Source organism: Passer domesticus, chromosome 9 (genome assembly GCF_036417665.1).
Source record: "Passer domesticus isolate bPasDom1 chromosome 9, bPasDom1.hap1, whole genome shotgun sequence".
Taxonomy (NCBI): Eukaryota; Metazoa; Chordata; class Aves; order Passeriformes; family Passeridae; genus Passer; species Passer domesticus.
This window is the reverse complement of record NC_087482.1, coordinates 44,410,184-44,986,899: the sequence shown is the minus strand read 5'-3', so window position 1 is coordinate 44,986,899 and position 576,716 is coordinate 44,410,184. Positions and strand designations below refer to the sequence as shown.

At 45.4% G+C, this 576,716-nt stretch overlaps 5 protein-coding genes and 4 long non-coding RNA genes across 26 annotated transcripts; 4 read left to right on the top strand and 5 right to left on the bottom strand.

The window, feature by feature from the left end:
* Positions 1–62,698: 62,698 nt before the first annotated feature.
* LRRN1 (leucine rich repeat neuronal 1) lies at positions 62,699–80,252 on the bottom strand. Its single transcript, XM_064433140.1, has 2 exons — positions 80,015–80,252; positions 62,699–65,621 (listed from the first exon to the last, which is right to left on the bottom strand). Exon 2 carries the CDS (start codon positions 65,386–65,388, stop codon positions 63,238–63,240), a length of 2,151 nt encoding a protein of 716 aa, XP_064289210.1. The 5' UTR covers positions 65,389–65,621; positions 80,015–80,252; the 3' UTR covers positions 62,699–63,237.
* Positions 80,253–90,322: 10,070 nt separating this feature from the next.
* LOC135308226 (uncharacterized) lies at positions 90,323–200,663 on the top strand. The gene is made up of 12 exons (XR_010368764.1): positions 90,323–91,012; positions 127,283–127,437; positions 148,417–148,541; positions 155,193–155,274; positions 161,642–161,786; positions 174,304–174,408; positions 186,198–189,932; positions 190,215–190,357; positions 190,685–190,826; positions 198,301–198,368; positions 198,759–200,501; positions 200,601–200,663. It is a non-coding gene; the product is annotated as an uncharacterized LOC135308226 (long non-coding RNA).
* Positions 200,664–202,100: 1,437 nt separating this feature from the next.
* CRBN (cereblon) lies at positions 202,101–244,677 on the top strand. Of its 7 annotated transcripts, XM_064433124.1 has the most exons (14): positions 202,101–202,227; positions 207,225–207,420; positions 209,970–210,105; positions 225,186–225,344; positions 230,554–230,666; positions 231,259–231,461; positions 232,300–232,449; positions 233,789–233,951; positions 235,268–235,330; positions 235,738–235,822; positions 235,970–236,085; positions 238,619–238,683; positions 239,927–240,058; positions 241,765–244,677. In XM_064433124.1, the coding sequence occupies exons 5-14, from the start codon at positions 230,583–230,585 to the stop codon at positions 241,946–241,948; spliced, it is 1,245 nt and encodes a 414-aa protein (XP_064289194.1). In that variant the 5' UTR covers positions 202,101–202,227; positions 207,225–207,420; positions 209,970–210,105; positions 225,186–225,344; positions 230,554–230,582; the 3' UTR covers positions 241,949–244,677. The 7 variants fall into 7 exon arrangements, with proteins under 7 accessions (XP_064289194.1, XP_064289195.1, XP_064289193.1 ...); XM_064433125.1 differs by lacking the exon at positions 225,186–225,344 and having other exon boundaries at positions 230,557–230,666; XM_064433123.1 differs by lacking the exon at positions 225,186–225,344.
* Positions 219,748–224,445, bottom strand: LOC135308229 (uncharacterized). The gene is made up of 3 exons (XR_010368767.1): positions 221,497–224,445; positions 220,478–220,562; positions 219,748–220,285 (listed from the first exon to the last, which is right to left on the bottom strand). It is a non-coding gene; the product is annotated as an uncharacterized LOC135308229 (long non-coding RNA).
* A 1,502-nt stretch (positions 244,678–246,179) lies between the features above and the next one.
* Positions 246,180–251,076, bottom strand: TRNT1 (tRNA nucleotidyl transferase 1). Its single transcript, XM_064433128.1, has 7 exons — positions 250,841–251,076; positions 249,894–250,087; positions 249,254–249,392; positions 248,931–249,057; positions 248,479–248,672; positions 248,060–248,310; positions 246,180–247,305 (listed from the first exon to the last, which is right to left on the bottom strand). Exons 1-7 carry the CDS (start codon positions 250,989–250,991, stop codon positions 247,057–247,059), a joined length of 1,305 nt encoding a protein of 434 aa, XP_064289198.1. The 5' UTR covers positions 250,992–251,076; the 3' UTR covers positions 246,180–247,056.
* On the top strand, positions 250,142–269,439 carry IL5RA (interleukin 5 receptor subunit alpha). Of its 10 annotated transcripts, none has more exons than XM_064433133.1 (13): positions 250,142–250,266; positions 253,136–253,251; positions 254,283–254,354; positions 255,545–255,678; positions 256,820–256,965; positions 257,261–257,399; positions 257,996–258,128; positions 258,235–258,425; positions 259,401–259,546; positions 259,969–260,107; positions 261,367–261,463; positions 265,905–265,986; positions 268,087–269,439. In XM_064433133.1, exons 4-13 carry the CDS (start codon positions 255,609–255,611, stop codon positions 268,177–268,179), a joined length of 1,236 nt encoding a protein of 411 aa, XP_064289203.1. In that variant the 5' UTR covers positions 250,142–250,266; positions 253,136–253,251; positions 254,283–254,354; positions 255,545–255,608; the 3' UTR covers positions 268,180–269,439. The 10 variants fall into 10 exon arrangements, with proteins under 10 accessions (XP_064289203.1, XP_064289201.1, XP_064289207.1 ...); XM_064433131.1 differs by lacking the exon at positions 250,142–250,266 and adding an exon at positions 251,180–251,296; XM_064433134.1 differs by lacking the exon at positions 250,142–250,266 and adding an exon at positions 251,203–251,296 and having other exon boundaries at positions 253,143–253,251.
* On the bottom strand, positions 256,503–268,233 carry LOC135308227 (uncharacterized). Its single transcript, XR_010368765.1, has 5 exons — positions 266,219–268,233; positions 262,366–263,601; positions 259,841–260,167; positions 259,379–259,752; positions 256,503–257,444 (listed from the first exon to the last, which is right to left on the bottom strand). It is a non-coding gene; the product is annotated as an uncharacterized LOC135308227 (long non-coding RNA).
* Positions 269,230–538,743, bottom strand: LOC135308221 (contactin-4). 3 transcript variants are annotated; one of them, XM_064433116.1, is made up of 24 exons: positions 538,581–538,743; positions 501,528–501,572; positions 400,308–400,441; positions 371,532–371,658; positions 370,152–370,327; positions 354,588–354,683; positions 338,294–338,497; positions 334,183–334,285; positions 333,407–333,591; positions 323,867–324,003; positions 321,970–322,099; positions 318,007–318,157; positions 301,896–302,023; positions 283,633–283,808; positions 282,438–282,558; positions 281,239–281,397; positions 278,988–279,137; positions 278,282–278,352; positions 276,222–276,456; positions 274,717–274,832; positions 273,954–274,140; positions 273,343–273,455; positions 271,898–272,066; positions 269,230–270,988 (listed from the first exon to the last, which is right to left on the bottom strand). In XM_064433116.1, exons 3-24 carry the CDS (start codon positions 400,360–400,362, stop codon positions 270,888–270,890), a joined length of 3,090 nt encoding a protein of 1,029 aa, XP_064289186.1. In that variant the 5' UTR covers positions 400,363–400,441; positions 501,528–501,572; positions 538,581–538,743; the 3' UTR covers positions 269,230–270,887. The 3 variants fall into 3 exon arrangements, with proteins under 3 accessions (XP_064289186.1, XP_064289188.1, XP_064289189.1); XM_064433118.1 differs by having other exon boundaries at positions 282,438–282,555; XM_064433119.1 differs by lacking the exons at positions 400,308–400,441; positions 501,528–501,572; positions 538,581–538,743.
* Positions 274,149–276,145, top strand: LOC135308230 (uncharacterized). Its single transcript, XR_010368768.1, has 2 exons — positions 274,149–274,362; positions 274,418–276,145. It is a non-coding gene; the product is annotated as an uncharacterized LOC135308230 (long non-coding RNA).
* Positions 538,744–576,716: the final 37,973 nt, after the last annotated feature.

The window sequence follows — 576,716 nt, the reverse complement described above, 5'->3', positions numbered from 1 at the left end:
TATTGCAGGAAATGAGTGATGTTTTGGGAACTGCTGAGTATTTGCTGCTCCTTGTTTTACCGCTCACTGAAGTTACAGTGCCAGAAAGGACAGACCAAAGATGGCCCTTGCCAGGTGAGAAGCACAATATCCCAAGGAAGACTTGGAAGTGTTTTTGCTGGATGGAAAGAGGAAGTCCAAGATGGCAGCAGAGAATTGCAGGTTTATCTGTGTACTGAGTTTTCCTGAGAAAATGGTAGAAAAAAAATTCAATTTATCCATTTTTATCGACTAGGTACTGAAACAGAGAAATGGAGGGAATACATAAGTGTCCCAGAGAGTTTGGTGGATGACAGCACACTCCATCAGAGATAGGTGCAGTGCTCTGGGAAGCTCCTGCTGGCTCTGGAGGGAGGGGATGTTCAGTGATGTACTGCTTGCCTGGAAGCTCCTTTGGAGACTATTATTAGCTCTTAATAATTCCTTTTTACATGATTAAAATACGTAGCTGGTGGTTTTGACAGCAGCTTTAATTGCCTCCACTGGAGGAGAAGAGCTCCTAGGAAAGTGTGTGGGGCTGGATCTCCGAGCTCCTTCCCCACACTGAGATCCCATTGCTGTGGGGCACTGGAGACCTTTCCCAGGGCCAGTCAGGATCCTTTGGCTGTGGGTTGGGAAGGTGCTGGGCTCCATCTCCCAGCAGTGCCTCCCTGCCTGGATTTGGTAATTTGGGATGGGGTTCAGCCTCCTGTGCTGCTCTTTCCCATGGGGATGGTCAGGAATCTGGGAAAAGCTGGACATCAGTGATGGGTTTCTGTCTGTAAAAATCCCTCTTCTCCTCCACTCTGCATAGTGCCTTTGCTGTGGATCTTTGGGACTGCTTTGTACAAATAGTTTACTCAGTGCTGAGAGTCCTGTACACACATCATTAATTTGTTCTAGTATGGGATTTGTGCTCAATTCTTTATTTTCCTATAATAGCCAATAAATATTCTAAGCACCGTGCTAAGGAGCATTCTACTCAGTGAATTCTCAACCTTTTCTACTGAAGTTATTCTACTTATCAGGGCAAACTCAGTCTTTGAGAGAGCAGTGATGGAGAAGAGTGATTATAGCCAGTGGGGTAGAGGACTCCCGGGATGGACAAAGTGAGATGGAGAGAGCCTGCATTCTAATTGTGCCTCCTGAATATTTATTTATGCAAAAAAGAACAGGTTCAGAAGGAAAACCAGAACAAGGTCTTCCTCTCAAGTGTTCTAGAGATCATCTTTGATGCTGAGCAGTCACAAGTGAGAAGGACCCAGGGGGGGTTCTGTGGGTGACCCGGGGGGGGTTCTGTGGGTGACCCAGGGGGGGTTCTGTGGGTGACCCGGGGGGGCTGCAGGAGGGGCACAACCCCTGGGATGGGCCTGGGGGCTTCCAGCTGCTGCTGCTGGGGGGAAAAGGGGGTGAGGGAGCTGAGAGTTGTTGTGCTCTCACAGACCTATTATTGGTGTTAGGATGGGCGGGAAGAATGATGTGCAGAACTCTGATATCAGAAGGTTAATTAATTACTTTATTATACTATATTATAGTATAATTGTATTACAGAATATTACACTAACAACAACTATCACTAACTAACTTGAAAACCTGTGATTCTCTGCCATGAGTCAGGACACAGCTTTTTTATTGATTAGCTAAGGAAACAAAACAGTTCTCAACAATGTAACTATTAAATTCTTTCAGGTAAATCATCTCCCAACACATTCTACATGTGCGAAATAATAGGAGCAGCAAGCAGAGATAAGAATTGTTTTCCCTTCTTTGCTTCTCTCACAGCTTCTTTGTGTTCAGAGGGCACATGAATACCACACCTGATCATGTCCCAGGTGGGCTGGGTCCCCCCAGAGCCGTGTCCCAGGTGGGGTTTGTCCCCTCAGCTGTCCCAAGTGAAGGGCTCTCCTCTCACTGCTGAGGAGCCCAAAGAGAAGGAACTGCCCTGGGCAGTGTCTTTGGTGAGGTTTTCACCTGGGAGATCAGAGAGTCACAGAATCATTAAGAAAAGACGTGCAGGATCACCAAGTGCAGCCTTTGACCCAGCACCACTGTGTTCAGTGTTGTGGAGTTCCACATGTACCTGATTTGTGACCACTTCCAGGAATGGTCACTCCCTGCAGAGCCAGATGTCCTGGATTTTGTAGGAGTGTGGTCAAAATGTGCCTCTGGACAAAAAGGCTTTTTGACATAAGAGTTCTTGTTTCATCCAAACAAGAATTCCAGCGCAACATGAATTGCCTTTTTGTAATCTGCAGTCATTCAATTTAGGTTTCAAAACATTTGGCAGACCAAAAGAACCTTGTTCTCCACCTGACCCGAGCTCAGAGTCTTGTCCTGTAAGGGACAGGATGCCCCTGGGTGTTTCTCTTGATGTCCTGTCCCTTGGGGAGCTGTCTGAGTGTGGGAAGCCCAGTGGGCAGAGCTGTAAATCCTGGAGCTGCTGTGCAGGTGTGAGGGCTGTTTGCAGGAGCATGGCTGAGTATTTCTGTGCTGAGACAGAAATATGGCAGCCTGAGGGAAAGCAACAACAGTTTTTTTAATCCCAGGCTTTATTTAGAAGAGCCTGTAAGTATTCTCAGTTTGTCTGAAACCCTAAATCTGTGCCTCACTTAGCCCCAGCCCCCAGTGGGGGAATGGAGATCAGTTTACATAAGCTTTTGTCACTGAAATCTTAGATTTATGCACTGTAGTTAAATCAGATTTACGGGACGCCATTAACTCTGAGAGAATGACCCAGAGGATATAAAGAAACTTCAGCTGAGGAAATATTTTATTTTAGTGTCTGGAGGAGTTTTACACCTGACAGACACTCGCACCCTCGTGCTGCTGAGAGTTACAGCAGTGTATTTCTGGCTGTGGAGTTAATGAGGTTGCTGGAGTGCATTTGAAATTTGGAATTGGCTGGAATTTGGCTGCAGACAGCCAGGTTAACACCTCCCCACTGGAGCTGGCAGGATTTGCTCCCTGGGCTGGGAACACCGTTGTGCCTGGTGTCCTGCTCCTGGGGCACCTTCACAGCCTGAGTTTCAGAGCAGCAGCTTGGCTTTAACAGCAGTTTTTATCACCAGCAGATACCAAATAGTCTCAAAGTATCCCTGCTCCTTGTATTGATGTGTGCAATCAAGGCAGCCTGGTGTGATTTAACAATGGAATACTTGTGAGCTGCGAGGGAGGAAAAGATCCTTCCCCAGTTTTCTGTCTGGATGTGTCCCTGTAAGCCAGGAGCTTGATGGATCCCATCATCTTTCCTTCTCCTGGCATCTCAAGCTGTGGGGGTTGATGAAAACTGTGATTATTTAAAAATAAGTCAGGAAAGGGCCTTTCTTCTTTCTCCCTCTTCTTGCAGGCCAGAGAGATGCTGGTTATTCCCCTGTGCCAGGCAGGTCTGTGCAAGGGGAATATTGAAGGGAATATCCTGATCCCTGTGGTTTGCAGGGCTGAGCTGTTGGGTGCATGATAACTGTCAATTAATTATTGCATGTCATGCAATTCCCTGTTCAGGTGAATTTTTTCTCCTCCTATTTATACTCCAAATTCCAAAGGAAGTTACTTAGAGGGATGTTCTTCTTCTAGAGGAAAAAACAGAGAGAATTCGTAGAGCAGAACAGACTATGGAGGAGATGTGATATATATATATATGTTCAAGACAGTTCTAAGTCAAATAGGGTAAATTATGAAATTGCATCAAAAGAAGCTGTGAAATTTTATGAATAAAAAAACCAGTGTAGAATGATTATAATCATGGGACAATGACAGCAGCTTTTGATATACTGATAGTGTCCATGGAAGGCTAAGAGATTAGACAAGTTGCCACAGCAGAAATTAGACTGCAATTATGGGTATATTGGCTGGGTTTGGGGCTGAAGATAAGATTTTAAATCTTAGAAACCTCTGGTATTTGCAGCAAAATAAATAGCCTCATCTGAAAAGGCAAAGCAAATCTTGATTAATCCTGCTTAGTGAACAGGACATGACTCAAGATGCTGCCATGAGGTTTGTCATCATTTTATTCAAATGTGACCTCCTGGGAGAAGCAATAAATCCAGCACAGTAGAGCATTTAACTTCAAAAAACACCTAGGAGGCTGCTTAGACATAATTTTCAAGGAACAACTGAGAGTATAACATGTTTCAAGATTTGGAAAGGAAACCAACAGCATCATTAGAAAATGAATGGGAAGAGAATAGAAGGGAAATGTAAAGAATACACATTGTGATTAATTTCAATTTAAAACCACAAGAAAAGCTGAAAAAAATGGAGGAATTGATTGACAATCTTAATGAAAAAAGGCAAAGAACTCTCTCTGAAAAGGAGGTTTTACCAGCCTGGCACTCCTGATTTGAGTTAACAGGGAATGGATGGTGAAGCACCAAGCAATCATCCAAGGGAAGGAATGTGCCAGCAGAAAAGGGAGTGCAGGATTTGCCTTGGCACACGTGCAGGGCAGCCTGGGGAGGCTCCCTCTGAGCTCCTTTTCCTGTGGGAATACTCCCAGGAACTGTCACAAATTGATGTGTCAGGAGGAGATGGTCAAAGCAGTCAATAAAGGGAGCAAATGACAGGAACAGATGGCAGCATCTTTGGTGAAAAAGGAACTTAAAAGTGGGCTATTAACTGTGGAGTAACCTGTCACTTAAATCAGCCTCAGTGCTCGGAGACAAAAAGGACATTCCTCATGGGAGGGAGGAGGAGAGGTGATGTGGGAGCCACAGGTGTGGCTTCTGCACAGCTCAGAGAGAGAATCAAGATTATCAGATGCATATAAGCACAAAATAGCAGGAAAAAAAAAACTTTGCAAGGGATTCATGGCTGGCAAATCAGATTTGTCTGAAGGAGCTAATGCACGTGTAAGAGTGGTTTAATCAATATGTGTACATTAATTTTTTCACAGCATTTTCAATAAGGTCCCTTCAAAAAAAGAAAAAAAATAACCCTTTTATTTGTAGTGTAAAATGGGTTAGTAACTTGCTAGTAGATGGGGAAAGAGAAGGTAAGAATAAAAGTGTGAATTTGAATTGAGGAGAGGGTTTCCATGAGTCAGACACATCAGATTTTGGGTTTGTGTTGGTCACTTTATTTGTGGCTTGATCAGCTTCTTCCCTCACCTGCTGTCAGTTCCCAGGTGTTCATTTCAGGACGTGGTGATGGTACTTGGAAAACATCTCTGGGTGAGATGATGTTAATTTTGAAGTGTATTTTTGTCACAGTGAGTTGCCAACTTTAAACTATTTTTAAATTCTGTTTGTGGGCAGAGGGTGAACTGCCTCCCACCATGAGCAGCTCTGGATGTCTGGTGTGACTTGTCCTGCACTCGTCAAGTGTGTGTTTATTTGTGCTGCAGACAGACATGGTCACCCTGCTGCAGTGGCACTGACCTGTGCAGACAGCTCCAGAAAGCTTTTCTTATTTGAGCACAAAGAATTTGAAGCAGCCAAAGCAGTCCAAGTATTTTCGGCTGTGCTGCAAGAACACAAATGAGAAATTTGCTTCTATTAAAGGAAAGTGTGCGCTTTGCAGGAGCAGAGCCTGTCCCAGCTGCTCCTGCTCCTTCCAGCTTTCTCCTTCACCTCAGAGTGACACACACGGTGCAGGGCTCAGGGCAGGCTTCACACACTCAGGGGATGAATTCCCTGCCTGTGCCCTTTCCTGTGGCACTCACATTTTCTGGGAAAATCCCCTTGCCCAGGATTTTTCTCCTGGAAAGCCAAGAAGCCTCAGAGAAAAAGGAAAACAATATTATCTGATTTGCTTCTCCTGTGTTTTGATCCTTTGGAATGTCTTTGGAGATTGTTTCATTGGTTTCATGTGAATTGTTTTGACTCATTGGCCAACTGGGGCCAAGCTGTGTCAGGACTCTGGAGAGAGTCATCAGTTTTCATTATTATCTTTTCAGCCTTCTGTCTGTATCCTTTTTGTATTCTTTACTTTAGTACTTTTTAATATAATATAGTATAATAAAATAATAAATTAGCCTTCTGAGAACATGGAGTCAGATCCATCATTCCTCCCTGCCACGGGGGCCCTGCAAACACTTTCCCACCCCTGGGCAGGGAGGGGTGGCAGTGCCACCAGTGGTGGGTGTCACTCTGAGCTGGGGCACTGCTGTCCCTTTGGGGTTGTGCTCCAGGGTCCCAGGATGAGGGAAGAGATGAGACTCTTGACTCTGTGTTTCAAAATGCTGATTTATTATATTATGATATGATACTTATTGTTTATTGTTTATTTATTTTTGTTTATTGTTTATTTATTTTTGTTTATTGTTTATTTATTTTTGTTTATTGTTTATTTATTTTTGTTTATTGTTTATTTATTTTTGTTTATTGTTTGTTGTTTGTTTATTGTTTGTTGTTTGTTTATTGTTTGTTTATTGTTTATTGTTTGTTTATTGTTTATTGTTTGTTTATTGTTTATTGTTTGTTTATTGTTTATTGTTTGTTTATTGTTTATTGTTTGTTTATTGTTTATTGTTTGTTTATTGTTTGTTTGTTTATTGTTTGTTTGTTTATTGTTTGTTTGTTTATTGTTTGTTTGTTTATTGTTTGTTTGTTTATTGTTTGTTTGTTTATTGTTTGTTTGTTTATTGTTTGTTTGTTTATTTTTGTTTGTTTATTTTTGTTTGTTTATTTTTGTTTGTTTATTGTTTGTTTGTTTATTTTTGTTTATTGTTTATTGTTTGTTTGTTTATTTTTGTTTATTGTTTATTGTTTATTTTTGTTTATTTTTGTTTATTGTTTATTTATTTTTATTTTTGTTTATTGTTTATTGTTTATTTATTTTTATTTTTATTTATTTTTATTTATTTTTATTTATTTTTTATTTTTATTTATTTTTTATTTATTATTTATTATTTTTTATTTATTTTTTATTTATTATTTATTATATTGCTACACTAAAACTATACTGAAAAGAATGAAGGATCCATCAGAAAGCTGGAAAGGAATGGTAACAAAAGCTTGTGACTCTGAGAGTCTGAGGCAACTGGTTGTGATTGGCCATTAATGAGAAGAACCACCATGGACCAATCCCAGATGCAGCTGTTGCATTCCACAGAAGCAGATAATTGTTTTTCTTTTCCTCTGAGGCTTCTCAGGAGAAAACATCCTGGCAAAGCGATTGTTCAGAAAATATCATGGTGACATCCCTGCTGCCAGCCAGGGGCACAGGGCTGGCATCCGAGCAGTGAATTCTGCTCCTCCCCAGGCTCTGCACAGGCATTTCCCTGTGCACAGCCAGCACTGGGGGTGTCAGAGCAGCAGAACTGAGCAGTGAAAAATGCAACACACAGCTCCTAACCTGGCTCACTGCACCGTGCACCCATCACCAGACAGCCCTGCTGCTGTCACCTCCTGGCCCTGGGAGTGGGACTGTTGTGACAAACTCCGTGTTAAGGCGTGAGAAGTTATTTTTAGCTTTTCCACCTGGAATAAAACACCTCGTTTGAGCCTGGAGGGCTAAATATTTTCTGACACTGTAATGAGGAGCCTGGTTGACAGAAGGGTTGTGGTGCTATTAATGGACCTGTCCTCTCTCTCAGGAAGTTTGAGGCACCTTTGTTTGGAGCTGTGGGAGTTCATAACTGAAAGGCAGAAGGTTCAGATGAGACACTGGGCAGGAATTGTTCCCTGGCAGGGTGGGTTGTCCTTGAACATTTAAATCTCCTCAGAGAGGAAGGCTTCATTGTGTTTTCTGGCTTTCAGGGTTTGTCCTTGGGTTTTCAGCAGGTGTTGAACAGGAATGTGGAAACTCTCGATTACCAGCGACGTCCCTTGGTCCTGCTGCTGCCTTTATATAGCTTTCTTTTCCTAATATTTGTTAATAAAATATACTTTAGTTTAATTAAAAAAATCTTATTTTTTGCTCTTGACCACCTCAGCCACTAAATCCTGCCTTCCAGTTCTAGTTTATTGCTGTAAGTTATCCCCATGCCAGTTCTTTTTAACTCTTTTTCACCTTTAAAAGAACTAGAAAATGGAAAATATATATATATATTTAGCAGAAGTAATGTGTCAATTCTTTTTTTTTCTAGAATAAAAAGTTAATAATAGTTAATCCTGTAATATTTCCAGCTTTCCTGGGCCCCTGCTCTGAAGCAGTGTATCTCTCTACATACACAGAATTAAATTTGGAGTTGGGAAACTCTGTGTTAAGGAGTCTCAAGCAGTGTAAAAGCCAAGGCAGTGTTCTCTGGAGTGATGGATTTTGTGTACAATCACTGCAAGCTGTCTCATTTTGTATTCCTTTTCTTTATTACAATTGTTTTTCATGCTTGCTTAGGGCAAAATTTGACTATCCCCACTTCATGGGGACACCCTTCCAGTGCAGGCTAAGCAGGGAAAAAGCCTGATGGTACACGCTAGAAATTGGATATTAAGCCATATGACTAATTCTAGTTCTGAAATATTCTTCTTTTTTTTATTGCTTTTGTGGCATAAGAGGCTTATTTTACCTGACTTCAGGCTTCCCACACAAAGCTAAGTGAGCACAGTGTGGAACAGCTTATTTTAAGGTGGAAAAAGTCATTAGCTGTCTCCTGCTGAGACCTTGTGTTGAGAGAGCCAAATTATAACTCACTGAAGTTTAGCATGAAGGAGAGGTAAATGATTGTTTATGATTTTAGTGGCTCCTGCTCAGAGCTCTCAGCCTTGTTAGCTGAGCATGGTCCGTGACCTTCTGGGGCAGTCAGGGATGGGGCAGGGGCTCAGCTCACAGAAAGAACTGGTTACAGCACAAATTAAGCACTGGCTCCTCACTGCCCTGCACCAAATGAACATCCTCTGCAGAAATCCCTTGCAGGCAGCTTGGGCTGAGAGCACAAAATGCCAGGAATTTCGGGGTGTCTGAAAGGCTCTGTGCCTGCCTGAGCAAACGAGGGGTTCCTTGGGGCCTGAGGAAATGGCTCAGGATGCACTTTCAGGGATAGTATCCCACTACAACTAATGGCTCTTTGTTTGTTTTTTTTTTTTTTTACAATCTCTCTCTGGTTCTAAATGTTTTAGGGCTTCTGGGAATATTTCATAGGAGTATTTTCCATAGATTCTATGAGGTTAAATGTATGTTTGTCCAACACAGCAGAAGTAGTTAGAAAATGATCTTCAAAAAATGACTTGTGACTCTTGAAGTTTTCATGCAAGAAGGAAGATTTTATTAATGATTTCAATTGCAGCCATGAATTTTTTCCATTGTCACTTGTTTTGCTAATAGTCTGTCACTGAGTAAGGGTTCCTCACTGCCCTGAGAGCAGAATTCAAAATCCAGCTATTTATCCTCATTTATTTAGCCTGTGTTTGTTTCAGGAGGGTGTGCAAGTCCTGTGCTGCTTTTCCAGGCATCCCCCTCTGTCCTGTGGGCAGGAAAGAGGAGCTCTAGGATGTAGAGACAGCTCTAGAATTACAGAACTCATCATGGAACGTGAAGTGTTGGAAGAAATCTCAAAGCCCATCCAATCCCACCCCATGGCAGGGACCCCTTCCACTCCCCCATGGCTCAAGGTCTCATCCAGCCCGGCCTGGAGCACCCTGAGAGGGAATTTGGGAACCTGCTCCCTTTGGCAGCTGCTGGAAACCAAACTACCAATGCAGGCAGAGCTGTAACTAAGCCCTGGTTTTGAATTTATATCAAATTCAGCTCTGCCTGCCTGGAGAGCAGGCAGGAGTGCTGCTGGAGTTTCCTCTGCTCAGGACAGACAGATGCCTCTCAAGGTGGAGGAGCAGCCAAGCACCTTTTTGGTGAGCTAGCTCTTGTTATTTAAATGGGAAACAGAACAGGTTTTGTTCACAAGGGGCTCTGTGCCTTGTGCAGCACTAAGACTACAACCAGCACGCTGTAATGCACAATAAGTATTGGGTATATTTTCATAAAATAAATTCTTGGCTTCTTGAACTGTAACCTGAGTAGGAACAATATATGATTATGCCTTTTAAGCATTTCTTAACAAGAGTTTTTTGAGCAGTCACTGGAGCAGCAATTGGTGATATAAACGAGGGCATTAGCACTCAGACCACAGTAACAGCATCATTAAAATGCAGCTTCTGAGGTGCACTACTTTAAATTTGCCTCATTATATGTGCAATTAGGGAACAAACAATAAAATGGCCATAATTTTTCTGCAATTTCTTATCCTAACTGCCTTTTTTAAAGCTTAATTAATGTTAAAGCAAAAAAAGGAGGAAGTGGTGGGCTGAGCCCAAGTTTAACAAGCAGAGCCATCCTTTGGAGTGATGGATGAGCACTGCCTGCACACAGCCCTGCGTTCCTGTTTGCTGTGGCAGGGAGAAATGGGCTCCTGCTTTTAGACCTGCCTGTGCTTTATCCCCTCGCTGGAGAAGGAGCAGGCTGGTGGAGTGAGAGGGGAGAGCTCCTGCCCTCTCCAAAGCAGCATCCCCTCTCCTCCAGGGAAAGGGAACAGCTCTGGAGTCGGGCGGCACGTTTGGTTCTGCCCAGATAAGATGTTAATTAAGATAGCAATCAGACTGAGGGGCTGATTGTAATGTATACACACTGCTGTGGGTGTGTGAATTTGTCATCCATCATTTGGGGTTCAGCTGGACACATCCATGGCTGGCACTAAGGAAAACCAGCAGGAGGGTGGGGTCTGGAGCCAGAGCTGTTCCAGCAGGAATGGATGGGGAAAGTGGCTTCCTTTGCATCCAGGTCTGCTAATCCTCTTCAATATTCACTTGGAATGCCATTGCAGATGCTCCGTTATTGATATTTTGATGTTTTTTATTGCTGCTAACTGTAATTTCAATAGTTACTGTGTTTGTGTTGGTGGAGGAGCATCTGGGAAGAACAGGACGAGGATAACTGTGATACCTAACAAGGAAAAATCCATGTGGGAAGTGGGATGGAACTTAAAAGTGGCTCTGGAAATCGTGTGGGATGATGCTGTGGTTTGGGACAGGAAGCAAATGATACTGGGATAATTGGAACTGCAGAAAGGAATTTAAAGTAGAGCACAAACAATTGCCAAAGGTAAAACCAGGCCACAGGATGGTTAATGCTGCTGATGGAAAAGGCCTGAGGAAGATTGGGTAGTTGCAAATTCTTGAGAAATGTTCTCTGTGTAATTAAAAAGATGACCCAGGTACATTCTTTTGAAGTGATGGAGAAACTTGGGTGATTTCTTTGCAGATAGCAAGGTAAATTTATTTTTCCAGCTAGTCATGTTTCCGGGAGATTTTTATCTGGTAATTGTGTTTGTCTGCAGTGTGCAGATTGATGGGGAACTGATCCTGCTTTTCCTGTGAGCTCTGGCAGGGTGACAGTGCTGGGAGGTGTGAGTGACACCCTGATTTTTCAGGTGTTGCTTTCAGGAACTGCCCCTCCCCAAACCAAAGTGAGAGAGATGGAAGAGGTGAGTTCACAAATGTTGATAGCTGAGTATCAAATACTCAGAGTATCAAGGAGCTGTGCAGTGGGGATGTGGTGAGATATTTTCTGTGCTTGGTTAAATATCCAGGCATCTCAAATCTTCAGGAATGAATGTTCTGAGCTCTCTTGGTAACCCTTCAAGTGCAGGATGAGGGCTGTGGAGAAGGAGCCATTAAAACTGCACAGACACAAACACCTCCCTGCTATGGAAGGGTTTCATAATTTTGTTTCTTTGCTAAAGGGGAAAGAAATCAACCAGCGGATGTGGGCTCAGGTAGCAACTTTAAATTAGCTTAACTTGCTGATGCCTTAAGACTGGGGATTAGTGAATTTAATTATGGGAGCCAGGAAGCACATTAAGATAACATTGGGCCTTAGACTAAAACCCACAAAGCAATGAAATTAAAGTTGGTGGTTTGTGTTCCATCTTTATGATGTCTTTTTCTTGCTGTGCTGTGTCACAGGAGGCTCCACCTGCCCCTTGGTGGGAGCTTTTGGGGGTGTTTTTTAATGAACAGGTGACCTTTGTGAGCTTTTCCTGTTGGTCTCTCTGTGACAATGTACATGGAATAAAATCTGTTTTGCCCAGTGGTGGTGCAGCTGCCATGGTCAGGCCATCTTCTCACTCTGCTTCTTGCTGCTACAGCCCAAGTCAAACTGGAGTTGTTTTGTGAGGGCTTCAGCAGAGGATATTTGACTTTCTGGTGGAAATGGTTCTTGGTGTGATGCTGACAGCGTGTGTGAGGAAAATCAGATTTCATTCTGCTTTGCTTCCACCCTCCTGCTCAGCCTGCTCTGCTGTTCATGACTGGGGTTGGGATCTGGGCTTTGTATTGACTTTATATTTTGTAAGAGAGGCTCAAGATTAAACCACTTCAAGCCACTTTTACAGGAAGTTCTGATCCTGAGTCTATTTGCTGCTGAATTATGCAGTATTGACCTTCCTCTCTCCAACACAGGATGATTTTTCTTTCACCTGTCTGTGTTGAAGTCACACACCCCTAAGTCGCACTTAGACATCTTTTAAGTCCCACAAGGCTTCTGGTTGCGTTGTGATGTTAGAAATTAAAGGCTTAATTTGACACTTGGGACTGTCCTAACTTGTGGTACCATGGGAAATGGGACATTACCTGGACATTAAGTGACTTCTGGGCTGTTACAGGATTCCACAGAGCTTCAGAACCAATGTTGGTTTCCTTTGTCTTCCAACAAGGAAGTATTCAATAACTCCTTTTCCCCATGTTGTTTGTAAAGTTGTCTTTTTATTCTCTGCTTAACATCCATCTCTTTTTAAAAATGTGTTTAAAATAATTTCTTATTCCAATAAACATTTTATTTCCTTTCTTGCTGGTGGCTTTTCAAGAACCTTGTGGAAACTACAAAATAGGCAATTTTATTTTCTTGGTATGCAAATCTATTCTGTTTTCACTGTGTATTTCAGAGTAATTCACTTGATTTTTGTTTCATTTTGTTCCAGATAATTAAAATTGTAGAATAGTTTAGGTGGATGGGACAAAACCACTTGGGTCATTCAAAAAACTAATTAGTCAGCCTGGCAGGGAGTGCAGGAGAGCAAAGGGATCATCCCCTGCTGGGCCAAATGGCTTTGATCCTTCTAGAAATACTCCTGGTCCTCCCTGTGTGTTGAACAGTGCAGTTCCAGACTGAGCTTTGTGTTTGAGGCTTGGTTTGGGATGCTCCTGCTTCTGGAACAGTGTGGTTTCAAATTAAAGCATCTTACTTTCTAATTAACAGGTAATAATAATTAAAAAATAGAAATTAACAGTCAAAACATAATTTCTTATATTTTACATCCTGAATTTTACCCTTTGAGTGCTGGCTGCCAAAGCAGGTTTGGTGCTCAGTCTATTACCTGGTCCCTTCACCTGCTCTTGGCCCATTTGTGTCAGGATCTTTTTGTGTCTTGGATCTGGGGATGTTTGTCAGTGCTTGGCTGAGGGGCTCACATTTTGAACACTGCACACATTCCCTTGCACTGTGCTGCTGGCTGGTTTGGGATTTGTTTTTAGCTGTATCCCTTGCAATTCTGCTGGTTAAAAGCCTGGGAAGTGAGTCCCAGAATCCCAGAGTGGTTTGGCTTGGAAGGGATCTTAGAGAATCTTGTTCCAACTCCTGCCACGGGCAGGGACACCTTCCTCTAGTCCAGGTTGCTCAAAGTGTTTCCCTGCTGCTGTGGGAACTGAGGGATCATCCTGTGCATCAGAAATCCTTCAAAACTGCTTCCTTAAATTGGAATTGCCATGCATGTGTCCTGTAGGATGGTCTGTTCTATCCTCCAGGTTCCTTTTTCCCTTTGTGAATTCTGTGCTCTCAGGCACAGGAAGCTGTTGCTATTTTTGCCTCATTGGTGAGGGCTGAGGTTGGCTTTGAGCAGTTTTGTCCCTGCTGTGTTTATCCCTTCCACACTTCCCTGCCCTTGCAGGGCTGGATCAGGTGGGAATTCCTGTCAGGGGTCCCTCCCTGGGCTGCTCCATCCTGCCGTGGGTGCCTGAGCAGCTCAGGGCCAGGCTGGCACTCCAGCTGTGTCCCCAAAGCCCTTCCTGGCATGGCCACACCAGGAGGCAAGGTGGGATGTGCCTGTCACCTGCAGGGACAGCCACGGAACCTGATTGTGCTTGTAGGGACCCCTCCTGCTGCCAGCGCATCCCCCCGTGCCTCTGCTGTCCCTCCCTGGCTGCCTGGCTCCTCATCACTCATCTCTCTCCTTTTTGCTCCACTTTAAGGTGGTTATTTATTGATCTGCTGTTGGCACTTGGTAAAATGCCAGTTTTTAGTATTAGCTGCTGGCCTCCTTTTATTGCAGCCTTATAAAATGTTATTGTTCCTCTTCAATGCTGAGAACGTGTGAGTGTTTCTCCTAGAATGGCTTGGATATTTGGATATTTTCTGCTTTAACCTGTAAAACTCTCATTGTGCAAGATTCCCTCTTACATCCATCTGGCAGTGTTGGAATTGTTTTGAAAACCTGCGGCCTGTTTGGAACAGTGCATGGCATTCAGAATTCCAGCAGATAAAAGTTTAATAATAAAAAAGTATCAGTCCCAAAAGCTCTTACCCAACTCTTCTAAAATATTGCAACAAAACATAATATTTTAGAATGAATGTTTTTCTTATTAAAATCTTGCTCCTAATTAGCCTTGTAGTGAGGAAAAAGTTGCAGGAGAACATCTGGCCTGGGAATTGTTTTGCTGCCACAGAAGTGTTGGAGAGCACTGCAGGGTTTTTGTACCACCTGGAGAAATGGAGCCAGGTGTGAGAGAAGTGCAGAACCCACTAATAATCAATCTTGCTGTGCCATTGCCACGTGCAGGTGGCTGGGTGTTGATAAAGGCAATCTGTACAGAATGTTTGAGTGACTTTGCAGACCCTCATTGCTCTGGAGAAGGTTTCTTCTTGAAGAATCTCTTGGAAGAATTCCAGCAGGATCACCTTCAGAGCTGGTACATGACTCAACAGTTCTTACACATGAGAGCTGTGAGAATATTTGGTGATTAGTTAAATATCATGTAATTTTAATTAGCCCAGCTATTCTCTATCTGTTTTCTTGGTATTTAGTTTTCATTATCTTTAGTGTGGAATTGTCATTTACATTTTTGTTGTCTCCTTGTTACCCAGTGATGTTGATTAATCCCTGTTCTGGTGGGAACACCCCAGCAGAACTGTGTAGAATTTTTCCTGTTGCAGCTTAGTCCTATTGCTGCCAACTTCCCCCTCTTTAGCCTGACCTGCTCCTTGATGAAAAGAAATATTTATGCTTTTAAGACCATAGAAAGCAGTGGTGGTAATGGTGTGTGACCCCTGTGTCACAAAAGCTGTTACCTTTTACTGGGTGGAATAATTGCTTTGCTTATGTCCTGCTGGAAAACTGCCACACTGTATGGATCAAAAATTACTAAAGAAATGAAAAATAAAGGGCTTGAAAACAGCTGTTTAGATAATGTAAGCTGCTATTCTGTATTTAAACCTTGGGTTTGAGTTTTCTGCCATTATATATGGAATAGTTGACTTTCCTAATGCCAAATTGGGTAATAAATGATTAATCAGTAGGCAAGATATAAGCTCTAGGAGGCAGAAGTGGGTTGTGACAATGTTGAGAGGAAATGGTGTACTTGAATTTAGTTCTGATGGTACTGACAACTTTTTGTAGTCAGTTCCAAGGTTTTGGTGCCAGTTTAACTTACAGAGAGCTGGGTTTTATTAACTCCATGTGGGCAATATCCAGAAATTCTCCAGAGTGTGGGTCATCCCAAAGGGTTAAAGAAACTAACAGCACAACCTCATCCATATCCTCTCTGCCCTTGGAGGAGAGATAATGTGGAGGACTTTCACTTTAATAAACGATGTAATTATTATTTGTGGTGAGTTGCAGCTGCTATTAAAATTCCAGACTAATTCAGCTTCCATATATCAGCGAGCAGAGAGAGTCAGCAGCCTCTGTGCCCATTCCTGCCTTGTGAAGCTCCATTTTTCTGCTGCTGAAGTTAATTGTGGATTTCACGTGGGTTTTCCTGCTGAAGGCTGGCACTGCTTCCCTTGCACCCAGTGGCCTCAGCAGCACACTGGGAGAACAGAGGTTTCTGCTTCAGTTTTGTTTTAGGCATTTCCCTTATCTCCAGCCCCTGCAGTCCTGCCACAATGCTCAGGGATTGTTTGTGTGGCAAATCCTGGCAGCAGATGTGACATCAGCCTTCCCATTGCTCACCTTGTGTGGCACGATCAGAGAGCCCAGAGCACAGGGGGTGTCTGGGCACAGCAGCAGCTTTCAGCTGGCTCTGAGCAGATGGGAGCAGGAAACATTAGAGGAGCAGTGCCGGAGATTGCATGTGTTGGGTTCTTTGTCATAAATTCATCGGAATGCTGCGTTGCTGTGTGGATGCACAGGATCAGCCCTCACCTCATTTTAGGAGCACAATTTGTTTTATGTTTGGCATCTCTGTAGCCTTTGGCTTGTCCCCTGGGGCAGTAGGAATAGAATGTGCTTTTTTCTAGAGCTTAGTTTGCTTTTGTGTATTTCTTTGCAGCAATTAGGTGCTTTAATTTCTTATCTCCTAAGAAGTTGTTCCTGTTCTTAGCTCTCCCTTGTTTAATCCATGCTGCTCTGCTGCAAATGTTATCACTGCTGTTCAGAGGCAGGAAAGGAGTTTCACTGGCACTGTGACATGAAGGGTCAGAGATCAAACTGCTTAATTCACTTTTGCATTGTGTTACACCAGGATCAGGTAAAACAGTCTCGGGACAGTGCTGCTGGGTGTCCAGGCATCGCTGCCCTGGAGTTTGGGTGGTTCCCAAAGATACAACACAGGGCCATTCAAAGTTCTTGTGGCTTCCACAGCTGCTTGCTGGAGATGGAACAGCTGGAATTGTGCTAATCAAGGTCAGGAGAAAAGAGCTCTCAGTCTGTACTGCAAGCAGTGAAATATTAGAGTTGGGAAGCAAAGCTGTGACCACAGGAGAAACCAAGAGAATATGAATTGGGGGTGATGGTGCCTGGGGGCTGGAGTCTCTTCAGGTGTTTGAGATGGATGTGGCACCTGGGGACCTGGTTTGGGGGTGGTGATGGTGGGTCTGGATCATCCTGGAGGTCTCCTCCAAAGCTGCTGATTCTGATAATTACATTAAAGCAGGATTTGCCCAAATTAATCAAATTCACAGCAGCTCCTCTGTGTTGTGCCCCACCAGAGCTGGCACTGGGGGTTGTCCTGGTGGGCACCTCTCAAATGTCCCTTCTGTGACTTCTGGCAAAGCCATGGGGGGGGTTGGAAAGCCAGGAATTGACACCTGAGGCCCTTCAGGGCTGTGGGTGCCCCTGGCCCTGGGGACAGCAGTGGCCTGGGGTGACCATCTGGCCCAGGCTCTGTGGGTGCCTCAGGTCACCCAGCTGCTAAACAAGCACAGTTTGTTCAGAGCCTGTTAATTCTCCATTTGCTCGGCACAAAGTGAAGAATATTACACAATGTGACCAAATATTCATACAAATAAGATCTCAAATTGTTTTTCTCCTTATGCCACCTGTTCTAGCAGCTAAGCTAACACAGGATTTGATCTTGTATTATTAGTTGCAAATGGAAACAAATGAGATGGAGCTGTGAGGCAGCGTTTCCATTCCACACCATCCATCCCACAGCAGGGCTCTGTTAGGCAGGAGCAGGGGCACTGCAGGCAGGGCTGCTGCTTCTTGTGCTTGTGGGCAAAGCTTTGCCTTGGAGCTCACTGATCCTGGGAAATGGCAGTGGAGCTGAGGCTGTGCCTACTCCTGTGACTATTTACTTACTTTTAAGTTTGCAGAGGCTGATTGAACCTGAAGATAAACAGCATCATATTTCCAGTAGAACTATTGGATTCATAAATCCTCGGTTATTTTCTCTCTTAAATTTTCGTGTTCTGTAAAGAAAAGATGGTAGATGGGGTAACCAAAATGTGGAACAACTTGTTCAATCAGCAGCAGCTTGTTCAATCAGTTTCCACTGATTTTCCTGGGATGGAATAATCCTTTCTCCCATAATTTACATGCCTCTGTTGTGTGTGATTCCCACTTACCAGCCTGGGGATATTACTTTAAGGTGCAGAATGACTGTCAGAATAACCTCGGATACAAACAAGACATTTCTTTTCCAATACCAAAATCAAGGCAGTTCCTTGCACTGAGGGGTTACTGGAGGTTTCATTGTGGATTTAATTAAAGATGACAATTTTCCTGTCACTTGTTGACTTGCTGTTACATTCCTGACTCAGCACACTCAGCTCCTGCCTGGACTGGGTGTAAAGTTATTGAAAGGTGTATTAAACATACACCTGTGTGTAACTGCTGAGTACTGAAGCAGATTTGAAGGACTGATAATTGTAAAATTTAGCAATTAATTCCTGTAGAACCACAAGGAGAGAGAGACCAGAACAGTTCTGTGTGAGAAGCTGAAGCTGGGTCACATTTCCAGGCCAATGTTTTGTAGAGGAATTTGTAAGCACAGCCAGGTTGGTTTAGAAATCCCCAGCCTGGTGTGGAGTGAGGTTTGAATTGCTGTGCTGGCTTTTATATATAGGAAGAACCATAAATGTGAAATATTTAGAGAAGAATGTGACAAGCAGCTTCATCATCCTGCCTGCTGAAAGGGAGCTGGACTAACAGTTCAATAATACATCCAGTTTTGTAGTTATTAATGCTGTAATTACTCATGGTGTGGACTGTTTTCTTCACTGTGGGTACAAGGAAAAGGACTGATGGTGTTCAGATGTTTTTGTTAAAAATGCAGTGTGCTGAGCATGATTTTGTACCTTCTTAAATCACTGCACTCTCCTGGCAGTGTTTGTACTGGGATTTGTGTAAAACTGGAGATTTATCAGTGCTCTGTGAATACTTAATAATAATAATGCTCCTGCCTGTACCTGTTTGGTGTCTTGGTCTGAAAAGTTCCTTGCAAAGGAAGACAAGTCCAAGACCAATATTTCTTGGAAATGTTCACAGATATCCCTTTAGGCTGTGTTTTTATTGCCCCTTGTTAATACACTGAAATGGGAATGTTCTCCTGTCTGTTGCAGAGATCCTGCTCAGAAGGAGCTGTAGCTGAGAAGTTTTGTGGATGATTAATAAAGGAACAGACTTGACTCATGTTTCACTCAAAGGCTGTACAAGAGAGGAGAGTGTGGAAGGATAAAAATCAGAGTGCTTAATTAATTTCTAAAGAAATTAGAGATTCAAAGGCAAAGTCTGAGCTGTGATTTACATTTTAGATGTGTTTCTGCAGGACCTGGGAGCCCTGACCTGCAGGTGCTGGGTGGACACCAGGGTACCCAGGGCAGGGGCTCTCAGCCTCCCTGGGAGGGACAGAGCTCTGGGAGGCTGTAAATGGTGGCAGCTTTTCCCTCTCAGCCCTGTGTGTCACATCTCACACCCTCTGGGACTTTGCAGAGCTGTCAGCACTGTGCTAACCTTTTGTCCTGCCTGCTCTGGCCCTGCCTGGGCCAGCAAAGCACAAACTTGCTTTGTACCAGTTCCCAGAGAGCTCCTCACCTGTTTGTTCCTCTAAGGAAAACACAGCCCAAAAATCTCCCTGGCTTTGAAAACGTGGAGCTCTTCCTGTGTTAAGCAGCATGAAGAGGAGGGCATGGCTTTAAAATGCAATCCTTCAGCTCCCTGAGAAGATTGTCACCACTGCAGCCTTGCTTCATCTCTCACCAGATGACATCAAATGTCCTGGCTCTGTTTTTGGTGCACACAGAGAGAACATCCCTGAGCCTGCAGGGGAGGGGGATAGGATTGTCCATTTGGGATGTGGATTTTGTCACAAGGAAGAGCAATTTCTCTTGGAAATATTCCACCTAGAAATAAACACTTTTCTTTTTCTGTTTTCTCTGTTGAAGCAATTGCTCATCAAACCCCAGTGTGTTCCATGGGAATGTCTGGCTAACTTATGGAACTCAGTCAAAGGTGCCTGCAAAGATTGTCAAATCTTGTCTTTTCACCTGTTTTAACTTTTCCAACCTGAAAGGGGACCCTTAAGGTTTAAACCAACTATAATGCAGATGGTTTGGAATGCTTTCATGGGAATGTGCACTATTTTGACTCATCTCCATACCTTTGGTTTTAATATTTTTTTTCCCCTGGCAGTTTGGTAAAAATGAGAAAATCTTAGTCATTTTTTCATTTTTTTGTCAGGGGTTCTTTTTAATATTCCTGCTGTAAATGATTTAGTGGAGAAAGTCATCTCACTGTAGAGAAGGAAGATTCTCTCATAACTTCACTGAATAAAGGTCAGGGATTGGTGGTGTTAATGGAAACGAAAAAGGAATTGTGAAATCTCTTCTAATATTTGTGCTTGGTCTCCAAAAAGAAAGGTTCAAACTACATATAATTACCGTTTTCAGGTTTTTGCATGTGCTTCTTTCTCCACTTTTCTGCCTTGAGTTGTGTTCTTTCCCTGTTTATTTATCTGCATTTGAGCATCCACCAGAAGTTTTTGTGCCTGGTGCTGAGGGTGGGATGGTTCTCTCCTTAACAAAGCCCAGGACTAGGGCATGGCAAAGGAAATAAAGTGACTTTTTGAGAGGAAATAGCACACAAAAATCACCATTTTTTGGTTCAGGGCAGTCAGGCCATGTCGAAGGTGTGACAGCACAGAAAATGAGAGCAGGGCTTTGTGTGGGACTTTGGGATTCACTCAGGAGGGGAACAGTGCCACTGCCCTCCTGCCAGGCCACCAGCCTCAGATGGGACATTTGTCCCCAGGAGCAGGGCTGTCTCACCTATTTTGATATTTTACTGCTTTACATATTCCACTTCCCCACCCTTCTGATGGGATTGGAGTGTACCTGGGGTAATTCTGAGTTATCTCCATCTGGAAGGCTCACAGGCCTTGTTGGTGTGTGTCTGATTTTTATCTGTGACAGAAAGCTACAGGAGCAGGGTTTTTAAGTGGTAACTGGAATAATTTGAGTTCCAGCCAGGGCGGCAGGGGATGCTCTGAGGTGTGAGAGCTCTGGGCTGAGGCTCAGGTGCCTCTGGGAGGGAGGCCTTGGACAAGGCAGCAGCTGACAGAGTGGTTTGAATCTCCTTTTCATCTCCCTGAAATTAGGAATTCCTTGTTTGCTGCCCCCTCCTGTGCTCCTCAGAGCTGTCCCTGGCAGGAAGGGAGCAGTGTGGGTTCCAGCCCTCCAGAGCTCCCGCACCTTTGGCTTCTGTTCCACCCCCATCCCTCAGCCCAAATCCTGGAATGATCAGCATTATTTCCCACATGAGCACTAGTGTGTTAACAGCAGCTATAATTTAATATGAAAAATAATTTCCTCTAACAATTTCTTGATTATTTTTAGGACAAGATGCTGGTTACAGGTGATAATTTTTATTGAGCAGTGGCTGCAAAGTATGAAATTACAGAAATACTGATATTGTTTGATCTGTTCATGTTCTGTGCACCTCGTTATGGACCAAGTTCAATGAGCAGGGAAAAATTAGAGTGTGTTTAAGACATCTTGGGCACTGTATGTTTAATAGGGAAGAATATGCCTAAGGAAAACCTTTGTTCAATTATTAATTTGAATTTAGAATCCAACTAGAAATCCAGCAGAACAGTAAATACTGGATTTGGAAATTTGGCGTACTTAATATTCTTGATAGACCTTTTTCTTTGAAAATAATCTAATTTTAAGAACAAAATTACTTTAAATTTCACTGCCAGTTCTCTTTTGCTGCCTCACTCACAGTCTGCTGTTGCTTTCAAACAGAAAATTGTTTTGACAGTGTCAAATACCGGGGTTGGTGCTGAAGTTAAATCGGATTTTAATTCCTCACTCTGCTGAAAGTGAGCAGATTTGTTTGTTCACCAGCCACTTAGCACATGACCTTGAGCAAGGCTGTGCAAGGGCTGCACTTTGGAATCGTTGTCTCTAATTAGAATTATTTTATTCTGCGCCGTGTGCCTTGCAGGGGCTGGAATCAGGACTCTGGAAAAACACATTGCTCGGGCCCTGTGTCTGAGAGGAGAGCCAGAACCTCATGAATAAAGGAGCTCTGGCTGACCTTGGCCCCTCTCTTGGCAAGAAGCACAAATACAAATTCCAGCAGATGAACTTCTGCTCACAGCTTCCATCCCAGAGCTCCCACAGGGCAGTGGGAACATCTTCAGGAGCCTCAGGGCTGCTGGAAATGTCTCAGAGAGGTTCATGGTGTGTTCTTTGCCAAGGTCTGTGGTGTTCCAGAGCTCCTGGGTTCCTTTCCTCACCCTCACGCCTTGCCAGCAGTGATCCTGCTCCAGAGGAACTAAAGAGGAAAGCCACAGTGACCACAAACACTGGCTGCAGTGTGTTGGGCAAGACATTTTGGGGAAAAATGTTCAGCTGAGCAAGGGCTCGAGCTGAGCTTTCCATTTGTGCCATATTCATCTGCGTTTGGTTGCTTTGGAAGGGAAGGCAGAGCACAGCAAGGTCTCTCCTGGTTTAACCACCTGGCCACAGCAGAGGTGCAGGATTTGGCTGTGGGCACCTGGCAGATCTGTCCAGCAAACCTGCACAGGAATTCTGCTTTATTTCAGCAAGGTAAAGAAACTTCTGGGAGCTTGAGGGAGCGTGGTGAGGTGTGGCTTTGGTGATGCCAGGAGTGTCTGGGGCTGTTGCAGAGGTGGGCACTCCAGGAGCAGCTGAGGCACACTCTGGTCATCTGTCCTTAGTGCAGGGAGCTGGTCTGGGTTTATGACATCCATGTTGGGTTGAGGCCAGCGTGCCCTCCTTTGTTAAACAAACTCCCCAGGTTTGTATTCATGGAAATATCCATTCCCAGTAAGGACAACTGGGGTTTTGCCATCACTGGCTACTACAACATCTCCATCTTCCCTTGAGACTAGAAGTGAAAATACAGGCAAAAAGTACTGGTTTGTCTGGCTTTAATGCACATTGACTTGTGTCTCAGTTTCTGTGCTGTATAAACAAAGATTTTTCCAGTAACTCGTTGGATCCCCTGCAGATACTGAACTGAAAGGGAGTTCTATGCAAATTTTCATGTTTTCTGAAAATTAAAGCGTAAATATGGCAAATCTGATGGGGCAAGGAAAACATCAGCAGAATAAAACTAAGAGAATACCCCAAGCATTTTTACTGCTTCCATGGCTATGTAAAACATTCTAAACCAAGCATTTCCTGCATGTCTCAAGGGTAACCTGTTACTACTGTTTAAAACCTGCAACCAGTGTTTTTGCTGAACAATGAAAAGGGTTTTATTTTTTTTTTTTTTGTTGCTTGCATCTTTCTCAAACACAGCAATTCATTCTGGCTCTTAATTGCTCAAATAATCTCACCTCACTGATTTCCAGCAAAGCTACCAGACTGACACTTCAACAAATTGGAAGTTCAGTGTGGAATAAAAGCTGGTGACAAGACCTGACTGCTTGTTTGGAGGTGTGAGATTTGTGGTGAACATCATTTAGCTGCTGTGCTTTGCCTCTGTGAGAACCAGAGCACAGAGCACGACCTGTCAGAGCTCATTTTTTGGGCAGGAATTGTTCATTGTCAGGGTGGGCAGCCCTGGCACAGGTGCCCAGAGCAGCTGTGGCTGCCCCTGGATCCCTGGCAGTGCCCAAGGCCAGGCTGGACACTGGGGCTGGAGCACCTGGGACAGTGGGAGGTGTCCCTGCCATGGCAGGGTGGCCCTGGGTGGGATTTAAATTCCCTTCCAAACCATTCCCTGACTTGCACACACAGATCAGGGTCACTGTGCTGAACCTGCTGGCTCGTGGTGCCCTGTTCTCATGGCCATGGGAGCAGCTGGTCGTGAATAACCTTTTGAAAAGGTCTGGGAGATGTAACTGGGGCTGACAAATCAATAGCAGAGCATTGTAGGGACATAGAATATGGCACAAAAGGGAGCCCTTCCTCCAGGGCTCCCCAACCTAATTATGGAGCAAATATGTAACTGTATCAGAGACTGCTCTTGAGCTTCTAAAATTCTATAGAAAAGCTACTATTTTCTGTTCAAATAATTAATTCTGGATTTGGGTCTCTGGCAGGTTTATTAACTTCCTTGCTACCATAGTCATGGTTTTAATAGATCTTTTTTAGATTTTTTTTTTCCTCTTCAATGTAATTTTTGTTGGGAACTTTTGTCTTAATCAGTTTAACTTAATTATAACTGTAGCACCTCAGAATTGTGATGGAGGCCAGCACCATGTTACACCCAGTTAGTGCTGTGCATTAAAGGAACAAAATGTATATAGTAAATAAACTTGCTTTAGGTATTCCTAGAACAAACTTTTGGGTTCAGGCTCAGTCAGTGCTGTCTGTTCAATGGGAAATCTTTAGACCTGATTCACTCAGGCAGTTACAGACTAAGTAGGTGACAAATTCCATGATATTTGAGATAGGTGCTGATACAGAATCCCTGGTGTAGTTTTGCAGGTAAATCTCGCTCAGGATACACAATCCGAGCTGTGTTCCTCATTACCAGGGAAATCCTGCATACCTGGGGCTGCCTGGGATGTGGTTTGGGCTTTTTGGTGTGGCTTTAGGAGTGGCTGCACAGTGCTCTGCTCACAAGCAGCAGGAGCAGTGGGTGCCTGACCCATCTGGAATCTCAGGATGCTCCCAGTGGGGCCAGAGTGCTCTGAGGAATTATCTGTGGTTTCACCTCAGGAAAGCTTAGCCATTTTTAGGAGGCACAAACAGTTTCAGTACCCTTGAAACAAGAGCAGAAAACAGCAGGGGCTGCTGGGTTGTTTGCAAATGCAGAGTGTGTTGTGTGGAACAGGAGCAGAGGTCTGGCAGGGGCAAAGGTGTGGATGTCAAAAGCAGTTACCCAGGGCAAGCCATGTCTCTGAACACCTGCTGGACACCCTGCCTGGCCTGTCCTGTGCTGTGCAGAGCAGGGGTTTCAGGATCCAGAGTTCCCCACCTTCACTCCCAATGAGCCACCTGTGCTTCTCTCACCTGGTATCTGTGCACAGGCTGTACTAATTACAAAATAAAACAATTTTTTCCTTACATAAGGTTCTGCCTTCCACAGGAGCAAGGGTGGGTTTTCTTTTCCCCCATTTTTAGCTTCTCTAGAACCTTTGTTCTCTGTGGGGAGAGGAGAAAAGGAGCAGTGTTTTAGCAGGAATTGAGGCTTCTGCCTGCAGGTGAGCAGGAGGGAGGGTCTGTGGCTCAAGCAGCTGGAGTTCTGGCTGTCTTCTTCCCAACATGTGGAAGCTGGCCTGCAGCAGTGTTAGAGGGACTGCATGCAAATATTCTTCAAGTTAATAATGATTCTGGGATCAGTACCCACTGCAGTCCATGGTAGCTCCTTCTTTGCTTCTGGGAAGGATGTACAATCTTTTGTTACTGGCATTATGTGATTGGAAGGTGGCAATTCATCTCCTGACAAACATGGCAGTGCTTGGAAATATTGCTTGTATGACTGTACATTTATTTGTTTTGCATTATTAATACATAAGCTTTTTTCAGCAGCTTTTAATGAATTACTGAATCTTGACAGCAATCATGATATTTACTTTTTTTTTGAGTCCTGCAATGTCCTTCAGAGTTTTTGAGCTCTCATCCCTTCCAGTGCTGTTATATTTGTAGCTGCTCTTTAAAACTGCTGAGGTCTGAACTTCATTCTCTAAATGCAGAGAGCACCACCAAAGGCTTGGTTATTTTCTTTGTGAGCTCTGGGTAGAGCAGCAGCAGTGAGATGATTGATGTGCCCTCCTCCTGGAGTGCTTACAGGTGTTCATCTGCACCATTGCTCTGTGACCCAGCTGCTGGCAAGCCAGGGGGTGTGGGGGGAAGAAATCAGACCTTTGTGCTTTTCCCATTCCACTGCTCTGGTCCTGCTGACTCCTGTTTCCCTCTCCAAGAAAAGGAGACCATTTCCAAGTGGTTGATGATAATCTCTTTTTTCCTTGCATTAACTATTAACGAGTGGGTTTGCTGCTGAAACTGTCTGGGTATCCCTGGTCAGGTGGAATAAAATAGATCAGGAGAGCTGGAGCCCATCAAACATTTCTGCACTAGAATGAGAGAAGAACAAATTGGCTGCTCCAAAAAACAATTCTTGGCAGTCAGAGTGGTGGTTTGGGTTATTTAGTAATTGATCAGCCAACAGCCTGAACTCTTATTTGAGGATACTGAATTGTTAGTAAGGATCTGTCTGAGGCTCCTTGACACTCTCATCAGGATTCCCATAAAATACACCAATTAATCTGCACAGCATTAAGCGTGCAGGTATTGACTGCCTGCTTGTACATCCAGTCAAGGATGTGTCACCAGTTTAGGGCTGGCACGGGCTCCTGCCCCTCTCCAGCGTGGAGAACTTGTCACCACTGCCAGAGACAGCCCAGGCAGGAAAATGGGGAAAATCCCCCTTGGGGAAAATCACTGACAGGCACGTCCTGCAGCTTAGCTGAAATGCTGCTTTGGGGTTTGTTCTGATGCATTTCAGGGTTTTTTTTTTTTTTCCTTTTAAGTTGGCAGAAACTCTTGCTTTCCAATATCTTGCAGTTGAGAGCCTTCCTTTTGGCTGGTTTTGGGAAGTTGGGATAACTTGGTTCCTGCTGGCACGTGGGATCCTCTCAGCTTCACAGGTCTGGGAGGTGCAAAGGCACTTGGCAGATTCCTCCTCTCCCAGCTGGGAGAACTGAAACCCCAGACACAAATCAATGGCATTCAGGCCCTCTCTCCAGGGAACTGTTCAGTCATTTTATCACACAACTCAGGTAAAAATCCTCAAAGTTCTTGCCTTGCCCAGCCACCAGCACCTTGTTCTTTGCCTGTGGAAACCTGGATCTTTCCATTTAAAATGCATCCTAGGGTGATTTGCTTTGAAATCTCAGGCTCTCATCTTCACCACTGAGGTGTGTTGTTCACTGTGTTTGTGGAGAAGTTTTTAGGTCAGGTAAGGTAAAAGATTCACAGGGAATTCACTGGAAATTCCTTGGAAAACTTAGATGCTTGGGAAGGGGATGGATTCATACTCTTCTGTGCAGAACAAGGTCACAATACACAGATGGTAATGTAGAACATGGTCATAAACTCATTGCAGATGAGTTTTTTTGAACTCTCACCATTATTATCAGGCCCTTTTGCAAATTTCATTTTCCAAGTGCTTCTAGAAGTTTTGTTCCTGTGTTTTTGTTTTTGTTCAGTTCTGACAGTTGGCAAGCGCCACAGAAGAAGATCCAGTAAAGAGACAGATGCTGCCTTAGTGGGTTACACAGTTTGAATGACAAACCAAGATCAACAGATCATTATTTTTCACAGCAAGCAGAGAGAAAAGCTGATTTTAGTGCCAACCTGCGCTGATAGGAACTCTTGTGCTCCAGAATGCAGCACAACAGGAGCAGCTTTCTTGCACTATTCCAGGCTTTGCTCTGTTTGATTGCAATTACATTTTTGATATTCAGGCCACTTCCAGTTTGCCACTGCAAAAAGGAGGCTGATGACCTCATCTGCTCTCCCTCAAATGAGAATAAGTTGTTCCATGTTGTCAAATAATTATTTTAATTTTCTCCATTTCTACTGATTTCTGGCTTTATTCCCAGCTTATTTATTTGTTCAGGACAGATGAACTAAGGGTAGCCAAGGTTGTCTTTTATTGTCTCTTGTTATGTCTTATTGTTAACTCCACACTAAATCTTGATATAATTTAGAGCATTCTGCTGCAGTTGCACATCATTTGATGTCTTCAGAAATCCCACTGTGTCCTCAGCTTCTTAAGGGGAAAAAACTATTTATTCCTTAAGAATATGTAATTCAGAACAAATGCAGGGGCTGTGGAGAGCAGCTTTGGAGACTTTTCCCAACATTCCAGTGGCTCAAGGATGTATCAGATGCTTCCCATTCCCCATCTTGTTGTACATATGAACACAGTGATGGTGCAGTTCAGAATTCTTTGTGATTATGAGATGGATTAAAGAGCCATGTGGAAACGCCAGATAATATTTATTTAACATTTTTGTCTGACTTGCAAGGATTGGGTGGTAATTGGCTGAAGGAAATACTTATTTCTGTTTCGTTCATCGTATGTTATCATCATCAAATCTGTTCCTGTGAGCGTTGTTCACATCTCCCAGCCTGGTTTTCTCTTTGCCTTTGCTGGCCAGCTGATGAAATGCACACACTGGCTCAATTTTAAACCCAGCTTTTGACTTAATTCTTGCAGACAGGAGCTGAGGGTTTTGCTCTGAGCAGCTGGTCTGGTGAAAGCTCTTGGAAAGCACAGCCACAGCCTGCCAGTAACTCACAGCTCCAGGAGCTGCCTGTAAATCTGAGCTCTCCAGGATCTGCTTTACTGCTCTCGTGGAGAGCAGGCACTGCCCTGTAAATTCTGTCACCCAGGAAGGGCTCTTTGACCTGCCTGCTCTCGTGTTCTGCTCATAAATACCAGCCCCTCGGGGTTCTGCCAAAACCAGGCTGTGCCATGGGGCTGTGTAAATTCAGCAGGTTTTTCTGCCTGAAGTCTCCCCAACACCTTCCTGGCCTTGGCCTTGGATGTTTGCTCTGTAAATGATGTAACAGAACATTTCTGTGGCTGTGTCACTGCAGCAGCCACAGTGCTGTGAACACAGGAATTGTCCTGCCCTGACAGTGACACCCAAATTATTTACTTATGGTGACAGAGAGGATGGGAGCAGGTGTCATTTCAGCACAGGTGCACCTGGTTTTCAGGCACAGGCAGTAAATTGTGTTGGCAGGTGAGGGATTTGGGCCCACACGTTGTGTGGTGCCAGCAGATGATCCTTGGCAAAATAAACTTGGATGTGGGAGTGTCAGAGCTCCTGACACCTGAGCAATGTCCTCACATCAGTGCCCTGTGCCAGTGGAGGCTGCATCCATATCAATCCAGTTTTTCCTCAATCTCATCTTGCTTTTATTCCTTGTAAGTAAAAGACTTTAATTTAAACATCCTTAATACTTGGAATTAACCACTAATTGGGTGAGCTAGTTAAGTGTGTTTAGCACCAATCCCCCCTAAAGGGAATGAGCAGTCACTCACCCTCTGTCTGCTGACCTCATGCCATTGCTCTCAGAAGAAAATTCCTTCTAATAAATGGCTTTCAGGCAGAAAAATGTGTTTATTGTGGTCTTGATAGCATAAGTGGGCAGGAGCATGCGGGAGGATGGCCAGCCAAGCTGATCCACCCTCACTGCTGAATCACTGCAGCCCTCTTCAGAATGCTTAATTAAACCCCAGGAAAATGATGGAAACAATTAATTCCCTGTTGTAGTTTGGATGACAGATAATTGAAGATGTCTTGAAGAAGCCATAAATCTGGTGCTGACAATGAAACCTTTGAACCAGAGGGTTGGGTCACATCAATATTGATCAATAAACCATAAACATCAAAAGCCTGGGGACTGGGGGGGTGAAACTTCTGAGCAGCTCCTGAGCTGTGTGCTCACATCAAATCACACCCAAACTCTGAGGCAGGAGGTCACAGCCCAGCACAGCAGGTGCTTCATTCCCTTTGTGGATCAAATCTTGTCCTCCTGCTGCTGCTCTTCCTCCTCCCTGGCATCAGCCTTTCCCAGGAGCCTCCTTGCTTGACTTCCAAATCTGCTCTGTGCAGTTGGAGCAGCCCTGGGCACAGCTCTGTTTGCTGAGAGAGAAAGGAGAATCAGTGTTATTGATGGCTCAGGTGTTGTGACTTCAGGCAGAGTGTAAGAAGGGCTCTTTTCCTGGTGCTTGTGAGAGGAGAACTGGTCTGCCTGTACCTGTTTGTGAAACTCCCCAGGGAATTTTCCTGATAGATTTGACATTCTGTGGATCCATGACATTAGTGCCAAATCATCCTGGTGACCTTCCTGCACCTTCCCAGGCCCTTTCCAGGTTTCAGTGGGGTATGACCAGCAGTGCTTCTACAGGCTGTGAGGGCTGGAAATGGCTTCCTGCCAGTAGTCAGCTCCACAACTGCATGTTCTTTTGAGGACACAGAGTTCTTTAATGAGAAATAGTTGTAAGATAATGCAGTATTTCAAAAGAGAAGTTGTTTTGTCACGTCTGAAATAATGTGACAAGTGACCCAGGGACCTTTCAGTGGAAGGTGTTGGGAAGGGAGTTGGAACAACATGAACTTCAAGCTCCCTCCCAACCCATACCATTTATGATTCTCTGAAATACTCTAAAGGTGATTAAGAAACCAGGCTTTTGGAAGAAATCTTATTCATTGTTGTGGGTTTCAAGATCAGCAGAGCTGTAATGCAAAATGAAGAGATGACTTCAAATGGTGTAGTGGGAAGGAGGTGTTTTCTAGTCTTTTGATTATGGTGCTGATCTGAATAGAAACACCCAAATCTATTTTGACACAATGATTGGAAACAAAGCTAACTCAGTTTCCACAAGTGACAATCATACCCGAGGCAAATTTATTTCCCTCTGTCATAAAACTGTACCACCCACTGAAATTAAGCCTTTTCCTTTGGTTTGTCAGGTAGGAGCATTCTTGAGCTGAATTTCAAGCGATCTCTGTCCCTTTCAGCATTCAGGCTGAATTTTGGTGGTATTAAGATGCACTGGGAGTTTGGCAGTGACTCCTCATTATAAATCTGAGCTCGGGAGCCCCGGCGTGCACAGCGAGGGTCGCTGCTTGCAGAGCATATTTGTTTTCTATTTTTTAACCTGCTCAGATTCAAATGTAGCTCTGTTCTTCTTGCTGTTTAACTTGATTTCTAACAGTTGGAACAATCGAGCCAAAGGCGAATGTTGTAACAGGGAATGCAAACCGTGGCTGGAATTTGCTAGAGGAAATCCCTACTTGATGCTTGTCCTTTAAAAGCAAAACTTTTTAAAAGTTGCTAAAAGTTAGCTTTGATCTCAGGTTACAGAGTCCCAGGCTTTTCCAACCCCTCCCCAGACCATGAGTCCAAGCTGGATCCCCACCCTGTCCCCAGCCCAGAGCACTGAGTGCCACATCCTTGGGCACCTCCAGGGATGGGCACTCCAAACCTCCCTTTCCAGTGCCTGAGCACCCTTTCCATGGAGGAATTCCTCCAGATGTCCAACCTGAGCCTCCCCTGACACAGCCTGAGGCCATTTCCTTTTGTCCTGTCCCTTGTTCTCTGGGACATCTGAGTTTTCCCCCCAGATCCCAGAAAGGTTTGGGTTGGAAGGGACCTTAGAGATCAGCTCCTTCCCACCTCCTGCCATGAACAAGGACACCTTCATGGCTCATGCTGTGTGCTCCCTTTGAACCAAGTGGACTTTTATTCAGTGTTCAGTGAGAGCTGAAGGGTTTTAGGCCCTGCTCAGCTCATGTTTAAGCTCGAGAGCCAGGCTAAGCCCTGACAGCAGAGGGATTGTGGTGACCATCAGTGGCTCAGCTGTGTGTGAAGAAGGATTTCCAGGGTGTCAGTGTGCTGGGAGAGAAATCAGCCTGCTTACAGTGGCTGTTCCTGCATGTCAGCCTAATGGAGTCAGGAGACATGGCAGGAAAATAATTGCATTCTCTTTACTAATGAAAGAGCCCTTCAAGTCACCGATGGTTTTACTGCCCTAATTACTTTGCAATGGCAATATTCAGTGCCTTTGATTTGAGTTTTGTAATAACAGTTACTTGGACTTATTAGTTCCTGTGTGAACCAGGCAATCTTTTATGCAATTACATCTGAAACGTCTTTAAGTACATAAGGAAAAGTAGAGAAAAAAGAGGGAGGGGATGTAATTAGTGAGCAGGATGGGTGTGCTGGGAGAGATCCCAAAGGAGCCTAGAGCTGGGGTTTCAGCTCTGCTTGTTCCTGTCGTGGTTTCAGTCCCATGGTGGCTTCAGCACCTTGAGGCCTTCTGAAAATACACCCATTTACTTAAATCAAAGTTGATATAGAAATAAGCTCCTGCTGGGTGAGTAGAGGAAGGTTAAAGCGTAACAAGAAGTCACAACATTTTTAAACTTTGCTTTCTCAAACCCTTCTCTTGGTTTCTGAAGCGTGATCTTCGAACTGCTGTTCCCGTTCCATCACTGAATTCTCAGAAGTCAGTGCTAAGCCCGAGGTGTATGTTCAGCTTAACAACCTGTGTAGTGTGTCTCACTAGGCTGTACCTTTCTGCCTTGGCCAGCTTGTAATTTCATTTCCCCACTGAGCCTGTTTTCCCATCCATCAGGAAGGTTTTTATTCTGCTGGATTTTGTTAAACTCTGTGCAGAAGCCAGGAACAACTGCGGGCTGTGCACATCCAGTTGTTTCTCCTTCTTTCTCTGGGTCTCTAGCCCTTTGAGATATCCATGGGGTGGTACCGTGCCAGTAGTGAACTGCTGGGTTCAAAACCAAAGGCAGGCATTCCAGAACATTTTTATTTTTAGATCCTCCTTTTCTTACTCTTGGATGCTGTTCCTGCCCTCCTTCAGCGCGACTGCTTGCCAAGCCGCGCGAGGCAGCTTCAAACTGACATCCAACCACAGCTTGAAATGTGCCTTGAAATCTGTTTTAATTAGATATGAGCCATAATAATTTAATTACAGATCCACCCACTAAATTGTCTGTTTTGAATTGGAGCAGCCACTTTGTGTACAGAAACAGAAATGTTTGGAATCGACACTTCGCTGACTCCTATCAAGGGCATTCAAGCTTGGGATAAAGTCCCAGAGTTCTGTGGCTGTTTAACCTCTAGCCACTAATTATCCACAATATTTGGAAAATGTGCCAGATTTCTCTCAATACAAGTCAGCTCTGCTTGCTCAGATGTCTGGGACATCTTGCTCTGAGGGTGCTCCCAAGTGCAGGATCGCTGCTGAGGAATAATGGCTGCAGCTAGGGAAGTGTCTCCTTGCTTTCTGGACCTTTCCAAGAAGTATTTCCCATTAATTTGACTTAAATATCAGTTTAGGAAGGAATTCTGCTCTTCAGTGTGGGTGCATGGAGGCTGCTGTCCATGAGGATTCCCTGCTGGGAGTGGTGCCTGGGTGGTGTTCAGCTCCCTGCTATTGAAGCTGAGTTATTCTGGCAAATTGGCCATCCACAGAAAGACTGATAGAGGAATTATTGCATACATATTAATTATATAGAGTTAGGATACTTGGAAACACAGGATCACCAGGGCTGTGTGTTGGCATCAGCAAGGAGAGCAGCCCTCAACGAGTTCAGAGCCAGTAGAACCAGGTAGGAGAAGCTAGGTCAGGTCATGGGAACTTATGTGATTGTGCTGCAAAACCTCACTTAGAACCCTCAGACTGATTGAATCAGTCCCTCAGTCTCTCTATTACAGACACAAACAGAGCTTGTTCAGTTAGTGAGAGAGCAGTGCAATGGCCTTGGGGAAAACACCTGCAAGCAGACCAAAGTGACTGCGTGAATGTCCCTAAAATAATGCAGATATTAATTTTATTCCTTCTGAATTTCATAAAATAAGACTTTAGGTGAATTCTTCAAGGGCTTTGTATGTTGAAACTAGTGTCTGATGCAACCATAGAAAATGTTGTGGTTGATAGCACAAATTTTCTTTACTTATTCTGGTTCCTGCCTGTCATATTGTTGGCTTTGTGGTGTGGGTTCCTCTCACCTTAAAGATAAAATAGTAAAGATAATCTGAAGATTTGGAATGTTTTTTGTTCTTGTATTTACAGATGAATGGGCTTTAGTTTGGTGATTTTAACTTCTGTCTGAATACTTGGGATGCTTTGTAGTTAGATTTTCCAGAACTGTTGGACAGTTACTGTGATGAAATCCCATTAATGGAATTTAAGGGTTAGCAGTTACAGGGAAAACTATAAAATCTAAAACCAAAATCTCTGCCAGATACAAGCTCCAAAAGGAGATCACAGAATCCCAGAATGGTTTGGGTTGGGAGGGACCTTAAATCCCACCCAGTGCCACCCTGCCATGGCAGGGACACCTCCCACTGTCCCAGGCTGCTCCAGCCCCAGTGCCCAGCCTGGCCTTGGGCACTGCCAGGGATCCAGGGGCAGCCCCAGCTGCTCTGGGCAAGATGTTTTGTGTTGTTTCACATGGTGGCTGGAAAGAATTAATTTGGCTTTTTTCAATTAATTTGGCTTCTTTTTTTGAGCAATTCTTATTAAATGCTCCTTGCTGGTCAGCACCGTGGTGTTGGAAATCAGGATAATTTCATGATTCATTTGGCCATCAGCTGCTGCAGGATTGGCCCAAAATGTTCATCTCTGCTGCCTCTGAAGGAGAAGGCTGGGGGATAACATCTGTCAGGTGCTCCTCTGTTTCCTTGGCTACCACATCATTGAAATGCCATCTCTTTTATTGGCATTAATGAAAATCTGCTGGGATGCACAACTTTGCATGATCTGCAGGGATGTCTTTGGAATCATGTGCTGTGTTCAACATTAGCTGGGAGGATGGAGCATTTTTTAGGTGCCAACTGCACACCTCTCCAACAGGATGAAAATGGTTAAAGAAGATGAAAATATTAATAATAACTATTTCTATTAATAATCCGTGAGTGACATGTTTTATTTTTTAAATCTTTCCTTCCATGGCACTAATGTGGCACCAATGAATTTTTTCCTTGAGAACTCAAGTGTGAGTTTCTTAGCAAACACCTATAATTAGGTCAGAATTTTATAAAAGGCTTTCTATTTGCATAGAATAGCATTAATTTTGCATTCTTCTATCAGATGAAACACAGAGAAGGAACAAATAATTTATTCATGCAAAACCAACCCACATGAATCATTTATTTACCTCTTCTGGTAATTTCACATGCTTACTTTTTATGCATCAAGCTGCAAATTAATCAACATTTTCTAGGAGTTGATTTTGTCCAGAAAAAAGTAATAATTACATAAATATCTTCTTATGTACAGGAAATCATCCAGTGAATTTGGGCAAGAAGTCTGTGCAAGTTGTTTTGGGGATTTTTTAGTGCTGTTTTTTGTGGGGTTTGGCCTTTTTGTGGGTGTTTTTGTTATTCCTTAAGGACAATTTGGACTCCAGCCCCCGTTGAATTTTCTTTTCCAAATGTGCATGTAATTCATGAAACCTCTTGGTGGATTTGGCACCTGCAGGTCCCCCTGTTTGAACATTCTGCACTATTGCAGAGCTCTTGGTTTTTATTGAAGATAATGCTGTACAGCCTGTGGGTGTTTTAAAGGCAGCCTTGTTTTCCTCCCCACTGTCAGCTGGCACCAGAGCTTTGTGCTGGGATTTTGGCTCTGGAGGGTGCTGGTGCCATCACTGCTGTGCTGCACTTGAGTTTTAGGTTCATATGAAGTATTTCTGTTCAGTGCTTTGCCACGTGAGACACTAGAGAACTATTTCAGATATTCTGCAGTTCATCAAGCTTTTCTTGTCTCTCCTTAGGGTTTGGACTGAGCTTTTCTAGCAGAGGTTTCTGTAACATTCTCCACTATTAATGCCAGAATCATTTCCTGGCTCTGCTGTCCCAGCTCTTGGACCCTGGTTTAGGGCAATGCAAACAGTCTGATGTTCTGTATGATGGATAATTGGGCTGGTAACAAAAGCACTTTAAAGTTTATTGGCTCTTCACAGGGCCTAGTTTCAAGGGTAATTAAACGTCTCATTATATCTGGTAATGTTAATTGCAGTTTTAATTTTATTTGTACACTGACATTTGCTTTGGCTAAAAGTAGTGTTTGTAATTGGGACTGAAAGGAGGAACTGGAGAGAGATTTATGAGCTTTTTTTTTATTGGGAAGGGGAAGTGGGGAGATACCTGTGTCAGAACAAAGCTGCCTGTTCTGATTAGTCCAAAGTCTTGATTACTCAAAAAAGGGCATTTTAAACTGATCCAAGGCACACTGGGGTTAGTTAGACTGCAACGTGGTTAACACCTTGTTTGTGTAGCTTAAACAACACCATATTTAAATATCATATTTAAATCCATCAATGTGCCTAAAACTGACATCAGCAGGTTCTTCCTCCTCCTCTGCAAAGGTGTTGTTTGTGTCATTGAAGCCTTAGGGCTTTAGTTTTTACAAGTAGGTCTAAAATCTTGCAGCTCTTACAAGTGACACAGGGACTTTTGTTCCCATCTCATGCTTCCGTAGAAGGAGAAAACTGAAATTTAGAAATTCTGTTCCCACCCCGTACTTCCATGGAAGGAGAAAGCTGAATTACCAGGGCTTGGTAGACTTGAATTGAGAAAGGAAAAAAAATGTTAATGTGTATTTAAAACCCACAAGGACAACATGAAACAGAGGAAAGTGTGAGTCTGGAAATAATTTATTTGCTTTCTGAATAATTAAAAAGTTATTGTGAGGTACGTGATAATGCATGTAAGTCCTCAGCTTGTTGGCTATGCTAATTTATTCAGTGTATTAGAGTTGCCAATTAATGTTCTCCTAACAATGTGCCAATTAAACATTCTTGCATTTCATTAGTGATTCCTCTTAGTCAGTTTGCCTTGAGATAAACATTACAGAGCACTTTTCACACGTGCCCAGGTGAGCCTGGCCAGGGTCATTTATGGGCAGTGCTGGTTTGTCCCCTGGGCTGGGGCTGCCCCTGGGTGCCTGGCAGTGCCCAGGGCCAGGCTGGGCACTGGGGCTGGCACACTGGGAGGTGTCCCTGGCACACTGGGAGGTGTCCCTGGCACACTGGGAGGTGTCCCTGCCATGGCAGGGTGGCACTGGGGTGGCTTCAGGGTCCCTCCCAACCCAACCCAGTCTGGGCTTCCATGACTGCTGGAAACAACTTTTGAAAGGTGAATCCTGATAATTCCCAGAGGAAATTGCAAACGGCCCAAGACATCCCCCTGTGTGTTCATTTGCATGTATGTAAATGTCCTCCCTGCCATCAGTGCTGCCATGGCTGCTGTGGTTGTGGCAGAGAGCCCTGGTGAGCCCGTTCTTGCTTTTGGGGAAGCTATCCCAGCTTCTGACACAGGATATTGTTGGATGGCACAGCCATTCCTTCTCAGATCTTCTGGAGATCAGCATCAGCCTCTGCTGCTGTCTGGGGGCAAATCAAACTTCTGAGAGGTGGGAAGTTTGTATCTGTGGAGGCACTAACAAAGAGAGCTGGAGCGGCTTTTTAACGAGGCGCCTGTGGCAGGAACAACAAGGTGATTTTAATGATGGCTTTTCTGCCTTGACGTGCAAAATGATTCATCAGTTGCCGGAAATATTCCCGAGGAGGTGCCTGTTAGGTGCAGGATGTGTCAGCATCTCTCTCCACAGAGAACAGCACGGTCTGAGCCTCCTGGCATCACCCGTGCCCTGTGCTGGGTGCAGGGGATGTGGGAGCAGCTCAGCCCTGCACACCTCACACCTGCACTCCCGTGGCTCCCATGAAAAATGCCTTTTCTCTTCTTGCTGCTTGATAGCTTTGCTTTTTCTCAAAGCAGTGTTAAACATAGTGCACTTCTCACTGGACAGACCTCAAATCAGGTTGTTCCTTTGTGGGAAATGGAATTGTGTGGCTCTGGGGTAGTGTCCCCCTCTTCTGAAGTGATGCAGTGAGAGGTGGTTTCATGAGAGCAGGGGAATTATCTTAATTGACACAAATCATTTGAGGGACTGTCAACAGAATATTGCTGCTAATCTGCTTTTTCTGTTTCGTGTAGGGATTTCTATTTCTTTCTAAGGATTAATGCAAATCACACATAATTACAGATTTTGGAGGTGGAGGCGAGTCCTTTTGAGACATTAAGCAGTGTCAGATTTACTCCTTCACATAATCCTTGGGCTCCCTTCTATGGAGCTGTGTGAAACAGACTCAGGGATCTCGTTCAAAACCAGTTTCAAAATTCTTGCTCAATTTCTTCCACTGAGTGTATTTCCATTGTAACTGGGAGAGTGGTCCTCAATGGTGAGAGTCACTAATCTCCTTAAACAACCTAATGCTTAATATGATTGTGTGAAAGAAATCCAGGCAAGTGAGCAGCAATTAAAGCTGAAATACATAAAATCAGCTTTGTCCTTAGAAGTCAATTAAAATGTCACCAGGACAAAGGGAAATGCCTGGCTGGAAGATTTATTATCCCAACAAACCCTGTGTTAAACACAAGCAGTTGATCTGCTATCAAACACGGCCAAGGTGACAGGTGAGATGATTGAAGTCCAGGTGAGTTAAATGAGTTTTAGGCTCTGCATTCACAAACTCTGAGTGATGGAGCTGAGCCAGGAGGTGCCCGTGCCCTCAGCACAGCCAGGACTCCTGCAGGGTTTGTGGGGTCAGGACACATTGCTGAGGAGCCTCTGCTGAAACTGGGGCATCTCAGATGTTCAGTGATTTCCAGTCTTGTGCAGAGGATAAACTGCACCCTGCAATAGCTCCTGGCTGTGTCTGTCTCCAGCACTCCTATTTATAGCTGCAACTTTGAAGCTGATGTGGACTTAAAAAAAAATAAAAAAGTTAAAACCCAGCTTTTTCACTGATTCTGAAAACTGCATTAATATTAAACAGCAATTAAAAATCTTTATGTGGAGGCAGAGGAGCACCATGAAGACATTTAAAGAACAAAAACGTCATCCACAAGAGGAGAGTGCTCAGGCAGGGAGTGGGATCTGCTGGCCTGGGGCCACGGCAGGCAGCACATTCTACTGCAGAAATTCAGCTGTAAATCCAAAAAGTGCATCTTGGGCCTTGTGGTTCAGGGTAACACCACTGCTTCTTAACCTGCTTTTTTTTCTTCTAATGTGGAACAAGCTGTCTCCTAACACTGTCCTTCAACTTTTTTTAAACCATGGAAGGAGGGAGCTCGTCCTGCACATTCCTTAAGAGATGTTCCCTACTCCTGTGATGGAAATTCAGAATTTATTCAGTAAATAAATAGAATAGCATGTAAAGGCTGTGATCTCACAGCTAATTTATGGGAAAACAGTGGAATGGGGTGTAACTTAAAGGGCTGATTGTTTTCATTGCTCTGCAGCAATGATGCCTTGAGCTGGAGCCAGGGAATTCTGTCTCCCTCCAGAGTGTGAGAACTACAGGAGCCACAGTGAGCTTCTTGGAGCAGCAGAATCTGCTTTTATTTCCAAGTGGCAAACACACACCTGAGTGTGTTACTTACTGGGGGTCTTATTTTATATCCAAAAGCATCTTCTGTGTTCAGTAACCACATTTATTACCCTTGATACTGCCCTGAAAAAGAGAGCAGGGTTAGGTGGGATCTTGGGAATGGGGAATTGTTCCCTGTAGGCTGGGCAGGGCTGGCACAGGTGCCCAGAGCAGCTGGGGCTGCCCCTGGATCCCTGGCAGTGCCCAAGGCCAGGCTGGACACTGGGGCTGGAGCAGCCTGGGACAGTGGGGGGTGTCCCTGCCATGGCAGGGGTGGCACTGGGTGGGCTCCAAGGTCCCTTCCAACCCCAACCATTCTGGAATTCTGTGATTCTGGGAATGCACAATTCCTTTGCATTGTTAAATAGAGTAAATAACTCTGTTCAGGGAGGATTTTGGAGGAAATTGAGGAATTCTGCTGCTTTAGTACAAATTCACTGAGCCACAACTGGTAGCTCTTAATGCGAGGTTAAACTGTAGGCAAGAAAAACTAAGTTCTCTCTAAAACTTGAGTTAAGACTAATTTCTCACTCTGAGCTGGAACAATGTACTAAATACTGTATAAATATAACTAAATGAAAGATTTTATAGAGCATTAAATATTTATAGCACATCAGCTGCCTTTAAAATGCATTTCCTTTCTCTTCCTGGGCATTTTAGTCAGCTCTTCATTGCCTGTGACTGGTTTATTATGGGCTCTGATTTCTGAGCAGACATTACAGATGCCCTTAAGTTTAAGTGAATGCATTTGTGGTGGTTGCTGTGTGATGACTGTTTTACTCTGTAAATAGACTATAAATTATGTATGGAGAATTTATGAATTAATCTATAGTATATATCTTGCACTCATAAATATTGTAGAGTACCTCGTAGCCTCTTTAGAGCTCTCTGGTGGAGATCTTTAAGTGCAGGGTTTTCCTGCTGTTCTCTTGTATCAGAAATAAGTAGTTTTGATTTTCTGCAGGACTGTTTTTGTTCATCTTTCACTTCTGCACCTTGCCAAGTGCACAGCAGAATTGTCCAGTGCGTATAATGGAGCAAGGGCTATGCCTTGCTTCACCTTTCTGTTTTGAAAGAGAAATAAATCATGAGGTTCAGACCTCTGGAGCTGTTTTTCCATTCACCTGGCTCCACTGAATAATAACACGTTTTCCCCAGGCAGCTAATTATGGGGTGAGATTAATATGGCAGCAGATTGTAACCACAACTGAAGAGCTCAGTAACTAACTATTAACACACCCTACATGTCTGTGGAGTGTAGCACTAAAACCTTCTTTTCACTGGAAATCAGCCTTTCCTGCAGTGCTGAGCATGGAGGGATGTCCAGGAGTTTGGGATATTCAAACCCCAGCCACAGTTCAGCTCCCTCTGTGTCACTTCATTCTCTCTGCAGTTAGCTGGGTGAAGAGAGTTGGGGGCTGTGCTCTTTGGGGGGGGATCAGTGAGCTCCAGAATGAATTCCCACCCAGGGAACAGCCTGGGGAAGCCACTGCTGTGCTTTGTGGCACTGCAGGCAGCGCTGGGCTGGGAGCTGGCTCAGCTGCCCTGAAGAAGCAGCAGGAAGATGCTTTCCCTGGCAGCTCAGCTCCGTGTGAGGTGCTGCTGTCCCAGGGCTGGGCTTTGCCTCAGGGAGTGCCCAGGAGGGAGTCCAGCACTGGGGCTGTGCAAGGACCTTCTGCTGTGCTGGTGTTCCCTCTCAGAGCTGCTGGTGTCAGGAGTGGTGGGTGACGTTCCCTGATGGATGCCTGGAGCTCACTGCGTGTGTTTCTCTCTTTCCATCTCTTTCTCCACCCTGTTCTCCTCTGCTGCCATGTAGCCTCCAGCTCTGTGGGACTCCCCTAATGCTTCCCACTCTGGAATTTGTCATCAGTGCTGTGTTAAAGGGGTTCATTTATCCCCTGCTCCCTGCAGGGGTGTGCCAGGAGCCCAGGGAGGCTGCTGAGGAGCAGGATGGGCACCCCAGCATCCAGCAGCAGCTTCCCTGGGGCCAGCACAAGGACAAGGAGGGCAGGAGGCTTGTTTGGGGTGGGCTGTGTACAGGAAAACCCTGATGTCCCTGTCACTGTGCTCCTCCCTCATCCAGCAGTCATGTACAGAATCCCTCCAGGGATGCATGTCAGAGCCAGCCCATTGATCCATCTGGGTTACAAATGCAGGAGTTGCACTGCAGAGATTTATCATACCTTGACTACTCACAGAGATAGTTGAAAATGGAGCAAGGCAAGTATTAGCAGTACTATAGATTATTCTTTTTGTATTGTAGTTCCAGGTGATTTATACTGCAACGATGGGCATTGGAACAATAATTAGGTTCCAGATGGATTTGGCTTGTCATTTTGCCAGGAAAAAGGGGATAATTTGATTTATCTGTAGTGGTTGATGAGCACAGAAGAAGGTAGGAAGTGGAATTCTAGCTCCAGATTTCCTCAGAAATGAGGAACTGGGAGGTAAGTGGAGCAAGGCAGGTGCCAGGAGAAGGAAACCCCAAAATCAGAAAGCAGCTCTGAGTCTCTCTGCTCCTCCCCTGCCTGTCCCCTGGGTCCCAGGAGCCCGTGGTGGGTTTTATCAGGTGCAGCACTGGCAGCTGAGCCTTTCAGAGGGCTGGGCTGTGAGTGCAGGTAGCTCAGAACAGGATTCCCTGGGTGCCCAGAATGGGGAATTTCTCTGGCCATTGATAATCTTTGGAATGTGGGGCTTTGCTAAAACCAGCTCCTCATTCTGCAGCAGTGCCTTGACTACAGCAATTGTTCTTCATCCTGTTTCAATTCCAGCTGTAAAACTGATCCATAAATAGTGACTTTCTTAGTACATAATGGAGGAAAATGCTTTCTGAAATGCAGGATTTTTTTAAATGGCCATTAAATGAGAAAAGAAAGTGAAAAATGCAATTTTTGTGCTTTGGGGATGGATCTGCAGATCTGAAAAGGAGATGGGGCTTTTGCAGCTCAGCCATTGTCAGGAGTCCCTGTTCTCCTGGCTGTGTGCAGTGAAGGGTGGGGATTCACAAAGGACTCAGGTAAACTTCCACAGAAACCCACATTTGACTGTTTTGCTTTCAGCTTACTAAACAAACCCTCTGTTATTTGCACAAAGCAGTAATTTTGCTTCCAGCTTTCTGTTTCCTAAGGAATAACAAACACTCCTGGGTAGATTTATCTCACCACACAATCCTGCAGGTGCCCTTGTTTTAATATATTTGGGATCTTCTGAGATCATTACCTAATTTCTAGAATTTTTCTCCTTATGCATCCCAAAAATAGTCTGCAATGGGTTGCATCACCAGCAGTGGAAAGTAGGAAGAAATGGCAAATCAGTGGCAGTTTTTCCAGACCCAGGAGAAGGGGCTGGGTGCATCCTGGAAAGGTTTTCCTTGGAAGACATTAAATCTGATGGATGTGCTAAGGTGAGGGTCTGTTTGCAGCTTTGTGCCTGCAAGATTTGGGGAAAGATGGCTGGATAAATGTATAGCCTCAAGCTAAAACATGGTTTTATGTTGTTTCCTTCAGTCAAGCTTTAAAGTACATTTCCATCCTCAAAGATAGAAATCCACTTCATCTTTAAAAAAAAAAACCAAAACAAAAAAAACCCCCTTAAATACTCTAAAAATTGTGCATCTCCTTAGAGACCTGTGGAGAGTAAAAATCAGGATTTCAGTTGGATTTGGGACTTCAATCCTCACTGATTTTAATTGAGCTATTGCTGTTTTCAGTATGAGTCAAAACAGAGCCACCAGCTCCGTGTGTTGATTTTAGAGAGGCTCAAAAGGCAGAGTAGAAGACAGGGATTAGCTGGGGAGAACATGAATCTGGAGTTCTATCTCACACCTAGGAATTGTCAGGAATTCTTCCACTACTAGAAAAACCTGTGGGATGGAAAGGCTCCATACATACTGCAGGAGGATTTATCCCCTGGGATTAGAGCACGTAGCTCTGGACAGCAGCCAGGATGGTGTATTTGGGCCTGGTCCATGAGAAAAATGATTGCTGAACCTTGAAACAAAGCTTGATCAAACTCAAAGAACGTTGAGGAAGGAAGATCTAAAAAGGAAAACAATATATTATTAGTCTAGTAGTGATGAAATGGTTGAGTCTGGTTTTTTCCCTTAAAATAATCACAAAATCCCAGGCTGGGTCCCTGCATGAGGGACACCCAGGGCTGAGGGCTCCTCTCCGGGCTGGGCAGCCCCAGCTCCCTGAGCCTTTCCTGGGCATGGAGAAGATCCAGGCCCTTCAGCATCTGCCCTGCCTGCTCAGGAGCTCCAGGGGCTCCATGTCCTTGTTCTCCTGAGCTTTAACACCTCCCCTGCCTGCTCTGGAGCTCCATGTCCTTGTTCTCCTGGGTTTTAACATCTCCCCTGCCTGCTCCAGGGACTCCATGTCCTTGTTCTCCTGAGCTGGCCCAGAGCCCTGGTTTGTGCTGGGCTTGGGGACCACCATGGCTTGGTACCAGAGCCACCTCAGTGGCACAGACACTCGTGCTCAGTGCAGATTTCAGCTCTGCCTTTGCTGTCCTGGTTTCCTTGGCACCTTCAGAAGCCAATCCCAGAGGAAAGGCTCCCCAAGAGCTGCAGCCCAGAGGGGAGCACCGAGCTTGCTCTGGTTCCCCATCAATCCATCAGTCTCCCTGCTGCCCTGCAGCTGGAGAGGGCTGGAATTAAACAAAGGTGCACGTTGAGGGAATACAATTGGGAAAATAGCAAATAGGATGTTCTCAGGCTCTTTTCTGACCCCGAACTGAAGCAGAAGCAGCAATAAAACACAATTAAATCATGTATTGATTTGTGTATTGGAGGAGAGTTTTCTCTCGAGCTACAAGTGTGATTTCAGATTCATTTCTCTTGTAATTCAGCACAGGCTAAAGGACACTGATGTTTTACAAACCGTGGCATTCTGGCTTTAGTGCAATCAGACTTAAAAATGTTATTAAATGGCGCTTTGACTTTTAATAATAATAATGTCATGAATAATTTAAAAAGAGAGTCTTTCTCATTTGCAGGGAATATGAAGGAGAAGTTATTCATATCCCAGGCTCTTGAGAAAATGCAGAGGATTACTGTGGGGATGACACATTGCAGAAAGTCAGAAAGCTGAGTTTTTCTCTGTATTCACAGAAGTGGTGTCAGTGCAGAGGGGCTCAGGATACCCCCAGCCACCAGGAGTGTCCTGGAAGGATGGGAGAGGGAGCCCCTCGCCCTGTGGTGCCTTGGAGCTGGGCTGAGCTCAGCCTGTCGTGTCACAGATGAAATTTCCAGTCCCTGCAGATTCCCAGTCCCTTCCAAGCCAGTTGGGGTTAAGCTGTTCCCTGTCCCTTGCTCAGCTCCTCACCCATCCAGCACCAGGCTGGCTCCTCATGCACCAGGAGTCATCTCCTGCCATGCAGCCTGGGAACCAAATGAGCTCCCTGAGCTGCAGGAGCTATTTCTGGAGGTGAAACCTGGTCCCAAACTCGGTGCCAGTTCCAGTGATGAAGTTAAAGTCCCTCTGCAGGCCTCGGTGCATTTGTGCCAGGAGATGCAGCAGGGAATGCCTCAGTGGAGGATGCCTGGCTGGGTTCCAGTGTGACAGGCACTGCTGGTGGCTGTGAAACTGGGAAACCACCCTGATCTGGGGCAGGGTTTGACTCTGGAGTGGTGGTTAAAGGCTGAGGGGTTGCAGTGAGGTGTGAGCCCAGGGCATCCTGCCTGCTGCAGAAGCACAGCTGCATGGGGCTGGGTGTGGGGCAGGACACACATCCCCTAACCTGAGCTTCCCGGGCACATCAGCTGTGAGAGAGCTGGACACAGGGGAGCCCCTTTTCCTTCTGATAAAGCTTTTGAAGGAAGTTATCTTCTAGTGGAGAGATGTGTACTCTGTTGCTGAGGAGGAGGCAGTGCTGGGTTTAATCCTGTTTTCCCCTTTGGACTGAAATTTAAACTGCTTGATCTCTGCTTGCTGGGGGACCTGGTGCAGAGCTGTGCTCCCTGTCCTGGAGGCTGGGCTGCATCACTGCTGCCATCCCAGCCTGTTCCTGGGCTGCTGCCATTCCCTGCTGCCATCCCAGCCCATTCCTGAGCTGCTGCCATTCCCTGCTGCCATTCCCTGCTGCCATTCCCTGCTGCCATTCCCTGCTGCCATTCCCTGCTGCCATTCCCTGCTGCCATTCCCTGCTGCCATCCCAGCCCATTCCTGGGCTGCTGCTATTCCCTGCTGCCATTCCCTGCTGCCATCCCAGCCCATTCCCTGCTGCCATCCCAGCCCATTCCTGAGCTGCTGCCATTCCCTGCTGCCATCCCAGCCCATTCCTGAGCTGCTGCCATTCCCTGCTGCCATTCCCTGCTGCCATCCCAGCCCCTCCAACAGCAGCAGGGAATTACCCCATCCCATGTCTGAACTCTGGGGAGCAATGGAAGGAGTTTGGGTCAGGGCTGGAAGGGAAAAACTGGGATTCAGGGGGCTCCCAGAGGCTCCTCACCCTCCCAGGGACAATTCCTTCCCCCTGGCAGTGGGAAACCATTCCCCTGCCCAAGGTGTTTGCTGCTCTTGGTGTGCTCCTCATCCACAGCACGTTCACGGAACAAAGCCAGTGTGTTTCCTTCTCTTTTGGAACCTCATGGCCAAACCCAGCCTGTTCCATCCTTGGCATGATGAATTCCCAGAGGATAAAGTTTTCCATAACGCTCCCAGCACCTTGTTTGGCACCACAAAAATCTGAGGATCAGTAATGAGTGTGTATTTTTCAAGGCTGCATTTAGACCTTTTTTTGCTTTGAAGGACATCAGTGTGATGGGAAGGGTTTGGTTTATAGCCTGTAAAATGGAGGCTCTTTCAGGTGTGCTTTTAATCCCCATCCCTCTGCTCCAGGGAGTGAGTTCTGCCATGGTTTTACCACCACTCTTGTTGCTGTTTAGCATATTATTTTCTGTAGCTCAGAAAGGGAAATCTGAAGGTGGCAGACAGAGAGGTTGAAGCATATGGTATCCAAATAAAATATGATTTAAGGTGGTGTGAAACAGAGAGGACAGACAGCTGTCCTGGCACTTCTCTGTGCTGGAAATTGAAACCCCATCCTTTTGGAGGAGTATAAAATACAAATTGATGACACAGGAATTCCTTTGTATATTTTTATGTATAATTTATGCATTTGAATGACTTATTGCGTATAAAAATATGGATTGGTAGGATGTTGTCATATCTTACTGGTGATCTGCACTGGTACAAAAAAAGCTGCATTGATGGAATGGAAACACTGGAACAGAAAATGTTTTTAGTCAGTTTATAATTGCACATTAAATTTTGTCATGTTTGTTTCTAATCATTCTTAATGAACTTTGAAAAGCTCTCCACTGTAGCATTGTGGGAAGTATGAGAAGGGAATCCATAGGTTCTTTCCTTACTAAATTCTGCCAAGATATTTTTGCTGTAGGTGCTACTGATTTGGCCTTCAGCCCCTGACATTTTGTAGCTAATAAATAAGTAGTTATTAGTTAATGGTTATTTAATACTTAAATTGAGTGGAGCCATGGGAGAAGTCCCAGGCAGGTCCCATCAGCTGGCCTGAGCTGTTGCACAGACAACAAGTGTTCAGCTCTTTGTGATGGGAAATTATTCCAGGTGCCCCCAGGGAACACCACTGAGAGGATGAGCAGCTGCTCGTGCAGTTCATACTGAAATTATGAAAATATTAAAATGCGTGTGATACAATCTTGGTGCATTTTCTGTGAGACAAAAGCAGCCAGCACAATGCTGAGCCTGCTCAGCTCCTCCAGAACCCATTTCTATTGCCACAAAGGAAAGGCAACAGCAGGACTTGGATTCCACTTGTGTTTATTTGGAAATGGCACATTGTTCCATCCTTTTTTTCTAATATTTTCTGTCTGCTCATTCAAGAGCTCTTCTTCTCTGATCTGCAGCAACCTTCTATTTCTCAGCTTTATTAACTCTTTTTCACATAGAAGCTTATTAAGAGAAATATTTTCTTGCTTTACATTTCAGATTCTTCCATGATTTCCTTACACTTGAAATTAGCTGTAACTTGTTATAATCTAAAATATTTCAGCTGCTGCTTTATGAGAATGGTGCTGAAGTTCAATTCCAGGCTGGGCAGGGCTTGGAGCAGCCTGGGACAGAGGAAAGTGTCCCTGCCATGGCAGGGGTGGAACAAGAAGTTTTAGGGTCCTCCTAAAAGTCTGGGGTGCTGGGATTTCCTGGCTGCTTTGGGCTGTGCTTCCCTTCCTGCAGCACAGGAGCCCAGCTCCAGTTTTCTGCTCCCTCAGCACCCAAAGCACAACCTGGCTCTTTCCAGAATAACTGATTTTGCTTCATTCCATTCATTTAACCCATTGCAAAGTAGTCTGATCTCTGAATAAATCTCAATTAAGTGGAAAAATTATAGTCTTTGATCAAGATCTCAATCTCTTTTAATTTGCTGGAATGTATTTGATGCAAATTTCTTTTTTGTCTCCCTTTTGACTGGATATACCTTTTTCCCCTTCTTTTGGCTGCTCTGCTGTATGGAGGAGGAAAATTAAGCTTCCAGACCTCATCCTGACATTTGACCTTTACTTATCTCTTGCTAATTCTGTCAGCTTTAACAAAATTGTCTTATTCCCCCCATGCTGATAGACAATGGAGGGTCCTTTAAATTATTTTTTAAAAAGGGAGGGGGTGAAGAGGAAAAACTAATGACCTTTAATTAACTTTCTTTAAATTTTCCATTGAAATGATTCATGTGTGCCACAGGATTTCACTGGCTAGAGATGTGGGAACTGGCTGTGTTAAATGTATTTCTGCACCATCAAACAAAACAACTTAAACAGAAAAAACAGAGCAGAGGTTTGATGTGGATCTCACAATGTTATAATGAAAATATGGGTTGTATTTCCTGGTTCACTTTGTGTGTGTAAATACCTTGAGTATCATAAAATACGTTAATAACTCTAATTATAAATATGCAAGGTTATCAAACAATGAAAATGCTGCTGTTCCACCCAGCAGAGGAATGGTTTTATGGAAGGCCAGAGAGATGGGAGAGCAACCAAGAGCTGAAAGATGGAGGGGATGCATTTTACCAGTGGAATTGGTTTCTGTGCTGGATGGGAAGGGGGAGCAGCAGGAATTCAGAGCAGGGCTTGTCCAGGGGCTGGCAATATTGTGCACCATTAACTTGAACAAAGAAACGGCTTCTGGAGAAACATTGGCTTTGTTAATGAAGTGCTTTGCACCCTAGGAGTGGGGAGTCATTAGCTGCTCTGCTCCCCAAGGACACCGAGCTGTTTGTGAGCTCAGGGATGCTGGGCATCAAGGGCTGTTTATTTTCCAGGCTTAGATCCATCTGCTTCCTTCAAGTAAAAACAAAAAGATTAAACAATCCCGACCAAGCTCTGCAGTCAGACAGGAGAATGAAGCTGTTGCGTTGCCTGGAGTAATGAGGAGGATGAAATTTGGGCTTTCATTCTGAGCATGGCCAGATGTTCCCAGGGCTGGGAGCTTCGTTAGGAGCGGCAGAGCCAGAGGAGCTGCCACGTGCAGTGCTGGAATGCTGTACCTGGCTTGGTGATTGACTTGGAGCATCTCTGGAGCTCGCTCGCTGCCAGCCCGGCCAGCAGCAAGGCAGAAAACCCGAGAGCAGCTCCTGGTAAACATTTAACTGCTTCGTTTCACGCCCCACTGATCCCAGGCACCAGCTGCTCATTTTCATCTGCCTTTCTCTTTTGTTCTGGGCTTGCTGGGGGATTGGGAGTGACTTTGGTATCGACCACAGCGGCTCGGGTGAATTTTTTCCTTTAAATTCCAACTAAAAGTCTGAGATGACTTCACTGTTTTTTAATGGGGTTCTTGTCAATTATACTGAATTATTTATAGAACTGTTCAGGCTAGCAAGAATTCCCTGTGGGGAATTTCTGGTGTTTTCAGCAGATTTCCAATCTGCTGTTTTATTAAGGCACAGATCCAGTGGACAAACAAAAGGCTGTTGCTCCTTCATTAGGAAGCCACTTCTTTAATGAAGCTTTGCCTTCATTTCCCATGGACTGCTTTGCTAAGGCCCAAACTCCACGAGTCAGTGAGTGAACACCAAGGTCTGTGTCCTCTGTTTCCTTCTAGGCCCTTAATCACTTAAAGGCACCTGATTTGAGCATAATTCTCCCTTAATCTCCTTTGATCTGGAAACAGATGTCTCAGAGTCCTGATCCTGTAAGGTCACGAGCTAAAGAGGTGGTGATAAATCTGTTATAAAAAATACCCAAGTTGTGCCACATCTGCCATGGCAGCACATCCCAGAGATGTCCCCAGCACTGAGACATCAGCACTCACTGGTGTCCACCCTCTCCCAGCTCTTCCTGGGAGCTGTAGAATAAAATCACAAAGTTATTCAGGCTGGCAGAGCCCTCCCAGCCCATCCAGTCCCAGCTGTGCCCAACCCCACCTTGTCCCCAGCCCAGAGCACCGAGTGCCACCTCCAGGAATTCCATGGACACTCCAGGGATGGGCTCTCCAAACCTCCCTGGGCAGTTCCAAGGCCTGAGCAGCTTTTCCATGGGGAGATTCCTGCTGGTGTCCACCCTGAGCCTGCCCAGCCCAGCCTGAGCTGTTCCCTCTGCTCCTGTCCCTGTTCCCTGGAGCAGAGCCCCCCTGGCTGTCCCCTCCTGGCAGGAGCTGTGCAGAGCCACAAGGTCCCTCTTGAGCCCCTTTTCTGAGCCCCTTCCCAGCTCCCTCAGCCCCTCCTCCCAGGACTTGCAGTGTTCTTTCAGATCCATTTTCCACGTGTGCTCCTGGACTCACACGTTTCCTGGCTGCACAGCTCCGGGAGGAATAATAATAATATGATAAGGATGTGCAAATGGAGTGATGAAAGCAAACAGATGAAGTCAATGACAGCACGGTGGTGCAAGGCTGTGTCTCTGAGGTGTGAGATAATGGGGAGAGAGCTGAAATACAGAAGGATTTGGAGGCTGGAGGAGAGAGGAAACGTCAGCCCTTTAATGGAGTGTGGCTGTGTTTCAGGGTGCCAGGACGAGGGAAGAGATGAGAATCTTGACTCCATGTTTCACAAGGCTGCTTTATTATAGAATGATATTCTATTAAAATTATATACTAAAACTATACTAAAAGAATAGAGAGAAAAAGATCCATCAGAAGGCTAGAAAGAAAAAGCAAGGAATAAATAAAATCTTGTGACTGCTCACAGCCTCGGCACAGGCGGCTGTGAGTGGCCATCAGTGAAAACAATCCACATGGACCAATGGAAGATGCCCCTGCTCGTGAGCAATGTCCACACCACACTCCACAGCCATCAGATAGATATTGCTTACATTTCTTTGCTGAGGCTTCTCAGCTAGAATAGGACAAAAATCTGATTTTTTCATAAAATATCATGGGACAATGGAGCCCAGGGACAAAACGGGTGCTGGAAGGATCTGTCATCTGGGGATGTTTTATTCTGGGTTCCAGCAGCCTCTCCAGAACCAAAGCAGAGGTTTTGTCCAGGGCTACAGGGTCAAATGTTTGAGCCAAGACTGGTCTGACACGGGGCAGGGCTCCTGCTCAGCCTGGCTGAAGGATAATTCTTGTGCAATATCATTAGAGCTGCCTTTTCATGATTTCCAGGGACCTGTGGGCTTTGTTTATCTCACACTGGGTTTTGAACTCTTATTACTCTTCATGCAACTTCTATAAATTACTAATGATATTTTCTTTAGCACGAGAATGTCAATGAACTAATTATTCAAAAGAATAATGTTTGGGAGTAAGTTTTTTTCAGAAAATATGGGCTGCAAGAAATACCACATCTCAGTTTGGATGCATAGGATTGATGAATATTATTAATTAATCATTAATTTGGATGGTAAATTTTTTAAGGAATCTGCTACAGGAGTGAAGCTGTACACTGAAATAATAAAATGTAATATTGTGTGGTTTTGAATATATAGATTAAGCCCTGAGTTGCAAAGGGCTGTTTTTCTTAGGCAGATGATCTTTTGCTGGGGTAGATCTGGATGATTTCTGCAATATTATTCCTGACTTTAAAATGTCTGGAAAAATTGAGGCCAGCAAATGATGAGATTTGCACTGTTTTTCTGTGGGGATTACTGCTTCACTGGACTATGGAAATAATATCTATAAATCCTTTGGTTTCATGAAGAGCAATGTGCAGAATAACTGTGCTGCAGATGGGGAAGAAAGGAGGAGGTGAAATACTGAAATCCTGGTAGATTTTGCTGTTGCATTTACCATTTTTAAAAAATAATTTACAAAAAACCATCATTTATTTAAGATTTATCACATTCTTTTTAAAACAGGGCTTGAAAAGGTTCTAGCCCCAAGATGACAATATTTAAATTGCATTGAAATTAATAAATATTAATTAAAATAAGGACATTAAAATACAGAAATAATGGATTGTCCTACTCCCATTACACTTGGATTGTCTCTTCGGAACTCCCACAGGTTCCAGAATCCTGTCCCATAAATCAGCAAATCTTGGGCTAAGTCTTGCTACTCTGTTATGAAATCTGCAATTTTTTAAAATTTTTACTTACCTTAAACCTACAAAGACTCATTAAATGCACAATAACCTTTAGAGGCAGCAAGGGAATCTCTCAGGCATCCAAAACCTGCACAATGACCCAGTTGGAAGGTGAATTTCCCAAATTATCCCAATCCATGCTAGTCACTTTTATTCCCAATTACTGCTGAAAACAAATCTCTTTTTAGGGTGGTTGCTCCCAGTCAGGGGAAGAGCTGAAACGTCAGAGGATGTAGAGTGGAGGAGAACAGTGGAACCTCTGCTAATTAGTGCCTGGAGGGAGAGCAATTCCCCTGGCCTGGCTCTCAATCAGCCAAAATTCAAAAAAATATCCCAAATCCCTGAACCCTGCACTCGGGGCAGCCACAGAGCACAATCAGGTGTAATTTTATCATGATTTTATAAATAAAATAATGTCGTACAAAGATTGTCCCACCTAAATTGAGGCTGTGCAATAAATGTCTTGTGAAAATGCCTGGAAAGGTTTGCTGTTTAAATGCCCAGGTAGTAATGAGCTGTAAGGTCATCACTGTGAGAGGGAGGTTTCCTTTTCAAATTAAAAAAAAAAAAGCCATAATTAGGGCATTGCACACACCCCAAAGGCAATATTGCCTTGGTGGTGCTGAACACTGTGTTTTATCTTATCCTACAATATATTAAATATATTTAATTGGTGGAAAACAAACAAATAATGCTGAAGGTGCCCCTGTGTTTGTGCTGTGCCTCTTCCCAGCATCACCAAATTCCTGACTCTTATCTGCTTATTTACAGCAAATAGGGGAGGTCTGTGCCGTTTCCTTATCTGGTTTTATTTGAAGCTAATTAATAATTTGAATAGTTTGAAGTCTGGAGACAGTTTTGAAGAGCTCAGTTTTCAGGATTCCACTTCATCTGTTCATATTGTCCTAAGAATATTTCCCCCACCAGCCAGCCCCCAAGATTCAATATGCATTTGAGCCAAGCAAGTGCTATTTCCCATTTATATTCAATAGAAAGTTTAATTTAGATGTTCAAATATGATTCAGGGCAGATTGAAGGTGTGGCAGCGTGACTGCAGACAGCAGGGTTTTGTTGTGCTGTCCCAAAAGCAGCTCAGGGAAAGAGCTGGAAATTGCACCCTGGTTTTTCTTTCTCTGCCTTCCAAAAAATCCCCCCAGACCGTGGTGGCTCCTGTCTCCAGAAGGGAATAATTTCCAATTTCTCTGTGTGTGTGTTAATTACACTGACCCTGCTGGGAAGGGATGCAGGTCCCACCTTCCATGGGGAGTCCAGGAACCTTCATCCAGCCCCTGGCTGCCCCCACAGATCCAGGCTGGGGTTCCATAACCCAGGGGAAAGATGGGAGGATTTGTTTTTTAGCATTTAGCAGTTCCAGCAGATCTCCATGGCTCCCCAAACCAGGGCTGGGTGCTGGCTGCAAGTGGAACATTCTTTGCCCTTTGTTTGCTGTTTGAAAGCTCAGGAGCATTAGAGGAGGTGGAATATAAGTTTTTACCATGGGAGCAGGGGTCTGAGCTGGCACAGCTTTACCCCCTGCTTCCCTGGGCTCTGCAGCCCCGTGGCACTGAAAGCAGCTCTGGTTATCCCTGGAATTGTTATTCCAGGCCAGGCTGGATGAGGCTTGGAGCAGCCCGGGACAGTGGGAGGTGTCCCTCCCGTGGCAGGGGTGGCACTGGGTGGGATTTAAGGTCCTTCCATGTGGCAGTCACATTTTCTGGAAAAATCCCTTTGTCCAGGATTCTTCTCCTGGGAAGCTGGGAAGCCTCAGAGAAAAAGGAAAACAATAATTATCTGATTTGCTTCTGCTGTGTTTTGCTGCTTTGAAATGTGGTTGGAGATTGTTCATCCACATTGTTTATGGTTGATTGGTTTCACTTGAATTATTTTGACTCATGGGCCAATCAGGGCTAAGCTGTGTCAGATCTCTTGAAAGAGTCACACGTTTTCATTATTATCTTTTTAGCCTTCTGCCTGTATCCCTTCTGTATTCTTTAGTATGGTGTAGTTTAGTATTATTTAGTATAGTATATTTAGTATATTCTTTAGTTTGGTATTCTTTAATATAATATACTACCATAAAATAATAAATTAGCCTTCTGAGAACATGGAGTCAGATCCATTATCCCTCCCTTTGTTTGGGAACGCCACAATTACAGTATTTCCATGCCAGCCTTCCCAGGGTTTATTGCAGGGCTGTCTCTGGGGTCCTGGCTGTGCTGGGAGCAGAGGCAGCCAGAGCTCAGAGTGGGGCTGGGGGCTGGTTCCCCCTGTGCCCAGCAGTGCCCTCCCCTCCTGGAGTGACCAGCTGCCCCCAGCCCTGGGGGTTTCTGTTTGTCACAAAGCCCTGGGACCTTTGCACAGAATTGCTGCTGCCCCCAGGGACCCCCGGAGCTGTGGCACAAACCTGAGTGTTTGTGCCCTGTTTGTTCCTGCTCTCTTTGTGGCACACATAAAGCTTTTTTCTCCCCTTCTGTGGAGCAGCAATGCCAACCTGCCGTCGGCTGGGCTGACCCCAGAGCCACTGGAAATGAGAGGAAGGGTGAAATTCCTCCCCCAGAGCTTTTACAGCAAGTGGTGTTTGCTTTCCTCCCCAGCTCTCTCCTCCTGCATTAAACTGCATTTTGCTAATTAATGCCTCGCTTCTTTTATACTTTTATCTAATTGATACAGAAGATGGAGGTGGTTCACCATGAAAGAGCATCAAGGGTTTTGTTGAGCTGCTCCTGACAGTGCCTGTTCTGTGCAGTGATGGTGCTAATGACAGATCCTTGTTCACTGACACTTTTCCCAGGAGAGGATGCCAGGGGATGGATAATTGGACATACAGCAACCACCTAGAAACTTTTATATCATTTTATATTGAAAAGATAATGACCATTTCTGTCTTGAAGTGACCTAAAACCTGTAGAAAGGCAATATGCCAAAGCACATGGAAGCTGGGTCCTGTCTGCCTCCTGACAGACATTTGTCAGAGGATTCCATATCAATTTGGGATAAATTTAAATGTACTCCTAGCTGCATACTAATTCTGGGTATAAGTGCCTGTGACAGCCTGGTTTGCATGCAGAATGAAAGCTTGTGTTTCATATCTGAACAGCAGCATTGCATTTCATCAAAAATAGAATGAAAAAATCAAAGGTTTTAAAAAGTTGGGATCTGCAGAGGCTCAAGAGAGATCACTGTGGGGACAGTGAGGACAATCCTGGCTGTCACTGGGCTGTATTGAACAGTCAGCCCCTTTTCCCAGCTGTGTCCATGTGAGACATGGAATTCCAGACTGTTTTGGGTGGGAAGGTTCCTCAGAGCCCATCCAGCTCCAGCCCCTGGCACGGGCAGGGTCTCCTGCCACAGCCCAGCCCTGCTCTCCTCTGCTGGGGTTGCAGTTACTGGTCAGGAGTCCTTTCCCTCTGGTGCATTTTCAATCCACTTTCTTGTACCAGTAATATTTTTAGCAGCCCAAAGCAGAATGATTTTTCTGTTGTCAGTGGGAAGGGAAGAAAAAGAAGGTGCTGCAGGAGAGGGGATGCTGAAGAGATCCCAGTGGATCTGCTCCAACACAATGGATACAGTGCTTTGCTTTGCCTGCAGATTTTTTGGACAGGTGTGAGAGGAACCTTCCAGGGGCAGGAGGCTGGAGCTGGGTGTTCCTCAAGGTCCACACACCCCAAACCCTGCTGTGATTCCATGGGATGTCATTCCGGGCAGCGGGTGCTCTGGCATTCCCCCAGCCTCCAGGGAATGTTCTTTCTGTGTCTCCAGAGTGACATTTCCTCAGCAGGGGCTGATTTGTGCAGGATGTGGCTGTGGCACCGGGGCAGCTCCACACGGCACAGCTCAGGCTCCTTGCCCTTGGATCACCTGGCATTTTGGGATTGGGCAGCGCCGGTGCCTGACGGCAGCCTGGGCTCCTGCCTGGCTTCCAGAAACCCGAGAATTCCAGCAGATTGCAAACCTGTCACGGAGGTTTTCCTCACAGATCCATCACAGTCACAAAGTCCTGGTGTCGTGCTTCAGGCAGCTGAAAAATCTTGCAGGCAGTTCTTGTGTATAAATCCCAATTTTGGCTGCTTCCAGAGCAGTGCAGCTCTGCCAGCCTGGGTGTGGAAGTGTGGCACACCCAGTACTGGCTCCTGCAGGAATTCTTGTACATTTTCAAATTTATCTCTAAGGTTTTTTTACTTATATATTTAGGAGGATGTAAATACTTTTAATTTATGTGTAGTTAAATGTCTTGTAGTGATGTAATGAAGCTTTCTCACTCCAGCCTGGGGTTTACTGCTCCTTGTCCCCAGGAGCTGTTAATTACTGATGGGATTTTCATCAAGTGAGATCCTGTCCATGTGTCCCAGTTCCAGTGTTGGCTCATTTTTATTCCCTATTTTTCTGTGTAATTGTAATGGATTTTTTTTTCATAAAAAGTCATTTTTTACCTGGGGCGCTGAAGCTTGATGGTATTTACACATGCTAGCTGTTTTTTAAATGGCAGCTCCATATACAGAGTTGAATTCTTTTTGGTAGATGGGAGCTCAGGGAAAGGTTCTTCCCCCAGAGGGTGCTGGCACTGCCCAGGCTCCCCAGGGAATGGGAACATCCCAGAGCTCCAGGAGCCTTTGGAAAACCCTCCCAGGGATGCCCAGGGTGGGATTTGGGGTGTCTGTGCAGGACCAGGGGCTGCCCTGGATGATCCTCGAGGATCCCTTCCAGCTGATGATTTCCCATGATCCAAACTTGCTCAGTTTTTCTCTTGAGTTCTGTCATAGTAAATGGCACTAAAAGAGAGAAGAGAAAGAAATATATGCAAAGTCAAACCAGAATTATTGTAGTGAGAGCACTTTTCCACCTGCCTCACATGACAGGAATATGCATATGTGATTTATTGCTATTTTCCATGGAAGGACACCATTTTCCTGGGTAGAATTACAACTGAAGCAGCAAGAATCTCATCAGTCACCCAGCCATGTTTCTGTGACATGTACAACTTGCAAGTCAAATACTGAAATCTTTATTTGAGCAAGGTTGTCCTTTGTCACAGTGCAAATTGTGTTTGAGTAAGGAGTTAATTGCACAGTTGCTCGTTCTAACGAGGAGCCATATCAGGGTAGAAGCTGTCACAGGAGGACTGGAATCAGCAGGAATTTATATTTTGGTGGGTGTTTGGTTAATTCTTAGCAAACACTTTGGGATTCTGCGCACCCAGGTGTGCAGCCCACTCCACCAGGAGTTCATCACGGTGAATTCAGAATTAATAAAAGTCTGAACAGTGGGTAGACTTAGGAACATTCAAATTACAAAGGAGATTTATCACTTCTGGGCATTAAACACAAACCACTGTGACTGGAGCTGCTTCACGTTCCTCACCTGGAATCCCCAGCATTCCACAGCAGCTTCTCTCAAATGCTGTAATATTTTCAAAGTCTGTCAAACTAGAAATTGTCCCTGGTTTTTCCTAAGATGCATCTTTTCCTTAACAGCAGTTGCACTCCTGTCTTTCATCCCCACAGAGGTTTTTTGGGAGTCTGTCCCTGCTGAAGGGAGAGGAGCTGTCATTCCAAGAAATCCTCACGGGCAGGACTTGGGATGGTTCCTGACCCTGCTCCTGCCCCAGCCATCAGTCACTCACCTCCTCAAATGGAATAAGAAATCTGTTTAGCTCTGAGTAGCTGGAGTAAATCAGGGACTTGCATGTGCTGATTGAGAGGCTGGAGGTTTTCCAGACTTCATCTGCAGGATGAATTGGGGAGGATTTATTCGCCCTTTCATTCCTTGACAGCTTTGCTTTCACTCGTGGCAGAGGTTAGAACAATCACACAGACTGTTGGGAAAGTATTGAGATTAATGATTTTAGGTGTAAACTGTTTCTCCCCACTCAGAACGTTAAGGGATGAGAAAGTGAAGCAGCTCTTGACTTTGAGGTGAGATCTGGAAGGTGCTGTCTCTTCAGAGGAGTGGAGGTGGTTTCCAGGAGGACTGAGGGGCTGAAGCTGCTGATCCAGCACCATTAATTAACCAATTGTAAATGGCTGGGCTTTAGCAACTTCACAAGGACAAGGCCAAGGAACGTGCAGCAGAAGGAACCTTGGATCAAAATGTTGGAGAATATTTGGGCTCTTTAGATTAAAAGACTTGAATTATTATTAACCATTTAATTCCATTTATCCAGTGGTTTCTGTCACCCTGCACTGCTGGTTTCTGTGCTGACTTCCCTATAGAGATAAGAAAACTTGATATTAAATACTACAGTGTCTTGTTTTGCATATGATTTGAATTATTAAATGGCTTTTAAATTATGTGCTGCAGGCAAAATAGTTGAAGTATCTATTTTATCTTTTATCCGTGCTGATCGTTTGAGCTCGTGCTATTAGGCTCGTGTTTGCTGACTGGGTAAATGTGAGAGGAGAATCCAGTGAGAGACTGGGAAGCTGCTCTGGTTTCAGTGTGTCAGGGGTTCCTTGCCTGTACTGACCCAGGTCCTGTTCTTTATGCTGGGGTAACTGCAGAGGGAGGAAAGGCAGAGCTGTGTGTAGAACTTCTTTGCTCAGAGAATGATTTTTTATTGTAACTACATTTAAAAAGTAGGCTATAGGCATGAAAGGGTTATAGGTGATGATTGGATTTTGGTTTTACTTAGTAGCTTTTTGCTTCTGCTTGGTAGCCACAGATCAGCAGAGATTTTGACAGATCAAAAATTCGGCAGGGACTCATCCCAGGAAAAATAAAGCAAATAAAGTTTGGTTAAAAATGTGAAAATGGGAGAAATAAACAGGAAAGGCCTAGAGAGAAAGAACATGCCATTGTACATGGATTGTGATGTCTCTTTTGGTCCATTTTTTGCTGCCTTTTTCCTGATCTCTGTCTCTCAAGGCAGTCTCCCAAATAAAGTCAGAGGCAGTTCCAGAAGGCTGTGGAAATGAGCTGGTACCTATAGCAGCAGTGCAGTCCTTATTGACTTTGGGAAGATAAGGATCAGGGCCCCTGTGTAAGTTCAATTCATACAATTCCATGGAGGAGAAGGAATCACTGGGGAAAGCAAACTAACTGAGAACTCTTTCAAGATGGGATTTTCAAATTGGGCCAAAAGGAAATGAGGTGTCCAGATTCCATTAAAATAGAACTGAAAGCTGGAGCATAACTCTCCCAGTCCCTTCTGATAAACAGCTCAGCAAAAGTTCATTGTGGTTGATAACCTTGAAGGTTTGTAGCTCCACTATCAGCATCAGCTTTGACATGAAAGGAGGTGGAAGGCACAGAATCCACTTCTCTTTAGTCCCGAGGGACGTGTGGCAGCAAAACTTCCCACTGGGGGAGGATGGGGAGCACTTCAGTAACTGCTAACGGCATCATTTCCCACAAAACCTGCTCAAGTTGCTGTTTAGGGACTTGCAAACGGCCTTAAATAGCTCCTGCCATTGCAGATCTGCTTGGGAGTGCTGTTAGTGGAGCACTTAAACATCTGCACCTTCCTTTCCCTGCTCTCCAAGCCCGGCTGGGGCCAGCCTGATGTTTGTGTTCCTCCTGGGCAGAGGAGGAGCAGGGGCAGGAACAGCCAGGGCTCTCTGGGCTGTGCTCCCAGACCAAACCTGAACGCGAGGCTCTGCAGATGCTCCTCCTGTGGTCCCCCTCCTGCTCTGTGTATTTTGATCAGCAGAATATGCTTTGGCCTGCAGTTTGCATAGATCATGGCACGTGGAGTGCAGCACTGGGGTTCAGCTGTTTCCTAGGAAAACTGGCAGAGGTTTTGCCAGCAGCCACCCCTGGTGCACTGGGGGTTGTGAGATGGCTCCCCCACCCCAGTGCCACATTCCTGTGCTTTTCCATTGGGCACGTCCACCGTGATGCTTTGCAGGACGGGGAGATGGACACAGGAGTGCCCAAGGGCTCCTCCTGTTCCCATGCAGGGCACAGCTGTGGCAGAGGCTGGCCAGAATGGCCCTCACTTGTTTATGCCAATAATTTCAGGAATTCCATTGCAGTGCTTTGTCCTCAGCCTTGTTTTCAAGGCTGCCAGCACAAAGCAAAAGGAGTTGCCTGATTTGAACTCAAATTCTTTAATGCTGCTGTCCCAGATTTCAGGGGCAATGGGACAAGTTTATGCCCTTCTCCCTGGATCCCAGATTCCCTGACCTAATTCCAGTTTCACCCCTTCATGCAGCCAGTGGCCCAAACTGCTGCTCTTTCCATGGCCACCTTTTAGTGACCCAGGGAGTAGTCCTGGGCAGGGCTGGAGGTTGTGGGGGAGAATTGGTGAGGTTGTTTGGAAGAACTGGTGAGTTTGTGCCCTTCATTCCAAGCCCATGTCCTGGGTCAGTGTTGGGTTGTGGCTGAAAATACCCTCTCAATCCGATAAAATATGATTTAGGTGAGGAGATGAAAAGTGGGTTTAGCTAAAATACTGCATCCCACACTTGAGTGCATTATTTATTCTTCAGGGGACTGAAATATTTTACTGTTGGGCAACCAAGGGGAAGTAACAGTGCAGAAGTTTAGTTGGGTATGAAATATCTGCTCTTACACAGCCTCTTTGAACCAAAAGCCAAATGAAAGCTAACAGTGGTCTTCCCTTCCTGTTTTCCAAGTGGCCAACCTCAGTCCCTGATTCTGAGCAAACTGGGGTACTTTTTGTCTTCAGTGAAGAGCAGATGCAAATACATTTTGAAGGCAATTAGAGTATTTTTATCTTTGCTAACAATAAACTGCAAGCACAATGAAATTGCTAGCACAAGGTTGAAGGTTATTTACTACGATTATATGCCACATGTGATTAATCTCTTCCCCACTTTTTATTCTTTTATAAGCAAGATTTTAAATATCCAGGGGATCTCTGCAGAATTCTGCAAGGTCAGATTAAAAGGCTGAAAATACTTAGCACAGGTGGCTGTGTGTGCAGAATGCACTGCCTTAACAAGGTGCTTTTTGCTGCTCTCTGGTGACCTGCAGCTCCCTCCAGGACTCCAGCAGCAATCCTGCAGATCAGCACATCCCAACAAGTGTGTGCCTGTTATCAGGCCACTGTCCCCTGCAGTCCTCTCACAGCAGTGCTCTAAAAAGATGATAAATGACAGAAAAGAGAGGGAACACAGGGCCTGCTATTCCCCAGTGGAAAGGAACGTGTTAAACATTGCTTTTCTTCCTGGCTGCTGCTGGAGTTTGCTGAGCTCGCTGGGGAATGTGGCTCTGTCCTCCTCCATGGCCCTGTGTCCCTGTCACCCTCACTCTCACCAGTGACTGTGCTTCTGCAGCTGCCCAGATCTGCCAAGACAGCCAGGAGCAAGCAGATCACACACACAGGGAGCAGCTGGGGTGGTCTGGGTGCACCAGCACTGAGTGGACACCACAGGCTTGCTCAGAAGGCAAACAGAGCCCAGATTGTTCGGAGTCCAGGATGGGAGGGAGGAAGAGCAGGATGGCTGTTTTGGAGGGCAGCCCCATGCACAGGCTCCTTATGGTGCCTGAGGAACCAACACCACCTTGGCACAAAGTGCTGAGCTCCTCCACCAGTTTGGTGGGAGGTTCAGGTAGAGCTGTGTGATCCTGGGAGAGGAATGATGGGAAAGGGGCCTTGCTTTGCCCCTCTGACACCTGCTCAATTAATTATTTTCCAAAGATGATTTCATGATGTCATGCAAGCTGGAAGCCAACATTCTGTGGCCAACCTTGTCCTCAGTGTCCTTTTCTCTGGCTAAAGTAGAGTGAATCCTTGCTGCAGAAGAGATCTTGGTTTAATTCATTGTGCCTGCAGCTTTAAAGCTAAAACAGAATACAGACCAGATGATATTTATTGCTCTGAAGCTCTTAGGGAGAAGGCAGCATGAGGAAATGCCCCATTTACATTAAAAACAAATCCAGGAGAAGGTGATGAAGAAATGCTTTCACCATGTTTCTTCTCCATGATCAAAAGCCACTTGCCTAACCCCAACATCTAATTGTCACATGATGAAAAATGTATGAGATCTCCTGAACATAGAAAAGATTGTGTAGCAGCACAAATACTTGATTGAAATGCATAATTAATAATTAATACCTTCACTCAGCCTCATGCAGAAGCTCAAGACCAAGGGGGCAGGTTGTCCAAGGGATGGATGGATGGATGGATGGATGGATGGATGGATGGATGGATGGATGGATGGATAAGTTTTTGTACCAAGGCAGCAGATGAGTGAAACAATGCTGGTAACTTTTCACTTTTAGACAAGGAAAAAGATGTTTGAGGCTTATCTGTAAATTTTAAGGGGACTTGGATATATTTGAGAAGCCAGTGAGTTAAAAAACTTCAGGCAGCCCCAGGCACATCCGAGATTTGAACAATTAACTTTTACTTACTAATAACTTTTTTAGTGTGTAAAAGTATGTAAAAATTGCACATTAAAAGTGGGGCTAAAGTGTAGGAAATGCTGTGCTTGTTGGTGAGGGGTGTTGTGTGATGTGACAACAATTCCCCAGGGCCCACCCTGCTCTTGACTCACGTGCAGAACTTGCAGGGATTCAGAAAAGACAACACACAATGCTTCTGTAGGTTCAACTGTAAATGATGCCTTTATATTGTACCCAGTGCACACAGAACTGCTGCTCTCTTTTACCACAGTAATTCAGGAAAATACTCAGAATATGGATTCATTTTAAGCCTGTAAAAAATACAGTTCAGTATTGGACCAAACGTAACTGTCTTGGTAGTTTTAATCTTAATTTCTGCTTTTGGAGGAACATTAATCCAAATAAGTTTCTTTTCAAGTATATTCCAAGATTCAACTGGTTTATTTCAGTTTGGCAGCACTGAGGTTTTTTTTGTCCTAACTGATGGTAATGACAGCTAAATGTCAGCTTCATTTCTATCTTAGCTCAAAATATAAAGAGAAAAGTATACAAAAAGGAAAATGTCCTGTTACACACTCTGAGTTCTTCTTGCTGTGTACCCTATGCCAAACAGTTTTGATTCTGCATGTGACTCTCAGTCCAAAAGCCATGCTGAGACGTTTTTCTCAATAAATTATTTCCCATATTTTGCCTCTATTGCAGAGAAAACACTGCCATTAACATAAATGCATAAAAAACCTGAACCTGGAACTTCATTTCATCAAGAAAAAAACCCCGTGATATTTTTTATATAACATTTTGGATATATTTTATGTCAAAACATGGTCACCAGTCAAACTAGTGACATCTAAACCCAATACATTATTGTGACGTCTAAATTAAAAACATCAGAACAAAACTAAATTTATTATAGCTCTGCCTTCATTAAACACCGTGTGTTGGTGATTTAAACACAACAAAACTCTAGTAATTCTTCAAAAGTGTCTACTAAATAGAATAAAAAGAATAAGAACAATTAACATTTAGTCTGTTACATTAAAAAACTGGATGTACTTATTCCTATTGCCTGTTAGCTTTACCTAAGCCTTCAACTACTACAAAAATAATAATAAAAAAGAAAACTCATTGCTGAAAGTCAAAAACCATTCAAATCAGTTGATACAACATTACAGTACAGTCAACTAACACCATTCAGGGTCTCTTTTTCTCGGGGTAGAGTCCTCAGACCAGGGTCACACACCTAGTTCACTGCAGGTCCAAAACTGAGGTTGGCTCGGTGATCCTGCCCCGCGATGGCTGTGGGGAACACGGGCTCACCCAGCCCCTCCTTCTCTTTATTCAGCACTGGAGTTAGGACAGTGTTAAGTTTAGCACAATAACTAAAAAAAAAAAAAAAAAAAATTAAAAAAAAAAGGAAAAAAGAATAAAATAAACAGAGGAGTGGAAGCTAGGTGAAGCTGCCATTTGTGTCAACCCATTGCGATACGCTATACTAAAAAATCCTGAAATATCCACCTGTCCTCGCCGCTCTGCCACGGACTAGCAAAGTCAAAAATACAAAAGTCTTCAACTCGTCGTTTTTGCAGAATAAAGCAAAAAAGTCTTTGTGCTCCTTACTACCAGAAGCAAAATATCCTCTGAGTTACCACATGTAATAGCTTCTGGATGTGTCGACTTGGGTCGGCTTGGTCTCTGCAGAGCCATCCTTGTCTTTTTCACTGTCACCTTCCCAGAGATTAATAAGTGGAGGGTAGAGCTCGTTCAGGGGGATTGAAGAGGTCTTTTGCATATATTTTTTCAATGAGTGGTGGTAGTTTTTTCTCTTAAACCTTTTTGCAATATAAACGGAGACGGAGGCGAGGCTGATGACAGCAAACATGGATCCCATCACCGCTGCCAGGGCTGTGCTGGTTTCCTGGTCAGAAATATCCAGTGCAAACGCCGCGTTTTTGGTTGTGACGTTGACACAGGATCTCTGTGTTTGCTGATGGATGTTGGACACTGTCAGACACACTTCGTAATCTGTAGAGGGTTGTAAATGCGTGAGGTTGTATTCGTGGACATCCACTGGGACCCGGGCGGTGTAGGTGATGTGAGGGTTGTCAATCTTCATTGTGGCCGATGACCATTTTAAATTGGAGGTCATGACGTTGGAGTTGACTTTCCACGAAACCAGGATGGAATGGGATTCGGCTTGTTTAACGTAGATCTTCAGAACCTGGGTGCCATCCAGGAGCGTTCCGTTCACCCGGATGGTGGCGACCCTCGTGTCGGCCCCCTCTATGTTTTGTGCCACACAGGTGTATCTCCCAGAGTCCTCCACCTGGATGTTGGAGATTTCCAAGGTGCCCTCACTGCTCAGCTTGTATTTGTCAGAGAGGCTTTCCACAGTGACTTTATTGCCCAGAGGAGTGACCCAGTAGATTTCTGGCTCAGGTTCTGCCATGGCCCGGCAATCTAACAGCACCGTCATGCCGATGTCCAGGTTCAGGTGATTGGGAAAGGTCTCGTGAGAGATCATTGGAAGACATTGCTCGTTTGAATCCTGTATCAGCACCTCCTTCACCTGCTGTCCCCGGTATTCTGGAGGCATAGCACAGAACATGGAGAGAGGCTCCATGAAGCGGATGTTGGTTTTGTTGGAGTTGATCCAGTGGATGACGCAGTCGCACCTGAGCGGGTTGCTGTGGATGCTGATCTCCCGCAGGTTTGGGAGGGATTCCACGGTCTTTTGGTAGACTGCATTCAAGGCATTGTTGTTGAGCATCAGGCTCTCCAGGGCGGGGACGTTGCGGAACGCCAGGCGATGGATGTAAGACAGCTTTGGGTTGTTGGTGGCTTCCAGCTTTGTGAGCTCAGGCAGGTTGTCCAGCGCGTACCTGTCGACAGACACGAGCTCTCCCATGTTGTTGATCCCAAGCTCTTTCAGTCTGAGCATGTTTTTAAAATCCCCTTCTTGAATTTTATGAATTGGGTTTTTGTTGAGATCCAGGAATTTTAAATTGGGAACTTTCTCAAGTGCAAGCTGAGGAACTTTTACCAATTTGTTGTCATAAAAAGAGAGACTTTCAAGACTATCCAAGCCTACCAACGCGTTACCAGGAATGTCTGTGAGGTACATACCTGCCAAAACTAGACTCCTTAAGTTTGAGAGTGGTTTGAAATTCATATCAAGTATTCCAATCACTGGGTTTTCTCCAATCATGAGAATCTCTAAGTTGGGAGTAGAATCAAACCAACGGCTGTCTATAACCTTTAATTTGTTGGAGTTGAGGTGTAATCTCAGAAGATTTTTCAGGCCAGAGAATGCATTTGCAGAAATGCTGCTGATCTGGTTGTGATTTATGTAGAGCTCCTGCAGATTGCAGAGGTCTTGCAGGCAGTAGTCAGTCATCTCTGTGATCTGGTTCTCCTCCAGGTGCAAAGTCGTGAGCTGAGTGAGGTTGGAGAGCCCCACGTCTCTGATACTTGTGAAGTTATTTTGTGAAAAATCCAATTCTGTTAAATTAAAGAGCTGCTGGAGTTCGTCTGTGGTCTTTGCAATGTTGTTGCTTTGTAACAGAAGGACTTGAGTGTCACTGGAGAGGTTGCTGGGGATCTTTGTTAACCGGAGGTCGTTGCAGTCAACTGTGGTGGCTTCCCTGTAGGTTGACTGTGGTGTAAACCAGGGCCTGATTTCACAGACACAAAGCTGTGGACATTCACTGCTCTGTATGGAAGACTCAGTTAATGAATTCATTAACAATTCTAGCACCAACTGGCACACAGTTAAAACAACTCTAACCTTTGCCATGCTGGCCAGCGAGGGGGGTCAGCTCCCCAACCCCCTAAAATCCCCACGGAGGAAGAGGGTGATCCCCTGTCAGGCAGAAAACGTAAAGCTTGACGTTTAAGGTGAAAGGCTTGGACATCCAGAAAGGTGAAAGTAGATTTTCTGAGTTTAGTGAAGTTAAGAAATGCTCTGAAGACTCTCAGCTGCTCCTCAGTGTTTTAGAATCTTCTGTAAATCAGCGCCTGAAGATGGTCCTGAAAGCAGATTAGGGTATATGTTATGCTCAGCTCATATATAGTTCATCTATTATTTAGTTTCTTCAAGCTTTGAAAGAAAATATCTGAAAACAATCATTATTTTTACAATAATCTCATAAAAATCCCAAACTGGTGTAGGTAAATTATGTAGGGTTTGAACTCTCTCCTTCTTGGGGTTTACATGAGAAATCTCTCTGAGTGAATTATCTAAAAATAAAACTTTGGGATGGATACCTTTCAGATTCATCCTGCAGGAGCAGTTTGAATGGCTTGGGAATGCTGAGGGTGGAGGATGTGCTGGTGAGCACAGCAGGGTCTCAGAGAGCATCAACACCCAACCCCTGTCCCCAAGGCTTGGATTAAGGCTCAGGAAACTGCTGGTTTAGAAGTTTGAAGCTAAATGCTTATGAACTTTGCCAAAATTTATCCGAGTTAATCAAATCAGTTCCAGATAACAGCTTAGATTTAATCCAGCTCAGCACCAAACAATAACAGTAAATTTGATTAAATGAATGTACTGCCCTTATTTCAGCTGTTTGTACTGCATTGTGATCATATGAACTGTTCACAATTCTAAATTGCTGTGTAAGCCCCAAATTTGTGTCTGCTTAGCCTGAAGTGGTTCATGCAAGAGTGCCTTTAAATTAACCCAGCTGTGTCCAGGCACCTCACAACATCTGGTGTACCGTGAGGCTTTGAACACATATTCCAGGAAAATCTAGTAAAATCTTTCTCCTTCTCCCTTCTTCTGAAAATCACTCTGGTGAGTACAGTTGAGACTTCTCAAACAAAAGGTTTGGGTTTTTATATGACTAAAATAATCAGGTTGTGCTGTGTGGATTCCCCATCCCTGGGAGTGTCCAAGGCCAGCTTGGATGGGGCTTGGAGAAACCTGAGACATTGCAAGGTGGCAGGGGTGGCACTGGATGGGCTTCAAGGTCCCTCCCAACCCAAACCACTCTGTGATATCTGAGAGAACTCAGTGATGAAATCACATCTTCTTCAATTGGAATGCAGCAAAGCTCTAACCAGGTCACAGCCCACAAAAGATATAAAATATCTAAATAAAATAATAAAATTAAATACAGCACCTAAAATAGGTTTAAAATACTCCTCTGGACAGTGGTGACAGAAATCCCATTTGTACAATGCTTACTTCTAAATCTGATCATATTAAATAATGAAATTACTGTTTTATTTTAGATTATGATGCAGTGCTGTAGGTAGAACACACCCAACAGCAATTTCATTATTTATTTTTTATATTGTCCTTCTGTGGTTGTGCTTTGGAGGAAGGGGAAGAGGAATGGGACCCAGGACACATTTGACCCTGTTGAGTCAGATTTTCTGTCTTATAGCTGAAACTTGAATGAGAGCTGAGCAGACTCTGCTGGAGGGGGGAAAAGCAACTGTAGGACCAACATTTCTTCCCAAATAACTTCCCACTGATGGAAGAACTACGACTGTATTAAAAACGAAATCCTAATGGCCCTGTGGCAGTAGGGAGTGTGTTAGTGTGGAGTGATGAGGAGGCTGGGGGAGCTGGGCTGTGCTGGCTCTGATGGATGCTTCCCTCCACAGCAACACATTTGTAGCTGACCCAAGCCAGCCAGTTCTAGGAAAATTGATGGCATCTGAAGTTTAATTGATTTAATTGCAGATTTTCAAATGGCAGCGTTTTGCAGTGAATAATGCAGGTGGTGCTTTCCCCCAGGCAAGGTGCCCTGAGCTGCTGTGCCCCTGGGCTGTCCCCTCACACTGGGACATGTCCCTGCTCCAGCTCTGCAGCAACGAGGGAGCATTGCTCCCAAAATTCCTGCCTGTGGAATTTCTGCTGCAGCTTCTCGTGGATGAAGGAAGAGAAGGGAGCTGGAGCCTTACAAAGCTGAGGGCCCTAATGATGCTTTACTACTGCTCTAGCCCTGATGTAGCTGTATGAATCATGTAATGCTTTAGAAACCAAACTGCCTGAAAAACACTTCAAAGGTTCTTTTAAAATATGTAAGAGCGTGTCTAGATGTTGCAAAAAACATCAAATTCGATCTTTCTTTGTTGAATATTTATATCCTCTTACTAGCACGTTGCAGTTATTGTTCATCCTTGCTAAGAAGGCATTTGTGGGTTTATTGACCAGAGTTCTGGGTTTATGATCACTGTAAATATATGATTTTACAAGTTCCTAGTGGCTTGTTGTCTTCTGTAGCTATTTTCTACTGCAAATGGATTTAATTTTCTTTGACTGCAAATTTAGAAACAACCCACACATTGCTTTCCTCAGTGTCTCCCAGCCCAGGGCAGCTTGGATGAAGCTGGAAATGAAGTTGCAGGGCAATCCAAGAGTAAATTCTGAGCAGCCCCAGGTGCTCTCAGAGCTGTGCTGGTGTGAGTGCCAGCCCAGGGACAACAGCAGGAGGGACAACCCAAGCCATGGCCTTTGGTTTGAGCTGCCTGTGGTGTGTAAAACCCCATCCACAGCCCTGAGCAAAGCTGCAGAGGCAGCAGAGCAGCCACCAAAAGCCATCCCTCAGCCCCAGGATCCTCAGCTTTCCAGCCTTGGCAGCACAGCTCTGCAGTGTTTGGTGTGGCAGACACTGAGGGTGTGAAGGAAAGCTTTTAGCATTCCCTGCCTTGCCTCTCATTTGTTAGATTCATATTTTCTGCTGTTCCAACCCACAACAGCAGTTGTAACAGCTGGTAACTTGATATCAGCAGAAATAATGGCTAATTTTATGTGAGAGATATGGAGGGAATTATTTTACTCCGAGCTAATTAAATGCATTTTCCGTGGCACTGCTCAGTACCCAGCGCAGAAAAAAAGCCACATTTCTGTCACCAGCAAACCCACAGCAGCTGCCCGGGGCAGGGGCTTGTTCCTGTTCCCCGAGGGCAGAAACAGGAGCATCATTCCTGCCTCCCATCCTGGAACTGCCATGGGGATGTCTAACTCTTCCCTTCCCACCTAAATTCTGAAAAATGGTTAATCTTGAGAATTTCTTTGCCCTAAGAAATCCTGAGGGCAGGTGTTTGGTTATGGAGTAGAAGATCCTTCATTTCAGTTTTCCTGGGAAAGAGGGTGGGTGGGAAGGTGTGTGCTCTTAAAGAGTGAGGTTGGGTGGGTGATTGGAGAAAAAAAATACATTTAAATCTCCAATGCAGGAAGAGGAAAACATGAAGGGACAAGCACGAAATAAACTGTTCATTAGAAGTGTTCACACTTAACCTGCCAACTAAAAAGAACAGATATTACACATTTTTGCTTGGTAATAGGAAAACAAAGTGTTGTCACTTCCCTGACAACTGTATTAATGGTCACTATTAAAATTCGCTGAAAAGAGCAACAATCTTGTTTGCACATGGATATCTGGGTGCATTTTGAAGCAGTGATGCTGCCACAGCAAATCCTCCCTCTCCACAGTTAGGTGGCTCATTCTTGCAGAATTTCTTTCATATTGCAGTAGCATCAGCCCAGATTTTGGTCGGCAGCCACCTGCACTGAGTGTGCCCAGGTAGAAGTTGGAAGGATCAGATACATGAAGAAATTACCTCAGGCTAAGACAAGCAATTTATTCTGCAGTTGCTGAGAGCCAGGAGCACACGCTGCTCCCCCGTTCCTCCCCTCTTTCCCAGGCTGAGCCTCAGTACCTGGGCTGTGTGCTGGAAAATTGTCTGTTCTGCTGGTGACTGGTGCAGCTCCTGCATCCCCATCCCCATCAGGAAAAGCTGTCCTGCCTGGCTGGGGTGGGACAGCCCTGCCCAGGGCCCTGCAGCAGGGTTAGTGCCAGCTGGCTGTAGCTATGATATTTTAGTGAAAATTCTTCTGCTAGGATTTTTCTTGTCCTGAGGAGCTGAGAGCCTCAGGAAAGAAATATAAACAATAACTATCTGCTGCTGTGGAAGTTTACAGGTACATCTTTCATTCGTCTATGTAGATTATTTTCAATTAGTAATTAATCACAGCTACCTGTGCTAAGGTTGTGAGCAGTCACAAGATTTTTGTTATTTATTCTTATTTTATTCTTGTCTTAGTAACCTTCTGATCTTCTTCTCTCTGTTATTTTAGTATAGTTTTAATGTAGTATTTTAGTATAATATATAACATAATAAATCAACCTTCTAATGAAAATAGAGTCAAGCCTCGTGTCCTCACACAAAGAGTCCTTGCCTAAACAAGAGCTGGGAGAACTGGAGGGCTCAGGTGGAACTGGGAAATGGAATCCAGACTGGGAGCAGTGCAGATCCAGGCTCTGCTGTGTCCCTCAGCAATGGGACAAGAGGAATGGGCAGGAACTGGTGCCCAGGAGTTCCAGCTGAGCATGAGGCAGAAGTTCCCTGTGCAGTGACCACACACTGAGCACTGTCCAGAGAGGGGCTGGGCTCTCCTCCTGGGGACACTCCAGACCCATCTGGACACAATCCTTTGCTCTGGGAGGGCCCTGCTGGGGCAGGGAGGTGGCACCAGATGTCCCTTCCAGCCTGACCCGTTCTGTGGCTGTGGAAGAGCCTCTTGGGAGAGGGGACCTGCAGCTGGAGGTTGGGCTGGAGCTCTGGAAACACCACTGGAGGTGAGGGGGCCCACAGGGCTGGGCTGGTTAGGGCAGCTGGGCAAGTGCAAGGAAAGGCTTTTGTGTGTGCTGGAGGTAAAACCTGCCCTGCCCTGCCCTGCCCTGCCCTTCAGCAGGGCCTCTGCAGCTGTGCATCCCTGTTTTCCTGGGTAAAAAACAGGGATTGGTGCCGTGCTCAGCTGAGCTGCACCTCTGGCCGGGCTTAGGAGGGACAGGCACTGAAACAGGAGCAGCCTCTAAATCCCAGCAGTAAGCTCAGCACTAAACCCAGCCTAAAAGCAGGTTACTAAAGTCACTCCAGTCAAGAGCAGCAGTGACCTTGTGCATCCTGGGGAAAGAGAAGCTGCAGTTTAATAACCAGCACATTTCCAGGCAGCCCACGCAACGGGCTCCTTTCCCAGGAAGTGCAATCCTGTGTATTTAGAAAAATATTGAGGAATAATGCTTGATAATAAGCCTTTTATAGGGAGGTTTTTAAAGTCTCCAGTGTCATCAGGAAATAAGCTGTTTACAGGTCTGAATTGTGGAAAATGCAGAAAAATCAAGCTGGAAATGATGACAGCTGAAGGAGCTTGAAAAAAATCTGAACGTGGGAGCTGGGTATTAAAAGGAAATACAGAAACAAGGGCCTGTAGGACATGTAATAATGGTATAAAGCCTCAAAACACATCTTCAGGGATTTATAATATTAAAGTTTTGAGGGTTTTTTCCTTGCAAATAATGCCTACTTTTTCTTCCCATCTGTACACACATTCCATCAAAATAAAGTCTGTGTTTAATTTTGGGGAAAGCTCTGGTGAAAAGGTGATTGCTGTATCTTGAGACAACCTTAGCATGCTTTATCTGTGTTCTTTTGAAAAATACTACTCTTATCTCCACCAAAGAACTGCGAGGAGCATCCTATTCATAACGTCTGTGCTGCAGAAACAGCATATTACAGCCTGGAAATTTGTAATTTATTGGAGCTTATTCTTAAGACTCCCATCTGATACAGTATTTTTCATTAAAATATTGAAGTAAATTTGCAGGAGAGGGAAAAATGGTTTTCATTCATAGAGTGCAAGGGGCTGGATCCCCTGCAGGGAGCAGCCACTGGGTATTGATGGCCCATCAAATCCACCAGAGAATTGCAACCCAGCTTCTGGCAACTGATGGAAAATCTCGCCCAGATTACCATTCACCAGTCATATTAGAAACATCAGGAATAACAGGGGCTTGCCAAACAGTGGGCTGTCAAATTATAGAGGCTGTTTGCTTTAGGAAAGAATAAACCTCATAAACCACTTCATGGCTCGAAACGTGAAAGGTGAGATGTGTTTGTGCAGCAGGAATATTCTTATGCTAGGAACAGAAATTATTATCAGCTTTCTTACTCTCGATGAATGAGTTTGGGACAATATGGGCTGTTCTGCTGTCCAGGACTTGTTTTCATGTCCTGCTGAAAGGGCTCAATGTGAAGGCAAAGCTTTGATTCCGTTTGATGCAGAAGAATCCCACCTGGGACCACTGTTCTGGTTCCATCACCAAGAGGAAGTTGCTTGGTTAGATCAGCATTTCTGAGAGTCAGCCCATTCCACTGCCAGGTTAAGATCCAGGTCCCTGAGCCCTTGCAGGTGATGGAGGGCAAACCCCTGGGGTGTGCTTTCCTTTCCCCCTCACATACCCTAACCCTTCCCCAGCCCTCTCTCCATTTCAAATGCAAGGCAGAACTGAAACCTGGTTGGTTTTAGTAGAGTATCTAGAATTTCCAGAGCATAACTAATTTGGGAAGGCCTTTTCCAAGTACTTTTTGCTTGTTGTGTGTCTGCTGGCTGATGAATGAAAGAAGACCAAAGGTGGAGAAATCCTGCTTTGGCTTCTTACCATATTTAAAGAGTAGAAATGGATTGAGTCTTGGCATATTTGGAGTCTCAGAACCCAAACCTTCCAGACCCTGGAAGGATCTGAGCATCTAATAACCCAAGGGGGCACCTCCCCCAAAGGATTTCATATGGAGCAGCTCAGAAAATCTCTGCTCCTTATTATCTATCAAAATCAGCACAACCCAAACAAAAATCTAAAAAAAAAAGAGGACAAAGGGCTTGTGGAGATTGGGCTGGATTTTGGAGTAGAATTCCCTTTTTGTGTTTTGACCACTCTGAGAGCCAAGGAGCTTGGGCAGTGGAAGCAAAGTGTTAATAATAACAAAATAAGGAGCCCACAAGGAATATTTTTAGCCAGGAGAAACAGGGCTGCCAGAACTCCAGAGGATTTTCCTGAAGTAACAGAAAATCCTTTTCCTCCCTTTTTGCTGACTGGCTCCTGGCAGTGTGATTATTTTGCTTCCTACACAGTTCTAGATCAAACTCCAGTTTTGTGAGTCACTCAGGATCCCCCACAGTTGGGAAAGACCCCGGCGTGTACGTGGTTGTTACTACCACAGAGGGTGCCAAAAAACCTGTGCTGCAAACAGAGCCTGATAAATCCCAACCAGAATGAGTCAGGAGCTCTGGAGGTATTTATAAATCAACACAATGGTGCTGGCTGTAGGGAATGCAGAAGGCTTGTTATTAAAAATTATATGGGCATGGAGCTTCAATTGCTTATCTTCAATTCTTCAATCAAGGAAAAAAAGTTCTTTTTCTGGTCTTTGGTACACTCTGTTTTGATAATTCTGTTTCCTGTGGCTGTAATATGTGTTAGCATTTCAATTATTAGTGATTAAGTATTAAACTGTATTTTACTATTAGCCTAGATCTGTATCTACACAGTTTGTACATGTAGTGTGCTGACACAGACTTCAGCCCTTAGAACAAAACAGACTTTTATTGATTTTTTTTCTGAGTTTTATGCTTACAAAATCCAATTCTCTGTTTCTGAGCTATATATATTTAAATGCTAATAGACCCATCTATTGAGTTGGCTGATAGGGGAAGATCTGATAGGAAAGATTGTGAGCATACCACTAACAAAATAAATGGATTTAGCATGGGAGGTGCTGAGATGTAACAGAAAGGCTGTTAGCACCAAGACAAAGATCTGGAACTCAACCAAGCTGGGAAGGGACAGAACTAATTCCATTAAGTGGCCACAGATTTGGGTTTGGAACTGCTCTGAACCAAGGCTTTACTGAGACCTGAGAAAAAGGCTCTTTTCTGTCTCTCCAGTTCCACTGCTGTATCCCATGACCTCCCCTTTTCCATGAGTCTTTCTGCACTTCTGCTACATGAAGTATGTGTTCCCCACCACTGTTTGATTCCAAAACCATTGCTGTGTGATCAGGGCAGGAGCTCAGTCAGCTGAGAGTGGGGAACCCCACAGCCTGGGTTTCACCATTTCTCTCGGTCTCAGGCATCACCTGAATGCTGATGCTTTGCTCCATGCAGAAAAGTCTTGCTTTGAGACGTTCATGAGGTTAAGAGAAGAGAAAACACATCTTATTCAGTGTACTGTGTGTTTAGGAACAGGCTATGAACTGTCCCTTGAGCTTCAGTCCTCAGGCTGCTCAGGGCCACATCCCAGGTTTTCCATGGATTGTCTCTTTCATCAGTGCTTGCAAAACACAGGGGTACTAAAATTTCTGCCTGTTGCAGAAAGGAAGTTTTTCCTCTCAGAATTTTAAGTTATTGGTGCTTTATAGATAAAATCTTTACCTAATTATAGTGATTCATTTGGGCATGGTGATGTTTGATTTGTATAAACCAGCCTTGTACATAAAGGGGGCAGAAAGAGAAAAGAAAACAGGTTTGTCAATGAACTTAGAAAAAAATACTTGACCTGGTTTTACATGGTGCCTTTTACTACAATGAACCCATTTTAAAGACCTGTTTTCAAGCAGCAAATAAAAAACTTCATTTTTGCAACTGCTTGTTCACCTATGGCTAAGATAAGTTATTTTTCAATGCATTTACAAGTCACCGGTGGTTCTCTGGAACTATCAATATTTACTCTATTTCTGTTAGAATGATGGATCATTTGTAATTTAAAAATTTAACAAGGCCAATCAGTAGCTCATCTGCATCCCAGTAATTGTATGCAGCACATTAGCAAGGTATGAATTTATTAGATAGTTTTGGACTTGCTTAATCATATAAATGATATGATGCATGAAATAACAGAAAATGAAGGATTCATTATATAAATGATAAACATTTTCAAATTACAAAAAGACGATCCAAGCTTTGATTGATATTTTATTAAAACAAGGTAAAATGTTATTCTACCAAACTTTGGACAAGCTTGGGGATTCTCTCTGAATAACTCTGAGGTGTTTTGTAGAAGTTCCTTAGGATGTGATCTGGCTCCAGGGTGGAGGGGGAAGCCAGGGAACATCTCCCATGAACTTAACCAGCCACAAGGCTTCTCCAGACATGAGTGTTCCCTTCAGAACAGGGTAAAACTGTGGATAAAAGGGGCAGCGACCTCAGGGGAAGCTCTCCAGTGGCAGGGCTGGAGCTCTGGGTTATCCTTGCCACAGGTGGAGCTTCTTGCACTTGGAAAAGCGTTTGTTGAGCATGGAGGGATCTGGTTTGGCTCCCAGCCTCACCTTGTAAGGTGTGTGGTGCTGAAATGTGCGTGTTTCTGGCAAGTGATCCCAAATCCAGGAGCCAGACCCATCCCTGCACCTGTCCCAGGCTCACCTGTGCTGCTCTCCCATCCCACACCTGCCTTTGGCACCCCCTGCTTGGCACCAACCAATGCTTTTGGGGTGAAGCCAGTGGCTCCCAGCTGACCCCAGGGGTGGATTTGTCCCTCCCAGTGGCTCCCAGCTGACCCCAGGGGTGGATGTGCCTCTCCCAGTGGCTCCCAGCTGACCCCAGGGGTGGATTTGTCCCTCCCAGTGGCTCCCAGCTGTCCCCAGGGGTGGATTTGTCCCTCCCAGTGGCTCCCAGCTGTCCCCAGGGGTGGATGTGCCTCTCCCAGTGGCTCCCAGCTGTCCCCAGGGGTGGATGTACCTCTCCAGAGCCAGGGCTCCTTTGGGATCCCCTGGAGCTGGGCTGCTCTGGGACAGCTCTGGCTCCCAGCACACTGTGAGGAACGGGCTGTGGGTGCCTCTGGAGTGAGAGGAGACCCCCACCCCAAGAACCTGGGGCTCTGCTCCCTGCCAGGGCCAGAACAGCTCTGCCACAGGAGCAGGGTGGGGGCTGCACCTCCCCAGAGCCACCCTGCCAGGTCCCTTCAGGGGGGCTTGGCTTCCAGCAGCCCTTGGTTGCCCTGCTCTAATGCAAGCTGACAGATGCCCAAATTGCTGGAATCACCAGAGTTAGTTAAATTAAATACCTGGAAATGAGATGCCGACTGACAACCTCTGAAGTTTCTAACTAAAACCCCCAAGTAAGGTTTGCCTCCGCGTTCAGCTGCTTTGGCTTGGGAATTGTTCAGGGAAATACTGCCCTGTGTGACCACTGAGGAGTAAAGGGCAGCACCTCAGGAGAGAAAATTATGTAGGAAGGCTGTTGTACCCAATAAAATAAGGGAAAGAGCTGTTTCTCCTGGCACTTTTATAACTTCAGTGCATTCTCACTACAGCAGCCTGTTCAATATTTCAGGCCTGTTAACTAAACTTGCTTTGCCTTGTTGTTCTGTTAGTTAAAAAGGGAAGAAAAAGGCAGTACTCCACTGCAAACACTCCATCTTTAGCAACTGTGCTCCAGGTAAAAACCAGGTCCTGTTCCTTTAATAATTCAGCCAGATGGAATGTCAGGGAAATGCTGCCTCGTAACACCAAATTAAGGTTTTACGACATAGAAGGTGAAGTTATGGAAATATTTTACAGGAGAAGTTAAGAGCAGAGACTAATTCCTGTCTCACTGATACCACAGACTTGTCCTGCCTTCACCAGGGGGAGAATTAGGCCAATCCAAAATAGGCCAATCCAGTATTTTTTCTTCAGTGCCCTACACAGAAAAAGGAAAGACGACATCTAAAGAGCAAAACAAAATTTGAATAAAGTTGCAGGGTTTGAAGCAGCAAAGATTAAGAGAGTGGGGTTCAGAAGAACTTTTACCTGGGGAGCTCTCAGCCCTCCATGTTCAGCTCTGACCTTACAGAGACCATTAGTGAAGAACTTAATTACTCAGCTGCAGGAAAAGAATGAGACTGGTGAGGTCTGAGCACCTCCAGCACATCTGCAGTGACTGTTTCTTATCAAAGTGGTCCTGTGAGCTCCCTGTGCAGAACTTAGGCCCTCCAAATCTTAGAGAAACACCATTATTTAATAATTAATTACAAACCAACAAAACCAGTTCCTAAGCCAGCTCTTTGATTTTTTTCTGCTCTTACCCATCTTTCCCACGTTAATTGCAGAGACAAAACAGAGTATGGGAATATTTGTAGTGGGTTTCCTTGGATTTCTGTTCAGGCATGGGGCTCTGGCTGCTTCCCACCTCTCCCCTCTCCCAGGAGCCCTCCAGGCACTGCCAACCCTCCTCACAGAGTCAGCAGAAAAACCATCCCAGCTCCAAAGTCCCCTTTGTGTAGAACTCACAAATGATTTTTGGGAATGATGTGTTTAAGGCCTGACTCTGTCAATGATTTAACTGCTCTGGAGCACAACCTGGAATTCTGGGCTGCTGGGAGCATCACAGGTCTCCAGGCTGGCAGCTCCAGCTGGAAGGGGCTGCAGGGATCAGCCGTGGAGGGGCTGAAATGCAGGCTGGCTGTCCCTGAGCCTTGTGCAAACACAGAGCAGGAGGGCTGCATTTATGCGCTTCCAAAAACTTTACATAGATTTTCTTCAGTTCTGTGTCTACAAAATGTCTGCCAGGAAAAAATCTGGAGCTTGGCAGGATGAAGCCTCACACGTGTATTGTTCGTGTAGCTATGGTAACCTACAAATGCCACCAGTGTTTCCATTTCATACACAAATGAGGGGACAGCTGTGGGGACCACATGTCTGCCAATGGAATAATATATGTGAACTAGGATGGCTTGGTCAGAAAATTACAACTCATCTATATTAATCAGGGCTTCAAAGAACAGGCACCTCCGTGGTGACAAAGTGCACAGGAAGACAGAGGGATTTTTATTTTGGAAAATTTTGGCTGCTCTGTAAATATTTGCAGCATCTTGCTACTTTGCTGGTTGGAAAATAAACTAAAATAAATATTGTTCAACCAGAGCTGTTCTATAAACATCACTTAACTCTCCTCCTTGGGTTTTGTTTGTTTGGGGTTTTTTTTCCTGATGCCTGATCCTGGTCTGAGCCTGACACAAAGCCAGACCTGGGACCACGCAAGTCACTCACCTGGGGGAGGAGCAGCTCCAAAAGAGACAGAAATAATGTGGCTCAGAGCTTTGTGAACAAAGTCCACATTTTTACTCATCGTTATGGTTAACAGAAATAAGAGCTTCAAAAGATTCATAAGAGAAACTAAAAAAATATTTTAAAATATTGTTTAAACGTGGACGAGTCTCCATCATCCCTAACAACAACAAGAAGAAACCTGCAGACCCAATCATGCAAATAAATCCCCTTTCCAGTGAATATTAAGCTGTGCAGGCTGCAGCAGCAGCCGTACTTGACCGCTGCTGTGATTCATCCAAGGTGTTTTAAGTGTCCCTACAAAAAAAGGCTCGGAGCAGGGATGTGCCGCCCTCCCTGGCAGCAGCAGCCAGGCAGCAGCCGGCTGCAGCAGCAATCCAGCACGCCGATCAGGAAAAGTTTTCCCTGCCTTCTGCAGTGCCACGCTGCTGTACGGGTGCGAGACAAAGGCTGCAGCATCCCCTGCAGCGAGCCGGGCTCCGGGCACCAGGGGATTAGGAATGGGTGATGGGGATGGGGATGAGAGCTTAACCACTGCCCGCTGAAATTATCACATCTGCTCCACGAGCTGGAACCAAATACACACAGAGAATCGTGGGATCACAGCCTGGTTTGGGTTGGGAGGGACCTTCAAGATGATCCAGGGACACCCCTGCCATGGCAGGGACATCTCCCACTGTCCCAGGTGCTCCAAGCCCTGTCCAGCCTGGAATTGGGCACTGCCAGGGACCCAGGGGCAGCCCCAGCTGCCAGGGCTGTTCTCTGTGAGGTCAGACTGAACACAAGTTTCTTTTTTCAGCCTGAATTTGGACGGGCTCAGCATTATTTATGGCAGTAAAAATGGTCCTTCACAGCTCACGTGAAAAGTTGTTATCCTTCTGTAATTGTCCAGCTTAATGCAAAATCCGATTTCCTTCAATGATCAGTAGTGTTATCGTGTCTGTTCTAGGTAAATGGAAAAGGCTTTATGGTCATCACAGTAACTGCTCTAATAATGTCCAAAATGCCTACTGGGAGAGATAATTTTATATGGGCTACAGAAAATGTTGTGCAGGTAACTTTTAACTACTGAGGTAAAAGTCAAAGTGGAGCTCTTGTCCCGGAGCAGAGGCACAACAGAGGCTGCAGAGAGGAGGGACAGGGACACCAGGGGCTGTGCCCTGGCCCGGGGGTGAGAGCAGAACTCATCCTGGCTCTCCTCATTAGTCCCATCTGGGAAGCTTTTGCACTGCTTTGTCCCTCTCGGTGTGTCTGCCTTTAATCTAAATTCCGACTTGCAAGACTTTGGGACTCAGTTTGGTGGGATCCTTTGGACAACAGCGGGATGGATGCTGGGTGTGCCCTCGGTCATTCAAAGCTCTGTGATCTCCCTGTGGCTACATCTGAGCTGTTGGCTAGAAGTTATGATCTTCAGAAATACTGAGCTCCTTTTATAGGGACCCTTTAATTCCATAAGGAAAAGACTTAAAGGTTTCCAAACTAGTTTTGATGGAAGGGACTCGTTACTCGGGAGCTCTCGCACAGCTCCAGGACAAGAACAGAAGCACCCTGCGTGTGATCTCTCACCTTTGGATAACATTATCGCCTACTTTGAGTTTAATTCTGCTACTTTCCCTTCCATCGCCTGAAATGGTGGGAGATGCGCCCCGAGCCAGCACTGGGGGAGAGAATAACTTGGGGGGAGAGCGAAAATCGCAGGCGAACATCTGTCGTGCGGCCCCGGCAGGGCTGAGCCGCCGGCACAATGCACCTCGCTGCTGTCCCTCCTCTGGCAGGGACCGGGGGCCGGCCCCAAGCTCAAAGGAGCCTTTGACAGGGGCGACAAAGGGGCGGCAGCGGGGCCGGTCCCTTTGTCCGCCGGGCCGGGGAGCTCCGGCCCGGGGTGATGAGCCGCCGCTGCCCCGCGCTTCTCCCCGCACCTTTCGGGGAACAGACTTCGCACAGAGCCCCCCGAGGGGCGGGTGCGCCGCAGCGGGGACCCCGCGGAGCATCTCCTGAACCGGTCCCGCAGCGCCCCGCGCACAAAGCCGCGGCCGCGGGAGGAGGGCGGCGGAGCCGCGGCCCCGCTCACACTGCGCCTTTATGCCGCTCTCTGAAGGGCCATTGTCACACTGAAGGCTCCTTGTCTCCTCGCATTCCTCCGGGTGAATGGATGAGGCAGGACATCTGCCGGGATCCGCTCCCATTCGCATGCAAATGGGGGACGCGGGCAGCGCTGCCGCACCGCCGGCTCCCCCCCGGATCCCCCCATTTACCGCACACCGGCCCGCGGAGCAGCGCAGCACCCGAGGGAGAGCAGCGGGACAGCGATGGGGCTGCAGCCGAGCCCCCGCAGCCCCGGAGGTGCGAGGCGGCCGCGGCCCCGGGGTGGTCCCGGCGCGGAGCCCCCGAAGCCCCGCAGCCCGCGGGGACCGCCCCGGGGGGCACCGGGGGCGCGTCCGCCGCCGCAAACTTTGCAGCGTCCGCGGGCCGCGCCGCACACCGCCGCAGCGCAGCGCGCAGCCCGCAGCCCGCAGCCCAGCCCGCGCACCCGCGGCGCTCCCGCAGCCTCCGCTCGCTGCCCCGAGCCCGCAGGACGCACTCACCGCCGGCCGGGCGCTGCCGCGGCTGTCCCCCGGGGCTGCACATCCGCTGCTGCCGCCGCGCTCCCAGCGCGCCGGGATGCGGGGAGCGATGGGTGGGTGGGTGGGTGGATGGATAGGTGGGTGGGTGGGTGGCTGATGGAGGGAGGGATGGAGCGGTCCCTCCGTGCGCGCTGCCCGCCCCCAGCACGGCGGGAGCGGCGGCGCGGAGCCGGTGCCGGTGCGCGGTGCCGCCCGCTCTGAGCCGCCGCCGGCGCGCACCTGGGAAGGCGCCGCGGGTCAGCTGACGGGCCGCGCTCCCATTGGCTGCCCGGCGCGCGGCACCGGCTGCGGGGGCGGGGCGAGGCCTGGCCCCGCCCCAAGCGGCCCCGCCCCCGGCCTCGGAGCGCCCGGGGTGCCGCGGGCACCGCTCGGATCCGGGAGCATCCCTGCTTTCCTTTGGATCCTGGGAGCATCCCTGCTTTCCTTTGGATCCGGGAGCATCCCTGCCTTCCCTTGGATCCGGGAGCATCCCTGCCTTCCTTTGGATCCGGGAGCATCCCTGCTTTCCTTTGGATCCTGGGAGCATCCCTGCTTTCCTTTGGATCCGGGGAGCATCCCTGCCTTCCTTCGGATCCGGGAGCATCCCTGCCTTCCTTTGGATCCGGGAGCATCCCTGCCTTCCTTCAGATCCAGGGGAGCATCCCTGCCTTCCTTCGGATCCCGGGAGCATCCCTGCCTTCCTTTGGATCCCGGGAGCATCCCTGCCTTCCTTTGGATCCGGGAGCATCCCTGCTTTCCTTTGGATCCGGGAGCATCCCTGCCTTCCTTTGGATCCGGGAGCATCCCTGCCTTCCTTTGGATCCGGGAGCATCCCTGCCTTCCTTCGGATCCGGGAGCATCCCTGCCTTCCTTCAGATCCAGGGGAGCATCCCTGCCTTCCTTCGGATCCCGGGAGCATCCCTGCTTTCCTTTGGATCCTGGGAGCATCCCTGCTTTCCTTTGGATCCTGGGAGCATCCCTGCTTTCCTTTGGATCCGGGGAGCATCCCTGCCTTCCTTTGGATCCGGGGAGCATCCCTGCCTTCCTTCGGATCCTGGGAGCATCCCTGCCTTCCTTTGGATCCGGGGAGCATCCCTGCCTTCCTTTGGATCCGGGGAGCATCCCTGCTTTCCTTTGGATCCGGGGAGCATCCCTGCTTTCCTTTGGATCCGGGAGCATCCCTGCTTTCCTTTGGATCCGGGGAGCATCCCTGCCTTTCTGCCTTCCATTGGATCCAGGGCAGCATTCCTGCCTTTCTCCCTTCCTTTGGATCCAGGGTGATCATCCCTTCCTTTTTTTGCATCCAGGGTGAACATCCCTTCCTGCCATCCTTTGCTGGAGGGTTAACAGCACCTTCCTTGTTCACCTTTAGTGTTAACAGCCCTCCCATCCTTAGGTTTTGGAGTTAAGAGTGAAGAGTTCCAGCACTGGGCTTGGCCGTCAGCAGCCCCCTCCAGTGGCACGCACGCCCCTGGCACTCTCTGCAGGTCACTGGGGCTGGCATGAGCAGTGTCACCCTCAGGACACATCACCTGTGTCTAAGACAGAGCATGAACCTGCTGAGTGATTTCCCAGCTGCCCGTCAAATCCTGGTTCTGAATGTTTTTAAACTTCATTCAAAGTGGCTCAAAGATGTTGTGAGAAAGCTCTGCAGCCTGTCAGGACTCAAACATTTGGGTTTCTGTGCTCTGTAGAGAGGCAAACCTCGAGCCAAAGGTATGGGGACTCACTCCCAGAGGGTGCTGGCACTGCCCAGGGAATGGGCACGGCCCCAGAGCTCCAAGAGCCTTTGGACAGCACTGCCAGGGATGCCCAGGGTGGGATTTGGGGTGTGTGTGCAGGGCAGGGGTGGCACTGGACGATCCCTTTCCTACTCAGGATATTCCATGATTCTGTGACCCACAAGAGTCATTTGAGCCTGAAATTGGAGGATGTAAACTGTCTGTGTCAGCCCTCTGAGGCGTTCTGTTTCCTGCTCTCTCCCGGGTTTCTGTCTGGTCTCTATTCCCACTTCCCTTAGTTTGCAATTATTCACTTACACCTTTCCCACGTCTCCTTCTCCTGACCTTGGTCTTCACCCCCTTCTCTGGCCGGGTTCCCAGGGTGCCCTGGCTGAATCCTCACACTGGATCTCAGGCACAGTTTTGGTCTGTGCTACACAAGGCGCTTGTGGCTGAAGCTGTGGCAGTGAGACAAAAATCAGCTTTTCTTCATACCATAAAATCTTAATTTCCTGATTTTTTGTTATTCATTTAACCAACAGAAAGGAAACCTGTGGCAGGACTGTGCCCTTCATTAAGGTCATGGAAATTCTGTGCTGCTTTTATTGACAGACACCCCAAAAGCACACGGTATATTCTTCACTCTCCTGCTCTGCACAGTGTTGCAATCACAAGGGCAGAGTTTGCTGAGCACAACGCGGGTGAAAAGACCCTGCTGTCCATGGCAGGCAGAGCTCAGCACCCCCTCCAGGCATGTCCTGAAGTGGTGCCGTCTCAGGAAATTATTTTAAAGATTGGTTTAACACTTTTTAGTACGAGTTAACAATAAGTTAAATACATAGCAAATACGGTTTGCAGTTAATGCTCCAGATTTCCTCCTGAGGCGATGATTTTTTTCTGAGAGCCCAGAAGGTCACTTGGTAACAGTAAAAGTGACGTTTTTCATACATAAGGAAATTGAATTTTCAGAAGGAACTCATCAGTGTTGTCCAAAAAGACACTTTTCCTTTCTCAGGGGCTGTTCTCATCCGTCCGGATGTTCCTTCCCCATCTATCACTTACTCCTGATGAGGAAATAATGCAACAGCAGAAGCCTCTTGGAAAACCCAGTGTTTTGAACAGCTTCAGGGCTTTGTTTCAGTGTAGGGAATTTATTTTCACTTTCTTAGCAGAGTAGATCCGTCCTTGAAAGACATAAACCTGATGGACCTAAAACATCCCTGCAAACAAAAAAAGGAGGAGAAATACAGCGAGCATTAAAATTTTACAGCCTTAAGCTGGTGTCTTCATTTCCTGGCAGTTTTCACAACATCAAAACACCAGGAATGAGAATAATATGGAGATGGGAGTTAAAACATCTTTCATTCCTACAGGCTGCAAATGAGTGTTTTGGTGCAGGAAGGAGCCAAATGCGTCGCTGGCTTGGCCAGGGTTCTCCCCAGGCTGTGAGGTACCAGCAGCTCAGGAGGAGCTGCTGCAGGACCTCCTGGGGTTAGGGGGGCTTGCACTGAGGCAGAGGGGCACTGGATTTGCCTCTCTGTGTCATCTTTCATCAACTGCTTGAGGAACAACCTCTGCCAATACCTTCCCATCAGGCAGGACTGAGTATTCTTCCAAAACGTTTCTGCTCAAGCAGCCTTAAAAGAGAAGGTCCCAGGAAAACAGGAGGTTTCCCTCTGTGTGGGCTTTTTGTTTGCCCCTTTGTTCTCATCTTCTCTCCTCCTGTGCCCTCTGCCTTCATCCCCCTATTCCCCCATTGTCTTTACATTCAGCTGCTTTCCTGGTTCATCTCTGTCCCAAAAGAGCTGTGAAAGGAGTGTGACATTTGCTGCTGTTCCTCTGCCCACTTCTGTTCCTGCCCTGGAACTGTTTGCAGCTCTGGGACAGAGACATGGCTTGGATCTGTACAGTGCCTGGCATTTTGGGGAGCAGGCCTTTTAGCCTTTCAGAGGGTCTAAATAACTTAAATAATAAAACAATGGAGCCCTGGGTGACCTGTCACGCACGTCCCTGCCTTTTCTCTCTGGAGCAGACATCCTGCCATTAAGCTGCTTAACATCCTGAGTGTGTGCATAATCCATTTCCCTGAGCTGTGCCTCGGCATCCTGGTGTGCCATCTACCCAGAAATGCAAACTGGGAAGTGGTAGCAAGTGGGAATGACAGGTGGAAGGGGCACCATTGGAAATTAAAGAGACTTGCTGCTGGAGAGGTAAAAATCTTGCTCTGTCCAGACAGCAGCAGGTGCTGATGGCTGGGACCTTGGAGTAACTCTGTGACTCAGTCAGAATTTTTTGGAGGAGAATATGACTTTTGCTGAGGTGTGAGTTAGACAGAGAAAGAGGAATTGCAGTTTGTGTGTTGTGCCAGCAGGTTCTTAGTGTGGCCCACACTTTTTGTCAGCCAGGTGGACCTGGTGAGGTTTCTCCTCACTCAGGTTTTGGACGTGGACACTGATTTTCAGCACTGCTGGATTTAGTCAGAAAGGTACCAGCACAGCAAAATTACCCACAGTAACTGTGCAAGCCAATGCCCAATTACCTCAATAAGTGGCTATTTGCATAATGCATTCCCAATTACGCATGCCATAACTGCATGCACAGCTGCTGGGAGCGACTGCAGCTGCAGCACTGGGGCTGTGCTGGGTGCATGGGCTGCGCAAACCCCTGGGTGGGAGCAGCAGTCCCACCAGCACCACAGGGCTGCTCCAGAGCCAGGGGTTCCGGCTTGGTTTTGTCCTGGATATCCTCCCCCATGGATGACTCCCTGGAATTCCATGTGTGTCCCAGGAGAAATGAACCTGCCCTTCAGGAGCAAAGGCTGTCCTGGTTCTCCCTTCCTGTCAGGGACAATGTGGAGGCAGGTGGGAACATCCGGGTGGTTTTATGTGGGGAATGAATTGTACAATAAGGAGCTAAAATGACACCCAGCAGTGTTTGCAAAGCAGGTCAGTCATTTCACACGCTATTCCATCTCACTTCTCCCATGTATAATTAATTGGGGAGCTTTTCCTTGTGGTTGATGTATGTTTCCCCAAATGATCTGTCGTGTGAATGTTTCATTAGGAGGGACTCTAATCTCATTCCATCGCTTTGCAAGGAACCCCCCAAAGCTTCTTAGAAAGCCAAAGCTCCTTAAAGACAATTGAGGAGTTTCCTGGCGAGCACATCATTTGTGTTTGTTGCAAGAGCAAACGTGGGAACACACGGAGCATGGAGCTCCTGCCCACCCCACTCCTGTCACGTGTTAATGCAAGAACAGCCATGGAAGGATCTCTCTGCATCTCCTGATGGCAGAAGTGATGCCCTGGCCCCAGCCAAGCCCCTGCTGTTCTCAGCACCCTGGAGCAGAGGTGCTGCAGACAGGGCAGCTCTCCCAGGTGTAGGCTTAGCTCGGTTTAAGGCTGGATTTGCAATTCCTTATGAGCAGGATGTGAAGGAGCTTCTCTGGGCAGCAGAGAGTTCTTTCTTCCCACCCTCTCAGCTGCTGCTTCCCATATGCCCAGCTCAAAAATCAGCTGCTGGCCCCCTTTTATCACCCTTAGCTCCCCATTGTATTTTGACCATGTCAAAGAATTCAATATTTAAGTATTTTTTCTTTTTAAGTATTTTAAAGTATTTTCTTTTCAAGTATATTTAAGTATACTTCTTTTAGAGTATTTTTTCCTTTGTCTGATTTGTTGAAACTCTCTTAGTGTGAAATTAACTTGGGAATTCCTGGACCTGATGAGGAATTGAGCTGACATCTGTAGCTCTACAGATCTGCTCTGCAGAGAGAAATCCCTAATTGGGTGTTCCTTGGGCAAGCTAAGATCTTTTTAGCTCAGTATTTCTGTGCATTAGGGTTGGATTTCACATCCCAGTAATTGTGGTTTGAGGATTGTTTCCTGATTTGGTGTGAAATAAATGAAATTCCTCTGCAGTACGTAAACTTACATATTGAATATCTTGACTGTGTGTTTGCTGCATTGTGGCATGTTTGAAAAACCAAACACAGCAACCCCATCCTTTTCTGCCTTGTGTCTGCCTCTGAGACTGGGCTCAGGAAAGAGCAGCGTGAAGGTCAAAGGTTTGTGCTCAGCAAAAAGCAGCATGAAGGTGAAGCTGGTAAAGCAGCTGCTTTTTCCTCCCCCCACGTGGGGAAGGAGCAGAGGCTGCTGTAAATCCATTTTACTCAAGGAATCAGTGATGTGCAACAAAAATCTTGTGCTCACGGTAAATGGGTACAGGGGGAATTTGGAGATTTCTGTGTATTAATGAATATATTGTGTGTGTGCTGGGGGGCTGGGCAGGACTCCTTTGTGGCAGGTACAGTGGGAAGTCTGTTTTAAGAGAAATCATTTTAACTGTAAGCTTGTCCCCTGTGTGCATGGGTGTGTGACAGCTCCTGGAGCTCACGGGAGCATCCCTGGGCTGGGATGAACACAGAGGGAGCTGTCACTGGAGTTTCCTCACTCAGGAGGTGTTGATTCAGTTGTTGGGTCTGTCACACACATGGCCACAGCCTCGGCTGAGCTGTGGAACTGCTCCTGTCTGTGAAATGAGGGCTCACAGGCTTTGAATTTCCCTCTCTGGCCTGCTGTGGATGAAGTCTCTCAGTCCCCAGAGCCACTGCTCTGAGAACTGTATTTCACGTGGCACAGCCTGAACCGTAGCTCTATTAATACAAAGATAAACAAAATTGAAATTCAGTTTGACCTTGTGTGGCAGCTGTGACAAAGCCTGGCGTGTTTGAAGTCTGGGTACAATTATTTGGAATTGCTAAACACCACGCTTCAATCATGACCTTTAGCTGGCACCGAGGCCAGAGGAGGGCCCTGATTTTAACTTCTGAACTGCAAATCACCCTGTTGGAAAGAGACTTCAGAAGCCATTATAATCACAGGGAATGTTTGAAAGGGTGTGGAAGCTATAACAAAAATATTTATTTTACACACTTGTCTGCATTTAAGCCATAAATCTGTCTACTATGAGAGTGTTTTATTGGTGTAGAGAAGACAAGTAAGCTGAGATCATAGCAGACATGTCCTATAAGGCTTTACTGAAAATCATTGCTTTTTAATCCCTTTATCCCTGTTATTTCCTACCACTGTGAAAATCCAGCAGCAGGGAAAGCTGGCACAGTGTAGGACAGATGCATAATGTGTAATGCTAAGCAGGCAAAAATCCCTCTGTTTGTCTAATGCTCCAAACACATTAGAAATGTCAATGTTACTGCTGGGCGTCCGACATAAACACAAATAAATTATCAATACTCAGCTGAGTATTGCAAACCTTGTTGGATGTGGTGTTTTGATACCGATGAATAATCTTCTAATTAGTCAGAGGAAAAAAAATCTTCTAATTAGTCAGAGGAAAATGTCCCTTCTCATGGCAGGGGGGTGGAATGAGATGGTCTGAAAGGTCCAACCCAAACTATTCTCCATGGTAATTAAAATCACCCAGAAAAGTTGACCTGGATTGTTTCTGTGAAGAGCAGGTACCACATGAGTATAAAATCTAATTGTGTACTTCAGGTGTACAACACCTGATCTCACACCTTTGCTTCTTTATTTTCCTTGCCTCGTTTTTCCCCTGCATAAACACTGAAAAGCTGCTTGGACAGGAGGATGGAGCCAGAATGTCTCGAGGGCATCTGGAAATGTTCAGGTGCATGATTGCTTCCCTGAGCTGCACATTACAGCATCCTCCTGGCCCCAGCACAAATTCAATCGGCTGAGCTGCATCCTCTGTGGCTGGGGGAGCCCTGGAGCTGGCTGGGCAGGGCATGGCGAGCTGTTTGTGCCTCAGGGTGAGGATGGAGGGGTGGGAGAGCTGCAGGAGGGCTCCTGGCAGTGGTGACAGCGAGACCGCGCTGCGCTCCTCGCGTGGGGAAAATCAGTTTGCAGGAATTCTCCCTTCCTCACGCGCGTGTTTTGAGGGGGAATGTTTGAGGATGCACTCAGCAGTGGGTGCAGAGCCGTGCGGGAGGGATTTCTGTGAGCAGCAGCGGCAACAGTTTCCTCCCAAAGGGAATCACAGTGATTCCAGGTGGTCCTGCCTGGCTGGGACAGAAACTCAGCCCCACACCCGCTACTCTCCATGGCCTTGGGTGGGACAGAAACTCAGCCCAACATCCACTGCTCTCCAGTGGTTTGGGTGGGACAGAAACTCAGCCCAACACCAGATTCTCTTCATGGCCTTGGGTAAGACAAAAACTCAGCCCAAGACCTGCTGCTCTTCATGGCCTTGTGTAGGAGAGGGCCTCAGCCCAACACCCAGCTGCTCTTCATGGCCTGGCTGGGACAGAAATTCAGCCCAACACCCACTGCTCTTCATGGCCTTGGGTGGGACAAAAACTGAGCCCCACATCCACTGCTCTTCAAGGCCTTGGGCAGGACAGAAACTCAGCCCCACATCCACTATTCTTCAAGGCCTTGGATAGGAGAGGGCCTCAGCCCCACACCAGCTGCTCTTCAAGGCCTTGGGTAGGAGAGGGCCTCAGCCCCACACCAGCTGCTCTTCATGGCCTTGGGTGGCTTCAGGGGCACTCCAAGCCTTTGGGTTATGGAGTGTTGAATCAGAAAGGTCAAAAAGTGCCTTTCTCTCTTGTTGTCCAGAGCAGCTGGGGCTGCCCCTGGATCCCTGGCAGTGCCCAAGGCCAGGCTGGGCACTGGGGCTGGAGCAGCCTGGGACAGTGGGAGGTGTCCTTGCCATGGCAGAGGTGGCACTGGGTGATTTTTAAGATCCCTTCTAATCCAAGCATTCTGGGAATTTATGGTTCTGTGGTTCTTCTGCTCTCCCAGGGAGGAGATTGGATTGATGGGCTCTTCTGACCTGCTGAGCAGAACTCAGTTCCTGTTGGAACCAGAGGTTTTGTTGCCCCAGGCAGCAGAAGTGCAGCAGGGCCTGAGCTTTGCTCGTGTGGCACCACCTGGGGCAGGACAGGCTGGTCCTTGCACGCCCACCCCAGCATCCCCTGCATCCATCCCCCTGCTCCACCACTCCTCTCTCACCAGCCAAGGTTATCAAACTGCTGTTTATACAGTTCAGGCTGCAAAGTGGAGCTAATTAACATGTGCACAGCCTCTTCCCGTGTTATTGACCATGGAGGACAAAGCCTTTGAGCCACCTCTTCCTCTCTCACCCTGCTAAAGCTCTGTGTGATTTCCTGGCAGCTCTGTCAGAGCAGCTCCCAGGCTGGAGCACAGCTCTTCCAAAAGGGCAGCTGGAGGGACACAACCCCAACTGGATAAATTAGAATTCATCTGATCTTTTAATCTAGGGCAAGAGAACATATGGAGCATTGTGGCAGAGTCAATTTAAGATTTTGACAACAAAAATATGGGTTCTTTCAGCCATAATCATTTAAAACAATGGTTCATTTTCGTGCTGCTCCTGACACTCAGTAGAAACTGTGAGAGACAGACAGGGTCTGGGGCTGTTCTCATCCCACTTTAAAAACATGGGCCTCAGGAAATGTCTTTGTACCCAACGAACGAGCAGATTTCCAAATATTTTACTAAATAAATACAAGTATTCTGTAAAAGCTGTTGGAACTTTTAGAAGGTTTTTTTCCATGAGGAAAAGTCAATCAAAGGGAACGTGCTGGTTTCAGACAGCATTGCAGGAATGACTGCAGAGCAGGGCTGTGATGCTGAACCCTGGAGCAGAGGAGCCCTCGGAGCCCCCAGCTGCTCCCAGAGCCCCCTCTGCCCCTGGCTGTCCCCAGCTTCCTGCAGCCCCTCCAGCTCCTGCCCTGCTCCAGCTTCTACTGGAGGTTTTATGGTTTTATTCCAAGGGATAGAGACACTTCACAGTCCCTCAGTGATGGTTATGTTGTGTTCCAGCATCCACCATCCCCATCTGTGGCAGAGACTGATATTGGATCATGGTTTGGGTTGAGAGGGACCTTAAAAACCATCCCATCCCACCCCCTGGCATGGCAGGGACCTTCCACTGTCCCAGGCTGCTCCAAGCCCTGCCCAGCCTGCCCTTGGGCACTGCCAGGGATGGAGCAGCTTCTCTGGGCACCTGGTCCATGGAGAACTTACTCCTCCAGAGCAGAAAATGTATTTTGCTGGTTTCACAAGTTTGTGGCAGGGCTGAGAGCTGAACCCAAAGATCTGGAGTTACCAATCCAAGCCTGGCTGATCACCCAGCCCTGGGAGTCATCAAAACACCTTTAAAGGTTTTTTATGGGTGGGATGGAGCTGTGGCCATGTGCTCTTGATGCTCGTGGGGGTGGCTGGGCAGAGCTGCCTCCCCCTGGCCTCCCACATGGAAGCTCCAAGGCCAGAGGGGGCTGCTGGCCAAGGACCCCCTGTCTGTGTGTGCTGGGTCTGGGGGTGAGTGTGTCAGGGTCACTGAGCACCCACACATCAGGGGCCTGCCAAAATCCTACCCAAAGCCCTCTACTTTTGACCTGGAGTCCACTCCAGGAAGCCAAGAGGAGCCCTGGTTGTACATGAGGGATGCCAGAGCACAGGCCAAGGTGAAACCCAACAGAATGGTAAAATATCAGTGAGTTTCTTGTGTATTTTAAAGCATTTATTAGAACTAAACAGGGCATTATCCCTCGCTGAGGAATGATAACATGGCTGCAAGAGCAGCTCCTATACACCCTGCCCCTATAAAATTGAATTGGTTCATATATACTAAATTTTAAAGGTCTTTTAGACTTATGGATTTATTTAAAAAGAAAAAAAAAAGGTTTATTCTTGATGTCCTGAGCACATTATTGCAGTAACCTCACTGCTGGACCACAGCTTTGGCACAACACACACATCCATAATGAGGGACTGCCTGTTCTAGGGAGGTTTTATTACAAAAGAAAGTGCACAAGTATATTAGGAAGAGGGGGGAGAACAGAGAAGTCTATTTTTTTGGCAAAGCCTTGTATTATAGATCTCATTTCTCTGGTTGCAGCTGCCTTTAGGCACCCATTTCAGTGAGCTGCTCTGTTCTGCTTAGCTGTAGATGCTTCCCAAATTTCCTCTTTGGTGAAACAGGCATTTGTGCAGGTTCCCCATAAAAATGACTGATTTGGGTTTTACCAGGAGCTCTGGCACTTCTCCACTACAAGAAAGAATTGCATTTATAGAGAGGTTTATCAAGATGGGAATAGTGAAACAAACATTTTAAATGTCCAGCAGAATCCTCTGTCTTCCCCCAAACAAGCCTCCCTGGGCAGGAATTTCAGCCGTTCTGGAATGAGAGCCTCCTGAAAGGAACCTGGCTCCCTGTGGGACTGCCCAGCTTCCAGCCCTGCTGCTGGGGGAAGGTAAGAGAGCTCTGTTTTCATTTACTATTTATGAGACGTTCCTATTGCCAAGTGACCACAGCATTCGGTGCTTTTAAGAATCTGCAAATGAGATGAAGCTCATTATTTTTTCATGTGAAAGGGATTATTGCAATGGGAGTGCAGGGATCTGTAACCTCAGAGATGGCTCTTGCTGGGGGATAGATTTGGAGGCTTTTGCTTTAGGAAGTCAATAAAGAACACAGAGTATTTCCCAGTCATTCTGCTCAGCATCTAAAGCAGTATTTATTGGGAATAACAGTAAAAGGGATTTTTTTTTAATTGCAGACTGGGACTTGTAGGAAATTGCCCTCCTCGTGTGTGCGTTTTACTGTGCAGTGTTGAGAGAAATGCAGGGACACGTTTCCAAAGGAAATCTTTTTCTTAATAAGCAAAAATCCCTCATTATCCATTCCTGCCCCCACCCATCAGAGCTGATCTCAGGGTCCTGAGGGACAGCAAAGGCTGGAGGCACAAATGCAGCTTTTCCTGGGATTTTGGGGTGCCCCAGCCCTTCCTGCAGGTCACACACAGGATTTAAGCATAACCTGAGCATTTTTCAGACGTGTCTGTGTGAGCCAGAGCCCTCAACAAGTGGCCAGGGCACTGCAGCTGCAGGAGGGGGCACCTGGTTGAGCAGCGTGGCTGGGGCAGCTCAAGCTACAACAGAAAAGAGCCAATTCAAGGGAAATATCACAACTCTGCTGTGTGTGGGAAGGACCAAGGGGCACCGAGCAACTGCTGAGCACTTTCTGGAGGCCTGGGAGTCACATCCCTGCTCCCAGCTCTGGGGATGTGCAGGGAGCAGGCACAGGTCACTGCTGTCCCTCCAGGACAATTAGCACAATATCCCTGGGGATTTGCTCACCAGCTGCCAGGGAACAGCACTTGCAGTCCTCAGGTGCCTTTTAAGACCCCAGACTAATTTCCTTCCCCGTGTTCCTGCTCTGCTGAGCTCATGCTCCACAAATGCAGTAATTGCAGGCATTTGTTTTGAGCCACACAAGCCCGAGCTCCAGAGCGAGTTTTATTTACTGCAATTATATCTGGCAGGTAATTTCTAGTAAACCCAGGGAAATGATTAACCTCCCACTAAATTCATGAACAGAAAAATAGGGCAAATTGATCAAATAAGCTGTTTCCTACCTAATAAAAAAAATATTACAAATATAACGTCCTGGAACAGAAATAGCTCTGTTGAAACCATAAAGACAAGCAGGAACCTGCTAGAGGCATCTGTGCAGAGATTTTAAATTTCTAGCTTATCTCCTAGCCAGGAGTTATTCTTATTTTACCCATTGCTGGTGGTGGAGCAGCTTCAGCTGTGCCCATACCTTGTGTCACAGATGAGTGACTTCTGTCGCCTCAAGAATCACAGGCAAAGGTATTAGCAGAAGGGGATTTAATTTAAATTTGTCAGAGTGTGATTGAGCAAAGTTTGATGGCTAGTTTTACTCTTATTCATTACTGCATGGGTGATTTCTGCAAAGGAAAAGGGAGTTAGAATTGATTTAAAGTGATTTACACAGAGACCAAAGAGCCAAAAGGGTCAGGGAGACCCTTCTGTTGAGTCATCAGGTACAGAGTGGAATTTCTTTCTCATTTGAGTTTGGATAAGAGGCAAAGATAGCCTGGGATGTGAGAGCATCCATCTGGACAGGATACAGAATGCTGGAAGCAGAACTTTTTTGATTTCCACAGCAATATCTGTGTGCATTCCCCCCTCAGGGGTGTTCAAGAACCATCCCAGGGCTGAAGGAGCTGCCACAGGGCTGGCACCCTTGTACAACAATGCCCAGAACTGGCATTTCCAGCTCAAAGCTCTGCTGTATGACCTTGTGTCACTCTAAAATTCATTATCCATCCCCACCTGGGGCTGAGGGCAGCTCCATCCCAGCCTGGCTTGGGAAGTGCAGCAGGAGATGGGAGATGAGGAAGAGTTGCTTATCCCTCATGGCAAAGGAGCTTTCAGCCTCATCCCCGGTGCTCCCAGACTCCAGACACACAACAATGTCACTCTGAGGCCCGGGTTTCCTCCTCCTCTGGCCTGATGGTAACCAGGAGTGACAGGCTGCGAGCTGGAGCTGATCCATGGTGTGGCACCTCTGTCCCCCTCCCGTGCACCGCTGGCCAGGCTGGGCACAGCGCCATTCCAGCTGCTTTCTGCTCGCCTTGGCGTGGGCAAAACCACGAGCTCTGTCATTTGGGATGGGGTTTTCCTTTTCTGCAGGGCTGCTGGGTTTGCTGTGCCCACCCAGCCTCAGCCTTGCTGGGTACAAAGTGGGTACAAAGTGGGTAGATGGCAGCAAGGGCTTTCCAGGCTGGCAGGGTGCAGGTTTGAGGGTTTCTTTCTCCTCCTTGTCCTCTCCCAGGCAGTTTTCTCTCTGATCCGGGCTGATGGCTGATCCCCTCGAGGTTCCCACACAAAGAGTGGCAATGAGTCCCTGGTGGAGCCCTGGGCAGGCAGGCTGTGCCAGTGGAAGTACCCACTCACCTGCACTGCTCCCTGCCTGCCCGGGCTCAGCCTGCAGGCACTGCTTGCTGCTGCTGGCATTGCAGCAGTGTGGCATGGCATGGCAGGGGGGTGGCAAGGGCTGGGACAAGGGGAGGGGGCTGTGCTGGCCCCTCAGGGCACAACAGGGACAGCCAAGTGACACTGCTCCAGGCTGAGGGCAGCCCCTGGGTCCCATCCCACAGGACACCTGCCCCTGATCCTGGTGCCTCTGGGAAGGAAAACCAGCTGGGTTTGATTCCCAGGGACACCCCTGGCACAGCCCTGGGCTGGCAGCATTGCTGCTCCTTCCTTGGGCACTGAAATGAATTGGTTTTGGGGTTGCACTACAGAGGTTCAGGTTGGGTACCAGGAAAAAAATTCTTCAGTGAAAGAGTGGCTGAGCACTGGGATGGCTGCACAGGGCAGGGCTGGAGTCACCTCACTGGAAATGTTCAAAAAGTAGATACAGCACTTTGAGATGTGGTGTGAAGGTTGGATTTGATGATCCTGAAGGTCTTTTTCATCCTTAATGATTCTGTGGTCTTGGGTGATAAATACCACACTGAAGGAAGCTTCCAGAACCTCCACCTCAAACGTCTTTTATGACTTTTAAGTACATTCCCTATTTCCCAGTATTTCCACATCATACAGAGTTGTTTTATTTGTATCTCTTCCTTCTCTTCCAGGCTCCATCCTTTTGAATGCTTGACCAAATTCATGATGAAATAAATTCTGTGTATATTGCTAAAGTTTATTCTGCTGCTGAAACATGGCACAGAAGTCTTTTGTCTGTCCTGAAACTTCAGACAAATCCTTGCTTCTTTTAAAATAACCTTTGAAATGTTTTTCATCCAAACGAGTGAAATAGCAAGAATAATAGATGTTGTAGGATTTGTAGCCACTATAGTTTCCTGCTTCTCCAAATGCTTTTGGAAATGCTGATTGATTTGTAACAAAGCTTGAAATGTCACCAGGAGGAATGAATGAAAAATACACTGCTCTAATGTATGTAGAAGTTGAAATTGGCTCAAAGTTTTAACCTTTAGAGGTGCATTTTTTCCTTTTCTTCCCTTTTTTTTAACTTTTCACAGCAGTCAAGGAGTTGGAAAGATAACCAGGAACAAAATGCACATAGAGGAAATGAATAAATTATGCTCTTATTTTTGGCACATTTACAAGAGAGACATTTTAAAACTCCACTTCAGTGACAAAAGAAAGGATTGCTCTACTTAAAATAAAGCCTGTTCCCTCTGCTGCAGAGGGATGCTGTGCTGCTGAGGTCTGATGGATCCCTGGCCTGGCTCAGCTCTGCAGGGGGAAAAAGCCCTGACTGTGCCCACAAACACCCCAGAGGCTGCAGGGAGGGGCTGTTTGGGGCAGGGGGATCATGCCTGCCTTGCTCGGGGTGGGATGTGCTGGAGATGTCCTGGCAGTGCTCCTGCCCAGCTGGGTGTGCTGGGCCAGTGGCAGGGCAGTGGCTCGGTGAGCTGGGGTGGCTTTGGGCAGCCAGGGTCACAAGGCTTTGCCTGCTCTGGAATTTGCACTAGTTGGAGCTGCAGAATGAGGTAAATGTGGTTTGGAACCCATCCAGTTTCAGATCCAGCACGCTGACCCTTCAGGGACGTTGAGGCTGCTCCAGGGCCACCAGCTCCTCTGTGTTCTGTCCCTTTGTCCCTGCTTTGTTCCAGTCCTCGCAGTGCTCAGCGCTTGCCACTCAGGCTAGAAATGTCTGCTGCTTTCTGGGGCTTGCTGCTTTTCTTTTTCCTGATGAATTTACCCTCTGGAGTATAAAACAGAATACCAAAAGCCTCGGGATCTGCCTCACTGCAACCAGTGTGTGCTGGAGGATGCCAGCAGCTGGAGCTTCATGCTGGGAGGATGAGACTCCTTGGGGCTCTCTCTGCCCATCCTCCTCCTCAGTAACCACTGATCTGGGCACTTTGAACCCAAGCAGGAGCTGAGCAGTGAGTGGCTTTTGTTGTCACTGAGGACCAGCGAGGTGGCTCATCCTCCCTGCCCCGACAGGACCTGTGAGCTCCAGCTCGGTGCTGCAGCAGAGCTGTGCAAACCTGCTGACAAATGAGGTGTTCCAGCTTTCCCCCAGGATTTTGTGGGTGGAAATCAGGGCCCTTTCCTTCCTGCAGCTCCCTCTGCCCCTGTAGCAAGAGCTGTTTCCTGGGGTGATGCTGTGAGGGAATATGAGAGACAGGAAATACTGAGCAAAAGCAGGTAACAGCAGCAATAAAAACTGCAGGTTCTCAGGTTCCAGTTCATTCCAGTACCCTGAAGCTTGCTGCCCCACTGGAGGGGGAGTAAGCCAAGCTGGTGCCCTGGTGTGTCTGGAGGAAGGTCAGGAGGGAGCTGCATTGCAAATGAATGAAATGAATCCTGGAGCAGTAATTACAGGGCTCTCTCACCTTGTTCCTAGACTTTTTATTTTTTTAACAGAAAAAGGCTCAAGATGAATCCACCTATCTCATTTCAGCCTCATGATGTGTTTGTTCAACATAAAAAATCAATGTTGAACTAAAATTTAGTGGGGAAGGAGAAGGTCTGTGGGGATTACATTCCTGTTCAGTGCAATTTTGTGTTTTACTGCTGCATAGCCTGGCTGGTTAATAAGGGCTCCTTGAATGGGAGTCTGCATTATTGCTGTGCTGGTATGTGAAAATCAATCCTTGTAAATTTATTGGTGGCCACGTGCTCTCTTTGCTGTCGTTATAATTGGGGCTGTCATTGATTGACAGCAGCCAATAACCAAAAGCACTTTTGCAATTCTGATCCCCATCAAACAGCAAGGGCAGGGAGTGTCCTTGTGCCTCACACTCTGCCCCAAGCTTGGATCACTCCACAGATCACTGGGGTGAAGAAACTTGTCTGGAATTGAGGGGAAGCAGCTGGGATGGCCATGGAAGGGCTGTGCCTTTGGCCAAAACAGCAGGATAACCCCAAATCCCTACTTTTGGGTTGATGAATCCTTTCTCCCTGCATCTAACAGGAGCCCACTGAAGCACCTGGCAGGGATTCTTCCTCTGACTTTGTGCTGGATAATGGGCAGTTAATGACAGTTTTGTACTTGGCTGGGGAAGGGTGATAAGGAGAGGGAAATTTGCATCCTCTGGAAGCAGCGCAGGCTGCATTCCTGTCTGGGCTTTTTATCTGATCTGGGGAATGGAGATGGCTTCAGAGAAATCTGAGCGTGATCATCTTCTGGGAAGGCTGAGGGAGGCAGAAGCAGCCTGCTGGAAGGGGATCACTCCTGGGCTTCCCAGACTGCTGGTGAGGGATTTCGGGAACAGCCAGGGAGCTCCTCCATCAGGCACCAGGCTGGCTCCAGCAGGACTCCAGCCCCGTGGCTTCAAACCCCCAGTCAAGCCACTTATGGCACCTGATTACCTACACAGCTCCCAGCATCTGATTGAAAAGGTTTGATTGCTGAATGTGAACTGGGATTAATTTGGTTAGGGCACCAAAACTAATGGCATTTACAGGAATTAGCTTTGGATGTCAAACTGGAGATAAAACCTCCACCTTTCTTCTTGTAAGCAACACCTGCTATAGATTTGACCTATAGGAACCCAGTTCATGTGGTGCTGATGAAAAACAAATTTGCCTTTACCTGCATACATTAAATTTCTCTTCCCTTGGCTGATGATCCTCTGCATGTTGGCATCCTGACTGCTCTAAAGAGTTCTGAATTAATGTTGAAATTATTCATTTGGGTGGTAGGAGCATCTGTTCCAGTGTTATATCCGTGTCTGGTGTTTCTTCATTATACATGGCATGATGCACTAGAAAGGCACTTGAGATGCAGCTTATAAAAATACCACAAAGGCAGGGAAGGCATTTATTGAAGAGAATTTGGATGCATTCAGGGACAATCCCCCTCAGGTGGGTGATGCTGAGTGCTGGGGGTTGATTTGGGGATGTCTGCAGAGGGAGCAGCTGCTGGCAGCTGGCTCCTTGGGCCAGGGAATCACAGCTTTGCTCAGTGAGATTTGGGTTCAAAATGGGGACCTGGAACCCCAGAGCTGGGCTGGGGGAGCCTGGGGAGCCCCAGGGAGGAAGGGCCTGGGTCAGTGTGTGACACTGGGCAGGGAGAGGGCAGGCACCAGGAGGAGATGGAAGGGGTGGACCTGGAGCTCCCAGGGTATCGGGGTTGGCTGTTGTTTGTCTCTGCCCCAACACAGGACAAGGTGGTTCTGGGTGGCCGCACAGTGAAGGACGAGTCTGGACTCTCAAGTTTTCTGTCTTCAATTTTGTTTATTAATTCCTATCTACAATATTTTCTCTCTGCCCAGCTGAGGTCTGCTCAGCAGGACAGCCCAGTGCACTCCCCCCCGCCCATGGGACGGTTGTGTCTTTTATAGTGAAAATTACGTCTATCATATTTACCTTTAATTCCCAATACTTTTCACCCTTATTGACAAGTGTACCTTCACCATGAACCAATCCAAAAGTGCCAACATCACCACAGAAAATGGAAGACATGAAGAAGAAAGAAGAACCCAGGACCACGCCCTGAGTCCTCCATCTTGTCTTCATGGCCCCCCTGTACCTAAATTCTAAAATTTATACTTCACCTTGCAAACACACTATTCACACCCTCCATTTCCTCATACACAGATGTTTCATCTCTAGATGGATCAAGCCACCAGACACTTTTGGCAACGTTCCAGGATCTCCGAGCCCCCCAAGGGTTCTCTCGGCGACTCTGGACATTCAGAGCGATGTGTTGAGTTCCCACAGCAGGGGTCCTGGCAGGGCTGGGGGACACTCAAGGACCAGAGCCACCTCTGCTGGCAGGGATCTGCAGCCTGGGGGGGCTGGCTGTGGGTTCAGCCAGGCAGGAGGAGGGCTGATGTCCCGTGGGCTGTGTCACCCCCGGGGGTGGCTCCAAGGGACAATTTGACCATCACAGCTCCAGGCTTAGGAACCATTTCCAGGGCTGACCACAAGGCCCTGCAGTTAAGATTAAACCCTGTCCCTCCAAAGACAAAAGGCTCACCCTGAGGGGTGTGAGCTGTAAATCACCAGGCTCTCCTCAGCTCTGGGGTCAGCTGTCAGGTTAGGGTTCAAATCAGCATCCTCAGGAACCCATTTCACTGCTGATCCTCTCAATCCCTGCTGGGGATAAAAGGCTTATCATTAGTTATCAAATGGTAGCAATGGCTCCCTGGGCTGTGTTCAAGCCCAGGTTTGTGCAGATATTAGATGAATTTTCAGAGGAACAAAGTGCTCAAGAACTTGATTCATGGGTGGATTTTGGCCTGTGTTTTATAGGTCTTCAAGGAACCGCCAAAAAACCATTTTTTCCTGCTCTGTGTTTTGAAGTTTAACCCTGTGCTACAGGAACTCTTGGCAGAAACTCAACTCTGAAGGAAATATGAACCATTTGTCAAGGAAAGGAGCAGCACATATTTTAGGCCTCCAGCCCTGCAGGCTTTCAGATATTACCCAATAAACCAAGCTCATCCACTCCTTCTTCTTGAAACACCAAACCTAATTTTAAGTCTGTTTTCTCTCTAGAGTTCACCCTGTAACTTTTCTCCTCCTGGAAGGCATCCTAAGCCCTGGTTGGCTGGGTGATAACCCTGCCCCTCTCTGAGTGGAGCCCTAAAAATACCCAAGCCCCAAATCCCCACCAGGAAGGTCCCTGTGCCACCTCCCCAGGGCTCCTCATCCTCAGGGGTGACTCCTTCCAGCCTTGGTGTTGGGTTGAGGGGAGGCACTTGGGGGTGGGAAATGGAGAAGAAAGAAGGAAGGAATGGAAGAGGGCTGAGAATGAAGACTGGAAGGAATTTTGGGGGAGGGTTTCTCATCTCTCTCAACCCCCACGTCTCCTGCACAGCTGAGAGCCTCTGATCTCCACAGCCTGAGGTTTTCTTGGCTTGGAATCCTGATCTGGGCCAAATTCCAAGCGTTTGCTCATTTGGATGAGTAAATCTAAGAGAAATTAAAGATGAAGATGTATTATCAGTCTTAACTTCTGTGTAATACTGGTGCATGCCTATGATTTTGTCATTACATTAGTTCTTGAGATGTAGGAATTGCTTGCAGTAATTTAATTCTCGCTCTATTTTATTGCATTCTTGTGTTCCTTCCTTGACCCTGGGTCTCTTTGCTGAGCTATAATACATTTTTACAATTTTCCCTTGAATATCTGTGTCCTCAGGAATATCAAACATGGCATATCCACTCCCTTTCACGTGGAACCAACCACAAAAAGCCATGACAGGGACAGTGCCTGGGGTGAGGCACAGCAGGGTGGCTCTGGGGGTGACACTTTCAAAGCAGCTTTTAAGGTAAATGGGATTTTTTATCCAGCAAGCTCTAACTTTCATTCATTTGTTTTATCCCAGGCCAGTCTGGGTTGATTCAGAGCAAAATACTCTCACTTTTTCTTTTTTTTTTGGGGAGTGGGAGAGGTGAATTGTTGTTTTTTGTGATCTTGAGAGCTGGTTCCTGTGCCAGGAAGTGGCAGAGTCCCCATTCCTGGAGGGATTTAAAAGCTCTGTGGATGTGGCACATGGGGACAGGGCTGAGGGGTGGCCTTGGCTGTTCTGGGGGATGGTTGGGCTCGCTGCTTGTGGCTGGATTCCTGACCCTGAATGATTCCCTGGTTCTCTAGAATGGTCTGGTCTCCGGATATCCTTAAACACCCTCCTGTTGCCTGTGCCCAAGGCAGGACAGGCTGCTGGGTGGGCCACTGGGCTAATCCAGAAGAACTTTTATGCTCTTATTTTAGCAGCTAAAACTTGCATTCTGATAACTCTTGAGGCAGTGCCTTGGCCTGCTCCCCAGCAGGGTGTCCAGCCTGCCCAAGGACTACAACATTTGCTCAAGGTTGTTTTGCATGCTGCCTTTCATCAATGATGCATTAATTAGAACCTGCACTGCACTGGCAGTGGTGGAGCAGAGCTGAGTTCACATCCTGAGCTCTGCTCCAAAGGGAAACATCGTGGGAAATTGTGTATTTTACACCACTGGCCTTTATGGGCTGGTTAATAACCGTGGTTATTGGAGAGCAGCAAAATATCTCTGATGCTCTGTCCTGTAAACAACAGGATTTAAAGATCACCAGGCCATTAGGAACCCCTCCTTTTCAGAGAATAATTGAGGGCTCACAGCTCTGTGCAGCTCACAATGGGATATCTGACACTTCAGAGCTTCCCAGGCAGTGGTAACCTGTCACTGAGCACCTCCCCACCAGGAGGGAGAGCACCAGGGGTGTGCCCATCACCCAGGAGCCCCCTGGGGTCCCCAGGGTCACCCTGCACACATCCCCAGCCACAGGAAGGTGCTGCTGAGTGGGGTGCACTGCAATCAGGATTTCATGGCGTGGAAGCCCAGCTGGCTGTTGGAAGCCTGGCCCAGCACAGTCTGTGTTCCTGGAGAAGCAGACCTGCCCCAGAGCCCCCTCACTGAGCCACCCAGGGCTCCCCAAGGGGACAGGGCACATGTCCCCATGGTGGTCAGTGACTCTGCCCTGTCCATTTTTGTCCCCAAACGCTGTGTGGGCAACGTCCCACTGGCACTGCAGCCAGTCCACAGCAAAAACCATCCTGGATTTGCCTATGGAATGTGCCTGGCTCTCTGTGAGCAGCTCTGCAGGGTGAGCGTCCCTCAGCTGAGCTGTTGGCATCACCTCCCTGCCCCTGCCTCTCCTTGGGATGCACTTGGGAGCAGCCCAGGAGCAGCAGGGACGTGGCAGTGCCACCCCTGAGTGAGGCAGACATGCAGGATCCTCAGGGGGTTTCTGTAGCCGTGTGTCTGTGAAAATTAACTTATTCCTGGCTCTTCCCAGCTGATCTTTAGATGATAATAAGCCTAGGTGTGTTTAGATGCAATTTGTAAATCTGCTCCTGCTGGCACCTGCACTGAGGTTCCTCCCAGGGGCTCTGACTGCAGGCTGGCTTGTTTTTTATTTAGCCCAAAATATCTGAGGGCTGGGTGGATTCTTTATTTCTCTCACCTGGCTGGGGTTGAGCCAAGGCTCTCAGCTCTGAGCTGCTGGCCAGGGCAGGCACCAGCTGGGGACAGAACCCCAGAAATTATTTCTTCATCCTCAGCTTCAGCTGGACCTGGGAGGGGCTTGGTTGTACTGTTTGCTGATGCATTTGAGGGGCACCCTGGAGCCCTCTGTCCCTCCTGGGGGTGCTGAGAGCTGCCTCTGCAGGAGCAGGGAGCTGCTGCTGCACTCAGGTGGGGCGTGGAGCACTGAAGGTCACTGGGATTCCACTGCTGATAATAAATAAAACAAGTTTATCTTTTTGCTAGGGGGATGCCTAGAAAGACATTAAAAACAGCTACAGGGAATCTGCTGGGCTCCTTGCAGCTTCTGAATTGTTGTGCTATTAATAATGTGCTCCAGACATGCACGGAGCTCCCACCCCTCCCTCCAGGGCATGTCAAGGAGCTGGAGATAACCCGCTGTTATCAAACTTGTGCTGCCATGCAGAGCTTTATGAGGACCTGTGCATTGATATGCTGGCAGTAGGTACCTTATTACCAAGGATTTCATGCAAATGAGGGGCTATTGTGCTGGAACACTGTCAGATCATTACAATTTTCTGGTTTAATAACTCCTCGAAGGGACTTTTAGATCCCAAGTGGAATTTTAGATGAAAGCCCTGTGCTGCAGGTTCTCTGCTCTGTGTGTCCCCCCTGTCCTGCCTGGCTGGGCTGTCCCCAAAAGGAGAACTCTGTGCAGCCCCATCCATGCTCAGTGTGTACAGAACCATTTTGGTTAAGCAGAAGTGATATTCTATTCATTTAAATATTGTAACATCTGACACAGCTGCAATGCTCTGATATTAATGGCCCACTTGAGGCCAATCCTTCTTCTCAAAGGGCTTTTGGGTCACAAATTCATCATGCAGGCGTCAGGAAAAGAGTTATCATTCACTCTTTCTTTTTTTTCTGAAGGACAGATATTGATATTCCCCCAGGATGTGGAACCAGATCCCTTTCTCAGCAGTGCTGAGCTGCAGGCTGGGAGCAGAGGAATCTCCTCCTGTAGCTCAGGCAGCTCTGCTTTTCCCAGGGAGCACTCAGGGAATGCTCAGGTGTCACAGCTTCAGCCCAAAAAGCTGCATTTTTGTTGAGTGTTGTGTCCTTCCTTGCCTGTGCCCAGCAGCAGACATGGTTTGGTCTGGGCAACGTGAGCTCCCATGCCTTGGAATGCTGTGGATGTTAACTGGAGACAGGGACAGATGTCTTGGATGGCCCAGGAGGAGCAGGGCCAGGGCTGCTCCTGGGCTGGGCTGGGCTTGCAGCTCTTCTCCAGAGCTTGCAGCTCTTCTCCAGCCCCCAAGGGAGGCTTTGAGCAGGTTCCTGAGGCTCCTCGTGCTTCCTTTCAGTATCAAGTCTCTCATGCCAGCCAGGAGTGCAGGGGGACAGGAATTTTTTATTTCCATGTGTGGCCCACGGGCATCATCTCCCCAGGGGCTGTTGAGCACCATGGATGGCTGTGAAACCCAGACTGGAATGTTCCTGCTCAGCTGGGTGCTGCAAACCCTCAGGGAGGGTGAAAAGCTCCCAGGCTGAGTGTCAGAACCCAGGACATCCCTCTGGGTGCTCAAAATCCTGGCGGGGGCTCAGAGACCCTGTCAGGAAGCCAAAGACACTTGGGTTTTCAATTTTAACCCATGGAGCAAATTACCAACCTTGTATGAAGAGTTACAAGTCACAAAAGTTTAAATAGAATGATAATGAATTTATCACAGGTGAAAAGTGGAATTTTGGGGATTTTTACCATAGGGGTCTAGGGGTAAGATGGAGGGATTTGGGCGTTGTTTTGTCTTTCTTCTTCCTAGCCTCCATCTTCTGGGTGATGTTGGCACTTTTGGATTGGTTTAGGGTAGAAGTAGACAGTCTAACATAGGTGATAGGTATTGGAAAATAATTATGAATAAAGTACATGTAGTTTTCAGTATAAAATGTTGATGCCAGCCCAAGGGTGGGCAGTATGCCTTGGACAGAGCTCTGCAGGTCAGGAAAAGAATGTTTTAGATTACAGAGAAAATAAACAACCTTGAAAACCAGAGCCAAGGAATCCCAACTCCTTCTCAGACCATCGGGCTGGGAAGAAGAGACTTTGGGGGTCATCCTGGCTGCAGGAAACCCGAGAGCTGAGAGCTCCTCAGGGCTGTGGCAGGGCTCCCTCCCCTCTCTGGGAGCAGCAGTGCCACGGGCAATGGAGCCCTGCAGCCAGGCTGATGCAAAATGCAGGCAAGGGATCATGCCAAACCCAAGTCTGCGTGGGTTTTGGGAGGTGCAAGGCTGTTCTCCTGTGCTTGTGCTCCAGGTCTGCTTTAGAAAGGGTCTGCAAAATGCCAGGAGAGTGAATGAGCTGCTGGGGCTGCCAGCTGAGCTCTGAGCCCGACTGTGTGGGGCAGAATTGATTGATTTTCCTTCTCTGAATTATTCACGAGCTCAGGCATTGCTTTTGGAGCTGATCATTTCACTGGGGCTCAGGACCTGCCGTTTCATGGCTTGGAAGGAGTTTAACCACGAGTGAAGTCCAGCAATAAATCACCCTGGGGCTGGGCTGCTCTTAGGGTGGCACTGGAGCTCAGTGTGGGGGACAGGGGAAGCACAGGGGATTGGAACAGCATCCCAGAGCTGCCCCATCCCTGGAAATGTCAGCTCCTCTCCCTCCCCACAGTCACCAGCTCCCTGCAGGGAGTCCCATGAAATAGTTGGAAATGTCTGGGTCAGCAGAGCCTGGGCTGGTCTGGAGGTGTTATATCCATTTTTAATACATACAGAAGTGCAATTCTGGGGAGTGCAGCTCTGTTCTGAGCCCTGTGCTGTGAACACACGCCTGCTGTGCTGGCCTTTGGAACATTTTGGGGGAAATTTGACCGAGTTCTGAGCCTTGGTTTCATGATCTCAGCCAGGCTTTACCCATGAAGGGGAAGGTTGTGTGCATCCAAACTCCAGGCATGCCTGAGTGTGGAGATTCCTGTACCAGCTCTCCCTGCTGGGACTGGAAGCTGAGCACACCAGGCTTGGTTTCTGCACTTATCAGAAGGTCCCTTCAAAGGAATGTAAATAACCTGGCAGAGAGAAGGACATTTAAAAACGCAGTGAGCAGCGTGGAAGTGGCATCCCTAGCTCAGCAGGGCACTGGGGGTGTGTGAGAGCACCCAGCCTGTGTGCTGTCCTGCCTGCTCATCAGGGGGATGCTCTGTGTTATCCTGGCAGGACGTGGGGCTCCCACTGCAAGGCACCCCCATCACACCCTCCTGTCCCTGGGCAGCAGAGAGCTCTGGCTGTTCTGGGAGCTGGGGGGGAAGGAGCAGGGATTCAGGGCAGCTCCAGCCTGCTCTGTTCCTGCTGAGCTCCCCGAGCTCAGCTGTGCTGTGCAGAGCTGCCTTTCCGAGGTGCTTGCCTCCAGAAATAGCACAGGGAAGAAGTGGTGCTCTCCAGAAATGGGGTTTCCCTCTGACAGCTGCTCTGGGATCGGTGCCTCAGGCTGGTGGGAGCAGGGAGGGGGGGCTCTTCTGCTGTTCTTTCCCTCAGAAGTTGTTGCAGTGTGTCAAAAAGTGCTATTTTCTCCTGGCATACGGAGGGAAGCGTGCCTGCCTCCCAACGTGACCTATATAAAGACAGAGTCAAAGCTATTATTGTTCCATGCTGGAGATTCTGTGTTTCTAGGCTTAGTCAGAAATAAAAAAATCCAGTTTTTTAATAGGCAATGAGCTTGGAGAGCAGAATGCAGCCCCATCAGCCCTCCTGCCTCTGAGCATGGGCTCTGGTAATGCCCTGCAAATTCCTTCCCATGCCATGCCAAGGCTCAGAGATGGGCTGGATTTTTTTTATCACAGCAATAATAATAATAATAATTTTCAAAAAGAGAAGGCTCTGGAGAGACCTTAGAGCCATTTCCAGTGCCTAAAGGGGCTCCAGGAGAGCAGGAGAGGGACTTTGGATAAGAGATGGAGGGACAGGACACAGGGAATGGCTTCAGGTTTAGGTGAGACTTAAGAAAAAAATTCCTCCCTGTGAGGTGGGCAGCCCTGGCACAGGGTGCCCAGAGCAGCTGGGGCTGCCCCTGGATCCCTGGCAGTGCCAAGGCCAGGCTGGACAGGGCTTGGGACACCCTGGGACAATGGGAAGTGTCCCTGCCATGGCAGGGGTGGAATCAAATGAGCTTTTAGTCCCTCCCATCCCAAACCATTCCATGATTCCCTGTCTGTGCTGTGCTCTGCCTGGCCACTGCAGGGTTATTCCAGCACAGGGTCACCTGGAAAGCAGCTTTTTGTCCTTGAGTCTGTCCCACTGCCTCGTGTCCCTCTGGGCATCAGGCACCTCTTAATTTGGAGCTCAGAGCTTTATATTGCAATATCTTTATTAGCACAGAGGGTTTCTCCTGGCAGTTTAATGATGCTGATTCAGCTCTCCCATCAGAGGAGAGCTGTTTGCTCTCCATCCAGAGCACAAATACTCATCTGGATGGGAGGAATTTTTTGATGGACAAACACTTTTTGGTCAGAAACTGATTCCCAGAGAGCCTTTCCAGCACTGCCAAACCCCTGAGAAATGGGCTAAAAGGGAAAAGGGTGTTTCTACTCATTTATTTCTGTGTGTTCAAAGGCAGGGAAAATCAGGAGAAATGTGAAGTGAGCACATTTATTTAGCACGCATGGAACTGCTCTTTAATTCTGGAGTTTATTGTGTAACCACGGGAGGTGAGTGGGGAGCCTGCAGCAAAACTCCCTCACGAGCCTTTGCTGTGAATCTCCTCACTTGTCCTCTCCCAGCTTGGGGTGTTTTTAGGGCCCCTTAAGCAAGCTGCAGATTTATTGTATTTGTGGGGTTTTTAGGCGAAGGAAGGAATGATGGATCTGTTCTCAGAAGGCTGATTTATTATTTTATTATACTATATTATATTAAAGAATACTAAACTAAACTATATTAAAGAATGCAGTAAGGATACAGACAGAAGGCTAAAAAGATAATAATGAATCTTGTGACTCTCTCCAGAGTCTGACACAGCTTGGCCCCAGTTGGCCAATGAATTAAAACAACTCACATGAAACCAATGAGACAATCACCTGTTGGATAAACAATCTCCAACCACATTCCAAAGCAGCAAAACGCAGGAGAAGCAAATGAGATAAAATTGTTTTCCTTTTTCTCTGAGGCTTTCAGCTTCCCAGGAGAGAAATCCTGGGCAAGGGGATTTTTCCAGAAAATGTGATTGCCACACAGATTTACCTTGATTCCCTCCAATTTCCAGTTGCTCATTCTGTTTTATTACATAAACACTTTTAGTGTGTATACATAATTAATGAGCACTGATTGACCTCCATTCTGGTCATGGTTCTGAGCGGATCAAATTTCCCTTGCACTGAGAAACCCAACCCTTCCTTTCCCATTCCTGATCCTCCTGTGATGTTATCATTTAACCACAGGGTTCACACCAAATTTGTCACAATTCCTCTGTCTTAACTCCTTCCCTTCCTTCGTGGTCCATGGGACAGTTCTGGAGGCTCCTGGAATTTGTCCTGGCACAACATTTTCATCCAGAGCCTTGACATTCCTTCAGCTCTTCCTGTTCTCTCTACATAATTAAAGAAGTTGAAATCTGCAAAGATGGACACTGAATCAACCCAGAGAGATAAAGATGTCTCCTCGGATTTATTTCTCCTGCAAGATATATTCTTTATAAATCCTTCATGGCACATTAAATATTGACTCTTCCTTGTCCCAGCCAACAAAATAATTGTGCATCCCTGAATTTCTCCTTCGAAAGCACACGATGGATGGCTGTGGCACTTTACTCAATATTTAATTAAATCCAGTTAAAAAAACCCTGAGAAAAACTCCCTGTGATGTGTGAGGAAGCAGGAGGTTCAAAGTGGGCAGTTTCCTCCAGGATGCTCTGTGGAGTGTGGCTAACTCAGCTGTTAGGGAACAGAGTTTGGGAATGCATCAATATTTAGGAACCGGGAGTGAAGAATCTGATTTTTAACAAATGCTCCCCATAGCAAATCAAGGTGTGTGTTTAACTGAACGAGCCTTGCTCTGATGCTGAGCTCTCCTTAGCCCTGGGCTGATCCCTGCCTGCCTCTGGGGATTCCCTGGCAGCTCCAGCCTCCCTCAGCAGGATGCTTGCTGAGCACAGAGTCCTCCAGCACCTGGGAAAGGTGATTTTTCTGGGGTGTGAAGGGAAATAGGAAAGCATAACTCATGCTGCAGTTCTAAGCCACCTTCAATTGTCCTGTATATATATTTTTTTTATTTTTTTTTTTGAGTGCTGGTTGAAGAATGGCTGGTCTGGAGAAAATGTAGAATTGCAAGGAGAAAAAAAATGCAGAATTTCAATGAGAAAAATGCAGAATTACAAGGAGAAAAAAATGTAGAATTGCAAGGATTAAAAAAGTAGAATTGCAAGGATTAAAAAAGTAGAATTGCAATGAGTCTGCAGCAATTCCAGCTCATTGGGACAGAAGTTACAGGACCTGCACTCTGCTGGAAGCTGGCACTGCTGCCACCCTCTCCTGTGGGTGTTGGCCAGGGCTCCTCAGATGCTGTTCCTGCATTTGTTTGCTTCCCAGGTTTTTCCCTGGAGAAGAGCAGCTGAGATTTAACACCTCAGGGAAGTGGGGTTGTTTATTAGGAGAGGCATCCCTGCTCTCCATGAACACTGCCCTGGAATGCTGGAGGAGTCACAGGGACACCCTGCTGGAAGTGGGGGATGCTGAATCCCAGAATTGTCCCAAATCTCAGCTTTTCCATCCCTGGAAGTGTTCACAACTAGGCTGGAGCAGCCTGGGGCAGGGGAGGTGTCCCTGCCCATGACAGGGTGTGGCACTGGGTGGGCTTTAATGTCTTTTTCCAATCCAATTCTGTGAAAAACTCACATTTCAAGCTTTTGGCAGTGGAAGTTTTAAAGCACTACCTGGCTATGCCCCAGAGGCTGATCCCTACTTTTCCTGAAACCAAATTTAATTAAATTCTAAAATGTTGAGCCTGAAGTTAATCCTGTGTTTTGTTAAGTCCCAAGATATGATTTTCAAAAGATGCAGCACTGGGAATATTTCTTCCTTTATTTATTTTTTTTTAATTAATTCTATTTTTAAGTCATTACTTCCGCTTGAAAAGAAGAATAAGAAAGAGAAACCACCCACTTTCATTCAATATTATGCATTATTCCATATTCCACTGCTTAAACACTCCCAGCAAGGTGCTGTGATTGAAAAGGAAGTGAAATGTCAATTTTAGCCAATCTTGGGTTAAACCTACCACAAAAAGGTCCCTGTGGCACCTCCAGCATTCCAGGGCAGTGTTCATGGAGAGCAGGGATGATTCTCCTAATAAACAATCCCACTTCCCTGATGTGTTAAATTGGGAAATGAGCTCGCCCAGCTTCCTGCAAAGTGTGTTTTCAAGTGCATTTGATTGCTGCAACAGTGGCATATGCTGAAATCTATGGGGAGGAACTCAATAAAATGCTGCCAGCCTGGGAGTTTATTATTTATGGCATTTTTGAAGGTTTTCATCTTTCTGGAGCCTGGAAGCAGATGGGCTTCTAACATTTGATTTCCCTGGATCCTAATTAAAGCTGGAAATGTTGATGTTAAGAAATTAAGTGACCATTACTTAATTTTTCTCCCATTAAGATTTTTTTTTTTAAAATCTTTTCACTCTTCCAGACTGTGCTGACTTGTTTGAATTCCCTATATCTTGATCATGTTTTCTACATCTTTTTCCTATTTTCTGCTGCCTGTAACTGCTCAGCTCCTGTGAGCTGCTCCCAGTGCTTCCAGAGCTGATCTGCTGCCCTTTGATAGCAGCTCTCCAAACAAGAGCTCATGTCAAAACTCATGGAGATCTACATCTTGGGCACTGGGAATGCAGCTGAAATACTTAAAGTGAAGAAATTGAAATAAAAAACTTCCTCTTCCCAGTGCTTAGCCTGGCTATTTACCTTTGGCTGCCCAGAGCAGCTCTGGGCATTGTTTGGATGGTGGAATATTGGAGGCTCAGGATAAATATTTAGAAGTTTCTGGGTGTGCACACAGTTTTCAGCTGGGAAAAAGGGAATCCTTTGGTCTGTGCAAGCAGAGGCTCTGGGATGTGTCCCTGGTGTCGCATCCCTTTGAGATCTGGGTGCTGATGTTCCCATCCCAGCCCTGCAAAAGCACAGGCCCTGCAGGGAGGGGAGGTGTGCCAGTCACATTTTCTGGAAAAATCCCTTGGCCCAGGATTTCTCTCTCCTGGGAAGCTGAGAAGTCTCAGAGAAAAAGGAAAACAATTTTATCTCATTTGCTTCTGCTGTGTTTTGCTGCTTTGGAATTTGGTTGGAGATTGTTTACCCACAGTGATTGTTTCATTTCATGTGAATTGTTTTGTCTCAATGGCCAGTCAGGGCCAAGCTGTGTCAGACTCTGGAGAGAGTCACGAGTTTTCATTATTATCTTTTAGCCTTCTGTCTGTATCCTTTCTGTATTCTTTAGTATAGTTTAGTATAGAATTCTTTAATAAATTATATTATCTTAAAATAATAAATCAGCCTTCTGAGAACATGGAGTCAGATCCATCATTCCTTCCTTCATCTGGGAATCCCACAAGTACAATAGGGAGGGAAAACAGCAAAGAAAATGGAATCTGCTAGAAATGAGCCCATTCTGGGCAATTTGCAAACAGCCAGAGGAGTGTGAAGGGAGTACCTGGCTGCTGCTTGAGTGGGTTTTCCATTCACTCCAGCTGACTTCCCCAATTCCCCAGGCTGAGGGCTGGCCGTGCCCTGCTCCAGGTGAGCTCCCCACCAGGACCCCCCTCCAGGGGCTGAGCCCCGAGCTCCTCCCGAGCCATCTGCAGCAGATTAACTCCCACAGGCTTCTGGAATCTCCCAGCATCATTTACAGCCCCAGCCTTGCCCTCCAGGCTGCCTCACCTCAGCTGAACTCCCAGCATCTCACTGAGTTTACCCCACTGCATTCCCTCCATATGGTGCTTCCTCCACAGCCCCAGCACCAAGAAACTGCTCGCAGGTGCAGGGAGCTCGCTCTGAGGCTTTTCCCACCATCCCTGTGACCCCAGTGAATATTTTTATTGACTGTTTTTATTTTTTTTCTCTGCTGCTCTTGGCTGTTTGCTGACTTCCACTATTTTTTTTTTGTAGCTGCACACTCAGGGGCTCTCCTTACTAACACAGAAAATCGAATAATGGCTTAGGTCAGAAATATTCCATTTTATAACCTTTGCAAATCCTCTTTGCTCGTGGGTTTTATGGGATAAGTTAATGCTTTACTGAGAAATGGTCTCAAAGCAGGCCCATTAAATACTGCTTGTTTTTGACCTGTGGCATTGTTAAGTCAAGAGTTTTCCAGCTTTTCCTGCACATGTGTCAGGCTTTCCATCAGCTTTGTGTTTCTATCCGTTTGGATCTGTCAGGGAGGCAGCTGCAGGACTCAGGAACTGTGGAAACCCAGGGCACAGGGAATGTTTCTCTGTCTGCTCTGGGGTGCCCTGACCCCCAGGGGAGCACTGACTCTGACCCTCATTCCTGGAGAAAGTTTCCTAGAATTCAAGACAGACTAGAACCCACAAAAGTGTGAAATGGATTCTAGAGAGTAGTGTAGGTGTGTCACTTGGGTGAGAAATTGAGGTTTTGGGATTTTTAATATGTTGTGGATGGAAGCAGGATGGAGGGCACAGGGTGTTGTCCTGGGTTTCTTCTTCATGCTTCTTCTTCCTTCTTCTCCATGGGTTCGGGTGGCATTTTGTGATTGGGCAGAAAAGTTGGCATTGGGTCTCCTTGGGATCAGTTACTGGTTAAAAGGGAAAATAATCTAGGTGTCAGTTCTTAATTGGACAGTTTAAAGACCTTGTACCAAGAGATTGTTGGCCATTTTGTGCCTTCCAATGAAGAGCTGCTGAACTCACAGTAGTGAGACTGTTTTATTGATAGGAACAATAAACACCTGAGTCCAACATGAACTACAGTCTCAAGTGCCTTCAGTCCAGACCAGAGAAACTGATAAGGATTGAGATCCAGCCTCTCCTTTGTGCTCTGCCCCAGCTGAGCTGGGATCACCTGGAGCAGGATCAGCCCAGCCCATGGTGGGCAGAGCAGACAGCTGCTGCTTGTGGGGTGACTTTCCCTCCTTTCCTGGTGTCTGGATTTCCTTTCCTCTCCCGAGGTGTTTGCACGTGAACTGGAGAGCCAGGCTGGACTGGAGAGCCAGGCTGGACTGGAGAGCCAGGCTGGACGTTTGCATCCCAGTGTCCCATCTGTGGGAAGCCATTTCCTGATCCCATCCCTTGCCCCCAGTCCCTCCCCAGCTCTCTCTGGAGCCTTTCAGTCGTGGAAGGGGCTCTGAGCTCTCCCTGGAGCCTTCTCCTCCCCAGGCTGAGCAATCCCAGCCCTTGCTGATCCCTGCTCCCCAGACAGGGAGCGAGGGCAGACTCTGAGCTCCTTAAGGAGGATGAAGCTGTGTGTGAGGATAAGGATCAGCTGCTCCATGGAAATGAGCACAGGGCAATGGGAATTATGATACCCACGGCAGGAGAAGGGCCTGGAGTGCTTAACATGTCTTTATCCAGCTGCCAGCAATCCCAGCTGGGGATTATTGAGAGGTGTCACAGGAATTTGAAGTGTAATTCAGGGATTGTTAATGGATCCACATCTGTCAGAGGTGCTGCCCTGGAGCTGGAGCCTTCCCACAGGGAACATTTCAAACTGGAGTTTTCCCACAAGGAATTCTTTCATCCCACAAGGAATTCTTCCATTTCCAAAGGGGGCAGAGGCAGCTGCAGGTCGGGGCTCTGCCAGGGTTGGAGAGGAAGGAGAGAGGGGCTGGGGGCACAGACAGGAGGACACTGAAATTGTTCTTGCTGCTCTTGCATTGCAATAGGATTTATAATCACTAATAATTGCAGGGTTATGTTTTTAAATAAAGGTTCTGTGGTTTAGACAGTGTAATTTGGTGATTGCTGAGGAGCAAAGCAGCAGTGGGGAAGAGAGCAGAGCACACCTGTGCACGGGGAGCACGAGCTCTGTCAGCACCTCATCGTGTCCCAGGATCTGTGTCTGTCTCTCTGCCAGCTCCTGATCACTTCTCATCTTCCATTCCTGGATTTATTCTTGCAGCACTTCTCCCTTCCATCCTGCAAAGCAGAATATAAATGTTACTATACCCTCGAATTGGAGCTTTGGAAAACAGGAATTTTGGTAAATGTGGAATTCAAGCAGAATTCATTCCTTTCCCTTAAATGTTATGTTAACATTTCATTTATTTATATATAGTAGCAAATGGACTCGTAGTAGAGATTTGTGGCTTTCCTGGGAAGACTGTTTTGATCCATTTTATTGACACAAACTGGAATCATTAGAGATGCCTCTTTTAACTTCTGTACTGGAATTAAAATTAAATGATCAGTGCATTGGCCAATTAAGAGAAGACATTTGCAACTTCAGTTTTTGCACTCAGTGTAGCTGGAAGTCACGGGGTGGTGATGGCAGTTAAATATGATGGGAAATGGACATTTTCATCCTGGTGATGAACCTGTGGAATGAACCCCTCAATGTGAAGTTTAATGACTTTTCTGAGGGGGGATGTTCTCCCCGGCCATGCAGCACCATCCAGAGGGAAAGCCGCTCTAGCAGGGGCTGATTTGGGCTTTTATTCAGCAATTCAGCTGAAAGGGGCTATTATGTGTTATCACTTGGGCCCGAAATGAGTGCCAGTTCAACTAGCAGGGAGTGAATTAAATTGCATTGCAGTAATGCACATAAAAAGCCCCCGTAAAACCAAAAGTTAAATGCCCTTTTATTGGGGTGAGGGCTATCAGTTTTGTGGAGAGGACTGTAAAGTCCTGCAGAAAAGCAGGCGCAGTCTCCCTGCAGCCAGGCCCTGTGGCAGCACCAATCCCATGGGATTGTTGGGCTCTGGCTCCCCCACGTTCTGTGTTTGTGCCCTGTGCAGGAGGACTGGGTGGTTTGTGGCTGTGCCACGTCTGGCTGGGCACTTGGCATCACTGGTTTGGGATGGAAGGGACCTTCTGTCCCCCCCGGTGCCACCCTGCCAGGAACAGGGACACCTCCACTGTCCCAGGCTGCTCCAGCCCCAGTCTGAGCAGGAGGGGAGGGATTATTGTTGAGGTTTTCTGCTCAAATTAAACCATAAAACATTGGATTCCTTGGAGGGCTCTCCCAGTCCATTGCTGGAGCTGCTGCTTTCACAAGAACGAAGTTACTGAACTAAGTCAAATAACAGGAAAACAAGGAAGTCACAGCTTGTTTGTAAATTGTTTGTAATTAGATTGTGAGCACAGAAAGAGGCTCTGTTTCTTGAGTGAATTATTCACAATGAGTTATTTGCTCAGCCCTCGTTAGTAACAGATTTACAATAATTTCTTATTTTTCTGTGTTGCTCTGCTCATCCAGATAGCTGCTTCCTCTGTGGTTTTTATATTAAAATTTCTAAGTACAATAAACACTGTTTTTATTGCAAACATCTATCTAGAAGGCAAAAATAAAAAAGAAAAACAAAAAGGAGTTTAAAAAGAAAAGGAAAATGCACTATGTGTAGATTTATATTTCTTGAGTTAAAACGTGCAGACACGAACTGAAACAAGGTCTCATTTATCACCAGACTTGGTTGCATCTTTAAATAACCTCCTTTTTATCAAAATATGTTCACAATATAATTCATGGAAGTAGCAATTTGGCAGATTGAGCTATATTTTTCTGAATTGAATCTCTGTTCTCTCTGATTTAATATTTAATAACGAAAGCATATCTGCTAGTGAACTAGATAGAAATGACAACTCTTCTATGTGGGCTGATTAGGGGGAGAAAATTCTGCAGGCAAGTAATAGCTCTGTTTTCAAAGGATGCTCTTAAGCTATTCAATTCTTATTCCTCTTTGAAATGTTCATAATAGTTTGAACAACCCTGAATTAACAAATGCAAATGAGTGTTTTAAATCTTACTTCTTAAACACTTACCTAGATAACTTCAGAGAAGGCAGTTCTGACTTCTTGCAAGGAGATGCTTCTAGAGAAGAGCCACAACTTCAGGGTCTTTTTAGCATTGCAGGAAATGTACAAAATCCTTTGTTTGGAATAAAATATTTGTTGAGCCATGGAATGGTTGGGGTTGGAAATGACCTAAAAGATCATCCCAGCCCTGCCATGGCAGGGACACCTCCCACTGTCCCAGGTGTCCCCAAGCCCCAGTGCCCAGCCTGGCCTTGGGCACTGCCAGGGATCCAGGGGCAGCCCCAGCTGCTCTGGGCACCCCGTGCCAGGGCTGCCCACTTCCCAAATCCAACCTAATGCTGTCCTCTTTCAATTTAAAATGGAGGGAACAAACTGGGAGAAATATTTATTGCCCTGTTCCTGGCCCGGCTGTGCAAGCACAGCCTGGTATTTATGGCTCTTACCACCCTGTGCTTTATAAAGAATATTCTGGTTTTGTGATCGTGCAAATCTGCTGGGGTAACCCTGGGGTGAGGGATCACCCCCTGTCCTCTCCTGAGCAGAGCAGGGGTGGCAGTGCAGGAGCTGCCTGTCCCTGTGGGCACACTGAGCTGCTTTGCTCTGTCAGAGAGGGAAATGGAAAACCTGATGTGGCTTCAGCCTTCTTGCAGCTCAGGTTTGTGCAGGATTCCAGCAAGCCCCCCGTGCTGCCCTGCTGGCTCCTGCTGCAGGAGGGCTGGGAGAAGGGAATGAGCCACTGGGATGGCTGGGCCACCATTCCCAGCTCCAACTGGGAGATTAACTGTGCTTGCTGGTATAATTACACGGCATTTAAAATAAAGCCATGGCCATGACAGTGTTAAAGAGCAAAGAGCCCTTTGGTTTTTTCATTAAGCTGACAAAAAAGAACAGAATAACAAATTGCAATTTGCTTAATGCACAGTTACCCCCTGCCCAATGCTGGCACTTCTGGTAGCAGGTTCTGGTACCAAACTTGCCCTGCCCTTCTCTTGTTCCTGCCTTGGCAGCAGCTTTGGCATCGCTGCTTGGATGCAGTCAGAACAAAGCAGTTTGGAATTGTGGCAGTGGGACCCAAATCCCTTCCCTCGAGGAGGAACCTCTCCCTTCCCAAGCAGCTCCTGTGGCTCTCCTCTCCATCCTGGATGCAAAGGGGCCATTGCAGCCTGCTGAAATTCTGCTGGGGGTTCTGTCCCTGTAACTGTGATCATTGCAGTCTCCCTTCAGCATTTAATTGATGACTGCATCTTGCAGCACCTTCTCCCAGGCCTGAAGGGCACTGTGGCATCACCTTCCCCTCTTCCATATCTGGATCAAACCCTTGCAGGGTTTCAGCAGTGATGGAGCTGTGAGCTGAGAAATGCACAGAACAATTACCTGGCAATTTATAACATGTCAATTAAATGTGGTGATCACTTGGCAGTGGCACAATCTTCACTAAAGCTCCTGCACTGTGGGCAGGGATTGGTGGGCACTGGGGAGGGATGCAGGAAGTTCCTGGGATGGGATTTGCTCTCAGGAGCAATGGTGAGGTTTGGATTAGTGGGAAACTGGGAGATTCCCCCTGTGCTGGGCACTGAGGCCACACCTTTAATGCTGGGATGGGGTTTGGGACCCTCGTGGGAAGGACATGGAGGGGCTGGAGGAGTCCAGGGCAGGGAATGGAGCTTGGAAGGGGCTGGAGAATTCCTGAGGGAGCTGGGAAGGGGCTGGAGAACTCCTGAGAGAGCTGGAAAGGGGCTCAGCCTGGAGAAAAGGAGCTCAGGGGGGCCCTTGTGGCTCTGCACAGCTCCTGCCAGGAGGGGACAGCCAGGGGGGTCAGGCTGTGCTCCAGGAAACAGGGACAGGAGGAGAGGGAACGGCTCAGGCTGGGGTGGGCATTGGGGAAAATTCCTTCATGGAGAAGGTATTGGAAGGGGCTGCCCATCCCTGGAGGGATTTAAGTCATGTGGATGTGGCTTTTGGGGAGATTTATAAACATATATTTATATATATATCCCCACAGATCTATATGGACATATTTATAAAGCAGGGTATGAGCAGGGTGGTCTCAGTGCAGACCACCGCCGTGGCTCTGGCAGCTGACACCATCCCACAGCTTATTTTTGCATCCCCAGGCACGCGCTGTCTCTTAAAAAACCCTGAGAAAATAAAAAATAGCTCTCCCCAATAATCCTGGGACAGGTGAAAAATCTAATCCCCAGCCCAAATGGCCAACAGAGACGTCTGGAAGCTTAAAATAAAACTGTTGCTGGGGAGAAATGAAAGCTTCGGGTTGGGAAGTGTAACAAGACTTGTAATATGTAATGAAAATCAAATTTAGCAAGGCTAGCACTCACTTCATGGGGTTTAGGTTGGTTTTTTTTTCCCAAACTCCCAGAACCATGAAGAAGTTCTTTGAGAACTTCAGTGATCAATAACCCATTACACCACTGACACCAGCTCTGAACCTAATTACCAGTGCAGCAGAGCTTACCTAATGAGTTCTTAGAGTCATTGGAAGGGGCAAAAATGTGTGTGGGTTAATATCCTCTTTTTTAATATATTTTTCTCTATGCACCTTGATCTCTTGAGCACAACAGAATTCTGGCTAAAAAGAAGGATAATGAGACTTGTCTTGTCTCACACCTCAAACTGCAAGTGCAGCATCTATTTTGCTCTGCTTGGATAAAATTCTCATTTTCTGGGGGACAAAAACCCCCTTTGTTTTACTAAATCTCACTGCAATTCCTTCTAAATGAAGCACATGGGTGTACAAATTTTTTATTTTCCTTCCTGTATATTATATTTATAATGTATATTACATTTATAATGGATATATATTTATAATGAGTATATATAATGTGTATTATGTATATAATACATTGCAATATATTATACTTCTAATGTATATTTATAATTTATATATTTATGCAATATGGTATATATACACAATATAATATACATATATAATACATAGGTGTGCAGAGGTGCATACTTTCCTCTCTTGCATTCATTTGGAATACCTGTGCACAGCAATGCATTTTTTTTGAGAAATGACAGGTCCAAAACTGGAGGCCCCCAGCTTTGGTTCCAGCACACCCTGTGCTGGTGGAGTCCCTGCTCCTCAGCTTGGTGTTGTCTGTGCTGATTGAGTTCACTTGGACGTTCCCATTTGAATTTTTCCAGCATCCAGCCATTTATTCCCCTTGCAACTTCCAGTGTGAGATTGGACAACCCTCCAGTACTGATTTTTTTCCCTAAAATTAATCAAGGCCATATCATCAAGCCATCTCTCAGTCTTCCTGCTAAACCAGCTTGAGCATTTTTCACTTTTTCTCTGAACTTTTTTTTGGTTTATTTGTATTTTCAGTTGTTCTTCGAGGTTTCTTTTTAAGCATTGCTTGGTGGTGTCCTTGATGCTGTGACAGGTCCCATCCCTGGAACAGGGTTTGCCTTGGATAAGAGGAGGCCTCAATGGGCTTTTATCCCAAAGAAATCCCAAATTTTTAGGGTTGGAAGGGACCCAAACCCCATCCCATTCACCCCTCCCATGGCCAGGGACATCTCCCACTACCCCAAGCTGCTCCAAGCCCTGTCCAACCTGGACATTTCCAGATGTTATTCCACATTTAGAGCTGCATCCCTAAATCACCTCAGCACCCACCACTCGTGGCTGAGCCATGAAGGTGAGTTTGTAACTGCCCCAAAATGCTAACCCAGGAAATTTCTTAAATCCAGCCCTTCCTCCCAGGAAACTGCGAGCTTTGTATTTGTAAAGATGCAAAAAATTCCCCCAATTTCAGCTATCAAAGCTGAATTTGGCTTCTAAGGCTCATTTAATCACCACAATGGCTTAGTTAGAGAGAACGCTGCAGAGGGGTAATTTATCTTTATTTGTCAGCTCCCCAGGGCTGAGTTCTTTTGAAGGGCAAAAGTGAATAGGAGGTAAGGATAAATTGTAAGCTGTCTAATTTTTGACCTGTGATTTTTTTTCAGACATTATGTTGAGGGAGTTTTTGAACAGTGGTGCCAGGAGACCGTGGGTGAACCTGTAGGGTGTTGCCAGATTGGGATTTGGCTGAGCCTCTCGAGTGTTTCACACATTTTAGCCAGGGAAAATATGTACAGGGTTTAAAAAGGACAGGAAGGAGTAGAATTCTTTGCAGATCTTCATAGTTAAGGTGTGGTAAATTAATTTAAGCAATAGAAATTGGCTGGATGAGAGCCCATTTCCCTCAGTGTGGGTGTGGCAGCAGCACCAGCCTTGTCCCACACCCACCCAATCCACAGGAGGGGCTCCTATGGATTTCCAAAAGGCCTGAACCTCGTTGAATTTCACTGGAGACACCTTGCACGTGGCCTGACTAATGTTGTTGTAAGGGAAAGTGTTTCCTGCTGTGTGTTCATGGATGAATGCTGGTTCCAAGGAAAGCTCTCCTTGCACTTGGTCACCTGGATGTGTGGCACAGCCCTCTGCCCATCTGATGGGTAACACCCCACCTATAAATTGTGATTGCAAGAGGAAAATGGCATTTGGGCATGGCCTGGTAATGTTTCTGTCAATAACTTTGCTCATCTGTGCTGTGCTCCACGTTTGGTTTGTGGCTGTGCTCTGTTCTGCTGCCTCTTTCCAGCTTCTGCTCCAAGCACTTCACTCAGAACCTTTTTCCTATTTGGCTTTTACGTTGATATTTTCTGAACCTCAAGTTCAACAAGGGCACTTTGCAGTCCCACTGCAGGCAAAGCTAAAACCTTGACAGGCCCTGGTGGAAATCATCCAAGAAGGGTCATGCTCCATGGGGCTGGCTCGTGGTTTCAGGAGCTCACTAATGGTCAGGGGCTGGGAACTGCTCCTGGGGGCTGAAATCAGGCAGGTTTTACCATCCTGGTGAAAAATCCTGGTGAAATCAGGATTTTCACCATCCCAGGAGAGCACTGGCAGGATTTGGCCACCTCCAAAGCTGCTGGGCTTGTGCTGCAGTGGGATTTGGCAGTGAGGTGTTGATGCACTTCTGCTGCCTCACCCTAAAACTCCCTGCCTTTGTTCACAGTGATGCCAGACAGTTCCACATGTCTCATCTGAACTCAAATGCCACCTAATTCCCATCTCCTGCAGGAATTGGAAGTCTACTTACAGGATTAGCTCCACTTGCATATAAAGCCTGTAAATTGCTGTCAGAGCTCTGTTTTGGGTAGCTCCTGTCTGTCTCTGTTTCATTATAAAATGAGGCCAACAATAAATTTTTTCATTCCCCATGAAGTATATCCAGATCTTTGTGTGGGAAAGCTTCATCTTAAAATTCATCTTTATTGTGACTTGGCAAAATGCAGTGAACTGATGCCTTGCAGTGACAAGATTTTAAATACAAACTCAGGCTTAATTTTTATAAATCTTTGATCACATATGGCATTTTTGATTGTCCTGAACAATTGAATTGTTAAAAATACATACAAAATTGTTAAAAATACATAAGAAGAAATGGTTGAAATTTTAAAAAATACATAAGAAGAAATGGTTTTTGCCAAGACAGAAACATAGCAATAATAATAATAGTTTGAATTAGAATATTAAGCTTTGATTAGAGGCAGTGCTTTGTAGTTAGGGCTCACAGGCTTGCTCTGCTACATTATAGCATATATTTTACATCCTGTCATTGGTTTTTGAATTGTTCAGTTTGGTTCATGGGATTTAAGAGGTAAAAGTCATCCTGAGTGTTTCCTTGAGAAAGAATATTTAGAAGGCAAATCTGGTTTTTTAGGCATTATAATGGCTGTGGATTCTTTACTTCCCTTTTCCATTTTTCTCTCTGTATTTTATTCTCTCCTGCCTATGTTAATTTTTTACCAGGGATGTATCTAAGTTAGTTCCCCTCATGTATATGGGAGGATTCCAGTAGAGAAGGGTGAGCAGCATTTGTTTCCAGCACACGAAAAATGACACATTTCTGGTGGATGCTTGGCTTTAAATTGCCCCTTAAAGCAGGTTTGACCTGTGGTGAGGAGCAGGCAGCACCCCCAAATTTCCAGCTTCATTCTCTTAATGGGAATTCTCAGTTTGCTCCAGCAAAACCAGAGGTGTGCTGGAGCTGCTGCAGGGAAGGAGTGGGGATGAGATGTGAAATCTGAGGGAATCAAAGCCCTCTGGGAGCCCGGGACAGTAATTAAAGCTGGCAGTAATTAAGCATGGCTGGCTCAGGCAAGGGGAAGATGCAGAGCAGTCAGCAGAGGCTCTTGGCTCTCTCACCTGGTGGGGAAGGAGCTCCTGGGGCTGCCCCTGTCCCCCGGGGCACTCCCAGCTCAGTGCTGGGCATTTCCAGCTCCCATCCAGGGCTCTGGGTGGCTCAGGAGCCTGATGGGACAGGAGGGGACGGGAGGAACCTGCTCCAGCTCCTCCACCTCAGCAGGATCTGCTGCCCTGTCCTTGGGCACGGCCACCAGAGCAGGGCAGGAGGAGATTCCAAGATCCCAAGTACAGGCAGAGCAGCTGGTGGGGTCTGTATGGGCACAAAGGGAGCTGCTCTCTGCTTCAGCACTCTGCTTTGGGCACTCTGGAACAGACTGGCTCAAACAGCCACAAAATAATGCCAGTTGGCCTCATTTATTGATTCTCTTCCTGCTCCTTGCCATAAAGTTTAGGAGGTTTGGGTGAGGGTGAAAAGCTCAGAGGCAGCCTTGGAGAGGAGCAGCAGCAGGAGGGGCTGGGGTTGTGCCATGCCTAAAACCTCAGCCCTGCCCAGGCACGGCTCTTAAATGGTTCCAGAAATGAAGATCTTTGTTCCAAGCCCCGTTTCAGGTTGCTAAGTGACAGCAGTGTGCTTGCCTTGCAGGTTACTTACCTCAGCCTGCTTCCAGAGCGAGGCAAGGAAGGGTTAAAGGCAGATGGAACACACAGTGCCAGGGTTAAATACAGAGCTATTAAATGCATTATCATTACTTATGGCAAGAAATTCACATTTTGTCCCATACTGAGGAGCACCAGGGAGCTGGACAGGAAGGTGGTGGGTCCCTGACCATGTTCTCTTCCATATTCCAGAGGGCAGAGCTGGGAGATCCCATTTTTATCAGGCCCTGCTCTTGTCTGCTCCTTCTGAATGTACAGCTTGTGGTGGGAGCTGCTCAAAGATGTTCTTCACCTTTTCTTCACTCCCAGAAATCCAGGTATCACTATAAATGTTGGTATTTTAAAATGCTGCACCTGTTCTTTCCTCCAGTGTCTCTCAAACACCAACATTTGGGTGGGTCTCATTTCCTTTAGTGGCATTTTCTTCAAGGGTAGAAAGATAAAAACAGCCATTTAAAAATACAGTAATAATGAAAAAATAATTATCCAAAAGCAGTTTTGGTAAAGCCATCTGGCATCATTCCAGTGATCCTTAGCAAGGAGAGCAGGAATTCAGGGCTGAGCATCCTGGGAGAGTGGAGGGTGTCCCTGCCTGGAGCTGGAGGAGCTTTAAGGTCCCTTCCAACCCAAACCATTCTGGGCTTCTCTTTTGCCTTTGGGAGCATCCTGGGGGTAATAAAGAAAACCAAGGGGATGATTCCTCAGCTCTTGCCTTGAATTTGGTTCAGTGATTTAATTTTCTTGGTGTGTAGGGGAAAATGAAGTGTGCCAGATAAACATCTCGGGCCTCTCCTGATGCCCCTGGAGTGAAAGGGACTAAAATAGTTTTTTTAAATAAAAGCTCATTAACGGTGCCTGCGTGGCGGGCCCTGTGTTAATTATGACAAATATATATATATTTCCTGATCACAGGAGAGTGCTATTCAAATATAAATAATTGCTTCTGTACAGCAAGCTTGGGAGAGAAAAAAAAATTGTCAGATATTTTCAGTCAACAGCAGTTGGCTCCGCCAAGCTCCTCGTCAGCTGTGATGAGCTATTAGGGGAATGTTTATGGACACAGCAAAAATAAACTCCAAAAAGCATCCATCATCTTTATTGCCCCTTTCCAAAGTGAAAGGGGTTATTTTCTTGCTGGACGAGCTTGCAAAGGACTGCTGGAACCTAGGAAGACAGAAATAATTGACAGGGTTTAGTGTTTTTCCAGACATGACATCAGGGTTTGATACAAGAAATGGGAGATAATTCATCTTGCTGCAGCACTCAAAATGCTTTGTGAAGGCTTCAAACCCCAGAACTCTCTGAATTGCAGGAATTCTCTGATGCTTTGTGTTACCTTGGTTTAATATGGGACTGAACACCCCACTCCTTCCCCAAAAAAAGGAAATTTTACCACCCCAAGGTCAATGTGCCTCGAAACCGTTTGCAAAGTGAAAGGGCTTTGTCATTTCTGTGACATTTGGGATGTTCTGGGTTGGTTTCCAGAAGTTTCCTGGGGTTTTGTGCTCCTGAAGGCAGAGATGCTCTGTGGTGGGGAGAACTGGGAGAAGCCTCTCTCTCTGCACCATCAAGGTGTGCTCAGGTGGGGTTTAATTGGATGAAATTTCATCACTTCATCTAGAAGTAGAATTAGTTCTCTTCAAAAGGCTGCAGTTTATTAAAAAAGAAAAGCAAAGGTAACAAAAATCCCACAAAAATCCAGGCTGGGGCTGCACTCTCACGTGTTGGGCCCTGTTAAAAATCCCTTTCCCAGGAACAGGGGAGGTGTTTAAAATGCACAAAAATTGAGATGCAACTTGGAAATAATCATTACATTGTAGGTTTGCTCTGCCATCCATTGTGCCTTACCTGATGGGGTAATTACCACCGTTACAGAACATTTTAATTACAACACTGAGTCAAACTTCATGAAAGTGCCTTGCTACAAAAACCATATTAATATGCACAGAGATACTTTTTCTACTCATATTTTCCTTCCTTTGTATTTTGCTGTTAACAGAAACCAATTGCTGCTGTCACATCCCCTGCTTGTTTACAAGTTTCAAGGTTTTCCCAGCATTGTGTGGAAAAGAGAAATATTTTCTTTCCAGACTTATTAGATTATCAACAGATGCTCGCTTTATAAACTTGCTTTGAAAATCTGACTGGGCAGAGAAACTGTTTGAGACAGCAATCCAGCAAACCGAGAGGGAGAAAAACTGCAAATTTGAGTCATTTAGCAGATTTACAAGTGTTTGCTCAGGGTGAGATTAGAAACGATGCTGGTCTGTGAAGGGAGCTGCTCAGAACTGGGGAGTGCCAGCCTGAAACTGCAGAGTTTGAAATGAAACCATGCACCCCCCTCTGCTCCCGGGCTGCAGCTGAAAACAGCACTGCACAAGAGAAATCAAAATGAATTTTGTGGGCTGTGGGAAGTCCTTGCTGGAAGCTGTGTAAAGCCTTGTGCTTTTTGCTGCCTGTTTTGCTGAGAAATCAGGTGAAATTTGGCCATTTTGGATGATTGTCCTTTTGGTTTCAGCCGGGGTCTGTGATCATTTTTGCTGTATCTCGCTGTTGCTCACAGCCCCACGCCCCCAGGGCTGCCTTTACCCAAAATCACCACCTCAAATCCCATCTGCAGCCCAGCCCAGCCTGAAGGAGGCAAAATCCCAGGTGGGCGCAGGGAGAAGCCCTGGGATGGGACAGGAGCTGGATTCTGGACTCAGGGGCAGCCTGGGCTCTGCTGGAACCCAAGGCTGGCTGGTCACAGGTGTCCCTGGCTGCAGGGCAGGGCTCAGGTGGGCTCCCAGTTCAATATTTATACAGAATATTTATCAATTGGTATTCCTGCTTGTTCTAGGAGCACTGCTGCATACCCACAGGTGTTTCCCTTTGATGTTTCTTTAGTCTTTCAGATCAAAATCAGCCTTGTGCCTGAAACATTCTTTGCAGGAAGTGCTGGGCCATTTGTGGAAAAGAGTTGGGTTTTCTAATCTGCATCCCCAAAGCAGGCTGGCTGAGCACCTCTCTCCCCCTGTGGCACACTCTGCCCATGGCTGCCTGGCTGGAATTTTAAAAAGCCATTTTTTTTTTGCATGAAAATCAAAGAGCTGGTGCTGCTCTTGGCTCGTTGGTGCTTGGGCTGGTCTGTAGTGATGGTCACAGATCCTGTGCAAGGCTGTGTTGCTGTCAGGGGGGTGTTTTTGGGAGCCCCCAGCACAAAATGATGCCTGATGATGATGATGGTGGTGGTGGTGGTGGCAGTGTCTGTGCCTGCAGGGATGAGATGAGTGAACACCATTTCCAGGAAGCTGTGGATGAAAGGGAGGGAGGTGGGAGATGTTCAGAAACAGAATGGTTCTCCTTGGAAGGGACCTCAGAAATCATCAGGGAACAGCCCCAGGCTGGGCTGGGGAGGCTCAGGTTGGACAGCAGGAGGAATTTCCCCATGGAAAGGGTGCTCAGGCCTTGGGAAGAGCTGCCCAGGGAGCTTTGGAGTGCCCATCCCTGCAGGTGTCCAAGGGATTCCTGGAGGTGGCACTCGGTGCCCTGGGCTGGGGACAAGGTGGGATCAGGCACAGCTGGGACTCAATGACCTTGGAGATGTTTTCCAACCTAAATGATTCTGGAATTCTGGTTCCAACCCCCTGCCATGGATAGGGAAGGGATAATTCTGAGTTTTGTGCCCTCACATACAGCCAGGCCAGCAATTCCAGCAGATTGCTGAAAATCAGCAGCACCTCTGGCCATTGTGTTTTCATTTATTTCTGACTTGCTCCTTTATTGACATGGAAAACAATTTTGGAGAGCAGCTGATACAGGTTTTGCCATTGAATTTTTAGCTGCATGGGGTTGGTGTGTGGTGAGAGCCTCACCTGATGTAAAAGATGCCTTTGATATTCTCTATTATCTCTCTGGAAGGCTCAGATTGTTCTTAGGAAAATGAAGAACAAAAATATGCACAATGACTCCATTAACTCCCTGGCAATTACGCTGCAGCTCTTTTCAGGATCACTGTGGAAAATTAGTTCCTTAAGACATGCCTAAAAACCCAGAAGGGGTTTCCTAAGCAATTAGGGAACTGGTTGGCAAAAAGGGATTGTTAAATCCATTGTCTTATGAAATCCATCATGCCACCAGGAAATAAAGATTTATGGCCATGCAGTTTATGGGAACCACATTCTGTGCCTCATGGCTTCACTGGGGAAGGGGTTGTGCTAAAATTCCATGGGTTTTTAAGGACACAGATAGAGGATCTGTTTTCTGTGGAAATTTAGTGCAGCACACGAGTGTTGGCTTGAAAAGTGCCCATTTCCATTAAATGTCAACGTTGGCTTTGATGGAAAAGCAGCAAATAATTATTTTAGTTTGAGTTTCACATTGCAATTCTTTTTAAAGGGTTTGGGGGCTTTTAAAAACAAAGCTGTTTAGTGCAATCTGCTTTTCTTTTGTTCTTTGTAGCCTCTGAGTTCCTTTGGCTGTGTAAGGAGTTTGTCCAATTCCCAGCATCCACATGGGTGCCTGTGGGAACCCCAGAGTGAAAATTAAGGAGGCTATTTCTGGGGCACAGGAAAAATGGAGAGTAAATGGCTCTGTACTTGAGAGTTTATATTATTCTAATCTTTTCCCAGTGTGAAATTCTCACTTTAACTTTCATGGGAACATCTTTCCCTTAAATACAAGTCCTCACTTCGGCTTTTACTGGGGGTATTAAAAATATGGGTAGGAAAGATAACACTTTGTGGCTGTGTAGTAGCTATTAAGGAGAAAAATCTGGATTTGAATGCTGATGGTTTGCAGATACAGAAATTGTACCACCTGCTGCTGGAAAACATGGAGCACCCATGAATATTATGGGAAGTGCTCTGACAGCTGCTGCAAGGGCAGGCTGCAGCAGCTGCTCACTAAGCAGAGTAGGAGAATATCAGCAAGGCACTGAGCTCTCGGGGAGAACAGACCTCAATTTTGCACCTTTATTAACAATTTGTCCAAAATGCCATCCAAAAAATGCAGAAAATGAATTTTACTGTGGGCAGGAGCTTGCTGAGGTTACCTACACTCTGCTGCAAGCACTTTTATCTCACTTTTCTCCAACTCCTCCCAGAGGTTTCTGTACCTCTGCAGTGCCCACACGGTGTGGGGCTGTTTTCCAGCCAGGAATTCCCAGGATGGTCACTCCCTGGGTGCTTCCCTGGCCTCACCCATTGCTCTTGGAGCTTCTGATTCTCCTCTGCACCAGCCCTGAGCTGCACATCCTGAGAGGCGCTCGGGGCTTGTCAGGTGAACTGGTCCTGAGAACATCTGAATGCATTTCCAAAGTAATCCCCTGCTAATTAACACACAAACTCCTTCACTGTTAATAAGATAAATCGGTGTTGTCTTGATCTTATGCACAGTTTATGGTAATTTTAAGCCCTACAGAAAGTGGCTGCTTCCATGAACAAATGGGGATAATTAGCTGGAGATAGTTATTATGCAAATTGAGCAAGCTGCACCTTTGAGTGGAAGTGGATGAGCAGGTTGAGCATAATGTCCCAAATTTGGATGCAAATGGAAAAGCTGTTATGGCATAACCTGCCCAGGTTGTCCACGTTTAGGATCAGCTGCAGAAATTAATTTGGGAAATGAGCCCCAGCCATGAGCCCGGGCTGTTCTCCATCCCCCGGGGGAGCGTGGCTGGGCTGAGCATCCCTGGGTGATCCAGCAGGCACTTGGGGCATTTTCTTGACCAGAACCTCACTTCAATAAAATCAGAAGGTTTGGGCAGGTATTGATCTTTTGAGGTTTATTTTAAAAATTCTATTTTGATAATATTCAATTTTAATGTTTTTACTCCCACACCTTTTCACTTGGGTTTATTTTGAATTATTATTTTTAACAGCCACACAAACGCTACCAATAGGCTGAAATGGAAAGGAATATTGTGAGACTGAAACATTCAAAACTTCAATTAATTTCTTTTTTTCTTGGGTTTTTGGGCTGTTTTTATTTTCAGAGCTCACCACAGGACACCTCATGTATCTGCTCTGGTTTGGAACCGTGTGTGCGATCAAATGTAGGACTGCTGGAGCCCGTGGGGCTGGAGCAGGTGCTGACGTTGGCCAGGCTGCTGGGACCCCAGGAGGAGAGCTCGGAGCCAATTCCCTTCCTGTGAGTGTGTCCTTAGACTCACTTCTCCGGGAGCAGTTGGGATTCTGTTCATCTGGGCTGCCTCAGCCTCATGGTTGCTCTGAGTAACCAGGAGCTGATTATTAATTAAGGCTGAACACAGTAATTGAGAGCAACCTGCTTTAGACAGATCCTTCCTGTGAGAGGCTTCAACTCTGCTCCTGCTGCCCCAGAGCTGGGGACTCCCAGAACCCGAGGCTGGGTTGGGGTTGGGGTTGGGGTTGGAATTGGGGTTGGGATTGGGGTTGGGTTTGGAGGGGCCTCTGGAGAGCACCAAGTCCAACCCCTGCTCAGTGAGTTCACCCAGAGCAATCCAGGTGGGTTTGAATATCTCAGGGAAGGGCACTCCACAATCTGGGCATCTGTTCCAGGTCTCTGCCACCCACAAAATGGGTTTTTTCCACACGTTCAGCTGGAACTCCCCGTGTTTCACGTTGTGCTCGTTGCCACTTGTGGCTGGGCACCACTGAGAGCCTTGCCCTCTCCTCTTGGCACCTGCCCTCAAAATATTTCTGTGGTGATAAAATCACCTTCAATCATCTCTTCTCCAGGGTTTGGAGTTAGTTCCCACAGTGGTTTGTGTTTTCCATTCCCACATCTTGGGTTTGGCACTCAGGAGCTCTCTGGGTCAGCCCTGCCTGGTTCAGGCTCAGCTTCCCCCCAGAGCAGGAGTGGGAATGCAGAGACACAGCCCAGGGCCCCCCTGGCTTTCCTGGCAAATCCCAGGAGATCCTGGATGGCTCCTGGATCTCTCCTGGATCTCTCCTGGATCTCTCCCATCCCCACCCAGAGCAGCAGCTCCTCCACCCAATCACGCAAATCCTCACCAGGCTCATGAGTGCAGAATAAAAATGCCTTGTGATGTTTCTGTGGGAAGGAGAGGAAATCAGATGGATGCAGGATACAAATGAGGGCAGGACATCCCAGGCTCTGCTTCCCCGGGGGGAGGACACAGAAGTTATATTTACATTACACACGGCGTGCCCTGACTGTCAATATTGTGAAGCTCCTCCACACCGATGAAATCTCCACCTGAACTTCTCAAACTGTTTTATCACTCAATCTTTTGATTATCAGTGGAGGGAAAAAAACACCCCACATTTCCATAACAATAGCACTTAATGACCGGAGATGGTGAAAATCCAAGGTCTAATTTTATCCGTGGAAATAAAGATACCAGACGTCTCTGGCGAAATATTTGAAACTTGTTTTAAGAAAAGATGTTGGTGGCGAACAGATGGCCCCGGCCTGCCATCCATATTCATGAGCGCATTGATTTCATTATGCCTTCCCCTAGGAAACTCAGCTTTTATAAGTCTGCCTGGCCATCAAATTGAGCAGTCAGGAGCCCTCTGTCACAGCTCTGTTGCTGTAGAAATTGGGGAAAGTATGTGAGAGGCTTTAGCACTTTTGTCTTGACTTTTATCACCCAGCACCTGTTGTTTGGGGCTGCAGAGCTGAGATTTTTATCAGGTGGAACACACGTTGGCTCCTGGTGCACGAAGTGCCATGTTCATTTTAACTGAGGGGCTTTAATTCTGTGACATCCTTGTGCTGTTTAATAATTTCCAGAGGGCTGGGACCTACGGGCAGGAGCTCCCAGTGAACCCCGAGCTGCCAAAATCTCTTTGGGGAAGCCCCTGGTGCCATTCTCTGCTTGATATATTAATTGCCCAGGATGAATCTTACAAAGCAGCGATCACTTGGATCACAAAGGGAAATAAAACATCCAGGCAGAAGTGCAAATGCAATTTGAAGTGCCTTTTCACAGAGGGAAACAGTTGTTAAGCACGAGTGAAAGCTGGGAATGTTTGGAGAATTGTTTTTAATCGACTTTGAAGGCTTCTATGTGAAATTTGGGATTTTTAAGTTTTGACCAAAGAAATTTTTTTTTCTTTCTTTTGTCCCTTTTCCAGTACCACCAATTCCATATGTGAGGATACACACTGCTCTCTCTAAATAGTGACATTTGGCTTTTTTTGGTACAACATTTGTTCAGCCCTGATGGAGCTGAGCCACCTCCTGAGGGTGAAGCCCACGAGGTTCCTCACAGCAAGTTTATTTTCCAGGCACTGATTCAGTGATGGGAGAGCATCCCTGGGCACTGGAGCCCCAGGATTGGGGTCCGGGGATGGGGACACTCCTGGTGGGAGCAGGGGGACCTGAGGGACTGATTGATGGCAGCCTGGGACTCTCTCAGCCCTGCATTCAGGACCTACCTCTTTTTTTAAGGCAAGTTTAGCAGCTGGTCCTTTGATTTGCAAAATGAGGTTTAGTTCTAAAGAATAGGCCAGGACTGAGGGGATTCTGTAGGTTTGGGACTTGGAATTGCTTTTATCTTCCTCTTTTTGTCACTTCATTCCTTTCTTTGGGGCCAGAAGTATTTTTGTGTGCTCTTCAAAAGCCAGGCTGCTGTTGTACTTGGCCTCCAAAGAGCCTTAAAAGTGCCATTTAAATTCAGATCTTTTGCAAAGCTTGAAGGGAGAAAAGTTTTTAAAGTGTTTCCTACTTGGACATAATCGATCAGCAGCAGGGAAAAACCCAGAAATGTTCTTTTGGGATCTTTGCTGAATGAAATTACAGCTGCCTGACACAACAGTTTAGGTGTCAGCTGAATCAAGACAACATTTGACCGTGACAATAGAATGTCCAGTTTTTTATTTCTCTTCTTTTCTAGGAGTAAAAAATAAGTTTAATATTCTCCCACTTGGTTTGCTTGATCAAGAGTGCAGTTTAATTAAATAAAATGAGCACAACCACCATTCTTTTTTGCATTATGGAACTGCCAGTTTAGCATTCAGCTCCCAAAGGGTACTCAAAGGATCATTTAATTTCAAAATGATTGTAGCCTTGAAATAACTTAAAAGGCACTAATACATTTAATCAAAGGAGGTAACTGGTAATAGAGGAAGAAATCATTCATGCATATAAATAACAGGGCTCCCACCAGGGTGGGAAGCCAACAGGGAAAATATTTAGGGCTGAATTGTTTCCTCTGGCCCCTTCTGCCCATGTCTGAGCTAAAACACCTGAGGTGCTTTGTCACAGGCCCACTCTGGGGTTTGTCTGTCCCCAGGATATCCAGATGTGCTGCCAGCTGTCCCCAGGCCTGTCCTCACGTGTCACTTGTGCCTGATTTATCCACCCCGCTTGTGCAGGAGTGTTGTTCCTTTGTTCTTCTAAGAGTTCTTTTCTTCTAAGTTGTTCTTTAAGAGTTGTTTTATTTATATGCTAGATGAAGCAATCAGCCAAGCAGAAATATTACCTCTGTTGTTCTAGATTAGTTCTACGTGGCTCTGTTAATTAGTAAATGGAGTTTTATGTGTATGATGAAATAATGCAGGAGGATTTCTCCCCACAGCCTGTGTGACCAGCTGGGGACTCTGCTCCCAGATATTCCCAGGCAATTGAAGTCCCCATCAAGTGGCACTTATTTATATATTTTTCAATTCTATACTAATTGTTATACACATGATAATATAACATAAGAGGTTTCTCCCTGAACCTCTGGGCTCCTGCTGTGCTCCCAGCTCTTCCCAGGCAATTCAAGCTCCCATCAAGTGCAATTAAACACCTGAGCCACTCCAAACCTGTAAATCTTTTCACAAAACACCCACCATGAAGTTGTTCTTTGTGTACCATCTATAATCTGCAAATCTCTCAGGCTGCAGAGGCACAGGTGCCACTCCTGGGCTTGTCCCCTTTTTGCTGTCACACCTTCCCTGTGACACCTCGACCTGGTTTTAATTAACACTCATGGTTATTACATCCCTAGGAATTCCCAGAGACATGGAAACCTGGATTGAACCAGAAGGGATAATGCCACACCTGCCCTGAGTGTTTTGTCCAAAATCCAGAGGTTCAATTTGCTTAATTGATTAAGCACCAATAGTTATGTTAAAAACAGCCCTTTCTAGGTTATCTCCTTGAATGAAGTTACTCTGGTAATTCAAAGGGATTTAATGAAAAATTAATTTCTAGGGGAAAAAAAAAAAAGGTGGCAGCTCATAAATATCAGATTCTTCCCATCTGTTGGTGGTGCATGACTCAGGGCTGTGTGTGCACCTGGATAAAAGATGAATAACCTGCAGCTCGTGCCAGGAGAGCTTTTCAGCAGGCAGGAGCCTGATCAAGGTCGTTTAGGATTCCCACAGAACATAAACTTGTTAGAAATGCCACGTCAGGGGTGCCAGGCCTCCCTGGGAGCGTTCACATGAAGGAGTGAGACTGAGGGAAAAACCTCCAGTGGCCTCAAACACCCACATGGGGAAGCACTGCAAATCCAACCTTGTATGTTTTATTGATGCTGAAAGCTGGATTTGGGTGTGCCCCATCCCTGGCAGTGCCCAAGGCCAGGCTGGACAGGGTTTGGAACAACCTGGGACAGTGGAAGTGTCCCTGCCATGGCAGGGGTGCCTTTAAGGTCCCTTCCAGCCCAAAGCATTCTGTGATAACAACAACAACAAAAAGGGGAATTGTGGGGGGAAATTACAGAGCTCTGCAAGACAGGGATGGGCAACACAGGCTGAGGGTTCCAGGGTTGCAGCTTCCTCCTCTGTGGAGAAGCCCTGCAGGATTTCTGTTTTCCCCAATCCTAGTCTGGGCAGCTCCTTTAGAACATTTCTGCGTTTCTCCAGTCTCCTATTTTTAAGTACACAGAAGTTGTCTTAATGAGAAAGTGATTTCATGGGTAAAAATCAAGCAATTCCATCAAAGAGCTGGAGGAAGTTCCTTCCTGCATACCCATCGCTTTTCTTAAAGTAGCATTTAAGAATTTAAGACATTTAAGGCCGTGGATGCCTCGCTGTGGGTGCTCAGCCCCTTTTCAGGGATGTGCAGCCCTTGTTTGCAGCAAACAGCCCCAGAGCTGTCTGCCACAGCCTTGCCAGCCCCTTCCCTGTGTGTGCAGGTCCTGTCCCTCCCAGAGTGGGAGGATGTTGTTCTCCCTGGCATACTGTGAGTGGGAGAGTGGGAAGAGCCAGCCAAAAGCTGCAATGGCATTTCAAGTGAAGGAAGCTTTCAGGAGCCGCCTCTGACCCAGCAGATGTGTTTTAAATAATCCACATTTGCTGCATCCCTTCCCATGGGAAAGGGGGAAGTGCCATCAATTTTCTGAAAGTTGCTGTGAGGTGACTTTGCTTTGGTTTGGTTTGGACCATGGAATGTCTGGAATTGGAAGGAGCCTACAAGGACTGAGTGCTGTGGCTGTGCTGTTGAGTTGGGCTGACATCAGTGATTGATGTGTGCTGGCAGCCACCAGGAAAAAGTTCTGCTTTATGCATTTAAAGAGTTCTAAATTTAAGGGTTTTGGTTTTTTTTTTGTTTGGTTTTTTTTTTTTTTTTTTTTTTTTTTTTGGTTTATTTTTTGTTTGGTTTTTTTTTTGTTTACCACTCCCACTCCTCTCTCTGGGGAAAACAGGAAAAGCACGTGGAGGGCAGGGACTTGTTGCTTGTAGGGGAATTGTTTTGGAAGAGGTTTTGTCCATTTTTGATAATTTCTGCATGCCAGAGTGGTATGCTGACACTTCTGGTAAGGGAAATGGGTTCTGGTGGCCACAGTTTCTTTGGTTTTCCTGTTTGGCAGCTCCCACAGCTCTGCAGGCAGATGGGATTTCACCAGGTTCTTGCTCCCTGGACTGGGGGGTTCTGTATCCTTTGAGGGAATGGCCTCTGCAGACATCCCACACCCCATCCCAGGAAACCAGTGAATAAAATCATCTGTTAAATTAAGTCTTCAGTAAAGAAAGCTTTTAACGAGATGATCTCAAGTGTTTCTCCATGGAAAATAAGAAAAGGGAGTGCATTCCTCTTGGCTTTATTCCCACTCAGCTCTGTCCAGCAAAAATAAAAGCAGCTTTCTGCATTTCATCCTTATTTACAGGGCAATAAAATCCCAGGGAAAAGCAACAATGCTTCATAAAAGTACCAAGCAAGCAAATGGAAACTTCTGGGATGGGCCCAGCTCTCAGATTGTTAGGAAGGTGCTCAGGAGCCATGTGGGATGGTTACCTTCCAGCTGGTAGAACAAAAACCAATGGACAGGACATGAGTTCATACAGGTGGAAGATTTTCCCTCTGGGCACTGCCAAAGGTTTCAGGGCAGATTTTTCCAAAGAAACTTTCCATCTGAGGCTGATGGTGTTTTATCTTGTTATACTAATGGAGCTTTGGTTCTGTCTGTGGGACACCTCTGCTGTGCTGTGGCCACCTGGGCCCTGCCCAGCCCGGGCTGTTGACAGGGGGTGGTTCCTGACAGGTCAGGTGTGTTCAGGTGTGCTTTGGCTGTTCCTGGTGGATCAGGTGGTTCAGGTGTGGTTTGGCTGATCCTGAGGGTTCAGGTGGGGTTTGGCTGTTGATGGATAGGAGTTTTCAGATGTGTTTTGGCTGTTCCTGATGAATTAAGTGTTCCTGATGTATCAGGTGGTTCAGGTGTTCTTTGGCTGTTCCTGATGTATCAGGTGGTTCAGGTGTCCTTTGGCTGTTCCTGAGGGATCAGGTGTGCTTTGTCTGTTGATGGTTCAGGTGTGGTTTGGCTGTTCCTGAGGGTTCAGGTGTGTTCAGGTGTCCTTTGGCTGTTCCTGAGGGATCAGGTGTGCTTTGGCTGTTCCTGGTGGATCGGGTGTGCTTTGTCTGTTGATGGTTCAGGTGTGGTTTGGCTCTTCCTGAGGTTTCAGGTGTGTCCAGGTATGCTTTGGCTGTCCCCCCAAGCCCCGTGGCCCCACACCAAGGCCACACGTGTCACCTGGGCCCTGCAGGTGCTGCTGGGGCGGTGCCCACAGGAGCTGACTGCAGGAATGCCCCTCCTTAGCCAGATAACCCTGGCTGCATCCATCCCCAGAATTCATTCTGTGCTCCAGCAAGGCTGGAGCCCAGAGCAGCGTTTTGTGCTGGAGCTGCTCTTCCAGCACACGCTGCTGCTCATCTGGGGAGCCCTTGCAAATGATTGAACATTTTCATCTCCTTCCTGCACCTCCTCCCGTGGATTCCAGCAATGTGCATCCAGCAGAGCAAGTGGACTATGGCCCAGGAGGGACTCGGGGCTGTGGAACAGTGTCCCTGCTGTAATTTCTTTCTCATCTTCATCTTCTCCTGCTGTATCCCCTGTCACTCCACGCTGGGCTGTTCTGAAGCATCATTTCCATTCCCAGCAGCTCTGTTCCTGCAGGCTCCAGCCCAGGCTCCAGCAGGAGCTTTGGAGGCACTGCTGGCACTGCCAGGGCAAAGCTTCAGGCTGGGTGAAGAGAGGCTGGTGCTGGGGCTGTGAATGGGAGGAACCTGAGGGCAGGAGGACCAGGCAATGCTCCAATGTTCCCTTCCAGTGCTTCCCCTCTGCTCCCAGCTGGGTGGTTTTGTGGGGCAGTGGGGCTGCAGCTGCTCTGGAGAATTCCCTGCTGGGAAGGGGAGATGTGGGGGAATTGGGATTTATTTGGGGTCTTTACAGTGTCCACAGAGCAGAGCAGCCACAGGGACCCCGTTAGGATCAACCTGGGTTCCTCTGACCTTCTCCCATGGTCCCAGTGCCACCAGAACCCAAATCCCAAGGAGAGCTGCTCCAGGGAAAGGAATTGTTCTTGTGGGGGCTGAGTCTCTCCACGGCACAGCTCCTGAGCTGTCCCCAGGCCCTGCTGAGCTGGCACTGCCCAGTGCTGGCACACGGGGCTGGGCTGGCTCTGTGGAGTTGTGCCACTGTGGGCAGGGCAGTCATTCCCACCTCTGTGACTTGTTCAATTTTCACTCTAAATCAAATTCCTCAACAGCATCAATTTCACCTCTGTATCATTTTGTCCTGCAGACACCTTTGTGCAGGTGTGTGTGCTTAGAAAATGAATTTATTGTTGCATTATTGAACGTGGCAGTCGGGTCATTCCTCCCTCCAGCAGGGTCAGAACCCCCCTGAGCCTCAGGACTGGAGCCACTCCTGCAGTTTCTGGTTTCTTGTTCTCCTTCCAGCCTGTCTTCTCAAGGCCTGGGCTCAAATTGCCTGTTCACAGGGGCTGAGGCTGCTGCCTCTCAAGGGGGGTTTTTTTAGGTTCAGTTTGTTTGGGTTTGGGTTTTTCTTTTGAATCAGTCAGCTCGTTCTGCACTGACCTCAGTGGGTAGAAGGATTTACTTCCTAAACCTCAGGTTTATGAAGTTTTACTTCCTAAAACTTCATAGTTTTAGAGCTGAGCCCTCCCAGCAGCAGGGTGAGCTGTCCCTGGGGACCTGGCTGTGCCCTGCCTGCTCCTGCTGTGGCAGTGCCCTTGGCTTTGTCCTTGTTTCAACTTCATCTGCAGAGCCCGTGGGAATAACTTGTGGCTCTCCTCCTTCAGAATGACACTTTGCCAAAAGGAGACACAAGAACTTGTTTAAAAATGCAAACCAGGAGACTTCCTCCAGTCCAACACAATGATTAACTGTCCCAGCTTACATGGAATAATTGCAGCCTTTCCTCCACGCTCCCATCTTGGCTTTGTTCTCCCGAGCATCACCTGGTACATCTTCACTATCACGACACTTCCTTAATGCACAATTAGAATTAGAACACCTTTTACAGCATTCTATATAATTAAAAAGCCAGGCCTCCTCTGAAATAACAATATTCTGGCAAGTGGTGTGGCACAGATGAATTATTTGCTGGCAGGTTGGGCTGTATATCAGGCTGGAGAAGTAGAACACCTTCCTTATTTGTTGTCACTTTTCCTTTGTGCCTAATGCAGATTTGTTTGATTCCAGCACTGGACAGAGGAAACCTTGATTTAGGAAGATGTGTTTCAATAAAATGCTCTGTTGAGGCTGTCACCTTTGTCCTCCACTGCCTTTGCTAGGATTCCAGGCAGAGAAATGGATTAATTGTTGGTAAGGGGGGCAATTGCAGCCCATGGAATCCCCACGGCCCTGGGGAGGAGGTGGCTCCTGCTGGGATGGGATAAATGAAAGCAGCCAACTCCCAAAGCCTGGCATAATCCCTGACCTGAGTTGAAAGATGCTGTTGTGGGCCTGTAAAATGTGGTGCCATAGAGGTATTCCAGCTTCCACTTCAAGATAAAATCAAATTTCTGCTCCCTGCAGTTGTTGAGGAGGGAAGAAATGCTGGCTCAGAATTCCAAAGACAGATAAAGGCATTATAACTAATTAAAAAAAACCAGTAAGAAATGGCTGTAATTAAGGCAATTTTAGCATTTGTGAGGGCTGGGAGGAAAGCAGGCCTGTGCCTGGTTTCAGGGCTGATGCTGGGCAATGCCTTGGCTGCTGGGCTCAGCTTCCCTCTCTATGCCAAAGTCTGAGTGAAAAGAATTGTTTAGTCTCACTTTAAGTCCAGAAAGTCTTTCCAGTGAATAAGGCAGCACTTATAGGTGGTTCCACACTAATTGAAATTCCTCCATTCCACCCCACTTTTCCACCCCTTCCAAACCTTTCTCTGTTTTTAAACTGCAGCGAGCCCTTGCCACGATGTGAAACCCCAGTGAGAATAGTGGTGAGCTCCTGCTGACCTGTCTGACACTTCTTACAAGGCACAGGCTCACAAAACATGGAAACCTGAGCTGAGGGAGCTCCTGAAGCTTCCCTGAAGGCTGTTCTGGAGGGCAGGGCTGGTGCTCCCGGGGTGCAGGCAGCCCTGCCCTGCCCCTGCTGCAGCCTCCAGGGCATCCTGGGCACTGCCGAGGTGTAGGGAGCAGTCAGAGTGCTGGGAAAATGGATTGAAAGGGTTTGTGCCTCCCTGGAGCGCTGCTGTTTGGGTTTGGAGGGGTTGTGCCAGGCTGGGGGTGGGCATGGCTGTGGTTAGAATGTCCCTGCAATCCTTCAGGGTGATCAGGTGTCTTAAAACCATCTTTATATCCATCTCTATATTCATCTCTATATTCATCTCTATATTAATCTGATCTTGGGGTCAAAATAAATTAAAATAGAGGCACCATTGAGGCACCATTCATTTGCTGGGTTTTTAATTTTTTCCTTTCATACAAGGAATCAAATCCCATTGTACCATTCTGGCCTGATGGATTAAAATAAACCACGGCTTATTTGTGCTCAGAAACCCACTCTGGTATCTTTTGCCCGATATAGGTACTCAGATTTTCTCTTAGGGTGGGGTTGATGAAGTGTATTTTGCTGCAGTATCAGCTGCCTGATAATTTAAATTCTCTTATTCCATTATGGTGCTAAGCAACATTTTAACGGATTGTGAGTTTCCTTTTTGGTATGGGTGCCTGGAGAGTACGTAGAGCCTTTATAATAAGCTTTAAATCTAAATAAAAAGTTAAGTATATAGCACTCTCAGTCTTCAGAGCAGTGGAGTAGATTTATTTAATCATCCTTTATGAGGCAGGCCAGCAGTTACAGCCCTGCTGTGCCAGGGGGGATTCAGCAGCAGGGTGAGTGACTTGCTGTGCTCAGGAGAAATGTCACTGCCAGGAGGGAATGTCACTGCCCCTAAATGAGCCCAGTTTGCCATCAGGGCCTCTTGTATTTGTGGGGTTCCCAGATGAGGAAAGGAATGATGGATCTGACTCTGTGTTCTCAGAAGGCTAATTTATTATTTTATGATACTATATTATATTATATTATATTAAAGAATTCTATACTAACTATACTAAAGAATACAGAAAGGATACTTACAGAAGGCTAAAAAGATAATAATGAAAACTCATGACTCTTTCCAGAGTCCTGACACAGCTTGGCCCCAATTGGCCAGTGAGTGAAAACAACTCACAGCACAATCCAATGAAACAATCACTGTGGGTAAACAATCTCCAACCACATTCCAAAGCAGCAAAACACAGGAGAAACAAATGAGATAATATTGTTTTCCTTTTTCTCTGAGCTTTCTCAGCTTCCCAGGAGAGACATCCTGGGCAAGGGGATTTTCCAGAAAATGTGACAGTGACAAGTGTGCAGCCCTGGCTTGGTGCAGAGGCTGCCCCTGCTGTGGGATGGAAGCAGAGGCACAGATCTTGCCTTCCTCCCCTCACCACGGCTCTGCCCCCTGCTTTGGGAGCCCTGCCAGGCTGAATTACCTGCTGCTCTGCCAGCTGGGTTTGGGGTCACAGCTCCCACCCTGCACCATTCCCCCCTGGCTGCCTCCAAGCCCAGAGCAGCCCTGAATGCCAACGGCAGCTCTACCTGGGCTGGGCTCTTTAATCACCTCATAAAAGAATGGAAACAGATACTTAATGAATCAAAGTGCACTCAGATTAAATGATCAGAAATTCCTAGTTAATCACCAGAAAGGAAACTAATTAAATTACCATTCAGCTTTTATGGGGGCCTTGGGATGGTAAGCTGAAATAAGTCCCTTCAATCACTTTTTTCATTAGATGGGACAGGCATATTCAAGGTTAGTGAAGATAAATGTGATGTTCTTTGCTTGCTCTTGAAATTATAGTATTTAAATATCATTTTATGCTTCATCACCTACTGCTAGATCCAAAGCAGACTGCAAGGAGAGGCCCTGGCAGAGACAGCTGAGCAGAGAGGCACAGGGAGGGAAGGCGAAAATTGGGAACGCGCAAATCAGGATTTAAAAGGTTTTCATTTAATTATCATTTCAATTTCTAATTGCATTTTACCTTCAGGAATAAGGTAGATAAGTGGTACTGCCAGGTGATGAGATGCTAATTCCAGCACTGCCTCTGGCCCTTGGGAAGCACAGGGTGGTTAAAGGTGGTGTGTGATGTCTGCTGCCTGCCATGGCCACCCAACCCTTCCCACAGCCAAAAGGGAAAGAATTGTGGAAATTAACATTATTAGCAGCAAAAGAGCAAATTCCTATATATTTTTGGGCAGTTCTGTGTCCCTGGGAGCCACCACCAGCATGGTGACAGAGCCTGGGCAGGTAGGTCAGGTTCTTGCTCCCTCCAAGGCTGCAGCACTGGAGTTGTCACCCAGCAGGTGCCTCCTGCTTCCCACTTCATCCTGGGCTTTTTCCACTTCTTCCTGGGCTTTTTCCACTTTATCCAGGGCAGGGAGTGGCTCCCTGCCAGTTATTGCCAGGCTGAAGGAGATGTTGTGCCAGGGGCTCTAAATTTCAGGTGGCAGTGGCTGCTCCTTGCTCCATCCTCTGCCTCCCCTCCTGTCCCCAGGGATTGTGCCTTGCCCGGAGCAGCTCCCCCATCCCTGGGACATTCCTGTCCCAGCGCTGCTGTTTCACAAACAAAAGCTCCCTGAATGGAAGGGAAATCTCCCCGTGCTTCAAAGCCAGAGGTAAATACAGCCTGAAATACGGAACAGCTCCTGGAGAGAGGAGAGTGGGAGAAATCTTGGTTTAAGCATCAGTGTGTGTATTTTGGTATTCCTTTTTTATTTTCTTTTTGTTATATTTCTTAAAGCAAACCTTTACAGGCTCACAAAAGTGACAAAAGATCCAGTGATATCCCTTCAGTTCCCTGAAAAGGAGGATTTTCAGCAGAAAGTGAAATCAGTGAAATCCTTTCAGTTTCTTTCTTAGCTTTTTAACAACCATACCCGAGGTTTCTGACACCCAGAACTTGCTTGAAAAGTTAAGAAAAGAAAACACAGCTGCAGGGTTTTAAAGCAGGGCACAACCAAGTCAAAATAATCTGACTATAAAATCTGGGAGCTTTTCATTCACACGGAGGTTTTCCCACTAAGGGAGATCCTGAGAGACAAGGTCATTGAGACTCCTGGTTAAATTGGTGGGGTTTTACTTAAAATCATAATAAATGTCCTTTTGTGGGGAATGATCAACTGTGACAATATTTGCCAGCTGAAGCCCACAGAGCCTTGAAGTGTTGCTGATTTTGTTTTCTATTAATATGGGTAATTATGTTTACTTTGCCACTTGGGATCCTATCATCATTGAAATAATTAGTGCATTTCCAGATACTTTGATAGATCTAAAAATTTCCTCTAAAAGCCTCCGAATACAAACACAGAGAACAAGAAAGGAGCATAATTATATTATTTCTCAATTTAAATATTTTTAGATCAGTATCAACATTGGGAGGGGGAGTGGCACATGGGTTTGGAGTGGAGCTGAATATTACAGAAAAAAAACTAACTCGTGTTCTTGGAGAAGGGATAAAAGACCTGGGGGGAACCTGGAGCAGGACTGGCAGCTGGAGCCTTCCTCCCTTCCAGCACCTCCTGTCCAGCTCTGGATGAAGGGAATGGCTCCAGATGTTCCTGCAGCTGCTGGGGCCTTCCCCACTCCCTGATCCAGGAGCTGCATCGGGGCTCGCTGCTTCCTTTGCAGAGAATTGCTCTTTTTTTCTGCTTGGGAGGTGTTCTGGAGTTTGTTTTCCATGTATTTTCTTGCTTTGTACCCAGAGTAAAGTATTCCCAAAGAGTTTGGGTGAGCCCATCATTCTGGTGACCAAGAACTGCAGATATTTTTGGGGCACGAGGGATTCTCCATTATAATCCATTAAACCAAAATTCCACACACTTGTTACAGTGGGGACAAACTTTTTTGGATGCAGATATCACCTTGGATTCTCAGAGATGTGGTTACAAACCAGGATTCGTGTGGCCACAGCCTGTGGCTCTGTGTGTCCGCACTTTTCATCCTTCCTCAGTAACGAGCAATTAGCAATTAGTGAGCTCAGCACTTTTCGGGAGAGAAGGGCGTGCTGAGCCCCTGGGGGATGCTGCAGCCTTTCCTCAGCACATTCTGCTCTGAAACTTCCCAAGGACAGGCTCTGCTTTGGAACTTCCCAATGAGAGCACGGCCCGCAGGATTTAGGGACAGGATGTCACCCAGGGCTGCAGAGCATCTGCTGCTCCAGCTGTTCCAGCTGTTCACCCCGAGCTCTGTGCCTGAAGCTGCAGGGGGATGATCAGAGCCTCACCTGGGGTAGGACACACCGGGGGATTCCTTAACCCCTTCCCGGGCTGCGGGGTCCCAGCAGCTCTGCTGATCCCAGCCGGCTTCCATCCCCTCGGAATTAGAGAATCAAAGGTTGAAACCTCCTTGAAACTCAGGAAATGAGGAGAGATCCCAGCTGAGGGTCTCATCTCATTAGTTACTGGTGAAGGAAAATTGAAGCAAAATTGTTTTGCCTCATGATCTAATTCCTTACCTGGCTGCTGTTTTCCCTGGACTGCTGAAGCTGGCTTTGTTTGATTTCAGTTGGAAATTGTAGCAACAGGCACCAGAACATCCCTGAGGAGCTGAGTGCCTTTTCCCTGGTGTGTTCTTTGTTTCAGAGCAGTGCTTGTTCATTATGGCAGAGGCCTGAAAATGATGATTTCTCTTTCTGACATGGTGGAGGTGCCAAAATAATCAAAGTCCAGGAACACACTGGTAAAACCCTGAAGCAAAAATGTATGGCTTTAAAGAAGGTTTAAAAAAAATAACTTGGATCTTCATCTGCTGGAGTTTCCATAGTGGAAAAGAACAATTAACAACCCAAAGCAAGGATAGTAAGAGATCCACATCCCAGCAGGCCCTAAACCAGGCTGCTTAAAATGAACCCTCTAATCTGCATTGCAGCTCTCATGTTGAATATTCACTGGGGCCAAGGGGCACCGCAGCCTCTCCTGCTAATCCCAAATAATCTCTTTCATGTTCAGTGGGATCTTGCTCCCAGTTACCGACTACAGAGCCAGGGCCACGAGGAATTAATTGCAGGAGTCGGATGGGTTTTGTAGCTGCCTTGCCCATAGCTGCAGGCTATGGCTCGTGCTTTAGGCTTTGGATCATGTAGTGATTACACTGGCATGATTTGGTGAAACTTCCAGGATCTGCTGGAAGGCCTGATTAGTGTAAATTAAGATATGTGGGGTGAAAAGTGTGCAGGTACCAGGAGTTTCCAAGGAAATGATGCTGGGAAGTGGTGGTGGTAACTCACTTGTTTTGTTTCAAGGCACCAAGTCAGGTTTGGGGAGAAAATAATGCTGCAAAAAAGAGGCACAGAAGGTGGCCTGTAGGTGCATTTTGCAGAGCTGTGGTCCCATATTTTGTTAATTATGCAAGTGTAGGTGAAAATATTTGTACATTGTATAAAACTATCCTGTGCTGGTCTCTGTCCTCCTGCTCTGCAAGCAAAGTTTTAGTGAAGGCAAATATAAAGAGACTGGAAGAAAGAATTTAAAAAAACCCCAAAGCCAAACATTCCTGAAACAAATTGCAATAGCAAGGCATTTAGAAGCAACCAAAATGTTCCTTCTTAAAACCTGGAGACTGGGAGTAACCCAACAAACCCACATTTTGAACAGAAAATCCTTGGGCTTTCCCCCCCTGCTGCTCTCAAGGGAGCTGGGGGGAGGAAGGATGCTCTGGGCACTCAGGATTTGCAGGATGCTGCTTGGAAAGGCAGATTTTTCCCTTGGGCTGCTGCTTCCAGCCAGGAACAATAAGGAAAATAGATGATGTTAAGCAGTTATGTGCTAGAAGTGCCTCATTTTATTTTATTTCCCTCAAAAAAAAAAAAAAAAAAAAAAAAAAAAAAAAAAAAAAAAACCCAAAAAAAACCCCCAAAACCATGTTTTCAGGGGAGTAAGTCTGTTTAGGAGTGAAATCCTCCTGGACAGAAGCCAGCTGGAACCTTTCCATTTGGTAGCTGGGAGGGGTGGGAGCAGCAGGGCTCCCTGAGGTGCTGCTGCTGTCACTGTCACGCTGGGGGAGGGTGAGCACACTGAAATCCCTGCTGAGCTGCCAGCATCCCCCTCCAGCACAGCACTGCTGCCTGAAGGAAGCTGGAAATGGATTTTGTAGTGGAGCCTGGCTGAGGTGAAGAGAAAATCCAAACCAGGAAATGCTGGGACCTGTGATTGATCATTAATTGGTGATTAAATCAGAGTGAGAGAGGTGTGTGGGACAGGGGAGAGCACAGGGACAGCGTCAGACCAAGGTCAGGATAATTCCACTTTCCATTCCAGGGGCTCTCCTAGAATAAAGTTTTATATTCAACAAACTGGGCATTGAATCCAGTTCCTAAAACACACCCAGTTCTTGCTTTATTAACGGGGGGGTGGTTTAAAGCACTTTCCACTCTTCTAACATATAAGAAAAGTTGGAGAAAGCTTTTTCTTTGCACCTAAAATTTTAAATTGTGCCCAGACATGGTGTGATGAATGGACCTGGAGGTTTTGCTGAGTGAATAAATCAGAGAGCTGATGTTTGAGGAATTGCAGGAAGGCATAATGAGTGAAGAGGTGATGAGTCTCATAAATGTCACCTTGGTTTCAGCAGCACAGGTGAGGTGGTTTGGTTTTCCAAGGATTGATTGCACTGTCTGGGCTGTGCAGTGTCACATGTGCTGAGCACTGAGTTTGGGAATTTTAATCCAGCTGCCCCACATGAACCAGCTGTTCAACACTGCCTTCCCTTAGGAAAAAAAAAAGTTAATTTTCTTTAATTGTTATCAATAAAATAAACCAATCAATAGCAGAAAAAAAGTGGAGAAAATACATAGAAATGCTTGAATTTCCTTGTTCTACTTGCCAAAACCCCAGCCCTGGCCTCAGGCTGACCCCTCTGAAGAGGCCAGAGGAGCTGTGGGCCTGCCTGGCAGAGAGCACAGGGCACAAATAACATCTCTTTTCCTTGCCCTGAACAGAGCCCTGCCCAGGAGAGACCCACTGGAAATACCCCAAGACATTACATTAATTAGCTAATGCCTAAAAAGGGCTCTGAAAAGCGTTAAATAAATAGGCAGCAGTGTTAATATTATTTTTAATAAATAGAAGAGCACATTCCATAATGAAGGCTCGTGTGATGAGCACATTTCTTTGTGTAACATCCCACAGCCCTTAACTACAGAAGAATTAAATAATAACTCATTATTTCAATCTTAGGCTTTAGGCACTGTATAGAGGTCAGGCTTTTATTTTCCTGAAAAATAGGTTAAAAATTCAAGCATTTTTCTATTTTTCTCTTCAGGAAGATGAAGGACGGCAGCATGACAATGGCCTGCACCTCACACCCACTGCTCAGACACATAATGGGGCTGGGAGGCTTTTCTCAAAACCACTCTGCTCCTGTATTGAAATTCTGCCCAGCTCCCTTGGAATGAGATACAAAGGTGGATAAAGAAATCTGGATCACACCGATAAGCTCCTGAAGTGAAGACCAGGCACAATAGAGTGGAAAGCAGGAATGTTATGTAAGTGCAATACTTTAATTGGAAAGGAAAACGTCCTCACCTTTTTTTGGGAGCTGCTTCCCTCCTGGATTGTGAGGGAATGGGAAAACTCAGGGCTTGCCTGCAGGGATTGGCTTGCCTCCTTGCAGTCAATAGGATTTCTTGATTTATTTAGCTTAAACTTTGGGTTTCACTCTGAGCTGTTGGATCTGAGGGGGTTCTGTCCCTTCCCTGCCCCTCCGTGCCCTCCCTCACTGCTCAGTGTTTGGAGAGAACTCCTTGAATTTAAGATCTACCAAGAGCCTGCTAGCTGGGAGGGTGAAGGAGACTCCTCGGGGAGTCTGCAGTGGGGTTGGGATCCTGCATCCTCCCCTCCTGAGCAGCAGCTCCCACTCAGCTCCAGCGTTATCCCTGAGACAAACGCAGCAGCAGCTTCATGCTCCATCTGCCATCACTCAAATCACCTTTTGTGCCCTTCCCAGAGGCCAGAGCTCAGCTGCAGGTCACCTTTGCAGAGCCAGGTCCCTCAGGAATTGCTGTGTCTGAACCTGCACCTGACCTGAGGGAGGCAATCAGTGCCTGGAACCGCTCCCCACAGCCCCAAAGACCACAGTTATTTCAAATAATGCTGGATTATGCCCCATAAATTCAGTAAGGTGACCCAGGAGTGTTCATTAAAATTTATTTTAGCCACACTTATTGTCACTTAAGAGCCTAAACAAGGAGTGATGGTTCTTGGAGCAGTAACAGTAAATTCTGGTTACTGCAAACACAAATGCCTCATTACATCCAGTCAAGGTCTATTTCCCCTTTACAGCCATAACTGCAGGAAAGCATTGTTTTTAATTTATGGAGAAGGATGCACTGGAATCTTGGCTTCCCTATTTACATAAACACAGAGCCAATTAATCTCCTGTAAAGGATCCAGAGTGGAGGGTAAAACGTACAGAATTCCAGAGTGCCCAGGGCACCTCCCTGTGGGACAGCCCATCCCGGGGTGCTTTAATGAAAATCTGCTCCAGAGATAAGTACAGACAGCAGGAAAATGGACCATTCCTTATTTTAAGTGGAATTTTATGCTCTGTGATCCTTTCAGTGAAAGCTCATGTGTGGATTTTCATTTTCATTTGGATTGGGGTGAAAGTCGTGTCAGAGAAAAAGGAACAGCCCAGGTAGCAAAACCTGCTGCATTTTTATTGCAGGATTATTTGTCTCATCTTCCCCCCCTGTGCAATGTTCTGTGATTTACCACAAAATCTTTCAGAGCAATGCTGCAGCATCCATGAGGGAGCTCTGGATGGAAAATGGAGCTCCAGAGTGAGCATTAGCCCTGCTGGATAAGCATCTTTAGGGTCTCACAGTTTATTGTGCTCCTGATGGATTACCCAGCTATATTCTGCTGAGCAGCCCCCTGACCTGCAGGTTTTTATGTGTTATGGACAAAGGAGAGGGAGGTGCAGCCTGGATGGGCAGAGGGCAAATGCAGATAACCAAGGAACAGCCCCTTTTTTTGGTCCATTCCTCCCAAAAAACCTAATTGTGTTCCACAGAAAATGAGTTAATTGCACCAAGTGAGCAACCACGCGGGTCAGCAGAGGAAAGGAGCCAATTAAGGAATGTTTAGATGCTGTAAATATTTGGAGAGCAGTGGCTGTTGTGTAAATCTCTGCAGATACAGCAACTTTGGCAAAAAACCCTCTTTCTCAAGCTGTTGCCTGAGCAGGAAGGAAATGCTGGTGGTTTTCAGAGCTCAAAGCAGGACCTGTGTGTTCCTGAGCAGGGAGAAGAGATTTGCCTGTCCATTGATTGAATTTCACCTGAGAGTCCTTGAGCAATACCAGGAACAAACTCCAGCATGTTACAGCAAAACCTCACCTTTGCACATGCTGACTGCTTCCAGAAGGAACTAATTCTTGCAATAATTCCGTTTTTTCCTGCTGTCCCCTAAAGCTTTGTATTTTCAGCTCAGACCTTTAGCTCGATCCCTTCCACATCTCAGCCTATTTTATTGTTGCTGCAAGAGATAAATTTTGGCTATTGCTCACATGAAATATCTGATGCTATTTTTTGATTCCTTGGACATGGCACAGCTGTTCTTTGCCCTCTCTAGGACTTTCAAGATCAGGAATTCAATGTATCTTCCAGGGCACAGCTATTTTTTAAGAGGAATTTTCCCCATAAAAGGTTTTGGCACTAAAAATTGTGGCATTCTTGTTGTCTCTTCTGAGAATCAGAGGGAAAAAAAAAAGACTTTTGTATTTTTGTGGTCCAAATGTGAATGTGCAATTTTGCAACTTGATGTTGTGTTTGCCTGGAGCAATGGAATCAATGGAAAGCAGCCTTTGGAAATCAAAATGAAAGGAGGAATTAATATTTATTTTATCTCAAGAGTTCTCCATATTTTTGTTATTTTAGAACCTGATTATTTTTTAGAATTTTACAGATTGCTGATTTTATTCTATATAGTGAACTCGTTATTTAGGGGCCATTCAAGTGATAAATTCTTGTTATTTCTCTTGGTAACTGAAAAGTTTACAAGGGCCCTGTTTCCAAAGGACTGGTGCTGTAAACATGATTTTCCAGCTTGTCCAACTCTTTCTGGTGTCATTCCCAAAAATCTTCATCCCTGCCCTGACCCCATTCCTGCTCAGTCAGTGGCAGCTTCTCTGTGCACACAGGGCTGGGCTTTTTTAATTTTTCATTTGATTTATGAAAAAAACCCCAGTGAAACGGAGTTTAAAAAAATGTTAATTTTATTTAATTGTTATCAATAAAAGAAAACAATCAATAGCAGGGGAAAAAAAAGTGGAGAAAATACATAGAAATGCTTGAATTTCCTTGTTCTACTTGCCAGTTCCAGGAGTATTTTGTGCAGTCATTCCAGGTACAAAATTAACCTGCAAGTGTCACTTTGTCCTGGAAATAGTGGCCTGGAAATGAGATATTCTCTGATAGGAACACATTCAGTGCAGCAGCATTTACATTCCTGAGGGAAGATTCACAAAATCCTCTTGAAACACCAAAAAATCCAACTTTTGGTTCTTCTTGAGTTGCTCTCTTTGTGTCCTGAATTGAGTGAAGGCAAATGATTATTCTGCTTTTTTTAATCACTGCAAATAATTCCAATAAATGCAGCTGAAGATCATTGCCCTGCCCTGGTGGGGCTGGATGCATTACACGCCAGAGCTTTCAGCCTCCTATTGATTGATTCTTTGCAGTGGACCTTAAAAATCCATTAAGGAAGAAGTTGGATGATGTGAATTAATTCTAAATCCTTTGTTGGGAGGAGCAGCTGAAGAAGAAAAAAAAAAGCCCTTTGAAAACCATTAATCATAACTCCAAATAGACTGCTAACTTGAAAATAAACTTTACAGTAACCTGGAGAACAAATCCAAGGAAGGTTTAAACTCCCTGTCCCAAGGTGCACTGAGGGTTTTCTCAAGTGTTTCACTGGGTCTCTGTTCAATATTTTTCAGTTTGCATTGCTCTGATAAGAAGATGGTGATGAGCAGCTGATTGCTGTTTCATAGATAAGATATGGCACCACTTTGGAGGCAGCTGAAGAATAAAATAAATAAAGCTTGTCGTCTCCTCCCAGGTAACACCATTAATCAGGCAAAACTTTGTTTAGAACAGAAAAAAAAACCCCTTTTTTGGAACTCCTCAGCCATTATTAATTATTAAAATTAATTTTTATTGAGCAGGTTGTACACCCCCTGCTCCAAACATCTCAATCTTAGCAAGTTAATGATTGGACTTGATGTTCAAGGCCTTTTCCGAGCTAATCTTTTTATGAGCTGTGGATCACCGTGGAATATTTCCTCTAAAATTTTAAGTTCTTTCCATGAGGAAAACCAGGAATTTTCTAAAACTTGAAGGTGAACTTGAAAAAAAAAACCCAACCCACTGCAAATATTTTCCTTGCTCCCCCCAGGTCCCACAGCCAGCAGTAAATGCCACCATCACTGCAAGGAGCCTGGTGAGCTGTGAAATAAAGATTGATCCTTCCCACACCAAGAACTGCCTGAGACACCCTGGAACTCCACACTTCATGTCCAGGTGGGTGCTAAATTCATCAGTGCTTGTGGCAGCTGGAGAGTAAATTCCCATGTTTATTTTATACATGGAAATTTTAGACATTTTATACATTTATACATGAGAGGATGTGTGGAGCTGTGGTACAGCAGAAATTCAGGGTTCAGCTCATCCTGGGACACCTCAGTCCCCACAAAACCTCGGGATTTTTCTGGATCTCACAGGGGGTATCCCATGGCAGAAATTCTTGCCCTGTTCAGCCTGAATGAAGGGCTGTAAAAGGTGGGGTGGAGCTGGTCCAAGAGCTGCAATCCGTGGCAGGAATTGTGAGATCAGCACAGGCTCTGAATGTGGATCCTTGTGACCAACAGAGCCCCGAAAATTTTATGTACAGTGGTGGGAGCCTGCAGCTTTAATCCCCTAACAGTGTTCCACACTGAACATTAATTAGAATTTAAAAAAATAAAAATAAAAATAAAAAACTATATAAAAATATATATAAAATATAGAAAAGGCATATATTATAATATATAATGTATATTATAATATATAATAATACAATAGATATATAAGATCTAATATATATGTATTATAATTATATCTATATAAAATTTATATATAATTATATATACATCTATAATATTATATATATGTATATAAATGACATTTGCAATGTCATTCTACAGGCTGCCACAAAATCTAAATTTTCTAATTTTTAATTAAAAAAAAATAAATTTACATTCTTGCTTTGAAAAGTATGCCACAAGCTTGGAAGGACAGCACAGAGCACCAATTATAACACAGCATCCATAGCAGCCATACAGGAAAAAGGATAGGACTATTAAGGCAGACTATTATTCCTTTGGAGATTTGCTTTCCTTAATTTGCATAGAACTGTCTTTGATTAAAAATTGCCTGTCACAGAAGTAGCTGGGTGATTTTTTTGGTAGCAGTCATCATTTCTCCTAATGAGAATATTTTTTATTCAAAGGTATGTTTTTATTCATTCGAGATGTTCTCTTTATTTTATTTATTGCTTGTAACTGAGTGTATTCAATTAGAAAACTGGAGATCCTGCTGTGCTTTAACTGTTGGTAATTGAGCTGCTCTGCTGCATTTCTGAGCTGCAGGTCTGCTTGGGCAAGGAAGAGCTGTGGGTTCTTCTGGCTGGAATAATTTTGTGCAGTTTTGCTCTGGAGAAACTGAATTTCAGTCTGAGAGTCCTTGCAGTCAAATAACAGCACTGCTGGGCAGTGGGCAGGGCTGGGAATGGAAAAAATATCCATTGGATGAGTTTTAACTTCTTCCTATTCCTTCCTTCCTTCCTTCCTTCCTTCCTTCCTTCCTTCCTTCCTTCCTTCCTTCCTTCCTTCCTTCCTTCCTTCCTTCCTTCCTTCCTTCCTTCCTTCCTTCCTTCCTTCCTTCCTTCCTTCCTTCCTTCCTTCCTTCCTTCCTTCCTTCCTTCCTTCCTTCCTTCCTTCCTTCCTTCCTTCCTTCCTTCCTTCCTTCCTTCCTTCCTTCCTTCCTTCCTTCCTTCCTTCCTTCCTTCCTTCCTTCCTTCCTTCCTTCCTTCCTTCCTTCCTTCCTTCCTTCCTTCCTTCCTTCCTTCCTTCCTTCCTTCCTTCCTTCCTTCCTTCCTTCCTTCCTTCCTCCCTCCCTCCCTCCCTCCCTCCCTCCCTCCCTCCCTCCCTCCCTCCCTCCCTCCCTCCCTCTCTGATGAATTTTCAATGCAAGTGCAGAATTTAAAGCAGATCTGCTGGATTTGCTCTCCAAGTTCCATGAATTCTCTGATGGGTTTCTCAGCACAGCCACACTGATTTGTTGAGTTCTTTTTGCAGGATGTGTTTTTATGGTTAGTAATGGCTATTGACTGCTTCCTACACTTTTTTGTTTATTAGTCATAAAATTTGGACAGACAGTTGCTTATGGCTCGACCTTTACCAGCTCATCCCAGTGTCCCAGAAAACTGTCCCTGGTAAAGCTCTGGAGTTGCTGTTTAAAAGGAGCTTTTTGTAGCCTTGCAGTGCAATCTGCATCTCCCAGTGCTGAGTGCATTTCAGACATGCTGTGCCAGGCTGATGGCCTCGGTTTGGGAGCTGGGGGAGCTGCTCCCTGCAGCCTCTCAAGGCTCTGTGGTCCTGTTCCCAGCAGATCCCAGCAGATCCCAGCACTCCAGGCTCCTCCCTGGGCTCTGCTGGATGCAGCCTCAGGGGCTGCTCACATTTCTCCCATCAGCTTTGATGCCTTCTCACCCCGTTGGGGTTCACTGAAGGGGTGGAAATGGCCAGAGCAGCACCTGCCCCAGCTGGGCCCCTCACAGCTGGCCAGATGTGCATGAGAAGGAGAGGTGGCACCACACAGGGAGAGCTTCACCCACCAGCTCAGTGCCAACACCCACAGGGCAGAGCCTGCCCTGACTCCTAAACTCACTGAGCACCTCACCCAGGGACTTCAGAGCTCTGGCATTTCACTTTTTTTTTTTTTTTTCACTTTTTTAAAGGCTAAAATGAAAGTTTTCAGACAGGATTCTCGTGCTTGATGCTTAAACCCCACTTTTTTAGTGCAATTGTTGCCAGTAAAATCTAAAATTTGTTATAAAAGAGAAAAACAGAGCAAGTGGAATTGAGCAAAGCAGCCTGATTATTGGTAATCTGAGATGTGTCAGTTTGAAGCCTTTTCAAGCACATTTTTGGTCCTGCTCCAAGTGCAGTCATTCCAGTGTTCCTTGAATGTCCAGAAATACAAAACAAGAGCACAGAGAGGAAAATAAACCCATTGCAGGCTTTAACCTCTGAGTTCTTCTGAGAAATATGGGAAATGCAAAGGAAAATGCTTAGAATTGTATTGGCAAAGTATAAATAATCACAAGCTACAGAGAGATCCGAAAGAAATAACTTGCATGATTTTCTGTCAAGTTTTGAAGGTTTTTGTGACAAATTGGAAGGGTTCTTTGGACACTTGCATTGATCAGTAGGAGATTTTGGAACGCAGATGGCACTAGGAATATAGGATGTTATTTCATCTTGCTGCTCTGACAGCTGAAGGAAAATGGTGAAGGCAGAAAAAACCCAGGATGAATTTTTGCAGGGCCAAATTTCCACTTAGTGGAGTTTGGATCGTTGCTTGGATAGTTTCATTTCCTCACATGCTGAGAGGGAAGAGAGGTTTCATTATTCCTCCTATTTTCCAAACAAATCATTAAACAATTAAGAGGTGAAATAAGCAGTGGGAAATGATGGGAAACTGAGGACACCAGTGCAGGAAAATCGCTGGGTTTTAGGCAGAACATGGAATGTTGGTGCTGCATGTGCATTTTTACTGTCTTGGATCTCTCTCTCCAAGCTGGACACATAAAATCATTGAATCAATAGGGCTGGAAAAGAGCTCCAAGATCATCAGTTCCAACCTTTGGCCACCATGTCACCTGAGCCATGGCACCACGTGCCACCTCTGCTTGGTTTTTTGAACACTTCCAGGGATGGTGACTCCACCACTTCTCTGGGGAGCCTGTCCCAATGTTTAACCACTCTTGCAGTGAATAATCTCTCCCAGTATCCAACCTGAACCTTCCCTGGCACAGCTCGAGGTCCTGTCCCTTGCCAGCAGTGGCATGAACCAGGAAGCCCCATATTTCTGTCGTGGTTAGGGGCAAATGTGCTCCCTGCCCACACCCCTTTTTTTAGAGCAGGAATCTTCCACTGTTTGGTGTCCTAAGCTGTCACCTTGTTCTTCTAAGTTCTTCTCAGCCTTCTGATGTTTACATTTTTGTAAATGGAGTTTCCCACGTGCTTTTACGTAAATAATTATTGCTTTATATTCTTCTGTAGAAGAGGAGAAATTTGATGAACTGGACTTTCATCCTCCAATCTACTGTCACTTTTCTAAGTCTATAAATATTAGAGTCAGGAAATAAACTTCTCCTTCTCCTTCTTCTTCTTCTTACCTTGGAGTTTCAGTGTCCACATTGTTTTATTTCATGTCCTATTGCGACACTAAGCATTTCTGAATCTAAATTCTGGGGTTTTTTCCTGTGGTCCCTCTCAGCCTTTGGTTTTTCCATTTTGTTCCTTATGTATAAGAGGAGCCAACTGGTTCCCCTGCCCACGTTGTGCTGGAGGCTCAGTGCTGGCCCTCTGAGCGGAGCTTTCTTCTCCCTGGGTACAAAGCTTTGCTGGGAATTAGTTAAACCTCTGAGTCAGAGGAGTAATGAGTGGTTCTCAACAGCATTAAAAGGCAGAGAGTACCCAGGGCAGCCGGCATCAAGGAGCTGCTCTGCTCTAAAGAGCTGGATTTGCCTTTTCCCGAGATCTTCCGTCACTTCAGTCGCCTCAGAATGGAAGGGATTTCGCTCAGAAGTGCTCACACTTGATCCATCTGTAGTTGCCTGCTGCTCCAGAGCAGCGCTTCAGCTGCCAGCTGGTTTCACCCAGGCACTCCTCACTCCTCAGAGCATGCCATCCAGGGCATGCCAGCTGGGATTATCGGGCTCCCTTCCTCTGCCCAGCCCTGGGCTGCTTCCCAAATCCCTCTGGGACACTTCAGATCTCCGAGGCAGTGCTGGCTGGAGGGCTGAGAGCTCCTCAGCTGCTCTTAGCAGGAGGTCACTGGAGTAATTTGCACAAAATCCCCCAAATGGCAGCGTGGAATTTGTGCCACTCTTTGTCAGCTGGGAACGAAGGATGGCTTAACTTTTATGTTTAATCCATAATGAGGTATTGATCTGGTGACAGGAGCTGCTCCCTAGGTGCTGCCCCCAAATTTTTATGTCTTGATAGACACCAATCAGGTACAAAATAATGTACGTGTGCTAAAAAAGCAGGACTGTCTCCAGGAAGGAACCCAGCCTTCTCTTCCTGGAGATTAAGGACATGGGGATTTAACTGCAGTAAAATTGACTTGGATTTTTTTTTTTAATGTGGCTTCTAGAGAACTAAGCACAGATGATATTTAAATTATCTTAAAAATAGGATTATATCTCTAAAAAAAATTCAAAAGCAGAACAAAATGAGCTGCCTTTCCTCTGAAGACTCTGTCTGCAAAGGTCCCCAAAGCTGTGCCAGCCCACGGTTGCTGAAGGCTCACGATGAACTCCAGCTATTTATAACTGGGAAATTGTAACTGGACCCTTGCTGGATAAAGCCTGAGCTTGAGGATTGGGATATTTTTTGGGGTTTTTTGGGCCCATCACAGCAGCTCCTGAGGGCTGGATGAGCTGGAGATGGTGTGGGGGCTCACATCTCTTCACTCTTCTGCTGCTGCAGGGGGGTCTGATGCGACCTTGGGGTTGTCTGTGCACCACCAGTGATTCCAGAAGCCATTCCTGCTTCTCTGAGGCTGAATCTCAGGTTTTTTCCTGAGCACAGTTTGTGACTGCATTGTCCACTGTGTTTAATAATCCAGAAAAAAACTGGGACTATGTGAGCGGTTCTTTATTTCTTTCCTTCTAACAAAAAGTCTGCAGTGCTGCTTGGGAAGGTCAAGGCTGTTTGACACTGCCAGGATGCTGGTATTCTTGGAACAACCATCTGTTCAGAACACAGTGAAAAATCGGTTTGTGACTGCCCAAAGTCACTCCAGCTCATGAATAAAATTAAACAGAAAAAAAAAATGCACAGCAGTGTTGTACCATCAACAACAGAGAAATTTCCCTTTGGAAAAATCAGTTTTTCTGTCCACAAATGCCCATTTCTGTCTGTGAGGGGAGGAGTGATGGTTTGTTTGTGGTGGGATTCAGGTGTTCTTGGCCAAAAGGGGGACATGGATATGACACCCTTGGGACTGTCACTGTGTGACCAGAGGAATTGGCCAACTGGGAGCTGGAATGACCTGCACAGGGGCCCTGGGATGGAGGGCAGGACACACCAACCCCCAGAGCTGGGAATGAGATGGAAATCACCCGTGTGCTGCACCCCCAGCCCAGCCACGAGCTGCTTGGTTTGCCCTTTCCCCTTTCTCTCTGTTTCACTTGTACATTTTATGAAATTGTGTAAACTTTGGCAGATTGAGTGTCTTTTTTCCATGTCTTTGTTCCTTTTCTTTCTTTCTCCCGGCAGTTTCAGTATTTCCTCATCTCTGCCTTATTCTTTTTAATGATTTTTTACCAGCTGCCGCATTTTCATCTCTCACTCTGTTCTTCATCCCTTAAGGCAGGATCCAAAAATATGATCCAGTGACTTCTGCAGGTTTTGTGTTTTGCTGGTTGGCCCCAGAATGTGCCACATTTTGATCCCTGTGATTTCGAAAGCAAACTGGACATTGTAGGCAGGCAGGGATTGGTCTCTGCTCCCAGGTAACAAGAGGTAGGACAGGATGAAATGGCCTCAGGCTGCACCAGGAGAGGTTTGGATTGGATATCAGGGAAAATTCCACCCTGAAAGGGAGGCCAGCCAATGGAACAGGCTGCTTGGGGAGGTGGTGGAATATCCATCCCTGGAGGTGTTCATAAAACCTGTAGATGTGGTTCTTTGGGGCATGATTCAATGTGGGTGTGGCACTGCTGGACAATGGTTGGACTCAATGACCTCGGGGGATTTTCCAGCCTTAATGATTCCATCATTCCATGATTCACACACCAGCTTTTCTGCTTTTTTTTTTTTCCTTTGATAATTTGAGATTTTCTTGCTGCTTAAATTAGTGAAAATCCTTTTCCCTTGGATGAATGCCTGTGTTTTCCAGGTGTGCTGTGACTGACCTGGTGCTGCTGTGGGATATTCATGGGGATATTCAGTGCTGCTTTTTGGACAAACTTCTTGATGCAGTGAGTAGAAAATCCCAGCTAAAATATGGAAGGCTCTGTATAATGGTGTGGTTTAGAGAGGGCTGGAATTGTCAAGGCCAGGCTGGATAGAGCTTGGAGCAACCTGGGATAGGGGAAAGTGTCCCAGCCCATGGCAGGGGGTAAATGTGAAAATCATAAGCTCTGGTGAGATATTGCATATGGCAGGCTGCTGAGAATTATTAACATTACAAAAAAGCTTTCTGGTGTGGGAAGTTTCATTAAGAGTTACATCTCTGAGTTCAGTCCCAATTTAATAAGAGATATCTCCAGCTTCTTAAAATTTAATTTGATAGTTTATGAAGAAAATAATTAAAGCATATTGTGGCATCAGTCACTTTTTATTTCAGAGAAAGTCTATGAAAAAAGAACCATTCATAGAGCAGACAGAGTTTATATTGGACTGGAATTTCATTAGTCCTTATTGACAGAACATTCACTAATCCAAAGTAAATGGGAAGGAAATGATGGGGAAAATAATAAAGGGTAATCTTGACCTTGAGGCGATAGAAAATGGAAGTTGGTGGAAAGTTTGGAGAGGTTGCAGCTCTGTGGGGAAAGATGATGTTTCCAGTTCCTAATAATGAACTGGTGCTCCCATCTCTGGGAGATAGAGGTAAACCAAGGGTTTGGGGTTCTTCAGTCACACCAAACAGTGTGTCAGGCAGGCAGAGAATCCTGGGACCATACAGTTGGAAAAGACCTTTAAGGCCATCAAGTCCAGGTGTCCTTCCATCTCACAGTGTCACCTGAGGGCAGGTGAGCAAAACACAACCTGTGGGATGTTCTTCAGTCACCAGAGCCCTGATTCCTGGTCAGGACAAGCTGCTTATACCCTCTTGGCAGACTTTCTCTGACTTTCCCTGCACAGCTCTGCTTTGGAAATCCAAAATTAGAGCACCTTTTTTTGACATAAAACCTTTTGTGGCTCTTCCCAAGTCTCTGCCCAGATAATATTCACAAGTGCCTCATCTGCAGGCTACACCAATAGGTTTCAGAGAGTGTCTTGAAGATTGGATTTGCCTCTGGAATGGTTTTAATCAAACTATTTTTTCCTGTCACTTTTTGGACACTTTACAGCTTTCAGTGACTGCCTTGAATCAGGTCCATAAGAACGTCTGACAAGCCAAAAATAGATTAATCTCAAGCCTCTGCTACAATTACCACTTGGATTTCTGTATCACTTACTGCCTAAGTGGTTTACAAGCAATTACAGTTTAAATCCTTGGAAGGAGCCTTCCCATGGAGCTGTCCAGAGGGAAGCAGAGCACGGGGAGGACCAGCCCTGGCATGGGCACAGGGGATGGTGCTCCACTGCTCATCCAGCCTTAGGAGACTTGCCCGAGGGAATCTGGGCACTAAAGGAGAGCCCAGGGCTCAGCCCTGTCCTGGAGTGGAAGCTGGGTTTAGCTGGGCTGGAGCCCTGCTGCTGACAGCTCTGAGTCTGTCCTGCCTGCTGGGCTCAAGCCAGGCAGGTGGAAGGACAAAGAGAAGTCATTGCTCAGTAAAACCTGATGAGAAAGATTTAGGATGTGTTGGGAAGTTTCTTGGATAAATCACAGTTAATCCTTCCCTTGTGGCTCCCGCACAGCCAGCAGATTCATTGGGGGTGCCAGAACCTGGAGCTGTCCCATCCATGGCCTTTCCTGTGCCATTACCCTGAGCAGCTGATGATATGAACATGAAATTAGGAATCTCCTGAGGACTGTGCTTAATAAAGCAGCTGGGAGGCTGCCAGCAGTCACAAAGAGATCCCGAGCTCCTTACATCCACATTTTCATTACCAGTTTTTGGATTTCGAGGGGTACTTGGTTCAGATACCTGGGAATTGTTTTGGTGAGTGATCCCCTGTTAAATCAGGATTGCTTTAGAGCTGGGGGACTGATGGGATGTCAGGTGCACTCTGGCTGTTTTGGCTGGATGCAGGCAGGGCAGTGCTGAGGCCATCCCTCGGGAGCAGAGCAGGACAGCTGGAATTTCGTGTCCCTAAGCCCTGTGACCAAGGCAGAGCTGGCAGCAGCTCAGTGGAGGAGATGGCTGGATAACCTCTCATCTGTGGGGAGGCCACAGATGGATTCCCTGAGGGTGGCTGGTTGGATTCAATCAGAATTTGGGACAGGGAGAGCAATGTTGGTGAGGCTGGGAGAGCTGGGGCAGCAGAAGGAGGCTGAGGAGCCTGGGCAGGCACAGGGAGTGGGATGGAGTGTGTGCCACGAAGTGTGGCATGGATAATCCTCATTACAGCTGGAGAGATGGAATGCAGCCCTGCAGTGCCACGTGTGGCTGCTGGGCAAAACCTGGACAATGTTTGTTTAAACACCCTTGAACAACGGGGACTTTTAAAAAGCAGGATTTTGTTCACTTGACAAGATTAAATTAAACACAGCATTACCATCTCTGCCCCCAGCCCTGAATGCCAAAAGGCAGGAAGAGGATCAAAAATCTCCAATTCCTTCTGGAGGAGGTGCCAGCAATGAGATATGAACAAATATATATTTATAAATGTATATATTGCAAGCTATTCAGAGCAAATCTTCAATAGGAAACCCCCAGTTTCAAACTTCGTTATCACCAGTGATGGTCCAAATGTGCTGTTTCATAGTGGAGCAGGACTACACCATTATCCTGCCTTTTCTTCCCAGAAATTTGCACTGTGCAGCACTATAAACCTGAATAATGCAAGTCCTGTTGGAAAGACATCTTATTTTTCCTTCTAGGTTGCTTAATTAATTTCTTTCGACTTCTTTTATACTGTTTGATGAATGTTATTTCAAACTACTGTCAAAGGGAATGTGAGGAGGGAAAAATGAGCCACCTACACACTGCTTCTAATACAACTGTATCACCCTTTGAAAACCAGGGAATTAATAAAAAATAGGTGTTAGCCCATATGCTTGACAGGGAGCATTTGGAATTGTCAGGCATGTTTCTACCCTAATTATCCTTGTCGGGCCATTTTGTAAACTGAAAAATTCCCCAAGTTAAATAAAAACTCAGAGACAGGCCGGGATATTGAAAGCTGCACTTTCAAACCAGCAAAACAGAAATTGTTCTTGTTTGGGTTGTTACCTCCCACCCAGAGACCTCTCACAGCATATTGCCATGGAAAGCGAAATGAGCACATCTGGTGGTGTTATGAATTGGGTTTGTTTGAAGGTTATTGGGCATCTCTGAGGGAAATCTAACAAAACTGGACAATCTGCAATGTTTCAGTGTGGGAGAAAGCCTCCAGGTGGAATTGCAGGGAGAGGTTTTCACGTCCCTTCATTGTGATGATTAAACTGAAAGGGTAAATATGGGATATTGCTGCTGCTTTGGGCTCTGCTGGGCTTTGGGGTGTCTTACACTGGCACAGCAACAGCACCTCTGCAGTGTTTATGGAAGGGAAAAGGGGATGGCTGTGGGGTTTTAGGACGAGGATGCAGCTCCCCCAGGGAGAGGTGGCACTGGGGTGGCTGGAGGAGGTGGTGATGGCTGAGCACACCCCAAGAGCAGGTCAGGCTGCAGGCAGAGATGAAGGTTGGGGTATTAAAAATTAATTAGGCAGATTCCTGAGCCAGGGGCCCCAAGGCAGGGCTTTCAGGCAGGTCAGCACACACAGGTTCAGCTGCTGCCTGCACACTGTTAACAACACACTTGACTTAGGGTAGCTGCTGCTCCCAGCCTGGCTCAAGGGGGCAGTTCCCCCCTCACAATTCTGAGGGAATAATTCATGGGCAAAGTTTGTCTTTTTCTCATGTTTGTATTTCCCATTTCAAAAGTCTGTGCTGAAAAATTTATCAAAATAAGCCTTTTTCTTTAGTTCTTTCCTGAGACCATAAGAAAAGCTGCTGCTGCCTAATTGGAGGTTCCCAGAATCATCTTTCTCCTGTGAATACACACAATGTTCATGTTGTGCATATTTGCTGTAGATTGAGTGGGTTCCTTCTTTAAAACTTGCTGTGCTGATGAACACTTCTCCCAGGAGAGCTCCCCTTTCAATATTTGTGGAAAACGCACAAAGGACAAGGACACAGTTGAAGTCTCTTAATTTGCAAATGTCTCTGAATATTCATGATGCCTATTTTCATATTCATCCATTTTTCTCCTCTTGTTAAGGCAGCATGCCTGTTTTAAGGTAGAACACATCTGTCACAGTTTGTTTTGTCATCAGAAACGTTAATGCTGGGGAAAACCAGTGCAAAATTGATCACAGAATTATCAGATTGGTTGGGTTGGAAGGGACCTTTGACATCATCTCATTCCACCCTGAACTGGCCAGCAGAAAGCCTGCTGTCTGCCTTAATAAACTCCTGATTCGTGGAGGCTGATTCCTGCTCCAAGTGGAGGGCAGAACTGGTGAATGTTGTGGTCAAAGACAGATTTTGGGAGGGTCACGGAGACCCCAGCGCTGCATTGGGAGAGCTCCTCCTTCAGTGGCTCACTTCTCATCGCTCTCAGCAAAATGAAATCACCAAGTGTTTAAAGGAAGGACAGCACAAAAAGCACTTTGGATCCCCTCAGAAAGAAATTAATTTTCCGTTTGAACCCAGAGCTGCTGAAGCCATCGCCCGTGTTGCCTGCACGGCCCGCGGCATCCAGCGCTCCTCGCCTTTCATCTGCTGCCTGTCGACAGCTCCTCAAATTGTCTGAGGGGGAAATTTCCTCCCACATCTTATTTGAACAGTTTTTTTCCCTGAGAAATGTTGCCAACAAAGATTACTTCTCTTCAGGGCTGGCAAACACTATTTCTTACCTGGTGGCTTATTGAGAATACAATTGGAAAAAACATGATAAGGTTTTACAAACAGCAGGATGAATAAAGGGAGGAGGGAGATTTTTTATCTCTCCCCCATTAGCTGCAGACAGGGGCAGTTCCTACTCTGATTATCTCCAGTGTGCAGTTTTTCTCAGTGAACCTGCTGATTTAGCTGGAAAGCATCGAGTGTCAGGGGCCGGTGGCTCCACAAGGGCAGGGTGGTGGCACGTGGAAGGTCCCACTGTCCCCTGTGCCTGGCACTGTTCCCTGTGGTGAGGCACTGCAGGGAGCCCCACATCTCAGGCTTTGCTCTTTTCCATGGTCTTTGTGTTCTTTCCTCCTTGCAGGCACAGATGTTCTTCCCCTGGAGTGTCCCCACTTCTCCTCTGGGCATTTATGGACTGGGTGCTCAGAGGGATTCCCTGGGGGTGCTGTGGTGCAGCAGCTCTGGAACCTGCTCTGGCAGGTGTAAGAGGGGCATTTTGCATCCCTGAGATCCTTCCAGATGCTCTCCAGAACAAGAGGGCTCTTTAGACTTTCAGCCTGTGTTTATTCTCCCTCTCTATTTCAATTACCTAAATGTTTGTATAATTCAAAAATTTATTTCAGCCCAGCAAAGCTCCTGACCACACTCTGAGTTTTGTTTGCTGCAGAGCCCATAAGTAACAAAGCAACCACTTCTTTATTGCAGGATAAAAGCCCATCTAAGAGATCAGCTGTCAGGAGGAATGTGGCACTCTGCACCATTTCCTGGGCATTAAAACTTCCATTTATTTTCAAATATTTTGTAGACAAGCCGGCACCTGGTGTATCGACTGAGCCATTAAATCACACAGAACTCCTGTCTGAGAGAGTTTTGGGATTGCTGTGCCACCCAAACCTTGGCTGGCACTGCAAGGCAAAAGAAGAAGCATTCACTACTAATATTTTTCCTCCAGACCATGGCTCACTTGCCCATGCACTGTTTGTGTGGCACTTGCTCTGGTGAGTGAAGGCCTGGGCTGTTCTGCCTGGCACTGAAACACGTCCTTAAGGCTCCCTGAAATATAGAAGAAGACAGGGATTACAAGTCCTTCCTGAGCAGCCAGAACAGAACCCATTAAGGTATTGCAAGCCATGCAATTCAATGGCCCTGAAAGTATAATTTGATTGTAATTCAGGAGGTTACTAAAAGGAAATCCATACCAGGCTGAAAGATAAGCGAAAGCGAGGAGTGTATTTACTGTGAGTGCTGAAATGTGAGGTGTGCGAGTCCCTTATCTCCTTTGTCTGCACTTTATCACCACTGAAGGCAAGTAAAAGGGGAATAATATCTGCTTCACAAGAGAAGATTGGATTAAGTTTTCCCAGCGGTCTTGTGGGAGTTATTTCCATTTTGCTCCTGCCTGGATTAGCCTCACTCCTTCAGGCTGTTTCCACATCTGCAGGAGAAGGTCCTGGCTCAGGGAGGGGAGGGGAGCATGGTTGGTGTGTTGGTTCTTCGTGGAGGAATTTGCCATTTGACCTCTGTAAAGGAATTAGGAGACCTACAACCTCCTCCCTGACTCTTTTCTTTTTCAGATCCCTTTTTGATATGCAACCTTTTTTGTCTGGCAGTGTTATCTCTTGCAGGTGTTTGTTAGAACCACTACTTGTGAGAAGAAACCTGGGTGTGCTCATTTCTTGCTGAGGTTCCCCTCACTGCCCTTGTCTCCAGCTCCAATCCCTCTCTGCAGAGACCTGCCTGACTCACTGCACAACTTGGAAACAGCCCCAGGTATTTTATCCCTCTATTTTATCCCTCTATTTTATCTCTGGTCCTCTCTGGACACTGAAAGGATGCTGCTGCTTCTGCTGGTGGGATCCAGTCTCCATCAGTGCCTCCCTCTGCCTGGATTCCATGGCAGTGGGATGGTGGAGGCTGGCTGCAGGGTGTTCTCAGCCACGAGTGTTTGCTTGGGTTTGTTGAGTTATCCAGGCAGAGGCTGAGCATGCCCAGGAGGTGATTTTACACCTCACACACATTTACTGTCCAGATATTCCCATTTTTCCTTAGCCTTTTTCACGTATAACTTGCTTTATGTGCACGTGGGTGAAAAAGAGAAGGCACTTATGGGGTGTAATGTTTTATTCCAGGGATGGCTCAGCTCAGAAGTGATCGCAGACAGGCACTTGTCACTTCCACACAATTCCACACTGCTTGCAAAGGGAACAGGGGAAACCTCTGCAGATTGTGGCCTCTGACAGGTACCTGCCAGGCAGTTTGTAGCTGAAATGCAGGGCTGATTTCCCTGGTTTTTCATTTGGAGGAGGCAGGCAGTGGTTCTTTGCCCACTAATGGCCAGTGCTGACCAGCACAAGTGCCCATTCCTGCCAGAGCTTAGATTTTCAAGCACCACGTGTTTCTTTTTCTACCACTTTTCTCATTTCTCTCTGGTTACTGTTGTAACTGCTGCATCTTCTTTGAGCTCCTGGGCACTACAAGACATCTCCTAGATGTTGAATCTTGTCATTTTTGATAAATCTCTGTGAAGCACAGAGCTCAACTGAAACTGCAGCTCAGCATCCTGAAGTGCCAGTTCAATCTATTTCTAGCCTTGGAAAAAAAAATAGAACGGGGGGGCAGCAAAAAACCTCACAGCTTTATAGCAGTAATAATGGTGGGGATGAGTTGGATTTCTGAAAATAATTTAATCCCTGGAGTATTGGAGATGGGTTTTGAGTGTCAGAGCCTAAGGTAGGGCAATGTCCTACTGTTGTGGCTTGTATTAAAACAAAGAAACCTTTTTCCTCTGGAAGTTCATTAAAGTTCAGTTTTATTTTACCATTTTCCAGACTGAAACCACAAGCAGAGCAGCCTTCTGGAAATCCTGGGGTATTGGTTTTGCCTTAGCACTGTCAGATCGCCTGGACACTGCCCTTCTATGGTTTTATCTGAGCTTGGGATCTGGAGGGATTCCTTGTGCTGGGGAGAGACCATGACAGTGCCTTTTAAGACGTGAAGAGCTGGAGAGAACTTTTAAAGACAGAAATGGGGCCTGGCTGCCTTTTTGCAGCCCACAAAATGAGGTGTCTCTGCCTTAAACTTTGAAATTTCCTTTTGGTTTCACCACAAGAGGACAAATTTCACTCCTGACTTCACAACAACACAGCAGTTGGCATCACATTAAATATCAGGTGAACGCCACAGAGAATGAGAATTTAAATTTGGCAGCAGTGGCTGCCTGGGCCTTGGGACCAGGGTTATTTCCTCCCAGAGGCTGATCAGCAGCTCCATGGCTCTGGCTCCAGCTCTCTGTGAGGCCGTGGCTGATGTGAGACAGGGCACTGGAGTGTGCCATGGTGAAACCCATCCTTCTGCTCCAGCCTCTCCGTCTCAGGCACATTCCAGGCTTTGCTTGAGCTGTTTTAGGACAAAACCCTTCTTTTCACCTGCTTTTACCCATGGACTCTCTCTGTGCCTGGACATCTTTTTGGTGTGTCTTTGGGAATCCCTGGTTCAAACCCAACTGTTCAGTCTGATGTCTTGGCAAGGTTCAGGCCCTTCAAAACATCAGCCCTGATTTAATATTTGGGTTGCTTCAGGTTTCTCTCCAAATACCATTAATTACTAGAAAATCTACAATCATATCTTTAAATATATAGGATCTCCAGAGGTACAGGTGGATGTGTCTGTGTGCATTTGAGGCACGAGTTAGGAATAAACAGGATGCCCACCTGTTTAGCATTCAACTTCATCCTTCCTAACTGCCATCTTCATTTGTACTCTGGTTGTGACATATAAATCAATGCCCCCCAAATGAAATTGCTTTGTCTAATAATCCTTTGTGCCAGGGTTATCAATAGTTCATTAGTCTTACTTTGCATCTATCAATGAAAGGTGGAATTGAGAGAGAGAGTTCAAGGAAAGAAGTGAGTACATTCTCTGTGGGAGGTGTCTTCCACTCTGGCAACCCTTTGTCTCCACTTGATTCCAGGCTCAAGGGTGTAGTTTTACACCCAAGTTTTGTTCACTTGAAACACCCTGGAAGCTTTCACAGCTTTTCATTTATTCCTGAAGAGCCCCAAAGGGCTCTTGAGTCTCTGAGCGATCCTCACCCCATGAAAAGCAATGGCTGAAAACCTCCCACAACAGCACCAGCAATGATTTTAGCTTTCCTGTTCTAGCTGTCTCTTGGGTTTTGTCACTCCTGCAAAGGCCAGTTGTCCCTTCCTGGCGAGGACTTGGTGTGGCCCTGCTCAGGTGACAGCAGAGCCCTGTGCTGGCTAAGAGAGCCCTGCCTGGGCCAGCCAGGTGCTCCTCACTCATTACCCTGGTTTATGGAGCTTGACAGGAGACATTGGATGTTATCCCAGCAAGGTGGTACAGCTTCAGGCCATGAAATTTTATTCCCAGAATGTTGCCAAGTTCATCTGAGCAGCATTTTGTGTTCTGGTGCCTCTTGCCCTGTGTCACTGAGCTCTAACAACGTGCCAGGATCAGTGTAGGTGCCACTCTGGGTCAAAGTCGACCAAAAACATCTCACACCCTTGGTAGTTTCAGTTTTGTATTAATTAGGCAGAACTCTGCATAGATTGACAAGGTCAACAAGCCAATTGTGTCATTCATTAGGTACCAAATTATTAGTGATGGCTCCTGGGATGCCACCTGATTTCTTTCATCCCAATTTTTACCTTGTTACAGCAGGTTTTTCTAACGATCAGCACACGATCATTCACAATTCATCAAACCAGTAGATGTGGAGCAAAACCCAGCTTTGGAAGGTCTGAGCAGCAGAGGGGGACAGGGCTGGAGCCTTGGCTGGCTGTGCTGGGCTGGCTCCAAATGGGATTTCTGGTCATGGAGGGATTTCTATGGATACCTGGAGGCTGAGCAGCTCCTGCCCGCTGTCCTTCAGCTCAGGAACCTCCCTGGACCCAGGCTGGGATGGGAGTTGAGTCAGCACACCCAAGAGAAGCAGAGGGTTTATTTAGCTCCATCAAGTGACCTCAAGGGATCTGTGGAGTTTGTTTGGAAAAACCCCAGCTAGATGAGCTAAACCCCTCTGGCCTTCTGGTGCTCCAGAAAAGAGTTCTTGAACTCACACAGGCCATGTTAAGTAGAGCCAGGGAAAAGTTTTGACTGAGAAACTATTTGTCAGCATATTGTTGCCATGAATGTTTCATGAAGCCTTTGATTCCTTCAGATTTTCCTGCTTGGAGGACATTGATCATGGTTTTGGGTAACTTTGCTGCAAGAAAATTCTTCTTCCAATTTATTTTTTGTTCTTTTCCTTTTTGCCAAAGGATAAAGAAGAGAGGATTGATAAGTGATAATGTCTACAGAATAAGAAAAAGAAATTCCTTTTATTTCACTGCTGCTGGAAATGACAATGAATTTTAAAAACTTCAAGCTGAAAACATAATTTATTTTGAAATTCCTCACAAGATATATTTGCCTTTTTTTAAAATCATACGTAACTTAGAAAAGTGATCTGGTGGAGCTAGGCTGCAGTTGAAAAAAGAGATTTGTACATAAAAACAAGGTGATTTTAAACTGCTTCTTGTGTGACAGAGTTTTGGATCAATATTTCATCACAGGAAGTCGGCGCCGTGACTTTGAGTCTGGCTTTGCTGGCACAGGGAGGCTGCTCTGCTCCTGTGTCACTCCTGCCTGGTTTTCTCTGCTGATAAAAGTTAGCAGGGAGAATGAAAGGGGACAAACGCTCCCAGCTCTGCAGAAAAACACGCAGAGAATGAAAGGATTGTGGTTCTTTTTGAAAGGACGTCTCTTCCCTCCTGGCTGTGCCCACCCCGTGTCCCCTGTGCCCCGCTCCCGAGGCTGGGGTGCTTCCCATGGGCAAACATTCCCTGTGATCCCTCCTCCTGCCCTTCCAGCTGCAGTGTGGCAGGGGCAGAGCAGTGCCATGGGCATGGAAATGCATGGAAATCTGAATTCATGAGAATCAGAGATGGGGAATTTCTAATCTTTCCTCTGCTCCAGGCCAAATGCGGATGTGATTCTGAAAGATTAGTCAGTGAGTCAGCTCCAAGTGACTTTCCTCAAGTATCCTGGATATTTTTTTTAATAAAACCTCTCCAGACCAGTAACTGAAGTGGTCTCTGGGGCTGCAGGGCTGTGCTGTGGGCTCGGCTGATGGCATCTGCAGCCACAGGCAGGGCAAAGCCATGGGGAAACGGGACAGTTAGAAGGTCAGAGGATATTTGGCACATTTGTCACTGTCTGCTCCTTGCCAAGCTCTTCCAAAGCCCGACTGTAGCTCTGACTGTCACACTGTGTTTGGAGGCAGATCCAAGAAATGACTCAGGGCCCATCTGTGTTGCCAAGTCACTTGTCTGTTGCTGCTGTCTGACTGTCCGTGCTGGTTCGGAGCGAGCCAGCTCCTTCCCTCCAACAGGGACTTCTGCAGGGCTGCTGTCACAGATGCACAGTGCATCCCGTCCTCCTCCTGCTGTCTCACAGCTCTGAGCTGTGGAAGGAACATCCCTGCTATCATCTCAGCTGTCTCAGAGCCACCACCCTGCTGCAGGACTGCCTTGGGGCCATCAGGGCTGGTTCTGAGCCGTGCCCTCCAGTCCTGGCCACAGAGGGAGGAAATGTTCAGGGTTGGACTGCAGAGGGTCCAGCAGGGAGCTTTGTCTGCCTGTGCAGCATTTCACAAGGGCATGGAGGGACTGGAAAAGGGGAATGGATATTGGGAATTAGGAATTGTTCCCTGTAGGGTGGGCAGCCCTGGCACAGGTGCCCAGAGCAGCTGGGGCTGCCCCTGGATCCCTGACAGTGCCCAAGGCCAGGCTGGACACTGGGGCTGGAGCACCTGGGACAGTGGGAGGTGATCCCGGCCATGGCAGGGGTGGCACTGGATGATATTTGAAGTTCCTTCCCACCCAAACAATTCTAGGATTTCAGGCCCACTTTAGTTCTGAGTTACACAGTTTTAGTAACAACTTAAAATTTACAACACCCACTGAAAGTAACTTTGGATGGGAACACACAGCTATATTACTTTTTTCCATAGTTTTATCAACAAATATAGCCTTTCCTAACAGCCTTTCTACTCTCTTGCCTCAGGATTTATTTTTGAAAGTGCTATAAATAGGCAGTGCTCTGGATTGGGTCAGTTCCCCAGGGAAATAAGTGCATGCCACTTTTATATTAGAGGTTAAATTCTGCCAGCCTTATACTGGCTGAGGAGAGCATTAGGGGAGGTGAAAGGCAGGGAAGAACTTGCTACTGTGTACAAATGTAATTTAACAAAGTACACCAATTGCATTTTTAGAAACCTTATTATAGGGTCAATTTATTTTGTCAAGTGACCGGTAATTAATTTTATAGATCTTAAAGAGAGTAAACTCTAAACTCTCTGCTCTGACTCAGACCTTGGCATTAAAACAGGAGATTTGTGTGTGCTGGGCTTTCAGAGATGCTCAGTGTTGGCTGAGTGATGTGATGTGATGTGGTGAGGGAGGTGCCAGGGCAGGGCAGAGCCCCCGGTGCCCTCGGACACAGGCAGGGATGGTGCCAGGGCTGGTCTGGCCGGGCACAGCACAAGCTCCTCTCCCCTCTCAGAGGCTTGCCCAGGGCACCTTGATGGTGTTGATGCCTCAGGATTTCGGCTTTTCTATTTTCCATCTATTTGTACTCCTGCAGCTCTTTAGTGTGTAACTCTAAACTCCACACACAGTGGGAGCTGCTGCTTTCCCAGTTTGGGCAGACACAACAATTCCTCTCCAGGCCTGGCAGTCAAGGACACCTCACTGCCTCAGGCCCAGAGATGGGAACAAAAGTGAACAGGGGGAGCAAACTTGGGGTCAATGACTTCATTAGCTGAAGCTGGAATTGGAAGATTCACCCCCAATATGCAAATGGACCGAACTTATCAAAGTGTGAAAACCCATGACCCGTGATCCATTCTGGGTATAGCCCCTGGGAGTGCTTTTTCTCCCCAAAATGTACCTGAATGTTCTTTAAAAAAAACCCCAAAACCTGCTTTTTATTCCCTTAATTTTCTTTAGCCGCTGTTTTTAGGTAAGCCCATCAGTGCGACACCTTTCTTTTTTGTGCCTCTGAGGCTCTGGGGGCTGTGGGAGGGATTCTCCGTGCAGGGAGCCGTGCTGTGAGGGCTGTGTGTAATTATAGGGTTGTTGTTCCCAGAGAGCTGACAGCTTGTCATGCAGCACGAGCCACTGGGTGCTGCCTCAGCTCTGCCATCTGCCGTGGTTGCCCTCTTCCCTGCCTACTCCCCATGCAAGAATTGGGTTTTTCTCCATCCTGCTGAGCTTCCTGCCCAGCCCATCCCCTCGTGCCATGCTGGGGGAGCATCAGGAGGCTGCTGGGGAGCCCTGACCTGGATGAGGTGGGTGAAACCTCCCACAAGTTACCCACTCCACTCAGAAATCTCTCTTGTTCTGATAAATAAACCAAGCAAAGTGAGATTTAAAGAAAGTGTCATCAGTCTCATGTGCTGGTGAGATAAAAATCCCTCTTCTCCCCGGCTGTGGGAATTGGACTCAAAAATTCAAGCAGAAAGCAGACTTTCAGCCTGCTGTTGTGTGTAATGTAATTTAGTCCTCCTTCATGATGAAAAATGTTTGGATAACGGTGAAAAAACCTATTTTGACCTATTTTGGTGGTTGGTTAGATAACTTCAGAAGTCCCTTCCAACCCAAACTATTCTACGACCCTGCAGAAGGTCGAAAGAAAAGCCTGGCAGATTGAATATTTTGAAGGATGCCTTTCCTACTTCGGTTTAACACTCCAGCAAAGAGGAGAACAGCATGACTGGAGCCGAGGAGAAGAGTGGGGAGAGTGACTAACGAGCAGGAATCAGCAGCAGAGCAGCAGCCTGTGCTGCACCTGCACAGCCAGCCCGAGGCCAGCCAGGGCCGTGGCACAGGGACAGCCCTGGGCACGGCGTGGCGAGCACCATATGCACTGCAAGGCTGAGAGCAGCATCTCACACTGCCCTGCAGATGGGGGGAACAGCCCTGCCCTTGAGGAAGGGCACAGAGAAAGATTTTGAAGACGAGCAGCTGCAGAGTGCAGGATTTTAGTTAAAGCGCGGTGGGTTTGTGGTGCTGAGGCACTGAGGGTGTTCCCGATGTGCAGGAAGGGCTCTGGCACAGCAGTGGGAATTTGTTTAGAGCAGAAACGAGGATTGATAGGGTTATATGAAATTTACAATAAAAAGAAATTCAGCAACTTTGGCACTTGGGATGCAGATTTTGGGTAGCTCCTGTTTTCCTCTCTGCATTATATCCATGTTTTAGGAGTGTTTGAAGGAATTACTTCAAAGAGGGATGTAGTTGAATGACAACACAAAATAGCCTCTGTTAATGCTGTTACCATGTGTACAAGCTCTGTAATGCTACTTTTTTTTCCTCATAAATGTATTTTCTTCCTGGTTTTGAGTCTCCCTGATTGGCTGGGTCTGTTCCACTCAGGATAAAATAGAAGAAGATGCAGTGTGTGGTAGATTTAACAGCCTGTGGGATGCAGGGGTGAGATCCCTTCTCCAAGCCAGGCAGACAGGACATTATTGTCTTTTCTGTGTTTTGTTTTCCTTTCTTTTTGTTTCAAATGAATACATCTGGAGGACGAAGGATGGGTCACTTCCCTGACTTGCTTTTCTGCCTAAATCAGGAAGAGAATTCTTTGGAATTAAGGAAAATTCAGAGAGGCGTGGACAGAAAATCCCCTGGTCAGGATGGCCTCTTCCCAGGATTTCAGTGTGCCTCCTCCTCCAGGTCTCTTCCTTTAATAGGAACATAAAAGGAGGGTTTTGAATGATCCAAGGGTGTGAATTTTATTTTTGCTTGGTCAATGTATTGGAAATACTCAAGGCCAGGTTGCATGGGGCTTAGAGCAGCCTGGGAGGTGGCAGGGGGCTGGAATGACATGACCTTTAAGGACCCTTCCAGCCCAATTCCATGATGCCATGGCTGTGTTGGGAGCTGAGAGCTGGAAATCAGCAGGAATTTGCTGCTGGCACTGGAGAGGGTGGGAAGCAGCCAGATACCCCTGACATGAAGGACATCAGCACCCCGAAGCCAGCTGGGACGTGAGGGCTCAGCTGGAAAAGCTCCACCAGTATCACAAAGCTTTAAAATCCATTTAGTGGCGACTGCAAAATGTTTTGCATAAACTCCTTTTCTTCCTGCCTAAATGTGAACACATCCAGATCAATCACGGAGCTCAAAAATCTTCCTGGTTCTTTTGTGAACATCCTGCTTTGTTATTCCTTTCATTTGTCTTGCACAGAACAAGCCAGCACCGAGAAAATAACTTATTGTGGATGATCAGAAAGACCTTTTCTCCCTTGCTTTTCAAACAGCAGTACACAGAAATTGGATGTTGTCTGTACACAGAGTTGCTGTTTTCCATATATAACCAAGGTGTCACGCAGCTCATTATTTCAGGGGAAAAAATCAGTGTCAACAACCAAGGCTTGTGGCTGTCGTTGGGTTTATTAAAAACAAAAACGTTTGATCTCTTGAAGAAAGAAAAGAAATCAGCTCCTGGATTTTAGTTTTTCTTTTCTGCACTTGGTCTTCTTGAAAAGTATCAAAAAATGAAAAATCTAAGGTGACATCCTCCGTTCTCATGACCCCTAATAGCCAGTCACTCCACCAATTTTTCTAACTTTATCTTTAATCTACTATTCCCAAACTAATTAGGGACTGAAGGTCTTTGGACTGATTTTCATTTTGTCTTGAGTTATTGTGACATCTTTACTACAAATTCTTTCTCAGTCTAATTAAATTCCTGCAGCATAAATGTCATTTTTCATATCATCACCTGTGGTAGCCTGACTTTGCCTTTGTCTCCTGACGAGGGACTGACTCCCTTCCTTCCTGCTTCATATTTGAAAAGTTTGGCTTGAAGTAAGAACATCTCCAGGCTTAGCACAGACAGGGAATCCATTAATATCTAGGAATTCAGATTGATGGGGTTTTATTAGAAAAATCCAGCAGTTGTGCTCTTATATTAGTTTTCAGAAGAATATCTCAATTTGTGCCTTCCCTGAGGCCCAGAGGCAAAGGGCTGAGTTGTGCTCTGAGCCTGGTCCTGAGCTGCCAGGGCCCAGCACAGCCCAGAAATCCTCTGCTCTGCTTGGAAACATGGTGCAGGGGCTTATCTGCTAAACAAAATCCAAATGAGAAATGTTGATACTTAATGAAATATAAGTTTGAGGATTTCACAAAAGAAATCTGCTGCCTCTGCTTTAATTTATTAGGGAGAGTTATGTGCAGATGGTATATACAGAGCTATTTCCTGACTGTACTCCAGAGTAAGTTGATTTGTGGTTTAATGACTTTTATCAAAATGAAATAAGCGTTTGATCTTTGGATTTGATCTGGCTATATCTGCAGCTGCTACACCACTACAGCAATTACTTCCAAACTGGGCTTTTTGCCCAGGCAAATGGAGTTCGTCCTTGTTTCATGTCTCATTGACTGTCCTGATAATACACACAGAGTTACTGTAGGTTTTTTCTTCCTCTAAATTTGATAGGTGTGAAAGTAAGAGAGTAATTCCCTTTTTATTTTAGTATCAGTGTTGTTTTATTATAATCCATTCACTACTCTGGTTAATTTTATCTCAAAGCTGCTCCTAACTAAAATTCAATACAAGAACGTGTAATTTTCTCCACATAATCCCGCTATGCCCCTCTATAAAGAAACAAGAAATTCATTTATGAATTCTAAATCTCAGACCCCTCATGGTAATCTTCACATCTGTCCAGTGGTTTAGGGATGAGTTTGTTGTGATCTGTTGTGCACCCACGCTGGGCTAAATCCATTCCTAATGGATTTCAGTGGAAGGCAATGGAGTTATACTTGGAATCAATTTATCCCCATGTATCCATCTCTGAAATAGTTGTAGTTTTATTTTGTTGTTGGCTAATTAATTCCTGTCAGATTGAAGCTGTTAAGGTTAGCCATTCTTTTTCCAGGACCATACTTCATTCTTTATTTATTGCTCAAGACAAGATTTGTCCAAGTTCAGCCTCAAAAACTCCTGGTGGGAGACGGTTGTCGTGATTAAGGGCTCTCAGGGCTTGGTGCTGCCAGCTGTGCCTTCCTGAGGAGCTGCAGCTGCATTTGTGAGCAGGCTGTGGGAGGCAGGAGCTGTTCAGGGGCTGGCAGCCAGCTCACCTGGGCCAGAGCAGCAGCAGGGAGCCGCAGGTTTGCAGCGCAGCCCCTGCACCAGGCCATGCCGGATGAAGATGTTCTGGAAGCAGCTTTGGTTTGGAGCCAGCAGGTCTGAAATCTGCTGATTCACAGTGGCCAGGAGAAGCAGTCAGAAGGAATTATAAAACAAAGGGAAGATCTTTGTTCTCCCCCTTTTTTTACAGTCACTTCGGGACAAGGCGCTTCACGCTTTGCGTGGCTGGAAGGTAGATTTTAAACTGTCTCTTTTTTGGCTGGATATTTCTTAGAGATAAGCAATAGAAATGGCAATAACTGGGAAGTGACTGGTGGATGAGTTGCCTGGAGATTTGCAGTGCTACCAGGAGCTCTGTGAGAAGGCAGCTCAGCCTCGGAGCTGGGGAGGTTTTTCCCGTGCCAGGGTTGCTGCTGCATCTTTAGCAAATCAAACTCCTTGCACAGTACTTGCTCCTTAATCCAGGAAAATTAAACCACCAGCCACAGCTACACTGTCCAGCCATCTGCTCTCCCAGGTGCTCCCACGCCTGAGCAGAGATGGAGGGATGTGACCTAGAATCCCACTGCAGGGCTGGGATCATTCCCAGCACAGTCCCAGCCTTCAGTCTTCTGCATGGCATCAGATAAAGTAAACATCAAGATTTGATGTGAGAGCATATGTCCATTGCATAATTCATTAGAGTTCTCCTCCACAACTATTTTTAGGTATTTTTCAATCAGAAGTAGAGGGTGAGGATTACTCAGGAAAAGGAAAGGATAAGAAAATAATGGAGGAGCTTAGAAAGATGTCTAGGTGCTTTTGGGACTGAGATCTGGCCATTTAGCTGCGTGTGTTTGGTTTTTAATTAATTGTTTCTGTCCTGGACAATTCCACATGACAGCTTGGTGGTGGGATGGTGCAAATCCAACAGCAGAACAGGAAACCTGCTCCTTTTTTATTCAGCACTGCTGCTAAAACCCCTGTCAGGCCAGACTCCACCTCCCATCATTTCAGACTGTATCACTCCACCACCCTGAACGTGTTTATTCCCAATTTCCAAACACTAAACACATCCAAAACCATTTCCCCTCTGTTTTGCAAAGCATCCACTGGGTGTTGGTGGGACACAGCGAGCAGAGTTGGTGGTTTCCCTGCTCAGGTTGTGCAAAATACCTCGTAACTGCAAATCATCACAGCTGCCACAGCTTCTTGCCATGTGTCAGCAGGCTGTGAGCTGCACCCAGGCTGTGGGAACACCTGGGATGTTCCTCAGCTCTCAGATTTCCCAAGCCTCATTTCACCCCACACGTGAAGGGTTTGCTGTGAGAAAGCGAGGACAAAAATCCTAACCAAACCCCAAACCTCACATTGTGCAGCGTGAGTCACTGACAAGAAATGGAAGGAGGAGTTATTTTGAGGCTTTTACATCTTCCCTATTGCTAGGAGACAGTTCCTGGGCAGGCAGAGCTCGCCGGGCCCGCGCAGCGGCCTGCTTGGTGCCGCGGCGTCCGGGGCCATGCACGGGCAGCTCTGAGGGAGACAAGGGAAGGAAATCGGGATGGGAGCCGCTTTTCAGCTGCTTTTTCATTCTTCAGTCTTTCTGAGACAGACACAGAGTGTACTGGAGGCAGCTGCAGGTGCCAAGGAGAGCATGGTGTGTGGAATGTCACCTCAGGCTGGCCTCGGTCTCTCGGCTTTCACGGCCTGCTCTCTGCAGAGCGGGGTCACCATGGTGACCCACGATGGTTACACCACATTTGAGCCAAGTTTGGGCTGCTCGAGAAGGGACAAAACCACAGCACTGCCAGCCAGGTCTGGGCTTGTCCCTGATCATCAGTCCATGCACAGCATCACCCACCAGCACGTGAGTCCCACAAGGGCAGCACCAGCCTCACCACCTGTGACCCCAGGGTTTAGAATTCTCAGTTCTGACCAAAAATTATTCCGTTTTCCTAAGGCAACTCGGTATGGGCTGATTGAGGCTGGGGTTGTAAATGGACAGATCTCCTGGCGTTTTGTCACGTGTGGGCAGAGCCTGGAAAAAAACAAAGCTGTCATGAGAACATGGGAATTTGTCATCCAGAAGGGAGCTGCTGAGACAACTGTGGAGTATCTCACACTGTATTTTTCACACTAATGCCAGATGGCCAGGAATGGGATCCCCCACGTTCTCCTCCCAGTCTGAGAAGACAAGAAAATAAACAAGGAAAATGTCTGTGCTGATGGCATCTGTTGGCTCCCTCATAAGGTGAGTCACTGCTTTTGATTGCTGAAATAATTAGGATTTCTTTCTAATTGGATTCTCATGTTAACCCTTCCTGCGCCACGGATCGTTTTAGCTCCTGGCACGAGGTTGGAACTGGATGATCTTTATGGTCCCTCCCAACCCAAACCATTCTGGGATTTTGTGGCAAATGAGACTTGGCAGCAATTCCAGGTGAGGATATTCTACACCAGCTGGGCTGTTGGTGTGGAACCCATTCCTCTGCTGCTCCCATCACCTACAGGACCATCCTGGGGGTGATCAAGACTCAGTTTCCTTCCAGCTACAGGACAAAAGTGCAAGGAATTACAGGAGAGGAAATACAGGGCAAAAATCTGTGGAAATATTTGAGTGTGGGGCGCTCTGCAGCAGGTTTTATTTAGGAGGTGCTTGACACATCCAATCCATGCTCCCTGAGATCTGTGCATTCCTGCAGGCATATGTGCACATACATTTATTTTTAAACTCTTACATGCAGCATTTCCTACCTGCCTGGTGCACCAAAGCAGTTTTTTTCCTTAGCAAATAAGGGAAAGAGCTGGGTGAGTATAAATGTGTTTCTTAACAGCCTTGTTTGTGACAAAATTGGCAAGTAAATCTTCACACGACATCGGGCTGCGAGTATTGGAGTCACATTTGGACAGCAAAGCCCACTGCACACAGCTTTCATTGCAATATTTCTCTCAAGCACAGCCTGTCTCTCATGTTTTTCTGAACATTGTTTAAAGAACTGATGAAAGGGCTGAAAACTTTTCAAACTTTCCTTTTCTTCGGTCTTTTCAGCTCAGTCTTTCATCACTCAGTCAATAAACAGTGGAGGACTCTTCTGAACTGCAGTAGGAGCGAGGAGGAGAAGGGGAAATTAATGATATCACCAAATTGAAACTCTTTCAAGTTCCCTTTAATTGCAGAGGGCACAGGGAGCTCATTCAGTTTTAATTCTCTGATCTCTTGCTGTCCCCAGGGGACCAATCTGCCTCTCCTCCCACGCCGCACGCGATTTTCCTGGAGCGGGTTCCTGGCTCCCAGCTCAGGGCTCCTGAGCTGTGCAGAGCCCTTCCAGTGGGATTTTGGCAGTGGAGCAGCAGCCTCAGCTGCCCACTGAGGTGGTCACGCTGCCCTTGGGCACCACACAGGGCTGAGCCTGCTCCATCAAGCCCCTGGTGCCCTTTTGGTGTCTCAGCTGCTCATCTGTGGACTGGGGATCACAGGATCCCACAAGGATTTTAGCTGGAAGGACCTTAAACCTCATCCAGTTCCACTCTGGCCATGGGCAGGGACACCTTCCACTGTCCCAGGGTGCTCCAATCCCTGTCCAACCTCACCTTGGACACTGCCAGGGATGGGGCAGCCACAGCTGCTCTGCACAGGTGAGTGCCACATATCTAAGCTGTCCAAAGTTAAAAGAAAAAACAATAAAACCCCCAAGAATGTCCAAAAATTGCTGCTCTCCACTGAGGAGCTTCAGCTGAAAGCACCAAGCATTCCCTGGCTGTCTTTGTCTCATGGGAAATATCAGTGCAAGGGGCTGAAAACTGCTCAAAGAGCCATTCCCACCGTGGAAAAGCCTGAGGATTATCATCACAACAGGTCCCTGGGCAGAAACATGAAGCATAAAGCTTTAAATTCAAGTCACACTGATAAGAATAACAAATAAAGAGACCAAATTCCCTTAAAAAATGGGATTACCGAGGCCGTGGGGAAGAAATATTTTAAAGGAAGTTAAAGAGAAGTTAATCTGCTTTTATGTAATTTGTTTTCCTATTCTTCCCGCACTGGCTTGCTTTGGAGACAGCTGCTTTCAAGGTTTACAGCCATGCATATGGTTGGGAGGGCTGGAATTGGCAGCCCTTGGCATGACAGAATAATGGCTAACTGGAAAAATGGCTGGGTAGATAATTTACAGATGATACGACCACATCAAACCCAGTGAAACACAACCCATTCATTTTTACAGCCTCCAGATTGCTGCCTGTTGTGATGTGTCCCTCCTGATGGCTCTGCTGTCACACAGCCCTTCCCCTCCCCTCCCACGGGCAGGATCCCATGGAAATCCTCATTCCTGAAGGGTGGGACACAAACAGGGCAGGATCCCATGGAAATCCTCATTCCTGAAGGGTGGGACACAAACAGGGCAGGATCCCATGGAAACCCTCATTCCTGGAGGGTTGGACATGAACAAGGCAGGATCCCATGGAAATCCTCATTCCTGGAGGGATGGACATGAACAAGGCAGGATCCTATGGAAATCCTCATTTCTGGAGGGATGGACATGGACAGGGCAGGATCCCATGGAAATCCTCATTCCTGGAGGGATGGACATGGATGGGGCAGGATCCCATGGAAATCCTCATTCCTGGAGGGTTGGACATGGACAGGGCAGGATCCCATGGAAATCCTCATTCCTGGAGGGATGGACATGGATGGGGCAGGATCCCATGGAAATCCTCATTTCTGGAGGGATGGACATGGACAGGGCAGGATCCCATGGAAATCCTCATTCCTGGAGGGTTGGACATGGATGGGACAGGATCCCATGGAAATCCTCATTGCTGGAGGGCTGGACATGGATGGGGCAGGATCCCATGGAAATCCTCATTCCTGGAGGGTTGGACATGGATGGGGCAGGATCCCATGGAAATCCTCATTTCTGGAGGGTTGGACATGGATGGTTTTAAGTTCCACTTCCTTCCTATTTTTCTGTTTAAACTGAGAACAAGGATTAGTGTTTGGTTTGAGATTTTAATATCCAAGGATAGATTAAGACAGCAGCAGCCTGATGTTAGATGACCATTAAATACCAAATGCTATCAAAATCTCCAGCAGCATCAAATCAAGCCCTAAATCCTAAAAGCTTATCATTTTCCCCCAAAAATTACACCAGAGCGTCACCTTTGGAGCTGTGTTGTTCTTTGTTCAGCAATAAATGAGGAATTGCTGGAGAAATCCCAGTTGGGGTAGTCCTGGCCCTCCCTTGGCCAAGCCCTGAGTGAAAGGCAGATTCTCATGGCTCAATTACAGAGCCACTAAACAAAATGGAAATGTTGATGTTCATTATTGATTTTATCCTTTGCTGCTCTGGAATGGTGCTAGTGGGAGCTGTTGTAATCAGATTACCTTAAAACTTACTTACAGAATGAAGTGCTTAATTTATCCCCCCTTTTTTCCTTTCCCAAAGCAATAAAACAGGAAGGGATCAGCTGTGCTTCCTGTAGAGCAGCTCTTCTCTTTTTGGTTTTCTCGCTGTGTTTGTGTAATTCATCGTTTATCACTCTCAAAATCTTTTTTTAAAGCATTTTGCATTTGTTATATCTCCTCAAGTAATCGCTCATATTGGTTATGGAATAGAATAGACTGTGATTGTTAGAGATATAACTGCAAAATGTTTCCAATTTCTGGGAATATCTATTGAAAACTCCATTTACTGAACATCCATCTCCAGCTCCCAGTGCTGTCAGGTCACAGCTCCGTGTCCCTACAGCCTGGATGTCTTTGGGATTCAAGTCAGCCAGGCTGATTGTGGTTTAACTGAGGATCTGGGAAGTGCTGCATTTTGAGTGATATATCCTCTCATAATCTGGGAGGTTAAATGGTTTTTCTGATTTGATTCTTTACTGCCTTCCCCATTTCACATCAGATGAAACCGGCTGTGAAACGGCAGCAAATGCAAGTGGCACATTTGTGTGCTGAGTGCCTACAGCGAGCTCGGGGAAGAGAAATTGGCATTTAATTGCCCCTCATTAGTCATATGCTGTGTACAATACAAGTGGCATTGCAGTGGGCAAGGTGGCTGAGAAATCCAGCCCTGTGCTTATCCCAGGCTGGCTGTGGGGCTGGAAGTGGCTCTGACTGAGGCACCAAAGGACCCAGTTCCTGCCAGCTCTGTGGCCCTGCCAGCTCTGCCCCTTGGCTGGGCTCAGGGAGGGTGGGTGAGCATGATCAGAGAATCCCAGAATTGTTTGGAATTGGAGGGACCTCAAAGCCCACTCAGTGCCACCCCTGCCATGGCAGGGACACCTCCCACTGTCCCAGGTACTCCAGCCCCAGTGTCCAGCCTGGCCTTGGGCACTGCCAGGGATCCAGGGGCAGCCACAGCTGCTCTGGGCACCTGTGCCAGGGCTGCCCACCCTGACAGGGAACAATTCCAATTCCCAATATCCCATCCATCCCTGCCCTCTGGCAGTGGGAGCCATTCCCTGTGTCCTGTCCCTCCATCCCTTGTCCCCAGCCCCTCTCCAGCTCTCCTGGAGCCCCTTCAGGCCCTGGAAGCAGCTCTAAGGTCTCTCTGGATCCTTTTCTTCTCCAAGCTGAGCCACCTTGTTCTTGTTGTGTTCTGTGTTCACATTCATGTCCTCTCAGACCCTGCTGGGCACCTGATCCTGAGCAAAGCAGAGCCCAGACCATCTCCTTGCAAAGCCACGGAATCAGGGAATGCTTCAGGCTGGAAAGATCTTTAAGATCATCGAGTCCCACCACAAAGCAGCACTGTTCCCACTGTGCTGCTACCCAGGGATGATCAGACTGTGACCCTGCCACATTCCTCTCCAAGTGCCCCTCAACAGGGGAACCTGCCTTTCAAAGGAGCAAGACTTTTAATCTGTGGATTTATCAAATTTAACCTTTTTCTTGCTGTATCCATTCCTTGGCAGCGAGCAGCTCTGATCCCAGCTCTTCCCATCACTCCTCTCCCTGACCAGCCCTTTGGAAGGAGGGTGGAGATTTCTGTGCCTCAGCAGATGGCAGCAAATCTCGATACCTGCATTTCATAGGCTGGCCCGTGGGGTTGCAGTGATGTATTTACTCCAGCACCTAAAGTCAATGAATTACATCCAAGCCCGCAAATGGTCATAAATATGATAGTCTGTGTGAGCTGAGGTAATTGCCTGCTTTATATATGTGTTTATCTTCCCTGCATTGCATACACAATGTGCATTATGTCAGGGAGATGACAAAGAGCAGCCATAATGCTCCTCAACTGCATATTTCTTCTTAGTTTATGGCTGAGGCTCGCAGTTATCTTATGCAGAGCTGGCTGCAGTGCTTTAATATAAATTAACATACTTAGAAAATGTCAAGGAGCATTAATTGACAATTTCAGAGGCCTACCTTGCTAAATACCAGTTCAGTTCTGAAGCCTGTCTCTGCAAGCTTAATATATGGAAAATAATGCTTATTCATGAATGGCTTATGTAACTTGGCATTAATTACGTGGCAGCGAGTGCTGGCTGTCACAGATGGTCTCTACAAAACCAGGTGCCAAAAATAAAGTTTCAAGCCCCACGAGGGAACTTCTGGGCTGGGTACTCAGCACTTTGGAAAACCAAGGCACATCATCTTGTGTGGAAATACCGACTTACTAACCTAATTCTGGACCCACTTTTGGCAGAGGATTGGCCTATATAAAAATATTTCACATCAGCACCTTCTCCTGCACCTCAAATGAGGGCATCCACAGCAGGAGCCTGGTGTGCCCCCAGCCCAGCACTTCCCACCTGGAAAACAGAGATGACACTGAATAATCCTGTTGGTAAAAAGTGAAACAAGCTGATGTTTTTATCTGACAGTGTTGGTGGTTGCTCTGCCTGCCCTCCAGCCTGAGCTGTGGCACAGCTGGGAGCAGCTGGCTGGTGTGGAGGTGCTCAGCTGAATGCTAATTGTTGATTAATATAGCCCTGGTTTCTCTCTTTAGGGTTTTTTTTTTTTTTTCCCATGCACCAGGAAGGTGCTGCTGTCTCTTCTCATTCCAGCTGGAAGCACGGCCAGCTCCACAGCTCCTGGGAACTTCCCTGCCTCCCTAAACAAAGTTAAGCAAGGCTGAAAGATGCGATTTGAAGGCATTTATTGATTTTGCTTTAATATTCTGTTATTTCTTTCCCATCAATACCCTATTTGCTTTATGCAGTGCACTGTGGTGTAAGTATATTCCCAGAAAATGATGCACATAATGTTATCTCAAATGTGAGCACATGGATATCAAATGAAAGCTGGGCTGTAAATCACTGAAAAGCAGGAATGGCAGCACCATCCAGGCAGCTGCACTCGGAGCTATCCCTGCTCTGTTCCCGAGCTGGAGTGGGAAGGGCAGCCCTTCCTGAGGGCTGGGTTTGCTTGGCATCACTGGATGCTGCAGAGTTTGGGCCCCAGAGCTCTGCAGTGATGGGTTTCTATGGCAACTGGCTGGGAAAGGCAGGGGTGGGGGTTCCTGCCCTGTCCCCCCAGCTTTTCCTAGTTGGGTTGTTGGGGTTTTTTGCCAAAGGGACCCTTCTTTCATGATTTCCCTCTTTCTTTGCGTTGTTGCTGTTGAAATACTTTCTGTGGTCCCTAGGTTAAGTCCTCTCCTGAGATCAGGGCAAAACTGAGCCTAGAAATGCTCTCCTGGACTAACAGCAAGTGTTTATTGCCCTGAGCCCCCTGCCCTCCTCTTCCTGCTGCTTTTCCATCCCCTTCTCCTCCCATCCCGGGGAGCTGTGGGGATACAAGCTCTCTCTTCAAATCCCAGAATGGTTTGGGTTGGAGGGACCTCAAATCCCACCCAGTGCCACCCCAGCTGTGGCAGGGACACCTCCCGCTGTCCCAGATGCTCCAGCATCACCCAGCCTGGCCTTGGGCACTGCCAGGGATCTGGGGCAGCCCCAGCTTCCCTGGACAGCCCATTCCAGTTCCTGCCCACCCCGTGGGGATCTGCCCTGCCAGCCCAACAGAGACCACTTTGAAACACAATCCCAGGGATCATTTTGTCTTCTCTTGCTTGAAACCTAAAAAAGAGATTAAAAATTGCTGTAACCCATCTGCAACGTGACTGCTTCAAATTAAATTCTGTGCTCAACCCAAAGGAAGTGTCAGAGGAGCTCACCCTGGGAACAGGGAGATGAGGAATTCCCTGGAGGGTGTTCCTGTGTCACCCCAAATGTCCCCACGGGCACTGGGGCAGTTGTTGCTGTTCTTGTGAACCTTTCAAATGTATCTTTCCCCTTCTGGGTGAGACCCTTCCTCCAAGATCTCACCCATGGCCATGCCAGAATTCAGCTGAGCCCTCAGGAATGGAGGAAAACTGTCCTGACCTGTGTTCCCAGAGGTGCTGCTCAGGGCACGTGTCCCTGCTGGAGACACTCCGGACATTGCAGAGAGCACAGCCTGGCTCTGGTGGGCTGCTCGACCATGGAATTGCCCATGAAATGGGAATCTATTGTTTATCATGCTAATTAGTAACCCCACAAGTTTATTTAAAGGTCACTGGAAAGCCATGAGAAATATCTGAGAAGTGAAAAGTAGAAAAATCAAGAAGCCATAGGGAGTTTGGCTTATTTAGTATTGCTAATATTTAAGGTACTTTCTGAGATGTGCATTAAATTAATAAGGGAGATGAAGGAGTGTTTTAATATAACTTAGTGTGAAAGTAGCCCTCAGAATTTATTTTATTCATAGATTTTTGCATCAAAGGTCCTAGAATGATTAATTTTCAAACTTACAGGCTTAAACAGCAAAATAAGAAATAATAGCTCTGAAGTTGCTTTGAAATACTTAATAAAATGGTGCTCTTTAAAGCACTAAATGGCCTCCTAATGCCACTAGCCCTTCAAAGAACAGTATTCTTTGCAATATTTCTATTCAGTTCTCTGCACTCTGCAAAGCTGACTCCCTGTATTGGGCATGGAAATATTTTCAAATGGGCAAAATCAAGGTATTGTTAAATCCCCACAAAAGCCTGGGCTGAAAACCTGCCCTGAGTGCTGGGGAGGGCAGGAGTTAATCTGATGGTGCACAAGGTTCCTCGGCCTTCCAGACTGCAGGAAAAACTCCAAATACAATCATTGGAAAGGATGTTGCTGTTCTGAGGGATGCCTGATGTGGGGTTGCTGCAGAGGGACTGACACAGCCCCAAATCAAATTTTTTTCTGTAGGAAAATTCATGTCTTTCTGTGGACAAAAAGCATCTTCATGTCAAAACCAAGGGGTGTAAAATCAGAGGTTCCAGCCTGGAGAGTGCCCAAGTGTCCCCTTAAGGGTATTGGAGGGAGAGAAATTCCTCCTTAAATATCCTAAAATAAGAGCAGAATTTGGCCCCTTGCAGCTCCTGGGGAGGCAGAGGGCAGCTGGGATCCAGGCTTGAATCTTGTTACAGGAGGGCTCCTAATTGGAAATTCAAGCATGCAGAGGATTAATTGCCAGCAGGTGTCAAAGATAAGAAATTCCTCTCTGATCTGGGCAGGGGGTAACTCTTGAGTACTTCCCTGTATTGTTCTGTTCTTACCATTGTTCAGGGGGACAGAACATGAAAATCTACGTGAGGAAATGGGATAAACAATTTTGCTACTGTCAGAAAAGGAGAAAACGCAGTGCAAGGCTTCAAAGGGGAGAAATTGTTAATTAGGAAATGACTGCTTGAAAAAAATATAAATGGGGAGGTCAGAGAGTTGTGGAAAGCCAGCTTGTAGATTCATGACCTGCCCTGAGCCAAGGGTTACGCACAACCCGCCCCAGCAATTTACTCGGGTTCCTTCCTCCTTGTGCTGTGGGAAAATGAGTGAATTTGGCAATTAGTGGAGCTGCTGATTGACTCCTGGCCATCCCCAGCTCCTCGCCCCCTGCCTTGGGGCTGCCCTTGTCCCTGCAGCCCGGGCACAGGGCTCAGCCTGGGAGGTCCTGCCACCACCTCTGCTGCTCAGGAGGAGCTGCAGAGCCTCACCAAGCCTTTAATGAGAGGGCTGGTCCCTGTGGAGAGCAAAAAACAGGAGGAGGGCCTTTAGAAGGTGGTTTCCTGCAGCCCCAAGGCCCAGGTTGTCTGGTTTTGTTGTCTTTGCGGGTGGCAGGGAAAGCCATTCCTGTTGACAGGAGCAGGGCATGAACCTGAGGGAAGGACCTTGCTGTCCATGGGGTGTCCTGGGAGTGTCCATGAAGAGAATTTCTGCTGAGGAGCAGCACTCTGCAGGCTTTGGTTGGCTCTCCACCCACACAAACAAAGGTCACTGATGAGTTAGCCCCTGGCATGGAGCTGTGGCAGGGGAGGGTCAGGCTGGGATCAGGAAAAGGTCAGGAAAAAGGAGGTGCTGGCACTGCCCAGGCTCCCCAAGGAGTGGGAGCATTCCCAAGGCTGCCAGAGCTCCAGGGGTGTTTGGACAGCACTGCCAGGGATGCCCAGGGTGGGATTTGGGGTGTCTGGGTAGGAGCTGGACCCTGATCCTTGTGGGTTCCTTCCAGCTCAGGATTTTCCCTGGCTCTCTGAAGGAACTCACCTGACCAGTCTGATACTGGTGTGGAGTATTAAACCCAGCACCACAGCAGGAGCAGCCAGCTTGGAGAGGAATGGATTAAAATCATGGAATGGTTTGGGGTGAAAGGGTCCTTATAGATCATCTCATTCCAGCCCCCTGCCATGGCTCTTGCAGATCCTTAGGACACACAAAATGCATCATCTCAATCATCACATTTCATATGTGACAGAAAAGTCATGGCACCTCTGTAGTAAAGCAAAGCAGGGCATGAAATCATTAACTGCAGCCAGAAATAATGAATTATAGTGTACAATAATGAATTCTGTGGTAAGTGCCACAGTTGGCTGATGGGGCTGTTCCAGAGGCCTGGGGTGTCTGAGGCAATGATGCTGCCCTGACATGTGGGTTGGTACATAAGTCACAAACCAACGTGGCTTCAGGAGTTTTGCCATCACCCCCAGCAGGACTGAGGCACAATCATTGTTTGGGGCCCTCTCTGCAGTATTTACATGGATGGAAGTGGCCAGTGGGCCTTTGGGGTTTATTTAAAAAGGAGAAAAGCGTTGCTGCAGCCTCGTGTGCCTCTACCTGCAGAAGGCTCCTGGCCCACACAGCCCTAGAAAAGCCAAGGCTCGGGTTTAAATTAGCACCCAGCTCTTTGCCAGAGCAATCAGGAGCAGCAAAGCAGGCAAAGAGTGAGTTTGGGAGTGCCTGAGGGGCTGGCAGCAAGGGAAGGATGTTCATCCTGAGCAGGAGACACAGCCCTGAATACCCAGGCAGGAAAGGAGAGACCCCTCTGCTTCCTGCCCTCCTCCTGCTGGGCTGTGCATCCTGGCTGGATTTACAACAGAAACAACACTGAAATGCCATTCCATGGCATTCTCCAGTCTCCCTCCTTCCTGGAAATATCACTGTCAGCTTAGGAAAAGTCATTAGCAATGAGGCATTGAGTCCCAAGACATGAAGAGCAGTTTTTAATTCCTTTCCTTGGACTAAACCAATTTCTTAGGGATATTATGGAAATCTTTGCATTTGGATTTCAACCCTAAAGTAATTAAGGAAATATTCCAGATGGATGCAATGAGGTTTTTCTTTACTTCTCTAGAAGAAGGGTGCTCTGAGGAACCAGTCTCTTGAACAACTGTGATGAGTAATTCCTTTGCTCAGTCTCCCCATCCATTTTGGACCACGTTGGGGAAATAAAAGCAAGGGGGATTAAGTGTAGAGGGAGCTCCAATGGGCATTTTGGATTTTGACAGCTGTCCTTGACATCGTAGTGGACAAGGGGAATGGCTTTAAACTGCCAGAGGGCAGGGTCTGATGGGATATTGGGAAGGAATTGTTCCCTGTGAGGGTGGGCAGACCCTGGCACAGGATGCCAGGCTGGAAGTGTCCAAGGCCAGGTTGGACAGGGCTTGGAGCACCCTGGGATAATGGAAGGTGTCCCTTGGCAGGGGGTGGAACAAAATGAGCTTGAACAAAATGAGCTTTTTTCTTTTCCAGCCCAAACCATTCTGGGATTCATCTGCCATTCTGGGATTTTTATGATCATGCTTTTCCATCCTCTCTGAGCCCAACCAGGTAATTCCAGTAGTGCAAAGCTTGCAGAGTTCATTCTCCTGAGCAGAAGAGGCAGCTTCCTATCTGGATAGGTTTCCTTTCCTCTCTTGCTGTAAAGGGAACATGCACTCAAGCAGAATTTGAAGTCCCTGACACAAAATGAGGCAGCGAGAGCACACGAGGGAAACTGGAGGGACTGTGCAGGTGTGAGGAGTGGATGGAATTGTAATGAGGGAGTTGGAGAAAAGACTGGGAATATGTAACACTGAAGAGTAAAAGATAAGCAAAGCAGAATGTCCAGGGCTGACAGTATCCCAGCAACAATAAATTCTGTGTGTGATAGGGCTGGATGAGAGAGCTGCGGACTGACAGCTCTCTAATCTCCTGCCAAAATCCCTGCTCACGGGTTCCCCTGCACAATGTCAGCTGGAAGGTGGGAAGCACACACAGGTACAGGGGTTTGTGCAGCAGCTACTCCAGGAGCATCATTCCCAGGATGGGAGGTGACACCCAGAGCTGGGATCGGCGTCAGAACTGAGAATGAACCTCACTCCCAGCTCAGGTGGAAGGGCTGACACTGCTGCTGGGCAGTTTTGGGGTTGTGTTTTCTGCCCAGAGGTGATGGTGGCCTCAGCCCGTCTGCTCCCAAGGAAAAGGAATGGCTGGCTGCCACAGAATCAGTTCATCAATGTAACAGGGCCTCTGTGGGGACAAATAAATGAGAATTTCCTGTGGGTGAGCATCTGAGTGGCAGCAAATGGTATCAAAGAGAAGATCTGCACATTTTTTTGAGGAAGAGGAGACAGGAGGCTCACGCAGGTGGACTTAGGCAAGCAGCCAGTGCCAGGAGAGGAAGTGACAAATTGATGTCTTGGAAAAGCCTGAATGGAGGAATAATAACCATCAACAGCAGAAGGCATTGAATGAGATGGATTCTCACCTCTAGAAGCTTCCTGTGTTTATTATTGATGGCACTGCAGGTTTTATTTTTGTATTTTTCAGTACAATCTGGTTAGGAATTCAACATGCCAAGGCAGGTGATGGAAGGATTCTGGAAGGAAAGTGAAAAATGACATAAATGAGCTGCAACAACAGCCCTGCCCTGGCAAGGAGTACAACTGGAGGTAATCCTAAATGACAAAGGCTTTGTTTTCCTAATTACCATTAAAACATCGTGGACAGAATCTCTGGACAGGGTAAATCTGTTTCCATGGGATTTTTGGTTAACTGACCCTTTTTTCCCCTTCCCTAATATCCTGGACCTGATTTTAAAGGTAACTGAACACCAAGAGGTTTGGATTAGCACATAAAAAATTCACTGCTGCCCTCTCCAAACTCTTTAAACTCTTCAAACTCTTTGTAAACTCCTGTACATCTTTTAAATTGGCAAATTCTGTCCTGTGTCCTCTGGTGAGGGCTGCTGAAGCGGGTGCAGTGGGATCTCACACGGAGAGGGAGGCAGTGTGCTGCTGAGTAATGGTGAATTTCTCAGGAAATGAATAATTTTGGGACTTTCTAAAGGTCTTGAAGTTCCCCTGAACTTTTATAGTTGGTTATATAAAATGAAAAGAGAGAACTCTTAGTCTAGATAACTGTCAGTCGGGTGAGATAACCTCAGAAAGGCTCTGGCAGGTCAAGGCACTTCAGTGACAGTTTTTGGGAAGAGACCAGTCAGCAGAGCTGCCTCCCCTGATGGGTGTCTGAAATGGAAATTCCAGCTCTCCCTCTTGCAGCAGATTTAAGTGGAAGTTCACTGCCCTGGTGGGCACCTGGATTGTGTAACTGACCTCTGAGAAGTACCTGAGCGACCTTTTGTGTCCACTGCTACAAATTAAAGCCCAGACAGGGACAGGTGAGCTGAAGGCAGCAGTGGAAAAGACAGACTGACACCTGGCCCTGTTTTCTCCTTAGGGGCAGCTCTGGATGATTCCGAAGTGGTTCAGGGGTTCATGGGGTGGTGTTGTGCTGTCCCTGCTGGGTTTGGATGTTGAGACTCTGCAGGAGCATGTCTGGAGCCCCCTGGCACAGGGACACTGCCATGGAGGAGGAGGCCTGGGCTCCAGAGGGAATCTGCTCCACCTGCAACTTTGCAGCTCAGGAGCAGAGTCACTGCCCTGATGGTGATGCCTCAGGTTTTAGTTTTTATGTTTTTCAGATTCTGTGCTGCTTTAGTGCGTGGGTCTGGGTTCACATCAGGGCATGGTGAGCTCTGTGCACAGAGCAGGGAGACAAAACAATTCCTGCTCCAGCTGGGCACCAAGGACAAATGATCCCAATCTCAGCCCAGGAGCACAAACCCCGTGGGCTGCAGAGAGAAAAACAAGCAGGATGGGACTGCAGGGGCTGCAGCTGGGGTTGGACACTGAACTGCAATGTGCACATGGAGCAGAGCTGAGCCCAGGGAGAGACCCCGGCAGCGCTCGTGCATTTTGGGACCATTTGGGTTCATCTTGGGTGCAGCTCTGGCTGGGCTCTGGTGCTGCCCAGGGTGGATCCATGGAGGAGATCCTTTGAATCAATCCCTGCTTTATTCTGGAACTCTGGCCAGCCTCTGTTCTAGAGCAGCCTGCTCAAGGCACCACTGGCAGTGCCAGTCCAGCCTGGCAGAGCCCAATTCCTGCAGAGACCACAGACACTGCAGAGGGAACGTGGCACAAAGCACTCCATGGAAAACCATGGACAACTGGAGTCCTACACTGTCAAGGACTGGAATTCAAAGCAGCAGAATGATGTTTCCCTTTGTTACAATCATTCCAATTCCAGGTATGTAGATTTTTTTCTAATTCTGCTTCAAATTGGCACTCGGTGATTGCCGGGAATGAGGAATGGATTGGGTTTTCCACAGTGCTGTGCTCCAGGTCAGCTTGAAAACACGGGAAATGGCAGGTTAATGGCAGTTTAACACCAATTAACAGGCCACTTTATTATAGATTAGCATTCGGAGCCTGTTCAGTGGGTAATTACAATAATTAACTCTCGGAGCTTGCCTACACTTGTGAAATTTGGTGCCTCTGTTTACTCTGGAGAAGGAGTGCAGGAGCAGAGATGGATGATTTGGAGTGCTGGAGCCAGGCAGGATGGCAAGGACACTAAATTTGGGCTTGCTCTTGAACTGTGCTCACAGGTGACATCCCCAGGTAGAGGGGACTCTGTCCGTGACTGTTTTAGTCCTGGCTGAGCACAGCTGAGATTTGTGTTCCACCTGTGCTGCCGAGCAGCCTCTGCATCCCTGGCCTCACACAGATGGATTTCCCACCTCCTCGGGCCAGTCCTTTTCAGCATTCAGCACAATAAATCCCCTCCTGTTGGGAGCACTGACGGTGAGGAGTGTTCGAGCATCCATCCCGATGCTCAAAAGAGCTCAACGTGCAGCAGGATGGTGTTCCAAATTCTTGGGGAAAGCTGTGAATCCTTCAGGAGATGCAGTGGTTTCCTGTGGGGTTGGAATGGATGGACCTGCTGCCTCTGGAAACAGGTCTCTGCTCACGTTGTGCTGCTGGGTTAAAGGTTGTAAAATCTTTGTAATTCTTGAGTTCCTGTTGAGTTGATGCATCTCATTTAATTTCATTGACCTTATCGCTTAAATACTGTGAAATCTGCTGAGAAATGCTAAAGGTGAGCTCTAGTTGTGGTTATTTTTTAAATATTCAGGCAGTGGACAGAGCTAACACAGCAAATGTAGCCTGTGTATGTGTGTGGCTTCACTCCTGCATTAATTAAATAAATTAATAAAACCACTGGATTGTGAGGCACCAATCTTTGGGAGCCATGATCCAAATCCCATTGCTCTGGGGGATGGATTCATCATTCATATAATCCAGGAACCAGGACCTGTTCTGGCAATGGGGAAAAAGAGGTTCTAAATCAAATCTGGGATTTCAAGTAGAAATTGTATTGCTCAGATTGTGGGGCTGGATTTTTGTCATCCAGGCCAAAAGCCATTTGGGGAAAAAGACTTTGGCAGAGAAATGAGAATAACTGATAAAGCTGAAGAAGGGTTCAAAACTCCTCAGTCCAGGGGGCGAGAAACCTCAGCCTTGTTCAGAAAACTAGAAATTAATTTCCCTTCAACATTAATAAAAACTTGTTTTTCCATCTCCTGCCTGTTCCAGGACCTTCCCTCACTGCTCAGCAGAAGGGGAACCCACTGCAGAGCCTCTCCAAACACAAATAAACCCTGTAGGCACTCTGGGGGAGTGCAGCAGCTATTTGAGAGCTCAGCTGCTCAGTGGCCTCCTTGTTACTCACTCCTGGCTTTTTAGAGCCAGTCTGTCCCCGTGGGTGTGCCAAAGAACATTTCCTATCCCCCAGGTGCCTGGATGAGCTGGAGATGTGTCCTGGTCCTGGCGAGGAGGGTTGGATGGGCTGGAAAAGGAGCCAATTTCAGCTGTTTTCAGCACCATCATGGACCTTTGGCACTGGGGTGATAAAGCAGTTCATGAACAGCGAGATCTTGGTGAGGCATCAGCACTTCCCAAAGGAGCAGGGCAGCTCTGGATGCAGGTGAGCAAAGGCTGCAGAGGTGCCACAGCTTATTAACCCTTAATAACCAACATTTCTGTGCCACAGATCAAACACTGCAGCGGGTTTGGGGTGCTCTCCCCGAGTGTAACACCTCGGACCTCTGAGCCCTTGCTGTGATAAAAAGCTGCAGACACAACTCCCCAACGAATGTCTTCATAATACTTAACATTCGACGGAGCAAGAGGAGAATAATGAGCACTGCAGCCATCCCAGGTTGGTAATTACCGCCGTCATTATTAATTTTCCAGAGCAATCTCGTCAAATGAGTCATTATTATCTCAATTCCTTAGCCAGGACTGATTGATTCTTTCTCCCTGTTGTGACTAATTCCATATAATGTCTGAGTACAATATAGAACTATAGAGCCAGTGTAATTCTGAGGCTGGATCATTCTAAAGAACCAAATCCCTTGCCTTCAGCCCTGTTTAGATCCTATGCTTTGTACTACTTAATTGAAATAAATACCCCACTCCTGTCACTCCCTGCTCTCCACAGGCACTGGAATTCCACTGGAGACAGGGATTCCTGTCAGCCTGGGCTGTGCCCAGTGCTGGATCTGTGCTGGCACCAGGCAGGAGCTCCACAGCCCTCACAGGAGCAGCAGGTGTGGTCTGAAGGAAGTGCAGCTCTTCCTGATGGTAATTTTGACCATTTTAAAGAAGGTTTTGTTGGTTTGTCTGCCTGTAAAGGGGTTTTTTTTGGGAGGAGAGGCTAAAAGTGATTTTTTTAGCTCTGTCCATTGTTCTGTCAGCAGAGCTGAGCATGAAGAGGTTCAGTGCAGGACAAGGAGAGGTTGGCTGTGGGGTGGGAAAGTGGTTCCTGCCTCTCTGGGAAGGGTGAGCAGAACAATTACCTTTGCTTTAGAGGAGCTGCAAGCCCACTCCTTGCATTTCCCTTGAGCTGCAGGGAAGGGGAGGAGGAGGAGACCGCAGTTATTTTACAACTTTGACCTTTTTGTCTCCCAGACTTCAAACACGAGCAGACTGGAGAGGGAAAGGGGGAGGCTGCAGAGCCAGGAGCAGCAGAGAGGCTGTCAGGGGAACCCTCAGCACTGGAACCTTTCAGAGCAGGAAGATGTGGTGGTTTCATCCTGAACCACACGAAGAGGTGAGATATTTCCTGTCCCTGCTCTCAGCCTTGGCTTTGCCTCCCTAAAACCAGCCCTGCCCCAGCAGCAGCCTCCCCCTGCCAGCAGGGATTGTGCCTGTGCTGACATTTAGGGATATTGGTGTAGGTTGCTCTGGAGTGGATTGGGAGAATTAAAAATATTGAATTGGACAGTAAATAAAAGAGGAGAGGTCACTGCCATCCAGCACTCCTTTATTTCTGGTTATTTATTGAGGCAGTTCCATATTGAGTCCGTTAGTGCTGAGTTCAAAATTCACTTCAGAGCCCCGGGAAGCAGAATTTGGCTGTGCCCTGAGAGCCTCTGCCCTGGTGGGTGTCAGGATTGAAATCCAGGAGGGTTCTGTGCTGCAGCAGGGATTGATGTTGTCCATGGCATTCAGGCAGCCCTGTGTCACCATGTCCCCAATGGCTGTGTCCTGTCCTGTTCCTCAAGGTGTTAAAATATCGTGATTTCCAGATTTTAATAGGAACACCCCATAATATTGTGCCACCTTCTGGGATGTGTGTCTCTGCCCTAAATTCTGCTTTTTCTGATGTTCCTCCCTGCGTTCAGCCAGCAAGGAGGACAGGATAATCTCACATATTATTTCTCTTATTTACAGTACAAGCAACACCCTGATAATTGTTATTAGTTAGATATTTAGTAGGCTTGAGATGCTGAAATGAAAGCAAACCTTGAGCTGATGGGAGGGTTCTTTTGGGCTCGTGGAGCCCAGTGCTGGAGTCAGAGGTGCCCCTTCTGTTAGCCACAGATGGGCCCAGAGCTGGTGACACAGTTGGTGCCCCAGAGCAGGAGCTGACCTGTGTCCAAACCCCCCCTGCATGCAGGGCTGGAGCAGCTCAGCTGGAAGCTGTGGAAAAAATCAAGGATGAATTTGTAGAAAAAACAAGCTGAGGTTTGGCTTGCTACAACCTCCCCCCCACCCCAGCTCTGGTATTACAACAATCTGAATATCAGTTAAAGTAAATGTAACTTCTTGCATCCAACCAAGCTGGGGGATAAATCTCTGTGTTTTTATAATAAATGCACTTTATGGCAATCACCATATGCTACCTTTGGTCCTGTTTGGAGTGTAAATCATAACAAATGTGGATCCTAAAATGCTTTATTGTCTTTTTACGGCCACATACGGCTGCTGCTCCTTCCATTTGTGATTAATTTTTTTAATGGTTCCCCCTAGAACCTAAAAAATAATTAAAGCTAATGAATACTCTGTGGTGACAGTAAAGGAAGGAGCATATTGCATCTCTCTCACTCCCAGATCTGATCAAAAGCGGGCTGGAGCTGTGAAGTTGTGACACTGACATTTTGTACTGAGCTGCCGACCACCTCCTGAGACCAAATGATGACTTTGGGGAAGAGCAGGAATTAGAGTTTTCATTGTTTCACAGCAATAGTGCTGAGAGGGTGGAATTAAAAGCAGTTGAAGTCACAATGTTTATTTCTTAGCGAATCCTCTTTAAAGAATCAATCTGAGATGTAAAGGACTTTAAGACAGATTTTTTTTTCCCTTTGTCCTTGCCCCTGGCTCCATGAAGTGAGATATTTTATGCACTGTTACTGGCCAAAATATTGATTTCAACCCAGAGCACAGCCTCTTTTCCTTCCCAAGGCTGCAAGCCATGGTCTGTGTGTCCTTCCAGCTTCCCTGGCTCAGGGAGCTGCAGCTGCTGAAATTCAGAGGAAACCCCCAGGCAAGGCCTGGCAGAGCCTCCCCAGTGCCATTAATGCCACCTGCCCTCCAGATCCAGAGCTGGGACTCTGCTGCCTCCCAGCCAGGGGTTTATCTGCCCTCCAGAAACTCCTGAGTTGGATTTCCTTGTTTTCCCCCTCCAGTGCACTTGGGGTGTTGAACTCCTGTGTGTCCTGCATGGGAGCACAGCCAGCATTCAGCACTGCTTAAAAACCTCTAAAATTCGCTTCTCAAAACGAATATTTATCTGTAAAGGCTGTAATTAGTGTAGGGGGTGTTGCTGTGCACGTTCCTCTGCCTCTCTCTGGGCTTCCTGCAGCTCACAGCAGCTTTGAAATGAAACTTGAGGGGAATAATTGACAACCAAGTGCTGGCCTGGGGTTAAAGTGTCGGTGCTGCAGGAGGAACCTCAAAGGTCCCATCCCGTGGGGGACTGGCCAGGGCTGCAGCTGGGGGCACAGATGGAAAACAAACTCCCCAGGTAGCTCTTGGCATGGTGTCACCTCCTCGCTCACTGCTGGGTGTGAGCACACGGGGCTGGGAATTCACTGGGAATTTTCCATCTCTGCTTTTCAGGCCCTGAGTGACACTGGCTCCTTCTCCTCCTTCCTTCTCTGTTTCAGTTTCAGCCTTTCTGCCCTCCCAAATTCATGGGCAGTTCCCAATCACATCACTTAATCATTTTCTTCTAGAACAGCTTTAATTACAAAACCAAGCAAATAAAGGATAATTAAGAGTTATCATCATCTGCAGAACTGGTGGGAGAATGAGGTGCCTTGCAGTTAAAGTCACTGTAGGGCCCTAAAATTGAAAATCCCACCTTCTGAATTCCAGTTTGACATCTTAAGCTGCATACTCCTGCTTCCTTTTAATGCTTTATGTTGATTCATTTCTGGTTATATGAGTTCTAATTGTTAAAGTCAATTTGTTTTGAAAGATAAAACCATAGCTTTAAGAAAGCATTTTTAATTTGCAAATGTTCATTCCAAAGGGAGAACTATTTAAAGTTAAAACCTGAAATGTATAAGGAAAAGGGTCATTGAAGTCAATGTCAAGGTGGTCAAATTTTACTGTCCTGGCTGCTTAAAAAAAAAAAAAAAAAAAAAAGAAACAAAAAAACTTTGAGGACCATAAAGTTCTGTAGTTTCTGTAGTAGGTTCCCCATGAACTTCCCCTGTACAGTTGTACAGTATCATGAGTAAAAGTGAACCAAATTAAACTGTTGTGGCATATAAAAACAGCCAACAAAGGCAGGCAGCTTTTTTCCTGAACCCCCTGAGATTTATTCTGACAGTTTGCAACTTGATGAAATGGATAATGGAAGTCCCTTGTCACAATAACTCAGCTTTAAATGTATTGTTGGATTAATAGACTCAGTTATCCACTCTTCCAAGGAGAAAAATGACTTGTGGTTTCAAATCGGGCCCTCACTCGTGGCATCCCATCAAATTAGCCCAACAGGCCAAATTTAAACTCCTGGCAGAAGGCAGGCACTCTATGAGTTGTGTCACAAAAATGGGTTTATTTATGTTTAATGATTTCCAGTTGCCATGGCAACAGCTGTGGGTGACACACGGTGGTGGCCGTGCATCCCCGGAGTCAGGAGTGGGACCAGGTGATGGATGTCCCTGTCCCCTGCTGCCACCCCCTCTGCAGCAGCCACTTCAGGGAGGGAGCTCGCTGAGGATGTGGCACACCTGCAAGGGCTCAGGGATGATTTCCTCACGTTGGTGTGGGAGTGGGAATTCCCAGCTCGCTGCCTTCCCCTGGGGCTTGTGGAAAATTCCGTGGGGTTTAGCTCTCACAGCTGGGAAGGCTCTCCAGGGAGGAACCTCCTTGGCCATGTCACTCCTCCCTCTCTTGTCCTTGCACTAAATAACCTCACGAGATGATTTCACTCCCTGCAGGGTCATGGCTTGGCTCAGCCCTGCATGAACCGGGCACAAACCCCTCCCTGCAGAGGGTGCCCAGAGCAGCTGGGGCTCCCCTGGGTCCCTGAAGTGCCCCAGGCCAGGTTGGACACTGGGGCTTGGGGACACCTGGGATGGTGGAAGGTGTCCCTGCCCACGGTCTGCCCAGAAGGTCTGCAAGAGTTCTCCAGGTGGCTGTGTGGAAATTGGTGATGGGAGCACTCAGAGGACCCTCCCAGGAGCAGCAAAACTGCTGAGCACAGCACATCCCTGAAGTGCAGGGAAGAGCTTTTATTTTAAACTGGGACCATGAAACAGGAAAAAGCTTCTGCCTTTTGATTTTTGCCTTTAACATGTTAAAACAGAAGCACCTGCTGCCTGCTGGGCTCATTAAATATGTCTTTTTATTTTCATAAATCACCATGGTAGAACTTGAATTATTTACTCGGTAAACTCGAGGCTACATTCATTTACATTCTCCAAGGTTTTTGTGCATTAGCTTTGGAACCTTTTTCTTCCCACCTTTTGTTCAGTGCCCACCTTGGCTCCCCAGGCAGGATCCCTCCCCTTGGTGACTGCAGGGGTTTCATGAACTTCAAAAGCAGCCAGAAATGTCAGGCACACGCAGCCGCTGAATTATGGATCAGAATACAGCACATCAAACATTCAGAATTATTCACTTGTGGGTCTTTGCTTGGTAAAGCAATCAAAATCCCTGCGTTTCTCCTTTGCTAAGATGTGGGGTGGTTGTTTTACATGCTCCAGAGTAATGTTAGCAGGGGTGTGGGGGGATGTGGAATATTTTTTTTTTTTAAACGAGGCACTTCAATCAAAACTTCATTCTACTGTAAACCCAATTAGCTCCAGTCTGCCAAGTCAGCTCGGCTGCCTGCAAGAATGTGTGTGAGGCTATGAATAATTGCTAAACTCGGGCTTCATTCTATCTAGGAAATGCCACAAGGCTTTTGTTAGCCCCAGATAAACCCCCCGCACTTGGCTCTGAGGTTCCAGCTGAAGAAACACCAATTATGGGTTCAGAGCCCATAAATGTGTTTGAGCAGGGCTGTGTGTGTGGAGAGGCTCTGCTGCCTTTGCTGTGGAGCAGAACCTGCTCTCCAAACACTCAGGGATGGTGCCAGGAGCTGAACAGGGGGCAGGAGGAGAGCTTCCATGTCTCTGTTCAGGCAGACCAAGCCCATTTCTGTAGGAAAAGTCGCTGTGCCCTCCAGGAGCAAGGGCTGGAAAATGAAACATTCCAACAAAACGTGTGGAAAACAGGTCACCTGCTTTGGGGGAGGGAGTGCACAGGGTGTTCAGCTGAATTTCAGGTGCCACGTGCTGCTTTGTGTCAGTTTGGATGTGGTTCCACAGCTGGGATGGGAATTCAGGCTGGGCAATCAGAGCCCTGGGGCAGTCAGGGATGCTGTCAGCAACAGGGCACAGGAGGAGAGGAAACGGCCTGCTGTTGTCCCAGGGGAGGTTCAGGTTGGGTATTAGGGGAAATTTCCTCATGGAGAGGGTTGCCAGGCATTGGAGCAGGGCAGTGGTGGAGTCCCATCCTTGGAAGTGTTCTAACAAACCTGAACATGGGATTTGAGGAAGCTGTTTGGTGGTGAGCGTGGTGCTGCTGGGTTGATGGTTGGACCTGCTGAGCTCAGAGGTGTTTTCCAGCCTGGATGGCTCTGCGGTGACACCAGAGGTGTCCCTGGGACACCCAACCCCAGACAGGGAGGTGGGACACAAATTGCCTCCAGAGCTCCTTCCAGCCCTGGGGAATGTCCAGCCCTGTCCCTCCTCTTGCTTTGGCCAGGGGCAACCACAGGCTGCATTTCCTGAGGTGAGAAAGGCTGGGATTTCTGCTTCTTTCCAGCAGGTCACACCTTCCCCAGCTGCAATGGGTTTTCCTTGGATATTTTCTTGTCTTTCTACCACACATGCCAAATATCCCCATTTTTCCCTTTCCATCTGTAAAAGGCAGAGCTGTGGCTCCATCAGGAGCCATGGGGGGCTCTGGCTGCAGCATCCCTGCCCCTTTTGGGAGGCACAGCTCCTCTGGGGCAGCATAAATGGGACAAGGGGGAGCTCTGGGGAGCGTGGCAGTGGTGCCAGGGCTCCAGCCTGGCCCTGCTGTCCCCAGGGCTGTGCAGGGGGAAGGACACCCTGTGGCCACTCGTCACCTTCAGTGGCTGCACACCGCTGCAGCTCACAGCCAATTAATTTTATGAGTCCTATTTGTAGCTCCCGTTCCTCCTTATATAATGCTCATTTGTTTCAAATGAGCAGAGAGTGTGCCCCGGAGATTCTAAACATACCTCTTTATTAGTTCAAACAGAAACTGTTACCTACAGAAGCTAAACTTGGCACTAATGTACGAAATGAGATGAAGAGTTCCTTTTAAATCCCCTCCCAGGTGTTAGATAACAGGGACTGTGCTGGGAGGGGGAGCAGGGGACTGCAGAGTGCTGGGAACAGCACTTCAATCATCTCTTGGATTCATTTCTCCAGCAAGAAACAGATTAAACCCCAAAATGCAGGCACTGGGGGTGCACAGCAATCAGCCCTGCTCCCCCTTGTGTCACACTCACCAAATCTGGCCTCCCTCTGTCCTCCCTCCTGTGTCTCAGGAGCAGTTTTACAGCTGATAACCCCATTTGAATGGTCTTTATTTCTGTCACACCAGTGTCTCACACTGCTGAGCTTGCTGGGTGCCCTGGCTGGGATACGGGTTCCTATCTCCAAAATTCCCTTCATAGCCTGGGGGTTCCTCTCCCAAGGATATTTCTCTACAACCCAAAGTGTGAGAGAACCCAGATTGTTTGAGGTATTGAAGATTTTAACAAGCCAAGCTGGAAATGTTCAGTTTCCCTAAAAGCAGAGTTAGAGAGCAGGAGGAGGAGGGAGAGGGAGGAACCACAGCACAGCCCTGGGAATTCTGGCTGTGCTGAGTTGTGGCTGTGGCACCCTCCAAAACCCACATCCACAACTCCTGCCACAGGGTGACACATTGCTTGGACATCCCAGGAGGATTTTTCTCCAGACTGCAGCTGCTGGAAGGCCTGGGTTCAGCCACGTTCATTTTCTGTGCCACAGCCAGAAATGAGCAAGAGCAGAGGTTAGCTCTGGCATTTCTGCACTGGGAGAAGTAGGGCTGGGAAGAACTGGGGGTGTGGGAGAGCTGGGACTGCCCCAGGTTTGGAGGAAAGGGCTTTTTTAAAGGTTTTTTATTTTATTTGCAGGGACCCTCGTGGCAGGGAGGAATGATTAATCTGACTCCATTCTCAGAGGGCTAATTTATTATTTTGTGATACTATATTCTATTAAAGAATACCATACTAACTGTACTAAAGAATACAGAAAGGATACAGACAGAAGGCTAAAAAGATAATAATGAAACTTGTGACTCTGGAAAGAGTCCTGACACAGCCTGGCCCTGATTGGCCAAAGAGTCAAAACAACTCACACGAAACCAATGAAACAATCACCTGTGGGTAAACAATCTCCAAACACATTCCACATGAGCACAACACAGGAGAAGCAAATGGGATAAGAATTGTTTTTCTTTTCTCTGAGGCTTCTCAGCTTCCCAGGAGAGAAATCCTTAGCAAAGAGATTTTTCCAGAAAATATGAATGTGACAGCTTTTGGGGATGTTTTTAGCAAGGTGTTTTTTGCCATCCTCCAGCCCAGTTTACAGCTGGCTCTGTGTGTGTGTCAAAGGCAAATTCCTGACTGCCATGAGCAGCTCTTCCTGCAAAAGCTGTTAGTTGAATTAAGTTGCAGGAGTGTAGATGAGAAAAAATTGCTTTTCTTCTAAGGAATATGAGGATGTTTGTCAATTCCTCTCCATTAGGAGCCCGGTGCACTCGAGGCAGAGATGAAAAGTGAGGATCAGATGAAAGGATGGCAATGATCACTCAGGTAACTCAGGGATGTGGCACACGCTGTCACCATGGAGATCCCAGCACTGCTGGAACACTGGGGCACGTTTGGGCATCTCACTGCTCTGGGAATACTGAACCTGCCTGTGCAGTGCTGCTCTCCAGGCCTGGAATGGGTTTGGATGACTGGCAGCCATCAATTGATCAGATGGATGGATATTATGATTTTGAATCCAGGGATTATTCCAGGTGTTTCCATGTGCAAGGGGTGGAGTTCAGGTGTTCTGTGGCTGCTCAGGAAACTGGCTTTGACTGCTGCATGAATCAGGATAACATTTGCTGTGGCTTACCCCACATTCCTTGGATTTTTTAATTGTCTGTACACTCATTTTCCTGGATTTATGACTTGGAAATCCTCTCTGCACTGCAGCACCTGTTCCCAAGGTGGGTGGGCCCAGCCTTAACAAAGCTTTAAGCCAAGAAATACAATCAGATGTAGCTTTTTGGCTGTCTTTACAATCACCCACGTGTCTGGATATGGCTGGAATTTTCCAGGAGTTGGATGGATCCAATCTCTGATGGATTCAGGTGAGTTTCCTTATCAGGGTTGGCAGCAGAAAGGTGACTGTGGCTTTAAATGACATTAAAATGTGGCTCTCATCCTCCTGTGTCCCTAAAACAATTTAGTGCCACTGTAATTATTAGCATTCTCATTAAGAAGAGTTGAGCTGAAAACCAAGACACAAAGAAGCAGTGACTTCATCAGAGCCAGCAAATCCAGATAAAGCAGGTTCCTAATTCACTTCCATGCTTTCAAATAAATCCTCAGAGCATCAATTACTGTATCTCTTGTAAAGCAATTACTATCAGCCTCCATTGCTCCCCTTTACACATTTTAATTTAATCATTATTTTTGCTTTAAAATACAGGGTAAGGAATTTCACGGCTCCTCAGGAAGAACTAAAGCAGACAACAACAACAAAAACCCTGTAAAAGCAGAAATTACTTTCTTTTGTAATCAGGTTGATTAGACTCGTGTATAATCATACACAGCAGGTGGGAAGATTAACATTTCACTAATTCCTAGTGGTCATTACTGCAAGGAAATTTAATCTGCAGAGTTCACAAGGATTGCAGTTGCATGCTGGTAAAGCTCATTTAAAAGACAGAGCAAAAACAACACAACTTTGTATTCTGGAATCCAGTTTTGCTCTGAACTCTTTTGGCCTGCAGGCAACACACATACACCAGGATCTTCTACTTAATTGAGAAATAGATTTGTATTGATCAGGCCCACTTAACAAGCACATTCAGAGCTGTTCCTGCTCTCAGTTACTCGGGTGGGGAATGCAGGCAGACCCCAGAGGCTTGAGCTACCTGATAAAATAGATATTTTTACAGCACATGCATTTTTCTCTGTGGGGGCTGCGCTAGTACACAACACTGAGAGTCAGTTCTCATATTTGGATCAATTCAGAGTAGTTCTGCTGAAGCTGAACAACTTATTAATTTCTTCCTATGAAAACAAAAAGTGACATAATTATTGTGATCAGGTTCTGCTTCACTAACCTGGACGTGGGTTACTCCAAAATAAAATGCCTGGCAGCTCACAGGGAGCAGGTTCTGGTGATCTGCCATTCCTGCACCTCTGATCTCTGCATCCTCATTCCCAGCTGGAGCTTTCCCAGCCCCACCAGTGCTGCAGCGCAGCGTGGTCTGGGACTGAGCTGGGAATGCTTGAAGGGATATTGGAAGGGTAAATCAGGGTGACTGCTCTGCTCTCCCTCGTGTGGGGTCTGCCTGGGCTCTGTCTCCCAGCCGGGAGATGAAAGGGCAGAAGGGAAGGCAGAGCTGAGCCTAAACTGGGCAGGGTTTCTGGGTGGGAGTGGAAGCAGATCCCAGGGAAGCAGAGCCCTACCCAATTCAGGGCAACCCCAACGTCTGGGAATGACTGGCATCCATGATTCAGAAGGCTGAACAACTGCTTTATTAAAACTATACTAGATTACATTGATACTGTATTATAACTATACTAAAGAGAACTATACTGTATTATGCAAAAGATACTAAAGAAAAACCCATGACTGTCTGAGACAGCCTGGACACAGCTTTGAGCCAGCTGGCCAAGGGAACAAAACAACCTCAGCAGAATCCAACTGACAAATCACTTCAGGTAAACAATCTCCATAACACTTTCCACATGTGCAAAAACAGCAGGAGCAGAGAATAGAGATAAGAATTGTTTTCTCTTCTTCTCTCTGTGCTTCTCCAGGAAAACGTCCTGAGAGAGAATTGTGTTTCTCTCTGTTCAGAGAATGTGAATGCCGCGGGGCCTTGTGCTGCACCTCCTGCAGATCCCAAGGCACAAACCCACCAGGAAGCTGGAGAAGGATGGGGAGAAGAAACTCAAGCTGGTTTTGTTGGATTTGGGTGCTATTCCCACAGATTCTCCCTCCAGACAGAGCCAGAGGCCACTGAGCTTGGGTTCGATTGAACATCCCTGAATTTCCATCCCACAGAAAAGCAGGGAGTGGGAACGAGGGGCTCTGAAGTTGGGATGTCCCATCTTTGGGTTAAAAAGATGCTCAGGAGCCTCGTGGGGCTTGGGGCAGCCCAGAGCCAACAGGACAATGTCAAGGAGCTGACACTAACGAGGATAACAAAGTTAATGAGTAAACAATGAGGCAAGTTAGGCCATCAAACGCACAGTTAACGAGCCCCCTGAATCACCGGGGATCTGCTGCTTTAATGATGCTGTTGTGAAAGCGATGGCCCTGAGCTATTTCAGACCACGTACACTGAATTTTGGCTGACGCTTATCAGTTTATATGCAAGGAAATTTATAGCACGGAACTGAAATGAAACAGTGCTTTGGACAGGGAAAAATGGATTGCAGGTGCAAACAAGCATGAAATGAAAATCTACTAATGAGTTTCCATTAGCAGCTAAATACATAATCGAATAATTTTTAGCCAACGTAGAGCAATGAGAAAATCAATTTATTCCTCCTAAGTACTTCTCTATGGATTGATGCTCTAGCATAGCTCAGGCTGGTTTTGTTAAGTGAGAGCTGAGCATGGGTTTGCTTCTGCTGAATAAGAATGGAATGTATTGTCCTTGGAAACCCTAAATAATATAAGGTAAAATGTATGTAGTTATATATCTTAGTTAAAATAGTGCATTCCATCTGAAAGCCTCAGAATAAAACATTCCAGGAAAATGGACCAGCACTGGCACGTAATTGACTCAGAAATGTGCATTAGTGCAGTAAGGCTTGTTCTTCCCTGCTCTTGAAGCAACAGGATCCTCAATTTCCTTCCTCTTTGCCTTGAACAGCCTCTGGCCTGGGTTCTCTCTGCCTGGTGTTTCATACCTGATTCAATTATGGGAAATATTTTATTGAGTCCCTGGCACAGGTGCCCAGAGCAGCTGGGGCTGCCCTGGATCCCTGGCAGTGCCCAAGGCCAGGCTGGGCACTGGGGCTGGAGCACCTGGGACAGTGGGAGGTGTCCCTGCCATGGCAGGGTGGATGGGATGGGTTTTAAAGTCTCTTCCAATCCAAAGCACTCTGGGATTTGTGTACAAATTCAGTAGAAAGCACATCTCAAAATACTTTGTTTTCCTAAGAACCTGTTTCTATCTGGGAACTTGAAACCAGAAAGAGCTGTAAATTGTCTGGATATGGCTGGAATTTCAAAAGCTCATTTAACTCATTTTGTCTAAGGAAATGCCCATATTTTGGACCCATCTAAAGGCAATTTCTCATTTCCAGTTGGCTGTGTGTCAAACCTTAGTGTGCTCCACAGCAGGCAGATGAGAAAATCAGTATTTCCACATCTTTCTGCAGAGCTGGGAATGCTGGGGGAGCCTGGAGATGCCCACCTGGATGCCCTGTGCAGGTGAGTGGTGGCAGGTGAGAAACCAGGGACACTAGAAAGCCAAATTCATTAGGATACACTAATTAATTGTCTCTCTGTCACCTCTTCAGCTGAGGGAAGTTTATCTTCCTTCCCATCTCCCTCTAACACTCTAAATGAGAAACAAATAAAAATTTTATCCCCTTCCATAGCCCCTGCCATAACCCCGTGTGTCAGGCAGCATCCTTTATCTGGAACTCTCACATTTTCATTGCCTGAATCACCAGATGCATTCATCAGCCCTGACAAATGCCTCCAAAGCACTAAATCACACCACTCCATCTCAATGGGCTACATAATCATTGTCAGGCTCACCATAAATCTGGGAATATCTCTGTTTTACACTGCAATATCTCCAGCTTCTACCAGGGCTGAGATACTGCCAGGGAAAACTGGATCTTAAGTTAGGTTTAAGAGTTTTTCAGTCCCTTAAAAATTTGATAAACTCATCAATTTCTGTCAGGCTGGTTTATCTTTAGGAAAAAAAAAATTTCTACCCACAGGAATAACTCATAGACTAAGAGATTGTTTCCCAGAGTAAGGTAACGTCTTAGTAAATACAAAAATATAGAGGGGGGAAAACTATTCCCTGCTCTCCTGGGAAGCTGCCAGCTCTGTGCCCTGAAATTCCAGAGGACCCACAGCTGCCCGAGGGTGGCACTGGAAGGGGATGGCAATATCCAGCTATTCTATTCTATTCTATTCTATTCTATTCTATTCTATTCTATTCTATTCTATTCTATTCTATCCAGTAGAATATAAACTATTTATCTTAGTGTTTAGACAAATGATTTTTAACAAAATTTAGGGTAATTTATATTGAACAACACTTAAACTTGGAATTAATGAACTCTGGTGGCAAGGAATAATGAACTTAACAGAATATCAAAGTGATAAAATGTAACTTAAGAGTACTTAGACCTAAACATAGTGAAACTCAACTTTGCTTGATCTTATCAACACTCAAATTATTGAAGGTTATTATATATAAACGTTTTAACTTATTTTGATATTATTAACACAAAAGGTACTGAAAATTTGAACAACCTATGCCTAAAATAAAACCAGAAGGATTTTGCTGAAGGAATTGCAGACGGGGTTTGATACAGCTTTTGTGATTTTATGAGATCTAGATTTGGGTGCAGGAATGCAGCAGAGCATCCCCTTCTGGCTCTGGCTGGCAGGACCTGCCCACGAGGGCACTGCCAGGACAACGCTGAGGCCATCCCAGGTCAAGCTTTGGGATTGCTTAAAAAAAGGAAAAGTTGGGCTCTGGACACACGAGCAAAATGCCCTGAGGATCCCATAAATCAGCTGATATGGGAGAGCCTCCTCTCCTCTGCACTGAAAGCCATGCCAGGGAGCTTGATAACCTTAATTAACGAGCTCCTCGTTCTGTGCCAGGGAGGGCAGGGAGGTGCTGCTGCCTCAGATAACCTGGCTTTGTCCAGGGGCACACACAGGTCCTGCCCCACTGTGCCATGAACTGGTTTCACTTCTGTGGGGCTGCTGCTGCATGGTCAGGGTTTAAATACATTTAAATCACACAATCCCAGAATGGTTTGGGTTGGAGGGACATTAAATCACACCCAGTGCCACCCTGCCATGGCAGGGACACCTCCCACTGCCCCAGGCTGCTCAGAGTCACAGCCAGCCTGGCCTTGGGCACTGCCAGGGCTGCCCACCCTGCCAGGGAACAATTCCACCCCAATATCCCATCTCCTGCTGCCCTCTGGCAGTTTAAATCCATTCCCTTTGCCCTGTCACTCCATCCTTTTAAAAAGATCCTCTCCACCCTTCTTGTTTCATTTTAAAACAATTTTCATAGAGAAGCAGGTACATAAACATTGCCTCTTCAGTGTTTCTAACCCAAATTCAGAAGCCTCGTGTCTGTGTGTAGGATTGCTGTGTGGGTATGTAGGAAGTCTTTGTTTTCAGTTCATACATGAATCTTGATGTTTTAAAAGTGTATTTATATGCACCTACTTTCCTACACATCGTGCCCAAAGCAAGGATCCCACTCACTGCTCTTGCAGCATTTCCTCAGCTCCTGCTGAGTGCTATTTACTGCATTTTTAATTTTCAGCCAGGTCAAAAGGGAGACTTGCCTGGGATTTCACTGGGGTTTTGCCACCCAGTTCCCCCTGAAGCTGAGTATGTGATTTTGCTGTTAAAAAAAAACCAAAAGAGATGCTGATTTTGCAAGAATGCAAAAGCTGTGCTGATCTCAGTGGGAGTTGTGTCTCTGGAGTGATTAAAGACCAAAGGCACTGGTATGGAACCAGCCTGGGGTCTGGGCTCAGTGTGCTGAGCTTCCAGAGAGATTCCCTGGCTCAGGTATTTTGGGAAGAAGGATCTCTCAAACTGCCATGCCTGTAGATAACTTCCAGTCCTATTTCCCCCACCATCATCTGATTTACTCCAGTGATAGATCCAACGTGCTGTGTAAACATTTATTTCTTTGACACCCCCGTTTGCTGTTAGAAAAATGCCCAAAGCTGGGACCTGTTCTGGCAAGTGACAGGTGAGCACTCAGCCCTGTGCAGGATCTGTGAGTGGGATGCCTGGGCAGAGGGAAGTGTCTTGGGCTGGAAATGTGACATGTGGCAGGGGTGTGTATCAGTTACCATCTGTCAGAGCTGGGGCAGTTCTCTGCTGTTATCTTCTGTTCATTGGGCAGTTTTCTTTATCTCTCCCACAACCAATCCTCCCTCCAGGAGATCTCTGTTGTTAATGTGCCATTAATTACGAATTATCTTCTGTTCATGGCCAGTCCCTGCATGGCAGAGAAAATTCCATCATGCCACTGGGAGATGCTCCACGGGGAGATCCCATCCCAGCCATGCTCTGAGGCTCCTGTGCCACCAGGGCAGGCAGGATGATGGCTCTGGAGGCTGTGCCCTCCTCCCTGGCTGCTGGCAGGAGCTCAGGAGCAGCAGACAGGGCTGGAGAGCTGCAGGGCTGCTCCAGAGCTGCTCCAGAGCTGCTGGAACACAGACTCCTCTCTGCTGCTTTCCACATAAAGAGCATTTTGGAAGGAGCAGAAAAATGCTTTGTGCAATTCAAAACCCCCAAAAGGACTTGGGCTGGTAGGATGTAAATAACGAAATGCCCAAATCAGCTTTGTCTCCTTGGAAGAGATCCAGAACACAGATGCTGGTGGGTGGTTTGTGTTTCGAGTGGCTCTGTCCTTCCTGGCCCTGCTGCTCTGCCCTGACACCACAGTGCCACGCTTGATTTATCCAAGTAATGGTCTTTTGAAGAAAAATGCTCCTTTGCTCAGGGCTGAGGAATGGCTGAAGCAGGGAAACAGCACTTGGAGGTTTTCCTGGGAGGTCACAGTGAACAGTGCTGGTCAGGCCCTGGGAGCTGCTGATGCTGCTCACCCTCCAGGCAGGGCTCAGCTGCAGCTCTTCCTGTTCAAAACCCCCAGACAACCTCCCTCTCTGCAGGGTGGAACGGGAACTTGCATTTTTCCTGATTTCTACACAGCAGCACGTTAACCCCAGGATGCACAGCAGCTTTTCCACGTGGGCAGCTGTCCAGCCCGGTGTGATTTCAAGTGAAACCATCATCACTGGGATGGGGCGTGGCACTGGCAGCTTTGGGAAGCTGAGGAGAAGGAGATTGTTGTCACCTAGATGGGCCCAGAGCACTCCAGCTGTCCACTGGCAATGTTTGGGCCAGGGTGGATGGGCTTTGGTTCCTGTCAGGGCTTCAAGTGCAAACCTTCACTTCTGTGTTCATCAAAATCAAATCTAGATCATTAGGAGGCAGCTCTATTGTTGGCACCTGGTTTGTTCTGTTAAAATATAGCTATCTTTTTAAAATTAGTAATTATAATAGTCATTTAACTATGTGGAATAATCACAGTTACTGCTCTGACTTTTTAAATGATAATAATTATAATTAAAAGGAAAGGAAGTGACTTTATTGCTGGCCAAATGGAGCCATCATTGATGAGATACAGCTTTTCAACTGGGCTAAACATTCTGCCCTGCAGGAGCTTCAAGAACAGTTTTATTCCTTTAAATTCAATGATTTTTGAATGAAGAGGATTAATCAGCCACTGCTGAAGAACATTCAGCTGTTCTTTCTGCTGCTGCCACAAGGAATCTCTTCCCTTTACGTCTACAAAGAGTTTTTACCAAAGCCCCATTTTGTTCAGAGGTTTGTGCTTAGAAATTTGTGAGAGGTTGAGGAATTGGTGTGAAGTGAAGGGTACTGCATCCACCCAAGACAAACTGAGTCCACCTAGGGGTTTTGTGTTCAAAAAATGAGTGGGGCTGTGTGAAAACAAATTACAGCAGAAATAAATGATGAGATGGGAGATCTGAGGTGGGCTGGGAGGAGGCAGGAGTGGGAGTGGGGAAAAAAATTGCAATTTTTCCACGGCAGCTCAGCAGTCCCCTGTGTGCAGCCTAATTTCAGAGATAATTGGTACATGATTTCCTGAATAGAATCCATTGTTATCTGTGCCCTGCAAACCCAACAAAGGCCTGGCTAATTCTGGATGACCAGGGGGTGATTCCGAAGTTACACCTCACTGAGGGTGAGGACTGGTTAATGATCTTTAAAGATCACATCAGTTAATTGGGAGCCTGGGCACCAAGGGGGCTGTGTGCAGCTGCAGCAGCCCTGGTGAGTTCCAGAGCTGGCAGCAAGGAAATGCTGCTGGTCACACCTCGGTGTGCCAGGATCAGCCACTGCTGGAGGAAAAGCAGGGGGTAATTCACTGTTTTGGGTGCAGAACTGCTCCTGAACCCTCCGAAGGGCTCAGGGAGCTCCTCCCTGAACAGGGAACGTGAGGCAGGTTTGGAGCAGGGGGGAATCCCCATCCAGAACAGGCTCATCTCCAACAGGACATTTGGGAATGATGGGAGCTGCTGGGCACTCCATGGGCTGGAGGTAAAAAAAAACCCACAATGGAAAAGTACCAACACTCAGGAGATGCTGCTGCTGTTTTTCCTGTTTTCCAGGGTTTTCCTTGCTTCAGGTGGGATTCTCCACTTTAATGAAGCCTTTGGTTGATGGATGGAGAAGGGTGGAGTCACATTTCTCTGTGGTTTCCAGGAGAAAAGGAGGGAACAACCCCAAAACTCCTCTCCAAAATTCAGAGAGATCAGTAGGTTGAAATAACCTGATGAAAACCCACAGCTCACCCAACCAAATCAGGTAAATGATTTTCACTTTACTCAAAATCATTTGTGGATTTAGACAAAATTTGTTGAAGAAGTAGCAACAAAAAGGAAAGAAAATAATGAGAAGAACCAACAGCTTTGAGGTGTTTCTGGTTTTGGTTTGAAAATGGTGCTTCCATTTCAGAGGTATGGAATTGACTCCCAATTTAAGCAGTCCTGTGGTGTTTAAATTCAATAGAAAGGTAAAACTCGCTTAGAAGCTGTTTTTTAAAATCCTGCTCCCTCTTTTTTGGAAGCCTGGAAGGAACATAAAATGCAGTTCTCAGCAGAAGGATGTAATTGGGAGGAACTGTAATGGATGGGCTGTGTTTCTCTTTGAAGTTCCCATTGATCAGTGCTGCTGAGACGATTTTTCTAATCCATAACTCAGGAACATGAAGGAATTGTCACTTAATACTCTGGGTGTTTGTGTTTCACCTCCTAAGAAAACAGACTCTGGCCTTGATTCAAGCTGTTCTGTGTAAAGTGGGGAAGAATCACCCAGTTCTAGTGGGGTTTTTTAATATAAATTTTCCTCCTGTTAACCAAAACAGTTCTGTGATTTCTTTTTTATGTCTGACTTTGGTGTAAGAAAACTCCATCTAATACCTTCTGCTCCAAGAATGTGCTTCCAGCCAGTGGAGCAGTAATTAAGAGATGATTCCCCCCCTCCTCTCCACTGGAGAGGCAGCTTGTGTTGAAAAACCAACCCTTCACAAGGAGGGAGAACCATCTGTCCTCCCTCTGAGGAGAGAGATCATTTTTTTATGCTCACATTAGCTGAACCTCCGTGTAATAACTCGTTTCCATGAGGAAAGCACCCACTGGGATGAATTTCCATGCCCCTAATTGCCACAGCTCTGATGGCAAAGCTGCCAGAGGAGCTCTGGCCACAGCTGCTGGGAAGACCAGGGAGTTCCAGTCAGATCCTTGACCAGCCCTGGGACCACAGGAACAGAATTCCTCTGGAATTGTGGATGTGCAGCAACAATGTCCTGGTGGTCCCAGTGCCACTTGTGCTGACAAATCACCTTCTGTGCACAGCCAGCACAGCAAGGTTGTGATCTCTGCATGTCATTATCTCAGCTGAAACCAAACGCCCTTGGCAGGAATTTCTAAAGAGAAAACATTGGAGACTCTGAGGGTCTCACATAAATTCCTGCTGGATCCATGTGAGTTCTGGATATGAGGGCTCCTGGCTTGGAGAAAAGGGGGAACACTCAAACCCTGGGGGCAGGTACTCGAGTTCCTGACCCTGTTTTGATAAGAGAAGGAAAAGTTATGCTCCTGCTTGAGGAAATGATGGTGATCCAGAATTCAGAATAACAGTCATTAATAAATAATGAGGAGAGTTGTGAAGAAAATGAATTTTTCAAGGACTCTGAAGAACATCTTTGGAGCTGAGGTCTGGAACCTGCAGGAGGTACAACCTTCATCCCACTGCACATCGATCAGAGGTTTGGTAATTAGCTGCTTCTGAAATATCTTTTGCAGCTGATCTGATATTAGTGGAGTGGTTTGGAGCAATACTTTCCACTGGTTTGTCCTGGTTTGAAGAAAAAGAAGGAAAATGTGATTTGTTCTACCAGATGGCCTTCAAGCAGCAGTTTTTTTTATGGCTGATGTATTTGTAATGTGGGTTTGTTCTGCTACTTACCCCTGCTTTTGCATTTCTTTATCAAGGACTGACTAATAATTCTTCCTAACAGCCTTTTGGGTGGGTTTGGCATCTATTTTTGCCCCAAAATCTCTGCATCCTTCTCCCTTTCAGAATCCTCTCAAATCCCTCTGGTGCTCAGACACTTGAGGACAAGCTGTGGCCATTGTGTAAGTGCAGAGCACAATCCAAATGGAAATGAAAACAATTAAATATACATGACAAGCAGGTATTTAGACGAGCCTGGATTTCTTAATGGTTCATTTCCACCTTTCAACTGAATTAAATGTTGCTTTCATCTATTTTTAAAGGAATGTCTATTTTTTGTCAGGAGCTGCCCTGCTCCATCTGTGCCTCAGATGGTTTTGCCTCATCCCAAGGACAGCCCCACTGGCTGTGTCAAAACCATGAGATTTTTATGGCACCACGGATGAGGATTCACTCAAACCAGGGCTCTGTTACCTCCAGGACCCTTTGGAAAGTCAAATCCTCTGTAAGAAATCATTGTTTTTATTAATTATGTGGTCCTGGCACTTATGGCATGGATTTTGGGACCTGCTTCTCCCAGTGCCCCTCAGCAGCTGGAAGCTTTGGGGGCTTCAAGTGCTGCCTGTATCAAACCCATTCCTGGTAATCCAAGACCCAGCCTGTGCTGTGCTGAAATTCCCACATCCATGGCTGGAATTCTGCTTCCATTCCCATATCTATGGCTGGAATTCCCACATAAATGGAATGTTTCTGTTCCCATATAAATGGCTGAGCAGGATGATAGGAACTGCTCAAGGGGCTCTTGGGAGTCGCGCTGCTCCCATCTTGGGAATCTCATTCTCATTGTCTGAAAATCAGGGACTGGGAAAACAAAAAGTTAAGGTTTTTTTGCCTCTTAGTGACAGGTAAAATGAGGGGAATAACGAGAGGAAGAATGACTGGAACATGCAGCACGTGAAGAAGATATTTGCATATCCCTCTTTTGGGTGGCTCAAGTGGACGTGGATCACGGATCTGTCTCCTTTGATGGAACAGGTACTGGGATTGGAGTTCTGAGGGAGATTTCATGGATTCAAAGCCTCCCCTGGGTTTGAATGGATGCAGGTATGGGTGCCCTGCTGGCCCTGGGCATTCCTGGCTCCACAGCCTCTCTAGAGGCAGAACCTCTGCTGTAATTCCCAGGCTGGGAGATGAATATCCCTTGGCAGCTTCCCACGAGTCCGTATTGATCCGGGCAGCGCTGCCCTTTTGTTTTGTGCTGAACAACCCAGGTTTGCAACTGAGACCTGTCAGGAGCTGAGGGACTTAACAGGGCACGTTGGAAGGAACAGGGCCATAAATTCCCCAGGAATTCACGCCGTGGTTAACGCTGGGGAGGAACAGGCTGCACACAAACGGCCCTGCCATGCAAATCCCGATCGATGCGCTGACAAATATCCTGCTGCATCCTGCTGCCTCACTCAATATTTCTTCAGATAAACGGAATTCGGGAGGCAGGGAAAGGCAGAACGTTCCACCTGAAGTGGTGCATGGATGGGAGGTATTGTGGAACTAATCAGGAGTGGATGGATGAGCTTTGTGGCTGCCTCGCTGATATTTCATATCTCTGCTGCTGAACTGTATTCAAAGGGCTCTAATTGGAAAGGGGCCTGCTTGACATGTAAAGCATCTCTTCTCCTGTGTGTGTGTGTTCTGAAAAGGCAGTACAATATCTTTTCCTGGGGATAAATCCAGGAATTGACAGGAATCTAGGTCAATACATTGATTAAGGGAACAAAGAACCCTCTTCCAGAAATTTCCCCTCAAGCCCCACGACTCCACCAGCACTGCCCAGCATCTCCACCTTTCCAAGGGCTCTTTGGAGCACCCAGCTCTCTGTGCCCTGCATCTCCCTCAGCTCCTCAGGTGTCTCCAGCTCTCTGTCCTCTGCCACTGTCACCCAGCTCAGCCTCAACACCCCCTGCTCCTCTGAGCAGAAGATGGTGTCTGCAGAGGGGCAGAGCCTTCCAAAGCCTGGCCAAAGTGTTTTAATGTTGGGTGTCCTTGCTGGCTGATGTTGGACAGGTGGGAAAATCAGGAAAAAATTAATGTTTGATGTGCAAAAGGAACTGTAAAGTAGGGTGCCCACAGAAGCTGTGGCTGCCCCATCCCTGGAGGGTCCAGGGCCAGGTTGGATGAGACCTGGAACAACCTGGGATGGTGGAAAATGTCAGGGGGTGGAGCTGGATGAGCTTTAGCTGGAGGGGACCTCCCCACTCCAGAAGGGAGCTGCCTCTGCTGGAGAGGGATTCTCACTGAGCTCCCACTGCTGTGTGAGCTGGGAATTTGGGGGAGGTTTGGGGGGGTGACAAACACTGCAAGGAGAAACTTGGACTGACACTTGACAACTCCTCTGTTTTGTAAATTCCAGAGGAATTTGAATTGCATGGCGTTTTTCACTTGCTAATGTTGCAGACTTGTTATTTTTCCCTTTTCCACATATTTTAAGCTTATGGCATTCCATAATTTTTTATCACTCTGTCCTTGGGAAGGAACAAGCAGAGAGCAATATCTCAGGAATAATTCCCTTGCAACGGCAATCTGCTTTTGCCTGCAGACAAAATAATCCAAACCATGTTAATAGTTTTAATTTCCAGTGGTGTAAGAGCTGGTGCTTCTGGAAAGGTGATCTTTAAACCTGTGCTGAACTCAGGTGCCTCCAGAAGAGCTCTGTGGGAGCTCCAGGTTTGTTAGTGGAGCAAAATATTGGAGCTACAAGCTTGTCTGGAAATACTTTATAGAAAAGCAACTAGAGTAACCAAAGCAGGTTTAATCTGAAAGGACTTTGGGGGGATTTGGTCCTGGGCTGGTTGAAGCTAAGGAAGGGCAGGAGAAGCCAAATGTTTAAGGAGGGCTGGAAGGGAATATCAGGCAATGGCAGGAGATGGTTAAACAGTAAACAACTGCTGAAGGCAGGGATTGAGAGATGTAAAAAGAAATTAATGGGGGGGACAAAGGGTTGTAATGAAGCTCTGAGAGGATGTGGTCAGCTGTGCCAGTGGGATTAAGTTCTGTGCCATCAGGGGTCAGTGGCTCCTGGGGCTGTCCCCAGCTCCTGAGGCAGGTGACACGCTCAGGCAGAGCCAGAAGCTGCTCCAAACTGGTGGTGGAAAACACAAGTCAAACTGAAACTCATGAATGTTTTGGTGGGGAGGCGGAGAGAAGAAAATGTGGGTTTTTCTCTTAATGCCAGCTGGTGCATTTTCTTTCATGGAAGAGGAGGAAGAGGAGGGAGGGAGGAGGTTCATTCTCCCATGGGAGAGGAGGAGGATGGAAAGTTGCTGAGGAAACCATTGGATTTCCTGGCATGATGTGATGGGGGAATTTGACCATCCTTCGATAGCAACAAAAATGCACAAAATTCCATTTAATCCTGGTTCAGGAGAGCTGAGGGAGCTCTGTGCCCTCAGAGAGGAGTGGGAATAGCAAAGGTGTGGCCTTTAGGGACCTTGGAGGCAGCACAAGGTGAGAGGAGCATCCCTGCTCTCCATCCATCCTGTGAGGTGAGGCAGGGACACAGAGGGACAGCACAGCAACAGCTCCCTGGAGCTGCTTTCCTTCTCTTGCCATTGCCCTCCATCTCCACTGCAGGGAATGCTCTTAGGGCACTGAAAATAAGCAGCATCTCTTTTCCTGCCATTTCCCAAGAGCACTCCCAGTTTCTGGGAGCCCTTGCAGGAGTGCCAGGCCCTGGAGGTGCCCCCACACTGCTGCTGCCTGGCTTGGCATCCCAGGCTCCTGGCAATCCCCTCCAGATGGGGCTTTTCCCTCCATTTCAGTGGGAAAAGCCCCATTTCCCCTCCCTGCCCTGAGTGCAGCTCTCCCCATTCCCATCTCTGTGCAGTATAAATCCCACTTCAGCTCCGTGAGATCTTCTCTGGGCTCTGTGAGCTGCTGTGCAGCCACTCTGCTGCTGGGAGCATTTGGAGCCCTTCCTATTATTTGTCTTTATTCTAGGGAATAAATGCTCGGCATTTGCTGCCCAAAAAATCCCCCTCAGCAGCAGAAATTAGCACAGGCACAACAGGCAGAGGTGGAAACACTCTGGAAATGCCACACTGGCTTTTCCCCAACGACAGTGGTGACATTTTGGATTGACAGGATCCAAACCATTGTGGGAGTGCTTCAGGCAGCACAGTGAGGGGTGGGGTGTCCCTGCTCCTCAGCTTCCCAGCACTTGTTTTTCTGGATCTTCTGTGTGCAGGAGATTCCCCCCAGTTGCCACTCTGGCTGCTCTCTGGTGTTTTATTTAGAAAATTAAGTTGCTGTGCAGTGTCCAGTGATGGTGTTTAACCCTGGGATAACATTTAAATGTGGAACAGCAAAGCAAGCTGGGAGGAACCTCTCACAGTGAGGCGAGAGCACACTCATTTACAAAAGTACTTCAGTAGGAATTAAAATAAAATTTCCATTTTCTACCCCTCATTCTGATCCTCATTGTCATTAACTTACTCCAAACCCCAACTGGAGTAAATCATTCTGTCTTCCAATTAACTTCCATCCTCCAGACAACATAATGGGACTGATTTCATTCAACTCTGTGGTTTAATAAACATCTAAACAATCCTTTATCTCCGAGCCACGCAGAAATGTGCACTTGTGGTGTACTGAGCACGAGGTAATGGGCAAGAGGAAAATTACTGGAGAGATTTCATCTTGGGTTTGGTTTCCCAGCTCACCCTGGCAGCGATGGGCAAGGCCAGGGCTTGAGCTGCTCTCCCACAAAATTCCATGGAGGAAGTGCTGCACTCCTGTTCCAAACCCTGGGGTTTTTGGCTGCCTAAGCACAGGCACTGCAGGGGCAGCTGGAGGCTCAGCAGCCCAGAGGAGGCAGGGATGTAGCAGGGACTGTGAAATGTGATTATTTCCATCACAGACAGGGCTGGGATGCTGGGACAGGGGCTGGAGGACTCGGGGTTCTGGGATCAGCCACGGGCATGTGCAGAGGGCCCAGCTCAATCTGAGGAATAAAAGCCATCAGAGTGATGTGAGTTGAACAACACTGAACAGAAATGTGCTGTTAAATTATTCAGTGTTTAAAAAATGAGAACATGGCTGAAGGGGCAGGGTTCTGCTGCCAGAGTCCCAGCACAGGGCAGCAGCAGGACAGGGACCCCACTGAGGGTTCTGCTAAGAGGGGCAGGTTTGTACAACTGGCCCTGGGCACGAGGCTGGCAGCACCTTGTAAAAAGGGAATTATCCTGCTGCTGTCACTGCAGAGGGCTCTGTGTGCTCCCAGGGTCCTGCATGGCCACTGTGGGACAGGGCTGAGTGCTGGTGATGACCAGGAAAGGGAATGTTAACAGTGAGGAAATGGCATTGTGCCTGATTTTTCCTTTTGGGTATTGTCTCCAGGAGAGCTTGAGATGTGTGGTCAGGGAGGAGAAAGAGTGTGGTGTCACTTATCACAGAATCAGAGAGTGGTTTGTGTTGAGAGGGACATTAAAACTCATCCCACCCCAGTGGAAGGGACACCTTCCCCTCTCCCAGGTGGCTCCAGCCTGGCCTTGGGCACTTCCAGGGATCCAGGGGCAGCTCCAGCTGCTCTGGGAACCTGCTCCAAACCAGTAACTAAACTGGTGGCTCTTGAGGCTGGAATTTCAGCTTCTGTGGCCTGTTCCAGCCCAGCCTGTGAAATGAAATGGGCTAAATCCATTCCAGTAATGAATGTCTTTGAAGAAGACCATCTCCTCAAAGGGTTCCTGGAGCAGGGAAGAAGAAAGACTGGATTCCTGAGCTCTGCTAATTACTGGCCTGGAGCTGGCCTGTGGTGTGTGAGCCCCAGGCTCTGAGGTGGAAGGTTCTGGTTGGCATCACCCACCATCAGGAGCCTTGGGCTGAGCACTGTGGAAATCCTTCTGCTCCATTTTATGCCTGACAGCAAAAAGGAGAGTTTATTCCTGAAGTAAGGAGCTCCAGCCCTGCCTGAGCTGAGGGAAGGCATCTGCAGAGGCCAGGCTGCAGTGGAATGCAAACAGGGCCACATTGGCAAAAATGAGGAGTTAATTTAGTGGTGAATGCTCGGATGTTTTTTCCCAGATGTGTTTGCAGAGCCATTAAGAGCTGTGTTTAATCTCAGCTCCATTTGCAATCTGATGCACATTATGCTGCCTCCACACCGAGCAGCAGCAGTTAATGGCACTGGATGGCTCTGCCCCTCCAGGAGAGGCTGGAAGAGCTCTCTGTGTCCAGGCTGCTCTTCCAGGGCTCTCTGGAGCCAGCTCTGACCCCAGCCCAGGGCTGAGGCTGTTCCCTGCCTGTGTGTGCCACACTTGCACGCCATCATTTGGGACTGGATGAAAAAACTTCCCTGAATTAGTAATGACGTTTTTATTTTTAAGGGACTCAAGCACAGGCAGCACTTTAAAAAATGAATTTTAGGTGATTTCTTTCTGCTTGGATGCTCAGAGCTGCCTGAATATTGTCTGTTAAAGCTGCTGCAACTTCTGTCTCTAATGGAGGTGCTCACGCTCACTAAACTGTTTGGCAAACACTGGCTGTCGTGGCTCATCCTCCTGATTAAATCCCATATTTGCATTTCCTTGGATATACAAAGAAAAAGCAAATCGGCAATGAGCAGCACAGTTAGAGCAGGAATTAGCAAACAGGGATAGAGGAATAACTGCTGGTTTGGAGATGCTACACTGCAGAGGCAGCCATGCATGCAGGGCCTGTGCAGCAGAGCATCCTGCATCCCACAGAGCATCCCTCAGAGCATCCTGCATCCCTCAGAGCATCCCACAGAGCATCCTGCATCCCCCAGAGCATCCCTCAGAGCATCCTGCATCCCTCAGAGCATCCCACAGAGCATCCTGCATCCCCCAGAGCATCCCCCAGAGCATCCTGCATCCCTCAGAGCATCCCACAGAGCATCCTGCATCCCTCAGAGCATTCCTGAGAGCATCCCTGCATCCCTCAGAGCATCCCTGCATCCCCCAGAGCATCCCAAGCCACCCGGGGATCCCAGTGCCAGGTGGGTGCTGCCACAGGAGCAGGGTGGCCGTGCCCATTCCCTGCCAGCTGTCCCTGGGGATGCCCACGTGGACACGAGCACTCCAGCTCAAGTGGAAGGTGCCGTGTGGGGTTTCTTTCTTTGTCCTTTTCCTTTATTTCATCAGAAGGATGGGAGGCAAAGTTTGATGTTTTAACACTTGGCCTACTATTAGCTGGGGAAATCTAGCAGATGTGCTTCATCATCTCAAAGATATGAGCAATCTCCAGCTCTCTGCTGTTAATGTGGGGAGATTGACTCAAAGTGTTTTGCTTCAATGGCTCTTAAGAAATTCACAGTTCATTTCCAATCATTAAAATAATTAGTGCTGTGCTCTGCCTCCTCTGAGGACAGAGTGTAGGGCCAGCTGCCCTGGGTGGGAGTGAGGGCTGAGCTCCCTGCTCAGCTTGGAATGGGAATGATGCTGAACCTGCCTGGGGGACCCAGGGGAAGGCCCAGCTTAAAGGAGGACTTGGGGGCTTAAATGGCTTTGAGGGGCCCTGGCCCCAAAGGAGCACATGAAAAACTGCCCCGTTTGTTCTAATGAGGCTGCTCCTGTGATACAGAGAGTGCCATAAATAAGTGATTACAGGGCTGAGCCAAAACCAATCACAAGGATTAGATCTGACTCGTGGGATCAAGAGAAGTCCTTGGTTTTACTGGAGGCAAGGGAAAAAGTCTGTTCTTTGATGGATCCCATTTCACTCTACAAAGAGGTCTTGGAAAATAGGAGTTAAGCCAGTGTTGCTGCTCAGGGGAGGGGAAGGATGTCAGGGAGCTCTAGAACTGCACTTCTCTTTTAATATTGTTTCTGTAACCAGTGCTTATCTAAAAGGCTTTAATCTTTTTGGGAAAAGCAGAGATATTCTTGCAGTTCTGGTGTTTGGCAGCAAGATCTGGAAGGTATTTCTGTAAACTGGCTTGAAATGGATAGAATTTGGCTCAGGAGAATTGCTGAGCCAAAGATTTTCTGTGCATTGGCAGTTTGGGGAGGTGAGGTTTGTAGGGTGGAGCTCTGCACAGTTTGGGATGGGCAGGAATGGGGTATTAGAGGCAGGGCAGTAGAACCACAATGCAAAGGGGCTTCAGGAACATGCAGGGGGCTGGAAACCTGACAGCTGTTGGGTTTGAACTCAAACCAAACGTGAATCAAAGTGAAAACCTCTCTGTTTGCCCCATGGCAATGCAGGGTCTGAGGGGCCAGGAGCCAGAATGACTCTGGAATGGGGGAATGGCTCTAAGCTGAGCAGTTCCATTGGGTATTTGGAGGAAATCCTTCCCTGTGAGGGTGTGAGGCCCTGGCACAGGTGCCCAGAGCAGCTGGGGCTGCCCCTGGATCCCTGGCAGTGCCCAAGGCCAGGCTGGGCACTGGGGCTGGAGCACCTGGGACAGTGGGAGGTGTCCCTGCCATGGCAGGGGTGGAAGCAGAGGATCCACTCACTTTGAGGATTGAAGAATTCAGGTGTTTGGGAAGTTTCCATTCACTATTCCCTTATTTAACTTGGATAAGTGTCACCCATTGGAGCTTTAGGAAGCCAGGCTGTGAGTGTGCCAGGAAAAGAGGAAGCAATAAAAAAGGTTGTTGAGACACTTATCCAACGCTGAGGGAATTTTCAGAACAGCTGTAGTTGAGTAATTATGAGCAGAACCCTTGTTTCCACTGAAAAATAATGTATATTAGATTATTCCCTAATGATAAAGATTATTTAAAAGACAAAAGCTATAGAATAATAGACATTAGCAGATGTATCTATTTCCAAAATCCCTGAAACCAGACTTAAATCTTGGGAGTTATTCCTCACCTTTAGCAGAGCTCTCATCAGCTGCAGTGTAAGCCCCAGGGCTGACACTCCAGATAAGTACATGATATAGTTGAGCCCTAAAACTCTTAACAGAAAATACATCAGGACTTACTGTAAAATTTCATGGAGGATTAGAGAAAATATTAAGTCAATAGTTCTTTAGTTATGAGGGGCTTTTAAGGTAATCAATACTTTGCAGCCATGTTAGTGCCTACAATGATATAAGATGACATTAATATCCAACTTTTCTCTCTTTTTTTGGGTATATTTATGTATATCCTTCCTTTAGTCGCTCCTGCTAGAATCAATAGCTATACAAGGAATAGGGTTATTTTTAAATGGCATCAATATTGATTCACCTGTAACTGCCAGTTTCAGCTGGAACTTGATTTCAGGTAAAAAACCCTCACTTTTTCACACAAAGGGATTACCAACCTCCCTAAATCTCTGGAGCACCCCTGCCTTTGCTTCTAGTGAATTCCACATTTAACAGTGTGCTAATGCAGCAAAAACTATTTTAGGATTAATAAATCCTAAAAATAGGATTAATAGGATTAATTCTAAAATTTCTTTGGAGTTACATGACATTTTATGTCCTCAAAGCATTGTGCAGATGGTAATTGAATTTAATTGATATCATTCAGTTCCCAAAGTTATATGCGTGCAGTTATTAATGGTTTAATTATTTTGTCAATGGAATAGATTCTTTGCTTTTGATTCTGCTTCAGGAGATCCAGACAGTCCTTAGGCTGAATCCTTTTTATCCAGGTGACTCAGTTGGTCCAGGGATAAAATTTTGGCCAGGCCATCCTCAGGCAGGGATTTTCCCCCTGGTCAGCCCCAGCCCGAGGTGTGGAAGGGATGATTTCCTCCCAGGCACTCTGCACGTGGAATGTTTGGTAAATCCAGGTCAGGCTGTTCCTTCAGCCCGGGCAGGGATCTCCTGGAACCAGGGGATGGTTTGGGTTGGAAGGGAGCTTAGAGATCATCTCATTCCAGCTCCCTGGGACTGGGGCACTCCATGATCCCAGGCTGCTCCCAGCCCTGTCCAGCCTGGCTTGGACACTGCCAGGGATCCAGGGGCAGCCCCAGCTGCTCTGCTGCCTCCCCACCCTCACAGCAAAGGATTACAATTCAATTAGCAGCAGAATTAAAGAAATCAAACGATCTCTGAAGGAAAAGCACACTGGCCAGTGCTCCCTCTGCATGCCTGACCCCAGTGCCTCCCCAGGCTGGAGCTGTGACAGGGCCAGGGCTGCACTCAGGGGAAGGATTTTCCCTGCAGCTCTGGGAAAGCTCTGCCATGATCTGAATTAACATCTGCATTGAATGGCAGCAGCCTTTGGTTGATTTGTAATTAACCAAACCTCCCCTCTGGTCAGGAGGGAGCTCTGCAGTGTTCCTGATGCCAGGGGGTCTCAGGGGTGACACAATTGCTGCATGGGGCAGTTTTTCTGGCTGAGCCTGGCTTCTGCCACTCCCAGGGAAGCGCAGGTTTGTTCCATGGGCTGTTTGCTCAGCTCCCAGCAAGTGCCAGGGGGTGAGGAGAGGATACACTGAATTAATGATGGCACCCAGAACTGCATTCTTTTGGCTGAATTTAAATGACGCTGGACTACCATCTTGTTTTCAACCCACTTGTGTGGCTGAACACAGACTCCTACAGCAGTTGCCAGCTGGAATTTCCCCTGGAAATTAGCTCCCAGATGCCTTAAGATCAGCAAAGCTGTTCCATGTACAATTTGTCCCTTTCTGACCCATTCTAAGAAGATGGAAGGAAATCTCTTGGGTTTGAAAATGAAAGAAACTCATCTTTAAAAACATCACTGAATCCACTGCATTTAGAAGCTTTATTGAGAGATGTTGCAAAACTACTCCCAAAAATGGTTGGAAAGAGCAAGAGGGTGGCTGCAGCAGGAAACCACTGAACCTTTTATGCTCAGACCAGTTGTCCCAGTGGCTTTTAGGGCACGGAGAACTGGATTTGGAGTAAATCAGCCACAGCACACTCAGGGAGTGTCCAGCAGGGAAACCCATGAGTTATGCCCACCTTCCTGGAGCAGCATTCCTGGCTGGCAGGGTTAAAATCCCATTGTGGCACCTGTCACTTCTGCAGGAAGTGCCTTTCCCTGGGAGCTGTAAGGGTCTCTGGGATGGGGCAGGGTTAGGAGTCGATCCTGGCCCCTGTGCCTGCACAGGCAGAGGCACTCAGGGGACACCAGGCTCCTTCTCCAGCTCCCAATAAATAGGGCATTAAAAGGGAATTACTGAGTTTTGTGTTTGAGAAAATGGTTGGTCTTCTTCCAGTGGAGTGGCAGGCCCTAATGATGGAGGCAGTGCAAACATGTCTGGTCAGGCCTCTTCTCATTTCAATCCAGCTTATCTGGGGGAAGAACAACCCATAAAGAAACCACAGAAAACACTGAGCTGCCCTCCCACAATACATCATTTGTAAAGCTTTCACTCCAGCTTTCCAAAGGGCCATTTAGCTTAATAGTCTGTCCCATTTTTCATTTCCTCCCGCTACAGGTGCTGGGGGGATGATTTACAAAAGAACAATGGAATGACATTTTACCTGATTTTGGAAATTAATTCCCAGCAGTCTCACGCCTTTTGTGCCTTGGATTTGCCTTCCATAACATGGAATGGGTGGTGAGATTCTGTAACAAAACAATAGGAGATTTAAAATGAGAGAATACATCCAATTTTCCATCCAGCCACGATCTTCCAGAACCATTAGCAAATTGTTTGTATGTCCATATTAGTAATAAAAGATGAATTGACTGATTAAATTTTCAGAAATTTAGGCAAAGGCCAAATCAATTGGCCTCCATTCTAGTGTAACTAAATACCAAAAAAATTACATGTACAAGATACAATATTTTAAAAATGCTCTGAAGAAAACATGCCTGGCTGTATAATACACATTTAGACAATCTACATATTTAAACCATGTAAGAACCTACAAAATTTGAATGATATGGAATAGAATGAATGAAAAGGGGGCAAATCTATATCTCAGTTTGGTTGTTACTGTTCTTATTTCCACTGATCGTGGCAGGTCATTAAATGAAGGTCAGCTCCTTGTGGAATAGTTTGTTGGCTTCTTGAGGATCTTAAAACTTGTGAGGTGTGAAATCAATGACAAATTTTCAGGCAGTATTAAGTGTTGTAAAATGGAGAGTTTCCAGTGATTCAGACCATTGTAGGAAATCACCTGTTGGGTGAATGGCCCACAAAATATGATTTATTGCTGAAAATCTCCTTAAACACTCAGCCCTTGGAGGAAATGAACTTTAAGTGGGACTTCTGTGGTAGAACTTCTGCTTTGATGAATTTGTCATGCTTGGTGGGTAGTGATAGTCAACTAATAGCTTAATAACCTCACTATTTACAGGCAATTACCCCCATGAAGGGGCTCAGATGGGATGAAAACATCTGTTTCCTTCTGGAATCTGTGCACATCTGCCCTTAAACAAAGTGAAAATTTGGTGTGAGAACTCTTAAGGACTGAATTGCTAAGGATTTTCTGCAGTGCTACCTTCTCTGCAATTAGATAACAGCTTAAAATCTGATTACTGAGTTATTTTTTACCTCTCAGAATGCAGAGGCACAAGCAACCTCTCCGTTGAGAGCTGATTTGATGCCAGTTAAATATTCAGGTAGTCCTCTGAAGGCACTGGAAATCAAATATCTGAAACATCTTGTGCAGAGTGAGAATTTCCATGTTTCTGAACGTGTATTTCCCTGCCATTCCCAGTGGAGGGTCTCACTGTTGCTTTTTCCAAAGCCCTTTCAGGCTGTTAGTGAGTTCAGAGTTTCACTGGGACGTTCTCTCAGGTAGGGGAATCCTCTTGATGTGCTGGTTATGCTGGTAAAGAGAAAATACAGCTCTGTGAGCAGTTTTGTACCTGAGAGAGGCGATCTGACAAGAGCTTCCCTCGCAGTAAGATCCTTTTTTCCTTCCAGCAGACACAAAACTGGCGGCTGGAAGGATCTGAAATGTGGGGGAGCTGAGGAATCTGAACATTTCTGAGGCTTTTTTCAGCTCCCAAAGGGATTGGGCTGTTCCAAGGGGATGCAGTGTCCTGGTTTAGGGCAAATTTGGGAGAAAACCTCCAAGGAGATTCAGGGTCTGCTACTGGGAAAGGCCACAGAGAGGAGTGGGAAGGTCAGGGATCTGCAGGGCTGGAATGTGTGTGACATCAGGGCCAGGCTGGACAGGGCTTGGAGAAACCTGGGCTGGTGGAAGGTGTCCCTGCCCATGGCAGGGGCTGGAATGAGAGGATTTTTAACATTCCTTCCAACCAGACCATTTTATGCTTCTATGAAAATGAGAACTGCAAAAGCTTAAGAGCACACGTAGAGAGTGCATTCCTCTGCTGCCTGAGGCAGAAATCCAGCAGGCTTTGCTGCTTTTGACCATTACATGCAGTTTATGTCCAGTACATTTTAGCATGTATTTTTTAACCCTCATCTTTGCAGTGCAACCACCTCTGGATTGGAGTGATGCAATACTTGGTGGCACTATTAAAAAGAGCTGGGGAATGATGTTAAAAATTGTTGTATTTCAGCCCAAGAAATGGAGAACCCTAACTAAGCAGCCTGCAAACATGGTGTGCTCAGTCTCTACTAAATTTTAGTAAGTTATCATATGAAAAAGTCCCAAAAGCTCTTGATTTCCAAGCCTTTCTGTGTTCTTTCCCTCCCTGAGCTTTTCACTGCTATCATCTGCAGAGGTTACTGGGCTTCCTACCCAAGACAAATTTCCTGGATAAATTCCCAAGATTAAGGCCGATAATGTTGTAAATGTGGCTGGATTAACTTTCCTCAAGCTCCCCGAGTTCCGAGTGGTTTTCCTGCATGGATAATGTAAGGAGCCTGCTTTAAATCCACAGTGGAAGAAAAACAGTATTTCTAGCTCATACTTAGTGCTCTGTATTTTAAACTGAAGTGAGATTTATGAGCAAGCTGCCTCTACCTAAATGTATATACAGCCATTTACATGATTTTACATAATATATGGGAACAGTTTGTTGGGTAGTATACACAGGGATAAAACCAACACTGTTTGCACTGAGTAGGGATCACTGCAGTGAGCTCTGCATAAACTCCTCTTCACACAGGGCTACTTGGATCTTCCTGGGAAATAATGTCCAGAATTATATATACATTGAGCTATAAATACATTGAACTTGCTGACAGACCCAGCAGGAACAATGGAGAAGGAAAAAGCAGTGTTACAGCTTGTAACTCACTGGAATCATTCTTGTTTATGCTGGTTAAAATTTCGGGACCCCATTAACAAGAAAATGACCAAAAATTTTGTGATAGAAAAATTAAAGGGAATACCAAACCCTTATCTCTGGCCAATCTTCTTTGCAATGGATACAGGAAATCTGTGCTAACCTGCACCTCTCAAAGCTACAGACACATCTCAGGTGATCTGGGAGCAGGGTCGGGCAGCCCTGCATTTACAGAAATATTCCTCAAGGGTCTCTTTGCCTTGGTGTCCCCTTCCAGAAAGTGTTACAGTGTTTTCCCCTCACTTTTCCTTCCCTTTACTGAACCACATTTGTGTTTATAGCCCCATTTGCTTTCCCTGCCATGCTGTCTGTCACTTGTGTGGAATATGGGTTTTGCACACTTGCCAAATAGTTTTGTTGCTTGGCGAGGCTCCTCTGGCAGGAGAATTTGCCTCTCTGCATAGTAATGGCCACGTCTGGCTAATGGGCCCTTTGTCTGGAGCCTCCTGCATATTCAGAGCTGCTCCTTTGTCACCAGCCTGACCCAGGCAGCAAATATGAACAGGAATTGTAAATATGCCAGTCAGCTTCCTGGGATAAACTGGTCCTCTCCTGCTCTGGAACTGCCCTGCAGTTGCCCAGGCTCTTTTATTCTAGAAAAGTGCTGCTCATCTCTGATTTTCATGCTTTTGGAGTTACCTTCCTCTGTGATTTGTGCCCTCCTAGAGTACATTTGATACTGACACGGGCAGCTCTGGTGGGTTTGGGATGGCACAGCTGATAACTGTGAGCAGAGCTGGCAGCTCAGCAGCTGGCCTGCTTCAACAGGTAAAGAAGGAATTTTTCCCTGTTTGCTGGGGACTGGCAGGTAACACATCTCCCAAATTTGTGCAACAAAGTGGTGACAAAGGGAGTAGCAAGGCCAGCTGGTCACTTGAAAAGCCAGGAATTTCCAAGGCCATGTGGACATGACAAGTGTGTTCAGTGCTGGGGCTGCCTGGCTATTGGTAAGAAAGTGGCTTCATGTATATTTTGTAACTGTTTTTTTTTCATGTCTGAAGTACAGATTTCCTTTCTGTCCTATAGCTGCTTTCCACTGTCAGTGTTTAATTAATTGTCCAGAGGTGGGGAGTCACTTTTTATTTTGGAATACTTGCAGAGATTGCTTGGTTGTGCCTGGAATAACAGGTTTGGGTGGACAATGAGCCAATTTATTGGCAGGGCAGAAATCAATGGCACAAGTGCACAGAACTTTTACCACTTTAGACTATCCAGCTTTCTTTTTAAACACCCCGGTCAAACCTCCTCTTTTAAAAGGATAATGGTGTAGATCAAACTTTTCCATTGCTCGCAGTGAATCCCCTAAAACAGAAGCCCCAAAGCTGGCGGAGCAGCCCAGCTGAATAATTCTGCCAGAGCAAAGCTGCGAAAGGGGATGTCACAGCACCATCTAGTGCCTCTGCTCCCGGCAACATCGGGAAATTCTGAATTTTCCATTTTATTCAAGGGTGTAGGTGGGGACGAGGGAGTGCACTGGCTGCTTAAACATTGACAATTTCTTTTCTCAACCAGTGTGGAGAGAGAAGGGAGCTGAGGGATGGAAAGGAGCTTTGGAATTTCACACGGGAAGATTTTGTCAGCAGAGCTGCTCTTAGTTCCTCTTATTTCATCTTCTCACCAGTCACACAGCTTCCCTCCTGGGGGTAGTCAGGAGCAGGAAAATGGGAAGAAAAGTTAAATAAGAAACTGGCCAAATGGCATATTTTGGGGAGGCAGAGTTGTATTTTTGGTAGAGCAATGATCTGTTCAGTGGTGACTGACCAGGAGGAGGCTGGGGGTGGTTTGCAAACTCTCGTGTTGAGAACTGCACCTGCAATGAGGCAACAAGAACTCCGTGCTCTGCTTTCCTCATCCCGAGCATGGATGAGGATGGAGACTAAATTAACACTAAATTAACACTACATTAAATTCTAAATAGAGCTGCATTTTAATATGCTTTACATTCCTGTCCCTTTGTTTCTTTTTTCTTCTGGAAAGGTGATTTAACATCCTCTGACTCCAAACTACTCAATGGTTAACCAAGAACAACTCTGCAATTATTCCCAGCTACTGGAGATGAATTTGGGGATGAAGCCCCTCTAGGAAACAACTTCCAGTGCTCCCAGGCTGAGTTTGGGAAAACACCTCGTGCTGGGGGTGAGATTAACGACTCTTCAAATTAAGCTTTTTGTGATAAGAAATATCAATATTTATATGTTAAATGAGTTTTCTAGCAGGTTGAATTAAAACCCTCAAAATTAATTATACCTGAAAGCATATAGTAAATGTCCTGATGGTGATGTGGAGCTTAAAAGTGTGACTCAAATATACCCCAGCAATTTAGTTAAAAACCAAGATAAATAAAAATGTTTTTAGCATATAAAATTAATTAAATATTTATAATAATATTTCTTAATAAAATCCTAGTGTTTGGAGAAGGGGCTCATAATTTTTTAATTCTTTAGCTGGCCAGCCTGGCAAGAAAAATATTTTTTTTTATGATGGTGAATTATCAGATGCAATACCCTGCAATTATGTGTATTACACTGAAAGAATGCAGAAGAAGTCATGGAATCATAACTTAATCATTTAAGTGATTATTGTATTTTATAAATGTTTAATGTATCATCACGGGCATGTTCCGGCTCATTTGGCAAATGTGGTATTGATTGTTGCTCTAAAGGCCCATTCAGGTCAGTATAGATAATGATTGTTTGGGAATTTTCTACCCATGATGGTAAGGAAATTACAGTGCTATTTGTCTTTTAAATGTGATTCTCGAAACCACTTTAATTCTCATTTTAAAAAATATAAAAATTAGTGTTTTGCTTGCTGGCTAATCATTGGTTTGCTCTGTCGCTGATGCAGGGAGAATATTATTGCTGAAGTGAAATGGGAGATACTGAAGAGAAAAGCAGAAAGTGCAGAATTTTTCCCCTGAGTAACAACAAAAAAAAGCCTTTTTAGGAAGAAAACAACAAACAGGGCTGAGATAGAGGAATTGTGAAGTGCTCAAGAGCACCGTATGGGTTTAGTGATTTGTAACAAAGAATGCAATAAAAATTTCAGCAACAGAAATACAACATTTTATTAGAGAGAAATCCCAGGGCACTATATGGCTTTTTTGAGGGTTTTTAAAGGGGAAGGAAATGCTAATGGATGATGAGACAGAGGATTTGTGTGAGACTTGGGCAGTAGAGGCAGGTGCAGTGAATTTTTCAGGGTGTATCAGCCAGGTTTGCATCCCGTTAACCATTTCTGCTGATGCCACCAACCTCACACCAGGACCCGACCCTGCTGGCAAATTTCAGGAGCACAGGGCACAGGATTGTGTCCAGACAGGTTTGAATATCCCCAGGGGGAGATTTCACACCGTCTCTGAGCATCTGAGCAGGGAGGAAGGAAGGTTTTCCTCATGTCCAGGTGGAACTTCTGGGCATCAGTTTCTGCCCACTCCTCTTGTGCCATTGCTGGGCACCACCAAGAGGAGCCTAGCTCCATCCTCCTGGCACTGTAACTAATAAATTTAATAACTAAATTACTAAAATGTGTGTGCACGGGTAAAATCCCCTTCCAGCCATCTCTTCTCTAGTTGAAGAGCCCCAGCTCAGCCTCCCCTCACAGCAGAGATGCTCCAGTGCCCTCGGAACCGCCCTGGTCTTTTGCTACGCCCTTTCCAAACCTTGTGCGGATAAATTTTTATCTTATATTGTGTTTAGCTTCTTCTCAAGCCATTTACCCATGAGATTTAACCCACCGCGGGTTTTATTCACACCCTCTCCCATTCCCACAGCCCGGCCATGAAGCGCTTTGGGGACTCCCGCAGGTGCCACCCGGGGCGGCTCTACCCTGTCACCCACGGCCGTGCCCGTGAGGAGAGGAAGAACCGCTGTCCCCCCCGAGCCCTTCAGGCGGGAAGGGCCGCCCCTCCCCGGGCACACGATCGGTGCGAGCCCCGGCGCTGAGCACGGAGCCCTCATGCCGGCAGAGGCCGCGGCTCCCGGCCCGGCTCCGGCGGGCTCGGGCTCCTCCTCCGCCCGCCTCCTGCCCCCGCCCCGGCGCCTTCCCAGCCTGCTCTCCGGGTAAACAGCGATGGCCGCCGAGGACCGAGGCGGAGAGCCCCGAGATAACATGGGGAACCACCTCCAGCTGGTGCCCGGTGAGGGCCGGGCCGGGGGCACCCGTGGGGGAGGCAGCGGGTCGGGGCTCGGCGGGCGGGGCGGGGAGGGGGAAAGGGAAAAGAGAAGGGAAGGAAAGGAAAGGAAAAAAGGAAAGGAAGGAAGCGGAGGCGGAGAGGAGAGGAAGGAGAAAGGGAAGCGAAGCTAAAGAAGGCGAGGCGGGGAGGGCCGCGGGCGGTGTGCGGAGCGCTGAGGGCCGGCGCTGCCGCGGGGCTGTGGGCGCTGAGGCGGCGGAGGGCGAGCCTTGGCCCGGGGCGCCGCGGGCTCCTGCAAATCCTTCGAGGCCGCAGATGTTCATCGAGGCCGTAGATGTTTCTTCGAGGCCGCATATGTTCCATCGAGACCGTAAATAAATGCTCCTTCGAGGCCGTGGATGTGCGGTGCAGCCGCTGGGTGAGAGGCGCCGTGGGGCTCCCAGCAGAGCGGGCAAGGCAGGCACTGCACAGACCTCTGTGGAGGCCAGAGCCCGAGCACAACCCGAGTTCTTTTAGGAATTCTCTGCTCTGTTTTCCAGTGAAAATAAGCAGAGGTGCTGGGTGGAGAGCAGTGCTGGATCCCGCGTGCTGCCCGGCTTATCTGTCACACACATCAGAGCAATTCCTCACCCAGGGAATTATTGCATAATTATTGCATAATAATATGCAATATATGCATAATTTTTTGTGTGTGGTGCCTCCACACTGACAGGAGATAGAACGTGTTGGGAAGCAGCTTAACTGGAAAGAAAGATTATTTCAGAATAAGCGTGCAGGGGAGAAGGGAGCAGGAAATCTGCCAGGAGCCAGTGGCATTTCCCATGGCAGGAAATTCTGTGAGCTCTTTAGCTCTGTATGTTTTAAATAATAAAAAAAATATTTCCTGAATACTTTAGGAAATGCAGCCTCAGTATCACCATAATGTAAGCAATTTTACTGAATAGTTGTGGAAATACACCTTTAATATCACCTTAATAAGTTATCTTGTGAATATTTTAGGAAATACAGCCTTAATATAAGGTATTTTCTGAATATTTTAGGGAATACAGCCTTAATATAAGGTATTTCCTGAATATTTTAGGAAATACAGTTTTAAAATAGCCTCAATATGACCTATATATAACCTTGTCCCTTTTTCTTAAATGAGGTCCATATTTTCTCATTTCTGCACAAAGGCACTGAGAGTGGATTGGGTTGTGCTAGTGAACCAACGTGAGGAAAATGTGATTTTTTTGTTATGCAGGGCAGCCTTCAGCGCTTGCTTTTCCCTCCTTCCTGTGTGCTGGAGGTGCTGCTAATCCTGGGATTTAAGGATAAATTAAAACCCAGTATTTGGGGGTGTAAAAGCTTGAGCTTGTTTTGCCAGCTGAGAGGGAGGAGGAGAGGGAAGGCGCCGGGGTTTCAGTGTTTTGGGCTGCCTGGTGCTGCTGCAGTGAAATGAGTCATCGCCGTGCCTCAGCCAGCACCACACAGCAGCCACTGTGCGCTGTTGGCAGCAGCCAGCAAAAGTTTGCAGGGCACAATTCTTTCCAATCAACTGCTGCTAATTCCTTCTGCGTTCAGAAAAACAAGTGGGACAGCCTCTGCCTGTTAAAACTGCTAATGATGGATGCAGCCGGATGGGAGCACGCGGAAAAATCAGAATATTTTATTTTTTTTCCCCTTCTCCATCCTGCAGTGATGCCCCAGAACCAAACAAAAATTTCCTGCTCTTCCCCTCCATCACATTAAACAAAATAATTTCTGTTTTGGACGTCTTAAACATTTTGTAATTGTTCGTGGCTAGGGTTGCTAATTGAGTATTATAAATTTCATATAGATGTGGAGTATTTTTAACAGTCATTAGGCAGATGGTGTCTCATTGCTGAAAGGGCTGTAATTAGGTGCAATACCAAAGAGAGTCTGTAACCTCCTTTCCTGTCGTGCTGGATCATTTCTTGCTGAGCTAAATCCAATATAGGATGGATCTGTAAGAGCAGGTTCTGTAAACTATGAACTATTTAAAAAAAACATAAGTGAGATGAAGCAGAAATAAGACCAGTGACTAAACAGTTTGTGGGAGCATTTAACAAATGTGTCTGGAGGGCAAAGAGGGGAAAAAAGGTCCTCTAAAATCAGTTTTTAATATCTTCTGCACTGTTCTCTTGTACTCCTGCTCTCAGAAATAGTGAAATTGGTGGTGCTCCCATTTCTGAAGGAAAATTCTTTTCTTCTGCAGCATCTTTTTTTTTTTTTTTTTTTTTTTTTCTCTTTTGAGATTTCCCTGCAGAATCCTTCAGGATGAGAGAACCCCTCCACTTTTTATATTTTCATCTCTGGACTATTTTTTAAGAAGATATTAATTGCAAAGGCTGGCAACTACACTGGCTATTGTAATTTTATTTTTCCCATCTTGTAATAGCTTTCAAGGTCTAAATGATGTTTTTCAGCACCACCAGGATTATCCATTACCCAGCAGCTCTTGGTGTAAGAAACCTGGAGACTGGTTTATGCTAACATGTAGTTTAGGCATAACATGCTGTATAAATAATGTTTGTCTTCAAAGAAATAGGGTCAATTAATGCAGTGACTGGTTATTTAATTGTCCTCTTGCCTGAAAATTACTTTAGGATTGGCTGAAGAACGGGAAGGAAGCAGTAGTTTTTAAATGCTGTTTTGTATCTGGAATCCCCCAGAGTCTTGTGATTGGCATCCTCAGGAGCTGGGTTTGTGTTTGGTGTACACACAGCAGAGGCTGACAGCAATTAAATGGTCTAAAATACCAGCAAGAGTCTCTGTGTGAACACAGAGCTTCCCATTGCTTCTTACTCACTTGCAGTTGGATTGTTGAGGTTTGTGCAGCTTCAGACACTTCACTCAGCATCCTGCAAGGAATGAAGTGATCTGGCGTCCTGGTGTGCAGACAGAAAACCTTTAGAACTGAGATAAGGAAGCACCACTGTGGTGAAAACCTGAACTGACAGCCTTTGTTTATTGTTTTCTTCCAAGGAAAGCTGTTCTTTAGGCTTTCAGAAATAAACTATCAGCTTTTGGCCCTTTCTACAGAATGATGATTTTGCTGTAACAACAAGGAAATTTTCCCTCTGGTTTATTTCCCTGTGCAAAGCTGTAGCCTGGGAGTATTGAATGCATTCCCCTGTTTCTCAGGTTTTTCCTCAGTATCTCAGTCTTTGCTGATTGATTCCTATACAATATTCTCTATGTGCTTCTTAGTAGAGAGCGAGGAAGAGGATGACAATGAAATGGAAGTGGAAGACCAGGATAGTAAAGAAGCTGAGAAGCCAAACATCATTAACTTTGATACCAGTTTGCCCACATCACATACGGTATGTTTTTATATATTGCCCATTAAGTGTATCCTGAAGGGATTTGGATGGGGCTTGTATAATTTAAGTGTAATGTTCTTAAGCCACAAACTTCATTTTATTTTCATAGAATCATAAGATCATAAAATGGTTTGGGTTGGAAAAACCTTAGAGGGCATAAAATGGTTTGGCTTAGAGGGCACCCAGTTTCACCCCCTGGGCAGGGACAGCTTCCACTGTCCCAGGGTGCTCCAAGCCCTGTCCAGCCTGGTCTTGGGCACTGCCAGGGATCCAGGGGCACCCTGTGCCAGGGCCTGCCCACCCTCCCAGGGAGGAATTCCTTCCCAATATCCCATCCATCCCTGAGCTCTGTCAGTGAGAAGCCATTCCCTGCATCCATGCCTTGGAAAGAATCTCTGTCCATCTTCCCCTTAGCTCCTTCACATACTGGAAGGCCACATTAGATCAGCCTGGAGCCTTCTGCAGGCTGAACACCCCCAGAGCAGCTCCGTGCCTGTGCTCCCCGTGGTGTCCATGTGTCCTCCCCGTGGTGTCCATGTCCTCCCCGTGGTGTCCCTGTCCTCCCTGACCTTCCCGACCTCCCTCCCTGCAGTACCTGGGCTCGGACATGGAGGAGTTCCACGGCAGGACGGTGCACGATGACGACAGCTGCCAGGTGATCCCCGTGCTGCCCCGGGTCATGGTGATGCTGATCCCCGGCCAGACGCTGCCGCTGCAGCTCTTCCGCCCCCAAGAGGTTAGCATGGTGCGGAATTTAATTCAGAAAGACAGAACCTTTGCTGTCCTTGCATACAGGTAAAAGCCACGGGCGGGTTGCTGGTGTGTGCAGCATGTTTTTTAGCACAGTTTCTGTGGATACTAAAGCAAAAGCAGATGGTTGCGTCAGTTCTGTGCTCGATAACAAGCTGAAATTGTTTAACAGAAATTGTCTTCCAGTATGTAATGGCAGTGTAGGTGCTTGACAGCATCTTGTGTTTGTGTGGAGAAACAGCAAGTGCTGATCTGCGTCCTTGTTTGAGCATCCTCTTCTGTTCAGTAACTGTTTGTTCCATCTTGTTAAAGAATAAGCCTTGACCTGAAATGTGGAAGTCATTCTTGTTTTGAGAGCTGTATTGTTGCTGGTTTTGTGTGTGAACTAACAAGCACTGGCAAATGTTTCACAGTGGAGTTGAGAGACAGGAGGTGATAGAAAAGTGGAGAAGAGAAAAGCTGATTAGTGCCAGAAGAAGTTGGGAATGTTCCTCCCTCTTCCCCCCTGCAATTTACTATGGATTAATTGTGTGGGAGGTGGGAACAGTTCCTGTTACGAAGTCAATCCAAAGAATGTGTGCTTTCAGTGTCTGCATTTGAAATGCTGACACACTGGCGATCCCTGTGCTCCCAGAATGTCACATCTAGACCCTAAAATATAATCAAATTTCCTGGCAAAAAAACCCAACCAACCAAAACAAGAGAAATTGCTTTATAATGGAAACATTATTATTGTGATTAATTAAAGGTATTTCACCAAAAATTGTTTTTTTGATCAGACCAGTCATGTACAGTCAGTGCAGGCAGACTGGAGTCTGAATGAGCAGTGCTGTTTGGAGCGGGTTAATTAATTGAATTAATCTTTTCATTCTGTTACTCTTAGTAATGCACATGAGAGGGAAGCACATTTTGGAACGACAGCAGAAATCTATGCCTACAGAGAAGAGCAGGAATATGGAGTTGAAACAGTCAAGGTGAAAGCAATAGGAAGACAGAGGTTCAAGGTGCTTGAAATACGAACACAGTCTGATGGGTAAGAAAAGGATGCAGTTAATTCTGTACTCATCAACTTTTATAGGAGTATGGTCTTATTTTCTATATTCCCATTTGAAAGCTGGGATATTTAGAAGCTCTTCTGACTAGTTTTAACATATTAATGCCTTTTTCCATTTCTAAAAGTGATCAACATCCTGAACACCCAGTAAGAACATGCTGAGTCTTCCCTCATTTTCAACTCCTTGGCATCACGCCCTGCACCATGGCCAGAGCTCCAGGCTCCAGCATTGATCTGGGAGCATGTGACAATTCTTAGCACAATTGCTAGAGCTTCTGTCATATTTCCTGCAAGGCTTGTGAAGCATTTCTCCAAATCTGTAAATGTAGAGCTCCTCACCTGTATCCTGCAATTCAGCATTGCTTTGGAAGGAAGCCTGGGAGCAGCATTTCTGTGCTTTTGTGACCTGCAGCTGAAGCAATGAAGAATACTTGTGCAGTTTGCTCTCTAACATTTGGTTCCAAATAACAGACTCTGAATGTTAGAGCTTAGGAAAAGCCCTGCTTGGACACACGGTGGCAGTGCTTGGACAGCAACAGCAGCAGGAGCAGCTTTGTTCCTGGGAACTCGCTGTCCAGAGATCCTTAGCAAGAAGAACATTTCCATAATTCTTGGTGTTTCTGATTCCTGAGTACTTTTGGCACAACATAATGTTATAATTTATTGTAAGTTACCAGTTCAGTGCTGGCATTAGAAATTTTTAATGACACACCCCTCAATAATTGTCATTAATGACACACCCTCAATATTTCAGGATTTCTGCTGCATAATGCTGATAAAACATGTAGTCTTTCCTGCTGGACAGCATTCTTAGTAGCCTCAGCCATTTGCTGAGGTCTTTGTGGAAAAGGTGACCTTTGATGCTGGGATATTAAAATCTGATCAGAGCCTGTATCCTATTTCTGCTGATTCTGACCTCTGGCTGAGCACAGAAGCTTTTGTGGTTTGAAGATAGCCAAGTGCATTTCAGCTGAACTGAGGTATTAAGATGGAAGAGCTGATTATTTATACCAAAAGTAACTTGAGGAGACAAAAATCTAAATCTATAGTGCTGAGATTGTGGAACATTCAGCTGTGCTGCCACTGCCAATCTGTCTTTATTTCTGTCCACCACAATCCCAACAGATCTGTAGTGCTCTAAAATAAAAGAAGTTCTGATGGAATGGGTTGTTTAAATTCTCTAGTACTGTGGAGTGATTAATTCATTGCACCAACCTTTGTTCCCATAAGCAGTAAAATCCATTTTTAAAAATGCATGTATTAGAAAAAAACATTTAAAAAATATGTGTACACCTCATCTTTTTGTTTGCTTCCTCAGCATCCAGCAGGCTAAGGTACAAATCCTGCCTGAGCGAGTGCTGCCTCCCACCATGTCAGCAGTGCAGCTGCAGTCTCTCAGCAGGTCCCACGTGCTCCCCTCTTCCAAACCCACGTCCTGGCAGGACAGAGCCATCAGGCAGTGGTGGCAGAAGTACCAGAAGGTGAGAAGTTATTCTGCAGCTTTGGTTGTTCTGGTTTTGTATTTTTTGTCTGAATTTCTGGTGGTGTCTTGAGAATCAGTATCCAGTTCCATCTGTAGAGGAGGAGGCACAGCAGGGAAGGCAGATTCCAACCTCCTGCTTTTCATGGAATCCCACAATGGTTTGGGTTGGGAAGGTCCTTAAAGCCCATCCATCCCATGGGCAGGGACACCTTCCACAGTCCCAGGTTGCTCCAAGTCCTGTCCAGCCTGGCCTGGGGCACTTCCAGGGATCCACAGCCTCTCTGGGCAGCCTGTGCCAGTTTATATCTGTATTTATTATTTATTCCATTGTTTTGGTCATTGACACAGAGAAGTTACCTTGGAATCTTCTGTTTCTGTAGAGATCTTTGGAACTACCTCCAGAAATTAATACAGTTCTGTTAACTCGACTCATGTTTGGATTTGCTTTTTTCTTCAATGGTTTTGAACTCTTCTGCCCTCAAAATCAATTAAAAAACTCCATTGATAACAAAGAGCTCTTGATTCTCAGAGTTCCTGACCAAGTTCATGTGAGTTAATGAGCCCAGAAACTCTGGGCTGTGGGGTGGAGATCCCTTCCCAAGGCTGACTCTGTCAGGTGAAGCTGAAATGAAGTGAGCCCACTGCAGGAAAAACCTGGGATGCAGATGTGGAGCAGGGCAATTGTCCTGTTGACCTCCATCTCTCTACTGGTGTCATTTGTAAATGAGGAGAGTTGCTCTCAAGGGGGAGATGAAAATTGAATTTGTACAAATTTGCAGTGCAATATGAGCTCCTCCTTTGAAAAGCAATGTACTTATGTTGTGTGCTGCTTTTTAGACTTTTATTAACTAAAGCTCTCAATTTGTGTTCAGAAATCACTGGAGAAAATTGCTTAATTAAACAAATAACATTACACTGGTGGAAATTTGGTGGTTCCAGAGACAGCTGGTGGAGACTTAGGAACAGATGCACTGTTAATAGCACTTAAATTTTCAACTGTCTCCATTTCAGATGGACACACTTTTGAAAAACATAATTTTTTATTACTAAACATCAGAAATACCTCTAATGCAGAGACAGGTTTTGTGATAAAATCCAAGTATTGTCCTGCTCAGGAGGCTTAGCCCTCAGTGCATCTGAAAGTGCACTGAGGGTGGGTTTGGAAGCTTCACAGTGAAGTGCTGGTCCTGATGAGGATAATTACTTGTATCTTTAAATAATCAGGTCTGTCTCCCCTGTTTTATTTGTTTTAAAAACAGCTGTCCCTAAAATCTGTTTTTGTTAAAGAATAAATATTTGTGGCTTTGGTTTCAGAGGAAGTTCCACTGTGCAAGTTTGACATCTTGGCCCCCCTGGCTGTACTCTCTCTATGATGCTGTAAGTTCACCCTTAAATCAAATAACCTGCAGAGAGCTTTATAGTTGTAATATCTAAGTATGGGATAATAGAAAAGCTTTAATTTTATTGGCTCATAATTCTCATTTTACAACATTTTATATGCAGTGAAAAGATCAGGAAGGGCTTCCCTCACTGTGGTTGTTCCCTCCTTCCTAGGGCAAATGTCTGGGAGGGATAAAGAGATTCTGGTTCCTTCTGTGTTGTCTCAGAGCAAAACCAGTTAAAACATGCAGCTACAAAGTGATTCTTTAATTATTCTTTAATTAAAAACTACTGTCCACTTAGGGAAAAGAGCTTACTCTACATTTTGCTTCCCTTTTGTTTTTTTCCTAAGAACAAAACAGCAATACCTGTGTATTTAAATTAGGCTTTTCTTCCAACAAAAGGAAACCTTGATGGAGAGAGTCAAGAGGCAGCTCCATGAGTGGGATGAAAACCTTAAAGATGAATCTCTTCCATCAAACCCAGTAGGTAGGAGCTTTTATGAACCCACAGTTTTAATTATTTTAATTTCTTAAGAGACCACAGCTTAGATAATTACCTGTGGTAGAGTAAATAGAAACACTTGGATTTATTTCTCTGTTAATTCTAACAGACCTGCTGCTTTCTCATTTCTAGATTTTTCTTACAGAGTTGCTGCCTGCCTGCCCATTGATGATGCTTTACGTATCCAGTTGCTCAAAATAGGCAGTGCTGTGCAGAGGCTCCGCTGTGAGCTGGATATCATGAACAAAGTGAGTAGTTCTTCTTTATTTGCCATCAAATTGCCAGAAAAACAGGAGTGACTGTTGCAATCTCTTCCAGAAATGATGGAATTTCCAGCTAATCCTTCCAGAGGATGAGTTTGGGTGTTCTGTTATTTCTTCAAAAGTTTACTCGAAAGGAAAATGATGTCTCAGTGCTGGGTTGTGTTTGGCAGCAAGAAAAAACATATTATATATAATATATAATACAGAATATACAATATACAGTATGTCATACAATATATATAATATAATCTAACATTTATTATATAGAGCATATAAGTTGTATGATATTATAATATATTATATTAATAATATGACATAAATAATATTATATTAATAATATATACTATATAATTATATTTTCTTTAGTTAGAAGTATTTCAGTGTGGCACAGCACATTTTTAGCCAAGAGGTGGTGCTAGAAGTCCAGTGTTGTTAACAACCATCACAGCCCCACACTGACACCACGATCAAGCATGCTTTTAGCATGGAAATTTGTGGATTTTGTAGCAAAATCTTTGTAGTATTGAGCATAAATCTAAAGATTGGGCTAAACAGATTTTTTTTACAAAAGACACGTATTTTTTTCTTAGGCAGTTCCTTGTTAAAATGTTCAAAAACTTGTTTCCTTTCCTTTCTTTCCATTGCCATGATCCTGTAATGTTCTAAATGTTCTATTTTTTGTGTCGTACAGTTCTTTATAATAATTTATATTTTTTAAATAACAATACTGTGTTTGTCTAATGGACACAGAGCAGTGGGAGTTTTGCCTGTTTGCCTAAAAAGTAGTGTCATTAAATTCTTGCCTGTTCCTGGGGAAAAATGAACCTGAGGGTCATTTTAATAGTGATCCTCTTCCCAAAATCATGCACCAGAAATGTAAAGAAAGGAGACAGAAAACATCTCTTCCAAATTCTGAGACAAAATGGGCAGGTGTTTGCCTGAGGCTGTACTCAGACTAAATTTCACTTGTCTTCTCTGAGCTGAAACTCTGAAAACACCCTGATACTCAAGTGCTGCTGAGAACTGTTCATGTTCACTAATTTTGTGTTTTCCATAAATTCCAAAGAGACAGGAAAACTTAAATTAGCCTCATAAATTCCAGTTAAAGTTACTTTTTAGCCTATATCCAAAAGGTGTTTTCTTCTTCATCCTGTGACATTTTGGTCACTAAATGTGTTTAGCTGTTCTTAGTGTCAGAATGGGAAGTGCATTGTAATTATTTACAGTTTATTTAGCAGCATTTTTATCCAATCCAGTCCTTTTCATCCAGAGTTCTTTAGGATGCCCTGGCTTGTTCAGAATATAATTTCCAATAATAAAACTGATCCTGAGAGCTGATCAATTTTCCCTTGATACCAGTGAATTATATTGTACTTTTATCAACAATACTGTGTTTTTATCAGCTTGCCCTGTTGTTAACCCAGTTACCAAAGCTTATTTTAGGGAGTGTGCCTGACTCCCAGGTGTAGCACTGTGAATTCCACTTGGAGTGCTAATTGCAGTCATTAGAGAGGTTTGGAAGTGGAGCCATGGGATGAGAGAGTGGCTGAATTGGACTCTGAGTGCTGTGAGAGCCTGGGAGTGAGCTGGGGAAGGTCCCTGGCAGGAGAGAGGGGCCAGGGCAGCTTCAGGAGGGGCTGGAGAGGATCTGAGCAGCAGAGGTCTTGTCCTTCCTCATCTCCAGCGAGCAGAGTGGGGCACGACCAGGGACACCAGCTGGAGCAGCTGAAATCCAACAAAAACCTCTGAAGGCAGCAGAGGAGAGAGGAGGGAGTGGTTTGAGTGTGTGGTGTCACAGCTCAGGGGGCTCAGGAGCACAAACTCCAGGTTTTAAGAGCACTGTCTCGGAGTGCAGCATTTTCTTCCAAAATCCTGTGGCTCATTTTGGGGAATTTCACAGACATTACCCCTAAAAAGATGTACAGTAATGTACGTGCTGAAAATGAATGGGAGTGTTCTGCTGAGCTGATTTAAATGCTGCTTTTCTGGGCAGTGTCAGTGATGAATTGTTTGGTTCTACTTTGTAGAAAATGCAGAAGATGGATTAATCTGTTATAATCTCCAGGAGAGAGATCAATATGTTTTACCTATTTTTGTGAGGAAATTAAACCCATTGATCTACAGTACCCTCAAATTTAAGAAAGACTTAATGATTGCATTTGTCTCATCTGCCTTTTCTGTGCTCTATTGCAGAAGAGCAAAGGTTGTTTTTTCTAAATTAGCCTTTAGAGACCTTAGAAGGCTGGCTCATTTATTATCTTTGTGGAGTCAGATCCAATTCTCTGTGTGTGGACCTTTCTGTGAGGTGATGATATGAAAATTATTATGTCTTTTAGATAATAATTAATGTTTTAATAAGTAAAATGCATAGAAAAAATATCCCCCATCAGTAACTGCTGAACAAAACAATTGGTCCAAAGTCTGTCCTGATGGAAAGGGAGAGACATTTTTATTATTTCCCACTGCTGACAAGCATCTGGAAATTAATGCAATTACCCTCTTTGTTTCTCTTTCCCAGTGCACATCTCTCTGTTGTAAGCAATGCCAAGACACAGAAATAACTACCAAGAATGAAATATTCAGGTGAGTTTATTACTCTTCATCTGGGGCAGCTCCTAGGTCAGAAACACGAGCCCAGCAAAGCAGATTAAGCTGGGATAAGTCTTAAAACTGCTGGGTTTGCCACAACTCCAATGAAATTTAAGTAAATATTTATAGAGAGTTTATATTTGAGCTTTTTTAATAAAAAGTTTGGGAATCTCAGCATTTCCAGGTTTATTGGAAGAGAAATTGGTGTTGTGCCACACCCCCAGCACCTCACACTGAATAATTTGAAATATAAATGTGTCACATAAAGACTTTTTCATCCTGATATTTCTGAATAAAGTTTTTGATACCCCAAATTTTATTTCTCAGCACTTCATTTATGTGTCAACAGGCCACAAGAGCCAATTAAAATGCACTAATTAGAGGATATAAACAGGCTCTCAGGATGTTGGCATGCAGGGAAGGTTCCTATTTAAGCCAATAAATGTTGTGATCCCTTTTTTTTGAAGAATTGAAGGTTATTCCTGATAACTGGCCCCATTCTTTATTTGCCCTACACAATATTTCCCATGTTTAACAACGATTACATTTCCCAAATAATTGCTGCTTCTGTCAGCCTTGTCACTGCTTTTAATCCTGATGAACTCCCACCAGCCCATCCCCTCTGATAATGGGAAGGTTAAAGATGCTTTGGGTTAACAAAGACTCCCCACAGTTTTTCTTTATCAGTGTGATAAGGAGCTGTGGGGTAATTAAAAGCCATTTCTTCTCTTCTAATCAAGTAATGGATTGCAGACACCACAATTCCTGCTGTGTCAATATGATGAACTTTTAACAGAAGGTGCTGAGAAGTTGGTGCAATAAATGAACATTTTTGCTTACTTCTAAAGTTACATTTTCCCTGCTTTTCTTGAAACTTGCTGTTTAAAGTAACACACAGGATGAGTCTGTCGTGTATTTTCTGCAGTTCTAAGCAAATTTGAGCAATGATATTTTAAATCAGCATGCATTTTCTGAATTATTTTAAATCAGCATCTATTTTCTTTCAGTTTTTGATGCTATAATTGAAGGCACTTTTTTTTCCCCCTACAAAAAGTGGGGATTTTTTGCTCTGTTGAAATATTTTAAACTTAGCTGGCAGTTTTTCCTCTGTGTACATTTGCCACCCTTTGAGGATGGGTTTTTTGGCGTTTTTTTTTTTTTTTTTCCTTATTTTTATTTTTTAATTTTTTTTTTAAATTTTTCCTTGCTCTCTGACCAAATTCCTTTTGTGTTGTAGCCTCTCCCTGTGTGGGCCCATGGCAGCCTATGTGAATCCCCATGGATACATCCACGAAACCCTCACTGTGTATAAAGCCTCCAACCTGAGTCTCAGTGGCCGCCCCTCCACAGAGCACAGCTGGTTCCCTGGGTAAGAGCAGCAATATTTTATTAGAAAATTACCCTAATTGGCTATTTCTGGGAGGGTGGAATAGTAAATGTTGAGTTTTTTAGGCACATGTCATCATTTCTCTCATACAAAAAATAAGGAAGTAAATTGAGTTATATTCAAAATACAGAATAAAATTGAAAAATCACCAAAAATATTGCAGAATTTAATATTTTTTAAATGGGGAAATATTGCAATTTTAAAACATAGTCTAGAATTTAAACTGTTTAAACCAAGTTGTCTGGAAGTTTCTTTGTGTGTAGTTTTGTTTAAAGTACAACTGTTTTCAGAATTGTTTTCACACAGCTTTAGTGCAAGTGAAAACCAGAATATATAAATATATTTATTCTACTGAAATACATTTTATATCTAAAACCTGAATAAATGTTACATTAAACTAAAAATTAATAACATTTGTATTGTTCTGATTATCTTTGATTTTATTTTAATAATAAATAATTAATAATGAGTCTGCCTCTCTGAGACAGCAATAGAATTAAGTGTTTGGATGTAAAAGTTTGCCAAATAAATAACAAGTCCTGCATCCAGGATTTTTTCCCTGGAATATCACATAGAACTGAGCAATGACTTGGAGGATGTCTGGCACTTCTGTCACACATTTTAACATTCCCTGAAGAAAATTGGAGACTTTTAATATCTGGAGTTAATATTGCTCATCCTTTTGTGTTTTCTCAGCTCTTCTGTGATGGCTTTGAAATATTCATGTTCTACCTCATAAAACTGTTAGAGAAAAGCTCTGCTGCTGTGAGAGGTGCAGCAGTCCCTGTTATTTGAAAAGCAGGGCAAAAATCACTTTCATTGCCATTAAATAAATTACTCTGAGAAATTTTGTGACCCCTCTTCAGGGCCCTCAGCCTTTCTGGGACAATAAAAAGCTTTGGTTGCTTCTTCTCTTTGAAGAGGCAATAGAGGGCTTTGGGGGTGGGATGTTTGTGGGGCTTTTGGCTTCATTTTTTGAAGCTCTGCAGGGTTTTAGATGGGAACTGGATTCCTGAGGATTCTTTGGAAATGCAGCTGGGGATTGGTACCCAAATGCTGTTGGGGATTGGTATCCAAATGCAGCTGGGGATTGTCACCCAAACCCAGCTGGGGGTTTGTAGCTATGATATTTTATGAAAAATCCTTTGCTAGGATTTTTCTCCCATTCTAGCTGAGAAGCCTCAGAAAAGAAATGTAAACAATTAACTATCTGATAGCTGTGGAATGTGGTCAGAACATAGTTTACCAACAGGGGTTGTCACCCAAATTCACTTTGGGGGTTGTCTTCCAAAGCCATTTTGGGGGTTGTCACCCAAATTCACTTTGGGGGTTGTCTTCCAAACCCAGCTGGGGTTTGTCACCCAAATTCATTTTGGGGGTTGTCACCCAAACCCACTTTGGGGGTTGTTACCCAAATTCACTTTGGGGGTTGTCACCCAAACCCATTTTGGGGATTGTCACCCAAACCCATTTTGGGGATTGTCACCCACACCCACTTTGGGGATTGTCACCCAAACCCACTTTGGGGTTGTCACCCACACCCACTTTGGGGTTGTCACCCAAACCCACTTTGGGGTTGTCACCCACACCCACTTTGGGGATTATCACCCAAGCCCAGCTGGGGCTGTTTCCTGCTGCAGCATTTCCAAGGCCTTTCCCTCACGCTGGCTTTGCTGTGCCCTGGGCAGGTACGCCTGGACCATCGCTCAGTGCAGGATCTGCGGCAGCCACATGGGCTGGAAGTTCACGGCCACCAGGAAGGAGCTGAGCCCCCCCAGGTTCTGGGGGCTGACGCGCTCGGCGCTGCTGCCGCGCATGCCCGAGGACGCCGAGGACTCGGAGCGCGGCCGCTCGCCGCTGCTGTGCCTGTGACCCCCGGGCTCCTGCTCAGTGCTGCTCCTGCTCCCTCTGCCAGGAGCCACACTGGCACCCCAGGAGCCAGGCTCAGCCAGCTCCCCGTGCTGCTCCTGCAGAGGGGGTGCCAGGAGACACCAGGAGGGAAGGTCCACGTGGGACACCAGGAAATCCACGTGGACGCACTTGGGACTGGACTTGTGTAATTCCCACTGCAGTGAAGGAAGGGGGATGGAAAGTAAAACCAAACTAAAATCCCAATAAGCAGAGATTGCTGCAGTATTCCTGGATGGTAGATAGCACTCACCTGCTGTGGAGTGTTGGCCATAATACACTTACACGTGGTTTGCTGAGAATCCCTGTTTCTAACTCGCTGAAGTCCTTCAGGTTTGCTGCTTGTGCTGTTTCTCAGCTTTTTGCTGAAGAACTGTGGAAGAGAGAAGCAGCCTGAGCGTTCCTGAGCGCTGGAATGTGCAGAAGCTGGAATTGCAGCTGCCTCCCAGGATGGACCCCATGGGGAAGTGTCTGTTCCTTACAAGCTGTCTCATCTGTTCAGTCCATTTGACTTCAGAACTCTTACATTTTAAACTGTTGATAGGAAGTGCACAGGTCAGAGGGTAAACAGCATTGTCATGTTCTTTTCAGTGTGCTTCAATCACTTCCCCAAATTATTCCTGGTTAATTTACCAGTGGAGGTGTCCAGGGGATTGGGATGGACTCTATGACACCCCACTGAGGTGATTTTTAAATAGTACTTGTTGTGACAAAGGGAAGGAAAAGTCTCTTTTAATTATTTCATTGTACCTTTGAGATCATAAAGTAAAATTTCACATTATCACCTTATAAAGAGCAAAAGTTTCCCAATAAAATAGGACTACAGGCAGTGCTTTTTTGTGGGGAGGTTTCTTTTTTTGGTTTGGTCTTTATTTTGTCTGTGCTCCACAAATTGGGTGCCAATCTGGGGCAGTTTTTGGCACTGATTTATTGTTTTTTTCCCCTCTCAGAATGCACTTTGGTGATGGCAATGGAGATTTTTTTAGTGCTTGTGCACATAAACACTTTTTTTTCTTGTGAAGCTTTTATCATTCACTCTTTATTTCTTCACAGTGATGTTAAATTAGTCAAGTCTAAGACATGAGGCACTGGTTGCTTGTTCTCTGCCAGGCTCCAGGCAGGTGTAGCAAGGACAGACGACTTCAGCTGAGGGCCAAGGCCAAGCCTGGCACACCAGGAGCTCATTCCCATGGCAGTGTGGTACCTCCAGCTGCAAAAACACCCCAAACCATGGACTTGCTGCTGTGTGTTTGTCGTGCCAGGTATGTAGAGATTAATTGTGTAACTCAGGTTTAGTTCTTTGAAAATTTCTACCTCTGTGCTGCTTCTGTTCTTCTTAGACACCTTTAATTCCGTGCTCAGTTCCACGTGCAGTGCCCTGACTTGGCAGTGAACTGTGAAAAGCAATATTTGGGATGTGGCTCTGAGCAAACAGGATGATGATGGCTCATTTTCTTCCAGAAAACACTCTGGATGTTGATAATGATTCATTATAAGCTTGGAAAGCCAGGCACTGGTGTGAGAGGGAGACTCTGTGTTTGTGAATCCACTGGAACCAGGCCTGGCTTTCCCTCACCCAGCACCACATCTGGGCTGGATATTTGGATTTTTCTTTTTTTCCCCCTCAGAGTCCCTCCTGTCTGTTGCTCCTGTGGCCCTCAGTGGGGCTTGGTGGTGGCAGAAGTTGGAGGGTGCTGCCAGCACTTTGTGCTGCCTTGGTGTGAGCATTCACTGGGGGCTGGCAAGGGGAATTCCAAAAGGATTTTCTCAGCTGTCACTGAACTTGTAAAGGTTCAGTTCTTCGGGGTTTTGGCTGAGTCTTTTGGATTCTCAATTAAAAATGGTAATATTTGAATCCAGAATAAGCATTTTTTTGTGTTCTGTGTGTATAGTCAAATGTAAACTAACAAAATCGAGGTAAGTCAGGAGTAAATTAACACTAATTAAATGTCATTGTTGATGATGCTCTTCCATGTGCTGAACCTGTGCAGTGTTTGCTGTATTGAGTCCATGACACTTCCCAGGCTGAGTCCTGTGGTGGTGGATCCAGTCCTTACTGGGAGCATCCAGCACTCCAGGGTGTCAGCTGGGGATGGTTCCTTACACTGCTTCATATTTTCCATGTTTTTCTGTGTTTTGGAGAGAAAACTGTTGGTGGGAATTAGGGGAAAATTTGGAACGTCATTATGGAAAAATACAGACAGCAACTGCTCAGAGAGCTAATCAAAGGAAACCAGATTTGATGAATATTTACATTTACCCCCTTGATTGGCTGAGTGACTTCCTGCAGGAATTAATTAACCAGTGGGCAGGACTGAGGGATCACAGGATTTACAGCACACACTCATTGTCAAGCCATCACTGCAGCATCAGCAGCACCCCCAGTCACAGCCTGGAACTTTGCAAGTTTTCATTTATTTCAGGTTCATTTTCACAAATAGGTAGAATCACTTGTGCACTGGGTTTAAAATATTTTAGATACTCATTTGTTTTTTATTAATGCTCTTTTTGGATGTGCTGCAGTTCATTTGTTCCTGTCTTTGTCACCTTTAATTGCTCTGTGAACTGCTCCAGGGGTGGCCCAGTCTCTGCTTTAACTCTTCCTTCTCTTGCCTTTTGGGACAACTTTTCTGACAAATCTTGTGGCTTGCAAATATTTGCAAAGAATAAAATGCAATTTGTTTCAAAACTCACTTGGTTTTGCTGATTGTCGGTGTGGGAAAAGGAAACATTTGGGTTTATAATGAGGTTTTGGCTGCAAAAAGTAAAAGTTTCACTTCCAAGTCTGCTGGCTGGACTGGCCCATGGCAGAGAAGGTAAGGAGTAACATGGAGAGAGGGGAGGTTGTCAGGTAATTAAAACCACTGTGAATATCATTTAATTAGTCAGATAATCTGTTGGAGAACTTTATTTGACCATGTGTGTATCAATCTTCATCTCCTTTCTGCCCATTTGCTATTTAAATAGCCCATACTCTAAAAAGGAGTTTATTTAAACCCAGCATTTTTCCAGATCCCAAGCTGGCACTGCTTGCCTGAAATACATTAATATATTTTATTTCATGCCTTTCATTTTCCTAGGGGTTAATTTTTCTTGAAGATAAACAGAAATGCTCAGTAGACCAATGGGAAACCTCAAGCAGGGGCTGATCTCTAAAGAGGTGTTGGAACAGAGGTGCTCCCTGCACTGAATTCCAGGCAGGGCTGTTCATGAAGGTGCTTGTGCAATAATCTGGTTTTGCTGTTTTCTAACAGGATCCTTTGTGTTATCAGTGAGGAGGAAATGGGCTTCCCCCTGCTTTTGGTGACCAGCTTGGCCAAATAATCTCCAATTAAACCCATCAGTTTCTATTTACTAATTAAACTGGCTTTGAAATGATTGATTTAATAGTGCACTCTCCAGCACCTATACTGTGTAGTAAATAATTCTGATTAAAGTCTTTTCAGGCTAATCATTGCCAGCATCAATTTCAATAAATCATTCCTTGCTGTCCATATGCATGATTTGGGTTGTCATCCTTAATCCTGGGGGACAAAGTTGTGCAAAGGTTCCCTGAGAGCTGAAAATCCTTTAGACATAAACCAGTGATTAAGTCTGGGAGCAGGATTGGACCCAGGCACCCCCAGCCCCTCTCAGGGCTGGCAAACAGCTGGAAATGAAAGCTCAGCACTCATGGGAAGATCTCCCTGCTCAGCTTTGTCCAGAGTATCCATTTGGTCCATGCCAAGACCATAAATTTCAGGATTTCTCCTTAAAAATCCTCTCTCCACGGGGAGTTGGCCCCTGACAGCAATGTTGGGTAAGTGTTCATATTTTCCATCTCCACACCATTGCCCTAAAGCTGCACTTTGGTGAAATCTTGAAAGGACTCTACAGCCCTGAGTTCTGTCACTCCCTCCCAAGATTTCAGTAGTTCCAGAAAGTACACAAAGGAGGCTTCAATTTAATCACCTCATTAAATTAAGCACCATCCTGTTCTTGTGAGATTTGCCTTACTAACAAACAGCACTTTCCCTTTTCCCTCCCTGGCTCCCTCAAATTCCCAGGCACCTTCAGGATAATTTATTTAAAGGACCAGACATCCCAGGAAAATCAAGGGCAGCTGGGAAGTTGTGTGAAAGCCCAAAATGCTGATTTTATTCCAGCATTGCTCCAGTGTTGCCATCTAGTGTTGCAAAATGATATCCAAGGAAAGTGAAATCCAAAGGATTTTATTTCTTACCATGGTTGTGTAGGAAAAGTTCAACCTGCAATAAGATTTATACACACAAGAGCTGCTCCAAGAGACTTTTTAACAGCACACCACAAACCCCAGGGATAGGAAGACATTCATAAAGCCCAGGAATGGCTCTGCTCCAAATCCCCAATTCCCAAGACAAGGAGCTGGATCTCCCCTTGTTCATCTTAATTAACATTAATAGTTTGTCTCACACCTGAAGTTGAAAATACAATGTAGAACCTTCACCAGCTTGCTGTGGATTTAGTTTACTCAGTGGTAAGTTGCTGAAAAACTACTGCAAATTCATGATACTCAGCCAAGTCATCCTTTTAACCTAAAACTAATTCTGGAAAATAAAAACAGTCCTAGAAAACAGCCTGGTTTTCCATGGCAAGGCTGTTGGGAACGGCTGGAGTGAGTATTTCCATCTGTCATCCAGCTTTAAGTACAAAAAGAGTTAAGGTAGAGCCCATTATTTCCACACATTCTCCTAGGCACATAAAAACCCCTCCATGATTTCATCTAGAAGATGCAAACAACCTTTTTGGGGGGATTTTGGGGTGGTTTTTTTTTTTTTATATAGACAGTCAGAAGGAGAAAAATCTTGCTGTCACCTCTCGTGCCCTAAGTCATGATAAAATAGTAAATATTTATCAGCAAAGAGGTTGAGAGGGTGGGATTTGGCAAACAATGTTTTACATCATTCCAAAATGAAACCTCTCCTTGCAGAAGTTAGGAATTAGTAATGAAAATATTAAATGTGACAAATGCTCAGTTGGCTGTGAGAGGCTCAGTTTCCTGGGAGCTCAGTTCCACTCAGATCAGGGCACAAACAGTTCTGTTATTATTCACTTTACACCTTCTTCAGGCAGCTCAGCAGTTCCTCTTTATCCATGTGGTACCCACTCTTTTTCCACTCATCCCTCAGCTGCTGCAGTGCTGTCCCAATCTCCTTGCCAGAGGACACCCCCATCTTCCTGAGGTCGTGCCCACTGACAGGGAAGGAGGGCACAGTCCAGTCCTGCATTTCTTTCAAAAGCTGCTCCTCTCCTTGGTACTTCAGGAGCTCAAAGATCTTGGAGTTGGTGTTAGCTTCCCTAGACTAGGAGAAAAAAAGGAAAAAAAAGAGAGGTTTCAGTATGAAACAGCAAAACCAGCTCAAAGTGTGCTCAGTATTGCTTAGGCAAGACCTTGGCCAAGCTGGGACTAGGGAGCAAGGCTCTCTCCTGCCTCACAGTTAAAACTGAGTCTTGCAGGCTCTGGGAGATCCTTGGAGAATCCCAGGTAATAGCTGTGATCCCTTTCCTGAGGGAGACAGGCCTGGCCCTGGGGATGGGTCCTTGCCCTCAGCATGAGCAGAATACAGCTGGAAATGACCTCACTGTGCTGTGGAAGAACATCCCAGGCTGCCTAAGGAACATCACCCAAAATCACTCCAAAAAATCACCATAAAAATCCCCAAAATCACCCAAAAGTCCCTAAAACCACCTAAAAATTCGCCTCCGAATCACCTAAAAATTGCCTTGGGAAGAACAGCAGGAATTGCACTGATTTTCCAGTCACAATTCAAAGCTGAATTATACAGAAAAAAGCCAAATTCTTGAGGTCCAGCTCCTCTTTCATATCTCAGCAGGACAGCACAGCAAACTGCCAGTCCCAGGTAAGGTCACAAGAAACTGAATGTGAGACATTTTTCACCCTGACTTTTATATCAGTCCAAAAATTGCTGCAGAGCAATTCCAGAGCACAGGGTGCTCAGAACTGCTAAAACACAGCAGGTTTGTTTTTGAGGAATGCCTTCCAATGAATTCAGCTCCCTGTGCAGCCCCAAATGGAGCAGTCTGAACTCCACTCACATCCATCAGGAAGTCCTGGTATGGTCTAAGTGGTTCTGGCCCTGAGCCTTTGGTTAACTCCTGCCTGTGCTTCACCAAGAAAAGGCCAAGGTTTTTTTCTTCCTTGGAGATTTTCAGCCTCAGGTCCAGGTTTGTGACATCATCCTTCCCCTTGAACAAGGATGTCAGGACAGTCATGGGTTTTGGAGACAGATTTTGGATGTTTTTACTGACTCTGGCAAATTCCTCTAAATTCCCATCAAGTGGTAGCCCTAAAAACACACAAAAAGTACAAAGAATTGTTAACAAGAAAAGTGGGTGTTAGCACAGGATAAAAATAAAATCTGATTTCTGTGTAAACCCAAGTTTAATCTCATTTGGCACAAAATTCTTTCTGTATAAGATTCAGGAGTAGGAAATCAAACTTCATTTCACTTTACCTATGTACTGGGCAATATCCAGCTCATACATAAGCTGAACCAAATGATTGACATGGTTTCCAAGAAGAATTTTTTTCAGTTCCACCCAAATCCTTTCTCCTGATATTCCAGCCAAGCCTTTGGCATTTTCTTTAATTGCTTGCAGTGTAATAGGTTCATGATCTCCAGGTTTCTCTGCAATTCTTCCATAAAATCTGCCAAATAAAAGCCCTGGATGTTATATTAGAACACTTACAACTATTCAAATAATTAAAAACAATTAAAACAAAATAAAAAAACACAATTAAAAATAATTCTTACAATTATACAACTTATTCCACTTACAATCATAAAATCATTTAGGTTGGAAAGGAAATATGGCAATTACAACTCCTTTTACATCACTGGTATCTTTTTGCATGTTTTTGAAACTTTGTACAGTTTATTTATCAAGGAAAGGCAAAACCCCTTACCTGAAGTATCTCAGGATTCTTAAATAATCTTCTTGTATTCTCTCAGCTGCCTTGCCCACAAATCTGATTTTCTTGTTTTTCAAGTCTTCATAGCCATTAAAGAAATCATAAAGTGTTCCATCCAAACCTAGAAACCAATGAAAAACCAGAATATCAATTTACAAACGTGGCTGGCACAATGAACCACTCTCATTTGGAATGAGAAGTTGTGTGGTTTGAGCTGGTCTGCCAGATCACCCCATGTATTTGTACAGATTTTTGACACAGAACTCAGTGGCAGAACTCAAATCCACTGCTTCATCCACATTGTTTTTCAAATGTACCTAAAAACATGGAGTTGACAGTGAGGTCCCTCCTCTCAGCATCCTTGTGCCAGTCCGTGGTGAACTCCACCTCTGCGTGCCGCCCGTCGGTGACAACGTCGATTCGGAGAGTGGTGATTTCAAAATTCTGCTCGTGGAGCTGCAAATCCCACAGACAGCGTTACTTCAACACAGCTGAAATTAACTTCATCACATGAAATTAAATGCAAAAGCTGCTTATTTCTTAGCCCTGTGTTTGTGTCCAGTGGGTGGACACATGCACAGCAACGGGTGCAGGGTTTTCATACAGAGCTGAGAAATAAGAACTTCGGAAAATAAGCTTGACATTATTTATTTTCTACACAGAAATCTTCCTGCAGGAGGTGGACTAATAGCAAGGTAGAGGAAATCAGGAGCAGGAAACATTAGGATCATGCGTGGGCAGCCAACATTATTTTTTCTGGTGATGACACAGCAGCACGAATGAGTTACTTGCATTAAAATATGATAATTATTGAATTCTACAATGAATAATCAAAAAAAAAATCACTCCAGGCTTTAAAGAAGGGTCTCATTTAAACTCTTGCTGTGATACTTTAAGAAATAAGGAGCAAATTTTCTACTGGACATCCACAGACAGGCAGAAAAGAACCAAACCCACCCTGGCAGTGATGGTTCCGTGTTTTTCTCCTTTGTTGTTGATCAGACGGACCCCAGCTGCTGTGAACATCTCCTTCATCTCTGCTGGTGTGGCTGTGGTGGCAAAATCGATGTCCTGCGGTGTCACTCCGCTCAGTAAATCCCTCACAGCCCCTCCTGCTATCCTCAGCTCATAGTTCTTCTTCTCAAACAGTTCTGGGAAGGGAAGGAAAAGCAAACAGCAGTAAACCCACGGCACAATCAGCCATAACCTGCCTTCTCACTAAACTAAGATCACAGATGGAGGAATAAACACTCAATTATGCAGAAAGCAGCAAATAACTCACAGCTTCATGCAAAATGCACTAATTTGTGGCACAGCTGAGCACCCACAGGTATGTTCCCTGTCATTCTGATTTATTTTTCTGAAGCTTTTCTGGAAACTTAACTATTGGCAGGTCTCTAATTGGTCCTGGGAACTCTGGGCTGGGGATCAATTTGAACAGTCAGGGGCTGACAAGGGAAAAGAATTCAGATTATTTACAGCAGAGAACAGTGAACCATGAGCCTAAATTTCTCTAGGAACAACAGAGCATAATAGAATCAGCCTACAAAGGGAAACACGAGCTCTGACCTGTCCCTGAGGGAGTTCAGCATGGAGAAGGCCATGGGAGCAGAAAAATGCTCTTTTTACCAGGGCATGGAGTGACGGGGGAAGGGCAATAAGGTGAGGAGGGCATGTTCAGGAGTGAGCTTTCCCTGTGAGGATGGGGAGGGGCTGGGATGGAATTCCCAGAGCAGCTGGGGCTGCCCTGGATCCCTGGCAGTGCCCAAGGCCGGGCCGGAGCAGAAGTGGGAGGTATCCCTGCCATGGCAGGGTGGCACTGGGTGGGCTCTGAGGTCCCTCCCAACCCGAAGCACCCCGGGGCTGCGCTCAGGGACATTTCGGGGCCTCCTCCCCGCACTCACCGGCCACGCTGCGCAGCCCGGGCGTGAAGAGCGCCTGGAACTGCGGCGCCTGCAGCCTCATGGCGCCGCTCCCGGCGCCGCTCCCGCCGTGCCGCCGCCGCAGCAGCCGCAGCCCGGCCCTGCGGGGCACGAGCCACAGCTCAGCCCACATCCGCGGGCACGGCCCCGCGCTCACGCACCGCGGCCCAGCTCCGGCATCGGCGGCGCCGCGCGATGAGCTCAGAGCGGCGCCGGATCGGGGAGCGGCACCGCCGGCATCGGCACCGCCCCGGGGCCGGGCTCGGGGAGCGGCACCGCCCCGGGGCCGGGCTCGCTGAGGCGGCACCACCGGGATCGGCACCGGGATCGGCACCGGGCCGGGCCCCGCTCCGCCCCCGCTCCCTCAGCGGGACCGCCCCGCCTGCGCTCAGCCGGGAGAGATTCGTGAAAACCCTCACGGAATCACAGAATGACCAGGTTGGAAGAGGCTGTCAAAATCATCGAGTCCAACCCAGCCCCAACCCCTCAGCTAAACCCTGGCCCCCAGTGCCACATCCAGGCTTTGTTAAACACACCCAGGGATGGGGACTGCACCGCCTCCCCGGGCAGCCATTCCAGAACTTTATCACCTTTCTGTAAAGAACTTTTTCCTAATATCCAGCCTGTATTCCCTTGGTGCAGCTGCAGGCTGTGTGCTCTGGTTGTGTCAGTGCCTGCAGACAGAGCCCAGCCCCAGCTGAGCACAGGCACCTTTCAGGAGCTGTGCAGAGTGAGGAGGGCAGCCCTGAGTCTCCTTTTCTCCAGGGGAGCACCCCCAGCTCCCTCTGGTTCCTCTCAGGGTTTGTGTTCCCAGCCCCTCTCCAGCCTCGCTGCCTCCTCTGGATGAGCTCCAGCCCCTCAATGTCCTTCCCAAACTGAGGGGACAGAAATGGACAGAGCACTCAATAAAAGACCTAAAATATTTACCGTGGCTTTGTCTCAGTTTAGAGAAAAGGACTTACAATGGGAAAAAGAGTTATAGCAGGGAGGAAAATACATATATTGGTAATGGCAAAATAACAGATGGAATTGATGAGTTTCTTCTCCCCCCAGTGAGAAGGAATTCGGTAGCATTTAAATGTTTGAATCATTGAAATGACAAAGTCATAATTTTGGAAAAGCCCTCTGAAATCATCAAGTCCAGCTGCTCCCCAGCACTGCCAGGCTCACCACCAAACCCTGTCCCCACGTGCCACAACCATAGAGCTTTAAATCACCCCAGGGATGGGAATTCCTCCTGACCCAAAACTCCATCCTGTTCTGTGGAGCAGATATCAGTGATATGAGTGATAATTGATTATTTACAGCTATTAATGTGCACTTGATAATGTCTAAATGCAGTTCATATCTTGTCCACATTGAATTACACCCACTTTCACCAATTTGGGAGGAGCTTTAATTGTGTCCTGAGCCCCAAAGCACTCGCCCCTCCAAGCTTGTGTCACCTGCACATTAATAACTTGGATGACAGGTTGTTAATGAGGGTGAGTCATTAGCCTTCTCCTCATCCTTCCTGTAACTCCATCACATACAGCCCCACTTTCTGCAGGATCTTCCCTGGGTTGGATTCTGTTCCCTGTCCTGTTTGTGAGCCTGCAGTACCATCACAGCGTCATGGAATGGGCTGGGCTGGAAGGAACCTTAAAGATCACCTCGTTCCAACCACCTGCCATGGGCAGGGACACATCCACGAGCCCCATCCAGCCCTGAACACTTCCAGGGATGGGGCATCCACAGCTTCTCTGGGCAGTGCAGAAGTTATCCAACCCTATGGATCTCAGCTCAAAGCTCTCAGCACAATGTTAGGAAGCTGGTTTTGCTCTGGTACCGGTTACTTCCCAAAATGCTGCATGGCTGGATGGCCAGAGCTTTGGACAAGATTGCATAAAAAAACCTGGATAAAACATGCACAGTTCTCCAGCAATGTCTGGTTTTGATTTTCTAGGGGAAGAACACATTGGGGTATCAGCAGTGTGGCTGTGGGTTATTTCTTTGCAGTCAGTCATCACATTCCTGCTCTTGAAAAGTCATCAGAGAACTCTCAGACCATTGTATATAATTAATGCTCAATAAATAAAATAACCCATTTCTGGGCTGGACCATGCCTGTATGGAGCCTTCCACCCCGTGGAAGAGAGGCACAAAATGTGAATATAGATAATAAGGGGGCTTGGACATTAAAAACTCACTGTACTGTAGATGATGTGTCATTTTAATGAACACAGTTCCCTTTTTCAAGGCGTGCTTATCTAATTTGTCCTCTGCCATCTCTTCTGAGGTACCAGCCCTGCTGGCACTTGGGAGGCAGCAGTTATAAAAGAAACCCACAGGGAGAGCACCCAGGGGACGGGGAACAGACAGACCCAGCTCTTGGCAGGACTCTGAGATGCCCAGGTAACCTCCCGGGGTGTCGGGCGTGCTCTGGGTCTGCCTTGTGCCTGCTTTTGAACTGCAAAGCTCCTGCTTTTTAAAGTCAGTTTGCACTGGGAAAAGCACCTGGAATCTGCTGCTTCTCTGTTGCTTGTGAGGTATTGGGACACATCAGCTGTTAAGGGAGACAATCATTACTTTTAGGAGGCTGGTTTTTGTGCTTTTGGATTTCTACTGTCCTTCTAAAAGGAATATATTCCTTGCACAAAGGGATATCCCCTTTACCCTCTGCTTATTACTTATATAACCAAAACTTTGTCCTGCAAACTTACCATATCCATTTTTGTGAGGAGCACAATCCTCCTGTAGCCTTCTAGTTACCACCTTTACTTGCGTACACTTATTTTGATTCTCTTTTCAGCAATTTCTACCTTGAAGCAGGGATCACAGACTGTGGTTTGTTCTCAGGGGCTGTGGTCTTACACAGCTGCAGAAATTCAGCTTCCAAAAGCTGGGCTGTCAATCTTAGTCTGGCTGCAAGAAAAAGACAAATAGCATTTTGGAAAACAAAGCAAGAAAAAATAAACTGAAAAGAACAGGATAATAATTTAGGATTCATCTGAATTACAGTAACATTTTATACCCAGTTTCAGTTCAATAACGTGCTGCACAGAAAATATAAGATGTAATACATGCAAATACTTTTAGGCCTAAAAAATAATCTTTAGGATCTTTTTGAAAGTATAGGGAAAAGAAAATCAGAACCCTTAACTTTTTGTGGACAAATTAAAAAAAATCCACAAGTAGCCAAACTCACTTTAAATAAACCCAAGAGAGAGTCAGCTGTTGTAGTTATGACAATGCCTGAAACCAACACATTGACATTATTCAAGTAGATGTGAATGTTAAGCACTTGCAAAACATGAGGCTTTTAAAAGATTTTTTAAAAATAAGGTACTGAAATTATTGCTGATTTTAGGAAAAAATGAGTGAATGCTCTCAACAATGAAACTAATGAAGCTTCTTTCTCAAAGTTGTTTTTTTTTTATTTTCAGGGATTTGAGGAAAATGAATTTTTACTTCTAAATGGAGAAAAAAGTTATTAGAGTATTTACTGGTCTCATCAGGTAAATGAAAGGATGCAGCAAAGAAAGCGTGATGCCAGTAATTTGTGCAGGCATAAATGTGCTGTAAAAAATATTTGTCCCATTGTCTGTGACTTGCTACATTTTGGGAGAACCAAAACGCCTGGCCAGGATGTCATTCCATAACCCAATGTACATAAAATCAAACCCTGGCTCCCCAGGAATAATTCATTAGCAAACTCCTGATTTCAGCTGGCCATGTGCACATTTGGGCTGTCAGGAAAGCAGAGAGGCACAAAATGTGAACATAGATAATGAGGGGACTTGGACATTAAAAACACACTCTACTGTAGATGATGTGTCATTTTAATGAACTCAGCACTCAGACTGCACTTTGAAAAATAGTTACTGTACAGCAGAATTATTCCAACTGTGATCAGTGGGAGTGCTTCCAGTCCCTGGGTTATTCCTGCTCATTACCATTGGAAAATATTATGTTTTCCATGTGAGCAATTGCTGTAGTGCCCCAGGGAGGTGCTGAGATTGGGCTGGGGGGTGCATTTCTCTTCAGTAGGAACATTTTGGAAAGCTGCTGTTCTGAATGCCCATTTTTATATTAGGTTATACATGAATGATTACACAGAGATTTATTTTTTTTTTTTTCTCCCAGTAATTCATGGAACAATCCATTGGAAAATGCTGGGTTTAAGCATTAAAAATTGTTGTTCATTGAAATCAGAAATGAACAAAGCAGTTTCTCTTACATCCAATAATTAAGAGTGGAGAATTAGCCTTGAGATGAGCAGTGACTGTGTCTTTAGAGAGCTTTAGTGGAGGAGTAACTAGACAGTAAATCCCAGTAAGCAGCTATTTTATATAGAGCGGGAGCTAAAATATGGTTATTCCTGTTCTTGGAGGAAATGGGACTCCCCCCAAACCAGTCTACACAAACCTGACTTACCTTCCATGGAGAAATGCTCTAATTCCACGGATGCCCTGAACATCCCCTCATGAAGTTTTGAGAGCAGCAGCTTTTCAGAGAGGGCTGGCAAAGGAAGCAAGATGAAATGTGCTCTGCGTACCTGTATTAAATTTAGGTCTCACAAGAAGCATTTTCCTGCAAGAAAAGAAGAGTCTATCCCTGCAAGGCAGCAGTTTCAGTGCTTTGATGATGGGGATAGATCGTGATCCATGGGTTGGGTGTTTAACCCTTGGCTTGTGCTCATTTTCAGCTCCTGTGAGATGGTGCCAAGGCTGGTGTGCTGATGCCTGGCTGTGCCCATCCACCACCCAAAGATGATGGCCAGTGGGATGTCAGTTTTCCTGTTCCTCCTCTGGACAACAAACACACCTCAAGGTGCAGGAGGTGAGGAGCTTCCTCAGGGCAGTGCCCTGGTGGGTGCCCAAGGTCCCTCTTTGTGCTGGGCACTGTTCCACACGTGGATGGAGCAGTCCCTGGTGTGCCATGGGCCCATTGCTGTCCTGCCTCCTGGGACTGTGCCCTGTCCCACACTGTTCCCAGCTGGGGCCTGCTTTGCTGTGGGAGGAAAGAATCTCCAGTCATGGGGAAACAACTTGTGTTGGGACTTTCTGAGCCTTTTTAGGGCAGTTTTCCTACTGCAGTGTGAACTCCTGGGCATCAAAGGCTGGAATCACAGGAGAAGAGAAGTGGGAGCTGATCATGGAATCCCAGAATGGTTTGGGTTGGAGGGGACATTAAAGCCCATCCAGTTCCACCCCCTGCCATGGGCAGGGACACCTTCCACTGTCCCAGGCTGCTCAGAGTCACATCCAACCTGGCCTTGGGCACTCCCAGGGCTGACGGCCCTCAACTGCAAATAAGGGAGAGCAGGCTCTGAAGAGCTGGAGGGGAGCAGATTGATTATTTCACTGCCCTGCTATTTATTTGCTAACATTTCCCCCAGCATGAGATCCTCCTCATTTCCAAGAGAGCTCCAGGAATCCTTCTTGCCCTGTCATTTTAAATTATCCTTCCCATCCTTCTGTGTTTTCTTCCATTTGTGCTTAATTCCTCTGTTCATCATTTTGGTGCTACTCTCACATGCAGCTTCTTGTGGCTGTTTTGAAATCTTTGAAAGCCCCCCATGCCGCCCTCTCCAGCAAGCTGATGTGGGTGAGAATTGTTCATGCAGTTGATCACTCCATCAGCCCCGTTTCTTGTCTCTGTGACAATGACAACCAAGATGAAAACTCTGAACATAATTAACAAGCCAAATGTAATATATCACAGTAATATTCTAGTTGAAACTGTTGTAAAAATTTCATTTTTCAAGCTAAGTTTTAATAAACTCTTATTTGATGGGTTTTGGTTATTTAAAGGGTTTTTTTTGGTCAAATATTAGAAATATTTTACAAGGAGCTATTGAGAGAATATAATATTGAGATGAAATTATTTGCTTGTATTGCTCACTGCTTGCAAAGAGGTATTGCTGTAAACAATTCACTGTATTGGACACTGATGGATATTTCTGTTTTCTCTTTTCCAGTCCAGGTTTTGCCACCTGTTAACTTCACCCTCACAGTCTCTGCATTAGGACAAGTGCTGTTACACTGGGAGCCAAACCCTGCTCAGGAACAAAACAACTCCACCATCAGATACGATGTGAAAATCCTGAGCCCTGAGCCAGAAGAGGTAAGAGAAAAATAAATCAAGGATCCTAAGAAGGCTAAATCCTGCTGTTCTCTTTTATCTAAACCCATGCTTTGGGAACTGCAGAGATTCCCTCTCAGCCACCCTTGTGGACACAGCCCTGCTGGGACGAGCCTTGGGAATTGCTGTTTTCATCTCGAGGGGACGATGGATCCTGGCTTTAAACACTGGCTCCCCATTCAACTCACTGAACTTACCCCAGTGTGAGGCTCAGTCTTTGCAGGTCCCTTATTTTGCCTCCCATTCCCTGTGGTTATTTGATATTTTCTGTTTCAAGTATGACACCAGGAGGACTCACAGTGTGCGAACAGCGGCGCTTCACAACGGCTTCTCCGCCCGCGTGCGCACCTTGCTCCTCCAGCAGGACCTCCAGATGAGCAGTGACTGGGTGGAGGGAAACCTCCCACCTCTGCCAGGTAAGAAAAGCCAAGGAAGGCCTGGAGTTTGTGTTCTGCCCCAATCTGTGGGTTAAACATTAAAAGGTGACAGGTTTATTTCTTTAAAATAAAAATACAGCGTTTTCCGCTCTACCTGCTACAAAAGGATTTAGTCCAGACCTTTCCCTACTGCACTGGAGCCTGGAATACAATCTGGAGGTGCAAAATGTCAACAACACCTATAAAATTTTCTAACAATGCCTTGCTAAGGCTGAGTTAACCCAGCATGGTGCACCTAGGATATTGTTGCCTTGTTCCACATGAAATACACTGTTCTGTGTGGCACAGGTTTACTCACTGCTTGGGAATCTGCATCCTTCCCAAGCCACAGAGCTGTGTGATGTGGTGCAACAGACATAGCTATAATGGCCCAGACTGGAATAAAAAGGGCAGAAAATTAGATGCAACAGACACAGCTATAGTGGCCCAAACTGGAACAAAAAAGGAGGAGAATTGGATACAACAGACACAGCTACAATGGCCCAAACTGGAATCAAAGTACTTTAGCAACAGGAACTTGTTATGATTTTTGCAGTGGGGTTTTCTTTCTGCCCTGTAATTCCTTGCCTCTCCAGGTGCTGCAGAGACCTCTGTCACCAACCTGTCCTGTGTCACCCACGTCACCATCTCTGGCAATGTCTCCCTCCATTGCACTTGGCTCCCTGGCCAAGGGGCTCCAGAAGACACCAAATACTTCCTCTTTTACAGGTTGGTGTTTGCTGCTTCTCCAGGCAGCAGTGAATTTCTTTAGGAGCATTTTATGAATTTTATGAATTTCTTTAGGAGCATTTGTCTCACCAGCATTTTAATTTAGGTATGAGACACACACAGAGGAATGTCCCACTTACACCAAGGACAAGTGGAGCAGGAATACCGAGTGCAGGTTTTCAAGTACTCAGATTAAACCTGGTGAGATTGACAACCTCATTGTCATTCACATCAATGGCTCCAGCAAACGTGCTGCAATCAAGCCTTTTCAGCAGTTATTTAACCAAAACGCCATCGGTGAGTAGGAATACATTAAAAAAAGTACCAAAAATGACTGGCAGGATTGTCAAAATGTGAGGAAGTTCTTTTGGATTGAGTGGTTCTTGATGCAGGTGAAAGGATGTGTTGATTTTGTATAGTATCTTAAGGGAATTGGAAGAAATAACTGGATTGTTTTAGCTAAATTTGATTTTAATAATCTATTTGAAATTATAGAATGGCAAAACTAAAAGCTAGTAAAGGCAATTAGTTATTCTGTTAGCCAAAGCATTATTTCCAATAGTAATTTTCAGTTGATTTAGCCAATATACTTTAAAACACTGTTTTTATTATCCATAATTTTGCAGCCTTCATTTAAAAGGAGTAAGACACATGATGTTCAAGTTAACCCTGTCCTGTAAAGGAAGGCATTAGTCTGGAATAAAAGGGAATATCAGCCATGATAATAAAAAGGGAATATCCTGTCATCTTTCATCTACACCAATAATTTACTCTCCCGCATTAGTTCCATGTTTTTCTTTTTTTAAACAGATAATAGTTCTCTTTTTCATGACTTCACTAAGAGAAAAATATCACAAATTTTCTTCTTAGAAATCATCCCCATAACAGCAGCTGAATTCCTTTGAATTTTTTCCATTTTTGAATAACTTTCCTGGCTACATCTGTATTTTCTTTTTTCTGGAAATGAAATTTTTCTAACTATTCTATCATTAATTTAATACTTCTATGGAAATTAATTTAATAAATTTCTCTTTCTCCAGTAACCTAATTTTCCAAAACTTTTAAGTGGGTTTTCCAAACTGTTTTCCCATAACTATTACCAGCAATATAGTTATTCCTCCTAAATCCTTATCTTTTCAGTCCAAAAAGGGAAATAAATTCAATAATTATAGGTCCTACTTTGAAACACTATCAGGTTATGAAATGCTCCAGGTTTTTAGTATTTAAACTTGTCTCTATGAATAACTCACCTGTATGGTTCTCTTTTTGCAGAGAAAGTGAATATTCCCAGAAACATCAGCATATCCCTGGAGCAAAACGACCTCCTGGCCATGTGGGAGAAGCCAATTTCTCCTTTCCACGAGGAATGTTTTGAATATGAATTTTATCTCATCAACCTGAAGTCAGGCAACAAGCAGGTAATTGCTCCTCCAGCATCCAAGATTATCCAACACTCCTGTCCTCTCCAGCTGGAATTTGCCTTCCTCTTTTCCTCAATGCCTTTTCAATCTGCAACAAACCATCCCCAAGGAACTTGGGAAAGCAGGACAAAATTGGATTTATTCAGCTTATGCATTTGGGCTCAGAACAGTTTTTACCATCTTGAAAATGCTGCACTGAGAATCTGCAGGAAGAATGGAGAAATGAGGCATTTCCCAGGAATTTTCCCTGGAATATTGGTGTGTTAGGACCTATAAAAATGGGGCTCTTACCTCCAAAGCAAGGCCAGCAGCTCGCAGTCAATAAAAACAATAAAAAGATAAACATGGTGTAAATTTGGTTTTTTTTGAATGGTTGAGTGTTAATTAATCTCTGAGAGCACAAATTGTGTTCCTGACAGATCCTGAAGATCTCCTCCAACAGTTTCCAGCTGCGGGTGGATGCCAGCAGCAGATATTCCATCAGGATCAGGGCCAAGCACAACCACCTCTGCCGTGCCTCAGGGGCCTGGAGTGACTGGAGTGAAACCATCTATGTTGGTGAGAATTCCCATTGTTCCACCGCTGGGAGCAGTGCTGCCTGTGCAACACCCCAGAATTCTAACAGGAAACAGGAAAACAGGGATTTGAAGGAAAAACCTGCCTTGTTAATGCCAAAGGGATTTAAATCCGTTCCATTAAAAATAAACTACTTGCAAGAGGATTGGTTTTAGGCAATGCTTTGTGAATATTTCCAGGGATTGCTTTAAACTCAAGGCCTTTTCTTGCATCACTGCAGTTTTTTCAGGTTTTTCCCTGCCCTCATTGTGATGTTCATGCTGGAAATAAATATGAGAGGCCATTGGTTCACTGAAATTATCTCACCCCTTCAATGCTGAGGGGAAAAAAAAAGAGCATGATTTTAACATCTTTTAGCATCCCCAATGCTGGGGAACAAATGCTGCCTAATCAGGAGAGTGCCCAACATCACAAAATTCTAATAGGAAACAGGAAAACAGGGATTTGAATTTAGATTTACTGAAACTCTCTCAGTCCTTAAATGCTGGGAGAAAAAAAGAACATGATTTTAGCATTTTTGGAGCCTGATCATTTGCCCCAGGCTGTTTTGTATTTCCTGCTTGCTGACCAAGTTGTTGTGGAAATAACAGTTGCTTTATCACTGCACGTTATCAACTGTTTGTTCTTATAGACATCCTCCTTTGCTCTTATCTCTGGAGTTTCTCAACTTCCTTGTTTTCACTTAAAAAATACTCTGTTACACTCTCCTGTTTACTACATTTCCCCTCTTGTACCATGAATTCACATTTGCAGTGTTTTGCCTCCTTTCTCCAACACATCCCCTTGACCTCCCCACCTGGCTCACACAGCAAACTTGGAAAATCCACTCTGATGGCAAAACAAAATTGGTCTTCCCTAAAAATTTATTTAAATCTCAACAATATCCAAGAGCAGGACCACTTAATGCAGTTTTTCCTCATGGAAAGGAGTTTTTAGGGGCTTGTTGCAGTTCATTGGCACAATACAGGTTCCTGCCACTTTCTCAGCTACTTGTTCTCTCCTTTATATCAAAGTAATAGAAAATTATTGTTGAAATCAGAAATTCAGTGCCATGGAAGCTCTACAATCAATTTCTTATTCTAGGTATCAAATCTTCAAAATCTGCATGTTAATTTGTGACCTGAATACAACAACATTAAACAGCTAATTAAATATTTACAATATTTACATTCTAAACATGTTTCAAATAATCTGTACTAAAATAATACATTTAATTTCTTTTTTTTCCCCTTGAAATTCAGGGCAAAACAAACTGGAGAATTCCACAGCCTGGATTCTCACTCTGCTCTGTGTGACCACGTCCTGCACATTGCTGCTTGTTGCTATAATATGCCAAATGTAAGTATTAGCTTTTTTTTATTACAATATAACCAAGGATCAGGCATTCAACAAGTGTGGGGGGATATCACAAGCTTTGCCTAATTCTGAGGAAAAGCTGAGTTTGCCTAAATACCCAAAGCAAAAATAATCAGCCTCATTAATTATCAGCAGTAACATTCAGCAGAATTGGTGGGGTAAGAGAGGTATTCAGTTTAATCTTATACAACAAACCCATATATTGAGTGAGGTGAATTTGTTAAAGTTTGTTTGCCCTTGTCTCATTTCTTCATTAAATGCACCTGATTGTGTCAGTGATTTCCCCAGGAATCTTCATTTATGCCTGGCCAAAGCTGCTCAGTGCATCCCTCATGGCCAAAATATCCAGACCTCTGGTGTTTGCTTTGAGTATTTGGAATATTGAATTTATTTTTAATTATACTCTGGCTCTGGATGCTATACAGCAAAGGCCAAAACTCCCCAAATGCACAGTGAGGAAGCACAGCTACACTTTGGATTTGTGTCTGTGACAGTCAAACCATAAGTGATGAATTAAAGGCTCCATGTAATTAGAAATTTCTCCCTGAAACACGCAGCAAGCAGCAATTACCAGTCCACAATAAACACATCTCCCCTTAATGGAAGTGCTAATTCCTTATTAATTTCTTTAATGCCTTTTTATTTATTGCTCATCCTGATGCATCCTTGGCTGTTTTCCTCTCTGTGCTGTGTTTCCTTTATCCAATAAAGGTGTTGTGTACAGGATGCTCCAAGAGGATAACTGAGATTAACTCTCTCTGTGGGAGCTGACTGAGCAGGGCTCTGCAGAAACAGCACAGCGAATTTATTCCTGTGTCACACGCTTGTCCCCAGCTATGCAGCCTTGATGTCTCACTGAAAATCCCCAAATTTGTCTGACTTACATGATTCTGTTATGGATTGAGCTGGAGCTGGAGGTCCTCCCCGGCTCCAGCATCATCTCCAGCTCTCTCCTCTCTCTTTGGGACAGCAGAACCAACACCAGTTAGCAGCAGTCACACTGCTCCATGTTTTCTGTGGAGTTCTGACAGCACTTGAATATTACATTTACCCCCTTTGGAGGTCCTGGAACACACACAGGGGGAGAAATAAATCCAGGGTACAATTCTCCTCAACCTGGAGATGCTGTACTAATGCATTGTATGATTTTAATCCAAATTTCAGGGAGCTTGTCCAGGTTCAGCTGCTTGCTGCTACCTTGGTTGCTCCCAGGAGTTTCTCTCCAGTATAAAATTCCCCAACACCCAAAGACTCATTATTTTCTCTCTTTGCCAACATGATGAAAATTTTACCTCCCTGCTAGTCTGAATTTCATGGAGCTGCTCACCTAATTCCACCCTTCCCTGCTGCTCCTTGCTCCTTCTCCAATCCCCAGCCTGCCCTGGGAGGATGGGGAAGTGTAAGAAGATGAAACACAGGGTTGTACCTGCAGATATTAAAAAAAGAAAAATCGAGCAGGTTTCCTAGATCACAGTTTCATTAGTACTCTCTGTTTTTACTGCTCTTGAAAATTCATGAAGTGCACTCTGCGATTCAAGAATCGTTTCAAATTTCGTGCGATTTGCAGCCATTATAAGGAATTTCATTACAGCAAAGAGCTCCATAAATTTTTCTGTGTACTTGCAGGCATCGGGGTTAAAGCCCCACCATTTGGGAGGAGTGCTGCAAGGCAAAGGGGCCCTCTGGGACAGTTTGGGCAGGCTTTTCCCTTCACTCACTTGCAGAGGCTGATGGGGTTAGAGTCTTGATAAAAACCACAACTGAATGTCCTGGTTTGCTCTCTGCCTGTAGGAGAGAGCAGCTTCTGTCCTTCCCTAGGAATAACATTTTCTCCTGGAGGTGAGCCCACAGGAGGATGGTGTCAGTAATTTGCTCTGGCATGAGGGCACTCAGTGCCCTCCACACCCCAAAATCAGTGTGGTCATGCAGGTACCCCCCTCTTCTGCACCCCATGAGCAGCAGTCACCAGCCAGCTTCGGAAAAACTCCAGGGGGAATCTCAGGGGAGGCACTCCGACACAGAGCTAAAACAAATACTTCCTCAGTCTCATCACAGAGCAAGGAGAGCTTGTTCTCCTGCTTGTTCCTCTTTGTTTACCTCCAGCCTTTTCATGTCACAGCCTGTGGGAAGAGTGGGAATTTCAGAAAGGCAGACACAGCACAAAACTCAGACCCCAAAATGTTGATTTAAGGCATGAGGGTCCCATGGGGAGTGTCCAAGGCCTGAAGGTCCAAGCAGTGACACTGGAAAAAGGCTGTGCCTTAACCTGTGTAGACAGAGACACCTGGGATGCTCTTTGTGACAAGATCTTTAACCACGTAACTCTGACTTTTCAGTAACCTCCAAAAAAGAACAGCACCATTCTGAGGGCACCACCCCAGCAACTCCTCCCTGCAAAGACCTGAGGGGCAAAGCAGCCCCCATGGACACACTTCTGCCTCATTTCTTGTGGGCATTTGTGCACCTTTCTTAAGTGCTCCCCTTCCAGAAGTGACATGTAATTTATGCTTTTTGCTGCCTCAATAAATAATTTTGACATGGCTCCATCAAAATCTTTTCTTGGCAAACAGCATGACACCAATCCCAAGTGGAACCAACTCTTGTTGGGTCCTTTGCCCAGCAGTGGCATAAATCCGATCTGAAATGAGCTGCAGGTGGAATGCTGTGGCCTTTTGAGAAGTTTGTGAGAGCTGGTGAGGTGTAGGAGCTGTGAAGTGCAAATCTGCCCTGGGTAAGGGCACAAAGGAGGAGAGCTGGGAGGAGTGGAGGTGATGGAGGTGATGCCAGGTGCTGCAGTAACAGCATTGGCACTCATCCTGCCCCACTCCTGAGCTCCAGCAGCAGCCACTTTCCTGTCCCACCCCAGTGGTGGGGAGCAAACAGCCTGGCTGCTCCTTTGCACCCAGCAGTGGCTCTGCTGTGTCCAGCATTTCACCAAAAAAACCAAACAGCAAATGTTTCCCCCAAAACACCTCATACCCTGCTTTTATTCCCATTTTTGGCTGTATAATTCCCTCCCCCAAAGCCTCATCCCCTGCAGCACAGGGAGACATCCCACAGCTCGTGTCTGTGGGGTGAGCAGTGCTGTGCCCTTCCCTTCCCCTGATAATTAATGAAGCATCAATGTCACCTTCAAGGCAACAGCAGCTCAGCCAGGAAGGTTTAGCTCCAAGCTGATAGACAGAAAATATTATTTCTCCTCACCAGGAGAATAGTAATAGGATAAAGGTAAACTTGACAGAACTCAGAAAGCTTCTGGAAGAAGAATAGTCCTAAGAACATAAGCACTGAACTAAGCAGACATCAGCCAGGGGGATTGTCACAAAATAAAGGGGGCAGAGGAGCAGATCTGCCCTTGGTGCCCGAATTTATCTCTGCTTCCTCCACAACAAACCCTGGATACCAATTCTGGGCTGAATCCTCTTCACTCAGGCCAAGTTCCCATTGAAACCTGCTCCTTTTGGACATGGTGCTGTCCAGGGCTGGAGACAGCGAGGGTGTTTCAGCACCTGGAATGTGAGACCTGAGCTCTGCCATGTACAAACAGAAGGAAAAGCTCCCTCTGCTGTCCCAAAAACCCCTGTGCTGCCAGCCCAGGGAGGGGCAGGCAGGGAGGGGGTCTCAGGGGTGTGAGCAGGATGAGTTATCACAGCACTGAGCAGAACCCTTTGCTGTCAGCTGTCCCTGGTGCCCTCCCCTGCCTGCTCCCAGCTCCCTTGGCACACAATTATTTGTGGTTGCTCTCCTGCCACGAGGCACTGGCAGTTCATGTCCAGGAACCAAAGCCTGAGCACGAGGCAGCTCGTCCTGGCTGGCCAAAGGAGGCACCTGACAGCAGAGCCCTTGGGAGGAGCAGCAGTGTGAACAGAGATCAGAGCAGCTCATTTCTGCCCAGGCAGCCCCAAAAACCCTGGCATGGATGGGGACAGCCATCCTCCTCCTGTCACCTGCCTGTCCCCAGGGCCCAGAGGTGTCCCGTGAGGAGTGGCACAGCTGCCCAGCCCCAGTGGGGACCATTATCTGTTCCAACCCTAACTGCGAAGAATTTTAAACTTTCTGTGCTAACAAACACTAACCCCTAAAAACCCACTTTGTTTAATCTAAAAGCATAGGAAAAAACTTCCAAAATTAAATAATAAAACTAAAACTATAAGTATATAATTTAAATTATAAAGTGTTATATATATTATATATATATATATATATATATATATATATATATATATATATAGTGTTTTATGTATATATAATTATAATATCACATTAAAAAACCCTTAAAGTTTAACTCAGCAGTTAAGGTCCCAACAATTATCCCTGCTGCAGGCAGAGCTGGCTGCTCTTGGGCTCAGCACGTGCTGCTGCTTGGGCCCCTCATTTCCTAGGAGCAGCAATTCTCTCATTCCTCCACTGCTGTTTCTTACAGAAACCACGTTTGGAGTAAACTGTTCCCACCAATCCCAACACCCAGCAACAAATTCCGAGACCCTTTCCCAGTTGACTATGAGGTAAAATAACTTTTTTTTTCTTTTTTAAAAAATTTATTTTAACTAAAATGAATGCTTTTGTTGGTGTGCTGCTTTTTCCCTGTAAGGCTATGAGCAAAGAGGGTCATAGAGTCATTAAATCTCAGAAAGATCTCCAAGACTATTAAGTCCAACCCCATGGCCACTAAACCCATTGAATTTAGCAATTCCTGAGGCTGTTTTTGCCATCCTCCCTGCTGTGGTAAATTCTCACCTTGCTGTGTGGCCGCTTCCTTTGCCCACGACAGGTTCCAGCCTGCTGCAGCTCTGCATCTGGCTTTGCTTGCAGATGGTGTGGTTTGGGAAGGGTTAAAAATGGACAGAAGGGTTAAGTGGTATTGTCCAGGTTTTCCCTTTTTCCAACTCCATTCCAGAATCTGGGAGAAATCCAGCCCGGGTTTTCTCTTTTGCCAACTCCATTCCAGACTCTGGCAAAAATCCGCTCCAGGTTCCCTTTTTGCCGTCTCCGTTCTGGACTCTGCCTGTAATCCGGTCCGGGTTTTCCCTTTGCCAACTCCATTCTGCACTCCAGCTGGAATCCAGTCCAGATTTTCCCTTTTGCCAGCTCCATTCCAGACTCCAGCTGGAATCCACTCCAGGTTTCCTTTTCCTGCCTCCATTCCAGACTCCAGCTGGAATCTGCTCCAGGTTCCCCTTTGCCAGCTCCATTCCACACTCCATTCCGGTTATTTTTTCCCTACACTCAATTTCCGACTCACCTGTGGCTCTGCCCTCTGCAGGAATTGCGGTTTCTCCCCAGCCGGACAGAGATTCCAGGGTGGCTCCTGGAGAGCTGCTTTTGTTCAGCCTGACAATTCAGTGTTTTGCTCCTGCTGTTGAGCTGGACTTAAGCCTTTCTGGGTTTGCTGTTATTTCTGATAAATACATTTATCTTACAGATGAGATAAACCCCTCATTGTCTGCTCAGGGGAAGGGCTGCTCAGCACCTTGATTTTCATTTGTCCCCTTGGAACAGGGATTTGCTTTTTTGCATATTGTTCTTACTCCATGGTCTGGTCAAGGAAACAGGCTTAGAAAATTATCATATAATGTTTGTTTTTAATTAAATGGTGCAAAATACCATGACTTAGGGCATCACAACTAAGAACACGAGAAATAGCAAATATTAATGCTGCAGCTGGAAAACGTGAGCTTGCAAGGGCAGGTTCACATTCTCAGCAGCAGCTCTGCCTTTTTTTCCATCTCTTCAAGTGAGCTGGCCGTGGTGGGTGACACCAGCCAGAGGCCTTCTGCTGGCACCATGGCCACAAGGCTGGTGGCACTGGCAAGGAGGGCTGAGGACATGACCCAGGTCCCTGCTGAGGCCACCAGGGAGAGGGAAGTTGTTTGTTGGGGACACTCAGTTCCTAAATTTGGTGTAAACAGGGCTGAGGTGACGAAAGCCCTGCAGGTGGTGGCCCGTGGGAACCTGCTGGTCCCTGCAGTGTCACCTGCCACCCTGCAGGGCTTCCAGCAGCTCAGCAACTGCTGCAGCACCTGTTTGTGCAGCTCTGCCAGGGTGTGGCCCCATAAATGGCTTTGCTGCCCTGTATTCAGAAAATTTCCTGTTCCTCAAACCATGACCACTCACTGCAAGAGTGCCAGGCCCTGGAGAAGGCTCCCCAGAGCAGTGGTGGAGGCACCATCCCCAGAAGAGCTCAAAAACCACTCAGTTTTTGGATGTGGCCCTTTGGGATAGCATTTGGTGGGTGTGGTGGGATCTGACTGAAGGTTGGACTTGATCATCTTGGAGGTTTTTCCAGCCTTAATGATTTTATGATTCTGTGCCCTCCAGCTCCTTCTGGGCTCCTTGTCCTTGGCTACAGAGGTGTGACCACTATGGTAAAATGTGGCAAATGGGGAGTTTGGGGATGCAGGGCTGGAGGAAAAGAGAAGGAGCAGCTCTGTGAGAGCTTCAGCCAGAGGGTGAAAATCCTCCTGCTAAACCCAATGCTTCTGAGCTCCTCAGCCATGAAACATTTTGGGTTAATCCCTCTCTAAATGCACCAATTTGAACTCTTAGCTCTCCCCCAGCCCAAGCCACCCCCCAATTCCCAGCTCCAAGGGGTGTTTGCTTTGCAGAGAGCACGGACCTGCCCCAGCTCCACGGAGACCGAGGTGGGCAGCCTGGCTGAAGGCCTCTCCTGCAGCGTCCTCGACGACTCCGTGTTCTGAGAGGCTCCACAACATCACCCACCAGTGCTGGAGAGGGCTCTGTGTCACCTCTCTGTGTCCCTGTTCCCAGTGGGGATGAGAACTTGCCTCCACCAGGTGCCCTCTTACCAAACAAAGTTCCAGCTCAAGCAGGATTGAAGCTCATGGCACAAGAGCTGTGTAGGGGAAAAAAAAAAAAAAAAAAAGCTTGGAAAAGAGCCTCTAAGACAGCTGGTTATTTAAATCTAGCTCTGTATGGATTTCTAGAGGAGTTTATTTCCTCTACACCCTGAAAGAGTCAGGGACAAAGACACGGAGAGGTGTAGGGCCCTCAGAATTATATACTGCTACAAATGGGAGGAGCTAACAACAACAACCAATCACCTGAAGGTGTGGGTAAGAAAATTATTACAGTGACCAATAGGAAAACAGATGGGTAAATAAACAGGTGTATGGACCAATGAGAGTACAAAGAACAAAGAAACTGCTAGAACTGTGACCATATATGGTTAATGGGGTTGAACAGCCAATGGGTCAACAGGGGGCGTGGCTCTGGGGTTGATTGACAGCATGTCAGAGGAGTCCATGGCGGAGGCTGAAGTCCCCTGGCAGGCCTACAGGCCTCCCAGAAGTGCAGCGTTGCTCCTTGGGAATGCAGAGAGCAGCGTTCAGCTCCTGCCCTGAAAGGATTGGAAATGTTGCTTGGTGGATTTAGTGGTTTCAAGCCATGGTCCCAAAATCCTCAAGAATCCCCAGGATAAGCAGAGGCAGTGCCTGGAAGGGCTTTGCTCCAGCCACGGGGTCAGAGATGCTCCATCCCCATGAGCTTGGACAGCTCACAGCTCTACAAAACAAACCCAAAAGTTGCCTGCTCGTGTTTTTTGGTCAGTTTTGGGAGCAGAATTAGACCAGAGGCATATAAATAGATTTTTTTTTCTGCCTTCACAAAGTTTTGATTAAAACCAACTCTTGTATCTTCACATCAGTAACAGTCTCAGCAGGCTCTGAGGGGAAATGTCTCCACTGGGCAGAAACAAAAAGCAGAGGAAAAAGGCTCCTGGAAGACAGGTATCTTTACAAATGACAGAATATTTATTACCAATACCTTTAAAAAAAGATTACATCTGCTAGATCACTGATAAATATCATTTACACTGGGGAGAAAACTACAGAAGCTTTTTTTTTTTATTTCTTTTTTTTGTTTGTTTTGTGGATTTTTTTTTTTAAGATTTTACTTATTTTATTTTTTTTACATAGAAGTAACCATATCAAACTAAGAAAGGAACACGGCTTGAAATACTGACAATATTTCTCTGGTCAACAACCCTGACTTTTACACAAGTGGAATCCTGATTATGAGTTACTGAATAAATATATTTAGAAGGTCTAAAAGTTAACTGTATTATTTTGTAAGCAAAAGAGACAAGTTACAGGCAAATTCAAGCTATCAGGAGAAAAAAAAATACCACTGCAGCGCATTGAAAGTTGAAAATTGTATAGAAAATTCCATTGCCTTTTCCAGCGTTATCCCGTCTGAACTTACAAAATTCCCCGTAGTAACAAACAGTCCTTCTCTTGAGAAGAATTATTCCAGTGTGGATATTGTCGTTTTCTGGTGTGACTCTGTTCTGCCTCCAGGCATCTGGGAAGGGTTTCTAAGGAAAGGCAAACTTCCAGCGGGATCTCTGGGAGATTCCCACTTTTCCATGGATAACCCGGAGCTGGGGCAGCACCGCTCCCGCTCCGGGCCAGGTTCCCAAGCGTTGTCTGGAGTTACCAAGGATGAGCAGTTGTGTCCCAAAGAACGAGCCCAGAGCAGCTTTCTGTCTCAGAGTGGCCGTGTTCTGATTTCCTCGGAATGAATCCCCAAACGTGAGGAATTTCCTTGGAATTAGATCTCCAAAGGCTGGTTGTGCACCCAACACAAGGCCGGCGGCCATCCCATTGTGTCACCACAGATGTCACAGCTCTGCAGGATCTTCATTTCCCCACCCAATTTGATGCTAATTATCATCAAGGCAAAGCAATTTCACAGCCCCTCCTCGCTGCACAATGCTGGAATACTGGCTAGGTGTCCTGTAGTCCACAACCAACCAAAAACCACGTGGGTTTCCAAAATTCTGCTCTTCTGAGTGTTTTGAGTTTGTCCTGCTCAGAGCTCAGGATGAAAGCTGTGTTAGAAGCCCTGGGTTCAACACAGGAGTCGCTGGAACTGCCAGTGAAACTCAGCCTGTTACAATCCGGGTCTGGATCAGTTCTGCCCTGTAAAACTGTACAGTCAACTCCAGCCAGTTTGCCAAGAACAACTTGGAGCTCTCCGTCGTAAAGGAAAAAATCCCAAACAATATTTTTGTGATAATGTCGTCCGTAGCATTTTATAGCAGAGGAAAAAAATTAATATCTACATCATATGTTAACTTTAAAAAATTCTATAAAACACTAAATATATAATAAAAAATATGCATATAAGGACATATGTAAACTGCTTTGGTAACATCGTATTACAGATGTTTTCAGTGCATTGCAGAGTTTCCAAGGAAACTTCAGACAAAGCTATATTTGCTTTGAGGAAGTACTGTATAATGCCATTCCTAAAGAAGCATAAACATTTTTTTTTTCCAGTAGTAAGATGTACTCAAACCACAATATTACTTAGTACTGGGTGTCTCCAAAACAACTAGCTAAATGTTGCTTATATTATAAAGAAGAAGTCCTCGATGTCATTGTTGTCATAAACTGGAGCGGGCTGTGAGGGAGATCATGATTGTGCTGAGGGCTGACAGGGTGCAGGCGCTGGAGGTCGACGAGCCCGAGCCTCTGGCGTAGGCATCTGAGAGGGGAGAGGGGGAAAAGGAGCCAGAGGTGAGCAGAGAACAGTCCCTGAACTCTTTCTTAACCCACCTCCCCCAAGGTTTAAATTCCCTTTCCTGAGATAAAGCACAGCCCCCTCCTCCTCTTCGCGGTCACCTTTCCAACTGATTTCTGGTTTCTTTTCAATTCCTGCCCCCGTTGTGTTGAGGCTCCTCTCACAGTTCTGTTATTTCACACGCTGCCTGCTTATCATTATTTGGTATTTTTTCACAATTGCACCATATTCCAGCTGTTCCTTGTGCCTCCCATCCCGGAGGAGCCGTGTACCTGCTCCGTGACCCCGGCCTGGAGCCAAATGGGAGCTGGCGTGTTCCAGCTCCCCTTCCCTCTCCTGTGCTGCTGATTAAATTCCTCTGCATGGTTTACACAGCCACGCTGTGGAGAACTCTGCTCTCACCCAGGTTTTTTTTACATCACTGTGATTTTAATGCCATATTCCTGCATTGCAGAGGCTCCTGATTTAATGCAGCTTATAAACTGGGACATTATTAATGGAAGAAGGGACATGGAGATTCTGCAAAAGCCATGTTGTGTAATAAAATACTCTTTGTGTTTGTTCTTCTACACCACCTCATTTCTCTAAATAAATATTTATGCATCCAGCACAAAATGGGATATGGTTGCACAGTAGCCTTATAGATTTAGAAGTCTCTGCATGCTGCATTTGGTTATAGTGAATTCCAGTGAAACAATACATTTAACACATGGGACTGAGAGGGGAAAGAGTCTGAAAAATAAATACAAATAGAACTACTTAAGATGGCATTTCTTATGGCTGAATCTTGCTTTTGGGATGAAATCAGAATTAGGGACTGGTGTATTTGCTGGTGGGGCCCTGTGGCACAGAGCCCAGTCCCCCCATCCTTACTGGATATCTTTGGGATTCGGATTTGCTCGCTGCTGCTGCCGTCGCCGCCGTCGCTGAAGGGTTTGATCTCGATGATGTAATCCTCATCAAAGGGCAGGGACAGCTCCACTGAGGTTTTATTTGTTTCTATGACAGACGTGCTGCTCTCCCTGTTCCACCTGTACAAAACCTGCGGCCAAGGGAGAGAGAACAGGAGGCAGAAAGGGCAGAGCTGCCCGGTGTGCTCAGAGCTGCTCACCTCAGGGTGGCAGAGGTGCTGCTGCTCTTTTCCTGCCCCTCGTGCTCAGGGGTGGTCTGGTGACACAGGGGACATGTGGAATTTGCTGGGGACACCAGCACAGAGGTGGCAGTGCTTGGGCAGGGCGTGACACTGGCAGGAGGATGATGCTGATCAGCAGCACTAACACAGCACTGGCACCTGGTGGAGCTCCTCAGAGAAACCCTTGCCTTGGCCAAGCTAAAATAAACCCCTATCAAAATAAAAATTTCTTTATAGAGGTCAGAACCTCCTTATTATGCTGCTTCTGGAAACCGAGTTGGGATATTTGATACAGTGCCACCAATGGTTTCCCAGAATAAATGACTTTTGTGAACGACCTTCTGAGCTGTGGGGGTTGTACTAATTTATATCATAAATTGTGTCATAAAATACAAGATTTCTAGGCAAAAAAAAGAAAAATAGGCAATGTTTTGCCATGATTCAGGAAATAAATCCATGTGGTTGTGCTATCCTTACAGTAAGTTAAAGGAGAATGTTTTAGAAACTCTCTAGATGCTTTTCCAGGGTGATGAGTCTCTCTCTCCCTCTTCCAACTGACTCCTTAATTTGCATTTCAAACCTAAAATATGTAGTGAAAAGCTGGTCCAGATTGCTGAGGTTCATCTGAGGTTTGGACTAAAACCCCTGAGGAATTACTTATTTTTGATGAGGCCATACAGAGCACCAAATACACTTAAAAGTTGGTGCAGGAATTGAGGGGAGCTGGCACAGGCTCGCCAAGCTGCTGGCATTCCAGACTGGGAATAAAACATGGAGCATGGCCAGGTCCTTCACTGGCTCAGGTTCTGGTGGGAAATGTTTGCACAACTCCAACCCCAGAACAACATCTTTTTGGGCTAAATGAAACCCTTGTGGAAGGTGGTGGAGCTGAATTCTTCCCAAGGTTTCTCTCTAGTTAAATTATGTCCTATTAAAACTGCTTCTAATGAGGATTCTCTGTCTTTTCCTCCTGGCTTGGCTTTGTGAAGGAAATGGGAGCTATTAAAAAAGCATTTTATTTATCTGCAATTAAGGAGGCAACTACAGCCTTTGGGAAGTTTCCACAGAAGGCAGGAGAGAAGTTCTGCAGGAATAATGTGCTCACATACACAGGCACGGCTCTGGTTGTGGAGGAATGCCCCAGATGTGACCTGGGAAATCATGAATGTTCCATGGAAATACTCACTTTGTAGCCTCTCACTTCTGACTCGTTGTCCAAGGCTTTCACCTGGTCCCAGTTCAGGATGATCTTGGAGTCAGATGAATTCCACACGATGTTCCCGGGGGGCTGACTTGGTGCTACACCAAAAAATAGACAGCACCATATTACTGAGGAGAATCAATTCCCAGCTGGATCCCTCCCAGTGCCAGTGGGGCTCCAGCAGCACAGCTGAGCCTGCCCAGAACCCTGTCCCTCTGGAAAGCTAACGAGCTGCTCCACTGATCTGTGTCCTCAAGGTCACGGGAGGTGTGACACGACACGAGGCTTTAAATGAAAAAGGGATTCAGGCAGTTGCTCAACATGCTTCAGACCAGAGGAAAAAAAGCCCTCTTGAACACTGAGATAAATATTTAATTTGCCTGCACAGCTGTGATTTCAGTTTTGCATGCTCTGCTTACTTAACACTGGGAAGAACCTCATGGAAAAAAATATGCAATAAAAAGGCTGAGCCTGGTAAATCTGCACAAAAACCTGGCAAGGAGAAGTCTGACAGCTCCTTGAGACTCAAGAGAGCTGGGAAATGAGAGAGGGGAGCAGTGGCTGGACCCCGCCAGGGCATCCCTGCCAACACTCACGTGGCTTTTTGGTGGTGACGTTGACAGCGGCGCTGGAGGGGCCGGTGCCAGCCGTGTTGTAGGCTCTGACTGCCAGGTGGTAGAGGGCATTTCCCCGCAGGTTGCTGACTTTTGTGGATGTTTGGTTCCCGACCGTGCGGATCCTTTTGGCGTTTTCCTCCTTCTCGTCGTGCCGCCAGCAGCGCACCTGGGAGAGCAGGGCTGTGCCAGTGCCCGGCCCCAGAGGGGCTGGCAGCACCCCCTTGTTCCTGTCACCACCCCAGATCTGCTCCCAGGGACAGCTCCTGCTCCCTGCCACCATCCCTGGCTCTGCTGGGGACCAGCCCGGCTCCAGAGATCCCTCCCCAAGCCTGGCCATGGCAGCACCTTCAGGGAGGGCTGCATTCCCAGCCAGATCCCACACAGAAAGGTGGAATTTTAACCTCGTGAGAGAACGGTGGAGTTTTTAACCTTGTGAGAGAAAGGTGGAATTTTTAACCTTGTGAGAGAATGGTGGAGTTTTTAACCATGTCAGAGAACAGTGGAATTTTTAACCATGTGAGAGAATGGTGGAGTTTTTAGCCTTGTGAGAGAAAGGGGGAGTTTTTAACCATGTGAGAGATTGTTGGAGTTTTTAACCTTGTGAGAGAAATCTCTGTGCACCAGAGGCAAAGAGAAGCAAATCCACTTTAGGAACACACCCATGGCAGGAGGAGCAGGACGAGGACATCGCTGTGTCCCCTCCAGGCTGGCTGCTGAAAGGATCCTGCATTGTTTCCCATACCTCATATCCCTGTATTCTTCCTTTGTGCTGGTTCTCCCACGGGGGAGCCCAGGAAACTTCGACGTCTGAGGCAGAAATGCTTCTGGCCAAAACAGTGGTTGGGGCTCTCGTTGGCTCTGGGCAGTTAAAAATAGAAGTAAGACTTTTCAATTCTATGTTCAATTAGTCTCAGACATCAGGGGATTTATTTTCCTCATTGCACAAGGAAGGAAGCAAACAAATGTCCACGTTTCAAACCGATGGCCTGTCAGGCTGTGCTCCCTCAGAAATAATAAGATGTCATTACTAAACTCAACCCAGGATACCATGTACTTTAATTAGGACAAGTGGGAACATTTTCTAATCAGTGGACATTAATTCATGCTAAATCTCCACAGAATTCTTCCCAGATTACATATTACTTTTCCATTTATATCAAAAGATTTCATTATGATTAATGTTATTTTAATGACTATTGAAAAGAATTAATCACGGTTCGCCATTTATTATAAATCAGAGCAAGGCTGAGGTATCAAAGGATGTGTCAAGGTGGAAACCAAACCTTTTCAGACCCTGTTACATACAGGTAAAGATATTATTAAAGAAAGGCCTTATAAAATTGTGATTTAGGCCTGCTGCTTCAGCTAGGTGCAGTTACCCTGCTAGTTCCCATAAGAAAGAATTAAAGGAATGAGAAGCAGTTAACATAAAAACCTATTTTAGTAAGAGAACTGTTTTCAACTGCATAAACAATAAACCTGTCCTACGAGAATCAATGGAAAAAATACATAAACTAACCAAAAATAAAGAAGTTTGATAGATATGAAAATACCATTTACCAACCAATGACCTGAGTGTCAATGTATTGTCAGCCAATTGTTAGGTCTGACACGGTGCCTTCTGATAATCCCATAAAAATATGAACTATGCAATAAAGACTTGGCTTTCCTGCATGAAGAAACTGAGTCCCATCTGCTTTACTCAAACAAGACCCTGCGGCATGGGTATGAGAAATGGATTTGTAAAGAATTTTAAAAACTTGATAGAAAGCTTACTCAGTCTTGTACATCTGTATGCAAACACTGAGGTAAGGTGTGCTGACTTAGGAAGACCATAGAGTAGAGGTAACATTGTTGAGAGAGAGATTAAATTAAAAACAAGTTTCAACAAGCTTCAAAATATGGCCTTGCAAAAAGATCAAATATTTTAGAGAATTAGAACTGTGAAAGATGCATTATAGCAAGACCACGTGGAGTAAAAATATAGATGATTCGTATTAGAAGTAATAACAGCATTGTGTGGCAAAAGCCAACGGGCTGAAAAGCATTTATAAAGTATTGTAACCAAGAAATAGGTTAGCTTCTAACAGAATAGCATTAAGTTTTACATCTCTTATGTCTCACCCGTATCAAGACTGATAATAAATAAAATCTTTTAAAACGCCTCTCAATTCCGCGTCTGTGTAAAAACTGAGAAAACCAACACATGGAGGGGAGGGAGAAGATTTAGGGAGGGCTCATCTCTACCTTCCTCTGCCGAGTAGACAACGGTGACGGGGCTGAAGGAGCCTTCCCCCTTGTTGTTGTAGACGCCCACCTTGACCTCGTAGGGCGAGAAGGGCGGCAGGCTCTCGTTGCGGAACACGTAGCGGGCGGCGTCCGGCGAGGCCACCACTGTCTGCATCCAGCTGACCGTGCCCAGGGGCCGGAAGGCCACCACGTAGCCAAAGCCACCCCCGTTCTGCAGCTCCTCGGGCACCGTCTGTGGGCAGGGACAAACGGCGGCTTCAGCGCATGCTGACCTCCCTGGCGGCACACCGCAGATTCATCTTGGTCCTCTTAAATCCTAGCGTGGACTTGGAGATCTCAGAGGTGTTTTCCAAACTAGTTAATTCTGGGATTGTGTGAGTCTGGGATTGTGTGAGTCTGGGATTGTGTGAGTCTGGGATTCTGGGATTGTGTTATTCTGGGATTCTGGGATTTGGTAATTCTGGGATTCGGTATTTCTGTGATTCAGTAGTTCTGTCATTCTGGGAATCTGGGATTCTGTAATCCTGTGATTCTGGGATTGTGTGATTCTGAGATTCTATGACTATTTGATTCTGGGATTTGGTAATTCTGTGATTGTGTAATTCTGTGAATCTGGGATCCAATAATTCTGTGATTCTTGGTTTCTGTAATTCTGGGAATCTGGGATTCTGGAATTCTGGAATTCTGGGATTCAGTAATTCTGCAATTCTGTGATTCTGGGATTCTGTACACAGCACTGGAGATGGAGGTGCAGAAGGTCCTATGTCACATCCAACCTGAATTCACCCCATCCTGCCTGCATCAGAGCCTTTCTGCTCCATGAAACAGGAAGCAGCACCTCCAGAAGACCCTTCTCCTAAAGCTAATTTCCCTTCCCTCCCTGCCTCGATGGGGCCTCCCATTGCTGATGCAATTTTAGGCCTTGAGAAGAGCCTGAGGTTTGCTGGGGCGAAGCAAGGACACAGTTCCTGCTTTCCCAACACATGTGCAGCTGCTCTCATCCTTTGGGATCACACACGAAACCCCAAAGAACACACCCTGGACACACTGACACTTCCTACTCTGAGGCTTGCAGCCCCCTAAAAAACTGCACTAAACCCAAAGGTTCCAGTATTAAAACAATCCAGAATTATGTGCCACTCTCCCCGAGATGTCCATGGAGCTTCAGCCCGGGTTACTGACTGCATCCTGCTCTGTATTGGAAGGCTCACATAAAGAAACGGCCTCTGGACATTTAAAAGAGTAAAACCACTCTTCTATCAAAACACAAATGATATTTTGTGCAAATTACATCTCAAACCAACGGCTGATGTTCTGGCCATGTGTGTTTTTGAAACATATTGCAGTATCTTTAGGAGACACGGCGTAACTAATTAGTCCAACAGAGGAGGAAATTTAGCACATTGAGCTGTGTGGTGAGGACAAAAACCCATTTATAGGTTTTTAATAACCTCAGAAATATCTCTGACGATTCATTCTGCCAGCTTGGTCAGAAATAGTGCTAAATGGAAGCGTTAGCATGTCTAGTGGAGTTCATTATTAGGAGAAATATGCCAGCTGCATCGCATCACAACACGAAAATATGAGCAGACAAATGACTAAAGTTCTAACCCTGTCTGCCTTAAGGAATATTAAACATTTCTCTTCTCTGCATCTCCTCTCGCTGGCTGCCATCAGCAGCAATGAAAGCCAGCATGCCTTGTGCTGGCTCTGAGCTGCTTGCTGCCTTCCATCCCAGGGAGGAGGAGGGAGGAAGCTGGGAGCCAGCACAGCAATTCCCCACCAGGTCAGGATGTTCCAATCCCGTTTTATCCCTCGGGTGGCTGCTGGCCATCCACATTTTGCCATGTGGATGTGCTGGGGGTCAGGGGGAGCTGAACTGGTGGCATGGGACCATGCTCCCCATGGTCCCTGCTCCTCATTTCCCTGGGGCTGGGGTCGCCCATCCTTTAGCTCCATCTGAGCAGCTGGGCTGTTTTTATCACACAATCTGGGCTTTTTTACTGCCAACCCTTTGAAATCCACAGAAGGCTGGGGGGGGCTGGAGTGAGACTCACCTCCCAGGTAATGACCAGCTCCGACTTGCTGCCTCCACCTCCACTGACATTAGCTGGGGTCACCTCAGGGACTGCAAAAAGATAAATGCAGAAGATGGATGTGACAGCTTTGGAACCCAAAACCCACATGGAGATGGAGCAGAGCTGTGCAGCAACAGGACACTGCTGGCCCTCCCCTGCTGGGGCCAGGAACTGTTAACATGACTAATTTGCCATGGCAAACAGCACATTTAAGTATGTCAATAATAGTATATTAAAAGTACGTCAATTAACTTGCATATTCAGTCTCTAATTGCTCAGTTTAAACATTTGTCCTCCATTGAAAAAGGTCTTTTATTTATTTTCTCAAGCTACGTCAGGGAAGGTATAGGTTGGATATTAGGAAAGAAAATTTCACCAAAAGAATGATAAAGTATTGGAAGGCTCCTCCCAGGGAGGTGGTAGAATCACCATGTCCAGTTGTGTTTAAAAACAGACTGGACATGGCACTTGGTTCTATGGTCTAGTTGAGGTGTTAGGGCACAGGTTGGATTTGACAATCTTAGAGGTCTCTTCCAACCTCATTATTCTGTGGTTTTCCTGTTTCATATTTGGTTCTTCTGTGGAACAGCGGATCCACCTGCCAGGGCTCCCCCACACCTGGGGCGTCTCTTGGCATTTGTTCCACAAAGATTTCACCCTCAGCCCCCTGCCCAGCGGCACTTACGAGCCTCCTCAGTTCTTCTCTTCTCGGAGGGCCTGCTGGGCTCCCCGATGCCGATGAGGTTGGCAGCCACCACTCTGAACTCGTACTCCACCCAGGGGTTCAGCCCCACCACCGTGGCCGTGAACGTCCTGCCATCGATGACCTCTGGGACTGGGGTGCAAGGAAATTAAATACAGATATTAAAATACTGCTGGGGAAAAAAGGCATGGGGAGATCTCATTTCCTTAGAGTTGAGGGCTTAATGTAAGTACCAAGAAGGATTGATAAATTTTCTCGCATCTTTCTAGCATTTTGCCAACTGCAAAGAAGTGAAAAAGGCAGCATTAAGCCCCTGTGCTTTTAGCCCAGAAATTCCTGCCATTAAAGAGTTTCTCCAAAATTACCACAGTTTGGAAACAAAGTGTCAAGACAACAGGTTTGGAGGGTCTTTATTTTTCTCTTTTTGAAACACACTGTTGTCTCTGTTTAACGGTTACTGGAACAAAATTAACCTCTGACGGAATGAGCAATTACATCATGGGATTTTTCCCTCTATCAGGAAGATAATTCTCCTTAAAGACAGACTGGATGACACGGTCTGTCCCTGAGGGATGTCTTTATAGACCACAATTACTGTTGTATATCTCCAGCATGGCAACAAGAGATAGGAATTCATTCTGTTTTCCCTTAAACATTCATGAGAAAAATGGGTGAGTAATGGCACTGACTGCACCCTAAATCTTTGGGTTGCCAAACCTGAAGCTACTTAATAAAAGCAGTGCTCTGCAGCCAGGGAAATTGCTTTTCACATCAGGGGCCAGAGCTGGCCAAAGGAGCCCTGGGTGGGTGCTGAGGTGTTACATGTAGGTAAAAATCTTATAAAAGAAAGTCTTGTAAGATCAGGCCTTGTTACTTTGGCTGAGCTAATAGCTAGCCTGATAAGTTCCTGTGAGGAACCTGTCAGCTTTCATAAGAATAGAAACCTGTTACAGTGAAAATCTACCTATTCCCTTAAGAAAAAACATTATAAAAATGAAAATCAGTTTACATAACAATCTGTTCTTATGAAAGAATAGAAAGAAACTATAGAAATAGAAACAATAGAAATAGAAACAATAGAAATAGAAACAAAAAATAGAAAAAATTAAAATAGAAACAATCTATTCTTATGAAATTTACACCTATAAAAATTAAAAGTCTATCCTGTGAGAATCTGTGAAAAAAAATAAAAATAAACTGTCTAGATAAGCATGTACCCTAACCATTACCAACAAATAAACTTAGTTTTGAGACATCAGTAGCCAATCAGACTCAAACACAACACCTAATATGAACTGAATAAATAAAAACCCAGCTATCCTGCACCAAGCAGCATCGTGCTGTCCCTCTCTGCAGCCCCTGAGGGTGGGTTTGCCCCCCTGGAGCTGCCTTACTCTTGGGTTTCCTGCTTTTGGGATGACACAAGAGTCCCTTTTTCCCAGCCCAGTGGTCGAAGAAAGAGTCGGGATTCTTCAGCTTGTGTTCACAAGGTTGTTTGTTATCTATTATCTAAACTGTTTTCTCTCAGACCCGCAGAGGTCTGTCAAGGGCACACTGCCCTGCCCTGAGTTGGTGCTATTTCTTTATACTAAAAACTACATGTACTTCATTTATCATTATTTTCCAATACCTATTTTCTATGTTAGACTGCCCACTTCTACTTTAGGCCAATCTAAATGTGCCAGCATCACCCAGATCATGGAGGCTAGGAAGAAGAAGGAGGAAAGACAGGAGAACACCCAAGTCCCTCCATCCCAAGTCTCTCCATCCCAAGTCCCTCCATCTGGCCTCCTAGATCCCTATGGTAAAAATCCCAAAATTCCACTTTTCACCCTATGATAACTACTGTTATGCTACTCAAACTTTTGTGACTTGTAATTCTTCATACAAGGTAATTTGCTCCATGGGGTAAGATCAAAATCCCAAGTGTCTTTGGCTTCCTGCCAGGATCTCCGAGCCCTTGCCAGGGGCACAGTGCACCCAGGGCACCCCGAGGGATGTCCTGGCACCTTACCTGTGCTCACTGCCTGCCAGCCCACCGAGAAGGGGCACAGGGCACCCAGGGGGATGTCCTGGCACCTTACCTGTGCTCACTGCCTGCCAGCCCCCCTGCCAGGGGCACAGGGCACCCCGAGGGATGTCCTGGCACCTTACCTGTGCTCACTGCCTGCCAGCCCCCCTGCCAGGGGCACAGTGCACCCAGGGCACCCCGAGGGATGTCCTGGCACCTTACCTGTGCTCACTGCCTGCCAGCCCACCGAGAAGGGCGTGCGCGCCTGCACCGCGTACATGGTGATGGGGCTGTGGTTGTCTGCCCCCGGCCTCCAGGACAGCTGGGCCGTGCTGTCTGTCACCTCCTCGATGGTCACGGCCTCGGGGGGGCCCGGGGGACCTGGGGGGTTGCAGGAGAATGGAGTGACTGGAGGAGGAAGCGCTGGGTTCACCTTCCCCTCCTGGGGATGGGGGACAGAGCAGCTGGGGCAGCTCCAGCTCTGCTCAGCTGGCTGGGGTGAGGCATGAACCATGGGGGGACACACCAGGGTGTTGTGCCTCACTGCTGGGGTGGTTTTAAGCAGTGAAGCTCTCCTGGGACCCCTCTGCTCCATCCCAGGGCCATTGCTGCCCCAGTGGTGCCTGAGGCTCGGTCTGTGCCCATCTCAGGGAGTCACAGAATGGACCTTAAATCCCATCCTGTCCCACCCCTGCCATGGCAGGGACACCTTCCACTGGCCCAGGCTGCTCCAAGCCCCTTCCAGCCTGGCCTTGGGCACTGCCAGGGATCCAGAGGCAGCCCCAGCTGCTCTGGGCACCCTGTGCTGATGTTTTAACATCCCTGGTGTTTTTAGGGAGAGACAAGATCAGTACTTTTATCAGCATCAAGGGTCATTTCCCTGTGAGAACTTAATATTCCTCCTGTTTATGAGAACCAAGGGTAGCAGGGACAGAGCAGCACCCAACTTTGCCTTCCCCAAAGTTATCAAGCAGGAAAATATAAATCATATTTCCATAAGGGCACAGACTCAGGGTAATTAATTACAGCTCTGTTAAAGTCAAACTTACACATCACCTGTGCATGGTAATGAGGAGGTCTCAATGTATCAGTGAAGTCACTAAATCAGGTTTATTCTATCAAAGAATTGCCAATAGCTGGATGCTGCTCCTGCTGCACAGCTCAGGCACAAAGGAGCTCAGGGGTGCAGGGCTGGCATTCAGGACACAGACAGGTACCAGGGCTGGCTCTGTTCTGGGAGCATCTGAAACACTTCCCATGCTCTGGTTGATGCTGTGAACCCCAGTGTGTACTCAGAGGTTTTTTTTCTCAGATTAATTACAAGATGCTTGGCTGTCTCTGAGCCCAGGGATTGCAGAAGGCAGGGAAAAAACAAAAAGAATTCTACAACACCAGCAACAACAGTAGCAAAATTCAAATACCTCTTACAATCAGGTCTGCAGCAGCTGAGAGCTTGTCCACACTTGTTTGCACCATGCAGACGTATTTCCCTGCATGCTTCAGCTGGATGCTCCTGATCATCAAATCACCCGCTGAATCCTGCTGATAAAGTAGGGAAAAGTGGTTACAATTACTTTTTAATGAGCCTAAACATCATTATCACATGAAGGACACTGTGACTAATGGATTTACTTTATGCTGGCTGATGAAAACATCAGCAACACGAGCCCTGGCCTGTTGAAATGATGGGAGTCTGCCTGGAAGGTGGGAGAGGGAGCATCCCTAAAATTCTGGCTCCTCCAAGGAGCAGGGTTGGGAGCTGTTGAGCCCTTTCCCCATTCAAAAACTGTGGCAATGCAGGACAGGTTCACTCTGATTGCTCCTTTTTCTCTCTGGACATCCAGTTTTTCCCCTCTCTGCCATCCAGAGGCCCAGGTTGTGTCTCCATCTCTCCTTCCAGGGAAGCCCAGCCCAGATTTGGAGATATCAGCAGTAGCTTCATGGCTTTGTGTCCCAGCCAGCATTTTGATTGCCCAGCACTTTTGTGCTAAAGATCACGAGAACAGAACTCTCTGAGGAAATCTTGCATCACACACCAGCAGTAATTTGTTTTCCAAACGCCAAGTGCATTTCTGATTAACTGTTGAATAGAGCTAATTAGGTTTCTGGATGTAGTGGATGCTGAGAACCTCTCTCAGTTTCTCTCCAGACACAAAGCATTTGATACATTGGGAATCTCAGGGAAGCCTAGTGGTTGTGGCTTTTGGGCTGAGGACTATTAATAAGGTTTGCAATTTTAGCTCTGTGGGCCACAACAGGAACAGTCACCCCAAAAAGCCATGGCTGCTGCTGCTGCTGTGAGCCCTGTGCACCAATCTGTGAGTTCACCTTTTCATGGTTTTTTTTAAAGGGATAAGAGCAAGGCTTGGAAATTGTATCTCCTTTTCCTTTCAGCATTAAATTTCACTCCTGACAAATGCAAACATGAACTGTCACCATGCCTGAGACCTGTTGCTCTCTAAAACCTCCCTCAGAGCAACATGCAAAACCCTTCCCATTTTTATACCTCTGCTGAAAATTTTCCATTTCTCTCCTCCTTTTCCTTGCTGCCTTCATCCAATTCCTTCTGTTAGCAACCTTTTCTGCATGACCCACCTTGCCAGATTTAATACTTACTCCTCCAACCCTTTCAAAGTGGTCCCCATCTTTCTCAAAGTCTATCAGGTGCCCGTTGAATGACCAGGTGAACACGATGTCCAGGGAGTGGTCGTGGGACACCTGGCAGGGCAGGACAATGCTTTCTCCAACTGTGACATCCATGCTGAAAGGGGACACCATGACCCGGGTTGGATCTACAAACAACAAAGAAAGGGGGAAAAAAAAGGATTATTCTTGTTCTCCTGAGGAGCAGAGACGTCATAGGGCTGAGAGAGATCCTAAGCCGTGATCCCTTAGGAAGGTCCTTAAGTCAACAAGTGAATTATTCCGTCTTTGGGCTTATCCTTTCTCTAGAACACTTAATAAACACTTAATAAACCCAGAATCCCCTTCCAGCCACCATCCTGATGAAGAAGGAGGAAAGAAAAGGCTGGAAAAGAGTGCAGCAGATCTGAAAGGCTTGATTAAAACTTTTTATGAGACTTTCTCTTATTTGAATCTTCTCACTTCAAGGAGTGTTTCACACATACATGGCTCACCATGGTTACCAAAAAGCTGTTCTGTTGTTCCTAAATTAAATGTAAAATCACCAAAACTGGAATAAAAAGTTTGTATTAAAACCAGGAGTTGTTAATCTGGCCACACCTGGGAAGGCAAAGATCAGGCTGAGATTATTGTTATTATAATTACTGAGACTGGCCATGCTCTGATGGATGGCTGCACATCTCACATCCTTTCCTTGGGCAAGGAGAGCCCCACAAAGAATGAAGATAAATGCTGAGTGATACCAGCAGGATCTCCCAAACCCTTGATGTGCTGAGCATTTCAGGGAGCTGAAGCAGAAGGGAGGCTCCAAACCAGGACATTTCCAAAGGGAAGCCCTGGATGTGTGACGTGGCAGGGTCGGTGTCACACAGGCAGCAGCTCCACCCTCGTCAGGACTAATCCCCTTCTCTCAGCTGGAGCTCCACAGCTCCTCCACCACTGGTTTAATTGTCTATTTTTCACCTCAGTGTGAGCAGAGTGGTGGCACAGAAAGATGAGCCACGACACATTATGCAGACTCCAGCTCCTCGTCTGTGCCCGTGAATTCCCTCTGCCTCTAAAGTTAACATTTCTCTTCCATTCCTGTTGACAAAAATGCAGCAATTTTTTCTACAGGGCCTCAGAGGAAATGAAAAGGAGAAAAAAATATTGCTTAACAATGAGACCAAAAGTCTGAAAATCATACAGAGATAGATATTTTTGCTTATTCCAAAAATCTACTCTGCACAGCTGTCATGCTAAAATAATACCAGCATTATTCAATCTCTGGTACATGACACCAAAATCTTAACAACTTCTTCCTGAGCCTATTGCCCAACTGCTTAAATTCTAAATTCTCTGCTAAAATAATAAAGATACAGCAGCACAGATATGGACTGGGCAGAACTGCCCACGGAAATCCAGGGGATGCAAAGCTGTTCCTGGATTTTCAGCCTTATCAAAAGTCTGCAGGAGGTGGTGAGAAAGATTTTGTTGCTGTCTATAGAGATTTCAGACCAAGTCCTCAGGGACCTGGCTGTATTATCTCAGACAAGTTTAATTCCTCTGTATTTTGTGTTCACTTCTGACCAAGCAGAGCAACCCTTAGAACAACCATTATGACAATTAATCAATGAATTAATACATGAAATATTTCTCAGGTGTTTATAAACATGAAAGGAGTGAAAAATATAAAAGCTATAAATATATAGATATATAATATATACAACATATAATTTAGATATAATTTTTATATTTATATATCATATATAAATATATTATATATAAAAATAGAAGATATAATTGTATAGAATTTTAGAATATAGAACAGATTCTAGAATACAGAACTCTGGTATGTAATTTGTATTCCAGAATTCTATACAATTACATTGTAGAATGTGTTAGATATATAATATAAAATATTCTTTATGGAATACTTATATTCTAGAATATAGTTAGAATATTATAGGTTTATATAGTTAGAACATTATAGGTTTATATAAAGCTGTATGGAGAGTGTTAAATAAAAAACATTTAAATAAAAACCTATAAAATAAAAAAAACACTAGAGGTTTATATAAACCTGTATAGAGAGTATTAAATATAATATAATTGTAAGATTTATATGAATTTTATCAAGAAGTGGGTGTTTGCTGGAGGCCAGAGCAGCTCAGCACAGCTCCTGCAGTCACTGTAGGAACTGTGAGTGCCCAGTGCTTCCAAAAACTCCTGCAGGTTTCAGGGAATCCTGGAATCATTCAGGCTGGAAAAGATCTTTTAAGGTGACCAAATCCAGCCATTCCTCACCACTGTCCCCAAGTGCCACATGCACACATCAGTGAAATCCCAGCTGGGGGAGCCTTTCCATGGGGAATTCCTGCTGCCATCCAACCTGAGCCCGGCCCGGAGCATCCCTGGGGTGGCGGGAGCACAGCTGGATGTGACACTGGCAGGGACAGTCTGTAGGTGTCACTGAAGGCTCGGGAACAGAGAGCTCCTTCCCTGCCTTCCACAGCTCTCAGGAGGATGCTCTCTGTGGGATAGAGGCTGCACTTCCCAGTTTTCCGTGGATTTTCCAGCAGCTCCGAGGAGCCCGAGAGCTCCTGGGGACGGTGCCCGGGTGGAGCAAACCCTGCCGGCCCCAGCAGCAGGATCTGGGTGGCCAGCCCTCCCTGCTGGGGTGCACCAAGGTCACCCCAGCTCGTCTCACCTCCTTCAGTCCCGCCTGAAATCCCGATTTTCCTGCCTCACCAGCGCAGTGCCAGAACTCGGGGTCTTTCTGTCGGATTTAATAGATTTGGTTTATCCTACAAGAGATTTTAACCAAGTTTTCTTTCTTCCTTAGAAGAAAGGGAGCTGAGCATCACCTCCCATCTGTGGGAAAGCTGTGATTGCTTCCCTTCTCTCCTTTATCCACTGCCCATCATCAGCCGCGAGTGCATCTTCCAATGCTTTTGGGATGCTGGGATGCATTTTGGGATGCTGAGATGCATTTTGGGTTGCATTTCCAGCTGCAGGACGGGGGCAGGGCCTGGGGGTCACAATCTGCGAGGGAACCACCCCAATGGATCGGGTGTCCATGGGGAGGGAGGGTTTGTTTAGGGAAAGCAGCTCTGCTTGTCACACCCGCGGGGCTGTGCGTGTCACATCCATCTGCAGGATGTGACACGGGCTGCAGTGGCAGCACACAAGTGACACAGCCTCAGCAGGGGCTGACACTCACAGATAATGATTTTTTTCCCTTAAAAAAATAGGTCAGAGCAGCTTTGGAATGAGGCAGGGAGAGCCAGGCACGGTGTCACCGGTTCTGTGCCAGAAGTGCCACAGCAGAATTCCCACGGACCACGGCGGGTTTCCCAGGGCAGGTGGACTCACAATCCCATTCCCAGTTCAGCTCAACCCCGGGGCTGTGTGAGCATCTCCAGGGCATGGATCCAGCAGGGCCCTGCAGGTGAGGATATCCGAGTGCAGGTGAGGATATCCAATTACAGGTGAGGATATCCGAGTGCAGGTGAGGATATCCAATGGCTGGTGAGGATATCTGATTACAGGTGAGGATATCCAATTACAGGTGAGGATATCCAATTACAGGTGAGGATATCCGATTACAGGTGAGGATATCCAATGGCTGGTGAGGATATCTGATTACAGGTGAGGATATCTGAGTGCAGGTGAGGATATCCAATGGCTGGTGAGGATATCCAATAACAGGTGAGGATATCCGAGTGCAGGTGAGATATCCGATTACAGGTGAGGATATCCAATGGCTGGTGAGGATATCCAATTACAGGTGAGGATATCCGATTACAGGTGAGGATATCCAATTGCAGGTGAGGATATCTGATTACAGGTGAGGATATCCGATTACAGGTGAGGATATCCAATTACAGGTGAGGATATCCAATTACAGGTGAGGATATCCAATTACAGGTGGGGATATCGGATTACAGGTGAGGATAACCAATGGCTGGTGAGGATATCCAGGTGCAGGTAAGGATATCTGATTACAGGTGAGGATATTTGATTACAGGTGAGGATATCCAATAACAGTTGAGGATATCCAGTAACAGGTGAGGATATCCAGTGGCAGATGAGGATATCCAATAACAGGTGAGGATATCCAATTACAGCTAAGGCTATCCAATAACAGGTAAGGATATTTGAGTGCAGGTGAGGATATCCAGTGGCAGATGAGGATATCCAATAACAGGTAAGGATATCCAAGTGCTCAGCACACAGTGGGACCTGTGGTGCCAGCCCTGGCTGCGGGAGGAGCACGGAGTGTCAGACTCCAATAAAAGCTGAGCTGGAACATGCTCAGGAGATGCAGCTCCTGTTGTTAAATCGGTGCAATTGAGCATTCAGAGGCAGATTAAACAGAGAAGGGATAATGTCAGCATTTCCAAGGCTGGCTGCAGCTAATACCTAAATGCTTATTTAGACATCTATCCCAGCACACAGGAGGAGGTCGAAGGAGAAGGAACAGAAGAGAATACTTGGGTTTTGACATATTTATCCAGAATAAAAACCCTGCAGAAATCAAAACTCCCCTCCACAGCCCCCAAATGAGCAGTTCTCTCAGATTGTGCTACTTCTAAGGGAAATTTTCCAAATATTTATTCCTTCCTTACTTTTTCCAGCCTTGCCTTCATTCCAATTTGCAATTCCATGCTGCTGGGAAGTGAGTGTTGTACAAAATCCCACAGAATCATGGAATAATTAAGGTTGTAAAAGACTCCAAGATCATTAAACTGATCATAATCCAAACTTCAGCCTACTTACCTGTCCCTGTCCCATTCCCTTTTTTGCCTGAGTAGGGAAGGTCTGTTGGAAATACTCCTGACTGATATTCCTTATGAGAACCTGGGCAGATGAGCAACAAATTCCAGTTTGATTAACCAGCTAATTGCCTGTTTCTCTCAGATTAGTTTTACAGTGTTAAAGATCCAGATATATCTCTCCTTGTCTGCACATCAACCATTTCCTGTACAAGATTTTAAGATGTGTTTTTCTTGTAGATGAACTCTAACTTGAGCATTTGGGACTCATTTTCCTCTTTTTTTTTTTTTTTTTTTGAACACCAGCATGTTCACCAATTCCATTTTGGCTTTTATCAGTGGGAGTTAATAAATGCATCTCAGATCAATGTCCTCTATTTGCAATGACATTTTACATTATTGTATTGATCCCAAGGCAAATCATGTCTGGAGATAATAAAAATCAATACTGGAGGATGTGGTTTCTATGAGCAACCAAAGAATCAAAGTCCAATACATGAAAATACTCAAATGTGCTCTATTTTTTTTTCTTTCTGTTTGTGAATGAAATAGTTACCCAGGACCAAAAAGTCAAAAGCCTCTGAGACGTGACTGGTGAAACTTCTGGGAGCTTTGAGTGCTCTCTCATCAGAGAGAGGAAAGAGGGAAGGAGTGCAGGAGAGAGGAAAATACAACTCTGAATTAAAGAGATTAAACCCCAGTGAATGAGTGAACACATAGAGGAATTAGCAGAGCAAATTACAGCTGAATGGACTGAGTACTTCATGGGGGATGGCCAAAATTGAGATGAAAAAGAAATGGGGAAAAGGTTAAGTATTTACAGTATTTGGCCTTTAAAATATCCCACCTGTGAGCTGTGATGAGTCACACAGATGCTTTCAGGACCAGGCACTTGGCTTTTATGCCAATTTATCCCTTTTTTCCCTGCAATCAGCTATTACACACATTCTTAACAGAAGATTCTGCAGCATTTCCACCCTCTGGTGTGTACTACAGCAGCTCAGCCTAATAAAATATAATCCTATTAAAAGGAGACACTATCAGTTTTGAAAAGGGACTTTAGGCCTGGGACTAAAGTCACTTAGCTCTGATTTTAGAAATATTTGTGATTAGTGATTAGAGCTTTCCTTGCCATCAGGCAGCAGTGATCTCTGCAGTGAGCCATGGCCCTGCATTCAGCAGGGATTAGGGAAGGGAGGGATGGAACATCTGACCTTTCCTGGCAGAGCACAGACTCAATTCAGCAGCACGCTGGGCTGAGCTGGGCCTTGAGGACGTGCTAGAATTGCTGTGCTGAAGGAGGATCCTTATCTTGTTTGGCTGAAATCACCCCCAGCACTGTGGGCACATGGGATTAATTTTAGCTGGGAGCCTGAGCCCCTTTGTCAGGAATTTTCTGTGAGGATGGGAAAGTTGTAAGAGGAGACTTTGGCTGTTGCTCCCTGTGATCTGTCCCTTCCAAGAGCAGCAGTTTCCTCCTCATCTCCACAGATGGAAAACTCTCCAAGGTTGGTGGCAGAGTCTCCCTGGCAGGACTGAGTGCCCCCAGTGCCCAGAAGGGATTGGGCAGCCAGTCAGGGGATGGCATTCTGCACACCCCATCTGCATTTTTGGGTGTCTGAATAATAAATGAAGCTTATTAAAATCTGAAAACACATTAAGAGTGGAACTGCACAGGGGGATGCTGGGGAGGGGTGTGCCATTAGAGCAAATTCAAAGACAAAACATCTGAAAATGCATCCACTCCAGTGGGAGTGCAGGGAGTGAGGAGAGGCCCAGTACTCCACTTTAACCTCCATTTCACCCAGTGCAGTGCAATCTGATCAAATCAAGCTCTCTCCATACAATTGTCACAAAGCAAATCACATGTAATGGGCTCTGGAGATGACAATCAAATCTGTCACTCAGGGAAATTTGTTCTTGCTCTTTGCAGCAGGATGCAACAGAGCCTGATTACACCAGGAACCTCAAACATCCTCCTCCAGCTCTGCAGACTAAAATAAAACCCACTTCACTCCAGAGCTGCCTCAAGTGATATCTGTGTGTTTGACAAATGATCCAGGCGTTGGTGACAACCTTTGTGGATAACCTGGGGAATTCAAGGTGTCACCTTTTGTGGATAACCTGGGGAATTCAAGGTGTCACCTTTTGTGGGCTATCGCTTGTGACGAGCTGGTATCTGTCTTTTCAAGCATGGAATCATCTGCTGTCACTGCAGAAATGATGGCCAGCTCACAGAGAAGGTTAATCAGATGCAGCAGAAATCATCTCTAATCTGAGATAAACTGCAAGGCACTCAGGGATCAGTCACTGCTCTCCCTGTCCCACCAGCCAGGGGACTTGTGCAGATGTAATTCCACGGAGCCCACGGACATGGTGCCCAACAACATTTTGCCCCTTGGACCAGCTCACCCTCTGGAGTTGGTTCTTTTATGGTGTTTTTACAGGTTTTTGATAGTGATGATCATAAATCAAACATTTCAGGAGGCAGCAGAGCAGCAAAAATACAACATCCAGGCACTCAAACTGCAAAATCACTGCCACAGCCTCTGCATTCTTAAGGCACAAGTGTGTATTTTAGGCTTTCCCACAGGAATTCTGTGCCTGTTATCCACCCTCCTCATCAGCACCAAGATGTTTGGAATTAGCTGCTGTGCCAGAATAAATCCCAAATTAAGAGTCATTAGGAGGAGATGCCTCTTGAGCTGTCAAACTTAGGGAGCAGCCAGAAAATCCCTGGCTGGACTTTCCAGCTTCCCAGTGAATGATCCACAGCTTAACCATCCTTAATGTCACACAGATCAAGGCTTGGCTGTGTCATCCCTGCCTTGGGATAAGCCAGGCTTGGTGTCCAGGACATTTATCGAGCCCAAGACATTCATCTTCCCACCTGTCATTGTGGAACTGGAGCTGGAGGGGAGCACCTAAAACCAGGACACGTTTTATTATTTTTCTACTCTTTTTTTATATATATTTCTTTTTAACTTATGGCAAATACACATTATCAAAAAGTACCTATAAGTTAAACAAACAAAGCACAACAGCTGCAATCCTCAGGACGTTCCAAGGAGCTGAGCCAGGCCCAGGGAGGCACAGAAAGCAAAAGCAGGGGTGATTTTAGCTCTGTCCCACAGGGAAGATGCCCAAGGGAGAACAGCAAGGACCCAGCCCCTCCAACACCAATCTGAACACTGGGACTTGGAGCCACTGCCAGATAGGAACAATTAAGCTCAACAATTCCATCAAAAAGAGGATTAGATAAGCAAAAGAGGAGGAGGAGTGCCAAATGAAGAGGAAGGTTGCTGCAGTGTGGGCCCAGACTTGGAGTAATTGGGAATAAAATGAGTTTTCCTCCTCACTTTCTGTCTGACCTTGAGCAAGTCATTAAAAGTCTCTGCTGCCTTATTTGCCCAGCCTATAAAGTGGATCAGGCCTTCATTACAAACTGTTTTGTCTCCCTGCACCACAGTGCACGGCAGATATTTTTATTGAAGATGAACTTTTACTTGCTCACAGCAGCGCGAGCAAACCTGACGCCCAAACACCTATTACAGAACAAACCCCGTGACAGGGGGAACAAAACCAACCAAACAAACACTGAAACCAAACTCCCTGGGCCAACCAGGTCTCCTTTGTTTCCTGGCGAGGATGAGGTTGGCTCGCCATGCCCTGTGCTCCCTCCTAAGGAAGTGACTCACTCTAATTAGTGGCACAGAGAGAAGGCAAACCTCCCTTTCTGGGGGCTGTGCTCCTGCTTTGCTGCCTGCTGCTGGTGGCAGGGGCAGGGTGGAGGCAGGATCACAGGTGAAATGAAAATAACAACCCCCAAGACCATTCCTCATTAGAACTGGCTCAAAATCCTCAGCGCCTCCTCTGCTGAATAAATCTTCCCTGCAGAGCATCATTAAAAAGTGTCCCTGACATTTCCGCTGTTCTGTGGCATTTTGCCTCAAATTAGCCAGGAGTTTTTCTTATGTAAATAATTCCAAAGCCAGGATTAAGATCCATTCTGCAAAGACACACACGGGAAAGTGCAGGAGCAGCAGCTCCACCTCTCTTCTCAGCCTGGGTTCAGTCATGGTCTGGAGTTTTCTCCCAGACACTTCCACTCGTGGCTCTCTCCTGCAGGGAATGGTTTCATTGTCAGCTGCTCAGTTTAGCTCCCAGGGCTAATGGATTTTTACAGAGACTTTACTGTGCCCCTAGCACGGGAACTGAAATTTTCACTGCTGATTTCCTAAATAAACTCTGTATTCACATATATTCACAATGAACCTGGAAGAAAACACAGTGCTAAACCCTACAAATTGGATTGGTTCTTCATGGCCCACTTAAAAACCTCAAATTAAAGCAAAATTCATATTCTAAGTGTGTGTGTGTGACTGACAGAGACAACCAACCCAAGCCATGGCAAGTCGGTTCAGCGATGAAATTCCATGTATTTCAGAGTCCACCTGCTTCTGAGTCAGGAACATTTGCATTTTGGGATAAAGATAAGGGACTCCTGTCTCCATGTGATCTCTGATGGGATTGCCTATAATCTTGCACTAACAAAAAAGGAAAATCAGGGAGGAGTCCCTAATGTTGAAGCACCTCCTCCCCCTCATTCAACAGTGCTGCAGACCCCCCCTGATCTGTCCCAGGCTTTCTGGCTTTTATTATCTGATAATAACTCTGGGGAACCTGTTGGCAGTCCAGGCTCAGGGAGAACAACTCCCATCAGCTCAGATCCTTGGTGTTTGGCTCTGCTGAGCTGCTTCCAAAAGTGCTCCTGAGAAAATGCTCTACAGGACTGGGATTTCCCCAAACACTGTCCCAGATTCTTGCCTGCAACACTCTCACCCCTCCTCCTCCTTCCACAGCAAATGTGCTCTCTAAACACTTCCTCTGTCTCTTTGATGTTAAAAACATCACCCAGGGGCCAGTCTGCTGTGAGTTGCTGATTTCAAGGATATAAAGTTCATTTTCTTTATTCTCTCACACTGCTTCCTTCATCCCCCCCTGAAGCAGAGATCTCCAGTCATGTTTAGGTCATCATCTCCCCCATCCCATCACACTGAACATCTCACCTTCCCCAGTGCCACTGCAGCACCACGTGCTGCAACAGCCTCAGCTTTCTGGTTTACTGCTTCTCCTTTTGGTCACCCTGATTCACCCAGGACTTGTGGAATCCCCATGGAAATCCTGCCTGGAAATTCATCCCACTGCACGCTTGGAGAGAAGGACAAGCTCTCTGTGCCCTCCTCAGGGACAAAGACCAAATTCATGCCTTGGTGCACAGAGCAGGCTCGGAAGGCAGGATCTCCTCAGCAAGGAGGAGAACACCAAGCACAGATTAAAATGTTCAGGGCAACTGTCCTGTTCCATCCTCTGCCACCCAGAGGAGCTCCACAGAAACACAACCTCGAGGAGACAGACCTGAAATTCCTGGTGACTGCCTGCAGAGGCACACAAAGCTGCAGGAACTGAGATGTGGCCCCTGATCTCTCAATTACCAGGTTGGACATAACAGAGAATATCCTGAGCTGGAAGGGATCACCTTCCACTGTCCCATTTTGCTCCCAGCCCTGTCCAACCTGGCCTTGGTCTTGATCTTGTCCAGCACAGTGATTCAAATTATTTCTTACAAAATAGCACATTTTTGGTTCCCAGCCTATTCCTCTGTGTGAACGTTGAGGTGCTGCATTGCAGCTAAAATTGATTAAATACTGTAAATTCTGGCCAAAAAAAAAAAAATAAAAAAAATTGTAACATGTAAATTCTGGCAAAATCAATCCAGTTCCAGGGATGGAGCATCCACAGCTTCTCTGGGCACCCTGTGCCAGGGCCTCAGTGCAGAATAATTTGTTAATTATGATTTACGTCCAATCACACACATAAACTCACTCACACACACTGCATTTACTCAGATTTAGATGTGATCTGTGGCTTTGTTTCAGCCACGCTGGGCTTTCATTTGTATTCAGAAACTGACAAATATTTTAACCTTTCTGAAATGCAGTGTGCTAAAATAAATTGAAGCGAGTTGATGAAAACTGTTAATTAACCTGCTTTTGTCTCATTAAGGGTCTGTGTTTAACCCATAGGTCGTCTCCTCTCCCAGCTGATGTATGGATCTGATCTTCAGTGATGAGCCAAACAACCCAGCCTTGTATTGACCATGGAGAGCTCCTGAACCTCCTGCTTTTTTGGGAGAGGTCAGAAAAATTCCTGAAACAAAAGTGCTGAGCTTTTAAAGGCATTATTTGTACTTTTTCTTTTTTTTTTCCTGTTGCGGGAGAGGTTGCAATAATGCTGACCCTGCAATACATTGTGGGTTTAAGGTAAAAATACATAAGAAAAATACTAGTTTTTTTTCCCTTTGCAGGTTATTCAAACATAATGGTTGAACTTTTCTAAAAATATAATTTCCCCCACTTTATGTGCTGAATTAGGTGTATCTATACTCATCAGCACTTGCTGTAGTGTTGATTCCATTATTTACCTGAGCAATTTTCACTTTGAAGAGCCTTGATGTGCCTGGAGGTTGGCTGGGGCTTGGAGGGAGAAAGGAGGAGGTGCTGAGAGGGAAGAATCTGTGGCATTTCCCAAATCCAGAGGCAACATTTCAGCCCCTCCCTCCCAGGCACCCAGTACCTGGAGAAGCTGCTCCGTGGGACTCGATCCATTTGAATTTCTGCTTTGAAAAATAGCACTCCAATAAGGCTGGAGATTAGTCCAAAACTGGCACTGGAGCAAGGCAGGAGATCTATGCTTTTTAATATCAAGCTCTTCACCAAGATGACTTTATCATATTAATGGCTGAATCACACTGATTGTGAAGGAGCCAAAATGAGGCAATTAGTAAGGGCTGTGACAGCCCCAGCAAACGACACACGAGGTTTGCAGTGGGAGCCAGATGGATATCTTCAATATATTTCTTATTGTCTGCTTGTGGTAATATGTTCAATTAAACTAAATCAGTACTACAGAAGAACCTCTGAATTGCCTGAAAAAAAAATTAATTGTCTGCTGCAAATTTAATGAAGCTTAACACTTGTGTTATGTTTACAAGTTTTATTTGTTATGAGCAGTAAGTGCTTACAAGAGAAAAAGAAACTCTGAACTGACTTCATTCAGGCAGCCCTAAGTGCAACCCACTGGTGTTTGATTTTATTACTGGATTTGATTTCATTTTCATCTCTCTCTCTGCCATTCACTGCTTTTGTCCTTGGCAGCTGACTGGGTTTTTTCTTTCCCAGGAAGAACCTGAGAGCTCTCCCTGTGCTGTTCATTCACAGTTCAATGTTTGGCCACAAACCTGTGATAGGACATGTCCCTAAGGGGCCATGGCTGCTCACTCTGACCCTCAGCATCATCTTCATCCTCATCCTCAGGGTGTCACTGACCCTTCCTGCTCTCAGATCTCAGCAGGTGTGGAGTCACAAAACCCTGGAACACCCTGAGCTGAAGGGATCACCCAGCCCAGCCCCTGACCTACACACACCCCAAACCCCACCCTGGGAGGGTTTTCCAAACCCACCTGGGGCTCTGGGGCTGTGCCCATTCCCTGGGGAGCCTCAGCAGTGCCAGCACCCTCTGGGGGAAGAACCTCTCCCAAAAATCCAACCTAAACCCCCCTGACACAGCTCCAGCCCCTCCCTGGGTCCTGTTCCAGTTGTGTTTGACAAGTTCACATTCAGAAAATCAGAAGCCAGGCTTGCCTGTGAGCAGCCCAGGGAGGGGAGGCTTTGGGGAAAGCTCAGCAGCACAGGAGGCATCTGCTTCTCATTTTGCCACTTCTGTCACCCCAGAATAATCACAACCTTTTTGCTTCAATTAACTGTCAGAAAAACAGGGATGCTGACAGGATTCACAACAATTTCATCTTCCTTGGGGTGCTCTGGGCTGCCCTGATTGTTCTGATGACCTCAGGGCTGGGAGGAAAACCAGACTTCACCTGTCCCAGGTGTAACAATCTGGGGGGGATGCCAATGTTGAAACTCAACCTGAGCCCCCCACGCCTGCCCAGGGAGATGTGGGCCAGCACCACACAGCAACCTTGGCAGCCTGGCAGCTGGGATGAGCAGGGAAGCTGCCTGAAAAGTCTAAAATCCTTGACTAAACCTTGTGCTCCAAGTGCCATGTGGAGAAGAGCTCTTGCAGGCTGCAAGGACCCTGAGGTAGCTGCTGGATTCCAGCCCCAGCCTCGGCTCCTGCTGCAGGATTTCCCAGCCAGGGAAGAAGAAATTAAGAAGAAGAAGTTAAGGAGAAGCAGCAAAGTGCAGCTGAAGCACTGGGGCTGCCAGGGTTGAGGGAGGGAGGGGCAGGCGTGCTGGAGGCACAGCTCCCTCATTTATTATCCTGCCTTTCACGCAGTGCTCTGGGTCATAATTTTACTTAAACCCAGCAAAAGAGCCTTAATTGTGTCCTAGAAATAATTGGTGTCAGTGGAAATAGCCCAATTAGAGGGGAATATTTTCCTTTGCAATTTCACGGCCGAAGATTACGGCTTTCCTTGTCAATTGTGGAAATCAAGCCTTCGCTGCTGGTTGTGACTCAGGAGTCAAGAAAGGTTCCTCCTAACACAGAAATAAGTTTTATTTCTTAAACATGAGACTACATAACATGTTCTCATGAATAAATCAGAGCCTGCATAACTCCATGGCACTGCCTGAGCTGTTTTTGCCTGCAAATCCCTGATTTAGAGATTCTGGAGTACAAGTTCACACTCTAAATTGACTTTTCCTCCGTGAAATTTTTTAAAAGAAAGTATTAGACCTGATAAGAAATATTCATTCATGGCTGAACTAGATATAAAAATTGTGTTCAGCATATGCTAAAACAAAATTTAAGAATAAGGAAACTTCTTTTGATAGTTTCAGAGTTGAGTCTTTATCTTGGTTGTGACACAAGCTGAACACAAACCTCGTGTGCTATCCAGGAAAATTACAGAAAGCCCAGAAAATATGGACAACCCTCCAGTGCTGCTCCTGGATTATTCCTTAAACTCTGCCTCTCTTTTAAAATTATATTTTGTACTTTCAACAGCAGGTGTCATTTAACCAGGTCCCTTTTTTAAGGTCTAGGCATAACCAACATGAATTGAAGATTATGTTGAACGATGAGGAGAGAAAAATAAAGAATTTGCATGACCTTAAACACTGCAGGAAGAAGCAGAGCTCAGTGACAGAGGGGCCACTTGTGCTGCAAAATGAGCAAGCACTAAACCCAGAACATGGATGGGTGGGATGGAAAATGCCTGCAGCACCTTCCTGGGACAGCTTTTCTATGGGAGCAAAGCAGCAGCAAAGGGGGAAAATCAGGGAGGTCTGGAGAGGGCTCCTGGGAATGTGGACAGGGCTGAAACAGGTCAATAGATTTCAGTAGCTGCTGTAAATTTCCCTTGGTTCATGATACAAAAACCCCTCAATATCTTAATGTGTGGTTTATTCTTCCTCTTGGGGGAAAAGTTAAAGCCCCACTCCAAGGAATTGATATCCCAGTTACTCCAAAGTCACTCCAAACTCAACAGAGCTGAGAACTGGTAAAATTCACAGTTCCTCAAATTTACTGATTAAAAAAACCCCAAAACCTAAAACCCCCATGGACATGAGGCAAGCACAACACAAATTCCAAACAATGGAGTCTCAATTCTGATCAAATGATGTTGAAACAGAGACAGCCACGGGTGGCAAGAGGGGACCACCACATCCCACTGCCACAGATGCTGTGTCCTAAAGGACTGCAAAAACACAGCAAGAGTTCCAGGTTTAAAGGCAGCAACATCTGAAGTCTCTGAAAAGTTACTCGATAATGGGCCAGAATTTACAGAATTTAATCAATTTTAACTGCAATGCAGCACTTGAGTGTTCACACAGAGGAATAGGCTGGGAATGAAAAATGTGCTATTTTATAAGAAATAATTTGAATCACTGTGCTGGACAAAATCAAGACTATCAGTCTATTCAAGCGTGAGGAAAAAATAACCTCCTGACATTATCTTTGTGTTCTTTTCCTGCTGAAGTGATACAGATCCCAGCCAGCAAAAGTTCTCCTGCTTTTACTGCCTTGAGCCCTCCCATGACAGCCCAAATGAGAGGAGCTCCCAGCAGCAGGAAAATGTTAAAGGTGCATCATAATTAAACAGGCAAATAAAGCCATTGGAAGCTGCCCTTGTCAGGGATGCACCAACGTGACTGGAATTGCTGCACTCCCCAGGGGGAGCAGGCAGGCACCAACTCCACCAAGCATTCAGAGATCAATTTCAAATGAAATGTATTTAAATCTATGTCTTTAGATACAGAGATGGATTCCCAGCTGAGCCCACAAAAAGGAGATGTTTGGGAATGGGTGCCAGCACTGGGACCATGATCCACTCACCTCCAGGGTCCCCAAGGCAAGGCTGATCACAGCTGGATAAAATCCATTTAAAGTGTCTGCTGGGAGAACATCCTGCATGCCAAGGACCCTCTCACCCCATGAGGGAGCAGTGTCACCCTGTTCTTTTGAGTTGTTCTAAGCCTTCTGATGTTTACGTCCTTGTAATGAACTTTCTCACGCGCTTTTCTGTAAATACTTATTGTTTTGAATTATTGTATGGAGAAGGAGAAATTTAATAGACTGTTGGTTTGTCCAGTGTCATTGGAGAGGTGGCACTGTCACCCTGCAATCCACTGTCACTTTTGGAAATCTATAAGTTAGAGTCAAAAATGAAACACTCACTTTTTTGCCTTGGAAAATCTAATATCCACATCTTTCTGTTCCGTGTTCTGGAGTGACAGAGCACACAAGGCTCAGCTGATGCCTCACCAGCTGCTTTGGGATGGGGCTCCCACCCCCCCTCAGGTGGGATATCAGCACAGGAGCCTCTCCTGCTGCTCCCACATCCACAGCTTCTATTGCCACAGCTCCCTGCTCCTGGATCAGCCTGTTGATCTCGCTGCATTAAATACAAATGAACTCATTTTGTACAGGCTGTGCCTGTTTGCTCTGTTTGTCATTTAATCCCCTGCTACTCAGACAGCCTCTAATCTTTCTGTGTGTTGCAAGAATTGAACATTTAGCCTCAAGTACAGGAAAAATTGAGGGAACAAGATGGAAAATTAATATTTCTATAATACATGGAAACACACACCATGTTTTACAGAGCTCTGAACGCTGCCTTAGAAGGAGCTGCTTCTCCAGCCTTACAAACTCAATCCTGCTTTTTAATTTAAAGGTCAAACTGTACAAGCAAGTTTCTAAGATTTCAGGTCTTGGAGGCCAAGAGGTTCTCATTTAGCACCAGCCAACAGAACAAACCCAAAGCACAACTGCACTGGTTCAGAAAACCACTGGGGTTCACCCAGCCTGACAACTGAATGTTAATACCCAGCCCTATGGGCACCTGTCAGGATTTGATATTTTTTAAACTGTCTACTCATGCATAAAATGAATATTTATTCATCCCTCTCTGGTTGTTTGCCAGGGAGTTATTTTAAGCTCCTTGCTTCTGGTGTAACATATTCCTCTCCCACTCCCATCCTTGCCTACACTGTCTCTGACACTGTAGACATCTCTCCCTGAGAAAGGAAATTAAAATAAAAATAAGGATAGCCTGCAATATTAATGGAAGAACACAGGAAGGTTAGAAAAAATGTCTTTACCTTCACAGTTTTTTACTCAATGACATAAGAGGAGTTAGAAAAGAATCCAAGCATATCTTAAGGTCAAAAACCACATCAGCTGTTAAATTAGTCTTTTTGTACACCTCAAACCTGAGTTAAAATAAGGAATTCACTCATATTTCTGTCCAAACTCACACGTGTTTTACTTAGAGCAGAGAGACTCAAGCATCTCACTCCGTAATACAATATTTTACACAGTTCATTTGGAGTTCAGGATAGTTTCTGCTCTTTTATACTTTTTATGGGCCAGACTTTGAAATTGCATTTCTCAGTTTGCTGTTAATATCCACATCTTGGGCTTAAGAGTTTATTCTGTGCTTCGTGCACATGTGTCACTGCCATTAATGCAAATGGAATGGAGTCAAAACAGAGCACTGAGGGGGAAAAAGCCCTCACTAATCCTTTATAACCTCAGTGTGAAGAAAAGCGATTTGTGGAGCACAGGAAGGCAGAGATCAGGTTCAGTAATGCCAAGGTTTTCCTGGGAATATCCTGCAGGATATTCCTTGTGCACTGGGAGGGAGGGAGGATAAGCCAGGAGCTACAAAACCATGATTCTGGAATAACAGAACCCAGTAATTTCTGCCTCAAACAATTGGCTTTTTTTATGGTGGGAGAAGCAGTCCCTGAACTGCAGCTCCTCATTCTCCCGCTGGGCTCTTGCAGCAGGTGGAAAACCAGGACAGCCCCAGATGTGGGAAAGCTGGAGCTGACAGCTGGAACCCCACCCTGCTGATGTCCCTGGAGAGGGGATTGAGGCTGGAACCCCACCCTGCTGCCATTGGGGAAGGGGATTGGGGCTGGATTTGCCATTTTGCTCCCCAGTTTGCTCTGGGATGACAGAGGTTGATCACAGGCTGCTCAGGGAATACCCCTGGATCTCTGGAAGTGTTCAAGGACAGGTTGGATGGGGCTTGGAGCAGCCTGGGATAGTGGAAGGTGTCCCTGCCATGGCAGGGTTTTAAGGTCCCTTCCATAATTTTGACAATGGATAAAGTCTTTTATGATTTTCTTCCCTGAGCAGCCCTTTCCTGGCTGTTTGCTGCAGGTGCCTCTTAGGACAGCCCAGATTAGGAAAAAAGAGAATCAGCTCCTATAGAGACCTAACTCTGGTCCTCACTTGTCTCTGTTCTTGTTTCCAGGGACCAGTGTGGGCAAATGCCTCACAAAGGACTCAAAACAACCCCAAACTTGAAAATTTTTTGTGGTCCATATGCTTCCCTACACAGTTCAGAAAATCCCAGACTGGTTGGGACCTCTGGATATGTTCCAGCTATAAAAAAACATGGATTCAAACCCACATTGAAACATTGAAAGTATTTTCTGTATCCCACAGACACAGTTGACAAGGAGAGCCTCTGAGTATGATCCATCACTGCAAATGTGTGGGAGAATTAAAACTGACAGCATTAGAGCTTTTTGATTGATTTATCACTTTGTAATCAATGTTTCTTGATTCGCTATCCAATATAGATTTTTCCCCAAATAAGAAGGAGATAGAGGGTGAGTGTAAGGGTAATAATCTGTATGTTCATGGCCTATAATAATTAATCAGACACTGCACTATTCATCAGCAGGGCAAAAATTATTTCAACACATTTGTCAGTTCCTCTCATTGTTTATCAAATTATTCCTTTGAATAACTTTGTCAGATTATTCCTTTAAATATCTTGGTCAAATCACAGCTTTTACTTCTGAAAACAACATCTGACAGAACACGAATAAACACTCGGAGTTCCTGAAATGCTGAAATTCAGCCCTGGAGGAGGAATAATGAAAATAAACAGGAGTTTGTGCCCCAGGCAGCCACAATAAGAATGGTTTTAGTCACCTTTCACCACCAGGCTGCCCGTGCTGCTCGCTGTCCCAAAGTGGTTGGTGGCCACGCAGGTGTAACTCCCCGCGTCCGATTTGGTGACGTTGACGATCCGCAGGCTCCCGTCATCCAAAACAGTGATTCTGCAAAGACAGCAGGCACAGGAGCTTTATTTCCCTTTTTTTAAAGCCTCCACAAAGCCCTTTTGAGTGTGCACTAATTACGGAGGTGCAGCACAGCCAGCCCTGCCTGCCCGGGGAGCCGAGCCCACGCGAGTCTCTGCGGACACGCTCCACAAATGCTGAATCATTTACACGAGCTCCCCGTGCCTTCACTCGAGGGCAGCTTTCATGTACACACCAGCAGCTTGTGTAGGTGTTCCAGGCTGTGCTTTGCTGCTCAGCCCTCTCTCCACGACAGCCCCTGCAGCTCAGTGGAGCCCTGGCTCCGTGCGAGCTCGCAGCCTCGCGGTGCAGGGCAGGTGTCCCATTCCCCAGGTTTTCCAGCAGGATGGTGGCTTCTCACTGAGGGCACCACCTCACTGCCCACCTCTCTGCCTGTGTGTCACTCAGGTGTCCCCAGGGGTTTGTCTGCACCGGTGCCTGCAGGTTACAATGTCCTGTGTCACCCCTGTGCTCACCTGCACGTCCCCACCTGAACGGGGGGGTTTGCTGCAGCCTCTCCAGGGCAGCAGGCAGTGAGGATGGAATGTTAATTCCTGGGTGATCCCCACCCCCTCCTGTTGCACAGGAGCACTTCAGGCTCCCCCTGTTCTCTCAATGAGCTTTGCTTCTTGTTACGGTTTTTATTTTTTTTTCTGAATACAGAAAACCTGATTTTGGCCAGTAAATCCCACTGGAACGTGAATGACTTGTGCCCTGTGGAGGCATCACCTAAGGAGACTCCAGCAAAACCTTTCTCCCACCCTAAGATCACCACTTTTCACAACATTTTTGCCTCCTCAGAATCACATCCTGCAGCACAATCTGCTTTCTCACCTCCATCCACTTGCAGAGCTGCATGGAACATCTTGTATTAATTCCTGCCTTGTCCTGCTCAATTATTTCCCCATTTCACTAAAACGAAGAAGCCTTCCTGCATCCTTAATGCCAACAGAGCTCTGCACAAGTGGACTGAGAAATCAGGAGGAAAGAACTTCAACAACAGCAGTGGCACTGCTGCAGGGGGGCTCAGGGGGCACTTCCCTCCTTTAGGGAATCACCTGGAGCTTTGGGACAGCCCTGGGACAGCTGAACAAGGGCACAAACTCAAGCACCAAGGGCACCCTGGGGCTCTCTGGCTCCTGCCAGCTGCAGCCACGGGGCTGGGCAAGGTCTCCAGTGACACTCAGGAACCCTCAGCTCACCCAGGGAGCTGCTGAGGGTCCCTTGGCCATTCCCCAGGCTCTTGGTGGGCACACAAGAGCTACAGAGCCCCCATTCACAAATGGCCCAGTTTGGGTGGCTGTGCCAAGCGAGGAGGAGGAGGAAGGTGGCACAGGATGCTCTGGGAGCAGTCACCCACCTCTGTCCTGGCTCACCCCTGCTTGACCTGCCCCTGCAGCAGCCCAAAAGCCACAGGCCAGCTGTCCCTCACAGGGACAGAGGTATTTTTCACCCATCAGCAGCAGTGATATTTAATAGGAGCTTCTCAGCTGGCTCATGGTCCCCAAATTGTTGCAGTCAGCAACGCTCCCTGCTGTCATTTATTTCTGAGGGACTCCAGAGCCACGGATTTGCTTCTGTGGCAGTGGCTGCAGCTCAGTAATTGGAAGGGAGCAGTGGAGAGAGGCTCCTGTCACCTCCAGCCCTCCGTGGGCACAGATCAGTGCTGCTGCTGCATCAGACCCAGGCTGGAATGGCCACGCTGGCCTCCAGCAGGAGCTGGGCAGCACCAGCAGCTCCCCAGGAATTATTTGCTGCTCTCATCAATTCCAGGTCTTCAGGAACAACAAGGCCTTTCTGAAAGCTGAAGGTGCCCTTGGCAAGCATTAAAATTCCAATCAATGTAAAGCAGGACAAGCTCAGCATCGTGCTCCAGCTCAAGCAGGACCACGGTGCTCCAGCACTGCCCCACCAGGCTCTGCCCTCCTTCCCTCCCTCCACACTCCTGTCACCCCAGGAAGCCCAGAAAAAGTGGGGTTTTAGATTATTTCTGTACAGTTGAGGTTTTATTTTTAGTTATTTACGCTTTATTTTCAGCCATATGGCTGAAAGCTATTTACTGGCTAATCTCTTCCATGGATCATTTTAATTGTGTCTGTTGATGAGGTCGGATTTAATTTCAAATTCTAATGCCTTTTCTATCTCTGTCTTTCTCCTGCTATCAGTTTCCTTCTCAGCTGTCTTTATTCCCAGTGTCATGCTGGTTTTTAGGTGATGAGGACTGGAGAGCCCTGGGGACACCTTTGGATCAGGAGAGACAATCCAGCTTTGGCACATCTCAGGGTGTGCTGTCTTTATTTCCTTCCCTTCCTAAGCTGAGACTGTGCTCCAAGGCTTTCCAGCCTGAGCCCACGGACAGCCTTTAACCCCAGCAAGCTTTGCAAAGAGCTCAGGGGGGGACCTGCCCTGGGTTCTGCAAACCCTTCCCCAGAGAGCCCCCAGGAATGTTTAATTCTCGTCTGGTCTCAGAAACTCCCTCCACACTCCTGAAATGAGCAGCATGAAAAGTGACAGATAACTGTACAAGTTAACTGATTTTTTCCAAATAAATCAGACCATTAAAACCTCTGTGTGACTCATTGATTAGGAGGCCTTGTGGTTATGTGGCTCTTTTTGCTGAAGCTGCTTTTCTACAGCAAATGTTTTGTCCTCTAATCTGAATCCAACGCGCTAAAAGTTAACAAATAATTATTTGAACACTTGGAAATTTGTTACAGTTAGCTGAGAAGGGAGGAAGGCCTCTCTCTGATATTGCTAATTCCCAAATTTTCTTTGCAGACCTATCTGCATTAAACGAGATGAGAGACTCATTTCAGGCCACTGAGGTTCTCAAACTGCTAATTGCCTCGAAAGCAAACAACCCTTCAGCCACAACTTTCAGCAGTTTGGGTGAAAAAGTTCTTCCAAGACACAAAGTTCAAAGTGACTGAAGCACTGCTCAGTGTGCTCTCTCCTCTGAAATGCACCCTCAAAATGTTTTCTAACCAGATGCCTGGGAAGACATAAAACCAAACCACATCTCCCATAAACACACACATCAAACGAAGTGCTGGCTGCTGAGTGTGCACCTCTTTAAACCACTACAAACTCAACAAAGCAGCTACTGACTTGCTATTAAATGTTCTGGGTTCCCTGACTCTACTAACAGCAGTGGTAACTATAAATAAAAATATAAATCTCTTCTTGCACAGGTTAATGAACTGTTCTGCTGCTAACATCACTGCTAATCAGAGAAAAATCAAAGAAGATAAAAATATCCATTTGAAAAAAAAAAAAAAAAGATAATTTAAGGTAGTTTAGCATCCTTATAGGAAGAAAGGTCATCTATTTTAAACACAGCATTTGTAAGAGAGAATCTGGGGGTCCGTGTTGTCAGCTGGAGAGTTCAGGTCTGAAATGAGGAGAGGAAAGCATTGCTTCTTTCCTAAACTGAAGCATTGGGTTCTACTGCACCAAGAGCTGACCGTGTCAGTGTTTGGATCCAAACTCTTCTGGGGACAAAGCACCTTTGGAAAAGCTGCAAACAAAATCCCTCCCCAGCCTTCCTCAGCCACTTCCATTCTGCCACTGCAGCAGCAAATGGGAGAAATCTCTGAACACCTTGCAGCACCCTGAGGGAGCTCCCAGAGCAGCTCCTGTGACAAGGACAGGCACAGGGGGACAAGGGAAGGCTCCCAGTGCCAGAGGGCAGGGCTGGCTGGGATACCCATCCCAGAGGGGTCGCAGCCCCCTGGCTCCGTACAGCCCCGAGGGCTGGGAGAGCTCAGGCAGAGCTGGAGCAGTGTCAGGAGGAGCAGCAGGGCAGGATCCCTGGGCTCTGAGCTGTGGGTGCTTGTTCCCAGCCCGTGATCCCCTGCCAGGTCTGTAAACCCCCCAGCAGCAGGTGTGTGACCTCCAGCCTGGATGGAGCAGGGCAGGTGATTCCTGGAGCCCACTGCAGCACTCCCAGGAGCAGGTAAATATTCCTCAGGCAGGAGGAAATATTCCTCTAACATATGCATTTAGAGACAGAAATTGTCCTGTTGAGCTCAGGAATAGTTTTATCACCAACTTTGTGAAAAGGAGATCAAGCCCTTACTTGGAATAGAAAGGAAAGAGGAAATCTGCCCAAATCCCAGGGCACACCACAAACCCGAGTGTCAGTAAGCACCTCCACGGGAATCTCACCTCTGGGTGCTTGGCTGCATCATGTGCATCTCCCATCACCTGCCTGCTGCTCAGCTTGGCCTCCTGCTTTGACAGAATATTCCCTTAAAATCCCAGATTTAGAGCATCCACGGGAACATCTTGCTCTGGAGTTTAATAGAGAAATCCTCAGTGGCTCCAGGAGCAGAGCAGCCCTGCAGAGCCAGGGGTGCTGGAGCTCACTGACCTTGCAGGTGCAGGGTGAGGAGCAGGGCCAGGCCCTGACCTTCCTAGCAGGAACGATTCCCAATCCCACAGCTCTGCTCAGCCAGCTGGCACAGCAGGCATCCCTCGATGTATTCCTCACAGCTTGCCCTCTATTTTTCTGTTCAGCAGGTGGAAACATGCAGGGTATGAATGGAATATGAATGGAGTACAAATGCAGTGCATATGGCAGCCTGGGTGTGCCTCCCCTTCCCGAGGGACCCAGCACAGCCCCAGCACTGCAGATCACAGCTCCTTCGGAGCAAAAGTGCTCAGAATTACAAAGTGACTTTTTAATTTTTTTTCCCCCCTCTCAATGGTTTCATTAGCACTGCTGCAATGGAGTAAGGTATTTTGTTTTCTTATCTAATCATTTTAGCATTTTAATTTATGAAATGCAAGCATAACTACCCTTGCTTTCACTCTTGATTAAACACACGCAGCTGAAATATTTCATGCTTAGCCAAGTGAATATTTTAAATATTTTTCCCCCCAACGAAACAATGCTTAGGATGTCCGATCCCTTTTCTATTACAGGGAGAAAAGATGTCTTAGAGCAAGCATTTAAATGAATGTCAGCTGGAAGAAACACACACTGAGTGCAATTTGAGATAAAACTACCATTGATCCCTTCATGTACAGCCTTTGTGGCAGTGGTGACGTGGCTATTGAAAAGAGACACTGGTGCCAGAGTTCTTCTCAGAGATAATCCGTCTTCTGAGAGAGGATTTAGGTTAAATGTACCTGTGAAAAACAGTGTATTTCAGCTGACATGATGAATGGCCTATTGTTACCCTGGCTGCTGTGCCTGGGCTGGGGGCTGGAGGCAGAGAAGAAAGCAGAAGCACCAGGCAGCCCTGACTGCAGTCTCAGCAGTGTATTTGTTCCCTCTTTTCCCAGAGTTCCTTGGCAGGAATATCTGGAGCAATTTTTAGCCTAACAGCAACTTTGCCTCATGCCACAACTCCAAGCAATTGCATTATTTATCAAATTATTTCTATTTCCATCAGACATCTTTGTAGCTGTTTATCACCTTTTAAATAATGCTTGCCATGCAGTGGGGGTTATTAAAATGATCTCATGGATGTGGTACGGGCCATTAGGCTATTTTGGGCAAGCAGTGAAGTTTATAAATCCTCACAGGTTTTACTGCTCGGAGCACAGCCCCCCAAAATCAGGGACACATCTCACGAGTACCTGCTCATCACTTGAAGAATGGGCTGGCTCAGGGCATAGCCCACAGGGAATAACTCCTGTGGCCCTGGGATGTTGTCCCCAGGTGTGACCCCAACCTTTGCATAAAAAACACAGCCAGGTCAGAGCTTTCAGCTTCCTGTTTCATCTTCATAAAATACCCCAGGTCAAAGCCGGAATCCTGGGGCTCACAGCTCTGATGGTGCAGGGGGAGAGAGCCCTGACCCTAAACCAGCACCCTGTCATGCCACTGGGACTTCCCACCCTTCACCAACACCAGCCAAATCCTCAGCATCCCCCTTCAGCAGGCAGAGCTCTCCAGGCTGGGGCTTCACCCTCGTCCTGTCATTCCAGATGTTTCTGAACAGGAGGAGAAAGGGACACCACCACCAGGGTGGAGCATCAACACAGCCTGAGGGCTCACAACACCAACCTGAGCAAGGACAAGCTGGGTCTGCTCCACAGCTGTCAGGGTAAATCCCAGGGGAAGGCAGGATGATCCCGTGTGCTGCAGCACCACGAGTTTTCCATTGGATTTCCATCTAAACTCCCAACTGGGTGGAATCTCCCACACACTTGCACCTTCCTGCCCTGCTAGCTGTGCCTCACCCAAGCCCCCAGAGCTGCTGCAGTGTTTATTTGTCTGTGAGGACCTGTCTTTTCATGGTTCACAGAAGAGCCTGAGATAATTTAGAGCCTCCGTCAAAGCCCATTTAATTTAGTGCACGTCTCTCTCAGTGAAGGCAGCAGTAGATAACTCCTGCCTTATCCATGACAACTGACAGGCCTCTTAACAGCAAGCCCCCTATAATTAATTTTCAGGTAAGAACTGTATTTGTTCTAAATAAACTGAGGTAAAATCCCGGGTTCGGTAGAACATCTCCCACTTCCCAACGTGGGAAGCCATTCTCACTTGTCCTGACACTCTCTGTCCATGGAAAAAGTCACTCTCCCTCTTTTAGTACTGACTTATCATAAAAACGTGTAAATAATATTCTAAAGAGAAAGAAAAAATAGAACATCTTTTGCTCAGATAATTAGTTTTGATATTATAGCTTTGGAAACATCCAACAGCACACCACCACTGAATTCAGCATCCGCTTAAACCAGCCATGGAGCTGGCATCCTACATTTGCCCACAATTCTCTTTTTCCACCAATTTTTTATCTACAGTGACGGAGCAGTCCAAAGCAATAATGCTGCATCCAGCCATTATTAATATCTATAAACACAAAAGCTGTGGTTTGTCATCATTTCCCTTTGGTGTGTGCATTTTAAAGACAAGTCTGAAGTGACAGAACCTCATCCTGATGCAGCAGGGAGGCAGGAGGAAAGGAAGGGAGCATTTACAGCTATTAGAGACTTCATGTAGATTGTTCAGAGACGCCTGGAGTTATAATTCAAATATAAAAATATCCCTAGGTTATCTAAGAAGAACAGTTCTCTGGAAAATATCTTTCTTAAAGGATACTGATAACAGAAGGAAACAAATGAAAACCAAACACAAGAAATGTGAGGGACCCTGAAGGGAGCGAGGGGGCTAGGGAGAATTTCAAATAATAGAAACCTTTTTGCCTTCTCTCTCCAAGCACTCTTTTTTTTTTACTACACACAAAATTAAAATAAATACAGTCAGAAAGCCCATGCCATCAAAATAAATATTTGAACAAGCAGATTTGAGTAAAGCAAAGAAAAGCTTTGTTTTTACAACAGCTTTCCTTCCTGAGACATGAGGCAGTGACAATTTGATACGGGAAGATTCTGCAAGTCCAGAAGGGTCTGATGGTGCAAAGAGCCAATTTTCCATTGCTTTTGGTGGGAAATGAAGACCACCCCCAGGGAAATGGCCCTTTGGACACAGCCCCTCCAGCTGGCAGTTCATTTTGCAGACAAAGCTGACTGATAAACCTGAACACTGTGATGGCACCACGAGGGACAGGCGTGCTCCACTCTCCAGACAAAAGGCTCGGGACCTGGACCAGCTCTTCTGGTGGCAGTGGAGGGGTGAAGCACTGAAAAGCCCTTGATGAAAAGCTGAGCCCTCCCTTTCTGCACAATCAGCCAGCAGAGACACAGCTCTCCACACGCCTCCTCCTGCGCTCGCAAGCGAGGAAAATCCTGTCTGGGCAGCAGCAGGTGCTGCACAGCCACTCCTGCTTTCACTCCATCTAATGTTCAGTGAAATATTTGCTGTGCTCATTCTTCCAGGGCACTGGCTGTAGCCCAAGGCATGGGAATTAAATGACTTCTAGTCCACGGAGCAGGACAGTGGAAATCCAAGGAATTGGAGAGCAGCATCCAGCCACCGACACCAATAATGCATTCCTGAAAAGGACAAGCCTCTACCTACATCGAACCCTGTGGAGGTTTGTAGAGCATAACAATCAAAGAGGACTCCAATGGAGCTCATAAAAATTATTCTCTTAAGAGAAAAAAAAAATCCATGCAAGATTTTCAGTGCATCAGCTGCTGACACAAAGCGTTTCTGGGAGCGTTCGTGAGAGATCGCAGCAGAGGCAGCAAATGCATTCTCAGCTTATTTGTTCCAGCTGATACCACCCGAATTCAAGCCCAAAGGCACAGTCTTTCAAAGATAACACATCTTTCCCTCTGGTTCCAACAAAAAATGCCCAAAGTACAAAGAGAAATTACGCACTCAGCTTGTAATGGACATTAACAGGTTTGTGAGATCCAAGGAGACATTTACATCACTTCAAAATGATGTTTGAATAGCCATCAAAAATATCACCAAGTCTGAAATGTTCATTAGGAATCCTTCTTCCCCTTTAGACATGTAACGATTTCCCTGGATTCTAAAAGTGCATGTCAAAGTATGGCCCTAACTGTAAAATCATTGCCTGCTTCTCTTCAGCATAAAAACACCCGAGAGAAGAAACATCTGATAATAACTTTTCCCTTCAAAATGCTGCAGAAAAACTAAAATCATTATCAGCTGGAGGACAAGGAGGAAGCTACACATCAACTCCAAACTGCATTCAGGGGGCTGATGACAGGCATTTCTTTGGGAAGCAGAGGCTGTGGGGTGTGCTTACCATGGAGCAAATCCCGTCCTGCTCTTTCCTCCTGTGGGGAGGGACCAGCTCCTTCCTGGAGCAGCTTTACACAGAGGGAGGAACAACTTGTAGCTGTGTGTTCAGCATCCAGAGATGAATTTAATAATCATAAAACCTTGAGAGACCTCAAGCAGGAGCAGCAGCAAGTCACATTTCTTTCAAGGATGTCAGCACGGGACACGTCTGGCTGCAATCCAGAGGTTGGATGCTTCAGGGACAGAGCTCTGCATCCTTCATCCCCTCCACCTCTGCAGGCAAAGCTCTGATTTTAAAATTAATCCGCAAGCACCAAGGTAAAAGCCTGGTGAGTTCTCTTGACCCCTTGTGACAGGTTTCTCTTAAAGATAACTTCATCCTGTTTCTAAGGATGTCAGCACAGGACACGTCTGGCTGCGCTCCACAGGTCAGATGCCTCTGGGACAGAGCTCTGGATCCTTCACCCTCTCCACCTCTGCAGGCAGAGCTCTGCTTTTAAAATTAACACACAAGCACCGAGGTGAAAGCCTGCTGATTTCTCTTGGACCCCTTGACACATTTCTCCTAAGGATATCTCTTCATCCTGCTTTTGACAGGACACATCTCATTCTGGAGGTCGGATGCCTCTGGGACACAGCTCTGGATCCTTCACCCTCTCCACCTCTGCAAGCAGAGCTCTTAAAATTTGAAGGAGCTTTTAAAATTAACACACAAGCATCAGGTGAAAGCCCTTTGGCCTCTCTTGAGCCCTTGGGGCACAGCAGCCCTGCAGGTTTGGCCACAGCTGGGTTCTGAGCCAGCAGCACAGGCAGCAGGGATGTCCTACACGTGTTTCACGGAGCGCTACAACAACACCACGCTGCAAATAATCTGCTGGGGAAACAGGAACAGATTGCTGATGTTACAGGAGGCTGGGGCACGGCATGAGGGACGGGCTCATTCCAGGACTGCCAGCTGAAACTTGGCAGAGGCTGGGACTGCGCTCGTCAGAGCATTCGGCAACAGTTTGTGGCTGCAAACAGGAAACCATTCCTGCTTCCACAGGAGCAGATGGGAGAAATGGAAATTTTAGGGAGCAGCCTAATTATTGATGCATACAAACTAAACCAGCACCAAACCTAGATTCTACACAAGTCTCTAATCCTTCTCTGGTAACCTTTAGCTGGAAATATTTATAGAATCATAAAATCATTTTTAGGTAAAGCCCTCTAAGAACATTGAGTCCAACTGTTGACCCAGCACTGCCAAGGCCACCACTGACCTCTGTCCCCAAGTGCCACATCCTTTTAATCCTCCAGGGATGGGGACTCCAGCACTGCCCTGGGCTGGACAGCCCTTTCAGTGCTAAAACATGGTGGGACAGAGAATCAGGATGGTTTGGGCTGGGAGGGGCCCAAAGCTCATCCAGTGCCACCCCCTGCCATGGGCAGGGACACCTTCCACTGTCCAGGCTGCTCCAAACCCGAATCCAGCCTGGCCTTGGACACTTCCAGATCAACACGGAGCTAAAACCAGCTCCTGCTGGCAAACAGCTCATGAACAGGAGGCCATCAAGGACAACGGCTTTCCAAGACTTCTGACCACCAAATCCAGTGGCTTCCTGGTTCATTTTCTTCTCTTTCTGCAGCAAATTGGTTAAAATAAGTGGACGAGTCAGTTATTTCAGATGTTGCAATGAAGTAGAGCCATCTCTGCCACGGTCTTTGCAAAGTGAGATGAATGATCGACAAACTTCTGAAAGCCATTTGCAGGGTGTCATTTTTCATTTTGCCTGGGCAGGATGTAATGAAAACCCGACAAGTTATTGATGGTCTGGTTACCTGTCTGCCTTCAAGAAATTGCACAGGTGCTTTATGTAAAAGAAAAATAAAAAAATACAAAGAGTCAACACAATTAATGGGAAGCAATGATGGGAAGCATCCTTTGAGGTTTTCTTTTCTGCTGAAGTGTCACTAGGCTGTGTGTCCAAAAGACACTGCTGGCAATTCATCTCTCAAGTAATCAGGATAAAAATATCACCATGGTTTGTACTCTGGCACCAGCCTGGGAAAGATGTGCTGTCTGTCCTCTTGCCATTTTCTTTCTGGCTGTTTAAAGTAATTAAGCACTAATTAGGAAGTTTGAGGCAACAAACATAAAACTGGAATTTATACAACTTTTTGTGCTCAAGACGTGCTGGAAGAATGAGAGAGAAGCTTTTCTTGTTCAATTTTACCATTTTTCCTCCTCAAAATGATGCAGCATCAACATGGATATATTAAAATTCCTGTAATAAAATAATATCTGTAGGAGGGGGCCCATAACTGGAGAATCTTTGTCAGGAGGCCCTGAGGATGTGAACTCTGGAGAAAACCATGGCTGAACTCTTTCAGGGAGACAAGACTTACTGGGCAGCTTTGAAGTGCAGAGGACAGGGAAAAAAAAAAAAAAAAATCATCAGGTGAGAGTTTTCTGCTTTTCCTTGGCCAGAATGACTCCAGCTCCTGGAGAAGGAATTCACTGCTTCAGCTTTACCTGGTGGTTCCCAATGGCTCCATGCTAGCCCGGGAACCAAAGACAGGAGGGAGCAGCTTGGTGTCCCCTCAGCTCCTCTCCAAAGCAGCTGCATTGGATGATGTTCTTCTTTACAAACAAATTAACATTCCCTGCCAAATTAATAAGCCTGGAGGCACAGCTGTGAATTAACATATCCAAGTGGCTTTCCAGCTCAGCTGCGTGGTGTCCTTCCTTCAGAGGAGGCTGGGATTTTGGGGAGCTCAGGCTGGGCTCTCCCTGAGGGCCCTGAGCTCTGTCCCATTCCTGCTGCTCCCTCCCAGTCTCACCTTCTCTTCAGGACACCAGCTGTGGCTGCCACATCCCTGGAAATGTCCAAGGCCAGGCTGGATGGGTTTGTAGCACCCAGGTGTCCCTGCCCATGGCATCCACACCAGGGTGAGTTTTAAAATCTCTTCCAAACCATTCTGGGATTCACGACTTTGCAAACTGAATTATCCTCCTAGACTGTCCTGACTCCTGGCTGTGGTGGAGAGAACAGTGGGAAAATCTGAACCAAATTACTGAAATCTTGGAGCAGACCAGCCAGTTTGGGTAACAAATCACAGCAGCTGTCTGGAGGTGCAGTTTTCTCTCCCCAGTGTGAGTTAGCCAGGCACTCCTTGCACTTCCAAACGCTTCCATGGCTGAGCTCGCTGGGAAAATGGCACCATGTGCTGCTTTTCTGTGCTTTTGCTGGCTTTCAGCTACAAAAAGAACAATGTTCCTGCTGTAAGCACTGTGCGTGTGCAAGCTCACACATCACAGAGCTTGTCAGCACTGCCAGATAATGGGAGCAGCTGGGAGATTTCCAGGAGGATCGTGAGCGTGCCTGGAGTATCTGGGTCAGATCCTGCTCTAATAAAGTGCACCAAGAGGGTCCCTCTACACAGAAACTTGTTTAATTAAGATAACAGATGTTGCTACTGCACGAGTCGTAGGGAATGGTTGTTTAATTGGACACTTTCATATTCTTTGCTACCAGCACAGAACATCATTTGTTTTTTTATGCATTTCTTTCCTTACAATTAAACTGTATAAACAATGCAGGCACTGTACATTCATGGAAAAGAAACAGCTCTAATGATGTAGGGGCTCTACATGAAGAAGAATGAGAGAAGAGCAGTTTGTTTTTGGGATTAAAAGTACAATTATTTTTCTGTCCCAGCCTGAGCACGTGTGTGGTGGCAGGGTAAATACGACTTCCAATAGCTCTAGAAGAACATTAGAAGTTAAGACTGTTGTGTACATATTTTAGATAAAAGTTTTCTCGCTTTTCCTGCACTCTTTTTGCTCTTGGGGAGCCAAGGAGAGAAGGGGAGAAGTGGAAAGCTGTGGAGGAACAAGAGAAACGTGAATCTGCTCTTGAGCCACACAATGCTACGTCTTCACTCTGGGAAATGTCTGACTGTGAGGAATAATAAATGGAATTATTGCCACTATGGCATGAGAAATGAAACCCCCTTTGCCTAGGCCCAAAACAAGACCTGAGAGAAGAGGGAAGACTTGCAGGGGGAGCGATGCAGACTCTGTGCATCTGTATCTGTGCTAGAGCTGTTCCTATATAAAATTTACCTTCTGGAGTCAGGCCCCCAACAGCATTTTGACTCACTTAGGCCTCCAAGGCAGGATTTCCATTATTATGGAGATGAAGTGCCTTTAATGACTGCAATAATATAATTGTACCCCAGGGCAGGATTCCTAATAACACAATTGCACAGTTCTCAACCACCAGTAAGAGATGCCCTGAGGCCATAGGATTCATTAGAAGTGCAGCACACATTACCTCACCCTCCAGAGAAGAAAGTGAAACCTAAACCGATAAAACTATTTCTTTTTTTTCCACCGTGGTAGTCTCTGCTCTCCGGGCAAACATTGAACACACTTTGTTTTGCCTCCTGGACAGCAGGAGCCTCCAGAGCCAGAATCTCAGCAGCAAAAACCACGCACAGTGTCTCCAGCAAGGAATTTAACATCACACACCAGCTGCAAAGCCACAGAAGCCCCAGGAGAAACTCTGAAGTGATTGCCGTGGCAGCCATCAGGCTGAGCATCAGCATTCAAAGCAAGCACTGACACTGTGCTGCTTTTAACTCCACCTGGGATTGGAAGGATCATCTATATTGATTAACCTCCACGTGATCAACCTGCAGGCCGCAGAAGGATCCAGATGTTCAGGTGCCTCTCTGGCACTCACAGGAGCCTTTAACGTCACTTTAAGCAGAGATTTCATTGAAGTTTCTTCTCCCACGCCTGTCTAAAAGTTCTGTGCCCTGTCCTAGATGAAGAGATTGCAGCAGCAGCTTTTCCTGGCATTTTCCTCCCTGGATTTCAACACATTGTTTTCCAACAGCTGAGAAAGTTCTTGTTTGAAGTCCACACACAACTGGGGGTGCAGGAGCTGGACTCCAGGCACTGCTGCTGTCCCCTGGGACAGCGGGGAGGAGATGACATTTCAGCAAGCACAGAAAGCAGAAATACAGCAGCATTAAGCAGAGCTCGGGCACTTGGCCCCTCCTGACGATGACAAGGAATGACAATGTCATTCCCTAATTGTGCATTTCACGGTCTCCAGGTCCAGGCTGCAGGTGAATAAAGGCAGTGGTGAGGACTCAGCAGCCTCATCCCCACAGGAGACACAGCCCAGTGAGTGTCAGAGCAGAGCAGGTCCCCGTGCCAAGGCAGCACTCTCATTCCCACACTCTGCCAGGTAATCCCTGCTGGATGATCCCTGGCTGGGAAACCCCTGGGCTGAAGGAGCTCAGGATTTCACACCTGCTTGGGCACATTTCACGTCTGGTTTGCCATCCAGGGCTGGGTGCCCAGGTGGGAGGCTCCTGGAGTGGCTCAGCAGGAGCAGGAGGAGCCCAGCACTGCCAGGAGAGCCTGCAGTGCACCTGGCTGGGTTTGCCCTGAGCCCAGGGTGTGCCCACCACCCTGATCCCACCCTGCTGGGCAGCCCCACTCCTGAACTAAAATGAGGAGCAGGAACTGTGCAGTGCCAAGGGGAGCAACCTCAGGGTAAGCAGCACATCCAGACTGTGCCAGTGAGCACGGGGACATAGATGGGACCTCGTGGGGCTGACACTGCAGAGATTCCAGCCTCAAACACCCCAAAGCCAGCCCCAAACACTCCAAATCTTTCAGTCCTAAACACTCCAAAGCTTCCAGCCCCAAACACCCCAAATCCAGCCCCAAACAAAGCTTCCAGCCTCAAACACCCCAAAGCCAGCCCCAAACACTCCAAAGCTTTCAGCGCCAAACACTGCAAAGCTCCCAGACAAAAGCACCCCAAATCCAGCCCCAAACACTGCAAAGCTCCCAGCCCCAAACACCCCAAAGCTTTCAGCCCCAAACACTCCAAAGCTTCCAGTCCCAAACACCCCAAAGCTTCCAGTCCCAAACACCCCAAAGCTCCTAGACCCAAACATCCCAAATCCAGCCCCAAACACCCCAAAGCTTCCAGCCACAAACACTCCCACTCTTCCAGCCCCAAACACTCCCACTCTTCCAGCCCCAAACACTCCCACTCTTCCAGCCCCAAACACTCCCACTCTTCCAGCCCCAAACACTCCCACTCTTCCAGCCCCAAACACCCCAAATCCAGCCCCAAACACTCCAAAGCTCCCAGCCCCAAACATCCCAAAGCTTCCAGTACCAAACACTCCAAAGCTCCTAGACCCAAGCACCCAAAATCCAGCCCCAAACACCCCAGAAGTCCCAGCCCCAACCACTCCACCCTTGGCACCACCCTCACCAGGAGAGCAGGTTAATTCACTTTTAAGAATCAATACACCTTGATCTGTGACAGCTTTGACCCCAGCAGCTCTGTGCCCTGCCTGCTGAAGGAAGCTTTGTGCCATCTATCACCAACTCCTCTTGTGCCAAGGGGTGAAGCAAACAGCCCACAGAAAACAGCTTGGTAAGGGCCAGGGAAAGCAGCTAAAGCAGGCAGAAACTGGCTGTTCAATATTTGAACCATCTGGCTCTAAATGGACTTTTCTGCATACTCAGACACACCACAGTCTATTTCAATGGACATTGCAGGCTGGGTGGAGCAAGATTAGATTTTCCAAGGTAAAAGAACAGTTCCAAGAGATTAAAGCTTTTAAAGACAACAATTTCCTACAATTTCTGGCTTTTGGACCTTTACTAACAGGACAGGATTCTCCTCACCAATCCTAGTGCCACATCATGTTTTGGAGGAGTGGCAAGGACAGTTTTCCCGCTCTCAGGTGCTGTGCAGGTGAAACAACCACGCCTCTACACAGCCAACAACAAATCAACACCACAGAGGAGGATTTGAAAAACTGGCTTTTGAATTAAAAAAAAAAAAAAAATGGCCAATCTGAGAAAGCCACCTTCAAGTCTGAGAAAGCCACCTTCAAGTCAGGCATTAGAATTGTCAAATTAATTATTGCCCCCAAATAATTCCTGTTTGCAGGACACTGAGTAATGTACCAGAGCTGTGCAATTTGCACTGGAGGCTTTTGTCTCCTGGGAACCTATTGTTTTTTTAAACAATGGTTATTTAGAGCACTGCAGAGGAAAAATATTTGTTTTTTTTTTGGAGTGCATCTTTATCAGCTTCTTGGCAGGGATGATTTAACAGCAGACAGAGATGGGAGGGCACCACGGGAATAGGAATCTCACCCCCAGCTCCTTGGGATTGAACACAGGCTGTTTCCTCATGTATTTGCAAGTCAATTTTGCAAAGCTATTAATGACAAATTTAGCTTTGATTGCTGAAAGTCCCTGGGTTAGTTAATGAAAGAAATGGTTACTTTAAGACATTACCTCTCATTTTCTCTTAGGATGTCTTTTCCTTTCTTCCAAGAATAAGTAGGTCTGGGGGAGGCTTTGGGCTTGCACTCAATGATGACTTCACCACCCACTTTAACAAGAGTTAACTTCTTCAGCAGGGTTTTGGAAAAGTCTGGCCCGATGGCTGAAAGCAAAATCGACACAAACTAGATCAGAATTCCCTCAGGAAAAACCAAAACCAGACTCATTTGAACTTTACAAAATCCCAGGGTTGTTTCTGACTTACAATTCCTAAATGATTAGACTTTATGAGCTAGTGAAGTCTGGATGGGGTAAAAAGATACCCGAGTGCTTTTTTCACTGCAAAAAATACTTGATTTGTTTAAAAATGTGTGCTCAGCTAAAAACCTGAGAAACCAGTAACCCCACCATGCATATCCTACTGGGACAGCACCCCTAGGAACCTCGTGCATGAGGAGTACAAAGTATTTCCTTTTTCTGTGTCAGGATCATCCTTCTGTCAGGCAGGGCAGTTCTCACAAACACAGAAGCATTATAATTAATCAGAAACGTTAATATTTCCAGAAAGGTTGACACTTTTATGCTTCCTGTTCATAATTATTGCATAAACTGGGTTATTTATTTAAATTCTATAAAGGCAGGAGACACTGACACAGCCTGGTCATGAACCAAGCAAGACAAGGCAAGACTTGTTGGCTCCAGGGCACAAAGAATCATCTTTTCCTGCTCCAGGGCACGCTGCTGTGTTTTGTGACAAACACTCAGATATCCACTGAGGTGACCCCAAAGCCCTGCAGCCTGGGGAAATGAAGCCTTGGCTTCTCATTCCTGCCTCAAAGGCTTTTTAATGATCCCTACACTGGGCTCTGAGGCAGCTCTGGCAGTGAAATCCCCCAAGACAACCTTGAGTTTCATTGATATCAAACAGAACCATTCATTTTTTTAATGTAGAGAGCTCAGAGCAGAAGGTGAGGCAGCTGAAGGGCTTTAGGAACAATTCCTGCTGACAGGAGCTTGGCTTTCTGTTGAAGCAGTGGCAGCAATCTCTGCTCTGTCCATCCTCCCTGCTGGCTCCTTGGATCCCCCTGCTCCATCCCTGGATCCTCTCTCCTTCTCCTGCCCTAGATCCCCCTGCTCCATCCCTGGATTCCCCTGCTGCTCCATCCCAGGATCCCTCTGCTCCATCCCAGGATCCCTCAGCTCCTGTCCTGGATCCCTCAGCTCCTGTCCTGGATCCCTCTGCTCCATCCCAGGATCCCTCAGCTCCTGTCCTGGATCCCTCAGCTCTCTGCACTGTCCCTGGCTCCATTTTTGCTGCCCCTGGGGGATCAGAGCTGAGATTTCCCTGCTCTGCATCACCTCGATGCCCCCTGACAGGATCCAAAGCTCACCTGTAGCAGCTGGGAGACAAAACCCCACAAATTCCCTTTTCTCAGAGTACCTCACCTGCCTCACTTCTTGTGGCTATCATTTCTGCTGCCCGAGAGGGGAATAAAGCACAATCCCACACTGAAAATGGGATGGGCTTTATGATCCAATAATGCTCCAAGTTCCTGCATCAGAGGTTTTTGTTTTCCACATTTAATCACAGGGACTTAATTCTGGCACTCAGAAACACAGGTATGATATCAAATTTTAAAAAAGAGCCCTGAAACCAGCACTGGCTTTGTAAAACACTCCAGAATTAAAGGAGACATCCTGAGGACACTTCCCATCAATGCACTCAGAACCAAATGCATTATTTATGTAATTGTTAATATATTATCACTTCTGAAATTAATTTCTCAGATGATTGTCCCAAATTTATAAGCCAAAGAGATTTTTTTGAGTAAACCTGTTACTCCCATCTCTGTAATAAAGAGTTTAGACTGTTTTTTGTGAGTCATTTGCTGCATTTTCTTGCTCCTGTGTGAGACACAGGAATTGCTCACTGTGGTTTTATTCTGTGACGTTCAAGATGTCATCATTTGACATTTAGAAACTCTGGGTTCATTTCTCAGCACTGCCACAACTTCCCTGTTCCACTTCAGGAGTAATGAATTTAATTTATTCACACCTTTTGTTTGTCGTGTGGGGATTTTAATGACCTTTTTTCCCACCCTAGGCCCACATTTCATTTTTCCAATTTGTTTTTTAAACATTTAGCCTGAAAATTCTGTAAGACAAGACTGCATCTCAGTCTTCTACAATGTCCAGCACCACTGGATTTTGCTTTTATTTAAAGACTCCAGGCAAGATAATTGGCAACAATAATTGAGAAAAATCACTCTGAGTAAAGCTCAGTCTGTAATTTTCCATTTCTCTCTTTCACTTAATTTTGGTGTAAGTCTCACTTGAGATGATTAAGTACCACCAGCAGCAAGTGCTTAACTTCAGGACCTTTTAAAACAACCATTTTAACACTCAGATCTGGTTAAAAGCTAAAATTTCCCAGGGAGGGCTCAGAATGTTGCCCTGCTTTGAAACTCAAGTGAAAAGGCAAACCTGCTGCTTTCCTTTCAAAACATGCCAAGTTAAATCACAGATGCACAGGAATTTATCTGCAGGACACCATTTGGGTGCTTTTCCTGTGACAGACAGAAGCTGAGCTGCAGAACCCAAGTGAGAAGTTGGCCAAATAAATATTTCTTGCCAGGTTTCTCAGACCAGACCCCCCAAAATCTGTTTTTTTGTGTGGACACGAGGAGCTGCTGGGCACAGGGACACCTGGGAGTCCCCACCACTAAGGATTAAACCTTTCTCCTCTGAAAACATCTTCCCCCTTCCCAAAGGTCCTTTTTCACCAGGTTTTAAATAGACAAGAAAAGCATCAGTGGGTTTATTTCGATTTCTTTCATGTCCAATAAATCTCAGCATTGTGAAGTCTAATTTATTGAGCATTATCGTACCTTTCTCCAACAGCAACACAGACAATCCTTCAAATGAATTTTTTTTCTATGCAGGCATCTATCACTGATGATAAAAAATGACCAATAATTGAAAATCCCATAGCTGGAAAAAACCTCATGCTTTGTTCTTCAGGATAAATTAGAGAATGAATGCTGCTATTGAACATTTGGTTTGAGAGCAACGAAACTGTTATTTTGTAAGCAGGAACTGTGTTTAACCCTTTGAAACTACATCCCTATGCCTCTTGTCAAGAAGATGGTTTGGGGTTGAGTTGCAGCCTGGCAGGGACCCCTGGGACGGTCCCAGCCCACCCCTGCTCACCCAGGAGCAGCCACAGGAGGTTGCCCAGGGGCGTGGCCAGTTGGATGTTGAGCATCTCCAAGGACAGGGATGCCACAATATCTCTGGACAATTTGTTCTAGTGCCCAACCAACCTCAAAATAAAGTTTTTCTTATTTGAAGTGGTATTTCCAGGGTTTCAGTTTGTGGCCATTGCCTCCTGTCCTGGCATGGGCACCTCTGAGAAGATCCTGACTCTGTAACCCCTGTTCCCTCCATTCAGGTATTTCCCCACTTGGATTCACACGAGCTTCTCCTGATTTTATCTGGGAGGAGCAGAGCAGTTGTGCACAGAACTGTGGGGTGGAAGATCCTTTTCTTTGGGATGGAGGAATTTCGTTTGCTGTCAGACAGGAGTTTTGTCACCGTGTCCTGAGCAGAGTCACCTCTGCAGCCAGGACTGGGCACCCGGATGTTCTGAATGGCAATGCTCAGGTTTCTCCAGAAATAGCTTTAACCAGCAGGAGAGGGAATGCACCTGCCAGCTCCTGGAGGAATGTGGGATGAAGTAAAAAACATCTGTTCTCTGCTCTCCACTGCCTCATGTTTGCATTTCACGCCTCCCTTAGAAACAAACCGCCAAAGATCCGCTTATGCTTCAGAAACAAATCCCAAAGATCTCCTTCTGCTTCAGCAACAAATCCCAAAGATCTCCTTCTGCTCCAGCTGCTGCAGCCTGGCAGAAGCACCCGGGCAGGGCTTGCTGTGGTTCTGGGAGGTTGGCAGGGCTCAGGGATGTGCACTCACCTATGACACTGAGCTCGGCGCTGGCAAAGATGACGCCGTGCCGGTTCTCCGCCACGCACTGGTACATGCCCGCGTCCGAGAGACTCACGTTGGGGATGGTGAGAGAGCCCTGCTCCAGCTGCACCCTGCCCTGGGGACAGCAAAACAAACTCCAAAATCAACGAGAACATGAGTGAGCCTCCTCAGAACGTGCACCCAGAGGTTGTCCTGCTGTGTTTTATAGCAAGGTGGACAAAACAAAGTAGCGGTAACGGGAGGAATTTGCATGCTGCAATTTATTTGTCTGCCAGCCAAATTTATGTCAGGCTGGAGACTAAATGGTGAAACCAATATAGGAGCTGGTAAATGCAATTTAAATTGGAGGACCCTCCCTTGACCCCTCATTGATTTAATACCCAAAGCATTTAGATTAATATCCCTTTCAAGGAGATAAGCTCGAAGCAAGAAATGCACTTCTGTTCCACAGTGGCGCATCACAGCCAAGGCCATCCTCAGAAACATTTAAAACAATGCTATTTCCATGGAATCACGGAGTCATTGAGGTTGGAAAAGACCTCCAGGATCACTGTGTCCAACCTTTGACCGAACACCACCATGGCAACTGAACTATAGTACATACAGGTGTTTCTTGGACACTCCCAGGAATGGGGACTCCACACCTCCCTGGGCAGTTCCAATGGAGAAATTCACCTTTTCCATGGAGAAATTCCTCCTGATGTCCAACCTGACCCTCCCCTGGCACAGTCTGAGGCCATTTTGAGTCTATATGGCAATGCAGGCTGCTAAGACTGGTTGCCATCTCAGCCAGCACAGACAGAAACATTTAAAATCTTCTGCAGTTTACTGAAAACAATGTAAATGCTAATAATTTAATGATCCTTTACTTCATATCAGCCACTAACGTGATTTAAGAACAAGACCATCTGCCAGTGACCAGCGTGAAGCAACCAGAATTAGTGTGTGGAGTGAAAGACCAGGCTATCATTTGTCAGCCTGAGGATATGGAGCTTGAGTTATCAATTCTAATAAGTACAGCGAAGTGTTCCCTCCCTCCCCAGGAGTTTGACATTAAAAAAAAAAATCTAAAATAAAGAGCTATTGGTTTTCTACTTGGCCTTAGGGCAGAAATTTAATGTTTGTGCAATTTTTACCAGGGTTTGATCAAATCGGGGCTGCCATGTTCTTTCACAGTAAGTGGAGGGGAAAAGTGCTGGCTGCTGTGAAACCAAAGCTTTGGTGACTTGGCTGAGTTTGTGGTGGCAAGGTGGGATCATGGACAGGGTGATGACCCTCCAGGAGGGCTGGGCAGATGTGCTGGTGGGAGGGGTGTAATTCCACAGCTCCTGCACAGGGACACAGCTCAGCAGGAGGAGTGGGAACACCATTAAACACCAGCAGGAACCCTGAGGTTTCATTACCACTCAAAGTTCACCTAAACATCATAAATTAAAGTAACCATTTTGGAGTGATCATCCTCTGGTGACACATTCCAAAATCCCATTCAGCCATTCCTTCTTCCTTGCAGCCTTAGGTTTGTTTGCATCATGGATCCTTCATTTTGGGGAGGAGAGCCTGTTGTGTGTCCTGCTTGTCCCAGGCAGCAGCTCCTGGAGCTGGAGGGAGGTGAAACCAGGCACAGGAAGGAATGGGGGATTGTCTGTGAGGGTGGGGAGGCCCTGGGTGCCCAGGGCAGCTGTGGCTACCCCTGGATCCCTGGAAGTGTCCAGGCTTTGGAGCAGGGGGTGGAATGAGATGACCTTGAAGATCCCTTCCAACCCAAACCATTCCGCGATTCCAGAGCACCCCCATCCTCTCCACCCCAAATCACCCACCCAGAGCTGGCAGAGCACCACAGCACCCCCATCTCCCATCCCCAGGGGGTTCCAGCAGTGCCTACCTGTGGCAGCAGGGGCTCCCCGTCCTTGAGCCAGCGGTAGGAGGGCTTGGGGCGGCCGCTGGCGCGGCACTCCCAGGACACACGCTCCTCGATGGCCGCGTGCACGTCGTGGATCTGCTGCGTCCAGCTGGGCTGGGCTGCAAGGAGAGCAGGGAGGGAAGCCTGGAGCCTGGGGGCAGCAGCTCTGTGCTGCCAAACGGCCGTTCCTTCCCTTATCAGAGCATTGGACTTGATAACGTTGGGATTTCAGCTTTTCTGTTTTCCGTGTATTTGTACTCCTGTAGTTCTTTAGTGTGTAACCCTAAACTCCACACACAGTGGGAGCTGCTGCTTTCCCAGTTTGAGCAGACAACAATTCCTCTCCAGGCCTGGCAGTCAAGGACACCTCACTGCCTCAGGCCTGAGATGGGAACAAAAGTGAGTTGGGGGAGCAAACTTGGGGTCAGTGACTTCATTAGCTGAAGCTGGAATTGGCAGATTAACCCCAATATGCAAATGGACCAAACTTATCAAAGTGTGCAAACCCTGACCCATCATCCATTTTTGGGTGTAGCCCCTGGGAGGCTTTGTCTGGCCTAAATATACCTGAAGCCCTTCAATAAATAGAACAGCTTTTTATTCCCTTAATTCTGTCTGGCCTCTGTTTTTAGGTAGCCCCAAAAAAGCATCCTAAGAACTGCTAAAGATTGCTGTTCTTCCTTGAGTCCAGTGCTGCTTTCTGAAGGTGGCACCGGACAAGATCAGAAGCTACTTTTACTTTATTTGTAGGTAAAACCCTTAAAGAAAAAGAGTAGCTTCAGAAACGCTGCTCATCCTGCAAAAACAAAGCAGAAGTTACACACCTGGTCCTTCAAATAGAGACATTTCCCTCCTCAGGGTCTCTATAACTTGGGCTTCAAAGCACTAAAATTTAGCTTCAGACTTCAAAACACACAATTTAGAACTAGTTCTGCATTGAAATTGAGGTTATTCCAGTAACTCTGCATGGTTACAGGCACTGCTTCAGGTCCAGGCTCTCAGTCTTGTCTTGATTATGGACAGATCTCTACATCTTGCCACAGGAAGGAAAAATCTTTGGACCCAATAACCGTATTAATGACTCTGAATGAACTTAGAAAGGCCACAAGCAGATATTGGAGACACATTTTGGTAGAATTTGGTGAAAACTAGCACTGGCAGTTTTCAGCCACTTGTGAGATTGTATTTTTAACTATGTTTCACATAATTTTATCAGTTTGTTGGCTTCCATTTTTTTTATAGAGTTTGAGTTTAGCCAGCTTCCACTAAATTCCGTTAAAATTGCCACAGAGTTTTGAAGATCACCCAAAACCTCCGACTTCCTTAAGAGTGACTTTTTGTCCAGATATATCTACAATGCACAGTACTATCTATTTAAGATCTTATTAGCAATAGTATATTAATATATTATATCTATAATACTTTTCAGAAAGTCCCAATAAACAATGAAATTCTGATTTTTTTAATGGGCATTTGCCCTATTTTGACATAAGAACATCTGACTTAGCAGGATGGTATTACCAGCAGAGGTCTCCAAGAACCTGATTAATACTTTTCCCTGTGTAATCAGATAAAAGAAAAAAATCAAAATTTCTCAAAGCCAGGTAACAACTTTACACATCTCCTTTTGATAGGGACAGGGGCCCAGAGATGGGCTTGAAAAGGTAAATTTTAAAATATCACATGAAAATGGCAAATGGGCATGATTTTACCCAAAAGAGGGGTGTGTCTGTGAGGATGGGACGCTGGAAATCCAAATACAGAGAGCTCAGGTTGTGTTTAACCCCACCCCTGGCACCCTGAATGTGCCTACAAAGCAGAGGTGAGGTGGAGAGTTTTCCACAGTCCCTCAGCTCCAAGGGAATTAAAAAAAAAAAAACAAAAAAATTGAACTGAGCATCCTGGCAATGCAGAAGGGAAAGGAGAAGTGAGTGGTGTTTATTTCTCTGGCTGCCCCTCCTGCCCCTGTAATAGTTTAAGCTTGTTTATTGTCTGTATCCAAAGAGATAGAAAAGGGAAAGCCTTTAAATGTAGGGAGATGAAAGTCAGTTCTGTCATCTGGAGTAAGAACTTGAACAATTCCATCGAGCTGAGCAATTGCAACGGGTTCAGTGGCTCAAGGACATGTGCAAATTACTCATGAATTTACATATTTACTATTCTAACAGCATCTAACTCATCATTTTGAAGGGAATTTTATGATCCCATGAAAGGAGTTCTATAAAACCCACACACATCCATTTGCCTTTTTTATTTTTGCTGCGCTGTTTTACAGATTTCCCACATGAAAACAAAACTAAAAAAACACCAAAAAACCACCCAGACAAAACAACTGGAATTAATCTGCAAATCAAGAAAAGCCATGAATGGTAAACTGTGCTCTATAACCTAAGTGTGTGCCATGGAAAAACAAAGATAACTCCTGTGGAGAGGAGGACAGAAATTCAGAATTCATCCTCATTTCATAGAGACTCCCCAAATAAGGGAAATAATAATTCTGCCCAAATAAGGGAAATCATAATTTTCCCCAAATAAGGTAAATTTTCTCCAAAAGGCATTTTTTGGGGTGGTTTGTGGGTTGTTCATCCCAAATCCTGCCCTGAGTGCTGAGACTGAAACGTGCAGTGCTGGAAGCTGCCACCCCAAATCCATGTCACCCTTTTGTGCAGCACCCAGGAGCCACAGCCACATCCACACCACCCTAACCCCCTCCAGTGGTCTGAACTGGTCCAAATCCCAAATCCCAAAGCCATTTGTGGGGCAGACAATTCCAAAATGAGCAGCACAGGTCAAAAAAAAACCATCTCAGTGAAAAGCCCTGAGCCGTTTGTTCGGCAGGAGTTCGTTCTCTGCTGCTCTTTGGGAGTTTTTTCTAATTAGGTCAAGCTCTCCTCTCAACAGTTCAGTGCAGAGAGAAGCTCTTGGCTTCATCTTGGGGAATACTCAGGGGTTGGCTCATGCTGCAAATATGTGTGAGCCACCAAAGGAGAGTGGCCACAACCTAATGGAATTTGACAGGCGCCCACCGGGGATCAGAGCAAGGTAACACGACACGAGATTCAGGCATGATAATTAAAATAATTCAGATAAGGGGATGAGACCAGCTCCTCTCCACAACGTTTTCTGGTATAGCAGTGTTCTCAGACATGATGACAAGGTTTAATTTGTGCCTGGTCTAGGAAAGAGTCCTTTGGATCATTTCGGCAGTGCTGACCAAAGAGAAATTATTTTACAGGAGATATTTTGGTCCTGCTTGGAGTACTTAAGATAGAACTGGCCTTGGAAACATCCTGGAGGAAAAATCTGGAAGCTGATTAAGAATTCATCTGAGTTGCAAGCAAAATTCATATGCTAAATCTATAAAGTGAAAGAAAAAGCTTAGAGATATAAGCACAACTCTTACATAAGCATTGCTTTAAAGAAAAATCCCCCCCTCCTAGGAGATTTCTGGAGTTGGTACTCAGGGGACTGAAGAAAAGTGATGGAAATAGTGAGAAGAAAACATGTTTACTTTTGATCACCTTTCAGTCTCCACCCATACAAAGTGGGACAGTTAAAACCAGGTGAATAGGAAAATATGCCCAAATATATTCTTACTTCTCTAAGACAAAAAAGTCCAGGGACAGTCTGTCCTTCACTGTAATAAATTAAAAAGCAAAATAGGAACTGGAAATTATGTCCTAAAAGATACTTGAAAATGAAATGATGTGGCAGGTGATGATGCATCACCTCAGAAATGAGTAACAAACCCCCAGAAGTAAAGGAGAAATACAAGAAATAAACCAGAAATAAACCTGTAGGACTCTGCAGTCATCTGGGAGTTCAAAACAACCAAAAAGACTCAAGCAAATGAGGTGCTAATACATATCCAGAATCCAATTCTCAGCTGGTGTGTATTGATTTCAGTGCTCCTAAGCCAATTTCTAGCAGCTGATGACCTGGTGCAGGCTGTGCAATTCATCATTAATGGCAGATGAAAGGCTGAATGACTTGTCCATTACCATCTCTATTCTAAGGAGATTGAGACTGAGCCCAGGATCAGAGCAGCCTAAAGACCAGAAAGCCAAGTGTAAGAAGTAAAAAAAAAAAAACCAAAACAACCAGATGGGAAAACCAGATGAGTAACTGGAAATGAAGAGTGCAGGCAGTGTGTAAGTCTTGTGCAAAGAAGTGCTCATCCTGCCCCTGATGGGGACACAGCTCCTGAGCACAAACCCCTCAGATCCTGATTTGTTTCCTTCCCAAAGATCACCGGGGTGTGAAACCACACCTCAAGTTACCACTTTTCCTCCCTTCCTTTCCTTCCTCTTGACCTCTACTGCCAGTCAAGCACTCTGAAATCTCTACAACTCCAAGGCGTGCAAATCCTGCACCAAACCAATCTGCTGGAATGCTGTGCCTAAAAAAAAAAATAAAAAAAATCTCTATTTGGCCGAGACTTTGGAAACTCTACAAGACTGACCCTGCCCACCCAGCCAGGAGTTCTGCTTGGCACTAGAATATTAAACACCAGAGGAAAATCTGAAGGAGTTAACCCAGCTGCTAAAACCCCTTCAGTCGTCCCTTCCTCCCATTTACCTCCTGTTCTGCACCATTAGAGGATTTTTTCCCCAGGTTTTGTGGGCTGTGGGTGTTACAGGCACACCCACAGGGACTCTCCTCATGGGTTTAGGTATTTTCCATCCTGACACTAAACTGCAGCTGCTCAGGGGTGTAAGGTGTGGGGTGTTCCATGAGTAGCCTTCACTTTTCATTTCTATTCGTGTTTCACCCTATTTGTATTTTTGCTTCTCCTGCTGGAGAAATGTTTCTCCAAGCAACAATGATAATAACATGAGACTTTTTCTGAATCTCCAAAAATTGGATTTCTCTGGAAGCAGGGTTCCAGCAATCCCTTGGAAAAGGACAAGCTGATAAGAAACAATTCTGTGCTCTGTGCAGGAATGTGTTCTGTGTTCTGGATGCAAGACCTCCCTTGGGCAGCAAAGAACTCAGAACTCAGAGTTACTCCTCCCTGTACTAACTCTTATCTGTGTAAAAGGTGACAAGAGGATTTTCTAGTGAGTGATGTGAAAGAAAGTGAATAATAATATAGTAATAATACAATAATAATGCACTTGCCCTATGTACAGGAATTTTCTTGTCTTTTTATCAGTCCAGAAACTCACTTTATTCAAATTTTCAGCAAACTATTTGTGATTTGGGACCTAAACTGAGCAGACATAAAACTGCCTGATGTTCACTTGTGCAAATTTCCTTTTTAGACTCTAGGCATAATGAAGAGCACAATCTGATTTACATCTGAGGCTGTTTTACAGAGTGGCATAAAGTGGCTTTTGCCCAAATAAAACACAGGCCCATTGATGAAAGGAGGATTCTTTTCACCACAAAATTAAGGAGCCTCACAAATTCCTAGTGGGACTTAGATTTGAGAAGGATTTAATCTGAATGGGGGCCAATTGAATGGGTTTTGCTGAATATCTCAGAAATGCTGCACAGACCTGTAATTAGTGACAGAGAAGTCTGTCTGTCTGCTAAGGCAGATGCTGCTGTGCTGACACTTTTGGAAATCATTTGAGCTGCATTTTTTTCCTCCTCTCCTTGCCTTGCCAGAGCAGGAGAGGATGGGAGATGCTGGGACAACACAGGTGATGCTGAGGCAGCACCTCCATCTGTGCTGGCTCCAGCTGAGCTGCTTTGGAGCTTGGATATTTCCCAGCGTGGATCTGACTGGAAAGCCAGGGCCAAATCCCATGTTTTGTGGCCAAATCCCAGCAAATAAATGTTCTCAGTGGTGGGGCAGCTCCTCAGCCCTCCCTGTGCTGTCACTCCCAGCCCCACGTCCAACCAGCAGCTAATTTTCATATTTTCTGTCATTCGGGTGAAATATTTTGTTGGGAAGGGGGATCTCAAGATGTTGCATTGACTCACCAGAGTCAACATAGGGAAGCAGAGCCCAAGGAGCTCAAACCCAAGGATGAGCAACCTTGGGGTCACAAATATCAGCAAAAGAAGATTGGGCTGAAACAGCATCTAAACTTACCATGAATTAAACATCAATAATAAATAAGCATCTCCTTGATGCTGGCTTTATGAACAAAAAAGGCAATTTCTTTTTAAATTAGCTGGTTAAGGTAATCTGTTTACTGTACTTCTGCCAGGAAAAAAATAATTGTTGGCATTGCTGTTTGCTCAGGATATAAATCTTAGCCCTGCGGAGGGTTAGCAAATGCAAAATTTATGAGCAGCCAGATTAAAAATACAATCAGGTCAATGGGAGTGCATCCCAAAACACACAGCTGAGGGTGTGGAGAGCCCTGGGAGAATCTGGAGGAATCTGAGAGAAGAGAACCCTGGGTCCCACTGGGGACCTCACCTGCCTCAGCCACGGGCTGCAGCTGGCACAGGGAACAAGCTGCCAGGCCAGGAAGGCAGCACCAGCACTGAGAGCTCTAAAAGGTGGAAAAGAAGGGGCTGAGAAGTTTAATAATTCAGGATCAGGGAATATTCTGAGTTGGTAGAAACCCACAAGGATCAAGTGCAGCTGGTGGCCCTGCACGGGACAGCCCCAAGAATCCCAGCAGGAGCCTCTGCCAGGAGTTAACCTGAGGCTGGGACAGCAGGGAGAACAAGAGAGCCAGCAGGGAAATGTGTCACTCAGAGTTGCATCAGTCAGGGGAACAGAAGTGAGCTCTGTAATTGCATTAACAGCACCATGTTTCCATGGGAAGGTCGATCCATCACGGGGGACTCAGCCCTGAAGAAGTGTTTGTGGAGAGCAGCGAAACACAGCCTGCTGCAGGGCTCAGAGAGCAGAAAATGCAGCAAGAACGGATCTTGCACGTTTAATTAACCTTTTCTGCTGCAACAAGGGTGTCAAACAACTTCAGTGTCACTGATATGCTAAGGGAGGAGAAAATAAACTCTGATACAAGAGTGAAACACAGCAGAAGTCAACCTTCCCTGGCACCTTCCACAGCACACAGAGAAGCTGACAATGCTGGGTTAGCTACAGTGAGCAGGTAAATTTGAATTTTCTTTCCTTATTTTATGCCATGCACAGAGGCTGCTAACTGGGTTTAAAGGAGTGGAGCTGTTAGAGCCTCAGTGTGACCTGCAGAGCACATCAGTGCAGGTGGGCAGCACCTCTGATAACCCAGAGCTTTGGGCTGCAGGGACCTCAAATCCCACCCAGGGCCACCCCTGCTATGGCAGGGACACCTCCCACTGTCCCAGGTGCTCCAGCCCCAGTGTCCAGCCTGGCCTTGGGCACTGCCAGGGATCCAGGGGCAGCCACAGCTGCTCTGGGCACCTGTGCCAGGGTCTGCCCACCCTGATGATAAAAAATTTCTTCCTCAAATCCATTCAAACCTGCACCTTTCTGCACCTCCAGAGCGTTTCCCTCTCCAGGCAGCAGCCCTGACCTTCCAAAAGCAGCTTGAAAGCTCTGCAAGCATTACAGTTGTATTTCAATAATGAAATACCATTTCTCAGCTTTAAAAAAACCCCCAATTATTATGGAAAATTAATAAATAATAAGGATAATAATAATAACATAATAAATCATAAGGAAAATTAAAGAAATTCTTTCCCCCAACTCTTTGCATAAAAGTTTACAATAAGTTACTTTCCTTTAAAAAATTCTGCTGCCACACAAAACTCCAGAGCCCAGAATACAGAATGCAATTTGGGGTTTTTTTTAAGAGCTCTATTTTCAGTACTGGCTGCAAAACACAAGTTACCCTAAGAAACCCAACTAGTTCCCTGGAAAATCACCATCCTCAAGACAAGAAGGATGATGTTTTAGTGAATTATCTTTGAAACCTGCAGCAGGGGAGGTGCCTGTCTGCCACCCCTCCCTGGGGAATTCCTCCTCTCCCAGGGAAGAGATGGAAAGAGTTCCCAGCGTGACAGACTGAGAGCAGGACACTCCTCTTCCCAAAAAACCTCGAGATTCTCTGCTGAAATGCCACAATGGGTGTGAAAAGCAGCAGGAGCCACCGTGGCAGCTTTTGTGTAGGATCCAGAGTGGTAAATTCATTACAATAATGAGATTATAATTCGATATATGCTATGGTGGGAGTGTTCCAAAGGCTCCATTTGCTGCTTTCCAAGGAAGGCAGCTCTGGCTGTGGGTACAGCAAAACTGTACAACTGATGAGTCTTTTAATTTACTCTCCACATGGGGAAAATCAGGAGAAAAACACAGCACAGAAAAATGAATCTTTAAATCATCTAATTAAAAGAAATTAAAACCCATTCAAATCAACCCCGGATTCTTTCCTTAACATGAAAAATTTAACTTTGTTCTTGTTCTTTCACTCCTTTTTAACGTTTTCTTATTTTATATTTCCCTCAGTTTTAAAAGGAGAAATGTTCATTTGAAATGGAAGCCCCCAAAGTTCTGATTTCTAAATGAAATTTCTCTCAGAGATATTTCTAATTTGAAAACATCCCTACTTTTTAAAAAAAACTTACATTACCCCCCAAATTCAATTCAGTTTTGCCAGAAGGGTTGGTTCCCAAACTCTTTTTCTGTGGCAAAGTTATTATAAATCAAAAACCATTCTCCTCATCTCTTGAGTTCAACCCAATCTTCCCTGCTGACAGGAGCTCAGGAGCGTTTGGGGGAGAAAACTCTCAATTTTTGTCCATATTTCCTCTGAACAACATGGGATGGGACCAGGGGAGCAACACAACCAGGATTTTTTGGATGCTCTGGAGGTCTCTGCACATCTGTGGGGTGTGGAACCTGCAGCTTCTCCTCTCCAAAACATCTCCAACAGAACCTTGCTACCAAACCCAGCCCCTTGTGCCCCTAAATCCCCTCCCTGCAGCTCTCACTCACCTCTACACAGGTAAAGCCACACTTCCAGTTTGCTTTGTGGGTTGTTCCCAGCAGAAATTTGGGGATGAGCAGCAGGATCAGAGGGATTAATGCCTCTTCTATCTAAAAGAGCAGGCCTAGGAGGCTGAAATTTGGCATTTCACAGTGCCTGGCTCAAGGGCTGTGATTGCAGCCAGGGAAGAGCAGGTGCAGAAAGCCTTTGAGGGGAGAGGGCTCTGCCCTGACACTGTTAAATCCCAACTCCCCCTGCTCTTCAATCACTGATCCTCTTGAAAGCTGTCCTTAATTGGTTATCAGCAATTAACATTTATCCACAAAAGCTGGGGCAACCCATACATCATAAATCCCAAGCTGTAACACAAGGATGCTCCCCCAGATTTCCTGCCTTACCCTCCCAGCCACGAGAAGGAAAATGAGACTTTTCCAAGCATTTCCAGCACGTTTCCATGCCAATGTCCTTCTGGGGATGTGTTTTTGTTCCAGCTGCTCTGATTCTCAATTAATATGCACCATTCAGCCAGGTTTTATTTCAAATTACACCCTTCTCGAGATGTGCCATTTGAAAAGAAAGTCATTTCAAAAATATCCTGGCAAAATTACGTCCTCACAAAATATTTACTGCAGATTGCACTGACTGCAATAAAGAAAGCCCTGAAAGCAGGCAGCCTGCTTACCATAAAACGTCAGTTGTCCCCGTGCCACGTTTTTGCCTCTCACATTTTCAGCCACGCATTCGTAGAGCCCGGCATCCTCCTGCTGGAAGTTGGGGATCTCCAGGAGCCCGCTGGAGCGGTGCCTCCGCGCCTTCCTGGGCAGCTGCTTCCCATCCGCCCTCCTCCAGCTGATCGTGGGCACGGGGCTGGGGAAGGGAGAGAAGGCACAACGACACTGGCAGAGGAAGCCATGGTCAGAGCGAGGGGCCTGGCACAGGGTCAGAGGGGTTTTGTTATGTGGGACTTAACGTGAATGTGTTTATCGCGGTGTATAAGCAGGAGAGATTTTATTATTAAAATAATGTTTTGACCCAGCTGAATTTGGGGTTCTGCTGTAAAAACACATCCATTTTAAGGTGGGGAGGCCCTGGTAGGGGTTTCCCAGAGAAGCTGTGGCTGCGCTAAAAGTGCCCAAAAGACAGGGCTTGGAGCAGCCTGGGATGGTGGAAGGAGTCCCTGCCCACAGCAGAGGTGGCACTGGTTGGCATTTAAGGTCCCTTCCAACCCAAACCATGCATTTTGTGCTGATTTTCCTGCCAGTCCCAACGTTTTGGAAGTGTTGGCAGTGTTTACTCCAGAAACAAGAAACCCCAAGCCCCGTGGCTGCTCTGAAAACTGGCCACAAGTAACTCCTGCTGAGGGAAGTTAGGAACTGCTGCAAACCCCACAAACCCAGCACCACCAACGTGAGGAGCTGCAGGAATAATAATTAATCATAATAATGGATCCAAACTTACTTGCCCAAGGCAAAGCACTCCAGTTTCACCGTGGTGCCTTTCGCAGATGGAACAGTTTCTGGGAACTGCACTTCTATTTTGGGCTCATACTCTCCCATCACCCCTGGGAACATAAAGGAGATGCTAAGGCTTGGTTGAATTTCAGCAGTAAATTCACAAGTGTTCCTGTGCTAGCACAGAGCTGTTCTATACATCATTACTTGCCCAATTAATCCATTCATTTTAAACATGGCTTGTTCCTAACAGCCGTGGAGTGTGGGCTCTTTTCCCATTTACTGCCAGAGGAGAAGCTGAACCAACTCTCCACACCATCTGCCAAAGATTAAAATCTCTTCGTGGCTCTGTTACTTTTTGCTTTTGAATATGCAGGATTTTTGCAGGTAACTTGTGAAATAAAGGGAGCAATAATCAGGGAGGTTCAGCATCTTCTAGAAATGGAACGTGGAACAAACAGCCATTAGGAAAAAAGTTTTAAAACCCCTGGAGTTAACACAGATATTTCTATTAACTTCCAGGATTTCAATGCACAGAGATCTTCTACTCCTCGGGTAATTTCTTTATTTTTTACTGCCCCAGTAAATCACAGAGCGTGGCAGCCTCTTTATGAAATTGTGTTTAAAAATTTGTGCACATAAAAAGGCCATTATACCCCTGACAAATGGCTCCATTTCCAGCCACTGCACTGTCTTAAACCCAGCACATATAATTCCACCAATAGTGATTATCAGCTAATTGATGATTGCAGTTCCAATCTCAACAGTGCGGCACCTCCTGGACGGTGGCCAAGGCAGGAGAGGAGCTGGGTCAGCCCTGGAGAATCCCAAAAATCCAGAAATGAGCCAGCAGGAGCCTGCAGTGACACTGGGGCACGTCAGAGCTGCTGAGGTTGGCCTGTGATTGCTGACTGCTCTTGCTTTTCACACTGGATGCAAGAAAATCCTGTTTTTTTCCTTTAATTTTCCAGTGGTGAAGCTGGAAATGCTGAGTGTGATGCTGACACCAAGTCCACCTCTGCTTGCTGACCTGAATGTTCCCTGTTCTGATGCAAGAGCAGGTGATGTCATCTTTCTTCCAACATAGTAATTGCAAATAAATGTTCAACAAAGTAGCTGCTGCACAGCCTCTGTTGTCAAATTGAAATGCATTTATTAAAAATATGGATACTCTCCCCATATTTGTGTCCTGCCCAGCACATGAAACAGGAAATCTGGGATTTCCTGGTGACATTCCAGCATTACAACCATACAAACAAGAATTACGTGGCATTTCACACATTGGCCCTCTGCATGTTAACACTGCACCCTCCAAAAGCTCAAAATGCTGTTTTCCCAACTGGGACCTGCCAAATTTTTGCAATCTTGCATAAATTTCTCCAAAATCTGTGCTGAATATTTGCTGTGTGAGCTTCAATCAAGCCAAGAACTGCCCTGTGGTCTCCAAAGCAGCAGCTGATAGAACTTGTGGAGATCTTTCCCCCCTTCTCTTCACTCAATTTTTATTTATTCCCATTTCTTTGCCTTGGGTTGGGCCTGGAGAGCTGAAATTCCAGGGGGATAAAACCCCCAGTGGGGTGGGAATGTTTCCCTGGGGCTGTGGGACACCAACTACAGCCACCACCCAACTCAGCCCTGCAGCTCTGGCCTCTCCCAGCCTCACTGTGAACTCCAACCACTGAAAAATCAGGATTTGCACCTGGAAAAATCAGGATTTATATCTGGCAAAACCACAAGGCTCCTGCTGCAATGACCCTGCCTATCTCCATAAATATGTACAGGGTATGAAGTGAGTCCTGCTGTCTCCTCTTTGTAGCAGTAACATCAGAGCAGTTGAGACATCTCCATCCTGAATCCGAGATCATTTCCATGCAGAAAATCCTCAGTTTTCCTGCTGTTCCTGTGTGATTGAACATCTGACTTAGCTGTGCAGGTGGCAGGGATGGAGGAGAAAATAAAGGGCTGAAGCAGAGCCTGGGTTGGTGGCTTGGAGAGCACTCCCAGTGTCAGGGCACATCAGCTGCTCCCTGTGCTGGCATTTCAGAGGCTTTTGTGTCTTTCTTCCAATCTCAAAGCTTAAAAACGTTTTTTGGGCTGAAAGTCCCAGGAATTCAGGAGGAGGCTAATCTGTCTGAGGATTTGATATGCATTTCCTGACAACACCTGTGAAACGTTGCAGTTTAATTGGCCCATGCAGCTGCTGCTGATGGCAATTTTATTCCAGGACTATTTTGGTCCTTTCCCACTGTTACTGTTTCAACCCTGGCATGGCAAATCCCACATTTTAAAGAGAAATAGGGAAGCAGCAGCTCTCAACATCTGGATGGTCTCAGGAGGTTTTGGAGTGGGATGGGGCAGTCAGAGCTGTGCCAGGGCCTCCTGACCCTCACACAGAACAATTCCTTGCCCATCTATCCTTGCCCCATCAGTTTAAAGCCATTTCCTTTTGTTCTATCACTGCACCCTTGTATCAAATTCCTCTCCACTTCTTCCAGTAGGGTTTGCAAAAAAAAAAAATCCTATTATTGGAATATTAAAAAAAGATTATTTCATAACTGCAATTGTTAGCACAAGGCAAATTTAAACATTGCTCTTTGCCATCCATGCCACGGCTCACTGTGGACTCGGAGGGACAGATTTGCTGCTGCTGTGTTTGTAGGAATACAGAATTCCCTGAAAGGGAAGGCAGAGATGGAGCAGAGCTGGAAAAGCAGCACCTCCACTCCTCCCAGTCCAGCTGTGACAATTCCTCATCACCAGCAGCATTTCCCACTCCATCCACAGGGATTCTGACAACCTGATGGGCAGGAGGCTGCAGTACGGAGCCTGCATTTTCCAAGCAAGGAATTTTTGTCAAATCCCATGAGGTGACAGTGGATCTTCTTCCAGGAGAAGTTGCTAACATTGCACTTCTATTCCTGGAACAAATGTCCCAACTGTTAGCCTTTAAACAGAGACATTTTAATTAATTTTAATTGGAAATTAACATGCAAATGTATTTTTCTTATCTGCTCCAAAATGATGATGATACAGATCAATTGTCTGTATAAATTTAGAAATCCTCTTTTGCTTTCTTCTCTCCTTTTTTGTATTATTCCACAGACCACTAATAATAGCACTAATTCTGCTGGGAAACACAGGCTGAGCTAACAGTTACCGAAACAACAAAGTGCCTTTGTTCACTTTTGGGCTGCATAAAATGAGAAAAACTGCTATGTCCAGACTCTAAAATCTATTTAGTTTCCTGTCTTTGGCCAACTCCCACTGGGTTTTTCTTTTGTAATTACTGCCTGACTCTCACAGTTGCTCCAGCAGTGGAGAGAGCAACTTTGGCTGTCCATAAGTTTGAGCCCCAGCTCCAGCACCACTGAAAAACTGTGAGAGGGGAAAACCCTTCCTGTCCTGGATTGCCAGGTAAATTGTATTCTATTTGCCATCTGTATGGCAGTTGTCTTCTGTTCAGTGGGCAGTTTTTGGGGGAGAACATCTGCTGATAACAGGCTGTGGAATGTCCCTGCATGGCTGATAAGAACTGCAGCTTCCATTGGGAGATGCTCCACCCAGAGGGAGGAGCCAAACATTCCTACCTGGATATAATCTGAGATTCTGGAACACAGCACAGCTTCTCCACTGGATTTCCCAGAGGAGCAGCAGCTGCCTCTTTCACTGATCTTCAGAGGAAGACTACACCCTTCTCCAGGATCTCTGTTCCAACAGAACCACACCCAACACTGCAGGAGGGCTGAGCCACAATTCCAATTGGACTGCTACCAACACCGTGACCCACAGGGTGTCAGGCTGTGTTCTGACTCTAGCAGTGTTCTTTTGGTTCACTGCATTGTTTATTTTATCTTTTTATTTTCTTCCCTATTAAAGAACTGTTATTCCTGTCCCCATATTTTTTGCCTGAGAGCCCCTTAATTTAAAATTTATAACAATTGAGAGGGAGGGCGTTTACATTTTCCATTTCAGGGGTGGCTCCTGCCTTCCTTAGCAGACACCTGTCTTTCCAAACCAAGACACTCCAACAGAAACACTTCAGCCAATTTTTACTTTCTGGGCGACATCCAGCCACGAAAACACAGCAAAGCCCCAGGGGCAGCTGGGGAGGGTCCTACCGTCGTTCCTGAGGACGAGGGGCGTGGGTGGCCCCAGCACCTTGCTGTTGGTCACGGTGTTGGTCACCACGCAGGTGTAGTTGCCCACGTCCGAGGTCTCCACCTTGGCGATGTACAGGTTCCCGGTCTCCTGGGACACGAAGCGCCGGTTGTCCTGGTGCACAAAGGTGGGGTACTCGTTGAAGATCCAGGCGTAGGTCAGCTCTGCAAGCACAAGGGACCCGCTGTCAGCAGGGAAAAATGGAGACAGCACAGCCCGTGGAACAAGCCCCATGGCTGCTGATGGCCTGGTGGATTGCACCTTTTTATCTTCTCTGTATTCCCTGATGCCCTTCTGGTTTTTACCTTTTTATCTGCTCTATATTCTCTGATGCCATTTTGTTTTTTCACCTTTTTATCTGCTCTGTATTCCCTGATGCTGTTTTGGTTTTTACCTTTTTGTCTTCTCTATATTCCCGATGCTATTTTGGTTTTTACCTTTTTTCTTTTATATATTCTCTGATATATATTTTTGGTTTGTTTTTTTTTTATATGCTCTTTTTTTGTTTTTATCTTTTTTTTTCTCCTTCATATTTTCTCTGATGCCGTTTTGGTTTTTGCCTTTTTTTTTTCCTCTATATTCTCTGATATATATATGTTTGCTTTTTGGTTTGGTTTTTTTGTATGCTCTGTTTTGGTTTTTACCTTTTTTACTTCATATATTCTCTAATGTCCTTTTGATTTTTATCTTTTTATCTTCTCTGAATTCTCTGATCCTGTGTTGTTTTTTTTACCTTTTTTTACTTCATATATTCTCTGTATTCTCTAAACATATATTTTTACCATAGTTTAGCTTCAATGCTTTCCTAGGCAGAAAGACAAAACAAATTCCAGGATCCTTGTGCTGTCCTGGCTCTCTTTAGAAACCAAGGCTGAAAATGGCTTTTTGAGACAAATTTTTGTGAACAGGGCCTGGATCTCATCTGAGGGGGGAGAATTTAGAACTGGGGGTGTTAATTCACCGGGCAGGTTCCTAATTGGGGTGTTCTTGTCAGATAGGCTAATTTGCAGAATCTATAAAAATTGTACAGAAATCATGAGCAGGGTGCATCCTCAGCCTTTTCCACCTGCTGAATTTGTGCACTCAAGGCTCCTTACATCAAGGTGCCCCTTTTATCACCCTAACTGTGTCTGGCTCATATTTTTAGGACCAGAGGAAAAGGCATCACTCCAAATGCAAATTTCCAGCTGTGATGCTTCCAATCCCACACACGGATCTGATATTCCTGCTACTCCTTCCACTTCATGCAGAATAAAATGCATTTCACAGGAATCTCACCTTTTTGTTGTGAACATTCCAGCCTGCCCATGGCTTTGCTTTCATCCTCCCTAATTAATTTTTTTCCCCCCCTTAAAGCCAGTTGTGAGGAGGATGTGCCAAGTTGTGTTATCACCCACTGGATGCTTTATTCCTCAGGAATTTCTGAATCAGCAGAAAACTGAACACTAAATTAAGCAGCTGTAATCTTCTCTGTGACTAATTAGACAGGGCTCTGTGTTTTATAAGGCGTCTTTGGAAGTTATTTGAGCCATAAAGAAGAAGTGAGAGACGTTGCAGAGGCTGTGAGTGAGGTTAATGCAGTCTAACCCTGTTATATCTGCCTGAGCCAAATGCCCAAACACACTCAAAGAGCCTGGAGTGGATACAAGACTGCTGCAGTTTTCTAAGGGAACACTAATTATACTAAAAATCACATTCTTGTTTTAATACTCTAATGAGTCGTGGCTGTAATTGACCTCAACTACCATTAGGTACTTTGGAAAATATATTCTGCCCTCACGTCCCACTGTTCCCAGCCAGAAGAGGCTGAATGCAGCCTTTTGGCCTTTATTTATTTATTTTTAACAACAGGACTTGAAAATGCCTGCTTAGACTTTTAGAAAGGCATGATAATTCTGTTTATGAGGGAATATCTAATCATCATATTTACACATGTGCATCTCATTAGAAGGAACCTCATGCTGATGTCAAGAGGATACTCAGAGCAAACAAGGTACCATTCCCAGCCAGCTTATTATTTTCTGCAAGCAGTTAAGTTTGGTTTGGGTTTTTTTTGTTTATTTTTGCTTTTTGTTTTGGTTTTTTTTTTTTTTTTTTTTTTTTTTTTTTTTTTTTCTTTTTTGGTTAAATTTACTCTCGGTGAACAATTATCTTGCTCCTCCAGAAGCAGCCAGCACCAGGCAAATAAACATCCCTGCCCTGGGATGTACAGAGGTGTTGAAATTGGAGTGATTCTTCACACCAAGGTTTCCACCAGAGCCTCCTGAGCTCTGCAATTTCAGCTCTGAAAGTGGAAATGGTGACCTGACCACAGGAAAACAGTGGGGAGGGAATTTCTGGATCAATCCCTGTCCCTCCCATCCTCCCCCAGGAGGTATCATAGGTATAATTGCATCCCAGAAAGGGCTGCTGCTTTTCTCTGTGAGCCAGTATCACTTTAATTGCTAAAAACCTTCTAATTTCCAGGTTAAATACTTTCATTGTAGTCTCTGGTTCTGTGCTTGTGGGCTAATGATGCCTTTGGCTTAAGGAGTTCTCATCTCTTTGCTGGTGAGAGCCACTGAGAGCCCTTGTGCTGGCATTTTCAAGACTTTCCAGCCCTATAATCAATGTAGGAGCTTTTCCTGGGCTCTGCCTCAGTTAAAAGGTCTGGGATAATTCTGTCACTGGTGCTGAGGGCCAGCTTGGGAGCCCTGGGCAAGCAGGAGGCTGGGCTAGAGGAGCAGGTCTGACCAAAGAGAGAAACAAAGGGATGAGCTGGGATCCCTCCAAACTGGTGGAAGGAACTGAGTGAGACCCATTTCTAGAGGGCAAAACACTGAAATCCCCCCAAAGCCACCTTCAAGCTCTGTTAATTTGGCTGAATAAAACTGAGGAACACAGTAAAGGTCTGAAGGTGCAGTTGTGCCTTCCTACCAATGCCAGAGAGATCCAACTGCCCAAATGACACAATTACATATTAGGAGCAGTCCATTATTGCTATATAAAATTTAAAGATCTTTGAAATAGATTGCTGTACAATATTTAAGGGTTGTAAGGGCTGGGTAGGCAGGGCACAGGAGGCTGGGCAAGAGGAAGAGATCTGATCAAAGACAGGAACAAACGGGATCCCTCCAAAATGAAGAACCCAGTGCAGGGGAGACTAAAGGAGACCCATTTCTAGAGGGCAAAAAATTGAAATCTCCCCCAAAGCCACCTTCAAACTCTGTTAATTTGGCTGCATAAAACTGAGGAACACAGTAAAGGTCTGAATGTGCAGCTCTGCCTTCCTATCAAAGCCAGAGAGATCCAACTGCCCAAATGACACAGAACTGGACATTAGGAGCAGTCCATTATTGCTATATAAAATTTAAAGATCTTTGAAACAGATTGCTGTACAATATTTAAGGGTTGTAAGGGCTGGGTAAGCAGGGCACAGGAGGCTGGGCAAGAGGAGGAGATCTGATCAAAGGCAGGAACAAATGGGATCTCTCCAAAATGAAGAACCCAGTGCAGGGGGGACTAAAGGAGACCCATTTCTAGAGGGAAAAACACTGAAATCCCCCCAAAACCACCCTCAAACTGTTAATTTGGAACACAGTAAAGGTCTGAAGGTGCAGCTGTGCCTTCCTATCAATGCCAGAGAGATCCAGCTGCCCAAATGACACAGAACTGGACGTTAGGAGCAGTCCATCATTGCTCTATAACATTTAAAACTGGCTAATTCTTCCTCTCTCCTCCTCTCAAACCCCATGGGCCTGATGGAACATGGAGCCCAGGGAGCAGCAGGGACTGGAGCATCTCTAAGTGCTGCTGCTTGTGTAGCAACATGTAAATAAGTACTCCCTCCCAGTGCCTTTGATTTCCTGAGAGATCCTGGTGCAATATTTATGGCTCCTCCGAGCTGACAGGTTCCTTTTGATAAGGTCTGCCTCTCTAATTGCTCTGGAAGTGACAGGCAGCTCACATCCCACAGGCAATTTGTAACTCCTGAGCAAACAGACACTTCAAACACAGCCTGGGGTGGCTCCTGGTGATGGAAAGGTTTCCCAAAGTCACCAACACAGAGCCTTGGAGCACAAGGAGCCAGCAGACACGGGCAACCCGTGGCCCTAATCACACACCAGGCTCTAATTCCTTGAGGAATGCATTACAAACTCCTCCTGTCTAATTTGGGGCCCTTTTCATGGGATTTTTGCCTAATTTCTCACGCTTTTCATTTCCCCTTTAAAGCAGATCTCTCAAACATAGACTATTACTCAATTTCTGACCTGTATTTGCTGTTTTTAAAGGAGAGGAGAAACCCCACGAGCTTCAATCCCTGTGCCTGGTCATCCCTTCACAGACCCAGGACATCTTGTAACCTTATTTTTCTTCATTTCCGTTATTTACTCTACAGTGAAAGCTGCACAGAAATTCTGAGTAATTATTAACTTAGGCCTGTGCTTTGCCAAAATAACATTTCTCTGCTTGCCCCTCTGGGACGTGCACATATTTTGCCTCTGCCTTCAAGTAGAAGAAACTCTTCTTGATTTTTTTTTTTTAAGTCTCTTCCATAAAGTCAGGGCTGCCACTTAAAAAGGTCTCTGTGGCTATTATGGGAAGAGCTATTAAAATACCAAGATTATGGCAGCCATAAAGCTGAGGAGAATGATGGAATTTTGGGTTCAGCATTAGCCAAAAAATGGGGGTCATTTATCATTTTTAATAAGAACAGTGTGGGTACAATACACTATTATTTTTATAGGCTTTGCTGAAAGTTACAGAGATTAATCCAATCTTCAATGATTGCTATAATTCCTACCTTATCACCCACTCTGTCACGCTCAAGCTGGACAGGTGGGAACTGATTTTCAGTGGAAAAACAGAAGGTTTTCTGTAAATCATGATGCACAAAAATGATGTTTCATTACACATGGCAACAGAAAAACATGAAATTAAGGAAATTATGAAATCCTCCCTTTAAACTGACCCAAACAGCCCAAACTATGACTGAAACATTAATTATTTTTGAGACATTTTGAAAGGAGAGTTGAGGCTCATCCCCTGCTATAAACAGTTTAAATCCAGATGGGGTGAACACAGCTCAGAGTATTTGGTTGGCACTTCCCTTGATCATGCACTTCTGTACATTTATGGTTGTTTCAAAATTTTTTTCAAAATTCAATTTTTTTTTCAGAATGCACTTCTGTAAATTTATGGCTGTTTTAAAATTATTTTTTAAAATTCAGTTATTTTTGCAGAATGTACTTCTGTAAAATTATGGCTGTTTAATTTTTTTTTTCAAAATCCATTCATTTTTTTGCAGGATGGGAAGTGCTGAAGTTTTCCTGTCTATTTTGCTCCCTGCCATTCCCAGACAGAGCCAACAGCAACAGTGAAGTTTTTCCTGGTGAGAAGCTGTTCCCTCAACTATTGTAGTGCAGGTGATGGTCAGGAGGATTCTGCACTTTGCTTTTAGGTGATTTAGCCAAATTTCTTGGTTCTGGGTGTTCCTGTGCCAAAAATTCCCACCTGCTCTTTTTTTTTAAATATATCCAAATGCTATAATATCATTTTGTTGTACAGCCCCCAGCCATACCCACAGTTGTTGTATAGAAAACTAATTTTTGGTGGATAATTTGCAGACTGCTGGGCTTTTTTGCTCTGATTGCTTCCATTTCAAACTGCTCATAAGTGAACGTTACAGCAAATTTGGGCAAAGCTAAAGCTGAACTGATTATCTGATGAGTGTCCTGTGAACCTGAGCTGTGTTCTCAATTTGCTTATTAAAATCTGCCAACTGCTTGTTGGGATACTCATAATTCAAATTCCATAATTGCAAATTTCACTGTGATTTGATTGAGCAATCAGCACCCATAGCCCCGTGAATCACAAAATGTGAGCAGCAGAGAAGGCTCCAAGTGCCACCAGCCCCTGGCAGAGCACGCTGGGGAGGGGAAAAAGGGAATTATCCAGGAAAGGGAAAAAGGGAATTATCCAGGAAAGACAAACCCCTGGAACAACTCTCTGTGATCATGGCCCTACCCAGCCCTGTGAGGCTCCTCTCCACACACTCCAGTCCTCTGCAATTCCTGCAGTTTGGACCATTTTTCTCTTTCCAGTTTTATTTTAATGTTAAAGCTACATGAATTATGCACTGCCCTTTTTTTTTTTTTTTTTGGTGGGGCTACAGACAGTTCCATGCCAGCACCACTGGATCAATTTTTTATCTTCTAGTCTTAAATAATTGCAGAACAATTTAAGGAAATCGGCCTGGACAAAAGTATCACCTGGTAATTCTCCCTTTGAGTCTGAGCTCTGCTACATCACACCACAGCTCTGGGCCTCAAATGCAGGTTTTAATAAAAAGAATGATAAATAATGAACAAGATTAATCTAAAGTTAATAAAACACGTTTAGATGAACCCTCAGCTATGCCAAATCTGAGGGCACAGTTACTCAGCAGCCAGGCAAGAGAGAAATGTGCTGTCACAAGTTTATAAGAACAAGAAAAATGCACAAAATTACCCAATTTCTGTGTTAGATCCATTCTCACAGCAATTTTCAGTGCTGTGTTTGCCTCCCAGCCCCTCGACTGCCCAGCTCTGGGTAATTAAAAGGGCAAGAGGTCTTCATTACCTGAAGCCTAATCAATATCCCCTGTATCTGGGGCATCTCCTGGGTGTCTAAAGCAGTTCAGAATTTGGCTGCAGACAGCTGGCCTGGCTTATCTCTGCCAGGCAGCTGTGGGTGGCTGTGAGCACTAACCATGATTGCACTCAGCCATCAGCAACCTGAACCCCAAGGGAGGAAAATCAACACCAATCTTTATCTGTGCTGAATAGAAAACATCAGCAGATGAGGTCCTGCGCTGGGGCATTTGTCCAGTGAAATACCAAAACTATTTCTACAGCATCAGCTGGGCACAGCCACCCTCCCATCGAGACAGCGTGGCTGCTCTGGGGAGAAACTTGAGGGGTTTTGTCTGAAAAGCTTTTCAAACTTGTCTTACAGATATTTACAGCCAGTCTTGCCTGAAAGGAAAAGCCACTCACCAACCCAAGCTGTGTTTATCTCTCTGGTGCTCACTGGAAATGGTGAACCAGGACTGGAGTTATGCCACTCCCAAGCCCTTCTCATTTAAACTGAAATTTCTGGAGGCAGGCTCACCCCAGCAAGGATCACCTGGGTGAATCTGTCTCTCTCTGTAAATTCATTTCAATGAGGAAATTCTGGTAATAAAAAAGGATTAATGGCTTGATAAGGTCCAGAGAGTGGCATCAACATCTTTGCAAAGAAACACTCATCTTCACCTGACAGGCAGAGAGAAAGCACCCCTGACACCCAGAAACAGGAGAGATCAGCCAGAGAACAGCACAAAAAGGAGCCTGGGCTGAAGCTGCTAATTTCTTATAAGCAACCACCAAAAGACAATAAAAACACGGGAAGCTGGGTATGTGCACAAGCGATGGCTACACTGAATTAACTTCTGCTCTGCATCTGTGCTGTGAGGGATTCAGTCACTGCTGATGTTCTCCAGGCTTGTGTTACATAAAGTGCTCCCCACATCACCTGAAGGAATGACTCACAGATTTAATCCATCGGTTGGTTTTCTGTTTAAAGTCACACAGAGTTAGCCTAAAAATCCTTTTCTGTGTGTGCACTAGCTTCAGAAAAGCTAAAGGTCCCTGGGCTTGTTTTAAACCATATTTCAATGTGACCTAGCTAATCCTTTAATACCAGCTTTCACTACCTTTGATCTGTAGTTGTAAGAGATTTGATCAAACCTCTAAAAAAAAAAAAGTTGGTTGCAGAGGAATTTTCTTACTGCAATGAATTAAAATTATGATCCACTCCAAGGCTGGAATGTCTGCCCAAACAGCCTGAGGGGGGTATGGCCTGTAGGGCACTTGCCTGTAGCACACAGGAAAAAACCATTCTCTTCAGTTATTTGATAGATAATCAGTGTTTAGTGTCACAATAAAGTGCTTTGATATCTACCATCCTGGTTGCACATTTGTTATATTTAAACACATCATGGTTGCATTTTTAGGCACTTCACGTGCATGAGGTAACAGAAAATGCCCAAACCAATACCCCCATTGATTTTTCAACAACAAAACATCAGCCCCATAGGAATGGGGGCTCCCACAGCCAGGATGGTTGACTTGAACACAGCAGAATGTGCACCCAGGGGTGTGGAACCCCAAATTTGACACACCAGTGCTGTGTTTGTGTCACTGGGCACGTTCTGCATCCCTGGCTGCCTCCGAGGGCTGTGCAGAGGCCAGCAGAGCTGGGTGTGCAGGGAAAGGGTCAGCAGAGCCTGGGAGCAGGACTCTGATCTCTAATTTAGTTCATAAAGACATCACAAGATGTTACAGCTCCCGATAAATGCTATTGACTGGGCTCTGTCAGACAGATTTCACTCATCTTTAGCCAAACCCTGCCGGCCCTACCCCCTCTCAATCCCATTTCAATCTTCATTTAGTGCTGACTGCAACCAAACAGGGAATAAACCACACCACTGGCTCGCAGATGATTTCTTTTTAAAGATGTCACGAGCTGTCACTGATAAATAAAAAATCCATTAACGCCGTGTTCCTCATTATTTCCCTGTTTCCAAGGTCTTCAGTGGAGGGCTGAGCCTCTTCCCTTCCAGTTACAGACCCCAGAGCCCCTCCTGTGTCCTTGCCACCCACCTGGGGCACAAAAAGGGAATGCTGGGGGTGCTGACTCTGCAGGTGACAAGGGACGCGTGCCAGCTGAAAATCTGGGTCTGTTCTTGACCCAGCCCCTAGTTTTTGCACCTCAAAATTCCTCCCAGCTGAAACGAGGCAGATCCCACTCACCACCTCAGGTGCTTAAATGAGTGTAAATCTGTGATGAGCTTGGCATTTGTGCTGTAAGGAATATTTGTAATTTCATAAATCTCTCAATTAAGAGAGCTCTGTGTGTTCCCTGTGCTGTCAGAAATATCAAGCCAAAGCACTCCTAAATTAGAGGAGAATTTATCCTTATCCTTCATCCTCAAATATGTTGATAAACTTGTGCACAAACTGAATCAGCAGTTTTAGAGAAAGGATTATGTCAGATTAATTTTAATCTAATCCATTTCTATCTCCTGAGAAGCTTTTTACTTCTTGCTTTTAATAATTTAAACGGTGACTGTGGCAGAGCATAAAAAATAAATGATGGGAGATGCACTTTAAATGGAAGTTACCATTCTCAATCACTTTTTATTTAAATGAGAGTTTCATATGCCTGATTTTAAGTTTAATGAACCCCATTTTTGCTGAACTGTAATAATCTCCATCACATGGAGCCAGACACAGACAAATTACAAAAACCCAGGGTGTGACTCACTCCCTGTGATGGAAGGAGACACCTGGAGGGAAATTTGGGCTGAATTTTGAGGGAATTTTTTTGGCAGAAATGCTGCCAGGCTGCTCAGATGCAGCTTTCAGGAGCAGGACACAAAGTGCAGCAGTTGGAAGCTTTGGGAAGTTGTTTTCTGGATCTTGGCCTGAGATCAATCACTCAGAGGCTTTTTGAGCTCAGCTTTTCATGCTCTGGAAAACGCTTTTAGGGTGCTGGCACTTTGGGCATGGGAATTTTCCTGCTTTTGGGGACATGGGAGTGGCAGTCACTATAAGGGGAAGAGCTGGTGACAGGTTCAGGTATTTTTCTGCATCTTTTGCTCTCCTCATGGTCTCCTCCAGCTCCCACACATCTCCAGCACTCATCCTGCATCCCCCTCCTGGGAATTCCTGCTGGAATTTCACATCTTCCCATTCCAGGAAAGTCAGCTGTGAGCTGTGGAGCTCCAGCTCATGGGAACACCACCCTGCTGGGGCATTTTCCTGTTTGTTTGGGAACTGAGCCTCCCCTCTGTCCCTCCCTGCATTCTCCAAGCAGAATTATCCATGGAAAACAAGGTTTAACCCACAACCCAGGCAGGTTTGCAACCCCTCCTGATGCCCCAGGTCTGCCAACACCAACCCAACACCACAGCCAAATCCATCAAAATCCATCACTGACCGTCCCTAATGGGAAAATATTTCCCTGCCTCCTTTTTCTTTGCTTTTCCAGCCCCAAGGGAGAGTTTACCTGCTCAGATTTTCCCTCCAGCCTTGGGAGTGATCCATGACAGGCTGCTCAGTAACCCTGCAGCCTTCTGACAAATAGCTGAACCAACTTCCAGCCAGCTTAGCAGATTTTTTGCTTGGTTTCCTGGAGAAATGGAACTTTTACAGCCACGGTGCCCACCCATGTGTGCGAGGCTCCTCTCTAAATTAGCTTCTCACTAATTGGAACCAAATCTGACCAAGCAGCAAAGGCTTCCAAAGACATTAAGACAGCAGAGAAAGGGGAGAAACTATCAATCCTTTAATAAGGAGTAACAGGGGTAGCTCAGCCCTTTGACAACCTGCCTGGCAAGGGGGAACTGGGAATACAGCTTCTGTAAAACTCACATTTCTCAAAAGCTCTGGCCATCCCACACTGAAAGAAACAGGAAAATAAAGGCTGAATGTTAAGGTTGCTGTAGTGGAGTGAGGACATTAAAAGCTCCAGGATTCCTGCTATGCTCCATTTGCTGATCATGGTATAAAAATGCCTGATAATTGCCTTTTTCCTCCTGTACTCTTCTGATTTTTCCCAGGTTTGCTGCCCTTCCTCGTTGCACTGCATGGTGGGGGCTGTACAAACATGAGTCACAATTTGTGGGATGGATTATCTACAAGACAAACCCCCAAATCATTCATCCCACTAGAGGCATCAGCCACCCTGACAGCCCAAAGATCCTCACTGTTCCCAGCCCATGAAGTGTCCATCATCCCTTTAAAAAAAAACAATAATAAAAGGAGAGGAAAAAGCGAGCAGCCAAGTGAGCAGCCCCTAATGATTTGTGTGCCCAGGAGTGGTTTTAGCAGCACTGGAATCTGTGAAGTGCTTTCTGCAAACACGTTTGGTGTCCACACTTCACTCCTGCCCGTGCAGCATGAAAGGCTGGGATTGAGATGGGATCAGAATTGCCATCTCCTCTGTCAAATGCTAAAATTTAGTTAGTTCTACTTGATTAAGCTGTGCAACAGAACTAAAAGTTTTCCTGCATACCGGCAGGGAAAGAAAGGCAGAGAGAATGAGAAAACCTGAATGCATCCAATCTGTGAAAAGATGTGGGAATGATTCTCTGTCAGCAGCTCAGCTCAGACACAGAGTGCTCCCATCCATGGCTGTGTTTCCATCAGGAGTGATGCCATCAGATAGGAAAGAATCATGGGAACAACTGAGCTTTAATGAATGTCCTCCTCTTCAGGAAAATGGAATTTTCCAAGTGCACTGAGAACATGGGCACTGCAGAGACAGAAAACCGATTTTCCTTGAAATCCTGCCTTTGTTCACTCAAGGGGACACAGCTCCCCAGGAAGGTCAGGAGGAACAGAGGGACAAAGTGTCTGAGGAACCAAGGTTCAGAGAGAGGAATTATTGGGGGATTCAGTTCCAGGGCCAGCAGGAACCTTTGAGGATGTGTCTACAGGAGAAGACACATCCCACAGAACACCAGCGGGTTCCCAGTGGAGCCCTTTGTTATCTAAAAAAGCCATCAGCTGGTTGATCTCTTGCCCAGATTACTGAGCTGGATTGGGAGTGAGAACAGATGTGCTCCAGCTGTGGTGAGTGGGGGAAGAGAGAGGCACAGAGCACTCTCAGAGCAGGACACACCGCCAGGGAATGCCACGAGAACACGGAATTCAAATCATCAAGTAATTGAGAGATCATTTTCAGCAGCCCTCTGTGTTCACTCAGCATTTCTCACAGCACTTGGAGAGCTCCATCTCCACAGGCTTTTCCCACGAGGGCTGCAAGGCAAATGTCATGAGAACATGGTTATAGATCTTGCTAAAGATGAACCAGAGAAACTCACAGGAAGGAGGGGGGGGTGAGAGAAATCCTAAAGACAAGTTCATTTATCTTCCCAGAGAAGGGAGGGGAAGGGTTTCCAGACCTGTTTGTCCTGCATGAGGAAGGGTATACCACCAGCCTGTCAAGTAGAAAATCCTTTCCAAGACTGTATTTTTTTAGCCTCTGGACTCACAACGAAATGCCAGGGATGCTAGAAGGAATTTGAAAATTGTAGTTGTTAAAATATTAACTAACCCAGCCCTGACTATCAAATAAATCTAATAAAAGTGGCATCTAAGTGACTCAGCTCCCACAAAGTTAAATGAAAAAAAGGATTTGGCACAAAAGAATATTTTATCTTAAAATTTGGAGATAAAGTTAAAAGGACAGTGACCTCCAAATACTTCCCAGGCATATCCCCTTTGGATCATAACTTAGATTCCGAGCCCTGAGAAACACAAGTGAGTGTTTGCTTTGGATTTTGGAGCTTTTTGTTTGTTTGTTTCAATTACATTTATCTCAACAAGGAATGTATCTTGCCAAATTTGATTAACACCAAAAAAAGCAAACAAGGAAGGTGTTCCCCCCTGCAGAGCTCCTCAGAGGGAAAACATTTCCACAAAGAGCTTAGCTTGAACACTATTGTATACTTTGAAAAGGTTTATGGCTTCTAAATGGCTTAAAAACGCAACAGAATGAAGAAACAAAACCAATTTTGGTGATATTTTCCCTGTTTTGCCTTGAAATGCTCCAGATGGTCAAGGAAGAGGATCCTTCCCCTCTGCTCTGCTCTTGTGGCAGCTCAAGGGCAGGGTTAGGTGGATATTGGGCAGGAATTGTTCCCTGGGAGGGTGCCCAGAGCAGCTGTGGCTGCCCCTGGATCCCTGGCAGTGCCAAGGCCAGGTTGGACACTGGGGCTGGAGCAGCCTGGGACAGTGGGAGGTGTCCCTGCCATGGCAGGGTGGCACTGGATGGGCCATTCCCACCCAAACCATTCTGTGAGTCAATGGTTGATCTCAGAGAGCTCTGAAAAGATAAAACAGGAGAGCTTTGTCTTCTGGTATCCAAATTCTAGAGCTCATCCTAAGACAGGCTGAGGCACCTAAATGAGACTCAACAAAGAAGTCACAGGAACTCTTTGATGCCACTCCAAAGTCCAAACCCATTTCTGTGACTCCATCACTGGGCACTGTCCAGTTCATGCTGTGGCCAAGATGAGGCTTCTGGTGTTCTGCACCAAAACCAAAGCCAAATGTGAGCTCCACACAGGTTTTAGGATTTTTGACTGTTTCCTCTTGTCCACTTAAACACCACCAGCAGCTCATCGTGCTGTTACCCAGGCCCCAGTGCCACATTCCCAGAGCAATATTTACTCTTCAGTGATTTCTTCTGTGGAGTTTCAGGGCAGAATGGTTGACACAAGACCATTGTTGGGGTTTTGATTAAACAAGCTGCAGAAGTAACGAGGGAACACCCTTCGCACGCAGGGTAATTATCTCAGAAATATCCTAACAACGAAGGCAGGCTTCTGCCAGTCCGTTAGGAACAAATGGAGAAGGCAAAAAGAAAAAAAAAAAAAGAGGAGAGGAAAAGAACTTCTAGCAGACAAAGGGGTCATCAATACAGCAGGACTGGCCTCGGGGGGGTGGGAATCCACTGCTGCAAGCGCGGCAAACGCGACAGAAGCAAATGTTTGATTTGCATTTATTCCGCTTTCCAGCCCAGCCACTTCCCGAGCTGCAGATGAACATTTATTTTCCAAATCTCCAGCACTCAGCATGCACTTCATCAGAGGAGGCCATCACATCATTATGCTGCTTAACAGAATGTACCAGCACAAGGCAGTGACCTGACAAACAGCGGCTCCCCGCCGCACGGAGCGCGCATTCCATCTCCATTCGGGGGCTGGGGGGGAGCTCAGATCCATGGGCTTGAATTTCCAGCTCATTTCAAACCAAAAATTGGGACAACGCACGGCAATGCCCAAATTGTTCTGTGCGAGCTGTACACAGCCCATTTGTTGGTGCTGAAAGGACTTGTTCATCATTTGGACTCATTTTCGGGATGAATTTCCTGTAACGTTGGAACAGTAGGAAGCTCTTTATTGGGCATCATTAACAAGAAAAAATAAAAAGAAAGCCTCAACAACTAATGCATGTAGGCCAACAGAACTTCACTTTTAGCTGACAGCTCCTCAAAAATGGATATTTCCAAGTGGCAAAGTATTAGAGTGAACCACAGCTGAAAGGTTAATGGCCTGGACGCTGATCAGTGTTTTTTTAATAAAGTCACAATTTTTAAACCCAAGACAACCAGTGACACAATGGCTGATGGGAAATAATTCTCTTCTCATTTACTATTTTTCTTTTCCCAAATCTCAGCATCTGGCCAGGATGGTTTTTTTCAGGCTTCTACTATTCCAGTGAATACCCTCATCAGCAAAGCAATGGCAGTTCTCAGATTGAATAGTTTGGCTTTTTAATTTTTTTTTTCAGATTTCATTTTCAATGCATGTATGAAACTAAAGTTAAAAAAAAAAAAAAAAAAAAAAGGAAAAAAGGCGTATTTTCCCCCACAATTATTCCTATGTTTCAGCAATGGTCATTAATGCCATCAGGCACTTTTTGCAAGGATGATGAAGTTGGGTTCGCCACCCTAATCAGATTCTAAAATAAGTAATTGCATTTTCTCCTCCTATTACCACTCCCGCTTCCAATGAGCTGGATTATTTTTCACCTCGAAGCTGAGGAGGTTTTTCCTGTTGCACCACAGCGTTAAGCACTGGCAGTGTTACCCTTGGGGGTGGAAGGAGCTGATCCCTCCAGCTCTGCTTTGCCAATATTGGAGCCCTGGGGATGGGGCTGCCCATGGAACGCGGTGCTTCCCAATGAGCAGCAGCTTCCCCAACACCTGAAATTCCTCCTGAACCTCCCCCTGCCCACAGATGAGCTGGAGAAGGCTCGGGGGTGGTGCTTTAAGTTTCAGCTCTCACATTTTCTAGATTCTGTACTGGACTGGTACATAACTCTGAACTTCATACAAAGTGTCAGCAGTTCTCCTCACAACTCAGTCACACAGAACAATCCTTTTCCAGCCCCAGAAACAAGGATTCAGTTTTACAAGTTCTGCTCCATTTGTATATTGGAGTTAATTGTCCAATTCCAGATTTAGCCCATGCAGTCCCATCCTGCTTGTTTTTCTCTCTTCATTCCATGTTGTTTGTGCTCTTGGGGCTGAGATTGGGATAATTTGTCCTTGGTCCCCAGCTGGAGCAGGAATTGTTTTGTCTCCTTGCTCTGTGCAGAGAGCTCACCATCATAATATGAAGCTCAGATCCACACACTAGAGCAGCACAGAATGTGAAAAATAGAAAAGCTAAACCTGAGGCATCAATCCCAGGAGTGGGCAGTGCCGTGGGGTCAGTGCTGCTGGCTGGGGAGGGTCCCAGAGGGACAAAGCCCCTGGGCAGCTCTGGCAGCTGGGCAGCCACGAGCCCAGCAGCTCCTCAAGCCTCTGCTCCTGTCTCAGCAATAAGCTCAGCCCAACAGCTCATGGTCCACGGGGCAATTTCCATCCAGCTGATGAGGCCAGACAGACCTCAAAGCAGGGCTGCAAATTTCTTTAAAAGGGCCACAGATCTGTGGAAGATGTTGTGTTGTTTTGACGGAGCGAGCAGCCCCCGATGAAGGAGCCGGCTGCAGTGGCTGGTGTGGGTCTGGTGGGGAGGGACACACACATGGGGCTTGTCAGGCACACCAAGAATTCCAGCAGGAATTCCCACAGAACCTCCAACACGTTTTAAACAGAACAGTGCAAAACACACGCTCAGGAAGCCACAAACTGGCACAATTAAAGTAAATTTGTGCTAAACTGAAAGAATTGTTTGGTATTTTCTAAACGTTCACACCGCCCTCTTTGAAGCAAACAGCACCCTGTGAGATCTGGACATATCCTGAGTACCCAGAACACAAAAAAATAGTGCCAGTAGTGTTCGAAAAAGAAAAAATAATGAAAAGATGATGCACAAACGTGGCTCTGAGAGCAAGTTCAACTTTAAGCAGGAGACACACCCAGGCCACAAACCAGAAAAGCAGCACAAGAAGGTCTTGGTCACACCTTCAGGATATGAAGGCATTGCTTCAGTTTCCATCAGTTCATCTTGAAGTTCATACTCAGATCAATAAAATGCTCTTTCTCTGCATTTGTCCCCCACTGAAGCTTCCCCAGGCACCAGGACCCCCTCAGCCAGGGTGGCCCTGCCACGGCCCTGTCCTCGCAGGCGACTGCTTCAAACTTCCTGAAAACCCTGAGGATTCCCTTCCCTGAGAAGGAAAACCCCACAGTTCATTGCCAGGCACTGAAATCAAGAGAAGGAAAGCTCTGTACCTCCAGAGTGGGGTGGGGGCCCACAGAGCAGCACCATGCCCTGGCCCTGGCGGACAGACACCGTGCTCCTCGTCCTGGTCTTGAAGTTCTCCAGGTCTGCCAGGAGAGAAAGAACTCGGTTAAAGGCCGATCACAAAAGGAAGATGATGAAATAAAGCAAATATCAGCATGGAGGGTGGGCTGGAGGCAGCAGGAGGCTGAGGAACATCAACAAGAGGATCAGGAAATGCCTTCCCCAGGCTGGAAGGGGACAAGGTGCTGATTCACCCACAGAAGCAGACACAGCTGGAGGAAACCCCAGCACCTGCAACGCTGGGGGAGGTTTGTTGTGTGAATTTAGGAAGAATTACTGCCCTAAACAAGCAATTCCATCCCAAGGAAGACAGGCTGCTTCCTCGCTGCTGCTGCCCTCCCATCCCACGTGTGGAGACCCTTCCTCCTCACAAGGGAGCCTCTTGCACCAGCTGCATGTTAGGCCGCAGAGCGCTTTAATTAAATTAAATTCAATTCCTCCTTCCACCTCTCTCTTTTTCCTCTCCTCAGGGCCCGTGCACTGCAAAACTACAACTCCCCCTGCTCTCCTTGCACACTGAATTCAGGAGATCTGCAGTGAAGAGAGGAGGCGACTCTGAGCTCAGCAGTGCCACCAGGATTGTCACCAGCAGCTGCTCCGTGGGAGCACCAAGACATGGAATCACTCTGGCAGCTTCTGATCTTTTACAATTTCCTGCATTTCAATTTTCATTTTTTTCCCCTTGTTTCCAGTGTAGCTGAGCCTTGGTTTGGCAATTACAAACCTGTTGTCAGTGCAGTTGGGAACCAGAGAAAACACAGAGGTGATAAATATTTATCAGCAGGAGCTGGTAGGAACATCATTATGAGGTTACAAGGATGGAAAACTGAGCCTTGATTTCTATCCTCTCTTAAAAATGTTTTCTGCACACATACTTAAAAAAATTTAAATAAATAAAATCCAAAGTTGTCACTGCTTATTTTCCCTTTTTAGGAAAGAAACCTTTATGGGCTTTCTCTCTTTCTTTTCTGGCTTAGGACAAAATGAGAACAGGAAAGAAAAATTATCAATTAGAGAGATATAATCTTTCATTCCTAAATCCTATAAAATTTACACTTTTAAATTTTTTTTTAAGTTGTACAGGAACTGCTGTGACATTCCTCTGGCCACCTGCCAGCGCACAGATTTTTATATATTTTGACTGCACACGGGCACAAGGCTGGATCCCATCCTCTCTGAGGACAGCTGCAGGAGGAGTAACAGCCTGAAGCCCAAATAATGCCTGCAGGAATAAATGTGCTATTTTTTCCATCAATATTGACAAGGAAAGGATTGCTACCAGGAAAAGCAGACTCTGCTTGGATGAACATGTAGGAAATGCTGCAAGGATGGTCAAAAATCAGCAAATAAAGAAGAGCATTCATCACTCTTGTACTGCAAACCATCAGACTTTGTGAGCCAGCCCTGCAAAGCCCCATGCAAGAAATTCAAATCTGGCTGTGAGTAAAATAACAAGATAAGATAATTATAAGAAAGGCTAATGCCTCATCAGGGCCATCAGGCTGATTGTGCTTTCTGAGGGCCACAGATTTATTTTTACAACACCTAAATTGGAATGAACAACGATATAATGAAGATTTCATTAGTGAGGAGCTTCATTTGGGATCCACCTTGCAATCTTGGAGCTGCATAGAGGAGGGCTCAGCTTCATGGTGACAACACCATCTAGTTCCACCTCACTTTGTCCTCAAACCTGAAAACCCTGGGTAGCAGAGGAGGAGTTTTGTTCTTATCTGCCCATAAAAAACCCAAACCCAACAAACAAACCCACCAGATTAAAAGGAAAAACTGAGATATTAACACGTGCAATTCAGGAGATCAATGTGCTGCCAACAATTCTTACAATACCAACCAAGGGCTCCAGTGAGCACAGAAAAATATTGTGTGAGCTCCAGCAACCCCAGCATTGGAGAAAGGTTAGTAATTAGCAATTAGCAATGATTACAAGAGGAGAATAAAGCAGGGGGTGTAAGAGGAATGCAGACAGGATATTGTGAGTAACAGCTACTCACACCTCATTTAATGAATGACTTCAGGTGCCTTTTAAGCACTTTCTGGACAGTATCAATTCTAAATCAAGCTGAACAGACCCACAGAAGCAGAAAGGTGCATGTATTATTTCATTTCAGCTGGATGTATTTAAAAGCAGCTGCGTGACTTTGGGAAAGTCACTTTGGCTCTCGGTGACAAAGTTTGCACATCTCTGAGGACAAGTCCTTCAGCTGTGTCTCTCAGAAGAGGTTTAATTAGCTAATATTTGCACAGAGCCTTGACATCTGCTTCTGAAATGCACTGGAGTGCAATGCACACACCAACACCCAGCCCTTAATGGGGCCTTGAATGGCTTTGCTGGCATAATGAGGTTTTTCTGTGAAACTCTGCCCTAATGTTCAGGGCAGGTACAGGGAAGTGGTGCCACAGGTCCCAGATCCCCCCAAAATGCTCCAAAGCCCAGCAGGTTCCAGCAGCAGCTGTCAGCCCAGCAGCTTCTCACTTGGGGCAGGGTATGATTGTGTGGAAGGACCTGTTGTGGGGTTTAATAAAAGCTTAAGCAATCTGAAATGATCCACAGCCCCTCAAGGCTGGGTAGTTTGTCTCAGTAAATGGCATTTGGAAACTTTAATCAAACCCATATGGCTTTGCACAGTAACAATTACCCAAGTTGTCCAGAGTAATGAAAGATTTCCCCAAATTTTGCCTACAAAAATCAGTCTTTATAGCAAAGAAGATTCAATTATAAGCAAAACAAAAGGAACTGTAGCTTTTTCTCCCTTCTTAGGACCCACTTGGGTTTGAGCTTCATGAAATGTGGTCATTCTTTTTCCAAGTGACTCCTAGGCAAGAAAAGTTTTAAAGAAATATTCCCCAGATGGCATAGAAGGATGGGCAAACAAACAAGGTCACATCACTCCTGCTGTGTAAAATTTGGCCTCAGATTTCTGTATTTACACCCCTCATCATTTCCAGCTCCACTGATTGTCCCAGAGGTGAGACTTCCACCCCAGCAGAGCAGCTCCACAGCCCCCCTCTGTTCCCATGACTGGCTGCAACAACATCAGAAAAAATGGGAATAACAGAAATTATGGGAATAACAGAAATAATGGGAATAACAGAAATAATGGGGATAACAGAAATTATGGGAATAACAGAAATGATGGAATAACAGAAACGATGGGGATAACAGAAATAATGGGAATAACAGAAATGATGGAATAACAGAAACAATGGGAATAACAGAAATGATGGAATAACAGAAATGATGGAATAACAGAAATGATGGGGATAACAGAATTCCTGAACTCAGCACGCCCCAGGACCCCGACTGCAACACCACCACTTCCCTCAGGAGCCTGTCAGTCTCAGGGCACTGGGGATGTGACAGGGATCCCTATTTTTTGTGAAAGCTGAGCTCTGTTTTGCTGGCTTGGTTAGCCCCAGGAGCCTTTCCATGCTTTGCTTTGATTTTTTTTCCACACATGCCTATTTTTAGAACACAAAATGCTTCGTAATTACGCCGGTGCTGCAATTAGGAGAGACCCCTCTGTGCAAGAGCTATTAAAAACCACCCAAAAATTATTACAGAAAATGAGATGAAGAGTCAATGATGCAAATTGGTGGTGGCAGGTGTCTGCATGGCCTTTGGAAAGCCAATTTCTGTGACTGTATCATGTGGGAGGCAGCTCTGCTGTGCAGTGCCTTGAATGACACGCTGTCAAAAACTCACCATTAGTGAGCCCTTTGTCATTACAGTTCAGGGGTTTTTTCCTGATGATTAGAACAGCAGTGTCAGTGCTATTTTCACCTATTATTCCTGTTTAACTGGTATGAAATGACTTCTGCTTTTACTATACTCCAACAAAAATGTACACACATCAATCACTGCTTTATACATCAGTGGGTTTTAATTGCCAAAGAAAAGCACGGCTAATAGGCTCAGAAAAATAAAAATGGTAGTGGGTTTTACTTTGAAGCCTTGGTCTAGAGAGCTTTGTAAAGCAAATTTGATAACAGATCATTGATATCACACAGCTGATGTGAACAGCAAGGAGCCCCCAGAGCACAGGAGCTGCATCCCTGGGGATCATTATTCCTACAAAATGAGATATCCAATGGAGCTGGGCAGGGGGAGCACAGAGTTTGTGCCCAGCAGCAGCACAGGGAAGGAGGAGGGTGGGTGATACCTATTGTATTTGCTGGGAATGTTCCAAAGAAGGCAGCAATGATGAATTTGACTCTGTGTTTTTAGAAGACTTATTTACGTTATGTTGTATATATCATATTATATTATATTATATTATATTATATTATATTATATTATATTATATTATATTATATTATATTATATTATATTATATTATATTATATTATATTATATTATATTATATTATATTAGTTATTATGTTATATTAAAATATATAAAGGATGCTTAATGTTAAAAAGCTAATAAAATTCATTACTCTTTCTAGAGTCCTGACACAGCCTGGCCCTGATTGGTCAAAGAGTCAAAACAACTCACACCAGAATTTAATGAAACAATCACCTGTGGGTAAACAATTTCTAAACACATTCCACACGAGCACAACCCAGGAGAAGCAAATGAGGTATGAATTGGTCTTTTTTTTTCTCTGAGGCTTCTCAGCTTCTTAGGAGAAAAATCCCGGACGAAGGGATTTTTCAAAGAAGGTAAATACTACAGATACCCACCCACATTTCTGTATCCAACTGGAAATTACTGGGAATTAGCACTGCTTTAGTGCCATTCCCACTGTACTGCAAATAAATCTTGGGTTAGGGCACTCCTGCTTCATTTAGATGAGCAACAAATCCTTGGATCAGCTCTTCAGGAGTCCTTTTAGCCTGTCTGTATTTTATGGGGGGTTGTGGTTGGTATTTAACCCTAAGACTTGGTTGTACTTTGAGCACAGGAAAATAGCATGGTTAAAAATTAATTATAATTTAGCAACTGATAAATTAGAAAGCTAACACACATTCATTGGCAATTTTGAATATTCTGGAGTGGACAAAACACCACTTTTAATAATATTAAATGAACTTTAAAGCACCCACACAATAGGAAATAATGATGTAGGTAAGGAGAAATTACCTTTCTTATATGTGAAATGCCCAGTCCCCTTGGGTACCCTCCCACAGCCAAGGCACCCAAAGCCAATTTTTAAGCATGACTTAAAGAGATTTACAGATCAAAATGGGCTTTGCCTTCTCAAACCCCTTCTATAATTTTAAGATAATCCCAACAATCTAAAATTTAGGGTGATGTTTAAGGTCATACCTAGGAATAATTAAAGATTATTCTTTTTATTAAAGAGCACACCACTCATCCCAAGGGAATCTGATTAGGATGGCAATGACATCTCCAACAAAAAACTGATGGAAGGATTGGTCAAATCCCCCTGGTTCAGACTGAGCAAAGAACCTCCATCCACATATCCTTGGGGATGTTTGGGTGCCCTTTCCCAAATTATTCTCATAATATTAGCACAAATCTCCACGTACAAGAGATCCCAGGTTCATGTCCTGGACAAAACCAGCCAGGTGGGCAGGGGAGGATTGGCCAGATAACCCCACTCCACTGCCTACAAAGTATGGGAATTTAAACATATTTAAGAAAAAAATTAAAAATATAAATGCAGTCTTGGAGAGGGGATCCCAATCCATGTTGAAGGGAAAGGGAAAGGAAAAGGGAAAGGAAAAGGGAAAGGAAAAGGGAAAAAAGGAAAAGGAAAAGCTGGGTTTTCTGCCATCCCTCCCACCAACTCACAGAGATGAAGTTCTTCAGGCTGTGTCCTTGCTGGTGTGTCAGGACTACCCAGAGAGCTGTGTGGGTTGGAATAAAACCCCTTTGATACAGAGCTTAATAGAATTTTAGTTTAAGAGCTGGTGTTCTAATGAATAATTTCGAGAGTCACTGATTTGAGAAATAGTTTACAAGTCTGGGGATGAAAGCTTTCTAATTTGACCTTTAGAGCAGAAATTTCACTGGGATTTCTACTTTGCCGAGAAGAAAAGAAAGGAAAAAGAAGTTTTAGAGGTAAATATCTTGGCATTCCCCCCACCCCTATCCCTGCTGGAAAATATTTTTCCTTGGACTTTATTGCTGTGGCCATTAACAAGGCATTGACTTTACCACCCCCATCTCTGATCTCTCATCTTGGGACATCTCTGTCTGGGTTCTGTAAAAGACTTGGGAAAATCCAAAATTCTGTTTGGATTTCCCAAGTCTTTCTGACCCCACCTGTTAAAGCCAGGCTGATTTCTGCACCCACGTGGCTGAAATTCACCTCCCTGGGGTTTGCTCCTTGCTTCCAAACTGCAAGGCAGCCCCAGGGCTCCTCTGCCCTCCTTCACACCCCTGCTCTTCCAGGGAAGCAGGAGCTCTGAGAAATTCCTGCAAGGCACCCATTTTTCTTTTCCAAAATCAAACCACTCTCCTCTATGATATTATGAAAAAAAAAATCCTCAACGTCTTCATGTTCCACTTCATAAAAACTGCCTGTTTGCCTTCTTTGGACAGGAAATATTTCAAACATTTATTTTGAAGCAGCTCCTCTGCTTGAGACAAAATGCTGAGGACTCTGAAAATTTTATTACTTTAATCTAGAAAATCTAGGCAGACATTTCCCCTTGGGTTGGCTCGATTGGGGTTATTTCACTCTCAGAAGTTTTTTATCTTTTCCTAGATAAAAAAAAAAGAAAAAAAGGAAAAGCTCTGTTTGCAGTTTCTTGCAGCAGAGATGATTGCAGTGGGCAGAGAGCAGAACTTGCAGGGACACAGGGGGTGTTGTGCTCCTCTTTCAGGGGATGTCTGGGCATTGCTGGTACCTCATGTGTTCCCCACGGGCTCTTCTGCCCCTTCCCACTCTGGGCAGTGGCAGGAATGTAAATTCAGACCCAAAATAATGTCATATATAATCACTGAGACACAGAATTCATTAGAGCCCAGCCGGTGCCATGGCAGGGACACCTCCCAGTTTCCCTGGCTGCTCCAGCCCCAGTGTCCAGTCTGGCCTTGGGCACTGGAGGGATCCAGGGGCAGCCCCAGATTTTCTGGATAAAGCCCACATGACTCCATTTCAATTTCAAAGGGAAATTTCCATTTACTTGCTAAAACCCCACCCAAACCCCAGCCCCCAGAGATCCTATCCTCAGAGCTGCCCGCTGGCTCAGCCTCCCTCTGGAAATGCACAAATTCACATTTTGGTGCTCAGCAGCCTCTCAGGTGCTGATATTTTTCCATCCTGCTCCCTCTCAGGCCTAATGAATAATGGCATGGCAGTCATGTTTGCTGCAGACAGGGAGACCAACGTGGCACAGCTTTCCACAAACATTTAAAGCTCCTCCATCCTCCACATGCCAACGCTGGCTCCTGGCTTTGCTTTCCAGAGGGAAACCAGGAAAAGAAACCAAAAAAACAAAAATAAAGATAAAGCAGCCACTGGGATAAAGTTGTTCTGCACTGCCCTTGCATCCCATCAACAGAAACAGAAATTTCCCTGCAGAATCTACCTCTGGCTTTGCCAGGTCTGTGCTGGGGTCCTGGAACTGCTGTTTCACACATTTAGAGGAAATACTGATTTGCATTGATACAGAACCCCTAAGGATCATCTAAGGAGCATAATTATTTCTTCAGCTAGGTCAAAAGAATTATTTCATTCACAAACCAGGAGGTTTAGAGGCAAAAGGGGAGGGGTCACAAGAAGTTTCCAATGACAGAGGAAATAACACAACCAACCTCCTGATTTCTTGTCCTGTTCTCCAGCCACACAAACCATGAAAACTGATCAGAATATGCCATGAAAAGATAACCCAACAGCTCTGCAGATGTTTACTACTCTAAAATCAGTTTTTACAAGGTTCATTCGGGGGGTTCATTTAAAAAAACCCAGAACACTTACATCATAATATAGTTTTTAAGAATAAAGCTCCTAGATATTAAAAAAAAAATCTGCATTTTAAATATTTTTTCATATGAAAGGTAAAATGAATAAAGATGGAGAGATGAGGAAAACCATCAAGCCTGTGCCTTGCTGTTCCCTGAATCCCTAAAGCAGAAGAGTCACTGGGGTGTTGTGAGTGACCTGTGATGCTCAGCTGGCTCCAACACCTCCCAAGCAACTCCCTGCCCTCTCCAGAGCTCCTTCCACCCAGAAACCAAAATAATTTCCCAAAAAACATGGCAGGTTAGGAGATTCCCAGCTTTGGGACTACGTGCACTGATAATTTCCAAGTGCCAGATTTGAGTAATAAAGAATTCAGCTTATTTATAACCCTGGGGGGGAAACAAAGCAGGTAAAAATGCTCCATTTCTGCTCTGACTTAAGGGTCCTTCTATCCCAGATGAAAGTAAAGTAGGTTATAGATCCATGCTCTGCTGCAAACTCCCTGTTGGTCCTATTCATCAAAAATAAAATAAAAAAAAGGAAAAGAAAGGGAAAAAAGAGGAGCTTACGTGAGGCTTAGCCTAGTTTTCCACCCAGCAGAGACTGTGGGGAAGGAGCAGAGGTTGGGAGCTCATCTCTAACACTGATGGCCAGGATTACAGCACAGAGACACCCTGGCATGTGGGGACATATGGAAAAATGCAAATAAATGTGCTCCTTCCTGAGTTAAGGTCACACCAGCCCCAGCCCTGGGAGGACAGTCAGGTGAGAGGCTGATTTTGGGCTGTGGTTGATATAAATGGCATTTTTCCCTGAAAAGGCACTGGAAGAGAATGGAAGAGAATCAGGGGTTTGACACTTGACAGGAAACCACACAATTTAAGAGCTGGGGACACCCCAACCAGGCTGCTCCCACAACCTGACAGCTGCAGGAAAACAGGGATGGCTCATTCCAGTGGGGCTGGGGAAACCTGGGGGCAGAACTGGACATTCCAGCTCCAAAATGGTGATTATTGACAGAGTTTCAGGTCACAACCAAACCCTTCAAATGCACAGAGGCTTCGGTGAGAGAAAGAGTGAGGTGGGGGAGGCAGGGGAAATTGGGTCATGTTAAGAAAATCAATTTCTGAAGAAGAAAGAAAAACGAAGAAAATGTAATGATTTAAAGTAGATTTGTGGGCCCTTGGTGTCAGCAAGCTGCAGTGCCTGGCTGGGAGTTTTATCTCTGAATTGTGTCCCTGTGTGGGAGGCAAGGCACTGATGAAAATGCCAGGAAAAATGGGAAAGAAAGGGAAAAAGGGAAAGAAACTGTGGGAAAAGCTGGGGATTTGAAGTCCAGGCTCTGAATAAACAGAAGAAGCATCAGGGTGAGAAACAGCTGAGTGGGATATTTCAGTATTGGGGTGCAAAGCAGTGTTGGAGCACAGGCATGCAGGGAATGAGGGCAGGCACAGGCACTCCCTCAGCTGAGTGCAGGTGAGCAGATCCCACCCACAACCCTGAGAATCCCCAGCCCTGAACTCCACAGGGATCTTTCCCTGCCCAGGAAAACTCCAGAGCAAGCAAGGAGCCAGGGAAATGTGCAGGGCTGGTTGCTGCTCCTCACAAGTAAAACCTTGGAGAAATAAGTTTCCTGAGGATGAGCAGAGCCAGGCACACCAACCATCCCAGCTGCCTCCCAAAAACCTGCCCAAACCCTCTGGATCCTGCATTTCCACCCAAACCCTCTGGATTCTGCATTTCCAACCTAAACCCTTGCCTGCATTTCCACCCAAACCCTCTGGATTCTGCATTTCCACCCAAACCCTCCGGATTCTGCATTTCCACCCAAACCCTCTGGATTCTGCATTTCCAACATAAACCCTCTGCATCTGCATTTCCAGCCCAAACCCTCTGGATTCTGCATTTCCACCCAAACTCTCTCCTGTATTTCCACCTAAACTCTCTGGAATCTGCATTTCCACACAAACCCTCTGGCTGCTGCACTTCCAGAAGGTTTAAACCACATCATCTCTTAACAAACCCCAGATTGCAGTGATTCCTGTGGAAGTTCCTCCATTTCCTTGCTGAACACATGGATCAATCCCTGGGATTGTGGGTTTGGTTGTTTGGAATTCAGTAGATCACCCCCCCTCCAAAAAAAAAAAAAAAAGTTTTCATTATTAATTGCTCTTGAAAGAGTGACTTCCTTGACAATTTAGTCTCCAGAAGATAAAATGAATGCACTGGAGGGCAATGAGGGTTCACCAGTAAAGACTTTGAGCAGCCATTACAATGTGTTCCTTAGCAACTAACAGTGAAAATTATGGGACTTACTCGTGTAAAAGATATAACAGCAAACATTCCAGCAATGGGAATATTGAAAAAAATCCTTTTCAGTAGGATGTTGGGAGTAATTTTCTCTTTCTACCACCACAGTGAAATTATTTTGGGATGGTAGGTCAAAGCCCCAAAGTATTCTCATTGCAACCACATTATTACAGGATTTTCTGCCACTCTTTGCCTCGTGCAGTGCTGGGTCCTGGCTACTAATTCATGTTTAACAATTATTTCTGAAGGAAAAAAACCTTTCTATAAAATGAATTCGTTTAATAAAGTGTGTGTGGGGAAGAGTTTTTAGAAACAACAGCATGACTCCCTTCACTTCAGAGGAGGTTCATGGTAACAAGGAAGGAAGTAAAGAGTTCCTGGAATGGAATCAGAATATCCTGAGCAGGAAGGGACCCCCAGGACCACCCCTGATGAGTAATCCAGTGGAAAAGGTACCAGAGGCAAGGTGGGGGCTGCTCCCCTGTCCAGGGGTGGAAAGCAGCCAACCTTCAACCCTGCTCTTCAGGCACTGAGGACACAGTGAAAGAGTTCAGCTCAATTCCACCCAGAAAATCAGACATTTCACCTGTCTGGGGACACCTGCAGGATGATGAGGAGGAGGAAGAGAACAAGGAGACCTTTCCCCTTCCTTTCAACCTCCTGGGGCAGGATGATGCTTCTCCTGTGCTGCAGCATCCTCAGAGGACACCTCCCTTCAGACTCATCATCCTCCCCTGGGGCTCATTCCTGCTCTGAGATTGGTCCCTCAGCCCCTGGACATCTCAATATCATTTTGGCCATCTGCAGAAAATATCCACAGCACGAGCATGGGTCTGCTAAATTAGAGATTCAAGGGAAACTCCTTCCTGGAAAATGGGCTGGAAAGGGGATTTCAGAGAGGCCTCTGAGCACGGAGCAGGGGAAGGACATCAGCCATCCTCCCCTCATGGGGTCCCACAAATAAAACCCCCTGAAAAGTGGATCCCATTTCTCTAACAGCTCCTGCTTCACAGACATCACTTTCAGGCAGTTTTTGTAACAACAGGGGGCAAAACAATGATATGGCTGAAAACCAGCTCTGATTCAAACTTGATTTTCCTCTTTGGATACCCATTTCCAAATGAACAGCATGTGGCAGCCACCAGTGCTGATGAGAGAGGCAGCAGCTCCTGCACAGCTCCCAGAGGGTTCATTTCCAAACCAGCATCCTGCAGCTGGCAGCAGCTTTGTGAATTTTCAGGTTAAACTGCAAATCCTGCTGAGGAGTTTAAGGCCAAATTGAGTCAAGTTATCACAGCAGGGAGGGAATATTTCATCTGTGAGCACTGGGGATGGCTCCATGGGAGAAGAGAGGGGTCAGCTCTTGGTCCTGTGCTTGGGGTGATTCAGCTGCTGCTGGTGGAGCAAACACAGCCTGGAGACCCCTGGGGTGGGGGGCACTGGGAATGTGCAAAACTGTCTGGTTGCAAAGCTTGGGCAGTAAAACACAAACTGCAGCCTCAGCAAGGTAAAATAAATTCAAAGCTATCTGTAATTAGAGATGCTTCCCTATAGGAGCTAATAAATCAGCAGGAGTTGTCCTGCCTCTCTCATCCCACTGTGATCATAAACAACCTGGACATCCCTTGGCAGGAATTAAAAGAGAAGGGAAGCCCTGAACTGTCCCATTTCCTCTGCACCCCCTTCCACAGTGCTGCCTGACTGGAGCAGGAAGATCAGCACCACCAGAGGCCACCAAATGAAACCAAATCTGAACACACAGATCTCCAAATCAGCCCTGAGGAGGGTCTGCAAGGAACAGGAGCTTCTCCAGGTGATTTGGAGAACTTCCCATGCTGATGACAATGGAGGTGTGGGTATAAATCAGACATTCAGGCTGGAAACCACCCTCAAGATCAAGTCCAATCTTTGAGTTGGGTCACTAAACCACGTCACAAAGTGCCACATCTGCTCACTGTCCAAGCACTTCCAGGGGTGGGGACTCCACCACTGCCCTGGGCAGCCTTTTCCAATGCTTAGCCACACTCTAGGAAGAAAATTTTTCCAGATATCCTCCCCTGGCACAACTTGAGGCCATTTCCTCTTGTCCTGTCACTTGTTCCCTCAGAGAAGAGACCAACCCTCATCTTGCCACCACCTCCTTCCAGGGAATTTTTTCTTCCTCCCTCTTTTTCCCTTTCTCTTCCCCCCTTTTTTTCTTTTTTTTTTCTTTTTTTTTTTTCCCCACAATAGCTGTCTCTGAAATTTAACGTATTTTCACCGAGTGAGGAATCTGCTGTGCCACAGCAACAGAATATGGATTAATGATACCCCAAGCCCTGTGCTTATAGCAACACAGGCTTCCAGAAAATAAAAAAAAAAACCTTTAAACTCTTGAGTATGGATCTAATAAGAGATCTCTAATTTAGAGAGTGACAGAACAGCTTCCAGCCCCTGTGAGATGTTCCATTCTGTGCATTATTCCAGGGGTAGCTGGAGTGTGTCCAGAAGAGGCAGCGAGGCTGGAGAGGGGCTGGGAACACAAACCCTGGGAGGAACCCCTGAGGGAGCTGGGGGTGCTCCCCTGGAGAAAAGGAGACTCAGGGGTGCCCTCCTCACTCTGCACAGCTCCTGAAAGGTGCCTGTGCTCAGCTGGGGCTGGGCTCTGTCTGCAGGCACTGACAGAACCAGAGCACACAGCCTGCAGCTGTGCCAAGGGAAAAATACAGGATGGATAGCAGGAAAAAGTTCTTTACAGCAAGGGTGATAAAGTTCTGGAATGGCTGCCCGGGGAGGCGGTGCAGTCCCCATCCCTGGGTGTGTTTAACAAAGCCTGGATGTGGCACTGGGGGCCAGGGTTTAGCTGAGGGGTTGGGGCTGGGCTGGAGTCGATGATCTCGAAGGTCTCTTCCAACCTGGTCATTCTGTGATTCCATGGCTCTGTGATTCTGTGAATTCTGTGATTCTGTGGCTCTGTGATTCTGTGAATTCTGGGATTCTGTGGCTCTGTGATTCTGTGATTCTGTGGCTCTGTGATTCTGTGAATTCTGGGATTCTGTGGCTCTGTGATTCTGTGGCTCTGTGATTCTGTGAATTCTGGGATTCTGTGGCTCTGTGATTCTGTGAATTCTGGGATTCTGTGGCTCTGTGATTCTGTGAATTCTGTGGCTCTCTGATTCTGTGAATTTGGGGATTCTGTGGTTCTGTGATTCTGTGAATTCTGGGATTCTGTGGCTCTGTGATTCTGTGAATTCTGGGATTCCATGGCTCTGTGATTCTGTGAATTCTGTGATTCTGTGGCTCTCTGATTCTGTGAATTCTGGGATTCTGTGGCTCTGTGATTCTGTGAATTCTGTGATTCCGTGGCTCTGTGATTCCGTGGCTCTGTGATTCTGTGGCTCTCTGATTCTGTGATTCAATAGTTTGGCAAGGGCACTCTGGGAGCTCATCCTCCCTGCCCTGCCAAAGGGAGGGGAGCTGAGCAGGAGGAACAAGCTGCAAATTCATCACTTTGGGAGGGCTGTGGGCCAGCTCTGGTGCCACTAGAAATCAATGGGAGCTTTATCTCCATCCTCAACGGAAGCAGGATCCGGGCCACAAAAAGCAACTTTGATCACATCTCTGGAGGGGTGGGCTCAGCCCCAAAATTCTGCCTCCCAGCCACAACTCCTGCTTGATTCCAGGGTTATTTCCCAACAGAAACCACGGCACAGTGAATAAAATCATCAAGCTAAGCCCCAGCCCCCAAAATAAAAAGTGCATCATTTAATCTAGTTCAGCTGTGTTTCCGTAGATCTTTGTGGAAAAGCCATTATTAGATCCATACTCAAGAATTTAAAGCTTTTTTATTTTCTGAAAGCCTGTGTTGCTATAAGCACGGGGCTGAGGGTATCATTAATCCATATTCTGTTACTGTGGCACAGCAGATTCCTCACTCGGTGAAAATATGTTCAATTTCAGAGACAACTAGCGTGGAAAAAAAAAAAAGAAATAAAAGTGGGAAGAGAAAGGGAAAAAGAGTGAGAAAGAAAAAATCAAAAAGGACAAACCTGAAATGAAAATGCCATATCAAAAAGCAAGTATTCAGGGGAAATATTAGCACTTTTATCATAATGAGTTTGTAACCTAAATACATATTTCAAGGATGAAATTGCTGACCCTGTCTGCCCTCCACAGGAGGCTGAATGGCTCAATCACAGCTTAATCTTCCCTGAAAAGGCTACAGAAGAATATCACAGCCCTTGAACAACACCACACATTACTGATGCCCCAAGATTCACAATTTAACTCTTAAGAGGAAGGGGGAAAACCCCTCAAATCTTACCCATCATTCTCAAAAAAACCCCAACAGTCATTTCCTCAGAAATAAAAATGAGATAAAACAAAAACCACACAACACAAGATGAGGACGGAAAATAAGGGGTTGCTCAGATGAAGGGTGAAGCTTCACATGCCCATTTTGATTGTTTGTCAGAGGCAGAGCCTTTGTAATAAACTTAAATCACTCTTTGTTTCCTAATTCAGCTAATTCTGTTTGCCATCCCTTTGATTAGAGAAGACAAAAATTTGTTTTTTTCAAAGCCCACCTTGAGAAACCCTGATGTTTTTTGCTTTAATCCAAATGTTTCTAAATTAATTGTGCTGTTTTAGCAAACTAAAATATAATCTAGGAGTCAAAAATCTGACTTCCCCACCATTACTGGAAAAGAGCCAGCATCCTGGCTTTTACAGGGATTATTGATCAGCACGGGGCACCAATTTGTCAGACAATTTCCTTTTCTGACCCAGAGATGGGACAGGTGAAAGACGTTACAAAAACTTTTATTCCATTTTCAGTCTCATGAGAAGGATAAGACAATACAGGTGTTATAATTCACAATCAAAAACTAACTATTTCTTAATTTCAATACACTATAAAAGTTTCTTGGCCTATCAGCTTTAGCCACAGCGTGCTGTAAATGCATTAAAGCCAGTCATCCAAAATTACCCCTCATGGGTCCCACCACAATGAATCTTTCATAATTCTATTTCTCCAAAGTATCCAGAGCTATTTGCAAGGCCATCCTTTGAAACTTTTCTAGTTCTATTTCTTCCTCAATTACGTCCATCCTATGCCATGGCATTTCTAAGTCAGCATTTCTTATCTCAAGGTCTGCACACGGATGGACACTGTGTGGGCCTTGAGAACTTTCTCCAAACCCATTTCCCACAGAGAGCACCCCATAACCCACCAGGAAAATGTGGAAAAAGACTCCCAGCTCCCAGTTTTTCCAGCACAGGAACAGAGGCTGCCTTGTGACTTACAGGCAAACTGCAGCTTGGCCTCTCTGCTGACAATGGTTCCGAAGGGGTTTGTTGCCACACACTGGTACGTGCCAGCATCCCGGCTTTTATTGGGGTTATTGATCAGCAGGGCTCCTTCCAGCAGGCTGTAGCGGTAATCCATGCCCACGTCAATACTGCTTCCATTTAACTTCCACCTGCAGCACAGAATGCCAAAGTTAAACTCTGCTGATGCTCCCGGGTGTTTGGAAACACGGCGTGAAGTAAGTAAAGGAAGGTTTAGAATGGCTCTGACTACTCATTAAAAATAAAATATTTTAAAAAAAGGGCACAAAAATGGAAGTTTCCTGAGTGGTATTGAAATATTCCAGTATTTAACTGAAAGAGCAATATCCTTGACATATATTTCAGTCTCTGAAATGATTAATGCTTCTGTATTTGCTGGTGCTGCTGCTCTTTGGAATGAATCACTTGGCAAGGGGAAGTCCCTGGGACAGGATCACTAACCCATTCAAGTCCACTGAGGATATTTTTCCCCCCTCTCCTGACTTGCTGGTTGTTTGTTTATAAATTTCAGAAAATTCCCTCCCGGCAGATGTTGTCACAAAGCGGGGCACTGAGGAATTCCAGCCCCTCCCAGCTCCTGAGTGCACAGAGAAGCTCTGGAGCTGTTTGGCCATGGATCCATGGGTTTTATGGCACTAAGAGCTGCCTGTGTCAGGAGGCAGCACCGAGGCAGAGCCTGGTGGCTCTGATTGGTTTCAGAGTGGCGTTTACTGGTGGGCACAGTGAGAGTCACCAAAGGGGAGAGATGAGCAGCAGCAGCACTGAGGAGGACAGCACCTTCCTCCAAGGATCCCAAAGCAGCTACTAAAGCTGAAAAGAATGAGGATTTTTATCCATGTTTATGGGAAAGGATGGTTAATCTGAGAGCCAGGACTATTTATAATCCTTTTGTAGTGTTTTAGAACTCCTGCCCAAATTTTGCAATACCTGGAGATTTCCTAATGCCCCAGGATCACAGAACATCCTGAGCTGGAAGGGACCCACAAGGACCATCAAAGTCCAAATCCTGGCCAGGACACCCCAAATCCCACCCTGGGCATCCCTGGGAGGGTTTTCCAAAATCCCCTGGAGCTCTGGCAGCCTTGGGGCTGTGCCCATTCCCTGGGGAGCCTGGGAAGAGCCCAGCACCCTTTGGGGGAAGAACCTTTCCCTAAAATCCAACCTAAACCCCCCTGGCCCAGCTCCAGCCCCTCCCTGGATCCTGTCCCTGGTCACAGAGCACAGATCAGAGCTGCCCCTGGGGATTTTTTTGGGATCAGCACTGTGGCAGCCTCCAGGGACATCACTGCCACACACAGCACAAAGGCTCTAGGAACAGTCAAACACTGAACAAACCCAATGGTTGGTCTGGGATTTCCTTTCACTTCACAGCTCAGCTTCACTTTCTTCTCCTCCGAGTCCAAGGGGAAGATGACGCTGTCGGGCTCCTGGAGGAAAACCGGCCCGTGCAGGGTGTTGTCATCTGCAGGGACAGGGAAATGGGACAGGTCACTCATGGAATCTCCATGCTCCAGGCTTAAAATACAAACCAGAGTCTCAGCAGCAAGAGGCCATGTGCCATCCACCTTGGAAAAGATCTGATGTCGCTTTATTTAGTTGATAACGGCAGATTTTTTTTTTCCAAAAGCCACTGAACCTCACATGGAGTTATGAAAATGTCCTACACTAAAGAGAGCACAGAATGGAGCCCCACCCAAAGCTCAAACAGTGAGAGCAGGCACTGCTGGCATAGCAAAGCTCAGTTCAAATCACAATGCCCCTGGCAGCAGCCCCACAGCTCCCCAGGAATGGGGCTCCCAGCCCTGACAAGGACACTCCACACTCCTGCCCTCCAGAGCACTAAAAATTCACACTAGATAGAGGTGGAAGAGGGAAAATATTTTGGCGAAACAAGCTGACATGACCTTCAAGGAGCTCAGGAGTCATTTCCCAGCTGTCCAGCACTCTGAGGTCGGTGATTACTGACAGGAGCCTCCCTTGTGCTGACCTTCCTCCTTCATTTTAAAAATACACTCTGATTTTTTGAGCTGTTAAGTCCTCCCTTTCTCCTTTCCTCTCTCCTCAACCACTTTCTGCCTTCACCTTATCAATTTCTCCTCTCTCAGCCCTGGGAGCTGCCCCATCCCCGAGGTGCAGCTCTTCCCTGCCCACCGCTCTGCAGAATTGCAGGAAATTCTCTGACACTGCTCAAGACACCCACAGCAAGCTCTGACTAAACTCCCTGCTCTCCATCCTGCTTGTAGCAGTTTTATCTCCACAGTGGCTGTTCAGAACACAAAAGAAACCAACTTTTCCTGCCTGAAAAGATCAGCTATCTTGATTTCACCGAGACTTTTCCTCTCATCAGTGTCAATGTCTGGCTGCTCCTCTAAGTTCAGAGCAAGCGAGGACATGCTGGAAGTGCTCACAGTCAGAAAGTCTTTCAGCTGACTGGAAGGAACCTTGATTTAACATCTTAAAATCATTTTCCAATCTTTTGCTGCCCTGCAGTCTCTGTTCCTTCAGTGTGCAGGGACTTGCAGGGATGTGAGCACGGAATTCACTTCAGTCAGGCTGCTGGAAGCCCACCCAGATGGGGATACAGGAGATCTGTGGGTGTAGGAGGTCAGGGAAAAATGAATAAATAAAATTTACAGATGATGGGATGTACAAAAAATATAGAGTAAAAAAAAAAAAAGAGTGAACAGAAGATGATGGATCTTCCAGATGGAAGGAAGGTGAGAATGAATGGGAATAACCCTGATATTGCCTGACCCTGGGAAATCAGCTGGATTGCCAAGGACAGAACAACAGCCCTTCACTCAGGGAGAGCAGATTCTGCCATCTCCACAGAAGTATTTCACAGAAACTCTGCCAGGAAGAATAGAAAGGAACCACCTCTGTGTCCCCTCCCTCAGGCCCCACTACAAGAACAGTCACAGGCCTTGTATTTATCTTTATTTTTAATTATATGCTAACGATACGCAACTGAAACTCATCTATTATTCAGAACACATTTCACACAGTCTCTAGCTTTAAATTACACCTGTGTGCAACTCATGCTGCTGGTGGGAAAAGATAATAATAGCCATAAAGCATAAGGGACTGGATTATGGCATCCAAACTTGTTCCTGAGACCCTGCACTCCCTGAGCAGCCCCATCCACCCAAGAAGGGATATTATAGCCTAGTCCATCACAATTATAGCTCTGAGAAGTGCATGAGTGGCTTTGAAAGCAAGAGATTTAAAATACATTGGAATGTATCCTGTTTTCTCACTGGAAAATACACGCGTGCTGGGGTCCTGTGTGAGAGATGCCTCAAATCCCAGGAGCACAGAGTCTGATGGTGGCACGAGCCAGAGCATCCCAGATAATCCAGTTAGGGGCTGCTGACTCAGGGATGTGCTGGATTGCCTCTGTCACCTGCCTCACACCCCTCTCTGGGCTGTCATCTGCTGTTATTTCAATTAGAGAATGTCAATTTATATCACATCACACCAAAGGTCTGGCTTTGTTCCTCCTCCCATCCCAGGAAAACACAGCTTGCATTAAAAATGAACGGTTCAGCTACTTGAGGTGGGAAATAGGAACAAACCTGAGGGTCCAAAAGTGTCCCCACACTTCCAGGACATCACCTGGCTGCAGGAGCAGAGGTGAACCTGCAGCATCCTGGTCTTCAAGGGTTAATGAAAATGGTCCACCCCATCCTGTCTGTGTCATTAATCAGTGAGCAATTAACAACTTAAAAAACACAGACTCAAGACAGAGAACTAAAGGTAGAAATAGTCACAAATAGGTGAAAACTCTGATTTGTCTACTGAATAACTCAGTTCACCCAAGCCTAAGTGGAAGCTCAATAAAAATCAAATGAAAACACTTCCAAATATTCCACCTGCTGCTGACACTGTTCAACATTCAGCTTTTATATGGCAAAAAAAAAAAAAAAAAAAAAGAAAAAAAAAAGAAAAAAAGGCTGCCTTTCCTGTTGGGCAGCAAGAGGAAAAACCCTGGTGTGATTTTCAAGCAGAGGGAGAAGCTGTGAGAGCAGCTGCAGCCTGTCAGGGAGCAGAGGAGCAGGAAAAACCTCGCAACACTGGCTAGATAAAATTATTCTGAGTGCCTTTCTTCTTCCTCTTATTGCTGCCTGTGTATAACCAAGATAAGCAAGTCCAAACTGTTTAATCTTCAGCCTGTGGAGCTGCTTTGCTGCAGCCTTGATGTGTGATTGAAATCACTGCAGCCCAGATCCCACCACTGGGTGATAAGGGCTGAGCCACAGAACCTGACACAGGAGGAGGATTTGCTTCACAGAGCACTAAAGAGTCACTAATAAATAAAACAAGCTGCCATCTAGATTCTTGCACACAGGAAGCTACAAGTGCCTGCACCAGAAAAAGCCCATTTTTGACTAAGTTGTGTTACTCAGATGTTTATTGTCAGCCAAAGTTGTTTGCTCCACTGAAGCGTCTGCTTTGGTGGGAGCAAAGTTTTGCTGTTTGGATAACTCTGAAATGCAAATTCTACACTTTTAAAAATAAATTCAAAGTGGTAACTTTCTTTCTGTCGCAGTAATGTCCAGGGACTTGCACTCCACCAGTGATAACACATTTTTGGCTTATCACCGCTGAGCACTATGGGCAGTTCAATCCACAGAAACCACTGAGGCCAGGAGGAGGCTCTTTGCTGTGCTTAGAGGCTTTTTCCCTCACCCTTCTCATCAGATTGTGTCTAATAGACTCTTTTTTGGTCATTTCATCAAAAAAGAACAAGAAGCAGTGCATATCTGTGTACACACACCTGGAAGTGCCCAGGTATTGTAGCCCACTTCCCCTTTACACCATTCAACAAATGCTGCCACTCCTCACACATTTCCCACCGCCCCAGGACAATAAAATAAATAACTTTCCCAGCCAAACTAACTTGTGAGACACTCCCAGGGGCAGATTTTATTTTTCTGAGTAACATTTATTTTGAAGAGCCCAAAATGAGTTACCCAGAGCGAACACGAGCCGCCCTCAGCTCAAGACAACCTGCAAACAAGATTGGCTTCCAAAAAGCATTTTTCCCCCTCCTTGTCAGATAAAACAAATGTACTCCTGCTCTGGGTCTGCCTCCTCTGACAGAAGTGTGTTTCTTTCAGTCAGAGGCAGGATCTAGGAAATTTCAGTGGATTTGACAATAAAAGAAGAATTTAACCACAGAAGGAGGTGTGTGTCCATATGGTGTTGGATGGAAAGTGATAGATCATTGCAAAGAACATTCTGCTCGATATATATTTTTCCCTCTAGTGAATTACAAAACCTATTAAAAAAAAAGCCAGATTAATTGGAATACATTCCAAATGAAGAGTGTATTTGCTGTGTCCCTCCAGTACCCCAAAGCTGAGAGCCAGCCTGTGCTGTTGGATGCTGAATGCTGTCATCTTCCCCTGCTTTTGAGGAATTGAAACATGGGGAATGTCAGCCGAGGTTAATTCACACCAAACAGGTGGAACCATTCCTATTCTCTCTGAACATTAAGCCTGGTGACAGCTACTGGTACCTAAATAGAACTGCTTTAATTTCCATTGAAAGTTATGGCCAATTTGAGAGAAAGTTTAATTGAATATTCCACACCGTAGGGAAAGATAATAACTAAACTGAACAGAGAATTCTTGGAGTACATCCAGGGTAAATGAGAGAAATGCTTTCCTTGTTTGCTGCTGAGGGAATTGCTCCCTGCTCTGTGTGCTGGGCTGTTTTCATACACTGCTACAAGCTGGTATTTCTTCGAGACAAAACTGCACCTTGGGAAGAGCAGCTCTTCAGAAAAGTGGGAATTGGAATGGATGGGACAGCTCAAGGGCAAGGCTGATTGCCACAGCAGCCTGCTCTTCAAGGTGAGCAGCTGCACTCCATCCTTCTGAGCAGCAAAGGGCTCCACTGGATGGCTCTCTCCTTCCTTTTTGCCTATCACTCCTGTTAACAGCAACTGCACTTGGCTTTGAAATTCAAACAAAGAATATTTCACACCACATAGTCCTGCTGCGACTAATTCTGTAGACTTCTCAATGAACAAGAACCACTAAAGGTGCTTCCTGTTCAAAGAAAAAAAAATCCAATAAAACCCAGATATTTTAAAAGTGTATGAAGTGGTGTTTTCCACTTGTAGCTCTGCATCTTTGGGGACAGCCCCTTGATACAAGACTGGGCTTCTTTTGTGGCACCTACAGGTGTCCAACAGGTACTTGTGAGCCTCCTGCTGTCCCCTCTCTTGTCCTGCTGTCCCCACAGCCCTGCCTGAGAGGTGACAGCTGCCACACGAGTGCCTGACACCCGAGCTCCAAAGCAGGGTCAGATATTCCCAGAGAGCACAGGAGCCCAGGAGACAGGAGGGAATAAATCTCCCTTCTGGTAAAGGCAGGCCTGGAGGAGCTGCAGCACTGGAGATGAATCCAGCACTGCTCTGACAGCTCCACTGAGGAGAGGCACAGGGATCTGGGGCAGCCTGGATGAAAGGCAGGGTTAACTCAGCAGGGTGAGCTCTGATCTTACACGCAAATGTGGATATTCATACTTGGATATCATAGACACAAATGTGGATATCATACACACAAATGTGGATATTCATATGGGGATACCATACACAAAAATGTGGATATTCATACCTGGATATCATACATACAAATGTGGATGTCCTACACACAAATGTGGATATTTGTATGGGGATATCATATGTACAAATGTGGATATTCAGGTGTGGATATTCAGGTGTGGATATCATACACACAAATGTGAATATCATACACAAAAATGTGGATATCCTACACGCAAATGTGGATATCCAACACATAAATGTGGATGTTCAGGTGTGGATATCATACACACAAATGTGAATATTTGTATGTGGATATTATCCACACAAATGTGGATATTCACAAGTGGATATCCTGCACATAAATGTGGATATTCACATGTGGATATTATCCACACAAATGTGGCTATTCACATGTGGGTATCCTACACACAAATGTGGATATTCACGTGTGGATATCCTGCACACAAATGTGGATATTATCCACACAAATGTGGATATTGACATGTGGATATCCTGCATATAAATGTGGATATTCCCTGGGCCTCCTCTCCTGGCTCCAGACTGCTGGGGGAGGCCATTCCCACCACAGCACAACCTGTCCTCCAACAAAACTCTCATTTACCAGGATGCAATTTGTGTTCTCTTAGCAAGTCAACAACCTGATTATCATCACACATGTCCCCTTCAGTGTCCCACAAAAGCACATGGCTCCCATATTGCAGAAAATCACAAATTTCCTCACCATGCAGCCTCTTCCCTGAGTCACCACAGCCAAGAGCAGGAAAATAAACAGAGGAACTCACAGTGCCCTGTTGAGGACAATACCAGCCCACGACAGAGCTGTGAGTATAAAACAACAGCAAAAATCAGATTAATACAGTGCTAATGGTGCTACCACCAGTGCTGGGCGTTCTTGCACAGAGCTACTTGGGAATAGAAATGTTTCCAAGGCCTGTGCTAATTATCTATTGATTTATTAGCAAAATGTAAGGTGCTGATATAATTGCTGTCTGCCAAGAACACACATCATTATTGTAAAACTTTCAGCTGTCTTGAGTATGACAGGGACTATGAAGTGGATGGATTAAAAAGCAGAAGTAGTTGGCTACATGTGTATATTTTAAAGCCACATATTTCCTTTGCACAATACCTCCCTGGACTTCAATTGATTTGAATCTCTGATGCAATCAGGAAGGTGTGGAAAAGCCAGGGTAACAAATGCCATGCTCCCCACCCCAGCAGCAGACAGGCAGAGTTATGTAGTGAAAAAACCTCTTTCCTTTAAAATCCTCAAACCCTAGAAAAGACAAGTCCCTGGGGCAATAACCTATAATCTCTGTGTCATCTATTGCTGCAAAAACAAAGACAACTCTGGCAGTGTGTCCGGGCTCTCACTTGATTGAGGAGCCAAACCCTGCAGAAAGCTTCAAGGTGAAAGGAGCTCTCTGGTGCTTGGCTTCAAGGTGAAGCCTCTTTTCTCCCTCCAGGTTTAAGTACATCTGTCAAAGGAGAGCTGATCCCTGCCAGCTTTTTATCCAGCTATTTACAGAGAGGTTTAGGCCATGGATTCCTCTCTTAAATATTTGTGAATAAGCAGATGGAATTAGCAGGGCCTCAGGAGCTCGCTGGGAAGGGGAAGGATGATCAGGCTGGCACAACCAGAGCCAACACCTGTAAGGTAATTTGCACCATGGCACTGGGCAGAAATGCACTGGGGTGGCTCAGCCTGCCAAGGGGCACTGGAGATCTGCCTGCTCTGAGCACAAAATCTGCAATTAGGGCAAGGGAACACGAGCTGGGTACAGGGGAATCCACAGGGATTCCAACCAACAGGCACAGAGCTTTCAAACCACACAGGTTATTCTGTGCACAAACAAATAACTGGTTATTATTTGCACAGTTTATTCTCTGCACAAAGCAGAGAATAAAACACCTTTTTGTTAACTCAGTCCACAGCAGGGACATTTCTCCTTGGAGAAATGTTTGGTTTTGGCAATTCTGGAACATTTCCGTGTCCCTGAGACAACGCTGCAACTGGACAGGTGTGACAAAATTTCATCATCTCCACCTGATGGAGGTTTGTTTTCTCCCTATTTTGGAAAAAAAAAAAACCAAAACCAAGTAGAATTTAACTGTAAACACATTCCTTTCTATCACAGAGCACTGGCACAAGCAAGATTTAAGAATCTGCCCCATTACAAATATTACCCTCTGCAATTTTCTTCCTATTTCTAAATTGGTCAGCCCTTGCCTTGAGAAGAAAGAGAAGTATTTCAATATAAGAAATTAAAAGGTAACTAAAAGAATGGTGAGAAAGGGAAACCTCATGTTTATCATGCTATAAATCTACATTTTTTGGGCAAAATTTTCCGTGTCAGCTTCCAATGATCTGATGCAAGACTGATGGCGTCCTGATTTAATTAATTTAATTTCATCAATTTTATTATTGAATTAATTGTATTATTAAATAACAATTACTATTAAAAATAATCAGGATATTTAGGAAAAGAGAAGGACCTCTGCTCTGGAGTCACACAGAGAGGTAAATCCAAGCCCTTCCTTGCCAGGCACTGCACACCCTGATGCTGAGCAGGCTCCTGACCCTGGACAGGAAAACCTCCCTCACTTTTCACTGCTGCTAAAGCAAGAAAATGTTTAATAATCCTGTAAACAGGATCCCAGGCTGTAATCTCCAGGTGGTTCTGTTCCATAAATGGGTTTAAGGCATTTGAAGTCTGCTGTGGGGCACTGGGCTGGCAGCTCAGCTGCTCTCACTCTCTGTAACTTCGTTGGAGTGGCTGCAATTGCTCCAATTCAGGGCACATTTGAGGAGTTGCCCTTCAGTTTTTTTTCATTGCTGTTTTTCAAAATGTTTCTGTAACCCTCAGCAGAGCAGGAACAAAAGCCAGTCCCAGTGCCCAGTGGGAAATTAGAGAACAGAGGGTTCCTGAGGGCTCTGGAAGCTGGCACACACCACTATGGGCACTCCCCAGCCCTAAAAATCACAATTTTTCCTCATTTTTCTGCTGGGTTATCCCTGCAGAGCGACCAGACCCTCCACGCAAACACAGACAACACAAACCCAGCCTTAAAATTAATATCAAAATGCCAAACTGAGGGAGGCTTAAATAAAGTTCTCAGAGTTCAATCAGCAAAGCATCAAAGGAGCAGCCAGGAGTGCAGGTTGTGCAATCTGCCCACGGGTAACATGTATTCCCTTAATTTCTTTAAATGTTATGAACTTTCAAGCAACACAGCAGGGAAAAGAAATCAGTAATAGCTGTCAAAACCCTGACTTCTGACTTGTGACACTGCAATTTAGCACTCTCCAAGCCTGCTCAGAGGGATGGCATTTGTCAGGAGAGCCTTTCTTGTGCCTGGTGTCACACGAGCAGGTGAAGCCTTCACACACTCCTGGCTCACCTGCAAAGAGCAGCACCATGGGGATGCCCCAGAGACACAATTCACCTCCAGGGAATAGCTTGGTCCATTTCAAACTGCCCTGCCCAGCTCAGCTTTGGGAAGAGAAGATCCTTTTGTGGTGTTTCAACACCAGGAGAAAGCAGCTCCTGGAAACAGAGTCTTGAATGTGAGACAAGGAAACGGCCTTAAGTTGTGCCAGGGCAGGTTTGGATGGGATATTTGGGAAAATATCTTCACTGCAAGGGTGGTCAGGCATTGGAACAGGCTCTGCAGGGGAGGCACCATCCCTGGAGTGGTCAGGAGGGTGTGGATGTGACATTTGGGACATGGGGTGGAGGTGGGTTTGGCAGTGCTGGGGAACAACTGGACTCAGTGTTCTCTGAGGGCTTTTCCAACCTCAACAATTCCATGATTCTGTGACATCCAAGAGCCTCCATTTCCCAACAGGGCCTTTCCCAAGGGTAAAATTTAATTTTTCTTTACTTATGAAGTCTTGGGTTCCTCACCTAGGGAGCACCGAGGTGCAACATTATGCAAAATGCAAATTCAATATTGATGAGGAGAGCGAGGCAAGAGCTAAATTGAGGGGATCACATGCATTTCCTTCATCTGATCAAGGCCTATTACTTTATAATTAAAACTACATTGTATTTTATCGTTCACCAAGAAATTATAGTTTACTCTGTTGATATGATCAACACGAAATGAAATAAAGTGAAATAAATCACTCACTGTGCAAGGCCCATTTATGCCAAGCCAATATAATGCTGCAGCCTTATGGAAGTCACAGATCAGAACCACGGTGCAAACTAAATGTTACTCCTGCCTGTGTTTTAGTATAAAAAGCCCAAAATACCACAAAGAAGCCAAAATAGGAGCTGACTTGCATTACTCATTTTGGGAGCAATGGGAGATCAGCAGAGTTGTAGTGGTTTGTTTTTCTCGTTTGGTAAATTACAAGTCAGAAGTTAAAAGCAAGAAAATTAACTAAAATCATGTAATTTCATTCTAGAGCAGAGAAGGCTTAATGGGTAATCGAAATAATGTGCATTGCTTCAGCAATTTTTTCATTACAATTGCAAAAAAAAATAAGGCTTTCTGTGTTTTGAAAATTAAGGATTATACTGGATTGAGAACGCACTATGAAAAACCTTATTTTTTTTTCCAGAAGCCTCAAAGACAAATAAGAATTTCTGTAAGCAGCCTTTTATCTGGGACAGAGAGCTTGGGCTTTAACTTTTCTCCAGTAAGCACAGCAGCACACTCCATCAGGAGAAAAGTGCAGGCACAGTAATTAAACAGGGAATAACTCTTTACGGATCACTGCTGCCTGGGCGGGGCCTTGTTCTGTGAGCAGCAAGAATTCAAAGCCACAAAGTTCCTCTTGAGCCATTTGCTGCTCAAGGCATCACTTCTGAGAGAGGCTCAGCACCCTCAGCACTGCGGCTGCAGGGAGGTTTGGAGAGCACCGAGGAAGTGGCCAAAGCAGCTCTGAGACATGAAAACAAACAGAAAGATAAGAAAACAAATATAAAGGCATGAAAACAAACAGAAATACATTAAAACAAACAGAGAAAGAGATGAAAACAAACATAGAGATGAAAACAAACATAAAGACAAGAAAACATGAAAACATACATAAAGACATGGAAACAACCATAAAGAGCTGAAAACAAACAAAATCATTGAAACAAACATAAAGGCATGAAAACAAAAAGTCATACAAACAAACATACATAAAGATATGAAAAACAAAGACATGAAAATAAACATACATAAAGACATGAAAACAACCATGAAGACATGAAAACAAACATAAATACATGAAAACTAACTTACAGACATGAAAACAAACTTACAGACATGAAAACAAACATATAAGGACGTGGAAACAACAATAAAGACATGGAAACACACATGAAGACATGAAAATAACCATAAATACATGAAAACAAACATACATAAAGACAAGAAAAGATACAAAGTCATGAAAACATATATAAAAACATAAAAACAAACATGAACACATGACAACAAACACCTTTCTTAAAGCTTCTGTCTTTTCAAAAATGCAAGAGATAGAGATGATAATATATAATTAACACATGGGAGAAGGGACATCAAAATTAGTGCTGAGCTTTCTGCTGATGCATTTTAGGAGCTGCCTTAGCCCAGAAGGAAGTGCCCAGCCAGGGGAAGGGGTGATTTCTTTCAGGGGGGTTTGACACAGACGCGGTTTTGTGGCTCAAGCACATTTGTTACCCTCAGACCTTAATTAAACACACACACCCTTCATTCTTCACTCATAATCTGTTCCATACAGAAAAAAAAAGAAACCAAACCAAACAAAACACCAACCAACCAACCAACCAACCAACTAAAAAAAAAAAACAATCAAAAAAACAAAAAAATCCCCAACTTTGTTAAAATTCTAAGTTAAGGCTGACTTTGCTGTCACCTCAGCAGGCTTCTGGTCTGTCTGTCCAATTAACATCCTCTAATTAAGGATTGTTCTTCCTATATTAAGACAACCACCAATTAATTACTACATCCTCCAACAAATCTACTTAAAAACTGCAGAGTTTTTAAGGTGAAAACCAAGAGCTGTTCTTGGTTTTTGTTAGCATTGCTACGATTTGAACTCCTTTTTGCACTTGTCTGTAAACTTTTCCTCGACTCTTTACTCAGCACAAACGTCCCCTCGGCTTCTCCCAAGTAAGCAAAAACCTGCTGGGTTCCTGCTGCAGCAGCATTACTTTGTTTACCTCTAGAAGAGAATTAAAAGCATTTTCCCAGTAAAGAACAAATGTTTACAGTGCAGAGAGCACCGTGCCCGTGTTTGCACTGCGCAGTAACGCAGGCAATACATCCTTTAAATATTTTTCTAATCCCACGGATGATTTTTCATCTTGCTGGGCTTAGTCAATGAACACACAGCAAGCTGCTGCTTAAACAAAGCGAGGTTTCCCTCCTGAAGGAGCTCTGAGCACACGACCCACAGCCCTTAATGGGCACAGTCCCTGTATCCCATACAGGGACCAGCAGTTTGCCGGGAAAAACTCATTTTCCCCCCAAAGCCCCCCTGCAGCTCCCACCTCCTCTCCTACAGCTGCTCCGGCTTCCAATTCACAAAAGCTGAACCTCTTTAGAACCAAAATAAATACTAATCTTAAATTCAATGTACCCTGACAGCAAATAAGTTTGCTGTGCTTACTTCAGCATGAATAAAAAGCCCGCAAGGAGACTCCTACATAAGAGTATATTTACAAGTTCCATTACCCACTGGAGAGATTGATGTAATAAACCCATAATAAAAAGCCTCGTGTTATGGATTTCTCTAATGTTTCTTATCAAACAGCCTGTATTATCTGGGCTTGTGTATTCAATTTAAAATAGGTTTGCAATAAGTGCCTGAGAGCTGGAGGTCATTTTCCCCGAGTTTTCTGACACGCTGGGACGTGCAGTGTCTTTTCCTGCCCTGGGAAGCTAAAAGCAGTTTGGAGCTCGGTGCAGAGCATTTTACAAGCAGGCAGAGGATGAATCCAAGAGAAAAAGAGTGGGAATGCATTACCTGGACACCTATTCCCACCTCAGACCACAGAGGGCTCCTCGGGGCACAGGACCCAGCGCAGTTTATTTTTCTGACTCAACAGAACAGCGCAGTTGTTCCTCAGGAGGTAAAACCTGTCCACAGAAATTGTTTTGCCACCAATTGTCACCTCATTTGTATGAGGTGGCAGCAACGCAGCCCAGGTGTTCTCCGGGATCTGCACGGGATCTGCTGCAGTCACTTCAGCCTTTAGGGAAAAACAGCCCAAAACTGGGACAACAGCTGTGCTGGTTGGAGGTGGAAGCAGTAGCTTCCTATTTATTTCACCTATTTATTTCTTCCCTGGCACCGGATTCAGCTAATAATCATTAGTTGCTAATTAGGATTCAAAGCAATTTTCCTTAGGACCTATTTCAAATCATTGCAACACAATTATGCAACACATTTGCCTCGTTTATTAAATCTTTTAAAGAAATTGCTGTTTTAATTTTCAGTTCTTAACCTCTCCCTCTGCAGTGTCCTCTGCTCACTTTGAAGCAGCTCCAAGGCCCCACATGAGAACATCCATTTTCAGTCCATCTCCCTTTCCCTGGCACCATTTTTGCTAAAGCCTCCTGAATTAACCATTCAGCCCCTGTAAAATCCATCCCCAGAATCAGGGATGGATGGGACATTGGGAAGGAATTCCTGCCTGTGGGACTGGGGAGGGGCTGGGATGGAATTCCCTGGATCCGTGGCAGTGCCCAAGGCCAGGTTGGACATTGGGGCTTGGAGCAGCCTGGGACAGTGGGAGGTGTCCCTGCCCTGGGACTGGATCATCTTTAAGGTCCCTTCCTGATGCCTTGTGCTGCCCTGGAGCAGAGGCTGGGCAGAGCTACAGAATAAAGCAGGGATTGATTCAAAGGATCTCCTCCATGGATCCACCTTGGGCAGCCCCAGAGCCCAGCCAGGGCTGCACCCAGGGTGAACCCAAATGGTCCCAAAATGAGCCCAAGATGAACCCAAATGGTCCCAAAATGCACCCAAGATGAACCCAAATGGTCCCAAAATGAGCCCAAGATGAACCCAAATGTTCCCAAAATGCACGAGCGCTGCCGGGGTCTCTCCCTGGGCTCAGCTCTGCTCCATGTGCACATTGCAGTTCAGTGTCCAATCCCAGCTGCAGCCCCTGCACTCCCATCCTTGTTTTTCTCTCTGCAGCCCACGGGGTTTGTGCTCCTGGGCTGAGATTGGGATCATTTGTCCTTGGTGCCCAGCTGGAGCAGGAATTGTTTTGTCTCCCTGCTCTGTGCAGAGCTCATCATTCCTTAATATGAATCCCAGACCCACACACTAAAGCAGTACAAAATATGAAAAATGGAAAAGCCAAACCTGAGGCATCAGTCCAACTCAAACTATTCTGTGATAAAAAGATGCTGAAAAAGTCTAAATTCACACTGCATTCCCCCGACCAGCTTAAAGAGACCCTTAATGCTTTTACAGCACAAGTCAGGTGGGTTGGGTTTTTCATGGCCTTTTTCCATGTTATTTAACAGCTTTTAAAAGGAAGACAATGCCCAGAACCAAATTTTAATGGAAGACCTTGAACAAATAACAGCAGAAGAAAATTTGAATGCTTGATAATTTAAGTGTTATTTTTTTACTACCAATGTGAATCCAACCCTAGCAAATTAAAACAGGAAGAATTAATTGGATATGCAAATAAGATTATTCACTATATAAATCTAATTACATACCAATTTGCTTTAACAGCATGAAAAAGACAAAAAAGCCTCTTTGTAAGTTGTTTTCAAAACCACCTGTAGCACAACAAAGGGGCAGGGCTGGATCTGGGAGGTGCACTAATCAAACGAGGTGTTTTGAAGATCTCATCAAGAACCCTTTGCCACGGGCACCCTGCTCTGCTCCCTGATTTCCCAAATTCCATTAGTAGCTTTCAACCACTCTGTCTGTTTTTGTGCCAGGAACAAACAAAACAGGCTGGATTTTGTGAATGTGAGGTGGTTCTGGTCACAAATCCTGACTTTTTTGGGCTGGTGCAGGCTTGTTTTCCTGCTGAGCCCAGAGGAGCAGGAGTGTGCTGGGGCACACCAGTGGTGGGCACTGGAGCTGCTGTCTGCACATCCTGAGCCCCTCGGAAAACAAAAAAAACCAAAGGAATAATTAACACAAGCCAAGAGCGGATGAGGGAGATTTCTCCAGGGGGAAAAATCCTGTTAATCTGGGAGCCTTTTGTGTGCAAGAAGCAAATTACACTGATGGCCAATTTATTCCTTTGAGCAGCTCCTTGTCAGGAGGAGTAAAAATTACAAACAAGATCACTGGAATTGATTAAGATACAGAATAGCTGAGACCATAATTAGTGTCCATGTGCCATCCCTGATAATGGGTCCCAATCACTCATTTTCTCGGACTGTACCTTGAATTTTGTCATCTAAATCTGGTTCCTGGGTTCACACTGGGAATCTAAAACAATCCAGAGCAGAAAGCACGAAAAATATGTTCCAAAGAAAAGGAATGCCATGGTTACACCTGTACAGCAAGCAGGTATTGAGGTCACCTTATGGAATGCAAGGTGTTGTTATTATAGAAAATTAAATTCAACTTAGATGAAAAAAAATCCTGCAAAACATTGAAGAGTTGTTAAAAAATTAAATGTGCACCAGAGGCAGAAATTTGGTGAATACAGAGGAGTTGTTTGTCATTTAAACTCTGTATATAGAGGGGGTTTGCAGCCTTTACTGTCTATTTTAAATTATATTAATAAAGAAAGGGGTTCATTGCCCTTGCACTTTATACATTGAAATACATACTGAAAAGAAATGCAGAAATCTGCTGCACACAGAGGAGGGGTTTTTGTCTCTTGAAATCTGTATATGGGATTTGTTTGCAGCCTTTATTGTATATTTTAGGTTGCATTAAGAAAGGAGGATAGCTCAAGATGAGAATTCCACATCTCCAGAGGCACTGGTGACACATTTATAAGGCTTAGCAAAGCTGTTTTTCCTTTAAGGCCAGACTGGCTGCCAATACATTTGTTCACTCACACTGATCCATTTTTCTTTTTATTTTAAATGCTCTGTGGGCAGCTGCACAGTAACTCCTGAATTTCCATGAGATCTGAAGTCTTCAGGAACAACTTAAAGAGTTTTTAAACTCCTGCTTGCTCAAAAAACAATGAGTGGAAGGGACACATACATCAGTATTTTTGTGTCCTCCAGCACCACTGGGCAACTGGTGGAAAATTTGGTGTTGTTTCCTCTAAATTTCTCAAAATTTTGCCTCTTTTTCTCTGCCAGGTGAGCTCCCTGGTGCAAACCAGTGCATGGGAAGGGGTTTTTCTAGCTGGAATTTATCCCTGTATCAACCCTTACCTCACTGACTGGGACTGACACGTTTTATCAGCTGGCACACCTGAAAAATGAGCTTTTTTTAAAAACCAAAAGCTGTTTTGACATCTCCTAAATGCCAAAACCCTTGCTAACTGCTGCATTCTCATGCCTCCCCTAAATACTTCCAAAAGACAGCAATAAAACACCAGAGGTTGCCTCGGCTGAAAAAGAAGAAGGGGTGGTGAAGTTTTAGCGGTAATTGGATTGCACGTTGGAGAAAGTGACAATAAAGAAGCGTTTGAAGGGTTCTGGGAGAACACAACACCTCGCAGGAGGCGTGAGTGGCAGTGCTGGCTCCAGGGTGGCAGAGCTCTGACAGGCACGGATCAATGAGCACTGCTCTGACAGGCACATTTCGCGGTGCCCCCAGAAAAACCCACGCCACAAGCGCATTTCCCACCCAGCCAGCACTCTGCAAACTGCACAGCCACACCTGAGCTCAGAACACTGGGGTTCTGGGGAGGAACAAAGTGAAATTGTGCAACGTTTTTGGAAAGTTTGAGGCAATATTGCTTAAAAAAACAAAAAAAACCACCCCAAAAAAACCCAAAACAAAAAACCAAAAAAAAAAAAAACCCAAACCAAACCAAACAAAACCCCAAAAAACAAAAAAAACCACCCCAAAAAAAAAAAACACCAAAAACCCCCAAAACACCAAAAAACAAAAACAAAAAAACAAAAAAACAAACAAACAAAAAACTTCAAAAATACCCCCAAAAAACCCCCCCAAAACAAACAAAAAAAAAAACCAACAAAAAACCCCCACCAAAACAAAGGAGAAACACAACATTCAGACTATTACTGCAGTAACACGGTTGCTCCAGGAACATTCTTATTCCAGGAACAACTCCCAGTATCCCAAGGTTAAGGTGGAGATTTCTCCTGCCCAAGTCCCAGGTGGGATTCCCATCTCCTGTGCTTTTATTCAGCTTGGCTGGGCAGTTCCTGACGTTCCCAAAGCAGTGCTGAACAATCTCTGGCCATGGGGAATGTGTCCCAGCCCAGGGGTGGGAATAGGATGGTGAGAAAACTCAGCAATCCAGCAGCAAAATTCAGTCAATTCTCTGTGTCAGCTCCTGCCCCAAAAGCTTTTGGATTGTACAAAGGAGCTATAAATCCTTCACCAGTATAAAAGCCAAAGTTTGCCCTTTCCTGCACTCTGTGGTGTTTGAATTTTAAATTTTAATTTGTAGGTTCTGTGTTGAGCAATACCTGAAATGCTGCTGATTCACCATGGGTGAGAACTGGGTTTGAAAGAACACATTTTCTGTTCTTTCTCCTCATATTTATGTGAGTTTATTTAAAAATGGAGACATTAGCCATGTGTTTAAATGTGATCTGCATCCTGAATCAGCAGCTAAATCAGTGCAGAATCAATCCTGAATGGGAAGGCACCCACAGGATCACTGAATTCCAGCTCCTGTTGGATTTTCCCAGCGCTTCTCAGCCATGAATTCAACTTTCAATGGTTCCACACATTCCCACCTGGTTTGTTCAACACTCCTGGAAAAGTTCTGGGATGGCTGCCTGGGGAGCTGGTGCAGTCACCATCCCTGGGTGTGTTTAACAAAGCCTGGATGTGGCACTGGGGGTCAGGGTTTAGCTGAGGTGGTGTTAGGGCTGAGTTGGATGATCTTAAAGGTCTTTTCCAGTGATTCTGTGATTCTGTGACTCTATGATTCAGTATTTCGGTGATTTTGGGATTCAATGATTATGTGACTCGGTGATTCTGTGATTCTCTGATTCAGTGATTCTGGGTTTCAGTGATTCAGTGATTCTATGACTGTGATTCCCTGATTCTGCGACCCTGTGATTCAGTATTTCTGTGATTTTTGATTAATGATTATGTGATTCAGTGATTCTCTGATTCAGTGATTCTGTGACCCTGTGATTCTGTGTGACTCTGTGATTCCTGGAGTTCTTTAAGCCGCACTTTTTACCTGAACTGCCCTTCCAGCCAGGACTGCAGCATTCCCAGGAGCAGCTCCCCGTCCCCAGGCCCCTGATGCAAGCCAGGCACACTCTTACACACTCCTGCTGCCTCTTCCCAAGGGGAGCAGCAATTCCCCATCCCCAGGAGAAGGTGTTTGCAAACAAACATCCACCACGGCTGCACCTCCTTGTCCTTGCACCTCCTCCTGCTCCCTGATTTTGGATAAACTCAGCTCTGTGTGTGCCACCATCACCCAGTGCCTCGCTGCAATTAGCACCCAGAGGCTGAGAAGCAATTATGGGATTATTTAATGAGTCAGAAGCAGCAGTGGTGAAATAGAGAGACAACAGTGAGACAGAGGAAAGCAGAAGCAGGGCAGGAGAAGATGGGAATCCCAGTAATGGAAAACTCATGGATCCAGCTCCTTGGCTAGTTTAAATGGAGATTTTTGACAGAAGTCAATAAATGTGCTCTAAAATAGGGGGCCCAGAGCAGCTGTGGCTGCCCCTGGATCCCTGGCAGTGCCCAAGGCCAGGCTGGACACTGGGGCTGGAGCAGCCTGGGACAGTGGGAGGTGTCCCTGCCATGGCAGGGTGGCACTGGGTGATTTTGAAGGTCCCTTCCAACCCAACCCATTCAGTGATTTTTGAGCTGCACTGGTGGAGGGCTGGGATAATTTCTCAGGTGTGATCAAGCTGTCCCAGGCAGCCCAGGGGATGCAGGATCCTGCAGGGAAAGGCCAGGCCACAGGGCTGATGTGGGAGCATCCATGAGCTGCTTTCCAGACAAAGCAAACCTGCCCAAAGTGTCCAACCCCTCACAGCAGGGCTGACCCTAAAATAGGGCTGACTCCAAAACAGGGCTGATCCCACTCCAGTGCTGACCCCAGCCCCGTGCTGACCCCACAGGACCAGCTCACACTCACTGCAGGAGTGGCTGCAGCTCTGATGAACTAAAACCATTCCAAAGCTGCTTCCCAGTCCTGGGAGCTCGTGAGACAGGCGGATTAAATGAGCAATAAAATGCAACTTAATGGGGTCGATGTTAAATTAGTTTCAATTATCAAACCCCATTTTAACAAAATGAATGCCTGGCTCCCTTCCAGAACTCACATAATTTACATGGGAAAGCACTGGGTTCTCTCTCCTCCCCCTGACTGATGGCATCTCTCCCTCGCCTTTCATTAGGGGATAAATTCCATATTCCATGCTAATATACCAACAAATTCCCAAAAAAAGAAAAGAGAGCATTCAAGTTTGCTCAGGAATGCAGCAGAGGTCAATAAATGTAACTGTGACACTTAATAAAACCAAGTCAGTAGGAATAAATGCTGGGAAATTCTGTGCAGATTATTTAGCAATGAGTTGTTTGGCAAGTGTTATTTTACAACAAGTGGGAAAACACTCAGGGAAGCTCTGCTTCTCACTGAGAAAAAAAGGACACAGGCTTTAGAGCACACCCCACGTTATTTCAATGGTGTAAGGAAGAAAAAGCAGTGCCTGGCAGATGTACTTTACATATGCTGGGAATTCATGACCCTATTTTGAATGGACATCTCACTTTTGTGAGGTTACTGAGCACCCAGTGCTTGTCCTGCCTGTCTGGGAAGGGAGTGGGGAACCCAGCACATCCCACTGCACCCAGTGCCACTAGTTACTATTTCCTATACAAAACAAAGAGCCAGCAGAGCTTTTCCAATTCCTAAAACGAGATGCAGCCCTTCCTGGTAGCAATTCTTGGCTGGAGAACCACAGCTGGGCTTCCCAGCTAGGAGAGGCACCACGAGATTGCCATGGGGAGCTTTCTATCCCAGCTGGGGAATGCATCTTCCCCCAACAGCCCGAGCAGGAGCTGCTCTGCCTCTCACACTTGTTCCTCTCCTTAAGAGTTCCACGGCCCCAGCCCACAGGGGCTGCAGAAACCAAACCCAGGCAAACTCACCCAATGGAAAAAGCATTTCCAGGTCACCCTTCCTGCTGTCCTTCACGGCCTCCTCAGGCCCTCTCCACTCCAAATTTTCCCATTTTGAGGTCAAGAAGAGATTTTTTTGGGAGTCTCTTTCCATTATTCCTTATGGAAAGGAATTATTCCGCCATTTCCATGCTGGCAGATCCAACACTCCTCTGCCTCTTCCCAAAGCTGCTCCTTCCCTCAGGAGGAAAAGCACAAGGCTAAAGCTTGTGCTTTTCCTGCTTTGAGCCTTTTTCCTGCTTTTTTTAATTTGAATTGGCAGTAAGTCTCATGCATTGCAATAATATTCACAGTTTCAGAATTGCCTGTACTGAATTTTTTTTGAGTTTGGGCATAGACCAACCAAAGAAAGCAGGCTGGGAACATGGATGCAAAAAATGGGCATCAGGTCTGTGTTAGGCATTCAAAGGGATCACAACATCCAGACAGAGAGAAAAGAAAAAGAAAGAAAAAGAAAAAAACTGTTCAACTTATTGCCAAATCACCACAACCTGGACTTCAGCTGCAAAGCTCAAAAATACCCCAAAACTGTGATTTTTTTACCACATATAATCCCACTTTTCAGGGATGTTATAAAAGACAATTCAAGTTACTCGACAGAGAGAATTTGGAAGTGATTTCTCCATGGCTGAGGAAGTGCACAATTCTCCTCCTCATCCCACCTGCACCCCAGCTGCCCCCAGCCCCTGTCCATCTCTGGGTCCCTCCCTGTTTCACACCCCAGGAAGCTCAGCCACCACCCCAGATGTCTCCTGGCAAAGCCCACCCAGTGTGAGGTCAGATAAAATGCCATTTTCTGTGGTCCAGATAAAAATGGAAAGAGAGGGAATGCCCTGGGAGCAAAGCCTGAGCTCTCAGGGAGCATTCCATGGCATCATCTGAGCTGGAAGGGCACAAACCATTTATTTTCTTCCAAGTCTCACTGATCATCCATTGAATTATCCCTATTTCACAAATAAGAACAATGATCGTATTCAGAATTCTGTCAGGGATCTATTTTGCAGATATCCAAATACAGGAAATGGAAATTAATCTAAAAACCATTCCCTAAATAATCAGAAAAAATGCACCCAAAGTATTAAGGGCAAGGCAGAAGGTACAAATTAAAAAGACACAAATTAAGAAGGTGCAAATTAAGAAGGTACAAATTAGAAAGGTACAAATTATTGGGACAGGAGGAATTTCAGCCACATGTGAGTTCATGCTGTTCCCAACATGCACTGGACAAACTCAAAACTTTCACACACAACCTGCTAATTTGCTTTTCAGCTGTGCCAGACAGCCGCGGGAATCTTTATAAATGACAATATCCCTTAAAACAGATGCAATCCTCAGCCACTTCAACTCAGAAAATTGGAATTAAGACACATCAACCTATTAAGATAGCTGTATTTTTCATACTTTCCCCGACACCTGGAAAGTTTAATGAAGTTTAAAGTCACCAGCTTCAGCTGGAGATGCTGGCTGCTGGCTGGCTAATTAGTTACCTGTCTCATTCATTAGCAACTTCTCCAGTCGTTGATTATAAATGGTTGTAATGCTCGCCTTGATTCACAGAGTAATTAATATGATATAGACTATTTAACAGTGTTGTCTTAGCTTGATTTATGAAGCAGAATTTGTGTATTTTACTGCAAAATAAAAAACCCCAACACATCAGGAAAACCAGGCTGAAGCACTGAAGGGACAACAGGAAAATTTTGCTTTTTCACTGGAATACCCAGGAAATCTTTCCTAAAACTCACAATAATGAGTCAGTGCAGCCTGGCAGCAGCATATTCTTAATTTCAGCATTTGACAAATGCTTCAATAAAGCAGCATCAGTGCCCAGCTGAACTGCAGCACGCTGGGCTCTGTTCATCACAGCAACTTACTGGGAGCAGCCACTGCTTACCACGGACTGACTTGGAGCATGAAGTGCAAAACCACAAAAATACAGCAGCATCTGCTCTGTTTAATGGCCCCAAGCCTGCAAAAACTGCAGCCCTTGTGGCAAGCAAAAAGGGGACAGGGATTTTGGGGAGGTGGGGTAAAATAGAATTAAAAATATAATAATATTATAATAAATAATAGTGTTGATATAAAATATAATGTTTATATATATAGAATTGTTTTATATAATACTTATATAAAATTATGTTGATATATAATAATATTACAATAAATAATAGTGTTTATATAATATTATATTGATATATAATATTTATCTATATAATTTCTATAAAAGCTATGTTTATATAGAATATTACAGTGAATAATATAGTGTTTTATGAGATATAATGTTTATATGTAACATCTTATCTATATGTAATGTTTATATATATATTATATTTATATATTTATATATATAATGTTTATATATATAAATAATGTTGATCTAGAATAATATTATAATAAATAATATAGTGTTTACCAAACCAAGAGCTCAGGACAAATTAATCTCTTAAAGCTCCTGTATTTATGTGGAGCTGGTCAGGATTCAGGGCAGGACCTGCCATGGGTCAGTGGGTGTTGAACAATTTTATTGTGCATCACTTTTTTTTTTTACTTTATATTATTATTTACTAGTATTATTTAATAAAGTAAGTAAAGTATTATTAAAGTAAATTATTTACTTTATTATTACTTTATTATTATTTATTTATATTATACTTTATAGTATTATTTACTCTGTTATTTATGATCATATTATTGTATTTTTAATTATTATTTTTAATTAAAACAGGCTGGGAAGGTGAGGAGCCTCCCTTTCTGTATGGCCAGCCCATGTGCAGTGGGGCTCTCAGTGATTCTGCCACTGTTCACATTTCTGGCACTTCATTATCCAAGCTGGGTTGAATTTTATTCCCCTTGGATGATCCCCCTCACTGAGGGACCTTTCCCAAGTTAAATGACCACTCCAAGAGCATTTCCAGCCATTTCAGGCTGCACCAAACCCCAGGGATTTCACCCCAGAAAGGCTCCCTGGGAAGTGCTGGATCCCCCGTGTCCCAAATGCTGAAATTTCCACCAAAGCAGGAGGAAAGGAGCAGAGGTTTTGCACCCAGGCAGGGAGGAACTCCCCACACGGGTTTTTGACTAGCTAAGCCAGGCTTTGCCCAGCACCCAACATGATTCCCCCTGCACCACATCCCTCACCTCTTGTCTTCTCCATGCTCACACAAGCTTTACAAAATTCAGCCCCTTTCCAATAATATTTAGATTTTCTAAGAATCACACAGTATTTTACCTATAAAACACCCCACTAATCACCTCCAATTTTGCCATAAAACCCATTTTTACTGGCAATAAATAATCAGTTTGGGTCCATATCCTCCCTAATTTGATAGAAGCATGGTAAAGTAGGTATTTCTGTAAGTCCCTAAATGAGATTTAATTTCAATACCTACACACTAATTCAAATGCAAAGGAGCTAAATTGAAAAGGGGCATCACATAAAACACACAGGGGATCAATACACAGCCAGAGAGTTGGAACATCTGCTTAGAAAAATGTCTGTCTACTCCCTGGTTTATTTAAAGTGCACCATCTCACCTTCTTAACTTTTGAGAAAGAGGCAATTAAATTTGCCCAGATGGACTTGAGAGTTAAACAGTGAAAAACATCATATACCTAATCATCTGTATATAAAAATGAGGAGATGGCTCTCTGATTCCCTAATTTGGGAAATGGTGGCCTAAATCAATCAGGTCACATCCAGCAAGGGCTTTGCTGCTGGCAGATCAGGAAGGGAAATGGGCACAGACTTCTCGTGAGGCTGACTCAAATCCTCTGCAATCACAGACAAACGTGCCACAAAATCCCTAAATAAGCATAAATTACATTTTCTTAGCTCTCTTTTCCACCTCTGTACAGCTGAGCGATGCTGTAGAGCCCCACCTGGGCAGCTGAAATCTGGCTTTGATGCCTTGTGCTGCCCTAGAGCAGAGGCTGGGCAGGGCTACAGAATAAAGCAGGGATTGATTCCAAGGATCTCCTCCATGGATCCACCTTGGGCAGCCCCAGAGCCCAGCCAGGGCTGCACCCAAGATGAACCCAAATGGCCCCAAAATGAACCCAGGATGAACCCAAATGGTCCCAAAATGAACCCAAGATGAACCCAAATGGTCCCAAAATGAACCCAAGATGAACCCAAAATGCACGAGCGCTGCCGGGGTCTCTCCCTGGGCTCAGCTCTGCTCCATGTGCACATTGCAGTTCAGTGTCCAACCCCAGCTGCAGCCCCTGCAGTCCCATCCTGCTTGTTTTTCTCTCTGCAGCCCACGGGGTTTGTGCTCCTGGGCTGGGATTGGGATCATTTGTCCTTGGTGCCCAGCTGGAGCAGGAATTGTTTTGTCTCCCTGCTCTGTGCACAGCTCACCATTCCTTAATATGAATCCCAGACCCACACACTAAAGCAGCACAGAATGTGAAACATAGAAAAGCTAAACATGAGGCATGAGCTTCAGTTTAAAGGAATTTTTGTGCAGTTGAGGTTTAACCATTCTCATCCCAGTCAGGAGAGGTGGATCCAGGACCTGCTCACCCAAAACCTGCCTGCAAGATGATGCTGCTGGGGGACCTCACCTCTTCTGAGGGATTTCCAAATACAGGAGTTGGAGATGGACATGAAAAGCCACTAAATTAAAAAAAAAAAAAAACAAAAAACAAACAAACTCTACTCAAAGTATTAAGGCAAGGCAGATCTGATTTGCAAACCCTTGTCCAGTGGTGCCCAGGGCTGGGTGGTGTTTGAGGAGCACCAGGAGTCCCTCCCTGCCTCCTCTGCTGTGCAAACATTAATTAAGCAGCCGGCTCCAGAAATGCAAAGTGCTGCAGAACTGACCAAAATATTAATTAATTAATTATGGGGCCGCAACAGATGAATCATTTCCCAGCTTCTTGCTCACATCAAAGTGCAGAGGGAGCTACACAGCACGAGGAAAAGGAAAAAAAAAACACATTGAACAAATTGAACTGTGGCCTCGTTTAGAGGAGACCATAATTTAATATGTACAACAGGGCTCCCAGCTTTAATTATTTATATTCAGACACGAAATTAGCTGAATTTCTCTGGTATGAAACCTGCAGCTGCTTGGAGAGCAGCATGAATTCAAATCCTCACCTCTGTGAATTTTGAGGTTTGATTTTTAACAGAGCTGGGTGCCCGGTTTCACTGGAATGTATTGATACAAATTATGGGGGATTTGCCTCACAGTGGAAAACATTTGACTCTATATTGCATTTTTTGACTCTATATTGCATTTTTCCCTCCCCTGAGCTGCACAGCTGTGCTTTAAGCACTCTGGTCTGGACCACTGCTGGGGTGCTGCTGTGCTGGATCAGCATGAGATCAAAGCGGGGAGAATGTCTGGACAGGCATTTCTGAGAATATTTTCCTGTTAAAAAGAGTTTTGGGGAAAAACCTCAAACCACCACTAAAAAAAATCCCTAAAAAACCACCAACAACTACAACAACAACAAAAAAAAAACCCAAATAACCAAACCAACCAAACAAAAAAACTCCAAATAACCAAACAAAAAAAAAAATCCAAAGTGAACAAAAAACTCAAACAAAACCAAACCAAAACAACAAAAAAACCCCAAACCAACCCAACCCAATCCAAGAGCTCCAGGACAAATTAATTCCTTAAAACTCCTGTATTTATGTGGTGCTTGCAGCTGGAAGGGGCTGGTCAGGATTTAGGGCAGGATCTGCCATGGGTCAGTAAATGCTGAACAACTTTATTGTGGATCACTTGGTTTTTTACCTTATATTATTTTTACTATTATTATTATGTATTATAAGTTTTATTATTTACTTAATATAAGTAATTAAAAGTTTTATTTACTTTATAGTATTATTTACTATATTACTTATGATAATATTAATATATTTATAATTATATTTTAATTTATTTCAATTATTAAATTGCTCCTATCTCAACCTGCAAGTTTTAATTTTGATTCTCCTCATTGCACTGGGGTGGAGGGAGGTGAGTGGAAGCTGGGTGGGGCTAAGCTGGGTTTAACCCCCAGCACAGTCAGAAGGTGAGTGGTTAAATCCCACTATAAAATATGCATCTGCACACTCAGACATTAATGTGTCTGTGCCACTGCAGCTCATTAACATGCAAATACGACTTCAGCACAGAAACTCTCTGCTGCAGGAGGTTAATGAGGCAGAGGATGGCACAGAAGTCACAGAAACACAGAAAATTCCCTTTCAGGCTCGTCCAGAGCACACAATGTCACATCTCCCTTTGCTCACCTTTTGTTTCTTTGGTGCCTTCAGTTTCAGCTTTCATATTTCCCAGGCTCTGCACTGCACTCTGTGACTCTGAACCCCACAGACAGTGCCAGCAGCTCTCCTCCCAGCTCAGGCACACAGAACAATCCTTTTCCAGAACCAAGGACAGCGCTGCAGCTTCAGCCCAAAAAGTGCAAACAACGGGGAATGGAGGGGAGCAACCTGGGAGGGTGGGACTGCATCACCTGGAGCTGGAACTGGACAATTTCCAATGTGGAAATCGTTAACTGTGTGCTTTTGGCAGATAGCCAAGCACCCCAGCACTGGATTTTATCCCTTTTATCCCTTAATAGACTTTTAAATATTTTAAAGAGTGAGCTTTGTTTCTCAACGAGGCCCAAGGAGCTGCTGGAGCCCCAGAGAAGCTCTGGGGATGCTGCTCTTGGGGATGGTGGCATCACTCAGCTCCACAGGGCTTTGTTGGGACAACACCCTGTTATAGGTATATTATAAAATTGGCTTTTTGCAAATATTAAAATGGATTCTGTATGTGTGGTGGTAAAGTGACTTTGTTATAAAGATATAGTTTTGATTTCTGTTGTTAGTCAAGCTCAGTGAAATAGCTGCTATCAGTGTGCTCGTGTTAGAATGCCTGCTGGGATGGGATAACATGCCATGAACACAGGATGAGCACACCTGTGCAGATCTGCCAACCACCAGCACTCACTGTCTGCAGGCAGTGTGGGCCAAAACCTGCAGGTGATGATAAAAAAGGGCTAAAACCACAACCAAAGAATACTCAGGCTCTAAAAAGGCGGATCCGAGGAGGAACCATGCTAAATAGTTCTTAAAATATGTAAACTAGTTTGGGGAAAGTTTACTATGCATAATTGTTTATGAATATGTAACAGGCTGATGTAATTAAAAGGTATTTAAGGGGTATCCCCAAAGACAACAGGGTGCTCTTGGCTGACCCAATAACCTTTGTTCCATTGTCCTTGTCTCCCATTGTCCTTTATTAAACTTTTAACATTTTCACAGGAGAGTGAATGTGTTTTTCACAGCCCCAAACCTCATCCCTCACCAGCCCTGCAGCTGAGACCAAGGACCAGGATGACTCCTGGACACTCTGAACTAAGCCCACGTATTCCATTTCCAGGTTTAAGAATTGTCCTTAACTCTCCCAGTCATTTTAGGGTCCTCAAGGCACTGTGGAGGGTTGGTAGACAACTTTCTGCAGACTATTTTATAACTCAGTTACTAATATTTTTTTTCCACAAGGGTGGAAAATGGTTTGCTCAACACGACACCACAAATTTCCCCCTTAACTTCAGAATATTTAACAGCCACCTGTGCCTGTGTTCATAACACCAGAGCACGACACAAAACACTCCCACGGCTCTGGGAAGCAATCCAAGCGCATCCCTTAAAAAGAGCCCAAATGAGGGAGCCCTGCTCATGGCAACACCACAATTCCCACAGCACAAGCTCTTCCCTGCCTGCAGCCAGCTCAGACAGTGCTGCAGGCAGCCACAGAAAATTCCAGAGTTAAAACCTGCCCGAAGAAGCCGGCCCAGAGCACGTCCTGCAGCAAAAAGAAACCATTTCCTCACTCAGCACCAGCTCTGAAACTCACACTAAACTTCTGGCACTCCTCTCCCCACACATCTGTTAAATCTCCTTCAGCAGGACAGAGAATCTGAGGCCTGGGGAAATTCAGTGCACTGCAAAGAGGAGGGGAAATGCTGCTGCAGAATAAAGGGGGGAAAGCCAGTGCTGGAGAAATGTATTTTCATTAAACACTGATCTTTTGATAGAGGCAACCCCCCCCAAAACTTTATTTTGCTGACCCTAAGCAGTTTGCAGTATGCATTTCAAGTAGAGAAATTACAGTTAAAATATTTTCCATGCTTTTATTTTCCCACTCTTTTATTTATTTGCTTGAAATAAAGCAAATTTTCATCCTCGCTGTGTTCCCCCAGCCCAGCTTCCCTGGGGTTGCAATTCCCAAAACACGTGGGGGCTCTGCATTGCAGAATCTCTCTGCATTCAATTTTCTGCCAGCTCAGAAACTGTCAAAGCACATTTAGAAAGACTTGGAACCAAATTTCAAAAATAGGTACCCCTAAGTACCGGAAGAAAAGTGGCTTTGTGTTCAGTAGAGCTAAGCAGAAAAAAGTGAACGCTGCTCTAAGTACTTTGTTATTATTTAAAAATGCTGGAAAAGTAACCTGACAGTGAGCACAAAGAAAAGGAGAGAAATCAAGCTAATAAATAAAGCAGTAAAACAGTCTGAGCGAGCAGCAGGTAAATTAGAGCAATCCAGGCTAACACCAGGGTGACACAAACATTAATTAAAGCCTGACACCCTCCCTCAGAACAAAACACATGGGAGAGAATCATCATGGCACTGTAAGGGGGAATTAATCAAGGATGTGGCAAAGAAAGACTCAGGACAGGTGATCCTACAGCCAGTGACCAGGCAGGGCTTTGGAACCAGCTTTGCTGAGCCTCTGCAAACCCAAAATGTTCTCAAGAACATTTTCCTGTTTCAGCTCCAGGGAAAAGGCACATCCCTCAAAAATCTCTGGGAATTTCTCCAGGAATGCTCTGAACGTTGCAGCTTGGGCTGAAAAGGTTAAACAAGGGCACTTGCAGGAGATGGTTGTACGGCTGGAATATGTTTTTCTAATTATTTGTTAAATGGAGCGAGGGCTCAGCTGTAACACAACACCACTTTAATGGGATTTAAAGCTCCACTCCACCAAGGTTTAATTGAGCAGGGAAAGCTTAACACAGAGTGAGGGAAAACAACTTCCACCAGCAGCAGCAGCTTTGGAGAGGAAAGGGGCAGAGCAGACCTCTGAGAAATTGTGCTTGGGCTGGGAGACACGGCCCAAGAGGAAAATGAATTTCACCTTGATGGGCTCAGTAACAACAGCCACAAACAGGGATTAATTTGGGCATTTCATCCCTGGCACAGGAACCACGGGGCACTCTGGATTAGAGGGAAGAGGAGGGATGTTTAAGCTCCAAGGTGCGAGGGGGACACCTCACCTGCCAGGCACAGCATGACCGAGTGCAGCACCAGCAGCTCCCATAGCAACCTCATCTTCAGCTCGGGGGCACGGACCAGCCCAGGAACCGCAGAGCAGAGCAGGGACCCCTGGACACCTCAGGCCAGCTTTAATCTGTAAGACAAAACACATTGCAAGGACATTTAGGGTTGTTGCTAAGCCAGCTGCTTCTTCCTTTCCAGAAGAGATGTAGCTAAGGATGAACAAAGAAACTTTGGTAAATATTGACTTTCAAATCATTCCCAGCAGTGATTTGTGACCATTTCTGGTGTCTGGGTGGCAGGTGAGGATTAAGAGTTGTAACCTGGAGCTGTGAAATTTCTGCTGTCTCTTACTTTTGCCCTCAGGAGATTCACTCCCTGCCTCTCTGGGGTGAGCTGGTGTAATTAGTGCACGCTGTAGATGAACATGAAAATTGGAGTAACTCTCTGCTCTGTGACTTTTCTGTGCAAACATCACCCAGCACACCAAGGACACCACCTCTGCAAGGCAACGCTTTGCAGGAAAGCTTCCCACACTGCTCAAGGAAAGGGACATTTTTCCCATTCCACCTCCATCCTCACTGCTCTAAAATTCTGTTTAAAAATCCACCTTAAAGCATCTCCAGGTAAAAATTGGTCTTCCCCTCACTCCCTATTACAACCTGTAAATAATTAGAATTTGGAAGCAATTTGAGACTTTCTCAGCTGATCACTGCAAACTTCCACCATCCCCCTCTGAGCAACCCAAGGGGGAAAAAACGCCTTCATTTATGAAAGGAGCCACTCCAGAGCAGGCATTTAAATATTAAAAATAAATAAATCAGGCCAGACACACATTCTTATAATTTATTCATCTCGGCGAAGACTGGAAGTTCAGGGGCCTTCGTGCTTACAAGACAAACTGCATGAGTAATAACAAGAGAGGTCTCTGGCTGCTTTTGTGAGCTAAAATTGGGAGAATTCTTTTAATAAAGTCAGGTTCAATGCACTGAGAATCTTCAGCCTCTGATCTGAAGATGCAGCTTTGAAGCAGGGAGAGATTAATTGCAGAAATTCATCTTTTCTCACACAGACTGATGGGGCATGCTGGGGGCAGCAGGAATGGCCAATCAATGAATACGAGGAACTATTTAAGGCAATGATTAGAGTATTAATTATTCATTTTGGAAGGAAAATGTCTATATTGATTGACATGGTGAAGCAGTTACACTGTTTATAATGAACTCTGGAAATGTTATTTTTTTGCCCTAAAGAGTCTTGACCTTTGGAAAAATATTAATTTTCCTCCGAGTACCAAATTCTCTTGATTACAACAGCAGCTACACAAGAGATTTCTACTAATTTTACACCAATTTAAGTGAAATTTGAGATAAATCCTGGATTACAGCAGCTGCTGAAATTCTTCCCTGTTCTTGTTTTCCCACGAATCATCCCCATCAATAAACCCCCACAAAGTTTCTCTTCCTTACCCTGCCTGGAGATGCTTTACAATCATTCTCCTTTCTCCCTGCAATGGGCAGAGCAACCACTCACAGCATCTGATACCTCATTAAAAACACAAGGGGTTGATAAGCACTTATCAATTTAACCTACTGCCAGGAGCCTGGGGGAAGCACCCACAGACTGGGAGGGCTCACAAAAACCCATTCCCTTCTTTTCCATAAATTCAAAACCATTTCTGGATAGTCTTGAATTTACTACCCCTGCTCCTGTAACTTCAGCTCTTGCCACAGCTGCCCTGACCCAGCATCTATGTGGGGAAAGTCCTAGTTACTGTAAGAGTTTTCAAACTAATTTTATTTTTTTTTCTACTCAGGAAATAATGTTCTCTCAGAATATTAAACACTGATACAGAGCATTTCAAAGTTACTAAAGTAAATTAATTCCTAGCTTACAAAGATATTAAAAGTAGCAGGCTCTGTCCTTCTTCCCATCGAGTTTAGACATAATCACTGGATCTCAATTTCAGCCACAAATAAAAGTTATGCTAAAAAACCAGAATTGTGGAATGGTTTGGGTTGGGAAGGGACCTTAAATCCTCTCCAGTGCCACCCCTGCCATGGCAGGGACACCTCCCACTGTCCCAGGCTGCTCCAAGCCCTGTCCAGCCTGGCCTTGGGCACTGCCAGGGATCCAGGGGCAGCCCCAGCTGCTCTGGGCAATAAAGACATTTTAAGTTCAATGAAAAAGCTGAAAGTTTTCCATTATTATTTTCAGTTATTCAGCAGCTGCTCCAGAGAACAAACAGAGGGTCATGCACGTGCTTCAAAGCAAAGTTCCCAATCCCTGACGTCTGCACGTCAGGGTAATGCAGGACAGAAAGTTCCCCCAAAGAGAAACGATGCCTGTCTTGGCATAAACAGCACTGAAAAGTAAATTAGATGATTACCACTCCAAATATTTTCCTAGGGTTAAATGATGGTGGTTCTCAAGCCAGGGCTGCAATTCCATTTCTCGTGATAGTTCCCTATTTCACATGTGAATGAGTCCAATTCTCAAAATGTTTCCCTGTAAATATTTCTGCTGTTCACATCAGCAGGGCCTTTGTTCAGAGCTCTGCAAGAACTGTTCAAACACATCGACTTTTTATGGCAGCAGCTTTAGGAAAAGCAACATTTGTGCACAAGCAAAAGGTGGATAATTGAAAAGATCCTTCCCATTCCTAAATGTTTCCTGACTATGAAGTCCCAGGGGAGTTTGTGCTGCTGCTGAAGGCCTGAAAACTCACAAAGTTTAATATTTCATTTCCAGAAGCAAGCAGAGGCACTTTCAGCAGTACACAAGTTATTTTTTCGAGATGAAAATGAGATTGCTGAGCTTCAGTCTGGAAGTGCAGCCCATTAGAAACCCCAGTGCCACCACACGTGTGCAGATGTCTTTTTAACTTCACTTCTGGCAATGCAGCCATTGCAAATTCTTTTGAAAGGCACCTTTGCTCATAATTGGATTCTGCCAAAGAAACTTGACTCTAAGAGCTCTGAGTGTAGGCAGGCAGGAGGGGAAAAAAACAAGTGTGGAGTAGAAATATTTGTGGTGAACTTTTCTGAATTTGTGGCCAAGACTGTGTGAGTAATTTTGCTTGGATGTTTCATGATTAGCACTTCTGTAAAAGCAAAATAGAAATTAAACCCCTGAGGCTGATATATCTATGGATGCATTCGGAAAGTGAAAAATACTTTTTAAGATAAATTTGCACTACAGAACCTCTCAGTTTGGTGAATATTCTGAAGGAAAACCTGCAGAACACACCTAAGACTGATGTCTTAGGGTTTAGGTTTTATATTTTTCGTATATTTGTAGCCCTGCAGCTCTTTAGTGTGTAACTCTAAACTCCACACACAGTAGGAGCTGCTGCTTCCCCAGTTTGGGCAGACACAACAATTCCTCTCCAGGCCTGGCAGTCAAGGACACCTCACTGCCTCAGGACCAGAGATGGGAACAAAAGTGAGTTGGGGGAGCAAACTTGGGGTCAATTACTTCATTAGCTGAATCTGGAATTGGCAGATTAACCCCAATATGCAAATGGACCTAAAAATTTATAAAAGTGTGAAACCTGTGGTCCATTTTTGGGTGTAGCCCCCCAGACCCATTTTGTCTGCCCTAAATGTACCTGAAGTTCTTAAATAAATACCATTTTTATTCCCTTAATTCTGCCTGGCCTCTGTTTTTAGGTAGCCCCAAAAGGCATCAAGACCCTGAAGAGCAGCATCAGCAGCAGCCTCAGCTCTCCTCTCCCGTTTTGCTCTGCCCACTGGTGTGCTGCAGAGTGCCAGCTCTGCTCAGCTCCCAAATAAATCACTGCTAATGAAGCGTGCTGCACAGACAGACAGCAACAGGCAGCTTTTAATCACCTCGGCAGAGGAGGAGCTGGGGGGAGCACAAACCACCCAGCACTAATGGGGCACTTGTTAGGCTGGAGGTGCTGCAGCCCTGGGGCTGTGACCCCAGGGCAGGAGCAGGGGATGCGCTGCTTCCCTCCATGCTGGCATTAATTCTGCTGCCAAAAGCTCCTCAGAGGCACCCAGCTTCTGAAACAGGGGCAGAGAATCATAAAAATCATCTTCAGGCTCGGCTGCAGAAGGGAGAGCAGAGCTTGGGGTGACCCCACTGCTCTCTGGTTACACCTGGAGTGGGGCTGGGCAGCTGCTGAGGGCACAGAATCACAGAACTGTTTGGGTTGGGAAAGACCTCCAAGATCATGGAGTCCAACCTGGGAGCAATCCCCACCTTGTCAGCCAGAGCAGAGCTCTGAGTGCCACTTGTCCAGCCACTCCTTGAGCTGTTCAAGGAAAATACAGATGGAAAACACAGCCAAACCACACCTACACTGGGTGGATATTGCAGGCCAAATCTAGAAAGAGCACAGCCAGCAAAACAAGGTACAAGAGAAGCTCAAATTCCACTCTTCTGCACCAAAAGAAAAGAAAAAAAAGGGTTGAAAATAAGCCACAGAAAGTTTTCTGAGGTTCCAAAAATCCCCTCTTTTTCTTTAAAAAAGAATGGACACCTTTTCTAATGCACATCTAAAAAAGGTGATGTTGCTAGGTGCTTCAGGAGCCATAGCAGAACTATGGAATAATTAAGGTTGGAAAGACATGTGAGATCATCAAATCCAGTCCTTGACCAAGCATCACCATGCCAACCAAAAATACCACAAAGTGCCACATCTACTTGCTCTTGGACACCTCCAGGGATGGTGACTCCACCACCTCCCTGGGCAGCCTTGTTCCCAAGTTTCACCACTCTTCTGTGAAAAATTTTTCTTGATATCCAACCTGAGCCTCCCCAGGTGAAGCTCCAGGCCATTTCTCCTTGCTGCCTGAGAGAAGAGCTGAGCCCCAGTAAAGTTCCCAAAACCAGCCTGCAAAGCTTGCCCAAAGCACTGTTCTCCATTTCCCCTCTCCAAACACCCATTCCTGATGTTCCTTGGTGATTTGCAAGCTAAATTTCAGTTTGGATTTTGAGGACACAAACAGTGTTTGGTTCCAGAAGCACAAATGTTTAGAAGGTGATGGAGAGAATTCCAAAGCCTGGGATTCCTAGTTAAAGGAGAGGTCATTCCTGAAACTGGGAAAAGGACACTCCTGTAGTCACCCAGGCTGATTTGGAGCACAGAACCAATTTCTATAATTGTGGTTAAAGGAGCTGCTCAGGGAGGTTCCTTTGCATGGAGCAGGCAAACGAGGCTTTTCCCAAAATGACAGAAAATGGCTTTATCTGTGAAAGGAACTGAACAGATAAAGATGAAGCACCTGGGCACAGGCAGCTGCCACCTCCATGGCCCAGATTCAGCAAAACTCAGCATTCTAACCCAGATCCAGCTGTAAGATGGAGCCCTCTGCTAACCCAGGCCTGTGTCAGGGGACAGGCTGTGTGTCCCAGGCTCTCTCCAGCAGCTGCAGTCAGTGACCTGCAAAGCTGAGCAGCCAAAAATAGAAGGTGCCTGAAAGAAGTGTCCCCAAAAGTGCAAATTTCACAGCAGTACTTCTCTGACGTATACACATTGATTTCTTTTCAGCACTCAAAGAAAAAGAGGTTGTATTTTTTTTTTTTCTGTGGGAGTTGGGTTTTTTGTGGTTGTAAGTTCTTAGATAAACAATAACTTCCCCTTTTGTGTAAGGAAACAAAGCACAGGGGGTTTTGAAAAGGAGGGTGGGGGAGATGAAGGGCAGTGGGCACACGCCTGTGGCAGCTCCCACTGAGCTCTCCTCACTCTCAGCACGTCTGGCAGACCCTGGTCTAGCACAGATCTGAAGTGATCCCTCCTGGAGCTGGACTGACACACAATTCCCACACTGTGGGAGAGGGACAGGCACATTGTGCCTGATAAAACAGTGACACACAGAGCACGTGCCTGATAAATGGGAATCCCAGCTGGAAGGATCACCAAGGCCCCAACAATCCCACCCTGTCCCTGAGATTGTTTTCCAAACAGCAAAATCCACTCTGGGCTTTCCCCCCATTCTGCATTCCAGGCAAAATCCACTCTGGGCTGTCCCAACAATGAATTGTCTGAGAAAACAATGTCAGATTTCACACTGGGCTCCCCTCTGGGCTCTCACTGCCATTCCCTGGATAGAGATCTCATTTCCCTGGGCCAGGGAAGTTCCAGCAGCTGCACAGACAGAGTTTCCCAGCTCAGCCCAGCCATTTGTACTTGTCAGGCCTTTGTGAGCTGTGCCCCAGCCACGTCCTGGCTGTCACACAGCTGCATCCATCCCGTCCAGTGAACAGAATTCCAGCAGCACCAGCAAAGATTCCTGCTGGAATCTCTCAGGAAGTGCCCACTGCCATGAATTACCACCTCTGCAGTTTAAATACTGTTTATTCCATGGAGTTTTTTTGGTGTAAGTGCTCCCTGATTCATGCTCATCCCACGATTTCCCAATAACCCAGCAGTGGGACAGCTCTGCCAGCAGTGGGACAAACAGGGAGAGGCTTCTCTGCTGCTGGAATTACAGGTGGAAATCCCTCTCAGCAGCACCATCCCTTTCTGACTGGGTCTGGAAGAACATTCCCAGTTTATCTTTATGCAGAACCTGAAGCCACAGCTTAGAACCTGATTTAGAGGGACTGGATTATTCATACCTTTAACATTCAGTGTCACCTGCACACCTGGGTCACCACTGAAAGCTCCTTGGAAGCAACAATCCACCCTAAACATGGATATTCCCAGCTGAGCCACAAGTTCATTGAATCACAGCACAGCTTTCCACAGGAAAAAAAAAAAAAAAGGTAATTAAATGCTTTTAATCACCAGCCACTGACTGCACCATCACACCCCTCACTCTGTGTCTCACCCTCAGGAAATTCCAAATTGCCCTGGAAAACCTGGATAATGCAAGGATAAATCATCCCCAGGGAAGGAGAGGGGGTGGCTGGAGTCAAGTCTGAATTATGGCTCGGGTGTTAATTAGGGCTCACTGTTTATTGTTCTACATTTTCCATCAAGGGGTGGATTGGGAAATGCTCACCTGAGGCAGCAGCTCTCAGAGAACATCCACACACAAACAGCCACAAATTCTGAGGAGCTTAATTCCAACAAGGAGCAACATTATCATAATGAAAAGCTACAAGCAGTGAAACTTCCTAGCCTGGCATTTTCTACAAATTAGAATTTATCCTCTTTTAGAGAGACTTTTACTAAAGATTGTCTGGATCAGTTACCTTAAAACTCACCAATTTAAAGCCAATTTCCACCTTCACCAAGTGACATTTTCAGTGCAGTGTTTTGGGAGATTAAAGCGAGGGGCTATCCCATGTAGCCAAGCAATAAATTACAAACCTCAAAAGATGCCAGCTTTAGGGAGAGTAAAATAACTCAAAGTAGCAAAAAATATTTGAGTTGGTATTCCCTAAGCCCACTTCTTCTCTCCTAACTGCACCAGCAGTCCATCATTAGCAGAAGTGGTCTGTAAGGACCATTACATGTCCAATTTTGCTTTTTTCTGGCAGCAAAGCTCTCAGTGAGAGCCCTGGATTAGAGCTCAGCCAGCCCAGCCCCTCCTGCAAGGCTCTGAGCAAACCCCTGAATGCAAAAATAAGTTGTCAGACTGGAGTATCAAACTGCAGCTGACTTTGGAGCAGAAATTTCCTACAGAAAGAAGGGTTAATTGAGTGCTGTCTCAGTTTGAGAGAATGCTGCACTGGGAACAAGGCTCCCAGGACTCTGCTGCCAAGGGAGCTCCTGTTATCTCTAAATCACTGCTTTGAGATAAGGAATCAAGGCAGTTTCACTCTCCAAACAGATTTAGATAAGCAACATTCAAAGTTATCATTCCCTTTGGATAGGTCCCTTCCCAAAATCCACATTATCAGACAGAATCATCTTGTCCAGGAGACAAAAAAATGATGTGAAAATATTGAAGATATTTCCATATCATCTCCAAAATCAGCATCTTAATGAGATTTTACCTCTTACTTCTGGAGCTTACAGAACAATGCCTTTGATTTCAAAGACAAAAGGAGAGTTTTCTCCATGGGAGCTCCTCAGGGAGGCTCCACTCCAGTGGACACACACACACTCCTGCTGAAGAACGCTTTGCCTTCCTTCAGAGGTACAAATTGGAGCTTTCTTAAGAGCATAAAATGGAACTTGGAGAAGAAAAACAACAAGCAAGTCTATTACCTTTGAGGAGCTGGTGAGCAGGCAGTTCTCTGTGTATTCCTGGGAACAGAGGCTATCAAAACAACAATTCCCTCATCACCTATTACTGGCAGGAGGCTTCCAGCCCAGATAATTGAGATGCTTGGACCTCAAATGTTTTTAACTGTTTTGTTAAATCCAAAAACCATCTAGGGAAGGGGGGAAAAAATGAACCTCACCAATCATTTTGATATCCCTGTTACATGACTATTTAGTGGTTTTTTTTTCCCCTTCAAAGTTTATTTTGAAGATTGCCTGGAACTGAGGGAGTTGGGGATGCTGAGTGAGGAGAGGAGCAGGGGCTGGGGAGACCTGAGAGCAGAAGAAAGGAAAAAAAAAACCTCTACACTTTGCCCATTAATATGGAATTAAGAGCTCCCAGGCTGTCCTGGAGCTGGAATCTGTTTCCCAGAGGGGCCAAGCTGGAGCTGGGGCTGCTCCAGGCTGGGCAGGAGATGGTGCCAGTCCAAGCCCAGCCCAGAGGATATGTTCCAGAGATTTCTGTGAGAGCACCAGGGCTGCCTCACTGCCAAGTGATTTGTGAGACACAGACCATCCCAGGGAGCTCTGAGTGCTGAGCAGCCCTGACAAAAGCTGGGTGGAGGTGGCACAAAGCATTCCCTGCTCCACAGGGAGCCCAGGAAAAGCCCAGACCACGCAGGCTCCCTCACAGCCACTCCTCCCACTTGCCTGCCATCCTCTTCACAATTCAATCCCATTTTTTGTGTGTGTTGGAAGGTGCCTGCCTCCAGCCCTGCTGCTCTCAGCAGTTCTCCTGCCCACAGCCTGCTCTGGGTGCTCATTTCTCACCAGTTGCTGCTGTGAAACTGCAGAGCCCACACAGGGAGCCAGCACAGCCAAACACAGAATGTTCAGGCTCCCAGCCTGCTTTTCCTCCCATTATCTCTGGATTGTTTCCAGCAGCGAGGCCAGGATCACTCCTGGGATATCAGGTGAAGGCACAGCACCACTCTCGAGCATCCTCTGGGATTTTTCTGACTGCAGCAAGGGTGAGGTCACTGTTTCCTAGCAAATCCAAACTGAAGACACAGCTGAGTCAAGATCCACCTGATGATATTTTTCTGTAGAATAGTCTGGGTTTGCACTTAAATGTGTTATTTTGATTAAAAATTGAGCTTATCCCCAAGCAAACGGATAGGGAATCAATGCTGTGGAGGTCTAGCCTTGACCATGGCCCTCCAGAGCAGTTTAATTCAGCCCTGACATCAGTTCACTGAACTGCTCCAGTCTTCAGCGTGGCCTGAACACAAAGTTTTCCCTCCCACTGGGAGTGCAAATCCTCCAAAATGAAGCCAAGCAGCCAACAGATGCCAGGGGAGGCAGATGCTCCCTCAAGGCAGCTCAGACAGCAGCAGATTTTTGGGGGTTTGGTGTGGAAAGAGAAGCAGCTCTGCTGCTCAGGCAGTGATGTGGTTTGGGTTATTCTGGCTTGGAATTCAGGGCAGAAATAGGCCCCAGCAGAGAACAAAGTGGTGTCTCAGCACACAGCACCTTTGTCAGCACCTCAAACCCTCAGAACTGCAGCTGGAAACTGCCACGGGCACAGCTGAGCCTGCCTGATGTGGCCACAGATTTTGGCCACCGAGAGCCACCTGCCCATGGGGGCTTTGCACCTGGGAGCTCCTTGGAGATGCTGGGCCAGGAAATCTCTGTGAGGAAGGATTTAAAAGCTGTAGCTGAGCCCTCAGAGGTGGGAGCAGGGCAGGAGCTGTGGCTGTCCCATCCCCGTGCCATGACCTGTGGCTGACAGCAGAGCAAAGGGACTCTGGTGCCACCTCCCTGCAATCCCTGCTGCTGTTTGGTACCCACAACACAATCCTCCCGCTCTGATTTAATTACTAAACATAAAAGGAAATAAAACTTCAGAATGAAAACAAAGAAATTGCTCTGGGTGTAATTGATGGGAGCTGTTCTCCAGCAGAGCACCATAAACTGCCTGTTTACAATCCCTATTAGAGGGCTGCAAACACTCTGCCATTTCCCCACACTGACTATGCAGATTACATGAAATTACTGCCTCTTCCTGCCTCTGCCATCTTTTATAGAGCGAGTGCGGTTTTTTTACAGAGATCCTTGCACTAAGCATTGCAAAAATAAATAAATAAGGCTCCTGTGAGCTCCCTCATTGCCAGAGGCTCTGAGGCTGGACGTAGCCAAGGAAGGGGTGCTGCACACAGCTCTGTTTTCAATCTGGAATATCAATTATTGAAGGAATCAAGCCCCTGGCCAGACAAAACAAGGATCATTTCCACAGCAGATAACGAGCCCAGCTCCACGGCACCTCAGGAATGGCTGCACCAGGGTTTATTGAGAGAACACATGAAGCCCTTGGTCTGCTTGTCAGAGGCAGCAGATGAAAGGAAACGAGGTTTTCAAACACTGATTTGCGTGTAAGGGCTTCCAAAGGTGTGAACAGCAATGTTTGTTGCTGTTATCCCTGGCTCTGCTGTCCTTCCACCCTGTCCTGGGGTGGGATGAGCAGAACCTGCTCCTGCTGCCTCTGGGAAGGGGCTCTGCCCACCCAGGGCCCTGCAGGAGCTGCCAAGAGCTCCTCAAAGGCACAGGAGGAGAGGAAAGGAGCCAGGAGGGACCTGAGGGTCTGGATGCACACCAGCACCAAAGCCACCTGTGGATTTTAAAGCCTTTCCCTGCCTCAAGCCCTGCCTTGAGCAGCAGATTCTTCTCCCACCTTGCATGGATTGAGCCTGGATGAATAAACAGGGGAGTTCACACCAAATTCAGCCTGTTCTCCAAAGCTGAGCAGGAATTCTTTACTCCAGGGGTGCAGAGGCCCTGGCACAGGGTGCCCAGAGAAGCTCTGGGTGCTCCAACCATGGAAAGGTCCAAGGCCAAGTTGGGTTTGGAGCAACCAGGTCAGGGGAAGCTGGAAGGAGCTGAGATTTAAGGTCCCTTCCAGCCCAAACCATTCTGGGATTTTGGGAATTCATCCCCATCCAGGCTGCAAGGGGTACAGATACCAGCTGGACCCCATAAAAGCCACAAGTCCCACTGCTGTGCCAAACCAGCCCATTCAACCTCTTTTTAATACCCCTTAAATGCTAATTGCCAACATTTCAACCACTATCTCCATCTTAACTTTAGGAGCAAACTTATTTCCATCCAAACTTATTTCCAGTTTGGAATTTTCCACTTTTCCTTCTGCATAGATGGAGCTGTCAGCTCCAATTTAATAGATCCAATATTTGACAAAATTTCTTCATGATGTCTGAGTGATTGTGGGACAATTTCTTTCTTTAAAAAAAATAAATTTAACATGTTGAATTGAAGATAAAATAAGAGTTCCAAACCAGGAAACAGAGTATGGAATTAGAACATTAAGACTGAGGAAAGGATGAGTAAAACATGTGCAAATGAAGTTTGGGGTGGGAGGGAGGAGCGTGAGCAGGCACTGGAGCAAAGCCACCCTGCAGCTGCCAGGAGACTCCAAAGGCACCAGGGGGTGGATGGAGATTCCAGCTGGGAATGAGGGGACAGCCCCACACCCTGTCACAGTCCTCCCCTGCCATGGAATTAAAGGGAATTTTTGGTGGATGGATAAGAATTTACTGCGTGCAGTAAAACTCCAATTGTACAACTGAAGTTACAGCAGTAGATGTTAATTTATCTCTGTTCACACAGTTAAAGCAATGACTGGGAGCTAAAGCCAGGGAGCAGAAATCACCCACTTTATGGCCCCTATTAGTTTCAAGGGGCTTTGGATAAGACCATACTGGAAATAACAGAAATATCACCAGATGGAAGAAAAAAAGAAATTATCAATATCTGCATCATCAAATTTATCAGTTAAATCAATTCTAGGTATAGGATACCCATTGAAAAAGAACTACACACATTATAAACCTTGGCCAACATTTAACTGAAGCTCATTTTACATTTTATTTTAATTAAAGCACAATCATTACATTCCCCTGTATTTTATAACTGCCACTTTATCAAGGGGAACTCCATAAAATACCCAAAGTAAGCAAGAAGTTATAGATAAAAAAGAAAAAAAATAAGTATTTCTATTGAGAGAATTATTTCTTCCTCTTAATTTTCTTCTTAAATCACTGCACAAGAGAGAGCATCCCAGTAAAGGCACAGCAGGCACTGAAAACTGAATTGTTTTGAGTCAGGAGATATAAAAATGTTTAATTTCCGCCTACAAAGTTGCTGGTTTTTAAATGTCCCTCAGTTTATCTGTCTGTTCCTACTGCCTGCTCCCTTCTGCACAAGTTCTCGAGCCCAGCAGCCCTCAGACTTGGAGGTCGTAAAGATATTAAACTTTATACAAAGATCAGTTACTTTCAGAAAGCCCAGTCTGCCTTTAAACCCAGATGTGAAAGGATTCCATTTCATTCTGATGAAGACGTGGTCGTTGGCTGTTTCCACATTTTCCTTCAGAGAAATGTTCCTCCAGCTGAGCAGGAAGTTCAGAGAAACCATTAAAAAACCACACGGGGGTTAATTTGAGTGCAGTTAAAAATTCAGGCGACTTCCACCAATCCTGACCTACATTTGGAATTGCAGGAGCTCCATCAGGAGATGATCTGCTGCCTGGGCTGAGGTGGCCCTGTGGCTCAGGAGCAGGGGCTGCTGAGATGCTCTCTGCTCCTGACAGGCCTGGGGCAGCTGGCACATCCCTTCTGCTGGAAATCACCTCGGAATGAGGAGCTGGGAAAGGCCTAAAGCTCATCCAGTGCCACCCCAGCCGTGGGCAAGGACACCTCCCACTGTCCCAGGCTGCTCCAGCCTGGCCTTGGGCACTGCCAGGGACCCAGGGGCAGCCACAGCTGCTCTGGGAATTCCATTCCAGTCCATCTAATTCCTAATTCCTAATTCCCAATCTCCCATCCATCCCTTCCCTCTGGCACTGGAAAGCCATTCCCTGTGTCCTGTCCCTCCATCCCTTGTCCCCAGCCCCTCTCCAGCTCTCCTGGAGCCCCTTCAGGCCCTGCCAGGGCTCTGAGCTCTCCCTGGAGCTTCTCCTCTCCAGGTGAGCACCCCCAGCTCTCCCAGCCTGGCTCCAGCCCTTGGAGCAGCTCCAGGGTCTCCCCTGGACTCCTTCAGCAGCCCCATGGCTTTGATTTTTTGTGGCCCCAGAGCTGGAGGTGCCTCCGATGCTCAGCCCAGAGCTGACCCCAAACACGCCTTTCCAACAGAAAGGAACTGAACACAACCATCCTGAGAGCCTGCCTCGATACACTTCCCAAAAATGTTCATTTCCAGAGGATGGCCCAGAGCAGCCCACGGAAACCTATCACAACACTCAGCTATAATCACCAACCCCAGCCTGGGGACAGATCCAAGTAATTTGGTATAAAAGGGTAGGAAAGACAAGCTTTTGGTTGTAGTGCCAGAGGAAAAAGGCTTCGAAGATGTTTCCTGACGTGCTGGCAGCTGCTCTGAGGGTGATGCTGCACAGCAGCTCCTGATGAAAAGCCACAGTGACAGTGCTTACACAACTTCACACGTGTAACACCCGGGCAGTGCCTGGCAAAAACAGCATTTAAGGCAGTAACAGGCTCAAAGGAAACTCTAATAGCAAGCACAGAGATCCCTCTGGAGATTTCTTGTGGGAAAGTTACACTAAACCCCAGTATTGACATAAGGTTAAAAGATATTCTAAATCAATTGACATTTAAGGCTGCAGCAGTGTTAGCATGTCTGGAAAATGCAAAAACCTTGTTAACCCCCTTGTATCGGTCTTTAGCTTGAAAATACTGCCTCGATTTGATACTGGGAAGAGATTTTCAGTATAATCAGGGGGTTTTAACCTACTAAGAACCAGCCACACAGTGCATTTTCATGTTAAACAGTCCAGGCTGCAATCCCCACTCCCATAAACCAGCTGGGGATTTCTCCCTGGCCCTCCTGCCTCTCTTGTTCATCCACAGGAAGCTGGAAGGAGTCAAATGAGAAATAACTTTTACAGTGTCACCTCAATATCCCTCATTTCTGTGGGCCCCCAGCTGTTTCCCTCTGAGGCTGCAGCACATCCCTGCGTTAGGAGCTGCTTGCTGTGGTGTTCAGCCCTCCCAGCCCTGCAGAGGGTTGAAATTGTTTCCTGTTCCTTCCATCTGGGATGTGGTCACCAGGCTGTCTCTGCTGCTTCCACCCCACCAAAGCCCATTATGGTTTAATGCCCCTCCAGCCTCCCTCTCCTGGGAGCAGATGGTGAGCACACACAGAGAGACACAACTTCATCAAATCTCCTCAAATCCATAATTTATAGGCAGGGAAGTTCATCAGCCACCTAACCTCATTAGCTTCTCATGGCCCACTTGCAAAACTGCAGAGATCCTTCCAGAATTATTTATGAAATCCCTGAGAGGTGCAGTAAATTCTAAACCAGTTGTATTTTAAACTGGTGCCCAGGAACTGAACCTGAACCCAACCTGTGCCAAGCCCCAGCACTCTGTGCAGCCCTTTGCTCTTTAATAAATTAATTTTCTCAAAGCTCAGCTTTAAAAAATGTCAAGTAATCCTTTTAGAAACCTTCAGGAAGACTGGACAAATGAACTTCACAGTTGAAGGGCTATAGCAAATAAACTCAGCATCCAAAAGCATCATAACAATTAGCATGTAACACATAACAAACATCACAACAATTCCCTAAGCCACATCCCCTGACTTTTTAGATAAAAATAGAAGCTTCCTGCCCAAATCAGTGCACCTGTCACGTTAGGAAGATAAATGAAATTGTGTTTAAATAAACACATGACACAACATAGTTTTAATTCCCACACTGCCTAAACCCCACAGTTCACAGTAATTTCAGCTCAGCTTTTTAACACATGAAGGATTTATCAGTGTAGCCTAATCCAGCCTGGTTTATGGCTTTGGTTTTCTTTTGCTGCCCAAGCAGGGAGCCCTGCAGGATGCCCTTCCCACACTGCCCCTGCCCAGCTCAGCTGCTGTCCCCTCCTGCTCCCTGCAATGTCACCAACACCTCCAGACAGCTGTGGGACATCCCAGAGCTTGGTGTGAACTGCAGCTGCTTGGTTTTACCTGGCAGAGAATTGATGGATTTTATCTAGCAGGACACCAGTTCTGCTCTGCCACAAGTTCCAGGACAGCAATATCCATACTCAAGTTCCTGAGGAAAATCTCAGCTGGGACTTGAGTTTTGTCACAGATCTCACACAGTAATCCATAAAGATGAAAGCTGCAGAGAGCCAGAGTAGCTTTATAACATCTCTTAGCGCAAATGCAACATGACACGTGCTCTCAGAGCTGTTTGTTGAGATGTAGCTCGTGTGGGTTTTCATTACTTTAATACCACTTTGCTTTTCCCCTCGCTAGCACGATTTCACCTGCAAATTGTGTTTATTTTGAGGGGTTTGGTACTCCCTGAGCCTGGCACAGCAGGTGTTTTCTTTGGAAAAAGCTTGAAACAACAACAACAGGCCGTGTTTCCCTGAGGGAGCAGGGCCCAGCAGGTGCCTGCCCAGCATCCCCTGAGCATCCCAGCTCCTGTCCCAGTAACAGCCCAGAGCTGGCACAAAAACCACCTCAGCACAGCAGAGCTGCCAGGGCACGGCTTCATCAGCACCACAGCAGGACCTGGTGCAGGAGGAACCTGGCACTGAACACATTTCACTGCCTGCAGCTCACACAAAGATGGTTTGGGCTCTGCTGGAGCACAGGGTCTCGTCACTAAGGACATTTACCCCAATTTGTGAGGGTAAAATCTGTGAGGGAATCACCCACACACCACCAAGCCCTTGTGCCCTAAAAGGACTCCACACATCCCTGGCATTTGTGGGAATCTGAAATGCAGGGAACGCTCAGAATTGTGGGCTCCTAAGCCAAAGCTTAGAATTAAACACAAGATTTGATCTGAGACCTTAAAAAGACTTCTAAATTGAGGTGTTAGAAGTGAGAATGTGGATTTACAGTTTAAACCAGAGACATGTTAAGTTAAGAAGAGGAAAGTTTAGAGTTTTAGAGGTTAACATACAGAAAAAATAAAAGTAAGGTAAACAAGGAATTTAGAATGCAGGACTGGAGGTTTGTGTGTCATAACAAAATGAGCTTACACTGTAGCATGGGTCCATAAAACGAAATATTTAAGGATTGGGTCAAAAGCATAAATATCCTTGTTTGCAGTGTTTTATTGTTCAATAAATCCTTAAAAGGTTGTGTGACTAAGGGTCTTGTGACCTTCTGAACCACACAGTGAAGATGTGAGCCAAACTCACCCTTCCTGTCTATGTAGAAGATAAGAACAATAAATCACATCATCTAAAAAACTCAGACGTCCCATCTCTAACTCATTCAAAATTCCTTCCAAAATCCCCATAACATCCACTGCATACTTCACGCACATCATATTTTCTCACTGATATCCACCAAAGCCTGCCCAGAAAACATCCAAGATCCTGCCTTCTCCACACTGAATGGTACCACTCACCACAGCTGAATGGTACCACTCACCACCAGGCTGCAGGATCTGCTTTTCAGTCTAGTTCTTAGCTTATACAGGTATTTTAAAACACATTTAAACTCCAAAAAGCAGCTAAAGGCAATTAATTTCCTCTTAAACATCTCTTCTCACTATAAACCACTGAGGTTTGATAATCCTTTCCACAGTCACTCACCAGTGCATGTGGCAGCTGTTCCCAGATTCCTCCCAGTGGCCTCACACTCGATATTTCCCACAATGACACATCCACACCCTCAGCACGAAGCTGCTCCTTGCACCCAGATTGCCTTATTTACATTTCCTTTGCAGAGCACTTGGATTCCATCCCCTGACACAGGGTTTCCTTCTGGCAAACCCCAAATTTGCTTTCTTTAGTCCATTTGCCAACTGCCTGGGACACTCATCCCACCCTCTCCTTAAAAATCTGCTCTGCTGCATTTGATATCTTGCCATGAGTCACTTTATTCCTTTGGTCTCCTCCTGATGCTTCTCTCTGAGTTGAAATCACCATTTTTCCATGCTCAGGTCCAGGTTGGTAATGGTGCAGCCCTTTGCTGTGTAAGGGAACTGCTTTATGGCTTCCTTGAGAATATGGAGCTTTTAATTGTGGCAACAGAGCTCTAAAAAAGCTTTTCAGGGCAATAAATTCAGGGAAATCTTACCTGAGATGCAGAGCTGGGCTCCCCCTGTGCCACAGAAGTTCTGCTGCACCCCTGGCACTGTGAGCTGAGCACTGCTGAGCTGAACAGTCCAAATTCTGATTTATTCCTGCTTCTGAGCCAAATGCACAGCGTTGCTGGAGCCAAGAGGTAAAACTGCAGCTCAGGAATTAGCAGCTCCAAGAAATCCCAGATCCCACCCAGCCCCAGAGCCTGGGTGGCTGGAAAGATGCAAAGATGCTTTCCTTTAAAAGGAAATTATATTCCCAGGATGGCAAAAAGACCACAGAGAAGGGCAAATCCTGCACTGGGGCTTCCTGAGAATGAACTCTACTTGTTCAGCTCGGGCTATTGATACTCTGAAACCCAAAAGCAATAGGATTTTCATCACTCTCATAAAAAATTTAACTATTTCATGGTTCAATATACGACAGCCTCGAAGTTTAATCAGAAGTAACATTACCAAAACTAAAGCAGGGAAAATCTGAGATGGTATCTGTTGCTCTCAGCAATAAAGGGCTTCAAATGAAGTGCAATAAAGCATTTAAAGGATACAGAAAATACTGTTTTCTGCTACGTTCCTCAGGGGTTTAAAAATACCAGGGATTTCTTTATGAAATCAGTAAAGAAACCTTTCATTTAATAATTTTTACAGCTCCGTGAGAGTAAAGCTGATCATCTGCTCTTTTATTCCACCTGCTGGGGGCTCCTGTCCCCACCTCTCCCCTTTTCCACTGGAAAAGGAGAGAGACTATTTACAAGGGACTGGAATGACAGGGAAAGGGGGAATGGGTTCAGTTTACTATATTATTATTATTATTATTATTATTATTATTATTATTATTATTATTATTATTCAGATATTATTTAAAAATTCCTCCCTGGAGTTAATGAGGCACAGGGTGCCCAGAGAAGCTGTGGCTGCTCCTGGATCCCTGGAAGTGCCCAAGGTCAGGTTGGATTGTGGCCAGCATAAAAAGATAAAAACCCCCTCTTAATTTAAAAGCTTTGGGCCTCTTAATGTAGAAGCAAGACCTCAGTGTGGGTTTATTTATTATTTTCCGGGGAAATAGGTCTGTATATTTAAATACACAGATATTTATCATTTGAAAGGAAAATGTGTGTATTTGCAGAAGCCTTACTGAAAACCCTGAGTTTTGGTACCATTATTTATGATGAAGCCCTAACTCTGATCATTACAGAAACTCTGAAATTCCAACATTCCTAAGAAAATTAATTATTTCCATAATGCTCCTCTCAGCCCGTTCACTGGTGCTCACTGGGGATGTTTTTTATTCTGAAATGAGGGCAAGTTATGCTTTCCATGAGGAAAAAAATGCTGGAAACAAGAAACCTGCCCCTTATGGCTCACACTTAGCTCTGAGAGCTCCCCCTCCATCCTCAGGTGCCTGGGCAGGGCAGGGTGCCCATTCCTGAGGCTCAGATGTGAAATTCCATGAAAACTCCATAATCTGCTCAATCTTTCCCTCATTCCACCCCTCAGACCCTGTGGAACATCGGCAGCACAAAGGTCACTGCTGTTCTTTTTTCCTGGGATGTTTTCCCCAGTTAAACCCAAGGAAACATTCCCTGTCCTCACCCTGGGACATTTCCTGGGATGTTCTCCCAAGTTAAACCCAAGGAAAACATTCCCTGTCCTCACCCTGGGACATTTCCTGGGATGTTCTCCCAAGTTAAACCCAAGGAAAACATTCCCTGTCCTCACCCTGGGACATTTCCATGCTGTGCTTTTCTCTGCTTTCACCTGGTGCCTGTCCAGGACAAAAATTGTCTGCAGAAAAATCACTGCAGGATTTCCTGCAGCTCCCCTGCTCCTCAAATCAAAGCAATTCCAGCTCCAAGGTTCTGAGCTTTAGCCAGAAGACCCCAAAACCCAGGGACAGAGCATTAAACCCAGGGTGTGACAGCACATGGAACTGCAGAGTGGCATTTCCTAAGGCCACACAACATCCCCAAAAATCCATTCCCCCAAGGACACCGTTATCCATCCCCAATGTCACTGCCAGCACTCAGGAACTGCAAAGCCTTGCAAAAACCAGGGCAAGACCCAAAATGTGGGGCTGATTTCAGAGCTATCGACTGCTGCCCTTGGCCAGAGGGATCCAGGAGGCTGCAGGAGGCATCAGCACATGGATCAGGGGAGAAGGGAGTGCTGCAGCCCTCAGACATTAATATCTGAAGTATTTTTAAGAATAAAAGCAAATACTTAAAGGTTTCAGCCATTTATCCCAAAACTCCAATTTCTGCTTTCATAACACTCCAAGGAACCAATGTGAAAAGTCTTCCTGGGCAAAGCACAGTTCCTTCTCTGAACTCACTTCTCAGCATTTAAATGAAACAAATGAATATTAAAGCCACAAAGCTCAGAAGTTTGAAAGGACAGGTGCAAGGCATCAGGCATTGCACTGTCCCACCCCTGTGTCCCCAACAAAAGCTGCTCTCTCCACAAATAATTTCTATACTCTACCAGACAATGCAACAGCCAGAAAAATTCTTATTCTCTGCTTAAACCTAATAGTTTTTCCTCTTTTTGTGCCTGCTATACCTGCCTGAGCTGCTGCTGCTCCTCCTGAAGAGCTTTAGTGCTGCTGGGCTCTGGGGTGAGGCAGTGCCATCCTGCACGGGGAGGTCTCTGACTCCTGCACAAGCTGCCTGGTCCTGAGGACAAAAGAATTTCCCAATTTCCTTAAAGAATCAATGCTGTGCCTCTAAAAGAAAAGCCCAGAACTGCTGAGCTCTGAGCAGAGGATTCTGTCTCAGCAGCAAAGAGAGAAGAGGAGCCCAGGAGCAGCCAGGGGAGGAGAGTTGGGGTGTCCAGGGATGCTCTGGGCTGCACCAGGGATGCAGGAGCTGCTGCCTGCACCTCGTCCCTGCTGCTGTGCCCTCAGCTGGGCTGTGCAGGAGGCTTCTCCCTGCCCTGCATCCCCGGGGAGCAGCAGCTGAGCCGTGCTGGAGGGAGGGAGCAGCACCTCCTGCCCAGGGGAGACCCTCACTGCCAGCCCTCCGACACCCAGGGGAGGCAAAATGCAGAATGAGCCCTGCTCAGGGCCCCGTTCTGCGTCCACAGAAGGTGAGTGGAGAGGCCCTGTGTTTAATCAGGATGCTGATTAAATGCTGGGGGCTGAGCAAGGATGGAACTGAAGCACCACCTTGCCTCCCTCTGCCTGAACCTTTCCTTCATCCCTGCTTAAACTTTGTGGAGCAGCCTCCTCTTGAAGTCTCCTCTTCAAAGAGCCCAACAGAAAACATTTTCTCAGGATTTTCTTGCAGTGAGGGCAGCTGCACAGATGTTTCCTCCTCCCCTCAACCTGCAGGTTTAGTGCTTTACAGATATTTTGTTTAAGCATCACATTCACCTTTTCCTAAGGTCAACATAACAAATATTTAATTGCCACTTTTATCTTTAAGCAAACAGATTCTTTCCCCAGGGTCCTTGTGTCACTATAGGACACAAAATAACACGATGTGGACTCGCTGCTCTTTTCAAGGTAAAAAAGGGACTTTTTAATTTCTGACTCTAACATTTATAGATTTCCAAAAGTGGCAGTGGATTGGAGGGTGACAGTGCCACCTCTCCAAGGACACTGGACAAACCAACAGTCCATCAAATCCCTCCTCTTCCATAAAAGAATGCAAAACAATACGTTATTTACATAACGTGTATAAAAAATTTTGTTACAAGAATGTAAACATCAAAAAGCTTAAATAAAACCTTTAAAAAAAATCAAAACCACATCCTTGTGAAACCCCTGCACAGCCCCAGGAGTGACACAAAGCACTGGGAGTGGAGGGACTGAATTTACTCCTGTGGATGTACCTAAACATCAGACAGAAGAAATGGGGAAGGAAAGTTCTGGAAGGGGATTTGCTGCAGGAAATACCTGCAGGACACCTGCAGAGTTCATCCCCAAGCCAGAGGATGCACAAGGACACGGATCCCAGGCTCAGCACAGAGGAAATAGGAATTTCCTGTGTGAAGGAATTGCTTCCAGGCCTTCAGCAAAAGCTCTGTTTATTTTTTGCAATATAAACTGGAATAAAGCAAAGCTCCAGGAGAGGACTGGGTGTGATGGACAAACAGACCAACACCCACCTCCACCCAATCCACACAGCCTCCACAAGGGGCTGCCTGGGACTGCTGGGTATGAACTTTGTCATCGAGACAAAATACATATTTCAATTTTGCTCCCATGCCATTTAGATATTTCTGCATTTGGCTATTACAAAATAAAAATTATATTATTCCATTTTTAATGTAAGATTCCGAAACTGCAGCTTTTACAAAGATAACCACGCTCTTATTATAACTTTATGCAAATTGCCACGGATCCAGTGAATTCAATTAACTGAATTGAATTCCAATTTGCAGAGAAGCCTGGTCCAATAATTCAAAAACTGCATTTCTTGAGCAGTTTTTAGTTGGCCAATGCTTACAAATCTGTCATTTCTATTTGGACTATTGTTCCAGAGCTGTCAGCACACACATTTCACAGAAACCACGAGATGCCCACAAAAACAGGTTAATTAAGGAGTTCTCATACATCCCAGCCACATTAACAAGCAGACCCCGTGAGCAAACAAAAAGTGAAGCAAATGAAAATATCCTGGAGTATTTATTCCATAATAAAATGGAAATAAAGGCTTTAATTGCCTTCAAGTTCTATTCAGTCTTCATTTCCTCAGCAAATCCACAGACTCAGATGTTATTGTTCCTTGGGTTGGACTCACTGTGGTGCCCTGTGATTTGTTTCTAAATGCTGGCAGTAATTAGCAAACAGGATTCCTTCCAGCTCTGTCTGTCCCTGGTGGGATGGATCCCCTGGAAACAGCCCATCAAAGGCAGGAAAACTTGTAACTTTAAATGGTGTGATGTCTTAATGATTCCTTTAAGGTGGAATTGAGCGCAATAAAGGAGGTGTTATTGCAAAGAGAGCAGAGATTCATCATCAAATCCTTCCATATGTATAAGAACCATCGCCAAAATGGGACCTGATGGATCCCCTGATAGAAAACACTGAGAGGAGGGAGAAAACAGGGAAAAAACTGCATTAAGGGGTGCAAAAGGAAACGTTGAAGCCACTGAACAAGCCACAGCAATCTCATCTAACAACGTTTGGAACCTCTTATTTTGTAAGGCTGGGGAGAGCAATGGATGTTCCAATACTGGAGCAGTGTGGCAATGCCTGGGGAGGCTGAGAGGGAGACAGCAATGATTTATATTGACACAAACACCACGAAATTGGGGGCAGCTCTCCAGGAGCTGCTTCTTTCTCTGGGCAGCATCACCCTGGGTGTGCTCCCTCCCAATCCCTCCTGTATAAAGCAAAATAATTCCTTTCCTAAAAGTAAAACCCTCCCCATAAAAGCAACTTTACACTCAGAAAACTTTGCTAAAACTGCTGTGTTTTTCCAAATTCTTGTTTTTCAGTTTCTGTCTCTGTGATCAAGGGTAGATTTTCCTGTTGGGAGCAAATCAGCTTTGCAGTGACATTTCTGTCCTTGCCTGAAGGAGCCTGTACTCCTGGAGAGTCTTAGAGTGAGAAAATTAAAACAAAAATAATTAAGGAATGCAGGTGAAGAAAAGCTGATCCTGTGATTAATAAATGACACCAATTTGGAACTTGGTGTATATCCAGTTGGAACTCAATGATCTTTAAGGTCCTTTCCAACCCAAACTCTTCTGACAGTCTGAAAAATAAGTGAGGAATAAGGTGAGGATAAAAAACAAAACACCTCTGTGATTAATAAACTACACAGAGCATCACAATCTGTGGTTGTGCTTTTTTAAATGGCTTAACATCCTCCAGGCTGATCTCCCAAAGAACTGGTTTTTCACAAAAGTTCGCTGTTTGGACAGAAAATAACTATTTTTGCAATAACAAGCTCCTTTATTTCTTGGACACAAGCTAAGCCACCTCATCCAAAATGAGAGGGGCAGTTTGGAGGGACCCCACTGCAGGACAAGAATGTTTGTTTTTTTTTATTTAGTCACCCATATTTGTGAATTTCTTTTCATTTCATACATTCCACCCCAGGGAATGAGTGTGCTGCCTGTTAGGTGATGCTCTCACACTGCACCTGCTCCAGCCTGCAAAAGATGGAAGGTGAAGCTGTGGAGTGCACAAAACTAATTTTTTTAATGGCAATAATAGATTTTAAATAATATTTAGAAAGCCAAATACATGGAAAAGGTTTGGACAGCACCTCCTTGGTGTGCATCCACCAGGGATCACTCCAGGGAATAAAGAGCACAAGTGAGTGTCAGATTCCATTCCAGAACATTTGTTGTTGTTGTTGTTGTGGATATGCCATTAAGGAATTACTTGCTAGCAGCAAAGTATCCAGGAAACCATTCAAAGTACAATCCTCAGTCTTTTAGGATTCAGCTCAGTCGTTTCCAGTAAATAAGAGAAGTCAAGAATAACTTTAATTACTCAGCTTCAGCAATTTCTGCCATAAAAGATGAGAGCTATCAGCTCCAAGTATGTACTGCAGGAGTGAAAAACTCAGGCTGGAGATCCACAAAAAAGCACTTAGCTTCAGAAAAAGAAGGAAAATTACCCTATGTGTTATTTTAGACTGTATAAAGATGGCCATGGAAGGGCAGATTTATTCTCTCTTCCATCTTTGTTGACTTCCCAAATGGATCAGAGTCATCAAAGGCAGAGCAGGGATGCTCAGTGCAGCTCATCCTCTTAATGCTGCCTGTATTTCTCTGCCATTAAAACCCCAACAAAAAACATTCCTGAGATGATCACAAGATATTGAACTGCTGAGAGAACTGGTTCATCACTCCAGCAAACCAAACAGTGCAGTTTGTCAATCTGCAAATATTTCAGAACAGAGAATAAATAATCTGTGCAAAGCTGCACGCCCAGGAGCAGCTCCTGCAAGCCAGCAAACCTCAAAACATGAAGATTTGAATAATTTGCCCCTTTTCTATTATTCATTGTGCCTTTTTATCCAAGAATCCCAAACTGTCAGCTCCCAGAGATGGTGCCCACACTCCATTCCTATCATACTGTGTGGAAACCCAGGGCACAGGGAATGTTGGAACATCCTGTGGGAACATCAAAGAAAGGGGAACAAAGACCATCCCATTTTTTTAAAAAAGTAAAATTTCAAACTCAGTGAATCTGTGGCTATTTCCCCAATCATTGCTCCCCACATGCCTCAATTATCTCCAGATATGATGAATGGTAACTCCTTACCACTCTTTCCCTGACAATATCCAAGCACTGGAGCTGCCTCACCTCCTAGATTAACATCCTGAATAACATCCTATTCTCCAAATTCTCCAAAAGCTCTCCTCCACTGGCACGTTTTGCTAATGATTGCACTTTCTGCTCAGTTCTCCTCCTCTCTGTCCAGGCTCCAAGGGTCCTTTCCCAGCCTGAGCTCTCCTGTCCTTCTGTGTCCCAGGGGCTGCCTGGGACCCCCTGGGAGATCAGGGGAAACTAAAACTGGGTCTGCCCTGTGGGTTCTTTATTGCTGATGGAAATGGAGACACCACAGAGCTCCAGCTGGAGCCTCAGAGCCCACAGAGCCCTGGCAAAGCTAAGGAGAACGGAAAGTGCCTTTTCCCTGGACTGAGGAACAATAAAGGATGGAATCCCACCCAGCAGCACTCACAGACACTCCCTGCATGTGCCCTTTGATATCAAATTCAGCACAGCCATTTCCTACCTGGACATTTTTTTTGCAGCCAACCACTCAGAAAAGATTTTGAGCCTGGGTCACTTTTTGTCTTGGCACAGCTGAAATTCTCACCTTGAAGCTGATTCCCTGTGGAAGCATCAGTGGTTTAAACCTGATAACACAAAACCAGGCTATAAATATATGCTAAAAACATTATTTGGGGGTCAGATGATGGTAATTCACATCACAGGCTTAGGTTGAGCTTTACCTGCCTGGCTTTGAGCTTCAGACCCAGATGAAGCCTCTTGAGCCTGGGTTTAACCCCCTGAGCCAGGCCAGGATCAGCAGCTTTGGCTACACCAGCACACAATGTGGATTTCTGGTGCCTCCAGGCTGTTCCTGCTGTGAATTTTCACAGCTTTTTTTTCCCAGCTACGCTCTCCCCATGCCATCACCCTCTCCCAGCCCCTCCAGAGCTCATCCCACCTCTCCAGGATGTCCAGGGACACCTCAGAGGCTCCAAGGGAAGCAGTGGAGCTCTGACAGAAATGCTGGTGGGGAGCTACGAGCCAGCAAGGCTCCGTGCTTGTGCAAAGGACAGTGAGAATTAACCCCTTCCAGAGGCTGAGAAACCCAAAAGCTGTTTTACATCTTGCCTTGTCCACAGTTTCTCCAACCCAAAATAAATTCTGTTAAAGCAGACATTAGTCACAAGCACAGCCAGAGCTGCTGGACACTGAGCATGTTCTAATACTACACTGCAAAGCATTTTAAATAGTTTTATTACATGTCTGGGTGTTAAACACCAAGAAACCAGATTATTTCAGGTCAAACTGTGTCACCTCTGTCACCTGCCTGGCCCTGGACAGGGAGCACAAAGCCAGGGAGCTGCCAGCCCTTGGAACATCTGGAAACCACATTTAAACCTGGATAAACTGAGAGACCAACACAAATCCCACCCAAACACAGCCCTGTGCTCACACAAAGCACAAAACTTCTCCTTGTCCCTGTTTGCTGCACTGTGTAAAAGTCTCTTAATTTGATGTTCTACACCTAAAAGAAGAACTCAAAGATGCAAAGTCACAGTTAATGACTATTTTTTCAGGAGCTGGTGAACATGACAGAATCTCAGGACAGCAATTCCAGTTCATCAACTACCACTGCTTTATCTGAAAATAATAAAAAACGAAGACCTCTGAACAGGTTACATCACATAAATAGATTACAGCTGATTTCCTCTTCATGAGCCATTACATGAGGAAAATACAGCCATTAATTTATGCCTGGCATGGAGAGAATTTGCAATGATTCAATATAACTTGATGGAATTGATAATGTCATCTGTAGGAAGGAAAGAGGGGTATTACCAGAGCATCAAATGCAAAGTACTCTGAAAAATAGAAACAGGGGTTTGAGAGAAGAGATTTCACCAGGAAATAATGGCTAGCAGGTTAAAAATTAATCTTAGAGAGAAGAGACAACTCTGTGCCTCGGCTTCCCTCTCTTCTTCATGCACCAAAATCTGAATTCTCTGGCATTAAAGTTTCCCAGGAGCAATCATCTTCTATTACCAGAGTGAAAGTGGCTCCTTCTCTCAAAGCACATGAGTTCCAAGCACCTTCAAACTCTGGATTTGCAGCTGTCCACATCTTTATTTCCTCTCCCACCGACATGGTGAGAGCACAGCTCCCCTGAACAAAACCTGACACATTTCAGGCAGTTTTGCTAGAATTATCCCCAGCTCCCAAGAACATCACTGATTACCAGAATAACTTTTTTCTGAGATTTTCCAAGCTATCCTCCCCCTAGTGTAAAGCAAAGTCTCTGAATGCCAAAATGTGGTTTATTAGCAGGGAAAAAAGCCATTAGTAACACTGAAGTTCATCAAGTGCCGAGTGTCCCCTCTGATAGGAGCAGGGCACACCTGCAATAATTACTGCAGAGAGATTAGCAACCTTTCCATGCTCCAGTGGCTCCGTGGAGTGTGGGTTTAGCTCATCCAAGTGCAGGGAATAGATTGAATTCCCTGCTGTTTTCTGCAGACAGCCAATTACAAACTACCTGTACACTTGATGCTCTGACCTTGCCCAGAACAATATCGGGGCTGGTGGACTGAGGCACTCTCAAATGGTAAAAGTTTGCAGCAAAAAGCCAGAAAACTCCTCCCTCCAAAGAGCATTAGGAAGTTTACAGTAGGATTATTGTAATTAGCCTCTTAAATCTATACTATTTGCTTTAAATCCTTCTATTCCACTCACTCTGGCTCTACTAGAAATGAGGGAAAGTATCACAGATCGTTTCTTTAAATGCATCCAAAAAAACTCTCCCAACTTCTCTCCTGCCCCAAAAAAACCCCAAACAAATAAAAAACAACAAAAAGCCCCCAAACAAAACAGCAACAATCAAAAAACCCCAAAACCAAACAGCAACAACCAAAAAAACCCCAAAACCAAACAGCAACAACCAAAAAAAACCCCAAAACCAAACCAAACCCCAAAAAATCCCATGCAAAGCAAAATTCACTTTTCACCAGCCAGAATTTTTAGCTTTTCCAAATACCCAAATTCACACTCAGTGACGAATTAAGCCACAGTTTCAGCCTAAAGTGGCCCAAAATATCCTCCCTTCTCCCCCCCAGCTAAACATTGTATTAATTTCTGATGCAGGCTGTGCTTCTGTTCCAAGCAGATGGGAGCTGTGTGGGCTGCTGGAATTTCTTTGAGCATATCATCTCCACAAGTCCTCCATTAGCTTCAGGACTGAGGGTTTGAAGCCAGGCATTCAGAAAAAGCAGTCAAAGAAAACGTTGCTATTTCTGGTTTACACAGTTGGTGTGTTTTGTTTATAAAAATGAGCTGGAATAACTTTCTGTGGAAACATTCTCTCCTCGTTTTTCATTTCCCTCCTGTCAAAAGCCTTCTAAATGGAAGTTATTACAGCTTTTATAATTTGGAACTTCCAAAATCCCTCAAGGTGAACGCAGGAAATTTATTTTCTGTTTAACATTACGTGACACCGCCTTTTGTGAACAGCATTTCCTAAAGAAGGCTGCCTAAAATAAATAAAAACAACAGCAAGAAGTCCTGCAGCAGAGGATCCAATTACACCTGAAGTTATTGCAGTCAGGTTTTATGTAAAAATAGCTTTATGATCCCTTATGGGATTTCTTATAGTCCTCAAAACCACAGAGGAAGGAGGGGGATTATTTCCATACCTACATGTCTTGATTTTGGGGTTGATATTCCAAATTCTGTGCTCAAACCCTGCATCCTCTGTTCAGCAGGAGAGCAGGGCTGGGGCTCCAAAATCCCTCAAGGTGAATGCAGAAAATTTATTTTCTGTTTAACATTATGTGACATTGCCTTTTGTGAACAGCATTTCCTAAAGAAAGCTGCCTAAAATAAATAAAAACAACAGCAACAAGTCCTTCAGCAGAGGATCTGCTCTGACCTGAGGATCTGACCACAAAATTCAGTGTTATGTGGAAACAAAATTAGGGTAAATCAACAGCCTAAACCTAAAATTGCTGTATCCAGCATTTCCTGCTTTCCTCCATTCCTTTATTTCCTAAAATTGCTGCATCCAGCACTTCCTGCTTTCCCCCATTCCTTTATTTGCAATCATTTAGAAGAGCCCCTAATGAAAAAAGGCCAAAAGACAAGTACTTTTAATTCCACAAACTAAAGTCCAGTAAGCTGTTATCATCTCTTTTATTTCTGGTCCACATAAAATAATTGCTGGTGTTTATCGAGGCTGTGGTAATGGAGAAAATTAATTTGTGGGAAATTCATTAACAAACTGCTTTGCTGGACTGGCATGGCCACCTCAAATGACACCACAGACTGGCAGGGAGAGGGGAAGAAAGATAACAGCCAAATAAAATCCTTAATTTTAATGAATGCAGCACATTAAGGCCTCTATTTGACTACTAAGGGGCTTTTTTATATTTTAAAAGTAAAGAGCACGTTGAAATAAAAGGGAAAATTCTGCCCCTAATGAGCCACAGGCACTGTTGGGCAGCTCAGCCCTGGTGTAATTCCAGTGTAATTCCTGAACTTTACTGAAATAAACACATGCACTTAGCAATATATTATGCAAATCTACTTCTTGATATTAAGAGCTTTGCATCTGCTGGCACAGGTTAATTATCTTTATACAATTTATAGAGTTAGATCATCACTAGGATAAAAAAAGCACTGCAAATTCCCAGGACACCTGGATTTCATCAGTTGTTTTTCTTAAATGAGCACTGGGTCTGCCTCAGCTGGAGGAAGGCTTTTCCAAGGCAGCAAGGCCTTGGACAAAAGGAATTTTTAATCCATTTTTAGTATTTCTTCTTGCCAGAGGGTTGTTCCTTATTTATTTTTTTAAGTGGATTTGTGATTACTCAATTAGCAGGGAAATAACGAGTGATAGCCAATAGAAATTGTGCACTGCTATGAGAAATTGAATCAGGAATAAGTGATCTAGAAAGAGAGGTCACCGAGTCATTTTGAATAAGTACATTTGAGATAATTGTTCTGTGCTTTGAAGACATTCTGAGAAAAAGAGGCAAAATTAATCAGATACATTAAATTATGAATTATTAACTCAGCTCTATTAAACATCAAATGGAAAAGCTCTTTAGCATTAACCATGTTTTTGGAAATTCTACTAACTACAGAGAAGATTTCTTTGATTTTGAAATGATTTTTATTTAGATTTGAAATGCAGGAAAGGCCCTCAGGGGTGAGGGACACTTTCCAGAGGTGCTGGATCCATTTATGGATGGGGCTCACCCTGCAGCTACAGAAATCCCTTAATCCATTCACACCAAAGCTCCTCAGGCTCAGCTGGGGGTGGTCACAGCAAACAAAATCCTAAAAAATGAGTGCCTAAAGACAGAGGTATCCAAGAAATCCCCCACTTCCCAAGCACTGGAGATGAGTTTTTAAGAATTATTCAATGAATCTGTCAACCCTAAGTGAGGAGGAGCAGCTGACATTGCTGCACTCACCTGGAAATAAACACAACTTTTCTGTTTTCCACCTCTCCCAATGCCTCAGGCATCTCAGCTGGATGATTCAACTCTTTTAAAGGATAAATTCCTGGGCAGAGTCAGCCTTTACACAGAATGATGTGAGAAGCAAGCGGCCTGGCCTTCATTAAAATCAATAATGTTGAATGAATAAGGGCTGGGCTGGATGCTGACTTTTCCTGGCTAATGAACATTTCCCCTGTCATTTCCTGAGCCACCATCCTGCCCCAGAGCTCAGCAGGATGAGAGGCAAGGCCAGCTGCTGCTCTGGGGGGATTGCAGCACCCAGGGAGGTTCTGCTGCAGATCCTGGTCCTTGGTCCCAGCCCAGCCCTCAGGGGCTTTGCTGCAGCAGGGTGATGGTCCCATTGCTCCTCAGGATCCATAAACACCATCAAAACCCTCAAAAAATATAAAAAAACCATCAAAACCCCTTGGCCTTCCATCTCCAGCTGCTTCACAGAACTCCAGCAACCCCACATTTGCCCAAAGTTACTCACTGCAGGTTTTGTGAGTTCCCTAAGAGCTGCATTTCACCAAGAAGAAAGTTTCTAATCATTAAAACAGCCACTTTTCCTTATTTATTTTCATTTCTACGAGTCTGTGGCACAGAGAGCAGAGCAAGGAGCAGCACCAGTGCCTGCCCCAGGCGCTCTCAGGTGTCTGCTCCCTCCAAAGCCCATCCCTGCTCCACAGGCACCTTTCCACACTGAAGCCTTTCAGCAAACATGCCTGGGAGCTTTCTCCTTCAGGGTTTGGAGAGAATTCCTGACATGCCAGAAACTCCCCCCTCACCTCTCCGCTCCTTAACTCTGGCATTAATGAATGGAACTGGGTTTGGATCCTCATTTCCAGCTCTGCATTCCTGTGAGGAGCACAGGAGAAGCTGCACAGCAACAGCAAACCTGCAGCAGTTCCTGGTGCCTTTTGATTTCTGACAGGAATCCCTGATGGCTTTTGATGATTCTGACAGGATTGGTTTTGTTCTTGGCCAGTTCATCATATAATTACAAATTAGTGAATTGCTCGATACCAGAGGATTGTTTCATAAATTAGGTCACTGTCATTCATCATTATAATTTCTTTCCCCAGCACATCTCATCCTTTGATCCATCTCCACCCTGCACCATTAACACTTGCTCTCATCACCAGCCTGATAAGCTAAATACTGAAACTCAACCTTTACCAAGCCAGAAAAATTCACTTTCTTCATCCCCCTCACTAACAGGTGCATGTTAACAGGCAAGAGCAGCAAACCTTCCAAAAATTCTCCTTTTACAGAATGGGATTTGGTTTGCAACAGAACCTCACCCTGGATGAGGCACCTCTTGCCTACTCATCAGATAATCCCAGTTTTTATCCTCTGCACTTTTCCCCTAATCATGTTTTTAAGATATTCTGCATCATGTCTGGTCTTAGAACCCTCAAACACTTCCAGAAGAACTGCTCTGAAAGCTGTCCCCAAGTAACCAAAGCAGAGTGAAAGGAAAGTGATCCTGGGTTGAGCCAGGAGCCCAACCAGCCACTTCTGAAGTCTCTCACATAAACAAGGACAATTTACAGCCCCAAATCCAGTATTAGGGCAGACTTCAGAAGTTCACTGATGGATAATTCCAAGCTTGATGGAACTGGGGAGGCAACAAAGGTTTTCAGCTCTTCTCTGGGTGACAGCAAAGCATTACTGGGGAAGCTGCAGCTGCAGGTGAGGCCTAAACATAGAGCACAACACCTTAAAATTATTTTCTGTGGCTTTTCCATGCAGGGATTATCATCCTGGTATCTCCAAGGGGTTGGGAGAAGGATGATCCAGCCCTAGGGTCAGTGGGTGCAGCCAGGGACACAAACCCACTCCAGGCTGAGCCCTGGTCTCTGCATGGTGCCTTGTGCTGCCCTGGAGCAGAGGCTGGGCAGAGCTGCAGAATAAAGCAGGGATTGATTCCAAGGATCTCCTCCATGGATCCACCTTGGGCAGCACCAGAGCCCAGCCAGGGCTGCACCCAGGATGAACCCAAATGGTCCCAAAATGAACCCAGGATGAACCCAAATGGTCCCAAAATGCACGAGCGCTGCCGGGTCTCTCCCTGGGCTCAGCTCTGCTCCATGTGCACATTGCAGTTCAGTGTCCAACCCCACTGCAGCCCCTGCAGTCCCATCCTGCTTGTTTTTCTCTCTGCAGCCCACGGGGTTTGTGCTCTGGGGCTGAGATTGGGATCATTTGTCCTTGGTGCCCAGCTGGAGCAGGAATTGTTTTGTCTCCCTGCTCTGTGCACAGAGCTCACCATGCCCTGATGTGAACTCAGACCCACACACTAAAGCAGCACAGAATGTGAAAAATAGAAAAGCTAAAACCTGAGGCACCATGCCCACCACAAACCACACATCAGCCATTTAAAAATCCACATCTTTTACACAGATGTCCTGGAAAATGCTGCCAGAATGTCAAATTTCCATTCACAGCCTCTCCTGGTTACCCTCTTGTGCACACCAAGCATCCCTGGTACCACTCTCGGGTGACTCTGCGTCACCTGAATTACACCAGGCTGAAATATCAGCTCTCAGCTTTTGAACCAAGGTTTGTTTCAATGTCTGGCATTGCATCAACTCTAAAACCTTTTCTCCAGGACCACCATGGCTGCTTCTTCACAAAGTTCTCTTGAAGTTAGCTACAAAATACAGAGCCTGCTGCATTTCTGTCTTAATTATATTTTTGGTGGACAGGACAATAAAAAAGCACTAGTCCTCCTTTTATCATTAAAATAAAACATTTTCATTTACATTCCACCGTGGTGGGGACATTTATTCCTGCCTTGTGTTCACTTAAATATGGGCTTCTTCCAAGTTATCATCACTGACTCTGAATCTTGGGTCTGCCAAGGCAAGAAACAAACTTCTAAATCCTAAAAACCTTTATAGAATATTTCCGAGCCAGCCTTTTTCTCTCTGTGGTTTAGTGTGTTATCCATCCCCTGCAGTGCAAGGATAAAATAAATGCAATTTCAATGGTTTGTTATGAGAAAGGCTCAGGAATTCAGGTAGTTTTGTGGACAAAATACCTCATTTCAGTTTCTTCTGAGTCTAATGAAATGGCTGAAGTTTTCTGACACGGCCCCTCAATGATATAATCCTGGAGAAGACATTAACAGCTGCTCTAAAAATCTAATTAAATTTTAGAGCACTGGTAATACAGCCATAAGGCCCATGTAAGCCATTATCTACATTAATAAAAATTAAAGTCAAACAGTGTCTATACAGTAATAATGTACCTGCATTCAAGGTCACTTTAATTCCCTTACTCTCCCTTTTTTCTTTATTGTTGCCGTAACTATTATTAATATTTATTCAAAATTTCAAATCTATGTACATTTGTTCCCCTGAACTGTTTTCCTAATACACAGTATTGAGACAGAAATTAATTCATTTGTCTTAATTGTTTATTTTCTCCCCTCCTATTACTAGCATAGCAAAGGGCAAGAAACTGGAACAACCTACAGGGATTTTATGAGATACCTAAATGGAAATCCAGCATGGAGCAACACAGGCACAACTCATCTCAAACCCAATTATTCTCTTGCATGGAAGACCAGAAAAAAAATTATGCTAGGGAAAAGGAAAAAAAAATCAGAAAAATTATCTGAAGATATTGTATTTCTATCCAATTATTTTTCTCCACAAATTCCAACAAACTGATTTTGTTTTCCTGCGTTGGCAAAGATTCCTGTGCATTTATAGAACACCTACAAAGGTGTGTTGGGAGTGGCAGAACAAATGACAAAGAATTTTGGAGCAGTTCTTTGGAAACTGAGGATTTACTTCACTGAAACTTTGATTTCTTTGGGAAGACTGAAAACTGTTGGATAAGCACTGAGTGGACAATCTCAGGCAGGATCTTCTCCTGGATGCAAGTTCAACATCAGCCACTCTCCATTCAAACAGAGCAAGGATGGACAGGACAGCTCTTGGGATATTCAGGTTTTTACTGGGTTCTGGAAAGAGTATGGAGAATGGTTTTACCCAGGATAAACTTCAGGAGAGTCTGGTCTCTTATTCCAATTTCTGATTTCCAATTCTAATCCCTGCTGGCACCTGGAGAAATAAAAGTCCCTCCCTCTCTTGTTCACCATGAGAACCTCACCTGGTGCTGCTGCAGAGAGGAGAGAGAACACTCCAGGGATGGAGCAAAGAGCAGGAAAGAGAAAGAGCTCAAGGATGGCATTTTGTTTCTGGGATAGTTCCTTCAACCCCAGCAAAATGCCACTTCCACACTGGCTTACAAGTATTTTTAGGCCCTGTACAAAATGCAGTTCACACACCCAGCCCATCTCTGCTCCCCTGCCTATCCCCCTCCTGTTTTGCTTTCCTGAAGTGACAATTTGCAGGAGCTCATAAACAACCCCAAATATCAGCTCGCCAGGGAAAATACATCCTCTGCTTTGCTGTTCCTGTCAGTTTAAAGGAAATTAGTTAAACCACACAACAGCTTTTACAGCCCCAAGACTTTCCACACTTGGAGAGAAAAAATCTGCCAGCTTTATTTCCTCCAGGCAGTCATTTCACCTCTGGGCATGTTAGGGAAACAATTTTTATGCCGTCAGTGAAAAACTGTTTGTTTTAAGCAGCACTTCACAGGAAAGATGCCATGAACTGCATTTAACAATGTTAAAACTGGTTTATTCACTCAAAACTTTTGACAGCCAGGCATAAGGAAGTTTAATTTTTTTTGTTTACTTTGATTTATTGTCTCTCTCAAAGCCAACTCCTTGCTGCACCATTTCATTTTTAAGTACAAGAAGCACCACTTAAGGATCACACAGGGAGTTTGTAAAATCATCATTTACCTCTGAATTTTGTCTCTCCAAATTCCTTCCCTACTTCAGAAACTCAGTGGAGGGTAGAGGAGGATGGATGGTTGGGAGCAGGGGATCACAGAAACCTCAGGCTCCTGTTCCAAATTCAACCATTTCTTGCACCATTTCCTCCTGTCTTTAGGATGGGCCACCCCAGCAGCCAGAAAGGAGCCCATAAATCAACTCTAGGAGGTGGAGAGGACTCCAAAATAACATTTGCTCCGTGCTGTACCAATAGTTTGTCATTTCTATTTCCACTGCTTTATAACTTAGGCAAATAAATTGCTTCAGGAGCTCATTGGAGGAAAACATGTAAATAAAATTGTATTTCACGTGGTGCCTGCACTGGTGACTCCCCATTCAGCTGAACTGAGGGGTAGCTTTTAATTCCTTTAGGATTTAAGAAGAAAATCAAACAGAAAATAAACCCTTAATTGTGAACTTTAGGGATGAAGCCATGAACATCTGGGGACTTGGGAGCACACCCAAAATCTTATTTACATTTCAGGGCTCTCTCAGCTCTCTGTGAGTCAGGTAAGGAAAGAAACATGGAATATCTTACACACAGACACATCATTTGGGCAATTTGCTCCCCAGCTCTCCCTGAGACTCCTGGAATTCCCAGCAAGGCAAAGAAAACATGGGAATTTCTCTTTTTTAAGGCCCTGGCCATGGTGCTGCTCAGGCCAGCTGAGCACACCTGCATTCTGCCAACCCCAGCCACAACAGCTGAGCAGAATTTCGGAAGGAAAACGTGACTCCAATCCTCATGAATCCAATATTAAATATTTGAGTGTGCTTTGCTGTACACTTTATCGATAATTTAATTTACCTGCTGCTAGAGGATCTTCCTAAAAGCACTTTCCCCTCTGGCAACAGGCACAGAAAGTCAAGGAAGAAGAAAGGGAAGGTTCTCACTCTTCACAGGCTCTTTTCCCAACCTGTTTTCTGCACAAAACTACAAGGCATTAAAAAATGCACTCAGGGTCCGAGACCTCTCTGGGCTACAGAAGAACTGGGAGCCTGAGGGTGCAGAAATCAAAGATTTTTAAGCAGAAATCTCTAAGAATGACAATATTTTAGCAGTTTTGCGTGTTTTATTGCTTCTGAGGTGCTTTGACAGTCTTGTCTATCCACTGCCACAGGCCATCTTTATCAGTGATTGATCTCTGCCTCCCTTCCTACCTTCTGGGGAAATCTGGAGAGCTGGACAGAATATTTACTTTTATTTTGTATAACAACAAAGCTTTCTCTCAAAATCTGTACGTTGAACACCGCACACGTGACCCAGCTCATTTATTGATGTTTAATATTCTTCTCTCTCACTAAATATAACCGGGGGAGGAACACACAGGTGCAGAGGAGCAGAACACAGAACAAGCCAGGCCCTGTCAGTCTGAGCCCCGGGGGTCTCTGGGGATGACAAAACCCTTAACCAGCTCCACCACAGCAGACGACAAAACCCATCCAACCTCCTCCTCTCTTGGCTGCCCACTCGGGGACATCCTGCCTTGAGCAGAGCCAAATTCCATATTAAATAACAGTTCTGAAAGACCATTTGAGCTTGGAAATGCCATGATGAGAGAAGCTGAAGTTTGGTGTGGTTATGGTTTGTAGGGAATTTCAGGGAAGTTGTGGGCAGAGCTTCTTTCCAAAGAGACAAAAAATCCATCATGGCATTAACAGATCTCATGGACCAGGGGGAGAGGAGTAAAGAGAATGTAAAGAGAATAAGGAATATAAAATAAAGAGGAAAAGAGCAGTAAAAACCTCACATTCCTGAGCAAGCACTGTTCTCTGCCTGCACTGGGGATGCTTTGAGCAAACTCCTCTGCCTGCATGAGGGGTTTGCTCCACACACAGCCCAACACAAGGCTGATGTTCTCAGTCCTCACCTGTGCCACTGTGGGACCAACCCATGGACTGATAACCTGCAACTCTGCCTCACTGAGCAACCATTCCCTGCTCAGAGACCATTGCAGATCTGCCCCTCCCCACACAAACAGCTCCACGTGGATTTCTAACACAAAACATTCCAGGGATACAATTCTCCTTTACAACACTGGTTCTACATGAGTCATGAAAAACATCTTTTCATAAATCTGTCCCCAAAGGGGAAGGGCAGCTCATTCTCATGGCAGCAAAGCAAATAAGCATCAATAAATAAGCACAATAAAGTAATAAGCACATATAATAAATAATAAGCACAATAAAGTGGGGTTTTTTGTCAGTATTGAAAAGCTGATTTGGTTAATCATCCTCAGGGATCAGAAGTGGATAATCACTGCTGGAAGAGACTTTCAGGAGACTTTTGCCCCTCACTTTTGTGTGGGGTGGTGCTGAAGGCATTCAGGAATTATTATGAAACAAAGGGAAACCAGGACAAGAAGCTGCTGTGCTGAGTCCCCAGGTGGAAAGCAAAGGCTCTGAAGCAGGACACAATTTCCACACATCCCCACAACATTCCACGAGGAAGTGTCTCATGGATCTGGGGAGATTCCCCACTCCAGTCATCTCTGGCATGCCCAGCACCAGGGCAGCTTTATCCTGCTCTTTCCATCAGCAACGGAAGCCCAAAAAACCACACAACAACACTTCAAAACTAAGGAAGAGCTGAACTTCAATTTGGTGAACTTTCTTTAAGGATTCTTTGGAAAAATCCCAAAGATCCGGCTATCACATCTCAAACTGACACCACTGCACAACAGTGAAAAGAGGAGAAGATCTGTGGGCAAACCATCAAGTTTTATAACCATGAGCATCTCAGAAATATTTATTCTCACTTACAAACTGGCAAGGATTTTCACTGCATAAATTACTTGCTGGTTTACTCTCGAGGGAGCAGGTGTGCTGATAAAAAAAAATATTAAAATAAGTTCTTCAAAGGAAAATGACAACACTTATCAAATTACTGGGAATGATAATTCTGCTCCTGTCAGACTAAAAATACAGCAGATGCTGCAAGTCAAAGGTTGGTTAAGTAGGATTAGCACCTGATTGCTCTTCTTTGATATTCCCTGTCTTCCACACATTCCACAGTCAAAGGGTTATTGTTAAAATAATTTGAAAAGGAAAATAAGGGGGAAAAATAACCCCTAAGCTTAGACTCTCTTACATTGCATTCTTAGTCCCTAAAGGAATGAAACCATCTATTTTGTAAGGATTCGAACTTCAAATGCACAATTAAATTGTAAAGCTCAGCACCTTCCAAGATCATTATGTAAACAACATTTAAGAGTGACTCCTGGGCTAATATTAGCTTTATTCTTGCAGAAATGACCTATGGATTTCTTTCTTTTTACTCTGCTCACCGCAAACACAGAGCCTGCAGATCAATTTATTTGCTTGCAGACTTCACTGAAGTCTTTGTTTTAAGCTAAACATTGTGAAGTTTTTATTACAATAAAAATACTCAATATTTTCCTCCTTCTGCAATAAGTTGCTTCTTTCAATTAGGAAACTAGCACTGAATTTGGTTTGAAAGATTTTATTTATGGGTTTTTTTTCTCTAGAGCTGCAATAAAATTAGGCTTTTAAGCAACCACTGTAACCACTTCTATTTCAGGTGCTTTCACCCAAACAGCCCATGCAGAAATGGACATTTAATGAAACGAGACTCAAAATGAACATGGCAGTTTTATACCACACAACAATTTCTTTTCCCTGGGATCCCCAAAAATCATTTGTTGGCTGTGGGTTTCCCAAAAGCTCTGCTGTGGTCACACCCTGGGGTCACTCTGTCCTTCCCATGGGACACCTGGAGCCAAGTGTGCCCTACAAAGGAGGGAGCAGCTCCTGGGGGTGGGACCATGCTGGGCATTAAATGGGTCCCATCTGTCTGCTCCCATGCTCCAGGGCACAGCTCTCCAGAGTAGCAGGAATTTGGCAGCCCAGCACTCCAACATTTCACATTTTCCATCACCTACAACAGCAGAAGGAGTCTGGTGGGCCAGGCTGCTCAGCCAAGCAAAGAGATAAAGGTTATTTCCCCAAATTGTGTAACCCAGCTCTGCAAAAACAACCAGAGCTGTTTTTCCAAAGGGAATCTTTAAAGGCAATTTTAAACTACTGGGTTTTTAAAACTAATTAAAAGTCTTGGTCTTGATCTTGGAGGTCTTTTCCAACCTTAATAATTCTCTCTGTAAAAGTAAATATAAATACACACTGTACTGAAAAATTACTTTAAATTATAAATGAACCTTCTGAGATGACCAAACTGAACGTGCAGATCCTCTCTCACCCAGCAATAACTTTTCAAAGCTGGGATAATATTTGTTTCAGGTTGATCCTAAACACTCTACACCACTACAAAACAAAAACTTCACAGTGTGCTTTTAAAAATGACTTTCCATCCACTTGATTCAAATCAACGTCTGGCTGAACATGATCAATGTTCATTAAAAGCTCTGGAGTGACAGGTACATGAGCAGCACTCGGTGTTTGCACAGCCAAGCTCCCACAGCTGGAATGAGTAAATGGAGCGTGGGCTTCCACACGCAGCTGACACCATCCAGAACTCTGCCTTTGACACTTGGCTGCCCTTAGGAAGGAGCTGTTTTTCAAAAATAGTTTATTTGCAGAAAAAAAAAAAAAAAAGAAATAAAAAATTACCAGAATAACCTTCTCAGTAAAGCGGCTTTGGAACAGAGTTATGAAAAAAAAGCGAGGCAGGAAATTCTTCCAAGTGGGAATGCTCGTGTGAGCTGGAACCACTGCTTAACCACATAGATTCATCAGAAATAGGATATTAAATCACAATTATGTCTTTCCTTCAGTAAGCAGATGAAGAGAGAGGCACTGCTTTGGTGGGAGAACACCTCATGGGAAGCCCACCTGAATCCAGCCTCCAGTTCTGGAACGGGAGAGAAAAGCCAGGCTCTGCTCAGCCCCTGCCAAAATCCCATCAAATCCCAGAAAATCCCAGCATTCAGGAGAGAAGATTCTTTCTAGGACATGATTTCCTGAATTCGTACAGGTGCGTGGGTGTGGTGCACTTCTCCATGAGAGAAGGATCAATGCAAGGTTTAGGATTGGTCTCAGAGAGACAAACCCTTCTGGAGAGCTTCTCCAAAGGCATTTCAGGCTATCCCACAACCTCCTTCCCTGGATGATCCTTGCTCCTGAATTCCTCAAAAAACCACTTGAAAGTTTTCATGTATTTTTATAATATTTACCACAGGTCAATTTTGGGGTGACAAATTTTCTCAAGGTGAATTTTTCTCTGTTATTACATCAAAAGCATGAGGGAACCCTGGTAGGAAATTCCTCACAGTTTGCACAATGGATTAGAAGAACCAGAAGGAAATTCTTTCCCGTCAGCTCCAAATATCACATTGCCAAGTTTCATTTTAGGGAGGAAGCAAAGCAGATCAAAACATGCACCAACAAGTTTCCTCTCACTACTCCTACATGAAAAACCAACTCAAACTGCTGTGACGTCCCAAAACATCATCTAATTGCAAAAAAAATCCCAAACAAACATGCAGAAAATGACCGGTGTTTGGTATTTGGGAAGGAATCCTCAAGCAGAGGGAAAGCAAGTGTAATTTAACAAGGTGGGGTTTGCCATGGGGTGTTGTGGGCACAGCAGAGGGAAATATCTCCCCCTCCCTGCAATAGCTGAAGGGAAAGGTTTGATTTGTTCCTTTCAGCCTTTCTGAAGTCTGACTGTCCATGTCATTAATCAAATTTCCTTCGAGGCAGGGCTTCAAGGCCTTGCCTTCCCTCCCAGCTGAGCTTGGGATGCCCTGGGTGGTCTCCACCTCATTACCTTGATCAGCAGCTGCCAATGGTGATGGACAAACCCTGAGGGCTCTGCCTGGGCTCAGGTCAGGCTGTCCAAACCCTGCTGGCCTTGAATCCTGGGAATTAAACTCCTTGGGGATGTTTGGGACTGCATGAGACAGAAAAACATCTGTCCATCACTGCTGCACGGGGCTGGGATGAGCCTGGGGAGGAACGTGGCTTGGGAGGAAAGGATGGACCCTGAGCAGGATTATCTTCAGTCCTAATGGAACTGATTTCATCAGGTTTCATTTCATATCTTCATCTGATTGATATGTGACAAATACTGGCAACAGTAAAGAAATAAGAAAAAATAATCAGCTGTGATATTTATTTCTTTTTTCCCCCTTGTTGGAAATACTTTAAGGTGGATACACAATGTTTTTTATAAACTCCACAATATCTGAAGTGTTGATATCTGTGCAGAAATGGATTAAACTGTGGAATTACCACATGCTCAACTATAAACTGTAAGCACATGTAAGGACCAAGTTAAAAAAAGTCTTTTGCTGACTTCCAATAATTTTTATTTAATTTTGAGCTGAATATGAAGGGATTGTCATAACCCAACCTCAGCAAGGACAGGGATCATGTTCTCACTCACACCAAAGAGATACACCCACAAATGGGGCAAATTAATTCTTAATTAATTTCAATAAATACATAATTCATGATAAGCAACTTTTTGTTGTATTTACAAGACCACCATGGCAGGAGGGGTGAGTTAAACTGATTCCCCAAGGTGGATAAAGCCAGTCTTCCCCAGACTGAGGATAAAAGGTGGTGCAGCAGCTGCTATAAATACCAGCAGGCATTATTCTAAATCTTAAAGCAAGAACACCCTGAAATATTTCACATCACAGAGTAAATGGTTTGAAGATTGCAGACAAAGTAGTCAGGCTATGAATAACTGACAAGAAAGTCTCCAGATAAGCACAGGGAGTTAATTATGCCGTAGCCAGAAATAAATAAAACCACCAGCTCCAATGTTCGTGAAGCAGCTGGTAATAAATAACAACTTGTAAACATTTTAATGCACTTATTCTGGTAAAATTAAAATCAATGTTCATGCAGCAATAGCTATTAAATAATACTTACTGGGGAAAAATCTGAGAAGCTTAAAATCCAGTACCTTGTGTGTCAGAAAATAAACCACACAATGAGAAACAGCTGGAGCTCATCATTTATACCATTTTGAGGTCTTAAGGAAAAAGGCTGCCAAAAAAATACCATGTACAGATATTTGGGGCAAATTGATCTCATAAAAAAAGGATTAGTGCATGCGAGGAGTAATCAAATGCTTCATGTTGGATTACAATTCCACTTAATAAATCAAGCTACTTCTGCTCCTGAAAAGGTTCATTCTGCACTCATTTGATTAGTTACACTAAAATAAATCCCACCAGCAGAAGAAAAAGATAAATGCCTCATCAAATAAACTCTACCCTGAGTTCCTGTGAGCACCTGAATGATGGCAGCCCCACATCTCTGAAGAGCTTGGGAAGATCCCAGCTCAGCCAAGGTGCCAGTTACAGACTGGATTTTTTACAGAGGCATCCACGTTACCAGCCCAGTCCTTGCTTTAATTTCACCAAACACCAGTTCAGCACCTTGGACAGGAGTCTGGAAAAGCACAGAATGTTTAGCTCAGAAGGGGCCTCAAAGACCACCAAGTTCCACCCCCCTGCTTCAAGCAGGGACACCACATCCAAGATCATCATCATCATCATCCTCCTCAGAGATCAGAGGAGATACAGCAGAATATCTTCCAAATGTGGCTCGAGAGGGTCACTATGAAGAGAATGAACCAACCAGCAAGGATTAATTTGGTTCATTTTCTGTTTTCACTGCCTGATGTAGTAAGCTCAGATGGATGTGACACCACACTCTCCTCACAGGATGAAACCTGAAGACAGTTTGCATTCTGGCCAGGCTGTTTCCAACCTTGCCTGGAGAATGGAAAACTGCTCTGGAGCACATTCCCCTTGCAGCTTTATTTCAGTATAATTGGGGACCTCTCTGTTCTCAGGGTAATTTTTCCTCACAAGAGATAGCAGCTACTCACTCTTCTTATTTTTCTATGGACAACATCCCTGTCTAAGAACATGCCTGCACAGTGAAAAAGGACAGGAAAAAGTGGGAACCAAGGTTCTTTTTGAAAAATAGAGATGGGTTTGTGCTCTGCCAGTGGTCTGCTGTGCTCTGTGAGCTGAACCCAGCCTTTGCTGTGAATCATGGCAGCTCCCCATTTCATTTTGACCTTTTCATCATTATGCAGCCTGATTAGCTCTCCGAGCCAACTGCCTTCATGCAAGAATGAAATCAGCTACTTAAAAGATAAAAGATGAAAGCGATCAAAGTTCTGCTTCATATTCTCAGAACATTTCTTTTAGAGAAGTGCCACCAGCCTGACATCCCCGGGAAGTAAACACCTTCCAGTGCAGCAGGAAAGGACAAGTGAACCTCTCCTCCAATGGAGGAAAAAGCCTGGAAAGGCTTTTTGGAGGGATGATGTAGCTGAGAGACAGCAAATTCACAGCTGAATTCCCCGTGTGCCTCCAGGGATGTGCCAGGGCTCAGGGAGTGCCAGCTCACACCCACACACTCCAAGGCTGGAACAGGAGGAGGGAGCTGCATTTGCAGCACACAGAAGTGGTTGCAATCACAGATGCAAATTCAAGAAATGCAGCAAAAATCTGTTGAAGAGACATCGAGGAACACGCTGAGTAAGCACCTCCTGCACCCCTGTCCTTGGAGCATCCACAACCAACTTCCAGAGCCAGAGGAATCCAAACAGGATTGAAACAATTCCTTGAAGAGCTGCCTCCCCATGCTCACCTTCCAACACTGCTCTGAGCCACCAGGGCAAGGAGAGGGCCAGGACCTCTCCAAGATTTCCACCCCAACAGGGGCAAACAAAGAGAAATGGTGAGAGACCTGCCCCAAACACAAACCTGCCAGAAATGCATCAGTTACTACAATAAATTTTGGGCTGATGCACCTATCCACACACACACGGACACAGAGGAGCTTTACCAATCTATTTCCCCCCACAAAAAAACTACCAGAGATGTGAAAGAAGGATGGGTGAGATGCAGCCCCTGGATATCATCAGATATCACCCACAGCAGCCCACCTGGAGAAGAGAAAATGCCAGGAGTTCTGCCAAAAATACCCCAATACAGCCCACCCCTCAAAAAACCCCAACCAAACACCAAAAAACCCCAAACCAAACCCAGATTTGCATCTGCTCACCACAAACCTCGCTGCCAATCTGGCACCATAGCATGGAAGAGCAGGACAGGTTCTCCAAACCCCGGTGAAAACAGCCTCGTCTCCCAGCAAGGATTTAAAGTCAGGATTTAAAGCAAGCAGCCTTTGCTAATATAGGAACTAAGCAGCCAGCAGCCAGCTAAAATTCAGCGATACAACATCTTTAGGCAATTATGGAATTAGTACTTGACTTGGGTGTTTCTAAGGCAGCAATATTGCAGCAGGCAGAGTCCCAGCAGAGCGTTCAGCGTGCTGCAGGCTCCACACAGGGCTCTGTCGCTCACAATAATTTGGTTATTAAGCTTGATTAGCTGGTGTTGGTGATTAGAGAATATTTTGAATCTGGAAGATCCAGTGGCTGAAGAGGTGAAGCAGCAGAGGGAGGTGCAGGGCAGGAGCTGGTGCTGGCAGGAACGATCCGAGGGGATGCTGTGGGCACCAGGATGTGGCAGGGCTGGAGCAGAGCACAACAGCCTTTTAAAATTTTATTTTTCCATCCTTCAGATTCTCTCACACCAACCCACAAGCCCAGAGATGAGCACTGAGAGCTCCATGCATCTATCAGCTCTATTTATTACATAAAACCACAAGGATGCTTTAACAGTCCCTTTCACTCTGCTTCCATTAGCAAAATATTGGCACGACTTCCTCTCCCACTCCTCCAATGACAATTATAAGCTATCCCCACCAAGTACTTCTGTTTTTTAAAAGTACATTTTCCTAATATTTAATTTATACATCATTTCCCACATGTATTAGTAATAAATGTTTCAAGGCGGCAGACAGGAATCCAACAGGAAAGCATAATGCTTGCTGTTTACTAGGAGGCCTCATTAAAAAGACATCAAGAGCAAGGAAAATAAAAACAACCTTGTGAACCTTTGTAATTGGTCTCCAGAGAAACCTAACACTGAGGACATCGATGCAGAAACGCCCCAGTGACTGGAAAAAATAAAAAATCCAGTTCACTCAGCCTCTTGCACCCCTCAGTTCTTACACTTATTTTTTTAAATTATTATAACACACACATTTTGTATTTTCTTATGATTGTAACAGCTCTCTGAGGTGTTTGATGTGGTGATATCAAATACTTAAATAATTATTAATCCCTCCCACCTTTAATGATTTTTAAGGGTAGAATAACAAGAGGAATTTTCATGGAGTTTAACTTTTTGCAAGATCTCCTGTGGGGGAACTCTCCAGTATTGGAGCCAGTTGTGTATTTTTATAATCTCTCCTGTACTAAAATAAAGAGAACCAGTGCAATTACAGTGGATAAATTTGTTATTATTTCTAGAACAGAGTTGTTACATCAGACACATTTTTAGCAAATTAATGACTTAATCCCCTTTTGAAATGAAAGTTAATTTGACTGGCTTTGCCCCCAGTTAGGCCCAGCTGTCACTGGCAAGGCTTAATTTTTAAGCCAAGCCCAGCATAACCCCCCTATTACCAAGCAGCCTTCAAAATTCATATTTAAAGCCAACAGGTCCCAGCGGCTCCTTTCAGATCCTTCTGGGCTTCCCAGAAGACTCATGAAAGTTGATTAAACTAAAAATTGCATTTCATTTTCCTGTTTTGTTTGCATTTAAATGGAGAAACTTGCAGCTGGATAATGGCCATATATTTCCTGTTGTACTTCCACTCCCAGCAATAAGTGTTTTGTCATGTTTTGTGCCGCTTGAAATATGAACTTCTTGCTCCAAATGCGGAATTAAGACTGTGCAGACCTGAGACTACAGCAAGACTTGCCCGAAACGTTTGACTGGTGGGGTTTAACATCCATCTAAGCACAAGTATTTGTCATGTTTTCGCTTGCAGCTGCACTTGGTGACCCCCCAGGAACCCATTCCTCCCTCCTCGCCGCCCTGCTCCATCCCCAGCTCCCAGGCTTGGTAACAAACCCCTCAGATGCCAGATTTTACAGAAAAGATTCAAAATTTAGTCAAACACTGGGTGTGATAAAGCTTATGAAAAGCTGCCACCTTCTACCCAACCCGTGCTGATCAAAGGAGCCTTTGCTCCATCACTGCTGAGTTCCATGTGCAGAATCCGACTCAATGAGGTTGGAAAAGACCTCCAAGATGATGAGATCCATCCTTTGAGTCCCCCATGCCCACTGAACCACACTGGGCAGTGCCACTTCCACTCGTTTTCCATGGATGGTGATGCCACCACTCCCCTGGGCAGCCCATCCCAGCATCTGACCAAAGTTTCTGTGATGAAATTCTTCCCAACATCCAACCTGAACCCCTCCGGCACAACTTGAGGCTGTTTCCCTTTGTGGAGTCTGTCCAGCTCACTCCAAAAAAGCCTTGGAAGAGCAGCACCTCCAAGCCCAGCCCTCAGCAGTCCCCTCTCCTCTCCTCCACAGCCAGGCAGCTCCCACAGGATGTGAGGAGTATCATCCCTTAAATTCACAGCTCTCCAAGGAGAAAAAACTGCACCCCTAAAAGCACTGATGAGAAGAAATCACCCAAATTTGCTTTCATACTTTTAAGAACCCATAAACTTTGGTGTTGTTCTCTGCAGAAGGCTCAGGGACACACGGAGTTGGCACAAGGAGCAACTTCCACTGAATTTTGGCACATTTTGGGCCGGTTTTGCCACACCATTTTTTACAGCTTCCCAATAAAGAACTGTATCTTTAATCTCCTCCCTCCCCTCCTTGCCTGGAAAGGGCTTTTCCAGGTTTTGGGGGCTCCAGCCCTGGTGATGCCCAGGCCAGGGTGGCTGTCCCTGGTGCTGCCAGGACCAGCTCTTGCCCAGCCCCACCACTCCAAACCCGTGCAGGACCAGCCCCTCTCCATCTCCCTGGAATCTCATCCTGTTTAGCACAGTACAGCCAAAACAGCAGTAAAGAAATGAGTTTAAGTTCATCAGAAATATTATTTTTTGTGGTTTTTGTGACATTAGCTTGGATGATGTGCTGCGTGTGAGCGTGGATCCTGGGAAGGGCTGAGGGATTCACGCACTCCTACTCTCCACAGGGCAGAGATGAAGGAAGTGCCACGATTATTTTCACATGTTAAGCATCACCAGAGCATGATTATGCAGTTAACAATGAAGGAAAAGCTATTTCCTATTCCAAATGAAACAAACTGGACAGCCTCTCCTCCTGCTCTGCTCCCTCCTGTTTTACACCTGGCACAGAGGTGACACCACAAGCAGCACAATTCCCACCACAGCCCAGACCTTCCCACGAGTCTTCTTTAAAAAAATCACTCTAAAAATTCATTTACTATCCCAAATAATACGGAATAGGGATAGGAAAGCTGGGACAGCTCCCCACACCAGCCGTGGCCTCACAAGCACCTCTCCAAACCAAGTTGTTAAATCTGTCGATATACAAGTGCATTTCTGGCTTCATACAAACACACAGAGATAAGTTAATGAATAATTTCCCTCTGGAAAGTGGTGATTGTCATGCATCTTGTACCAAAAATTAAGGTTAAACAACAACAAAAAGGAATAAGAAAATTAAGGGAAAGTTTCCAATTTTGTTTTGCAGCATCACCAACCAAATTCCTCGTCTGGGGCACCAAAAAAAGAGCCAGGGTGGGAATTGCCACATTTAATCTGAATTTTTTTAGACTAATTACTTTTCTGCAAGCAGAGTCGCTGAACTGCTCGTTCCTAACCCTGCCTTGTCTGGCACATCAACAGATGGGAGCAAAATGACTTCTGTAAATCAGAGCCCAGTGACAGCAGCGAGATTATCTCGGTTCTGGGAAACAATCTCAGGTACAGCTCACATTAGAATCTCGTTAGGATTTCTCCCTGAAATATTGCTTTACATCAATTTTGCAGTGTAATGGTTCCTAAAAACTTCCATACCAAACGAGATCTAATCACTTCCTTCACACCCTCTCCTCATTTGTTTAGAAGTCTAAAAATACCTTTAAAAATAGATGATATATTACAAGAGAGACTCCTTATTTTAATAACTTATCTTCAGAGACAGAGAACAGCATTGCCAAAATACTAAAAATGCTCCAATGAAATTTCAGAATAGCAAAGTCCTGAAATATTTCAACTTTCCATTACACACCCTTAAATTTTGCAAGATGGGATTCAGTTAAATTAGCTGCCGCCCTCGACTCTGCAATTGCCAAAGGCAGATTCAATCAGACAAGGGCAAAGTTGTGAAAAGAACCTTTAGGACTACGTCAAACATGAAATCATTTAAGACAAGGGACAAAAATACCCGTTTTTATTTGGAGAGAGAAACTAAATTAGGGGACAAGACAAGGGTCGTCAAATAAATTAAAAGCTGGTTGAAGTGGTGCTGCAATAATTACCTGCTCTGTTATTTAGGAAATAAATTTTACTTACAATCCCAGCTTCCTTTGTGTTTGGCCAATGCTACCTTGCATCCATTTGAGTTCAGTTCAAGCCACCACAGATTCCTCCTGTTCTTCTACCACGAGCAGTTAAAACCTTTCCTTTTCAAGCTCTTTGAGCTGCTGGTCTCCCTCACAGTGATGCAGCTTCAACACCTCCAGCAGCCCAAGCCCCTGAGAAATCCACGATTATTCATTGCTTTGAAATTGTCATAGGGGCAAAACAAAAAAACCAAAAAAATAGATAAAAGGAGAAAAAAAACAATCCACTTCCTTGCTTTGTGTTGTATTTCAGAGAGTTTAAATGATCTAATATCCAATTCCTTCTCAACGTACCACAAAGTGCTAAATGGGAAGAATTGCATTACTGCCACTGCTTAGATCTTGGCTGATAAGGTGAGCCTTGTACATTTAAAGTGACTTCTGAAAAAGCTGGTGCTATCCTGGTCTGGTAATTAATAATTCATGGAGCCAAATTACAGCTCGAGAAGGATCCAGCCATTTTTACCAGTTCTTTCAAATTCCTCTGATTTATGTATGACTAAGTAGGAGACTGAGCAAAGGGAAAAATTAAAACTTAACACTTCAGGTTACAAATTAAACTGTTCTGTACTCAGAAAGGATGGATGGAGCAGGATATAAAAATGCTTCTTGGGAGACAAGCACATGGAGAACATTTCTGAACATACATTCATTTTATGATATAAAAATAGCTTCTCCAGCTACTAAAATTGGAGATATTTAAACCTGGAAATATTTATCACTAATGGGACTTGAGTGCCCTGGGAGTGCAACATAGCACATTAATATTTGTAACATCTTTACAGCAGCCCTCCTTCCATGCTGCCCTTGATGAATGGACTCATTTTTCTGCCCCTTGTAGCTTTATCCTCTCATTGTTAAAGACATTTTTATTGATCCATGTACAGAGCAAGATCCACCTAAAGACAAGGATCAGTAAAGGAATCCAATTTTGTGATTTTATTTCTTCCAGGGGAAAAAAAAACCCAAAAGATGATTCAGAAAACGATTTCTTTCTCAATTTACCAAACACACCCTAGGCTGATGTTTTCAAAAGGGCCTAAAAATGTTCTACAGGAAAAGGACACAGCCCCAAAAAGCCCAACTAGAGGAGTAATCTACAGATACAGGAATACCCAGGGGCTTTCAGAAGTTTTGAGTCCAATGTGCCTTTAATTGACTTTTTATTTAGAACATTTCATCCTGAGACAGCAGCTGAGGAAATGCCCATACTCAGAGGGGCTGTGGAATTCCTGGCTATTGCATAACCCAAATAACAACCTCAGAAAACATTAATTAATGCAGCTAGACCGTTTAATCTTTTAAAAAATAAAACAATTTTTTTTAAAGTGCCAAGAAGAAAGAAATTTATTTGCTTTGGTTTTCAGGAAAATGTGTAAGGGCAAAATTTTCATAACTGTGGAAATAATTAGGTCTTAAATTGAAGTTGAGCTTCCTAAAAGCCTAAGTTACTTTGAAAATTGTTCATTCCATATCACAAATGATAATCTAGCAGTTTTTCATTACCACTATCTAATTACATCTTACTTGAGCTCCAACGTCTCGTGATAGGAAGTTATTTAAGCAGATAATACAGGATTTTGGAGCTGCCCATGGTTGGCCATGTTACACAGAAATATTTACACCCACAAGTTTCCTTCAATGCAAACAGCAGCTAAAAGGTACCACAGCAGATTGTTCTGGTGCGAAACAAAATTATCCAAAATACCCAAAAATGATCTTTTGGAAAACAGCTCTGAGGATCTACCAGAGGCATCTGCTCCATGTGTTAACCCTGATGTTGATTTACTCCGCTTCACACTGAAGATGAGAGCATGAGAACATTACTGGGAGTGTCACGGAATGAGTTGGGATCTTAAATCCCATCCAGTGCCACCCCCTGCCATGGCAGGGACACCTTCCCCTGTCCCAGGCTGCTCCAATCCCCAATGTCCAGCCTGGCCTTGGGCACTGCCAGGGATCCAGGGGCAGCTGCTCTGGGAATTCCATCCCAGCCCCTTGTCACCCTCACAGGAAGAATTTCTTCCCAGTATCCCATCTAACTCTGCCATTCCCCCTTGTCCTGGCACTCCAGGCCCTTGTGAAGTCTCTCTCCATGTTTCTTGTCACCTCCCTTAAAGTCCTGGGAACGCTGCATTAATTGACTCCAAAGCTTCTCTTCTCCAGGCTGACCAATCCCAATCCCTGAATCCTCTCCAAGGTTGACTAATTAGTGCACTAGACTGATTAATATATTTACTTTTGGTTTTTCTACTTTCCATAGTGGATGGTAAAATCCTGCCATAGGTTGTCCATAGAGGTTGTAGAGTCCTTGAAGAGGCTCAAAACTCAAAATGGAAAAGTGTCTGAGCAACCTGTCCTGCTTGGAACAGGAAGATGGAGCAGATGACATCCAGATTCCCTCCAGCAACATTATTTTATGATTTTAATAGCAAAACAGGCGTGAAAACTCCAAATGTTAGAGTCTGGAAGTGGGAATGAGCAGAAGAAGAAGTGGATGTACACTGACACTGTTCTGTGTTAAAAACAAACCAGTGAGATTTACTGCGAGCAGTTCATTCGAAGAACTTGAGTTCTCTCTTGGAGCTATTTTATTTTGATAGCAAATCATTTGATTTGTCACTAAAAGGTACATTTCAAATGGAAATTGTTTGTTGACACTAAGAGGAGTCAACAACTTCCAGCTCATGGAAATATCCAGCACCCTGGGGCACTTCAGTGAAGTCAAACCAAGCTGTAGAATGAAATCCCCACATGGTGTTTGGGCAGTGAGGGACTGCTCCGCTCACCCCGGAGAGCCACTCCAGAGAGCTGCTGCCTGAGAGTTCATTTGCCACAAAGCAGCTTGAAAAATCAGCCCTGTTTACTCCTGAGGAATCTGAGGCCTCTTTGGTGTCTCCTGGAAAGGCTCGAAGTGCAGTTTAATTGAGAGAGAGCTCTGATAGAGAGGAACGGCAGCGGGGGAACGGCCGCGTTCCTTAGCATGGAGACATCACAGAAACCCCTCCTTCCCTGAGCCCCAGCCACCCGAGCCTTAAACACTCTTATCCGAGGTGAATTTCGATGCAGAGTTGTATCAAAGGCTGTTTCTTTTCGCTGACAGTTTTGTTTGTGCCCTGTTTTTCCTGCAGGTTCCACGGCACCCAGCGCTCCCCGCACGCGAGGGCGGCCGCGCTCTCGCTTCTCACGCAGCCCTAATTAGGAGCTTTGCAACTGCACTTGGCCACGCTCACCGGGATGAAAAATGCAGAAAACATCACTGCAAAGATGCAGGTGTGTGGTATGAGAGCCTCTCTAAACCTTCAATTTGATCAGCCTGTACAAACACCCTGTGCCTTGGACTGTGCAGGATTTCTTAATCCACCAGTTACGTAAAAGAACCCTCTCCTCAAGTTGAGCCGGACACACGGTCTGGGTGTTCAAAACAAACATTTCAATAACAAAATCACTTTTTTCAAATCTGTTAGGCTCTCAGTGAACTCTCAAGAAGCACCTGAGCAGTCCAAAAATCACTTGACAGCACCCTCCACTGTGCTGCAGCAGCTCTGAACATTTCTGGTGCCGTCCAGTTATTTTAATTTATCCCAAAGTCCTAAAAGGCAGCACTAAAAACAAGCAAGGCTCTCAGCATGAAAAAGTGCACCCTAAATAACAAATACAACGTATGTAAATACCACTCCCCTAAAACAAGTTCAGTAGCATAAAGGTATTGCCATCAATCACACTATTATAAGTGCAGTTTAAAATACCATCAGAAACTTCTGGAAATAGACTTTTGTACTTTCTGCAACTGTTGTGATGAATTTGTGATAATTTTCAAATGAATTATTATTTAAGCTTAATAAAAATCTTGCTCTAACACAATTGTTGTTTGTATTGGCTAAATAAATCAGCACAGCAAGCCAGGGCAATAATATTCATTTTCAGTAAGAAGGTGAAAGCAAAGTCAGAAAAGGGAATGCAAAAAACAAAGAAAGATGTAAGTTTTAAAACACAGTTGACATTCCCCAAACCATTTAAATGTTGTTTTTGTCTTTTCCCTAAGAAAACAGAATTGTGAAGAAAAATGAAGAATGAAACCCATAAGGCCCATTAACATCTACACACACCTTCCATGAGGCCAGGTTGCTCACAACTCCCTCAAATCTCCGGCTGAAATACAATTTAGCTCTTTTAGAGTAAGGGGCACATCTTTTCCAGCTGCAGGGTCTGGCAGAGGTACTGCTGTAACTTTTCTTCCTAAACCCAGATATTTTTACAAGTGTAACAATTGTTCAAATTTGCTGCTAACTTCCAGTTTTTTCTTTGCTCCAAGTCTAAGAAGCCTCCAGTAACATCTTGAGCATAAACTCTAAAAATCCAGGTGGAGCTGTCCATCAGTTGACCCTGCTATTGCTCAGAGAGCATTAGGCAGACTGGCAAAAAGCCACATCCAGTTTGAAATGTGCACTGCAAATTTCCTCTGTCAGATGAATCTTTAATCTATTTATAATCTCCAATGTTTCCTCTAAACAGCACTCCATGTCTTACCTTGTATCATTTTCCACATAAATGCCATGCCACAGAGCTGAAACGTATGTCCGAAGAGAAAAGTGGATTTCATTTTGATTTTTTTAAAGTGAAATGGTTGAGAGATTGACCTTATTATAATTTGATCTCCAGTCATTATTACCAGAACAACTCAAAAGCAATTCCTGTCATCGTCCCTGCTGCAGACTGTTTTGGAAACCAGGGCCCTGCTACAGGAAAACAATTCCTTCCTTTCTGTGCACTTGATCAGAAAATCAGGATACTGACAGAAATTAGCACCGATCTTCTGACGCTTCTTTTAAACAGTAAGAGTTTCCAACTCATATTCTTGTTTGGGTAATTAACATCATTATCTGGAAATGCTTCAGACAGGAATGGTTTACCTGAACTACAGTCACTGAATGTTGGAAGGGGCCTTAAAGCTCATCTCATCCCACCCTGCCATGGTAGGGACACTGTCCACTGTCCCAGGTGCTCCCAGCCCCAATGTCCAACCTGGCCTGGGACACTACCAGGGTTCCAGGGGCAGCCACTACTTCTATGGGAGTTCTATCCCAATATCCCATCCATCCCTTTCCTCTGGCAGTGGAAGCCATCCCCTGTGTCCTGTTCCTCCATCTCTTGTCCCAAGTCCCTCTCCAGCTCTCCTGGAGCCCCTTTAGGCACTGGAAAATGCTCTCAAGATCTTCCCAGAGGCTTCTCAAGCCTCTTCCTCCTCTCCAGAGCCATTGCAGGGAGCATATTCTGCTCCCCAGACTTCCCTCCACTGCAGGAGACAGAATTTGGGATGTCAGGAAGAGATCTCAGGCTGTGTGCCATGAAACAAGAGGAAGCTTGGTAGAGCAGGTGGACAAAACCTCCTGCTGCAAATGCCAGCACTGGGACTATTCCCACTCCCATCCCTGCCCAAGAGCCCCCCAGGACAGCAGACACACAGAAACTGGATTTCCTTGCACAAACCTACCTCACTCTGGCTGTGTCCAAACAAAGTAAATTAACAACAAACCAGCGACAAAGAGCCTTTCAACAGCCCCTTTACTCCTGTACTACAATCCACCCAGCATTTATATTATTTCAGAAGCTACAGAAACTAACAAGGGCAATAGTGCTGAGCTCCCCTATGATTGATTATTTATGATCTATTTTATGCATCTGATGATTCACAGGAGCCAGATTTACATGCGGCTCCTTACGCTGGGTGTTCATTCAGTAAGGTGCTGTTGGGTTAATTCCCCCTTCTCCAAGTTCCATGGGATCCTAGCAGGTCCTGGAGTGGAATTTTGAGCAAAACCCTCACCTCAGACCTCTGCAAACACAGCAGGACCTACAGCAGGACGGCTTTGAACAGACATTCAGTATCCCATTAGTGTCCTTTGTGTTCCTCACAACTTGCTGCTGTCCCCGATGCTCTGATAAGGGCAGCAGCCCCATTTGGTGCCTATCAGATAACGCAGCTATCAGGGCGATCTTTATCTGCTCCGTGTAATCTTTATCTGCTCTGTAATGCCTGGGATAGAGCGGATCTGGAATCTGAGAGTTCTGCTGCTGCTCTGGCGATTTGAGTCACTTCAGCTCTGCCCGCAGCTCACAGGGATGAAACACTGACAGGAAAATGTCTGACATCTCTTCCTAGCCCTAGGATACTTTAAAGGAGAAATTTTTATTATTGTTGCTTTTAAAACTATGGAATCACTAAATATGGGCTTGCAAATAGCAATAAACTTATAGAGTACATACATCAAAGTTCTTAGAGCAGAGCATGTAAGAAAAATGGGCAGCTGGGGTTTGGAACTTTGATTGGGTTGGAACAAAGGAGGATCTTTGATGCCCCTTCCAACCCTGGGCCATTCCATGATTTTTTATGATTCATGAGGAGGCCTCAGCTCCTCCTGTGCAGGACAGAGTGAGGCATCTCCCCACGCTGGAAACCTGACAATCCTGGCACTTGACTAGACAGGGTTGTTTTTTGGGTTTTTTTAACTGTAAATACTTTGCCCCAATTTCCCCCTCACCCACTAAACCGGAGCACAAAATCCACTCATGTTTTGAACACTTGGCTCTGAGCTTTGGATTACAACATAACCACTAAAAAGGAAGCAGTGCATGGAATAATACTGATCATCTCCTCCCTGACCCTTTCCCTCATTCCACATCTTCTAAAAATTATCAAGTTTAGCCTGCTAAGGACTGGAAGGTCTAAGTTTCCCTCATTTGGACAAAGTTTGGGACAGCAGGGTTGTCTGAAGGAGACACAAGGGCAGAACTACTCAAATATGAAAAGAATCTCAAAGAAAAACTGATTTACTTCTCACTTTGATATTCTTATGGAGACACACAAATAGATCTCAGTTTTTATAGCCTTTAAGGGCAACACATCATGGAATTCAGTCTTTCAAACTGAATTTAAATGCATCCTTAAATTATAGAAAAAAGGCTTTTGTTCCCATAAGATGGCAATCAAAACCAGACCCACTAAATAATGTGGCTGCTATGAGTCTGGGCAATTTTATTTCCAATACAAAAGAATCCTACTTATGCAAAAAGTTTGATTAATTATTTTGCATCAGGAAGAAAGAATCTCTTTTTAATTGTAGCAAAAAAAAATCATTATAGATTAAAATGTCATTTTAAGTAAGACATTATGGAACCAAAAGATCATTTCTTCTCTTTCCAAATTAAGAATGGAAAACTAAAAATTAAACTGTAAGTAAAATGCCATATATTGCCTTGGAATGAATTTCCAATAATAGTATCTACTTTATATTGGTACAAACAAACTTTGTCTTAATTAGATTGACCTTTAAAAAGCTTCTCAGGCATTTGAGAATTGTAAATACTTAAAGTCTGATTCATTCACATTCCTGTTTGCTGAAAGCTTCAAAACACAGAGCTGGGGCCAATTCCACCGGTCCTGCAGCTCTGCTGGGACCAGGCCAGCCAGGCCTTGGAGGAATTTCATCCTTCTGCCTCCACAGAGGCCTGGGGGGATTTGGAGCTCGGCTGCACTTGGGAAGGGCTGTGGAGTCCAGCAGGAGCTGCAATGAGGGCTAATTGGGAGATGAGCAAATGGGAAATGGGGCTGAAGTGGCATCGCTGCACCAGCAGAGGGGAAGTTCACAGAGTGACCAAATACTTTGGGATGAAGGGACCTTAAAGCTCATCCAGTGCCACCCCTGCCATGGCAGGGACCTTCCACTAGCCCAGGGTGCTCCAAGCCCTGTCCAACCTGCCTTGGGCACTGCCAGGGATCCACGGGAAGCCACGGCTGCTCTGGGAATTCCATCCCAGCCCTCACCACCCTCACTGGGAACAATTTCATCCTAATGTCCAATCTCACCCTGCAGAACACTAACACATGGATAACTTACAGATTGTCTCTCAGAGCAATTTCCTTTTATTGATGTTGAGCTTGTCCTTGCTGGAGCAAGGAAGTGAATTTGATCTGAGGGAATTTATTTCAGCAGTTTATGATGCTGTTTCACAGAGTGTGGACCTCCCACGTCAGAGGATAACAGAGCTCATGTTTCAATGCTCAGAGCTGCCATCTCTGCCTCCACCTCTTCTTCCAAGTGACCACTGCACAATCCCTGTGACCAGCCAGACAATAAATAATTGATGAACTTCAGCGAGTGACTGTGTCCAGAAGGGCTGTAGAATTTGGAATAAAATGAAAAACACGCACACTAACAAACACCAGGCTTTTTCTGCAGTGAAGAACAAGAAAACAAGAGGCTGAGCCTTAAAAATATTCCTTGTACACACAGCTGCAGCATTATAAACCCAACACAACACTGCCCAGGCTGACAGCTACATGCAGCTCTGTGCAACCTTCCCTTCCAAAGGTCACTCTCATCCCAAGGAATCCTCCAGCTGTGCTCACTTGCACAAGGAGCAGCTCCTCACTCTCTTTCACCACAGAAAACCTCCTCCAGCTCCTGATTGTTCATTTGAAACTGTCAATTTAAAACCTCTCTCTTACCAACTTTAGCTCTAACTGGACTACAGAGACTGTGTGTGTTCCTGGCAATAAAGGAAGATTAAGGCTGGGAAGGACAAGCAAGTATCATAAAAATAACAGTGTGTAATTGGGCAGCCTCCCATGGTTGGGGAAGAGAAATGAGCAGGTCAAGCAATTGAGAACCAGGAGAAATGACCTTAAAAAGTTCTGTCTGGGGACAGGCTGCCGATGGTCTCATCAGCATTCAGCTCCACTGCCACAGTCTGGAGGAGGAAACATAATGCAGAAAATGGAAAGGAGGGAGATAGAGGAGCAGTGGGGAGAAAAACATCTTTCTTCATTCAGCCAGGGAGGAGATGGAAACCAGCCGGCCGCAGCCTTTTCCCCTTTTCCTTTTTTTTTTTAATACAAGTCCTCTGGTCTGTGACCCACCCACTAATATGTTTTCAGTATCACATATAATCTTTAAGAAGGCAGATTAGTGACTTATAAAGAAAACAGTTGGGAAAAAGGAGCTGTCAGATCTTTTACTGCACGTTTCAGTTGTTTCACATGAAGCGAGAGGGGCTTTGGGTGGGATTTTCAACAATCGAGGCGCTCAGTGATTTTCAGCAAGAGCAGAACACCAATTTACCTTTTATGTCTTTGAAAAAAATCCCCTTTTACTTGTAAGCTGTTCAAGACAGATTGTGCTTTCTGAGGTGTTTATACAGCTCCTTTGGCGTCTGGGTGTTACAGCAACATAAAGTGATATTGAGAATTGGTTATTTGCTGTCATCCGGCTTTTCCATCAGCTTTTTACAGCTTTTTAAAATGGAAAAAGATGTGGGGGGGGAAAGGACAATTTTGGAAATGTATACACAGACACAGTTTTCATACGTGTTTACAGGTTATCACTGAGAAAGTAAAAGCCTCCAGAATTTATGTCTTCTTCAGGATTCCATTCTTCAGCCATGATATTTTTGCCAGGAGCCAGAAGCCTCGTGATCCCACTTCCACACATAGAGCAGCACACATTCCTCAACAGAGACTCAGGTGTAATTAGGATCTCTAAGGTACCACCTCCACTTTCCAATTTCCATTACTTCTTTAAAATGAGTTCATAATTAGACAACGATATTAATACTGGAGGTTGGGCTAGCTGAACTTTAAAGGTTCCATCCCTGTTATTGTTCAAGGCCAGGTTGGACAGGGATTGGAGCAGCCTGGGACAGTGGAAGGTGTTCCTGCCCATGGCAGGGGGGTAGAACAGGATGGGAATTAAGGTCCCTTCCAACCCAAAACATTCTGGGATTCTCTGATTTGTCTAACTGAAACCATTCTGGGATTCTGTGATTCTATATATGAATAAAGATACCAGATAAAATTGCCTCATAACTTCCATTTTTTATTGTATAAAGGGTAAATATCAACAGAAACACTGGCAGTGCTTCTTGCTTTCAAATACACTCATTTTCTGGGCAGAGTTTCGATTCAAAGCTTCAGATAAGGTCTGGTGCTGAGCCTCTCACACACTGAGTTGTTCACACCCCAAGGTTTATTCCCCACACTGTTGCTCCAATGACATTTTAAAAAAAAAGATAAATTTTCAGCAGGGATCTGCACTCTAAGAAAACGCTATCCCCAGATGAAATAAAAATGCAAAAAGCCAGACTCAAATATTCCTCCCAGGCAGGTTCCCTTCTCCTCTGCTCAGGTCAAAGACGAAGACAAGCTGTGGGAGGTAAAACCATATCTGCTGTGCCATATGTCACCCCATCGTGTCCTCAGACCACTTATCTCTTTCAAATGTCATTAAAAGTGACTATATTGGAACTTATCTGAACATCACAGCATCTGCTGCGCTCCTGACCCGTGATATTCAGGGCTGCAAGACTTTCACTAATCTGCTCGAAAAGAGCTCACTCATGAGTACAAAGGACTCGGTCCTGAGAGGTGACAACAGCCCTCAGCTCTCATCAGTGAGGAAGACGCTCAGGAATTCATAAAAATCTAAATAAAAAGTTACACATTTCGCTCCAGATGCTGCACAAGTCTCTCCCACATCACTCATCCGACACCTCCCTGCAGCTAACTCAGGTGTATGACTTGTTAGCACCATTACTGCACTGGTTTCATATTAATAACAACAATGACATGAGGCATTCACTCCCAGCACACTGACTATTCCTGTGTTTAATTTTTCAGAAGGATTTCAACCAAGTTTATGGCTGAAATCTGTGCAAAATCTAAAGAGAAACAGCTGGGCTATTTTTCCTGTGGAAAGCAGCATGAAATTGATGCTGGATTTGTTACATCCTAAACCATCTGGACTTCACCTATCTCTGCCCTACATGACAGTCCTGCCATAGTGGGCACTTAGTTCTTACATCCCAGGTTTTCCTGGTGTTTTCACTACCAACTTCTTTTTTTTCCCCTCCTTACATCCAGAGCACACTATTTTTCTGGAAGTCTGGCCAGAATATAAGAGGCATGAGATCTCCAGGTCTTAAAAAAAAAAGGCAAGGAAACCCATGTGATCATTCTCATATTGATTCATTGACCCTTCTGTGCTCATTTTCACATGGGGATTCTTTCAGGAAGGACCAACAACCACATTATCAGATCAGCTCTGGCACTTACATACACCACCTCAGGTTTTCACCAAGTGTTTAACAACAAAAGGTTGATTGTATAATGTTAGATTTCAGAGGTCTGAACAAAACTCCAAAGAAGGAATGCCATGCAGATATTCTCACTTCCTAGCAGGCTCGGGTCTCACCTGTGCACGGAAATTTGTGTACAGGCACTGGGATTTTCATCTCCACGAAGACAGAGCTGCACTAAAAGTGGTTTTACTGCTGTGTGTGCGCTCTGGCCCTGCATTAGAGATGTTCACATCTCAATTATGTGTCTGCTCCAGAGACTTTTCCAGGGAGAAGCAAAGGCTGGCTGAACATCCCGTCCTGAGGGACTGCATAACTCATTCCGGTACCGCATGCGGCCTTTGCCACACGAGCTGAATAATCCACAAACCCTCAGCTCCACACGGAGAAACGCCCTTCATTAAACACACACCCTGCTGGATTACCACTGCTCCAGTAAATAATCCTTCCTGCACCTATTGCTTACTTCAAAACACCCAGATCCAGGGAATTGTCCGAGGAGAACAAAACGCGGCCTTGTTCTCCGCGGCCTCGCTGGCCCCGAGGCCTCGCACGCGGCTCTGAGCTCTTTGCTCTCCCACCTCCCGTGGGCAGAAATAATGACATTCTCCTCTTCCTCAAACAGCCTCTCCCCAAGGCTTCCCTCAGCACAACCACAGGGAGCTGCTGCGGAATGGATGTGGCTGGAAGCGATCCAGCTGCTTCACTCCCGGCCTTCTCCCGCAGGCCGCGGCCACCAAGGGCTCCCACAAGTGATTTTCTGGAAGCACATGGAGAGTGCTCTCGCTGTCAGATGGGACTCCTCAGAGACTTACTCGTGCTTTACAGTAAGATGGAGGAGGGCAAAGTCACTTCATTCTATGTTATCCCGTTGCTTTTGGTTGGTAACACAACTACAACATCACAGAACTGGAGTTTTTCTTGATTTTTTATGTTTTACCCACAAAGATTTTCTCACAAATCAAGAAAAATACTTTGCTTTTAGTATTTTCATGTTTTCAGCTCTACAGGTGATGGGATGAGTAGGTATTTCTAAGGTCTCTCTCATTTGCTCCTGAAAACCTCAAAACACCCCATTAGATTTTGGATGAGCCCTAAGATCAAGTGATTGGGGAGGAAAACTGTTTACATTTAGAAAATGATCAGGTTGCCAAGTATGGAAAAAAAAAGAAAATGCTGGGATTCAAATATGAAAACATTATGTTGTGAAAGGAGCTTTCTTACTACCGATCTCTGCTTCATTTAGATCAAAACATGAATTCAAGCTGAATTTTCAGCCAGTGCAAACAAGCAGGAAAAAAAAAAAAAAAAACCACCAACAAAAAACCAAAACAACACAAGGCCAGATTCAGTTCTTCATTGCCATGAAATCTGCAGCCAGGATTCATCCAGGCTCATTTCATCACAACATGATTCAAAACATTCTACATCTACACAGGAGGGTTTGTCCAGAAGCTTTGTAAGCAATATATGAAGTACAACCTACATTAGTTTGAACTTCAGACCAGACTAATAAAAAGTCCATCCTAAGTTTATTAGCATCATCTTATCCCCGCCAAAAACACAGAGTAGGCACTTGATAGCAAAACTCTCAGCAGTGACCTTCCTAAATTCAGCCAGAAGAGCCTCCATTTCATTAGGATTCCTATTAAGGCAATAGAGCCCAGCTGTAAATTACTGGTTATTACCAAATTAAATGGTACAGAACGGATTGTTTCTGGGAGCTCTACTCCACTGCTCAAACTCCCTCCCCTCCTTGTCAGGCCAGGTTGGAAGGGATTGATCACCCAGCACTGCAAATAATTAATCTGTTGTGGTGTTACCCAGCTTGAGAGCTCAAACACAGAATTAAGAACAAATATACTTGCTGTTTGCAGGAGATGCTGATCATCAGGATCTGCCTCACCCTGCTATGCTGATATTTATTCGTGCCAATTGTTCTGGGCATCTTCCTGTGTGAGGAGCTTGGATAGGTTTGGAAAAATAAAACTGAGATCAAGGCATTGCTGCTGTCTGCTGAGGATGCTGAAACTCATCTGGGATATGGGAATTTCTACACCAAAACAGGAACCATCAGACCAGGAGGCTTTGATGGCACATAATGGCACCAAGATGGACATTTCTAGGCACAAAGCCAAAAAGATTAAGTCAGCTGGGGGGTTTGGACCTAGAAAGGAAGGGGAAAGACCCCACAAAGACTATGAAAGCACCCAGAAAACTGCCAGGGTGGCTTGGTGATAGCTGAGAGAGCACCAAGCCAGGGGAACATCATTGTGAGGCTCCTGATCTTACTCAACGTTTTATTTGGGCTCTGGACTTTCCAGTTTCACTCTGAAATCGTGCCCAATGACTTCATTATTGTTTGTATGATACCCCCAAATCACTGCATAACTTTTGAGGTTTGCAAACTCTCTGCTGTGGGTCAAGGCCACATTCAAAGAAAAAAGGGAAACCATCATTAAGGATCCTTTGCATTTCCCATTCATCACACAAAAATCATAAACCCTCTCCCAGTCCTGCTAAGTAAAACACTGCTTTACACAGAGAGCAGATTTCAGGAGAGGCCATAGATATTTGAATATTTCTATATGATAGCATTATTTCCCTGGCTGACTTTTCACTTCAGATACATCCCTTCTTTTATCTTCCTTTGGTCCTTTATCATACTATAAAGATTAATTTTGAATTTCTGCTGATTGTATGATCTTGGACTTGACGAACAAAAACCTCTTTTATGGGAGACATTAATATTCACTGTGACAGCCCCGAACTTCCACTTGCAGAAAGGTTTAGTAATTTTCTAAAACCTCTTGATTTTGTCACAATGACTTGTATTCAGTCTAACTTTTCTCCTTGTCTTGGGTAACGTCATTTACCTTGAGCCCTGCCTGGGTAATAAGCATGAGGCAAATCCCTCATTCATCTTGCCATTAATTGCAATTTCTTTCCCTATTTTTCATAACAGATAACTTTTGTGCAGAGCAGAAACTTGGGAGAGAAATGGTATGAAAGCACTGTCCATGCAATCCTACGCCTTTAGCTCAAAGAAAGCATCTTTAAAAATGGCAAAGGTGAGCTAGGAGTGTGTCATTCCAGGTTTTCCCAGTTTGGGATTTTACCCTCCTTCTAGGGATGGCCAGGAACTCCTCTGGGGCATCACCAAGGGAAAGTTCAGCTCTGAACATAAATCAAGCAGCAGCTGCTTTGAAGTCTGACTCCTTTTGCCAGAGCAGGCAGGGTTTCAAACTTAAGCTTCTTTCCCCAGACACCTGGGGCCAGGTAACCCCCATTCCAGAGAGGGCTCCTCACAGCAGGAACCCAAGGTTCAAAAAAAACCCAGTGAAGAGTTACTCCTATTAAAATATCCCACTTAAACAGGTCATAAGCGTTTGAAGGGAGATGAAAAGCAGACAGGAATAAGTGTCATTGACAGCTCTCCTCCAGTGGAGTCAGAAAATGGTATTTCTTTCTGGAGGTGAAGTAATTTGTTAGCAAAGATTAGGAGAAGAAATTATTTGGGCTTGGAGGGAAGAAACTGGCACAAGCCCAGCTGTGTTCTATATTTAGGGGCATCAGCTTAAAAATGGATTTGTTTGACTGGCCTGGCCCTGCAGTGTCAGATCCAGAGTGGGATGAGGAGGTGCTGCCTGCAGAGATCCAGGGGTGCATCCAGCCAGGACACGGCCTGGGATGAGAGTCCAGATCCCCAGGATGCTGTGCATCATCCAGCTGCTCTTCCCACGCTGCCCCAAAGGGTCCTTCTGATGAGGACACACTGCTCCACCAGGGGACTAAATCCAGTTTCTTTCCAAGCCATGTTTTCCCTGAGTGTCTATCCCAGGCACTGAGCAGGGATAGAATTCCACTCAGCTGCTCCTGGATGGCAAAGCACACTCAACTTCCAGTCCCTGCTGATTTAGCACTGATAAAAAAGTTTTGAGGCACAGTCTAAATATTTTGTCCCTTAAAATTTTGAATAATCCGCTCATTTCTTATTCTGCCCTGATCAAGACATTGCAGTGAATCTCGCAGTAAATTTCGGGAGCAGAGCTGCTCACACTGGGCACAGTCAACTTCCAGCCCCAGTAGCTCTGATCTCCTTTTGTTCCATTGCCATTGGCAACACTGGCTTTTCTCCTCCCAGCCTTCATTTGTGCCCTGGGTGAGTACTGATGAGGTTAAGAGGATTATTCCCCAGCTGCATCCCCCCACCTGCTCTTCCAACACTTGCTTTCCAGGGCTTTGAATGCTTTGTGCACATACCTTGGGCTCAGTTATTACAAACACTGATAATCTGCTTCCTCAAGGCTTGTTTCTGTCTTATTTGAAGACAGCTGTAATTAATAATCTCCTTTTAAGGGCCTAATTTCTTTTTAGTTAAAGCCAACTTTCATCTCATTACTAATCTTCCTTTTATTTTAAAGTCAACTTTCATCTCATTACTAATCTCTCTTTTATTTCAAAGGAGGCTCTAAAGTTAGAGAGTGAGCAGACATCTGTAGAAAATAATGACATCTGTGAAAATATTTAATTGCAATTTTTATACGAAAAGTTTTAGTCTGACTTCCAAATAACTACAGCCCTATGATGATTTTTATGTTCAGCAGACCCTTCACCCTTCCTCACCATTTCTCTGTGCTTGCTGACAAAAAAGCCTCTATATTGTGGAGCTGAAAGATTTTTTCAGATTTTTTTGCCATTTTATTTCACTCCAATATTTTTTACGACTTCCCTATACTGGGAGAAGTATTTCTTTCACCCTACAATATTTGTGGTGTTGGAACAGGAACTTCTTAGGTTGGGAAAGAACTCCAAGACCATCGAGTCCAAGCTGTGCCCGATGCCCACCTTGTTCCCAGCGCAGAGCACCGAGTGCCACCTCCAGCCCTTCCTGGGACTCTCCAGGGATGGGCACTGCAAACCTCCCTGGGCAGTTCCAAGGTCTGAGCACCCTTTCCATGGGGAGATTCCTGCTGGGCCCACCCTGAGCCTGCCCAGCCCAGCCTGAGCCGTTCCCTCTGCTCCTGTCCCTGTTCCCTGGAGCACAGCCCCCCTGGCTGTCCCCTCCTGGCAGGAGCTGTGCAGAGCCACAAGGTCCCCCTGAACCTCCTTTTGGCAGACTAAAATACAATACTATAGATCTATCTGATATTAAATCCCAGACAGAAACTCAACCTCCCCTTTCCCACCATCTTGGTGAAGTTGTAGGGTACTTTGTCATGAAGACACACAACAACCCCCTCTCCTTCCCCCAAAAAATTGCTCCTGTAATTTCTTACATTTCAATCTTCCGTGAGATTAAATGTGTCACATCAAAAATTGTCATTGACCTGAAGCTGACTGGTTATCTGCTACGAAGGTGGTATTTTAATTACCAAAGTTAATTACCATCTCCATGGAATGCAATTTCCTAACTTCATGCAGTTGTAAAATAGGAAATGGAAAGTACAAGCGATGCAAAATCCACAGAAGGTCTACACAAAGGCGTCTGTATGACTAATTGGTCTGAAATTTAATCAGTTAAATTTCTGTTTCATGTTCTTTTGATAAGATTATCTTAATTACTTTTTACAGTATCTAAGTAGGAAAGATAAAGAAAAAACAATCTGCTGAAGGGGAAAACTAATTCATAAGTCTAAAGGGAGAGAGGAAAATAAGGGGAGGGGGAATACACAGCTGTTGATTAGGCCACAAAAGCTCCAATCTTGTACTTCCAACACTTCATGTTTCAGAGTAGTCAGGGATATATGAAAGCCTCAGAAAGCTGAACTTCTACTCAATCAACTTGCACAACGTTTTTGGTCCTCATCTCCTTTCAAAGGCTCCATATGTAAACTGGTTGTAGACAAATATGAGAAAACCAGGGCAAGGATCCATCAGCATCAAGGCTGCCTTGTGAGGTGCTAATAGAGCTCTGACATTTTATGTATTTTGTTATGTGGTTTTACAGTCCTTACCATCCAGAGGAAAAAAAATACAGAATTAGAGACTCAAAGACTGAAGAGAAATTTCCTCTGCAATATCAAAGGTCCAGAGTGGACTTCACAAGTAGAGAACTCAAGGGAATTTTGATTTTTACCTTGTCTGAGACTACACAAAGATTCCTCACAGACTGGTTTGGGTTGGGAGCACCTTAAAGCCTATCCCATTTCACCCCTTGCCATGGGCAGGGACACCTTCCACTAGCCCAGGGTGCTTCAAGCCCTGTCAAGCCTGGCCTTGGACACCTCTAAGGGCAACCAGGGCTTCTCTGGGAATTCCAACCCCTCATCACCCTCACAGGGAACAATTCCTTCCAAAATCCCATCTAACCCTCCCCTCTGTCAGTGGGAGGCCATGCCCTGTGTCCTGTCACTCCAGGCCCTTGTCAAACATCCCTCCCTGCATTTCCACACGAGTCACGCTAAGCCCAGCACGACACGAGTCATGCTAAGGCCATCTGTGCCAACAGCCAAAGTCAGCCCCAGAGCAGGCTCAGGAAAATTATCTTTGGATGTGTCTCAAGAAGTCTTTATGCATTCAAGATGCCACATCAATTCTCACGCTGCTGTAACATCTCCAAACAGCAGCAGGGAGAAGGCAGCAGCACGGACCCAGGGCAGGGCACTGGGAGGCTGCGTGCCAGGAGAGACAGGCTGTGCCTCAGCAGAGCAGAAGAACTGGGAATAACTAACTGGGAAGAGCTCCATGTCCCTGTCCCTGTCCCACGGGCGCAGCCAGGCCATGGCTTCATTTTCACCTTTCACTGCTCATCGCTTTCCTGTCTGTCGTTTCCCTGCTGGATATGGAGGTGACAGATTTGGGCTCCCCTGAGAGAGGGTGAGCTCTCTGAGCACCCATCTCCCAATCCTGCTGATGTCCAGCTGGGAATGAGCGGGTGTGGCACAGGGAATGGAGCTGCCCTCATGCCTGGCAGACCAGCAGGATCCTCCTTGGCTGTGGAACAAACACCAGGGATGATCCCATTACCTGGTCTAGTGGAAGGTGTCCTCACCCATAGGGGTGAAACAACATGGTCTTTAAGGTCCCTTCCAACCCAAACCATTCCATGGTACAATGATTATACCATTCCAGTGTTATTTTAGAGGAGATTTGGGATCGTTTGCCCCCCAGTTCACCTCAACAAACTGTTACTTGGGCATGGGCACTGTGCTCACAGGGTGCTTTAACACATTTCCAAAGATTCATTCCCTTCTCCATAAAAACACAACTGGGGATTCATTCCCCTCTAAACAAAAATCCCTACAAGCTTCTGATTTTAAAAATACACTGTTTTCTCCTCTCTTCAGCTATGAACTTTTGCCTTGGAGCCAAATCAAGTGACTTAGTGCTATGTAAAAGCTGTTCATTTTTAATTTGATAGAAGAGGTTCATTGTTTCAAAATGTATGGTTTTGATAAGTGTGATTTCTGTGAAATTAAAACAGAGTAAAATTAATGTCTGTAGTTATTTCATTTCAATTATGTCAGTTTTACATTTGCATAAAATATTGTTTTCATTCCTCTTTAGTGCAACACATAATAAGGCTTCATATTTTTAATTTATCTGGAGAAAAAATATAAAGGTTCTGCAGCCATGTGGAGAACTCTGTTAAGAGTAATTTCAGATTTGGTTTCATTCAGCTGAAAAACAAGAATTTGGACTGCCAGAATTTCTCTTACAATGGAAGTCTGCTTCTTTTTCAAATAATACTTAATTTGCACTATTTTAAACCTACACTCTTTGGGCAAACAGTCAATTGAAGTCTGTTCAGCATTTCTGTAGCTCTCATCCTGTTACTCCTTTTCTTCTGTGGTAGAAATAAGAGCAGGATATGTTTTAAATTAAAAAGATCTGACAAAAATAAACCCCAGAAGATGACTTATCCAAACCCTCTAAACTCCAAGGGATGTTTTCACCCATACCAGGGATATGGAGCAAGGTCCTCTCTCTCTAAAATTAAATGAAGATCCTCAAGGAACCCAAGTTTAATTACACTGCAGACCTCAAGTGCCAACTGGAAGTGACAAGAGACACATTGTGATCCCAAACTTTTGCCCTGCCAGTACTAGAAATTACAGAGAGAAGAGGTTGTTGAAGTGTTGCATTACAATATTTATTTAAGAAATAAATTGAATGCTGGATACTTTTGAGCCTCCTGGGATTTCTGGTCCCTGTGATAATTAACGGAGATGGACTCAACCAATGGAGCCCTCTCCTGCTGCTGTCCACAGGCAATTTAGGAGGGGGATAAATTGCTAAAAGCTCCATGTGAGCTGGCAGTGCCACTGATTCCCCATGCTGCTCTCAGCTGCTTTGATTCTCCAGACACGTAAAAGACAGGAGTTATGCATTAATTACCATCCAATATTCTTAATCAACATCAACTATCAAATTCTTCGTCAAGCTCTTGATCACAAACTTAATCACGCCTAGCCCAAACTGCTTCACCCCGTTAAGTGGCATTCATTAAAAAGGCTCTGCTATCACATCATCAGGCACTTCCCAAGCGTGAGACTCTCAGTGACAAACAAGGTGCAGTTGAAGCAATCACTGTGGGGCAAAGATGGCATTAATTAAAGAGGATGGACATTTAACTTCACATGAGCCAAGCAGCTCCACAAGAAAAGGGAATCTAGAGCTCCAGGTCCATTGTTTATCCATTATGAGATATTTTGGAAGACCCTTGTGATACCTCCTGCTCCAAAGAGAGGATAAAACTGATGAAGAAGAAAAGTAGCAGTGAAAAATTTAAATATCCCCCTTTTCAGTTAAGAAAGGTAACAAGTCCTTCTCAGAATAAGGAATAATTGGAAGAGCAATTAGATCTCCCTTGGGATGTTTAGGCACATCTCATTTTAAACACTGAGCTTTGTTCCCAACGCGTTCCCACTTCACCACACAGCAGCTCTGAGCAGGAGTGAGGGTGGCTGGGAGCTCCTTTCCCAACCCACACAGCTGGAATTGTGTCTTCTGCTACTGGAACAGCCACTGGTCCCTCCAGACACACAGCTGAACGCCCTGGATCTCAGCACCAGCTTACCCAAACCACAGCACCCATGGGATGGGTGTGTCCTGCAAGAATTTACTACCCAGGAAGTTATTTTATTTCTCCCCAGAGTTTTATAGGAAGAGGACAGGAGGACATATTGCTTTTGATCACTTGGTATCTCCAGTCAAAATGCACCAATGGATACAATCCTAATCCATCAAAATACACAATGAGATAGAAGAAAAAACGCCTGATTTTCTCCCTATCAAATGCAAGCAGAGAAGTCTTCTCAACCAGACAGTTTAGAAGTCCAGGCTGACTGTTCTGTACATCCCCCCAGTCCATAAAACAACACCAGGATAAGGTGTCCATTATGACAAATAAGCACTTAATAAAATTTTGAATCAGTTTTTCTACATCTTGGTTTAAAAAAAAGAAGAAAGAAATCCAGGGGGGGAAAAAATGTTGACAACTGAGAAATTTCCATTAATCCAACACATATGTTCTAAGCACGAGTGAATTCCTTAGACAATTATGAATGAGTGGTTACTACCCAAGAAACTATTCTTTTAACATTCATTAAAAGATTTCTGTCACTCAGAAGTTGTAGAACAAACAGAATTTGCAGGCTTTGAAAATTAAATGCAAACTTGTACCTGATTTATTACAGAGATGTTGTAATCAGTAATAGAATTGAAGCTTAAAAGCACGAGGTGTCCTCTGACAGCAGAGCACCTTCTTCACCCCCTCCCTGCCCAGCTGACGTCTGATCCACAGCATCTCTGGTAATAAGAACTCCTGTCTGATAAAGGAGAGACATCTCCAACTATTGATTTTTATTTTTTTTATTTTTTTTTTACACACCGAGTTCCTGGGTAGATTTAATGGAGCTCTCTGCCCCTGTTTTGTATGTGCACAGAGTCTGATCTCACTCTCAAAGCTGGGTGTTTTGTCAAAAGCAAAAGGGTTTGAGCTGATCCTGGGGAGGTGTTATCTCCAAAGATCATCCATCCCTGATCACCCTGGTTCATTAACTAATTCTTTCAGTGATGACAAAGCCTGGTAACTGATCTTTCTGGCCAGTGGCTATTTTTGTCATTAAGGGAAGGATCTTCAAGCTAAAATTCACTTCTTCTAGTAGTGCTTTACTTCCACCCCTCCCAACACCAGCACAGGAGTTCCTTTCCAAAAAACACATGGATGGGTTTGCCTGCTACATCCCATAAACCTGCTTCCCCCTCCTGCAGCACAGAAACATCATTTGGGATCCAGGGTCTTCCAAGCAACAATTCCCATCCCTGGGGAAGGTTCCACAGGGAGCAGGTGACTTTTCCAACCCCACAGCCAAGCAGGTTCCTTGCACAACAAATTCCACACAGGGACCGACCTTCAAGGAAGCCCCAAGGACCCAATGTTTGTTATCAGAGACATCAACAACTCAGCAGGGAATGTGCTGCCTCAGCAAAAAGGTCTGAGAAGCCAAAAAAAAATTTAAGAACTGTTGGAGAGAAGAGTTAACCTCTGTTTTCCAAAACTATGGCTAGGCCTTTATGTCCCCAGATCTGGACATCAAATGTTGAGAACAAGAAAATAAACAATTAAAAAGTTATATTTTGAGGGAAATAGGAAAAGAATGCTTCTAATAGAATGAATACAAATTCTGTTTAGTGTAATAAGGAAAATGAAACAGCTGCTGCACTTTTCTCCTTCAAAGAAAGTTAAGTGACTGAAATTTCATCACTTCAGTGCTTGTATTGTATTAAAATCCACCTCATATATGCTGTAGGTTAAACTTCTCATTGCCTCTACCCACTTTATATTGACACAGTGCAAAACAGATATGAGAGTGTTCCAAACCTAAACTTCCCACACTAAAACCTCTCTAACCCCACTAAAAATGAATATATTAACCCTCCATGCACTCCTCTGCAGCATTAGCACATTTATGGCTATTCAAAAGTATTAATAATTTATTGCATCAACACATCAGTGCTACTCTGTTTCCATATACATGTATATGCTTGACTATACACTGAATATACATTGAATTTCATTTACTGTCACCACCAATTGCTGCACAAATTTCACAACTTTTTTCCTATCTTTTTCTCTAAAAAAATGACTTGATCTTTCTCCAGCATATCCCCAGATTTCCATACTGCTGACCACTGTATTTTTGTGCTTTGCCAAGCACTGTGCATCCACCCTTAAACTGAGCTTAATCCTTGAATCTTAAAAAAACAAACAAAAAAGTTCATCATAGAGTAATTAACACACTGTCATTAGTCACAGCCAGCTTAGTGAGACCCAAATTTTCTCAAAAATAATCTGTAAATGCAATTAATTACTCAAGTACACAAGTTTTCCTGTTGCTAAAACTCTATTGTCACCTTAAATTCCAGGCACCTTCAGGAAATCCAGTGGTGTCATAAAGGTTTAAAAGGACCAATCTAAGCTTTCAATGGGAAGGAGAGATTATTTGGATACAAAAAAAAAAGCCCTTTTGCTTCCAGAATTCCTACTAGCCTTGCCTCACTCCATCTGCACCCTGGGAGCCATTGAAACACAAGCTGGAGGAGAAGGCTTTTAAATCCACTCGCTTTTCTCCAATACTTGGTTTGAGGTGTTTGGGGCTTTAATGCAGCTGCCTGATACCAACAAGTAAATGGTCACTTCTATTCCTTCAGTGCCCCGATAAAATCAACCTCAGGGACTGCAAATGCTGCCTGCCCTGTGAGGAAACAACAAAGCTGAGCAGGCTGGAGAGGTATCAGGAGATAATCACATCCTCAGGACATTTATCTATCGTGTGAGATAAGCACGGCTGCCAGAATATGATTATCTGCTGATAACAAGTTTCCTGGAGTTTGCACTCTGCTGCAGGAACCTCATTATGGGGATGAAAACCTGTGTTTGTTGTTCCTGGATGTGGGGCTGGCAGCTGAGAACTGCGTGTGGCACCTGCAGGGGGTCAGCTTGTGACACAAGATCTTGAGGTGACCACCTGGACACTGAAGTGACCCCCCTAAGCTAAAACTGCCCAGGACGCAGAGAAATGAGCTGGCACAGCATTTAATCTCCCCCTCCCATGAGCTCCACTGGTTGATTGAGATGGAACCACTTGCAGGGAGAATGAAGTTGTATCAGATCATCAAAAAGAAAAAAATCCAGCACAAAAAGAATGATAGGAATAAAGGATGGCCTTGTGGATAAGGAAAAATAAAGTCCTCACAAATTCTATCACCACATCTGACTCAGAGGTCTTTGCAAGGGTGTCATCTCCCTCCTGCAATAAGGATATAAATAAGTTTAGATGTGGAATGGTTTTCCTGTCCTGTCAGTGCCTCAGTCCCAAAAGAATCCAGCCCCTACCAACACACCCCAAACTCCAAAAATAAACCCAGCCTGCCTTGGGACAACCTTCTCCTCCAGGAAACTTCTGCCAGTGAATGAAGGTCATCTGCTCCAGAATGGCCACTCCCTCAGTGCTCCAAGCCACATCCACACAGTTTTTGCTCTTGATTAACCCAAAGAACTCTGCATGGAGGGTGGAAAAGGCAGATCTAGGCCAGCAAAGAGCCTGACCAGGGCTGGCACAACACTGGAACAGGCTGCCCAGAGAGATTGTGGCTCTCCATCCTTGGAGAGGCTCAAATCCCAGCCCTGGCCACTCTGCTCTGATCAGAGTGCACTGGAAGGTGTCAGGGGTCTTCACCAGCTCCAGCCATCCTTTAATACCCTTCAAAGATATCTTTCCCAATGAAAACCAAAATGTGTGGTGAGGGAGGGGAGGAAGTAATTTCATACTGATTAGTTTATTTTTCTAAATGAAAAATACTTCCAAAGGGTTGCCAATCCCAGACATTCAAGCACAACTTGAGGTGTTCTGTTGTCTCAATACAAACAGATGGAACTTTGGATTCTTGATGTAGAAAATCTAATTTTTTATTTACATAGCTCATATTTTATAGGATTATTAGAAGGCACTGGGTTAGATCTAATTGGTTAATAACATATTGACACTCAGTTCACTGGTTGGTAAATGGTATTTTGCATATTTATTAAATCTCTGTTTCTAGATTGTTGACTTTTTTTTACTGCTTCTCATGGGATAGTTTTCTTGGTTTTGCAGGTATGAACAGTTCTGTTACTAGAATAGTTTGTTGTGCTGACTGTTTTTTATTCTTGTAAATTTTTTCACATGGGAACTTAATCTAGCTGCTAGTTTAGCTAGAGTAGTAGGGCTTAAACTATATTTTCTAAAGCTTTTCTTTTATAATATCTTTACCTGCATGCAACATTCAGCCAGGCCTTTTCTCCCCTCTCCCGATTCCAGGCTCACCACAGACAGAAAACGACCTAATTCAGTGCCTTCAGTCCCTCGCCAGACTCAAAATCAAATTTAAGGACTGGATAACTCCGACACAGTGGGTGCTATTTTGTCCTACCAGCTCTATTTCACTCAGCAAAATGTCAAGTGTGTCTATCTGGACAAGAGGCTTCTGCTTCATAATCTCCTCTCCACAGCACTCGAAAGCACTTGGGCTGCAGCCTCTGGAGAGGCAGGAATTCCCTGCCGAGCTCTGCCCCTCTCCTCTCTCCTGGCGGGGGCCATTCCCTTCCCAGAGCTCCGTTTACTCAACTGGAGGGACTGAAGTGGCTTTGATTCTAGTTAAAAGTGCTTTATTTTATTTGTGTTTACTTCCTATGATAGTAAACCCACCATCCAGGTTTCCCCTTCTGTAGCTGCTGGGAAACTTTTTTTTTCCCTAAAAATACAGAAGGAAAGCAAAACCAGAATCTCTCTGAATAACAGATCTTAAATTCATATCTTATTTTCTCCCACTTTTTTTTTTGTCACATCACTGCTGGTTAAGGCATCACTTCCCACAATTATGGAGATGTTTTAAATGGGGACGTGATAATCGAGCAACAATAATCATTCAACAAAAAAACGGTTTGATTTTTTCAACAGTTAAACAAATTTAAATAAACCCCAAATTTCTCCTCAGGATCACTTGCCAGATTACCATTCAATGCTCCATTATTATAGATTTCTTTTCTTTCCTCAAATTTAGGCTTGCAAAGATTAAGTCTTAAAACTATATTAAAAAAAATGGTAAAACACCAAAGAAATTGATTTTTTTTAATCTCTTCCTCAAAGGAATCTTTTTCTAGCCCTACACTTTTACTTTCAGCACTTTTTTTTCCTCCACTTTCAAAATATGTAAACAGCTTCATGCTTTAGGATTGGACCATCATTTATCCTTCAGACATGACTAGACATTTCTATAATTTCATTAATAACATCCAAAAAGGGACTGATGCTGGCTGTACTGAAGGTACATCATCTACTACAGCTTCCTGACTGATAAAAGAATAAACAGCCGCATTTTTATCATCCTAGATTAGTGCAAATATTGCAGCCCAGTGCATGCTGAAAACATGCCCACCATCTGAAATCCTCAGCAGTCCAATTAGGAGAACACAAAATACTCCTCAGGAAAAGAAAACCGTGTAAAGGTCTGGTTTGATGTCAAGATTTGAGATACAGCCACGCAGGACAGCGATTTCAGAAATGGAAATGGAAGAAGTTGGCTTGTTCCCTGCTCCTGTAAAGTGTTTTTCTGATTCCAAGTGAATTATTGCTAATTACTGCCATGAAGAACACAGAGAGGCAGAGCTCTCTGCCTGTGTTTAGAGAAAGCTCACTGCACTAATCCAAATGACAAATGGAAGTTTTCCACAATATTTTAGGAGGATAATTGTGCCATCTGGGAAGCCATGTCACAGCTGTAACAGAGTGAGCAGGCCCAGGGTGTGCAGCAACTCCTTCTGTGCTGAATTCATTTCACTTAATAGATTCATCTTGGAGATTATTTATTTATTTATTTCAAACATCCTGGGACTTGGAGCATTGTAACAGGGCTGCCTGGATATGCATCAAATGAGCTCTTTCTTGGAGCTTTTATTGTAGATATTATACCAGAAGTGTATCAGTAGCTCTTCATGAGATCATTATCAGGGAACTACAAATTAAAATTCATTTCATCAGGACCAGTTTCTTTATCCTGCAGCCCTGTGTTATCACTTCTCTCCTTTACAAAAAAGGACTTAAGAGAAGAAGAACAGACAATATTTCCCAAGTATATGGACCTTAATATTGTGTTAGAAGTGAGAATGCACAAAAGTTCCCATGGTGGCAGGAGATGATGAGCAGTATTCCATGGAGGAATCTGTGAGGATCTGGGGACATTATGGCACAAACAGCATAAAGAATTCCATGTAAATGCCAAGATTAAACCCCCAGCAGCTGGGATCAATCCGTGCCCAACGACAATTTAATACGTGTGAGAGTAGGAGGATTACATGTCACACTGGGACCACAAAATTTCCATATGGGGACCTTTAAACTTCCCTTTCAACAGCTGCAGCTCATATCCCAATATTCCTTTAAATCCCTTTAACCCACACTGTGCAAAGCCAGGGACCAGAGCTCCACTTGCAGCAGAGGTCCTTGGAAACCTGAAGCTGCTTGGTCCCAGCAGATCATGGGTGTCACCATGATATTTTATGAACATCCCTCTGCTAGGATTTTCTCCTGAGGAGCTGAGAAGCCTCAGCAAAGAAATGTAAACAATAACTATCTGATGGCTGTAAAATGTGGTGTGGACATTGTTTACCAGCAGGTGCATCTTTGATTGGTCCATGTGAGTTGTTTCTACTTAATAACCAGTCAAAGATCCAGCTGTGCTGGACTCTCAGCATCACAAGCTTTTGTTATCATTCCTTTCTAGCTTTCTGATGGATTCTCTCTATTCTTTTTGATGTAGTTTAGTATAATATTTTAATATAATATCATAATATAATAAATCAGCCTTCCAAAACATGGAGTCAAGATTCTCATCTCTCCCCTCATCCTGGGACCCTTGAACACAACCACAGCTGGGGACAGCCTTGTGCCATCCTCCTGCGACCACCCTCATGAGGAAAAACCCTCATGGACTTGGAGGGGAGTGCTGAAAGGAGCAGTGGACAGCAGCAGAGCCCTTCTCCTCTCCTCAGGGTAAGGAGGCATCACAGCAGCCTCATTCAGACACTCTGCATTTGCTTCTGTGCTCACTCTGCCCCTTCCTCCCGGAGCTGGGGCCAAGCCAACACTCCTGGGGCTGCTCTCACCAGAGCTTCCCCAGCTCCAGACCCTCAGCTGCAATAATCACAGCTTGATGTGAGATCAGAACAGAAAGTCTGATTTCCCCTGCACATGGCTGCTCCTCCTGACAGCCACTGGAGCTCCCAGAGGAGCTGCCCTGCCCAGAGCAGCATCCCCAGCCCCAGGAGCAGCCACTCCTGACCCTCAGAGGGGATGGGAGGTGAGCTGTGCTGGGATCTGAGTCCTGCCTTCAGTCTCACCCTTCCCTCCAAGCATTTCTTCCCCTCTCTGCTCTCCCCACTCTAGACCAGGTTCAAATAAAATGTGTTGGAACGTGGCAGCAGCAGAATAAAGCAATGCAGGGTCTCAAACCCCTAACCTAGCTCGAGTGACCCTTGCAAGAACACAAACACAAGCAGAGCTGGCACAGCAGGAATATCCAAAGTGACAAGGCCATAGAAAATATCAAATTAAAGATGGTTTACCTGGCACAAATATACTGCAACTTAAACAGGCAAAAGCTCTCATCTGTCTGGTTTTGTAAAGCTTTCCAAGTTATTCTGACCCTTCTTTGTGTCCATGCAGTCCTTTAACAGGGGAAAACCTCCCATTCATGCAAGACAAGTCAGAAGATTGTGTTCTTGATTAGCCAGTGGGGATGTTTAGTGCCTTTTTAATAAAAACACACCCAGAATATCCTGCAAAAAGGGCAAATTAAGTGCCAATTTCTGCATTGACAACTTGAAAAGACTGTGGTGTGAGCAGAGCTGAGCTCCTACTGCTAATTGCTTCAGTGTGATTTATGCCAGTAGGTGCCACAGGAGGAATAGGATACTAGTGATAATACTGCAAATTAAAAATAGAATTTGCATCAAATTAAAGTACCACTAAACTTGGGACATCACTAGAAGTGCACTGGGAAGGTCAGCAGCAAGACCCAAAAATCCCTGGATCCACACCAGTTTCAGCCACGTGAAGTCACCTGAAAACAGCAGTGGGGAGTTTTGGAGCAAAGACAAGCAAGGGGTCACAGAGAGAGAGCAGGAGTGAGATCCTGACCTGGGTAATTCCATTAACTTCTGGGAAATTGCATCAGGCTCCACCAGAGATGCTGAATTTGGCACCAGTTCTGTGGAATGTACACTGAATAAATGCACAGGATTTACTGCTTGCTGCTGCCTTGGTTTCACTGCATTTTTACTGAGTTGTTGCAAAAGTAATTTCTATTTGTATTTAGAAGCACAAGAAAAACTAAATGTGTTTAAAGTAAAACAGTTGTATTAATTAGTCTAAAAAGCAACCGAGTGTTTCCTAAAATATAAACCCACTATCTATGTTATATACACCTATTCCTCTATTATTCCATCACTGAATTTTGTTAGAAATATAAGCAAGTCCTCTAAAAGGCCATCTGAAAATCTATTTCTCCTTGAAATCACATGGCCATGAGTGGCTATCATACTTCCCTGCTGAAGTCACTTCACACTTCCATAGAGGAATCATTTTTGGTTCACTGAGTTGTTTTTTGGAGAAAGAGACCAGGAAATAAATATTCCGTGAACAGATATTCCAATCTGTGGGATGAAATCCCTTCAGGATAATGGAACGAGGCAGCTCCATGCCACAGAGAATTTGCTGTTACTCAGGAATATTTTAAGGGCTCAATCCAGACATCAGGAATATTTCCAAGATCAATGAAGGCAGCTGGATTTGAGGCTGTACACACAGAGGAGTTTGATTTGTGGTTTCATTCAAACCGAATGGTTTGGGATGGAGAAGACCTTAAAGCCCATCCAGTTCCACCCCACCATAGACAGGGACACTTCCACACACCAGGATGCTCAAAATCAGGACGTGGAGACCACGAAGAATCATTAAAAACAGAGAACAGAGAATCATTAAAACCAAAAAAAAAATACAACTGGGGAAAAGCTCCAAGCTCTGCAGAGTATATTTAATAGGCAGCACCAAAACAAATTAAAAAGAAGGATCCAAACAATGGCATCTCCTCGCAGGAGGAGCAGTGACAGCTCCCCAGGATGGAAATGGCCGTGCTGGAACAGCAGCGATTTTCAGGGAATTACTGGCGTACTGTGTTTGGTTTGCTGTCTCCCACCTTGCGTTTCCCAGACTGTATCAAAGCACAGACTATAACAGCTCCAATTTCTCTCACAGCAGCTACACCATGTGAGAAAAATTGACAGATTAAATAGAATGTAGCTGCCAAAGCAACTGTGAACTATGGCTGCCCAAGAGAAGAAAATGATGTTCCTGAGTATCATGTTAAGAAGCGCTTTTGTGATCAAATGCAACAAGAGTCCATTTCATTATAATGCACTTTAAAAAAAAAAGCAAAAAAAGCAATTTTTTCCCTCAGCCTAAAGCATTCCTGCAGCTCACATAACCCTCCTGCCTCCCCACCTGAAGTACAAGTGCCACACTCAGAACAAACACACGCCTTGGATTTCTCTGGGATGCGGGCACTTCTATTTTGATGAATTCTCAAGCCCAACCAGCTTCAAGAAGGTAAAAAAAAAGCCAACCCCAAAACATATCTGGGCCTAACAAAAATTGATGGTGCTGTGCTAAATGAGCCCCTCGCTCGGCTGGCGAGGCGGGCGCTAATCCAGCCCCAGCCTGGAAGTTCAGTGCTTTATCAACGCTGACATGCACATGCCTAAGTGCCACTGACATCTGCATACATGCCTTATTTATCTTGCTCTGCCTTCATTAAAAGGACAAATTGATGTCTCAAACATTTTAAACTCGTCACAGAATTCTCCCAGGCTCAGCAGAACGTGCCCCAGAGCTGCTTCAGAGGCCACGTGCGCTCTGGTGGGGTGGCAACAGATGGAGAGATAAAGAGGTTTTATGGTTTGTTTATGAAAAAAATAAATGCCCACACCGAGAATCCAGAATCCCAGAATGGGATACCACAGAATTCCAGAATGGTTTGGGTTGGAAAGGACATTAAAACCCATCCAGAGCCACCCCTGCCATGGCCACACCTTCCATTGTCCCAGGGTGCTCCAAGCCCTGGGCACTTCCAGGGATCCAGGGGCAGCCCCAGCTGCTCTGGGCACCCTGTGCCAGGGCCTGCCTACCCTCACAGGAAAGGATTTCATCCCAATATTCCATCTAACCCTGCTCTCTGTCAGTGGGAAGCCATCCCCACTTGTCCTGTCTCTACATGCCTTTGTAAACAGCTCTCTCCATCGAGATTTGCAACTTCACCCTGCATTAAACTAAAGATAACATAAAAAGGGGTTTTTTAACAGCTCATAATTTAGTCATTGGGATAAAAATTGTAATAATCCATTTGTAGGCTCCATTCCTGTGAAATTGCCAATAAGTGTGATTTCATCAGCCCTTTACCAAAAAGCAGTGAATAAAGCAGTGATTTTTGGGAGCTCTGACAGAGGCAGGTGGAGAAAGCTCTGATGTCCTCTGGAGATGGGTAGGACAAGAGCTCCAGAGCCTGGCTGGGCAGCACAGCTATTCCAGCACAGGTAAAATGGGTGTTTCAATGAACCAACTGCATTTCTACAGCTTCAAACTCAGCCCAAGTCCTGGTGACTCAGATTTCCGGGTGTACTCTGGTCCTTCATTAGCAAAGTAAATGGCAGAGTCAAACTATAGCATCTTTTGAGGGAAGAGATGCTCCAAACCCCTTAGGGATTTGCCATTTAGTTGACTTTTACAGGGCAGCAGAAAGAGGAGAAACCATCCAAACTTCAGGCATCCAAACCAACACAGACTCCTCTTGATCTCAGCCCTCCCCACAGGGCCTCCCCAGCTGCTCAGTGTGACAGGATCCCAATTCCAAACTGAAACACAAATATTAATCCAACAACTGACTCTAGAGTTTCTCTCTTTTGCCTGGATTTTTCAGATTTTTTCCTAACCAATGTGATTTCTTAATTGTAAATAAAAGATTAATTTCTGCTTTGTAAGTAAGGGACAGGTGAGGGAGCAGAGCAGCATCTGGAAGAGAACTTGCACCTCACAAAGGCTCAGCAACTTGTAGACAGTTCAAATACTTCAATTATACATTGGATAGAGCACTCTGGTCTGTACAAACTGAATACTCAAAGTAATGCTAAGCAGCTGATTTTAGATGAGAAAGGCAAGAGTAGCTCAAATCAAACAGACAATTTATAATTACCAAAAAAACCCTGAGTTATCTCTGGCTTCAAGCACTGCTTGTGGCTCCTTCAAGCTGCAAGAGGGAACAGAGGGGAAGGTAGGAGAAATCCCTGGTTTTCCTGAATTCCAGTCAGACTTTAATTTCAGAAGCAAGGCTGCTTCTTGGTTTCACTCTGAGAATTCTTCTCCCATTTCCAGTTCTCCCTCATCAGTGCTGTGCACCCCTGCAGTGCAAACCCTCTGCCAGGAGTGATCACAGAGAGGTAATTCAGCATCTCCCATGGTCTGGGTGGGTTCCATGGAGCCCTTTGGGTGGTGATAACAATTACACAACATTTTTGTGGCTATTTTCAGCTCAACCTGCAACCACCTTATTTCTAGCTTGTTATCTTAGAATCACAGAACAGTTTGGGTTGGAAAGGACCTTAAAGCTCATGTCATTCAAACCCCTGCCACGGGCAGGGACACCTTCCCCTGGCCCAGGTTGCTCCAACCTGGCCTGGGACACTTCCAGAGCAGCCACAGCTTCTCTGGGCAGCTTCTTTCCCAAAGTGATTTCCAAAGAGGGACATCAGCACTGCACGTCAATGAAACCAAGCACAGCCAGCTGCAAACATTCACAGATCTCCCGTGCCTCAGTCAATGATTTCTGCAAACCTTAAGTGGCTGCTGGAATCTGTCACCACTTCCTGCTGCTTTCACTGCTCCAAACAAACCAACGAGATGGAGCTGAACCAGCCCGCACTGGGCCCAGCACTCACCAGCAGCTCTGCTAATGAGGGTGCTGCTCAATAAGTGGTGTTCCATAGATTCCAGGACTAAAGGAACAGCTGTACACTTGTACTCGTCTTGGTACAAATTTTCTGTTTCAAAACATAATTATAGGCCGGGGGAGTAAGGAAGATAGAATAAGAGCATGATGAACGTTACAAAAACTACCAGGAAAGCAATTATTTCCAATCAAAGTGTGTTGGATTAGCCCAGAAGCATTTTTCTTTGGAAGTCTTACAAGTTATCTGGTGGGAGCTGAAGTATTTCACGAGCTCAGCTGGTGAGCACAGGGGGACAGGGCAGGGTGGACACCTGGCACAGGTAGGGAGGGATCTCCGCCCTCAGAGAGGGCTGGGGGTGCTCCTGCATCTCTCCCTGCCAGGATCAGCACTCCAGACAGGCAGCACATTTAATAGAAGGGAAATGATTTCGGATTACAGTGATCAATGCTGGAAAACAGTGACCCGGGGATACAAAGCTACAGTTCATAAAATACCAGCAGAGATTATCACACTCAAAGTACTTCCATTTCAGTTGTTCTGACCTTCAATTGGAGCTGATTTTTTTTTTTTTTTCCTTAAGCCCTTTAAATCTTCTGTTGAAAATACCATGGTGTTGAAGACTGGCCTGCAGCAGCATTTAGAGGATTTCCCTCCTGCATGGCTCTATCCAAGGTAGGTGCTGGGATTCCTCCCACAAGGGGTGTCTGGTTCAAAGCCAAAAGGACTCTTTGAAAACCCCCAGAGCAATCTCATTTCAAGACTAGCACGTGCATGCATAAAGCAAACTTCACTCACACTGCCTCTGCTCTGTTCTCCCTCTGAATAAATCCTGGAACATGAAAATGCTCTGAAGAGATGCTGCTGCTCAGCAGAACGAGGCTGGGGAGTGTTACCAACACCAGAGGCAGGAGAAAGACAGAAGAATGGGAAATGTTAGGGAGGTCCTGCCAGTCATGTCTCTAAAAATAAAAAAAATAAACCAATAAAACAGAGTCTGACAAGAACATTCAGCTGTTGTTTGGTTTCTGGGGCAATGCAGTATGCAAGTGGTCAATGGCTGCTCTTTCCTGGAGATAAATGTGCCCATAAAAGCATTTTAAATCATCGAGGACATTACTCACAGCAGTGCTGAATGATGGACGTGCCACGTCCTGCCAGCAACGAAGGTGATTTCTTTGCTGAACTGCTCTGCCGAGCAGCATAAGTGCTTAAACCAAAATAAGCTCCTCACACCTACAACACTTCTGAGAAGACTCATAAAATAAGACAAGATAAACCACGTTTTAGGCTAAGAAGTTCATGTGTGCTCACCAGAACTGAGATGACAGATGTGTCTGTCTGCAGCCAGCCTCCTCCTCAGCCAGAAATAAACCACACAGCAAACACACCCGGGCTGTTTGCTGTCATCCCTCATTGTTCAGATCTTTGAGGAGACAACCCAGGTCCTTCAAACAAGCAAAACGGTCCTAAAACCACCCTGGAGCTGCAGGGCCTCTATGAAATGGCTTTTCATTCTCTGCTTTTCCATGCAAAATACTCTAAATAAGTGGGGAAGATTCCCTGGAGAAATGCATCAATATTAAAAGCTCTGGGCATTCTAAGGAGAGTCTTTATTCCCAGCTGATCTCCACACCCAACCCCTCTCCAGCAGACTTCTCTGCAAACACATCAAAATGTCACACAAGATGATTTTATGGGTCAAATCATGCCTGGCTTCACTAGCTCATTTCCCCAACTGCCAGGGCCACCCCTGCAAGAGTTAAATTCTGATGTAATAAAAAGTAAAAATTTATTTCCAACCCTTGGCCCACCTTCCAGCTCAGTAAATAGCAGAGAAACTATTTAATGCAAATAAACTCCATTTGCACTATTCCTAACCAACAAAACAATGCAGTGGAGCCTTGAGCAGCTCCCTCTCCCAGGATGTTCAGTGCCACTGATCTTGCTGTTAAATGCATTATTTCTCTCCCACCCATGGGAAATAACAGATAAGAAAGGATTTATAAATGAATGAGGTGGTCAGTGCCTCCTCAGAGGAGACCTTTAAGTCAATACAAACAAATGGTGTGGCCTTTCTGTACTTCAGAGGCAAAGATAAATATATAAATAAATGAACACAATTTTTTTTTAATTCTGAGCCCTTGCCTCTCCCATCCTCCTGCCTGCTTAATTGTCTGCAGTCTGTATTTATGAACACTTTCAGATCACTGGGGTTGTTCTGGTTTACTGGAGCTGCTGCTTGTGGTGCCCCAGTCACTGCAGAGCCTCCTGGTGTGCCCTGGGATCTGGGCAAAAAAAATAAAAAAAAACCCCCAAAACCACCTGGATTTTTCACTAATAATCTCTTAAAGTGCTTTCCACTCTACATTTTGGGCCCCACATGATGAATTCACCTGAATACTTTATTCCTCTTCCTGCTGAGCTGATGCTCTGAGTGGGACCCAGAGCCTGAGCATCCTCCAGCTGCACCTGGAAGCAGCAGGAACACCAGAAAAGCACCCCTGAACCACCAGGGAAACCCTTTAGAACACAAAATTATCAATCTGCTCTCAGCTTCACAGAGCTCCTCATCTCCAGCAGCCCAACCCAGAGGAAAAAGGTGTTTTAGCCCTGTAATTAAGCCCAAGCAGTGATCATGGAAAAAGTTAATCCAGAATTAGATAAATCAGTGCCTTCACAAAGATGCTCCACCAATTTTAATTACAACTCAGGCCCTGGTTTTGCTACCCTAAAAATGAAGTGGCTTTCTGAAATAATGAGGTTATTGTGCTTCATTAAGTGAGAAAAAGTTAATTGGGTTCAGAAGAAGAGTCACACTGTGGTAAGTCCAGCTTTGCCTTTCTGATAAGCAAATATTTGGGGGAAAAATACACTTAAGGAAGGGAACACCATCCCTAGCAGCCAAGAGCATGGGGTCATGTAAACAGGAGAAGTTCAGAGTTGGGCAGGAGATGTAAAAAAGGATAAATAGGAAAGAAGGAACTTCTGGAGCAGCTCTTCAGCAAACACAGAGCAAACCACAAGAACTTCACCCAGAAATTTTGGTTTTGTGCATCCACAACTTTGTGCAAATTGTTCAAATTACAAACTTTATTCTGCAAATGAAGGGGAAGGTTCTCATCTGGAGAAAAATTCAACTTTTGAGATCAGATATTGTCTCCTCCCCACATTTTGGGGACAATTAGTACCTGTTTTGAGACTGTGATTGAAAGAACAGGACAAATACAAGGAAAACCTGTGTTTTGCAAGGTGTTTGTGGGATCGTGGTGGTCCCAGCCCTGTCCAACACCCTCCAAGCACTCTGAGATATTCTGAACCATCACCTAAAGGGTTTCACATCTGCTGGGACACTGCTCGAGGCAGATAATCAAATTATTCCAGAATCAGAGAGAATAAGAAAGAGGTGAAGCTGTTAAAAACCACCCATCAACCTAAAGGTCAGGGCCTCTGGCAACAAAGGGAAAGAATTATTCCTGTAGTCCTCAAACAGATTTATCCTGGATATAAAGCAGGACCATTTACAGCTCAGCAAAATTTGAAAACTGGTAGTAAAGCACATTACAAGCTTTCTTAATTCAATTTTCCCTGGCATTTATTGTGGTTAATAAAATACCCAAATGTCATCGAGATTTATAAAAATGTATTTATAGGTTAATAAATGCGTAAAATGGATTATTCGGAAAAAACAGCTTACAGAAAGCCTAAATGGATACAGATTTGGGGGTTGCTGCCTGTCAGGGGGGTAATTAGTGCTTATTTACACAGATTTTCCTTCCCTGTGAAAATACAGCCCTGAAAGCAGAGTTCAGGCTCCATGTTATCTCCTCTGTGAACTTTCATGCACCAAAATGGAAGAATAAAGGCTCCTCCAAAGATCCTTTGCAGGTTCTTTTGGGAATACAACCCTGCTACTCGCCAAAACAAAGACCATCAACAGCAGAATTCAGGATGAAGATTTGCCTGGACTGGAATGGTGATAAACAGGGGAAAGAGGCTCTGTTTTGAGCTCAAGGAAATAACTTTAAATAAGAAAAACACACATTAAAGCATGCTGGGACAAGCCTGGAAGCACTGATGGGAGTGACAGTCTCCATTTCCACATTTTTATGAAGTATTACCAGAGAGTGACTCAGATATTTTGCTAAGTAGGCACAAAATTTAAACTATTTATTGACTTCTTCCAGCTGTGTCAATAAACTACTTTGGATGGTTCAGTATTTGGTCTGTGTGCACATACATACACAAAAAAAGTGGATTATTTCCTTTCCTCACTTCTTTACATGCTGGATTACAAACATGCTCTGCTATTCAAGCAAAATTCCAAGTACAGAGAGGAAAAAAACTATATAAAAACTGTAAGTAGAAAATAACAGAAACATAAAATATAAAATTAATATAAAAACCTACAAATAAAATTAATATGAAAACAACCAATCAAAATGTACAAACATAACATTTTTAAAATAAATAATAAAAATACAAAATACACACATATATATTAAAAATAACCTACAAAGCCATACTGATCCCCAGAAAATTTTGTCCTTTTTGCCTCATTTTTAACAAACCCTCCTAAAAAAGTCCTGTCAAATATTAGCTTTTCTCTGCCTGCTCTTCATTCTGAATAATTCAAGTTCAGCCTTTTCATTGCTGTTTCCAGATCTCGGTCTCACCCCGAGCCAGAACTTCCCTGAAATAAACTTTAATGTGCTTTAATAATATCCCTGCTAATGCTGATGATTGGCAACGCTCTGGTTTTAACAACTGCTCCAGCACTGAGTGTAACCAAAGCTTTTATTTGTAATTACTGCTCTGAGCTGAATTCTGGTACAATCCCATTTATATCCAAATTATTTGTAATGAACGTTGGGCCGCACCAGACTAGAGGGCTACATGTTTAAAAGAAAATGGATTAATATTTTATTTTCAAGCCTTTTCAAATGCATTTCTGTAACTAATAAAGAAACAAAAAAACCCACATCAAGCCCTTGCTATGATAATTGACTAAAAAGGGGATTTTCTAACTCATGGAGCACTGCATGAAGTTTTTTGTTCATTAGAGCACAAGTGCAGCAGAGATTTATGGACACAAATAGACATAATTTCAGGAAAAGCAGAGAGAGGGATGCACACACACAAATAACATAAAACACAGCAACTTATGGGATGTGCTGAGCCTTTTAAGCACTAAGAGGACAAACATTTCGAGGCACTCATCCCTTCTAAAAGGTATTTAATAGAATGGAAAAGCCTCACGTTTCCCAGAAAGCTTTCATGTACAGCTCATCGTTTTTAGACAAATGCTTTCTGAGCCCTCACTAATACAGTAAGTTATAAAATTCTTGGCAATGTCATTCTCATTCCACAAGCTGCCATTTTTTAATTGACACTTCTGCATTATACAAGTAAAGGACACTGCTTTCCCTCTTTTTTTTAATACCTTCATTTCCTTTAAAACTTATCAGGGAATTACAGACATTTCCAGGCATTAGTCTTAAAAGACATTAGCAAAGAAACATTTCAGGCCCTTAATGCCACGAGTTTTAGCAGTTGCTGAGCTTTTCCAAAGCCAAAATAAAACTCAAAATGTCCTATTTTAACTTGCAAAAATAAATATTACAGTGAGGCCAGTTGGAAATTTTGCTTCTTTCAGCAAGGCTCCAGTCCACGAACACAGCCCCAAATTATCAGTCAGGGGAAATATCCAGTCCTGGGGAGCCCAACACTATTCCCAGTAGATAAAACATATCTCACATGTAAGAATTTTATTGTTCCAGAAATTTCATCATTTCTGTTCAGCACTGAAAACTTCCACCTCCTTTCAAAACCTTGCAAGACAGAGAAACATCCTGGCAGTGCCAAATATATTTTTTCCAAGCTAAAATGAAGATTTCTGGGATGGACAATGACCATCATTCCTACACTTTATCACAACCAGTACAATTATCTTAATTATTATTATTTATAGAAACATTTCCCCACAGTGCCACCGAGATGTGGGTGGGAGCCCCAGGGATTACTCCTGCCCCTTCCAGACCTTTCACTTTGTTGGGATTTTGAGCTATACATAACCCCCAAATTTTTATCTTCCCTTCTTTCCTCCATCTGCAGTCCCACTCTCTAATTAGCTTTAATTATGATTTGCATCATTAGCTCCTGGTCTTGTCCCCGGGTGCTCACCCATCCCCTGGGGCTGATGACAGCAAGGAAGGGGAGATTCACTCCAGAAGAACTCCCAGTTCACAATGTCAGTTCACAAAAATTTCACTGTCACAAAAAGTTAAGGTTTATTCAAAGCCCTTTTTGAGACAAAAAAGTGAGACTGGAGACTCCACAAACTTTTCTTGGCAGCTTCTGGGCCTTTTAAGTGACAGCTTTTTCTAAGGCAGTCAAACAAGAAAGTGCTCACTGCAGCCTCCCTCTCTCTGTGCAGCGTTTTGCCTCCAGACTGAATTACATATTCTGCAAACTCTACTTTTTCGGAATGGCTTTCAAGAAAAAGGGGTAAATTTTTAGATGATCCAATTAATTTAGTCAGGACATGACTGTCCTAATTAATCCTGCATGATTCAAAGAGTATTTATGCAGTACAGCTGCAAGCACACAAAAATGTATTCATCCTAAAAAAAGCCCTTAGAAAATAAAGTTTCCTGTCTTGGTCCAAAGTCCATTTGACCCACTGGAAAAATACCACCAATTTGGAAGGAGGCTTTTAGAGCAATTTGCATTATTTTTAGGAAAGATTATCTTAAAGCCAAGATTCTGAAAGACTCTTCAGAAGTCTAAAGCACCACTCGAGACCAAGTCACAAAAGCTTTCTGCAGACAAAATTCTCATTACAATCAGCAGGGGTTTGCTCTCCTAATGAATATTTGAGTGAACTGATTGGAGTGCTCAGCTTTGGAGGTGGTTGGAGCACAAGATCTTCTTGACTCGATGATTTCCCTGCAATACACAGCACTGATCTCTTGGAAAACAGCAATTGTGGCAGGGCTGAAAAGGGTGGAAATGGGTGAAGTTCTCTCAGAGTAGCTCTCTGAAGTACAAATTGTTCTTACTTCAATGACAGCGCTCAAAGTTCCCATCAAATAAATGATCCAACTGTTCTAACTCCTTCAAATAATACAGACAGGCTGGAATTCTTACCCTCTTGTGCAAATAAACTCAGAGAAAAAGAAATTAAGGAGTTCTTGTCCTCTTAAATCTGCCTTGATTCACAGCATGATAAAGTCGTGAACGCGGCGACATCCGGAGCGGCACTAAAGGGAAGCGGAGTTACAGCTTGCAATAACCAGATCCTACCAGAAGCTCTTCACAGTTCTTGTCACTCCCAGTGGGTCACAACATCCATCCCTGGGTTTTCATGGCTAAAGGGCAAACTGCAGCTGTCCAACAAAAGCATTTATGTCCACGCACCACCCAAAATCCTTGGCACGTAAAGCGACGGCACCGAACGTCAGCAGAGTTTTTATTGGTTCCACAAAGCACTGAACGGGTTTAGGGAGATTTTAGGGGCTTTCAGACACGTGCACTTCAGCAGTGGGACTTTGTGTCAGTCCATGCACTCCCGTGGACTTTGAGCAGTGTGAAAAATTTGGATCAGACCCCAGAGGTTCCTAACGGGTTTTAACCACACAGACCCTGGGGGATGCTCTGTAGGCATCATCCCCCTCACCCAAATTCCTGCTGAGTGGTTTCAGCCCTGGCACTCAGGAATTGGCCACCTCTCAACACAAAGTGCCAGGGAAACTTCTCCATGGGATATTCCAAGTGGCACAGGGAGGTTTCTGAGTCCTTCCCAGCCCACCCTTGTACACCCCAGAGTTCCACAATCAGCTAATTTTGCCACCAAAGCCAATACAAAATCCTTCTGTCTCCTCTCCCCCTCTTCATTCTTCTTCCCCATATTCAAATTTATATCCTGTTCTCCTACAGCAGCTTTTGTTGGGCTGTTTCGTCAAGTGGATCGTTAAAAGCAACATTTCTCTGATTATATTTATTTAGTTTTACTTATTTAAATAGGTTGCTTCTCCAGAAAGGTCGCTTACTCTTATTTCTCCTTTTTTCCCCCCAAGAAACAAAATATTTTAGTACATTCTTCTATTTAAACAAGCACAGTAGATTAATTAATGTATTTAGTCTCTGGAAAGCTTCTACGTTCTGTCTAGCAGAAAGTGGCCATGAAATTTTCTAGTTTTTTCCCTGTAATTAGGCATAATAATTAGCACAATAATGCCCTTGTTAACATCCCTAATTATATGCAACTAGTGCATCAATAGCTCCTAGAAGGAAGCTGGTTACCTTTCCCATCTCCTGTGGGCACAGCAAACCAGGATCCTGTGCTGAGCAAGGACAGGCTGCGGAGCCACAAATCAAACAGCAAAACTCCTCAGTCTGAAACAGCCCCAGCTTCAAAACCACTCCTTGGAAAAGTCGTAAAACAGCTCCCAGCCAGGCAAAAAAGTTCAATAAACCCTCCGCATCAAAAGCAGCAAAGGGTTCTCCCAGCACTCAAGTTTTGCCATTTGTTCTTTCAGACCCATTAATCAGCTCCGGCCGCGGGTTCTGCCTCGGCTCTGACGGAATCAAAGCAGGGACCTCTTACATTTTTACATTTTCAGTGCGTCCTGCCCTATCACCAAGCTGCTCAGGTTAGCTCTGCTGGGAGGCTGGCTCCTTCCAGGAATAGAAATTAATTAATCAGTGTATTTTCCGCCCCCGTGCCAGGAAAAAACATCCCTGATTAAAACACCGCGCTCAAGTTTTCGCAATCACGGCCGACACCGCTATTGATTAAATGGAAGCCTTGTGAGCACTTACTCATTTTAGAGGTGGATTTATTTCATTCTTCTCAAGCTGCTTTGTTTTAATTAAAGGGTGTATTCTAGACACACTATTATTATATATTGAGAACACCTCTGTAAGCCTAAACTGTCTTTGTGGAAAAAGAGTGCTTGTAGATGATGGAAGCATTAATTCTCCAGTTCAAATCAGTTTAGAGAACAGCATGCCTTGGAGGCAGTCATTGCAACTTGGTGTGGAAGCTCCAAATCCATCTACAACTCTGCTTCCAGACAGAAAAAAACACTTTAAACACAAGCAGTTGGGGCACCCCAAATAAATTCCCTCGAGACTGCGAAGCTGACAGTGTTGGCATCTTATTTGGCTGATATCACTTAAATAGAAATAAAGAAAGAAACAACCTTTTAGTCCCAGCCTCCATCAGCAGTCGTTCTCATACTCTTGGTACACTCAGATTCCATCTTGTCCTTTCCATATTCCACAGCATAGGACATCACACTTGCCCCAGCACATTTTTACATCTGACTGCTTTCTTTTGTATCTTTATGGAGACAAATGGTCACCAATTTCTTTTGAAAATACCAGATATTAATCCTCACACATTCCATTATAAGGAAATCATGCTAAACTAGCCCAATAATTATAAATTGTGAATTATCTGGTCAGGTCTGATAGATGAGAACTTGAAGCACTCTTGACCTTAAATTCCTCATACATTTCTCTGTATTTTACTTGCAGCACAATTGTGTGGAATCCTCTGGGAAGAAGATTCTGATAAATGCACATTCTTTAGTTATTTTGCCATTTTTTAACATACCAAAACCACAGAACTCTTCTAAAGATGTCTAGAACATTTTCAAGCCTCCGTGTGCATAAATTAGTGGTGCTGCATGAGGCAGCCCTAATTTATGCACTCACTATGGGCCCAATTAGTTCCCCTGTACCAGAATGCCAAACAGATTTCCTTAATAAAGCAGAACAGATCACATCTAATATTTATATAGAAGGCCAAGCTTTGACTGTTGTGTCACCAACTCCAGACTTTGAGAAAGGAATTCTGAATCAGCAGGGAAACCTTTCACCATCCCAGGGTGCTCCAAGCTCCATCCAACCTGGCCTTGGACACTTCCAGGGATCCAGGGGCAGGCACAGCTGCTCTGGGCACGCTGTGCCAGAGCCTGCCCATCCTCACAGGGAACAACTCCTTTCCAATATCCAATTTAAGTCTCCCCCACATGATGAGGCTCTGTGATCTCACCTTCCTCCTGCCCAGAGCAGCCCCTTCCCCTCTGTGGGCAGGAGGTGATAACCTGGTATCAGACAGCTGTCAGGGACTCAATATCTTGATTATTCTCTTGTTAATATCTTGATCCCTCCCATCCCAGCTGGTTTCATTCCTTGGTTAAGGCTGAGCCATGCCTGAGTGCTCACAAGCTGAGGCTCCACCAAGGGAGCTGAGGGTGACGTGGGGAACTGAGAGAAAACAACCCAAAACTGCTGCTGACGTTAGTGCTGTGGATGTTTCTCACTCGTGTTGGGAAGCAGAAACCCTGCCAGACATCTCTGTGCTGTGGTGATTCTGCTTCAAGCCCTCCCTCTGCACTTGCAGCCTACTTGAGGCATCTCCCACGTCTTTATTTTGTCAAGTCTTGGCTGCCCCAGGTGCCGAAAGCATCACAGAAAACACCAGGGACCATGTGAAGGTGGTCAAACCCTGGGAAAGTTTAACTGTGCTGAGGTTTGCACAGTTAAATCTCAACCAAAATACTGACTTAAAGCAGTGCTGAGTGGATAGCCAAGATCAGTGTAAAGCAGGCTGTGAAGTGGACCATAAACTGATAAAGAAATCAAGTGAAATGGGGAACTGCTTCCCTGCATCCTCTGTGAGAAGAGTAATTTCAGATACTGCTGTCCCACAGGAAATGTGCTTACAGGGGCTGTGAGCAAAGCCACAGTGGCATGATGAAGTGTACTAAGTCACTTCACATGACAAGCAAACCATTTTTCACCTTTCAGGTGTTTATTTCAAGCAGATTAATCAAAATGAGCTATTTGATTTTCATGGGTATCTAAATTGGCTTAACTCTTTTATCAAACAACCTCTATTCAAGACTCTGATAATAAGTTAAATTAATATAAATATTTTACAGCAGAATAACAAAAAAAAAATCACATTATTTTCATAGGTCTGATGAGAATCCTATACCACCAGAAATTATGTTAAATGATACACCTGCAATAGAGTTGACCCAGTGAATGCTCACATTTTGCATTCCACAAATCCCTTCCACCCCAATAACACAAAATCCTGGATAAAAACCACACATTTTGGTTCAGGTATGTTTAGGTTTAAGTGTACAACTCTGCAATGAAGTTTGGCATTCTTTAAGCAGAGGGCAGTATTACATCAGGAAATGGTTATTAAAGTTACCTGCTCCACAGCATGTGAGATTACAGCAGTGCCATTGAACAGACATATTCCAGGTAACTGATTTTATGGATATATAAAGTTTCTGGAACTACAGCTATATTCAATTACGACAGAAAATTATAGACAGGAGAGCACTGCAGCCTCCTCCTACACTTTGCTAAGAATAAAAAACCTTCTTGTCAAGGCATTGTTCTACTTTGACCAAGTCCCTTTAATCCCAGAGGATTTACCCTTCTCTCCTCAAATTAGCAGCTCATGAAATATAAATACACCGGCAACTCTGTCCATTCATCCTTGAAATCCCCACGTTCTCCCATCCCTCCTGGACCTGGCACTGCAAAACCCTAACAGGAGTAACTCCTCTGAACATCCTTTGATGCTCTGGTCCTTCTGGTTCCTGCAATCCTCAACCCTGCTGCTGCTGCCCCTCGTAATGGCAAAGTGGGAGCTGAAAACCCAGCCAGGAGATGAAATTCTCCAGCAAAGGCTCAGCTTCAGAACTTTTCCTCCTGCTCTGACATTTGTGTAACATTCAGAGGCCTCTTGCTCACACAGAGATGTTCCTCATCTCCAGCCAAGCACTTCAGATGGGAAGAATTATCTATTCCTCACTGACATCTTCCATTAAATGGAACATTTAATTAATTTGGTCCTAGGCCAGTCTGATCGCTTCTGCTCGCACGAAGACGAGCACGACTTGTAACTCTCTGGCACCGTTTCTTCTCCTCCTCCTCCCCCTCCAAAGGAACTTTAGTTGTTTACAGAATAGATACAAGAAAAGCCAAGCTGGTACAGTGACACATCATTAGTTAAAAATACACCACGGCATAAAGAGCTTTAGTGCCGAGAGCGCATCGGAATGCGGAATTACACGAAAATGGCTTAGGAAGGAAAATGAAAGTCATCTGGAAATTGGTGATTTTTCCTGCTACAGGCTGGAACAGAACAAAAAAGACTGCAAGCACTTTGTGTTATTGCAAAAAGCCAACTTTAGTGCAATTAACCAAGTTGAAAGAATGGTATAAAGAGTTATAAATATACTTGAAATGTATTACCAGCTCTAAAATGCAGATGGCAAACAGAGGGTGTGAAGAGATTGGGGGGAAGGTCTCAAAAGCCAACCCAAAGTGCAGGACCCTGGTCAGAGGCAGTATAACCAGCAGAGACAATTTGTGATTTGCAGGAAGCTGTGAAGTCAGAGAGATGGAAATGCAGCAGAGATGAGAGGAGCCCCTGGGCAGATTCCTGAGCGAAGCCCAAAGCCAGTGAGCCCCATGTTGGGTCTGAGAACCACAACGAGCTGGGACTGCACAGAGCACAGCCCAGGGAGCCTGGCTGAGCCCAGCTCAAAGCCACAGCAAAGCCAGAGCTGGGAGCTCTCTGTGAGCTAAAGCTCAGATCCTGCCTGAGGCTGGTGGTGATGCTGCCTCATGGTCCTGAGCTGCTGGGAGCTCAGAGAGAGCCCAGGTCCACAACTCAAAACAGAAATATGGGCAGAGACCCCCTGAAATAAACCACTTACACCTTGGTTTGAAACAGAGTTCAGACTAAAATAATTAATTGAAAAACAGCAGGTGAAATGTAATGAGGTACCAGCACCTGAACAACACCTGCAGAAAGGTTTGGGTTGGAAGGGACCTTAAATCCCATCCAGTGCCAGCTCTGCCATGGCAGAGACACCTCCCACTGCCCCAGGCTGCTCCAGCCTGGCCTTGGGCACTGCTGGGGATCCAGGGGCAGCCACATTTCCTCTGTGCCAGGGCCTCACCATCCTCACAGAGAATTTCTCCCTAATTGACCAATCTTCCACTGACAACAAGAGTGAGGCAGCCCCAAGCACACCCAAGGCATTTGGAATGCTGGAAAGCTGAAAGTCAGACAGTTTAAGATCTTGACGCACAAAAAGAAATTATGAACAGAATATTCCTGTAGTTGTACCAAAAGGAATTACCAATATGATATTGTCAATAGTGGGGCCTCAAGTTCCAGGGGCATTACAAAGCACAACCCACTGCACCTTCAGGGCTGCCAAAGAAGTCACCAAGAAAAAGTGAAAGAGATGCTCTAGTGGCATTTTAAAGGGGAAAAAAAAAAAACAGAGATAGCTCGAATCATCATCCTCTGATGAGGTGTTTTAATTCTAGGATAACAGACTGGCAAAACCTAAATAAAAACAAAGAGAATCAGGACACATCTGTTCAGCATGAAAACATTTTTTTTTCCCCGTCTGCTTCCTATGGAAGAAAAAAGACTTCAAGGACTGTGCTGAGGATAAGATCTCCTGTATCAAAGCAGGTGATACAGTAGAGTTGTGATAATTCTTGTGGAATGAGAGGAACGAAGATTAAGAGGAAAATGAGGAAATAAGAGATCTTTGAACTGCTTTGAAGTAGGGCACCAAAAAGCTGCTCCAAATTCCCATTAACTTCAGCAGTGCATGAAATGCAGTTTACTGCCTGCATGGCTCCGTGTTCTGGAAATTCCAACAGTGGGCAGCTAAACCCTGGAAATACACAGATTACAGGCAGGGAAAGCAGCACAACTCCGCACGCTCAGAGCTGGCAGTGAGTCAGCAGCACAAAGGAAAACACTGATCCAACAGGAACAGGCACACAGGCAAGAACTGATGGCCAGGAGTTTTTGGTGTGAGGAGGAATGAAAATAGTGGCTGTGAGACTGAAGTGATAACTCCTAAAAGATTTGCAAGTGGTGAGGGAGCTGAAGGGATGGGAAAAGAGCAGAAGGAATTACAGACTGGAGACAAAAAGTGAGTCATATTCCAATTCCTTCTTTGTGCCACATGGTGTATTGAGGACAGCTGCCACTCAATAAATCCTAAAATAACATTTTACTAGAAAACTTTGAGCAGGGCAGTTGCACTAAATCACCTCTACAGATCGCTTGCAAATCAAACAAAAACCACCAGAATTTGCAACAGTTTATGCAGATTAATCATTTACAAAGAGCATTAAGAGAAATCAAACAAAATATGTATTTGCAAGTAAGGAGATAAAGATGTTGTTCTTAAAATGGTATAAACAGGAACAATGATCAATTTGAATGAATTAAACAAACCAAAACCATCTTGTGTTCCTTCTCAATAAGGACAACTGTGAACCTGAGAAACTAAGATCCAAATTCAAAGAAAAAAAGTTCAAAACTGACCCTAAGGAACATTTCTCCTCACTTCAGGTGGCAGATGGATCCTTTGAAGCAAGAAATCCATTTGCCAAACACTTGCAGGGGGGCAAGGGATGCAAATTTTCACCCAAGACCAACATAAAGACAGAGAAACCAGGGCAACATTTCTTGACTGACTCACACTCCAACACCTTCATGCAGAATCACATTTATCATCTTTTTATTGATAACTAAAAGGGTGACAAAATACTAGCAAAGATTAGACTGAATATTTTAATCCACAAAGATTAGTATGAATTATAGAATTCCTGAAGAACTTTTGTTTCTGTTTGAGTAATTTATTTTGAGGCATCAACTATTTCAAAAAGGAGGAGTAAAATCAAAGCAAGCCATGAGGGGTTGGCAGCATCAGGTGTTTCATCCAGACTTTGCCTTAGTTTGGGGTTTCCTAATTTTTAGCCACATTTCTCAGTACCACACAACCCCAGACTGGTTTGGGCTGGGAGGGACCTTAAAGCTCATCCAGTTCCACCCCGGCACCTTCCACTATCCCAGATTGCTCCAAGCCCTGTCCAGCCTGGCCTGGAATCTGAGCAGAGAATTTCATGCCACTGGTGCAGTATCAAACCTGGCAGCAATAATTCCATGTGCCACAATCCCAGCACCAAACCAAAACTTCAAGTTTGCCAATTTAGCTTTTTTTTTTTTTTGCCTTACGAGGCTGTGGGTTAAAAGGGGCACGAGAGATGCACAGTCAGTACACCTCATTTCCATCTGTAAAGTAAATGTTTAATATTCCAGGAGTCGGAAATTAATTTCCTAAATGTTAATTGATGCTATTTCAAATCGCTGAGGGCACATTGAAGGCATTTCAAATGATTAACACAAGATTTGATGGCAAAGGAGCCATTTCAGTAATGGGCAGAGCCACAGCCATCCCTCCTGTCCCACCTGCAGCAAGAAATGCTCACTGAAAACCCAGTGAAATTGGGGAATTTCATCTGACTAAAATCCAACCACCTCCAGCCTGATTTTGTGTCCTTCACTCGAGGACAGAGCTGCTTCTAGGGGTGTTTTGGGGTTTTTTTGGATTTGCACTGTGGACGTCACTGATGACACAAGTGGAGGCTGCTCAAGCCACTCAGCCCTTCACAAGCACATCCTTAAATAACCAAAATGATGAAATACCCCAAATCATTGAAAGAAAAAGCCACCATTACCCCCCCAGCTGATTTGCAGCCCCACAACCCGAGCACCATTCCCACGGGGTGCTCCTCTCCCAGCCTGCAGCACCAACTACAACTCCAGCCTGGGATAATCCATGGAAAAGTGTCAGAGCCTGAGGAGTGAGCAGCAATCCAAACTGCGAGGTGTGCTGGGGAAAACACATCAGTCTGGGAGGAAATGGGGACTCTCCTGCTGCAGCACTGCCACTCCAGCATTTTTCAGGAGCTCTACACTCACTTAAGCACCCCTCGAGGCGCAGGCACCACCAGATCGGGGATGACGGATGTTCCGTCTCCAGCAGCAAATCCCACTGTGATTTTAATTGAATTCCAGCAGCCATTTTATTTTTTTTCCACGCAGCCTCTCCACCCTCTATTTCCTCCTTGCTCCCAGTGATTCAGCAGTTTATTCCTCACTACACTAATCCCTCCATAAGACAGTTTCTCATCCCTTTCAAGCAGTGCTCATGACAGCAGCTTCCCATATCGCTGGTGTTTGGGGCTCTTTTTTCCTATTAAACAGGAATTTATCTCAGACACGCTTTGGCTTTCAGGCTCCACCACTTTTCCAGCCATGAGAAGCATCATGAGTCCTCACACTGTGCTCATCCAGTCTCTCAGCTGAGCTGATGACAGCGTTGCAGGAATTTAAAAAGGAGACAGAAAAATGGAAATCAGTAGCCCAGAGGATCAGAAACAGGCAGTGACACCTGGAACCTAAACCAGCTGTGAAATGTTTTCAGAATACCTGGAAAATACATGTTTGCTATTTACAGGGGACTCCACAGACCTGCCAGCTGCCTGTTTGAGTTACTCACCTAAAAGGTGCAGAAATTCAGTTAATAGGAAAAAAAAAATAGGGACAACAAGCTGCCAGGACCCAGCTGTGCCAGAACTCCCAGCAACTCCTATCATTCAATAACACCTTGGAATCCAGGCTGACACATCTTGACCCAGCTATTTAGGCAGAGGCTCAAAACTCAGTCTAGTGACCCTTTATTGTAGTAATGAGCAGTTTAAAAGCACCATAATTGCTTCTGACCATAATCATCCAACAGCCATGAGCTGTTTATCTCAGAAAAATTAATCCTCAAAGGGTGACCCTCATGTCCACAACATGTTCTCAGTCATGGAGTGATTGATAAGTTATTCCAAGCCAGTCCACAGAACCACTGGTAGTGGCATTTTATCATCAAAGCTCCTCTGCCCTTAATCAAAGGCTAATTCAACATGAAATCCTTAAATATGGGCTGCACCACAAGATAAAGTTAGCAACCTTGAAAAGGCTGGGAAATGGCAATTTGCACACACAAACACAAGATTGAGAGCTCCCATCATAACCTGCCTCATCAATCACCAGCAGCAGTGGCTTTAGCAGGACTGTTTCCAGAGTATATTAAACTTCACGACACCTTAACCTTCTTGTAAGGCCACAATAATCTCCTTTATAATATCAAACAGGTGCAGAAGGGCAGACTTGCTTTGTGCCAAAGTATGCCTTGTGTCAGATTTCAGATTTAACAGCCTCGTTGCCTTCCCAGACGTTCCTTGGTGTCATTTCAGCCCCATATTCCCACTCAGGGAACACAGGCAACAGATCTCACACATATTCTGAAGGAAAATACTCTGAAATGCTGGGATGAGGCACATCCCTTGAGCTATCACCTGGTAATTACCTGTGCTTCCAAAAATCTCCTTGCAAGGAAAAGATCTGGCCAGGCACCTGTGACTGAACTCAAATTTATCCTAAGTTTTGGTCAAGCATTTATCATGATCTTAGGGTGAAAAGTCAAGTCACGAGGACTCCATCCTAAGTATTGCTCAAGTTAAAAAAAAAACAAAACAACAAAACAAAACAAAATACTCCAAATCTCAAGCAAGATGCAGACTCTGCAATAACTAATTACAATCAGGGTTGTGTCAAAAAGTTGCCGTTTTATTCTGCTGCAAAGTCAGGGTGCTCCCTCCCAGCTCCAAATTCCCAGCTCACCCTCTAAAAAACACAACTTAAACCACCATGAAGTGGCAGTTTTGGTGATTCAGTTTCATCAGATTACTTTAGAACAACCAACTCTGTTTTAATTTTTGGGGGTTTTTGGGTGGCACAAGGAACCCAAGTGATAAGGAGAGAAGGAAGCAGCCAAGGAAAGGGATGGCAGAGAGGCACAGAAGGTGAAAAGCACGAGAAAGGAATCAGGCTGGAAGCAGGAGATAACAGAGAGGAAAAGAAAGGACACAGCAGATTTTCAGAGGATTAGGAGAAGAGTAGGAGGATGTGGTGGCAGACACATCTGACAGTGAGGAGCCAGGGAAGGAGGACAATTCGGGATCCTGGGAAGCAGAAAGATGCCTGGAGATCACAAACAACCCTTGTCTTTGAAGGAGGGATCTAAAAATTGCATGTTGGAGGCAGTTCAGTGTCCATCCAAGTAATCCTCTTACACACTGACCCCCAGCACTTCAGCTGAGCCAAGAGCTGCCAGACACCAACAGTCACACACCAGGCAAAGGGGAAGCTGCCAGTGGACAAAACCAGCCCCAATCTTGTCAAACCATGCCCTAAAACCAGCTGCTTTCCACACTCTGCCCACCAGAATCTCCTTTTTCAGAGCATTCAGTTTTAGGACATTTCTCCAGCACAACTGTGCATTGTCTGCTGGTAATAATTCTAATTAAATTTACACTCTAAGCCTGGTTGTGGGATACAAAGCACAGATGCTGCAAACTCTAAGAGGACTGCTGGCCTGTCACTGTTTTAATTAGCTTGACAGGTAATCAAGTAGAATTTTGTAATTATACCACTATAAAGCACAAATGTTTCCTTTCAAATCCCTACTCCTGGAGTCACTTTGGTCAACCAGAGAAGCAAAAGCCCAAACTTGGCATCCTCAGGGCCTGGCTTTGACTCAGCAAGGCTCATGTGCTGCTGAGGAGAGTGGGAGAGAAACTCCTGCCCTCCCCCAGAGATGAAATATGTGTAAAAGCTGAATCTGCAGTCCCCAAATGTGTCATTTTGTCGAGTACAGCAGAGTGTGTGACCACTTTTCCCCAAAATCCACGCTGTGCTTGCTCCTTGAGGGCATCCTGCATCTCAAGGCTTGCTGCCACTGGGGCAGGGGCAGACTTTGGGCACACAAAATTCACTTTTTAGGGTATCTCAGCAGCTTGGGTGACACTGCTGTTCCCACTCCCCAAGAAGGAAATTCTGCCTTGTGGGGCCATTCCCAGACCTAAACACCCCACAGGGCACTGCTGACCTTTTAATGGCTCACATTCACCAGGTGCTTCCCCACATTTTATTTCAAATACCCCTTTCACTGCCAATGCCACTGATGCCTTTTGGGGATTGCCTAAAAAACAGAGGCCAGGCAGAATTAAGGGAATAAAAAGCTTCTATTTATGGAAGGGCCCAATTTTGGGCAGTCAAAGCCCCCCAGGGGCTACACCCAAAAATGGATGATGGGTCAGGGTTTGCACACTTTGATAAGTTTGGTCCATTTGCATATTGGGGTGAATCTGCCAATTCCAGCTTCAGCTAATGAAGTCACTGACCCCAAGTTTGCTCCCCCAACTCACTTTTGTTCCCATCTCAGGCCTGAGGCAGTGAGGTGTCCTTGACTGCCAGGCCTGGAGAGGAATTGTTGTGTCTGCCCAAACTGGGAAAGCAGCAGCTCCCACTGTGTGTGGAGTTCAGAGTTACACACTAAAGAGCTGCAGGGTTACAGATATATGGAAATAAAAAAGCTGAAATCCTGAGGCATGCCCAGAATGGAGGCATTTAACCCAAATTCCAGTCACATCCTCACTAATGAGGAGTGTTTACTCAAGAGTTAAAGACTCTGTAAACAGAAAGCAATTTCCATCCTCCTGGCTGGGCTGGTGTCAGCATTTGCAAACCATTACCAGCGTGCCCAGAACTGTCTGCTCCAGTCCTCCACACTTCCTATCAAACTGGCATTTAAGGATTTGGAATGCAGAACACAAGGCTGCAGCCTAAAAATAATATCCCGAGATTTGATCCTGCACTTCTTATTCAGGCTCAATTAATCAAGGTTGCCTAACTCTTCAGAAGTACTTTTCATCAGCAGATTGAAAACACTTCCCACATGAAATGGGGATCAGCGTCTCCTTTTTACTGTGGGGAACCTGAAAATGAGATTTCACCTGGGAAGGAGCTCTGAGGCTAATTTAGGAGTACTGTCCAAAGGGATGAGGAGTCCATTATTCAAAGTTATCTTTTATATTAAGAAATAAGCTTTTCCTTTCAGACCACTAGAAAGACTAGAAAGTGATCTATCACAGGATTTATCCTGCTGTCTTTGAAAACCTCACACCAAGATAGCACATTCCAAAAGAGCCAGGCTGAATGAGAATATTTACTTGATCTCCATCTTCAGTTTTCATTGTGAACACCCCCCAGGACTAAGGAGAAACTCCCAAGAATTAAGAAATTAAATATTTTTGTCAGAAACCATCTGTAGTCTCTCTGAACAGATACAGCAATAACATCTAAAACTAAGACAACATTCATTTTTCAAATAATTGTAAGCTCTGAAAACATCTTGTTCTCCTTTGGAAACAACATCATTCAGACTGAAAAGCATGTTGGAAAAAAACCCCTCCAGATAATTTCAGGGTCTGTAGAACAAAACCCACCTCTCCACTAACAAGATTGATTCCCTTTGACATTCAAACTGAGAGGCCATTAAGAAAATTTGAGTTTCAGAAACACCACAGGTTTTTTTTGACTAATTCAATTGCAGAGTCAATCATTCAATGATTAATTAAACACCAATTTTGAAAATCTCTTGACAAGAACAATGAGCCTAACCAGAAAAAAAAACCCTAAAACATTATTGATAGCAAGATATCAATATCCTTTTGAAAAAGATTCATTCTATAGCTTCCATACACCCTGTTAAATATATATAATTTACAATTTCCCATTTACAATAATAGCTGAAGGCAAACTGTTCCACATTTGCCATAAACCTTCCAATGTAGAATTGCATAAATGCAACATATACACCCCTAAGAACTTAAATGCACATTTATATATTCTTTTACAAAGGGAAATCAAAACCCCCTGTCAGGGCACAGAGAAACTCCAGGACAAATTCTTTAAAGCACAAACAACACAAAGGAGATTCTGACATTCAATGCAATGATATTCAGAATAAAGAGAAATTAACACCAACCCATCAGAATTAGGATTAAAGAATTGTTACCTTCTCCAGTGCATGATATGTAGCCTTCAGTCAAATTTCCAATACCTGAAAAAAGAAAATCAAATGGAATGTTGGTTATGCTGATATTTTAAGACACTAAATTAATTCTTGTTATTGTCAATTTGTTTTGCAGACAGAGAGGCTGTCTTGGATGACTTTTATTTGCTGTTTTCCGAGTGCCACGAGACAACAGCAGTAACCTGCTCAGATCCTTTCCCACTGCTTGATTCAGCTCCCCCCAGTCCATGAGCCCCATTCCCTACCCTGGGGCTCAACCTTTCCACCTGGGATGACTCAAATCTTTATTTTTCCATCTCTGACTTCACTAAAGGCTGAAACTCTTCCACTGATAACTCAGCTGACAACAAACCAACCTAAATCCCACAGAAAGAGGCTGAAGCAGAGCCATTTCCCATTAGATCACCCAAGCCACATGCTAATAAAATTTGAAAAAAATAAGAAAAACCAGGAAACTTATTCAGCACATGATTTAAACCTAAAGCTTCACAAGTTTGGTAGCGAGGTACAGGTCACACAGAGAACACATGGCAAATGGAGATGTGTGTGAAACTAGAATTCAGTGGGCACCAAAAATGCAGCAAAAATGATATAATATAAAGAAATATGAGCTTTTTTTTTTTTTACAGTATCAACACATCCCAGATAGGAGAGGCAGAAAAAGAAGCCTGACATTTTGCCTGAAGATAAGCACCCATTTCCTGGGCTGTAGCTTGAATTCCAATTCGATATGAGGAAGTCACAGCCAGAGGACAGCTCTGCTCCTGTAATGGGGTTGCTACTGATGCCCCTGAGAATTAGATATTGAGAAGAAATTCCTCCATGTGAGGGTGGGGAGGGTCTGGGATGGAATTCCCAGAGCAGCTGGGGCTGCCCTGGATCCCTGGCAGTGCCCAAAGCCAGGTTGGACACTGGGGCTTGGAGCCCATGGTGTCCCTGCCATGGCAGGGGTGGCACTGGGTGGGATTTAAAATCCCTTCCAACCCAAACCTTTCTGGGACTCTATGGATTCCTGTACTGGGGAATTGCATCCCTGGCAGCCTAAAGGGATATTTTGCCTTCATTTATCATGGATGCACCACTCCCATCCATCAGCAGCTTTTAGCAAGGATGTAGCCTGATGTCTCTCAGCCTCAGAGCTCCACTCACAAACCAGCAGCTGGCACAGCTCTTTTCCACTTGGATGTGCTGGAGGAAAGAGCTCCCTCCCAGTTCAGGAGACCTGGAGGGGACCAGGTGGGATCCAGCACCAGCCCTGGGTCTGGGAAAGCTTTTCCATGAGGAGCAGGCTGGAGGCAGGCAGAGCCAGATGGAGCCCACCGAAGTGAGCACAGCGCCGGGGAGAGCGGGTAAATATTTGACATTCAGAGCTACGCTAATTAGACACGGAGAAGAAACGAAAGGTTTTGTACCAATCAAAATATTACTCTATTTACTGTAACTGTTCAACTTATCACTTCACTCAGGCAAAGTTTGGGAGAACAACTTGCACAAGTTAAGCAATGCTCCACCACCAACGTCGCTGTGTATTTTTAGATGCTACAAAGCCCTGACTGCTGAAAACAAAGCAAAAAAACCTGCAAGTTTCAGCTCAGCCAAGCCTGGTCTGCTCAGTACAGCGAGATTTGGAGCCCACCAGGCTCCCAGACACCCCTGAACCCCGTGGGCATGCAGGGCCCGGAGCCAAGGCACAAGAGGTGTCTCACAGAACACCTGCCACACCAACCCCCAGAGCTGCACCTCACCACGCTTTGGGCTTTTGTTTTTCCATCCCTGTCATGCCTGTGTGCAGAGCCAGGCATGGGTGGCTTTTTTTGGAGCTTATGTGGGAGACTATGGATGGAATCTTGGTTTTTCTCTTCCCCCACACCCCCAGCAAGTGCAGTTACTACAAAGCTCATGAGTGCTTTCTCCTGCTGGAGCTGCTCACGTCGGGTGGGTTCTCACTGGAGCACAAACCTCATCTCCCATATGCCCACCCAGCACTTTGGATACTTCATTTTGGTTGAAAATCCTCTACATTCTGATTCTGTCTGCTTAGCAGCTCAAGCCAGCCGCACACGACCACTCAAATCCTTCAGAAATTGCCAACAACGGGAACACTCCTGTGGACAATTTCTTGAAACACTGCTTTGGCAGAGAGATGTTGACTCAAACCAGGGAGGAGCCACTTTCAGAATATTCCGTTTTCAGCACAGGATTTCATCCTGCAGGAATTGCAGATGATCCTGATAAAACCTGCAGATTTGGTGCTCAGGTGGTGACCTGGCAATGCTGGGTTGATGTTTGGGCTCCTCTCAGAGGGCTTTTCCCATCTTTATTGTTCTGTGTTGGAGATGGTGATTAAATTTATTGTACATTATCCTCACCAGCAGCACTGAACCTGAACTTCCAGGCTGGGAAACCTAAAGATTTTCAGTTATATTTCCCCCCAAACATCAGCAGTGCCCAAGCAATTTTGCTAAATAATAAAGAAACCTCCCCTAGCCTGGAGGGTTTGGAGAGGAATTCAAACCCACACCTTCATCCCAGGTGAAAAGCAACCTGGAACAGGAACTGGGGGGCACAGACTGTGCTCCCTCCCTCAGCTGACACTACAGCAGACAGCACACTAAAATCTGAATTTAGCAGGTTCAGTATTTTCTGCATCCCTCGTCAACAGAAGGCTTTGAAAAAAAACTTCAGAACACGGAGAGGAAGTTGTCTCCAAAGGAAAAGGCAACAACACTCTTTTAGTGCAGCTCCCCAGTCACCACTGCAGTCGTTCTTGAAGCTGTAACTTCCAAAAAAACCTAAGAAGAAACTCAGTTTTGTGCAAGCCTCATTTCATGTAAAGAAACAGCACATCCTTCAAGAGGAGAAAAAAAACGACTTAAGGAGAGAAAATAAAAATAGAGAGGATTCATTTCACAGTAATACTGTGTATTTGCACAGAAAAATTCCACTTTTTTTTGTGGAGGCAGTTCTTTGGGAGCTGGCAAGAGGGAGCACGATGAGAGCCTGGAGAAATGCTGATCTCTCATCTGCTGCCAGCAGAAATCCATACATTACACGGAGTTTATATTGACACAAACTCCTGCAGACGGGGCTGAAAGCAGCACTCCCAGAGAAACCTGAGGGGCATTTCCCACCTGGAAGTTTTTTAGCATCATTTGCAGATCCTGCCATTCCTAAAGCATCTTTCCCCAGAGCACCTGGAGCCCAGGCTGCAGGGAAGGAAGGGGTGATGGTGTTTCCCTGGGGAAGGGAACCAAGCCTGGCCCAGGACTGGGACATTACTGAGCACCAGGCTGGGATTCCTCACCCCAAAATCCCCCCTTGGTCACTGCAAGCACACAATAACTCTTTTGCTGCTTGTTTTGATCTTTTTCCTGTCCCTGGCTCTGCTGTGGGTTTAGGTTTATGGAATCAGCCTTCTCTGGCACTGTTTTGCATCACCTGCCAACCCACAGACTTGTCCTATCTTCCAAATTCTGGTTTTAACCAAGATTAAATAAAACGATGAGATTTTTGCTACTTTGCTTCACTCCAGTCTCAAACTAGACAGTCCAGGAGCCCTCAGAATGCAGATTTATCTTTATCTCAACCCCCCTTGTACACTGTAAAGACCTTTTCCTGCTCCTGTTATTGAACATGAACTTCCAAACCTTCCACACAATATTCCTCACTTAGGCTAAAGAACATGAGAACCCTGTGGACTATGGGCTCATTAATAAATGTTAATAAATAATCAAGTGCACCTGAACCTGCTCTTGCTTATCTTCATTTCCAGCAGCCCTCAGGAGGAAATCTGCTCTGTTCCATCCCTCTTCCTGCTCCAAGAGGACATTCCCAGGACAAAATCCATGCCCAGGCAGCTCTGCCCTAATCCTGCCTCTGCTGCTTCTCCAAACAAAGCCAGAGGATGTGAACTCTGAATTTTCACCACCCAGATCAGGATCACCCCCAGCCCTTCCTCCTGCTCACCAATTTCAGCACTGGATTGATTATGGGAGCTCAAAGGAGCAGACAGAGTTTTCTGGAGCTGAAATATAAATCCCATGTGCAGAAGCATTTCCTGTGCATTTAAACACTGTTTAGTGAGTCAGCCAAAATCATTCTGCAAGTGTCATCCATCTCCTGAAGGAAAAGCTTCAGCAGCCTAATCCCAGCACAGTTCTCCCAGGGACTGAGGGCTCTCACTTCCAAGCAAAATGCTGTCAGAATAGAGAGCTCATGTGATTTATTCCAACTAAAATAAGTGCAAAAAAAAAAAATTCAAACTCTCATTTGGTCTCATCAAGTGGGGATGAGCGTTACAAATTTATATTGTATTTTCAGGTTTTACAATTCCATTTGTTGGCTGTCATTTGCTTCACAAATGAACAGAACACTGAGATTTCTCTGATAATCTCTCCAAACAATTGTGGTGCCTGTATTTATTATCAATATGCAGCCATGCAGGTCAAAGGGATTCACCAGCTGATTCCTCAACTGAACTTGTAAAGTGCATAACAACCCTTAAAATTGTCTCTGCTACTTAAAATGGGTTTTCCTGCTCCATCAAAAAAAAAACTTTTGCTGACTGTAAAGAAACTTTCACTGACTGCACAGAGCAGAAGCTCCTGTTTGAAGGATGTTCTCCCAAAGCTGTTTGCCCACAGGGATGCAGGTGGAGATCAGGAAAAAGCCCAGGAGAGCTCCAGGAGCTGCACTCGGAGGGGATGATGTGTTCATCACCTTCCTACTTGAAATGCAAAGTAATGACACAAATTAAATTGGTTTTCCTTGTCTGAGTGATGCCTCTGTCTCTCCAAACTGCTGATTAAGAGATCCTCCTCTCATTTGCATGGAGCCCATCAGCTTCCCAGAGGTTACTGCAGCTGAACCTGCCAGGCTCTGGTGACACAAAGGGACAATTCTGACACAGCCACATTTTGGGCTTGTGGCTTTTCCCCACCCACATGAAACATCTTCATTTCGTTTCATTCTCCAAGCGGCAGAAGGGGATGGGTTGTACCAGCTCCTCTTAAGGAAACATTTCAGTCACCCTCACCATAAGCTGCAGGTTAATAATCTTAATTTTAATGAGGTGTCAGTGGAGCAGCTCTAAAGCTGTAAAAGACCCAACTTGGCTTGGGGAGCTGAGGCTGTGTGAGCTCCCCAAGCTCATGCTCTGTGACAATCCCACCCCAGCTCAACAAAAACTGATGGGATCTTCCAAAATTTCTGGATTTCTGCACTTTCTACTGGGCCAAAGCCTGTCTCAGCTGATGGCACTGAGCAGGAGAGCCCAATGTCACAGCCTGGCATGAGAGCTTCAGCACAACTCTGCCAGGGCACCACCAGCTCCCCTTCATTCCTCATTCCCATCATTCCATTATATTAAATGTTTTCTTCCTGGAATTGCAGTGCAGGAAGCAAAAATTGTGAGTGATCAGAAATGTCTCTAATCACCTTCGACCAATTACAAAGCACCAAACAGCAAAGGTCACTGATAGAAAACCCAATCAGGCACTGAGTAATGAATGTCTACACAACACACCATAATTAGCAGCCCTGAGAGTTCATTTCCCAGCTTTGACCATTGTTTTTTTATCTGAGGTGACAATTCAGTGCTTATTTGCCAAGCTAAGGTGTGCACTCACAGCCCCCTGATTGCTGCAAACGAAGGCCTTAAATATTTACTGCTAATCAAGCATTTCCAACTTTCAGCAGAATTATCAGCCAGCACTCAGCAGTGAGGTTTTTATGACCTTCTGTGGTGAGGAATCATCTTGTGCAGCGAGATGAAATGGAAGCACGCCCACAGCCTCTCCTCGCTGGAGCTGCAGCTCCATCACCATTAAATTGTTTGTTTTGCTCCTTCTTAATTTGTTCCTTGTCCTTGCAAACCCGAAGACATTTCAGATCGCCCACACCCTCCCTCAGCACCATGTTCTCCAGAAAAACAAGGTCTACTGCCTTCCAAGCTGCTTTCTTTGAAGAATTGCTAAGGAGTTGCACAAGTAGGTCAGGCAGTGCAGAGACAGGGAGGCTGCAGAGGGGTTTGGAGCTTCATGTGGCCACATCAGCCACAAAAACGACACTTCCAGGTGCTCACCCCCGTTCTTTCATGTGGAAAAAGCAACAGGATGAGTAAGAGATGCAAGTTTACGTTGGTCTGTTCCACCAGCACGGATCAAAGCTGGATGAGCAGGGATGTGACAATGAAAACACCAAAAACTGAAAATCAAAGCTTGAAACGCTGGAGAGAAAGTCCCAAAGATTTGCAGGTTCTCAGCAAAACCTGGGGGGTGTTTGGGGTGGGAGGCACAGGGCCAGTGAGCCTGCTCACCCCAGCAGTGCCTCAACACAAGCAGCATCTTCCTTTTTGAGTTCTTTATTTTTAACCCATCATCTCAGGGAAAAAAGGGGTGGAGCTGAAGTTTCACTGCTGTATTCCTATTTATTAATTCATTCCTATTTATTAATGTATTCCTATTTATTAATGCCCTGAAAACCAGCAGAGCCACAGGAACTCTGCTCCTGCTCTTGGGGTCCCACCAAGAGCCCTGGATACAGCCAGGAGAGGAACTGTCCCCCTGGAAAGGCAGTGGAGAGCCAAGAAAAACTCTACTCCAATGTGAAAAAAAAGCTCTTATTTTAAAAAATTCTGAATTGCAACTAACCACAACTGTTGCATTATCAATTTTTAAGATAATTATGTAGCAAGTCCTGGATGCCACTAAGGAAACCTGGAAAATAAAATAAACCCACTCTGGTATTAAGAGCCAGCTGGAAAAGGTGATAAAATCCAGAATTTTGAGAGCAGGAAAATCATACATGAACTACCAAAAATATCAATATTTTTCCCTTATTCAGCTGCTTGTAACAGTGAGCACAAAGGAAAGCAAGTAAGAGTAATAAAATTGACATAGCATCAGCAAAAGCCTCCCAAAAACCTTCCCCAAAGCAGGAGAATGTCAATAGTGACTGGGGTGCAATAAACCTCCCTTCCTTGCAAAAAGCATCCAGGATTCCTTGGGCACAGCAATTCCATCACTAATCAGCAATCCATGCTAGGAAATTGTGTCTCAGTCAAACATTTCTTCCAGGGGACTCATAAAACACCCAAAAATATTGAAAATCTGGCAATAGAATACAACCTTTTCTAAGGTAAGTTCCTTCTGAATTATGGCTTATAAATGAAGTCATTGGTACATCCAAAAATCTCATTATTTAGGAGCAACAGACAGCAACTAATGGTGAGTTCAAGCCCTACAAGGAGAAACAAACCAAGAAAATAAAGTTCTTTTCCCCTGTTCTTTCCACCAGCCTATCTGAAATAAACCATAAAGGTGGAGGATGAGACCAGTGTGACAAGTGTAAGCAACACATCAAGACAAAAAAAAAAAAATCAATTTATTTAGTTTAGCACCACCTATTTAACACACAAATCACATAATTTTACCAAAAAAACAAGACAAATCCTGAACAATGAGTCTAAAATACTTTCAACACACTCACTAAAGCCGAGAGATTTTAGTGGAGGCCATGTGTATTTATCACCCACGACCAGCATACTCTAAATACTAAGTGTAAATTAATATTAACAGTATTAAATATTATAAACTGTAAATTCAGGGAGCTAAAATCAGAATTACTCCCTTCAGATTTCTCCTAAGTTAATTCTTATTGTCCTCCTGAATTTCCACAGGATCACTGAGACACCACGACGATTTTTTGTCCTGCAGGAAGTTCCCTCCCTTCAATTCCCACTCCTGAACCAACACTCCTCAAAAAAAAAACCCAAAAAAAACAGGGAGTATTTTCTCTCTATCTCAGAGTCAGTAGGTTAGGAGTGGGGGAAGGAAAAAAAATCAAGAAAAATCTGGGTTGGAATGTAATCTGTCCACACTGAGAGGCGCAGCAAGGCATCAGCCTGCACCCCAGTGATGCTGAGCCCTTTCCAGACCCAGCCCTGACATCTGTCAAAACAGACCAGGTCTCAAGCAGTCATTTACATGGGGAGCTTTTCCCCACCTCCTCTCCCTCCAGGAGTTCAATTATTGCAGCAGCATCATGAATAAGCAGGATTATTTTCAGGGAAAATTACAGAAAAAGAAAGGGAAATATAATAACCACAGGATTTGCCAAAATCCCTTCCTTTTTTGTTTAATATATGTATAAATTACTCTTTTCACCCTTCATTGTGTTCCACACCTGCAGAGGGATCAGGTCAACAATTCCCCCTTGGGTTTGGCCATGGGGCCAGAGATAATTTGGGTTCTGAAGGGGTGTTTGCACCCTCGGGGGCCACAGCAGCACCTCCCCTGGGCCAAAGCTGCTGCAGAGGGATCAGGCTGGGACATTGCTGGGCTTCTCCAGGGCCAGGAGTTGGACTTGAGGATCCTCACCACCCTCAGGATTTCCACAGTTCTCAGGTTGTTTTAGTACCAACACCATTTAAAGCCATTTTTGAAGCCCAGGATTTTGGGTTTTTAGCTGCTCTCAGCTCTGTTCTGCTCCCAGTGCCTGGCACTCCTGCCTTGATCCTTTGGTACCCAGCGCTGAAACTCAACAATTTCAGCAGGAAGAACACAGAAAGGGTGCCAGACTCTGCCCAGGCTCTCAGCAGCTTCGTTTTGCTGGGGTGATGCTCTCTGCAGCTTCCCCGAGATCACAGGGAAGGAGCAGGGATGGGAATCACACACAGACCTGTTCGAGTATCACAAAAAACCCCTCAGGAGCAGCCAAAATCCTGCTCATGAAGGTTCAGGATGCGAACTTGGCAACTGAGATGCAAAAAGGAGGATAAAAGGCTCAGGCAAGCCCGTTGTGTGGGCAGCAACTCCTCCAGGAGAAACCTGAGCACAGGACACACAATGGGCTGGGCTGGGAGGGACCCTCAGGATCAGCTCATTGCACCCCCTGCCATGGATCAGGGCTCCCAGAGCCCCATCCTGATCCCACTGATATCCAGGGGATCCAAGCTGGCTGTAGAAATCCCCTTACAGAGCTGGCAAGACATCAGGGATCTCAAAATAAAGGAAACCAGTAAAAAAAAATCAAAATTAAAACAACCAAACTTCAACGCTATTTCTGTTTTAGCACAAAGCTGCAATGCATTTCTTGCTAAGAAACAGGAATTTTGCTGTTCAAGGGATCTACAGAAAGTACAACCTTATCCAAGAATGCATTTAAGCAAATAAGTTGTTTCATAAAGGAATGAGGGCTCTGTGAGATGGTATAAATCTATTTTTTACATTTCGCAAGTATAAATATATTGTGTGTATCTTTATAAATATCCCACATGAAACAAGCTAAAACATTTGGCTCCATCAAGACAAACACTCAGACACTGGAAACTTTCAAAAATTGAAGTGTTTTTTTCCCCCATTTGTGCCTTTTATCTTTTAAATAACATATTTAACTAAAGCTAGGGGTCAATTAAAACTCAGGTAAAGCAGAAAGTCATCCAAAGTTTTGTTACATCTAAATAAATTAGACAGGCTTTAAGTCTCTATTACTGTAACCAAGCTGGCTAAAAAGTGTTCAGGAGAAAAAAAAATCAGGGGAGCTCAATATATTTCTATGAATGTCTTAAGGAGAATGAAGATTGATAAAAGTTTGATGAACAAACTCCAAATTTTCCCCTGCAAAGTATTTACACATCCGTGTAAAAGCACTGGTAACTCAAATTTGATCACATCTGCACCAAGTTAAGGATGTTGCTCAATTCCCAAAGTCAGAGCAGCTCATGATTTAGGTTGGGCCATCTCCAAGTAGGAGAGTGAGGGAGTTCTTTGGGGAAAAGCTCCTGGATCATCATCCCCAGAGCTCTGAGCAATGGATCCAGTCACAGCGAAATGCCCCAATGTCTAAAAGAAGTTGCTATTTAACTTTTCTTTTTCTTTTCAGTGTTTTCATAGGTTTAATGAAATGCAGAGAAATATAAAAATATAAATACATGGAATAGAATGGAAGGGGTTAACCAGTAAATGCCACAGAAGGGAGATACAGGAACAACACACAAAGCAAAAGTTCCAGTGAAAAACACCAAAACTACATGGTATAAGGAAAATCTTTATGTACAGCTTCTACAGCCCAGCAATGGAAAACACCTCATTGTGCTTCTCTAGTTTGATCAGGAGTTCACTAAAATATCCTCCAAGGTTCTGACCAGCTTTAAAACTCAGCTGACCACCATGGGCTGCTCATGGTTTGCAAATAAATCCTAAAGCAGTTCCCACTTAGCCAGAGCCAGCTCCAAGATGGTCCACAATACAAAATAATCCTTATTATTTGCATCCACGAGAAAATCAGCAGATATTAGAGACACCTTTCTGGGGGCAGCAGCACACAAAGATGTCCCACAGGAGTCTAACTTTCAAGAAACCAAAGTATTTTCTACATAATAACATCAGTTTTACCAAGGGAGGTAAAGCACAGGAGGTATCAGGGTAAGGAAAACAAAGTTTTGTGAAACAGAGCTCAACAGAGGCACCATAAACACAGAGCCTGACCCTCTGAACAATTACCCAGCCCTAATCCTCAGAAAGATGCTCTCTTCAAGCAAAACTCTCACTCCACCACCCTCCTCAACTCCCTAAAGCCCCCCAGCACCCCCTGAGAGCTCCCCCTGACTCACCCAGGCTGGGGCAGGTTCTGGAACTCTTCCTGCTCCATCCAGGGCTCAGCCCAGCAGAGTTTGGGGGTCTCCCCCAGCACCTTCTATAAGGAGCTCCTGCAGCCCCAGCTCCTCCCCTGCCCCAGGTGGGTGCCAGCCCCCCCATTAACACCCCACAGCAGCTGGCTGGGAATGCTGGGACAGGGAAAAGCTCCATGAGAAGGAAAATTAATGGAAATGTGGCTTGGATTCCCACTGGTGGCTCAGGTGGGACAGGAGAGCTCCCACAGCTGCTCCCTCAGCTCCAGGGAGATGATCCCATGGCATCAGTTCCTGGCAGTGCCGTGCCTGGGGGCACACAGTGCAGCAATGAGCAGTGAAAATCTCCTGTTAGATCAGAGAGGAAATCCTCTTAAACTCGGGGGTCTCAGCTGAAGCTAAGCAAAGCCCCTCCTAACCCAGACCCCAGCCCAACAGGAGACAGGGATGATCCCATGAGAGCTCCTTGGTGCCACTCAGAATCCCAAATATCCTCCAGGTCTTCCCATTAGAGAGCCCCAAATGCCAATGAAGAGGCCTTGAGCAAGCAGGAGCGTGGGGCATCTCCCTTCTCTGATGTCTTTTTCTGGGGCTACTTAAAACAGAGGCCAGACAGAATTAAGGGAATAAAAAGCAGTTTATTTATTGAATAATAAATATATAAATAATATTGAATTCTTGAATAATATACATATAAATAATATTGAATTATTGAATAATATATATATAATTGAATAATAAATATAACAAATATCAGGTACATTTAGGGCAGACAAAGCCCCCTGATAGGTCATGGGGTTTTCACACTTTTATAAGTTTGGTCCATTTGCATATTGGGGGTGAATCTGCCAATTCCAGCTTCAGCTAATGAAGTCACTGACCCCAAGTTTGCTCCCCCAACTCACTTTTGTTCCCATCTCAGGGCCTGAGGCAGTGAGGTGTCCTTGACTGCCAGGCCTGGAGAGGAATTGTTGTGTCTGCCCAAACTGGGAAAGCAGCAGCTCCCACTGTGTGTGGAGTTCAGAGTTACACACTAAAGAGCTGCAGGGTTACAGATATATGGAAAATAGAAAAGCTGAAATCCTGGGGCATCATCTCCATCCCAGCCCTTCCCAGCGAGGACAGAACCCCTCACCTGGAAACCAGAGCTCCTTTGCAATGCCAGCACAGAAAACACCGGATTTCTTTACCAGGACAAGCAGCTGTGAAGTGGAGCCTAAGAGGGTGATGGAGAGCTGAGGATGGCAGCAAGGGGAATGAAAACATCATCACTAGTGCTGGACATGAAAGCCCCCATTGCCCTTGATGGCATTCATAAAGCACACCCCGAGCAGGAATTACTCTAATGGGGTCATATTTTGAGCTACACGGGGAGCGTTCATCCATGCCAGGCACGGAGGTCACCAGCTCACTGGGATTTATCCTCCACACACCCAGCCCTGCGACAAATCCCCTTTGTAAAGAAGGGGATGACTGGGAGGCAATGTTTTAAAACGGAAAAGGAAAGTTAAGCAAACCCAGCCCAAGCAGTCCCAGACAACAATTTTGGCCAGACAAAATGTGCTTGTTAGACACATCCAAAAGGATGAAAAGTCAAAAGATTTGCTCTCAAAAGACTGCAATTATTTTAACTGCACATAAATGCACCCCTTTCTTGGCTATAAATAACCCTCCACAATTACGTGCTAATTACTCAATCAAATCGCAGCGTAAATACAGCGCAAAGATAATCAGATAGTTCTTTGTACAATGTAAATTAATTGATAACGGGATAAGTTTACAGTTGCAAATTAGAGCGATTACACTTGGACTGCTCTATTGGGCAGGAGTTAAACCCTGAGTTTCCCTCCATCACTGGGTAAAGTGATGTGTTACAGGTGGCACTGGGTGACTGTGGCATTCACATTCCCTGAACATGATTTCTCCACCCAGGGCTTTTCTCCTGGGAAGCTGAGAGGCCTCAGAGAAAAAGGAAAACAATTCTTATCTCATTTGCTTATCCTGTGTTTTGTTGCTTTGGAATGTGTTTGGAGATTGTTTATCTACAGGTGATTATTTCATTGGGTTCATGTGAGTTGTTTTCACTCATTGGCCAATCGGGTCAAACTGTGGAAAGAGCCATGAGTTTTCATTATTATCTTTTTAGCATTCAGTAAGTATCTTTTTGGTATTTTTTAGTATAGTATAGTATTCTTTAATATAATATAGTATCATAAAGTAATAAATTAGCCTTCTGAGAACATGGACTCAGATGCATCATTCTCTCCCCTGGTCGGGGTTGCCTGAATGTACAATAGGTGACAGAGGCGGGCAGGAGTGACAGTGCTCTGAGTCAGCATCACTTTGCTGTGATTCCTGACATAATTATCCTCTAATTCCCATCCTGGAGTGCTCTCCCCACTGCTGGCAATAGGATCCAGAGTTGTGATTAGCTCTGGAGAGGGGAATTTCCACACCCTCCTGTGCGCTGGCGCTCCCAGTTCCCGCTCCTGGAGCTCCGTCCGCCGCCCCATTTTCCAGCACTCGTGAGGTGTATAAACTCAGCTATAAACACAAATTTTCTGCAATTTTTGCCTCCCAAATCCCGGGATTTTTTCATTATTTCGCCAACACGCAGAAGGCAAATCTACCATCTATTCACAACATAACAGCAGTGGGTGGCTTGGCTGATTGCTGGGATGTGTTTGTCCTTTCCTTAGAGGTTGTGCGTGCCTGGGGGGGTTGTGTTATCCCAGAGCTCACCCCTGGCTGCTGGAATAAAAGGATGTCTGCAGTGGCTGGTTGCTGATTTTCTATTGACTCCTCTTGGAGGCTGAAGGTGTTTCTCATTACTTTCTGATAATACAGCGAGGACAGCAATTTAGCAGTGCTGACCTTGTAATGATGTTTATTTCTTCTCGCATTGAGGATGGGTTTTATCACTCATTCTGGGGCTCTTGGGCTGATTTGGGATGATGACGTGGAGCAGTTCCTAGGCTCGGCTTTGTGGTCACTAATCGTGACTCAAGGCTTGGTTTTAGCACTTGGTTTTAGCCCTGCTGTCACCACTGATTATTTTTCAGGGAAAATTAGAGAAAAAGAACGGGAAATATAATAAGCATAGGACTTGCCAAAATCCCTTCCTTTTTTTTTTTTTTTTTTGTTTAATATATGTATAAATTACTATTTTTTCGGCTTAAATGCACCTGAACCTAAAAGCCAAAACTCCAACAGATGAATTAACACGTAATTAACACCAAATTAGGCAGTTATATGGCAGTACAATGCAGGAAGGAGCAGCAACCTGTCCTTTCATAAAATCCCTCAGAATATCATGGCCAACCTCAACCATTTATAACATAAATCTGCAAGACTTGAGGGATTTTTTTTGGATTTTTTTTTTGCTTTCTGCTTTATGACCTTTTTTTTTTATTCTATAATTAAACTTTTCAAACTTTATCCTGAAAATGGCAAGAATAAGTGGAAGGAGGAAGGACACCATGCTGTGGCTACAGAAATAATGAATTCCTCCTAGGGTTGTAAAGACATGTACTGATTAAAACTACAACTGCACCGTGCAAAAAGAGGCCAATTTGGTAGCCTAAATGGCTAATTTTTTATTATTTCCTTGATAAAGGTATAAATGGTGCCAGAAGGGTTATTAGAAACTGAGGTCTTAATTGTTTCTGAGGTTTTTACACCCCACAATGACACACGAATGCTTCACAGATGTTTAATACAAATAGATCCAATGGAAAGTGCTCAAAGACTGGACAACCTTGAGGAATCTCTCTCTCAAGCAGCCCTGAATGCATCCCTACATGAGATCTTGAGGATTTTCAGGGTGTTCAGAGAGTGAATTTCAAGCAGATTGGTAATTTTATGAGTATTTTTTCCCTGCTGGGAGCCACAATGATGCAGGATTATCGTGGGCTCACATAACATGCCATTTTGGCAGGAGCAAAGTTGTTATTTCAAACTTATAACTGTATTACTCTTTTTTTTTTTTCCCAGTAATTTATAAATCCAAACCAACACTCCAATAGCTTTAAAAATCTTTTCTGGCATGTGAATGTTTTTCCCTGTGTATTTATGTCATTTATGTGGCATTTATGTGTTTTTCCCTGTGTATTCCCTGTGCTTTACCACCACACTCCTCCCAGCCAAAGCCTGGGGGATCTTCACAGAATATCCTGAGCTGGAAGGGTCATGAAAGATACATAGCTCAGGCTGGGTCCTGATGCTACAGAGAACTGAACTGAGATTAAATTCAGAGTCTAAACTAACCCAGACCTAACCCAGCAGAGAGAGAGGGGTCACAGACACGGCAGTGAGAGTCCCCAGCCCTTGGTCATCACCACAGGGAAGGAGGGAGTTGAGGAACCCCCCAGTGAGCAGCACATCAGCTCACCTGGAGCTCGAGTTTTGATCCACGTGGGAAGAGAAGGATCACAAGAAAAGGTTTTATTTCCTTGAGATGCAGGCTGCACTAGAGCAGAGGCTGGGCAGAGCTACAGAATAAAGCAGGGATTGATTCCAAGGATCTCCTCCATGGATCCACCTAGGGCAGCCCCAGAGCCCAGCCAGGGCTGCACCCAGGAGGAACCCAAATGGTCCCAAAATGAACCCAAGATGAACCCAAATGGTCCCAAAATGAACCCAAATGGTCCCAAAATGCACGAGCGCTGCCGGGGTCTCTCCCTGGGCTCAGCTCTGCTCCATGTGCACATTGCAGTTCAGTGTCCAATCCCAGCTGCAGCCCCTGCAGTCCCACCCTGCTTGTTTTTCTCTCTCCAGCCCACGGGGTTTGTGCTCCTGGGCTGAGATTGGGATCATTTGTCCTTGGTGCCCAGCTGGAGCAGGAATTGTTTTGTCTCCCTGCTCTGTGCAGAGAGCTCACCATCCCCAATGTGAAGCTCAGAACTGCACACTAAAGCAGCACAGAATCTGAAAAATAGAAAAGCTAAACCTGAGGAATAAGAGGGATCAACTGGAAGATGAGGGCCAGGGCTTGGAGCACCCTGGGACAGTGGAAGGTGTCCTTGGCCATGGCAGGGGTGGCACTGGAGGGACTTTAAGGTCCCTTCCAACCCAGAGACTGCAGCCCTACAGTGCTGTCCTTGTGCAGTTTGTTAAATCCAGGGAGGAACCCGAGTGCAGAAGACAGGGCCACTCAACTGGAAATCTCCATTAATATTACATATTTTTGCTTACAAAATACAACACGCTCGTGTCTGGGACCTGCAGGTCACGCAGCTAGCTGGGCTGTGTCACCTGGGGGTTAACCACGTGTGATTAGCCATGGCTCGTTAGGAGCATGACTGCACTAATTGATGGAAAGCTCCCACTGCACGCCGGTGACATTATTATGGTTGGGATTAAGCAAAGGTCCCTGCAGAGCAGCGACAGCAGCGCTCCAGGAGCTCTCAGATCTCCCACAGCCCTTCCCCAGCACACTGAGGTGTTCCACAGAGCAGCCACCACCCTGCACCCCCTGCCAGGTGACAGAGGGGACCCTGCCACCCATCCCGGGGACATGGCATGGTGATAGGGAAGGGCTGAGTGCTGGCAGTGACCAGGAATGCTGACACAGCAGGGCAACACCCCTCTGGGACAGGGGACAGGAGCTCTGGGACAGGGGACAGGGGTTCTGGGATAGGGGACAGATGCTCTGGGATAGAGGACAGGGGTTCTGGGATAGGGGACAGGAGCTCTGGGACAGGGGACAGGAGCTCTGGGATAGGGGACAGGGGTTCTGGGACAGGAGCTCTGGGATAAAGGACAGGGGTTCTGGGACAGGAGCTCTGGGATAAAGGACAGGGGTTCTGGGACAGGAGCTCTGGGATAAAGGACAGGAGTTCTGGGACAGGAGCTCTGGGATAGGGGACACAAGCTCTGGGACAGGGAGCAGGAGTTCTGGGATAAGGGACAAGAGCTCTGGAATGGGGGACAGGAGCTCTGGGATGGGGGACAGGGGTTCTGGGAGGGAACACCAGCTCTGGGACAGGGGACAGGAGCTCTGGGACAGGGGACAGGAACTCTGGGATAAAGGACAGGAGTTCTGGGACAGGAGCTCTGGGATAGGGGACACAAGCTCTGGCACAGGAGCTCTGGGATAGGGAACAGGAGCTCTGGGACAGGGGACAGGAACTCTGGGATAAGGGACAGGAGCTCTGGGATAGGGAACAGGAGCTCTGGGACAGGGGACACCAGCTCTGGGACAGCTCTGGGACAGGGGACAGGAGTTCTGGGACAGGGAACATGACCTCTGGGACAGGGGACATGATCTCTGGGACAGGGAGCACACTGGCTCCCAGCTCCCTGTTCACTTGGGACACCCTGATGTCACACAGGGGACTGAGCTGTGTGTCCACGTGTCCCTGTGCTGGCAGTGGCACAAGGACAAGGGACACAGGGAGCATCCAAACAGCTCCTTCCAGCAAGGCCAGCTGGGAACCAGGTGCTGATTTTCAGTTTGCAAATTATGAGCGTGAGAATATAAAGGCTCCCTTACAAAAGGGAGAGAGAGAGAGAAACAGAGCACATCTTCCTCATTCTTCAGCTCTATTATACCTCTCTGTAGGAGGTGAAAACTGGCAATTACTCTGGGAGATGCACAGGTAGGAAGATAGAACATAAATCAAAATAAAAAGAATCTGAATGCATTCTCCAGTTATTCAATGGATATTTATTCAGCCAGGTTGCTTGGGAAGGCCTGGAACAGCACATTAGGAGAAGTTTCTGGGATCTGCCTGGCGTTACTTGGCAATCAGAAGAAAAGGAGATGAAGAGAAGCGATGATCCTACAGGCAGCACACAATCCAAACAAAGGCATTTGGAGAGGGAAAGGTTGGCACAGGTCATGTCGACACAAATAGTATTTCTACGAGGTGTAAGTGGTTCGTAATAAACACACGGATGAATTTTGGAGCACTTAAAGCAGTTTTATCCCTGCACTCCACGGGGATTTCATGGGAACAGAAGACAGCATTCATGTGAGGAACACATAATTTTAAAGACTATTCTTGCTTCAGAACCCTCAGACTTTTGGGTGTCTGAAGGTCAGAATTCAGATGAACTCGCTGGAATTCATATTCATCGGGAAGAAACAAAGTCCTGGGAAGCCCATTAAAAAAATATAATGTGCTTTTTTCCTCAGGATTCACTGTGAAATTGGGTGTCATGTATCTGGCTTAATGCTCTAATGGTAGGACGGGAACACTGGGGAGGATTTACAGGAAATATCTGCTCCTTATCTGATCAGAGAAGGAAACCAAAGTCTCGCAGCCTGACACTCCAAGGTGGCTTTGCTGTCAACTTAAACCTCCAAAATTAACTATTTATCATTGGATTAAAACACAGCTGAGATCAGTCACATTGTCCAAGCTCAAAGACTCTCAGACCCCAAAGGAATAGACCAAAAAAAACACCCACAAAGGCAGGCAGGAAAATACAGAGGTACACAAAAAATGAGGTGACCTGAGCAAGAAATCCAGCACCAGCCCTCAGGCTGGAAATGGTGACAAACCTGCTCCAGGGTGCTGCTACCAGAGCAAAAAACCTCCAAGAACAATTTCTGTGTAAGAAATGATTCAGGAGATTGCCAGCTATCAAGAAATCATTTGGGAAAAAAAAAAAAAAGAAAGTATTTTTGGAAGGTTTCTCCTGATGGAAAATGCAGGAGCTCATCACGAGGCCTTGCTTTTCGGGAGGAGCTGCAGGGGTTTGGCCGGGGCTGGGGGAGCTTTGCAGAGGGATTTTAGCTTAAAAGCAGGTCCTGGAAAACAACTGGGAGCAGGTCAAGGAGCCACAGGGGCACTGCAGGCATCCCAGAGGAGGAGGCAGAGGATGAGAGCTGAGCTGAGCTGAGCAGGGGGTGAGGACTTGCAGCTCCTCAGCAGCTCCCACTGTGGAGCAGGGCTGGGCTCACCCACCTCTGCTCCGTGCTGGACCTGCAGGACATCCCCAGCCTCTGCTGAGGGTCACCCCAAGGATCTGTACTCCATTTGCTGCATTTGTTTGGATCACATTCCATGAAATTAATGATACTGTTATATTATGGATTATAGTGATGTTATTCAAAGTATGAAATCAGCAACACCAGCCAACCATGTACTCCTACTTTACACAAACACTACACCTTTAGTTTACACAAACTATTTACCCCTACTTCACAAAATCTGCTGGTATTAACTCAAAAAGAATTATGCTGAAAGACCAAGGGAAATCCAGGGAAATCAAAAAATCATAAGGCAGCGGCTCTTCTGCATGAAAACCTTCAGCGGCACACTTAGGGTAGAGCAGAAAAGGAGGAAGGGTAAAGTTTCAAAAGCTGGTTTTAAATAATAGAAAATGTGTAAACATCCACCCAAGTGGCTGGTGAGGAGATCTGTGCTGTCTCCACGGCAGACCCTGGGGCTGGAGCAGCTGGGGCACAGCTGGGAGCGATGCCTGCAGGGATGGAGCCGCAGGCACAGGCTGGAGACAGGAACCCAGGGGAGAGAGGGGGAAAAATGGATGTTTTCAGCTCCTCTGATGGGATATTTCTAATGTAAATATCCGACAGACTGGGGACTGCAGTGTTTTAATTTTTTTTTTAGCATCAGGGTAACGAAGATGAGATTGTTTATGCATGAATGAGATATCACAGCCCCAAAAAAGCTAAGAGTGAATGAATTCCCCTGCCTGCTGAGTTAAAGGATGAGGTCCCAGCTGAGGGCTGCTCATTTGGGTTTGTGCCTTAAGACAGCCCAGACAAACCCCTAATTGCTCCTTCCTGCCCTAATTCCTCCTCAGCCTGAAGGATGCAGATCCCCCCTGGACCAGGGTAGTTACAACCACTGAATCATCTGATTCTTCCTCAGCTGCACTGAGGAACTCAGAATCTGCTGCTCAAAGCTTTTCTCTGCTTCCAGCAGTGCAAGAGTCCAAGATGCCGTGTTAAATATCCTACAACCATTAAATAACCCAGAAAGTGCTACTTGCACATGGGGAAAATCAAATATCACAATGCATCAGCATTTGGTAGCTTCTCTATCACCTTAAAAAAAGGCCAAGCTGCCCCCCTGGGGAGGATTTTTTAAAATAATCTTAATTATTGGGCTTTTCTGTCTTTTTTTCAAGAGCACAAGGCACTCCATCTCGGATGGAGAAGGAATGTGCCTTTGCCCAAAACAATATGCAGCGTGAAGGAAATTCAAACTGACACCATTTCAAGACAGCAAAGACAAACTGATTTAGCAACTCTGACAGGCATTTATAAGCAAAATAAAATGTGAATCTAATTTTGGCCTACTGCACCGAAATAATGTGCAGCATGGTTTGATGTCATAACATGAATATTTCATACATGAACAGCATCTTGTTTGGGAGGGAGATTTCTCCAGACACCTGTGGGAGATGGAGGAGGCTTCACTGCTGTTCCTAACCTGAGAGTAACTTTTAGACCCTTATTGACTTTTTTAACTGTTTTGCCAGATGTCAATATGCAAAAGTAAAAATCATGGCTGAGCCTTTAATTGTAATTAATGGCCGTATTGATCAGCTAAATTCTGTCTTGCCTCATGTCACAAAACCCACTAGATTTCAGAAGATTTCCTGCCAAAAAGTGTTTTATCCCCATGGCTGGGAGTAAAAAGCAAAAACTGAACTCTCCAGGCCATTCTTTTTCAAGGCACATTGATAAGGAGCAGAGCAGTGCACTGGGGCAAAGTTGGGTATTTTCAGTCTCCAGAGCATTTTGTTTTGATTTGCATCGAGTTTCAAGGTTCAGCAGTTTAACAACCAGCACGGCCACGTTTTCATTTCCTCCATTTCGAATTTCGAGCAAAAAAGCATCACAAGGTTACATCTCCAAGAGGAAATCAATCCCAAATTCCACCTGGCAGTTCACCAGGATATGGAGAAAACCAGCCCCAGCTACTGCTGGAGCTGTGCTGAGTTTTGGCACCAAACATTTGCACAGCCCTTGAAGTTGCTCAGTTTGCGGCCTGAAAAATAAGCAGTGAAAAAGATGCACATAATTTAAATGACACTGAATATTCAATAATGGAAATGACTTAAATATTAGAAGCTCTTTGATGCATGTTTCTGGGGGAGCTGTGTTTGTCCTTGACCTTTGCTTACTCGTTACTTTGTCTACGCATAATTAACACATTCATAATATCATATAAATGCCACTTATTGATACTGTCCCAAGGGCAACTGGTTATCTGGGAAGAACATGGCCACATTAACATTTCCTAACTCATTTAGCTCCTCTTCCACATTAAACTGAGGCAAGCCATTTGTCACATCACCCCGAGATGTGTTTTAAGCAGGCAATATTTAACGAGGTAATGGTTTAAGTGTTGTCAGGGCACGGTGACAGTCATTCAAAGGGACAGCTCTAACGAGGGCAGCGTGGAAGGACTCGGGGTGGAACCACCTGGAGATTAAACACAGAGGTTGGGAATGTCATTTCCTTCCTGATCTTTCACACTTTTTCCTTATTTAGCTACAGCAAGTGGTGATGGAACTGGATAAATCCATGGTCAGTGACCTGTGCTCTCTCGAGGGGTGACATCCCCTGAGGTGCCAGCTCAGCAAAGGTGTGAGGTCACCAGGAGCTGAGGTGTTTAATGGTATTCCACAAAATCTCACCTCCAGACCTCACTGCTATGAGAGATGTTAAGCATCTCCTGCAGCAAGGCCAAACCCAAGAGGTTTATGAAAAATTAATAATAATAACAATAATAATAATAATAATCTTGCATCCTGTTTCCCTCCAGAACACGTTCTCCATTACTCATTGACACAACCTAAATATTCAGGGCCACTTCAGATTTTTTCAAGCATTTCGTTCGCTGCACTTGACTTTTATCTGGGAATTATTTTTAAAGACTTCCCTAACAAATCTCTGATAAAACACATGTCAGCACTTTGGCAGGGCTGGCAATTTTTTTTTTTCCCGAGCTCGAGTTAAATTTAAAAATGGAAATTGGACTAATTAATTACTTCAGATGGAAGAAGAGAGGAGGATTTCAGCACGGGGCAGAAATGAAACAATGCAAGCAGCAACAACTGGGAGCATTCCAGCAGGAGTGGAGAGCAGGGAGGGGCAGGGAGGAGCAGATCCCTGGGCTCCAGCTCCCACCACTGACCAAAAATCACCTGGAGGAGTCCTGGAGGTGGAACGGGCGTGATGTCACCATCATATTTTCTGGAAAAATCCCTTTGCCAGGAATTATCTCCTGGGAAGCTGAGACGCCTCAGAGAAAAGGAAAACAATTTTATCTCATTTGCTTCTGCTGTGTTTTGCTGCTTTGGAATGTGGTTTGGAGATAGTTTACCCACAGGTGATTGTTTCATTGGTTTCATGTGAATTGTTTTTACTTATTGGCCAATCAGTGCCAAGCTGTGTCGGGGCTCTGGAGGGACAATCACGAGCTTTCCATGAGTATTCTTGCCAGCTTTCTGTCTGTATTCTTTAATATGGTTTAGTATAGTATTCCTTAATGTAATATACACCATAAAATAATAAATCAGCGTTCTAAGAACATGGAGTCAGATTCCTCCCTTTCCTCACCATTGTTGGGGACCCAGAAAATACCACAGGGTGACGCCCTGACCTTCCCCCTCCTGAGGAATGGAAAGGACAAGATGCCAGGCTGGAAGGAGATGGATCCTGGCAGGGAAGGAGTCCTGGGCATCAGGAGTGTGGTCCCAGGGTTCCCTGGCTGTGCATCCCTCGTGGGGCCCAGGGAAAGGGAAAGGTGCAGAAAGTGATGCTGGAAATTCAGCTGCATCCTGGCTGGTTAAGGATCATGGAATTATGGGATGGTTTGGGTTGGAAGGGACCCTAAAGGCTGTCTCATTCCACCTCCTGCCATGGGCAGGGAACATCTCCCACTGTCCCAGGGTGCTCCAAGCCTGGCCTTGGGCACTTCCAGGCAGGGAGCATCCTCTGGACCAAGCTCAGCTACAAATATGACCCTATATTATTAAAATATTAAATAATCACTACTAAAAACTCAGTGTTTCCAAGTCAGAATCTTCCTGTTCAAGAAGAAAAGGCAGAGAAAAAGTGCTCGGTAAACAGACAAGAAATGTACTCCATGAGGCTCCACCAGGGAAAAGGAAAATGAATAAAGCCAGAAACTGCTACCAGGTTTTCATTTTGTACTTCCACAAAAGAAGAAGGAATAGAAATGAAATACAATCAGTGAATAAGGAGCAGGTGATGTAAAGAATCAATACCCAAGTTATCAAATAACACAGCTGACTGCTAGAATAGACCAGCTCCTGCAGCTTAACCTGCATTTCAGTATTAAAAAAATGAAAAAAAAATCATAAACAGCCTTGGGCAAATACTGGATTTTTCCCTGCTAATGTTGATTTAAAAGATGCAAATTCATTCACAAGCTCCAAGGTGTGGGGAGTGACTGTTAAACCTGCACAGCAGTGACCATTAAACACAAGAGCAGCAATTACACAAAGGGAAACAGTTTTCCTTGGAAAAAGAAACTGTGCACCATGGAAACCTCTCTCTAAACTCGATCATCAAGTTTAATTGAAGAAGTAAAGTCGGCAAAGTTTTACCCTCCTTTTATTTGGATAAGGGGGGCAGAGCTCCTCCTGATGTGTTTTTTTACAGGAGTGGTTGTCAATCCATAGGAATAAACCCACAAACTCCTCACAAATACAAAATCATCCATTACAAATTCCCAGCTTCTCTTTGTGGGGAAAAGTGCTGAAAAAAGCTAACCTGAAGATGAAGTACAGCAAAAAAAGAGCAAGTGTGTGACTTGCCCAGCCCTCCCTGCTTAATATTCCTCTCCTCTGGCAGGACCTGCACAGAAAATGCATCTGGAAGTGTCCAGGGTCTGTGACAAGCTCCTGACAGATGATGGATGGATCAAATCCAACACCTGGAACGCAGAATGATAAGGTTCAGAAGTGAAGGGATGAGTGACAGTGGCCAAGGAGATGAACACAGGGGGGACCTTCGCAGCAGAAGCTGCATCACCTGCTCCTTCATGAACAGGATAATGGATGAGGTGACAACAGCAGCAATTCATTTCCAGGCTTGAAAAAACCCTCTCAGTGCTTCTGTGTTTGTGTTAGCAGCCTTGGAAACACATGCAGGGTTTTTAGGATTTTTTTAGGATTCTGAGGGGCTGTGCTGATTTGCCATCGGGTTTGGGAGCTGGAAATGCTGCCCAGCCCAGCCATTCCACCACAGCATCACCCCAAATCCAGCAGAGCCACCTCAAAGGCAGTTTCATGATTTCTAAACAAGTTCAGATTCAGAAAAGGATAAGGAAGTGTTTAAATGTGTAATATGACCCAAAGAGCAAAAGGATTATAAAAAATAGAGAGAAGGGGGAAAAGGCATTTGGGATCAAAGCATATTTGCTGCTCTGACCATTTCTGTAGCTCTGAGAATTTTTAAGAATTTGGTATCTTGTGTCATTAATGAAAACAAACAGTCCCATGAATGAGTTCTCAGGAGTGTCCTGTTTCACTGATATTCCACCAGCAAAAGGAACTGCTCCACGGGAGGTTTCCAGCAAGCAGAAAGTTCCTCTGAACCCCAGCACATCCCTGCCTCTCCTCAGGCTCCTCCCTGCTAAGCCCAGCCTAACCCTGCCCTGTCTGCTCTTTCCAGCTAATAGATGGAGCCATTTGCAGCAGTGGAATATGAGGAGCCCTGCAGCACAGACACATTTCCTGGTTTCCTGCTCCTTCTGCAGCACTAATCCCACTTCCCTGCACATCCTGCCTGTCCCAAGGACATCCTTCCTCCACCCCAGCCTCAAGACCACAGCCCCATTAAGCAATCAAACCATGGATGCTCATTAGCTGCTTCTCCTTCTGCTCTTTGCTTGTTTGCTCTCTGTTTGCCTTTTCCTCTCAGCTTCCACAATATTTGGGTCAGGAACCTGGAATTCTTTGCCTCTTGCACTGTCTCACACACCCTGGCAGGTGTTATGGGAAGTGCAGCTGTTCCAGTTGTGTTATTTATTTATAAAAACTCACCAAAATTAAACAAAAGTCAAAACAGCCTTGGGATACTTGGCCAACTTCAGCTCACAAACAGCAATGACAACTTCCCTGCTTTCTCCTTTTCAGATTCTGAATTTCATTTAAAAGGGATTCCTCCTTTTTTTGTTTGCCTACGAAAGAACACAAAGAGCCTGAACAGAATAAAAAGGGCTTGGATTGGCAGGACAAGGGGAATGGTTTCCCACTGCCACAGGGCAGCAGGAGATAGGATATTGGAATATTGGGATATTGGGATATTGGGATATTGGGATATTGGGATATTGAGATATTGGGATGGAATCCTTCCCTGTGAGGGTGGGCAGGGGCTGGGATGGAATTCCCAGAGCAGCTGTGGCTGCCCTGGATCCCTGGCAGTGCCCAAGGCCAGGCTGGACACTGGGGATTGGAGCAGCCTGGGACAGTGGGAGCTGTCCCTGTCCATGGCCCTATCCCTGAAATCAAATGATCTTTAAGGTTCATTTCAGCAAAAACCATTCTGAGATCCTCTCAAGTTATTTTTCTTAGTGCTGAGTTAATCCTGTGGGAAATCAGTGGAATTCAAAGGGCTTTTTTCCCCACAACTAAACACCTAAGTCAGCTCCTGTTCATCTGAAACTCGGTTTACTTGAGCAAGGCTAAAGAAATCAAGTTGTCCATCAATTATTTAAAGTGTTTGGCCCTGATCCTGGCTCCACACTTTATTTCACCACAGCCTTAAAGCTGGAATCTTCCACAGCCAGAGGCTGGGCCAGGGAAATGGCTGGGAAAGAAAAGGCCTGGATTGACTTTTGGGGTGAATTGAGTTGTTTTGGGTGCTCTGAGCAGACGGTGGATCCAAAGTTGGCTGGGCAGTGAATTATCCCTTCCACTCCCAGAGCTCAACCACCTCCATCAGCAGCTGCCTCACAGAGGGCTCTGAGCTGGATTTTGGGGCCTTCTCAGCAGAGATCCTGAAATACAGATGTAAAAATTTAAAATAAAACCCCAGGTATATAGTTATGTCTATATAAAAGTCTTCTCAATGATATAAAAATAGAAGTGTAGCTAACACTTCAAATCTTTGTCCTTACAAGAAGGGGAGAAATGCATTCTTCTGTTCCATGGAATTTAATTAGTTCCTAAATTTAGGTTCTGTCAGTAAAGTTACAGAGGATTCACTGCAGTTGGATTTAAATATTGGAAGATATTTTATATTTCACACAATGCTAATGGATGACATTACCTTCGTATAGATATTGTCAAGTATTTCTGTGTGAATGCTTGGGTCTATTCACAATGTTTTAGTCAGCTAAATCATATTTGATTGCACTTTAAAAAAAAACACTTTCAGTCCCAGATATTTGTTATTTGAAAGGAAGCATTCAGTGAGACCCTGAATCCCATGAGCTGGGAAAGACTGATCTAAAGCAAAACCACAGGTGCAAAAATAATTAAATCTTTTAAGCATCAGAGTTATGATGCAATCCACAGGGGAGGAGGAAAGAATTCAGTGCTGAAATGAAAAAAAAAAAAAAGAAAGAAACTTATTTATTCCATTTGCTCAGTACCTTGAAATTCAAAGAATTTGGGGAGAACTTTCTAGAAATTCCAGTACTTCAATATCTCAGTATCTCTGAGCATCTTGAGCAGCTCAGTTCTTCATCTGCAGTGGAACAGCACAGAACCAGCTCAGGACTCTCCAAGGATAATTAAACATCTGGAATTTGAAGTCCATTCAGAGCCTTCACTAAGAAGGGTCAAACCATCCTCCAGTTTGGTTCCAGCTGCTGCTGCCTCAAACTGCAGAATTCCCAAGGTATTTTCTCCTGGAGACGCAGGGTTTGGACAAAATTCAGGCCAAACTTACTCAGAAGTCACTCAGAGACAGGATCTGCCACCTCAGGCTGCTGCAGCTTGGGAAGGGTTTTATAAATCCTCCGAGAGCATCCCCTCACTTCTTTTTAAATTGTTTTGTTTGTTTTTAATGAGCAGATTCACACAGCTTAGACTCCTTTGCAAGCTCTGTGCCACACACAGGGCTGACATCCCAGGGAGAGCAGCTGGATGGTGCAGGACTAGAAATGCCATTTTAAAACGTGACCCCAAAGTTCAGTTTTGGCAGATGGGATTTTCCAGGTACAGAGCTGAGCTCCTTCCATAATATCTGAACTCAATTTAAGTTTGATCTATAAGATTATTTTCATTCCAACCCCTTTGGACACTTGCAACAACAACATTTCCCTTCTCCCTACACGGATTTAATTTGGTCATGCACTGCAACTCTGCTTAGAAAGCTGCTTAGTGGCAATGTTTCAGAAATCTGAATCAAATTTTCCTGAGTGAAATAAAATTAGTTATCGAGGAAAGGATAATCCACTTTTCTAGGGGCAGTGGTTCCATATTTTAGTAATGGTTCAAAAATACAATAGTAATCCTAATAATGAAATGGCTCTGAGATAGAGTGAGTGCTGGTGGCTGTGGGAGCAGTCTGGGGATAAACTGGGAGGGACTGGGAGCACTGGCTGGGCCACAGAACTACAGATTCACACCAGAAACCTCTGAACTTCCTAACCTCTCTCTGCCAAGTGCTGCAGAGCCATTTTGACCTCCAGAAGTGTGAGTTCAGGGCTCACAGAGCTGCTGCCGTGGCCAAACCCTGCAGGGGTGGTGCTGAGATCTCCAGCTCTGCTCAATTTCTGGGGCCCTTTTGGTGCCACATTTCCAACCCCCAGGCATCCCCAACCACCCCTGTAACTTCCAAGCCCTGCAGGGTGATTGAGCCAATTACCAAATGTACTAATTACACCATGAAGGGCTTGGTAATTCCCAAAATCCACTTTCCAGGAGCTGCTGGTGAGCAAGGTCACCCTGCCACTGCCCAGAACACAGCCCAGGTTTGAGGTCAGGGCATTGTCTCTCCTCATCCCAAATTCCTCAGCTACGCCCTGCCCACCACCAGGACAAGGAATTTGGCAACTCAGAGAGGACTGGGACCTTCTCAGGAGCTGGGATCATCCTCCAGCAAGAGGCAGAATCAGGAAAAAAGAGTGAGAGCAGAATCATGGCCAGGGAGATGATCTGCCACAGAATTCCAGCTGGAAAAATTCTCTAAAACCATAAAATCCAACAATTTACCAGCACTGATCATCCTCCAGCATGAGATGCAGGATCAGGAAAAAAGAGTGAGAGCAGAATCATGGCCAGGGACATGACCTACCATGGAATTCTAGCTGGAAATATCCTTTAAAACCACAAACTCCAATAATTTCCCAGCACTGCCAAGGCCACCAGTGCCATGTCCCCAGGAGCCACATCCACACAGCTTTTAAATCCCTCCAGGGATGTTCCAGCATTTCCTGCTAATTGGAAGGTGATCAAGCATCTCCTCACAGTGCACCTTCCTTCCCAGTGGCAAAAATGACCAGTGGTGGCTGGTGACCTGTGAGTGTCCCTCACAGTGTGACACCATCAAATCTGATTAAACTTTCTCAATTCAACCCTTTTTTTTTTCTTTTTTACTGTGGACCCCCACTAAAAAAATTCCTTTGAACCAACTGCATCGTGTTCCCAGAAGAGCCCTCAGGGAGCTGCAGGGGTTTTATCCCCACTTCCAGGAGTGGAAAGCAGCAGTCCCAGCCAGCTGGCAGCAGGGCTGTGCTCTCTCCACCCCTCTGGGAATGCCCACTCCAAACCCACACCGTTTTTGTGGAAAACCCTTGGCCAGTGAGACCACAGAGCTCCCAGGCTCCATTTAGCTGAGCAAGCAAGGCTGGGAACCCATTAATTTGCTGGGTGAGTTATGGTTCCCTGCAGCACCTTTTGTTCACTGTCAAGGTTCTGCAACAATGACAGATGCAGCTACAGCCAGCCCAGAACTCCAGAATTTGATCTCCTAAATCATTCCAGATATTAAATGTCTCAGCCATAAGCCTGGCAAATGAATTCCTCTGGAGCTCACACTTGGTGCTGAGCACGAGGCAGGAGGGACTCCCCACACAGCCCCCCCATTGTTCCCTGGGAAATTAGGCAATGGAAATTATCCCTGGAAAGGAACCAGAATCCCAGGAAAACTCACACAGCTTCCAGTGGCTGCTGAAAGGAGCTGCAAATCCACCTGGATAAGTGAGGCAGCACTGTGGGGCATTAGGAGCTCACCAATGCCAGTTTTAATAGCAGAAGCTGGACATGCATATGAAATTCCCACTTACCCTAGTAAATAAACAGAAAAGACTGCAGCAAAATAAAGAACCAGGGGAACACGGGCAGAATGCTTAAGCAGCAAGACATGGGCTGGGTTTCAGTCTGGCTCTTCTCAATCTCAGTATTAATCTTTTTTTTTTTGGTTTAAAACCATCTCCTTCCCTCAGCCACAGCAGACAAGAGGAGTGAGCAAATTTCACCTCCACTCATTTATAAAGAGCACAGAACTGTTCAAAGGAATCCTCGCCCAAAGCAGATTAAGGCACGCAGAGGGTGGAACAATTGCTACTTCATTTTTAATTTCTCCAAATCACCATCAGATAGATGACAGTGCTTAGCACAGGAAGGATTCTGCAGGCTTCATAAACAATAGAGGTATTACCCATTATCACACAAGTACAAATTAGTTTGACCTTTCCAGCTTTTTCATATGAGGCTTCCTTTTTTCCACTTGACTAGAGAAAATATTGAGTCAAGCCATGCTCTGCACTCTCCCTTCTCAGATGTGTTTGACCAGTGTTTCTTTCCTAAATCTGCAATTAGAAGAGACCCATTAAACACGGAATTCACCCGAGGAATTCTCTGGCTCGTCCAGCACATTCCTGGTGCTCTCCCAGCCTCACTCCTGGTGCTGCTGCACACCTGCTTTTCCCATGGGGGATAAATGTGGGATCTGATAATTTCATATTCCACGGGAAGGGCTGGGAAACAACATGAAAATGTCGTTGTGGCAGCAGAGATCATCATGGAAGTGTTTGGGTCGAAAGGGGCATTAAATCTCATCCCATTCCACCCCTGCCCTGGGCTGGGACACCTTCCACTGTCCCAGGCTCTCCAAAGCTGGCCTTGGACACTTTGAGAGCAGCCACTGCTTCTCTGGGAATTCCAGCCCCTCCCCACCCTCACAGGAAGGAATTTATTCCCAATCTCCCATCCAGCCCTGCCCTCTGGCCGTGGGAGCCATTCCCTGTGTCCTGTCCCTCCATCCCTTGTCCCCCAGCCCCTCTCCTGGAGCCCCTTCAGGCCCTGCAAGGAGCTCTGAGCTCTCCCTGGAGCTTCTCCCCTCCAGGTGAGCCCCCCCAGCTCTCCCAGCCTGGCTCCAGAGGGGCTCCAGCCCTGGGAGCAGCTCCATGACCTCCTCTGGATTTGCTCCATGGCTTTTCTGTGACCCCAGGGCAGAGAGGAGAGGATGCTCAGCTCCTTCCATCCTCCCTGCCCACACCCTGATCCCATGAAAGCTCAGCACATGAATTTAGGAACTGGATTAACACCAAGCTGTCCTTGTAAGACAGGTGTACATCCCTAGGAAGCAGGAGTGGCACAGAGCAGTGATCCCTTGGGCCAAGAACTCCCAGGACAGCTTCCCTGGACAGGCTGTGCACGCTCTGCTCACGGACACAGCCCTGCAAGGGTTAAAGTCATTCCTCAGCACTTTCTGCCAGGGACCTGGAATGTGCTGGGAGCAGCACAGGAACCCTCTGGTCCTCCAGTTTTGTGAGGAAACCAAAGGAGCTGGGGAGGAGCAGGCAGAGGGGGATGCTGAGCCAGCCAAACCTGTACCTGTCAGCCAAACTGGGAAGAACTGCAGGGAAAGAGGGAAAACAGCAGGGGAAAGCAAGTGGGACACTGAGCACAGAGTCCTGGCAATGACAGGATAGTCCAAGGAGAAACTGAATGGTTTTTTGTGTCAATTCCTCAGATATAGGGAGGCTGAGAAAATTATCGTGCAGCAATTGGGGTTAGAGGTGTTAAATCCCCATCCCAGCTAAAGATAAATTCATCCTGCCTTATCCCAGGGCATGGAGCAGGGCATTCCCTGGGCACTGCCTTATCCCAGGGGATGGAGTAGGGTGTTCCCTGAGTCCTTCCTTATCCCAGGGGATGGAGCAGGGTGTTCCCTGAGTCCTTCCTTACCCCAGGGGATGGAGTAGGGTGTTCCCTGAGTCCTGCCTTACCCCAGGGGATGGAGTAGGGCATTCCTGGGCACTGCCTTATCCCAGGGGATGGAGTAGGGTGTTCGTGGGCACTGCCTTATCCCAGCCCATGGAGCAGGGTGTTCCCTGAATCCTTCCTTACCCCAGGTGATAAAGCAGGGCATTCCTGGGCACTGCCTCATCCTAGGCCATGGAGCAGGGCATTCCCTGAGTCCTTCTTTACCCAGCCCATGGATCAGGGTGCTCCCTGAGTCCTTCCTTACCCCAGGGGATGGAGCAGGGCATTCCTGGGCACTGCCTTACCCCAGCCCATGGAGCACGGTGTTCTCTGAGTCCTTCTTTACCCAGCCCATGGAGCAGGGTGTTCCCTGAGTCCTTCTTTACCCAGCCCATGGAGCAGGGTGTTCCCTGAGTCCTTCTTTACCCAGCCCATGGAGCAGGGTGTTCCCTGAGTCCTGCCTTACCCCATGGATGTTCCCCGTGGCCCGGGATGCTCCAGGGATCAGACCGTGGGCTGAGTGCTGCCACCCTGTGGGACCCGTGTCGCTGCCGTGTGTGCCTGGCACTGCCGGGATGCTCAGCACACACCTGAGTCTGGGGAGCTGGCAGGGCTCAGAAGAGCAATCCAGCTGTTCCCAGACAAGCACAACACTCTGGGATAATCCTGGCAGCTAATTCAGGAGCTGGGGATGTTTATAAATAGGATTTAGAACAAAGAGGTTACCGAGTTCTGAGCAGAATAAGAACAGATGTTGCAATTCAGGCTCATTTGTAAGGCAGAGGTAACTGATGAATTTACACAATCCCTGTTTACTCACACAGATCCAGGCCTGGGTGGAAATCCTGCTCTGTGCATCACTAACAGCACGTTCAGCCTGGAATCACTCTTGTGCTGTGCTTCATATTTCATTCATTTCTGCTTCCAGCTATACATGCACAACAGAGGGCATGATACATCTCCCTAATTGAACAATACAGATCAATTAAATATGAAAAGTCGTTCTTGGACTGAAACCCTCTCAGGCAAATGTTCTGCTCTTATGCTAAGCAACCCTTTTAAAAAGCTGGGAGTTGAGTGCTGTTCAGAGGGGGATTTATTTTCTTTTTAAAGGCTGGGAGACAAAGCCCAAAAAGACTCATCCATTCATTCACAACAAGAGGAGAGTTTTGACCACTGAGCAAGGTAAAACACCTCATTTGATGAAAGCTCCTCAGCGCTGTTTGCGTGAGGTGAAGAACCCCTTGTGCTCTGCAGAGATCACCCAAACCATGGCCATGGATCCAAGTGGGCAAAGATCTCTCTGCTCCAGCCATAGCTGGGAAGGTGCAAAAATGAGCAAAAATGAGCAAAAGTGAGCAAAAATGAGCAAAAATGAGCAAAAATGAGCAAAAAAGCGATGGGAATGATTAACAGGAGCTGTTTAAAGGGAAAGCTGCGCCCTGAGCAGCCCCGGGGCTCTCCCCGATGGCTTTTGGGGTCTCCACACTCCCACCACTGGGAGCAGAGAGATTAAAATGTGCTTTGTTGTGTGGAAGTGCTCCCGAATAACACCCTGCGATGTGAATAAAAGGAGTTTAATAAACAATGCACTTACAGACGGGTTCAAACCACGCAGGTATTGCTGTGCAGCACCACTGACATTAAATCACCCCCACAAGAGAGGTCTGTCCACCACAATCACCCGGGATGTCCTTTGTTCCTTCTGAGGCTCTAATCAAACGCAATGACCTGCTAAGCCTTATGCAAATTGGCCTTAAACACCGCATCTCTTCCTCGGCTAAACATTTATATAAATAAATGATAAACACAGATTCCGCCCGAGGCCAACAAAGATACAACACTGTCAGAACTCCTGGAGAAGCAAATCAGTCTGGAGCCGGGAGCAGCTCAGCTCAGGGTCTCCTGGAAATCTGGAGAAAACCAAGATTAACTCTTGGGGCTTTCAAGCACATCTTGCTCTCAACAAGGATTGGGGAAAATCCTCATGAGAGGGTTGAGTCTCACTGAATCCAAAACCCAAAGAGGAGAAAAGGTGGGGAGGAACCATCCTGGTGCTTTTCTTTTATCTTTAGTACAATTTATCTCAGCAGAACTGGGTACTGGCTAGATCAGAACATGAATAAGGATGTCTGGCCAGATCTGAGACATCTCCAGCAAGCCCTCAAGGAATACAGCATCAGCAGCTGAACAACTGGGAGCTTGAGGAAGAATTAATAGAAGAAACAAACATGGCAGAACCTCATTTTTGAAACCTTTAACACAATTTTTAAAATAAATCCCTCCCATTTTGAAAATATGAGTGCAGATGATTTTTTTTTGAGTCCTTCTGAAGTGCAGTAAGTGCATCACTTACCTCACTGGAGGCCACATGCTGATACATCTGTGCTGTGATTATGACCCTAAGCAAAAATCTCAATTTATGTTGCAGTGGCAAAACTTTCCCCTTCTGCTGCACCTTCCTAAAGCTGAACTCTGCACCTGCCAGCCACCAGACTGTTTTCAAAATGCTTTGACCCTGGTGGTTCTGACCTTCATTAATTTAACCCAGCAATCAAAAACACCTCAACAACTCATTCTTTTGCTTGGTGTCGGGTTGGGATAGGTTTTTACCCTGCAGATTGAGATAAAATGACTGCACCCAGGGAATAGCAAAGAAAGGCATTATTTCCCAACATGCACACCTTCAGAACCCTGTTTAGTGCACTAAACACTGCTCTCTTGGCTCACAAGGAGTGTGAAGCTCGTGTGTGTGAGGACGAGAAGCAGATTTGACACAGATTTGACACATTTCCTCCGAGTGCCCCCAGATTTGCTGGTTGATGGGAGGAGGAGCAGCGAAGAGCTGTGCACTGGCATGAAACACTCAATCAGCAGGGTGGCATCGTTGTGGATTTGCTTTGCTAATAATAAAAAGAATGAATCACTCCTGTCACGATACCCACATCGAGTAACCACGGTGCAGACCTGGTGAAGATGTGAGTGAGGCTCAGCCCGGCCGCTCGCAGCTGACATTTGTGGATTTGGGGTGATTCAGGGCATTTTGCTGTGTTTGTGATTGCCTTCGTGCCAGAGGCTACACATCACTCACCCACCGAGCAGAACGAGCTCCCAACGGGAAGGAAAATTCCCAACTGTTGCACCAAAGGCTCTTCAAAGAGAGCTGGATCCCCCGTGTGACAGCGGGGCTGAGGACCGGGCCAGCACCACATCAAAGCAGAGAGAGACAGAGCTGCTCCTGCAGAGACTCCACAGGTCATTCCAGGCCACACAGGGCAGGTGTGGGAAGAAACCCCAGACTTGCTCTATTCTAACAGGGCTAAAAATAGACCTGTGATGATTTATGAACTTTCAAAGGCAGCAGAGTATTTTTAAGCAGCAGCAGGTTCTGCTCTGTCTGCATCCCGGGCGCCAGGGCTCTGTCCACCCTGCCCTGATGGGAACCAGCCCCTCCAGAATGCTCACCAAACAGAATTAAACAAGACCACAAGAGCAAATAAAAAGACAGTAATCTATCTGTCTCGTGGGTATTATCCTTCCCTCACTCTGCCTCATCTTTACCAAGTTTCAAATATTCTTTTTTAAAATCAAGTTAACTCCGCAGAACTGTCATACAAAGCCAGCTCCTGAAGCCAAGGTAAATAAATCATGTGGCACCAGAATATTTACAAAATTACTCCAAAGTTTTGCATCTCTAAGAGAAATTTTATGTGAACTCCCCCTTGATTTCCAGCTGTCCCTGATGGGGCAACACAGGAGTGAGTTTGAAACCAAGGAAATGTTAATTCCAGTCAATAAAAACCTGGATAGCAACAAGAGAGACTTTCATGCATGCCTAAGTTTGGGAACCAAGGTGGCTCCCAGCAGCTGCTCACTGGCTGCTCTCCTTCCCTCTGGAATAAAAACACCTCAGCCAAGGGCTGGAAATCAGCACTCAGGAATCAAGCACTGCAGGGATTAACACTGGAAAATCAAGGCAGGACCCCTGGAGGAGGATGGCTGACGTGTCAGAGGGTGTCAGGAACACCCACCCCGTGGGCAGAGGTGTCCTTGTGGCCCAGGGCAGAGGACACATCACCCCTCACACCCCTCCCAGGACACTGAAGGCACACCTGCCCTCCCCAGCATCCCCGTGAGCCCAGGTGAGGGGCTGGCAGCCCCAGACACCCCGGTTAACCCATGGAGAGCCAGGCTTTGGAGGCTGCAGCACCTCAGCCCGCTTTCCAAGGGCTGCCTGCACAGGTGAGCTGCTCCTCTGCTGTCATTCACATTCCCCACACACGTTTTGTCATCGTGGAGAGCAGAACCGGCTTAAAATTCCAGGAGCGCCAGATGGGCTGGGAGAGAGCTCAGCTCCACTGCAGAAGGATGGGAAAATCCTTCCAGTTCCAGAGTTTTGCCAGGATCATTCAACTCCAACTACCTGCAGGCACACCCTGCTTCCCTCCACTCCCACCACCCAACAGCTGTGGGTTTTTGGGGCAGGAGACCCTCAGAGCCTCCCAAAATGTGGTGTTTAGAAACACACCGAGAGTTTGGGGTGGTTTCCTGCAAAGGGACGCTTCCTGAAATCCCCCAAAGTCTTGTCAGAGGGGTTCAGCTGTGCCCAGAGTTCAGCACGGGAGGGAGAGGTTGCTGCTCGCCAGTGGAAGCCATTGTCTCCAGCAGGCTGCCAAGGGGAAATTAGCAGTGTGCACACCTCTAAATGAGGCTGTACAGCACGGAAAAGAGGGATTAGCCATGTAAACTAAGTCCTTTTGGTATTAGATTAAAGAGGGGAGGTGACTTTGAAGGATTATTCAAGAGCCATTTAAGCAGTTTTCAGGGACTTAAAAACGCGGGGTAAAAATGCAGCTCCCTCAGGTCCAGAAAAGAAGAAAAAATTCAGTTTCCCGGCCAGAAAAGCAGCAGGAAAAAGCTTCTGGGGGACCCCGTGAAGTGCAGCCCCCCAGCATGCTGCTCCCCACGCTCGGTGGCGGCTGCAGCATCACCTGCACACCTGGGCTGGAGCTGCTGCAGGAGCCACAGGGAGCAGGGAAAGGGCTCCGACAGCCACGGGGATGGGGCACGGCATGCCCTGGGCACCTGCCAGCACGGGGACACAGCCAGCCACCCACCCACTGCGGGGCAGGGGGTGCCGGATGGTGGAAAGGAGCTCCGGACTATCGCGACCACCACAAGAGGAGCTGCCACCAGTCCCTGCTCCCGCCTCGGTGATTTATCCGCTGGGATGCAGGTCCTGAACCCATGGAAACCGGAGGATGGGCAGGCACAGCCACAAAAACTGATTTGTGCCTCCAGGCAAACGTGCCCTGCTTCCCCGCACCCCGGGGTGCCTCATCAGCGTGCTGGCTCTTAATCCTCTGCCCACATTAATCCAGCCAGGGGAGAGCAATACGTGGCTCCAAGACATCAGACTGCTCTATCGAACGAGCCCACCTCGGGAAAAAAAAATTGGCTTAGCCTAAATTAAGGTGACGGGTAATTAGTATGTAAGATACAAACTACCGCCACTTGTTATGCAAGCAGCATCCTTTAATTTGTAGTTTCGAGAGCAAGCCGTTCCTGTCTGGGATAAATAAAACAACACGCTGCGGTATGTTGCTCACGACACGGGAGCAGCAGCAGCCTGGGGAAAGCAAAAGGAGCTTCAACTCCAGCCGGGAACGCGGCTGGAGCCGGCGAAAAGTTCTGCGTGCGCCTGGAGCAGCCTGGAGGGAGCATCCCCGCGTCCGCATCCCGGGATGCGCCGGGTCTCACTCGGGGATGCGCACGCTTTCACTCGGGGATCATTCCCGCACTCATTCAGGGATGCTCCCGCACTCATTCAGGGATCATCCCCGCAGTGACTCGGGGATCATCCCCGCACTCATTCAGGGATGCTCCCGCACTCATTCAGGGATGCTCCCGCACTCATTCAGGGATCATCCCCGCAGTGACTCGGGGATCATCCCCGCACTCATTCAGGGATGCTCCCGCACTCATTCAGGGATGCTCCTGCTCTCACTCGGGGACGCTCCCGCTCCTGTCCGGGGGCCGCGGCCACCCCCGCCCGGGGTCTCCGCGCCCGCGGCCGCTCCGCGCTCGGGGGGCACCGTGCGGGCTCCGCGCTCCGCGCCCCTCCGGCCGCGCTGCCCTCCGCCGGCTCCGCAGCCCGCCCGCGCCCTCCTTCCCCCGCTCCGCAGCCTTGCTTAAAAACCCCTTATTTATTCCCTTTTTTTTTTTTTTTTAATTAAATCCCGTTTTAAACCTGCCTCCCTCCTCGCCGTGCCGTGCCGAGCCGCGCTTACCTGGGCGGGGAGGGGGGGACATGCCCGGCCCGGCTGGGCTGGGCTGGGCTGGGCTGTGCGGGCGCTCCCGCAGCCCCGAGGTGCGCGGCGAGCGCGGCTCCCGCAGCCCCGCGGCCGCAGCATTGAGCGGCAGCGGCGGGAGCCGGGCGGGCTCCGCGCAGACCCCACCCCCGGCCCCGCCGTGCGCGGGGGGCGGGCGGCGGAGCGGCGGCGGCCGCTTTAACCCTTCCTGCCCCGCCGGTGCCCGCCCGGTGCCCGCCCGGTGCCGTGCGGCAGCGCCCGGTGCCCGGCCCCGCGGGCAGCATCCCCTGCCCGGCCCCCGGCTGGCTTTGCTGCAGCCCAGGTGCGGCTCTGTCCGCGCCCAGGGCAGCTCCGAGCCCGTTCCCGTCGCGCTCCCCGCTTTTCCCCATCCCCGAGCAGCCCCGGTCCCACTAGGGGAGACCACAGAAACCCAAATTGCCGCTCGCGTCTTTTTAAAATTTTTTTAATTTTTTTTAAATTTCTCCCTCGGCGCGTTGCCGTCCGGTTTTAATCCCAGATTTGCCGTAATTATCTCGCTGTTTAAAGCGAGCCTCTCCTCACCCGCCTGCTCTGCCAGCCTCTTGCTCAGCCCTTTGCATCCACCGTGTCCTTTCATCCCCTTCCCGCTCCTCCTCGTCCAAGAACCGCGCGTGTTGTGCAGGGAGATGAGGAGCCCGAGAGCGCAGCGCACCTGGGTGCCAGCCCGGCTGCTCCCGAGCTCTGCTGGCCGTCCCTGTGCCCAGGGATGCTCCCAAACCTTCCCCAGGATCCCTCATCAGGGTCTCTGCTTGCTGCTGCAATGCAAACGATGAGCCACAAACTGCTTTGAAAGTCATGAGTTCAGGCTTAATAAGCAGCATAATGCAAAGACACAAAGAGAAGGGAAAAAGAAATATTCAGAAGTAAATGTGGGACCTACCTTCCCCCTGTCCCAAAATCCTGTCCTGGAAATGTTCTGAAATGCTTGCGTAAAAAAAAAGAGCCTTGCAGTGCAAAGAGGGTATTCAGTCTTAACTGTGCCTCCCCTGGGTTTTGAGGGATTAAGTGAAACCCTTATTATGTTTAATTATCTCTGGAGTTGCTCTCTGTGCTTGCTGCCTTGCTTTATGGTTTAATAAACTGCACGTCGATAGAAACGGAATGACAATTAACGGTGGTGCAGGTCGGGCTGGTGTTTGCTGCTGCTCACAGGTTCCTCCTCCACGTGCCTGCACTGGGGTGGTTCATCTCCACCCATCAGAGCCTCTTTGGGCAGCTCAGGTGTGGCTGAGCCCCACACAGGGGTCAGCTCTGCAGGTCCAAGGGGTTGTGAGCTCTTCATGGAGCAGTGAGAGCACCCTGGAGCACCTCCAGGCTGATGGACCAGCTGTGGTTGGCCCAATCCTGAGCAGCCCTTAGGTACCTCTGGTGTCCTGGGGATGCTCAGCTCCTTTATCATGGGATCATGGTTGGAAAGGACCTTCATGATCATTTATCATAGATCATGGCTGGAAAGGACCTCCTAAGACCACCTCTGGTGTCCTGGGGATGCTCAGCTCCTTTATCATGGAGTCATGGTTGGAAAAGATCCCCAAGAGCATCAGGTCCAACCTTGCTGTAGGAGGCCCTACACAGAGCTCACTGCTCCTGGAGAGAGCAGCAGGAGCTGGTGCTGCCTTTGTTGGGTCCTACTGAGAGTTTAAGGCTGGGCCCAAGAGTGCATCAAAGTCTAGAGGAGGCAGGAGTGCTGCACTCGAGCCATGCATGGAAGAATCCCCTTGTGTTTTGAAATGTTATATAAATGTTGTGTATTATTTGTGTAATCTCATCCTGATTTATACAGGAGGGGAGCCTGCTCGGCAATCCAAAATAAAGTTGAGCACCAAGTGTTTTCAATTTGGGAGCGCCTGTGTCTCCAAGGTCACCTCATAAATCCTGGCACCGTGGCACGGCGCTGCCAATCTGTGTGGGGTGTAATGACTCTGAAGGGAAATCAGCGCTGGAAACGCTGCCGAATTTGTCAAAGGGAACATGCATTGAATGCATCATCATCATAACCCAGCTGAGCGTGCAACATCCTCGCAGGCAGCGGGGAGAAACCTCTCCCACCCTCGCCTGGGTGGCAAGCAGCAGCAAATGAGAGCTGAAAGGTGAAGGCAGGGCGGCGCTGGGAGCAGACAGATGGCTTCCCTGGAAAGCCTTTTGGTTGTGCCACCTTCCCTGCACACCTTTAACTCACCCTTGAATGAACAAGCAAACCAGGTCACCAGCTTTCTGAGTTTTTTATCCCAAACAAATCCAAAAATAAGGCCAAAGGTGGAAGAGTCAGCAATCGACGCCTCCCTTTGAAAATTCAGACATATTCTCTTGAACGAATAGTCTCAAATACTTCATAAATCCGGCAAGGAAAAGCGCCTGGCGGGTTTTTGAGCTGGGTTGAAGCAGCAGAGCTGACACTTTGAATCAAGCCTTACAGCGCGACCTTCAGAAGCTCCTGCACCGCCGTGCCGTGACTGACAGCGGGAGATCCCCGCCAGAGCAGCACCAGGACATTGAGCACGCTCCTGTTAATTAGCTACAAACAAACCACTCTGAATTGCCGTGGAGGCTGCCACGTGTGTGTGTGTGTGTGTGTGTGTGCACACAGAGACATGCAGGAGGCAGAGCTGGCCCCAAGTTGTACCTTGGGACACCGTCACGGAGGGTGCCCATGGTGCCTCAGGATTTCAGCTTTGATATTTTCCATATATTTATAACCCTGTGGTTCTTTAGTGTGCAAACTCCACACACAGTGGGAGCTGCTGCTTTCCCAGTTTGGGCAGACACAACAATTCCTCTCCAGGCCTGGCAGCCAAGGACACCTCACTGCCTCAGGCCCTGAGATGGGAACAAAAGTGAGTTGGGGGAGCAAACTTGGGGTCAGTGACTTCATTAGCTGAAGCTGGAATTGGCAGATTAACCCCAATATGCAAATGGACCAAACTTATAAAAGTGTGCCAACCCTGACCCATGGTCCATTTTTGGGCGCAGCCCCTCGGGAGCTTTGTCTGCCCTAAATGTACCTGAAGCCCTTCAAGAAATAGAACAATTATAAATAAATAGAACAAATAGGATTTTTATTCCCTTAATTCTGCCTGGCCTCTGTTTTTAGGCAATCCCAAAAAGGCATTGCCCAGGCTGACCCCCGTGTGTGCCTGCACAGAGGAGTAAACAGAGCCCTGCACAGCCCTGCAGTGCTGCCACAACCAGGAACAGAGGTGGAGCAGACACGGGCTGTGATTTATGGGTGCTGAACTCGCAGCCTGAACTTGGCACGGGCTCCTGTGTTTAGGCTGCAGTCTGTGTAAATCTTAGGAAAGGTTTGGGCATGGTTTTACTGATACAGTAAGAGTTTGGTAAGCGATTCTGCTTTAAATGACTGCTGCAAAACATCCCCGAGGTTTACCCTGGGGTTTTGTCTGACCTTTAATTAAAATACCAAGGCTCCCTTTACATGGTGATGGCTATTTGTAAAGTCCTCTGAGGTTTTGTCCAAGTCCTGCTTGTATCTCGCTGATATCTCAGGGAGCAATGCAGCCCACAGGGAATTTTGGAGAAACCTGCCCTTTTTTATCATCACCAGCCTTGCATTGTATGAGTTTCATTATAGGACAATGCATCAAATTGATAATTTTTAATGTGATGCAGTAAGAAAAGTATAATCAGCAACTGGTTGAGAGTTATTTGTGGCTGGGATCTGTAAATATTCCTGAGTCCACAGCTCTGTGGTAACCTAGGTGGGGATTTGTAGGGAAATAAATCCTTTCCACAAGGTTGAAGTGGAAGGGTGGTGGATAAATGGCCCTGGAGGCTGATGTCCTGTTTGGGAGCAGGGAAGAAACTGAAGCAAACCCTTGGTGTTGTGCCAGCATAACTCAGTGACTCTTTCAGAGATCCACATGCCCGGTTTGCTCCTCAATCTTTGGCCAAAGATTCCAGCTGTTGCCAATTTCAACAGGATATTTTGAAAATATGGGTATTTTGCACTGATAAATAATGGAGAACCAAAGATCTAAACCTACAAACTTCAAACCTTCGGGTGCAGCTTCAACAACTTCACTGTCCAAGCCCAAAAAACAGCTTTCAAGGCACAGATTCCTAAAGGAATCTGAATTTCTTTAGTTTAATTCCAAATTCTTCTGGTCTATAAAGTCTCTGGAAGACAACAGCAGTTCTGTCTGAATCAGGGAGCACAGCAAAGGACCTAAACATCATAGCTGGGAAAGTCTTTCATAGTTTAAAAAGCTCAGTTTAAATGGAGACTGAGTTCAGAATCTTTCCATGTTTTTCATGGGACTTTTTGTACCCAAACTCTCCCTGAACCTTTATAAAATTTCCCTAAGGCTCAAACTTCCTAATAACAGTTAATAATAATGCACATTTTTTATGACCAAATCATGGAATTTGGAATTTTTTAAATGAAAATTATGCAATTCTCAGATGGTAAAACAGTAATTTATAACTTTAAATTAAGGCCTAAGGTTGCAAAGCAAAGAAAAAGCAGAATGGGAGAACCCTGAAGCCTCTCAGTCTAATAATTATAAATTATTTTTTTGGTTATTAAAATTCCAAGGTGACAGGCACTGCTACATTTTAGTAGTTAAAGAAACACAAGATAAGCTTCATTATCTGCAGTGAATTTTTTTTTTTGAGAGTAGCTTTAAAATGTAATAATTCAATTACCTCCGAAATCCAAATAAAATCTCCCCATAGTCCTCAAGCACGGCCAAAGGGACGTTTCCAATGACACAACCTTAATAATGCCCACATTAAAAATGGTAAGAATAAATACTTTGAAAGCCCCCAGAATTCCGAGTGTGTCTCCACGATAAGGTGGTGACATTTATAAATGCCATGTGATTAGCATGTGAAGGGAGATACACATTCATTGTGTGCTCAGACCTATTAATCATCCATCACCTGATAAACATGGAATAAAATGCCCTCTCTGTTCCCTTTTGGAGTCCTTCAAAAGGTGGCACTTGGTGCTGATAACTCCAGCATTCCCTCAGATCCCTTGGGTAGGACTTTATAGCAACAATTTTGGTTGTGTTCAGGCAGGATCTTCCTAAAGACCACGATGGATTTTGGATGGAGCCTCAACCAACTCAAATCAGATGTGGGGCTGATTCCTCTTTCAGAGGTACCCAGGATTCCCAAGCACTCCCAGGTTCTCTGTTGTAAATATTCCACTAAAAACTTTGGGTTTTGGGGAAGGAATCTGCACTTTAAACTTCAGGAGTGGGAGTAGGTTTGGATGGGATATTGGGAAGGAATTATTCCCTGGGAGGGTGGGCAGCCCTGGCACAGGTGCCCAGAGCAGCTGGGGCTGCCCCTGGATCCCTGGCAGTGCCCAAGGCCAGGCTGGAGCAGCCTGGGACAGTGGGAGGTGTCCCTGCCATGGCAGGGGTGGAATAGCACAATCTTTATGGCCTCTTCCCACCCCAACCATCCCAGGATTCTGTGATTTTATAATGAAGCCTCTCTTGCTTCAATCAGCCCCACAGATTCCAAGAAACCTCTGCATCCATGAGATGTGATCTGGGAAAAAGTGGCAGCTCTCCCTCTCAGGGAAGCCTCTGGAGACAGGCTCTCCAAGGCAGATAAAATCCCAAGTATCCAGAGAAATTCAACTTGAGGCACTCAGGAGTTAATGTCACGAGACAAGAGTTATCAAATCAAACCCTGGTCTGTCTTATCCAACATCTTGCCTGAAATCATGGTTGTCAGGACTTATTTCAGGGAAAGGAGTGAGAAATGTCTCCTTCCTCTGGGACACGGGGAAGGTGGAAATCCAAAAGTGTCAGATTTGGTCCTTTTGTGCCAGCCCGTGAATCCAACTGCCAACAGCACCGCGATGGCACCAAGGAATGGCAGAACTTTTGGGAATAACTGCCCAGAGGAAACTTTTGGCAACGTCTGTTCTATTAATACTCCCAAATTCAGGAGCTGTAGTGGCACTTTTGTACTTTTATCTGCCACAAACCCACGCAGAGCTGCCCCTGTGACAGCGGAGCCTCCGATTCTGGAGCAGCGGCGTGGGCTTGATGTGATCTCTCCACACACCACCCGTGGGGTTTGCACTGGATGAAAGTCCCTGGGAGCTCATGAAAACCCCTTCAAAATAGGAACTGCTCTTCCCAGTAATGAGAACAGGAAAGGCTTTAAGATTGCCACCAGAATGGGAGCCACGGAGACAATTCTGAGCAAGACACAGCCTATTGTTAATGTACAGATAAGGAAGGCCAAAAATAGAACTGTATTAATTTCAGCACAGAAATACGGGGGAAAATATATTTGTGCCGAGGAAGGAGAAAGTCATACAAATTTTTATTTGAAAGATTTCTATAGAAATCCATTAAAAACAGCAGAGACTGGCAAAAAAAAAAAAAAAAAAAAAGAGAGTGAGGGAAAACATCTCTCTGCAGCTTATGAATAACAGATAAAGTTTATTCCAGTAATGATAGGGTACGTTTGTATTTGAAGAATAGTAGCCTGCCAATAATAAAGATAAAGACAAATACTTTCATGGCTGTTAGAAGAATAAAACAAAGCTGACTCTTTTTTTTTTCTTTTTTTAATTGAAACAATTATTTTTTTTCCTGAGGACAGTTGGGTACATTGGACAGATAAGTTATTAACTGTCACTTTTGGAGTTTTAGCTTTACACAGCAGTCACCAAGGCACAGATTGTGCATACATAATTTCTAAAAGGGATCAAGTTATTATGGAAGTCATGTTAGCAGTGGAGGAACACGAATATTTCCGTTTCAGTCATTATCTGAGAATAATATCCTGAATTGGATCCATCCTGGGGGAGAAAAAAAACCCAAACAGCTCGGGCCCCAAATGTATTTATGATATTTATATAAACACAGGAGAGTTTTTAGATATGTGATGAGGCCAGAAAAATTCAGATCAGTGAAACACCTTGTAGAGCGTTCAAAGTGCTGGGCCACCGAGTCCGTGAGACATTCCATGGGACATAAGGTTTATTTTACTGATCTACATCTCCACACCTCCCAAACTTGCAAAGGACACTGCAATTCCTTCACTTGTGGGAAGTCACCATCATTTGTGGGACTGCATTTAGAGGAGGAGTTGTGGAGCTGCTGTATCAGCCCAAATGAGAGCAGAGTATTAATGTCTTCTGCTGCCTGATCGTGGAGAGATGCCACCTGAAATGTTGCCATTTATTTTAATTTATATAATTAATATATTTTAATTTATATTTTAATTTGCTGGAATTCTAGTAGGTGTTTTTTTGGTTGTTTGTTTGGGTTTTTTGGTGGGTTTTTTTTTTGTTTTTTGGGCTTTTTTTGCAAAAATAAGTAGTTTTGTAATCACTTATCTCCTCAAAATTAACCCCTGTGCTGTCCAGAGAGTTCCTGAATGTCTCTGGTGAAGTAAAACCTCTTTGCATGGGAACCAGGCCATTCATTAGTGTAACTGATGAGCATAAATGGTCCTGAATTTGGCTTTTGTGCATTCTGCAAGTTTCATGGGCCTTCCTGCAGTGACAGAGGGGCTGATCATTCATTACAGGGAAGAAGAAGAAGAAGAGAAAGTTTGAAGTCTTTCAAAAGCTCAGAGCTGTTTTCTCTCCAGGGAAGGGATTTTGCTCTGTCACAGGGGAGGTGAGGGAGCCATTGGAAACCCTGAGGAAAAGCTCTCTCCTCCCTCTGCAGGGCTGGGAGGTTCCACTAAGGCTTACATTATTAAGAGTCTTCCAATGGATTTATGAACAGAAGATTACATTCTTAATGCCTGCTTCTGAGAAACGGAGTGAATAATTCAAGCACACCAACGTGGAAAACAGAAAAGCTGAAGGAGGAGAGTGAGCCCCACTGCAGCCATAGAAATTGATATATGGAGCATCAAGCCCACTGAGGAGGAGGCAGCAGCACCAAGGGAGAGCCTTTCAAGCCCCAAGTGGGAGCTCCAGCCCTGCTGGGAGTGGAAATGATTGCCAGGGGTGAGGGAGGATGGATGGCACTGCCCAGGACAAACAGAGGGGCTGCACCATTAGTAAAGCCCTTTTGTGCTGCATCTGGACAGATTTAGAGCTCCTGCTCATCAGGAGGCAGAGAAATCCCAGTGGTAGCCCAGGGCAGGGGGTCAGTGGGCAGGGGAATCTCCCTGTCAGGATGAGGAGCTGCCCCTGGAAATACCTGCCCATGGGTGGGATTTGGCTTTGAGGATGCTCCTGGCAGAGGAGAAGAGGCTTTTATCTGACCTGCAGGGCAGAGAGAAGCTGACACAGACTGCTCAGAGCAGCTGGGGCTGCCCCTGCATCCCTGGAAGTGTCCAAGGCCAGGCTGGAAGGGGCTCGGAGCAGCCTGGGACAGTGGAAGTGTGGATGATACAGGATTGGAGAAGATGAGCTTCAAGGCTCCTTCTGACCCAAACCATTCTATAATTCCATGACTGATATCAGAGATATGGCAGCATTCTGCTGGACTGGACACAGGAGTGGAAACTCCAAATGGGAATGGTTCCATTGATGAGTACTGTGCACAAGCCCAGTTTTTCTGCAGCAAACAGGAAATCTGTCATCCCAACACACCAGTTCCTGCTGAGCTGTGGGGAGAAGCCTGGACCTGGTGATCGGGGGGAAACTCAGACATCCCAAGAGAGAAAAGTGTGGAATCACCAAACTGTTGAGGTACTGAAGGAAACTCCTCTCCCACCCCTCCCCTGTCAGGGGCTGGCATCACTGATCCTCTCAGAGAGGAGCTGTGATAATCCTGGGGTCTCTGGGGAAACATCTCCTCCAAGGCTGGCTGTTTAATTGTCAAATGGGGGCTGGGGTTCATTTGCACATCCATCCCCCCTGAGCACTTGTTCTTCCCCAAGGAGAAGGAGTGCCTGGGTGCCACCCCCAGGGCTTCTCCCTCATTATCTGCCAAAACTGTCCCCAGAGTGCTGCTCTGCCTGCTCATCAGCTTGGGAAGGGCACAGGGGACATCACAAGAGCTCTGGGAGGGAGGGATTCCCCTGCGGGGCTGGGAGTGTGCCAGGACTCAGCTGTGCCAGCCCGGGTCAGCTCAGCCCAGGGAATGAAAAGGACGTGGTCAAGGGGCTGATCAGGAACTTTCTGATTCTCAAATATGGTGTCTGTGGGACTCAGAGCTCAAACAGTCCCAGGAGAAAGGTCCTGGCTGGGTTTTACACCAGTTAAATCCTGCCTGAACAAAGCAGGGTTTCCTGTTCTCTCCACCTTCAGCAGAGCCCCTGCAGGGAGACAAAAGATGGCACAAAAGAGCTGATCCAAGGCATCCTTATCAGAGAGGAGCTTTCCCTTCTGAAACATCCCTGTCCTGACATGTTCCTCAGTGTGGCAGGGAGAGCTGATCCCTGGGCTGTGTCCAGAAGGCAAAAAGGGTGAAGGATGTGTGTCCTTTACTCCTTTTGGGATACCTGCTCCTCGTCTCGGTTTAAAATTACAGATGATAAAGAGAAAGAAGAGGGAAAGAAGGCTGCAAGAACAAAGGATCCCAGCCTTCCCTCTCCTGCAGAGCCCCCCAGCTGATCCAGCCATGTCGGAATGTTTGATGCCTGCTGCAGGTTCCTTTGCTGTGCCTTCTGTGTAGCTCAGTGTGGTTTGTCTCTCTGGCATCTTCCTCTCTGCATTATTTTTAGATCTGAGGGATGCTCAGCAATTAGCTGTGCCTAACTGGGGTTGTTCTTTACCAGGCATTCTCAGGTTGTCTTTCTGTCTTGCTGGAGGCTGAGCTCCAGCAGGGCTTGGCTTGTGCCACAAGCCCAGCACTGCTCTGCTGCTCCATCCTTTCTCTGGGCAACCTGAGCAGGCTTCATTTTCATTTTCACACACAGGCACTGTGCTGCCTGCAGCCCCAACTGCAGCCGTGGGTCTCTTCAATAATTATTTGCTGCTCTGTGGTATCCATGTGGATAAATTCAGTGATGATTCATTTGCTGCCATAGAATCACAGACTGCCTTGGGCTGGAAGGGCAAAGCCCCTCCAGTGCCACTCCTGACTGAGCAAAATTTCATGGCTGTGGTCTAAATTCTCACTTTCTGGCACTGGGGAGAATCCCAGAATGGTTTGGTTTGGAAGGGACCTTAAATCCCATCCAGTGCCACCCCTGCCATGGCAGGGACACCTCCCACTGTCCCAGGCTGCTCCCAGCCCTGTCCAGCCTGGCCCTGGGCACTGCCAGGGATCCAGGGACAGGCACCAAGTAAAAGAATCCCACAGAGATAAGAATTATACGTGAATAAGAGTGCAGTGCTATTTGACAGAGGGATCATTTTTCTCACGTTGAGCAATCCCATCCTCCTGAGCTTTCCCTGAGCCTCCCAAGTTGTGGATGCTTCCCTGGAAGCTCCACCTGACATCCATCACACGGAGCCCAGGTGCACCTGAGCATGGTCAGGCTGCAGACAAGGCGAGCAGCTGGATATTTTTTTAATGCTTTGGTAATATTCATGACATTCGTCTTGAAACTCAACTCCCTTCTGATTTTACAGGCAATTATGGCTCAGTTACGGCTGTCACATCAGCCTGGCTTTCCTTCCTCCCTCTCTCCCTTCCCTTTTTATTCCTGCATGTTAATCTGTTGGAAATCAGTGTCAAAACCTGTTTACACTCTTCCCCAACTACCACTTACATGGGCTTTAATAATGTACCTTTGCTGTAAGCACACACAGAGGCTTTGTTTCACATGGAGAGAGGCAGAGACATAAATGAGTAAAAACCCTGCATTGCATTCCATGGAAATCATTTATTCCCAGTCAAAAAGCCAACGAAGGACCACGTCCTGTTTTTGTCCTACTTTGAGAAGATGAATCAGTGAAATGTCTCCAAGCTGGCTTTAAACTGCCCAAGGGCAGGGTTAGGTGGGATATCAGGAAGGAATTCCTCCCTGTGAGGGTGGGCAGCCCTGGCACAGGGTGCCCAGAGCAGCCCTGGATCCCTGGCAGTGCCCAAGGCCAGGCTGGACAGGGCTGGAGCAGCCTGGGACAGTGGGAGGTGTCCCTGCCACAGCTTGGATCAGCTTAAGATCCCCCAACCCAAACTATTTTCATTTATGATTCTGTAGAAATACAACACTTACGAACAACTGAGCACTTATGGGTGGTAAACAGTAGAAAAAACGAAATTAAATGAAATAAAATAACCCAAACCAGCTATGTTTTAAATGGAATTGAAGTGAGTCAGTGCAGTCCCAGCCCAGCTCTGCTCCACTTAACCCAGGACAGCTCTGTGTGTGCAGACTCAGGCACTCACCCTGCTATTTTTAAGCATTGTGATTTATAAACCAGAGCAGGACAGGAGGGGCTGGGAGAAAAAAAATAACGCCACTCTCTGACAACATATTGTACATCTTCACTTCCACCCCCTCATCCCGGGCTGCAGAGATTTTACAGCCCTGGGAGCTCTTCCTTTCCTGTGCTGGGAGATTCTCCTGCCCAGGTGGGGCAGGGAGGGCTGTCCCAGGCTGTGCCAGGTGGGATGTCACCCCGTGCCCAGCAGGGCACAGCCCACGCCCTGCAGGACAGCAAGGACAGGGCTGGAAGGGTTAAATGGGCAGAGAGGGGGCTGTGTCCCACCCGGCGGGGACATCCTGGAGGGCACAGCCTGTCCCAGCAGAGGGGACAGGGATGAGAGGGGACAGGGATGTGAGGGGACAAGGAGTGAGAGGGGACAGGGATGAGAGGGACAGAGATGAGGGGGATAGGGATGAGAGGGGACACAGAGTGAGAGGGGACAGGGAGTGACAGGGGACAGTGTCCCCACAGCTGCTGCTGCTCCATTCCTGCCAGCACCACCAGCAGCACACAGAGGTGGCTGAGCTGGGCTGGGCTGGGCTGGGCTGGGCTGGGCTGGGCTGAGCTGGGCTGGCTCACACCTGGGTGTGCAGAGCCCAAACTCTGCTCACTGCTCACACAGGGAGGTCAGCAGGGTTTCTCTTGGTCAACTCCACTCTTCCTCCCCACGTGGATTCCCCAGGAATTCATAAGCAGGAGTAATCCTCAGGAAAGTCTGATTTCCCCCACTTGGAATCTGCTGCTGTGCCTCAACAATAACCTCCCACAAGTGAAAGTGAAGCTGTCTCAATGAAGGCAAAATAAAATAAGAAAACCATGTCACTCTCTCATATCTCCCGACTTTTACAGCCTGATATTCACAATCAGATCAGAACAGCTTGGATCTCTTCTGTCATTTTGCCCAGCACACACTCCAAATAGCAGTGGAATTTAAACTACTATCTGTAATATTTTTATTGAGAGCCGTATTTGAAGAAGGATATCTTGCTGAAATAAGCACCTCAGCCAGTGCTGCATTCCAGGGGCTTTCATTTTTGATGACACACATCCACGGTGGTGACACTGCCTGTGAACCCTCCTGCCACAGCGGCGAGGCAGCAGGAGGTGTGCAGCCAAAGGTGAATTCCAGCACTGCTGATATTTGTAATTGGAGTGAAGAAAGCAGATGAAGAAAACTTTTCATCTCTAACCTTCCTGACACGTCAGCTGAGCCTGGGGTGACCTCCAGGAATGAGTGTTTTGCTCAAGCTGGTCTGAACCTCTAGGCTGGCTTAAAGTGTCCCCAGCAATATGCATGGGCACTGCTCACTTTGTTTTATTAAAGACTTATTTCAAGTCTAAACTAGATTTTCTGGAAATGTGCTAATGCCTTTTCTTTTCTCTAGTGATGTCTTGTTTTTCAGTTTTAGTACCAACACAAAAAACTGCCAGGGCCCCTCCCAAGATGTGTCTGGAGAACAATTGAATCATGGACTCAAAAATGGTTTGGGTTGGAAAGGACCTTAAATCCCATCCAGTGCCACCGTGCCATGGCAGGGACACCTCCCACTCTCCCAGGTGTCACCAAACCCCATCCAGCCTGGCCTTGGGCTCTGCCAGGGACCCAGGGGCAGCCACAGCTGCTCTGGGCACCCTGTGCCAGGTCCTCAGAATCCCCACAGGCAGGAATTCCTTCCCAACATCCCATCTAACACTGCTTTCTATCAGTTTGAAGCCATTCCTTGTGCCCTGTCACTCCAGATCCTTGTAAATACTCTCTCTGCATCTTTCTTTCAGGCCCTGCAAGGCCACCCTGAGCTCAGCCCAAAGCTTCTCCTGTGCAGGTGAACAATGCCAGCTGTGCCAGCCTTTGCTCCCAGCAGAGCTGCTCCATCCCCTGATCCCCTGGAGCCTCCTCTGGGCTCTGCAGCAGCTCCAGCTCCTCCCTGTGCTGGGCCAGGGCTGGGGCAGCTCTGCAGGTGGGCTCTCCCCTGGGAGGGGCACAGGGACAGAAATTCCTTCCTACACCTCGGCTGGACATTTAAAAACTTTGTGCTGTTGTATATTCACCACTTTCTCAACTAAGACAACTTGATTAGTGTGCAAAACATGTCCTTCATTTATCTTTTGTTTTCTGCTTGTTGTCAGTGTTTACTTTATAAATAGGCAGCATCTCTCAACATATGTTTGCTCTGCTTTCTGCTTTGAGCAGAACATACAGCAGTAAAGGGAAGAGATATAAGGGAAACAGGAAGGCTGCATTCCTTTGGGAATTATTTTCTGTTGATTTTACATTTTCTAGGACACCTTTTAGGGTCCTGAAGTAGTACCTTCCCAGGTTTTCCACTTCAGCTCACTGAACCCACTTCCCACTGTCACACCATCAGCCAGAAACAAGAAATTGTGAGGGTCAGTGAGCACAGCAAACCCTGCCATTACTGCATCCCAAAACTGTTGAGTTTTGGATTATCTGTACCTGTGACACAGGGTGCTGCACACCGAGACACTCTGGGAACAACACTTCCAAAGTTCTTTACCTAGATTGGCATGGGCACAGGAATTGTGAGGAAGCCAGAGCTCAAAACTTGGGTGAGGATATTTCTCCTTTCAGCTGCTGCTGTTTTTATTGGTAACATCTATTGGTTTTAGGGTTTTTTACTTCACTAAAAGGCAACAACCCAGAGATAATACTAAACCAAACCTGAAGGGCCAGGCAGGCATCATTTCCATGCTCACCTGTACCTGTGTTTGTATGGCCAAGCCTTGCAAAGTCACTGCAGTGAAACAAAACCTCTTTTGGTGTTCAGCTGGCAACACTTCTGCCTGGCAAACCTTTCAAGACCTGCTTTTGCTCTGCACTGGAACAAAAATCCCCCTGCCTCCTAAATCCAAGAAACCAATCTGTCTTTGTCAGAAGTCGATTGTGTCCAGAGTACCTGGGAGCAGTTTATTGTGCTGAGAGCATGTGCGAGCTCCTTGGTCTGCCTGCAAAATGCCTCCTAAAAATATGTGTGAACTTCTGGCTGTAAAAATAAACCAGCTGAAAATCAGAGCAATCAAGCACTCCATGGAGTGCAAGGAGCCCAGAAAGCTGGGAAGCAGAGGGCTCATGGCATTGTTCCAAGGCTTTCAACCTCCTCTTGGTGGTTCTGGTTGCTCTTTGTAGAATCCTGGAATGGTTTGGGTTGGGAAGGACCTTAAACCCATCCAGTGCCACCCCTGCCATGGCAGGGACACCTTCCACTGTCCCAGGGTGCTCCCAGCCTGGCCAACCTCTCCTTGGACACTTCCTAACTAAAGCTGAACAGTATTTATTTTGAGATAGGGGCAGCCACCAAATCAAATCCTCTAGGCCTTCCAGCTGATTTGTTTGGTGCATCAAGAATGGATTAACATGGACATTTTTGGGTGTAAAATACAGATTTGGTTTTCAGGCTGAGAAATGGGAATCCAGAGACTAAAATATCAAAATGGCAGCCCAAGTGTCTCCATAGAAACCTTGACACAACTGCTGGGAAAGAGCAGATCCCTTCCTGTCCATCACCCACCTCAGAATGCCAGCCTGAATAACCCAGGCAGGGCTTCAGTGCCACTGTCACCTTCCTTGGGTCTCCATCGTGGTGGGGGCATCTGCTTTTTGCTGCTTGTCCTCCCCCAGCTCATTATATTCCTTCGTTTCTTTTGCTCTTTGTGTTTTTGCTCACCAGAAAAGGCACTTGAAGCATAAAACTGGTCTTGTATTAAAAAAGACAGTAATAAAGGGAAACCCTGGAGTGTTGCAGAGAAAGGTTACCTTGAGCTATGGGAATTGTCAACATATCAAAGACACATAGCCAAGCTTTTGTTTTGATTCTCCCTTGCATTTTATGCAGAATTTCTCGCTCCTCTCCCCACTGTCTCCTTAAAAAATTCCATCAAATTAGTGAATTTTACCCGATTTCTTTATAAAACCCAAAGACCCACACAATGACAAATTCAGTCAAAGTAGAAACTTGATTGACGTGAATACTGCAACAATACTCTAATGAAATTTGCCCAATTCAGATTTTAAAGAAAAACATATGCTATGAGTAACAAATAACTCTCATCCTCCTCAAAAACCTTGCCCCCCAAACACGAGTAAAGGAAACAAATGGCTCCAGTAATTAAATCCCACAGAAATTTGGTTTATTGGTGGTGATTAATAAAATAATGGCAGTGTGCAGCTCTGGAGGGCTGACACATCAGTTAACAACAGCAGAGTTACAGCCTCAGATCATCATCCAAACAATGCCCCTAAAATTAGCTGCCATTAACAAGGAACTGCCAGCACTTTGTTTCAGACCTCATTATCCTTTTTTCATTTTGATGTTCTCCTCATTCAGCCCCGAGGGCTGAAATTGTTGCCTGCACTGTCCTGGGTGTGGTGCAGGTGTTTTAAAATGATTTAAAATGTTTTCAATTTAAAATGTAAAATGAAGTGATAAAGAATGACCAGCTGTAGGCTGGGCTTTGGAGACAGAGGGACCTCACCTGAGGAACCTCCTTCCCAGGCAGTGATATCTATTTTTAATGCCCCTATGGATACCTAGCAGTGGAATTAGGGAGAGCTTTCTGAAAAATGGACAGAGAAGTTTAGAATGGCCTGGATGATCCAAGCCTCTATGAAGGCACTTGGAGAGGTATTTTGCCCTTTTTTTCACCCTACAGGGACTCGTTGCAGCCTGTGCAACAGCTCCAGGTACCAGGAAGGAAAGTGGACAACTGAATTTTCCCTGTTACCATTTTCCACATCAGCCTTTGCTTTTCCTTTCCAGCAGGACTATCAAAATCCTGTTCCCTTCTGTCACCAAACACTCAAATTCTATTTCAGACTTGTTGGGAAAGCCATTGCCTTGGCTTCTGGTTAACTTCCCCACGTGGCTCTGCTTTTCTGTGGTTCCTCCTGAGCTCTGGGGCAGGAAGGAGCCTTGGACCTGCCCCTGCTGTGGCTTCCTCAGCTCTGACACTCCCAGGAACCACCTCACGCCATGGTTTTCCTCAGGGCACCCAACCCCACCTGGAAAGCAGCTGGATCTCATCCCTGATTGACCCAGAACCTCATTCCTACAAAGCTTGGGTGCCTTCTGCTTCCCAGCCTGATTTCCTTGCTGACAAATCCAGATCCAGACAATTCCCTGGTTTGAGAACCTCCCTGCTCTGGGGTTTTTAGGGAAAGCAGCTCCACCCCTCCCAGCTGTGTGTGTCCAGCCTTTTTTTAGTTCTCCAAACACAGTTTTCTCTCTGTGTTTTCCTCTCCCAGGGTCCTTCCTCCCCCCAAGCAGCCCTCCCTTGCACCTGCCTCGCTGGGAATTCCTCCTGCTCCAAGGTGCCCCCAGAAGGTGCAGAACTCCAAGATGAATGGGGTGCATCTGGTGAATCTGCTCCAAACTCCTTTTGTTTGCTTGGCCAGCGCTTCCTCAGCACATAACCAAAGGACTGAGTGACCTTGGCTGCCCGGGGGGGTGGGAGCATCACACAGACCCTGCAATGGCTCCATCAGAGCAGCAGCCCTGGCACTGGCAGCAGCCTGTCACCGCTTCACCTGGACAACTCATTCCCCCTCTCTCCAGGCACTGCAAGAAGTGTTGCAACACTGCCTTTGTTTGATTTTAGCAGCAGCTCCCAGCTCTTAGAGGGCAGGCTGTTCTCCCAGCACAACTCTGCTTTCTCTCAGGCTCCCCCTGAAGTGTTGTCTTGGTTTGGAAAGACAGGTGTCTGAAATTGAGAATATAAACCCTGCCCCACTCTGAATTGCTATAAACTTTAAATTAAGGGGCTCTCAGGAAAAAAAAAATATGGGAGCAGGAATAACAGTTCTTTATTAGGGAAGAAAATGAAAGGATAAAATAAACAATGCAGTGAACCAAACCAACACTGACAGAGTCAGACACAGCCTGACACCCTGTGGGTCAGGGTGCTGGCAGCAGTCCCATTGGAATTGTGGCTCAGCCCTCCTGCAGTGTCAGGGGTGGTTCTGCTGGAGCAGGGATCCTGGAGAAGGGTGCAGTCTTCCTCTGAAGATCAGTGAAAGAGGCAGCTGCTGTTCCTCTGGGAAATCCAGTGGAGAAGCTGTGCTGGTGTTCCAGAATCTCAGATTATATCCAGGTAGGAATGCTTGGCTCCTCCCTCTGGGTGGAGCATCTCCCAATGGAAGCTGCAGTTCTTATCAGCCATGCAGGGACATTCCATAGCCTGTTATCAGCAGATATTCCCTCCCAAAAAATTCCCCCTGAACAGAAGACAACTGCCATACAGAAGGCAAATAGAACACATCATGCCTTGCAGTCTGGGGCAAGTGTTGATTTGGCCATTCCTGCTCACCTGGAAGGCTCAGGTGGTGATGGGGGAGTTTAAACAACAACCCCTTCTCTTGATTTTTCATATTTCTACAATGGATTGAAGGTGATCTTTTCACTGCCTGCCCTGATTAAGCTCATAAAATATTTCTGGGGAAAGCACTGTGTTAAAAGTGATTGTGGAAAGCTTGGTCCTCAGCAGTGCCCTGGCTGTAAGCAAGACCTGTCATTATATTAATTTATGTTTTGTAATTACTCAGATATTTTTTTATATGATAGAAGTGACAGTGCTGTGCAGGATGAAGCAGCTCATGTTTGGATTGTGTGGATTTCACCTTCCAGCACTGGATTCATCACACGTTAATAACAGGAAATTACTGATACACAAGACTGGAAAGAGCAGAAAATAATTCAGAAACTACTAAACAAAGGGTGTGTCACTTTGTTAAGGAAATCTGGAGCAGATGTCCAAGGATGACAGTGCCTTTTTCTGTGTCCATCCACACTGGGCTGGTCCTGGGAGCTCCTGCAGACAGGGGGTGAGGGGCTGTGCCTGGAATTTCACATCCAGAAGTCAGAGAAGAAATTTAGAAGGGGATACATCTTCCACCAGGCCATGTCTGCTGGCATGAATGTGTCCAAATACACCCCAGTCATGAACAGAGTCTTTTCTTTCTATCCATCCCTGCAAGGAATATTTCTGCCCACTTTACAGACGGGCAATTGAACGTAAGAATTTGAAATATTTTGCAAAGATTCAGCTGGCAGATGGGGGAGGGAGGCAGGAAGGGCTCCCAAAGCCTCCATTCCCTACTGCTGTGGTGGGATCTGTGGCAAGGGGGGAGCTGGGGCCAGCCCAGGGTGACAGTGCTGGCTCTGTGGGGATGGGCACAGAGAAAGAGAAGGAACCTCACAAATGTTCCTTTAACTCAGCAGGCCCTGGGGATGGGTCCATCCAAAGCACATCTTGATTTACATCTCGATTTCACTGAACCTATTCCTCCTATCCCTCCTCTTCCAGTCCTGCAAGCCTGCTAATTTATGATTATTTATTGAATTTCGTGCCTCAGGACTGCTTTTGGAGGCAAACCCAGGGGGGCTGGGACTGGATGATCTTTGAGGTCCCTTTCAACCCAAACCATTCAAAGATTCTGTGAGAAATTTTGATGGATTTCAAGGAGAAGGATGGAAAACCTTCTTCTCTGTTCAAACTGTTCAGGCAGAAATAGAGATGTAGGGCTTGAACCCCAATTACTTTTGGATATTTACATATCTTTGGACTCAATCTCTTTCAGATTTCTTCATGGAGCAATTTACATTTTAATGAAGCCTACAAATAATTCCCGAATCAAAACACATTTCCTATCAAAAATACAGCTGGACCTTGAGCAGGGCTGTGTGGCAGCTTCTGATTCAAATGCTTGAAAGTTGAAAGGGATCAACATCATTTGTCACTTTTAGCTGTCACTCATTTTCCTGGGGTCTGTTTCCAACAAACTCATTCCATAAAGTCATGGGATTAAAATAGAAAACAACAACAACAAAAAAAAAGCAGATATAAAGATCTCCAATAAAAGGAAATATTTGGCATATTTTGAAATTAATGGGATTTTGGGAACTGTGGCTCATGAGGCTGAGACCCTTATGCACTCACCTGTACTGAATATCTGGTCAGACACCCTCATAACCACTGTTTTCTCTCACTGAAATTTGATATTTTATAGAAAATATAAAGCAACGAGGATTATGAGCAAGTGTAGGAAACAGAATTTTAAAACAAAGTCCACAAGTGTCTCTATCAAAGATTTTTGTGGTTTGTGCTAAATTATATTTATGAATGTGGTTTGTATTAAATTATATGTCTGAATGTGGTTTGTAGATATTAAGTTATATGTATATATGTGGTTTGTATTAAATTATATTTATGAAAAAAAACACATGAACATTGGAACAAATTGAACTGAAAAGTTCAGCTGCCTTAGCTCTGGAATGTTTGGGTCAGCAGAAGGGGTGGAATGTGTGACAGCAAATGCAAAGCAGCAGCAGGGACAGAGACAGGGCTGGGCTCCACCCAGTTCCCAGGAAATCTGGAATTTTTTCCTTTCCCGGGTAGATCTGCATCTGGAATTTTATCAGCAGCGCTGATTGCTGCTGAATATTCAGCTGAGCCTCCAGGTGAGCATCCCCCTGATTTCTGAGTCAAACTTTCCCAGCACAGGTGACTGTTTGTGATGACAATTTGGGGAGGGGGTTTGGGGGGTTTTTTCAATGCTGAGGTTGCTTCAGGCTCAGCTTGGGAGCAGATGGAGCCAAACCTCTCCACGTGAGCACAACTTCCACCCCCAGGGTCCTGTAAAAACCACAAATTCAGAGCATGAACTGGGTTGGGAGGGACCTTCAGGACCATCCAGTGCCACTTCCACTGCCCCAGGCTGCTCCAAGCCCTGTCCCTGCCCTGTCCCTTTGCCCACAGGGGCTCTCCCAACACCAACACAAGGATTTTGTGCCCCATCCTCCACAGGATCTCTGGGATTTTCTCTCACAGCTGCTGACCCAGCAGCAGCCAGATGAGGGGCAAAACTTCAGCTCCCTTCCTGCCCCTCCTTGACATCCTGATCCTGGAACAGCTTTCTGTGCTTGGGGTGACCCAGATTATTTTGTTTCCCAAGTTCAGCCATGGCATTGGCAAGCCTAAAGTCAATGATGTGGGCTCTGCTGGCACCCAAGTCCACAAAAAATATAAAAATATTCAGTTTCTCTGCTGAAATTGCTGCTGATGAGCTGCATATCTCTGGCCGTGATGGTGCTTTTTTGAGATAGCCACGTAATTATATCATAAATAAATCCTTCATTTTTCTGTATTCTCTTTCTTGACATTGACAAGAAATTATTAGAATAAGCTCTAATAAGATGATCTAAAATAACTGAAAAGGCTAAAAAAATAAATTCAAGGGCATTCTTGTCTTGATATTGCTTGCTTTTATTCATATCTTGCTTTTTGGGGGGATTACATTCACTGGAAAATCATGATTTTTTCCTGTGCTTTTTTTGCCTAATTTCATTCCGTAAACTAATCCACAAATGAGAAAAAGCATTGACAAGAAAAGAATAATTTCTAAAGGACAAAAGTAAGGTCACCTCTGATGGAGGGGATGGAGTGCTGAGGAAAGGGAAGAGCTTTAGAGAGGACGCAGATGTGGCATGGGGTGGGAGGAGGAGGAGAAAAGATGTTTATTCAGGCTTTCCTTGCATGAGCACAGAAAGGGCAAGTGCATGCAGCAAAATACAAGCTTATCCTGGGCATAATTTATCTTAGTCCTGTATCCATGGAACTGGCCTTTATTTGAAAAGCAGCCTAATTACTGAAATTACTGCTGCTGGAGTCCTGCAGCACTGCAAAAGGAGCCATACATTCCCAACGTGGAGAAAGTTCCCCACATTTTCATATGAGTTTCAAATAGCAATATTGATCAGGCAATTAGCAGATTAAAACAGCAGCAGAGCCCATGGAAGGGAGCTGAGCCTCTGCCCAAAAGCAGCTGAAGCATATTTGTGTTTTCCTGGAGCTGGGAATGAAACCTGCTCACATCTCGTGTTCCAGCAGGTTTGTTTTTCAAACAGGGGAAAAAAGAAAATCCTTGAAAAGAGAAACGCTGCCCTGATGCTGCTCAAAAAGGCTGGAGGCACTTTCTACCCCATTTATTCCTCTGGATTTTTCTCAGCCCCATCTGTTTTCTTTCTGTGGAGCAATCAGGGAGAGAGGATGGCAGGGCTGTGGGGATCTGAGAGCAGGTGGGACTGGGAGATCATTTGGGAGGCACAATGCCCTGTGCTGGAAACCAGCACTGCCGAGCTGGTGACTCTGACTGCTAACTGAATTTGCCTGCTTTTATTTATTTCTTTATTTATTTCAAATAGCCACATTTTGGATGTCAGGCAAACGGGTGTTTGTGGTTAAACACCATGTCCCTCCTCTGAACACTCTCCTCAGATTCAGATCTTTTATTGGGGTGCCCAGAGCTGCTCCAGGACTCGAGGTGAGTCCAGCACAGATCAGGACAACCCCTCACTTTGTTATTTTATTTTGCTGTAACTCCTCTGCTCTGGTTTGTCACATCCACTGGAGAAGGAGTCCCAGTGACAGAGATGTGACAAGCACAGGACACTGGTGTCCCCACTTTGCTATCCTGAGCCACATTCTTGTTCAGATCTTCACTCAATAGTGGGGTTTTCAGTCCTATTAAATTCTCTTTCTTATTGATATCCCTACTTTACCATCCTGAGCCACATTCTGGTTCACATCTCTCCCTTCGCTCAATAGTGGGGTTTTCAGTCCTATTAAATTCTATTTTTTAAACAGTTTCTTTACTGCATTTTTGAAGTGAAAACCAACTTAACAATCCTCATCTTCTGTTCAGATTCTAACAAAATTGGCACCTTAATTACACTGACCTGATCAATTTACTCATGGAGCAGCTCTGGTGCTTTTGCCTTTCCTAGAGCTATTGGGCTGATGGGGTGGTATAAAAGTTTAATGCTCTTGTTTCTTCGGTCTTAATTATGCCTAATGAGCTACTTGCTTTAATAAACAAGCAGATTCCAATATCCTGCCTATATTTTTCCCAGGAAGACAATATAAAGTTAGATGAAATTGTCTTTCTCAATAATTGAAGGAGTTTAGGAATAATCAGTAATGTGATCTATAAGTGTGCCTATATGGGATGAGCTGGTTCCCTCCACGGGTACTGATGGAGAGGGTTGGTTTATTCATTTATTTATTAACAATTGTTTCTCCCTTAGGCAAAGCTGGTCCCAATTAAGAGCCATATTTTCAAATGATAAAAGTAAGTATTCTAATAAAGACACTAATTGGCAAGTATGTTCTTTAAAGAGAGTCATAAATTAGAATATCTCGTGGCAAGCGATGCCATTTCCATTAGCAGCTCTACAACTCAAGACACAATTTTCCTATTAACCAGGGCTGAGTTTTACAACGTGGAAAATGCTGAATGCAAACACCCTCCAGGACATCAGGAAAGCAGCTGATGAACTCACCATGGGTAGTTCAGAGGCAGCACCTCATTATTGCTCTCTCTGAATCCACAATTAAAAGCCAACAGATGAGCAAAGAAAACTCTCATAACCCAAGAAGTTATTGAGGGATCAGGGACAAGGCAAAAATCCAGAGTGGGGACTGGCAGAAAGGCTTATACAAAATGAATTTTAAAGATGAGTAAAGCAGAGTAAGGATGAGACAAAAATGAGAAATTGGGGGGAAGAGGTTTTAGAGAGGGAGAGATATAACAGAGTGGAAAAATAAGCCTTCAGTCACACTCCTTCAGAAGCCAGAACAGACCCAGAGGGCTTTTTATGAGCAGATGTTGAAAAGCTCCTTTTAATTTTACATCACAAGAAACCCACGGAACTGAAACTCCTGAAAAGGGAAAGGTGATCAGTGTCATTATTGCAGCACTGAGGCTCTTCCCAGAGCCTGAGGGCTGAGTCTGCAGGGCAGAGGGAGAGCTTTGGGTCTGATCAGCATCACTGAGAGGGGTTTGGGAAGAGCCAAATCCACTTTGAACAACAGGATTTGTTCCAATCCATCATCATTTCATCAATTCCTCATCATCAATTCATCATGTCATCACTCCCTGGCATTTCCAGGCAGGGATCCCTGGGCAGAGCCAAGCACCAGCTCGGCAGGACTGGGGCAGCTGCACAGATTGTGAGAAAACATCCAGAAAAATGGGGATTTCCTTCATTCAGGAGCAAACCCCTGCTCTTCCTGCTCCACTCAAATATTCAAAAGGCAAATAATGACCCACGTCCATTCCTCTTCATCCATCACAGCTGCCTAAGGAAGGGGGAATTCCAGGGACACTGGTTTTACACAGTGGGTTTTTCCCAAGAAAACCCTTTATTTCAGTATCTCATATCCTGCCTGACAACTCTGTGCTTTCATTGCTCACTTAAGATACGAGACGCACAAAGATGTAAATAAAATTGAATTTAAATAAAAGAGATGGGGGAAATTGAGTGATGGGGGAAAGGGAGAAGAGGATCTTCCATTGACAAAGAGCTGCAATGCTTCTGTCACATTTGGTGTGAGGCATAAATGTCCCCTCTGAGTGTCCTGCACTCTGTCCCTGTGTGTGAGAGGTTGTGCAGGGGAGGATGACAGTGGGATCCCAGCATAATCCAGGGGGAGAGGAAATGTTACACCCCTGCTCCATCCATCCATCCATCCATCCATCCATCCATCCATCCATCCATCCATCCATCCATCCATCCATTCCTGAAACTTTTGTCTCAGGGCCTTTCTTGCCCAGCAGTGATTTAAGGAAAGCTGCAGGTAAGAAAAGAACAGAGAGGAATGAGCTACAAGGAGCTGGAAGCACCTTGGTGTGCTTCTTTAGTAGGGTACAGCTGCTTCAGGAAACACTTCAGCCTTTACAGCCAGGCTGCAAGTCCACTTCAGGCAAGCTTTTATGGAGGTAAATAAAATAAGAACGGTTTCAATCCTGGATTTTGATGGAGATGTCGTGGAGGAAACAGATTTGCTCACCTGTGATAAAAAGATGCTGGCTTGTCAGGTCGTGGTGTGCTGGGGAGTGTGCCCAGGGCTGCCTGGGAATGCCCTGATTGATGCCCCTTGGCATCTCAGGTGAGCTGGGCAGCTCTGGGATGTGCAGCTGTCTGTGGAAACACTTGACACAGCCCATTAAGGGCTGGCTTCAGCAACAGACACTTGGATAATCCATCAGACTGCTGAAATCTCTCTTTGGAATTCACAGCCTCATAACGCAGGCAAAAATTAGCATTTATGTACCAGAGGTCTTTGGAAATGAAAACACAAGTCCGTGTTTATCTACTCAGCTGTCACATTTTCTACTCTCCCACCTCATTTCCATATTGTCTAAGTATATATCCATATTAAAATATGTATTATTTAGCTTTATTTAATATTTTCCATTCATAAACCTCAAAGCTCTTCACAAGGCACTGTGAGTGACAAATTGCTTTGAATTTGTGGCCATATTTGATTCAAAAAATAACCCAGAAATGGAAGTTGCTGCATTTCCCTTGGCTTTCCCCATCCCTTGGCCAGCCCAGCCAAGGTTCTCTTACCTTTTGGGTGTTTTGCCACTCGCCTGGAGGCCCCCAAAAATCTCCAAATTCTGGTTACTTGGCCATCTCACAGTTCTTTTTTTCCCCCCAGCACCACAAAACCACTTTTTATATCTACATCTACATATCTAGATGTATTTACAAAGAATAATCTGTAAAAGGTTTGCTAAATCTCATGTTTAATGGGAGATTTGGAGGCTGCTGGATCCTGCCAGCCTGAGCAGAGTTCCCAGCCCAGGGATCTCTCCCAGGCAGTGGAGCAGACAGTTTTATGTCATCCCTGTCAGGGAGATTTTGCAGAATTCTGTTCCACTTTGGTACAGATGAATGACCTGCAGTGCTACAGAATTTGTGATGTTCTGGCTTTAATTAACCTCCCTCACGAGTGAAGCTGAACAAGGAAGAACACAGCCCTTTCCAGACAGGAATATTTTCACAGTCATTAAATGCACACTAATGCTCTCCATAATCTATAATTTTGTGGGTGACATGGGCACTATTCCTACAGCTGTTCTTTGGAGAAAGGATGTTTCTTGTCATTAAAGACTAATAAGTGACATTACATTTAAGTGCTTGCATTAGATCTGCTTCTTTGAATTTAATGATGGGGCAATGAGGCCTTTAATTAAACAGCCCAAAGTTTCTACTGGGAGAAACAAAAGCAAATTTATCCACAGGTTTTCTTCCCAGTGTAAAACCAAACCAGTGCCCATCTGGTGGGTAATCAATGCTTTTGTCCCTAAAACTCAACCTCACACTTATTTCTGAAATCCCTGTAATGGGATGAAGAAACTCCTCCAGTTGGTGGATGAAAAGCTCTGCCTCGTGTCTCCACGGAGCTTCTGGCAGGAATTTCCTAAATGTTGAGAAATTTTGAATAAACACACAAAGTTCTCTGCCATAGATCAGTGGCTTATGAGAAACAGTGTTCTGGTGTATTTTATGGCATCCTATGAATATTTTTTTATTTTAATTTCATGTATTCAAACCCAGTAGGTACCATAGGAATTATCAGACTTGCAAAAGAAGCGAAAATTTGTCCAGATCATCACATTAAGGTAACCACAGCCATTGTTATTTGAAATAAAAATCAAGTTAGGTGAACTTAAGTGTCATTTCTTAAGAAAAAACTCCAGATTTAATACAAAACTAACACAACTCTCTGTACTCACCAGCAAGAAAAATAGGACCAAATGGAAAAATCTACTTTTTTAGGCGACTAAATTTCAAGCCCATTGCTCATGTCAGGTGTTATTCCTTAAAACAGCACTGCAGAATAATCCCAGATTGTCAATAATTCCTCTGCACCTGTCCCTGAATAGTGCTTAGCCTGCCTCAGAGCCTGAAATTCTTGGAAAATTGTAAAGTCTTTGTTTTTCCAGCCTGAGGTTTATTTAATGAGATAACAAAGAAACAAAGCACCAGCATCAGCCAGAACCAAAGTGTATTATTGTGAAGCAAAGTGTTCACAGCTCCATCTGCTCCACCACTGAACATTAAATATTTTTCTAAAATTCAAAGCAATTAGAAAAAAATTATGAACGTAGATGGTGGCTAAGGCATAATTGCAGTTTTTAACATCATATTTTAAATGCATCCTTATTACTACAACACCCAGAGAGGTAAAAATAGCACAGGAATGGTAAAGACGTGCTGAAAATCAGATCTAATTTGGGACAGAATTTATGCACAAACAGATCTGCATACAAGCTTATGGATTCCACCCTGCAAATGTATAGAACCAGACTGAATTTTAATTTCTTGTGTGATGATTATTTTAATGTATCACGTTGTGGTAGTAATCTCCAGCAGAAATATGTGTATTAGTGGTTGTGGCCCTTCCTGAATTAAATTCCAAGTATCCCAAAGCTTGAGGATGTGATTGCTCTGCCTGAAAAGTGATTTTCTGTAAAATCCAAGTGTGTCCTGACAGCTCTGGGGTGTTGGTGGAGCATGGTGGCCTGTGCAGCTCAGCCGTGAGCCCTGGCCGCTCTGAGAGGAGAACGGGCCACAAATAAAACCAAAATTCCAATGTCACCTCTTGGGAGTAAATAGAATAAAAATGCCCAGGGGTTTGGAGATGTTCGGTATTGGTTCTAAAGATGTGAATGTATAAAAGGAGGAATGACAAAATGTAATGAAGGAAGGAAGGGCAGCATTCCAGGATTTGAAAGGGAGATACAAGGAAGGTGGAGAAGAGTCTTCATCAGATCTGGAGTGAGAGGACAAAGGAGAAGGGGTTCAAATTGAGAGAGAGTGGGTTCAGATGGGATTTTGGGAAGGAATTCCTCCCTGGATAGGTGGGCAGCCCTGGCACAGGTGCCCAGAGCAGCTGGGGCTGCCCCTGGATCCCTGGCAGTGCCCAAGGCCAGGCTGGACACTGGGGCTGGAGCAGCCTGGGACAGTGGGAGGTGTCCCTGCCATGGCAGGGGTGGCACTGGATGGGATTTAAGGTCTCTCCAACCCAAACTCTTCTAAGGAATCTCAAAAAGGAAGGGCTTTTTAATTTTAACACAGAGCATTGTCAGATATACCTATATATATATATATATATATATATGTAAATATATATCCTGCCCAGATAGAATTCAGGTTATATATAGGTATGATTAATCTGTGTCTGGGAACATAAAGGCTGCAGCATCGTTTGGGGATGTCTGAGATTTGTAATGCCCATGCTTTGAAATGTTAATAAAAATAGAAACCTACAGCAAGGAGAAGGGGTGCACTCTGTGGAAAGGCTGAGGAAGAGCTCCAAGGAATTTCATTGTGGCCTGCACTGCACAGAGGATTGGAAAACATGACAGTGCATTTCTACACATAAATACAGCAGATATTCTGAATAGAAGAGGATGTCAGAATCATAACATGGTTTGGGTTAGAAGGGACATTGAAAAACGTTTTGTTCCACCCCCAGCCATGGGCAGGGACACCTTCCACTGTCCCAGGTTGCTCCAAGCCCTGTCCAGCCATGGACACCTCCAGGGATGGGGATTAAAACATTTATTTCCCTGCTTAGCACAGCTGAGCATGTCCTGTACTCAACATGTTTGCAGCACTGAAGGCACAGAAATGCTTTTATAATTTCTGGAATTTGTCTCATTTTCAGAGCCCTGACCCAGCTTGGCCCTGATTGGCCAAAGAGTCAAAACAACTCACATGAAACCAATGAAACAATCACCTATGGATAAACAATCTCCAACCACATTCCAAAGCAGCAAAACACAGGAGAAGCAAATGAGATAAAATTGTTTTCCTTTTTCTCTGAGGCTTCTCAGCTTCCCAGGAGAGAAATCCTGGGCAAAGGGATTTTTCAGAAAATGTGCATGCCACATCCATTCACCTCTCCAACCTTCCATCACCGAGGAGTCAATTGAGAGGCTGCCATTAAATGCAAAGTATGGCTCTCATTATCTGTACAGGTGCAGACACACATCTATCACTCCCCAACCTCATTCTCTGCTGCTTGTTTATCTCCTGTATCGCTTTCTTTCTGCTCTTGTTTCCCTGTTTTATTTAAAAAGTAAAATGCAAAGAGCAGCTACTCTGTTATCCCGAGCCTTTGTCTGGGATCTAAATCAATGGAGCCCTGCTGGGCTGCTGCCTCTTCCTGCACAGCACCAAGAACACAAATAACAATCACCCTGATGCTATCTCCTCACCCCTGCCTCAAGAAGAGGACACTTAGGAGCCAGTTGCATCACAGCAATAAACATGAGGGATCAGATAGCAAATCTTCAAAGATACATCAATAACATATTTCAAATCACTGCTGCCCGTGCCGGGTTACAGCAACAGGAACTGCAGGGGAAGAGGAATGCTCTGAAAATATCCATCATCTTTTACTGTCTGTGTAAATGTTTTGAAGATAGGCTGTAAAGCAGCATTAAGTTTACAATAAATTTCAAGGCTCTAACCCATTACAAAGTGCCAAATGCCTGTGTTCATCTGCTGAGGCACGGGGCTTCTGGTTTTGGAAAGCTTTTAGGCTTCCTTCCCCAAACACCAGCACTGCATTTCACTTTATTTCACTTTATCCCATGATTCTCACTGGCTGCCCAGTGACAGGCTGGGTTGGGAGAAGCAGGAAAGTCAGAAAAACAAAACTCCAGGAGAAATGTCAGACGCTGAGTGGAGTGAGTGAAGCAATAAATATTTGTAGTTCTAAGCTGTATTAAAGAAAGTGACTGAAAAATTATATTTTAAAATGCTTTTGTTTGAATATCTCCTCATGGAGACTGGGAGATGTGTGACAGAGCAGATAATTTGGCTTTCCTGAGTGATTTAGAAGTGAGAGAAATGCAGATTTCTATCCCCTTAGAGAAGCTGAGCCCTCTCTTCTGCCGTTCCCTTGGCAGTCTTAGCCAAGGTTCACAAGGCTGTGCTGAAGGAAGCCAAGAAAGATCAAGGAGCTCATCCAGGCAATTCAATCTCAGGTTTTTCCCTCTGAAGAACAAGGTTTGGGGGATAAACTCCAGGATAAACTTCAGACAGCTTTATGCCTGCCAACTCTGGATTCCCCAGGTGTTTTTCAAGGAAGAGAGCTCTGCACACTCCAACTGTGGTTCCTTTGCTGTTATTTATCAGTGTTCCTTTAGTGTCTCCGCCTTCTGCTGAGAAGCAAATTCCTCTGTCTTTGGGAAGGATGAACTTGTTCCTTCTGCTGGAAATTCCCTGGAAATCCTCACTTTCAGAGCACATCCCTTCCCCACACAGCCTGGGAGAGCTCAGGGAGCCCTCAGGCAGGAGCTGGGGGTAGAGATGCATCTTTAGTGGGACTAATTGTGTCTTTTATTCTTTATTTTCATGCCATTTCTCAAAACCTCAGCAGACACTGCCCTCTGTGTCTTTGCAAATGTGGGCAGGCATGCAGACAGCTAATTAAAAGCAAACAACTCTATATTTAAGGAAGTTTAAGCTAATGGGGGTTAAAATCAGGTTTCCCAATATTGTCCCTGCGAGGTTCTGCTGTTTAGAGTGGAGTGGGCCAGGACTGAATCCTGTAACTGTGGGGACCATGGAATCAGAGAATGGTTTGGGTTGGAAGGGACCTTAAGGATCATCTCATTCCCACTTCCCTGGGGCTCACAAACTGAACCACCAGCTTAATGGGGATTGTATTTACAGTGAGCCCAGGGAGAGTGATGCAAGGGCTTGTGTGGACACCAAACTTGTGAGTCACAGTTGGATAATTGACAATTCTGTGCATTTTGGCATCCAGTGACCCCCTGCTCTCCTTTGTGGCTTTGGCCTGCAGAGAGCAGATATCCAAGGTTCTGAGGTGAGTTTAGAAAATGCAAATGAGACATTTGCCCGTGAAAGGTTTTGCTGCCCTCTAAACCCTCATTGAAATCTCAGCTCGTTTAGAAAGTCCAAATTCTCATTATCTTAGTCATGCAAGGAGGAGGAGCGGATGGAAGACGGGATGTGTTGGATTGCACCAGGAATAGCTGATCTGGGAGCACAGATTGGGGAGAAATCACTGAAAGCCCCAAATTTCTCTTTCTGTTGCTGCTCTTGGCCAATGGAGAGCACTCAGCCAGCCCTCTCCAGTTTGGTGCTAGCCAAGAGGCAGAGATATTCCATGAGCTTTCTCCCTGAGAAATGAACACCTTTACCAGTGAAAAATATTGGAAGAATTCATCTTTCCTGCACGTCACTTTCCCCCCTTTCTCAAAGCTTTCCTATAAATCTATGATTTTTTAGACTGGGCTTTTCTGGAGCAACATTTACATGCTTGCCACTGAAAAATGTGAATAACTGAGCCCAAGCAGGAGCTCTCCAGCTTTCCCTAAATCAGCCTGGAATGCACCTGGCCAGGACATTGCAGGAACATCTCCTGTCCTGTTCCCAGACAGCTGACCCCAAATCCTTGAGCTGAGGTGCAGCTCCAGCCCCTCCCACCCTACATCTCCTGGCCTTGGCACCTTCCAGGGCAAATTCCCACCAACCCCTCCCTGCTCCCTGCCAGGGAATTCAGGGTCACTCTCCAGAGCAGGGCAGCAGCTTGGTGTAAGCACTGCTGGCTCCTGCTCCACCACCACCAGCCAAAATTTCTTCTGCCCTCTCTGGTGGCTGCTTCCAGACAGTGGGACAAGTTCAGCTGTGCCTAAACTTCACTCTCTGCTCTCCCTACAATTAATCACTCCAGCATGGGGTGTTGGCAATTCCCATTTTTAGGGTATCACACATTTCCCATTTCCCCTGCAGGTGAAAGGGCCCAGCACTGGTCAGAGAGCACCCTCAATATTTCAGACTGGACACACCACCATTCCAAAATCAACAGAAAAATTTCCAGGAGATTTACTGGAATTTAAACTATCCTCATAATGAAGTGCTTGATCCTAGAAGGTGTGAATTTCTCTTTTGTGTTCCAAAAAACTTTTTGTATGATTCGGGGAGCAAGTTTTGCAATTGGAGCTTGATTCAGAAGTCTGCTGAAATTAATAAGCAGCTTTCTGTTGACCTTAGCAAGCTTTGGATTAGGCTTTGTGTGAAAAGCAGTCCACTGACTTAACCAAGAAATATTTATAAAGTTAAAGTGAAAGGAAACTTACAAAAGAAAAATCTCCCATTTCATGTAGCAGCAGTTTTAGTGCCAAAAATATAATAAAAAATCCTGCAACATTTTTCTCTTTATCATCATCTTTACAGGCTTCATGAACCTCATCTAAAAGGTGCTCTAGGTAAAAAGTATTATCATTTTGATGAATGCCAGCCCTTTGACACGAGGAAGAAGCCTTTTATTCTCTGACAATGTCCCTGCCAAGCTAAGTAGAAGATGTAGGCAGAAAGCTGAGGGGAAACCCTGATGCTGATGAATCAGAGCTCCCTGCTGAGCAGCAGCCTGATGATCCCCACCATCTAAACAGTTTAGGACTTTTTCAGCAGGTTCAAGAATCAAGTTTGCCTTTTTGTCAGGTTTTGAAAGGCTCCAGGCTGAACCTGACCCCGGCTCCTGGCAGAAGGAATGAAATCTGTTTGCCATGTGTGGCTCTCCCTGGATTTCCACTCCCAACCCTTGGAGCACAAATCCTGCCTTGTCTCAGGATCCTGCAGCAAACTGTCATCACCCAGAGCTGCTGCTGGTGGGTGGGGAGTGAAGATGCAGACACAGAGCTCTCAGGAGCTGGGAACTTGCAAAGCTCATCAAGACCTCCAAAAATCACTCAGAAAAGTCACTTTTGATTAAGCTCTCACACTCACAGTGCTTTATATTCCCCATGAGCTGGAAACACAGCAAGGATGATCCCTGCTTTAATTTTGGTTGACCTTTTTGTATGATGTGGACATTGGTGATACCCAGAGAAATGACTGGATGAGAATACTGAGAAATATTATTAATATTGAGAAATATTAATCTATGTGTTAACACAGCCACAAAAGCCACACACACCACTTAGGTTTGATTTTTCACTTTGGTTTTTGGTTAGCTACATTTTTTTGTTTGCATTCAGCTCTATCCCTCTAGAAAATAAATTGTTCAGTTGTTTGTGACAGATTATTTGTAGGAATGCAGAACCTGAAAGCTTTTACATCAAACTGGGGATTCGCTATGCCAGGCACTGAATAAACTAATTTTTCTATGAGGTAAACCTTAAATGTAGAGTCAAGTCGGAGAGAAAATCAGTTTCCATCCTATGTGTGCCTTGTCTTTACACAATATAAAATTCCAGAATGGTTTGGGTTGGAAGGGACCTTGGAACTCATTCCATTCCACCCCTGCCACTATCCCAGGGTGCTCCCTGGGCACTGCCAGCAATCCAGGGGCAGCCACAGCTGCTCTGGGCACCCTGTGCCACCCTCACAGGGAAGAATTTCTTTAAAAACTACTCTAAACCTACATACTGCTACCAAATAACATAAATTCCAGTGTATTCTTGATTTTCCCATGAGGAGTAGAAGCTGTCCCTGCCTGAGAAGTTTACACTCTAAACAGGATTTAAAATATTTAGACTGTACACTCCAAATGTGTCATTTGGACACATTTTCACATGTTCCCTGTGAGACGGGAAGCAAAGACCCAAAAAATTGAATTTTCTAAAATATCAACTTAGAACAGGTTTCCTATTAAAAATATGTGGAAAATTACTTTTCTGTGTAGTGGTAATTGCCAATAACCAAACTTCTGGTCAACCAGAAATAATTATGAAAAGAAAAGTCACAAAACCAGATCCCTGTGCTGGGTTCCACACCCAATCCCTTTCTGCCTGGGGCCTGGAGTGCCCCTGGGCAGAGCTGGGTGTTGTTTCCAGCACTGTGGATTTCCCTGGGCTGCCAAGCCCAGTGCATATTACAGTTTATTATTAAATATTTTGGCTGCTCTCTCCGTGTTCCTCGTTTCATCCCCAGTTCAGTAACATGTCACACACACTATATTATTACTGACTTTAAAGCACACAACAAGATCAAGCCTTGAGAGGAGAGGAAAGTGGAAAATTGGCAGGAGAAATCACTTCTGCCTTCAGAGGCAGTGGCAGAAGCAGCTGCTGAGTGCATATTGTGCAAGGAGAGGCAGGCAGAGGCAATTGGAAGAGAAACTAATACAGAGATCACACAAAATCTGCAGAATTTAAGGAGCAAGATCCATCCAGTGGCCAGCTGCTGCTGAAAGCACAAAGTGGAGCAGACAAGGTGAGGGAGGAAAGAGAGCTGAGTACTCAAATTGCTTTGTGTGAAGAAAGCTTGCAATGCCAAAAGTGAGGATGTTTGGGAAGCAGGAAATTGATTATGGAGAGATAAGAGTGTGTGAGCTTTAAAAAGGCACCTGGGTGCAAACAGGAACCACTGGTGTGGGATTGTGGTGCAAAAGAGAATTTGATGGCTCCAAACTTCGAAGTCAAGGACAGACAAGGAAGGACAGGAGCAATTACAGCAATCAAGGAAAGCTCATTAGCAGAGCTCGGCTGTACACAGCAGAATGTTTGAATCTGAGGGGTTTGGCTTAGAGAACTCTTGGTGGTTGAACTTCAAAGAGTTCAGTTGGATCTTCTGAGAGGTTTGGGTGCAGCCACTGTGCATCTCCTTCTCATCACCAACACCATGGAGCACAAACAATTCCATCCAAGATAAAAGAGAATTTTATCATCCATGATAAAGAATCCAAGAATTTTGGATATTTTACCCCCAAGATTTGGGATATCTCTACAAATATCTGCTTTGAATGGGCCCATTCCACCTTTTGCAGCCTCCCAGTGGGAACCCCAGAAACCCAGCCATGGGATGGGCCCTCTAACCAAAGCAGGTGTCCTAAAGGGCTGCTCAGCATCCCCAAAATTGGGGATTGATCCCAAAGGTGGGATTGATTGGAGGCAAAACATCAGGATATTGGTGATATTGGATTTTTCCACAGGGAAGCACAAGCACAACATGGGAGGGTCAGTCCAGACCCAAAGCTGGTCATATTCCCAATAAAACAAATGGGAAAAGTGTGGGCAAAATATCTGCCCCTATAAAATTAGTATTTGTCCACATTTCTAACACTAATTTATTGCAAAAATGCTTTAAAGAGCTTATTTCTGTACCCTCCAAAGCCTTAAAGTCTAATCGAAGACAGCAGTATTTAAATACTATATAAAAAACAACTACAAAATGTCTTGCCATGATTAAGTTGCAGGTGTAGCAAATAATAACCTTGCAAATGTAGCAGGGAGAAAAAGTCAGCCAAATACTGTAAAGTATTTTCTTCATGGTTTATAATAATCCTTCCAGAAGCTCAAAATGTTTGCTTACCAAATATTCATTAGCTAATATTTGTACAGTGCCTTGGAAATGAAATGCACTAAATATGTGCTAATTATAATTATAATTACTTATTATTATCAAGCTCTTCCTTCCCTTTGTTCTGTGTGACTGTGTCTAGGAGGAGGCACAGAGGTTGCTCCTCTGGAAGCACCTTGGCCTCTTCCAGGATGGAATTAAAAGCATTTGTGCCCTGGGGAAAAAAGCAAGAGGAATAACCAGGACAGGCTTGCAGAGGGATGGGAAAGGGAGCAAAGATTTGGAGGGTCTCAGCTTCACTGGGCTTTTTGCTGTATTTATCTTTGGAAACTTTAGCCAATGTTCTATATTGATATAAATATATATATATAAATAAAAAATATACATAAACTTATGTATATAAATAAAAAAATATAATATATATTTATATTTAAATAAAAAATAAAATAATATATGTATATTAGGCTCTGTCCAGAAAACAGATAATAAAAAATCCTCTCCCTGCACACACCTGTGGAGCACTTTCTGTCCTGTCTGCCATGGAGTGACACCAGAGCAACACTTCCTATAAATAACTTTCCAAAGGAGCTGCTAATTATTAATGCAGAGAGTTCCAAAAGAGAAAGAAAACAGCATTTCCCAGCAAGAATTTTTCCTGAGAGTGCCATTAGGGCAATCAGCCTGCAGAGCCCACGGTGAGTTGTAAGGAAACCTTTCCATTTGGTCCTTCCCTGCTGAGAATTCCTGGGGGTTTTTTGGGTGTATTTCCCTCAAGGATGGTCCAGCAGCAGCCAGGGGGAGCAGCAGGATTCTGGTGAGCTGGAAAAGGGGGTTTGGGTGCTCTGGGAGCCAGCAGAGCAGGAAAATGTGGGATTAAAATTGTGATGTGTGTATAGTATGAATTGAGAGCAGTGGAGAACCTTCCAACATTCACCTGCACCAGGGTCCTGCTGCTGGCTTTGGGGTCAGGGACACTCTGGACCAAAGACAATTGCCTGAACATGACCTTGGAGCTCTTTTCAACCTAAATTATCCCCTGCTACCAAAAGTGATGCAGCCCTTGGGCAAGCAGCACAAATCCAGGAGGAGACCCTGAAGCAAAATTAGTTTATCCAAAAATTGTTGTTGAAAATCTCAACATTTCTAATTCTAAACTGCTTTATTGGAAAATCCAGAAGTGCTCAGAAAATTATTATCAAGAAATATATTTTGTAGAAACTCAGCAATTTGAGTTAAAAAAAAAAAAATTAAACTTTTGCTGTCTAATCAACATCTCCTTCCCAGTATTGACAGTGTTAAATATTTGCATTAAGTGGGTTTTTCATTAATATTTGTCTTAATTGTCATTAATATTTTTTTTTCAATGAAAACAATGATAAAGATTAGTTTTAAGCACAATCCTGCTTTTAAAATCAACTTTTAAGTTATGGTGGCATCACCTTGAGGGATTTAACATCCACAAGACATGCAGAGGTAAAATTCTATTCATGAACTTGAGATTGAGGGGAAAATAAAAATATGAAATTATGGGAAAAATAAACTGAACACACACAGGCTGAGATTCCAGGAAATTAAATAATAGGAGTGCCTGGTATTTTGATAATCTGGGGTGTTTTATCCTGGCTTTCCAACCAAGGCAGAATTTCCAAATGAGGCAACGGGAACTGGCTTTATTCCCTTGCACTTGAAAGGTTTAAACACTCTATTTGCAGGACACTTGTTATTACTTTATTTGCTGTAGGTGGATGAATACTGAATGTTTTGCAGGGAAAAAGGTCCCTGCTGGTTGTTGGGTTTTGTCAGGTTGGGAGAGACGAAATTTCTATTTTCTGCTGTTCTTGGGAGACCTCACTGAGGGGAAAAAAAAAAAAAAAAAGCTTTCACCCCTTACAAAGTGATTTCTCTTATTAATATTTCACAAGGCAGGTCAGAGGATTATGAACCTCCTCTCGCTGTGGTATTGAACAAATATTTTAAGAAGTGTGGTGGTTTTGCCAAACAGAACATAAACTGATGGATGGCTTAATCTGAGCCCAGCTGGGGCAAGGGAGGAAAGCAGAACCACACTGGGGTGGGGGAATGATGTAACAGGGAGCAAATGGATGGAGAAACCTGGAAAACCCAGAGGGAGTCCTTGCTTTTAGAAAAATACTGTGCAAAGGAAGGAGAAAACCTGTAAATATTAGCCCTAAAACCTGGAAATCTTTCTTGGCAGCGACTGAGGAGTCTTATTCAGAATAAATGAGGCATTAAAGTATGCAGTGAATGGCAACTCTCCTGTTTGTTTTCTTAAGAACTCAGATGTTTCTCTTTTTTTATCATCTTTAGCAGCTGGATGTGAGTAGGGAAGCCCAAAGAAGCAGCTCCAAGGGTTTCTGTCATTCTCAAAACAGTTTTTGTTGGCAAAGGAGGTGCCAACCTTCTGTCAGAGGCTTCACCCTGTATTTTTGATCCATAAGTGGCAATAATTAAAGGAAAAAGGTCTTGGGAGAAAAAGACTTAAAGGGAGACTTAGTACAGGTAAGAGACACGCAAGGAAAAAAAAGTAAGAACAAAAAATGATTTTTTTTTTCCTGTCTTGCAATCCATAAAAGAGAAGCAGCAAGGACATACAGCAGGGATATTGCCAGAGGAATTGGATATAAATAAAAAAAAGAAGCTTTTTTACTGGTGCAGCTTTACCTGGGGTGGGTTTTGAATTGGTCATCCCAGAATTTCTTGTGGATAATACAAAGCCCTTTGAAAAAGAGCAGTTTTAGCAGAGAAATGATAAGTCAGAGATCCTGGCTACGCAGGAAAGGCTAAGAAAATTAATTTCAGCCTCGCTGCCAGCAAGAAAAAAGAAGAGTCCATAATAACTTAATTAAGTGGTTATAAATAAATGATGAGGAAAGTGTACATGATCAGTCATTTTAGTGCCAATGTTCTTATCACATTGGCACCAAAACTCCGGTGGGAAAAGTGCCTTCCATCCAGGCACCTGAAGCAGTGAAAGGAGAATATAAAAAATTCAGAACAACTGAATTGAAAGCATCTGTCTCTCTGCATGGACCTTTTACAGCTGTCACAACTCCCTGCGTTTCCTTCCAGAACTAAAACCCCTCTGTAGAAGAGCTTTTTCCCTGAGCCTCATGGAGAGGGCCAAATTTGTCTTCTCTGAAAATCAGAATTATCCAATCCAAGGGAAGTAAGAAGATTCAGAGATCTTTGAAGAGCAGGTAGAAATATTACTGATTTCCCCCCCCCCCCCCCCCCCTTGAAATTCTGGGGTATTTTGGTGCAATGCTCCACCTGACCTAGGCAAGTAGATCATTAATTGTGATGTTTAGGGGGGAAAAAACCCTCATGAAACTCTGTAAGAAGTTTTGCAGGTGGGAATGACAGCCACAACTGTTGCTGAAGAGGCTGCCTGGAACAGAGAATGGGTAGAGTTAAAGAATAAAGCAGGGATTTATAAAAATGCCTTCAAAGGATTCACCTTGGGCAGGACAAGAGCCTGACTGAGGCTCCACCCAAGGTGGACTCTGGGTCACGAGTTCTCACACTTTTATCAGTTTTAGTCCATTTCCATGTCGGGTTCATTGTCCAATTCCAGCTCCAGGCGATGCAGTCCCACCCTCCCAGGTTGCTCCCCTCCATTCCCTGTTGTTTGCACTT

Coding starts and splice junctions, on each gene's coding strand:
- IL5RA (XM_064433133.1), top strand. CDS start 255,609: ATGATGGCCAGTGGGATGTCAGTTTTCCTGTTCCTCCTCTGGACAACA. Junction 260,108..261,366: donor GAGTGAAACCATCTATGTTG/GTGAGAATTCCC, acceptor CTTGAAATTCAG/GGCAAAACAAACTGGAGAAT. Junction 261,464..265,904: donor GTTGCTATAATATGCCAAAT/GTAAGTATTAGC, acceptor TGTTTCTTACAG/AAACCACGTTTGGAGTAAAC.
- TRNT1 (XM_064433128.1), bottom strand. CDS start 250,991: ATGTGGGCTGAGCTGTGGCTCGTGCCCCGCAGGGCCGGGCTGCGGCTG. Junction 250,088..250,840: donor CGGGCTGCGCAGCGTGGCCG/GTGAGTGCGGGG, acceptor TTCCCTTCCCAG/AACTGTTTGAGAAGAAGAAC. Junction 249,393..249,893: donor ACGGAACCATCACTGCCAGG/GTGGGTTTGGTT, acceptor TGGGATTTGCAG/CTCCACGAGCAGAATTTTGA.
- LRRN1 (XM_064433140.1), bottom strand. CDS start 65,388: ATGGCAAAGGTTAGAGTTGTTTTAACTGTGTGCCAGTTGGTGCTAGAA.
- LOC135308221 (XM_064433116.1), bottom strand. CDS start 400,362: ATGAGGTTGCTATGGGAGCTGCTGGTGCTGCACTCGGTCATGCTGTGC. Junction 333,592..334,182: donor GAGTGCTTTGCCTTGGGCAA/GTAAGTTTGGAT, acceptor TCCCTTCCCCAG/CCCCGTGCCCACGATCAGCT. Junction 324,004..333,406: donor GGGACAACTGACGTTTTATG/GTAAGCAGGCTG, acceptor CTCTCCTTGCAG/CCCAGCCCAGCTGGACGCAG.
- CRBN (XM_064433120.1), top strand. CDS start 227,280: ATGGCCGCCGAGGACCGAGGCGGAGAGCCCCGAGATAACATGGGGAAC. Junction 227,347..230,553: donor CCACCTCCAGCTGGTGCCCG/GTGAGGGCCGGG, acceptor TGTGCTTCTTAG/TAGAGAGCGAGGAAGAGGAT. Junction 235,331..235,737: donor TGTACTCTCTCTATGATGCT/GTAAGTTCACCC, acceptor TTCCAACAAAAG/GAAACCTTGATGGAGAGAGT.